General features: G+C 38.4%; 3 protein-coding genes, 1 long non-coding RNA gene and 3 pseudogenes across 24 annotated transcripts; 4 read left to right on the top strand and 3 right to left on the bottom strand.

Annotated features, from left to right (window-relative positions):
- Nucleotides 1–12,350: 12,350 nt before the first annotated feature.
- Nucleotides 12,351–17,428, top strand: LOC131532883 (uncharacterized protein K02A2.6-like; annotated as a pseudogene).
- LOC131533077 (uncharacterized protein K02A2.6-like) lies at nucleotides 17,310–21,403 on the top strand (annotated as a pseudogene).
- A 28,547-nt stretch (nucleotides 21,404–49,950) lies between these two features.
- LOC131533076 (G2/M phase-specific E3 ubiquitin-protein ligase-like) lies at nucleotides 49,951–59,165 on the top strand. Its single transcript, XM_058765132.1, has 8 exons — nucleotides 49,951–49,959; nucleotides 51,486–51,601; nucleotides 51,704–51,782; nucleotides 54,197–54,411; nucleotides 55,038–55,305; nucleotides 55,425–55,579; nucleotides 57,967–58,205; nucleotides 58,292–59,165. Exons 1-8 carry the CDS (start codon nucleotides 49,951–49,953, stop codon nucleotides 58,540–58,542), a joined length of 1,332 nt encoding a protein of 443 aa, XP_058621115.1. The 3' UTR covers nucleotides 58,543–59,165.
- A 9,519-nt stretch (nucleotides 59,166–68,684) lies between these two features.
- Nucleotides 68,685–75,907, bottom strand: LOC131532882 (uncharacterized). 13 transcript variants are annotated; one of them, XR_009268983.1, is made up of 7 exons: nucleotides 73,702–74,607; nucleotides 72,704–72,951; nucleotides 72,482–72,604; nucleotides 71,681–71,785; nucleotides 71,395–71,529; nucleotides 71,214–71,278; nucleotides 68,685–71,134 (listed from the first exon to the last, which is right to left on the bottom strand). It is a non-coding gene; the product is annotated as an uncharacterized LOC131532882 (long non-coding RNA). The 13 variants fall into 13 exon arrangements; XR_009268988.1 differs by having other exon boundaries at nucleotides 71,681–71,781; XR_009268980.1 differs by lacking the exon at nucleotides 73,702–74,607 and adding an exon at nucleotides 75,579–75,907 and having other exon boundaries at nucleotides 68,688–71,134; nucleotides 71,686–71,785.
- A 4,180-nt stretch (nucleotides 75,908–80,087) lies between these two features.
- gnal (guanine nucleotide binding protein (G protein), alpha activating activity polypeptide, olfactory type) lies at nucleotides 80,088–333,411 on the top strand. 6 transcript variants are annotated; one of them, XM_058764670.1, is made up of 12 exons: nucleotides 80,088–80,569; nucleotides 80,750–80,822; nucleotides 81,562–81,616; nucleotides 81,720–81,839; nucleotides 175,096–175,193; nucleotides 251,657–251,711; nucleotides 251,794–251,867; nucleotides 262,188–262,246; nucleotides 265,226–265,346; nucleotides 290,634–290,764; nucleotides 329,187–329,305; nucleotides 331,719–333,411. In XM_058764670.1, the coding sequence occupies exons 1-12, from the start codon at nucleotides 80,431–80,433 to the stop codon at nucleotides 331,863–331,865; spliced, it is 1,191 nt and encodes a 396-aa protein (XP_058620653.1). In that variant the 5' UTR covers nucleotides 80,088–80,430; the 3' UTR covers nucleotides 331,866–333,411. The 6 variants fall into 6 exon arrangements, 5 of the variants coding, with proteins under 5 accessions (XP_058620653.1, XP_058620655.1, XP_058620654.1 ...); XM_058764671.1 differs by having other exon boundaries at nucleotides 80,090–80,569; nucleotides 329,187–329,254; XM_058764672.1 differs by lacking the exons at nucleotides 329,187–329,305; nucleotides 331,719–333,411 and adding an exon at nucleotides 316,610–318,286.
- A 182-nt stretch (nucleotides 333,412–333,593) lies between these two features.
- mppe1 (metallophosphoesterase 1) lies at nucleotides 333,594–431,535 on the bottom strand. Of its 4 annotated transcripts, XM_058764676.1 has the most exons (9): nucleotides 430,964–431,531; nucleotides 430,500–430,608; nucleotides 400,301–400,404; nucleotides 399,752–399,832; nucleotides 367,902–368,010; nucleotides 364,441–364,509; nucleotides 364,120–364,242; nucleotides 363,804–363,944; nucleotides 333,594–336,413 (listed from the first exon to the last, which is right to left on the bottom strand). In XM_058764676.1, exons 1-9 carry the CDS (start codon nucleotides 431,188–431,190, stop codon nucleotides 336,231–336,233), a joined length of 1,146 nt encoding a protein of 381 aa, XP_058620659.1. In that variant the 5' UTR covers nucleotides 431,191–431,531; the 3' UTR covers nucleotides 333,594–336,230. The 4 variants fall into 4 exon arrangements, with proteins under 4 accessions (XP_058620659.1, XP_058620661.1, XP_058620662.1 ...); XM_058764678.1 differs by lacking the exon at nucleotides 367,902–368,010 and having other exon boundaries at nucleotides 364,120–364,225; nucleotides 430,964–431,532; XM_058764679.1 differs by lacking the exons at nucleotides 333,594–336,413; nucleotides 363,804–363,944; nucleotides 364,120–364,242; nucleotides 364,441–364,509; nucleotides 367,902–368,010 and adding an exon at nucleotides 396,031–396,926 and having other exon boundaries at nucleotides 430,964–431,000; nucleotides 431,273–431,535.
- Nucleotides 412,790–415,949, bottom strand: LOC131532881 (zinc finger and SCAN domain-containing protein 20-like; annotated as a pseudogene).
- Nucleotides 431,536–455,156: the final 23,621 nt, after the last annotated feature.

The following is a 455,156-nucleotide window of genomic DNA, read 5'->3' as shown; positions in this document are numbered from 1 at the left end:
GCAGACAAAACTTACTGAGCAGGCATTGTCTTATCAGTGGATCCTTTAAATAAGCTTAAAGTCCGTGTAAAGTCAATTCTGAGAATTGTTTCTAAACACATTATAAATGTTAGAAACGCATTGTTGAAACATGCTACAAAGACTGTGAACTATGTAGTACTTAATTGTGAAGTTAGACTGTTAAACAGTTTTTCACCATTTTCATATTAAGGATTTTCTGGGCAGGGATAAAATCATGACTCGATGACGAAACAGAGTCACTGAGCATGGCCCCTCCCCTAACACTATATATGAGAGGTGTTCGACTTGAAGCAGCACTGACTGCACAGACCGATCAGTGTGTGTCAAAGTACAGTGAAAACACGTTTTTGGTTTCATAGGTGCTTGTGTAGGAAATGTGTAGGCCATGGTCACAGCTGAGGAAAGTCAGTGCTGCAGGGAGTTGGATGAGTACTGGCCTTAGTGGAGAATGTGACCCCCACACCTGATGTGCAGTGCCTGACTCTGCACCCAGGCTTTGAGGCTTTCTGTCTGAACCCGTATGTGCTACAGATAGCCTATATGCACTTCAGACAGTATGGACCTCTCCAAGCCAGAAGGCATGATTATGTTTAGGGCAGTGATAATTTATTACTCTGAGCTAAATACTTGTACAGTATGTATAAATAAATAGTAGGTTAAAGATTTGAATATTAAAACAAGCTGAATAATTTTGTTTCTCAATTACAAATTGCCTATATTTAGGTCATGACTACCTATGTCACACTTTTTGATGCCATTGGTATAAGACAATCAATATTGATATTTTGTCCCTATCACCAGACAATACCGCTACACTGCATACAGGTCGTCCGCTGGGCCTATGGCATTCTGGGCAGCCCTTACCTGCATGTGTTGTATCAGCCATTAGAAGACAGTTTCCAGAGGAAGGAGGACTTTATAAAGGTTTTGAATGGCCCCATTTTGGTGACAATCAATAAAAAACAATCAATCACAAATTGTCTTAATGTATAAAAACTTGTTTATGAAGTTTAGATCAGATATGTATCACATCTGCATTTATTGTTAATTCAATTCAGTTTGATTTATATAGCACTAAATCATAACAAAAGTTATTTCAAAGCACTATACTGTTAGATCATGCCTCCATGCCAGATAATTAAGATCCAGCCCCGGACACCAGATTCCGTCAGAAAATATCCGTTTTGACTGGTACCAGAACAACTCGTCAGCATAGTAGTATAAGTCATCTTGTCTGGTACCCGAAAAATACCCAAAACTCTATTGACAGTCTTCTATCAGCCAAGAAGTTGACTGAGGAAAAAGCCAGTGAAGAGCAGAAGCAGGAGACGAAGTGATGATAAAAAGGAGCAGAGTTATTGAATAGTCTTAGTTGCACTTAGTGAGCAGCACAAATTCAACATGTACTGTTATACCAAAACTGCTTCAAAACAACATCCCATAAACTTTGAGTTTCCATAAACATTCTGTCATATCTCTTATTCATGAAGACAAACAGCCCTTGAAACCACACAGTCATAAGACTAAACAACAATGTAAAAATATTAGTAAATATAATATAAATGACTAATCAATTAATAAATCAATTAAATGAATATATAAATTACTATAATGATTATTATAAATGATTATATGATTAAATGGAATAATAAAACAATTAAATGATAAATGATTAAAAATGAATGAAGAATAAATTAATGAATATAAAAGAAAGGAAGTAAAACACAACACAAATGTATGGTTGCTCTCTTAAGGCAAAACACACAGATGGCTGCATTTGAGGATCCTCGGATCCTTCAATACCTAACTCAAAACACAACATTGCAACTGTTAAAATATATATGTATTTGTACCAAACACATACTACTGAAAGAAAAATATACCATCTGACCCATTTAAAAACATTTAACAATATTTTAGTAACTTGTAGGGATGTAACGATTAACTGCGAGCCGGTTGAAAATCGATTCAAATATGTGACGATTCAAATCGGTTGAGATGCTAAACAAACCGCGATTCAATTAGGGATAGGAGTTTATATGAATGTATATCTGAGGGGAATTTAGGCCCAATCCCATTTCTACCCCGGCCTTAGCCCTTCCTTTGAGGTGAGATGATTCATACCCCTTCGTTTGTAGTGTGGTCCCAAAAAATCTTCGTTTGAAGGGCTATCTGGCCCTTCCCCCTACCCCTCCAACCAAAAGAGAATTGAGACAGGTAGGGGAAAGGGCCAGATAGCCCTTCAAACGAAGATTTTTCGGGACCACACTACAAACGAAGGGGTATGAATCATCTCACCGTAAACCAGCTACAGCCGCAACATGGCTGCCCGAGCGAACAAAAAGACACATAAATGTAAGCATTATTGGCATTAATAAAGATTTTAATGAAAAGTAATCATTTGTTTCATGTTACATTCAATCGTGAGTTCATATTTATGGTCATGTTATTCAAAGAAATGTTTGCAAAAAATCGCTAAAGTTTCCTAACGTCATATCATTACTGACTGCACGATAGTGCCACAACATATTTCAGCAGGGGTTCAGATAAAAAAATTAGCAGCTGGCAGCAGGAAGTGGCTGCCATTGACAGCCGGAAGGCAGTTTCTGGCAGCAGGAAGTGGCTTCCATTGACAGCCGGAAGGCAGTTTCTGGCAGCAGGAAGTGGCTGCCATTGACAGCCGGAAGACAGTTTCTGGCAGCAGGAAGTGGCTGCCATTGACAGCCGGAAGACAGTTACTGGCAGCCGGAGGGTAGGAGGAACCTACCACTCGGTAGCAGCCAATCAGTATCGACCAACGTAGCAGCAGCCAATCAGAGACGCTAAACACTTCAGTAATGGCGGCGATTGTTGGAGTGGTAAGTTTGATTTTAACTTTTATGTTAGTGAACGACAGTGTAACTTTACCTACTTTAGTTTAATTTGTAAATTTACAAACGTAGTTTGTGTACCATGTGTTATATTTATAATAATCGTTGATATTAGTATGTTAGGGGTACCATTAACTTCTAATATTACTTTTACCATTAAATACTAGCATGAATCTACTGAATCATATAAAATGTTGTTTGACTGGAATTATAGAAGATACATGAGCAACACTAACCACAGTATAATCTTTTTGTTTAATTTGTCTGGGGATTGTCTGATATCCATTAATTTCTTTTTTTCCCCTTACTATTTAACTAAACAGTTATTTTAAGAACTACCATTCTTTCTCTGGCTCTCTGGTCTTCACCTTTTGTGTACCTGGCTATCAGTTAAGGCGGCAGGTAAGAAGCCATTGCATTTCCACCATCATACTAACTTAAGTTATTTTGAACAGAACATCCAAAAACCTATCCATGGAAAATGTTACTTGATTTGTCATTTATAATGTTCTACATTCTACAGGTGCATCTCTAATTAGAATGTTGTGGAAAAGTTAATTTATTTCAGTAATTCAACTCAAATTGTGAAACTCGTGTATTAAATAAATTCAGTGCACACAGATTGAAGTAGTTTAAGTCTTTGGTTCTTTTAATTGTGATCATTTTGGCTCACATTTAACAAAAACCCACCAATTCACTAGCTCAACAAATTAGAATATGGTGACATGCCAATCAGCTAATCAACTCAAAACACCTGCAAAGGTTTCCTGAGCCTTCAAAATGGTCTCTCAGTTTGGTTCACTAGGCTACACAATCATGGGGAAGACTGCTGATCTGACAGTTGTCCAGAAGACAATCATTGACACCCTTCACAAAGAGGGTAAGCCACAAACATTCATTGCCAAAGAAGCTGGCTGTTCACAGAGTGCTGTATCCAAGCATGTTAACAGAAAGTTGAGTGGAAGGAAAAAGTGTGTAAGAAAAAGATGCACAACCAACCGAGAGAACCGCAGCTTATGAGGATTGTCAAGCAAAATCGATTCAAGAATTGGGTGAACTTCACAAGGAATGGACTGAGACTGGGGTCAAGACATCAAGAGCCACCACACACAGACGTGTCAAGGAATTTGGCTACAGTTGTCGTATTCCTCTTGTTAAGCCACTCCTGAACCACAGACAACGTCAGAGGCATCTTACCTAGGCTAAGGAGAAGAAGAACTGGACTGTTGCCCAGTGGTCCAAAGTCCTCTTTTCAGATGAGAGCAAGTTTTGCATTTCATTTGGAAACCAAGGTCCCAAAGTCTGGAGGAAGGGTGTAGAAGCTCATATTCCAAGTTGCTTGAAGTCCAGTGTTAAGTTTCCACAGTCTGTGATGATTTGGGGTGCAATGTAATCTGCTGGTGTTGGTCCATTGTGTTTTTTGAAAACCAAAGTCACTGCACCCGTTTACCAAGAAATTTTGGAGCACTTCATGCTTCCTTCGGCTGACCAGCTTTTTAAAGATGCTGATTTCATTTTCCAGCAGGATTTGGCACCTGCCCACACTGCCAAAAGCACCAAAAGTTGGTTAAATGACCATGGTGTTGGTGTGCTTGACTGGCCAGCAAACTCACCAGACCTGAACCCCATAGAGAATCTATGGGCTATTGTCAAGAGGAAAATGAGAAACAAGAGACCAAAAAATGCAGATGAGCTGAAGGCCACTGTCATGGTGTTCCATACCACCTCAGTAGTGCCACAAACTGATCACCTCCATGCCACGCTGAATTGAGGCAGTAATTAAAGCAAAAGGAGCCCCTACCAAGTATTGAGTACATATACAGTAAATGAACATACTTTCCAGAAGGCCAACAATTCACTAAAAATTTTTGTATTATGAAGTATTCTAATTTGTTGAGATTTGTTGAGTTGTTTTTGTTAAAGGTGAGCCAAAATCATCACAATTAAAAGAACCAAAGACTTAAACTACTTCAGTCTTTGTGCATTGAATTTATTTAATACATGAGTTTCACAATTTGAATTGAATTACTGAAATAAATGAACTTTTCCACGACATTCTAATTTATTGAGATGCACCTGTATATGTGAATGAGTTTGTGTTGCTATTTGAGGATTGTTATTTTCTCTAATACAGGGGTGTCAGACTCGGTTCCTGGAGGGTCACAGCCCTGCAGAGTTTAGATTCAACCCTAATTAAACACACCTGATCAAACTAATCAAGTCCTTCAGGCTTATTTGAAAACTACAAGGTATGTGGGTTGGAGCAGGGTTGGAACTAAAATACACATTCATTTTTCATGTTTCTTCTTGTTGATTGTAAGTCAAAATGTTTTTCTTTCTAGAAAAAGACTGTGTTCCTTGCTTTTGTTTGAATTCCCACCAACGGAAGAGGTGCCACTGGCATTGCCCTGAGTGCCAGCACATCTTGTGTCGTGCCCCTGACTTTAAAAAGCACCTCCAAAATCATGGTATGTGTGATGTTTCTAGTTACATTTTGAAGTTGTGTTTCATTTTGATTTCATCCATGTCAAGTTTAATTCCCCTCATCTTTTTTGTACTGTTTGCAGATCTTGCTGGTACAAGCAAAATTACCAACAAACCAGAGTGTATGTGCTTTTGATACTGGTATTTCTGAATGTTTCATATTTATTGGTCTTTGTCTACATATTGTCTTTAAATATGTCTATTGTTCCTCAGAAGGGCCATCATCAGAAAACCCAAAGGCAAGGCAGCATGTCCAGGAGCAGCCGCCTGTCATTTGTATTGATGAGAGAAATTGCATTTTTGTCTCCCCAAAAGATGCCCATGGACCCAGAAAAGCCTGCAATACCCTTGGAGTATCACATGTGGGTAGTATCACTGAAGTAATAAACAGACTTGAGAATCTATTCCTTTACAAGGACCTGTACCCCAAGATGTTCGTCAGATGAAAGATGAACATTATATGTTCTCTCTCCGACTGTACTTTAATCTTCATAACAAAAGGATTAATGAGAAATACACCAAAGCCTTGAAGATGCAAGCAAAGCAATCTATCCACATTGGCCTACATGGGAAATTGACCTTCAGGAGTGAAGGTAATTGTTTTAGTGTTTAGTGCCTTTCATATTGCCTAATGCCTTTAAAGTGTCTATAATGAGAGTTTCATTTAGTCATAGACAACTGTTGTCATATAATAATCATACATGTCTGTTTACTCTACAGGACTTCAACAAGGTAAAGCTGCTTTGTAAATCTCAAGGTTAAGCTTTTTACACATATCTTCATTTGGTAGCCAGTAAAAAAATGTGCAATGTTTTATTACAAACCTTCTAATGAAAAGAAAAGAAAACATAAATTTTTATGTACCTTTAATCAACATTACTTCACCATATTTCAAATGTCTGTATTTTGTAGTTTTTAACAAGCTGACCAGAACCTGACACTGATCACAGGGAACAGACAAATATATGTGCCAGGAAGGAGATCCCAGAATTCCAGTTGAAAACCAACTAAATCCACTAGTATACATGTTTATAGGTATATATGGTTTAAATATGAAATATCTAGCCTTGAGCAAAATATAAAAGTCATGTTGGATTGGTTATAAATATGATTATAAATATTAATACATTTATTGACTATAAAAACTAAAAAGACAAAGAAAAATGTTAGTTGCAACAGTTAGTTGATATTTTTGTAACAGAACTACATTTTAATATATTTTAAGTAGCTTGTGATCAAATTATTCTTTTTTTTTTTTTGGTTTGTAACCTAAAACATTCTGATTCTCATGCAACAGTTGGTGAAGTGTTGCCTTTCTCAGCTATCCCACATTGCTGGACAGAAGGTATGTGGGTATGATTAACAAACCTGTTTAACAATAACAAATGAGAATACATTATGCTTGTGCTTTTAAGTTTTATTTTTAATTTTTTTTTTTTTTTTTAAATCTAGTGCTAGGATGTTCATGTTGTCAATGCATATGTAGTGGCCACTTGACATGCACCTCTAAATTGTGATCCATTTCTGTCCCTACCTGAAAGTGGATTTAAAAATGTGTAGTTTAATTTTAATGCATTGCTTCAGTGTTGACATTCAATATTGTAACTTATATTTATGTTGTGACTCTGTTTTCTCCAATAGGCACAAGTGGGCTAATTTTGAAAATACAGTTGTGGGAAAAATTACGGAGCCGTGGATTGCGTTTTTGGGCTACTTTTATAATATACCACGACCGCCCAAAGTGTATATAGACAAATTAAAATTAAAATAGATCCTTTTACTAATGTGTATTATACTCTGAATGTATTCCTGGCAACTTAAGAACGGAGAGGCGGTTGTAACATCACAAACAACGTGAGTTTCAGCCAGAGCATAGGGATCCCTGGGTATTAAGACTTGTATGGCTTAATATAACGTAAATGATGTCTCCTACTGAAATATGTAGTAACCCATTAAAGATTTATGTTATTTTAAAAAATCACATCGTTTTATACATATTTTGGACTATGGGGTGGCGCCATTATTCTGATGATGTCAAATGGTTGCACTCCTTGAGCTACTGCCGCTACTTTTTTCTATTTTTATTTGTATTTTTTTCTTGAGTTGTGTTGCGGTAAAAATCCAAAGACTAATAAAAATAAGCGGCAGTAGCTCACTGAGTGCAACCATTTGACATCATCAACGCAGAATGTACTGTGCACAAAACAATGGCGCCCCCACATAGTCCAAAAACGATGTCGTTTTTTTAAATAACATACATTTTCATGGGTTTTTTACTACATATTTAAATAAGAGACATCATTTACGTTATATTAAGCTATACATGTCTTAATTCCCGGGAATCCCTTTAAGGCTTTTACACAGCAGAAAATAAACATGACAAGAGCCACTATAGATTATATAAGATAATAAACACACGATTACGATATGATATTTGTATGTGATTTTTCTCGAGATAATTGTGTACATCTATGCTAATTTGTTCAGCGATTATAAAAGGCTATAAATAGCATATTTTAACAACAGTAAACAACCAAATTCCACATGTGATTGTAAAAGGAAGTTATTACAAACACTGGTGGTTTGAAGTGAGTTCGGAGTACTACTGTACTACTGAAGTATACTATTAACCTCATAAATTGTCTTATGAAGCATGATGCTAATATTAGCTCTAATACACCTGCAGAACAGGTCCAATTCTTCTTCATAATGCATTTCGTCATAATACTTCACGTAAGGTCGCAAGAAAATGTTTTGTTGTATTTATTTAGAAATACTTTTGATAATAGTTGGGTAAATGTATACTGGGATTGAAGCGATGTGGCTTGGTAAACGTTTTATTGCCAGTATAATGGATGAATAAAATCAAAAGAATAATGATATAAAAAATATATATATATATATATATATATATAATTTTTATAGCTCAGTTGCAGCAAGGATGATGGATCTCGGAAGCTTGTTAAAAATAAGGTATTAATTCATGTTACAACATATAAAGTGTATAAGGAAAATGTGTTTTATTTTCCAGGGTGTTCCTGTACAGTCAGTATCTGTGGACTGTGGTGTATTTATGCTAATGGTAAGTGGTTACAGTGTTTTTCTTTTCTTTTCTTTCCCATTAAAATATTCATAATTGTCAAAAGACACTAGGCTTATCCCAATGAAAAAAGATTTATATACATTTTCAGGTATTGTCAAATTAACAGTTTGATTTATATTCAAAGTTGTAAAAAAATGTGTTATCTGTTTGGTGGTATGCTCTTTATATGGTGCTTAACTGGGAGTTTGACCTCACCCAGGTAATCGAAGTATCCTTTCCTTTTCTGTATTGGTAAAAAGTATTACTTTTGGACATTTAATCAACTTCCAAATTTTGTTTTTTTTTTGCTTTTCAGCATGATATGGCCCATATAAGTACAAACCCAATTCCAAAAAAGTTGGGACACTGTACAAATTGTGAATAAAAAAGAAATGCAATAATTTACAAATCTCATAAACTTATATTTTATTCACAATAGAATATAGATAACATATCAAATGTTGAAAGCGAGACATTTTGAAATGTCATGCCAAATATTGGCTCATTTTGGATTTCATGAGAGCTACACATTCCAAAAAAGTTGGGACAGGTAGCAATAAGAGGCCGGAAAAGTTAAATGTACATATAAGGAACAGCTAGAGGACCAATTTGCAACTTATTAGGTCAATTGGCAACATGATTGGGTATAAAAAGAGCCTCTCAGAGTGGCAGTGTCTCTCAGAAATCAAGATGGGAAGAGGATCACAAATTCCCCCAATGCTGCGGCAAAAAATATTGGAGCAATATCAGAAAGGAGTTTCTCAGAGAAAAATTGCAAAGAGTTTGAAGTTATCATCATCTACAGTGCATAATATCATCCAAATATTCAGAGAATCTGGAACAATCTCTGTGTGTAAGGGTCAAGGCCGGAAAACCATACTGGATGCCCGTGATCTTCGGGCCCTTAGACGGCACTGCATCACATACAGGAATGCTACTGTAATGGAAATCACAACATGGGCTCAGGAATACTTCCAGAAAACATTGTCGGTGAACACAATCCACCGTGCCATTCGCCGTTGCCGGCTAAAACTCTATAGGTCAAAAAAGAAGCCATATCTAAACATGATCCAGAAGCGCAGGCGTTTTCTCTGGGCCAGGGCTCATTTAAAATGGACTGTGGCAAAGTGGAAAACTGTTCTGTGGTCAGACGAGTCAAAATTTGAAGATCTTTTTGGAAAACTGGGATGCCATGTCATCCGGACTAAAGAGGACAAGCACAACCCAAGTTGTTATCAGCGCTTAGTTCAGAAGCCTGCATCTCTGATGGTATGGGGTTGCATGAGCAGCTTACACATCTGGAAAGGCACCATCAATGCTGAAAGGTATATCCAAGTTCTAGAACAACATATGCTCCCATCCAGACGTCGTCTCTTTCAGGGAAGACCTTGCATTTTCCAACATGACAATGCCAGACCACATACTGCATCAATTACAACATCATGGCTGTGTAGAAGGATCCGGGTACTGAAATGGCCATACTGAAACGGGATCTTTCACCCATAGAAAACATTTGGCGCATCATAAAGAGGAAGATGTGACAAAGAAGACCTAAGACAGTTGAGCAACTAGAAGCCTGTATTAGACAAGAATGGGACAACATTCCTATTCCTAAACTTGAGCAACTTGTCTCCTCGGTCCCCAGACGTTTGCAGACTGTTATAAAAAGAAGAGGGGATGCCACACAGTGGTAAACATGGCCTTGTCCCAACTTTTTTGAGATGTGTTGATGCCATGAAATTTAAAATCAACTTATTTTTCCCTTAAAATGATACATTTTCTCAGTTTAAACATTTGATATGTCATCTATGTTGTATTCTGAATAAAATATTGAAATTTGAAACTTCCACATCATTGCATTCTGTTTTTATTCACAATTTGTACAGTGTCCCAACTTTTTTGGAATCAGGTTTGTAGTTGGTGGTTGAATCTGCTCTCATCCAAAATGACACATGGTAGGTATATGTGAATAAAATCCATTTTACACAAGTAATGTTTAGTAATAAGTTACATTTGTTTGTGTTTTTTGCATATCAGTTTTTGCAGTGCACATCAGCCATGTCGGAAGCATTCAAGGAGGAGACAACAGCAGGAAGTTTTACGGGATGCTTTTGATACTGTTTACAGTACAGTACAGCACTGACTTTTACTACATACCAAGCCTGTTACAAATTTAAAGGCTACTTTATTAAACAAGAACAAAACAATGTTGTTGTTTTTTAAATCCTACAATTGTAAAACTGAACTTTCATGACAGAGCAAACTATGATTTTAAATAAAGGTCATTAATGAGCCCATGTTTTTTTATGCAGGTCTTTCATTATATAAGTTTACTGAATGTTTGAGTATTTATATAATACAAATAAAACATGCACTATGAATGCAGAAGCATCTCTCTCTCTCGATGTGTTTTTGTATATCCTTTATTTAACACAAACAATGATATGTATACGTACACTCACACTTTTATATATACATACCACACATGTGTATATACATGCATATGTTTAGAGTGAATCTGCGTCTCATTCGCTCGTCTGCTGTTTCTGTTTTATGCAGGTTTTTAATGATTTTTTTTAATGTATAGTTTCACAAAACTGAAGTCAGACCATTCTGTTTTTGCTTTAAATTTTGAAATTATACAATCTAATTATAAAATCTAGCATCTTTGTTTGGATCATGATTAAAATGCAGTGGTTGCTTTTAATTTTAAATGGAAATAGCACAGACAAAGCCTTATTTTGTTTATATGAAGATATTTATTTTATGTGTTATTTTATTTGGGGTTTGTTTTAAAATTTCAATTTAGTTTTGTTATTTACATTTATATTTATATTTTGTTATTTAGAAGACGCTTTTATCCAAAGCGACTTAGAAATGAGGACAATAGAAGCAATCAAAACCAGCAAAAGAGCAATAATATGCAAGTGTTATATTAATATATTATTATAGTGTTATATTTCAATTTCACAAAGAAAGCATTTTGTCCAAGCAATGATAAAAGGACACATTTAATTTATAATTTATCTTAAATCTCATTTTGAATGAATCAAATCAAATCGTGAATTGAATAGAATCGTGAGTTGAGTGAATCGTTACATCCCTTGTAACTTGCCCAACATCTGTGCGGGTATCACACTAACATGTTGTTAACGTGTGTTAAATCGTGAATGCTATGCTAGATACATGCCAACAGCCTCATCCTTGTTGATCCTCTGGAGGGATCTGGAAAGGGGAGCAGGTGTAGTGGAAAACAGTGCTGCGTTCTCATAGAGCCTGTGGTGACCTGGAGTAATACACTCTCAGAGACTTCATGAGGGCTGATGCATAAGCTGGGAGAAGGAAGCAAAAGTTTAGATCACATTAATTTCTGACTCATGGTCTGACTTAATGATATTTAGGAACTGGCTGAAACTGCTAACCGTTTGATGGCTTTTCCTTCACAGGATGGACTACCCAGCCACCTTTGCAGAACCTTGGGTAGTGAACCGCATAACACCTCACCATCACTGGTTCGAGTAACTTCTCTGCTGCCATTCTGGTTAAAATGCAGGGCTGTAAAAAAAATAAAAATAATAATATACAGGTGCTGGTCATATAATTAGAATATCATCAAAAAGTTGATTTATTTCACTAATTCCATTCAAAAAGTGAAACTTGTATATTATATTCATTCATTACACACAGACTGATATATTTCAAATGTTTATTTCTTTTAATTTTGATGATTATAACTGACAACTAAGGAAAATCCCAAATTCAGTATCTCAGAAAATTAGAATATTACTTAAGACCAATACAAAGAAAGGATTTTTAGAAATCTTGGCCAACTGAAAAGTATGAACATGAAAAGTATGAGCATGTACAGCACTCAATACTTAGTTGGGGCTCCTTTTGCCTGAATTACTGCAGCAATGCGGCGTGGCATGGAGTCGATCAGTCTGTGGCACTGCTCAGGTGTTATGAGAGCCCAGTACTGCCATCCTGACTTCAGTGTGATTCTTCATGCCAAGTTACCACATATTTTGGCGACGAGGATAACACTGGTAAACGCGTGAAAGAGACTGGATTGCATGATTAAGGGAAACAAAGTGCAGCCGGGTTAAAGTGAAATATGGCAACTATTGGGACTGTAGCATCGTTTGATGAGAAAACACAGTCATGGGAAGAGTACTGTGAGATTCTTGACAATTTCTTTGAAGCAAATGACATCGACAATGCTGAGAAGCAAAGAGCTATTCTCCTGAGTGTGGTGGGTTCCAAAACTTACAGTCTAATCCGAAATTTGCTCAGCCCTGACAAGCCTAATTCTAAATCCTATGCCCAGTTGGTGGACTTGTTAAAGAACCATTTCAATCCGAAGCCGAGCGAGATAGTTCAGCGTTTCAAGTTTGACTCACGCTCAAGGAGGCCGGATGAGACAATAACGGACTTTGTGGCTGAGCTGCGCAAACTCGCGCAGGATTGTAACTATGGTAAAACGCTGCAACAGATGCTGAGAGACAGGCTGGTATGCGGAGTAAATGATGAGCGAATCCAAAGGAGATTGTTATCAGAACAAAATCTGACCGTTGATACTGCACTGAAAATAGAACTCTCATTGGAGGCAGCAGATAAAAATGCTCAGGACCTGCGAAATAACAACGCAGCGGCAGCGTGTCATAAAGTGTGCAGTAAAGCAGATGGCAGAGCGAGCTGGGATGAGGGAATGCAAGCTAGTGCAGCAAGTAAGTCCTGCTTCAGATGCAAGGGACTGAATCACACTGCACCCGATTGTAGATTTAAAACAGAGAAATGTCACTCATGCGGTAAAATTGGCCACATTTCGCGAGCTTGTAGAAGTAAAGGTAAAACGGCCAGCAGAGGGCGAGATAGAGACAGCAGAGATAGAAAGGGCTTTGGTCGAGGTCATCGTGCATTTAAAGTAGAGGGAAGTGACAGCGATGATTCTGTGGATACCTTCACACTGGGTTGCATCAAGGAATACATAAGGAAAGTGAACAGTAAAAATCTAACTAAAGTGCAGCCATATACCGTGGACATGCAAATTGATGGACACAAAGTGAAGCTAGAAATAGACACTGGATGTAGTCTTACTGTCTTAAATGAGGAGACATTTAAGGAACTGAGAAAAAGTGGGAAAAGCACAAAAATAAAACAGACTGGAATTAAATTGGAAACTTATACAGGACAGCCAATCAAAGTGAAAGGCACTAGCCAGGTTACGGTGGAGTACCAAGAGCAAAAGAAAACACTCCCTGTTGTTGTAGTGGCTGGCAATGGTCCGAACCTGCTGGGTAGAGGCTGGTTAGCGGAATTAAAATTATCATGGGACCAGATCAAGCATGACAGACAAGTTTTGCAGATTCAGTCTGAAAACGATTCATTGCAGAAGGTGCTGGTGAAACACAGGGACGTTTTTAAAGAAGAATTGGGGACATTGAGAGGAGTGGAAGCGAAAATTCACATTTCTCCAGAGGCAGTGCCTAGATTTTTTTGCCCCAGATCAGTGCCCTATGCAATGGGGACAAAAGTGGATGAGGAGTTAAATCGTCTGCAAAAGGATCATGTAATCCGTCCTGTAAAGTACTCTGAGTGGGCTGCACCAGTAGTTCCGATTCTGAAGACCGATGGATCCATAAGGTTTTGTGGCGATTATAAGTTGACCGTTAATCGAGCAGCATCCTTGGAGCAGTACCCAAAACCTCGCCTGGAAGATCTCTGCAGCACATTATCTGGAGGTAAAAAGTTCTCTAAATTGGACTTAAGTCATGACTACCAGCAGGTGCTGGTCGACGAAGAGTCTCAACGAGGTCTGTTTACATATCAGAGGTTACCTTTTGGAGTGGCGTCGGCTCCTGCCATTTTCCAAAGAATAATGGAGGGATTGGTGCAGGGAATTCCCAAAGTAGCCGTTTACTTGGACGATATCTTGATTACAGGAGTGGATACGGCCGACCACTTGGAGAACCTGGGGGTAGTGCTGCAAAGGCTGGAAGATGCAGGGTTGAGACTCAAAAGAGAGAAATGTGTGTTCTTGGAAGATGACGTTGAGTATCTAGGACACAGGGTGAACGCACACGGTCTGCAGCCTGTGGAAAGGAAAGTAAAGGCTATAGTAGAGGCCCCATCTCCATCTAATGTGTCAGAACTGAAGGCCTACTTGGGGTTATTAAACTACTATGGTAAATTTCTTCCGAATCTAGCAACTTGCCTGGCCCCGCTGTATGAGCTCTTAAAAAAAGGGAAGTGCTGGGAGTGGCTGGCAGAACAGGAAGAGGCTTTTCAGCATTCAAAGAAGCTGCTGCAATCTGCGAATGTGCTGGTGCATTATTCGGCAGATAAAGAACTGGTATTAGCATGTGATGCATCACCCTACGGACTAGGGGCTGTGTTATCGCACAGATTAGAAGATGGAAGTGAATGACCAATAAGTTTCATGTCACGCACGCTGTCAGGGGCGGAGAAAAGATATTCACAGCTGGATAAAGAGGGGCTTGCAGTAGTTTTTGGAATACAGAAGTTTCACAAATACCTGTATGGGAGGTCCTTTACTATCTGTACGGATCACAAGCCATTGATTTCACTCTTCAATGAGAAGAAACCCATACCTCAGATGGGCTCCCCACGAGTACAGAGGTGGGCCGTGCTACTGAGTGCCTATGACTATACCATGGTTTTCAGGCCTGGCAAAGCTAATGTCTGTGCCGATGAGGGAACAGAGGAGCAAAAGTCTGAACAGGTACTTATGCTGGACATATTGGGAGACGTACCAGTGAATACATTTCAAATTAGACGCTGGACCTCTCGGGATGTCATGATGTCCAGAGTTCGTGAATACATTCTGAGTGGATGGCCAAAAGTGCTGGATCTTGAGTTACAACCTTTTCATCAGAGGAGAACGGAGCCAAGTGTCCGGGATGGCTGTGTATTGTGGGGAGCAAGAGTTGTGGTTCCACACAGGTATCTCAAAAATGAAGGGATTAGCCAGATCTTATTTCTGGTGGCCAAATATGGACAAAGACGTAGAAAGAGAAGCTCCTTTACATCCATGGGAGTGGCCAACAATTCCCTGGTCCAGAATACATGTAGACTATGCTGGTCCGTTCCAAGGGAAGATGTTTTTGATTGTTGTGGACTCTCATTCAAAGTGGATGGATGTTTACCCAAAAACTACGGCCACCTCCCAGACCACTATAGAAAAGCTACGGCAGAGTTTATGTGTATTTGGACTGCCTCGGATGCTGGTATCAGACAATGGACCTTGTTTTACAAGCGCAGATTTTGCTTCATTCATGAAAAAGAATGGAATTCAGCACATCAGAACAGCACCCTTCCACCCTTCCTCGAATGGCTTAGCGGAAAGAGCCGTGCAGACTTTCAAAAATGGGCTCAAGAAAATGCGAGGAGAAACTTTGGAGACAAGAGTGAGTAGGTTCCTGTTTAGTTATAGAATTACTCCTCAAACCACGACAGGACTGTCTCCTTCTGAAATGATGATGTCCAGACGTTTAAGATCAACTTTTGATTTGCTTCTACCGGACCTGGCAACCAAAGTACAAAAGAAACAGATGAAACAAAAAGAAGAACATGACAACAGTGTCGACCTGCGGACCTTTTCAGAGGGTGATGCTGTGTATGTGAGAAATTATAGCTACGGACCACAATGGGTTCCTGCTGGGGTTAAGAGGTGTACAGGTCCGTTGTCTTATACTGTTGTGACAGGAACAGGACAGACATGGAGGAGACATGTGGATCAGCTTCGCAAGAAACACACACTCACAGCTCCCGAGTCCATAATCGCTCAGGATTCACCAGTTATGGAAGAAAGAATTCAGCAGCCTGGGAGCAGTGTAACAGCTGAGCCGGCTGGATGGGAAGAACCATCGTCAGTGTTACAGGAAGAGCCAGAGGTTGTTGCTGAACATTTACCAAAGGCGGGAGAGTAGCTGCTCCGTCACCAGAGTCGCTGGCCATAAGGAAGTCGGCCAGAGAAAAGCGTGAACCAGAGTATCTGAAAGACTTTGTTAGATAATTCAGTGTGAATTTTAGATAGATTATTATCATTTACTTTTATATTCCTTTCCTTAAGGGTACAGTACAAGGTACATGGATTTATTTGTTTTGTTTTGTTTGTTTTGCTTGGGGGGATGTTTTTGGCTTTTGAGGGGGAAGAGGTGTAGTAGACTGAGTACAATCCTAGCAGTTCCTATAGTTGACCGCTAGGGGGGGTTCATAAGTGGTTGTGGGAAAATCGCCTGCTGGGCAGAAGAACACTGTGTGTAATGCTGTGCAGTCAGTCTGCGTGTTGTATCCTGTATGCATAGGAAGTTATCAGTAAAGCCGACCGTACTGCCGTCCTGACTTCAGTGTGATTCTTCATGCCAAGTTACCACACTTACTGTCCTCAACTAAAGTTTGGATGCGTGTCTCTAGTTCTAAAACCTCAGCCTAACTATTTCCCTGCATTTATCACATGTGAATCTGTGGTATCCTGATGTTGTGAAGTAGTTCCGCTCCCTGCCACAGGAGGTGCTGTTGTCCTGCGGGATCACGTGGGTGCTGTAACAAGAGACACATAAGAAGCGTCAGAGAACGCCATGGTGCATGTATGCTCTGTTCTGACAACCATGTTAATAAACCACCAGTGCAGTTATCTTGTGTGATTCAGTTCAAGCATTACTGAAGATATTACATATTGGTGACGAGGATACTGGAAGGATGAGAGAAGTGTCGATCTAAAAGGCGGAGGATACTGACTGTGTTCAGTGAGCTGATGGTGAGAGAGTGAGAGGCTAACGTTAGCATTGGATCGGAGGATTCACGAAAAAAAACCCGCAAAGATGGCAACGATGATAGGCACTCTGTCGGCTTTTGACGTGAAGGAGCAGACATGGGAAGAGTATTGTGAGATACTAGAGCAGTTTTTTGAAGCTATCGGAATTGATGACGGAGAGAAGCAAAGAGCTATCCTCATCAGCGTGGTGGGACCAGCCTCATACAAGCTCATAAGGAACTTGGTGAGTCCAGATAAGCCCAGTTCGAAAAAACATATGGTCAGTTGAAAACTTTAATGAAAGAGCACTTCAACCCAAAACCGAGCGAAATAGTACAGCGATACAAATTCGACTCGCACGCCCGCCAGCCAACGGAGACCGTCAGTGCATACGTAGCAGAATTGAGACAATTACCGCATGATTGCAACTATGGTACTACATTGGAACAGATGTTGAGAGACAGATTAGTCTGCGGTATTAATGATGACAGGATCCAAAGACGCTTGCTGTCCGAAACGGATTTGACTTTTGAGAAAGCGTTCAAAATTGCAGTGGCTGCGGAAGCTGCTAGTAAAAATGTTCAAGACCTCCATAAAGCACCGTTAGCGTGTAACAGCATGAAGACAGAGGGTGCACGTAAAAAGGAGGGTGAATGGAAAAAGACAGGAAGAGAATGCTACAGATGTCATGGGAAGCAGCATAGCGCAGCTGAGTGTAAATTTAAGGAGGCAAAGTGTCACTATTGCGGGAAAATAGGGCATATAGCTAAGGCTTGCCGTAATAAAAGAAAGAAAGTGCATACCCCAGTGAAAAGAAAGCATACAGAGCAGAGAAAACATACAGAGCAGAGCGGTGTTCACGTCCACATCGATCACATAATGTAGAATGGGAAAAGCAGGATGGTGATAGATCTGAAGAGGATGCTTTCACATTAAACTGCATGGAAACGGAGACCTCAATTCAGAGGATAAAACCGTTTGAAGTGACGATGGAAGTGAATAAGAAGACAGTGAATTTTGAAATTGACACAGGATGTAGTGTAAGCATAATGAATGAGAGGAAATTCAATGAGATGTGGAACGAGAAGCAACGTCCGCAAGTAAAACAAACTAAACTTTCACTTAAGTCATACACCAGGGAGAAAAATCAAAGTAGTGGGGGTAGCAAAAGTGGAAGTCAACTATGAGCAGCAAGTAAAGATATTGCCCCTGGTGGTGGTGGAAGGCACTGGGCCTAGTTTGTTGGGAAGAGGATGGTTGGAAGCCCTGAAGCTAAGGTGGGAGGAAATAAAAAATGTGAGAACAGAGGCACAGAGTCTACCAGAAGTACCCCATACCCCATGTTGAAGACCACTGTCAGGAGGGAAACAGTTCTCCAAGCTCGATTTAAGTCACGCTTACCAACAGATTGTGATGGATGAGGCTTCAAAGAAATACCTCACAATAAACACGCACCGAGGCCTGTTCACCTACAATAGGTTACCTTTTGGAGTTTCTTCAGCTCCTGCCATCTTCCAGCGAACGATGGAAAATCTGTTACAAGGCCTTCCAAGAGTAGCTGTGTACCTAGATGACATTATTCTGACGGGAGGTACTCAGACGTCTGAAGGACGCTGGCCTGCGTCTCCACAGGAGCAAATGTGTGTTTCTGCAAAAAGAGGTGGAATACCTCGGGCATGTGGTCAATGCTGAAGGCTTACACCCTGTGCAGAGCAAAGTGAGAGCCATAGAGGAAGCTCCATCGCCAACCACCGTGACAGAGTTAAAGGCCTACTTAGGTCTCTTGAATTACTATAATAAGTTTCTACCTAGCTTAGCTACACGCTTAGCGCCGCTACACAAACTGTTGAGGAAAGATGTTCAGTGGACGTGGAATCCTGAGCAGGAAGAAGCTTTTCAGAACTCAAAACAGTTGCTGAAGTCAGCTAAGGTCCTGGGTCATTATTCAGCGGACAAGGACTTAGTGCTCGCCTGCGATGCTTCGCCTTATGGATTAGGTGCGGTATTGTCACATGTCATGGAAGACGGTAGTGAAAAGCCGTTGGGGTTCATGTCACGCACGCTAACACCAGCCGAGAAGCGGTACTCACAGCTCGATAAGGAGGGGTTAGCTATCATTTTCGGAATCAAGAGGTTTCACAAATACATCTACGGTCGAACATTCACCATTAGCACTGACCACAAACCACTGATATCACTTTTTCACGAGAAAAAGCCAGTGCCACAGATGGGGTCACCAAGAGTGCAGAGGTGGGCAACACTACTCAGAGCTTATGAGTACAAGATCATCTACAAACCTGGGCAAGAACATGCAAATGCAGACGCATTGAACAGGTTGCCACTGCCACAAACAGAGGAAGAGGATGTGGAAGAGCAGGTTCTCATGTTGGATGTCCTGCAGGATCCACCAATCACAACAAAGCAGCTGAGACAGTGGATAGCTAAGGACGAAACACTCTCCCATGTGCTAGTCTGGTGTTTGAAGGGTTGGCCACGGGAGGTGGATGCAAAGTACAAGCCCTACAGTCAGACAAAATTGGAGTTGAGTGTGACGGATGGGTGCATGCTCTGGGGAGCCAGAGTGGTCGTTCCACAGAGAGGTAGGAAAGCCATTTTAAAACAGTTGCACCACACACATCCAGGAATATCTAGAATGAAGGGCTTAGCTCGTTCATACGTCTGGTGGCCAGGAATGGACTCCTGAAGGAAGTGCAGTCCTGCACTACATGTCAGGAAAACAGGAATTCTCCAGCCGGAGCCCCGCTACATCCATGGGAGTGGCCAGAGACACCTTGGAGCAGACTGCATGTGGATTACGCTGGCCCTTTTCTAGGAAAAATGTTCCTTGTCATTGTAGATGCACACTCCAAATGGATGGATGTGTACCCAGCAAGTACAGCCACGAGTCAAGTTACCATTGAAAAGCTCAGACAGTGCTTTAGCATACATGGTTTGACCCAGACCCTAGTATCGGACAATGGAACTTGTTTCACAAGCCAGGAGTTTCAAGCATTCCTAAAACTGAATGGCATACAGCACATAACATCCGCACCATTCCATCCGGCGTCGAATGGTCTAGCGGAAAGAGCTGTACAGTCGTTTAAGCAGGGAATAAAGAAAATAAAGGGAGACACCATCGAGACCAGGTTAGCTAGATTTCTGTTCAATTACAGAATCACACCACAGACCACGACTGAATTGTCACCCGCTGAAATGCTTATGTCCAGGAGGTTGCGCTCAACATTGGATCTTCTGCTGCCTGATGTGAAGTCAAAGATACGTCAGAAACAACTCAAGTAAAAGGGTCAACATGACACTCACAGTAAGTGGAGGAGTTTTTCTCCTGGGAATGAGGTGTACACCCGAAACTACAGTCATGGACCTCGTTGGATGCCAGCGGTCATTGTCGATAACACCTGTATCCTACACAGTTCAGACAGGAGATGGCCGAGTCATTAGGCGTCATGTCGATCAAATGAGAAAACGGCATACCATTGTGGGCAGTGAGATGCGCATGTCAGAGTGGATGGAGGAGTCTACCAGTTTTCCAGTCTCAGAGACAGCAGTGGAGGCCCTGCCTGCAGACTCAAATGTCCCCACTTCAATCAGAGAGGAAGTGAGTGCTTCAGAGACAGTCCAAGCACACCCTTCAGTTGGTGAAAAGAAACAAAGAGGAGTAGTTCCACTACCTGTACTGCGCAGGTCCGAACGCACAAAACAGACTCCTACTTACCTGAAAGACTTTGTGACATAGTAGTGAGATCCCTCAAGTCAGAGCAAGAATGAGCTCTGGGACTAACTGGAAGGATGGTAGTCTACCCACCTTCCTAGTTGGTTTTTGTTGTAATTGTTTTATAAAAAAAATAAATAAATAAAAAAAATATGTAAGAGTTATAAGAGATGTATGTCTGTGTTAACTGTTCAATAAGTGATCAGACTGGCTAGAACAGTCCCTGTTGATTTGTTTTGTTGTTTCTCTAGGTTAACAATATTGAGTACAATGTCATCTTTACAGTACATTTGTGATTATTTGGGGAGGAACGTATGTGACTTACCTCTGGAGTAGTTTTCTAATTGGTGCATGTATGCTCTGTTCTGACAACCATGTTAATAAACCACCAGTGCAGTTATCTTGTGTGATTCAGTTCAAGCATTACTGAAGATATTACAGAATCCCTTGCTGCTGACAGAGACAGATAAACTATACATGTGGCAAACAGTGCAAACAACAATAGCAGGAGAAGAAGCCATTACTCACCGTGATTGATGAATGATACCAACTTAACTTACCACTGTTGTTTGATGAGCTCATGAAAAACGGAGCGAGGAAAAAAAATAATAATAATAATAATAATAGGCGCGAATAGAAATGCAAATGGAACCGCGAGTGACAAGCTAACAAGCTGCACTTGCGGTTTTTAAAGGCGAACGATCAAATTAGTTATATAATATATATAGTTATATATTATCACTTTAGACAAAAGGGAGTGAAAGTAAGGTAGAGATTCAATAAAACGCGAAGGTACACTGAGCTACAAACACAAACCTCTCAGCAGCACAACAGACTGAAGCAATCAAACAGCAATGAGCAATCGATCCACGAGCACAGGTAGCTCCAGTGAAGTTATTAACTATTTTTCATAATAAAAAAATCATAAAATTGTGCAAAAGCGATTATTTTAAGTGTTGTAGTTTAACCAGCAGGACAGCAGTGATGTGTGACCTGGATTTGGTGAAAGTACAGTGTGTTACAGTGAAGTTATTAACTATTATGTCCAGTAACATTGAAGTTATTGAATATGTTAAAAATAATAATAAATAAATAAATAATAATCTTAAAAATGTGAAGTTATTAACTATTATGTCCAATAAAAATGAAGTTAATGAATATTTGTAATTATAAACAATCATAAAAAAAAATATACAAAATAAATAATTTTCAAAATAAGTCTTGTAGTATAACCAGCTGGAGAACAGTGATGTGTGAACTGAATTTGGTGAAATTACAGTGTGTTACAGTAACGTTATTACCTATTTTGTCCAATAACAGTGAATTTATTGGATATTAAAAAATAATAATAATAAAAATCATCCAAAAGCAATTATTTTCAAAAATAAGTGTTGTAGTATAACCAGCAGGAGAGCAGTGATGTGTGAACTGAATTTGGTGTAAGTACAGTGTGTTACAGTAAAGTTATTAACTATTATGTACAATAAAAATGAAGTTAATGAATATTTGTAATTATAAACAATCGTAAAAAAAAATACAAAATAAATTATTTTCAAAATAAGTCTTGTAGTGTAACCAGCTGGAGAGCAGTGATGTGTGAACTGAACTTGGTGAAAGCACAGTGTGTTACAGTAACGTTATTAACTATTTTTTATGATTACAAAATCATTAAAAAATCATCCAAAAGCAATTATTTTCAAAAATAAGTGTTGTAGTATAACCAGCAGGAGAGCAGTGATGTGTGAACTGAATTTGGTGTAAGTACAGTGTGTTACAGTAAAGTTATTAACTATTATGTACAATAAAAATGAAGTTAATGAATATTTGTAATTATAAACAATCGTAAAAAAAAATACAAAATAAATTATTTTCAAAATAAGTCTTGTAGTGTAACCAGCTGGAGAGCAGTGATGTGTGAACTGAATTTGGTTTAAGTACAGTGTGTTACAGTGAAGTTATTAACTATTATGTCCAGTAACATTGAAGTTATTGAATATGTTAAAAATAATAATAAATAAATAAATAATAATAATCTTAAAAATGTGAAGTTATTAACTATTATGTCCAATAAAAATGAAGTTAATGAATATTTGTAATTATAAACAATCATAAAAAAAATATACAAAATAAATAATTTTCAAAATAAGTCTTGTAGTATAACCAGCTGGAGAACAGTGATGTGTGAACTGAATTTGGTGAAAGTACAGTGTGTTACAGTAACGTTATTACCTATTTTGTCCAATAACAGTGAATTTATTGGATATTAAAAAATAATAATAATAAAAATCATCCAAAAGCAATTATTTTCAAAAATAAGTGTTGTAGTATAACCAGCAGGAGAGCAGTGATGTGTGAACTGAATTTGGTGTAAGTACAGTGTGTTACAGTAAAGTTATTAACTATTATGTACAATAAAAATGAAGTTAATGAATATTTGTAATTATAAACAATCGTAAAAAAATACAAAATAAATTATTTTCAAAATAAGTCTTGTAGTGTAACCAGCTGGAGAGCAGTGATGTGTGAACTGAATTTGGTTTAAGTACAGTGTGTTACAGTGAAGTTATTAACTATTATGTCCAGTAACATTGAAGTTATTGAATATGTTAAAAATAATAATAAATAAATAAATAATAATAATCTTAAAAATGTGAAGTTATTAACTATTATGTCCAATAAAAATGAAGTTAATGAATATTTGTAATTATAAACAATCATAAAAAATATACAAAATAAATAATTTTCAAAATAAGTCTTGTAGTATAACCAGCTGGAGAACAGTGATGTGTGAACTGAATTTGGTGAAAGTACAGTGTGTTACAGTAACGTTATTACCTATTTTGTCCAATAACAGTGAATTTATTGGATATTAAAAAATAATAATAATAAAAATCATCCAAAAGCAATTATTTTCAAAAATAAGTGTTGTAGTATAACCAGCAGGAGAGCAGTGATGTGTGAACTGAATTTGGTGTAAGTACAGTGTGTTACAGTAAAGTTATTAACTATTATGTACAATAAAAATGAAGTTAATGAATATTTGTAATTATAAACAATCGTAAAAAAAAAAATACAAAATAAATTATTTTCAAAATAAGTCTTGTAGTGTAACCAGCTGGAGAGCAGTAATGTGTGAACTGAACTTGGTGAAAGCACAGTGTGTTACAGTAACGTTATTAACTATTTTTTATGATAACAAAATCATTAAAAAAATGTGCACAAGCAATTATTTTCAAAAATAAGTGTTGTAGTATAACCAGCAGGAGAGCAGTGATGTGTGAACTGAATTTGGTGAAAGTACAGTGTGTTACAGTAACGTTATTACCTATTTTGTCCAATAACAGTGAATTTATTGGATATTAAAAAATAATAATAATAAAAATCATCCAAAACCAATTATTTTCAAAAATAAGTGTTGTAGTATAACCAGCAGGAGAGCAGTGATGTGTGAACTGAATTTGGTGTAAGTACAGTGTGTTACAGTAAAGTTATTAACTATTATGTACAATAAAAATGAAGTTAATGAATATTTGTAATTATAAACAATCGTAAAAAAAAATACAAAATAAATTATTTTCAAAATAAGTCTTGTAGTGTAACCAGCTGGAGAGCAGTGATGTGTGAACTGAATTTGGTTTAAGTACAGTGTGTTACAGTGAAGTTATTAACTATTATGTCCAGTAACATTGAAGTTATTGAATATGTTAAAAATAATAATAAATAAATAAATAATAATAATCTTAAAAATGTGAAGTTATTAACTATTATGTCCAATAAAAATGAAGTTAATGAATATTTGTAATTATAAACAATCATAAAAAAAATATACAAAATAAATTATTTTCAAAATAAGTCTTGTAGTATAACCAGCTGGAGAACAGTGATGTGTGAACTGAATTTGGTGAAAGTACAGTGTGTTACAGTAACATTATTACCTATTTTGTCCAATAACAGTGAATTTATTGGATATTAAAAAATAATAATAATAAAAATCATCCAAAAGCAATTATTTTCAAAAATAAGTGTTGTAGTATAACCAGCAGGAGAGCAGTGATGTGTGAACTGAATTTGGTGTAAGTACAGTGTGTTACAGTAAAGTTATTAACTATTATGTACAATAAAAATGAAGTTAATGAATATTTGTAATTATAAACAATCGTAAAAAAAAATACAAAATAAATTATTTTCAAAATAAGTCTTGTAGTGTAACCAGCTGGAGAGCAGTGATGTGTGAACTGAACTTGGTGAAAGCACAGTGTGTTACAGTAACGTTATTAACTATTTTTTATGATAACAAAATCATTAAAGGGGTCATATAATGCCATTTTTGTACAAGCTAATATGATTCTTTAGGGTCTAAATTGAAAGTTTGTAATATACTTTAATTAAAAATTCTCATTAGTATTGTAAGAAAACACTCATTTTACCTGCTCAAAAACAGCTCTGTTTTCAGCACACAGTTTTAGTGCGTGTGTTTTTAAATGCTAATGAGGTTGGTTAACGTAATGTCACTTTTATCTATTTTTGTGTGTACTGTCAGGTAGAGTAGTGAGATACGAACGCTATGTGTTTACTGATACGTTAGTTCATTGACAGATTGATGTTACAGCTAATGGTCATGAAAAATAAATTCGGTAAATGTAGGCTTGTCAGTGATGCGTAACGTTATCTATGCAGTGTTAGGTACAACTCTCAGGGCGGAAACACTGATATGAGGTCACGGCAGGAATTTTTCATATTGAGAACGTCGTAAATAGAAAACATGCATGTACCCTGAATGTAAACATTAGCCACATACATCGTGAAGCGTGCTAGCGATTTGCAAAGATTAATATAAAGATTAATATAAAGGTTAATTAAACGTTACACTCACTTCTTCTGGAGGTTCAGCAGGAACACGAATAGTTGGTACCGATTCTTTTTTCAGGAGCAGCTTCTTAGCAAAACCAGCTTTATACTGACCTTCATTTATAAAGCAGTCTGGTGAAAAATGATTCGCGCAAACATGAAAACATTGATGTTGCTCGTGGGGAATATTCCCTTCAAAAGCAAAACTCAGCCACTGTGTCTTCAGCGGTTCGGACTTAGGAACATCAAAATGACTGCTGTGTTCATTATTGCACCCGAGAACAGAACACCACAATCGCTTAGACGCCATTCTGCTCATAGACAGCTCCAGCGTATATCAACAATGACGCGCGGACTATGATTGACAGCTCGCTCACGAGCAAGGGCGGGTCTGTGTTGAAACACTGCTGTCAATCAACCATCGTGGGAGGGGCGTCCGACCGTGTGGCATCACACGGTCGAACGGCTTGATTTGAGACAGGGTAAAACAAATAAGGAGATTAAAAAAAAAACACTGGATGGATTTTTATCATTTTATGATGGTTGTGTACAGGCACTGCTAACACACATTTCAGTACAATCAACTTGTAAAAGTGCATGTACCATTATATGACCCCTTTAAAAAAATGTGCACAAGCAATTATTTTCAAAATTAGTGTTGTAGTATAACCAGCAAGAGAGCAGTGATGTGTAAACTGAATTTGGTGAAAGTACAGTGTGGTACAGTGAAGTTATTAACTAGTTTGTCCAATAACCGTGAATTTATTGAATAATAAAAAAAAAATAACATAAATATCATCCAAAAGCAATTATTTTCAAAAATAAGTGTTGTATTATAACCAGCAGGAGAGCAGTGATGTGTGAACTGAATTTGGTGAAAGCACAGTGTGTTAAAGTAAAGTTGTTACCTATTTTTCATGATAACAAAATTATAAAAAATGTGCACAAGCAATTATTTTCAAAATAAGTGTAGTAATACATGTGAAAAAACGCGGTCGTCTTATATTCAGGGTCTACAGAGGAAGTTTGTTCCCATCAGGCTAACATGACAGTCACGACTCATGCCGCTGTAAGCTTTTCTTTCTCTCTTCTTTTAAATATATTGTTTAAAAATGTGTTCATCTTTTCTTTCTTTCTTTTTTCTTCATTTTTCTTTGTTTGTATTCACAATTAATGCAACCTCTTAAGTTTGACTTAAAGAATTAGTCCACCTAAAAATACAAAATTCTCATAATTTATAAGTCTTTATGTCTACTTGCACACTTTGGCCAAAAAATAAACGAAAATAGAAAATACATAAGACAAGTGGTTAAGTACAAAATACCAAAACCATGAGGTATTGGAACTGGCCCTAACTTACTTGGGAATAGCAATTCAGCAAAGGAAACATGACAAACTGACAGTAAACACAAGGATCACGTTTTATATTCTACCACATTTTCACTATTAAAGTAACAAACCTTATCTCTGACAATAGAAAAAAAATTGTGTTATGTGTATTAATCTCTTTCTCTCTCTCTCTCTCTCTCTCTCTCTCTGCATTAGACAAGAAGAAAAGTAGTGCTGGGATAGATGTTTCAGCTGACCTCAATGACTCAGACTTTTCTAACTCATCAGAGTCATTTAAGCAAGCGGCATCTTACTCCTCTACATCATCTTCCTCGTCTTCTGTATCCTCCTCCTCCTCCTCATCTTCTGATTCAGAGAAAGAAAGTAAAAAAGCGCAACAAGTACAAGAAAAAGAAGAGCCGGAAGGGAAAGAAGAAGAAAGAGAAGATAAGGAAGGAAAGAAACTTTGTAAAGAGAGGTAAGTGGTGTTAGTTTTTTATCGTCTTAAGCTGAGCAGCTGATTGGTGGCAGAATCAGCAATTAGAAGTTAGTGGGGAGAAGTCTTTATTGAAGGGTGGCAGTGTAGATAAGTTCTTCAGGAGTGATGTTGTCATGTCTAGGACCTCCTTATGGAGAGCCTGCAATACACAAGAAAAAAGACAAAAATTGTAGTGTTATTGTAATTATGGGCCCTTTGGTTCACAGTACACTTCATCAGGGCTCTCAAGTTATAGCGAAAGTTTGGAGTGAGATTAGGGGAGGGACCACGCAAAGGGGAGGAGTCAGTCAAAGAGGAGGGGCAAGTCAAAGTAGAGGAGCAACTCAAATATTTGCAGCACCCAAGTTTTTGCTAGTGGTTCAGTTTTACCTATTGTTCATAATTGACCAGCACAAACAGAAGTTATAACATTTGGTAAATGTGATGAAAGACAAATTCATTCTAATAAAATAAAAAGATTTATGTATTTAAAAATACAAATGTATCAAAAATAAAAATACATTTTGCCTCAAACGAGCCAACTGAACAGCAGTACTCAATGTACATACTGTACACATATACATTACAGTACTTACCCTGAGCATGTATGTCAAACTGTGTGTGTGTGTGTGTGTTCAGGACAAGTTCTGTAATTCTACTGTGTGTGTAAAGTATGTACATTGAGCACTGCTGTTCAGTTGGCATGTTTGGGGCCAAATTTCTTTGTATTTTTGATCCTTTTTTAAATATGTAAAACAATTTATTTTATTTGGATGGATTTGTCTGTCTTTTATCAGACTCACCAACTGTTATAACATCTCTAGTACTTTCCTTTCAGGAAGCCAAAGCTAAGTTAAAGCTTCTGGTTGCAAAGCAGTTGGAGTTTTTTTTTTTTTTTTTTTTGACTGCATTAATAATACTTTAGCGCGAATTTGGCTATACCCCAACATCAGTTCTCACTATCTTTTCACAGGCAAGTGATTTCGTAGAGGAATCTTAAAATCGAAAAAAATAAATGAAGGGGTTACCTACAGCATTCATCGGATCTTTCTCTTCCAATTTACACTCCATGTGCGCGCGCATTCATGTTGCTTAGTAATGAACCCGCTTGCTGCAGCTTAATCGCGTTATTTAAACGGAAACAACATCCTAATTTCTGATTGGCTGGTAGGTGACATTTAACTCTATACCTCGAGAGTCGAGAGAGCTATGAACTCAGCAGAAAATTTACCTCCATATTCCCTCATCTATTAATTGTATATTAATTGTATAGTAATTGTAGCGGGATAAGTTATCCCTTCTCAGCGTGAGAAATACAAGGTGTATGGCAAGCCAAAAGGGTCAGATTTACGCTATAGATAAATCACGTTAACATACAAACGGCGTCAAAAACGGCGTTTTAAACGGTATTTGCGGTGCAAAATATGTCGTTGTGATTACAAACGCCGTAAAAACCGCGCAAAAATACGTCAATGGCGCCATACAACGTTTTAGTGCACATGAAAAGCGCCGCTTTTTACAATGTTCATATTACCATATGACGCCGTAAAAAACGCCGTTTTGGTTGCACAGAGCGCTCGTCGCTTATGGCGTTTTGCTTATAGTATAATGAGCCACGCCCATTGCTTTCCACAGCCAGTAATATTTTACAGTTCTCACCCAATCAATGATGCACAGAACCAGACCAGAACAATTCAGCACAGATCATTTGTGGTAATCCAATTCGCAAACTGTGTGCACAGTTAGTAACAAGGGCGTAAATTTGCTTTTGAGATTGGTAGGGACTCTCTGTGGTCATTAAAAATCCCAGGATGTCCTTCGAAAAAGAGTTGGGGTGTTACCCCGGCATCCTGGCCAAATTTGCCCATTGGCCTCTGGCCATCATGGCCTCCTAATCATCCCCATACACCAATTGGCTTCATCACTCTGTCTCCTCTACACCAATAAGCTGGTGTGTGGTGGGCGTTCTGGCGCACTATGGCTGCCGTCGCATCATCCAGGTGGATGCTGCACATTGGTGGTGGTTGAGGAGATTCCCCCCTTCTATGTTAAGTGCTTTGAGTACCCTGAAAAGCGCAATATAAATGTAACGAATTATTATTATTATTATTATTAATTCTACGCCCCTGGTTAGTAAGCATACAGTATGCTGACATGATCCATAGCAACGAGGTCAACCCCGCCCTTAATCTTAGTTTAAGACTTCTCTCTATTCCTTAATAAAAGTTTGTCTCAGCAGCTTTGTGAATAGGCTTTAAGAGAAAACTCTTAGCTAAAAACTGCTATTTAGGAGAACTCTTAGTGGTAAGATAAAATGTTTTGTGAATACGGGCCCAGATGATGTTTTGTGAACAGTTAATGCAGAAAACCAACCAATTTCCAAAGGGTTTACATTCTTTTACTTTTTTTTTTGCAAACAACATGAATTTTAAATTTTTTAAAACGGCTCTGTTAAACAATTTGCTGTGAGACTTTTCATGGCCAAAGAATAAATAAGGGTGAATCCCATTTCTCTGTCTTACCCCTTCCCCTACGTCTTACCCCTAGCCCTTGTCCCTCGAAACCGAGTGGTAAGCGCTAGGGGTGAACACATACCCCTATGAAATGAGACACCACTTGGTTACAGTTACGTCATCATACACCGTCGCTAGCTGGCTGCTACGTCACCAGAGCCGACAAGTGTTGATCACGAACTTTGGATCGTTTTACAAACTTGTTAAAACTGTAGGCATGCATGGAGTCCATTCAAGGCTAGTCTGCGGGACTGTTGTGCAAATCAGCAATGTAACGTTAGCGTCGCAAACTAGCGATTTTTTAAAAACGTTTCAATTAAGAACATGGTTGCAAATATATATGTACAGGACTGTCTAGAGCACAAAACAAGACTGTCGTAAATTTTAAATAAATTATTTAAGCCGAAAATACTTGATTGTTGCCGGTTGCGCAGTGTGTTCTGGGTACCCCTCTGGTTTTAAGGGGTATCTACCCTTAGCCCTACCCCTCGATCAAAACGAGAATTGGGATAGCCCTTACTCTCATGTGAACGCGCAAAACTAAGGGGAAGGGGTAAGGGGAAGGGGTAAGACAGAGAAACGGGACTCACCCTAAGTCTTAACACACTTGTATGGGAACTAGGAGATTTTTCATTTTAACAATGTTAAAGTTTACATTTGCAATGACACTCGTGAACATTAATCAAAATGACAGTATCTTACAATATTTAAATCATAATACAATGGCAATCAAAAGAGTTCAATAGTTATCAGTGACAATTATCGAGGTCCGAACATATGGGGGTGGAAACATTTGACTAAAAGGTTTTGTGGGTGATTTGGACAGTTGTTTTGGTATCACAAACATGGAGGAAAACAAAAAGAATCAAAAACAAAGAAAAACAAAACAGCATGTGATTGTACAACACACTCTTCCACACTCAATAACCATGGCCGAGGTGTCCTTAACCCCGACTGCTGCAGCAAAAATGGCAGCCCACTAGGGCTGCACGATATATCGCAAAATTATCGTTATTGCGATACTTTGCGATATATCGCAAAATTATCGCAAAATTATCGTTATTGCGATAATAGTATATGCGATATCCGTATCACAGAGAGTTGCAATAAATTAAAATTATTTTATGTGCCAAGCATTTGTTGCATGCATAGGTTGCATCAGATGGTGCCTTGCTATCTTTATAGCCGCCTCCCAAGTAGGTGCTATATGCTATTGGCTAGACCGGGCCCAAAGGTGAATCTAGTGGCTCAGAGCAGAGAGTGGAAAATAAATATGGCGGGAGTAGAGACAAGCGAGGAAAATGACAGCAGCGAAGAACTTGTGCCTAAAAAGAACCACACGTCTGAAATATGGCAGTATTTTGGCTTCAAGTGAGAAGACGTGTCACAAATGCAGGGACTGTGTAAGTCGTGCCAAAAAACTGTGGTCACGTCGAGAGGAAATACAACTATTCTCCACAGTCATCTGGAACACAACCACAGGGAGCTATATGAAGACTTCCAAAAATGTAAGGCCAAATCCACCAAAACTGCAAACAAAAAAACAAGTAACAGACAACAATCGATCAAAATTTTACTAATGCAACGCCTTACGGAAAAATGTCAAAATGCCACAAGGAATTAACAGATGCTGTCACAAGCTTTTTAGCTAAAGACATGATGCCTGTTAACACCGTGAGCAAAGAAGGCTTTGTGGGTCTAATTAACAAATTGGACCGAAGATATCAGCTGCCATCGAGAAATTATTTTTCTCATGTCGCAATTCCACAGATGTACGACACTTGTGTGAAGACGGTGAGCTCTGAGCTGCGCCAAGTGGACTTCTACGCTAGCACCACTGACCTGTGGTCGAGTCATACGACTGAGCCCTACATGAAATATACCGTTCACTTTCTTACTCAAGACTTTGAATTAAAAACACGCTGTCTGGGTGTTGTGTATTTCCCCGAATCCCACACCAGTGAAAACATAGCCCATGGGATGTTTTAGCCAGCTGGAACTTAAAAGAGGAAAATCAAGTGTCCATTACAACGGATAACGGCGCCAATGTGGTGAAGGCTACCGAACTTAATAATTGGGTCAGGCTACAATGCTTTGGACACCGCTTGCATCTGGCCATCAGTGAGTGTTGAATGTTTATATTTGCAATAATAAAATTAAAACTGGAAGAAAGGTACAGTTGTTTGTATAGTTGCATGTAGACTAGATATGATTTGGAATATTGTAATATTTAAGCCCGGAGCACTCCCTCATCACAGAATGCCCTACAAGGTGGGGTTTGAGGCAGAGAATGATTCAGAGAGTTCTAGAGCAGCAGCGGGCCATAAGCGACGTCCTGTCAGCAGACAGAAAGTCAAGACATTTAGTTCCTTCTTGGCAGGACCTAGATGTACTTGAGTCCATAAACCAAGCATTGCAGCCTCGGCAAGAATTTACAGATGCTCTATCAGGTGAAAGTTACGTTAGTGTTTCATATGTGAAACCTGTACTTCACTTGAACACCTCAATTCTTGCTGCAAAGGAAGAAGACAGTGATTTAACAAAGTCTATAAAGATGAAGATTCTAGAGTACATGAACACCAAGTATGACAACTCTGCAACTCAAGAACTTCTGGACATGACCTGCTTTATCAGATTCAAAGCCGACTACATCAGCTCTGACAAGGTGTCAGACATCAGAGCCAGGGTGATGTCTGAAATTGAAGCAACTGTGCCACAGGTAAATGTTAATATGACAATAGTAAGTGACAAAATAATGCACTATAACTAGATTTGTTTACAATATTTACTTTATTTCTATATTTTAGGAGCAAAGCCTAAGTAATCAAGATTACCAGGGCATGGGTCCATCAGATGTCACCCTAAAGAAGGCCAAAAAATCCCTGGGCAGTTTCTTTAAGACATCCCCAGCTCCGTCATCTATGGAACCATCTCACACTGTGGAAGTTGAGTTGAACAACTACATGATGTCTCCCACCATAGACAGTGAGATGGACCCTCTCACTTGGTGGCAAGTCCATCAGGTCGACATCCCACACCTGAGTAAACTAGCCAGGAATATCTCTGTATACCAGCAAGTAGTTCACCTTCAGAGAGACGTTTTAGTACATCAGGAAATGTTGTGACGTGCCAACGCACATGTTTAAAACCTACCAAAGTCAATATGCAAGTGTTCCTGGCAAAAAACCTGGAATAAAATAGCTTTCACAGTTAAGCACATTTGGCACTGCATTGTGCTAAAACATAGGTTTAAATGTTAATACTTATTTTATTTATGTGGATGTTGACAATATGTTAGTATTTCCACTACATACCAATTTATTTAAGGCCTGTACACTTTGTTTAATAGGATTTTTTAATTTAATTTGTTTAATAATATTTATTTTTATTTAAAAAAAACAGGCAAGGCAAGGAAATATTTTGTTTAAAAGATGATCTTGTTTTAAGATGCTCTTGATGATTGTATGGTTACATGCGAATAAAAAAATCAATGTTTGAGAGTAATGCATTTTGTGTTTGCAGGTGTAACACGGAGTCAGAGGCAATCGGATCCATTTGCAGTGTTTATTTAAGATCAGTATAACAAGCAGACAGAGGTCAATCAACAGCGTCTAGGATAACACAGTGAACCAGGATCATAAACGTTTACAAGGCTTGGGTCGGGGCAGGCGGCAGGCAAGAATCAGGTCAGAGTCCAAGCAAACAATCAAAGGGGCAGGCGGCAGAAAATTCCAAAGGTCAAGGCAGTACAGGATCAAACACGGAAGAACAGTCAAAGTAAAACGCTCAGAAATGTCAGACAGGCTAAACAAGACTTCGCGTTGGAGGAGAGTGTGAGTGTGCCTTATATAATGGGATTGATGGAGAACACCTGGCGGTGATTAGTCCTAGGTACGGGGTGTGTGGGAAATTGAGTCCATACGCGTGTTAGTACTCGGGTGAGGGTGCCCTCCGGTGGTGATCGGAGAGAGCCACAGAGGCCTGGCTTGTGACAGCGCCCCCCCCTGCGAGCGGCTCCTGAAGCGAGAACGATCTGGACGCCGAGGTCTTCCACGGGGTCTTGGTGCTGGTCTGTCAGGGTGATCCCGATGAAACTCGGTTGTAAGGTTGGGATCCAAGATGTCCTGGGAGTTTACCCAGGAACGCTCCTCGGGACCATACCCCTCCCAGTCTATGAGGTACTGGAGGACCCTGCCTCGGCGTCGTGAGTCCAGGATCTCTCGCACTTGATAGGCCTCCTCGCCGTCCACGACAATGGGAGGGGTGCTCTCCCTGGTGGCCTCCTCCTGGTCCCTCTCTCCTCTCGGACCACCGGCGGGCTTGAAGTCAGACAGTGGTGTTGACAGAACTCTGACCATTGAAGAATTTGCTGTGTCGACCAGGAGATGCGGGGATTGTGTTTCTCCAGCCATGGCAAGCCCAGGATGACAGGATTCTGAGGAGATTCAATGGCGAATAGCCTAATGGATTCGGTGTGCAGGGCTCCGGTTTGAAGTTGTAATTTGGGGGTCAGGTATTTGATCCTCCCAGAGCCCAGCGGCCGTCCGTCTAGTGCTGCCACTGCTACCCGGGATTCACATGAAATGAGAGGGAGGTTATGAGACTTGGCAAATGAAATATCAATGAAATTCCCCGCTGCCCCCGAATCGATCATGGCTAGGGTCTCGATTCCCCCCTCCTCCCTGTTAATAGTGATGGGGATTCCAAAAGAAGTGCGGTGATCGTGATCAGCACTCACCGTAGTTGAATCTCGCCGGGATGGGCGAGCGGGACAGGCAGCCCTCAGATGCCCCGACTCCCGCAGTACAGACACAGATGTTGACGGATGCGTCTCTCCGCTCCTCGGCGGAGAGGCGGGTGACACCAATCTGCATGGGTTCTGGTTCTGGAAGTCTCTGTGTGCTGGGCTGAGGTAGGGCTGGACGACGAGTGCGTCGTGAGCGCATCAAATTATCAATGCGGATGGTCAGCTCCATGAATTGTTCTATGGTTCTCCCCTCGTCACGGCAGGCCAGTTCAGACTGAAGCTCTTCCTTAAGTCCTTTTCGGTAGAGCAGTTTAAGGGGACCATCCTCCCAACCAGTCTGAGCAGCGAGTGTACGGAAAGCGAGGGTGTAATCCGCCGCAGTGCTGTTGCCCTGGCGTAAAGCGAGCAGCTCCTCACCCACCTCCTTTCCACTAGCAGAGTGTTCAAAAACCTCCCGGAACTGACGAAGGAAGTTGTTATAAGAGGGAAAAGACATGCGGTTTCCCTCCCACATCGCACTGGCCCACTCCAATGCGCTGCCAGTAAGCAGTGAGCAAATAAATGAGACTTGGCTGTCATCTGTGGAGAAAGTGAGGGGTTGTTGGTTGATGTAGAGGTAACATTGCATAAGAAAGCCCTTACATTTCTCCGGGGACCCGTCGTATTTGTCGGGAAGCGAAAGTCGCGGGTTGTGAGGAGTGGCTAGCACCGGCGCTGGTGCGGGCGGAGTGGTGTTCAGTGGCGGACTCGCCACGTGGGGGGTTTGCAGTGTCCTCACTAACTCCTCTGTGAGTGAGGTGAGCTTCTGCAGCTGTTGATGATGTGCGGCTAGCATCGAGGCTTGGGCTGATACCTCAGTGGAGAGCTGATCTAACACTGCTGGGTCCTGGTGTGGCGAAGTCTTCTGTAACACGGAGTCAGAGGCAATCGGATCCATTTGCAGTGTTTATTTAAGATCAGTATAACAAGCAGACAGAGGTCAATCAACAGCGTCTAGGATAACACAGTGAACCAGGATCATAAACGTTTACAAGGCTTGGGTCGGGGCAGGCGGCAGGCAAGAATCAGGTCAGAGTCCGAGCAAACAATCAAAGGGGCAGGCGGCAGAGAATTCCAAAGGTCAAGGCAGTACAGGATCAAACACGGAAGAACAGTCAAAGTAAAACGCTCAGAAATGTCAGACAGGCTAAACAAGACTTCGCGTTGGAGGAGAGTGTGAGTGTGCCTTATATAATGGAATTGATGGAGAACACCTGGCGGTGATTAGTCCTAGGTACGGGGTGTGTGGGAAATGGAGTCCATACGCGTGTTAGTACTCGGGTGAGGGTGCCCTCCGGTGGTGATCGGAGAGAGCCACAGAGGCCTAGCTTGTGACAGCAGGTCTATGGTAACAGCAAACCAGAAATCAGAATCTGCTGAGGTTTTCAGTCATTCATAGTGTTTTAAAGTCTAAATGTTTGCACCTTGACAGTGTTTTTTTTTTTTTTTAGCCTGAATTAGATTTAATTAGATCAGAAGAATATCTATTACCTGTTTATTTTAGCATGATCATTACATAAATAAATTATTTTTTAAAAATATAAAAAAATAATAATAATTTCTCTAGGGAAATGTTATATCGCAAGAAATATCGTTATCGCATATCGCATATTTTCCCAATATCATGCAGCCCTACTGCCCACTGCTCCGTGTGTGTGTGTGTGCGTGCACGCTTTCACTATTGTGTTGGATGGGTTAAATGCAGAGCACAAAGTCCGAGTATGGGACATCATACTTGGCCGCATGTCACTTCACTTTTTCATCTTCTGACATAGTTGTGCAAGTAGTTAAAAGCTACATACTGCATCACTTATGCCTGGTTTCACAGACAGGGCTTACACTAAGCCAGGATTAGGCCATAGTTCAATAAGGACATTTATGTAGCTTATTAACATTAAAAAAATGAATAAATAAAATTAAAAAACACTACTGGTGTGCATCTTGAGACAAAACAATGGCACTGACAATTTAAGAACAGTCAGTGAAAGTTTCTTCAGTTAAAACAGCTCAAACATCACTGGTAGGTCTTTCAGGGTGGCCTGGGGAGGGGAGGTATCCAAAGAACATCGACTGGTCACTGGGGTTCCTCAGGGATCGGTTCTTGGACCCCTCCTCTTCTCCACATACACTACATCACTGGGTCCCATCATACAGGCACATGGATTCTCCTACCATTGCTACGCTGATGACACACAGCTCTATCTCTCTTTTCAACCAGATGATCCAATGGTAGCTGCACGGATCTCAGGCTGCCTGGCGGACATCTCGGCATGGATAAAAGAACATCATCTACAGCTCAACCTGGCAAAGACTGAGCTTCTTGTCTTCCCTGCCACTCCGACTCTACAGCATGACATCACGATCCAGTTAGGTTCATCAACAATAACCCCATCAACTTCGGTCAGAAATCTTGGTGTAATCTTTGATGACCAGCTGACCTTCAAAGACCACATTGCAAAGACTGCTCGATCTTGCAGGTTTGCACTATACAACATCAGAAAGATCAGGCCCTTTCTGACAGAGCATGCTCTGTTCAAGACACTGATGCTTGCATATAGAACAACCACAGGCTCAGCACCTGCTTACTTGCACTCACTATTAAGAATCTACATCCCCTCCAGAAATCTGAGATCTGCTAGTGAGCGACGCCTCGTGATACCATCACAGAGAGGTTCAAAATCACTCTCCAAAACATTCTCGTTCACCATTCCTGGCTGGTGGAATGATCTTCCCACCCCTATCCGGAATGCTGAATCCCTGTCGATCTTCAAGCAACAACTGAAAACTCATCTCTTTCGACAGTACTTGACTTGATCCTAAATTTAAAATAAAAAAAATAAAAAAATATTATTTCTCTTTACTTATTCCTGCCATTGGTAGCTTGTACTTAATTGAACAATGCCTGAGACTTGGTGTTGCAAGCACTTCGTCTGTCTGATTGCCTCTTCAAGATGAATCGCTTTATGTTTTCCCCAATTGTAAGTCGCTTTGGATAAAAACGTCTGCAAAATGACTAAATGTAAATGCAAACATGCATTTTAGTCTGGGACTAAGCTGAAGCCTTGTCTGTGAAACCAGGAGTTAGTGTTAAAAGAACTGTTGCCAAATATACTGTATACACTATGCAATTTATATATATGTATATAAAATGGAACAAATGAAGAGCCCAGAGGTGCATTTCATTGTCTATGTCCAATATACCTTCACTCTCCAGGAAATGGAAGAGTTTGTAGTAAACATTAGTCAGTCACGTCACCCCAGAGCCTCTCAATTCTTTGGTTATGAGTGCTCCTGCCTCTGATCTCACTGCCTCTTCCAGATCCCCTGAAAATGTTCTTAGCACAGAAAGGATTGTTTTCTCCTCCATGATCCACATCTGGCCACGGCGTTTAAGCAGCAATGCATTACAATACTTCTGTGGTTGTTGTTGAAGGCATGGAGGAAGACTATAAGATGGCTGCAGCTATTGATACCCTCTTGAATGACAATTCTCCATCTAAACCAAAACAAACAAACAAACGAGAGAGAGACATTAGACAAACAAAACACAATTGTACAGTACATGTTTTAAATGTTTCATGCTTATATATAGCAAAATATACTAATATTGTAGAATTTTACTTTAATTAAAAAAAATGTTCTACTGTAATATTTTAAAGTGTTATTTACTTATTTGTTATATACTGTGATGCAAAGTTGAATTTTCAGCTTCAGTACTACAGACTTCAGTGTCACATGATCTATCAGAAATAATTCTAATATACTGCTCGGTTATTATTGGTAACTGTTTTCAACATGGATTAGAATGATTTTTGATGGATCACGTGACACTAAAGACTGGAGTAATGAAGCTGAAAATTCAACAAATTGTAATATTATGTTAATTAATGTTTTTACAGTATTTTTTATCAAATAAATGCAGCCTTGAAGGGCATAGAGACATCATTAAAAACAATTAAAATTTGTATTGTTCTAAACATTTGTACTGTACACCTAAAATACTATAATAATTATAAGCTACATAACATGTATTATATAAAAAAATATAATACTGTAAAAAAAAAAAAAAACTATTGCTGTGTAACCTGTGTATATATACCTCATCAATTTATGGTTGCCATCAAGGTGCCACAGGGTGTTCGGTCCAGCGACACTGTAGAGTCTTCTCTGTGGTCTTTGGGATATTGCCCTTAGTGCAGCTGCCCTGGGGTCAATTCTAACTAAACTCCTCTGCACTGTTTCTCTGGACCCAAACACCATCTGCCAGTAACTGTGCCCTCACAGCCTCAGATCCAAGCTGGTCATTCCCCAGCCATGAAGTCAGCAACCATTTCATAGAGCGCAGCATCACTTATGATGGAATATGACACGGAGCCATTAAAAATGAACTCCCTGGAACAAATATATGCAAACATAATGACTCTTAATTTTCAATATATAATTCATATTAATGCAGAAACAATTATATACTACCACTCAAATGGACTAATGATGCTGAAAATTCAACTTAGAATGACAGGAATAAATTATATATATTCCAGGGATAGGCAACGTCAGTCCTGGAGTGCCGATGTCCTGCAAAGTTCAACTCCAACCCTAATCAAACACACCTGAACAAGCTAATCAAGGTCTTCATGATCAATAAAGCCCTAAACACACTGCACAATTTCCGAGATGGTCCTCACTGCAGAACACAAGATCCAGGGGGTGTGGTTGGATCTAGATCCAACTCCTCCCACCTTACATTTATCTAAACCTACCCGTCTCCACCCCCTGATCCCTAAACCCACCCATCTCCATCCCTAAACCTACCCATCTCCACCCCTAAACCTACCAATCTCCACCCGCTGTATGTGGATCCAACCCCGCCCCCTGGATCTTTTGTTCTGCAGTGAGGGGCTACTGCAATTTCTGGCTGTCCCAGACGAAAGATTGGCATCGTAAAGCAATCGCGACAATTTCTGATTTGCCACTATTGTGCCTTTTTAATTAAAAAAAAAACAAATTGAAACAGAAGAAAGTAAAAAAACAAAAAAGGTATTCATGTTTCAAATTCATGTTTCATATTTATTTATTTATTTATTAACTGGTCATAGACTGATTTTAACTTACCTGTTAAATTTAGTGTTTTATGTGTTTCTCTGTCTGTTCTGTTCTGTATGTTCACATTTTCAAGTGCTGATTGTTGAAATGACATCGCTCTTTTTCTCTCTGTCTCTCTCACACACAGACAGAAATGAAAGGTTTAATAACACTGATACACATTAAGCATGCTAACACACACACACACACAAGAAGAAATTAAATGGTTAAACTATCATAATAATCATTAAGCCTGCTTACACACAGAGACATACTTATACACGGACTCAGATGCATACACATTTTGTTGCATGATAGGTGACAATAGTTTTTGCAAGTCTTCTCTTTTTAAGAGTTTATATTTCTCTGTGATCATAATATGGCAAAATGTTAAAAACTGACATAAGAAAATGGTAAACTTGAATTAAATTTGATTTTAAATGTTATAACAGTGATTTTATAATATCTACATGAGAAAAGCTATGAACAGTTCTGTTTCAGAGTTTAATAAGCCTATTTAGTGGTCTATATCTAGTGGTTATAAATAGCAATTTCTCATACAATACTGTTTTTAACCTTTATAACTATTATAGTGGTATATCACTATGTAAATAACATATTACAAGATGATGACCATTTTATAGTTGTCCAAATGCAAATGATCAACTTTTTTTTTTAGATAATTATTGACCTAGAGAGCCTAGAGAATAGTACTGCACTGATTTTATTGATTTTCAGTTAAAATCTGAGGGCTAGTTCACAAAAGCGGGTTTTTAAAATAATCTCAAATACTTAAAGAACAATACTTGAAGATCTATTGTATGATATGCAGATATAGAGTATAAGTGAATATTATGAACATTTTATTGCAATTTGAGGTCATTTACTATGGAAAAATAGTGTTTTTGGAGGCCTTTTTTACTGTTATAGCACCACCTACAGTCCGTTCTCCATGAAACTTTGCATAGTTGTTAAGAGTCATGTGACATGTTTTCACCAAGTTTCGTAAAGTTTCGAGTTTTGCTTTAGGTTTTATAGGCTTTGGGGTATATTTGGCCAGGCCCCTTTACTAAATTACCCCGTTAAAAGTAACCAAAGAACAAAATTCAACATTTTTTTTGATAATTATTGATCTAGAGAGTCCATAGAGTATTACTGCAGTGGTTTGATCGAGATGGAGCGAAAAACCTGGGACTAGTTCACAAAAGTAGGTTTTTAATATATTTGAGAATATTTAATGAACAATTTGATTGACAGCAGTAGTTCTTGAGGCAAATTTGTTCATTATGTGGAGATCTATCAAATTATATACATATTGTGTGGATTTGTGAAACGCCACGTGATTACAGAGCCAAAAAATCTCGTTAGCGCCAACTAGTGGCCGATTTCTTTCAAAATTCTTACAGACCTTTAGGGCCATGAGTTGAACATGCCCACTGAGTTTCGTTCCGATTGACCTCCGTTAACCTTGTCTAATAAGTGCTCAAATTTCGTTGGCCGATGGCGGCCATGTTTTTTTAGATACGCGAATGACCTCATATACACTGGTGCCCCTTCAGACCAAGAGGCTGCATACCAATTTTCAAGTCGATCGGACTAACGGTCACGTAGTTATAACTGTTTTTATGTTTTTATCTTACAGCGCCACCAAGTGGCAGAGCTTCGCAATTTTTTTTTATTTGACCAAAGACTGAGCTCATACATATGTGTACCGAGTTTGGTGAAGATATCTAATTCCGTTCCAGAGTTATGCTTCAAATAACATTTGGCTAACGTTAGCATAGACGCTAATTGCCGTACTGTTTCGCGTGAAAATCGAAATTTCAACTTTTTTTTGATAACTTTTGATATTCAGTGTCCCTAGAATATTTCTGTAGTGGTTTGTTTCCGATCGGGTGAAAACCCTAGGACTAGTTCGCAAAAGTAGGTCCCAGATATAGCTCAATTTTGCGGAAAAACGGTGCGTCATAGAGAAAATACTGAAAATCTTAGTGACACAAGGATCACAACGATGTTAAAATATCTATAAAATTGTCTACGACAAACGGTGTACGAGCTACGGCCAAAAATGTCCGAAATTTTGTTTTTTCCACTGTAGCGCCCCCTTTTGGCCGATTGAGCTGAGACTTTTATACGTTCTCCCCAAATTGAGCTCTACGATCTGGCCAAGTTTCAAGTCTCTAGGCCTTACAGTTTGGGCTGCACGATTCGTTTTACGGCGGAATAATAATAATAAATATAGCTGCAAGCAGCGATTACCGGGGTTCGAGCCTTAAGGCGGTACAATTGCAGGGTCTAGGTCAACCTGGACGCATAGCCGACAGTTAAACACATTGAAAATGGACAATAGGCTCACAAACACACACTCACACACACAAGGACATACATGCACACACATTTTGTTGCAGACATAGATATTTGCAATATATGATAGCTGACAAAACTCATTGCAAGTCTTCTCTTTTTAAGAGTTTATGTCATTTTCAGGTTTCATTATAATCATAATCTGTCATAATTGTAAAAACTGATATGTCTGTATGAACAAAATGGTAAACTTTGATTTAATGTGATTTTAAATGTTATAACAGTGATTTTATAATATCTCCATGAGTAAAGCTATGAATAGTTCTGTTTGAGACCATTAGTGGTCTTCCGCTGCCATCTAGTGGTTATAAATAGCCATTTCTCATACAACAGTGTGTTTTGAACCTTTATAACTATTATAGTGGTATTTTTTGCCAAATAACACATACTCACAAACATGAAAAGGTTAAACTGTTACATTAATCCTCAATAAGCATGCTTACAGAAACAGACACACACATACATACAGAGACATACATGCACACACATTTTGTTGCAGATATAGATATTTGAAATAAATGATAGGTGACAATAGTTTTGTAAGTCTTTTTTTTTTTTTTAAGAGTCTTGTTTTGACCCGGTCTAGGGTAAGGCCGCAACATAAACTAGAATCGACAATCAAAGATCCTTTATACATTTATTTACAGAACCACAAGTGAAAGCTCAACTTCAGGGGTGGGCAAAGGCCAAAACAACAAACAAACACCAAGGTAGCTCCTAACAGAAAAATACTAAATTCCCTAACAATAAAAAAAAAATACATTACCCTAACTTCCTATCTAATGAAAAACAGGAGAAAACAATATTTACAAAATATACAAAATATACAAAAAGGGAATGAGACGGACAACAACTTATCAACTCAAAACCAAAATTCACACTGCACACAACAAGCTGATCAACAAGCAAGCTAACAGTAACAACACACTGTAGCAAACACACAAAAGCACATGTGCAATAGAACAACAGGAAATCACAAGTTGAGCAAAGCTCCCCCCTCAGGTGCTGCAGATCCTTTTAATGCCTCTCCTTGGTCCCATTAACACCAATCAGATCTGGAGATCACTTTGGTAAGATCCAATCCTGTGAAAGAAAGGGTGGGACAAAAGGGAAAGGGAGAGAGAGAGAGAAAGGACCAACAAAGCAAGACATATATACAATATGTCTCAAGACGTAACACCCCCACCCATAAATGTCAAACCACATTTTGACAAAGTTAAACACCACTTAACTTCAAATTACAGGTTTTAAGGGGTTGACAGTAGCACAACACATCACCGGGATTTGCTACAGTCTTTTGGGAAACACCTTACATCCAGCCAAAATCATTACCTGTGAAAGAAAGGGTGGGACAAAAGGGAAAGGAGAGAGAGAGAGAAAGGACCAACAAAGCAAGACATATATACAATATGTCTCAAGACGTAACACCCCCACCCATAAATGTCAAACCACATTTTGACAAAGTTAAACACCACTTAACTTCAAATTACAGGTTTTAAGGGGTTGACAGTAGCACAACACATCACCCGGGATTTGCTACAGTCTTTTGGGGAAACACCTTACATCCAGCCAAAATCATTACCTGTGAAAGAAAGGGTGGGACAAAAGGGAAAGGGAGAGAGAGAGAGAACGGACCAACAAAGCAAGACATATACACAATATGTCTCAAGACGTAACAGTCTATATTTCTCTGTGATCATAATATGGCAAAATTGTAAAACCTGGCATGACAAAATGGTAAACTTGAATTAAATGTGATTTTAAATATTATAACAGTGATTTTATAATATCTCAATGACAAAAGCTATAAAGCGATCTGTTTGAGAGCTTAATAAGCCCATTAGTGTTCTTCCGCTGCCATCTAGTGGTTATAAATAGCAATTTCTCATACACTGTGTTTTCTGGGTATTCTGGGTATATTTGGCTACACCCTTTTATTAATGACCCCGTTACAGCTAACCAAATGACAAAATTCAACATTTTTTCGATAATTATTGATCTAGAGAGTCCAGAGAACATTACTATAGTGGTTTGATCGAGATCGAGCGAGAAACCAGGGACTAGTTCACAAAAGTAGGTTTTTAACATAATTGTTAATAATTAATGAACGATTTGATTTACAGCATTAGTCCAAGAGGCAAAGTTGTTCAGAATGAGGAGATCTATCATATTATATGAATATCTAGTGTTTGTGTGAAAATATGAAATTTGTTTTACAATTTGAGGTCATTTTCTATAGAAATTTGGTGTTTTTGAGGCCTTTTTGACTGTTATAGCGCCACCTATGATCCGATCTCCATGAAACTTTGCATACTTGTTTAGAGTCATATGACACACGTTTTCAACAAGTTTCGTAAAGTTTTCTCTTTTCGTTTAGGTTTTATAGGCTTTGGGGTATATTTGGCCAGGCCCCTTTACTAAATGACCCCGTTAAAGCTAACCGAAGGACAAAATTCAACATTTTTTCGATAATTATTGATTTAGAGAGTCCAAAGAATATTACTGCAGTGGTTTGATCGAGATTGAGCGAAAAACCTAGGACTAGTTCGCAAAAGTAGGTTTTGAACATAATTGAAAATATTTAAATAACACTTCGATTGATAGCAGTGATCCTAGAGACAAAGTTGTTCAGAATGAGGAGTTCTATCATATGATATGAAGAACTAGTGGATGTGTGAATATATGAACGTTTTTTTTACAGTTTACGTTAGTGTACAATTGAAATATTGTGTTTTTGAAGGCATTTTTTACTGTTATAGCGCCACCTATGGTCGAAACTCCATGAAACTTTTCATGCTTGTTAAGAGTCATCTGACACATGTTTTCACCAACTTTCGAAAAGTTTCAAGTTTTTGTTTAGGTTTTATAGGCTTTTGGGTATATGTGGCCACGCCCCTTTTTTAAATGAACCAATTATAGCTAACCAAAGGACAAAATTCAACCTTTTTTCGATAATTATTCATCTAGAGAGTCCATAGATTATTACTATAGTGTTTGATCGAGATTGAGCGAAAATCCAGAGACTAGTTCGCAAAAGTAGGTTTTTGACATATTTCTGAATAATTAATGAACGATTTGATTGACAGCAATGGTCCTTGAGGCAAAGTTCCGATCGACCTCTGTTAACCTTGTCAAATAGGTGCTAAAATTTGTTTGGCCAATGGCGGCCATGTTTTTTAAGATACGCGAATGACGTCATATACACTGGTGCCCCTTCAGACCAAGAGGCTGCATACCAATCTTCAAGTCGATCGGACTAACGGTCACGTAGTTATAACTGTTTTTATGTTTTTTCAGTCTTACAGCGCCACCAAGTGGCAGAGCTTCGCAATTTTTTTTTATTTGACCAAAGACTGAGCTCATACATATGTGTACCGAGTTTGGTGAAGATATCTAATTCCGTTCCAGAGTTATGCTTCAAATAACATTTGGCTAACGTTAGCATAGACACTAATTGGCGTACTGTTTCGAGCGAAAATCTTTTTTTGATAACTTTTGATATTCAGTGTCCCTAGAATATTTCTGCACTGGTTTGGTTCCGATCGGGTGAAAAACCTAGGACTAGTTCGCAAAAGTAGGTCCCAGATATAGCTCAATTTTGCTATATACACTGCGTGCTCGAACCCCTAATAAAAATCCTAACAATTACAATAGGGTTTCAGCACTGCGTGCTCGAACCCCTAATAAAAATCCTAACAATTACAATAGGGTTTCAGCACTACGTGCTCGAACCCCTAAAAATCCTAACAATTACAATAGGGTTTCAGCACTGCGTGCTCGAACCCCTAATAATAATAATAATAAGAATCCTAACAATTACAATAGGGTTTCAGCACTGCGTGCTCGAACCCCTAAAAATTCTAACAAATACAATAGGGTTTCAGCACTGCGTGCTCGAACCTCTAAAAATCCTAACAAATACAATAGGGTTTCAGCACTACGTGCTCAAACCCCTAAAAATCCTAACAATTACAATAGGGTTTCAGTACTGCGTGCTCGAACCCTTAATAAAAATCCTAACAGATACAATAGGGTTTCAGCACTACGTGCTTGAACCCCTAAAAATCCTAACAATTACAATAGGGTTTCAGCACTGCGTGCTCGAACCCCTAATAATAATAATAAAAATCCTAACAATTACAATAGGGTTTCAGCACTGCGTGCTCGAACCCCTAATAATAATAATAAAAATCCTAACAATTACAATAGGGTTTCAGCACTGCGTGCTCGAACCCCTAATAAAAATCCTAACAATTACAATAGGGTTTCAGCACTGCGTGCTCGAACCTCTAAAAATCCTAACAAATACAATAGGGTTTCAGCACTACGTGCTCAAACCCCTAAAAATCCTAACAATTACAATAGGGTTTCAGCACTGCGTGCTCGAACCCCTAATAATAATAATAATAATAAAAATCCTAACAGATACAATAGGGTTTCAGCACTTCGTGCTCGAACCCCTAAAAATCCTACCAATTACAACAGGGTTTCAGCACTGTGTGCTCGAACCCCTAATAAAAATCCTAACAATTACAATAGGGTTTCAGCACTGCGTGCTCGAACCCCTAATAATAATAATAATAAAAATCCTAACAATTACAATAGGGTTTCAGCACTGCGTGCTCGAACCCCTAATAAAAATCCTAACAATTACAATAGGGTTTCAGCACTTCGTGCTCGAACCCCTAAAAATCCTAACAATTACAACAGGGTTTTAGCACTGTGTGCTCGAACCCCTAATAAAAATCCTAACAATTACAATAGGGTTTCAGCACTGCGTGCTCGAATCCCTAAAAATCCTAACAATTACAACAGGGTTTCAGCACTGCGTGCTCGAACCCCTAATAAAAATCCTAACAATTACAATAGGGTTTCAGCACTACGTGCTCGAACCCCTAAAAATCCTAACAATTACAATAGGGTTTCAGCACTGCGTGCTCGAACCCCTAAAAATCCTTACAATTACAAGAGGGTTTCAGCACTTCGTGCTTGAACCCCTAAAAATCCTAACAATTACAATAGGGTTTCAGCACTGCTTGCTCGAACCCCTAAAAAATCCTTACAATTACAAGAGGGTTTCAGCACTTCGTGCTTGAACCCCTAATAATAATTCCTTATTAGGAAGGGAGGGGGGAGGGGGTTAGGAGATCATGATGCGACGACAGTCATAGTGCGCCAGAGCGCCCACCACACACCAGCTAATTCGTGGAGAGGAGACAGATTGATGAAGCCAATCAGCAGATATGGGGATTGTTAGGAATCTGCAGAGAAGCTAAACATTCTGTGGCCGACCGTGGTAGCAGAGACTGCAAAGTCTCACTAAGAGGGTAAGAGGCTGCCGAGAGCACATATGGAACACATACTGGTCAAGCTCAGTGACTTAAAAAGTAATAATTATGGGTATATTGTTCAGACATTCGCTGTGAAAGTATTCCACCCTGTTATGGACATACAGTATACATAGTTATCACAAAATGTTAATAATGTAAATGTTAAACAATAATGATCAATAATAAGATAGTATATGTCCTTTATGCCATAATGGTATTTTTTATTTTTGAAACAACAACAACAACAACAACAAAAAACAATTATTAATGAATAGAGTATGTCTTGATTATTAAGAACAGGTACTTTTTTGTGCCCATTTTTGCCAACAGATGGTAAATAATATAAAAATTTTGCTCAAAAACATATATATGCTGGTAACGCTCCTCACCTCACAAAATAAGACAAAGGTATGCCAAACATTTAATGTTGCTTTGAAATTTTTATTTAAAATTACTTTTCTAACAGAGTGGAATGGAGCATAACAGGGTGGAACACCATTGTTAACAGGTTCTAACAGCAAATAAGCTAAATTAGCTGTAGTTTTTTGAGTGATCAACATTTAGCTCTCTAACCTTCTACAGATGAACATAACATAACATGTCAGATTTTTTTTTTTTTTTTGATCGGACAGGCAAACATTCACAAAACTGTTATTTCTTGGTAGTCAAGAGGGTATTCAAAAAAATAAATACTACTAACACAATGAGTCTAATGAGTCAAACTGTTCCTTTAAGTAGGCGGGCCTTACTGCATACAGCATTCCTCGCAGTTTTAGCGCACTTTTGATTAATCAAGGCACGAGTGACGGCGAAAATAAGTTTTAATTTAAGTATTATAAATTAAGTAGTATGTTAATTATGTATTAATCATATTATATAAGTATGGTGGATGAAAATCGATTCAGAAGAAGAATCCATGAAATAAGAGACCGAATGAATGCTCAGTTTCATCGACTTCTTAATGAAGACCCCCCCAGAAGAGGAGCAGACAGCTCTACTGGAAAAATAAAAAAAAATTTAGCCAGTTATCTTAATAAATTCAGATTATTGCATTACAAAACTTCTAAATTAATTGTTTGTTCAACAATGTTAATAATTATTATTGAACAAGTAGTTATGAAATGTCAATTGCACAGAGAAAAAAAAAAAATCAAATAAGCTTGTATGATATCCTTGCATATTTTCATGATCCATAGTGCAGAACTTTTGCAAGAAATGTTTGGGTAAAACCACTTATATATTATACTGTAGGCTATATTGCTGTAGCGGCCATTGGTGCTGCTGAGCCGACAGAGAGCAAATAATGACCTAAAATGAATATTAGTTTGCAGTGTATCATTCATACAGAATATAGGATAAGCTATATATAGAAATCGTTGAGATGAGTCTACTGCATGCTACAAAATCTTATACATGGCCATAAAGCGAACAAGCGTGTTTCATCGACCATATATCAGATTTCTGTCAACACAGGTGGACTGACCTAACAAAATATATTTCTTTATGTACGCAATTATGCATTATACAGAAAATATTAAACATAGGCCTACAAATATTATGTTATTAGCATAAATTCTTTCGGATATACAATTTTTATTACAATACAAGCCTATGACTATATTATTATATTGTATTGAAATTCAAGGTTTACCTGCATCATCTTGCTTGGAGCAATCTTTATTCAGACACCAGAATGACCACTTTGTTATGTTTAATACATAGGTTGAGGTGTCTGATCTGATATGTCAACTACTGTAATGAAGATAAACTTAAGTCCTCAATAAGCAGGGAAGTTCCTGACCTAATAAATATGTAGCCAAGTACATGCTTAGGATGTTTCACTTTGCATTGTAAGAATGTACAGGGAGACTTTAAATATAAAAACGTGAATTGGTCATTTTTTCTCATTAAAACCAGATAATTTCATATTTAGTTAATAGAATATGTGGGTATAACAATATTTACTTGTTATGACCTCAGAGCAATCCGGTTTTTATAGATCAGTGGATAAAATGACCAATTCACGTTTTTATATTTAAAGTCTGTACATTCCCTGTACATTCTTACAATGCAAAGTGAAACGTCCTAAGCATGTACTTGGCTACATATTTATTAGGTCAGGAACTTCCCTGCTTATTGAGGACTTAAGTTTATCTTCATTACAGTAGTTGACATATCAGATCCGACACCTCAACCTATGTATTAAACATAACAAAGTGGTCATTCTGGTGTCTGAATAAAGATTGCTCCAAGCAAGATGATGCAGGTAAACCTTGAATTTCAATACAATATAATAATATAGTCATAGGCTTGTATTGTAATAAAAATTGTATATCCGAAAGAATTTATGCTAATAACATAATATTTGTAGGCCTATGTTTAATATTTTCTGTATAATGCATAATTACGTACATAAAGAAATATATTTTGTTAGGTCAGTCCACCTGTGTTGACAGAAATCTGATATATGGTCATATGTAAAACACGTTTGTTCGTTTATGGCCATGTATAAGATTTTTGTAGCATGCAGTAGACTCATCTCAACGATTTCTATATATAGCTTATCCTATATTCTGTATGAATGATACACTGCAAACTAATATTCATTTTAGGTCATTATTTGCCCTCTGTCGGCTCAGCAGCACCAATGGCCGCTACAGCAATATAGCCTACAGTATAATATATGTGGTTTTACCCAAACATTTCTTGCAAAAGTTCTGCACTATGGATCATGAAAATATGCAAGGATATCATACAAGCTTATTTGATAAAAAATACTTTTTTGCCCCACTGTATATATATATATATTTTTTTTTTTTTTTTTTTTTTTAAAGGTTTGAGATGTTCCATAATTCAAGTGGTGGTGGACCGATCCGTCAGAGAAGGTGCAGAGTGAGAGAACCTAGACAACTCACTTTTAAAGTTTCTATGCTAAAAAGCGCCACCGTTTCCCATTGTAGATCACACAGGGGTGAGTTCACATATGTGAATACTTTTTAAAAATAATTTCATGCTTTTTGACATGAATGCTAAAACTGTTTTTTTTTTTAATACTTCCAGATTCCACTCCACCCTGCCTTATTGTGGTGCAACATGATTTGGGTGAAGAACAGTTCAAACAGGCACTAAGAGTTAATTTCTCTGATCTGCCAGAAGATTTTGAACTGTCAAGTAAAGTAAATAGCCAAAGACAGATAATTCCTTTGCAGTTGGAAAGTTTTACCCCAGATCAGATTCACTCAAACAATGCATTGGGGAAATCTGCCCTTTATATTCGTCTCACAGCAAGTTTGGCATCTTTATTGAACCACAAAAATATACTAAATGTCCTTTTACTCCACCTTTTACTGTCAACACAGAGCAAGTCTTCACTTTTTGGCTCTGATTTTACCTCTGTAAAACATACACAGTTTTACATAGTTTTTCATTCATATTGATGCCACTCTACACTATAGGTTGAAAGGGAGAATGGAATTGAGCTGTATGCACTTAAAATAAAAATCTGTATTTTGATAGTGTCTGGACGATATCACAATGTTTTTTAGTAATAATTTGTTATTGTGATTTACTATTTAAAAATGTTATTTTTCTAAAACATGCTAGCATCATGTGAAAGCATGTTTATTTATCTGTCAAACCATACAACTATCAAATTTCAAGGTTTTTCATATTTTTTTAATGCCAGGCTTTTATCATGCTAATATAAAGCATGTCTAGTTATTTTATGATTATGTTTGTATGATTTTTCCAGTAAGTTTCAATTTCCTTTAAAAAAACCCTCCCATGTGCCAGGTTGACAACACCACTGCAAGCGTGCTCACAGGAAGCGGCAGCCATACAGCCCACACCGCTGCAAGCGCACCCACAGGAAACTGCAGCCATACAGCCCACACCAACACAATCCCAACGTAAGTACACCCCATCCATCATGACTGTCAGGCTAGGTTCATGATAAGTGTACATTTAAAGCAAGATGTAACTTCAAGACGTGTTATGATATGTCTTATTAGGGACGAGTTCTATATAGAGTCATCCGGATCTGACATTGAAGTACTCCTGGCTTCTCCGGTCAGGAGGTATAATCCCATCGTATGTATTCTATCCATCCAATTTAATACCCACATATATTCATACTTACACACCTAAAATCAATTTAGTGACTCCAATTCACCTAATCTGCACGTCTTTGGATGGTGGGGGAAGCATACCAGGGAAAATACCTGGAGCTGACACAGGGAGAACATGGAAACTCCACACAGAAAGCCTCCTGGCTCAGTTTAACACCTACCACCAACCAGCTAAATGTCATGGTTCTGTGCAGTGCACACACAAGTCACGTGAAGACGAAGGTGAAAAGGGAATCAGGTTTTTAATATGACTTGAGATGAGGAGGTTCACACACAGGGTAACATCAACAATAACCGACAAACTAGAACTCAAAGGACAGCAACTAATATAGGGCAGATAACGAGGGGCAGACAGGTGAACAATGAATAATGGGAATAATGGCGGAGGCTCAGGAGGAGGACGGACAACCGGGAGGGGGCCAGCAGACAGAGACCAGGGAGGCGACGAAGGAGGGAGGAGACAGGAGGGACCCGGAGCAGGAGGAGCCTGGTAGGACCCAGGCCACAGCCATGATGACGGCCCAGGGTGGAGCCGACGGAGGGAGGAGCCATGGAGGAGGAATGGCCGCCGACTCCAAGGGGCCTACCGACGGCGGCAGAGCAGGTGGAGGAGGAGCCCGAGCCGGAGCTGGAGAGCAGATGAGCCCGGGCGAAGCCGAGGATCCGGAGGGCCAAGGTGGAGCCGAGGGCTCTGGCGACCGAGGCGGAGACGGAGCAACTGAGGACCCAGGTGGAGCTGGAGGGAGGAGCCCAATGGAGCCGGTGGGGCAGAGCAACGAGGCACAGCCGGAGGAGTGGAGTCCTGAAGCGATGGCGGGATGACGAAGGAGCCCGGTGGAGCTGGTGGGCCGATGGGGATGAGGGAGCTAGGAGCCGAGGTGGAGTCGCTGGGTTGGAGGGCCGAGGTGGAGTCCAGGACTCAGAGGCTGGAGGCGGAGACGAGGGATCCCCCAGCCACGACGCCGATGGAGACAGGCAGACCCGCGGAGATCCCACCGCACAGATGGTGGGCTGAGGGTGAGCAGAGGGACTGCCAGGATGCAGCGGTGGCAGGGCTGAAGTGGCAGGGATGATAGCAGGAGGCAGGAGAGGGAGGGTGGGTGGGAAATCCAGGTAGGTAGGCAATTCAGGGTAATTCGAGACTTCAGATGAAGGTGCAAGCAGAGAAGGCATGTCTGCATGAGTTTCCCAATCTATTAAATCCCCAGAGTTCTGCGACTGCTCACCCTCAGCGGCGGTGCAGTGGGCGGGGCTTTCTTCAGCACCCTCACGCTCCACTGTAACTTCCACTGTCGCATGCGATGTAGCCGGCTCTCGCACCTGATCGGACGGTCGATGAGGCTCTGGCTCCGCGGCAATCTCCAGCTCAGTCGCTCCTTCTTGCGATGGCTCGTAGGTTGCTATGGGCTCTGGCTCTCCGTCCGCGGTAGGCTCGGGCTGACGCTCTGCGGCTAGGGGTGATAGTGGGCTGGGCTCTGGGTCAGGAGTGGGACTGGTGTCATCATCCTCGAAGTCCACGGTCAGTGGGGATCCACAGGACACCAGTACCCACTCCACAAAGGTGGCAAAATCTCTCCGAGGACCATATCCGGACAACCGCGCTCTGCACTTGTCGTTCAGGCTCGTTCGGTAGAACGTGCAGAGGCAGTAGTCCGGGTAGTGGGTCAAGTTGGAGATTTCCACGAACAGTCTTGAATGGTCCTCGAGGGAAATGCTCCTCTGCTCCAGCATGAGGCGGCAGCAAGCAGGGTCATTCATGACAAAACAGAAAATAAAAACTGACAAAAACAAAATGAGGGGAAACACGCTGCTAAACTTAACTTTCGTTTGGGTCGGTTATTCTGTCACGGTTCTGTGCAGTGCACACACAAGTCACGCGAAGACGAAGGTGAAAAGGGAATCAGGTATTTACTATTACTTGAAATGAGGAGGTTGACACACAGGGTAACATCAACAATAACTGACAAACTAGAACTCAAAGGACAGCAACTAATATAGGGCAGATAACGAGGGGCAGACAGGTGAACACAATGAAGGTGATTAACTAATAATTAGACAATGGCAGAAACTAGGTCACACAGAGCACATGGGGAGCAAAACACACACAAGACAGTCCAGGGGTGTGACACTAAATGTGTTTTCATGTTTTAGCTGCAAAAATATGCTAAATGTAAACTTAAAAGTTTCACATATTAAGCCTGTCAAACTTAAAGCATTTGAAATTGTTTTAAACTTTTAGGCCAGGCTTTGTGAAGCAGCATAAAGGCTGTCTTCAAATTGTATTACCAGTTTCATATAATAGTCCATCACCCAAATGAACAATTATTTTAATGCACTTCATATGTTGGTAATAATTAGTTTATTTTGTATTTTCAGCTTGACAGAGAGCTACCAGCAATTCTGAAGGAGTTTCGTGAGGACAACCTGGACTTCTATTCCAACATAATTGTCATAGCAAGACGTAAAAACATTTTAAAGAGTGCATGTGTGACCCTATCAAGAGGTTGCTTTGAGTGGCACAAAACTCCCAATATTGAGTTTGTGGGAGAAATGGGAGAGGACTATGGAGGTCCAAGGAGAGAATTTTTCAGGTACATTAGAAATTACATCTATATAATGTCTACAGAGCCCTTCAAAAGTTTGGAAATGCCCTAGGTTTCAAAGTGGATTTTTGGACAATATCAGTTTAAGTCCTTGTTTGTTTTTGCTGTAAATGCTTTAAACAACATGAAAGCAATAATTAATATTTTTTGGATGACATAATGTCAGTGCCATGTGACAGTCAGACATGCCTCTTTGGCAGCTGTGACGTTTGATTATTGGATTAAATTGATCCGTAGCTGCTTTCAATGTTTACATTTTTATCAGTATGTGTGTTACCTGGGAATTGAACCCAACTGAAGCTTTGTGCTGATAATGCAATGCAATAACAATTGAGCTGCAGGAACACTTTTAGCTCATGGGGCTTTAGAAATATCAAGTTTTTTCAGTATTGAATACAGTGACAGTAATTTGATAGGTACATGTTTTCTTAAAATGTATATAATTATATAATTTTATTAGATAATTAATTAAAAGATGTTGTTTCTTATCAATGCAAACGAAATATGAAGGATTTATGATGATATGTTCCAAAATCCCAAGCCTAAGGTGTTTACAGATTTTTGTGACATTGTTTTCAGGTTACAGTACTTTACGTTTTTTTCCTTTTCCTTAGACTCCTCATGATTGAGCTCCAAAGCAACCTTGGAATATTTGAGGGCAAACCTGGACAGCTGCTCTTCAGCTACAATCAGAAGGCTCTAGATGAAAATAAATTGTACACAGCAGGAAGACTAATGGCCTGGTCCATAATTCACAATCGACCAAGCATGAAGTGCATAAACATTGAGCTTTTCATGTTAATGTGTGGCCAGAAACCAGACCTCAGCACATTTGATCGTACTAATTTTCTGGAAAATGACCTCGTAGAAAAGCTGGCAATGGTAACTTAAGTAATTTTACATGCCACATAATGTAGTTATGTGCTCATTTAAGGAGAACAATGTATTCAGTAACTAATAATTAATACTTTTTAAGGCTACATGTTTTTCTATGATTTTAGGTTGTCAGATGCAACACTGCAGAGGAGCTGACAGAGCTTAAAAACTCCCTGGGGGACTGGATTTGTGACTGTGGGGTACCCAACATTTTCACAGCCTCAGTGAGTGATCTGCCCACAATTTATGGGCAGTTAGTAACCCACTACATCTACCACAGGTAAAGACATAGTATAATTATATAATTTACATATAATTTATTGTAACTTCCAGCTGTCAAATTTCTCCTAAAAAAATATCCTAATAAGGTGCACAATGTTGGGTCTCCTGAATTTTAAAATAATGTCCACATTCAGAGTGGGCATGTTGTTGCATACATACAGTGGTGTGAAAAAGTGTTTGCCCCCTTCCTGATTTTTAAATGGTTTGCATGTTTGTCACACTTTAATGTTTCAGATCATCAAACTAATTTAAATATTAATCAAAGATAACACAAGTAAACACAATATGCAGTTTTTAAATGAAGTTTTTTTATTACGAAGGAAAAACTAAATCCAAACCCACATGACCCTGTGTGAAAAAGTGCTTGCCCCCTCCTATTAAATCATGAAAGAACTGTGATTAACCACATTATTTTAGAAAGCTGAGTTAAATTTCACTAGCCAAACACAGACCTGATTACTGCCAGACCTGTTGAATCAAGAAATCACTTAAATAGAACCTGTCTGACAAAGTGAAGCATGTTTAAAGAGCAACACATCATTCCGCGATCTTAAGAAATTCATAAACAGATGAGAAACAAAATAGCTATTATCCACAAATGGAGAGAACTTGGAACAGTGGTGAACCTTCCCAGGAGTGGCCGGCCTACCAAAATTACTGCAAGAGCACAAAGACGACTCATCCAGGAGGTCATAAAAGAACCCAGAACAACATCTAAAGAACTACAGGCCTCACTTGCCTCAATTAAGGTCAGTGTTCATGATTCAACAATAAGAAAGAGACTGAGCAAAAACAGCATCCATGGGAGAGTTCCAAGGCAAAAGCCATTGCTGACCTAAAAGAACACAAAGGCTCGTCTCACATTTGCCAAAAAATATCTTGATTATCCCCAAGACTTTTGGGCAAATATTCTGTGGACTGATGAGACAAAAGTTGAACTTTTTGGAGGGTGAGTGTCCCATTACATCTGGCGTAAAACCAACACAGCAATTCATAAAAAGAACATCATACCAACAGTAAAATATGGTGGTGGTAGAGTGATGGTCTGTGGCTGCTTTGCAGCTTCAGCACCTGGATGACTTGCCATAATTGATGGAACCATGAATTCTGCACTCTATCAGAAAATCCTGAAGGAGAATGTCTGGCCATCAGTTTGTGACCTCAAGCTCAAGTGCACTTGGGTTCTGCAGCAGGACAATGATCCCAAACTCACCCGTAAGTCCACCTTTGAATGTCTCAAGAAAAACAAAATTAAGGTTTTGGAGTGGCCAAATCAAAGTCTGGACTTAAATCCAATTGAAATGCTGTGGCATGTCCATTCATGCTTGAAAACCCTCCAATGTGGCTGAATTAAAACAATTCTGCAAAGATGAGTGGGCCAAAATTCCTCCACAGCGCTGTAACAGAATCATTGCAAGTTATCGCAAACGCTTGATTGCAGTTGTTGCTGCTAAGGGTGGCACAACCAGTTATTAGGTTTAGGTGGCAAGCACTTTTTCACACAGGGCCATGTGGGTTTGGATTTAGTTTTCCCTTCATAATAAAAAACTTAATTTAAAAACTGCATGTTGTGTTTACTTGTGTTATCTTTGATTAATATTTAAATTTGTTTGATGATCTGAAACATTAAAGTGTGACAAACAAAAAAAAAAAAAAATCAGGAAGGGGGCAAACACTTTTTCACACCACTGTATGTCATTAAATCCATCCATCTCTTTATGTTAGGAAATACTGAAAAAAATGTTAACATTTTAAAAGGGGTTTAAAAGACACTCAATGTTCCGTAATGTTATCGATTTGACTGCACTGGCACTATAGTATGAGAACTAAACTTGAACTGTAATGAACTGACTGATGACAACACCATTTTCCGCAGAGCTGCTTAATAGTTGATTTGATTTTGGTTCATAACTGATGATTTTTTTAAGTGTTCACCAGTTAATGTTTAACATATAATGTTATCTGTGGGCTCCTATTAAGGGTCATCAAATTTTTAAGGTTTAGACCAGTGGTTTTCAATCCTGTTCCTCAGGACCCAATGCTCTGCACATTTTGCATGTCTCCATTATCTGACACACTCATTTGAGTTCATGGAGCTCTTTCCTAATGAGCTGATGATCTGAATCAGGTGTGTAAATTAGGGAGACATGCAAAATGTGCAGAGCCGTAGGTTCCGAGGAACAAGTCTGAAAACCACTGGTTTAGAGATTTCTGAAATCTTTCTGAAAGTGATTCCAAGGATAATGTTACTCTGTGCTTATCGTTATAGTAGTGGTGTGGACTCTGCTATTCTTTAATATTGAGAATGATTTTTAGAACTATATCTTTATCGTTATCGTCCTTGGTGTGAACTGGCCTTAATTATTACTTTTTTTTTCTGTTCAGATTTGCGAGTATGATCCAGCAGTTTACCTCTGGGCTGAACTCCTGTGGCCGGTTGTGGGAGGTGGTGCTTAATAATTGGACAGCTTTCCACCCATTGTTTACAAACACAAGAGGTACACTGACAAGAAATGAAGTCAGAGACCTCTTCAGTATTGTCTGGAGTTCACCAGGGAGCAGCAGGCGAGACCTTGAGGAGGACACTGTCTTCCAGTGGGAGTGCTGGCTTATGTTGATTCAAGGCAAGTGTTTCTTTAACTGCACACTGTTTTGTAATGTAATTAGATTTTGCTTCTTGCCTTTTACATTTTCTTGTACACCCAATCAGAGGAAGATGTGGGCATATCCTTTGAGGATGTCCTAGTGTTTGTAACTGCAGCAGATTCTATCCCTCCACTGGGCTTTCAGCAAAATTGCCAGGTGGAATTTTATGACCAAGAGGAGCCAACCCGCAGAATTCCATATGCTTCAACCTGTGCCCTGACTCTCTATCTTCCAAGAGGTGTGTCAGAAGAAGAGGATTTTAGGGAATTAATGTTCCTTGCCATAAAAGGGTCTCTCAGATTTGGGAAGGTATAAGCGTCATCTTCTTAATCTTCGTTATGTTTTTAAAGTCAATAAGCAATAAGAAAAACAAAGACATGGTGGCAAGGACTCAATTTGTAAGTGAGGCAGGTGTCTGTCAAGTGTGGAAACTTAGGCGCACCCCATTTCAACCTAAAAACATTTTCTAACCTAAAAACATTTGGAAGAATGACTTACCACCATGTCATTGTTTTGCTTATTGCTGCAAATATTGCATGCCAGAAACAAGTGGATAGGAGGGGTTGAAACCCATCTGCTTCACCCTCACACAAAGACATAGCCTGTCACTAGAGAAGAGAATTGTTCAGAAGGGTTCATACAAGTTACTGTTGATTGAAGATGAAGATGAAGAGCAGTGATAAAATGACATGCAGATGAACATTTTAGAACTTTACATCTATAAGAATTGTGAACTTTCATTTTTACATCAAGTTTAAATGGCTTTACCTTGCCAAGTTTCCATTTATTTCCTTTCAGTGTTTTAAATAGAATATTATATTCTGGTGTTATTGTATTACAATACAAAACAAATCAATGCTTGTGTTCATTAAATAAAAACTTCATTAATGTTTTTGCAAACATCTGAATCTTTTATAACAGCTCTGGTAAAATTTTTGGGGCAAGATCTAAATGTATTTGCCAATGAATAAATCAAAAAACAATTTTGGTGTGGGAACTGGGCACTTTTATTTCACCAGCATTCCAGAAGACCTCAACATTGACGCACATTACCTTAAATTAAAATGACTACTACAATGTCTTAACATATTTACATATTAAAATAATGACTATTAAAGTCATAGCCGCAAGCTTGGCCGTATGTCACGTCACAAAAAAAATAATAAAAATGCTTATTTGGGTCCATACAAATGTAAAAAGGTGACCAAATTTCACCAAAAAATGGACACAGTTCTTTTGGTGTCAAGAAATAAAAACATGAAAGTGATAATGTATAATGGAACATAGTCTAAACAAACTTGAAAGGTTAGCTCTGTTTTGTTCATTTAATGAAAGTCAACCATAACATGCAGCCATAAGTTCTATTTTGGGGTGAACTCGTCCTTTCTTATGATTAATTCAAAGATGTCAAAAAAGACAAAACATTGCAAAGGATGTCTAATCCAAGTTCTGCTTGTGCACCACCAAGTGGATTAAATTGTGCAACAAGTTGTTCCAAGGTTGCATTGTCCAAAGTGTAGTGATTCTGTGGTACTGGTACTCTGTCTGGCCAGTCAACCATTGCTTCCCCCTGCATTCTTGATGTTGTTTCTCCTTGTTCAGATGGTCCTTGAACAACAGTTTCAGCTGCTGGCCCAGCTCCTCTGCCAAAGATTTCTTGCATTGCTGTGGTTCTTTGTCCTTGTTGTTCCAGGCAGCCTCGGACAAAAATCTGCATTGGGGTCTGATGTCTTTCAGTTCTCAGCCCATGGTTGTTCCATTGTCGGATGAAGGCAGTCAAGTCCCTGTTGATCCTTGGCAAGTAGACATAATGAAGAGCCCAGAGATGCATTTCATTGTCTATGTCCACTATACCTTCACTCTCCAGGAAGTGGAAGAGATTATAATAAACATTAGTCAATCCCCGCCACGTCACCCCAGAGCCTCTCAATACGCTGGTTATGAGTGCTCCTGCCTCTGATAGCACTGCCTCTCTCTGAGCCCCTGAAAATGTTCATCATCACACAGACATCATTGTTTTCTCCTCCATGATCTGTTCTGACCCTAGATGGCACTCCATACCTGGCCACAGCATTCAAAAAGCAATTCATTACAGTGCTGCTGCGGTTGTTGTTTGAAGCACGGAGAAAGACTATGAGACGACTGTAGCCATCTATACCACCATGAATGACAATTCTCCATCTAAAACATAACAGAGAAACGCTGTTATAATATAAGACATTAAGAACAAAAAGAAAATACATTACAGTGCATCTTCCTATAACAAATATTTTAATAATGGGAAGTTCATGAATACTTTTTTATAATATATACTTTATTAAATGTTACATGTATAAAACAGAAAAGCATAGTCATGTAACGTGTATATCTACCTTATCAATTTGTGGTTGCCATCAAGGTGCCAAAGGGAGTTTGGTCCAGCAACGCTGTACAATCGCCTCTGTGGTCTTCTTTGTGCCATTGCCCTTAGTGCAGCTGCCCTGGGGTTGGTTCGAATTAAACTCTTTCTCACTCTGTCTCTCTGCACCCGTACTCCACCTGCCCGTAACTGTGCCCTGACAGCCTCAGATCCAAGCTGATCATTCCCAGCCACAATATCTTTGATCATGTCATCAAGGGCATCATCAGTTACATCAGAATATGTCACAGAGTGATTCAAATTGAACCTCCTGAAACAAATTAAAATACAAACATAACTATTGTTTATCATCAAGATAATGTTGATCATTGCTCTCCTAGCTCAAATACTAGAGCATGGCGCTATAGCAACGTAAAGGTCATGGGTTTGATACCCAGGGAATGCATGAATTGAAAAAAAAAAAATGCATAAGTTGAATGCAAATACATAAATGTAAATACAATGTTCATTTCATGCACATCAAATAGTTTAAAATGAAATTAGCCTACATCTTGATGCAACTTACTTCATGCGTCGTTTCACTGTAGCCAAAGACACTTGCAGAATCTCTGCTATCGAAGGAAGAGAAAAACCACATGACTTCAGAAAAGAAAGTTGCTCTCTAGTGACGCTGTAATGGGGCACTCCTCTACCTCCACTACAGGTAAGTGGAGCCTGATAACTGGAACTGGCTGCAACAATAATAACAATGATAAATAACTGTAACCCTGTCAAGTTTTATAAGTCACAAAGGGTGGTTTATGTAGAAACAATATTAAGGGAATAAAATGTTTAATGCTCTTGTCAGAACAGCTAATGTAATAACCATGTATGTCCACTAAGTGGATCAGTGATCTTTGCTACAAGTTTTACTACAAAAAAACTAATCAAGGCTATTGATTATCCATGACTACTTAGCTTACACAAAACAATATATAACTACAGATACCGGTAGATAGATTTTGAATCATTTAATGTATATTCAAAGACATTCTGTTAAATAATGTCTAAACAGTCTTATATTGTAAGATGCAAAGCTTTTTAAAGTTTTACTTACCTTGTTGTTCATGCTGTCTATGTGTGTTAACTTCTGCGATATATTCCGCTATATCACGGAGTAACCGATCCGCTGCCGGTGTACCGACAAAACATGCTACCTATCAGATTGTGCTACCAATAAGTTTAGGGTAAGGGTAGGTGTGAACGGGTAGGGGCAGGTATGGACATTTAAAAAAGCCTCAAACTACATGAATAAGATGCTGGTAGCATAATCTGATAGGTAGCATTTTTCGCTATCGATTTGTGCTACTTTTTGAGAGTGCTTGAACCGCACGTCCTGATATTGCCAAGTGCGACGTGTTCCTGGGTCAACATCTTTGTTGACCCTGGAACAACATTGTGATTAACCAATCAGATTTCAAGAACCAGTTTATAATTTTTGTGAAGTTTAGGATTACAATCAGTGTTTGGTGCCTGTACATCAGTGTAATTCATCTATCAGTTCCTCTGATTTTAGGGATTACTCATGGTTAAGGTTAGGTTTAGGTGTAGGAATATGGTTAAGATTATATTTTTGGATTAAAATGTTGTTCCAGGGTCAACAAAATATGTTGACCCAGGAACACGTCGCACTTGGCAATATCAGGACGTGCGCTTGAACCCGCTGGACTGAAGTGAAAATGTTCTTTGATAATGTAAATGTTCTTTGCTCTTTTTGTACAATGAAAGTGTTATGGGCTAATTAGTGATTTACAATGTTTTTATTAAATCCACATAAAATACAAAGTCAGTTGTATTATATGTTTATGGTATGACACTCATTTTATGGTATGACATCTGGTACTTAAGTAAAAAGCAAAGTTTATGCAAATTTAATATTACTATTAGGCTACTTTGCCCATCGCCCATTATAGACCAACTAACATAATCTATAAAGGTGCAAAATGCAACAAGTCCTCCAACTCATACGACCGTAAAGGTCGTTTGTCACTAATATGTAATATCCTCAAATACGAACCATACGAGCGTTCCCTAGATTAGCGCCCCTACAGGCAACAGGAGATGCTACAGATACTTTCACCTAAATGCATTGTGGGTTTCTTTTAAAATGCTTGCTATTTGCGTTTTAAACTCTCCCGGCTATTCGAAGTGTTTTATTGCTAAAAAGATATGGATTTTAAATAACTTCAAGACACGTACAGGTAGAGTTTCCACCCGTCTCGTAAAGTAACATTAGTCGATCGTCCCGTATTTATGAATGAAATTATGTCGTGTTTAAAATCGATACTGTACACTGTTTGTCCCATTATTTCAACATGTTTGACGTTCAGATCACTAAAGTGGACCCTGCCAGCATAAAGTTAGTTTTCATTGTGATATTTGTTTGAAATTAGCCTGTGGTTGGAAAGTGATCATGTAAAAGTCCACACATTTACCATGTTTTTACCATAGTTACGTAGTTTTAATGTGGTATTTGTAGTTAAAACACGGTATCCACAACACTTACCTTGTTTCACCACAGTAAGTGTGTTTTTACTGTGTACTTTTTGTAGTTAAAGCACATAACACAATATTTACCATGTTTTTACCACAGTAACGTAGTTTTAATGTGATATTTGTAGTTAAAAACACAGTATCCACAACATTTACCATGTTTTTACCACAGTAACGTAGTTTTAATGTGGTATTTGTAGTTAATCACATAACTTGCCATGCCTTTAATACTTTTACGTAAAAAAAATGTAATTCAAAATTTTTTGTCTTGCAGTTTCTTCAGATCACATACATCTCCATCTCCTACAACAACCTTTAGTGTCCAACAGCTGTTTATCAACAGATCTCTCTCTCTCTCTCTCTGTGTCAGCTTTTCCTTGCCCATTTCTCTGAACTGTGTAACGGGTGGAAGAATCACACGACAAGGGGAGATCAATAAAGGCCCCGAAGGGTGCGTTTATTGTGAAAACCGTCGTGCCGTAGTGCTCAGGTGACGTGTCTTCGTGCTCCAGGATCGGTGTCTTTCCGTGCTCCAAGTGTGTGGTGGCTCAGTGTCCGTGTGCGTGTGCGTCGGGTGCTTCGGGCTGGCCGGTTATACGCTGCTCTCTGGCGGGAGAAGAAGAGGAAAGTTAGCAACGATGCCACTGGAGTCATTTCTCACCAGTCTGTGCATCTAGGCGTCTTATATAGGTGTCGGGTGACGAGGTTCAGGTGTGACCGGCCAGCCCGCGTTGATGAGGTGCAGGTGAATCTCCTCCGTTTCCAGGGCGACGCTGATGAGGTCCCGGGACACGCGTCACAACTGTTATTCATAATTAATTTACACATTTTTGCTCTCTTTCTTCCTTTCTCTTTTTCATCATGGCGCATTTTCAAAGCTCAGAATCGAATTTTGATCGGTTATGTCAAAAAGCTGCTAATATTAACAGGTAACTTGTACTCGAATCTCCCAGTGCTGAACTTGAAGAAGCTGCCAGGGAGGCTAAAGTCCTTCAAAGGTTCAACATTTTCTGTTTTCTTTGTTTCAGCTAAAAAGGAAGACCAAAGGAAGGCCTGTCGAACTCTTGTCTTGTTTGTGGAGAGGGATGCATTTGGCCATCTTGTGTGTTTATGGAGAAGACCAAAAGCTGCAAAGGCAAACATTTCCAATGGTAGGTCTGTGTTGGTCTTAACCCTTTGACTGAAATTTACGGCAGTTACATTTTGCACAGCATTTGATGTTTCTTAAATTTTGGTTTACATATCCCACGGCCCCATCAGGAAGAGCCCTCAACAAAGTGTTATACACCGAAGTAGTAATAATCCATAGAATTTCAGCAAATTTATATGATATACTGTATATTCCTACAAAGTTATAGGACTTTTACTCCTATACTGCTGTCATTGGCCTTTACTTCAACTCTCGTGCAGATTGTGCCCATTGTAAGTAGTCAGAGTGTTTGTATCATAAAGTTTATATTGTCAATTGTATTCTTTATTAATCTTTACAAATTGGTGCAGTCTCTTCCTGTTCCAACAGTACATGATATCTGTCCACATCTCACAGTCTGCCTTTCTGTCCATGTTGATTTTTATTGAACACATCTGTCTAAGCAAGAGTCTGGAAATGCTAGTTTAACTTGTCACGTGACAAATCCGATCTTCAATTAATTTGGCCAAATCGGACCACTTAAAGCTGTTCACACCAAGAACAATAACTATAATGAGAACCATTTAGCATCCACACCAACAGACAATAACATTCTATTTATTATAAGCACACTCTATAGTTGTGTTGTTGTCTGCCATTTGTTGTTTTCAATATTTTAATTGTTCATGTGATAAATTCTCTTTCTTTCTGTGTTGCAGGATTTCTCACATACTACTCCAACAGCTCTCCACAATATCAGCCCTTTCAAAAGCTTCCACATCTCTGTCTCTCTCTCTGCTCTCACATCTGCTCTCAGTCCTTTACTACCAACTTCCAGTCTTAGCATGTCTACGTGTATTAATTTTTCCTCTACAGTCAACACTCCCATCTCTACTGTGAGCACTTCTGTCGCTATCACTATGACTTTTATAATTATACAATTATAATTGTTATCAACCATTTTAATTTGTCTTGCATATAGTCATAATAGAAGGAAACAATGATTACAGGATATATATATTTTAGCCTATTTGTTCATTAAAGGGAAAAAATAATGTCTTTTCAATTGGAGGCTCAAAACTTCCAATTTGTAAAATATTATTTGGCATCTTATAACGTTTTGTAAACAAACTCTCTTTTTCTTTTTGAATGTTAGACAGTTTTTTTTTTTTAAAGGGGTCTTCTATTGCATACTTTTTAGTTACATGTTTGTTTCCATGTACCCATTAATTACTTTATCAATCAGTCATTGATTTAAGTTGTTATATTTAACTATAATTGATTACATCTTTGCAGATACATTTTCATAATCAACTACTTTATTTTTTTTTTCATTTTTGTTTTTTCATAGTGACACAAACTAGAGAGAGAATGCTGTTCTGGGCACTATGTTTGTCTTGGAAACGTTTGACATATCAATAAACACTGGGAAATGACTACAAAAGTGTGTGATTCATATTTTTATTATTATTCCTATTGTTCAACTGGCACATCTAAGATTGGCAAGATTGTAGGGTCCATTTCCGGGAAATACAGAAGTGATTAATTGTACCTTTAATACACTATAAATGCACTGTAAATGTTACAGAAGCAAAATTGTTTGAATAATTATGAGAGTTGTAGTTTTTTTGTAAGCAAATGAAAGTATATGCAGACCTTTGAGTTTAAATATTGTATATTAATTAATGTTAGTGTAAACAATGTATACAATGGAAACCATTACACCCTTGTTTAAAAAAAAATATATATTAATAAAAAATCACTGTAATCAACAAATCTATTGTTGAATTAGGTTAACCACACGATGCAATCTGTTGTTGCAGTTTTATACTGAGTGGAGACAAATAAATCTTTATCTTATTATCGATCCATTTACCACAAGAACCCGGAAGATCCTGTCGTAGATGACCATATATGGACAAGTAAGTGTGACGCCTCTGCTCAACTGGGTTGCCATTGGCTTTGAACTTCTCTTGGCACTCGCAGAACTCACTGTGATTGGACTATCTTTTAACCCAAATTAAAAAACGCTTAATGTTGCAAAGTACGTTTTGCTGTTATTAATGTGTCAGTAATACCTTCAGTTAACAATTAAGTGTTGCTATTTCGTGAGAAATCACCTCTTTACCGAGATCCTAACGCTAACCCTAACCCTAAGCATAACTTCATTGAACTACAAATACGTTTTTTTGAGTTCAATGGATAGAATGGCATAGGCTTATGGGTAATGTAGTTTAAAATGTTTAATAATGAAATGGGGAAAAATACAATCTCTTTTGAACAAAGGGATATCTAAACATGTTCACTGTGCAAACATCTATGACATATTTAAGAGACAGGCTGAATTTTGGTATTTTACTAAAAGCACTTTTTTAAACACCTTTATACGACCTTTCCATATATGTTTGAAAACTGTGTCCAACATTATTTAGTAAACATAGCACAAGTAGTTGTCTTGCCAATTTTCTGTTTGATACTATAATCAGACTTTGATTTACAGCCATTTGAAATGTTAAATTTTTCTGCTCTTCCAGGGGTCTCTGCTGGGCCCCTGGGGATTGAAGGGCTGCAAAACATACACAGATCTATTCTCATCATGGACAACAAACTGTGCTGAGTTATATTTGTGTCTGAAAATTTATTTTAGATTGTCTTTTCAACAACTTGCCATTATGTAAGTCATAGTTAGAATAAGAATGGACCCCAAAAATCGCCATTTGGAACGGGCTCCATTTATTTAATTAGATCAAGAACAAGAATACAGAGCTGACAGTAAACAGAGACACCAAATTAAACAACCAATACATATTGTGACACTTCATTGTACTATTACAGTATTACGCCAATGTGTCATTCAGTAAGACAAGGTACAGACAGTAGGTGCGTTTACATGGAGCATTGTAATCGGTTTAAAAGTCCAATCCGAATGAAAATGCTCCATATAAACACCTCAATCGGAATAAAAATGCCCAAACCGAATGAAATTGTAATCGGTTTGAGAGGGGTGGGATAAACCTTTCTATAAACCGAACAAAATTAAAATCCTGCCATGTAAACACTTTAAACCGATTACTTTGCGTCTACGTCATCACGTCCAGAGGTCGGGTCGTCAGAACGTGAACGTGATGATGTCGGCAACGGTACATTCTGTGATTTGGGGACACCGACACTACAGTAGAGACTGGGTAATAGTGGAGGTATAAAGTTAAAATTTCCATTATACAGTTAAAAACACATTAGAAAGGAGAACGCTTGCTGTGTGACAGACTATCTGCTCTCATGTCCGGAGTGAAAAACAGATCTGAAATGAAGTGCAATTTTCTGCTTTTCAGCTTAGAAACAACACAGTGATGATAGTGAAAGTAGCTCAATGAAAATAAACAACTTGACCAAAAGTTGCCTTTGTCATTTGTATTTGTATAGATGACAGATTCATAATTTCCGATCTGCTTGAATTTATACGTGCTCACGCCATGAATGTTGTACGAAACACGATTGTGATAAAGCAATGCTCCTTTGATTCATTGTTCAGCAACTCTTGGTAAGAAATCGTGTATTTGTTCCATTTAAGTACAGTACAACTTTGTATTATCAGAGTAGGCCTACAATTAATCTCAGCTGCATTATAGAGGGACATATGATTTATATGATCGCGTTCTGGTCATATGACTGAGCGCTCGAATGAACGCAAGGGATTCAAATATTAACCGTTTATTCTAAGCAAGTGCAAACAGATATTAAAAATATTAACTTTAATAATAATTTAATAATTAATATTGTCACTGTAGGCTATTAGCATATCCTAAAATCGAAAGCACTGGCACATGTAAACACCATATCGGATTAGATAACGTCTCATGTAAACAGTTCATCGAATCTTTCAATCGGAATGATTTTAATCGGAATGACAAAAAAGTGTACATGTAAACGCACCTAGTGTGTAGTTTATGTGCAAAGTCATACAATTCGTGCATTGCCAAGAATCATAGCATAAAAGACCTTGAATTTGTAAAACTCTTGTCAAAAAAATTGCATCTTTGTCCTACTCAAGTGTTGGACATCAGTAATGTTCATGCTCATCTTCATTATAATATTCATGTTGATCTTTCCTTGGCAAATCATGCTCAGGTATGCATGAAGTGCTTGTAGCAATTTAGTCCATGCATTCTCTTCTAATGCATCTTTCAGCCTTCCCCTAATGTAACAGAGTCATTAATATGACCTAATGATAATGTCTTAATTAAAACAATCATGATAATTATATGTATTATTTACAAAATTAAATGTGTATGTACCAAACACCATCCTTAATACAGAATATTCACCATACTTTATTATCCAACACCATGTGCAATACTTTACTGGAGGATACAGCATAAAAACAGCTAAAGTAGCATATAAAGACAAATCATATTCAAGAGAAATAAAAAATAGTTATTTAAAACCATATTATATTAATCAGATAATCAGATGAAGCCACCCAAATGCATGCATGGTGAAATGTCTTGAGCATCATAGAATCACATTCAGTTTCCTTCTCATCAGATCTCTCCTGGTTTTCTTCCTCTTGCTTGCTTGTCCATGTCCCTATCATAATCTTCTTCTTCAATGTCATGAACAATTTGCAGTACAACAGTACTGTACAGTACAACTGATGAACAAAAGAAATGTGACCAATTCAAAACAAATCACTTTATTGTCACAATACCATGAACACGTACAGGTGGTGAAAGTCTTTTGTGCAAACTGCAGCATAACATTATGAATGACACATATAGAATATATATTCAACATATGTAGTTAAAGCTATATATATATATATATATATATACACACTAGTGGTGGGCATAGATTAATTTTTTTAATCTAGATTAATCTCACTGTAATCTTGGAATTAATCTAGATTAAAATGGCTCATTTGAATTCTGTCAAGTAGATCAGAATAAGTTCACTACTAGTAGTAAACAACTAGCATTCATCAAGAAGCAAACATAATATGGTGGTAATTCGTGGTGTCGTGGTAATTAATAGGCTAATTAATTAAATTAAATTATGTAATTTAAAATTACATAAGGTAGCCTACCTAAAGGCTTTTGCGTTTTTTCCCGACATAAAAATAAAGGGGATTTAATATTGATAATAACATTGAAGACATTGTATGATTATTCCTTAAAGATAAGGTTTTAATAGTTTTAGTAGTAGTAGTCTATTACGTTCTGCCCAATGTCTTCAAGTGAAACCGAACTTTTATTTTGACGGGTTGCCTTGAATACCTTTACATTTCTGTGTATATGATATGAGGATAGTTTTTCTCAAATGAAACGCTCGAATGCTCATGAAGTAACTCTCAGAGCAGTTCTGGAGATGTTGTTCATGTATTTATGTCCTCATTTAGTGAGAGGACAGACGTTAATATCACCGCAAGAGTCACGCGCGCTTCTGTATGAGTAAACAAACCCGCGCGTCTGCGCCATACATTAACACAGAGACACGCAGAAGTCATATTTAAATAGACGTTTTGCGGCTTAATATTTACAAATAGGAGTGGGAGTGTGTGCGCTTACGTTTGTTTGTGTGTGTGTATGTGTGTGCGCGAACCGGGGCGGAACTCCGCTGTGCGCGCGATACAGAGAGCGCTACCATGTAAAGTAGAGACAGAAATGACACGCCGTCGTGTAAATAAGATAAATAACATAAGGCTATTTAGTTTGTTTAATAAAAGAACAAGGTATACACCTGTTCTATAGGGAAGGTAACATTGAATGACTTCTTTTGTGGTCTGGCGCTATAGAGAAAATAAAATTAAATAAAATCAACTTGACCTTCAAGGGGGGCGGGCCGCCCCCCTAAAATAATGGTAGGGGAAACACTGAGATTTCCATTGGGAAGCTTCTTAAAATAAATTTTCCCTGAAGCAAACCCAGCGGCTTCATAGCTGCATCCATGTTAGCACGCATACACACAGGTTCGAAGACTCGTTCTAGCCCCCTACAGTGCAATTCGGCTAGGTATACATCCGCGCTAAAATATCAGGTGAAAGTCATCATAGCTTGCGTAGTATAGACCCAGCTCCCAACCCAACTTTGAGAATAGATTAACGGAGATATTTTTTTTGTCGCCCGATAAGAGTCTCACGTTAACGCAGCACGTTAACGCCGATAACGGCCCACCACTAATATATACACATACATGTAGAGAACAATATATGGTAAATATTATACTATACAGAGCACGAAATGAAAATAATAATAAACAAAATAATCACTGTACACATATACCTTTGCAGTGCAGTACGGTATGAATTAGTGCAAACAGAATGTCAGGGTGCAGAATAATAGTGAGTCAGAGTCCAGTCAGTGTAAGTGATGGACTGCAGTACATAAGAGGTTGGTGGGGTGTGTGTGGTGTTACTGGTACGAGTTCAGTTCAGTCTGATTGCTTGTGGAAAGAACTTGTCTCGCAATCTGCTGGTGCGGGTACTGCTGATGGTAATGGTGAAAGCAGTCCATGGTTGGGGTGGCTGGAGTCTGATGGTCCTCCGTGCTTTCTTCACAAACCACCTGGTGTAGATGTCCTGGAGGAACAAAATCATTTAGGGTGCTGTAAATCAATAAACAATATATAATATTATTTATAATTGTTGCACTGGACTTTCCATTGATTCCTGTTGAATGTTGTTGGAAGTATGGGCTAAAAAAAAAAATCTCTCCACCACTATCTTGCAGTTGTTCAGTTGTGAAGTTTCTTTTATGGGCCGTAACATCTGAGCTGTCGCAGTAGATCTGTTCAGGAATGCAGTCTTCACAGCAGATACCTGATGGGTTCAGGCAGCAATGCAGCACTTGGTGGCCACTGAATTGATATCTTCATCAACTGGCTTCATCCTCCTTCAACAAACAGACAAAACAATAAGTCAATGATAACTCCAGAGAAATAGTGTTGGTGAATACAGGTGTCAGTACTCACCATATTCTGTAATTTCCTTCCCAAATTCCAGAGATGATGCACAGCTGATTTGCTCATTCTAGGAGCTATAAAAAAAAGATGTGTATGTGAAAAATGATAACTGCTGACTTGAAGAGTCCTTTGAGAGATCAACATCAAATGCTGTACTACATTTAACTGTATTTCTTGAATACATACATACCAATGGAAATGTGCAAATTTTCAGTTCTCCGTCTTCTCTGTTTGGGCACAAGAAGACCATGTTCATTCCCAACAGGACTGGTTTAACTGGCTTGCTGTGATTGATTTTCTTTGTGTTTTTGGTCTTCCATTTTGGCTGTAAAACAAGAAAATATCTATTGACCCCATGTTTAATTACTGCTGTTGGTTAAACATATAAATTAAGACGGATATATTTAAGTTCATTGACCTGAATCTTTTGGTGAGAGGATTTGATGAATAAATATTGATTATAATTTTCTACAAACCTTACCTGGCGAGGGCTCATCATGAGAAGAACTTGCTGACCCTCATTAGTAGCTGTTCAGTTGACAAAACTGAAAAAGGCCATCATGCAAACTCTCTGTTTCTACCTTACAACAGAGCAAAAAGAATGTGTGAGTGAGTGAGTGAGTGAGGGAGGGAGTAAAGGACTAAGATGAAGAGAAATAGGCAAAGAAAGGCAGAATTGTGCGTTTAAGTTTAACGAAATGAGAGGAAAACGTTTTTTTTTAGAAAAAGCTGTATCAAGCTATATTAATATGAATTATTTTAAACATGAGTCTATACCGCAGCTATTTAACATTTAATGACAGAGTAACAATATCATCAGAATCAATTTTCATTTTTTTAACATTTAAAAAGACAGAGGAACAATATAATTGGAATTAATTTTCCAGCTGATGAACAATAAAAACAGCCAATCAGAATTCACCTGACTTTAAAGAGCTTGAGCATTTAAAGTGGCAGACAACAACTTAACTGAAGCGTGTATAATAATAAACTGAAGTTTACCATTTGTTGGTGTGGATGCTAAAATACAGTAGTTCTCATTATAGTATATATAGTGATCTGATTTGTCACGTGACAAGTTAAACTAGCATTTCCAGACTCTTGCTTAGACAGATGTGTTCAATAAAATTCAACACGGACAGTGTAAGACTTTGTTCAGGGCTCTTCCTGATGGGGCCGTGGGATATGTAAACCAAAGTTTAAGAAACATCAAAATGCTGTGCAAAATGTAACTGCCGTAAAGTTCAGTCAAAGGGTTAAGACAAACACATACGTACCATTGGAAATGTTTGTCTTTGCAGCTTTTGGTCTTCTCCGTAAACACACAAGATGGCCAAATTCATCCCTCTCCACAAACAAGACAAGAGTTCGACAGGCCTTCCTTTGGTCTTCCTTTTTAGCTGAAACAAAGAAAACAGAAAATGTTGAACCTCTGAAGGACTTTAGCCTCCCTGGCAGCTTCTTCAAGTTCAGCACTGGGAGCTTCGAGTACAAGTTACCTGTTAATATCAGCAGCTTTTTGACATAACCGATCAAAATTCGATTCTGAGCTTTGAAAATGCGCCATGATGAAAAAGAGAAAGGAAGAAAGAGAGCAAAAATGTGTAAATTAATTATGAATAACAGTTCAGAAAAATAGGCAAGGAAAAGCTGACAGAGAGAGAGAGAGAGATAGAGAGAGAGAGAGCTGTTGATAAACAGCTGTTGGACACTAAAGGTTGTTGTAGGACATGGAGATCTGAAGAAACTGCAAGACAAAAAATTTTGAATTACATTTTTTTTTACATAAAAGTATTAAAGGCATGGCAAGTTATGTGATTAACTACAAATACCACATTAAAACTACGTTACTGTGGTAAAAACATGGTAAATGTTGTGGATACTGTGTTTTTAACTACAAATACCACATTAAAACTACGTTACTGTGGTAAAAACATGGTAAATATTGTGTTATGTGCTTTAACTACAAATAGTACACAGTAAAAACACAGTTACTGTGGTAAAACAAGGTAAGTGTTGTGGATACCGTGTTTTTAACTACAAATACCACATTAAAACTACGTTACTGTGGTAAAAACATGGTAAATGTTGTGTTACTGTGCTTTAATAGTAACATTACACAGTAAAAACAGTTTTCAAAGTATGTTAAGTGTTGTGTACTGTGCTTTAACTACAAAGAGTACACAATAAACAGTAATTATAGTAAAACCATGGTTAGTGTTGTGCTTTTCAAATAGTGCGCAGTAAAAACATTGTTAAATTTACATAGCAGACTATTTTATCCAAAGCTACTGTGGTAAAACCATGGTAAGTATTGTGTTTACTGTGTTTTAATTACAAATACCACAGTAAAACTATGGTAAAAGTGTTGTGGCCACTGGGCATTTAACAACTGATTTGTAAAGAAAACGTCAAACTGCACTTGCTTACACATTAATTGCAGACAATCAGAACGGTACCTTAAAAAACAAACCTGAAACAAACCTAAAAAACATACCTGGACATCGACTTACGGTGAATTGTTGGGTCACTCCTTTTTTAATTAGTAACGATGGTAACGACAGTCAAAGGTCATTTGATGACGACACACCAGACAAACGAGACTGTCGTAATTGCTAGAGGGCGCTTGATTTCAAAACGTAATTATAGGTGTGTTCGACTTCATGCAGCGCCGCACAGACCTATAGGCGAGAATAGCCGCTTGCAGTCGGGGGCGGAATTGAAAGCGGAGACGTAAAGTCGGACACTTTCTGCTCCCGATAGTGATGCTCTCGCGGTGTTTGCATACTCTTCTCACAGATGAAGTGAATCCACCTTTTTCTTGACGTAAAAATGGGCGCGGCCATTTGTAAATTTTATGGGTCTAGCTTCCGGTCTCATCCGCGTCCAGCTATTTTTAGTTGTACAAAACAGTTCGTTTTGCTGCTTTATATTGAAAATTAGTGTGTCTTATCATATTATTTTAATGTATTATCTTAATTATGAACACACTGGTTTGTAGTGCAAACAGTTTTACCGTTTACTGTATGTTGTTATTCTTCTCGTTATTTACCTATAGCGGCTAATGAACCGGAAGTCTCACCCATAGGCTTACTTCCGCGTTGAAGAAAAAGGTACATGCTATATTTGTCAAATGCACGGATGTTTTAGAAATGTTTTCATGAGCAACAGAAACACTTTTTATATACTGCTTAATACAGGGCCATCTGTTCAAGAATAAAGTTCAACATAAACATGTACTATTTAAATACCAATAAGCCTTTATCAGTGTTTTTTATTATTAAATGTGACTCATTATAACATTGTGACTACAGTAAAAAAAAGCTTTTACTGTTCTAAAAACAGATTTGTGGGCAGTATTTTTTTTATTATTATGCAAAAATTATACAAAGGTTTGTACAAGCATATACAACTCACAACAAGTACAAAAACAAATAAACATTCATAAGAATATGTAAAGTGAATTCATGCCAGGGGTAAAATTACAACAATTTAAAGTAACAAAGAGCTTCATAGGTCTTTCTTGCTTTTTTGTTCTTAATTTTATCTAATGTAGTACCATTTGTTTAATCTCTTTTTATAAAATGTTCCAAGTTTGGCTTAGCTTCCATTTTTTCACACGATTGTGATATTGTCCCAGTAAAATAATATTTGTGAGCTGTATTGGAATTGAAGATGTTAGAAACCACGTCATTGTTGTCATGTGGTGAATTTGGCCAATCATGAAACAGCTGTGTCGTCATCAGCGCTCCTGCAGTCGCTCTGGAGAAACTGCGCGAGCTGAGTCAGCCGGCTGCTCTCGAAACGCTCTCGCGGTACTTTGATGCCACACGTGACAGTGACGTGGCGTCGGCGCCGGTTCAAGTCGGACAAATTTTCTAACCGGCATGCACTTCAAGTCAGCCGCCGGTCCGTTTTCATGGCGCCGCATGAAGTCGAACACACCTAATAGATCGTAATACCCTGCTTGCACAAACGGAAATAACTACCATATTTAGCTAACGATGGTTTAGAGAAATGCACCCCCATGTTGAATTTGTCCCCCCTCCACCCTCAAAACGCGATCGATTTTAATCCTTTAACTCGCTGTGCTTTGGCTGGCCCTGTGCCAGAGAAAGACGCGCTCAGTGCTTTTCATATTTCATAACAGTGTTTTCAACAGAATAAAGTTTATTTTAGGTTTCAGACATTTAAATACACTTCAATTAATTACTGTCTGTCTGTTTAACGGGCAACACACTGATTTCTATGCAAAGCGGAAATAATAATAATCCTTTCAATTAATGGACGACGTGTTTTATTCCTATCAAATACACATTGTGTAGGTTACTATAAAGTTTACTCTGTTTTTCTACCAGCTAACTGGCCACTTACTTTCATGTATTTCGGGAGAAATTTACGTGAAAGGTGAATTTACGTGATGTTAATCCAGCAGATCCACACGGCAGCGTCCAGCGCATATCAACATGGTCAGTGGTCACGTCGCTATGGAAATAAAAAAAAACTATATGTATAGATTATTTAATTATTTAATATTGCGCTTTAGTATAATTACCACTGTCCATTGACATAATATCACGAATTAAAATAAAATAAAATGTAATTTCATGTAGGCTACTCTTGGGGGCCCTAAGAAGCCGCTTAGTTCGCTTATTATGCCTTGGGCCGGCTCTGCGTAGCACGTTCAAAACCTTAAAGGGATAGTTCACGCAAAAATGAAAATTCTGTCATTTACTCACCCTCAAGTAGCTCCCAACCTGTATGAATGTCTTTGTTCTGCTGAAGACAAAGGAAGATATTCTGAAGAATGTGGGAAGCGGAGCAGTTCTGGGGCACCATTAACTTCCATAGTTATCCCCCCCACTATGGAAGTCAATGGTGCCCCAAAACAGCCTGGTTACAAACTTTTTTCAAAATATCTTCCTTTGTGTTCTGCAGAACAAAGAAATTCATACAGGTTTGGAACTACTTGAGGGTGAGTAAATGATGACAGAATTTAAATTTTTGGGTGAACTATCCCTTTAAGCTCTGCCATGGGTATGTCAACTTTTCCACTGAGGGAGGAGGTATATAACCACCCAGAGTTTGGTTACTGTTTTTTTTTTTTTTTTTTTGGTGTGGTGTCTAGGTGGCATTCTCCCGTGTATATAGCCAAGTATGAGGGGAGAAGAATTGAGTATTGTTTGGTGAAGGGGAAGCATGGTTTTTCTCCCTTGGTTCACCCAAACTGTTCAGAGTCCAGATTGAGAAACTTTGGTTTCAAGTTCATTCTAGTAAGTGTTTTTTTCTTCTTCTCTGGATTATGTCAATTATTGTGTGTATTATATGTGGTTATTTCATGGGCAAGCTGTATTTTGTCTTTCATGTTTTATGACTACTGTTAGGTTTGTAACTGGCATGCTAATGCTAGTTTATATGTCTTGTTTATAGAAGGACTCTTTATATACCATCTTGAATTTCATATTTTTTGTGGTTCTATGCTGTTGTCTTACCTGGAAGCTAAAAGTTCTATACCCGGAGGACAGTGGTATCAAGGTCTTGCTTCATCACTTTGTTGTTTGGATACTAATGTGAAAACCTGTTTCACTGCATCGCTTCATTCACTGGGCATTTTTTTTCAACTAATCTGCATTGCTTTAATGGGTACAATTGACTCTAAGCTACAAATCGTGGGAATTACTCTACAGACAAGAGAACAATGGTCGGTTAAGGTTTTTCTTTTTCAACTTCATTACCAAACAGTGTCAGTATTGCATTTGGGTGAATCTTTATGTTTTTGTGACTACTATATTTACTGGAATTTGTTTTTGTAAATATATGTCTGAAGATCTTTCTATATAAAAGGAAAAAATTGTATTCGTGTTTTGGGGTTTATGTTTAAGTTGTTTGTTTTTTACATTTAAGTGAAAGTTTGGCCAGTGGGTCCCTCCCTCAAATTTATTTTGTAGCTTGCCCTACTAGGTGGTTCTTAGCAGGACGGTTACAACCTAGAGATGACCTCTACAGCCCTGAACGTCAGCGGAGATCAGGACACCTAGATGAGCCCCAGAGACAGATGCCCAGTGAAGACCTTGTCACCTAGACGGCCATCGGGACAAGACCTCGGGAACCAGATGAGTCCTTTACACAATCTAACTTTGCTGCAGATGTAACTGAACTGCTGGTTCGTCTGGTCAGAGGAGAACTGGCCCCCCCTGACTGAGCCTGGTTTCTCCCAAGGTTTTTTTTCTCCATTCTGTCACCAATGGAGTTTTGGTTTCTTGCCGCTGTCGCCTCTGGCTTGCTTTGTTGGGGACACTTAATTTCCAGCGACATCGTCGACTTGATTGCACAGATACTATTTAAACTGAACTGAGCTGGAAGATGACATCATTGAATTCAATAATGAAATGCCTTTAACTGAAAATTGAGTGTTTAATCTTGTCGTTTTACATTATTGACACACTATTTTCCTATTTTGATATTGGAAAGTTGCTTTGACACAATCTGTATTGTTAAAAGCGCTATATAAATAAAGGTGATTTTGACTTGACTTGACAAAAATTACTGTCACAGATTTTTTTTTATAATAATCATAATATAATACTTTATAATAAAACCTTAGACCTTTCAAATGATTTATAGTTATAGGCCACCTTGTTAACAGGCCACACCGCAGTCTTCCATAAAATAAGAAGTTTTATTTTATATTAATATTATTATTATTATTATACAATAAAAAATAAAAAAAAACATACAAAGTGTTTTGTCACTGTTTTTTTGATAACAAATTTATAATTGAAATAATTTCAATGATATTTTGACCACTTAACTAGCAAATGTCCCCAGTTTTTACATTTCAGAAATGTGGTCACCTTAGTATGTACTGTTTAATATTTCAACATGCAACATGCAATGAACGTGTTTTAGTGTGCCTTGGGTTCGACATGAGGATGCACACCACTAGATGGCGAAATATATTCTGTCTTTATAATACAGGCCTCAGGGTATACATTAACTGCACAGTAAATTCAATAGCATTGACTAAATATTGTGAGAAGTGCTCGGTTCTACTTAACATATTTTCTTATATAATCATACAGTTAAACACCTGATTGAGATTGAATTTTTATTTTGTAGATTACCATTATTACCAACAATTAATTATTTGTATTTATGGATAATTTGTAAATGTTTTTCAGCACTAACAATGTAAAATAAATAGTCAAACAATAATTAAATCATTTTATATATTGCAAATTTCTCCCCCACCTCTGTGAAGCCAAAGCTAGGGTACTTTTGAAGATTAGTCTTTGGTAGCTGAAAGAATAGCTTCAGCAGATTCCAGGTAAGGCGACAGAGATCTAAAGGTTAGACATATGCACTTTACTTTAGTGCTAACCCAGACCCAATAAAAAAAGCCCTAGACTGCCTCCAAGAGAACATGACCACCCACAAAATTGTGAGCAATTACTTATATAATTATAATTTACATTTATACTTATGTTTATTTATACACGTTTTCAAACAAAACACCCATAAACCTAGAATTACGCCATGGATATAGTAAAAACAACAACTGAGTTTAATTCACAGTAATAAAGATGGAGATCCATTAATCGCAAATTTTGCCATGCCTAATGTCCACCAGGGGGAGACTCAGGCTCTTTATCATTATTAAAGGTAGAGTTTTATTAAAGTTAAAGAGTTTTCATTCTACACGGGTATTAAATCATACTGAGTGTCAGTACCCATCATTTGCATTAATTGGTCACTATTCGTGACCTTGGAACCCTTTAAGATGAATTTTGCATCTCATTTTCATATATTTTACATTTAAATATTTTCCCATTGTTCAAGCCAGGGTTCACTTCTGTGTATCCTGGTGTGATAAGAATCATCCTCCAAACATTCAGAACATCACAGTGTATGTGCTTGCATTTGAAGCCATTAACTAGCAGTAAAGTTGCATTAGTTTGAAGAAGGTACTTGCCAACTTAAATGCTTCATGTTCTCATGTTTCAGTACCCTTTACATTTGACTAATGCTGCATTTGGGACCAGAGGTGGGTAATATTGTCATCAAAATGTTTATTTATATATTAATTGCAGGTATAATTCTATTTTACTTACTCGCCTCCTATTTATTATGACATCGCCAGGCCTACATTTGACCAATATGTAGCTGTCTCTATTTTTAGCTGTGCACAGTGGTTTGACAATATTATGCAAAGTAAAAACTTAGTTTGCATGACATTCATTATACTTGCAATGTGCCATTCCCCCCAAGACATAACTGACGTTGGTTTTGGAACTCTACCTTGATATCATCACCACAGACTGTATTCTGTTCTCTTTAGACCTTATAGAGGATATAGGAAGCTAGGGTCAGTTGTCACACAGGATGTACTGTATCTCAATAGGTATAAGTTAAATTGAACCTAATTACACAAAAGATTGTAGTTAGTTTGTTAGCTTCAGTCATTCCAAAAAAAAAAACAAAAAAAAAAACAGGTAAAAAAAAAAGTTTTCAAATCAAGGCCCTGCTATCAGGCTCAGCATGTCTTACATAAACTGAATCTTATATGAATCTTATTTCTGGGCAATACAGAAACTGATATCTGCCCTGAGAAATGCAATTAACCTTGTTTACCCTAAATGTGTACAGTTTGGTAATGCTATTAAGAAAATAACTAAAATGGCATGTTCCTTTTTTTTATTTAGCATCAGTAATGTAGTGATGGTATGATTATATTGCATTGTGAAGTAGCTGGAGTAGAGAATTCTGTAACAAACTCACTCATGAATGACGCCTTTTAACGATGAAGTGATTGCATAAGCTTTAAATGCAGTAGCCTAATGTAGTGGTGATATGAGAGGCTGACCTGGGATCAGCAGGTTGAGTGTGGAGTGTCACTTCCTGTAAGTGCAGAGAGAGGCAGTGCTGAGTTAAAGACACACAAACACAGACACATTACAGCAAAATAGCGAGAGGGAAGAGAGAGGCAGATGATCTGATCTTTAGCCGCTTGTCTGATTTTCAAACATTGATCATGAATATATCGAGAGGATCCGACTGAATCTGTCGCTTGTGTGTGAAAAGGAGTCAAAGCGAAACCTTTTTTCCCGTGGCGCACGGATTTCTCGCCCTATTAATCAGTCCAATACACTTCAAATCATCATTACAGAAGATATTTGAGATAATATTATCATTTACTGTGTACTTGAGAAGAGAGACGCTTTTGAACATGGGATGTTTGGGCAACAGCAAGACAGAGGATCAGCGCATCGACGAGAAGGCGCAACGAGAGGCGAATAAAAAGATCGAGAAACAGTTACAGAAAGAGAGACAGGCGTATAAAGCCACACACCGCCTGCTCTTATTAGGTAAGACAGGAATGTATAACCAATACATTAATAACAGAAAGATGTGTCAGCAAACTTCGAGCAGAGATATGGATATATCGTCATCATCATCGTGGATGGATTGATAATTTCTTCATGGCTCTGGAAATACTCATATTTTAGCTATGTACCATCTTATGTCTTTTTTCTATGCTTTTTAAGGCGCTGGGGAATCCGGGAAGAGCACTATAGTTAAACAGATGCGGATCCTGCACGTCAACGGCTTTAACGCAGAGTGAGTGTGTGTTTATTTAGCGTTATTTACTGACACTGGGCCTGTACTGTGTTTATTATAACGGATGCGGTATTTATGTTTTGGATGTTAGAATATTGACGGGCTTCAGATGTACGCCTCTGCGTCCGGTGCGTGTCGATGGCTCTCGCTAAACCTAGTGAGCTGCCTACCTAGACAGTATTTTTGGTTATCATAGGCGTGTGTAGCATTTTGGGCCTCATTTTTGGTCATCATAGACTCATGCAAAATTTTTCAAGTCTCAAATTTGACCGACCACCTATACAACATTTTGGGCTATAGGTGTGTGCAGTATTTTCAGCATCATTTTTGAACTGCGTACCCAGACATCCTCTGTCCAGTTGGCGCATATCGCATATTTGAGTCTCGTTTTTGTGTTGTTTACCTAGACCGTATATTTGGGCCTTATCTCATGGCATAAACCCGTTAATAATAATAGATAATAACCGAACTGATTATGTATCAGAGTGATATGCTGTTATTTCCATGTTCACTATCAGGATGGCCAGAAATGAGGTCACACTGTGTGCAATATGTGCTGTTTAGGCATGTGACTGCTTATAATCACAACTTGCCCATTGATAAGGCCGAACTTTGAGTAATATTAGGCTATAGTCACATTAGTAAATTATGGAGAATTATTTTGACACTCCAAATTTTGAGATGTCATTCATTCTTTAATGACAGTTGTTCCCTCCTATTTTCCTCCTCCTCTGTTCAGAGAAAAGAAGCAAAAAATATTGGATATCCGGAAAAATGTGAAGGACGCCATTGTGGTAAGTAATTTTTGTAAATAACAATTGTTTTCTCTCTAGCAGTTGTGTTTTCTGTTAGTGCCCGCATTCAGCATGCTTTAACACCTCTGTTTCCATATTCCAGACGATAGTATCTGCTATGAGCACCTTAACGCCCCCTGTGTCAATTGCCAACCCGTCCAATCAGCCTAGAGCCGAGTACATCAAAACTATAGCTCCACTCTCAGATTTTGACTACACAGAGGTAAGACACCACATCTCAATCTGTTACAGCACTAAGCGGAGTAGCTAAAGAAGAATTTTCAAGGGAAATTGATGTCACATACTTGATCATAGAAATGTTGTTTCTTGAGTTGATTAGACAGTAGTTCTGTGTAAGTGTGTCATCATGGTTGAAGTGGTGCACAAACTCCCTTTTAAATCCTGTCAATAATACAGACACATACTTCATAATGTTTTCCCTGCGATAGATTCTTACACGTGCTTTGCCCATGTCTGCTCATGGCAATTGATGTAGATGTCAGTCAATGTCATAACTTTTGTGGGTTGTTTGTTTTGGTATTAGGAAAGATCACATTAACTAGGGCAGATTAATTAAATATGTTTATGTTAAATGTAACTTATTTGTTTAGTTACATGAATTACAATGGTTTCATTTTATTATATTTGACTTTTTAACACTAGTCACAATATGCATACACATTCTTTTTATTATTATTATTATTATGCAAGCAAAGACTGTGTCAGTATTTACATGTGTCAAATACAATAAACAAACAAACAAACAAACAAAAACAGGACAGACAAGCATAAATACTACTAGCCAACATTATAAATCCATTTTGATAACTCTTTTATGTGTATTCTCATTTTTATTGATAAATGATAGAGAAAAAGCTTCTTAATTACTTTCATTAAAAAGCTTCTTAATTACTGTATTGAAATATTGTAATATCTGAAGTTGTTTGCAGTCATTAACCATGTCCATGTCATGCTCATTCATGTACTTAGCAATAAACAAATGTGCAATGGCCAAGGCCATTTCTTTTAATGCTTGTAAAATATGAATCTCCTCCTAACTCTAAGCATGTTTTTTCAATAGCTTAATAACCTTAACAACTGTCCATTTCAAAGATCATGTAAATAATAGGGCTGTCAATCAATTAAAATATTTAATCGCAACTTAATCGCACATTTTTATTTGTTCTAAATGTACCTTAAATTAATACTTTTCAAGTTTTTAATACTCTAATCAACATGGGCATGGACAAATATGGATGTTTAATGCAGTATAGGTGTATTATTAGTGAAACCATAGTCAACATAGAGCATGAAGTCTAGACATGTTTCAAAGGTCATAGATGTTTTTCAAACAGCTTGTTCATGTCTATTAGACACATGAAAAAAGAAATACCAGGTTCCCATTACTTCTCTTTCTTTGCACTGAGCAATTTACTTACACAAACCTGTTTACATTTTTGCAGGACAGGGCAGCTCACTTCTTCTGAACATGCTAAATGTACATTTATTATTTATTATTAGATTTGTTTGCCTCTCTGTGCCCACATACTGTATTTTGATACAGATAAATTCTCAATAAAACTGTTTTCATTGATATATTTTACTGTTTCTGACAATAGCTGTGCTGTGATTTCGGCTATAGCCTACTTGCATGTAAAATTAGAGAATTATCATAAAATCTGTGTTTAACTGAAAGCGCTGCTCCTCTCCGCTGCCCACTGAACAATGCAGATGCACAGAGAGAGAGAGAGGTGTGTGCGCGCGCTGGGAAACAGAAAGCTCGCGCTCACGCGGCAGTACCAGCGTGTCTCAGGAACTAAATAAGGTTTGGGCAAACCCTAAAGATTTGTCGCTAGTCAAGTTTTTTGAAGAGGGGGGAAAAAAGTCGCTAAATGGGTCTGTAAAGTCGCTACGTTGGCAACACTGTGCATCTCCATTTCTCCAACTACGGGCTAGGGCACGGGTCAAACAGAAAATGCGCGCTGCGTTAATAAAATCAGTGCCGTTAAAATGAATATGCGTTAAGGCATTATTAACGCGTTCATTTTGACAGCACTAGTAAATAATTTATCAGCTTTAGTAGATACTATATGTACAGTGGAATAAGGTATTTAATTAACACGTGAATTAGAGGGTTAATTTATAAAAAAAATTAAAATTTGTGATCATTTACTTAGTCCTATGTTGTTTCAAACCTAAATGACTTTTGTTCATCTTTGTAGTACAAGTGAAGAAATTTTTATTTCACACATTAAAATGTACAGAAATACATCTACATGAAGGGAGCAGTTTAATCTAGTGAGGTTTAAGCCGTGGCACGCTACATGCGGAAATGTTTGAAAGCATATGAACGTAGCCTACTTCAAAACGGCACATGGAAATTACTCAAGCAGTAACAGTGTTACGGTGCATTTCATTACTGAAGACTTCGACCTTAAGGTAATATAGGCTATATAATAAGGTAATATATATATTCTTATTCATTTAAAGTCCGTCTAAAGTTAACAGACAGTGTTTAAAAAGTGTAATCCCCGCATGTTTACATATATGTTTATTACAGTGACTTTGCATTAATTTCCTGAATAATGAGTGTGGTAAAGCAACAAATTTGTTTTTATATTTCTGCAGTCTACTTCAGTTTGTGTAATTTGTTACGAGGCTGGAAGTTCAACAAATCAGTCAATATACTACTGTGATTGTAGTTGTTAAATAAAAATGTCATTCATATCAATTCATGTATCACCTAATTTCATCATAACGTATAGGCCTGGCCTACAGAAAAGAACATTTATGTTTAATCTATCTAATATTGTGTTGGTCATACTATGATTTATTGCTTGCCTTTGTTGAATAAAACAGAACATAAAGAGCTTTAAAAAATAATTGCATATTAAATCGTAATATTGGTAAATAATAAATATAAAAAAAAAAAACACGAAACCAGTCTTAAGTCGCTGGGGTATATTTGTAGCAATAGTCACACTGATATCAAAAATACATTGTATGGGTCAAAATTATACATTTTTATGCCAAAAATCATTAGTATGTTAAGTAAAGATCATGTTCCATGAAGATATTTTGTAAATTTCTTACCGTAAATATATCAAAACTTCATTTTTGATTAGTAATATGCATTGCTAAAAAACTTCATTTGGACAACTTTAAAGGCGATTTTCTCAATATTTAGATTTTTTTGCACCCTCAGATTCCAGATTTTCAAATGGTTGTATCTCGGCCAAATATTGTCAGATCCTAACAAACCATACAGCAATGGAAAGCTTATTTACTTATGATGTATAAATCTCAATTTCGAAAAATTGACACTTAAGACAGGTTTTGTGGTCCAGGGTCACATATGTTATCTTATTTGCAAATGTTTTCATTCAAATTATGCAATCATGATGTGATGGAGTGTACAAATGAACACTCATGAATGTGTTGTGATGATTAAATTATTCATACACAGAATATGTGTAAACATTGATATCTAAAGTTTCTACAGTAACTTTATCATTATTTTAGTGTCTTTCACCTACAGTTATTCATAAAAGTAATGTCAGACACCATGAGAAAAAAAACAAAAAAAAACATACCATTCGGTCTGGGTGATATATCAGATATTCATAATATACAGTAAGCCTGTTAATGATTCCCTGACATTCAGTTAAATTCAAAAGCATTTTAAGAAACGTAAGGGTTAATTTTACTGTGTACATATAAGCAGTTTTCTCTACCAAGAAGGGACCGAAAGGATTTATAATGTCATTTCCCTTACCGCTGATGCACCGATCAAATATTATAAATATTACAAAGCATATATTGCTCTCGTTTTTTAGTTTCCTTAACTTTATATAATGGCTTGTGCGACATTGTGCTTTAATACCAGGTTTAATACTCAAACGTCATACTTCAGGATTCCCCAATAATGCTTAAAGTGAAAAATGCTTAATGTGACTTAATGTACTATCATAGTGATATTTACATTTAGGCATTTAGCAGATGCTTTATCCAAAGCGACTTACAAATGAGGACAACAATCAAACCAACAAGAGAGCAATAATATGTAAGTGCTGGGATAAGTCTAGGTTAGCCTAAGGCAGTACACATAGCAAGTTTTTTTTTTTTTTTTTAAATAATAAATAAAAAGAAATCAAGTAGATAGAATAGAAAAATAATAGAGAACATTATTGTTAGAGGGACTCAATCTCTCTCTCTCTCTTTTTTTTTTTTTTTTTTTTACAAAGAAAGAAAAGCCAAACGAATAGAAAAAGAATTGAGAATGTTATTCTTAGAGGCTCTGTTTTTTAAATATTTTTTTAAATTTTAAATCAAGTATATATGTATATATATATTAGGGGTGTAACGGTACACGTATTCGGGTCTTTCGGTTCGGTACACGTGTACCGAATGAATACAGTATTTTTTTTAATTATTTTTTTTTTCAGGAAATTCAAATAATAAATCGCGTTTTGACAGTCTTTGATGTGGCATGACAGATCGCTGTATAAATGCCTTGGAGAGCCGCTTCTGGGACGGTTCAGAAACGTGCTGGTATAAACCCAACACAAGCGCTGACTCGAGCGGCCACGATCAACTCCGGTTCCTGTGTCTGTGTCAGTGAGCCGTGAAGCGCCGCAGACATGTGCAGAGCAGAGCGCGAGTGAACGCGTTCATTCCTTCCTCTTTACTACTAGTTTTAACGCAAACAAACACGACTGAATATCGCATGCCTCGTGTAATTGCTCAGTGTTTCAACCTCGGAAAGACATCAACAAATCAGCCTGGAAATAAAATGTCACGTAACATTTCATTTACCTCAGCAAGTTATCAGTGTCCACATCTCGTTAGTTCACTAGAGAAATGAAGTCTAGAGAGGAGCATTTCACGAAATATTACACCATGTACATTATATTTTACTAAACCTGGTAATCTTAATTATTTAATGTATGCTTAAATTAATCTGTTATGAAACATGCAATGAAAGCCAGTGTGTAACTGAATATCCACCTTTTTCTTCAACGCGGAAGTAAGCCTATGGGTGAGACTTCCGGTTCATTAGCCGCTATAGGTAAATAACGAGAAGAATAACAACGTACAGTAAACGGTAAAACTGTTTGCACTACAAACCAGTGTGTTCATAATTAAGATAATACATTAAAATAATATGATAAGACACACTAATTTTCAATATAAAGCAGCAAAACGAACTGTTTTGTACAACTAAAAATAGCTGGAGGCGGATGAGACCGGAAGCTAGACCCATAAAATTTACAAATGGCCGTGCCCATTTTTATGTCAAGAAAAGGGTGGATAGTTTTTATCAAATAGCCTAGAAATTTTAATATTTAAAAGTTAATTTAAATATTGCATTGTGCAATTAACATGTTTGCATACATTTTTTTTTTTTTTTTGTAAGTTGAATGCTGATCATCTATTTAAAAATAAACAGTAATTAAATTTAAGTTTGAGTTAAGTTGTTAGGCCTAATTGTAATGTAAGAGGGCTGCCTATAGTTTTAAGCTGAGGTAGATTTTTATCATTAAGCAAATTTAAAATATAACTGAATGTATTTAAAGAAAGAGCAACTTGTTCAGTAACCCACTGTTTATAAAAAAAAAAAGAGTTTAGTTTTTCCCCCTGCTGTACCGAAATCATACTGAACCGTGACGTAAAAACCGAGGTACGTACCGAACTGTCATATTTGTGTACCGTTACAGCCCTAATTTATATATATAGAGAGAGGAGAGAGAATAGTTTAGAATATAATGTTTTTAACCATTTCTTGAAGATGACTAAGGACTGGGTAGTCCTTAAGTTGGGTAGGACATTCCACCAGGAGGGAACAGTAAATGTAAAAGTCAGTGAAAGTGATTTTTGCCTTTTGGGATGGCACTATAATGCCTCGTTCACTTGCAGAATGCAAGCATCTAGAGGGCACATAAGTCTGAAGTAGGGCTAGACAATATGGCAAAAGAAATAATTTTTTTCAGAACGTTTGACCGATTCTTGATTTTTATTTTTACGATTTTTAACTAGTTTTTTAGGGATGCACCGATACTCTGCTCCTGTACTCGTACTCGTTAAAATGCCGATTCCAAACGCCGATACCACACAGCATGTGATAAGTGCCATATTCAGACAAAGAAACACCAACAACAGACTGCAGAATATAGTTATTAGAGATTAAGGATGTCAACGAAGTATATGAGTGCAATGAATATAATATTAAACATTCAGTATTAACGCCTGTATAGCTGATGTGCGCGAGCTGATGGGCTGGGCTAAGCAAAGCACGCTGAGTGGGTTGAGCATGTGGCGGCTCAGATGCGCAAGCTTGTCGAGTGAATATACCTTTCTCATAGGGGTGGGCGATATGGCAAAAATATAATATCACGATATTTTTAAGAAAAATCACGATTCACGATTTTATCACGATTCTTTGTCATGTTGGTTTTACTATTTTGCAAGTTGTCTGAGCATTACAGCCAAACTAATTTCCCTATTATAAAGACAAAACCTTTCAAGATAACAAAAATATTAAAAAATAATGGTGGATATTTAGGCCAAAGTGGGCGAAGATAAAAATCTTTGTCATTATTTTATCTTTGTTATTAAAAAAATTAGAACAAAGATACACATTACAAAATACACATAATATATAAATAAAACAGTGTTACAATAGGTGTATTTAGCAGGAGCATTCAAGAAATTTAATCAACAATATAAAAATAAAACACTATATAGATTGATTCCTATTAAATCAACTGTATTAACGTTTTTCAGTCAAGAGTAGTGAGTGATTTTTCTCTGTGTTTTGGTGTTTTATTAACATTGAAGGAATAATTAACCCCAAAATAAAAAGTGTTTTATATTTATACCATCATTTACTCACTCAAAAGTTTCTTTAAACCTGAATGAGTTTCTTCTGCTAAACATAAATGCTATTTTGAGGAACATGGAAAACCAAACAGTTGCTGGTCCCCAGTGACTTATTCCATAGTATTTTTTTTTTTTCATTCTATCAAAAGTCAATGTGGACCAGATACTATTTGGTTACCCACATTCTTCAAAATATCTTCTCTTGTGTTCAGCACAAGAAAGAAATTAATACAGGTTTGGGACAACATGCGAGTTAGTAAATAATAACAGAAATTAAATTTTAAGGTGAACTATCCCTTTAATTACAGTCGGCTGCATGTTCAGTACTGCCCCTTTAAGACATGCACGCATCTAATATACAGAGGCACGCATCCGTTTTCTCTCAGCTGTTTACTTACTCATTTTAGACATAAGCAACGGAGTCTATACATAAACCTTGTGTGTTTTGACAGTATTAGTGCACAAGATAACTTAGTTCAGTAATCAGGCGCTTTTTGACAGGCTTTAGCACGCGCGCTTCGGATGTACGGGCTCAGAAAAAGCGCACATCAGACCGACACGTGAATAAAACATTTAACCGGCAAGGCTTTAAAGCGGATCCGAATAATGTACAGTATATTGAGACGGAGGAATAAGAACTGCAGCTGATAGAATGTGCGCTGTAGCACGATACTACGATATTTCTTGAAAAGCAGATCGTGGAGACATTTTTATCGTCCACGATCAAAAACCGTCATATCGCACACCCCTACTTTCTCACAGACATTACTGGAAATTTTGTAGTTCGGTTGGATATGTCAAAAACATGTAAGTAAACTATGCACAAGTTACTTAACGGTAGGGAGAGAGAGAGAGAGCGCACTTCTGTTGTGTGATCTTTGATGTTCACTCACTTAGCACACGCATCATTTGGATTCTGAGGAAAGTGAAACTAGCAGCCTACGTGAAATGCGCTAGGCTGTAGGCCTACTACTTGTCCCTCTGATTCTGCACCAGTACAAATACGTGCACACGTTGCGTGTGTTTTGCTTGCTTGAGTGTTTCTGCAATATATGAGTGGCTTTGGAATATAAATCGCAGCACATTTGTGACCCTGGACCACAAAACCAGTCATAAGTGTCAATTTTTCAAAATTGAGATTTCTACATATTGTGTGGGAACAAACACTCAATATAAGATCCTCCAGTCTGTTAATAAATTTCCCCTTTTTATTTATACAAATTCTTTAAAACTCTTTACCAACCCCCACCTCACAAGGTAGGAAAATGGATATGATGCACAACTCAAAATGAACAAAAAACTAAAAAGAACGAGACAAATTAAATAAAAACCATTGCAATCTGTCCCGAAAATACACAATATACAAACATTAACAAAATCAAATCACAAAGCGCCTCTAAATCAGTTTCTTTTCAATAATCATCCCAAAATAACTTCAAATACACTTCATACCTATTAGCACAGCAAAACTCACTTCTAACCACTCTGGTCATTGAGGTTCTCATTGGAGTGCATCACATCTACAAATATACACATGTAAACCCATACACAATATTCCCATCAAAGTTCAATCATAATCTTTACATAATCATACATCTAAATCATTCATAAATAACTTCAAATACACTTCATACCTCTCAAAAGCATATTCAACCTAAGCCGCTCTGGTTGCGGAGGTTTCTCAGGCGCACACCAAATCCTATCACAATTTCTATGTGGCGTTCTCACCGCATTTCATTGTTCTGTCCATCACTTAATTTGTTCCGTGTATGTACGTGTTTAAATAACCCATAGTTCCTCCCCCCTCCCCACTTAACCAGAGGGCTCAATACTACATCCACCTCCTCCTTGTCAAATCATCGTCCCGATAATCCCACCATTACATTTCTTTTACACCTCTAAAACTTTACATAAATTATCGTTCCATCACTTCTTTTAATTCATAAATCACCTGCCGTAAATGATTTAAGACTGTCATAATTGCCTGAGACTCTCCATGACTCGACTCTACGGGGATTGCTGCTGCTTCCATACCCTGCACCGATTGTGGCTGTCTAAAAGGATTTCTGTGCTGTCTTGCTGTGGCCCTCTGAGAGCGTGGAACTGTGCCTTCCAGCCCAGCGGGTTGTACAAATCGCTCCTCCACTCTGGGGCCTTCCTCTTCAGCACTTGTGACCCCAGATGACAGATTCTCGGGCACCACCACCCGAATCTCTTCCCAATCTTCATTTGACTCAGTCTCTAATTGTGCCATGTTTGTGCTTGACTCTGTACCTTGATGCTCACTTAACACTACGGGTTCTTTCTGCAGTGGTCCACAATGGCCACAGTCTTTCCAACATGCAGTAAGGTAAATCCTCCCACACATCCTGGATTTTATTTCGTCCCCTCACTCTCCAATTCCATCGATATACCAAATCACCTGGATTCAGACTAGCATCCTTCACTGCCCCTTGCTGTCTTCATTGTCTCTGCGTGACCATGCTCTGTAGCCGCTTCTGCGTCAGACTATAAGCTTGCTGAAGTCGGTGCTGATGTTCCGCCACCCATGTCTCCACGGTACCTTCTTCTCTCCTTCTGCAACCCCCGGTCAACACATGGTCAATTGGGAGAGCCGGGCTCCTACCGAACATTAAAAAAAATGGGGAAAATCCAGTGGTAGCATTTTCAGTTGTATTATATGCGAATACCACTTCATGCAAGTATTCATCCCATCTCCAATTCTTCTCCTGAGGAAGGGCCTGGAGGAGATTTAATAGAACGCTGCACAAATGCTCACACTGCCCGTTCCCTTGGCGGTGAAACGCTGTGGTTCTGCTCTTCTGTATACCATACACTTTACACAGTTGCTGCACGATCTCAGCCTCAAAGCACTGACCCTGATCAGAATGAATCCGAGCTGGAATGCCGTATCGATGAATCCACTCCTTGACCAGGACCTTTGCCACTGTTACAGCCCTCTGATTTGCTGTAGGAACGGCAACTGTGAATTTAGAAAATACATCCGTTATCACAAGTACATTTTCTTTTCCACTCTGGGAGTGTTCCAACACCGTAAAATCCAATGCCACCACTTCCAAGGGTTTTGACGCTTGAATGCTGTTCATAATTGTTCTTACTTTAGGCTGAACATCTTTAGACACAATGCAACGAAGACAATTTTTGCAAAAGTTCTGCACATCTTGGTACATCCCTGGCCAATAAAACCGTTGACGTACCAGTTTAAACGTTCGGTCAATCCCCTGATGGCCTTGGTGATCATGCAGCTGACTAAGGACCTCCTGTTTTAACACTTGAGGTAACAGAAGCTGTTTTACCCAGCCCCCTCTAGCATCTGCAACCAGTCTATGCAGGATCTCTTCAAACTCTTCCACTTTATCTCATTGTCTTAACAATTCACGCGTGTCTTTTGGCTCCTCTTGGCGCTCTCTCTCTTGTCTGGTCCTCCTCCTTTACTCCAATAAAATTTAAACCGTGAAATTATAGGGTCCTGCTCTTGCATATCCTGTATTTGGAATTCGGGAAAAACAGAAGTAGCATTCACTGTCGCAGTGGGGACCATTTCCCCTAACATCACCCGCTGCTCTCATCCTGTGAAATTTTGTCGAGACAGAGCATCTGCGTTTCCGTCCTTCCTACCAGGACGATACACAATTTCAAAGTCAAACATGGCCAACTGCGATGCCCAGCGCTGCTCCACAGCCTCCAGTTTAGCGGTCTTCAAATGGCTCAATGGATTATTATCAGTAAAGACTGTAAACCTATTCCCAATTAAATAATCTTGAAATTTCTCTGTTACCGCCCATTTAAGAGCAAGAAACTCCAATTTCATTGTACTATAATTATCCATGTTACGCTCCGATTCCCTCAGACCCCTGCTGGCATAGGCAACTGGCCGCAGCTTGCCCCCTCCTCCTGAGACAGTACTGCTCCAAGTCCTGTATTGCTGGCATCTACATCCAAGACAAAAGACTTAGTAAAGTCAGCATAAGCTAACAAAGGAGTGGATGTTAACTTCTCTTTCAACAATTTGAATGCCTCTTCACACTTGGGATCCCACTTCTGTCTAAACTGTTCACTAGTTAAGTATACTCTCTTGCTTCGTTTCTTACCCTTCAGTGCTTCCCCAGCAGCGGCCAGCTGATGTAACGGTGCTGCAACGTTAGCAAATCCCTGAACAAAACGTCTATAGCAGCTTGCAAATCCTAAAAAAGATCAAAGTTCTTTTGCGGTCTGAAATAATATGGCCTAAATAGCGTACCTCTTTTTGGAAGAAACAGCATTTGCTAAGCTTGACCTTAAGACCATGATGCCGAAATCGTTGCAGGACTCTCTCCAGTCTCTCCAAATGTTGCTCTACTGTTGATGAGAATACAATTACGTCATCTAGGTATAAAAGTACTGACTGAACACTGTCATCACTGAATATGCATTCCATTAAACGTTGAAAGGTACTTGGACCATTGGATAGGCCATATGGTAGACGATTATATTCAAACAGGCCAAATGGTGTACAAAAAGCCATCTTTTGTTTATCCTTCTCGGCCACTGCCACCTGATTATACCCACTTGCAAGGTCTAAAATGGAAAACCAACAGGCTTCACTCAAAGCATGCAAAGATTCTTCAATCCTGGGCAGTGGGTATGCATCTCGTCTTGTTTTGGCATTCAGCAACGTATAATCCACGCACATCCGAATAGATCCATCCTTCTTCTTTACAATTACGATTGGTGATGAATATGGGCTGCAGCTCTCCCTAATTACATTTTGTTCTAACAGTTGTTTAATATGAGCCTTAACCTCCTCATATTGACTAGGTGGCAATCTCCTATATCTTTGACAAACTGGAGCATCATCTAACGATGGAATTTGATGCTCAATCAAATCTGTATACCCCAGATCCCCCTCTCTTTCTGTAAAAACAGAGGCATACTGGTCCAATAACTTCCTAACCTTGCCTTCCTGTTCCTCATTCAACTGGGGGAACTTCAAGGTCCCAACGTCATGAGCTACCATTACCCCTGTCTGTGCCGCATTACATTGTTCAATATACACTGTACAATTTTTTTCTTCCTGTATAGGAGTAAATTTTAGCTCTGGATCCCAATCACTAATAACCACCTCAACCTGGCGAATTTTGTTCTTCCTGTATAGGAGTAAATTTTAGCTCTGGATCCCCAGCCGAACGTGTGGATTCAGAATAACATCACTAGTACCCACATTCATTATTGGGACCAATAATTGTCCTTTCTCTGGCAATACTATTGATCCTACAACCAAAAGGTCTGCTGGTAAGCTCCCCTCATTCTCTAGCAAGGGTTCCAAGAGCAATGACTCCCTTGGCGTGAGTCTAGTATATCCACTGGTAGCCCAAACCAATTGAAGGGTACCTGCGGCCACCTTTATTGGGCTTTGAGCCAAAAGGTTAACAAAAGATTGATTTTGCGTTTCATGCAGTTGACAAATTTCTAATGCCTGCCTTAAAGGAACCTCACATTGCTGTAATATAGGGCTTGCCCAATACTGAGACCCAAACTTTTGTTTCAACAGGTCATGAAAATTTTTAATTACATTCATCCCAAACCTGGGACCATTTTCTTTCTTTCCCTTGTTTTAGAATCAGGCAAATCTTTCACTACCAATACCCCTTGCTTCGGGAGAATCTGATCAAGGATTCTTAAATCTAGCTCTAGATAACCCACATATGGGATATCCAGGCCGTTGGCTGCCTTTAACACCAGCCAACTACAATTCTTCAAGGTATCTGTGCTCTTGTCCCCCATAAGCATTTTAAAGAAGCTCTCAGTTACCATAGAAACCATAGAGCCAGTATCAATTAAGCAATTTACTTCTACATCCCCCCATTTTCACAGCTGTTACTGGACATGAGCCCACTAATTGTTTAAAAGTTTCTCTAATGGTCCCTTTAAAAATAGAGCCAGATTGCCCCTGACTTACTGTGTGGCTCTCCACTCTCCATTAAGGCATGTGAGAATTCAATGAGTGTTTCAGTCTTCCTTGTTGTCTTTCAAAAAATTGTCTCTGTAATGCTGTGAATGATTGAGCATCCCCAAATGCTTCGCACAAAGCTTCAAAAAAAAATTTCTGAACTGGACCTTATTTCTTTTGATCTGTACTTAATTTCTTGCTTAGCCTCACTCTCTAAATGTTCCCATATGAAATCAACTGCCTGGTCTGGAGTCGCATTCCGAGCTTTAAACACACTTTTCAAATCTTCAATCCAATCATTCAATGGTGCACTAGAGGATTTACCTGTATAGACTTTACATCTCTTTTCTCATGGTACATAGACAACCTCTACCTTTGTGGTGCTTCGTTCTTGCCGCACAGTCCCAGTCTCCCTTGACAGTCGTTCATTTTCAGTCACCAGTCTATCCTTTTCTTCTTTGTCTTGTGCCAATTTCCTCTCCAGGGCTGCCAGTTGTTTCTGAAGTGCCTCCATCATGTTTCCTGGACCACCATCTCGATCTTCACCACGGCCTTGATTTACTTTGTCTCAAAAACAACAACAACAAAAAAAAAAAAAACAACCACAACAACAAAAAAGTAATATTTAGAAGGACCTCAGAAATAGAGATCCCATCCTCGTCGCCAAAATTCTGTTGTGTGGGAACAAACACTCAATATAAGATCCTCCAGTCTGTTAATAAATATACCCTTTTTATTTATACAAATTCTTTAAAACTCTTTACCAACCCCCACCTCACAGGGTAGGAAAATGGATATGATGCACAAATCACAATCGGCAATTACTCAAATCAACTCAAAATGAACAAAAAACTAAAAAGAACGAGACAAATTAAATCTTACACAAATTACAAACATTAACAAAATCAAATCACAAAGCACCTCTAAATTAGTTCCTTTTCAATAATCATCCCAAAATAACTTAAAATACACTTCATACCTGTTAGCACAGCAAAACTCACTTCTAACCACTCTGGCCATTGAGGTTCTCACTGGAGTGCATCACATCTATAAATAAACACATGTAAACCCATACACAATATTCCCATCAAAGTTCAATCATATAAAATACATCTAAATCATTCATAAATAACTTCAAATACACTTCATACCTCTCAACAGCATATTCAACCTAAGCCGCTCTGGTCACAGAGGTTTCTCAGGGCGCACACCAAATCCTATCACAATTTTTGTATTCATTATTAATAATAATATTAATAATTACTTATTTTATTTAACAGAACAACAGTAAAATTACAATACTAACTTTTATGAATGTTGATGGAGCTTTTATTTTGACGGAAACCCGTGGGAAGTCCTCAGTGCTTATTATTAGCATCAGATTTATAAATTACCGTATTTTCCCGAATATAAGACGACCCTGATTATAAGACGACCCCCCTTTTTCCAGATGTACCTGTTGGAAAAAGTATTTTTGAAAACCAAATCTTGTTTTTTTTTTTTTTTCTCTCTCTCTCTGTAAAACATTTATTCTTAAATTATTTTCATATTGCATATTTTTCCAATTCTAATTTTTGTTTTGAAAGTATGGTAAATACTGGTAAAATGTACCAACAATGACATTGGAAAATTTTGATATAGCCTACCATTGAAATAACAGGTAGCCCATCTGAATTATATAACAATTAGGCTATCCAACTCATAGTAGCCTACCAAAATGTTATTATCAGTAGACGTGAAATCTTATTGTAGTCTTCAAATCTGGGTACTGTCTTATGTTTTAAAATCACTTACAGAGGAAGTTTGGTCCCATCAGGCAACATGACAGTCACGATCATGCTGCTGTAAGCTTTTCTTTTTCATTTGTTTTCATACGCGATCTTTACAACACACATTACATATTTCATGGCACACTCGTTTTATGCGTTTTTGGCGCCACCTATTGTTGTGGGTGTATTACTGACATGTCAAAGTCTAGACCCTGAATATAAGACGAACGCGTTTTTTCAGATGTATTTCCAAGGAAAAAACATCGTCTTATATTCGGGACAATACGGTAGTCTTTAAATTATTATTATTACTAATTTGGGAAGATGCACGTATCACATTGTCACATGCCTTGTACAAATTCATAAAAATGTTACTGAGCAACTGAGTTTCAGCGCAGATTTCCCTCACGGTTTGGACTTTGAACCCTGGCTAACGAGACAGCGCCGCCAGCTTGTGCAGCGCTGTTTGAACACAGGCAATTCATGTGTGTATTAGAAAACATAACGTTCTGCAGTGTATTTAATTGTTTAAGGCCATTTCACGATTTTAATCATCATACAGTAACCAGCAACAACCACACCTTCCTCTTCTCATCGGAGACATCAGATGCAGTACTAAACAGTCTCTCGCTGTCAGTGTTTGTAATGATTTTTGCATCTTTCTCGGATAGTTTTAAATGCTTCCCCACTGCTGTAATGTTTGCTGCATTAGTGCGCGCCTTTATTCGATCACGTCGCGTCATTATTCTGTGCAATTTTTTCTGTCTTTTTGCTTATTTGGCCCAACGCCGAAAGAGCTTTTTTTTTGCTATTTTCAGCCGAATAATTTCAGCTGCCGAATATTCGGTGCATCCCTAGTAAATATGTCATCGCATCACTATATCATTTATATTGCGATATGACACTTTTTTTTATCATGTAAAAATGTATACCGGTGTTATCGTGGACGGTATGATATGGCATACCCCTAGTGCAGAGCCAGTGGTTGTTTGTAGGCAAACATCAATGCCTTGAATTTTATGCCAGCTATTGGTAGCCAGTGCAAATTGATGAACAGAGTTGTGACATGCACTCTTCTGGGCTCGTTAAAGATTAATCTTGCAGCCGCATTCTTGATTAATTGTAGAGGTTTGATAGAACTGGCTGGAAGACCTGCCAAGAGAGCATTGCAATAGTCCAGCCTTGACAAAACAAGAGCTTGTACAAGGAGTTGTGTAGCATGTTCTGAAAGAAAGGGCCTGATCTTCCTAATGTTGTATAGAGCAAATCTGTAGGAGCGGTCAGATTTAGTAATGTGGACTGAGAAATTTAGCTGATCATAAATTACAACTCCAAGATTCCTGGCTGTCCTTGAAGGAGTTATGGTTGATGTGCCTAGCTGGATGGTGAAATTGTAATGAAGAGATAGGTTTGCTGAAACCACATGCAGTTCTGTTTTGGCGAGGTTGAGTTGAAGGTGATGGTCCTTCATCCAGCAAGAAATGTCTGAGACATGCTGAGATTCGAGCAGCTATCGTCAGGATGGAATGCGAGGTAGAGTTGAGTGTCATCAGCATAGCAATGAAATTAATAGCCATGTTTCAGAATCTAGTGATGCCATGTAGACAGAGAAGAGAAGTGGTCCAAGAACTGAGCCCTGAGGCACCCCAGTAGCTAGCTGTTGTGACTTGGACACCTCACCACTCCAAGACATGACATTTGGCTCTGCAGTGAACACTACTTGAAAATGCTTAATGTGCAATTTTGCATGTTGTGGGCTCATCATCTTCCCTCTATATAGTTTACATCATCAGTAAGGTGTATACTGAGGCCTTTTAATACTGTTTGTTTACTGTTGTAGGTTGTCAGGACCTTAATATTTTTGCAAAGTGATATGGACATGGACATGTAACATGGTCGACACACCTTCATAGCTGTGCATTTTTGTGGTATGACTTTCTTTAATTGTCAGTTTTGTGTACATTACTAAAAAACAGCAGAAAATATGCCTTAATTATTTAACTGAATAATCTGCCTAGATTTTCCTCTGTAGCTCACTTTTGAATGTTTTGAATCTTATTTTTTTATCTTATGTTTGAGACAACGATACCATTTTTTCAGAACCAATATGATACCAAAAATTCTAAGTATCGTCTGATTCCGATCCGATCTGATACCAGCGCAGTTTTTTTTTTTTTTTTATGTAGAATTTCTGTGTGTTGTCCTGATCATCACTCTTGTGCACAATCTGCTAAATATAGACAACTTCATTTTCATGAAAAATAACAAATGAAAAAATATATAATAATAATAATCTATGACAAAAAAAAATACTATTATAAACTAGGTTAGTGGATAATTCAGCTGCAAAAGTTATTCTAGAAAAATCATGGGTGCACAATAATTTTATAAAAACATTAAATTAAACTAAACATTTAGTGAAACAACATTATTTAGTGGGGAACAAATAAAAGTTAATAAGTGTAGGACTAAATCTGGTAAAATGTTACACATTGCTCTTTGTATTGTTGTAAAATACATTCATGAAAATAAGTAGCATCTAGCGTCAGTGCTGGCAGGTCACGTTAGTCAAGCTGGCATCAGCTGACTCTCAGCTGATCCACATCTACCTATAGGCATGCAACACCTATCACAGCATTCATATATAAGGTCTATCAGTATTATCACCAGCTTTGCGTTGCTCAATAGCTAATTACCCTCCTCCATCCCCAACTCCTCCTCTTGTCAGTCAGGTTTCAGCCTTTTGATTCTCCTTTGAATCAGACTAATTTCTAAAATGATACATTACATTATTGAACTTTAATGATATCTGCAATACATTTATGTTGGTTCTGTTCTGTTTACCCTGGGGGGTTATTGCTGCTCTCCCTGCTCTTATCCATGCTAGGCTGCATGGATGTGCAGGGAGTTCTTGCCCAGAACAGAACCATACCACCAGTTTTTTTATTATGAAGTGAAAACAAAATCCAAACCCACATGGCCCTGTGTGAAAAAGTGCTTGCCCCCTAAACCTAATAACTGGTTGTGCCACCCTTTGCAGCAACAACTGCAATCAAGCGTTTGCGATAACTGGCAATGAGTCTTTCACATCGGTGTGGAGGAATTTTGGCCCACTCTTCTTTGCAGAATTGTTTTAATTCAGTCACATTGGAGGGTTTTCGAGCATGAATGGACTGTTTAAGGTCATGCCACAGCATTTCAATTGGATTTAAGTCCAGACATTGATTTGGCCACTCCAAAACCTTAGTTTAGTTTTTCTTGAGACATTCAGAGGTGGACTTGCTGCTGTGTTTGGAATCATTGTCCTGCTGCATAACCCAAGTGCACTTGAGCTTGAGCTCACAAATTGATGGCCGGACATTCTCCTTCAGTATTTTCTGATAGAGTGCAGAATTCATGGTTCCATCAATTATGGCAAGTCATCCAGGTTCTGAAGCTGCAAAGCAGCCTCAGACCATCACACTACCACCACCATGTTTGACTGTTGGTATGATGTTCTTTTTATGAAATGCTGTGTTGGTTTTACGCCAGATGTAACGGGACACACACCTTCCAAAAAGTTCAACTTTTGTTGCATCAGTCCACAGAATATTTGCCCAAAAGTCTTGGGGATAATCAAGATATTTTTTGGCAAATGTGAGACTAGCCTTTGTGTTCTTTTAGGTCAGCAATGGCTTTTGCCTTGGAACTCTCCCATGGATGCTGTTTTTGCTCAGTCTCTTTCTTATTGTTGAATCATGAACACTGACCTTAATTGAGGCAAGTGAGGCCTGCAGTTCTTTAGATGTTGTTCTGGGTTCTTTTATGACCTCCTGGATGAGTCGTCTTTGTGCTCTTGGAGTAATTTTGGTAGGCCGGCCACTCCTGGGAAGGTTCACCACTGTTCCAAGTTTTCTCCATTTGTGGATAATGGCTCTGACCATGGTTTGCTGGAGTCCCGAAGCCTTAGAAATGGCTTTATAACCCTTTCCAGACTGATACATGTAAACTATTTTGTTTCTCATCTGTTTATGAATTTCCTAAGATCGCGGAATGATGCGTTTAAACTCTTTAAACATTCTTCACTTTGTCAGACAAGTTCTATTTAAGTGATTTCTTGATTCAACAGGTCTGGCAGTAATCAGGCCTGGGTTTGGCTAGTGAAATTTAACTCAGCTTTCTAAAATAATATGGTTAATCACAGTTCTTTCATGATTAAATAGGAGGGGGCAATTAATTTTTCACGTAGGGCCAGGTAGGTTTGGACAGCTTTTTTCCCTTAATAAATGAAATCATCATTTAAAAACTGCATTTTGTATTTACTTGCATTATCTTTGTGTAATATTAAAATTTGTTTGATGATCTGAATCTTTTAAGTGTGACAAATATGCAAAAAATTTAAAACTCAGGAAGGGGGCCAACACTTTTGGACATTCAGGATATGGCTCCAATACAAAGCGCTTATGCACATCCTGTGCGTAGAATGATAAGCTTGAAGCAACATGCAGCGCTGCACATAAAAAAGGGAAGAGATATTGATGCGTAGTGTATTAAATCTGAGCTATAGTTTGAGCCTGTTCTTTTAACAGTTTTAAATCTCAGTTATTGTGCGCTCTTTAAGATCTTCATTCTTTTGACTGTAGTAACCGAACGCGACACGCAGTTTGAATGCTGAATGGAGGATGGCAGACAGACGCAGCAGGGAGAAGAGTTTACTTGAACTTGATTTAAATATTCATCAATACTTCACATTAAACTATGGAACAGTTTATGGTGCTTTATAATGTTTTTGTGCCTTTCGTGGGCTTAACAGTAACACAGAATAGTATACACACAATATCGGATTTGGATCGGTCTCGTCTGACCGATACCAGATCCGGCAGAAAATGCCAGTATCGGAGCCAATACCGATACTGAGTATCAGATCGATGCATCCCTATTTGAGACTGTTGAGATTACCCTTTTAATTCATTTCTGAATGATTTAATGATACAATCAAATACAAAAGTATACTGTATGTATGGCCCAGTCATATCATGCTATAAAGTGCTTCAAGGCATAATTAATTTCTTAAAAGTGTCATGAAACCCCCCTGTTTTAGCACTGATTGTTCACACCTCAGATTTGAAAAAGACTCAATAAATGGGCATGTAAAGCTGTGGAAAAGTGGGAGTGAAGAGGGGAGAAAACAACCAATAAATCACAGACCTACAACTAGGGCTGGGTATCATTCAAAAATTTTCGATACCGATACCGATACCTTGAGTTTGATATCGGTTCCTGAACGATACTTTTTTCGATACCAATTTTTTAAAATCAGTTTTAACAAGATTACATCATCTCAAAAACCTTTGGTTTTATTTTTTTCAGCTTGTTGACATTTATACAGACTCGAAGCCTCATCTCCTGAGACACTGCACAAAGGAACAAAATATATCCAACACAATAAATCAGTGCAAATAGTTTTAATAAAGTTCAAATAGTTTTCAGTTTACACATCTGTTAGGCTATGTTTACACTAGTGTGTGTTCGTTTTAAAACACATAGCTCAGACAAAATCATAATTTCTATTAATTTATTCCTGGTCATTAAAGACTTAAAGAAATTAAAAATCTTTATCCACTTTCATAAGTGGGTGTTTTACCATATGTTTTATTGTTATTAAATTCTGTGTTGTAGTATGTCTAATTATTTGAATGCATAAAAACAACTGTTTAGCCTATTCAAATTTATTCTTAAAATAGCCTTATGAAATGTTTTCTTTTTCCTCAGAAATGCTGTGTTCTGTATCTGGTTTTCAAATGAAGGCATAAAACATTAATTTCATTTATCTTTAAATGACTGAAAATCAAACTTTATTTTGGCAAACAAAGGGAGTTCACTATTAAAATTAAAACATGGAAAAAATGCTGTGTGATCATTGCTTAAAAAAATAAAGTTTTAATAATTTTAATAGTAGCCTAGTAGAAGCAGTTTGTACATTAAGCTGAACAATAGTAATATATTTCTGCCGCAATGTCTTCCAAGTTAAACCAAACTTTTATTTTGACGGATTGAATACCTTTACAGTTGTGTGTGTATATGATATGACGCTAGTTTTACTCAAATCAAATGGTAAAATGCTCATGAAGTGACAGAGCAGTTCTGGAGATGTTGTTCATGTGTTTATGTCCTCATTTAGTGAGACAGAAGACGCTGAAATCACAGCGAGCGTCACGAGCGCTTCAGTCTGTATGTAGTAAACAAAACTGCGCGAGAGCAGACTGCTCCATACGCTTTCGAATCGCTCTCGTGGATGTCAAACACTGATCAATCTGCGCCGCGTCATTTCTAGTCGAACACACCTAGTGCTGCAGGCTTATTAGCTCACTGACGTTGATGAGATTAATCCCTTAGGTATGTAAATTTGGTACCAAACGACAAGACGTTTTTCGAGGCAATTCGGTCGGTGCCTAAAAATTATCGAACTCGATACCCAGCCCTACCTACAACAAACTTATACAGACATATGAATATTAAAATATGAGCAAAAAAAGAAAGAAAATACAAACATCAACAGAGATAGGGGCTAGAGGGCTGCATTGTGTTTGGGCTCCCGCGGGACCCAACGCAAATCTCGCGGGAGTGGGCGGTTTTACCTTTGCTGCGGGCGGGAGTGGGCGGTCAGAAATTTTTGCAGGAGACCCGCAGGGAACGGTGTGATTTGGTGTGTAATAGAAATGGAGTCAACACATTAAGTTGAGAAGAAAATTAAAGCTGCTGTTTACATGACAAAAGCAAAGCAAGGCAAGTCAGACATCTGGAAACAATTCTCAATTGTCACTGAAAAAAATGGGAAAGAGTTAAACTTCGTAAGTTGCGATAAATGTGCACAAGGACATAAATCTGGCACCTCTACCTGAGGTGACATACCTATTTTCTAAGTTCTATCTATGTGTTTATTTACTTAAGTTAAAGTTATTTAATATTTTGCTTTGGCTTATTTAGCATACTTAAACTGTTTGTTAACAGTTAAGGTCATTGCACACTGAGTCCGAAATTTTTGCGTGCGTTTTTCCGATTTTTCGTATTCCTCATCCTTTCCTATCAAAATGCATGCTACGGATGCGAAAAAGCAGAAACTCGAACCTGATCCTTTTTTTTTTTTTATTTATTTTTTTTATGAAGGACAAAAGTTTCGGAGGCAGTGTGTGACATAATGTGAGGTTGTACTTATTTTTTAACGTGCGAAAATTTCGGACTGGGTGTGAAATGACCTTTAAACTGTTTGTTTAGTAAATCGTTTGGTGCTTCTGTATCAAGCAGTAGGCTACTTTTAAAAACTGAGGTACTGCTATTTGTGCTTTTGTTTTAACGGTTAATGTTTAATAACGCTAATAAAAAAAAATACCCAATGTTTTTGTCAGGTGTGGTGCTTTGGTTTAGCATTACTTCATCTTATTTAAACGCAATCATGTTTAAATCCTGCTATTCTGGATGATAAGTTGAAAGAATATTAGTATTTGTATTTTTGTAGCCAACATTTTTTTTTACAAGCTCTGAGAGAGAGTCCGTGGGAGTGGGCGGGTTTAAGAAAACAGTCCCGTGCAGGGCTCTAATAGGGGCCACCTTGATGTATTTAAAAAATATAAAAATAATGATAATGAACTCACAAGTAATCTTATCATTAGAGACTAACAACTATCATGAACAAATCCAATATGTTTTGATAAATTATTATTTGAAATATTTCACAAAGCAGAGATATTGGTCTATATGAAAAATGAAGAAGAACATTTAAAAGTTCTAATTATATTTCCACGTTTACCAGCATTACAGTCTTAATACAAATGACACACATCAGTTTAAAACAGAAAGAATAAAGGCATAGTTACTTTTTGTTCACACTACAGAAAAATGTGTTATTAAGCACCCAGCCAAATTTGAATGATAAAAAAACCCGCCAAGTAACTAAAATAAGTTATCAAAATCTTTGAAAAATAAGCAGGACTCTCTGCTCTCAAATGCTGGAGGCGTGTCTGCTGTCGGCGCTGAAACCACGCCCACTCGTGGGAAAGCGGCCGTCTCTCTCAACTGTCAAATACCGCTACAACCTGAATGGATGCTAGCAACTGATGCTACCTCTAGTAGTTTAATTGGATTTATACAGCCATACATGTTTGAGCGTACAAGTTTAACTTATTTAATTGTAGACGCGCGGAAAGCGCGCTCAATACGCGTCAGCGCTGCAGTGAGTTGAAACCTTCTTGTAGTCAAGGCGAGCACGGCTCATGGTTGCTTAGCAACGGCAAACACCACAAGAGCGCAAGCTCCGGTGCGCTTTGAAAGAAGAGAAAGCGGTACAGCTCGCGTTTCCATGCGTTTTTAGATGCGAATTGTGAACGCTCCATGTTTTTAAATTGTATGTATTCTGCCACATATTGATGTCTCTGGGCTAAGACCCAGGTATCCATTCACCCTAGAACTGTCCCTGTCTAGAATCTGTATACCTAACATCACAGACATTCAAAAAGACGAACTAAGAACTTGACCTCTCAACATAGTTATTATAGTGTTAGGGGCAGGGCCACTCTCAGTGGCTCCATTGCGTCATCAAGCCACCGTTTTAGCCCCACCCAAAAAATCCTGAACACAGAATTGGTGAAAAACTGTTTACCGGTTTAACTCCACAATTCAGGACTACATAGTTCGGAGTCTTTGTAATGTGTTTCAGCAATACATTTCTAACATTTGTAATGTGTTTAGAAACAATTCTCAGAATTCTCTTTACACGGACTTTAAATATTGTTCACATGAACTTGAAACAGGCTATTTTCACTGATGTGCAACCTGTACACATATGTTAACATCTCAAAAAATGTGTTTTAGGGTTTCATGACCCTTTAAAAAATCTTGGGGAATGTAGAATATTTGCATGTAAGAACAGATGTAAAAAGTTTTTTATAGCAAAATATTTTAGTAGTGAAAGAGCACTATGCAATGCATAAGGCAAGCGTTTCAGCTATTGCTGATAAGAAGTTATGTATGATTTCTGAATAGATGCTCCTTTCAGAACCAAAATAGTTTGTATTTGGTAACTAGTGCTATAGGGGAGATGGCATGAGTGTGCACAGCCACGTGTATGTGTGTGTGTGTGTGTGTGTGTTTGCCACTGTTACTTAATTAAAATCTCTCTCTATTGAGTCGCAGAGAGCGGTCGGCCTGTCATGTGTTTTATAAGGCTGATTCGATCAGAGTTCAAAGTGGCAGCCAGCTGACAGAGGACACACACACACACAACTCTCTTAAACATTATTGGAGTCTTTTTCTCAGCTGTTTGATAAGGGTAAAGATGATGGCGATTATGTCATTATACAGATGATAAACATAATAAACACTGTAAACATTTTGTGTTATTAAAGAGTAAGCCAGTTTACCTCTTAAATTACTGTAAATCGAGCTTGAGTGGCAAATTAACTTTTTTTTTTTTTTTTTTTTTTTTTGAGGTGTGCTGATATGATTAATATGATGGGGTTTGTGCTTTTGTATGTGTATGCATATGTGTGTGTGTGTGTTTGGGCCGCAGTGCTGTCTCCATTAATTAGGCTCTTTATGTAATGATGTATTGATTTTTGTTAGTAAACATACTGACCAAGCGTTAACAGATAAGAGCTGATGGGGGTCATCCATCTTTCTGAACCAAACACATGTGTGTACCAAAAGAGAACATACTCAGTAAGGGCAGGATGAAAAGTGGGGGAAGAACTTCTAAATCATAAGAATCTTCACCTGGAACACTGGCAGTGCATTGTGTTTGTGATACTTTAATTAGGTGTATAAAGGTACATGTATTTGTATGGGTCTTTTGGTTTGTTATACATATGTACCGAACAAATAGAGCATTTTTTTAGGAACATCTCAACTGTGGAAAGACATCAATAAAACAGCTTGTAAACAATGTAATTTTATATAATGCAGAATATCCACAGCTTGTTAGTTTGTTAGAAAGATTAACTCTAGTATTTCCCTAAAAATATGCACTATATTGCCCTCTATATTCATAATATTTTATGTAACTTGTTAGTGATATACTAATTGTTTAATGCATGTTTAAATAAATGCAAATAATAGGGCTCCCTGTATAGTTTACAGCTTTAGCTGAGACAGATTTTTTTATCCTTAAGATATTTTTAATTATAATTAAATGTATTTAAAGACAGAGCTACAACTGTTTAATAAAAAAAAATATATATTAAAAAAAAGACCCTCCACTGTACTGAAAATGTACCAAACTGTGCCTTCAAAACCCAGGTACAATATGTACTGAACCATCATTTTTGTGTACCATTACACCCCTGACTTTAACACTGTCATACCTTCTACATCAGTAAAAAAAAAAAAAAGAAAAAAAAAAAAGAAAAACTGGACAAAAGGAGCATGGCAAAAATTAATTACTTAATATTCACAGTATTTCTTTTTACCACCATTCTGTTATTATATAATAACTGGTTCTGAACAAATCTTACACCTGTAAATCTTGAGGAATCTTGTTAGATCTGCATGTTCTTTATTTGCAAAGAACTGAAATCTAGAGTTGTTTGGAGAAAGTGGGTGGAGGTAGCACATGTAAGTGGAAGAGAACGCTACGTGAGTGAGTTTTTTTTTTACTTTTCTCTAGCTTTTATTGCTTGTTTGTGACTAGGTTTTGTTGGGCAGACATTTTGTAAAACAACTAGAGGTGTTCAACGAGAGCTGTTACTGAGCTCGTCGATATGGCAGAATCTCAAAGTTTGGGTAATTAAACACAGAAACATGCCATTAATGTCATCTATGCGGAATGCTGTAGTGTTGAGAAATGTATTGTTGCAGTTGATGCAGTAGTTGGATGTATTATTATACATGACGAATAGAGATATAGTGATATTTTTGGAGAAAGTTAATGAGATTTTAGTGAAAGGGATTGTTGTAATGTGTTTTCCCTGGTAATGACTAAGGTCCAGCTGGCTGAAACCAGTATGCTTTCAAATGTAACACAGTTTACATTTCTTGTTATACTAAGTCTCTTCACATTCTGATAGCAGTGAATAATTTAAGTTATCTATCTATCTATCTATCTATCTATGTATCTACTGTAGATAGATAGATACAGTGAGGAAAATAAGTATTTGAACACCCTGCTATTTTGCAAGTTCTCCCACTTAGAAATCATGGAGGGTCTGAAATTGTCATCGAGGTGCATGTCCACTGTGAGAGACATAATCTAAAAAAAATCCAGAAATAACAATGTATGATTTTTTAACTATTTAATTGTATGATACAGCTGCAAATAAGTATTTGAACACCTGAGAAAATCAATGTTAATATTTGGTACAGTAGCCTTTGTTTGCAATTACAGAGGTCAAACGCTTCCTGTAGTTTTTCACCAGGTTTGCACACACTGCAGGAGGGATTTTGGCCCACCTCCACACAGATCTTCTCTAGATCAGTCAGGTTTCTGGCCTGTCGCTGAGAAACACGGAGTTTGAGCTCCTCCAAAGATTCTCTATTGGGTTTAGGTCTGGAGACTGGCTAGGCCACGCCAGAACCTTGATATGCTTCTTACAGAGCCACTCCTTGGTTATCCTGGCTGTGTGCTTCGGTCATTGTCATGTTGGAAGACCCAGCCTCGACCCATCTTCAATGCTCTAACTGAGGGAAGGAGGTTGTTCCCCAAAATCTCGCAATACATGGCCCCGGTCATCCTCTCCTTAATACAGTGCAGTCGCCTGTCCCATGTGCAGAAAACACCCCAAAGCATGATGCTACCACCCCATGCTTCACAGTAGGGATGGTGTTCTTGGGATGGTACTCATCATTCTTCTTCCTCCAAACACGTTTAGTGGAATTATGACCAAAAGTTCTATTTTGGTCTCATCTGACCACATGACTTTCTCCCATGACTCCTCTGGATCATCCAAATGGTCATTGGCAAACTTAAGTCGGGCCTGGACATGTGCTGGTTTAAGCAGGGGAACCTTCCGTGCCATGCATGATTTCAAACCATGACGCCTTAGTGTATTACCAACAGTAACCTTGGAAACGGTGGTCCCAGCTCTTTCAGGTCATTGACCAGCTCCTCCCGTGTAGTTCTGGGCTGATTTCTCACCTTTCTTAGGATCATTGAGACCCCACGAGGTGAGATCTTGCATGGAGCCCCAGTCCGAGGGAGATTGACAGTCATGTTTAGCTTCTTCCATTTTCTAATGATTGCTCCAACAGTGGACCTTTTTTCACCAAGCTGCTTGGCAATTTCCCGTAGCCCTTTCCAGCCTTGTGGAGGTGTACAATTTTGTCTCTAGTGTCTTTGGACAGCTCTTTGGTCTTGGCCATGTTAGTAGTTGGATTCTTACTGATTGTATGGGGTGGACAGGTGTCTTTATGCAGCTAACGACCTCAAACAGGTGCATCTAATTTAGGATAATAAATGGAGTGGAGGTGGACATTTTAAAGGCAGACTAACAGGTCTTTGAGGGTCAGAATTCTAGCTGATAGACAGGTGTTCAAATACTTATTTGCAGCTGTATCATACAAATAAATAGTTAAAAATCATACATTGTGATTTCTGGATTTTTTTTTAGATTATGTCTCTCACAGTGGACATGCACCACGATGACAATTTCAGACCCTCCATGATTTCTAAGTGGGAGAACTTGCAAAATAGCAGGGTGTTCAAATACTTATTTTCCTCACTGTAGATAGATAGATAGATATTTAAGTGGTACAGTATATCTATCTATCTATCTAGCTACTGTAGATAGATAGTCAAGTCAAGTCACCTTTATTTATATAGCGCTTTTACAATACAGATTGTGTCAAAGCACTTAACAGTATCAAATTGGAGGATAGAGTGTCAGTAATGTATAATGATAAGATTAAACACTCAATTTTCAGTTAAAGGCATTTCATTATTGAATTCAGAGATGTCATTGTCTAGCTCAGTTTAGTTTAAATAGTATCTGTGCAATCAAATCGGCGATAATCGCTAGAAATTAAGTGTCCCCAACTGAGCAAGCCAGAGGCGACAGCGGCAAGGAACCAAAACTCCTCTGTGACAGAATGGAGAAAAACCTTGGGAGAAACCAGGCTCAGTCGGGGCCAGTTCTCCTCTGACCAGACGAAACCCGCAGTTCAAAAGTTTATATTTCTATTTTAATTTTGTTGCAATTTCTAACAATAGTAGTATTATGTAGTTAGGTATTTTATTATATTTTAGTTATTTTGTTATTTTTGGTTGATATATCTGGGGATATATCTCTGGGGGTCATCCGGGCATCCTGGTCTCCGCCGACGATCAGGGCCGCAGACATCACCTCCCGGCGCCGACCCACCATCTGATCGGACACGGACCGAGAAACAGACTAGGAAAGAAACAGACAAACATTAGCGCAGATGCCATTCAACTTACGATGTAACGAGTACATCGTGTGTTATGGGGAGTGTTCCCGGTTCCGGTTCCAGTTCCGGTTCCGGTTCATCTAATTAATGCAGCCTAACAATCCTTTAACGGATTTGAATAATAGAAGCGTATTAGTGTGTTATGTGTAAGCCAGGCTAAAGAGATGGGTCTTTAATCTAGATTTAAACTGACAGAGTGTGTCTGCCTCCCGAACAGTATTAGGTAGACTGTTCCAGAGTTTGGGTGCTAAATAGGAAAAGGATCTGCCGCCCGCAGTCGATTTTGATATTCTAGGTATTATCAAACGGCCGGAGTTTTGAGAACGCAGCGGACGTGGAGGACTATAATGCGATAAGAGCTCGCTCAAGTACTGAGGAGCTAAACCATTCAGGGCTTTATAAGTAATTAACAAGATTTTAAAATCTATCCGATGCTTGATAGGGAGCCAGTGCAGTGTTGACAGAACCGGGCTAATATGGTCATATTTCCTGGTTCTAGTAAGGACTCTAGCTGCTGCATTTTGGACCAACTGTAGTTTGTTGATCAAGCGTGCAGAACAACCACCCAATAAAGCATTACAATAGTCTAACCTTGAGGTCATAAACGCATGAATTAACATTTCTGCATTTGACGTTGAGAGCATTGGTCGCAATTTAGATATGCTTTTGAGATGAAAAATGCAGTTTTACAGATGCTAGAAACATGGCTTTCAAATGACAGATTGCTATCGAACAGCACACCTAGGTTCCTGACTGATGAAGAAGAATTGACAGAGCAGCCGTCAAGTGTTAGATAATGTTCTAGATTATTACATGTGGGGTTTTTAGGTCCGATAATTAACACCTCTGTTTTTTCAGAATTTAGCAGTAAAAAATTACTCGTCATCCAGTTTTTTATATCGACTATGCATTCCGTTAGTTTCTCAATTTGGTGTGTTTCACCGGGCGAAGAAATATAGAGCTGAGTATCATCAGCATAACAGTGAAAGCTAACACCATGTCTCCTGATAATATCTCCCAAGGGTAACATATAGAGCGTGAAAAGTAACGGCCCTAGTACTGAGCCTTGAGGTACTCCATACTGCACTTGTGATCGATATGATACCTCTTCATTCACTGCTACGAACTGATGGCGGTCAGATAAGTACGATTTGAACCATGCTAAAGCACTTTCACTAATGCCAACAAAGTTTTGTAGTCTATTCAAAAGAATGTTGTGGTCGATAGTGTCGAACGCAGCGCTAAGATCCAGTAGAACTAATAAAGAGATACAACCACGATCAGATGATAGAAGCAGGTCATAGATAAGCAGGCAGATAGATAGATAGATAGATAGATAGATAGATAGATAGATAGATAGATATATTAGGGGTGGCACGGTACATGTATTCGTATCGAACCGTCACGGTACGGGCTTCTCGGTTCGGTGCATGAGGCCTTACGACGAATACAGGCAATTCACCCCCAATCCAGAAGGGGGCGCCCGCAGTAATGCAGCGCTGTTTGATAACCGCCAGCAGAAGAACAGCGAATGCTATGAGTTGCGCACTTGAAAACAAAGCACCCTAGACAGTGACCATGTGCTGATTCTGAACGCGTCTCTCACATAGACTGACAAAGGAGTGTCAACTGTTTGCGAAATGGAGCTTTGTGCTCGAGTATCCTACCTCTCTCATTCGGCACAAATCCAAATATTCCATAATATTTCCATATTTGCGATGTAACGTATCTGAATGCTAAACTATTATTTATTATGTAAATGATAGGCTTTGTACTTCAGTCGCGTTCCAATGGTGACACAAAGGCGCGCTGATGTTTGGCTCACTGTATTTTATTTTGATAAAGTACCAACTGCGCTGTCAAGTTAGCAATGCTGGAACTGATGTGTTTTTTGTGTGTGTGTGTGTGTGTGTGTGTGCGTGCGCACCGGCACGATCACTTCAACTGTTTCCTTATACCAGTAAAATCAACTTTAAACACTTATTGTCTTATTAATAATCACTGTATAAAGGTTTGCTTTTATTTGTGTACACTCACAATGAAAACAAAACAGATTTTATATATATAACGTAATAATATTTAGTATTTTCACATCTAGATGGAAAGTTTTTTAATTTGCACTACTGTCTGTTCAAAATAAATGAAAAGAAACTGAGCATAGTAGATTTTTTTTTTTTCCCTGTTGTACCGAAATTGTATCGAACCATACAATAATATTTGTTAAATATTATTATTTAATAAATAATATTTTATATAAATAATAGTAGTATTTAGCAGAGGTGGGGGACTCGAGTCACATGACGTCGCAAATTTAAGGACTTGTGACTTGCTTGACTAAATAAATAAAATGACTCGACTTGACATGGACTTGGGGTCCGGTGACTTGAGACTTGACTTGAACTCGAGTTAGTGACACGGACTCGAGTTGCATATTTTATAGACTTCAGACTTGACTTCATCTCTGCTTCCGTGCACCGTCTCCAAATATGTTTTGACCTACCTTTCCTTGTGGGTTCCACTCCAGTGCCTGTTTGGTGACATTTTCAGGGCTCTTGCGGAGAGTGTGGCCTGTCCAGCCCCATTTCCTCTTCTGTATTTCTTGGCCAATAGGCAGCTGATTTGTTTCTCCCACAAACTGGAGTTTGAGATCTTTTCTGGCCATCTGATATGTAATATATAATGGAGGCAATTGTTAATGAAGGTCTGGAGTTTGTAGCTGTTTTTGTCAGTCTCCAGGTTTCAGATCCATATAACACGACTGCTTTCACGTTGGTACTGAAGATGTGGACTTTGATCTTCTTAGAGAGTGCTGTCGAGTTCCAGATAGGGTGTAGGATGTTGAAAGCACGTCTGGCTTTGTTGATGCGGCTCCTAATGTCCTCATCTGCTCCTCCATCTTTGCTGACCACGCTACCCAATTAGGTGAACTTATCAACACTGATGTCCACACCATGTAGTTGTATTTGTTCCTGTTGGTTGTGGTTAATCCTCATGGTTTTTGTTTTCTTGGTGTTTATTGAGGCCAACTTTCTTTGCTTCCTAAGAAAGCCAGGTTTAGCTTCTGTTGTGCATCTTGTTGCCTGTGTGACAGTAGGCTGATATCGTCTGCGAAATCTAGGTCCTCCCGCTATTTGGTGAAGGACCAACAGATCCCTGTGTTGGTGTTTTCTGTAGACATTTTTAATATCCAGTCCACTACCAGCAAAAAGGTGGTTGGTGACACCAAACAGTCCTGTCTCACTCCAGTCCGCACTTCAAAAGTTTCTGTAAGTTTCCCTTTATGTATGATCTGGCATGTGGAGTGGCTGTACAACTGCTGGATAATGGAGACAAACTTTGGTGGGATCTCATAGTGTGCCATTAGCTTCTAGACGGCTTCCCTGTCCACACTGTCAATGGCCTTTTCAAACAGACGGTTCCCTTCAGAGACACATTCACATAAAGGCATCTGCGCCGCGTTTTGACTTAGAAATGTGCAGCACTCAATGACATCATTGCCTTTTGAAGTTTAATCCAGCTGTATCGCGGTTCTTGTCTTTCCGTCCCCAACTGTAAGACCTCTTGAAATTGTAATTAAGACTTTTCTTATACCATTTAAAGTATTTAAAACTTTTTATGGCCTTAAATTTTATACAAGCAAATTGAGTTTTTAAGGACCCGCGGGAGCCCTGTATTTAATTTAGCCCGTCAGGCAGGGCAGTGATACATTTTGGTAGCTCGACTGGAAAACGCAACAGCCCCCGGACATCGGGCTAGCGATTTTGCGAGCCCTGCAGAGGTTAATCTGCTGTTTCAGTTCTTTCCTTTCTGTGATGAGGCCCCAGGTATCTGCTGTTAATCATTCCTTGTGCTCTCTGGTCCTCTTTCCCAAGACTTCTTGGCAAGTGTCTGTCCAGATCTTCTTTAGCTCTTACCAGTGATCTTCTACCATCTCCTCTGCCAAACTTCTCAGTACTTCAAAGCGTTTTTTCAGACCGCACTGGTATTCCATGTTCTTCCTGGTATCCTTTAGGCTTTGGATGTTATATTTGAAAGATGGCTTTTGTGCACGGTCTCTGTGTGCACAAAAGCCTTTCAGCTTCAGTTTCAGTGTTGCCTACACTAGGTGGTGGTCCGTTGCAGCATCCGCTCCACTCTTTATTTACTCTTACATCTAGAAAGCTTCTGCACCATTTTTGACTGATAGTAATGTGGTCAATCTGGTTTTATTTTTCTTTTCTATTCTCCAAGGCCATGCTTACCCATAGTAAGCTCTTTGTTACTGTTGTCATTTCCTACTTTGGCATTCAGGTCTCCCATTAGCATATTTAAGTCTCTTCTGGGTAACCTAACAATGGTAGCCTGCGATGCCCAATAGAAGTCTCCTTTCTCGTTTTCCTCAACATTGGTGGGTGCATAACACTGAATGATGCTTCTTCCCTTGGAGTTTAATCTTGCTGTGAGGATTCTTGCTTAGACAGGTTCCCATTCCAGGAGTGCCTTTGCTGTATTTGATGTCATGAGTAGCTCAACTCCATATGTATGTACTACTTCTGGGACTGAATATATTATGGTATCTCCGCTTGCCAGTTTTGTTTGTCCGTTTCCATTCCACCTTGTCTCACAGAGTCCTAGTATCTTGAGACCATATCGCTTCATCTCCGTCACTACTTGCACAATCTTCCCACTTTCGTACAGGGTTCTGATATTCCAGGCTCCAATTTTGATTTTGGTCTTGGCTGTCAGAAGGTTAATCGGCGCACTGGCTTCCCGAAGGCTTTCACCAGTTTGCGTCATGGGCTCCACCACAGAGAAATCATCCTTGGCCAAGTTACTATCTGCACATATTGTTGAGGTTTCTGTAACATTAAGGTTTTTTTCCAGGAATGAGTTGTTAGCCCATAGCCCAACCCCCAAACTGGAGGGCCAGAGACCACTCTTAGTCTGGTCTCTACCCTTCAACCTGTCTGGCATGGGAGACCCTACCAGGAGCATAGAGCTCCAGCTGACATAGCTATCCAGGTCATAGAGATGCACAAACCCCTCAACCACGATAAGGTGGTGATCCACTGAGAGGAGATCTCTCTTTGTAATGACTGAAAACAATATGGAATTGTGCCACGGAAATCATAGTGTTTTATCAATTAGCGATGATTCTCTTGCACCCAATGCACCCCACCTCTATATAGAACCGTGCAAGTTTTTTTTTTCTTTATCATAAAGGTTAAGTTTAAAAAATGTAATTCAGCCTGCACAACATGGTTACATTTTTTTATTTTTTCCCAACTGGCCCTCAACCTAAAATGAGTTTGACACCCCCGATTTATATCAAACGATATTAAGTAATATTTCCAGGATCTCAGCTCGGCTGCCAACAGTTACAGCCATAACAAAACTTTTATGCGTCTCTGAACACACTGAACATGTTTACTGAACGAATCCGAGGTTTTGAGTGATTCAGTGACCCATTCTTGCTTGTTCATGATTAAATCAACTGTTGATCCAGTTAAATGAATGCATTAGTCACTCATTAAAACCGATTTGCCACCACCTGCTGGCGTTTTTAATTTCATAATTAAAAGAAGCATTTTTATTTCTCATATCTATATTCAAAATTTTATATTTAAACTACTATTATTTCAAATTTATAATTGTTAAAGTTAATTTCTGAGGAAAAATAAATAAGGTTGTGGCAAAAATAAAATATACTTGTTCCTGTTTGGTACTGAGACTTGATCTTTAGCAGGACTTGACTTTTTTGCTCTGTGACTTGAGACTTGCTTGAGATATATATATATATGTATATGTATGTATGTGTGTGTGTGTGTATATATATATATATATTAGGGGTGAAACGGTACACGTATTCGTACCGAACCGTTTCGGTGCGGGTCTTTCGGTTCAGTACGCATGTGTCCCGAGCGAATACAATATATATATATATATATATTTTTTTTTTTTTTTTTTTTCAGGAAATTAAAATAATAAATGCCGTTTTGACAGTCTGTGTCAAAAAACGATCCGTCAGACCTGAGTAGGTATCAGTCTTTGCTCTCATCTTTCTCTGCCAAATCCTCACATTTCCACAAGAAGATCAACAGTGCTCCAGACATGCGTAATCTCTTCAGAACATTTAATTCTCTCCTCTGTCCCCCTCCCCCACCTTCCACCACTTCTATAACAGCTGATGACTTTGTCAATTTTTTCACAGACAAAACTAGAACAATCAGTAGTCAGTTCTCACCTCCAGACACATACGATCGCCAACCAATCACATCCACTGCTAAAACTCCCATCTTCTACTTCTGTCCCCTCACTGAGGTGGAAGTATCAACACTTCTCCTCTCCAGCCATCCTACAACATGTTCTCCAGACCCAATCCCCTCACACCTTCTCCAAGCAATATCTCCCACACTCTTACTGGCACTCACACACATCATCAACACATCCCTCCTCACAGGCATTTTCCCCACTGCGTTCAAGCAGGCTCGGGTAACCCCACTGCTCAAAAAACCTACATTAAACACTTCTCTGATAGAAAACTACAGACCTGTCTCTCTCCTTCCATTCATAGTGAAAACACTCGAACGAGTTGTCTTCAACCAGGTATCGTTGTTTCTTTCACAGAACAACAAACTGGACGCTAAACAGTCAAGTTTCAGGAGTGGCCATTCAACTGAGACTGCGCTACTCTCAGTCACTGAAGCCCTGCGAATTGCAAAAGCCGATTCCAAATCATCAGTCCTCATTCTGCTGGATCTATCTGCCGCTTTTGACACTGTCAATCATCAGATCCTCCTGTCCACCCTCTCATCACTGGTCACCACTGGGATTCCACTTCACTGGTTTCAATCCTATCTCACTGGTAGGTCTTTCAGGGTGGCTTGGGGAAGGGAGGTGTCCAAAGCACATCAACTGGTCACTGGGGTTTCTCAGGGATCGGTTCTTGGACCCCTCCTCTTCTCCACATACACTACATCACTGGGTCCCATCATACAGGCACATGGCTTCTCCTACCATTGCTACGCTGATGACACACAGCTCTATCGCTCTTTTCAACCAGATGATCCAACGGTAGCTGCACGGATCTCAGGCTGCCTGGCGGACATCTCAGCATGGACGAAAGAACATCACCTACAGCTCAACCTGGCTAAGACTGAGCTTCTTGTCTTCCCTGCCACTCCGACTCTACAGCATGATTTCACCATCCAGCTAGGTACTTCTACAATTACCCCATCAACTTCGGTCAGAAATCTTGGTGTAATCTTTGATGACCAGCTGTCCTTCAAAGAGCACATTGCAAAGACTGCTCAATCATGCAGGTTTGCACTACACAACATCAGAAAGATCAGGCCCTTTCTGACAGAGCATGCTGCACAACTTCTTGTCCAGGCCCTTGTCATTTCTAGGCTGGACTACTGCAATGCTCTTCTGGCTGGACTTCCATTAAACACAATGTAGTGTGTGGGACTCACGTCACCTAAGACGTTGTGATTTTGGGTCACACGTCACTCAAGGTGCGGTTATGAGTATATCAGATGACCAGTTCCCACCTCACTTAGTTTAGTGCACCAGTCAAAGACTGGTAAATTGGCAATGTGGGCGTGTTTCCCACAAGCTGTTCAATAATTTGAATTGCACACATTGGAGGGAGCTGATCAGCTGATTTATTTGAAAGATTGGTGATTTAGCTAGCTAGTAGAGCCTTGGATCATCAACACAAAGAAGACACAATTGTAATAAGATAAATTAAATTTATTAATAATAGATATGCAAGAGTAAATACAACAACTAGTGATGATACCAATAAGTGAATATGCACTGTTAATAGATAATAATAAACAAATTAATATGAAGGAAGATACTGAGTAAATCGCATAAACAAATAAATGGAATGAACACAGAACGGCTGAATGCAATGCTGTTGAGCTGAATGTAGCAATGGAAAAGATTTCTATGGAAATGTTGCTTATGGGAACCACTTAATGGCTCTGGTGGAATTAACGATAAATAACTGCTTATTTATCTCTGAACAAATAATATAGCTATTATTCGTAATGCTGACCCCAAGTAAATGTTATCTAAACAGGTTAGAGAAACATAGGCTGCAGGTATAAACTAAGCCAAGGTCTTTAGGAAAGAGGTTTGGTAAGTTTATAATTACGTTCCACAGGCGGGTGATCAGTCCGGCGGTAGAGACGTCTTCCACTGGTGATGCAGACTGTGTACAGTGGGGAGGGCACAGAGTTGCGTTCCGGCAGCCGTTAATGCTGACCTGGAGGATGCTGAACTTCTGTTGTGCCACAAAGGGTCCTTAGAGCATGGACCGGGCAGCTGGGTCAGATGGGTCTTCACGGGGTCCTTTGCAGCCTGGCTGCGTCGTTGAGCAGCCGTGGGTTTCAGGCAATGTCTGCCACTGCGGAGGTCCTTTACGGACTGGGCTGTGCTGCTTTCGGAGCGGCAAGAGTCAGACGGTGTCCGTCACTGCTGGGTCCTTTGCAACTGAAGGGCAGCCAAATGCGATAAAGAAGGTTTGTTCAGGAGCTGAGTTAAACCTTAGCTGTCTTGAAATCTCTTTCCTCGTCATGCCAGAGACTCAGAACGTCGTATCTGCTACTGTCTCTCTGGATGTATCAGAGACTCAGAAACGGTGAGTGTACCTGTTGCTGCCTTCCCGGTAACAGGACTCAGACTCAGAACAAGGAGTGTCTTTTGGGAAGGTACCTTTATCTCTTTTTGATGAGGAGGAGATTGGAATCTGGCGCCTCTCCGTTCCAGGAATGTGATTGGCCACTTGTGTCCAAGGTGGCCATGATGTTGCCCGCCCTAGTGTGGAACTCATTTGCATTCAGTGGAGTACAAAGTTAAAAAGTGTCTTTAACATTTCACCCATGCAATATTTCTTTACCAAACCTCTTTCAAACTATTATCAGCATCATGAGGAGCAAAAAGAGTCCAAACATGATAGGAAACTGTTGAACTATCACTTATTCATACCATAATATGTTAATAGGCCTGCTTCCGTGAACTGTTGTGTTAACAGTCAATGGCCATCAACATAAACTGTACTTCATCTGAGGATGAAGTGAATCCCTTGCAGTTTGCATTTATTTAAGGTCTCCAAACATGGGTATGAATGGATTTGGATAGATCTGTGTGGCCTTTCTTTGTTTCAGCTGCTGCTGTTGCATCCAGAGATCTGGAGGAATTTTATGGCAGTCATTTCCTAACCCTTAGGATTGGGTGTGATGGTGAGCGTCAGCCCGTAGTCCAATGAGAAGTCCTCTCTTAGGTGGTCGTGCATGCAGAAGGTCTCCCGTCCTGTTAGAGGTGTCTGGCAGTTGTCTTGGCATCTTATCTGATGGTTCTGAACATCTTTTTATGTTCTTCCACCAAGATCCAATCACAGTGGGGCATATCTCCCTCCACACCGGCAGTTAGAGAGGGGCTCTGCCATAAACTGGTCCTTGGAATGCCAGTCTGACTGTTGTTCACTACAACAATCAAACCTCTACAAATGATTCAGAATACAGCGGCACAACTGGTCTTCAACGAGCCCAAAATAGCCCATGTTACACCTCTCTTTATCTCCTTGCACTGGCTACCGTTTGCAGCTCACATCAAGTTCAAGACATTGATGCTTGCATATAGAACAACCACAGGTTCAGCACCTGCCTACTTCCACTCACTATTATGAATCTACATCCCCTCCAGAAGTCTGAGATCTGCTAGTGAGCGACGCCTCGTGGTACCGTCACAGAGAGGCTCAAAATCACTCTCCAGAACATTCTCGTTCACCATTCCTGGCTGGTGGAATGATCTTCCCACCCCTATCCGGAATGCTGGATCCCTGTCAATCTTCAAGCAACATCTGAAAACTCATCTCTTTAACTTAAAAAAAAAAAAAACATTTTATCTTTCTCTTTATTTGTTCCTTCCCTTGCTAGCTTGTAGTTATCCGAACAATGCCTGAGACTAGGTGTTACGAGCACTTCCTCTGTCTGATTGCCTCTTCAAGATGAATCGCTTTATGTATTCCCCAATTGTAAGTCGCTTTGGATAAAAGCGTCTGCAAAATGACTAAATGTAAATGTACTAGTTTTAATGCGAACAAACATGACTGAACATCTCATGCCTCATGTAACTGCTCAATCAGTGTTTCAACCGCAGAAAGACATTAACAAAACAGCGTGGAAATAAAATGTCACGTAGCATTTCATTTACCTCAGCAAGTTATCAGTGTCGACAGCTCGTTAGTTCACTAGAGAAATTAAGTCTAGAGAGGAGCATTTCGCGAAATATTATAGCATATACATTATATTTTACTAAACCTGTTAGTCTTAATTATTTAATGTATGTTTAAATCAATCTGTTATGAAACATGCAATGACAGCCAGTGTGTAATTGTGAGTATATGTTTAACAAATAGCCTAGAAATTTTAATATTTATAAGTTAATTTAAAAACTGCATTATGTGCAATTTAGATGTTGCATGCTATTTTTTTTTTCAACTTGTAAACAGTAATTAAATTTAAGTTTGAGTTAAGTTGTAACCTTATAATGTAAAAGGGCTCCCTACAGTTTTAAGCATAAGCTGAGGTAGATTTTTATCAGTAAGAAAATTTTAACTATAACTGATTGTATTTAAAGAAAAAGGAAAGAGCAAATTGTTCAGTAAACCACTCTTTATAAAAAAAAAAAAAAAAAAAAGTTTAGTTTTCCCCCTGCTGTACCGAAATCATACCGAATCGTGATGTTAAAACCGAGGTACGTACCGAATCGCCATGTTTGTGTACCGTTACACCCCTAATATATATATATATATATATATATATATATATATATATATATATATATATATATATATATATATATATATATATATATATATATACACACAGTATCTCACAGAAGTGAGTACACCCCTGACATTTTTGTAAATATTGTATTATATCTGTTCATGTGACAACACTGAAGAAATGACACTTTGCTACAATGTAAAGTAGTGAGTGTACAGCTTGTATAACAGTGTAAATTTGCTGTCTCATCAAAATAACTCAACACACAGCCATTAATGTCTAAACCGCTGGCCACAAAAGTGAGTACACCCCTAAGTGAAAATGTCCAAATTGGGCCCAAAGTGTCAATATTTTGTGTGGCCACCATTATTTTCCAGCACTGCCTTAACCCTCTTGGGCATGGAGTTCACCAAAACTGATTTACTGAAGTCAAAACACGGACAGAATTCGCGATAGTGCGAGTAGAGCTCTGCACGGGCCTCAAATTTAGGCCCTGGCCCGGCCCGTGTCCGAGAGCTTATCAGAATTACTGACCCGAGCCCGTATTGTTTTCCCCCTTCTCCCAAAACAGCTTATACTACTGTTTCGGCTATTAAAATAGTTCAGTTTTGTATGTAATGGCAAAATTATTGTATTTCGTTTCGTTTTTTTTTTTTTAATTAAGTTAATTTAGAAAAACGTTTGGAGTATTTTTGTTCATTAAATATAAGTTTTATATATGTGCCTTGCCACAATTCTGTCTCTGAGCTCTTCAGGCAGTTCCTTTGACCTCATGAATCTCATTTGCTCTGACATGCACTGTGAGCTGTAAGGTCTTATATAGACAGGTGTGTGGCTTTCCTAATCAAGTCCAATCAGTATAATCAAACACAGCTGGACTCAAATGAAGGTGTAGAACCATCTCAAGGATGATCAGAAGAAATGGACAGCACCTGAGTTAAATATATGAGTGTCACAGCAAAGAGTCTGAATACTTAGGATCATGTGATATTTCAGTTTTTTGTTTTTAATAAATCTGCAAAAATGTCAACAATTCTGTTTTTCTGTCAATATGGGGTGCTGTGTGTACATTGAGGAAAAAAAATGAACTTAAATGATTTTAGCAAATGGCTGCAATATAACAAAGAGTGAAAAATTTAAGGGGGTCTGAATACTTTCCGTACCCACTGTATATACAGTGGTGTGGAAAAGTGTTGGCCCCCTTCTTGATTTTTTTTATTTTTTTGCATTTTTGTCACACTTTAATGTTTAAGATCATCAAACAAATTTAAATATTAATCAAAGATAACACAAGTAAACACAACATGCAGTTTTTAAATGAAGTTTTTTATTATGAAGGGAAAACAAAATCCAAACCCACATGGCCCTGTGTGAAAAAGTGCTTGCCCCCTAAATCTAATAACTGGTTGTCTCACCCTTTGCAGCAACAACTGCAATCAAACGTTTGCGATAACTGGCAATGAGTCTTTCACATCGCTGTGGAGGAATTTTGGCCCACTCTTCTCAAGTCAAGTCACCTTTATTTATATAGCGCTTTTAACAATAGATCTGACACAACAGCTTGTGTCAAAGCACTTAACAGTATCAAATTGGAGGATAGAGTGTCAGTAATGTATAGTTGATATGTGATAGATGAACTTCACGTTTGTTTACGGGGGTGATGTGGCTGTTTACATGTCCGTGCGTCTCACATGGACGATTGTAATATCAAAAGCGGAGCCGCTCGTGGGCATGATCATTAGATATGATGAACTCTAACTGGAAGGACTTGAAATCATGTTGGTTTCGTACAGATTACTTTATCAGAGAATATTTGTTTTTGATGTGACTTACTTTTAAAAGTAGACATTTCAAGCTTTCTATACATATATTTATCATCCCTGTGAGGCAAGTATTAGCGGAGATTCAGGTTGTTTTATTTATGTGTCTGTGATGAAACTTGACAGACCGAGACTGCAGAGAGCGCACCCTGTTTGTTTTCTTTATTTTACAAAAGCACATTGTTTTGCTGTTATGATGACTATACACGAATAAAAGTTTTAAACGATGCCTTATTCTTATCTGTACGATCAAAAATGACAGAGTATTTTTTAGTTCTTTTCGCCCTCATCGAGAAAAAATTAGGCAGACCGCACCGGTGTGGGCTTCGACCCCAGAGGGTTAAAGGAAACGCTTCTGACAGGGGAACAATCCTCCATGGTCATTTCAGGACTGGCAGGGAGTTCATAAAAGGCCTCCTTGGCCGTAACAAGACAGGCAGAGAGTTCAGAAGAAGACGGGAGAAGAACAGGCCGGTCCAAATATAATTCCTTATACTCTAAGCTCAAACTCAGTGGTGGAACAGTGGGCGGGGCTTTCCTCTGCGTCCTCACTCTCCACTGTGTCATCCTCCGTGGTGTGTTTCGTTGCCGCCTCACGCACCTGGTCAGACGTCGAATGAGGCTCTGGCTCTGGGGCGATCCTCAGCTCTGTCGCTCCTGATGGTGATGGCTCGTCAGTTATTGCGGGCTTTGGCTCTCCGTCGGTGGTCGGCTCTGGCTGATGCTCCGCACAGCAGGGTGGTGGTTTGTTGGGCTCTGGGTCTGGAGTGGGGCTGGTGTTGTTGTCCGCTAGTCCGAGAGTAAGGGATGAACCACATGAAACCAGCACCTACACCACATAGTCCATGAAGTTTATTCGAGGGCCCTCCCCGGACAATTGTGCACGTGTAGCGGTGCTCAGTCCAGTGTGCAAAAACGTGCTCAAGCAGTCGTCCAGGAAGGTGGTCCGATGTGCCAGACCAATAAACTCATCTAAATGCTTCTCGACGGAGCGGTTCCCCTGCTCCAGGCAAAGCAGGGTAATGTCGGCGAAGTGATTCATACAGAAAACAAAATACACACAATGATCAAAAAATGAAAATTAAACGAAATCACACGCTTTCACTTGTTTGGTCTGGTCTTCTGTCATAGTTGGCTGCTGTACAACACACGAGTGCACGAAGATGAAAATAGAAGGTAATTTTTAATAAAGCCAAAGGGCAATAATCCACAAAGAAAGAGAACAGCAACACAATCAACGTACTGTATAACACCGGACAACAATGAACAAAGAGAGCAACTCAAATACACAAGCAAACGAGGGCACTGAACAAAATTATGAAATCAAATCAATAACCATGACAACGAATGGGGAAAAGGTGCAAACTGAAAGTCCAATTTAACAGAACCATGACAATGCAGTGTTATTTTACATTTGATTATTAAATTTCTTTACCTGAAACCTTCTAGACCTACCTGATTTCTATAACTGGAGTACCTTATTTTGGTTGTTTCCTAATGAGGATGTACACTATTTTTTTTTTACACATTGCGCATTTTAGCACAGAAGCCTGAAAGACTTTCATGACTGTTGCCCATTCATAAGCTGCCATAAGAATACAGATCTCATGTGATACTTTTTCCCCAATTATTTATTATTCTTTATTATAAAAAAAAAAAAAAAAAAAGTGTAGGCCTATTTTTTGTTGTGAATGTCCCAATTGGGGTATAGGATGTGCACATTTCAGATGTATATTTTGGGTGCATTTGTGAGTTCATAAAAATGTAGCTGGTTGTGTAAAATAGGTACATAATATAGATTTATCGATATATCAGTCGATATACTTGTAAATTGAATCATATCAATAATCGTATCATAGAATTTTTTGAGATAACGCAAATATTGTATCGCTGGATATGAGAATCGATATCATATTGAATCGTGATGAACCGTCCGATTTACACCCTACTAAGCACACAGCTATGACAATGCAAGAGTGGCTTATGGACCACTCTGTGAATGTCCTTGAGTGGCCCAGCCAGAGCCTGAGATTGAACAAAATGGAACATTTCTGGAATAACCTGAAAATGTCTATCAGCCCCATCCAACCTGACAGCGCTTTAAAGGTGAAGAGGTAAGAGAAGAATGGCAAAAAATAGCCAAATGCAGATGTGCAAAGCTTGTTGCATCATACCCAAAAAGACTTACAGTGTACTTATTTCAGTTTTTCCTTTGTAATAAATTTGCAAAGTTGCCGTAAATATGTTTTTTGCTTTGTCATTAAGGTGTATGGAGTGTAGATTGATGTGGAAAAAAAAGGAATTTAAAGCTGTTTAACATTTTAATATTAAGGGGTATGTACACACACACACACAATCTGAAAATAAGGTATATTAGCTGGAAAGCTCTAGTATAATAAAGAGCCTAAATTTTTCAGTTCAATAAGTGTGCTGTTGGATTGTCATATGTTGTATCATCATATTCACCTGCTTGTGTGTTTGTTGTCTGTGATGCTGTCTGCAGCATTTTGTAAAACAGACCTGTGTCACTGTACAGGTGGGTGTATGTGTGAGTCCCAGGGTGTGTCTGTTGCACTCAGTGGTGACAGTAGAGCCGGGCGTCTGGGAGGCTCTGGTGAGCTCAGGCTGTCATTAACATGCTCTCTGGAGGGCTGCAAGCAGCCCGCTTAACTCCCTCGTAATGACTCTTTTCTCTTCCTCTCTGACTAATGAAGGTGCAGGTCTGTACTAAATGAAAGGCCATTAATAGTCGTTAAGGTTTGTTTTCATGTTTTCCTTTTGTTCACTCTCCCTGAGTGCACTGACTTGTCACGCTGAATTTTCCAAAGGGATCTCATCCTCTTAGACTGTAAAGAAGTTTGTGTAACAGAAGAACGCCGTCGTTACAAAAATAACTCTGCTGCTTTGTTTTCTTGTGTTTTTCTATGAAGAACTCTTTCGTAGAAAACTATTTCTATGTCTGCACCACTCTGAATTTTTGTGACACTACATTCTCAGACTGAATGCGTTTACGTCTATGACATCTTACTAATGTTGGAGGTTCCCTTGTGCAGCATCTCGTTTGAAAAAATAAAATAAAAATCTTATAAAAATTTAATTGTTAAATTTTATTCATTTCATGAAACATTGTTGATGATGAATTTCTATTAAATCATAAAACACAAAATCCAGAAAACATAACATGAAAAACAGAATTTAGTGAAAAATATAATTAATTTCATGGGCTCCTTAGAGAAAATGTTCTAAACAGTGCCACATTAGGGCTAAATCTTTATGGTGCTAAATAGAACCCTCTTTATAAAAGTCCATAAAGAACAATGCTTTGAAAGTGCTGTATAATTTTTAAAGAGCTTTTTTAATAATGGTTTGTTTTCATAAATATATATTTTTTTATGAAATATTATGTACTTATTAATATTGTTTTTACCCCTCCTTCCTCTTCTTACAATAACCTGTTGCCTCTATTAGGGTTTTAGGTCAAAAAATGACAGCATGTTGTGTCAGTTAGGTACTCAATTAGGTACTTATTTTTTATTGACATTGACATTGTAGCATAAGCTACAGTACTGTTAAAGGTTTTAGGCACTTGTGTAAAAATGCAGTAAAATGAGGATGCTGTCAAAAATAATTTCACAAATAGATTTTATTTATCAATTAACTAAATGAAATCAACATTTGGTGTAACCCTCCTTGGCGTTTAAAGCAGCTTTTGCCGTAGGTACACTTGCACATAGTTTTTCAAGTAGCTTTGCAGGTAGGTTTCTTGAAGCATCTTGGAGACGTTGCCACAGTTTTTCTGGATTTAGTCTGTCTCAGTTTTTTTTTTTTTTTTCTGTTTCTTCATGCCATTCCAGACAGACTGGATGATGATGAGATCAGGGCCCGTATTCATGAAAAATCTTAGTGCTAAGAGCTGCTCCTAGTAACAATATTCTAAGAAAATTCTTAGAAATGTGGGCGTTTCCTCTTAAAATTAAAGAGAAGATCCTAGTAAAGAAAAAAGTAATTCAGAAAGCATCTTAACCCTTAAAAGAGGTCTTAAGGTCCAAAATTGTTAGGAGTAGGAACGAGGACGTTTAAGAGGCTTAAGAGTTTCTTAGCAGCAGAGAAAATGGACTAAACATGAAGAGGGAGAAGAAATGTGTTGCACACAATGCATGACAGTGAGTTAATAAGACGCTACACATTAGATCATGCAGGAATCATGTTTGTGACCGATCTTATTTGAGATAAGCTAATATCTCCGACACGCGCAGAAATGCCATAGCGCCAGAAATGGACGTAATCACTACATTAACTACATTAACATATTTGGCAACTGGAAAAATGCAACTCTGCAGCAGCGGTGATTTGGGTGTGTTACAGCACTTTCAGAACCTCATTGTGTCGCTGTTCATTTCCTATAAAATACGTTAAGTATGACAGCATGGTAAATAAAAAATAAAGAATATATAAACATATGTAATGTGTGTGTGTGTGTGTGTGTGTGAGAGAGAGAGAGTATGGTAAAACAGGAAAAATTACGCATGTAATTTCAAAGTGAAGGCTTACAATAAACCCTACTCTAAAAAGCGCTCTCTTGTTTCCTTCTTGGACAACTAACCAATCACAGTCTTCAAAAGACTGTGTCATCGCTAGCAACGGGGTCAGCCCCGCCTCCTCACTGAGATAAAAGTTTTTGCATTTTCCTCGCTCAGAGTTACTCTCAGATTGGTCCTGAATTACTTTTAAGCTAAGACTCCTAGTTAGAATTTTTTAAGCTAAATTAGGAGCTCTCTAAAAGGATTCTTAGAATCTTTAAGAATACGGGCCCAGATCTCTGTGTGGACCACTGGCTGTTGTCAGACTCCTTGTTCAAACAAAAATCTCACTAGATTATTACAATTAATGGCAAAATGAATGTTTGGAAATGTAAACTGATATTTCCAACTGACACACTACAGCAAAAGATAGAAATAACTGACTTTAAACCATTATGTATGTGTGTGTGTGTTTAGGAGGGCCAAAATTAAGCATTGTAAAAGGACAGCATGTGTATGAAGGGCCTCACAAGCCATAATTCATTTTGGTGCTCTCACACGCTTATATTTTCTTTTTACATACATATATTTCTGCTTTCTAACACTTATATTCTCCTTTCACATACATATATTTTGCTCTCAGTCACATATTTTAATTAATAAATTTTAATGCACACATTCATACATTTTCCTCTTATATTCATATATTTTGCGCACACCTTTATACATTTTGCTCTCATGCAAATGTATTCAAAGTATACATTTACTATTCTAAAAAATGAATGTGTGTAAGAAAATGCATGTATGTCTAAAGAAAATATGTATATGTAAGAGAAGAAGAATATATGTATGTGTGAGAGAGTATAGTGGAAACGGAAGTAGTATGATGGAAACGGAAGGCAGATTAGGATCGTGATTGAGGGCTTGAGCGCAGCCTTAGCCATGTTGCCAGATTCACTTATTATAAGTGTCTATGGATTTATTTTTTCCACTTATGTTACAATTTAGGAGGTAAATATAGTGAGAGGTGGCAGGCTAGGGTCAGTGATATCTTTATATTATTTCCATAACTCTAGATTTGGACTCACTGTGGTTTATTTATTTTTTAGATATTTGTGTTTGCTTTCTATAGCAGTATCTGGCAACACTGCATCGCTGGCATTTAAACTGACACGTGTCTATACCAGACGTGAGCGGCACGGTGCAACACGACAAAATACTATAGAACCCATTATAATCAGTGATGCTGTCTACACTGGATGCGGCGTGGTGGGACACGACAAAACCCAGAGAATAAATTGATGCCTCGTTCTGTTTATGATGTAATGACAAATAAAAAAGTTCAAATGATTTGCAACAGTCGCTTTGTCGCGTCCAGTGTAGACTAGACCAGGGATAGGCAAGTCAGTCCTGGAGTGCTGCTGTCCTGCAAAGTTTAGCTCCAACCAAAATCAAACACACCTGAATAAGCTAATCAAGGTCTTCAGGATCTCTAAGGCTACAGCCAGGTGAGTTTTTTTTCAGGGTTGGCGTTAAAATCTGCAGGACATTGGCACTCCAGGACCGACGTTGCCTATCCCTGGACTAGACTGTTGCGGCACGATGCGACATACAGACATAGTGCAGACATACAGTGGGGAAAATAAATTATTTGATCCCCTGCTGATTTTGTATGTTTGCCCACTGACAAAGAAATGATCAGTTTATAATTTTAATGGTAGGTTTATTTAAACAGTGAGAGACAGAATAACAACAAAAAAATCTAGAAAAACACATTTAAAAAAAGTTATGAATTAATTTGCATTTTAATGAGTCAAATAAGTATTTGACCCCTTCGCCAAACATGGCCCTGTCCATCATCGTCCCTTTGATGCGGTGCAGTTGTCCTGTCCCCTTAGCAGAAAAACACCCCCAAAGCATAATGTTTCCACCTCCATGTTTGACGGTGGGGATGGTGTTCTTGGGGTCATAGGCAGCATTCCTCCTCCTTCAAACTCGGCGAGTTGAGTTGATGCCAAAGAGCTCGATTTTGGTCTCATCTGAATCATTGGCAAACTTTCTTGAGCAGGGAGACCTTGTGGATGCTGCAGGATTTCAGTCGTTCACGATGTAGTGTGTTACCAAGTGTTTTCTTGGTGACTATGGTCCCAGCTGCCTTGAGATCATTGACAAGAACCTCCCGTGTTCTGGGTTGATTCCTCACCATTCTCATGATAATTGAAACTCCACGAGGTGAGATCTTGCATGGAGCCCCAGTCTGAGGGAGATTGACAGTTATTTTGTGTTTCTTCCATTTGCGAATAATCGCACCAACTGTTGTCACCTTCTCACCAAGCTGCTTGGCGATGGCCTTGTAGCCCATTCCAGCCTTGTGTAGGTCTACAATCTTGTCCCTGATATCCTTGGACAGCTCTTTGGTCTTGGTCATGGTGGAGAGTTTGGAATCTGATTGATTGATTGCTTCTGTGGACAGGTTGTCTTTTATACAGGTAACAAGCTGAGATTAGGAGCACTCTCTTAAAGGGAGTGCTCCTAATCTCAGCTGCTTACCTGTATAAAAGACACCTGGGAGCCAGAAATCTAGCTGATTGATAGGGGATCAAATACTTATTTGACTCATTAAAATACAAATCAATTTATAATTTTTTTAAAATGCGTTTTTCCCAATTATTTTGTTGTTGTTCTTATTCTGTCTCTCACTGTTCAAATAAACCTACCATTAAAATTATAGACTGATAATTTCTTTGTCAGTGGGCGAATGTACAAAATCGGCAGGGGGTCAAATAATTTTTTCCCCACTGTACATAGAATTAAGGTAATAAAACACTAATAATAAAGAGTAATAATAAAATATTCATTCAGCCATCTGATGTTTTTTTTATGCAGTTGCTGCGTGTTGCAGATATTTTTTTTGTTTGTTTGTTTAAGGTTAGTTAGGCCAGTAACAGAGCAAAATAAACAATTAATAAATAAATAATAATAAAACTAAATAAATTTGCAACGAGTATGGGAATCAGCCCATTTGATTGTAAAAATAAATAAATAAATAAAATCGACAATTGGTATCGATCACAAAAAAATTCTGATCAGTGCATCCTTAACTGGAATACAGTTAGACCTACCTGAAAAACTTAAAGCATGGTTCATTTCATTTTTATCTTTGAACTGTTGTACCTATATGTGCAAAATGGTTATCATTTATTATAATACAAGGTTACAGTCAACAGTGAAAACAATAAGTCTTATTGATTGATTGATTGTGGCAAGGCCTGTGGAAATTTTGCAGTGCAAGTAAAACCGAGGCCAGTAAAAAAAAAAAATCTTCTTAGCGTTGAGCCCTGTCAATACTATCAAAATCAGTATCATAACACTTGTACACAGATCTGTAGAACAAGTAGGTTACATAATGATATTTTAAAATTAAAATTAAAAATGTACTTGAAAAGAAAACAGGATGACTTTGAATAGCATAATTGTATAGTTGTGTTAGGATGAGCTGAGCAAGTCTGGCATATTTCCTAGTTTGAGAGTAAGTTCCTGCTTAAAGAGGAATTAATGGATTCAAAAAAAATGATCAGACATGCTTGCATACGAATGTCTGGAATTTTCATACATATGTGAAAGTGACAATATGTGTATGTGAGTTAGAATGTAGATGTTGAAAAGTAAAAGTGTATATATATATGTGTGTGTGTGTGTGTGTGTGTGTGTGTGTGTGTGTAAGCAGAAACTTTTTGGGAAGTGTTCCCGGTTCCAGTTGACCTAATCAATGCAGCCTAAAAATCCTTTAATGGATTTGAATTATAGAAATGCAATAGTGAGCCATCTTAAAGAGATGGGTCTTTAATCTAGATTAAAACTGACAGAGTGGGTCTGCTTCCCGAACAGTGTTAGGTAGATTGTTCCAGAGTTTGGACGCTAAATAGGAAAACGATCTCCTGCCCGCAGTTTATTTTGATATTCTAGGAATTATCAAATGGCCAGAGTTTTGAGATCGCAGCGGACGTAAAGGTCTGTAGTGTGATAAGAGCTCACTCAAATACTGAGGTGCCAAACCATTCAGGGCCATATAGGTAATTAGCAAGATCTTAAAATGTATACAATGTTTAATAGGGAGCCAGTGCAGTGTTGACAGAACCGGGCTAATGTGGTCATACTTCCTGGTTCTAGTAAGAACTCTAGCTGCTGCATTTTGAACCAGCTGGAGTTTGTTTATTAAACGTGCAGAGCAACCACCCAATAAAGCATTACAATAATCTAGCCTCAAGATCCTGAACGTATGAATTAATGTTTCTGCATTTGACATTGAGAGCATAGTTCGTAATTTAGATATATCTTTAAGTTGGAAAAATGCAGTTTTACAAATTCTAGAAACATGTTTTTCGAAGGAAAGATTGCTATCAAAAAGTACGCTTTGGTTCCTAGCTGATGACGAAGAATTTACAGAGCAGCCATCGAGAGTATTAGACAGTGATCTAGGTTATTACATGCAAAAGTTTTTGGTCCAATAATTAACACCTCTGTTTTTCAGAATTTAGCAGTAAGATATTGCTAGTCATCTAGTTTTTGATATCAACTATTCATTCCGTTAGTTTTGCAAATTGGTAAGTTTCATCAGGTCACGAAGAAATATAGAGCTGAGTATCATCAGCATAACAGTGAAAGCTAACACCATGTTTCCTAATGATATCTCCCAAGGGTAACATGTAAACCGTGAAAAGTAAGGGGCCAAGTACTGAACCTAAAGGTACTCCATACTGCACTTGTGATTGGTATGATACCTCTTCATTTACTGCCACGAATTGATGGCGGTCAGATAAGTACGATAAGTAAGCAGAAACATCTGTATGTGAAACAAGAATGTATGCGTGTGAAAGTTAAAATATATGTATGCAAAAGAAGAATGTAAGTGTGTGTGTAGAAACAAATGTATGCGAATGGAGAATGTAAGTGTGTGAGAGTAGAAATATATGTATGTAAAAGGAGAACACAAGTGTGTGAGAGTAGCAATATATGTATGTAAAAGGAGAATGCAAGTGTGTAAGAGTAGAAATATATGTATGTGAAAGGAGAAAGTAAGTGTGTGAGAGCGTCAGAATGAATTATGGCTTGTACGGCCCCTCATACATGTGAGCCTCTAACAATGTTAAAAGGAAGAAGTGATAAATTACTGAGATAATGTTTTTGTGACTGGGTATGCCTATACATAAACACAACTAATAATTTAAATATTCTACAATATGGATCATAAATTCAATATCTCTGTTAATTAGTGGCGACTAACACAAAAGTCTAACTCTAACACAAAGAACCATTTTGGGATAAAAGGTTTCTTCTGGATGTTTCTAAATAGAGCTGATACTATGTGTAAAGAACTATAATTTTTTTTTAGAGTGTAAAGTAAATAGTAGCTTACTCTGCTGTGGAACTGTGGAGTTTAATTAATTCTCAAGGTCTAACACACGTGTAAAGCATTCTTTTCTACATTAATTATCTTATTTTGCAACTTTGGAGCAGATTTTCTTTCTCTGGTGTTGATGGTTTATCAAACAGGCGTTTGCAAGATGTCTTAGAGATTGTGTAGTGTTGGTTATGAGCTGTGATGCGTTTGTTTTGCATCTCTGTATCCATTTGTTTTGCTGTATTGTGATGATTTCGTGATGGACCCTCACCAGGGGCCTAATTATTATATAGCTGTCTGTATCCTCTGAGGGAAAGGTGCAAAAAACAAGTATGTTTCCCAGAAACCCCCTCCCCTCATCTTCACTCACTCCAGAGGTGCTGCAACGAATCTTTCTTTCAATTATTTGACATGTCTAAATAAATTTTTTAAATAAGTATTCTTATATATTAATAAATCTACCAGTTAAAGGTTGTTGGTCTTCTCAATTTTACATTTCAAAAATTATTATTATTATTATTATTATTATTATTGGCACATCTTATTCATTGATTCTGCTTCAGAGCAATAATCAAGTGGATTAGAGAGATTGAACAGAAAAAGAAGTAGTGAAGTAGCTCATTCATGACTCTTATAATAATGTTCATGTTTAACATATTAGCAAACACATTAGCATCATAAGCCCTATTCAGTTGGTAATTGTCTCTCAGATAGATGTAGAAATTAGCAGAAACAAGTTAATGCACACCTTATGTAAATAAGAGGATGCATCTGAGCCATCTACTTGAGATTATATTGGTGTGTGTGTATATACAGTTAGGTCCATATATACAGGTGCATCTCAATAAATTAGAATGTCGTGGAAAAGTTCATTTATTTCAGTAATTCAACTGAAATTGTGAAACTCGTGTATTAAATAAATTCAATGCACACAGACTGAAGTAGTTTAAGTCTTTGGTTCTTTTAATTATGATGATTTAGGCTCACATTTAACAAAAACCCACAAATTCACTATCTCAACAAATTAGAATACTTCATAAGCATGAAACATTTTTAGTGAATTGTTGACTGTATGTTCATTTACTGTATATGTACTCAATACTTGGTAGGGGCTCCTTTTGCTTTAATTACTGCCTCAATTCGGCCTGTCAAGGAGGTGATCAGTTTGTGGCACTGCTGAGGTGGTATGGAAGCCCCGGTTTCTTCTCATTTTCCTCTTGACCTGTTAAGGTCAGGCGAGTTTGCTGGCCAATCAAGCACACCAACACCATGGTCATTAAACCAGCTTTTGGTATCTTTGGCAGTGTGAGCAGGTGCCAAGTCCTGCTGGAAAATGAAATCAGCATCTCCATAAAGCTTGTCAGCAGAAGGAAGCATGAAGTGCTCTAAAATCTCCTGGTAAATGGCTGCGTTGACTGTGGACTTCAGAAAACACAGTGGACCAACACCAGCAGATGACATGGCAGCCCAAATCATCACTGACTGTGGAAACTTCACACTGGACTTCAAGCAACATGGATTCTGTGCCTCTCCACTCTTCCTCCAGACTCTGGGACCTTGATTTCCAAATGAAATGCAAAATTTACTTTCATCTGAAAAGAGGACTCTGGACCACTGAGCAACAGTCCAGTTCTTTTTCTCCACAACCCAGGTAAGACGCTTCTGACGTTGTCTCTGGTTCAGAAGTGGCTTGGTAGCCCTTTTCCTGAAGACGTCTGAGCGTGGTGACTCTTGATGCACTGACTCCAGCTTCAGTTCACTCCTTGTGAAGCTCTCCCAAGTGTTTGGATCAGCTTTGCTTGACAATATTCTCAAGCTTGCGGTCATCCCTGTTGCTTGTGCACATTTTCCTACCCAAATTCTTCCTTCCAGTCAACTTTGCATTTAACCCTCTGGGGTCCGAGGTCATTTTGGGGCCCTTGAGATGTTTTGACATGCCCTGATATTTGTGCTTATTTCAGCTACTTAAAAGATACTATTGACCAACATGTAATTTTTTTTGTATTCAGCACAAACTGTGCTACAATAACATGTGACCAAGATGGATGTACATGTTTGCATTTTTTAGAAAAAAAATATTATGCGTGGTTAGTAAGTTTTGGGGAAAAAAATTTAGCTGAAATAAGGCCATACAACCCACACTAAATAGTTGTGAATAAGACTTTTGAGTAATCAGTCTTGTAGGCTAGAATATTTACTTCAAAATTATGTGAAAATCATTCTGCTTACTCATTCACAGAAAACAATATATTGATTTAAAAGTTTAAAATTTAAAAATTTAAAAAATTTTTTTTTAATTTTCTCTCACCTGAGAGACAAAGGGCCCTCCCCTAATGGCCCCTGATGGCCCATCAGTGTGACTGTGACTGTGAGGCAAGTAAGAGAGAATGTGAGGAGATTGAAAAAGAGGGTTTTTTAAATTATTTGTATTTTATTTACAACACAGTATAATCAAAACATACATAATGAAGGTCAAAGACACATTATTGTGCACACTTATCTAACCACAGAGATGTGAACAGACTTTGAGTCATTCCTGCAACAGATTCTGTTCAACAAGTGAAACAAGTAAATCATACCTGATATTTACGTGTTTTATTTAAGTGTTTCTACTTCTTTCCATGGATTCAAGAAGAAAAAAACATGATCAGTAGAAAAGGAGCTTGTTTTAACATAGAATATCAGTGTAGTTGAACATCTGATGTTGGTGCAGCGCTCTCAGAGGAAAACAGTTTGAAGAGACATCAGGATACATCTGGTGCTGGTATCTGATTCAATAAAATACAAACAACCATGTTAATATCATGTTAATATCAGGAACACCTGTGTATATATATATATATATATATATATATATATTTTTTTTTTTTGTAGCCATAGACTCACACATGCTTTGTACTATCATAAAAAAAAGAGAAAGAAATCTTATATCTGAGAAACTAATTATTATTGTTTAGCATGTTATTAAAATCTATTTCTGAACAGAGTAGGCTATTAATAATAAACATGTACTAAACATACTTACACTCGTAGCATTCATTATGTTACAGTGTACACTCATATTACTTTTATTGTTTTATATAGAGCATGAAAACATCATCACGCTGTAAGAAATCATATTCAAAATGTTTTACACTATTTCAAACACTGTAGTCAGGAATTATAGTTTGGGAAAAACCCAACTATGATTTTGTAGTCATACAGTCTAGTATGTATGATTTTATAGTAGTCTATGATATGATTATGTAGCCACAGACTCAAGCATGCTTTGTACAATAAAACCATGTACTTTGTACTATAAAAAATTATATTTTATATCTGAGAAACGAATTATTATTGTTTAACACGCTATTAAAATATATTTGTGAACAGAGTATTAATAATAAACATGGTCTAAACATTCTTAGACGCGTTGCATTCATCATGTTGTAGTTTGGGAAAAACCCAACTAACCGTTTATGTCACAATAACACGGTAACTAATGCAAAAAAGAAACATTACTTACTCATCAGATTGCTCTCCTCTACTGGATGAAATCATGTTCTTCTTTCGAGGGAAATCCTGCCTTTACTCAGCGCGTCTTCTTCCAGAAACGAACAGTAGCCGCTCTTTGTTCGTGTTGGGCGTTTGCACGCGCGCACGTCCCACATATTTACATATGAACGGTGCGAGCTGCGCGGGGGCGGGACCACATTAGAGATAATGAGTCAGACGGGAAAGATTGAACATTGTGTTGGTTTCATAGGGATTACTTCATCACAGAATGTTTGTTTTCGATAACTATGTTTGTTTTCGACTTGCATTTCAAAGTAGACACTTCAAGCTTTCTATAGATATAACTCTCATGTCTCTGTGTTGAGTATTTGCTGAGTTACAGATCATTTTAGTGACGCGTTTCTAAACACAGTTCGCGGAGACGGAGAAGACAGAGAGCGCACCCTGTTTGTTTTATTATTTTTCCAAAAGCACAAAGTTGTGTTGTTATTGTGAGTGTACACAAAAAAAGTAGACACTTAACAGTTTCGATTGATGTATAGCACTTATGTGACCAAAATCAACAGAGTATTTTTAGTGTCTTTTGCACTGATCTTAAAAAAACCTATCTGGTATCGCCGGCGATACCGTCGACCCCAGAGAGTTAATATGCTTTGATGCAGCACTCTGTAAACAGCCACACCTTTCAGTAATGACCCTCTGTGACTTCCCCTCTTTGTGGAGGGCGTCAGTGTTCGTCTTCTGGATCATTGCCAAGTCAGCAGTCTTCTCTATTATTGTGGTTTCAAAGAACAAGAGATACCCAGAATTTATACTGTAGGGATGGTCATTAATTGAAACTCAAATGTAAATATTCTAATATTTTGAGATACTGATCTTTGACTTTAATGAGCTGTAAGCTCTAATCATCAAAATTAAAACAAAAAAACTTTTGAAATGTTTTACTTTACATGCAATGAATCTAAAATATATGAAAGTTTCACTTTTTGAAATAACTTATAAGAAAAAATTTTACTTTTTCACGACATTCTAATTTATTGGGATGCACCTGTATTTGGACACAGGCACAATTTTTATTATTTTAGCTGCTGACCAAAACATATTCAAGTTAGAGTTATATGGGCTTAAAGTGCACATTCTGAGCTTTAATTTGAGGGTATTCACATCAAAATTGGAGGAAAGGTTAAGGAATTACAGCTCTTTAATATGTACCTCACTTTTTCAAGGGACCATAAGTAATTGGACAATTGACTCAAAAGCTGTTTCGTGGACAGGCATGGGCTATTCTTTCGTTATTTCTACATCAATAAGCAGGTAAAAGGTCTGGAGTTGATTCTAAGGGCCTGTTTACACCTGGTCACTTCATGCGTTTTCTCTTATCGTATAGCTATCCAATGTGAAAAGAACAGGTGTAATCCAATCGCTCAAACCACTCCAGACGAAACTGGACAAGTGTAAATGCATCTGGTTGTTGAAAACACATTTGCATATTTTACTCCTCCCAAAATATTAAAATAATAAATGTGTGAGAGTGTTTTATAGGCTTTATGGCATGTTACAGTCAGACAGCGCTAATGCAACACGTATCATTGTGGATAAGTAGCTGAATATCTCTTCAGCAAGCCGACAAGCAAACTCTTACAAATGAAAAGAGGACTTTTCATAAAGTCGCAGATGCTCAACACACAATCATCTTCATCAAAAGTAGTGAGACTAACCTATCTTTCCAGTGCTGATGCCACGCTCTCTCTCTTGTTTTATTCATTTATTAATGAATAAAATGCAGCACTTATCTGTTGCTTTCGTTAACATGTACTCCGTTAAATTTGTATATAGCACAGGAATTGAATGAATTTATATCCGTTTCGCGAAGACACATTTATGTGCCCAAATGTAAATAGAAACGTTTTAACAAATCAGATAGATGTCTGATCAGAGAAAATGCATGAAGTGACCAGGTGTAAGTAGGCCATAAGTGTTCCATTTGCATTTGGAAGCTGTTGCTGTGAACCCATATCATGCGGTCAAAGGATCTACCATACAAATGAAACAGACAATTGTTAGGCTTCAAAAACAAAACAAATCCATTAGAGAGATAGCAGGAACATTAGGAGTGGCCAAATTAATAGTTTGGTACATTCTGAGAAAAAAAACAAAAAAAAGAACGCACTAGTGAGCTGAGCAACATAAAAAGGCCTGGACGTCCATGGAGGACAACAGTGGTGGATGATAGGAGAATCCTCTCCATGGTGAAGTAAAACCCTTTCACAACATCCAGCCAAGTGAAGAACACTCTCCAGGAGGTAGTCATGTCACTGTCAAAGTCTAAAATCAAGAGAAGACTTCACGAGAACAAGTCACCACAAGTCAAGTCAAGTCAAGTCATCTTTATTTATATAGCGCTTTTAACAATACAGTTTGTGTCAAAGCACTTAACAGTATCAAATTGGAGGATAGAGTGTCAGTAATGTATAATGATAAGATTAAACACTCAATTTTCAGTTAAAGGCATTTCATTATTGAATTCAGAGATGTCATCGTCTAGCTCAGATTAGTTTAAATAGTATCTGTGCAACCAAATCGACGACAATTGCTAGAAATTAAGTGTCCCCAACTGCGCAAGCCAGAGGCGACAGCGGCAAGGAACCAAAACTCCCTCTGTGACAGAATGGAGAAAAAAACCTTGGGAGAAACCAGGCTTAGTCGGGGGGCCAGTTCTCCTCTGGCCAGACGAAACCCGCAGTTCAATTCCAACTGCAGCAAAGTCAGATTGTGTAAAGGGCTTATCTGATTCCCGTGGTCTTGTCCCGATGGAGCATTTTAATTTATAATTTAATGTATTTGTTATATTTGTGTTTTATTCATTATTTGAAGTTTTTCATTTATATGATTTATTCATTTGCTATAATTGTAATGTATAATTTAATGCATTCATTGTTTCTCTGTGTATTTTTATAATATATATTTGTTTGTTTATTATAATTAAATTTATGTCTCAGGTAAGGATGTTCATTTCGGTTATTTTTCCTAACCGACAACCGACGCTCGTTTACCGATTATTAAGTGTCTGTGACCCGTTAAAAATACTAACATTTGTTTTCCGGGGATTAATTTTACATGCGCAAAATGCAGCAAACAACAGAACATGAGGATTCACATGGTCATCATAGCTATCACATCACGCACCTGCAGCGCTTCTGGGAAAAAATAAAGTGATTGCTCCAGCGCCGCATGCGCGCACAGAGTTAAGCATTCTACCTTGACAATGCAGCCTATTCATTATCATTATAAAAAACAATCAGTCAAACATATGGAGAAAAAAAAACAAAAAAAAAAACACACTGCTCAGTTTAAATATGTAGTAAAATCTGTGCCGTTTAAGCGTTATCACCGTACCGCCGTCAAGTCAAGTCACCTTTATTTATATAGCGCTTTTACAATACAGATTGTGTCAAAGCACTTAACAGTATCAAATTGGAGGATAGAGTGTCAGTAATGTATAATGATAAGATTAAACACTCAATTTTCAATTTTCAGTTAAAGGCATTTCATTATTGAATTCAGAGATGTCATTGTCTAGCTCAGTTTAGTTTAAATAGTATCTGTGCAATTAAATCGGCGATAATCGCTAGAAATTAAGTGTCCCCAACTGAGCAAGCCAGAGGCGACAGCGGCAAGGAACCAAAACTCCTCTGTGACAGAATGGAGAAAAAACCTTGGGAGAAACCAGGCTCAGTCGGGGGGCCAGTTCTCCTCTGACCAGACGAAACCCGCAGTTCAAAAGTTTATATTTCTATTTTAATTTTGTTGCAATTTCTAACAATAGTAGTATTATGTAGTTAGGTATTTTATTATATTTTAGTTATTTTGTTATTTTTGGTTGATATATCTGGGGATATATCTCTGGGGTCATCTGGGTGTCCTGGTCTCCGCTGACGATCAGGGCTGTAGACATCATCTCTTGGTGCTGATCCACCATCTGATCGGATACGGACTGAGAAACAGACTAGGAAAGAAACAGACAAATATTAGCATAGATGCCATTCAACTTACGATGTAACGAGTACATCGTGTGTTATGGGGAGTGTTCCCGGTTCCGGTTGATCTAATTAATGCAGCCTAACAATCCTTTAACGGATTTGAATAATAGAAGCGTATTAATGTGTTATGTGTAAGCCAGGCTAAAGAGATGGGTCTTTAATCTAGATTTAAACTGACAGAGTGTGTCTGCCTCCCGAACAGTGTTAGGTAGACTGTTCCAGAGTTTGGGTGCTAAATAGGAATAGGATCTGCCGCCCGCAGTCGATTTTGATATTCTAGGTATTATCAAACGGCCAGAATTTTGAGAATGCAGCGGACGTGGAGGACTGTAATGTGATAAGAGCTCACGTAATTCTGAAAATTGTGTCAGTGTCCAAATATACAGGTGCTTCTAAAAAAAAATGTTATTTTGTGAAAAGTAATTTTTTTTTGTAACCTATTTCAAAAAGTGAAACTTTCATATATTCTAGATTCATTACATGTAAAGTAAAACATTTTAAAAGGTTTTTTATTTTATTTTAATTTTTTAATTTTGAAGATTAGAGCTTACAGCTCATGAAAGTCAAAAAGCCAGTATCTCAAAATATTATAATATTTACACTTGAGTTTCATTAAATGACCATCCCTACAGTATAAATTCCGGGTATCTCTTGTTCTTTGAGACCATAATAATTAGGAAGACTGCTGATTTGTCAGTGGTCCAGAAGACAATCATTGACACCCCCCAAAATGAGGTTAAGTCACAGAAGGTCATTACTGAAAGGGGTGGCTGTTCATAGAGTGCTGTATCAAAGCATATTAAATGCAAAGTTGACTGGAAGGAAGAAATTGGGTAGGAAATATGGGATGATATTAGACTCAAAATGATTAATAGATATACGCACAATTATCCATGTACTGCATACATTTTATGCATGTATCTTACTAACCACAAACAAATGCCTTTCAATTTGAGTCTATGGAATTCGGGATTAAATGATTGTGCAGAGATTTGAACAAATACAGACATGTTTGCGTATAAAAATGTTCTGATCTGCATTAATATATCATAAATTGCTCATGCAAAAAGTAATCCGTGCATTTGTGGATCAGGTGACACGCTTGCATTTATTGACATCTATTTTTTGTGTGTGTGTGTGTGATCTATTTATTGACGTCTTGTTCGAGTTAATCTTGTTCGGTTCATTTGGATTTTGAGACTTAATTTTCGCAGTTTGCAGCATATTTCACGACGCCCACACACACAACTACCAATGAACAAGGCCCAGTGCAATTCATTAATGTGTACACGACTTGAAAAATTCGCAAATGTGCGTCACTACACTTAAACAAATGCTTTTCAACCAGTGTCTGCAGAGTTAAGAATTACATCAATATGCAGCATTTTGTTCAAATAGAGACACATTTTTGAATACAAATGTTATAGTTTGTATTAAACTATCATAATTGTGTGCGGTTTTATGAATGTTACTTTGTGTTTTCTTTGTTTCTTTTTGGTTTGGCTATTCTTCTCTGCCCGTAGAAATATAATGTTATTGAACTTGTTCTAACTTAACTAGTCTTAGGACACAGAATAGCTTATATTAATTTTGCAAAACAAGAACATCATGATGGTACCTTGGTGGTTTTTTTTGGTTTTTTTTCTGTAATTCAACGGCACGTTGTCAGTTATTCCTTCCTTGTATTATTATTATTATTATTATTATCATTATCATTAAAGGGCTATTATAGTCGCTCATTAAGCCATTAGTAATTGCATGTTTATTCAATTAATTAAACTATTACATTAACTTAAACTGTACTATATTAAAACAATGAGCCTTTTATAGGCTATAGCATAAATCCTGCTGGCTAAAGGAATGACAATGAATGTCTAGGGAAAAATAGCTGGAACATATTTTATTTAGGCCTACTTATTACTAAACTGTTTTCTGAGTCAGTGTCTGCTGCAAAGATGAAGTTGTCAATGCTGATCCGCCATCTGTTTATAAGTAGCCTATAAATAGCATCTAATTACTATTTACACTTATTGCAAAGATCTGCTACTTTTACAGCATGTATAGAATGGCTATTTTCACTTAGTGTAAACAGCAAATCTCTAAAAATGCTGCTGTTGTTACTTAGTGTAAATAGAATATATCATATTTTCACTTAGTGTAAAGCATCTATGGATATTTGCACTTATAATAGTGTAAACAGCATCTATTGCTATTTTCACCTAGTGCAAATAGCCGCTGCCCTAAACTAAAACCTTATGGCATTGCCATTAACGGCTGTACAGTTACAGTCCTTTCGTTCTATGGATGGAGGCGTACACAACCATCAATGATCCTAAGTAAATAGCCAGTTTTTCTCGAAATATAACGGCTTTATTCTCGAAATTGAATTTTTATTCTCAGCATTTTATTTCAACATTTTTCTGGATATTTAATGAGTTTAATCTTGCATTATAATGACTTCATTCTGGAGATGTTTTTTTGTTGTTGTTTTTTTATTATTGTTTGGCTCTACAATCTCCTTTCTTAATCCCTCGTTCTTCAAAAATCTCTCATTCTGAAAAATCACCCTTTTCACATGATGCTTGGCCTGAGCTCAGGCTTATCAGCACGGATTGTATACTGACTATTTTAATTAACCAGTGTATCTAGACTCTAGTGCATTTATATGTTTGGTTGACTGTATTTTATTCTGATAATGAACAGGCTGTAACGTTTGCAATGCAGTGCGTGAGACGCCGATATGCTGACAGTATAGGCCGACATTTCTGGTCATACAGACCATTCGAAACTGTAGAGTCTACTTTTATTTGTGTACACTTACAATATCAACAAATCTTTGTGCTTTTGTAAAATAAAGAAAACAGGGTTTTCTGCTGTCTCGGTCAAACTGGAGCATGGAACAAAAATGAAGAGAAACTCAGCCTATCTTACCTCAAAGACGAGAAATCTAGCCTCTCTAGGCTATAGAAAGCTTGAAATGTCTACTTTAAAAGAACCGATTCAAATCGAAAACAAACACTCTCTCATTATATAGGCTACTGTAAGTGAATGATACTGTAAGTGGATGAAAGGTGCATTTATTTCGTACTGCGGAGATGGCAAATCAGCATCGTCAACTTCATCTTTGCAGCGGACACTGACTCAGAAAACAGTTTAGAAATAAGTGAATAAAATATGTGACCATGGACCACAAAACCAGTCTTAAGTCTCTGGGGTACAGTGGGGCAAAAAAGTATTTAGTCAGCCACCAATTGTGCAAGTTCTCCCACTTAAAAAGATGAGAGAGGCCTGTAATTTTCATCATAGGTATACCTCAACTATGAGAGACAAAATGAGGAAAAAAAATCCAAAAAATCATATTGTAGGATTTTTAAAGAATTAATTGGTAAATTCCTCGGTAAAATAAGTATTTGGTCACCTACAAACAAGCAAGATTTCTGGCTCTCACAGACCTGTAACTTCTTCTTTAAGAGTCCTCCACTCGTTACCTGTATTAATGGCATCTGTTTGAACTTGTTATCAGTATAAAAGACACCTGTCCACAACCTCAAACAGTCCAACTCCAAACTCCACCATGGCCAAGACCAAAGAGCTGTCAAAGGACACCAGAAACAAAATTATAGACCTGCACCAGGCTGGGAAGACTGAATCTGCAATAGGTAAGCAGCTTGGTGTGAAGAAATCAACTGTGGGAGCAATTATTAGAAAATGGAAGACATACAAGACCACTGATAATCTCCCTCGATCTGGGGCTCCACGCAAGATCTCACCCCGTAGGGACAAAATGATCACAAGAACTGTGAGCAAAAATCCCAGAACCACACGGGGGGACCTAGTGAATGACCTGCAGAGAGCTGGGACCAAAGTAACAAAGGCTACCATCAGTAACACACTGCGCCGCCAGGGACTCAAATCCTGCAGTGCCAGACGTGTCCCACTGCTTAAGCCAGTACATGTCCGGGCCCATCTGAAGTTTGCTAGAGAGCATTTGGATGATCATATGGTCAGATGAAACCAAAATAGAACTTTTTGGTAAAAACTCAACTTGTCGTGTTTGGAGGAGAAAGAATGCTGAGTTGCATCCAAAGAACACCATACCTACTGTGAAGCATGGGGGTGGAAACATCATGCTTTGGGGCTGTTTTTCTGCAAAGGGACCAGGACGACTGATCCGTGTAAACGAAAGAATGAATGAGGCCATGTATCGTGAGATTTTGAGTGAAAACGTCTTGCTAGGGTGTATCTGCACAGTCACCATGGTGATACTTACAGACTGGTTTTTCAGCCCGAACAAAAGATATAGCCCACATCTCCTCAATGAGCTGGTCGATTTGACACCTCTTTCATGGGTCTGTGACAAACGGTGCAGGAGGAGTAGCGAATTGAAATTTTTGTCCAGAAGAAGAATAAGAAGCAGAATAATAACTAGAATGTACATTTCCTGAAGAAAATGTGAGTGGTGCTTGCAGTGGCAAAACTCGGCGCTGGGCAGATACTACAGTGTTCTGCGCGATTGTAGAGAGCCAACTCCCATGTCTGTATGATGTTGTGGAGCTGAGATATGGCTTCTTTATGTTGCTATATGGTTGCTAGGGTTCTCTATATGGTTGCTAGGGTGTAGCTGCACAGTCGACATGGTGATACTTACAGACTGGTTTTTCAGCCCGAACAAAAGAGGCCACGCCGATATCTATACCACTTTCTGGTGCTGAGAAATTGCTTATTCATGAGTTTGTTCAGTTGCTAAGGTACTCTAAATGGTAGCTATGGTGTGGCTATACAGTTTATGGCATGATATTTAAAGACTATTTGACAGTCTGAATCCACTGAGCCCAACGCCATGTTTCTACAATGTTTTGGTGCTGGAAAATTGTTTGTTAATGTCCTTTTACGGTTGCTAGGGTGCTGTAAGTGGTTGCTAGGGCATAGCTATGAAGTTGTCATGTCAGTACTTATTGACTGCTTGATAGGCCGAGTCAAAAGAGCCCTCCCCCAAGTCTCTGTGACCTCCTGATCCAAAGATATAATCTCACTAATTTTGTGCCAATGTTAAGTCTATGGGACTTTTTCGCCCAAATTTTTTCATCCATCAGACGAACATCGTACACTCAATTACTTATAAAACATATAGCACACCTCTATAACTGGGAGGTTACTAAGCGTATTGCTAAGCGGTTGGTAGTTGTCACACATCATTACTATTTAGATTTATAGAGTTATTCGTATGTTTTTAGTCTGATTTAACACTTAGCTAATCACTATTAGCATGTAGCTATTCACTGCTAGTATGTGTAGCATGCATGAGGAAAGTCCTGTTTGCGATCACGAGTCACAAGAGCAAAACCTGCATGTTTATATGACACTTTTATCCAAAGATATCCCTTTTGATCTGTTTTTAATGGAGGTCTATGGGGTGGTTGCTAGGGTGCTGTAAGTGGTTGCTAGGGTGTGGCTATGAAGGTCTTAGGTCATTACTTATTGGTTACTTAAAAGAGGAGTCAAATGAGTGTGTGTGAGTTACAGAGAGAGAGAGAGAGGGGGCTCTAAGGGCCTGCGTGTGTGTGTGTGAGAAAGTGACAGTTGAGATTCAAATTCACGAACATTCCACCATTGTAAGTCAATGGGATTTTTTGCCCACTTTTTCGTCCGCTGTGTGAACATCGTAGGTCCGATCGCTTAAAAAAGATATAGCCCACATCTCCTCAATGAGCCAGTCGATTTGACACCTCTTTCATGGGTCTGTGACAAACGGTGCAGGAGGAGTAGCGAATCGAAATTTTTGTCCAGAAGAAGAATAATAACTAGAATGTACATTTCCTGAAGAAAATGTGAGTGCTGCTTGCAGTGGCAAAATTCGGCGCAGGGCAGATACTACAGTGTTCTGCGCGATTGTAGAGAGCCAACTGCCATGTCTGTATGATGTTGTGGAGCTGAGATATGGCTTCTTTATGTTGCTAAATGGTTGCTAGGGTTCTCTATGTGGTTGCCATGTTGCTATGGTGTGACTATACAATTTATGGCATGATATTTAAAGACTATTTGACAGTCTGAATCCACTGAGCCCAACGCCATGTTTCTACAATGTTTTGGTGCTGGAAAATTGTTTGTTAATGTCATTTTACGGTTGCTAGGGTGCTGTAAGTGGTTGCTAGGGCATAGGTATGAAGTTGTCATGTCAGTACTTATTGGCTGCTTGATAGGCCGAGTCAAAAGAGCCCTCCCCCAAAGTCTCTGTGACCTCCTGATCCAAAGATATAATCTCACTAATTTTGTGCCAATGTTAAGTCTATGGGACTTTTTCGCCCAAATTTTTCATCCATCAGACGAACATCGACACTCAATTACTTATAAAACATATAGCACACCTCTATAACTGGGAGGTTACTAAGCGTATTGCTAAGCGGTTGGTAGTTGTCACACATCATTACTATGTAGATTTACAGAGTTATTCGTATGTTCTAAGTCTGATTTAACACTTAGCTAATCACTATTAGCATGTAGCTATTCACTGCTAGCATGTGTAGCATGCATGAGGAAAGTCCTGTTTCCGATCACGAGTCAAAAGAGCAAAACCTGCATGTTTATATGACACTTTTATCCAAAGATATCCCTTTTGATCTGTTTTCAATGGAGGTCTATGGGGTGGTTGCTAGGGTGCTGTAAGTGGTTGCTAGGGTGTGGCTATGAAGGTCATAGGTCATTACTTATTGGTTACTTAAAAGAGGAGTCAAATGAGTGTGTGTGAGTTACAGAGAGAGAGAGAGAGAGAGAAGGGGCTCTAAGGGCCTGCTTGTGTGTGTGTGTGAGTTACAGAGAGAGAGAGAGAAGGGGCTCTAAGGGCCTGCTTGTGTGTGTGTGTGTGTGTGAGAAAGTGACAGTTGAGATTCAAATTCACGAACATTCCACCATTGTAAGTCAATGGGATTTTTTGCCCGCTTTTTCGTCCGCTGTGTGAACATCATAGGTCCGATCGCTTAGAAAAGATATAGCCCACATCTCCTCAATGAGCCGGTCGATTTGACACCTCTGTCATGGGTCTGTGACAAACGGTGCATGAGGAGTAGCGAATTGAAATTTTTGTCCAGAAGAAGAATAAGAAGCAGAATAATAATAATAAGTATGCAAGAGAATAATAGTGATGCCTTGCCTTTGGCAAGCACCACTAATAAGAAGAAGAAGAAGCAGAATCAGTATGCAAGATAACAATAGTGATGCCTTGCCTTTGGCAAGCACCACTAATAAGTATGCAAGATAACAGTAGTGATGCCTTGCCTTTGGCAAGCACCACTAACTAGAATGTACATTTCCTGAAGAAAATGTGAGTGGTGCTTGCCGTGGCAAAACTCAGCACTCGGTTGCTAGGTCGGCATTGAGTGTTTTCCACAGCACTGCTAGGCAGTTGCTAGGGAACTCGGGGTGGTTGCTAGGTTGTTGCTATGTGGTTGCTAGGGTAATCAGGGTGGTTGCTAAGGTGTTGCTATGCGATTGCTAGGGGACTCAGGGTGGTTGCTAGGATGTTACTATGTGGTTTCTAGGGTGCTTGGGGTGGTTGCTAGGGTGTTGCTATGCGGTTGCTAGGGTATCCAGGATGGTTGCTAGGGTACCCAGGGTGGTTGCTAAGATAAATGGGGTGGTTGCTAGGGTGTTGCTATGCAGTTGCTATGGTACTTGGGTGGTTGCTAGGGTACCTGGTGTGGTTGCTATGGTGTTGCTAGGCAGTTACTAGTTGTCACAGATCATTACTATGGAGTTTTATAGAGTTCTTAGTTTGAATTAGCACTCAGCTAATCACTATTAGCATGTAGCTATTCACTGCTGGCATGTGTAGCATGTTTGGAAGTCCTATTTGTTAGCATGAATCAAAAGAACCAACTCCCAAGTCTATACGACATTCTGATGCAAAGATATAGGACTTGATAAATGGTTGCTAGGGTACTCTGTTTGGTTGTTAGGAAGTGGCTTGGCAGCTGCCAATGATAATACTCCAAAGGCTGTTTGCCAGTATGAATAATATAAACCAACCCCCATGTCTCTATGACATTCAGATTTGAAGATATGCCTTTTTGGGTTTGGGTTGCTAGGGTGCTCAACATTGGTTGCTAGGGAGTGGCTAGGACATGTCTATGGTGATTCATGATTGGCTGTTTCCTGCCCCGAGTCAAACGAGCCCTTCCCCATGTCACTATGACATTCAGATTTGAAGATATACCTGTTTGGGTTGCTGGGGTACTCGACATTGGTTGCTAGGGAGTGGCTAGGAAGTGCCTATGGTGATTCATGATTGGCTGTTTGCTGCCCCGAGTCAAACGAGCCCACCCCCATGTCTCTATGATATTCAGATTGAAAGATATGGCTGTTTGGGTTTGGGTTGCTAGGGTGCTTCATAATGGTTGCTAGGGCGTGGCTTGATAGCTTCATAATGATCCTGAGAGTCTGATTGGTTGGCTGAGTAAAATGAGCCCACCCCCATGTCTCTATGATATTGTGATGCAGAGTTTTGTTCAATGCAAAATTCCTATGTAAATTACCATAGTAGGAAAAACGTGTGCTGTTTCATGGGCCGTCCCTCACCATAGTATGTCAATGGGGCAATTTTGGGGCGCTCTTGTGCCCCAGGGGTACAACTTATACCCCATTGCGGGGTATGTTCTCGCACAGCTTGATAGCCTCTCTAAATGTGGTGATTCATGTTTCTACGAAATTCTCGCTCTGAGCTACAACTCGTCAAAGTTAGCCGCAATGTTAAGTCTATGGGATTTTTCGGCCGATTTTTTGCCCACTGTACGATTATCGTACGCTCGATCGCTTATAAAAGATATAGCACACCATTCCTCAATAAGCCGCACGATTTGACGCCTCTTTCATGGGTCTGTGACAAACGGTGCAGGAGGAGTAGCGAACCGAAGTTTTGTCCAGAAGAAGAATAAGAATAAGAAGAAGAACTAGAATGTACATTTCCTGAAGAAAATGTGAGTGGTGCTTGCAGTGGCAAAACTCGGCGCTGGGCAGATACTACAGTGTTCTGCGCGATTGTAGAGAGCCAACTCCCATGTCTGTATGATGTTGTGGAGCTGAGATATGGCTTCTTTATATTGCTATACGGTTGCTAGGGTTCTCTATGTGGTTGCTAGGGTGTAGCTGCACAGTCGCCATGGTGATACTTATAGACTGGTTTGAGGCCACCCCCATATCTATACCACTTTCTGGTGCTGAGAAATTGCTTATTCGTTTGTTTTTTTCAGTTGCTGAGGTACTCTAAATGGTTGCTATGGTGTGGCCATACAGTTTATGGGATGATATTTAAAGACTATTTGACAGTCTGAATCAACATAGCCGAATCCCATGTTTCTACAATGTTTTGGTGCTGAAAAATAGTTTGTTAATGTCTTTTTACGGTTGGTAGGGTGCTGTAAGTGGTTGCTAGGGCATAGCTATGTAGTTGTCATGTCGGTACTTATTGGCTGCTGATCCAAAGATATAATCTCACTAATTTTGTGCCAATGTTAAGTCTATGGGACTTTTTCGCCCAAATTTTTTCATCCACCAGACGAACATTGTACACTCAATTACTTATAAAAGATATAGCACACCTCTGTAACTGGGAGGTTGCTATCGTGTTGCTAAGCGGTTGGTAGTTGTCACATATCATTACTATGTAGTTTTATAGAGTTATTTGTATGTACTTAGCCTGATTTAACACTTAGCTAATCACTATTAGCATGTAGCTACTCACTGCTAGTATGTGTAGCATTTGATCACGAGTCAAAAGAGCAAAACCTGCATGTTTATATGACACTTTTATCCAAAGATATCCTTTTTGATCCTGTTTTCAATGGAGGTCTATGGGGTGGTTGCTAGGGTGCTGTAAGTGGTTGCTAGGGTGTGGCTATGAAGGTCATAGGTCATTACTTATTGGTTACTTAAAAGAGGAGTCAAATGAGTGTGTGTTGAGTTACAGAGAGAGAGAGAGAAGGGGTTCTTAAGGGCCTGCTTGTGTGTGTGTGTGAGAAAGTGACAGTTGAGATTCAAATTCATGAACATTCCGCCATTGTAAGTCAATGGGACTTTTTTGCCCGCTTTTTCGTCCTCTGTGCGAACATCGTAGGTCCGATCGCTTAGAAAAGATATAGCACACCTCTCCTCAATGAGCCGGTCGATTTGACACCTCTTTCATGGGTCTGTGACAAACGGTGCAGGAGGAGTAGCGAACCGAACTTTTGTCCAGAAGAAGAAGAATAAGAAGAAGCAGAATAATAATAAGTATGCAAGATAACAATAGTGATGCCTTGCCTTTGGCAAGCAGCACTAATAAGTATGCAAGAGAACAATAGTGATGCCTTGCCTTTGGCAAGCACCACTAACTAAAATATACATTTACTGAAGAAAATGTGAGTGGTGCTTGCCGTGGCAAAACTCGGCGCTGGGCAGATACTACAGTGTTCTGCGCGATTGTAGAGAGCCAACTCCCATGTCTGTATGATGTTCTGGAGCTGAGATATGGCTTCTTTATGTTGTTATACGGTTGCTAGCGTTCTCTATGTGGTTGCTAGGGTGTATCTGCACAGTCGCCATGGTAATACTTACAGACTGGTTTTTCAGCCCAAACAAAAGAGGCCACCCCCATATCTATACCACTTTCTGGTGCTGAGAAATTGCTTATTCATGAGTTTGTTCAGTTGCTAAGGTACTCTAAATGGTTCCTATGGTGTGGCCATACAGTTTATGGGATGATATTTAAAGGGGTCATATAATGGTACATGCACTTTTACAAGTTGATTGTACTGAAATGTGTGTTAGCAGTGCCTGTACACAACCATCATAAAATGATAAAAATCCATCCAGTGTTTTTTTTTTAATCTCCTAATTTGTTTTACCCTGTCTCAAATCAAGCCGTCACACGGTCGGACGCCCCTCCCACGATGGTTGATTGACAGCAGTGTTTCAACACAGACCCGCCCTTGCTCGTGAGCGAGCTGTCAATCATAGTCCGCGCGTCATTGTTGATATACGCTGGAGCTGTCTATGAGCAGAATGGCGCCTAAGCGATTGTGGTGTTCTGTTCTCGGTGCAATAATGAACACAGCAGTCATTTTGATGTTCCTAAGTCCGAACCGCTGAAGACACAGTGGCTGAGTTTTGCTTTTGAAGGAATATTCCCCACGAGCAACGCCAATGTTTTCATGTTTGCGCCGAATCATTTTTCACCAGACTGCTTTATAAATGAAGGTCAGTATAAAGCTGGTTTTGCTAAGAAGCTGCTCCTGAAAAAGAATCGGTACCAACTATTCGTGTTCCTGCTGAACCTCCAGAAGAAGTGAGTGTAACGTTTAATTAACCTTTATATTAATCTTTATATTAATCTTTGCAAATCGCTAGCACGCTTCACGATGTATGTGGCTAATGTTTACATTCAGGGTACATGCATGTTTTCTATTCACGACGTTCTCAATATAATTAATAATCCCACGCTTATAATGAACAAAACGTTATGGTTATTGTGTTATTACAAACTGTGTACGCAGGTATTAAAGTTAACATGATAACACCACACTAAGCTTACTTTTGTAGATGGTTTATAACGGTGTCTGTTAAGAAGTAATGTAAAAATTTAAATAAATAAAAACAGTTATAACTGCATGAAAATTAATGGTAACACAATACCTGCAAAATACTGTTTACATCCTGCAAATGCATATGATCCAAGACTATAAATACTCTAATTGATGTTTTTCAATATTATGCCAGAATAAGTTATGTTATCTGTTACCTGTTCCGGGTCCGTTCGAATTGATACGGTTGCACAGTATCCTCAGAGACTCCGCTGCCATTCTTCAAAATATACCCTCAACTGTTGTCAAGGCAACACTCCACGTGTGTTAGGTCAAAAACGCCCCACAGAACAGAGGGCGGGCGAGCAAAGCTCATTAGCATTTAAAACACACGCACTAAAACGGTGTGCTGAAAACAGAGCTGTTTTTGAGCAGGTAAAATGAGTGTTTTCTTACAATACTAATGAGAATTTTTAATTAAAGTATATTACAAACTTTCAATTTAGACCCTAAAGAATCATATTAGCTTGTACAAAAATGGCATTATATGACCCCTTTAAAGACTATTTGACAGTCTGAATCAACAGAGCCCAACCCTATGTTTCTACAATGCTTTGGTGCTGAAATATTGTTTGTTAATGTCCTTTTACGGTAGCTAGGGTGATGCAAGTGGTTGCTAGGGCATAGCTATGAAGTTGTCATGTCAGTACTTATTGGCTGCTTGATAGGCCGAGTCAAATGAGCCCTCCCCCAAGTCTCTGTGACCTCCTGATCCAAAGATATACTCTCACTAATTTGGTGCCAATGTTAAGTCTATGGGACTTTTTCGCCCAAATTTTTTCGTCCACCAGACGAACATCGTACACTCAATTACTTATGAGAGATATAGTACACCTCTCCTCAATATGCCGCATGATTTGACATCTTATTCATGGGTCTACGACAAAAGGTGCAGGAGGAGTAGCGCCGAAGTTTTGTCCGGGTGAATAGTAATAACAATACTGTTTGCAATCACGAGTTAAAAGAGCAAAACCTGCATGTTTATATGACACTTTTATCCAAAGATATCCTTTTTGATCTGTTTTCAATGGAGGTCTATGGGGTGGTTGCTAGGGTGCTGTAAGTGGTTGCTACGGTGTGGCTATGAAGGTCATAGGTCATTACTTATTGGCAGTGTTGGGCAGTAGCGTCGCTACAAGTAGTGACGCTACTAGTTTAACTACATTTCTCAGTAGCGTGGCGGTAGCGTCACTGCTTTCTGAATCCAATAGCTTTTCAGTAGCTAAGCTCTTTTTTTGATCAAGTAGCGCGGTAGTGTCAACAAAAGCTAATGTTACATTATCCAAAGAAAGCATTCTGAAACTCAAGCTCAAATCAGAAATATAACCGCTACGGATCACTGATCCTGGATCAGTAAGTGACGCCACAGACACTAAAGCTCGTAACGCCATTGGCTCCTCAAACTGTCAGTCAAACCTCATTATTCCTCCCGCCTCTCTCGTCAATGAAGTGCGGCGCGCAGTTTAGAGCATCTCAGCTTGTTTGCTGTCTGAAGGTAAATAAAGAACTGTTGATTGAATAAGTACAGCGGTTTCTTTACTCAAAAAACACTTTATAAAGGCTAATGCTTTTTTTGTTTGTTTGTTTGTTTTTTGTATTTGAGGAGCGGAGAAGAGTTTCTCTTGCATTAGTTGTCGAGTAACAGCCAAATAGCTCGTGCGGAGCGCTGAATCTTTCATAATATGATACTTTGGCCAAATAACAGAAAAAAAACTGAATAAGAAGTTTAAATAGCATTTCAGTAAGTTGGCTTTGTCAAGCCAACTTAACTAGAATGTACATTTCCTGAAGAAAATGTGAGTGGTGCTTGCCAGGGCAAAACTCGGCGCTGGGCAGATACTACAGTGTTCTGCGCGATTGTAGAGAGCCAACTCCCATGTCTGTATGATGTTGTGGAGCTGAGATATGGCTTCTTTATGTTGCTATACGGTTGCTAGGGTTCTCTATGTGGTTACTAGGGTGTAGGGTGCCTTTGGCAAGCACCACTAATAATAAGAAGCTTAAGTAGCAGATCAGTAGGTTGGCTCTCTCAAGCCAACCTAATAAGTTTAAATAGGATTTCAGTAAGTTGGCTTTCTCAAGCCAACTTAATAAGTTTAAGACGGATTTCTGTAAGTTGGCTTTCTCAAGCCAACTTAATTAAGAATTTTACGAAACTGCCTGGAAGAGGACGTGTGTCTATATCATCCTAATGCACAGTGAGGAGGACAGTTTGAGTGGCTAAAGACTCTCCCAGGACCACAGCTGGAGAATTGCAGAAAATAGTTGAGTCTCTGGGTCAGAAAACCTTAAAAAAAAATTGTCAAACAGCACCTACATCATCACATGTTGTTTGGGAGGGTTTCAAGAAAAATTCTCCTAGCTCATCCAAAAACAAACTCCAGCATATTCAGTTATCAGACACGACTGGAACTTCAAATGGGACTGGCTTCTATGGTCAGATGCTTTTTAGCAGCAAACACTCAAGATGGGTTTGGTGAACACAGGGATAAAAAGTACCCCATGTGTACAATGAAATATGTAAGGAATAATTGACGACGGGCCGTTGGATTATGAGAAAAATAATGCACACCTGAGGTGGTGATGCGGTCACGACGCGAAGTGGCCGTTACACCTCGGGTGTGCATTATTTTTCTAATAATACGCCACAGGTGTCTCTCCGTGGAAACCATGGCAGCCATAGAACGGCTGATCGCACGATCGCGCGGAGAGACAGATCTGTGGCCCGGCGAAGCTCTCAAAACGCCTCCTCATCGATGGTGCCGCCTGTGCTCAAGTCTTTGAGCAGGTCAGCCTGGTACGTCTGCAGAACGGCCATGGTGTGCAGGGCAGCACCAGCCTGACCCGCTGCCTGAAAAGCTTTCCCTACCAGCGAGGATGTCATTCTACAAGGCTTGGTGGGGAGCATAGGCTTCTTCAGGGAGGATGAAGTCCCAGGGGAGAGATACCCCACAAGCGTCTCTTCCACCTGGGGCATCATGCTGTAGCTCCGTGCCTTTGCATCCACGATAGTCGAATAAATTGACGTTGATGGTACGAAGACACGGGACGAATAGGGCTTACTCCATGAACGAACCAGCTCGTCATGGAGATCGCCAAAGAAGGGGAGAGACCGCCGCTGAGGCCCCTCCGACAGAAACCTGTCATCTAATTTTGAGCGTTTGGGGGTCTCCTGCTCCTGTGGCCAGTCTAGTTGTAAACGATCGACTGCTCGAGTTACCACCTCGAGTAGCTCCTCATACGCTTTATAATCGCGAGAGGAGCGCTCTGAGGTGGCACTCTCCATCTCCACAGAAGCATGAGATGAAGTATCGTCGGCCCGTTCAGAAGAAGCGCCGAAGCGCGCTTCAGAAGCGGACGCGAGGACCTCGTGATCCAGCGAGAGCGCGAGAGAAAGGGGCGGACCCGTCTCACGCGCCTCAACCAGATCAACACGCGACCCCCAGGATTTTACAGAGGGAGCGAAGGACTTTGATAGGCAAAACATCGCAGTGCTCGCATTCTCCCTCGAGCCCGAGAGCAGCGTGCTCATCCCCCAAACACTCAAAACAGAATCTGTGAGGATCGTCCTCCGAGATGAGCCTCTGACACGGAGGCACGCAACTCTTATCAGACTCTGCCATGATAATGCTTTACTAATATATATATATATATATATATATATATATATATATATATATATATACTGTATATTTCCTTTTTTTTCTCTCTTTTTTTCTTTCTCTCTCTTTTTTTCTGTCTCTCACGCAACACACGCACAGACACAATGCGGTCCTTGAAGACAAAGAAACCTGAGGATGTGTCCGTGTCACGTCTATTTATAACCTCGCAGGTGCATGTCATCATGACGTCACCAACTGAGGTTATTTAAGCCAATTCTTGGCGTGTTTGACACACGTGCTTCACAACCGGTCGAACAAAGGATGTTCTCAATAGCGCTTTTCAGCGCAGCATCGAGAGTAGCTTTTGTTAAGGGAACTACTATGCTCAGTTTCTTTTCATTTATTTTGAACAGACAGTAGTGCAAATTACAATTTTTTCCATCTAGATGTCAAAATACTAAATATTATTACTAAATATTATTTTGTTATATATATATATATATATATATATATATATATATATATATATATATAAAATCTCTTTGTTTTCATTGTGAGTGTACACAAATAAAAGCGGACCTTTATACAGTGATTATTAATAAGACAATAAGTGTTTAAAGTTGATTCTGCTGGTATAAGGAAACAGTTGAAGTGATCGCGCGCGCGCGCACACACACACACACACACACACACACACACACACACACACACACACAAACACATATCAGTTCCAGCATTGCTAACTTGACAGCACAGTTGGTACTTTATCAAAATAAAATACAGTGAACCAAACATCAGCGCACGCCTCTGTGTTACTGTTGAAACGTGACTGAAGTACAAAGCCTATCATTTACATGTAGTCAAACTATTATCTACAAATAATAGTTTAGCATTCAGATACGTTACATCGCAGATATCTGTCTAGGGGGTTTTGTTTTCATGTGTGCTACTCATGGCATTCGCTGTTCTTCTGCTGGCGGTTATCAAACAGCGCTGCATTACTGCGGGCGCCCCTTTCTGGATTGGGGGTGAATTGCCTGTATTCGTCGTAAGGCCTCATGCACCGAACCGAGATGCCCGTACCGTGACGGTCACATTCAGTTTTCACCAACCTGTTTACGTTCACTTAAGCCATAACCGACTGTTTTTATGTGAGATACTCTACACCAGAGGTTCTCAACCTTTTGCAAGCTGGGCCCCCCCAAAGCTGGTTCATTGCAGTTGCCCCCCCCCCCCCACACACACACCACCTTGCATAGATAGATAGATAGCCCTAGGCTATTATTTTTAGGCCCACATTATTATTATTATTATTATTATTATCATCAGTAGCGGTAGGTAGGCCTATTATCATTACTAGGCTATTGTTATAATTGGCAGTAGCACCAGACTTCTAATGTGAGCTTGCAGACATTATTATTATTATTATTATTATTATGAGTAGTAGTAGGCCTATCATCATTACTAGGCTATTGCTATATAATTATGAGGTTACATGCTTTATTGTTGTTGTTGTTGTTATTATTATTATCATCAGTATAGGCCTATTATCATTACTAGGCTATTGCTATAATTGGGAATTGGCACCAGACCTCTGATATTAATTTATGCTTTATTATTGTTATTATTACTAGGCCTAATAGTAGGCATCATCTGCATTTTTTACAGAAGCTTGCAGGTAGGTGATGTTAATGTGAGACCTGAGCCTGCTTTGCCTTGCAAAGATCTTCAATTCTTGGCTCAATGTTTGATAAACATAGCCTCAAATCATCCTCGATTTGTGCACGATTGCTGTATTTCGTTTTGAGTGCAGTCATTTTTGAGAATCCTGCCTCACACAAATATGTCGACGCGAAAGGAAGGAGAATCTTCAAGATGTCACAGAGTTCAGGATATTCCTGCATCAATGCTGCCCAGAATGATGAAAGAGGGCAGGAGCTAAAGCAGAGGTGGGCAAACTACACATCCGGGAGATTTCATCCGGCCCGTGAGGCAGTTGGTCCAAAATAGTTAATTTGATGCGATGTCAGGGGGAAACGTGATTTCTACCGAGGGGAACGCTAGAGCCCTGCATTCCCTGGGCTTCGATCGGGCCAGTTTTCACGGCATAGTTCAGATGCGGGCCGGGCCTGTTTTAGGCTTCTCTTTATTTTTATATTTTAGACATCCATCAATTAGTGATGAAAAAAATTGCCGCGCTGGTGGAAACAACACGAGACCGTGCCGTGACTGTGAAGAGCGGCTCGACGGTGTTTAGAGTCCCGCAGCAGCAGCGCGCGCGCCGTCAGCACAGCTGAAGAGTTCTGCGTTCAAATACATGCAATAAGCTTGCTACAAAGCCCCAGCAAACGTAATTACCATGAATGTGTCAGGGGGAAATAGTAAGGAGATATTTGAATTATTTACTAATAAACTAGTGTTTTCTGTGTCAGTGTCGCAAAGATGAAGATGATGATCCTGACTTGCCATCTCCTCATTAGACGCGCCTTTAGAGAGAAGTGCATCTTCACTGATTATAATGAAAGAGTTTTTGTTATCGATTTGATTTATTTCGTTAAGTGGTAATTTAAAGATTTCTATAGATATATTTATCATGCATGTGAGGCATGTATTCGCTGACTTTCGGTTCATTTTTGTGAAGCGCTCCTGTTCAAGACGAGACGGCGATCATTGTTTTATTTATTTTATAAAAGTTTTTTCAATATTGTGAGTGCACACAAATAAAAGTAGACCCTTTACAATTCGAATGATGTATTACTCTTACCTTTATGAGCAAAAATTACGGCGTAAGTTGTTTTCATTGAAAAATGCAATTGATTGCGCTGGTGCCTCCATGTCCTGCGCTTAACTTCCACTCTCCGCACAAACTACTGGATGTGGCGACATTTATCTAGGTTTAATGTTTAAACATTGTTATATGCTTGAACTGTTTTAGTATATCTATAGATTGTATTTTAGGCAAGTCGTGATGATTTGAGAAGGCTAAACTGATCAAACATGGCTATGATCAGCCTGCCGGTCTGCCGCTGCTGCTTGGTCGTTACTTTAAGAAAGAATAAACTTATCTAACGAACAAAAAATGCTCCAAACGTTTTTCTAAATTAACTTAATAAAAAAACGAAACGAAATTTCGAAAATTCGGCATTACATACAAAGCTGAACTATTTTAATAGCTGAAACAGTATAACGCGATTGCGATTGCGATTTCGACCGAGGGGGATTCTACCGGAACGTGATCTGTACGGAGGGGGACAACAACCCACTTTCCAGGAGAAGAAATGCCAGTGTTGCCTCCTGCTCAGGGCACTGTAACTACCACGCTGCTAGTTTCAGTTTTGCTTGAAATATTTAGTCTGGGCGTTTAGTGAATGCCACTGTAATTTTTGTTTGTTTTTTATTTATTTTCATTCCGTTTTCTGTTATTAACTGCTAAATTTACAGGATTTATCGCATCCGTAGCAAATATTTTGAGGGGTGTTTTTGACAATTGAGAGCCACCAAATGACGAATATGAAAAAACGAATATGACAGTTTCGGACTCAGTCAGGGTGCAAGGACCTTAAACTTTTGAGGCTTGCGCAGTTTCTCGAGGAGAAATCAAACAAATGAGCGCCGTTTTCTAAAGTCTGTGAGCGCAGCACACACAAATAAACTAAATTGACATACTGCAGTTAAATTTCAAAATGTGGTGTTTTTATATTTATAACATTTGAATACAGTTCAGCAACATACATCACACGACCTGACGACCAAGAGAGCTGACAATTGACCATCACTTAATTCACCATCACCTCACGATTGAAAATGTGACACTGATTTCATATGACAGTTCAACAAACAAGTTAATAATATTAAGTCACTTACATTTTAGACGAAATAATGACTGTTTTGGTCTATTTTAGCAGCGAAAGTAGATCCGATTAATCTAAAAGATCATGGCATAGCGCATCTCACAGCAACACTCAATCGTGTTTTGAATGATTCAGTGTTTTGAACGAATCGGTTGAGTCAAAGATTCAATGACCCATGCACAAACATCTGTCTCATTCTTGATGAATCGGCCGTTTGAACGAATCGTTTGAATGAACGACTCAATGACTCACTTAATAAAACCGCTTATCACCTGCATTTGCGCTCACTATCGACAAACCAATCAAATTTGTTCAAAACTGTTTTTTTTAAATCAGTCCAAACACATTTTAATTTTTATTCAGGAGTTATGTATATACAAAACTATAACTTTTTATGACAGTAGTTTAGTGATAAAAAAAATTGGCAATTTTTTTTTTTTTTTTCAGTTTTTTTTCCCTCCCATCCTGTAGCCTACTCGCGCCCCGGTTGAGAACCACTGCTCTACACGATAGACATTTGGACTGCTGTGTGTGTATTTGAGCACTGAGAACTGATCGCGTGCTGAGACTGAAGAAGTGGAGCCTGCGCGAGAGAGAGCACTTCTATCAGCATGATTCCGCCTATCGCGCCTTCACTAACTTTAAGTTAATCGACAACAAATTGTGACTCCCGGGAAAAACAGGACGTTATAACAGTCACAAGCCTGTTATAGGGCTCGTTCTCTTCCTCACCATTAGGAGCACTAGAGGGCAACATGTTTTTGTATAAATCATGCCATATAGTAGAAGGAGTGAGTGCAGCATTCAAAAGCTAAAGCATGCCTCAAAGCTCTTCAACCATTATTTGAGATCACCTTTATATGGATCTTCCATGAACTTTGATGTTTGAGCACAGCGGGCATATGGATTAAGACTGATCACTGGCTGGAGGATATACTGGATATTGTGAGAACTTGAATGGAATCCAGATAAGACTTTATTTACTCCATAACACTTAATCGAACATTCATGGATATTGATCTGTCTTGAACTCTATTTACGTTTTTGTTATTTGTAAGATCAAATGGAGAGTTATTTTTACTAAATATAAATTACCAATATTTTGCATTCAATGAGAGTCTCTGATTTATGTGGATGTTTTGTTAAGCAGATTATGTTATTGCAGTAGGTTTCCTTTTACAAATAAGTTGTGTGACTGGTTTTGGGTTTAGTTAAATCAGAAGCGGTTATAACGTCTGGTCACTCTATCTCTTACCGTTCAGGTGCTGTCGCCATTGTTTCAGATTGCTAGTTCACGTTTTGGTAGCCTATCTGTCCGTTGCGGCTGCCATACTGAGACTATATATGCGAACGCCCCTCATCCGATTGTAATCCAATGACAGGGACGCACATTTTGAAAGACAAGACAGTTAAGTTAGCCTAGGATATATTTTGAATGTCCAGTTGTCCTCAAATAATATTTTAGTCCCGTCTCATCTTAACGAAGATGCGGCATAAATTGTGATAGTTTTTATCATCAGATATTAGTTTTAGCTCGTCAACGTCTCATCTTAGTCACAGAAAAAAGTTTGTTAACAAATATTTTTTGTTGTCGTCTTTGTTGGCGAAATTAACACTGACCGAGACTTGCTAAACATGACTTTCATAATAAACTCTTCAATATCGCTGAACCAAATGTAACGAGTGAAATAGAGATGTGGCCCCTTTAAGAGTGAGTGCTCCCTTCTGAAGTGCATCGCATGTGCACCACGAGTAGATATATAAGCAGGTATATTATTTTCTGTTGCTCATTTAAGTTGTTTTGGTTTAATAAGTAAGGCTGTTGACAGTAGGACGTTTATGGAAGACAGTTATGCGGGTTCACCTTGACTTAACCCTCAGCTTGTGTTCAAATCCCTATAACACTTGTGGTGTTCCCCGTCAAAAATGACCGGCCCACAAAAAAATGGCTTATAAATCTCGTTATGCAATACCACCAAATATTGGTATCAATCTTTTTGCCAGCTTGATTTCTTTCAATTAAGACTGGGTTTGTGTTTATTTTTGGAACTGATTTTTCGTAGGCCTCATTAATCTGAGTTTACATACATCAGTTTTTGAGTGAAAAAAGCGTTATTTGTGGATAATTTTGTCAATATTAAATAAAATATGAAAAATAAATTGTACTGTATATCACACTAGCATGCTCTGTTTAACCACGAAATTTGTTTTGAAAAACTTTTATAATATATTTAAAATTTCAAATATTTGCGAAAAAAATCACATTTATGATGTATAACACAAATAAGTGTTATACATCATTCGAAACTGTTAGGTGTCTACTTTTATTTGTGTACACTCACAATAACAACAAAATGTTGTGCTTTTGTCAAATAAAGAAAATATACAGGGTGCGCATTCGGTCTTCTCCGTCTCCGCAAACTGCTTTTAAAAACGCATTACTATAATCAACTGAAACTCAGCTAAAACATGACAGACAGTCATGAGAAATATATCTATAGAAAGCTTGAAGTGTCTACTTTTAAATGAAGTCATGTTGAAAACAAATATTCTGTGATAAACTAATCCGTATGAAACCAACGCGATGTCCAGTGTCTTCGTCTGATCTAATTATTTTTAATGTGGCCATACCCACAAGCTACAGTACTTTCACTTTTGTTATAACAATCGTCCACGTGAGACGCGTGACATGTAAACGCCCACATCAGCTCCGTAAGCAAAGCATGAGGATTCATCTAGTTCATCTCGGCTACTTTTCGTTTCTGGAAGAAGAGAGGAATAACACAGGACTTACCTCAGAAATGACGCGCTTAGAGGAATAACACAGAATGTATCTCAGGAAAAGAACAAGATGCGACACGCAAGCTGACCCAGTCGAGGAGATCATTCTAATGAGTAAGTAATGTTTATTTTTTGCATTAGTTTACGTGTTATTGTGGCATAAACTTGAACACATTTAGTTGGGTTTTTCCCAAACTATAATTCCTGACTAAAATGTTTGAAATTGAGTGAAACATTTTGAATATATATGACATTGTATCTAAATTTCTTACAACACAATGATGTTTTCATGCTCTATATAATATAAAACAATACGATATAAAAGTAAATGAGTGCATGATGAATGTTACGAGTCTAAGAATGTTTAGACCATGTTTATTATTAATTCTCTGTTCGCAAATATATTTTATAAATATATTTCTATAGATGTTTAACGTGCTAAACAATAATAATTTGTTTCTCAGATATAAAATGTCCTTTGTACAATAATACAAAGCATGCGTGAGTCTGTGACTACAAAATCATACTATACTGTGTGTACATTATATATATATATATATATATATATATATATATATATATATATATATATATATACATATATATATATTAGGTGTAACGGTTCACAAAATTCATGGTTCGGTTCGATACAACACAGTGGTGTCACGGTTCAGTATGTTTTCGATATGGGGGGAGCAGGGCAATTGGTTAAGTCGCAATGTTGGAAATATTTCTGTTTTAAACCATGAAGGCGAGCCAATGGATATCACACAAGCACACGTTTGTTTGCACACTTGCAAACTTTGGCAAGATTTATGCTGGTGAACATCTTAATCTCAGTCAATTCACTACAAGCAGAAAGTGAAAATAAAAACGGAATGACGGAGTAATGACGGAGCTTTCGGCATCTGATGTCGCTTATTCTCTCAGAGATGACGAGAGACGAATCTACTTCAACATGCTGATAACGGTAGTCTATAGCTGTTTTTATTTATTTCCTTAATATTTCTCTTGTGACCCATACATACTGAAAAAGAAAAAAACATATTTTGTGTTAAACAGGTTGTTTTTGAAAGTCGGTGCTTGAAATAAAAGCTTTTTATTTCATTGATTTTTATTGATGACTGCAATGTTAATATTTTAATTATAGGACTGTAATTCATTGTAGGTAGCCTATAACCAATAGACCTGTTTAAAAGACCTTTTTAAAAAAAAAAAAAAAAAAACATTTTAATTGAGGAGTAAATATAGCCTAATCTTATCCTTGCAGAGCATCAGTTATGCGTTAATTATCGCGGGGCAAACTAATTGTACTTTTAATTTAATAATAAAAGTAACTTCATAATAATAATAATAGGGCTAATAAAAATAAGAATGTAACAGGCCTACATTAATTGGAAATGCCAAATCCTCTTAATATTGCCAATAATTGATGTTTTTGACCATATCTCTGGCTAACGTTGATACAAGATCATCGTCTTTTGACGCACCCCAGCAAGGGAAGGTCGCGAGGCAGACAGCACGTTGCCTGTTACATCGTTTGGGCTGCATTGTTGAGCGCAGTGGCACTGATATTTCACACACTTTAAGCTTTTATTTTCCAAACTTAATAGGATTAGTCCAACTAATCGTTCGTACCGAACCGAAAGCCTAGTACCGAACGGTTCAATACGTGTATCGTTACACCCCTAATATATATATATATATATATATACTGATATTAACGTGCTCATAGATGTTTTGTTTTTGTTTGTTTTTTTAGTGATCCGATACCTGCACCACAGATGAATCCTGCTGACTTTCACTTGAGTCTCTTCAAACTGTTTTCCTCTAAGAGCTCTGTACCACCATCAGATGATCAACTACACTGATATTCTATGGTAAAACAAGCTCCTTGACTACTGATTATGGTTATTTTTTTCTTGAATCAATGGAAAGAAGCAGCAAACACTTAAATATCCGGTATGGTTTACTTGTTTCACTTGTTGAACAGAATCTGTTTTCAGGAATGACTCAAAGTCTGTTCACATCTCTGTTGTTAGATCAGGTGTGCTCAATAATGTGTCTTTGACCTTCATTATGTATGTTTTAATTATACTGTGTTGTGAATAAAATACAAATAATAAAAAAAAAAAAAAAAACATTTTTTTCAATCTCCTCACTTTCTCTCTTACCTCCCTCAAAGTAACAGTCACACTGATGGGCCATTAGGGGAGGGCCCTTTGTCTCTCAGGTGTGAATCTCTAAATATTCATGGCCATTGTCACTCCCTCGCATATAGGCTTTCGATCACAAAACATGTCTTTAACCATTTAAATCAATATATTGTTTTCTGTGAAGGAGTAAGCAGGATTATTTTCACATCATTTTGAAGTAAATATTCTAGCCTACAAGACTGATTACTCAAAAGTCTTATTCAGAACTATTCAGTATGAGTTTATGACCTTATTTCAGCTACATTTCTTTTCCCAAAACTTACTAACCACGCATATATATATATATATATATATATATATATATATATATATATATATATATATATATATCATTTTTAAAATTTTCTTTTTTAAATAAAAGCTTTTCAAAACAAATTTCTTGGTTAAACATTAGAGCATGCTAGTGTGATATACAGTGCATTTTTTCATATTTTATTTAATATTGACAAAATTATCGACAAATAAGTTTTTTTTTTTTTTCACTCAAAAACTGATGTAAGAGAGCTCAGATTAACCCTCTGGGGTCTGAGGTGATTTGGGTGCCCTTGAGATGTTTTGACATGCCCTGACATTTGTGCTTATTTCAGCTACTTATAACATACTATTGGCCAAAATTTTTATTTTTTTGTATTCAGCACAAACTGTGCTACAAAAATATGTGAGCAAGATGGATGTACATGTTTTTTCAATTTTAGTCCAATGTGATAACATGAAGTAACATTTTCGGGAGAAAGAAAATTCTCTTCGGGTCAAAATGACCCGAAAACAACCTGAGGGTTAAAGCTATGAATAAAACGCCAACTGCAAACCGATCCCACTAAGTGTGGCGTGCATCTAAAATCAAACCATTCACACTTAATGTAGATATGAAAGCCCATAGAAAATATTAAAAGCATTGGCGGTTTTGGGCAAATAAGGTAATCCCCAATTAACTTTCTAAAATCCGCGACGCTTTGACGTTGTCAAGTCAAGTCACCTTTATTCATATAGTGCTTTTAACAATACAGATTGTGTCAAAGCAACTTTCCAATATCAAAATAGGAAAATAGTGTGTCAATAATGTAAAATGACAAGATTAAACATTAAATTTTCAGTTAAAGGCATTTCATTATTGAATTCAATGATGTCATTGTCCAGCTCTGTTCAGTTTAAATGGTATCTGTGAAAACAAGTCGATGATATCGCTGGAAATTAAGTGTCCCCAACTAAGCAAACCAGAGGCGACAGCGGCAAGGAACCAAAACTCCATCAGTGACAGAATGGAGAAAAAAAACCTTGGGAGAAACCAGGCTCAGTCGGGGGGGCCAGTTCTCCTCTGACCAGACGAACCAGCAGTTCGATTCCAACTGCAGCAAAGTCAGATTTTGTAAAGGACTCATCTGGTTCCCGAGGTCTTGTCCCGATGGCCGTCTAGGTGACAAGGTCTTCACTGAGGATCTGTCTCTGGGGCTCATCTAGGTGTCCTGATCTCCGCTGACGTTCAGGGCTGTAGAGGTCATCTCTAGGTGCTGATCCACCATTTGATCTGGATACGGACTGGATTGGATGGCTACGGTGATCTCGGAATAAGAAAGAAACGGACTAATGTTAGCGTAGATGCCATTCTTCTTACGATGTAACAAGAACATCAGGTGTTATGAGAAACTGACAGAGTGTGTCTGCCTGCCGAACAGTGTTAGGTAGATTTTTCCAGAATTTGGGCGCTAAATAGGAAAAGAATCTGCCATCCGCAGTTGATTTTGATATTCTAGGTATTATCAAATGTCCAGAGTTTTGAGAACGCAGTGGACGTGGAGGACTATAATGCGATAAGAGTTCGTTCAAGTACTGAGGTGCTAAACCATTCAGGGCTTCATAAGTAATTAACAAGATTTTAAAATCTGTACAATGTTTAACCGGGCTAATGTGGTCATACTTCCTGGTTCTAGTAAGAACTCTAGCTGCTGCATTTTGGACCATATGGAGTTTAAGCGTGCAGAACAACCACCCAATAAAGCATTACAATAATCTAATATATTTTTAAGATGAAAAAATGCAATTTTACAAATGCTAGAAACGTGGCTGTCAAAGAAAAGATTGCTATCAAATAGCACACCTAGGTTCCTAACTGAACGTTGTATTCTAACATACATGAAATAGATAAACCACCTGCTGCTGCTGCCGCTGCTGTTATATGATCACAATGTGCTTAGTAATTAATACTCTCGCGAATAACCTGCGCATTGTTTTGCAACTTGTGTATGTTTTATAATTTTGAAATGTAAAACTGACAAATGCAATAATGCACTGAAATAAGAAGTGAAGACCGTTCACTTATCTAGCAGTTGAGTTTCGGATAAAATCTGAAAGCACTCTGCAAAATACTCAAGTGGATGTTAACCAGCCATTTAAATTTAAAGCAGCAAGCTCATTGGCTGTGTATGCAACATGAACCAATCAGCTTGTGCCAAGTTTAACTCTATAAATATAATCAGCTATGTTAAAATCCATCAGCCTGCGCCATCTAGAGTTTCATGAAAAAACTAGGTATTTGGCACACAAAATGAGATGACAGACAGAGAGATTCTCATTCAGCATTTAATTAGTTATTTAATAAACATCCAATTTCTTTCCGGCTATTTACCTTCATATATATAACTGACTGTGGTTTTTAGGGGTTCATGCATGTAGCGCTGAAACCCTATTGTAATTGTTAGAATGGCTAAGGATCAGCAATCTCCACAGGCAACGTAAGTCGTAGAGACTTAAAACTTGGAGAGATGGTGGTACTCACACTGTCTACAACGTCACCAAGGCTCACCCCAGTCGACCTGACGGGTCTAGTGATCGAAAGTACGAAATCACTCATAACTCCTAAACTGTTCGTCCGTCGTGAAATTTTTGGGTATTTATATATTTTTTAAAAACCTACTTTTGCAAACTGGTCCTAGGTTTTTCGCCCGATCGGAGCCAAACCAGTGCAGGAAGATTCTCTGGAGAGTGAATATCAATAATTATCAAATAAAAGTTGAACCTTCGACTCTCCTTCGCAAAGGGATGCCAAAACATTCAAAAGGGGCAGGGCTGCCTTTACTAAAATGGCTATAACTTTTGAATGGAATGAGATATCTTCGCCAAACTTACAACACATATGTAAGAGCTGAATCTAAGGTCACATGAAAAAAAGTCGCAGAGCTTGGCCACTTGTTAACACTATAAGAGGGAAAACACATAAAAACAACCATAACTACACAACTGTTTGTCCTATCGACATGAAAATCTGTACGCATGGTCTTGGTCCAAAGTGCCACAAGTGGCTATAGAAGGTTTCATCGGGCGCACGCACCTGGCCCAAAGTTAACTTTCGGTTATAAGAGTCATAAACGTAAAAAAAAAAAACACTGATTTCTGTGGTACATTACCAGGATCTATCCTTAATAGAAGCGAGTCAAGGCAAAATGCACAACTTATGAGGTGCAAGTTGAAGGAAAAAATATAAATCAATTAGAGAACAACTGCACGCTCACTTAAGCATTTTTTTTTCGGCTAGCCGAAACGTTGGTTAATAAATATGCTTAAGTGAGTGTGCAGTTGTTCTCTAATTGATTCACATTACCAGGATTTGCCAAATATGCTTTTTTAAAATCATTGTTTTAGGTGGTTACAGGCTTGCTAAATAATATTTAATGTTTTTTTTTCATATGTACCTTAAAGTGCTTGAACCCCGGTAATTGCTGCTTGCAGTTACAGTATCTCACAGAAGTGAGTACACCCCTCACATTTTTGTAAATATTTTATTATATCTTTTCATGTGACAACACTGAAGAAATGACACTTTGCTACAATGTAAAGTAGTGAGTGTACAGCTTGTATAACAGTGTACATTTGCTGTCCCCTCAAAATAACTCCACACACAGCCGTAATGTCTAAACCGCTGGCCACAAAAGTGAGTACACCCCTAAGTGAAAATGTCCAAATTGGGCCCAAAGTGTCAATATTTTGTGTGGCCACCATTATTATCCAGCACTGCCTTAACCCTCTTGGGCATGGAGTTCACCAGAGCTTCACAGGTTGCCACTGGAGTCCTCTTCCCTTCCTCCATGACGACATCACGGAGCTGGTGGATGTTAGAGACCTTGCGCTCCTCCACCTTCCGTTTGAGGATGCACCACAGATGCTCAATAGGGTTTAGGTCTGGAGACATGCTTGGCCAGTCCATCACCTTTACCCTCAGCTTCTTTATCAAGGCAGTGGTCATCTGGGAGGTGTGTTTGGGGTCGTTATCATGTTGGAATACTGCCCTGCGGCCCAGTCTCCGAAGGGAGGGGATCATGCCCTGCTTCAGTATGTCACAGTACATGTTGGCATTCATGGTTCCCTCAATGAACTGTAGCTCCCCAGTGCCGGCAGCACTCATGCAGCCCCAGACCATGCCACTCCCACCACCATGCTTGACTATAGGCAAGACACACTTGTCTTTGTACTCCTCACCTGGTTGCCGCCACAAACATATATGGTTCAGATGGTGTCAAGCGTGTATCTTGGTATCATCAGACCATAGGACATGGTTCCAGTAATCCATGTCCTTAGTCTGCTTGTCTTCAGCAAACTGTTTGCAGGCTTTTTTGTGCATCATCTTTAGAAGGGGCTTCCTTCTGGGACAACAGCCATGCAGACAAATTTGATGCAGTGTGCGGCGTATGATCTGAGGCTTGACCCCCCCACCCCTTCAATTTCTTTGGTCGACCATGGTGAGGCCTGTTCTGCGTGGAACCTGTCCTGTTAACCCTCTGGGGTCTGAGGGTGTTTTGGAGCCCCAGAGAAGTTTTGACATACCCTGACATTTGTGCTTTTTTCAGTTGCTTATAAACATTTTAATGGCTAAAGTCCAAAAACACTGTATTCAGCACAAACTGGGCTACAATAATATGTGAGCAGCATGTACGTACATGATTGTGTTTTTGAGAAAACAACGTTTATGCATGGTTTGAAAAAAACTAAAATTTTAAAGTAACTGAAATAAGGCCATAAAACACATACAGCACATTTGTTCACAAGACTTTTGAGAACTGGATCTTGTAGCCTAGAATATTTGCTTCAAAATTATCTGAAAATAATCTAACTCACTCATTCAGAGAAAACAATATATTGATTTAAATTTTCTAAGTCACTTTTTGAGTGGAAAGGCTCTATGCGAGAGGGTGTGTCTCACACCTGAGAAGACAAAGGCCCGCATAATGAGCTCCATAATGAGCCATTGAGTCAGGTGTGTGACTGAGAGAGAAGAGTTACAAGAAAGAATGTGAGGAAAAAATAAATGTGTATACATATAACGATCACATAAAATAACTTGAGATTCACTTGCGAGTGCAGTTAAACAGTTTATTAGGAACAAACAAACAAATAAACAACAGAAGAGTCGAGACATCGTGGGTGCAATATCCAAAATATCCAAAACAGTGGCAGGAAATTGGAACCCAGGAAAACGGGAGACAGCAGAAACTGCATGAGAAAACACAAAACAGACGTAAGCAACACAATGAACGGACAAAGACAAAGCAAACATGGTGACAATACATACACTACCAGTCAAATTATTTAAACAGTAAGATTTGTAATGATTTTTTTTTTTTAAGAAGTGTCTTCAGCTCATTTATTTGATACAAAGTACAGCAAAAACAGTACATTATATTTATTATAATATATAGGCCTACATATTACTATTCAAAATAAATAAAGCACCCCCACTAAAATGAATAAATAAACTAGTGAGCATGTTGATAGTCTTATCAGGAGCAACTATATTATTACATTAGCAAACACCAATATTGCCCATGTGATTTTATAACATAGATGCACACATGCTTTGTATTTTCATACAATACAAAAACAACATTTTATAACTGAGAAACTAAATTATTATTGTTAAGCTTATTATAAACATGTTTGAGCAGGTATTTGCAAACAGAGTAGGCTACTTCACAGTAAAGATTGGTCTAAACTTTCTTAGACATTACTTTTATATCATTGTTTATAGAACATATAACTATCCTCACGTCGTGCAACATTTAAATGCAATGAAAGGTTGCCTATCATATTTCAAAACGTTGCACTCGATTTCACACATTTTATTCTGGAGTTATAAATGCGTTCAACTTTGTCACAACAACACATTATCGAATGCCAATAAGAAACATTACTTACTCGGTATAAAGTATCTCCTCCTCCGCCGGCTCCAGCTGTGCTCGCGGTCTGTTTGTGAGGTAAACAAAGCTTTTTCCTCTCAGCGCGTCTTCTGGGGGTAAATACAAAGCTTTTTCCTCTCAGCGCGTTTCTGAGGTAAATACAAGGCTTATTCCTCACAGCGTGTTCTTCCAAAACTGAAAAGTATCCGAGATGAACGCGTTGCTGCTTTGTTTACGGGGGTGTGGGCGTTTACATGCAGCGTGGCTCGCGTGGAGGTTTGTAATAACAATAGCGCGAGCAGCGCGTGGGCGTGACCTAATTAGAGATAATGAGACCAGACGGAAAAACTGGACATGTCCTTGGTTTCATACGGATTACTTTATCACAGAATATTTGTTTTCGGTAAGACTTACTTCATTTAACCCAGAGGGTTAAACCGCTGTATGGTCTTGGCCACCGTGCTGCAGCTCAGTTTCAGGGTCTTGGCAATCTTCTTATAGCCTACGCCATTTTTATGTAGAGCAACAATTCTTTTTTTCAGATCCTCAGAGAGTTCTTTGCCATGAGGTGCCATGTTGAACTTCCAGTAACCAGTATGAGAGAGTTAGAGCGACAACACCAAATTTAACACACCTGCTCCCCATTCACACCTGAGACCTTGTAACACTAACGAGTCACATGACACCGGGGAGAGAAAATGGCTAATTGGGCCCAATTTGGACATTTTCACTTAGGGGTGTACTCACTTTTGTGGCCAGCGGTTTAGACATTAATGGCTGTGTGTTGAGTTATTTTGAGGGGACGGCAAATTTACACTATTATACAAGCTGAACACTCACTACTTTACATTGTAGCAAAGTGTCATTTCTTCAGTGTTGTCACATGAAAAGATATAATAAAATATTTACAAAAATGTGAGGGGTGTAATCACTTCTGTGAGATACTGTACATTTGTATATTATGTTTGTTTTTAACATAAACTTGTGTTTGGCAGTTTAAGCGCAAGAAGAGAACTTAGTTTAGTACTCGCATGCCGAGTGACAGCCGTTTTCTGTGCGTGTGCTTCAGATGTGTGTGCTCAGAAAATTTTATATCAGAAGTTAAAACTAATATCGTTTAAAACGCATGATTTCAGTGCGACAGACATGACAATCAAAACCAAACAGAAGTTTTTTTAGCAGAGTATCTGAGGAATGGGCTGTAAAGGCACAGCCCTATTCTGCAAAAGGGGGCAGGGAAAAGCCGCTAATTTGCATTTAAAGAGACATGCACGAAAACAGCCTGTTTCTGCTTCCAAAATAGGCATTTTCAGTATAATATAATAAATAATCTGTGGGGTATTTTAGGAAAATTTTGGGGACACCTGAGACTTATATTACATCTTGTAAAAAGGGGCCTAATAATCTATTTTATGTTGTCATATAAATAAACGTGACGTTACACAACTTTACTGGAGTGCTGAATTGCAGCGCTCATGCAAACACATCCATATCACTTTGTTTTCTTAACTGCTGGTTTCTCATTGCTGTCATGTTTGTTGTGTGTTTATTTTATTATTGCCGGGGAAGCACACAGCACATATTTACATATTCATATAAATCCTGCTCTCAGCAGTGTCAGGATGTTTGCTAACAGTAAACCACTACTTGCATATATCAAACTTGTTTTTACTCCCTAAGTGAAGAATGAAAAAGAACTACGCTTTGTATATCACCTGACAGCATTTTTTGTATGTGGTTCTGTAGAACTTTCCCACACTTTGCAGAAACAACTGGAATCCAGGTAGCAAAACATGGATTTGCAGTGACCATTTTGTGTCTTATATGTTGAATTTATATGGTGAAATCATACCCTGGATTATATGTTGTATTGGCAACTCACAATTAAATATTTAATATTTACCATTTTGATGAGCCTTGTGTTCTACAGGAGGGATGGTTAATTAACCCTCTGGGGTCTGAGGTCATTTTGGGGCACCTTGAGATGTTTTGACATGCCCTGATATTTGTGCTTATTTCAGCTACTTATAACATACTATTGACCAACATGTAATTTTTTTTGTATTCAGCACAAACTGTGCTACAATAATATGTGACCAAGATGGATGTGCATGTTTGCATTTTTTAGAAAAAAAATATTGTGCGTGGTTAGTAAGTTTTGGGAATTTTTTTTTAGCTGAAATAAGGCCTTAAAACCCACACTAAATAGTTCTGAATAAGACTTTTGAGTAATCAGTCTTGTAGGCTAGAATATTTACTTCAAAATTATGTGAAAATCATTCTGCTTACTCATTCACAGAAAACAATATATTGATTTAAAATTTTCAAGACGTGTTTTGTGATCGAGGGTCTATATGCAAGGGAGTGGCAATGGCCATGAATATTAAGTGAGTTTCACCTGAGAGACAAAGGGCCCTCCCCTAATGGCCCATCAGTGTGACTGTGACTGTGAGGCAGGTAAGAAAGAATGTGAGGAGATTGAAAAAAAGGGTTTTTTAAATTATTTGTATTTTATTTACAACACAGTATAATCAAAACATACATAATGAAGGTCAAAGACACATTATTGTGCACACTGATCTAACCACAGAGATGTGAACAGACTTTAAGCCTGCAGCAGATTCTGTCTAACAAGTGAAACAAGTAAATCATACCTGATATTTATGCGTTTTATTTAAGTATTTCTACTTCTTTCCATGGATTCAAGAAGAAAAAAAACAATCAGTAGAAAAGGAGCTTGTTTTAACATAGAATATCAGTGTAGTTGAACATCTGATGTTGGTACAGCGCTCTCAGAGGAAAACAGTTTGAAGAGACATCAGGATACATCAGGTGCTGGTATCTGATTCAATAAAATACAAACAAAAAAACATTTGTGAGCATGTTAATATCAGGAACATCTGTATATATATATATGTTTTGTAGCCATAGACTCACAGATGCTTTGTACTATCATAAAAAAAAAGAGAAAGAAATCTTATATCTGAGAAACTAATTATTATTGTTTAGCACTTTATTAAAATCTATTTCTGAACAGAGTAGGCTATTAATAATAAACATGTACTAAACATACTTAGACTCGTAGCATTCATCATGTTACAGTGTACACTCATATTACTTTTATTGTTTTATATAGAGCATGAAAACATCATAGCGCTGTAAGAAATTTAAATACAGTGAATTGCCCCTCATATTCAAAATGTTTTACACGATTTCAAACATTGTAGTCAGGAATTATAGTTTGGGAAAAACCCAACTATGATTTTGTAGTCATATAGTCTAGTATGAATTATTTTATAGTAGTCTATGATATGATTCTGTAGCCACAGACTCAAGCATGCTTTGTACAATAAAAGGATGTACTTTGTATTATAAAAAATGATATTTTATATCTGAGAAACTAATTATTATTGTGCACGCTATTAAAATATATTTGTGAACAGAGTATTAATAATAAACATGGTCTAAACATTCTTAGACGCGTAGCATTCATCATGTTGTCGTTTGGGAAAAACCCAACTAGTAAAATGTTTAAGTTTATGTCACAATAAAACATTAACTAATGCAAAAAAAAGAAACATTACTTACTCATCAGATTGATCTCCTCTGCTGGATGAAATCGTGTTCTTCTTTTGAGGGAAATCCTTCCTTTACTCAGCGCGAGCAGTAAGAGTAGCCGCGATGAGGACCTCCTCTTTGTTTGTGTTGGGCGTTTGCACGCGCGCACTTACCACGTGGCTATTTGCATATGAACAGCGCGAGTCGCGTGAGGGCGGGGTCACATTAGAGATAATGAGTCAGACGGGACAGATTGAACATCGTGTTGATTTTATACAGATTACTTCATCACAGAATGTTTGTTTTCGATAGGACTTGCTTCATGTCAAAGTATACACTTCAAGCTTTCTATAGATATAACTCTCATGTCTGTGTTGAGTATTCGCTGAGTTACAGTTCATTTTAGTGACGCGTTTCTAAAAACAGTTCGCGGAGACGGAGAAGACAGAGAGCGCACCCTGTTTGTTTTATTATTTTTCCAAAAGCACAAAGTTGTGTTGTTATTGTGAGTGTACCCAAAAAAAAGTAGACACTTAACAGTTTCGATTGATGTATAACACTTATTTGTGTGACCAAAATCAACAGAGTATTTTTAGTGTCTTTTGCACTGATCTTAAAAAAAACGAGTTGTTTTTGAGAGTTAAGGATAGACAAACCCAGTTTTCATTACAAAGCAAGTATAGATAGATCACCCCCCTAAACCTCATTCCCATCCGGGTCACGGCACCAATGTAACCCCTCCAGTTATCTAGATAAATTTGAAAGCTTCTAAAATGCCTAGTGCTTTAACAAATTTTAGGACTGGGCGATATGCCTATATATAACAATGACATAAGTAATCAAACATATTTAGATCTACCTATACTGTATTTATAGTGTTGTCTAGAAGATAAAGCATTCACAGGCTTTGTTTTATGTATTTCCCAGATGTTTTACTCCAGTTTACACAGTTTCCCCTATTAAAGCTAGTCATGCAGCAGGATGTTTTGCCACTCAGTCCAGCTAAAGGGCATGTCCCGGAGGGACCTCTATTACATTCTTGCCCTACAGTGCCCCACTGGTGAAACTACGTTACTGCAGACCCTTACATAAAGTCATATGAGATGAAGCGACTATTTGACAAGAAAAAATATTTGGCTATAATTTTTTTTTTTTCTTCTTTTTTTGATGTTGTTGATAACCTTGACTTATCATTTCAGCCCTACTGAGGTGTCATGCAAATTTATTTTTACAGAAAAACATGAAACACAATTACAATCTAAATAGGGCTAAAGTTTGTGAGAATGTGTGCCTTAGTTTCACTGATCAACAACAGGAGTCAGATGGTGAATTAGAATGATATGTAAAGAATAATGTCCTGTAAAGTGGTCAATGGTACAGTTTACTAGCATTATACAAAAACTTCCTAACCAGTCTTTAGTTCTCTAGAATAGTTAAATGTGGTTGGTTAATCACAACAATCTGCTGTGAAATGCTTTTTTTTCCCCCTTTGATTGTTAGTGTCAAAGGTGTTTTGTTGTTATAATTTTGAGTGATTGTTTTTAAGCAAAGTGCTTTTTTTCCCTCTTTTTAATTTTAATTAAATTTTTAGTTAATTATTGTGTGTCATGAATAGATGCTAACTCTATATTGTATGTTATTTGTGTTTTTACAGGAGTTTTTTGAGCATGCAAAGCATCTGTGGGATGATGAGGGGGTGAAGGCCTGTTTCGAGCGCTCAAACGAGTATCAGCTCATCGACTGTGCACAGTAGTGAGTATCTGTTAAAATGTGTCACCTTTACTCCCACAGTAGTGCTGTCATCTCTCACAGTGTGTCTCCTGATCATCTATCATATTTGCTGAGTGAAGGTTACTTGTCTGAGAGTTTCTACAGAACCCTTGTGCAGCACAACCTACTGGATAGTGCAGAGTGGATTTGTTTACCTGTGTGACCCACAGATGCAGTGCAGTGTCTAAAGTGTCTTTGTCTTCATCTCAGGTTTTGAGCAGTTGGATTTCTATGCAGGCCATTACTCAGTATAATAGTCTGTGACATTTCTAAAATGTCTCTCTTGACCAGGGGTCTCCAACACTGCTCCTGGAGAGTTACCTTCCTGCAGTGTTGGACCCCTCCTCTAGACATTTCTCTACCAATTCCTGTACTACTGATTTGCTTTGGTAATAATTGAACAGATTTTTGTCTTGGAAACTTAACAACAACAACAAAAAACTAAATTTAAATGGCTCATTTCTCCTTCTACCATTTCTTATCATGAGTCGTGAACTTGTCAAGAACTTTACAAATATTTCTCCCTGAATCTTATCATGAACTTTACAAATATTTCTCCCTAAATTTTTTTTTTTCATTTATGTTTTAAAGCTCAATCCAAGTAATCATTTTTCTGCATTCCGTTTTTCTTTTTTCCCAGTTTCAATTCTCTGTATTCAATGTTTTATTTATTTATTTTTTCATTTAAATTTTTCTGGACTCAATTTTAATGATTAAATTAAATTTTAGTAAATAAAAAAACATGTCTAATTATTTGAGGTCATGAAACTTATACAAATTATTATATATTTTCTTAAGATCTTTTAATTTATATAATTATTAAAGGTTTAAAAATAAATACATTTAAAACTATGTTTTTTTTCCTTCAAATTCTGTTTTATTTTTACCAAATTCAGTTTTTTCCATTGTAATTTTTCTGGATAATTAAAAAAGGAAAAGTTTTAATATTATTATTATTATTATTATTATTATTACTACTACTACATTGGGACATACATTGTACTGCACAATAGTACATAATAATAATACACCCGCAACAATAAGTGTTGCCAAATACAAATTATACAAATTCAATGTATAGAAAAATAATGTAGGAACTAGATACTTATAAATATGTTACTGAGGCTTCTGGAGTCGTTTTTGTGAGAAAATTTTACTTATGCATCTGAAAAACGCCAAATGTGACGTAATGGGATGGAGCGTGGTCATTTTAAACAATAGGAAAACAATGGACCACAATGACAGTTTGGACGCTGAGGAAATTGTAACTGTGGAAATTGTCAGATGGCCCCCCTGACATTCGTTTCTGTTAAATATGATGCGATCTGGCGCTGGAATCTGTTGTTTTTGAAATCATACTGAATGTTTGTTGCAATGTTATTAGTGGCACAGTCTTCAGCGCTTCAATCTATCACTTAATGATGTTGCGGAGACTATGTATTCATTCCGGTTAAATCACAAAACAAAATACACACGTGTCCCTACTCTTGATATAGGATCACTGATGAACATCTTTGATTTTAATAAGTTAAAAAAAAAATTAAAAAAAACATACGAGGGCAGATTAGAACCCAAAACCTCTGACACGCCTAACAACAATTCTACCGCTAAACTGTTAAAGCATATTTGTGTATCTATGTATCACTGATGTAAAGAATCTCTGCCTTATAATACATTTTAGTATAGCCTAATACATGTATGAAAGAAACTATCAAGTTAAAAATAAGTTTTATTTCCATACATATGACCCCCCCCCCCCCCCACCCACTCACATGCACACACACACACGCACACACACTCACACTCACTCCTGTCCCACCCACTTTTTAAAACAGTTACGCAACTGTTGACCATCATGTCTCCTGCCAGTGGCCGAACCACAGGCTGACAGCAGACCCAATGAAGGTGCTATGTGCACCGAAGGAACCGCACCAGCTCTGAGTCTCACTTGGTTCTTGCTTAGGCATCCCATAGCTGGGATGATAATCCTCCAATATGAAGTGAACGCTATATACCACTGTAATTTTTGAAGCAGATGCATAAGTGAAGTCCTCTCTGTTCACCTGCAGAAAATGCACCCAGGCACGGAAGAGCACCATACTTCTTCTTGTTAGGAAACCTGTGAAACCACCAAAAACCACACTGAAAACATTAGTGGCACTTGTCCTTGAAATAATACACACACACACACCTATACTCTGAATGCAAGCATTAGTTTAAATTCACTGACATACTGGCAGGCCAAAAATATTTTTTAAAAGAATAATATTAGCCAATAATGTTAAAAAGTATAATCCGCGAACGGATACACAACGAATGAACAAACTGTAAGCTGTCAGACAGTTATGTGTGTGTGATCATGCGCTGCGCTCGTGCTTTCAGATAGTGCTTTTTCATATAGGCTACTATCGCCGTCTTCCATGTGTAATTCTTCTGTGTGCTAGCCTTGTAGCCATTTTTTTTCTTCTTTTTTACCCTTTGAGGAGCGACTGAAACACTTCCGTGCATATGCTCTGCCTGCCCCCATCAGTTCCGGAAGAATTGCAGCCTCGCTAGTTGCTACCTTCGGTACCACCGGTACTTTTGCTACTGAAGAAAAACAAGTACCGGCAGGATTTTAAAATGTAAATACCGACTTGGTACCATACTATCAGTTCTCGTGACATCCCTATACTGAATGCCAACCTACTCTGCACTGAGTCAATGCAGAGCCCGGCAAACAACTCCCTCTCATGATGTAAATTTTTGCAATGTTTAAAATAAAACGGTTTTTGAAAACTGTCAATGAAACTGTCACTTTTTCTACTAAATTTGTGCCCTCTTGTCTTGTAAAACATTTTAAATCCTGGATTCACTTTTCATGTGATATTTTCATACAAGGTTATATTCATTTTGTAAAAAAATATGCTCTTTAACTGGTGGGTCGTGGAGAGTGCATTTCCACTGTGTTTCAACACCTGGAACCTGGTACTTATTTCAGTACCACCTTGGCTGAAGTTCCAGGCGAGCCATACCGTTACCAAAATGTGACGTGTAAACCCTGCAGATCACTGATTGGCCTGGAGAGAATCGTCACTACCTGCATCATTGAACTTGTGACACGAGACACCAGACCCGCTAGATTTAAAACAGCACAGCCAGCGAAGGATCGAATGCAACTTTTTTTTTTGAATGAACGCAACTGTTTTGAACGAACGCACCTTTTTTTTAACAACCAAAAAAATGGCTGTTTTGTGGTCTGTTGAGGAAGTACAGACATTCCTCTCGTTGATAGCCTAGGAGCTGATCCAGCGAGAACTTGATGAGGTGACGTGTATAATCCCGCCCTCTCTAAAGTGGTACTAAACTGCAGTGGAAATGCAAACCGAGCCGAGTCGTACCACGCAGTGGAAAAGCGCCAACAACAAAAGAAACAACAAACATGCTGTGTTTTTCTAATGCAAGAGTTTTGTTTTGAAAGACGTAGGCGTGCGTTTCTTCAACTAGGGGCACTTTTAGCTTTATGAAGTTGAATAAAAAAAACTAATACAGTCTCATAAGTTTAAATAATTTGTCTAGTTTTAAGGTCTTTAAGAGGACAAACTTAGATTACAAGAGAAATTGTTAATATTTTACATTTTCCCATCCTGCAATGAACAAATGTCATTTCCACCACATCTCAATATACAGCTGTTATTTAAATATAGAATAACTTATGCCACTCAAATTTGTCAAATGAAGTAACTGCCCTAAGGACCAAATGCTGAACTGTACACCTGTCACACTCTGAAATTTAATATTGGTTTGGATAAGAGCTTATTGGAAAATAAATAACTTGAATTTTTATATTAAGAGCATGATCTCATAAATTGTGGATACATTTTTAATGTGTGATGAGCACTTTTTAAATATTTTTTTTAAATGTGTCGTGATGAAAATGACAGGGTGGTGGTGAAAATGACAGGGTGTTGTGGAAATGACAATGAATTAACATGAATGTAGAGAAACAGCAGAGATATTTATTAGAAAAAGTCTTAAACTCATCACACTCATTAAACTCAATGCACAAAGTCATTAAACATATCAATTGTACTTTGTAACCATAAATGTCATTTCCACCACAGAGGCAGTGGAAATTACATTTCTTTAGTTTTTTTGTGAAAAAATGGAAGATAGCTTCACTGATTAGCTTTCAATTAATACTTAGCATTTCATGTATGCAAAATTAAAATTTTTAGCTTTTTAAAAACACCCTAGAAGGTACAGCATGTTTGGAAATGATGCAGAATATATATATTAACTGATCAAGCAATATTTACCTTGATTTTTCTTCATATGTTGATGAAAATTTTTAATTTCCTCCATGTCCAACATGTGCTCTGATGTCACTGAACATTTCCATAGAAACCACCTAAACAATCTTTCACACAAACTTTTTAAAGGGACATTAGTGTTGTGGTGGAAATGACACCAATACTGTGCGAAAGCTATATTTTGTATAAAAAGTAATATTGATAGTGGTCTCACATTAAATACTATAATGTAATTTAATTCTTGTACTAGTGCTTAATTCAGGTACATTAATAGTTACCAGATAAGTCATATTTTTAAACTGTATTTTCATTGTTGAAGTTTAAAAGTCTGGGTGTGGGATGAAAAAATCATAATAGAAAGGTAGTAAAAGGTTTTTAAGGTGTTTTTATTGTTAGTTTGGCAAAGAAAAAGGAATTTGTCCGAAATTATATGTATTTTTAAAAATATGACCAAAGAACATAAAAGTGCCCACACCGTTAAAAATTGTCCTGTTAAAAAACAGTAAAGAACTGGCAGCTTGGTTGCCAGCAAGTTACTGTAAAATTAACAGTATCTTACTGTTGGGCAAAGTTACAGTTGGCTACTGTTTATTTAAAAAACGGTAAATAACTGGCAGCATGGTTGCCAGCAAGTTACTGTAAAATGTAAACAGTGTCTTACTGTTGGTGAAATTTACAGTTGGCTACTGTTTTTGCAAATACAGCATAACACTTTTTTTGCTCTTCTTCACAACTAAACTAACAATGTGTAAACTACAATACAAATATACTATACCAGGGCTCCTTAAATCTGGACCTCGAGATCCACTTTCCTGCAGAGTTTAGCTGTAAACCTAATCAAACACACCTGAACATGCTAATCAGTGTCTTCAGGATCATTAGAAAATCACAGATAGGTGAGTTTGATCAGGGTTGGAGCTAAACTCTGCAGTGGATTGGACCTCCAGGGTAAGATTTGAGGAACCCTGTACTATACTATTGTGTATGCTATTGAGTAATGGCCTGCTAGTAAAAAGGACAACATTTTCAACATTTTTAATATATATTTGTAGCCTTTGAAATAGTGACTTGAAATGTAACACAAGTAAAGCAACTTTAAAGTGTTGATTCAAAACTTGTTTTGCTTTATTAAAAAAACAAACAAAAAAAACATTCTGGTCATAGCATAAATAAACTCAAAATATTCCCCAAATCAGATTCTGACTTACAGAACATTGGTACAAAATGAAAAGAAATTGTAAAATAAAGCCCAAAGCTCATTATATTTATGACAATAAATGTACATTTCAGCTGTAACAATTTAACAATTCATTCTAATAGGTCATTCAGGCTGTCCAAAAAATTAACTCTGGACACAAAGATTAAGTGAAAAACTCAGAGAACACCTGAGTAAATGTTTTTGAGTGAATAGAAATGAATGAATACCTGAAAAAAAATATATAGAGAGAGATCAAGAGACTGTGTGTGTGTGTGTGTGTGTGTGTGTGTGTGCGCACGTTTTTGTGACAAATGAGGATATACATTTGTATAATGACAAGGGTATGACATGGGTATTGAAAATGTATTGAAAATCTGAAATAGCACAACGTTTCCTGTAAAGGGTAGGGTTAGGTGTAGGGTTGGTGTAGGGCAATAACACATACAGTTTGTACAGTATAAAAACCATTACCATTCATGGTTTTCTTTTTCTGGGTGACCTTCCCTGTCTGCTTTGATATGACTCCTCCAGCCTTGGTCCCCTTTTCTGGATTTATCCCAATGAACCACCTGAAAAAAAATTGTGTGTTTAGAATTAGTGTGGAGGGAAAAAAAGATAACACTTTATTTTAGGGTCTCTGAACTAGTTGGTTATTAGCATGCATATTGCTAGAATATTAGCCATTTATTAGTAGTAATTAAGCACATATTAATGCCTTATTCTGCATGACCTTATTCTACATCCCTAATCCTACCCAATACCTAAATTTAACAACTACCTTACTAACTATTAACTAAGTGTTACCAAAAAGGGTACTCACGGATAACATATCTATTCTTGTATCAAGAACACTTAGCTTTACTTTGTCAGGAAAGGAAAGCTTTCTTAACAAGCTCCAACACTCAGATCTTTTGGACTGAATGATGTGTTTCAGTCTAGATTAAAGATATCTCTTTGATCAAGCATTGACATAACACATCTTATACCCTACTATTTTAGCCATGTCTGATAGAACTGTAACATATGCACATGATCATCATTTTAATGCTAAAAAAGGATGGGTCCTAGATGAATCTGCTTCCTTTCAATGTTTCCACCAACACCTCACCACCGATGGACATTTTATTTCCTTGACACATTCACCTACTGCTCACTGGGGCTCAAATATTTGATAGGAAATTTCTCTATTTGATGCTAGATTCCCTGTTTATTAGGGCCAAATGTTTCAATGAAACATACATTTTCTGTAAAGCTGCTTTAAAAATATATGTATTGTAAAAAGTGATATACAAAAAAAATGTGAAGAGAATTTAATGTATGCATCCATGTATCTAACCTTTGAATAAATTCCAACATGCATGCGTCTTCAGCTTGGTATTAAAGATTGAAATTGTTGTAAGTAGAAAAATCAGCTGCAAGTCCAGACAGAAAAGCCAGCTGGATGCCCTCACAAAAGATGTGCTCCTCAAGGCTGATCATCCAGTGCTGGATTCTTCTTCCTGGTGTTTCACCTGAACCTTTAGAAAGAAAAACACATTTAATGTTTTAATTTAATTCACATTTAATTTCAGCATTGACATAACATTAATTTGACATTGCCAGATTACAAATGAATGCAAGGAAAACTAAAATCATTTTAAACAAGTCACAGAGTTCAGCACTTCTAACATAAGAAAAGCATTTCAATATGGACTGGTCTGGACAGACCTTTAAGTCAAAATGTGTATACTGTAAATTGTGTATTGTAAAATTTATTTTCATTTATATTTAGGCAACAAAGAAAGCCCATCCACTGAAAGTCCACACAAGTGCATGGTAAATAAAAACTCAATTTCAAACATACTAGCTTTACACATGAAAACATTGGTTCTCATACTTAGCTTTCATGTTTACATTTTTAAGTGCTCCAAGCATATGATTTCCGATTCAGAAATCCAGCTAATAAGTATTCTATCACTTTAACTACAAAACCAACTTGAATTGATGCAAAAACATAACCAACATAAAAACAGCAAAACAAGCACAACAGTAAAAATCCCCCTTAGAATAATTAATACAAAACATAATACAATAATAACTACAACATGCTTACCCAAATTTGCAATCACAATGACACCGAAATTTTGAGTTTGTTCGTTTGTTTTTTTTCAAACGGTGGAGGTTTAACACGTTAGCGAATTCTGCAAACTGATAGCTTATTAGCCTATTACCCTGATAGCATACGTACAGACGTCTATTTGACGTCTGCATTTACATCTGCAAGACATATTTTTTAGAGTGTTTGCTCATCTGCAATACGTCTATAGGACGTTTCCTTTTAGATGTCAAATAGACGTCTATTAGATGTCTTTAAGATGTTTATGATTTAGAATGGATGTAAAACTGACATCTGAAAGACGTCTGTCAGACGTTTGTAGACAGCAGATGCTTTCCAGATCAAGAGATCTTTAACAGACATCTTGCAGACGTACGTGTGCTATCTGGGTAGCGAACAACACCGGCCATTTCAGCGTGTTACAGAGACATCAATGTGATTTCAATGCAACAGTGTTTGAAAAGTTAACTTTGCATAACAATTATCTCATGATGAATGAAACTCACCCTGTAATTGGGAATAATATAATCCGAGTCACAGAGTCAGAAATCCAGTTGCACTCGATGATGTCGTATTTGGTGCGTTTATCACTGAAAAGAGCAAATAAAAGATAGTGTCACTTCCGATATCCACTATACAGATTAGTTGCAGTAGCAAATGTAATGTATTTTGTCTATGAAATCGCGCAAAGCAAAGGGGAATTTACCTGTTAACAAGACAGATGAAGTCCCCGCGTGCTCACTGCAGTTTACAAAAATACTGGATAGTAATGTTTTATTTCCTTCGAGTAATAAATACAGTAGAATGCCGTTATATTGTGTCTACGTCATTTCACAAAAAACAAAAAAAAACAGTAATGTACCGCTTTTGAACATAATAGGATTATAGCCTACTGTTGAAATTCTGCCGTAAATTAACAGCAATTTTTAACAGTGATAGTCTAAGAATCACTCAGGCTTTATGAAAGCTGTTGACTCTTCTGTCGGATATGTTATCTGAATTCAGTCCAATCACATAAGATGTTGCTGGGCTATATGTCACGGTCATTTTTCTATTTCTAACATTTTTGTATCCTTTTACAAAATAAAAAAAGGCTCTCTCACCTCAGAAAAATGAACTTGCCTGTCTTGTCAGCCGATACTGTGCTCGTTGCGTGTACTCTTCAATTGCACGCGCTATTGTGGCATCACGCACTGTATATAATTTCATTATAAATAAAGCTCAAATTAAAGTAAGCGGTTATTGTCCAGTAGCAATTCAAAGTAAATAATAATAATAATAATAGAACCTGTTAATTAGCCAAATAAATAAACAAATAATAAAATAAAATAAGTTAAGATATAAGGTACAGTAAGGTAAGATAAGATAAGATAAAATTGACATTTCTGTCCCACTAACTTCTGAAATCCCCTGTGTGGGAGATTTTAATGAGTAATCCGCTTGGTGAAATTTAAAGTAAATCTCAATGTCTGTGACCAATATTTACTGAGCTTTGATGACTGATGATCCAAAAAAACTTAAAAGTTAACTATTAAAAAGAATACCTGAACGTAAGTTCACAAAATAAATATATTGTTTAAATTGTTACTGCCTTGAGTTATTATTTTGGAATAAATGTCAAATGCTTAAAAACACTAATTTTGTCAGATTTTTACCTGGCTTTAATAAATAGAATATTAGTTGCATTGTTAATGTAAAACACTTAAATAGATTTATTTTTATTTTTTTCTGCTAGTGATAAGTAATGTTTATTTAACCAAGAAAATGTGACTGGGACATGAATTTACATTTGATTAAAAAAATAATAAAAAACAACTTTGAGGACTTTGCCTCTTCATTTCAGAACATCACTGATATATAGTATTCAGACATGGTCTGACTGAATACTCAATTCTGATTGGCTGGCAGGTATGCATTACAACTGTTTTATGCACAGGTAGTTCCAATTCAGTTTAATCACCATTCTATTAATGCACTGCTTTAATTGACGCACACGAACCCACACGAACCCACACATCACTCATACACAAACACACACACAACAAATGTGTGTGAGAGAGTGGTCGGAGATCGCAGATTGCGCTGCGCACACACAGAAACTTGTTGTCAACACTGCCCCATGATTTTTATTTATAAAATTGCCTAGATACTAGTTCGCTACATGATATTCCTCAGCAACGAGGTGGTAAAATCGTGTTTTTGAAGTAACTAAACAGATTCGTTGCTTGTAGAGAGACGAGCAGACGCATATAATGCACACAACTCATCTAGAATTAATTTAAATAAATGCTATAATTTAAATAAATGTGACCTTACGCACTATTTCATCTCTGTGTCTGATTTGAAGCAGGCAGAATGCTAGAGTTAAAAAGCTGTAACTGACGTCATTTTTACACTTCCGGCAAAATATTGCACTGCACACATCATTAACAGCTTTAACTTGTCAATACTGGCAAATGACCATGGTATAAGTGGGATAATGCACGGCTAGCTGTGCATTAAACAATTTTAATGCACTTCGCAGAGGCAACCACCAGTTCGTGACAGGTGGTTCGTGGCCTCCACATCGTGCATTAAAATCATTTTAATGCACTGCTAGTCATCCTATAATCAGGGTCATCTTATATTCGGAACCTTAAGGTAATACATTTCTGTCAGTTTCTTCAAGAAAAAAAACGTTTGTTTGTGTGTGTGTGCGATACCGACGGTAGTTTTTCTCAAATGAAACGGTCAAATGCTCATGAAGTGACTTTCAAAGTAGCTCTGGAAATATATATTAGTATTTATGTGCTCATAGCGGACACATGGCAGGCGCTGAAAACACAGCGAGTGTCACGTGCTTCAGTATGTGTGTTGTAGATGAAACCGTGTGTTTAATATTCACAGATACTAGTCTATATTGGCATTTGATTTAAGTGTACTGACCTACATTTGATTTGTTCATTCAAGTTCTGTGATTTTCCACAGTACATTCCATTTTGATAACTGGATGCCGCGATTCCATCCATGTTTTCCACATTGCGTAAATCATTGGACCCTACAATTACAATGACTTGAGTGATGAAACAATTGTCTTATTATTTTATGCATATACTGTATCTTATACAGTCTGTGGTTGCAGTTATGCAAGTAAACATTTAGGGCCAGTTTTACTAAATAGGGCAAATTAGAGCACAATTCCGAAACAGTGCCGATGGGCGTGGAAAATAAAGAACACAGATGCAACATATTGACCAACGCAATATACAAATTGCAGCGCAAATTTGCGTAGTCATGAATAAAGAATAAATAAATTAAAAAAAGCCACAGTACATTGCAAAGAACCGGAGGCCAAAAAATTAAGGGTTGCAAGAGGTTTTTATAGAGCTGGTATTGCATGACTCCTAGTTGAGGGTTTCAAGTCGTCTTTTATTTCCTGAAATAAATTAAAAATAACATGGCTTGGGAAACGATATGTTCAGATAATGTGTTCTTTCCAAATAAATTAATACGTGTGGAAAAATCCTCTCCCTTCTACCACGTGCTCTCTGTTCTCTGCAGTTCCTTCTCCTAGCAACAATAATTGCAGCCATTTCAAGCGCAAAATAGTTTAAGTAGTTAAATAGTTGCTTTTTGGGGGCGTTAAATAATGGCACAAATGGCAGTAATTTGATGAGAGCAAACGTTAGTAAAATTCTCCTCCCATAGATTTTGCGTCTGAAAGGGAAACAGCTAGAAATGTATATTCAATAAGGTCAGGCGCAAAAATAACTGTGTCCACGCCTTTTCAGAGCTAAATCGACACTGTGCGTCTTTAGTAAATCCTGACAGTACTATTTTAACCCCAAAAGACCCCAGTTTGCGCTTTTAGAAAAACTGGCCCTTTAAGGTTTTTTTCTTTTTTTTAAACAGTCTTTAAATTGTTTAAATTATGGTTATACACACTTGTAAAAAAAATTATTTTTCAAGTTTAAAGACGTGCATGCATGCCAAACAGATGGAGGAAATTAGCTCAATAATTTTGCCTAAAATATGGATTTTGATCAAATATTTGTTGTTGAACATCAAATATACACAAGGAATTGATTTTATATATACAGTGGTAGCCAGAATTATTAGAAAACTAGTATTTTCACCAGCTAAAAAAGTCAGTTTTAAGTCAGTTTTTTCTGTCTTTTGCTGTAGTGTGTCAGTAAGAAACATCAGTTTACAGGTGCATCTCAATAAATTACAATGTCGTGGAAAAGTTCATTTATTTCAGTAATTCAACTCAAATTGTAAAACTTGTGTATTAAATAAATTCAATGCACACAGACTGAAGTAGTTTAAGTCTTTGGTTCTTTTAATTGTGATGATTTTGGCTCACATTTAACAAAAACCCACCAATTCACTATCTCAACAAATTAGAATACTTCATAAGACCAATAAAAATAAAAATAAAACATTTTTAGTGAATTGTTGGCCTTCTGGAAAGTATGTTAATTTTACTGTATATGTACTCAATACTTGGTAAGGGTTCCTTTTGCTTTAATTACTGCCTCAATTTGGCGTGGCATGGAGGTGATCAGTTTGTGGCACTGCTGAGGTGGTATGGAAGCCCAGGTTTCTTTGACAGTGGCCTTCAGCTCATCTGCATTTGTTGGTCTCTTGTTTCTCATTTTCCTCTTGACAATACCCCATAGATTCTCTATGGGGTTCAGGTCTGGTGAGTTTGCTGGCCAGTCAAGCACACCAACACCATGGTCATTTAACCAACTTTTGGTGCTTTTGGCAGTGTGGGCAGGTGCCAAATCCTGCTGGAAAATGAAATCAGCATCTTTAAAAAGCTGGTCAGCAGAAGGAAGCATGAAGTGCTCCAAAATTTCTTGGTAAACGGGTGCAGTGACTGTGGTTTTCAAAAAACACAATGGACCAACACCAGCAGATGACATTGCACCCCAAATCATCACAGACTGTGGAAACTTAACACTGGACTTCAAGCAACTTGGGCTATGAGCTTCTCCACCCTTCCTCCACACTCTAGGACCTTGGTTTCCAAATGAAATACAAAACTTGCTCTCATCTGAAAAGAGGACTTTGGACCACTGGGCAACAGTCCAGTTCTTCTTCTCCTTAGCCCAGGTAAGGCACCTCTGACGATGTCTGTGGTTCAGGAGAGCACAACTGTAGCCAAATTCTTTGACACATCTGTGTGTGGTGGCTCTTGATGCCTTGACCCCAGCCTCAGTCCATTCCTTGTGAAGTGCACCCAAATTCTTGAATCGATTTTGCTTGACAATCCTCATAAGGCTGCGGTTCTCTCGGTTGGTTGTGCATCTTTTTCTTCCACACTTTTTCCTTCCACTCAACTTTCTGTTAACATGCTTGGATACAGCACTCTGTGAACAGCCAGCTTCTTTGGCAATGAATGTTTGTGGCTTACCCTCCTTGTGAAGGGTGTCAATGATTTTCTTCTGGACAACTGAATTTATTTAATACACAAGTTTCACAATTTGAGTTGAATTACTGAAATAAATGAACTTTTCCACGACATTCTAATTTCATGAGATGCACCTGTACATTTCCAAACTTTCATTTTGCCATTAAAGGTTTCTTGAAGCATCTTGGAGATGTTGCCACAGTTCCTCTGGATTTAGTCTGTCTCGGTTTATTCTATTTCTTCATGTCATTCCAGACAGACTGGATGATGATGATGAGATCAGATCTCTGTGTGGAGCACTGGCTGTTGTCAGACTCCTTGTGCAAACAAAAATCTCACTGGATTATTACAATTAATGGCAAAATGAATGTTTGGAAATGTAAACTGATGTTTCCTACTGAAATGTAAACTGATATTTCGTACCAACACACTACAGCAAAAGATAGTATATATACAGCAGGTAAGCAGGACATTGAACATGTCACCATTTTTGTCAGTAAATATATTTCAAAAGGTGCTGTTGACATGAAATTTTCACCAGATGTCGGTAACAACCTGAGTAATCCATAAATACAAAGAAAACAAAACAAATCAGTTCAGAAAGCAAGTTATGTATAATAAAACTGAATGACACAGGGGAAAAGTATTGAACACAAGAAAGGGAGGTGCAAAAAAGCATGGAAAGCCAAGACACCAGCTGAAATCTATCAGTAATTAGAAAGCAATCCTGTCCCTTGTCAGTGGAAATTAATATTAGCTGGTTCAGTCCCAACACCTACCAGGATGATGAAGATGAAACAAGGTGGATATTTCAGCAAGACCATGATCCCAAACACAGCCAAGGAAACTCTCAATTGGTTTCAGAGAAAGAAAATAAAGCTGCTAGAATGGCCCAGCCAATCACCTGACTTGAATCCAATAGAAAATAAGAACTAAAGATCAGAGTTCATAGAAGAGACCCATATAACCTTCCAGATTTTAAGACTGTTTGTGTGGAAGAATGGGCCAAAATCACACCTCAACAATGCATGCGGCTAGTTTCTCCATACAGGAGGCCTCTTGAAGCTGTCATTACCAACAAAGGCTTTTGTACAAAATATTAAATAAATTTCAGTAGTTCAATACTTTTTAACTGTGTTATTTCATTTTATTACACAACTTAATTTCTGAACTCATTTGTTTTGGTTCCTTTGTATGCATGGATTACTTGGGTTGTTATCGACATCTGGTGAAAATTTCATGTCAATAACACCTTTAGAAATATATTTATGGTGATTGTGTTCAGTACTTTTTTTACCCGCTGTATGTATGTGTATATATATATTGAGTTAACTTTTAACTGAATACTAAATCAGCACGCTCACATTAAACATGAACTGTTTATCAGAAAAAGATGTTAATTCATTTGATGTTAAAAAGATGATAAATAGGCCTATATAATGTAAGCCTGGGCTTATTTAAATCACAAACTTGAAGTGGCTAAGAATCTTAATTGGCTACTGTGTTGTTAAGCTACAAAATATTGTTCCATGCACCACCTGGTGGATATTGTGTGAAGCACACTAAACTTATAAGAAACATAACTGTCTGCAGGAATCACCCTGATCATTCATGAAAAATTGCATGATACCGCAAGAAAAATGTGTATGGCCTGTATATCTGTATTTCACATCTGTAACTACAAGGATTTGAGGCTCTGTCTGTGTTTTTTTTTTTTTTTTTTTTAGTGTGTACATTTATTTTGGTTTATGTATGTTTGACCTGCATCCTTAGAGGAATCTCTAATAGCTATAATAATGCTTTTGACTTTGTGTGTGTGTGTGTGTGAGTGAGTGTATGTTTGTGCGCACACTATTTAATATGTTGCCCATGTAAAGTTATTTGCTTCAGTTTTCTTGTAATTAACCGATATTATTTTGCCATCAAACACACACACTCTGGCCATGAGATGAATACAGGCCAGGCTGTACTGCTTATCTATGACAGGGCAGCAGATTGTGGGTAGATTGTCTGTAGATTGTGGCATGGGTTTAACATCATTCTCTCTGTCTCCCAAAAAGTATCCCATTATGGCGAGTATACATGTATCTGTGGACACAAACAGAGCAGTGTTTGCATTCAAAATACAGAATAACTGCTTCAGTATTGATTCCTTTCCGCTGACTAGACACCTGAGGAAGATGTTCACTCTGAGCAGAAAGATATGGGGCTTTTCTGCCCTGCTTATCTCTTACATCTTTTTTTTTCATCTTAAATCAGTTTAAATTAATGTATTACTTGCCATTTGTTTTTAATTATATGTGCTCAAATATATAATTAAAATTGAATAGAAATGCCAAAGTAATATGTAGGCCTATTTTGTGTTTTGCCATCTAATTGACTGATGCAAAAAAAAAAAAAAACTGACAAATGCAAGTAAGATGTATGATACACTCATAACTAGCCAATCAGAATTTTTTGCTTTTAACCAATTGCAGAGTCGTAGCCCTGATGAATGGAGAAGCGCGAGGCGCAATGTTCAAAGATGTCCGTCTAATGCATATTTATATAGAACAACTAATTAAAAAGCAGCGGAGCTTTGTAAACAGCTCAGAGTAATCATGTCATCTCCATAAGAACGATATGATTGCCAGAACAAATTTACCGGGATTTTTGAAAAGGTCCTGTTCACACATGATCTCTTGGTAACTTACTGGTAATTTACCAGTAAAGACTGTATGTGTGAAAGGGGCTAAACTCTTCCTCTGCATATGCTGTGCATTTGAATTGCTTAACGTTCATCTGGGAAAACAGTGTGCATTATCTCACTAGATTTGTAATGTAAATCATTTATAAACCTTTGCCAACACAGGAGAATACATCAACCTATTTCTAAATATGCCATTTATTGTACATCGCGATTTCAAAATAAAAGTTTCTGAGTTTGCATGTGGCCAAATATAAACATTTTATGGATTTAATAATTTAATCACGCTGTAAAGTGAAACGTCACCAGGCTTTTGGCGTAATACATAATGTACTTAAGTTGGTTATGTTCATATTTTGTATAGGCATATTACATTATGTATTTTAACAGTGTTGTTCAATAAAACCATGTCATTACTTGGTTTTGATATTTTATTTTTGCCAATTATTATTGCCTCATCGTTAGTTTATAGATAAATAGTCATACTAAAGCCTGGTTTTCACTTAGGTCTATTTGTGTTACTAAAAAAATATCAGATTACTCAATTGTCAAAATAATCAGTAGATTACTTGATTACAGCCCTAGATTAGATTAAATATTTAAAAATACAACTGCATTGTTTTACTTTTTGTAATTAAAAGACCAATATTTTGTCATTGAAAATTTCTTAAAAATAGTATTAAAATATTGTCTTTTTCTAGCGAACCAAGTATATGTATTTTGTCTCATCTCGTGAGCTAAGTGTTTTGTCACACCCCTAGTGTCGATAAGCGGTGATATAGCTCATAATTTTCTAAGTGTATGATATAGCTTTCATTCTTCAGGTCAACCATATATTCATGGAAAAAAAAATAATTAGTTTGAATAAGCAAAGCAATAACTTTGCCTTAGTATCATTTCAAATGTTAAAGACAGGACCCTGGTCGTTACTGTGTCATCAGAGAGAGAGCCGATGCCCTGCTTGATCGGACATAAATCAGAACCGGATAGTTTTTGCTCCAAACAGAAGATCGGCTTTTTGGAACTGCACACAAACTGGACTACAATAATTTCCCAAAATGTAATTTGTGTGGTAATATTACTAAGTCTGTAAATGGCCGTTAACACAGGACAGAGACGCAGAACACGGACACAAAGAGAGAAAATACTGTAGCAGGCAGCGCAAGTGTTATGAAAGAGTATCTGTAGGGAACTCTCTTCAGAAAACTTTAGAAGGCATTTTCTCTTTCTCTTACCTCCATGCTCATGAGCGCAGAGCAGCTTTATTTACAGCGGTAACCAAAGGAACACTAAAAGCCATAAGTGCCATCTGCTGTCAGAGAGTGAATTTGAAAGTTATTTCAGTCCATTTGCTGTTTTTCTCTTGCGCAGGTGTCTTATGCAGCATAATTTCACACATCTAAAGTCAGACCATTCTATTTTTGCCTTAGATCTTGAAATTATATATATATATATATATATATATATATATATATATATATATATATATATATATATATTTGTTTTTGTTTTTTCTGGTTATGTAAGGTTAAAGTATATTTTGCCTGTAATTTAACTAAGGTCTACTAAAACGTGATTCCATTTTTTCCCCCCCTCATATCACGATATAATATCGATATCGTCTGGACAGTGGAAAATATTGTGATATGAATTTTAGCTCATATCGCTCCCACCCCTACCTTGAGCATCAAAAAGCGATGCCAAGGAGTCCTGACCAAGTGTCAATATGTGACGAGAACGTGTTGGCTGTGCATGCGTTTTTCTGGACAGGTTTGTTCAACGGATGTCTTTCTTCTGCAATTTAGGAGATTTCACTAATGGAAGGAGATTAAACTGTGATAGGGTGTACAATATTGATTATTTTAAAGGGATAGTTCACCCAAAAATGAATTTTGTCATCGTTTACTCACCCTCACCAAAAAGTGATAAGTTGGCTTAACTTAAAAAAACTGAGGAAACCCGTTGCCTTAAAATGATTAAGTAAATAATAATTTAAAAAAGTTAAGTGAACTTGACAATTCACTTAACTTATTTTTTTTAAATTATTATTTACTTAATCATTTTAAGGCAACAAGTTTCCTCTTTTACAGTGTATATGCCTTTTGCTTTGTACCTAAAATAGAACTTGATGGGGATGTTCCAAGATGATTTTCAAGCCGAAACTCTCTGCACATCCTTGTATACAGTGGTGGCCAAAATTATTAGAACACTAGTATTTACACCAGCTAAAAAATGGTTTTAAGTTGGTTATTTCTATCTTTTGCTGTAGTGTGTCAGTAGGAAATATCGGTTTACATTTCCAAACATTCATTTTGCCATTAATTGTAATCCATTGAGATTTCTGTTTGCACAAGGAGTCTAACAACAACCAGTGCTCCAAACAGAGATCTGATCTCATCATCATCCAGTCAGTCTGGAATGACATGAAGAAACAGAACAAACTGAGACAGACTAAATCCAGAAGAACTGTGGCAACGTCTCCAAGATGCTTTAAGAAACCTACTTGCAAAGCTACAGTACTGTTAAAAGTTTTAAGCACTTGTGTAAAAATGCTGTAAAATGAGGATGCTGTCAAAAATATTGTCATAAATAGATTTTCTTTAACAATTAACTTCTATTAACTAAATTAAATCAACATTTGGTGTGACCATCCTTTGCGTTTAAAGCAACTTTTGCCCTAGGTGCACTTGCACATGGTTTTTCAGGTGGCTTTGCAGGTAGGTCTCTTGAAGCATCTTTGGAGAACTGCTCTTGTCCAGGAGGTGGTGACCAACTTCCTCCAAAGGAGGGCCGGGGTAGAGAAAGTTCGAATTTTTCTTCTGTTCTGCCATTTTTTTCTTTCTTTAAAGAGCAGTTTTCTCAGTCTCTGTGTCATACTGGATACAGACTGGCAGTGAGCGACACAACGCTTCCTCACTCCCAGCCCCCCTTTCACCACAGGCCAAGAGTTCAGGTTTTGAGGATGTGCAGCTTCCTCATGTGCCTCTAGCCGTTCTCTCACAGGATCCAGTGAATCAGGAACCTCCATGTGTGGCTCCAGGACGGGATGCGGAGGACTTAAAGGGTTAGTTCACCCAAAATTTAAAATTCTGTCATTAATTACTCACCCTCATGTCATTCCAAACCCGTAAGACCTTTGTTCATCTTCGGAACACAAATTAAGATATTTTTGATAAAATCTGAGAGCTCTCTGACCCTCTGTAGACAGCAATGCAACTACAATGTTCCCAGGTCCAGAAACGTAGCAAGGATATCGGTAAAATAGTCCATGTGACATCAGTGGTTCAACCGTAATTTTATGAAGCTACGAGAATAATTTTTGTGTGCCAAGAAAACAATAATAACATAATTTATTCAACAATTCTTCTCCCTGAGTTACCGTCTTCCGCAATTTTGGAGAGTACCCCAGAACGTAATCAACGTAATCAGCGTTGTTTATGTTCAACATGCGCTCGCTGTCTACTGAACGTAAACAACGCTGATTACGTTCAGCAAAATTTTGAATTTCGGGTGAAATGGTCTGTCACAGGCAGTGATAGCAACTATCACTCAGGCCAGAGCTCACTCTACCAGATGGCAGTTCCCTAGAAAAGCATGACCTGGTCAACAGGTTCCTTAGAGTTGCAAGGAGGTTAAATCCTCCTAGGCCACACCTCGTCCCCTCTTGGGATCACTCTGTGGTCCTTTCCGGACTGCAGAGAGCTCTCTTTGAGTCGTTTGAGTCAGTCAAACTTAAGATCTTGTCTCTTAAAGGGCACCTCTTATGCCCCTTTTTACACAATGTAGTATTGGTCTTGGGTGTCCCCAGAATGTGTCTGTGAAGTTTCAGCTCAAAATACCCCACAGATCATTTATTATAACATCTGGAAAATGTGTTTTGATGTGTATCACTTTAAATGCAAATGAGCTGCATATTCCCACCCTGTCTCCAGCAGGGGGCGTAGCGTATACATCTCTCTGCTTTGCATACGTACACCAATAAACCACTGGTAGAAGCAACATGACTGAGAGCAAGAGAAAGTCTTGGTTACGTACGTAACCCTCGTTCCCTGATGGAGGGAATTGAGACGTTATGTCGATGACGACATTAGGGGATTCACTTGGGAGCCCCAATCATCTCTGACTTTAAGAGAAAACATCAGTGAAATTGGGCTAGTGGATTTTGCATACCTGAGCCACTCCCCGTGCATATGGGTATAAATAAGCGACAGGTGCATCCACTCTTCAGGTTTTACGCTGAGGAGCCGAGAACTTGTCCCTGGCCACCAGCGATGGTTCGAGGTTGTGACATGGGGACATAATGTCTCCCTTTCCTCCATCAGGGAACGAGGGTTACGTACGTAACTGAGACGTTCCCTATCTGTTGGTCATTTCGACTTATGTTGATAACAACATTAGGGGTCTATTGAAAGCGCCACAACCTGAACCCTGTCACAATCCTATGGCATTGCAAATGTTGACAAACAGCCGTGTGACAGACAAATACCATGCAAAGGCTATAACCTTCCCAGCGCAAATTCGCTGCCCTTGGTACCCGCAGAAAAAGGGGCCGCCCACAACTTCATCAGCTCCTCATGCACCTCCGGGAAGAAAGGAACTCAGAGGTGCATGAGGTCGCGAGCCACGGCCCTTGCCGAGGAACCAATCATTTCGCCGCGAGGGCTCAGGACTGGGAGGTGTGTACGCCTCCAGCCCAATGCTCACGGTGGCCCGGGAAAGCATGGCCGTCAACTCTGGGTCCGATTCGGCAGTGGCGACCACACCCGAGGGGGGCCGCCCCACCGAATCTTCATCCTCAGAGGTCGATTGCCCATCCCCCGATGCTGCTATCGACATCTGATCCTCTATCGACGCACCAAATGAAATGTTGGGCATGCCGTAAGACAGCACAGCAGAATCACCGGGGAGCTGCACAGAACAGCTGCTGCGGGAGGAGTGAAAGGTACGTGGGGGCTGGCCCGGCGGATAGGCGGAAAGGCTCTCAGAACCCTCAGATCGCCCAGAGCACTAGCTGATGGTTCTCTGCTCGTGGCAGAGAAGCCAGCGCGGGTAGTGACAGAGGGAGCCCCTCCCATTCCCGTGAGGAGAGAGAGGTGCGATCGCAGCGCTGTCATGGTCACACGCTCACAGTGAACGCATGAACAGACGCTGAAGACAACGATCGTGGCTGTCGACAGAGGATAGGACACGACCGGCGCCTTTAAAAAGATGCAAACCGACCATGATTTGCTCTTTTAGGAAATTTGCTCTTTTAGTTGAAGAACCCAGGGGAATTGCTGCAGACAGGGACACCACTGTTCGTACCGTGACGCCGACCAGAACAGCTTCCAGACAGATAATGAAATGGGCTTTGTGGAGATCAAGCACGTTCATCCACTCGGCTCCGAAGCAAAAATGCACCTGTCGCCCTATTTATACCAGTATGCATGGGGAGTGGCTCAGGTATGCAAAATCCACTAGCCAAATTTCATTGGCGTTTTCTCTTAAAGTCAGAGATGATTGAATTGAATTGAATATACTTTATTGTCCCATTCCTGGGAAATTCATCTTGGACATGACATGGCCAGTACGTAACATTGACACAAACTACACATAACAACTCACAATATTTTACACATATCAAATATATTAAAGCTACAATATGCGTAACTGACTCCTTATTTTTGCTCTTCTCTGTTAAATAATTAAACAGCAATTGGCACAAAATAATTTTTGTAGCGATTTGATTTACACATCAAAATCCTCAGTCGTCTGCCTGAGGGTAACGTATTAAAATTCTCATGTAAATTGTGTGTATCATTGGCCTGAATAGGTCGTTTCTCTTCCCAACCCACAATTTTTAAAGCAGTCTGTACAAGTCGAGCAAGTTTTAATTTAGATTGGACAGTCAGATTTCCATACCATGCTGTTAAACCATATCTTATCAAACTCTCAAAAACAGACTGATAGAACAGAAATAAAATCCTCCGATTTACCCCAAATACTTTTAACCTTCGCAAAAAGTATAACCTCTGCTGCAATCTAGAACAAAGACTGTTGACATGAAAAGACTAACATAACAAATTGTCCATATTGTCCTCTGTCCAAGCAAACTGAAATGGGTCAAGTGATAATTTAACCTCCTGTTTTAAAACATTTACTACTAGTCTTTCAAAACATTTCATGATGTTTGAAGCCAAAGCTATAGGTCTAAAATCACAGTTATCAACTGGGCAATTTTTCTTGGGATCCAGTATGATTATGGATTTTTTCGACAATGAAGGAATACTATGCATGTCTAAAGATCTCTGAAAAATAGGACAGAATGCTGGAGTAAGTTCATCAGCACAAATTTTTAACAAAAAAGCAGAGACAACTGCAGGGACAACTTCTAATCTACAATCTGAATTACATATGATAGAGTCTAGATCCACCAATTCCTCTAATGGTGACTCAAACCTTAGAAAAAATCATTCAGATCATTTGCTCTTTGCTGTTCATTACTAGTTATAAGCCTTTTCTGGACAGGTTCCATATTGGTTACTACTTTCATAGCATCCCATAATTTCCTGGAATTCCCAAAGTTAAAATTTTGTTCTATGATGTCTCTGTTTTTTCCTAGCCTCCTTCAACAAACTATTTAATTCCTTTTGAACTAATTTTAATTCAGTTTCAGTTTTAATTAAAAAATCTGAAGAGTGGATGCACCTGTGGAAAAGAAACAGTGTGCTGTTACAGAGCTCACGCCACGCTGACCTGGCATCGGCATGGCTCAATGGACTAATCTCACAAGCACAGCTCTGATCAGTTAAAATACTTTGATAACGTGTGCACACAAATACGGTTAAAACACTAAGCACTATAACAACATGACATTCACAAAGCAGTCTGGGGTAAAATGATTTGCGCAGACAGATGTGTTGTGGTCTGATTTGCGCAGACAGATGTATTTAGGTAGATTTTGAGATGCATTACTTTGAAAATTAGAAGTAATCCGCTTCTTCCTCAGTGGCTCAGATGTTGGGAGAAAATGAAGACATTACATCTAAACACAAAGCACCGGGATTGCTTACGAGACATTGTTGACATTACAGATTCTCGAGAGCAGAGAAAATGGACGACAGCCTACAACCGCTGAGGGCGGAAACTAAAGCAATGCAGGGCTGTCAATCAGCCGTTTTGGCTTGGCCCTATGCACTGTGATGTCATATTGCTTAGAGAATCAAAATGGCAAGCCTAGTGAGACTGATTTGTTTTAATGGGGATTAAAATAATAAGGACTGGGTGGATTTTTATCATTGTTGGGTGGTTGTCTTCACACACTTCCAACACAAATTTATGTCCAAACACCATGTAAAAGTGGATTTTGCATAATAGGTGCCCTTTAAGACAATGCTCCTGACCACGCTCATGTCCATCAAGAGAGTGGGAGACCTGCAGGTATTTTTGGTCAGTGAAAAATGCCCTGAATTTGTCATCCTGAGTTCCCAGCCAGGATATGTACCCAAATTTCCCACCATTTCCTTCAGGGACCAGGTGGTTAGTTTGCAAGTGGTACACCTGGAGGTGGCAGACCCATCCATTGCGTTGCTCTGTCCCATCCATGCCCAGCGTATTCTTCCATGATACAGTTCCCTTATTGTAAACACACTTCCCCACTTGCGAGGCCAGATGTTACCTGGCACATGGATGCTTGCATTGCTACATGGTTGTAGCATTTTCCATAGGGACCCCATATGTCTGCATCAACATAACAGAACAGATCTACTAATTGTTTCAGTGATTCAGCGACCAATCCTTGCTTCACTTTTAAATAGCTTCATCCATTTTGACTGAATCAGTTGAATGAAGATTGCAGATTTCAGCTTCAGCCCTAATCAAACGCACCTAAAGTCAGGTGTGTTGGAGCAGGGTTTAAACCTGAGCTGACCATAGGACCGTAGCTCTCTAGGAGCAGAGTTGGAGAATGGGGTGAGTGGATTCTAACTTAAGCAACTCTGATTGGCCATTAGGTTCAAGAAATCAACAGATGCTGATTGGCCACAGTCAAGTCACCTTTATTTATATAGCGCTTTTAACAATACAGATTGTGTCAAAGCAACTTTCCGATATCAAAATAGGAAAATAGTGTGTCAATAATTTAAAATCACAAGATTAATCACTCAATTTTCAGTTTAAAGGCATTTCATTATTGAATTCAATGATGTCATCGTCCAGCTCAGTTCAGCTTAAATAGTATCTGTGAAATCAAGTCGACGATATCGCTGGAAATTAAGTGTACCCAACAAAGCAAGCCAGAGGCAACAGCGGCAAGGAACCAAAACTCCATTGGTGACAGAATGGAGAAAAAAACCTTGGCAGAAACCAGGCTCAGTCGGGGGGCTAGTTCTCCTCTGACCAGACGAACCAGCAGTTCGATTCCAACTGCAGCAAAGTCAGGTTGTGTAAAGGACTCATCTGGTTCCCGAGGTCTTGTCCCGATGGCCGTCTAGGTGGCAAGGTCTTCACTGGGGATCTGTCTCTGGGGCTCATCTAGGTGTCCTGATCTCTGCTGACGTTCAGGACTGAAGAGGTGCTGATCCATCATTTGATCTGGATACGGACTGGATCGGATGGCTACGGTGATCTCGGAATAAGAAAGAAACAGACTAATATTAGAGTAGATGCCATTCTTCTTACGATGTAAAAAGTACATCGAGTGTTATGGGAAATGTTCCCGGTTCTGGTTGAGCTAATTAATGCAGCCTAACAATCCTTTAACGGATTTGAATATTAGAAGCGTATTAGTGTGTTATGTGTATGCCAGGTTAAAGAGATGGGTCTTTAATCTAGATTTAAACTGACAGAGTGCCTGCCTCCCGAACTGTGTTAGGTAGATTGTTCCAGAGTTTAGGTGCTAAATAGGAAAAGGATCCGCCGCCCGCAGTTGATTTTGATATTCTAGGTATTATCTAATGGACAGAGTTTTGAGAACGCAGTGGACGTGGAGGACTATAATGCGATAAGAGCTCACTCAAGTACTGAGGAGCTTAACCATTCAGGGCTTTATAAGTAATTAACAAGATTTTAAAATCTATACAGTGTTTAACAGGGAGCCAGTGCAGTGTTGACAGAACCGAGTTAATGTGGTCATACTTCCTGGTTCTAGTAAGACTCACAGTGCTCAATGCTCCAAAAACATGATGTAGATAGCAATGCTCTCCAGAACACAAATTTGTAACTGGATAGTTTGCCAGATCTGTTTTGCAAACATGCTATTTACAGCAAGGCATTGATTCGACAAGGTGGTGATTGGTCTCCTATGGGTTATCTGGTACCATAATGTCAACAGTAGGTCGTTCAGTTCCTGTTGGTGGTGATGTAGCATGAACCAGCTTTTCGATTGGGTTCATGTCTGGTGAATTTGGAGGCCAAGGCATTTTATTTATATTATGTATTATATAATATATCCACATTATATTGCACATTGGCTACCCTGCTTTCTGTATATTGGTTTTGAATGTGGTCATTAAAACAAACAAACAAACAAAAAAACACATAACGGTCGACTACAGAAACACCAAATAAATTCATAGTATGGGTATATACGTTGTGGAAATCTGAAAATAAACAGAAGTAGAGTTTAATATTACCACCATTCAGACCAAAAACAAAGATCTCTGGTTGTCTATTTTTCTCTTCATATTTGTTCTGATTTTTGCTCCTCATCGCTTTGTTTCTAAAACTATTCCTCTCCATGTATTTTAATATATTTCCCCTCTTAATGTCTCTTTCTCTGTTAGGGCAGATATGTGTCTGTGTTTTAACTGACTGTGTCTATATTTGGCTGCACATTTCAGGCTATTGGAACATGCAGAGCACTAAGTCAAATGTGCCATATAGAAACAATGTGGAGTATGAACTCAGAGAATGAGTGACCAGGGGCAATATCTGTCCTTCATGGATTTACCTCTCAGATTCAAATTACACAGTAATATTACCTCACACAATATCGACTCGCTTCTTTAATTGTTTGAGAAAAAAAGTTATCTGACTCACAGCTGTAAGTTAATGTTTGCTCAGACTGCTAACAATGACTGCCATCATTTATCTATGAAAAATTTAATTTCCTGCAAGATTCATGTGAAAGTTAAATGTTTTTGGACTAAAGGGCTGTCATTGCAAATGTCCGCTGCTTCAAATACTGCACCGTTACACTGAATATGCTTTATGTGTGTTGTTTTGTGGTCGTTTGCAGGAGGAAGTTGAGCATGCAGATGGTTCAGGATGATAACAGGCAGAATGACAAAGAACTCACTGTTATTTCTGCTGCAGCTTTCATGGGTTGAACACTTTACTACCACTAAACATGACACACAGCAAGAACCCAGAGATGCAAAGTGTTAAATCAAATGTTTAATTTGTCATGTCATCACAGTTGGTATAAATTTTTGTCGTGCTCAGACATACTAAAGTGTGTGATTTCATGTATTGGTTTGTGTGTGTGTTTTCCTCAGGAAACAATAGCCTTGCATGTATCTTGTGTGTAGCTTCAGAGGAAATTTAGTATGTGACTTTAGAAGACAGTTTGTGTGATTTATAGACAGCTGTGTATTTACTCTTCTATTAGCATTGCATTTTTGGCACTTTTCATGAATCGAGTTCAATATGAGTGTCTGAAACTCAAAACAAAAATGAAAAATAGTAAAAACAAGGGGTTTAACTCTTTATTATTATTATTATTATTTTTATTATTATTATTTAACTACTACTGTCAAAAATAATTGATAATTAGCATACCGTTTGGATAGGTGGTATGGTTGTTATGGGCAAGAACTCCCTGTCCATTCATGCAGCATTGGATGGATGAGAGCACAGAGTGTGGCAATATAATCCCAGGGGTAACAGAAACAAAAATAAAAATATATAAGAGATATCACTGACATTTTTTAAGAATGTAATGACTTAAATCCAGATAAATGACAATCTGATATTGAAAAGGAATATTTGCAGCCAAGTCCCGAATGTGGATGAAATTAAGAGCTAGATGGAGAAGGGTAGTTAACTCTTATAATGTCACGATACGCTGTCAGGAATAACACACAGGAGCACGAATAAATGTCAAATGTCTTGTAATAAAGGAACACAAGGGATAATCCTCAACTTAGACTGGAGCTGACACAAGTATATCAAGAGTAGACCCAACAAACACTAACTGAACAGACTGGGGCTTTTAAACACAGGATAATTGGAAAAACACAGGTGCAGGGAATAACTAATTAGACAGGGAAGAAACTGGGTCATGGAACACATAGGGAGCAAAAACACAACAAAACAGTCCAGGGGCGTGACATGTAATGTGTGTAATGCATTTTTTGTAAGTGTAATGGATTTTATTTTTTTATTTTTTTTGCAATATATTGATTTAAATGCTTTAGGATGATCACTATTTGAATATATTTACACATTAGTAAAACCTAGGTGTTGCAAGTAAAATATTTATTTAAACTTGAAGGAAGGCGTTGTAAATCTATACATTCTCAACAAATTTATTTGAGCTTATCTTCTATAAACTAAGAATAATCCGTTAGAAAACAACTGAGACCTTTTCCACTTGTTTTTGTCCTTTGTTGTGTAGGTTTAGGATAATGTGCCAAATTAACCAAAACTTCTTCAGTTAAAAAAAAAATAATAATAAAAAAATAATAATAATGAATAAATAAATAATATATATAGAGAGAGAGAGTGGTGGAAATGGCCAAAATTCACTGGGGGGACTCTAGCTTGGAAAGGGTGGGGAGGTGGGTATAATGGTAATTTTAGATGACCTTTCGGAAGTATTTCATTATAAAACCCTTTATAATCTATAATAACATTAAACTTATTTCATATTTTCTCTAAACCTTCTTGGATATTAAGACAGGCACCTGCAATTCTGGCCAAATTAAAGATAGTTTAGTTTTTATTAGGTAACTTTACATTCAATTAGTTTTTAAAAGGTAACTTTACATCCTTATGAACTCTACGCCGCGTACATTTCTTTTCAGGAGCACCTGTGCTCCTACTTAAAAAAAAAAAATAGGAACACCTTCTGATCAATGACAGAAATTAACCTTCCCAAAGCAGATATTTGACTCCTTAAAGGTCTTTTTTTCACCTTTGTAATGCCTCTAACTTTATTAAATGTATGTCATCTTTTGTGCCAAAAAATTTTGATTTATAAACTTTTATCGAAAATTTTAATTAAACAATAAGTTCAATTAAAATGATAAGATACAATCAGGAAGAATAAGTTGCTAGTCAAATGAAATCAGCATCAACAATTCATCTCTGCACGGCACAGAAGAGCACAAATGTGGCATTAAGGAATATTTACAGACTTTTTTGACAAGACTCAGAGGTGGTATTAATGTATTTCATAACAATGTTAAGAAATTAATGTTTTAAATATAAAGTTTTGAATATAGAAATATTAATCGATTGAAATGACTCAATGAAACCGCCAGTAGGTGGCAGCAAGTCACTATCTTTGTCCCTGAATCATTCGTTCAATCAATTCGTTCAAACGGTTGATTCATTTAGGAATGAATCATTGACTCATTAGATTTGTTCAAAAGCAAAGATTCATTCATAAACGAAACAGCTTTGTGTTTGCTTGGAAATGCGCAGCGGATCAGCTGTGATTTGTTTGGAACTATTTTCATTAGACCACAATCAGAAAACAGTGCTCCTAAAAGATAACTTAAGACTAAAATAATATATTCACTAATGTTATGACTAATATGTTAAATAATGTAAAAATATATATAAATAAATAACAGCACCACCTCTCTACGTATCCTGTGATATTCTGTGTTTCGGAGCAGCAAACGTTTCTCATCACGCTTTGTGAAATAAAGACTGAACGGCAACTCAAAACCGCTGTATGAGCATATGATATGCAAACTACAGCTCTCGGCTGGATAAAAGAAGCCAGTGTCACACTACTAGCCTAAAGTTTTGATGGACGACGATTGTAATCAAGATAAAGATGATTACGGTGACATACAGGATCGTGCATTAGGCGGACGTTGTTTGTGTCCATTATAATGATGTGCAAACGAACCGTGTATGTGCGCTCTCGTCCCACTGATCACAATAACATCATATTTCTGCTTGAATCCAGCTCAGTATATTCACGTAGTTGAATACAGCAAGTGTTTTATAATGGATGCTCCCGTGTTTTGGAGAAGTTTGTGAGGATCAGTGGTGTTTATGTACATATGGGCATCAGACGCTCCAAACAGTGTTCTGACAGAGGAACTATTCACTGTGGCGTCGAGTTCAGAATGGTTTAATTTTTCATTTGTATTGTGGTGTGTTTAATGATTCTGAATGGACCCCTATGGACCGTAGTTTATATGCAGTCCTTTGGAATCTCATGGTGGTATTGTTTCGTATGGTTGGTTGACTCGTGCTTATATGTTAAAATTACTGTATAATTGAGCTTTACTTAATTTTAAGTTGTATAGACTATCTGCAGTGACATTTTTGCAAAGTATGTTTGCAAAAAAGAACATGGAATATTTAAATCTATTTTGAATTTGTTTTGTTTAAAAAAATACACGTAATTGAAACGTAATAAATACAAAGGTTTTAGTGAATAGAAAAGTTTGGGCTTGCAGTATTGATTTGGAGAGGAGGGGGTCTTGGAGTAAAAAAGGTTGAGAACCACTGTTTTGTAAATGCAGGCACAGTTCCACGTGGATACTAAGAATTGAACATTATTAGGGGTTCAAGCACGTAGTGCATTGAAACCCTATTGAAATTGTAAGGAATTTTTTTATTATTCTTCTTCTCCGGGAAAACTGATCGTGCAGCCCAAACCGTAAGGCGTAGAGAGCTGAAACTTAGTCAGATCGTAGTAGTATTGCTCGCTACTCAGATACAAAGCCTCGCCACAATCGGCCTAACGGTGGCGCTACAGCGCAAAAAACTAAAATGTTACACATTTTTTGATCGTTCACTTGCACACCGTTTGTCATAGACTGAAAATGTTAACATCGTTGCGATCCTTGGGTCAGTGAGCCAGATTTTCTCTAAAACGCACGTTTTTTTTCTTGCAAAATTGAGCTATATCTGAGACCTACTTTTGCGAACTAGTCCTATGTGAAATTTAGATTTTCGCGCAAAACAGTACGTCAATTAGCGTCTATGCTAACTTTAGCCAAATGTTATTTGAAGCATAACTCTGGAAAGGAATGAGATATCTTCACCAAACTCTGTAAAAATGTTTATGAGCTCAATCTTTGGTCAAATAAAAAAAATTGCTCTGCCACTTGCTCTGCCACAAAATTGCTCTGCAGCTCTGCCACTTGATGGCGCTGTAAGAGGGAAAAAACATAAAAACAGCTATAACTATTTGACCGTTAGTCCGATTGACTTGAAAATTGGTATACAGGATCTTTATCCAATGTGCCATAAGTATCTATGAGGGCATTGTCGTATCTCAAAAAACATGGCCGCCATCAGCCAATGAAGTTTGAACACCTATGAGACAAAGCTAACGGAGGTCGATCAAAATGAAACTCGGTGAGCATGTTCGACTCACGGCCCTAAAGGTTTTTTGAAAGAAAACGGCCACTAGTTGGCGCTAACAAGTTTTTTGGCTCAGTAATCACGTGGTGTTTTACATATCCACACAATATGCATATCATTTGATAGATCTCCTCATGTTGAGCAACTTTGCCTCAAGAGCCATTGCTGTCAATCAAATCATTCAATAAATATTCACAAATATGTTAAAAAACTACTTTTGCGAACTAGTCTCTGGTTTTTCGCTCAATCTCGATCAAACCACTGCAGTAATAATCTCTGGATTCTCTAGATCAATAATTATCGAAAAAAATGTGAATTTTGTCCTTTGGTTAGCTATAGTTGGCTCATTTTAAAAAGGGGGCGTGGCCACATATACCCAAAAGCCTATAAAACCTAAACAAAAACTTAAAATTTTACGAAAGTTGGTGAAAACATGTGTCAGATGACTCTTAACAAGCATGAAAAGTTTCATGGAGTTCGGACCATAGGTGGCGCTATAACAGTAAAAAAAGCCTTCAAAAACACAATATTTCAATTGTACATGAACTTCAATTGTAAAAAAAAACGTTCATATATTCACACATCCACTAGTTCTTCATGTCATATGATAGATCTCCTCATTTTGAACAACTTTGTCTCTAGAATCACTGCTATCAATCGAAGTGTTATTTAAATATTCTCAATTATGTTCAAAACCTACTTTTGCGAACTAGTTCTAGGTTTTTCGCCCAATCGGAACCAAACCACTGCAGAAATGTTCTCTGGACATTGAAAATCAATAATTATCAAAAAAAAAAAATAATTTTAAATCACTTTCGCAATGGGGCCCCAAAACGTTTAAAAGTCACGGACCAATTTTACAAAACAGGCTATAACTCGTGAATGAAATGACATATCTTCACCAAACTTGGTACACATATGTATGAGCACAAACTTTGGTCAAATAAAAAAAAAAAAAAAAGAGCTGATCTGCCACCAGTGGTGGAAAGAGTACTGAAAAAATATACTCAAGTAAAAGTACCATTACCTTAAAAAAACCATGTAGTGTGAGTAGAGTAAAAGTAGGCTACTTGAGTAAGAGTAAAAGAGTAGCCTATTTAAAAGTACTCATGAGTATTGAGTAGTGAGTACTGAGCTGTGGATTCTACCCCCTCATAATAAACGCTGTACACTGCATTTTATACATTTAAAAAAAAAAAAAAAAACACGCTGTACATTCTGTAATTCACATTATCTTGTTTGTCATAAAGAATGAAGAATATCTATCATCCAGCAGTTTTAATTTTGACTGCCAACTCTTTAAAATACATCAAAACAGCACGGAAACAGTATTCAGTTGAAGAAAAGATGAAAGTTATTCTCAGTACAATCATCCCCATTTAAATCATAAAGTTAGAAGAAAAAAAAATTTAAAATTATATGCCACTGAGACAGCATGATGTTGTTGCACTTAAGATATTAATGTTTAGAACAATGCAAATACAAACACCATTAGAAACTCATAGTTCAGCATCACACACCATGATATGGGTTAAAATGAGAGCCCATTTCTCTCCAAAACGGTGCCAGTTTTGCAATAAAGAAATAAGAATAACTAAACTTGATAATTTGTTACAATTTTAACATAAATGCACATTGGTCTGCTTGTTATGCTGATAATGCAATTTGCCAGGAAAAATGCATTAAATAGCGAAGTATTTCTGGGGAAACCTTTTCAAAAGAAAAAGACACACACACACGCGCGCAAACGCACGTTTCTTTGCTGAGCCGCGGCGGTCTCGGTGAATCAGCAGCATCCACAACTGAATGGAACAAAAAGTGAAAATTGTTTATGCGCACTTGCTAAATGAAGGCGGATTGTATAAAATGGATAAAATAAAATTAAAAAAATGTTTATTAATGAGCTTCAGTTTTATTACATCACGCGCTGACACAGATGCAGTAGCCTATTAACCCTTTAACGCGTACGATCACACCGGTGTGATCAGTCTTGGCTGGTCCCTGGAGCGTACGATCACACCGGTGTGATTAGAACGTTCAGTACATCACGTCATCAACTGCTGAAATTCAAATCTGCTTTCTGGCGCGGAGCCAGATCAGACGCGCGAGCGCTTGTCATATTATCACTTATTCAGTGTTTTCAACCATATAATGCTTATTTTAGATTTCAGACATTTAAATACACATAAGTACTAGCAAAGCCATACATTTATAGTTTGTAAAATATGCGCTGTTGTCTATGGAAGCAGCAATAATGATCCTTACAAATATAATCTGACGACATGTTTTTATTGATATCATATACAGATTGTGTAGATACTTTAAAGTTTACTCTGCTCTTCTCCCAGTTTACTGGAGACTTACTTTAACGTGTTTCGGGAGGAGAGGATGAATTTACGTGTTGTAAATCCCACAGCTGGATTCAGCGAGCAAACATGGCGGCGCCCATCACCCGGTATAGATCAACTAAAACGATCATTATAAACGTGTTTAAACAACCAAACACATTTACTTGCATATATTTCAGAATCGAATATCAGATATTTAATAATATAGCGAGTATGTTTGTGAATATTAATAATAAAAAGGAAAACGAAATAAAAGCAATCCATGTGTCATACAGCGCTATTACGGCTGCGGTGTGTCACATGACAAGCATGACGCGTCGCCATGGAAACAATAAGGCTATAAGTTCTAAAATAACGGTCGCCTAAAAAAACTCACGCCGGGGGCTCAGATAGAATATTTTAAACTCACGTGCGAAAGGGTTAACACCATGGGTCATCAATAAGGTGCAGATTGGTCCTCAATATGAGTACATTATTTCAAATCGTTTTACAGTGTTTCCAACACACTTTTTCACAGGGCGCATCACGTGCTAAAACTCATCAAAAGTCAACAAGTTCAACAAGCAACAACGACTTATCCAAGTAACTGCTGCAGAACGCACGCGAGAGAGAGAGAGAGAGAAAGACGAGGCAGCGCAGATCGCGCGTCTCATAAGTAGGGATGGATATCGTTTACATTTTATCAATACTGATACCGATACTGCTTATCGATACCGGTACTTATCGATACTGTTATCGATACTATTTGGTGCAAAAAGATATGATGTGGAAAGTTATTTTAATACTGCTGAATTTTAGCAACTGTATTAAAGTTCTTCAGTCAGCAGTGAGTTATTTTTCTCTCTGTGTTTTATTTTATTAACATTAAATGAATAGTTCACCCCAAAATGAAAATTTTGTTTTGAAAGTTGTTTTAAACCTGAATGCATTTCTTTCTTCTGTTGAACATAAAAGTTATTTTGAAGAATGTGGGAAACCAAAAAGTTGCTGGTCCCCAGTGACTTCCATATTTTTTTTTTCCTACTATCAAAGTCAGTGAGGACCAGCAACTGTTTGGTTACCCACATTCTTCAAAATATCTTCTTTTGTGTTCGGCACAAGAAATAAATGAATACAGGATTGGTACAACATGACAGTGAGTAAATAATGACAGTATTTGAATTTTTGGGTGAACTATCCCTTTAATGACAAACGGCAGCATGTGCAGTACTGTCCCTTTAAGAGCTGTGCGCATCCGTTTCAAATGTTTACTTTCGCTTTAGACAAAACTGTTTTTATATGTAAACCTTGTGTGCTTTTGACAGTATTAGTGCAATCAGACGTCAACTAAGATAACTAAGTAATCAGGTGCTGTTTGACCGGCCTTTTAGTGAATGCACGCTTCAAGTGCAGGCACTCTGAATAAGCATGTCAGAACAGCGCGCGAATGAAACGTTTAACCGGCAAGGCTTTGCACACGCAAATAATGTACTTTTGTGATTGCGAATAAGTGCAGTGTCTCGTGAGTGTAACTCTACCGCTGAATTAACATTTGATGTCAAGGTGTCTCGCGAGTTGCAGTTGGAGTTGGAGTCGGAGCCGGGAGACATAGTAAATACAGCGTATTGCTTGAGGTAGAAATTTACCTTTACATATTAGAGGAAGATGCTACTGAATTGATGCTTGAAGAATGCACTTCCAGCAGCCATGATAAACAGCAGTTGGCGGTTAAAGTTTTCTATGAACAATTTGATTTGACGAAAGTCACGAGACCGATTACTATCTCTCTATCCAATCATTTTGATGGATAAAAATAAAATTAAAATAAGCATGTAACGACCACAAACGGAGGAAAATAGCGGATTAAAAGTACCGATACATCACATAAAATGTACTCAAGTAAAAGTACACAATTATTAAACTATTCAAAAAAGTACAATTACTGATAAAAACTACTTAATTACTGTAACGTGAGTATTTGTAATTCGTTACTTCACACCCCTGTCTGCCACTTGGTGGCGCTATAAGATTGAAAAAACTATAACTGGGTAACCGTTAGTCTGATCGACTTGAAATTTGGTATGCAATGTCTTTGTCCGAAGTGGCTCAAATATCTATGAGGACATTCGCGTATCTAAAACAACATGGCCACCATCTGCCAATGAAATGTAAGCACCTATTTGACAAGGTTAACGGAGGTCGATCGGAACAAAACTCGATGGACATGTTCGACTCATGGCCCTAAAGGCCTGTAAGAATTTTGAAAGAAATCGGCCACTAGTTGGCGCTAACGAGATTTTTTGGCTCTGTAATCACGTGGTGTTTCACAAATCCACACAATATACATATCATTCAATAGATCTCCTCATAATGAGCAACTTTACCCTAGGTACTATTGCTGTCAATCAAATAGTTCATTAAATAATCTCATGTTAAAATCCTACTTTTGCGAACTAGTCCTAGGTTTTTCGCTCAGTCTCGATCAAACCACTGTAGTAATATTCTCTGGACTCTCTAGATCAATAATTATCTAAAACAAATGTTGAATTTTGTCCTTTGGTTAGCTATAACGGGGTCATTTACAAAAGGGGCGTCGCCACACATACCCAATAGCCTATAAAACCTAAACGAAAACTCAAAACGTTACGAAACTTAGTGAAAACATGTGACTGACTGACTCTTAACAATCCTGCAAAGTTTCATGGAGATCGGACCATAAGTGGCGCTATAACATTTAAAAAGGCCTCAAAAATACAGAATTTCTATAGTAAATGACCTCAAATTTCAATACAATGTTCATAATATTCACTTATACACTATATCTTCATATCATACAATAGATCTTCTCATTCTGAACAACTTTGCCTCTAGGATCACTGCTGTCAATCAAACTGTTCTTTAAGTTTTTGAGATTATTTAAAAAAAAAACCTACTGTTGTGAACTAGCCCTCAGTTTTTAACTGAAAATCAATAAAATCAGTGCAGTACTATTCTCTAGACTCTCTAGGTCAATAATTATCAAAAAAAAGAAAAAAAAAGAAAAGTTGATCATTTGCATTTGAACAACTATAATCATCTTATAATATGTTCTTTACATAGTGTACCCAAAGGCCTATTATTCCTAAAAAAAAAAAAAAAAAGCCCACAACTTCTCTCAGTACTGTGTAAAATGATACATAATTTCATTCTAAACAAGCATGTAAAATTTAAGAGAGATTGGGCAAAAAATACCACTATAATAGTTATAAAGGTTAAGAACACAGTGTTGTATGAGAAATTGCTATTTATAACCAGTAGATGGCAGCGGAAGACCACTAATGGGCTTATTAAACTCTCAAACAGAACTGTTCATAGCTTTTCTCATGGAGATATTATAAAATCACTGTTATAACATTTAAAATCACATTTAATTCAAGTTTACCATTTTGTTATGTCAATTTTTAAAATTTTGCCATATTATGATCACAGAGAAATATAAACTCTTAAAAAGAGAAGACTTGCAAAAACTATTGTCACCTATAATTTATTTCAAATATCTATATCTGTAACAAAATGTGTGTGCATGTATGTCCGTGTATGAGTGTGTCTCTGTGTGTAAGCAGGCTTAATGATTATTAATATGATAGTTTAACCATTTCATTTCTATTTGTGTGTGTAAATATTCTTATAGAGTATTAATAAACTAGTTTAATCATTTAAATTCTGTGTGTGTGTGTATGTATGTTGTGTGTCTGTGACCCTATTCTCCATTTTGGATGTGTTTAATTATCAGCCATACATCCAGGTTGGCCAAGACCACCTTAATAGCTTGAACCCCGGTAATCGCTGCTTGCAGCAATATATATATATATTTTTTTTAATTAAAAATTAAATGAATGCAATATAAAGATATATCCCAACAATATTTTTTTATGTATTTATTTTATTTTTTTATGTAGGGTAAACGTACTTATTAAGCTCACGTACCCATTAAGCACACTTCCATTTTTGAGATTGTATTATAAAAATAAAAAATAATTTATTATCCTACTTGCTGTGTTTGTTACTATATGCCTCCTATAGTTTCAAATCAATCAGATTATTGCACACTGAGATATGGGTCTCCATGTGTTCACACTGTCTGGCAGCCATTTTGAAAGCTGTCTAAAAACTTTCACCAAAAGAGGAGCCCCTTAAATGTGCGTTTTTTTAGATGTTTAAGCCTTTATTTTGGGTAAGTTTCTCTACTTATTGTAAAATTAAGAGATTAATGTTCAGACTTTTGCATATTATAACCTGGAACTTGGATGTGGGAAATAATTACGTTAGATCCAAAAGATAGTTTTATCAACATAGTGCAGATGCTACAGAACACAGTTCGCTGACTAGCTGTATACAGATACAGCTACGCTACGCTAACATATTACTTCACAGGCATTACAGGCTTGTACTTTTACATCCATAATATTATAAATTGACAGTTTATTGCTGGTCTGTCGTTTTACAGTGCGGTAATTTATAATCATTTCATATTATTTTAAGGTGAGCTGAAAGGGTACACTACTATGAAAATCGCACAGGTTCAGTTTTACATCAATAATAAAAAGTATAATTTCATAGATATTGTTTATAATAGTTGTTCATATTAAAATATGTATGAACTTAATACATGACTTAGACTATTTATTTAGCAAAAATCCTGTCATTTCAATAATTATTACATGACATTTATAAAAAAATTGTTGCTACTCCCATTAAGCTCAGTGTGCTTTTTGAGCTCTTCCACTTTGAACGTCTATGTAAATACTTCATAAACAGACTTTAAATATTAACTGATGGTTGTCACTTTAAGTTAAGTTAATCGATTTTCTATGGATTCTGCCAACTCAAATCTGCAGACTGGCTCTGATCTTTGGTAACTAGCATCAACTTCTCCAGACTGTAAATCTGTGGAAAATTGGGGCAAAAATTGTGTAGTGTATTCCAGCCATAAGAGACTATAGATAAGTTGACAAGTAAATAAGTTCATTTAAAAAGAGGTTTCATAAATGAGGCTAGTTTCTGTGTTCATCCCCATGAATTAAATGTTTTATTGGTTTGTTTTATTTGATTTTTGAATGTGTTACTTAGCTGAACGTGGACTAGCCTAGGTGTTGCAATGTGCTTAAATGACACTTCACTATGAATATATAACTGATCAAATTGAATGCCTTGTTTCTTGATTTTAGTGTTCTGGTTTTTTTTGTTTTTTGTGATTGACATTGTACCTTCAAAAAAATATATATTTTTACAATTATTCTTTAAACATTTTCCTTAAAATAAACAAGAATTTTTAATAAAACATAATGTGAGCTTAATGGGAACAGGGGTGTGCTTAAAGGGTACAAAAATGTACGCATTAAGCACAACCAGACTTTTTGAATTTTGAAAATGCTTTTGTCATTTAAAATAAAATTTTATATTTTTGTGTGAGAGATTAATATTTTATTTTAACATAACTTTTTGTACTGAAACCAGTATCTTGTGCACTAAAAATGTCTCAATGTAGATTTTGGTGAGCTTAATAGGTACGTTTACCCAATTTTATTATTTATTTATTTTTCACTTGGTAGATCTCGGTGAGTTTCTCATTTGAAAAGTAGATCCCCACACAAAAAATTGTGGGCACCCCTGATTTACATCGTACTCTGTTTGTTATAATGAATGACAAAACCTGCAGTCTGCTTAGTGCTGTGATCGTTTTCGTAGTCTTTTGAATGGATAAAATATAGAAATCCCTTTAATTTCCAAATAAACCTAACCAGTTGGAAATGAAACGCTGTCCCCCCTCGAAGTTCACTCCCCAGACTCTGTACCCCCACCCCCCATTTCCAGCCCTATATATATATATATATATATATATATATATATATTTATTAGTGGTGTCAAAATTAGAGCGTTAATGCAGGTGATTTTAATTTTGTTCAGTTTAACGCGTTAAACATATTTGAATGAATGAATGAGTCATTTATATAGCGCTTTATTTGTATTGCTGTACACCCAAAGCGCTTTACAATCATGAGAGGGTCTCTCCTCAACCACCTATTTAAGGAGATTTCATGCTGTGCGGGATTGGATTGCGCCATCTTCTGGTCGACCATCTGTTTCCTTGGTGTGTGGTGGAATTGTTGATCACATTACAATGCCTTTTTCTGTCAAATCTGTTTGGAATCGGTTTAATTTATTTGTTGACTTGGGAGAAAGTGTGGTGTATGCATGTATAATAACTCCTTGCAAAAGATTCAAAATTAAACTACAACCAAATTACAACTTGGTAATTTAGATACAAAGGTACTTTTCTTCATATGTTTGGGGAGTGTCCTATTCTGTTAATAATCTATGGACACATGTAGACTTGTTGCTGCTGTAGTTTTGTTTGTCTGAATTTAGTCTGAATCACTGTTTCATTCTGTTACCACTGTCAATCATAGCAATGACTCGTGGTATGATTTAACTGATTAACTCGCATTTGTTATTCCTGAAATGGTATACGTGGATGAGAAACCGAGCAAAGGGCATGCCCCTAATGCTCCTTCCCCAATTCTTTAGCAGTTGTGAGGGGGGTGGTCAAACCTAGCCCTGCCCCTACGTTATTTGCGTTAAAATAACTCTATATGCCAAACCACCCGAGTGTGCAATCCTTTTAAAAATCAAGTGAAATAAATAAAGATATTAATGTCTGTTGTATAAAATAAAAGTAGCACAAAAAAAGGAACAACAAACAACTTTGAACAAGAACCAAAACAGACCGCACATTAGCGAGAATATAGGTCTGCCTGAAAAAAGGAAAAACGTTTGGATATGTGACCGATCCACCCCAACGCAAAACATGTCCCCTAAAAGCCCACAGTGTCAAGAACTAGTAATCAAACCTTCTCTCCATTAGCTCCAAGAAAAGATTTCAAGGCTTACCAGTCACTAGACAATTCTCTAGAATGTTATTCTCCTCTCCAGGGCAGTTAAGATGCTTTCTTCTGTGGCAGTGAGCTGATAAAATCCTCCGCTTTCTGAGAAGAGTCGAACATCATCTGCTCACCGTTGTGCCGTAGTTTAATTATTGCCGGATAGGTGAGAAACGGCTGCAGACCCAGTGCTGTCATCCTCCTAAGGACTGGGTTGAAGTTCCTTCTCCTGGCAAACGTGGCTGGACTGAAGTCAGGAAAAAACAGCAGCGCAACATTATCCTGTGTACATTTAACCGGATATGCCTGCCGTGCACCCCTCAGGATCGCTGATCTGTCTTGCCATCTCAGCACACGAAAGATAAGAGTATGCGGCCGCTCGGAGTTACTTTTTCTTTCGTCATAGACGCGATGAGCCTGCTCAATCTCAATATCGTGGCCTTTCAGTGCAGGAATCCATTTGGAAAGATTAACTCTGAGGAAACTGGCTGCATCAGAGCCTTCCGCCCCCTCCGGCAACCCTACCAGTCATACGTTATTTCTCCTGCTCCTATCTTCCATGTTCGTCACTTTATCTGTAAATTGTTCTAGCTGCTTTCTCAGGTTTGTGACTGTCCTCCTATCCTCACGTGCAGCTGCTTGAACGGAATCGACCCGGTCACGTGTCTGTTTCGCCGCGATGGATAGCTTTTCAACTTCTGCTTTTAGCACTTTTACAGAATTGTTGGTCACTTGTATGTCCATATGTAGGTCACACAATGCCGGGGTCAGTACAGAGTCTATCGCATCTCTTACTGTCGAGGCCACAACCGAATCCAAAGTACTTTGCTGCTCTTTAAGTGCTAGCTTGATACCATTAGCAATGGCACCGTCGAGATCCTCTTTGGTGATGGTGGAAGTACTCATGATGGAATAGATAGAGAGTGGTTCGAAATTTACTATCAGGATTGTAGAATATTTGACAGAGTGAGCAGAACGAAGGACTGTGTGTGCACTGCCGTCTAAGGGTCACGTGATCTCCCTGCATTATTTAATTGTTATACCAACTTATTTAATTTGTATTTAACTGTATAGATATTTAAATATTTCACCATTATGGGCTGTTGTCTGGCCTTATTTATTTATTTTTTTAAATTACAAGTGATTTTGTGACTTCCTGCACTTGCTATACTTTATTCTTCAGTGCAATAAAGTGCAAAAATTTGTTATAATAATTTATATATAATAATATATAAAATTAAAAGAAATAAACATTTGAAATATATCAGTCTGTGTGTAATGAATGAATATAATATACAAGTTTCACTTTTTGAATGGAATTAGTGAAATAAATCAACTTCCAGTAGTACCAGTATTTTATTTGTAATAAGTGTAAATATTAGTTTGATACCATTTATACTTAGAAATAATGGCAAATACTATTTTCACCGTAATATTTGTACATTAACAGGATGCAATAATAATGTAGATGATTAATGTAACGTAAATTATTATGTATATATATATATATATTTTTTTTTTTTTTTTTTTTTAAAGTTATTAAATGGATGCAACCTTATTGGGACTCCCCTCCCCCCCTCCAACTACCCCCTAACCCTGATATACTTCATTATATAACACTTGTTATGCACATTATTTTAACTTTTTGAATATTTTATTCATTGAAAGTAAATGCCTTTCCGAGTCCTCTGCACAATCTGACCTGTGTTGCAGCCTGGAATTAAACCATGCCATGCTGGTTTCGTCTGACTAGGGGAGAACTGGCCCACCAACTGAGCCTGGTTTCTCCCAAGGTTTTTTCTCTATTTTTGTCACCTATGGAGTTTTGGTTCCTTGCCACTGTCGCCTTTGGCTTGCTTAGTGGGGGACGCTTGACTGATTGCACAAACACTGGATGATGAAAAAACTGGATGATGACATCACTAATTCATTAATGAATTGACTTTAACTTGAAAAAATGTCCCGTTATTGTCCTCTTGAAATTAGGGTGCAAACTTTTTTCCTGTTTGACACTGTAAAGCTACTTTGACACAATCTGTATTGTATAAATCACTATATGAAAGAAGAAAATATGTATATATATGTGATGGGAAAAGGGACAAGAGCAAGTCCGGCAAAAGGCAGATTTGATCTAGGGTCGATTACTTCAAAAGCTACTTCTGTGTGCTTAGTCTCTACACCATTACGTCTGCTACAAGGTGAGCGTTGTTTTTAATTTTGTGTCTCAACCAGACATTGGTGGGCAGAGTTAGTGTTAATAGATATGTCAAAAAGGCATGCTGTTGCACTTAATGTATATTGACACTGATATAGAAATGGCAGAGTGAAATGGGCATATAATGTATTGCCCCATAGAAACTTCAAGGGTTCATAAAGATATTTTGGATATCAAAATTTGGATTTCGTTAGATCATTAAAACCGGCATTAACTCCCTCTGCTCATTTAACTCTAACAGTGCTTAAAAAGATGAAGCACTGCATTTATTAAAGAAGAGCTTCAGGCGTCAATAAGTAGCAAATGAACATACAGATCTGGCCATTAAAAATTCACATCACAGGGAAAGGGATCCCATGACCTGCCGCAGCAAGACATAGTGTAGTGTAGTGTAGTTCTCTGGCACATGAAGTACATTACCAGTAGGGGGCAGTTGTGTTTTATTCTCAGTTGTAGCGTCTACTGAAGCCAATAATATGCAACGGAAGTGTGATGTGCATTGTATGAAAATACCATGAGCTGCATAAAAATTCAAATACAGAAAATATATAGTCATAATCATATGTCTACTTGCTTTCATATTTCATGTGTGTTAGATACTTATTGACAGATCTAGAGTTAACGCGCACATGGAAGAAAACGGACAGCGCTCTTCAGATCACATAATTCAGTGGAGAATTAATATACAGTTAGGTCCATATATATTTGGACACTGACACAATTTTCATAATTTCGGCTCTGTATGCCACCAGAACAGAATTAAAAAATAAAACAATCAAGATGAAACTGAGAAGTACAGATTTTAAGCTTTAATTCAAGGGGTTGAACAAAAATATAACACAAAATACTTAGGAATTGCAATTATTTTTATACACAGTCCCCCATTTTCAGGGGCTCAAATGTAATTGGCCAAATAAATATAATCATAAATAAAATGTTAATTTTTAATATTCTGTTGAGAATCTTTTGCAGGCAATGACTGCCTTGAGTCTGGAACTCATGGACATCACCAGAGACTGGGTTTCCTCCTTTGTGATGCTTTGCCAGGCCTTGACTGCAGCTGACTTCAGTTAGGGATGTAACAATTACCGGTTTGACAATAAATCATGATAAAATTCCCCATGGTTAGTATTACCGTTTCATGTTTTCATTATCATTAAAACCGTATTTACTGCGATTTGAACAACTCATGATAAATAAATACTGTCCAGCATAAAGCACAGTTTTAAGGAACAGTCTCACAGCGCACAGAGTAGTTTCGTTTTGAGTGAAAACAGGGCGGAAAAACTGGGAGGTTTTAAAAGAGTGCTAAGGGAATTATACAAATGAATATATGAATGAATTAATTCTATGAATGTACCTCTGAATGTTCTGCCTGTCTTCAGAAACAATTGGATGGCATTTTGTTTTCATATTCACTCCATGTCATACCTAAAGGAAGTGTTCTTAATCGCAATACTGCTTTGTCCACAGAGTTTACGGGAAACAGCTCTAATTCAGCTTTTCCATAAGCACCACCTAGTGTCACAGAGTGGATTTACAAAGACTTACATTTACATTCAGCCTGTGTGCAGTTTCTGTCTGGGCAAAAAACGGACCCAATTTGTATGCTCTGCTGTAAATTTTGACCGGTTGATGAAAAACAAACTTATGTGGATTCTATACATTTAAAATTTTTTGATAAGTTATCTAGAATTATTTATGGAGCAGATAAAATATATATAATCATTTATTAATCAACTACCGTTTTGACTTAACTCTTTTCTTTATTTAAAGGTTGAAATGTGAGGTTTACCTTTTTATAAAACTTTTTCAAAGATTTATTTGAACATTTACATTAGATATTTGAACATGCTATTAAACTGTTTTCAGTCAAGTTGTCATTTAAAATCCGAACATCATTGGTGATGTTATTGTTTTAGTAATTATGCAAACAAAAAGTCATTTTATTTGTTGTTTGTTGATTTTTAAATACAAAACTTTGTGAAGTGATTTATGTGTCTATACTTTTTGAACATCTCCAGCACATTTTAACAATACCGTGATAATACTGATAACCATGATCATTTTGGTCACTATAATCGTGATAAGAAATTTTCATACCATATCATCCCTAACTTCAGTTGTTGTTTGTTTTTGGGTCTTTCTGCCTGTAGTTTTGGCTTCAGCAAGTGAAATGCATGCTCAGTTGGGTTGAAATTAGGAGACTGACTTGGCCATTGCAGAATATTCCACTTTTTACCTTCAAAAACTCCTGGGTTGCTTTTGCTGTATGTTTTGGGTCATCGTCCATTTGTACTATGAAGTGCCGCCCAATCAACTTTGCTCCATTTGACTGAATCTGGGCAGACAGTATATCCCTGTACATTTCAGAATTCTTCTGGCTGTTTCTATCTTCTGTCACGTCTTCAGTAAACACCACTATGTGGCAAGATGGCGCTGCACACAGCAGCCATGGTGCTTCGCTATCCAGTTGTTTTAGTGTTTTTGTTAGTTTTTCCTGTTTTTGTGTTTCTCAAACACAATCAGTTTTACCAGAGAAGAACTGCTGAACATTCGGCAGAACCAGAGGTGGGGGCAAGTCACACATGTTCAAGTCTCAAGCAAGTCCCAAGTCCCTTCCATCAAGTCTCAAGCAAGTCTCAAGTCACAGTACAAACAAATCAAGCAAGTCAAGTCAAGTCAGTGGCTCACCTCAAGCAAGTCAAGTCGAGTCCTGATAAGGGTCAAGTCAAGTCACAGTATCAGACAGAAACAAATATATTTTTGCCACACGACCTTATTAATTTTTCCTCAGAAATTTACTTTTTTAATTATACATTTTAAATAATAATGTTTTAAATATAACATTTTGAAAATAGGTAAAATACTACTTTGTATACCGATAAGTCTGTAATTGAGAAAATATTGATAAAAATACAAGATAAAAATATGTCTCTCATATTTATGTTATACTGAGTTTGACTATCCTAGGAGACGAAGATAATAGATGTTTGAAAATGATTTCGCATTAAATATCTCCAGTGAAGACTGGGATTCAGTCTGGGAGCACGGTAAAGAATTTCAGTGTGTAACAAAACATGCTATTCGATTTTAAATAATATGCTGACTACAAATCACCCCTTATATTAGAAATAAAATGGACCCAAAATTTTCATCGGATATAGACACCCTATTTGGACTGTTTCTTTCACTTTGCATGATTGCCTACATTGTTCTTGAAAACTACTGTCATCATGGCTCAAAACAAGAAGCCTATTGCTGTTAATGTTTATGTATCTTCCCCTGTAGCTTATCCATTTCTTTGATTTTATCTTAATAAGAACTAAATTGACAGCTGTGCATTTAAGGTCTGCTTAAGCTTTTTGTTTTGTTTCGTTTTTGTTTTCTGTTCTGTAGGAAAAATAATTAATTAAAAAAAAATGAATATAGAAATATGAAATAAACTGATAGACCAACTCTATGACATTAATGCCGCCAGTAAGTGGTGGCAAATCACAGCTTTATCACAGAAGTGTTCACTGAACCGATTCATTCAAAACAGTTGATTCGTTCATGAACAAGCAAGAATGGGCCACTGAATCACTCAACCGATTCATTCAAATCCCTGGATTCGTTCAGTATTCAGTGTGTTGCTTAGAGACGCGCGTAACTGTTGGCAGCCACGCTGAAAATATGACTAAATATCGTATGTTATAAATATAAAAACTCACACTAGGGCCATTTTGACAACATGTCTTGGATTTTGGGTTCAAGAGAAATATCACTAATCGATAAAACACTGTGGTTTCCGTGGTACAATTTCATATAGCCTATTGATTTAAAAAGAGGGATACTCGACACTAAAGCACTGTTTTGAGAGGCAAACGCCAGCGAAATTAAAGTTTGACGTCGTTAATTATAAACACAAGATTAATAATTTATAATCACTTTAATTTAATGACAGACCTAAACTGAATTTAAGACCAATGCTGTTTTCTACTAACGAACAAGCTTACATACCTTTCCTTTATGAAGTGGTGACGTCCTGGCTTTGCAAATGCATACAGTTATGAAGCGTTAATCCAAACATCGCGAGATTCTCTTGCTCCCTGTATTTGGCGCGCTGTGTTCCTGTGCTCGTGCAGTGTCAGCTGCACAGACTCGGATCACTTCTGCCGCTGGTTCAGTGGCTTGCGTTTTGTTTACCAAATTATGTCGTAATGATTTATAATAATAATTAGAGTTGTTATAAAGTCACGTCCTGCAGAGTCATGAAGGACAAGTCAAGTCAAGTCTCAAGTCACTGGATCTCAAGTCCAAGTCAAGTCGAGTCATTTTCTTTATTTAGTCAAGCAAGTCACAAGTCCTTAAATTTGCGACTCGAGTCAAGTCATGTGACTCGAGTCCCCCACCTCTGGGCAGAACACACCACAAAATCTCCTACCAGTTTTCAATTATTCTGATGTTTTGCTGAACATAGTAGTCGGTGGAGCTGACCGCTGTTCAGACGCTTCAGGACACGCAGACGGGGGAAGCGAGCCGGCGCACTCGTGAAGCTCAGACAGCGCGGATTTTAAATGCTGTTGCCTAGCATTCATGTGGCGAATCTCCACTCTCTACCCAACAAAACAGACAAGCTCCTTCTGCTCTCCCGGACAAATAAGGATTTTTCAAACTCTGCTGCTCTGTGTTTCACAGAAACCTGGCTGAACGACGACATTCCGGACAGCGCGATTCATCTGGCGAGCTTTCAGCTGTTTAGAGCGAAATACAGACAGAATGTTACATGTCCCACCAGAGAAAGTAATATACTGGACCATTGTTACACCACAATAAAGAATGCATACCACTCTGTTCCACGGGCAGCTTTGGGGCTCTCTGATCACTGCCTGGTTCATCTTATACCAACCTACAGGCAAAAACTTAAATCTGCTAAACCTGTAGTAAAGACTGTAAAGAGATGGACCAACGAGACAGAGCGGGTTTTACAAGCCTGTCTCGACCTTACTGATTGGAGTGTTTTTGAAGCTGCTGCTACCAGTCTGGACAAGCTCACAGAGACGTATATCCTCATATATCAGTTACTGTGAGGATATATGCATTCCCACCAGGACTTATGTAACATTCTACAATGATAAGCCATGGTTTACAGCAAAACTCAGACACCTTCATCAGGCCAAAGAAGATGCTTACAGGAATGGGAACAGAGTCTTGTACAATCAGGCCAGGAACACACTGAATAAGGAGATTAGAGTGGCTAAAAGGACCTACGCTAAAAAGCTGGAAGATCAGTTCACGTCCAATGACTCCGCTTCAGTGTGGAAAGGCCTGAAAGCCATCACCAAATACAGGACACCATGCCCCAGCACTGAGGTGAATCAACAACTTGCTGAGGACCTGAATGAGTTTTACTGTAGATTTGAAACCCCCCACACCCATCCTGCCCATCTCTCTACACAACCGTTGTACTTCAGATCAGTGAAGAAGATGTGCGCCAGGTCTTCAGGAAGAACCAAGGAAGGAAGGCACCAGGCCCAGACAGTGTGACACCAGCCTGTCTGAAAACCTGTGCTGACCAGCTGGCCCCCATCTTCACACATATCTTCAATAGATCTTTGGAGATCTCTTGTGTGAAGTCCCTTCCTGCTTCAAACACTCCACCATCATCCCTGTTCCAAAGAAACCCAAGATAACAGGACTTAATGACTACAGACCTGTGGCTCTAACGTCTGTCGTCATGAAGTCATTTGAAAAACTGGTTCTGGCTTATCTGGAGGACATCACTGGACCCTTACTGGACCCCCTGCAGTTTGCTTACCGAGCAAACGGGTCCGTGGATAATGCAGTCAACATGGGACTGCATTACATCCTGCAACACCTGGACAAATCAAGGTCTTATGTGAGGATCCTGTTTGTGGACTTTAGTTCGGCCTTCAAAACCATCGTCCCTACACTCCTCCAGACCAAACTAACCCAGCTGTCTGTCCCTAGCTCTATCTGTCAGTGGATCACCAGCTTTCTGGTGCAGCTAGTGAGACTAGGGAAATTCATGTCAAACAGCCGCTCCACCAACACTGGTGCCACTCATGGATGTGTTCTCTCCCCACTGCTCTTCTCCCTGTACACCAACGACTGCACCTCTAAAGACCCCTCTGTCAAGCTCCTGAAGTTTGCAGACAACACCACACTCATCGGCCTCATCCAGGACGGTGATGAGTCTGCCTGCAGACAGGAGGTTAAAGAGCTGGCTGTCTGGTGCAGTCTAAACAACCTGGAGCTCAACACGCTCAAAACTGTGGAGATGATCGTGGACTTCAGGAGACACCCCCCTGCACTCCCCCCACTCACTATCATGAACAGCACTGTGACTGCAGCTGAGACATTCAAGTTCCTGGGATCCATCATCTCTCAGAACCTGAATTGGGACACTCACATCAAATCCATTGTAAAAAAAAGCCCAACAAAGGTTGTACTTCCTTCGATCAGCTGAGGAAGTTTAACCTGCCACAGGAACTGCTGAAACAGTTCTACTCAGCGGTCATTGAGTCTGTCCTGTGCACTTCAATAACTGTCTGGTTTGGCTCAGCTACAAAATCAGGGAGCAGAAGACTACAGAGAACAGTTCGGACTGATGAACGGATTATCGTTGCCCCCCTGCCCACCCTTCAAGAACTGTATACATCCAGAGTGAGGAAAAGGGCTCAGAAAATCACTCTGGATTCCTCACATCCAAGTCATCCCCCTTTTGAACTTTTGCCATCTGGCCGGCGCTACAGAGCCCCAATTACCAAGACAGCCAGGCACAAGAACAGTTTCTTCCCCCAGGCAGTCCACCTTATGAACAGTTAAATGCAATAACATTGCTACCACCTCCATCCTAGTACATCCCTGCATCTCCTTCTATTCTATTTTTCCAATTTTTTTGTTTATTTATATATGTGTATTTTTTATTCTCATCTTATTTTTATTGTCTGTGTGTCGTTGTTGTCTCTGTAAACTGGAAGCTTATGACACTAAAACAAATTACTTGTATGCGCAAGCATACTTGGCAATAAATGTTCTTTCTGATACTGATTCAGTAAGCCAGTGCCACTGGAAACCATGCATGCTCATGCCATCACACTGCTCCACCATGTTTCACATATGATGTTGTATGCTTTGGATCATGATCATTCTGGTACAGGTTGATCTTAATTTCAGCAGTCCAAAGAATGCTTTTCCAGAATTGGTCTGGCTTTTTTAGATGTTTTTTGGCAAACGTCTAATCTGCCCTTGTTTGCACCTTGTGGTGAACCCTCTGTATTTGCTCTTGTGAAGTCTTCTCTTGATTTTAGACTTTGACACGCCCACCTCCTAGAGAATGTTCTTCACTTGGCTGGATATTGTGAAAGGGTGGGCCTGCAGTTCAGCCGTTGTAGGGTTGCCCGACGGACAGCCTCACCCGTGAAACAAAAACCAAGAGAACCAACAAAAGTTAAAATATAGCTGCAAGCAGCGATTACCGAGGTTCAAGTGTTTTAAGGCATTTAAGCAAATAAAGGAAATAGGTATTGTTTAGCAAACCTGTTTCTACCTAAGTCAATGATTGAAAAGGGCAAAACCTAACACTGGTTCACAAAAATTTTCTGAAATACAGATGGTACTCATCCAGAATAATAGTTCTACCAGCATTAAAAATGTGTATTTGCTGCCTTTTACTGCTAAGTGGCGCTTTAACCACAGACTTTGAAAAGTTAGAATGTGAATGCATTTGAGCACATTCCCTCACATATTGCATTGCACTCTGCCAATGGGCTCGTTGGTGGCTGCGGTAGTGGATAAATTGGTTGCAGTTGGTCTATAATCTAAGATAAACTAGTTAAAATAATTCATATTCACAGAAGCAAATGTAGTACTTTAGTGCATTTGTTATTCAGAACGAAATCAAGCAGCATACAATATACTAGTAAATGACAGTGAGCCTGTGCTTATGTTACATTGTATTATTTTGTTCCCATTATTAAACAAGAAACTAATAAATAAAACCTGCCCATGATTTAGCCAAAACAAGGAAACTATAAATGCTGGACAAATTAATAAAACGTCTTTAAGCTTTTAACTTTAAGCTGTTAGTTTTGAAATAATCTTGAATAATTAACAAACAATTTGATTGACAGCAGTGGTTCTTGAGGCAGAGTTCAGAATGAGGAGATCTATCCTATCATATGATATGAATATTGTGTGTATGTGCGAAAAATCTTGAAAAATATGATACATCCTGATACATTACATGAAATAAATAAAAGGTTATATTTACATTTAGTCATTTAGCAGACTCTTTTATCCAAAGCAACTTACAAATGAGGACAGTGGAAGCAAACAAAATCAACAAAAGAGCAGTTCTACGCAAGTGCTATATCAAGTCTCAGTTAGCTTAACGTAGTACATGTAGCAAGTTTTTTTTTTTTTTATTATATAATAAACAAAAAGAAAACAGATAGAATAGAAAAAAACATTGAGCAAGCTAGTGTTAGAGGCCTGTTTTGCTTTTGTTAAATGTATAATAAATAAAATAAGTAGATAGAATACAAAAAGAATGAAAAAGGTAGTATTAGTTGTTGTTTTTTAGTGGGGGGTTAAGAAAACAAGCAGTTAGTAAATGAATAGAGTGCAAGTCTAAAAGGGGCGAGTTGTTTTTATTTTTTAAGAATAGAATTAGAATAGAGAGTGCTAGAGTTAGAGGGTCAAATAAAGATGGAAGAGATGTGTTTTTAGTTTTTAGAAGATGGCTAAGGATTCAGCTGCTCGGATTGAGTTGGGCAGGTCATTCCACCAGGAGGGAACATTTAATTTAAAAGTCTGTGAAAGTGATTTTGTGCCTCTTTGGGATGGCACAATAAAGCGACGTTCACTTGCAGAACGCAAGCTTCTAGAGGGCACATAAGTCTGAAGTAATGAATTTAGGTAAAGGGATGCAGACCCAGTGGTGGTTTTGTAGGCAAACATTAATGCCTTGAATTTTATGCGAGCAGCTATTGTTAGCCAGTGCAAATTGATAAACAGGTGACGTGAGGTGTGACGTGCATTCTTTTTGGCTCATTAAAAATGAATTTTGCTGCCGCGTTCTGGATTAATTGTAAAGGTTTGATAGAACTGGCTGGAAGACCTGCCAAGAGAGCATTGCAATAATCCAGCCTGGACGGAACAAGAGCTTGAACAAGGAGTTGTGAAGCATGTTCCAAAAGAAAGGGCCTGATCTTCTTGATGTTGTATAAAGCAAATCTGCAGGACCGGCAGTTTTAGCAATGTGGTCTGAGAAAGTCAGCTGATCATCAATCACAGCTCCAAGGTTTCTGGCTGTTTTTGAAGGAGTTATGGTTGATGTGCCTAACTGGATGGTGAAATTGTGATGAAACGATGGGTTTGCTGGAACCACAAGTAGTTCTGTCTTAGCAAAGTTGAATTGAAGGTGATGGCCCTTCATCCAACAAGAAATGCCTGTTAGACAAGCTGAGATGCGAGCAGCTATCATCGGATCATCAGGATGGAATGAGAGGTAGAGTTGAGTGTCATCAGCATAGCAGTGATATGAAAAGCCATGTTTCTGAATGACAGAGCCTAGTGATGCCATGTAGAGAGAGAAGAGAAGTGGTCCAAGAACTGAGCCCTGAGGCACTCCAGTAGTTAGATGTTGTGACTTGGACACCTCACCTCTCCAAGATACCTTGAAGGACCTATCTGAGAGGTAAGACTCAAACCACTGGAGTGCGATTCCTGAGATGCCCTTTGCCAAAAGGGTTGACAGGAGGATCTGGTGGTTAACTATGTCAAAAGCAGCGGACAGATCCAGCAAGATAAGTATTGAAGATTTGGAATCCGCTCTTGCCAGTCTTAAACAACTGAGAGCAAGGTTGAATGTACACTTCTGAAACCAGACTGGTTGCTGTTGAGGAGATTGTTCTGTGTGAGAAAGGCAGAGACTTGGTTGAACACAGCTCGTTCAAGTGTTTTTGCAATGAAAGGCAGAAGAGAAACCGCTCTGCGGTTCTCTAATGGCGCTTTTCCACTCCGTGGTACGGCTCGGCTCGGCATGGCTCAGTACGGCATGGCACGGCTCGGCTCAGCTCTGTTTGCGTTTCCACTGCAGTTTAGTACTGCTTTAGAGTGGGTGGGATTATTCACATGTCGTTATAGTTGCGCCACCTCTACTGCCGTGACTCCTGAAAAACCTTTTCATTCCGTGTTGGCTATCAACGAGAGGAACGTCTGTACTTCCTCAACAGACAACGAAACAGCCATTTTTTGGTTGTTAAAAAAAGGTGCGCTGATTCAAAACAGTTGCGTTCGATCCTTCGCTGGCTGTACTGAATTAAATCTAACGGGTCTGTTGTGTTTTGTGTTGCAAGTTCAGTGACAGGCAGTGACAATTGTCTCTGGCCAATCAGTGATCAGCAGAGTTTACACATCACATTTTGTTAACGGTACAGTTCATTTGGAACCTCAACCGAGGTGGTACTGAAAAAAGTACCAGGTACCAGGTACTGTACCCAGTGGAAAACCCCCCAAAAGTGAACCGTACTGTACCATACCATGCAGTGGAAAAGCGCCATAAAAGTGATGGGTTAAGAGTGGGTTTCTTAAGAAGTGGGGTTATATGAGCCTGTCTAATTGCTGAGGGAAAGTGGACAAGTAGTAGGATGATTAGAAAGGATGAGTCTGGAGACTTCTGCCTCAGAGAGTGAAGAGAAGGATGTGAACGAGTGTATGTTTGCTAGTAAGATGTGCTTGATAGATCGTGGAGTGGAAAATTGTGCACTGATGGTTTAATTTTATTAATGAAGAACGTGGCAAAGTCGTTAGCTGTTAGAGTTGATGAAGGAGGGGGAGTAGGAGGACAAAGGTTGAAAAAAATGCATGAGCTACAGTAACACCTCCATGTAAAATTACTTACAGCTGACATGAAAATATACTGTTAACAACTGTAAAACTGTTGTTAGACCCATAATGCATTGTGAACTAGAGCTACATCTTTTGAAATGTTAAAAGAGCGATGTTATAGACTTTTCTTTCTTTTTTTTTTTGCTTTACAAACTACAGCAATTTGTTACAGTTTGCCTGACCTAACTCTACGCTTGATTTTTGCAACCAAAAGTTAGTTTTAGGATGTCAAATTAAGGAATGCTGCTATTTTGTAATAAGGTAAGGAAATGCGGCAACAAAGTTACATTTTTAACAAAGTTACATTTTTGGTCATTAAAATGTGTTACTAATTAGATAATATAATTATAAAATTAATTGAATATCATTGTTGTATGGCTTTAATTTAACAACATTAGACTATTAACAGTACGACTGGGAATAACTACCTACATGTCTCACCCTAAAGCATTAAGCGGTAATCAACAATATCATTATTGTATGATTGAATATTGCCTGTAATAAATTAGGTGATTGTGCTCAATATATTAATAGCTTTGATATCAGTTGAAAAACAAATCATTTTTATTCTAGCTCTGTATGTATATGTTTGTGTGGTTAGATGAAAGCTATTTGAATCAGGGTCTTACTCTTATGTAAAACAGATGTGGATGGGGCCAGCTGCTCTATTTTTAGCTGTTCTGTTTGGAGCTCTAGCGGACTCAGGTCACGTGGTGTGGGTTTGATGAAAGCGAGGATCCCAGGGGCTCAGTAAACACAGGAGGGTCAGTGGCAGGTGTGTGACTCCATCACACATCACACAACACACACTCACATGCATGTATCAGAGGAACTTGATAGACAAATAATGGCTGTTTGAGTTCCATTGTATCATTTGACTGGTGTTGTGCGTAAATGCCTCTGCTGGAACTTGAGCATGTCTGTGCATTATAGAGCTGCTTGCGAGTTGTTTTTGTGTTTTTTTTTTTTTTCAGTGCTGACTAAGAGTGCAAGTGTGTGTATGCTTGTGCAATGTAATATTGACAATAAGGATGAGGCCTGATTTGTAGAGCAGGCAACATTTTACCACAGATATAGAAACACCCATTGAAGATCCTTAGAGTTATGTACCTGTTGTACAACCGGATGATTCAGTTTGTTTGTTTGTGTGTGTGTGTGTGTGTGTGTATGTGATAAAGTACAAGAAGCTGAGGAGTTCTGACTATTGACCCAGCAGTCAGGGTTACCATAGTGATCCAGCTGCACTCTTTGTCTGTGTATTTGTCTGAACAGCTGTGTTGGTGTGTATCCTGTGAGTATTTTCTCAGTGTCCGCAGTGTCAGTCTTGAAGTTTAACTTATTTTAGAAAGACCATGAGAGTCTGTGACAGGCCCGGCGCCAGGACACACGACTTGGGGGGGCTTTTATATTTATTTGGGGGGGTTTGCGGTTACTTTCAAGTGAACGCTCAAAATACATTATTTGAGTAATACTTTAATACACTTTAATACATTAACTAATGGAACCTTATTGTAAAATGTTACAATAATTTGTTAAGGCATATACGTTCACAAAAAATACTTAAATTAAACAGAAAAGCAAACATGTGTGCATGATTTGGCATGGCAGCCAATGGCAGTTTCCTTACCTAAATCTTGGGTCTGGACCAGGCTCGGTTGCAGAATCACATCACTCTGTGCTTCTGAAATTTCTTTTTCTATGTAGTGTAGTTGTTAGCTATCTCTGTGTTGTACGTGACCGCTTGTCAAGCATGAAAAACAAGTTTTATCTATTATGAATTTTTTATCTATTCTATTCTATTATCTATCTATTATATCTATTTAAAGTGTTATCTATTCTGAATATATTATCGTATACAGCTTGCAAAGAGTGTTCCCTTTACATTTATTAAAAACTGTCACTCATTCATCACAATCTCACAAAGTTCCGTTTTAACCAATGAATGTGACCACACAATGAAACTTTTTTTTTTAAATGAAGTTGCAAGCATGATAGAACTCAGCACTGGACAAAAAGCGGTGAGAGCGTGGATTCTAACCTAAACTGATTGGCCATTGCATTGTTGAAATTAACAAACATGTCTGTGATTGGCTATGTTGCTCACCTCTGCGAAAATGCATTGTAAAATCATTTGAGGCTTTCCAAAGCAGAAAGGCAGGTACTGGATTGTTTGCCTAATCTATTTCGTTATGCTATTATTACGAAGAAAACAGATCCTAGACCAGGAGTTATGGGCAGCTTTTCCATCTAAAAGCAATCAGTTAGACCAGAGGTTCTCAATCTTTTGGAACTAAAGCCCCTCCAAGCCTCCCCTACCATGTGGCACGCCCCCCCAACCCCCTCTCTCTCTCCAACCACCAACCATTTTTTTGAAGTAGACCAGGAAGAATGATTAACTGGATAAAATCTATCTATATAAATTCTGTCATTTATTTAGATAGATAGATAAATAGATAGTTTTTTTTGTTTGTATTTTTGTAATTTTTTCATAACTTTTATGATTTTTAAAATAACTTTTATGAGTTATAAAACTATATAACTTATAGTTTTTTATATAGAAAAAAACCTTGGGAGAAACCAGGCTCAGTCGGGGGGCCAGTTCTCCTCTGACCAGACGAACCAGCAGTTCAATTCCTATTGCAGCAAAGTCATATTGTATAAAGGATTCATCTGGTTCCCGAGGTCTTGTCCCGATGGCCGTCTAGGTGACAAGGTCTTCACTGGGGATCTGTCTCTGGGGCTCATCTAGGTGTCCTGATCTCCGCTGACGTTCAGGGCTGTAGAGGTCATCTCTAGGTGCTGATCCACCATTTGATCTGGATACGGACTGGATCCGGGTGACTGCAGTAACCATCTGATCTGGATACGGAATGGATCGGATGGATACGGTGATCTCGGAATAAGAAAGAAACAGACTAATATTAGCGTAGATGCCATTCTTCTTACGATGTAACAAGTACATCGGGTGTTATGGGAAGTGTTCCCAGTTCTGGTTGACCTAATTAATGTAGCCTAACAATCCTTTAAAGGATTTGAATATTAGAAGCATATTAGTATGTTATGTGTACGCCAGGTTAAAGGTCCCATGGCATGAAAATGTCACTTTATGAGGTTTTTTAACATTAATATGAGTCCCCCTAACCTGCTTATGGTCTCCTAGTGGCTAGAAATGGCGATAGGTGTAAACCGAGCCCTGGGTATCCTGCTTCGCCTTTGAGAAAATGAAAGCTCAGATGGCCCAATCTGGAATCTTCCCTTTATGTCATCATACAGGGAAAGGTTACCTCCCCTTTCTCTGCTTTGCCCGCCCATGAGAAAATGAGCTACTACCGTGCGAGGCGAGCGCAATATTTTTTTTTTCGAGAGAGACATCATGACTTGCAAATGAGCGAAGCATGATAGTTGCTCAGTGTTTGGATGTACAAATGAACACCGAAGTATTTTTTTTAGTTCCTTCATTCGAGCCTATGGGTAGCATTAGCTACATGATAATAACTGTAACAGCATACATAAACAAACCAACTAAAGCTCTGTATCCAGACACAATATTTTAAACTAACCATTCGGAGACGTCCTGCTGTAGCCGCTGAGTTGCAACTTATTCATCCGGTGCTTCTCCATCCGGATCAGATTCTGGGTCAAACTGAAAAGCTTGAATGACTGCGTGTCTACGAGCCATTGTGATACATCCACTGTCAACATTAGCGCATGGTAGTGCATGGCAGTGCATGGTAGCGCAAGCTGGTTAAGGCCACACACCCAACCTCCACCTCTCTCGTCCTTAAAGCTACAGACACAGGAACGGCACGTCCTAAGGAAAGCTCATTGTGGGACTGGCTCATAGTGGCTGAAATTCTGCACCAAGGCTGAATTTCGGGAAACAGACTTCAGATACAGTATTAGGGACCACTTATATAAAAGCATCCAAAAAGCAGCATGTCATGGGACCTTTAAAGAGATGGGTCTTCAATCTAGATTTAAACTGACAGAGTGTGTCTGCCTCCCGAACAGTGTTAGGTAGATTATTCCAGAGTTTGGGCGCTAAATAGGAAAAAGATCTGCCGCCCGCAGTTGATTTTGATATTCTATGTATTATCAAATTGCCAGAGTTTTGAGAACACAGTGGACGTGGAGGACTATAATGCGATAAGAGCTCGCTCAAGTACTGAGGTGCTAAACCATTCAGGGCTTTAGAAGTAATTAACAAGATTTTAAAATCTATACGATGTTTAACAGGGAGCCAGTGCAGTGTTGACAGAACCGGGCTAATGTGGTCATACTTCCTGGTTCTAGTAAGAACTCTAGCTGCTGCATTTTGGACCATCTGGAGTTTGTTTATTAAGCGTGCAGAGCAACCACTCAATAAACGCATTACAATAATCTAACCTCTAGGTCATAAATGCATGAATTAACATTTCTGCATTTGACTTTGAGAGCATAGGTCTCAATTTAGATATATTTTTAAGATGAAAAAATGCAGTTTTACAAATGTTAGAAATGTGTCTGTCAAAGGAAAGATTGCTATCAAATAGCACACCTAGGTTTCTAATTGATGACAAAGAATTTACAGAGAAGCCATCAAGTGTTAGACAGTGTTCTAGGTTATTACATGTGGGGGTTTTAGGTCCGATAATTAACACCTCTGTTTTTTCAGAATATAGCAATAAGAAATTACTCTTCAACCAGTTTTTTATATCGACTATGCATTCTGTTAGTTTCTCAATTTGGTGTGTTTCGCCGGGCCGCGAAGAAATATAGAGCTGAGTATCATCAGTATAACAGTGAAAGCTAACACCATGTTTCCTGATGATATTTCCTAAGGGTAACATATAAAGCGTGAAAAGTAACGGCCCTAGTACTGAGCCTTTAGGTACTCCATACTGCACTTGTGATTGATATGATACCTCTTCATTCACTGCTACAAAATGATGGCGGTCAGATAAGTACGATTTGAACCATGCTAATGCACTTCCACTAATGCCAACAAAGTTTTCTAGTCTATTCAAAAGAATGTTGTGGTCAATAGTGTCCAACGCAGCGCTAAGATCCAGTAGCACTAATAGAGAGATACAACCATGATCAGATCATAAGAGCAGGTCATTTGTAACTCTAATGAGAGCAGTCTCAGTACTATGAAACAGTCTAAATCCTGACTGGAAATCCTCACAGATATTATTTTTCTCTAAGAAGGAATAAAATTGTGAGGATACTACCTTTTCTAGTATCTTTGACAGAAAAGGGAGATTCGAGATCGGTCTGTAATTAACTAGATCTTTGGGGTCAAGTTGTGTTTTTTTTTTGAAAGGCTTAATAACAGCCAATTTGAAGGTTTTGGGGACATATCCTAATGACAATGACGAATTAATAATAGCCAAAAGAGGATCTATGACTTCTGAAAGCACCTCTTTTAGTACTGCCATGCAAAGGCAAAAGACCATAACCTCGATTTTGGTCGAAAATGAGTTATTGATATTTTTGGGACATTCAAGATATCCTTTATCAAGTACGTAAGTATCTTGAGTCAATTTCGTTGTTTTTCCGAGAAAATAATGGGTCGTCTCAACCGTAACTTCAAAAAGCCCTGGAGAAACAAAGGCAGAAAACCATATAACACCAGATACCGCTCTTTCACTTTGTTTGGAATGCTCAAATTGAGTTACGGCATTCTGCCTTTGTTTAACTGCGCGTCAAAATGAAGTTGCGGTGCCGGCTTGATTTATACGGTGTTCTGCCTTTTTTTTTTTTTTACTGTCCATTAAAGTCTGCTGCATTTTAATTACGGTGTAGACAAATGAATTTGTCTACACTAATCTACCAAACAGCTCCATATAACAAAGCACTGTAAAGACTAGATAATTGGCAACAATACATAATCGTGAATTAAAGATTTTATTTTTATTTTTTCCTTTTTGTAATGCAGATTATTCACCAGGTTGTACACTTCTAGTTGGATGCGTGTGTACTTGAATACCGTAGCATGATCAATCATAAAATCAGTAGCCTACTAACAGTTCGCAATTAAATCCATATCCTACCTTTCCTTATAACCCAGTTAAAATCAATCCATGGCAAGGCAAGGCAAGGCAAGGCAAGTTTATTTATATAGCACATTTCATACACAGTGGTAGGCTTGGGCGGTAATACGGTAATATGGTATACCGCGGGATCTAAAAATAGCAACGGTATCAGTTTCAATACCGTTATACCGTCATAAAAAACAATGCACTTATATAGGAGACGAGGATATATATTAAATATAATTTATTTAATGCCTAAAAATGCGTATGCTTGGTTGTCATCACGTGACAGCGTGGAGGAGAAAGAGAGAGAAGGGGGAAAGATGGCGAGTCGCGCACCAAATGACCTGGTCTCGAAAAAGAACACAACTTCATCAGTTTGGCAGTATTTCGGGTTTCGACCGAACGAGAAGGGAGAGGCGGTAAATACGGACGAGACAATTTGCAAATTGTGCAACAAAAAGGTGACCGAGAGAGATGGAAATACCTCGAACCTAAGGTCGCATATACGAAACCACCATCCACTCACACTGCTGCGAGGATGGACCCGAGTTCACTCAGTGCAACCAACATAATCTCACAGAATTCCGTGTAATGTTCACGGACTTAATTAACCTCCGAATCTGTGGTGGCATCACGGAATCGCCGAAAATTCTGTGATGGGCTCACAGAAAAATTCCGTGATGGACTCACAGAAGTGATACCAATGTAAGTCAGTGACAGGCATCAGCCGTGCTCCACGCACGGAAACCCTTAGCATCAACATGCCGACGCCGATACTGGGAAATTTATCGTCATCATTATTGTTCAGAACTGGGTAGGTTTAGGTAGGTGTGGGGTCAGGTACTCGGTGAAAGTATAACCGCATCGGAGTCACTCTTTTACGTGGTCCGATGCAGCGCTGGTGTTGAACCAGTGAATCTGTGCATGGACCACGGCTGGTGCCTTCTGTGAGCCCATCACGGAATTTTCGGCGATTCCGTGATGCCACCACAGATTCGGAGGTTAATTAAGTCCGTGAACATTACACGGAATTCTGTGAGATCAGGTTGGTGCAACAGTTTCAACGCCTCCCGATGCAGGACCAACAACATCTAGGTCCACCGACAGCCGCTTTGCAATACTTTTTATAATATGGATGTTTATGTTAATTTAATTCTGTTTGACTGTTGTATTTGCACTTTTTTCTAAACTGCTATTTGTTGCTAATAAAAGTTGTTAATATTGTTGTGCATGTTATTGTTTCAGTATTAGTGTTTGGTATTCAGTTTCTGAACGGTTTAGGCACAAGCCAACAGTTTGGTGACACTGTCTGAGCCTTATGTCATAATTTTTTTATTATTCACGGTAATACCGTATACCGAGGTAAAATAGGGAGGAGGTTTGACAGTATCAAAATTTGGAAACCGCCCAAGCCTACACAGTGGTAATTCAAAGTGCTTTACATAAAAGGACGTGAAATAGTCATTAAAAATAATAATAATCACAACAATAATAATAATAATAATTCCTTACATTTATATAGCACTTTTCTAGGCACTCAAAGCGCTTTACATTGTGTGTGTGTGGGGGGGGGGGGGGGTCTCCTCATCCCCCACCAGTGTGCAGCATCTACCTGGATGATGCGACGGCAGCCAGAGTGCGCCAGAACGCCCACCACACACCAACTTACTGGTGGAGAGGAGACAGAGTGATGAAGCCAATCAGCAGATATGGGGATTGTTAGGAGGCCATGATGGTCAGAGGCCAATTGGCGAATTTGGCCAGGATGCCAAGGTCACACCTCTACTCTTTTCGAAAGACATCCTGGGATTTTTAATGACTACAGAGAGTCAGGACCTCGGTTTAACGTCTCATCCGAAGGACGGTGCTTTTTACAGTATAGTGTCCCCATCACTATACTGGGGCGCTAGGACCCACACAGACCACAGAGTGAGCACCCCCTGCTGGTCTCACTAGCACCTCTTCCAGCAGCAACCTAGTTTTTCCCAGGAGGTCTCCCATCCAGGTACTGACCAGGCTCAACCCTGCTTAGCTTCAGTGGGTAACCAGTCTTGGGCTACAGGGTGACATGGCTGCCGACAATAAAAACAAGGAATTAAAAAAAACAAAAACAGAATGATATAAAAATTGATTTAAAAATAATTTAAAACAGTTAAGAATAGAAAATGATTATACATAGTGCAATCAGGTCGGACATAGCACAACTAAAGAGATGAGTTTTGAGTCTGGATTTAAATGTGGCTAATGTTTTAGCACATCTGATCTCATCTGGAAGCTGGTTCCAACTGCGGGCGGCATAATAGCTAAAAGCGGACTCCCCTTGTTTTGTGTGAACCCTTGGTATTTCTAACTGACTCGATCCTAATGATCTGAGTGGTCTGTTAGATTTATATTCTGTGAGCATATCTGCAATTTATTTAGGTCCTAGGCCATTGAGTGATTTATAAATGAGTAAAAGTACTTTAAAATCAATCCTAAATGAAACTGGAAGCCAGTGTAAGGACCTGAGGACTGGTGTGATATGCTCAGATTTTCTGGTTCTAGACAGAATCTTGGCAGCAGTGGTCTGGATGAGCTGCAGCTGTCTAATGGTCTTCTTTGGAAGGCCGGTGAGGAGACCATTACAATAGTCCACCCTGCTGGTGATAAAGGCATGAATAAGTTTCTCCAAGTCTTGACTGGACACATCTAATTCTTGCAATGTTTTTGAGATGATAGTATGCTGATTTAGTTACTGCTTTGACATGACTACTAAAACTAAGGTCTGTCTCCAGAATCACCCCAAGATTTTTGACTTGATTTTTAGTTGTTTGACCCCTAGAGTCAAGGTATGCATTCACCTTGAGAACTTAATCTTTGTTTCCAAATGCAATGACTTCAGTTTTCTCCTTGTTTAACTGAAGAAAGTTCTGGCACATCCAACTGTTAATTTCATCAATGCATTGGCAGAGGGAGTCAATGGGGCTATAGTCATTTGGAGATAAGGCTAGGTAAATCTGGGTATCATCAGCATAGCTGTGATAGGCAATTTGGTTCTTTCTCATTATTTGACTTAGTGGGAGCATATACAGACTAAACAAGAGTGGTGCAAGAATTGAGCCTCATGGGACTCCGCATGTCATGGACGTCCACTTAGACTTATGCTCTCCTATACTCACATAATAACCTCTCCCTTCTAAGTATGACCTGAACCATTTGAGTACCATCCCAGAAAGCCCAACCCAGTTTTCCAGTCTCTCTAAAAGTATGTTATGATCAACAGTATCAAACGCATCACTAAGATCTAGTAGTACCAGCACTGATATTTTGCCAGAATCAGAATTGAAGCAAATATAATTTATTATCTTAATAAGCGCTGTCTCTGTACTGTGATGCACTCGGAAACCAGATTGAAAATTGTCCAGGTGTCCATTTGAGTTTAAGTAGTTGTTCAGCTGATTAAAAACTACCTTTTCAATAATCTTACCTATGAAAGGAAGATTTGATATTGGTCTATAGTTGCTCAACATTGTGTTATCAAGATTGCACTTTTTCAGAAGGGGCTTAACAACTGCAGTTTTCAGGGAGTTTGGAAAAGTCCCAGAAAGAAGTGAGGTGTTCACCACTTCTAAGAGATCTGCTTCTAAACAGTTAAGAACACTTTTGAAAAAAGATGTGGGAAGTGTGTCAAGATAGCAAGTTGACGATTTAGGGTGCTGTACTGTTTCTTCCAAAATTTTGCTATCAATTGCTTCAAAAACAGACATAGTCACTTCTTTTTGAAATGGCGGTCGAATCTGTGTGACCTCTGCATAACTAGAAGATGTGCCAATCTCCTTTCTGATATTATTAATCTTCTCAGAAAAGAAGGAAACAAACTCATTGCATTTGCTGTCGGAGAGCATTTCACTGGGAATCTGACTTGGGGGGTTTGTTAGTCTCTCAGCAGTAGCAAAAAGAGTGCGCGTGTTTGTTTAAGTTACTGTTTATGAGGTTTGAGAAGAAGGTCTGTCTAGCTGTGGCTAGTTCCACTTTGAAAGCAGGAAGGCTGTCTTTATAGATGCTATAGTGAATTTCAAGTTTCGTCTTCCGCCACATCCGCTCAGCTTTTCTGCGTTGTCTTTTCATACTCTGAACTGCTGTTGATTTTCTCCAAGATGATTTTTGTCTGCCAGTCTTCTTGCTGACTTTTACCAGAGCAATATCATCAATAACATTCTTAACTTTTGAGTTAAATGAATCCAGGAGAAGATCAACAGAGTCTGCAGAAATGCTTGGTGTTAAAGATACAGCCTTCATAAATAGCGCACTAGTGTTCTCATTAATGCATTTCTTTCTGACAGAGACAGATCTAGATTCAGTGGTAAAAGAGATCAATATATCAAAGAAAATACAGAAGTGATCAGATAGTGCTACATCCTTAATAACAATAGATGAAATGTTTAGACACCTACTGATGAGTAAATCTAGAGTGTGTCCACGATTCTGTGTGGGTCCATGCACATGCTGAATCAGGTCAAAAGTGTTTAAAACGGTTATAATTTATTTTGCAGTTTTGATTTCTGCATTATCTATGTGAATATTAAACCCCCTGCAATAGTAAAACAGTCAAACTGTGAGGAAATCATTGATAACAGTTCTGTGAACTCTTCCACAAAGACTGGAGAGTATTTTGAAGGCCTATAAATAATGATAAACAGAATGTGTGGAGCACCTTTCAGCACAATACCTAGGTATTCAAAAGACAAATACTGACCAAATGGCACTTGCTTGCTTTGATAAACATCTTTAAATAGAGCAGCTACACCTCCACCTCTCCTGGCTGTTTCATTGAGGACTGTTGCACTGCAGCTATCTTCTAGCCATGTTTCATTTAGTACCATAAAATCTAGGTTGTTTGTGGTTATTAAATAATTGATCAGAAATGATTTATTTTTTAGGGAGCGAATGTTTAAAAATGTTAACTTGATGGAATTACATTTTGTCTCTACAGCAATCTTAGATTGGTGCATTACAGGCCGCAGATTAGATGGGTCAGCCATACGGCTTGAGAAAGCCTTAGACTTTCTATCACGTGATAAAACAGAGATAGAGAAAGCTACAGGCACACTGGGTTCCTGCTTGTTCTGTAAACATTTGTGAATGTTGCTGCTAATATAGCGGGGACCCGACACATATCACTGAGAGCTGTTATCAGTTGTTTTTGGTTCACCTACAGCCAGTGGAGGAGGGTTTGGGCCCTGGCGTTGTGGCAGCGGTCAGCGAGCTCTCACAGGAGGAGGAGGGAGAGCTGGGCCTGCAGTCTTTGGTGGTTGGGGGGCCCGCCATTTTTTAGTTGATATCTGGGGGCTTGCAGCGAAAGAGTGGGAGAGTTTGGTCCCAGCATACACCAGTTCCTCCATTTTCTGTGAGAAGCTTAGAAGTGGAGATGCTGGAGAGAGGGATAATGTGTCTGGTGAGATGGGCTCTGGCTCTGGTATGTTGTCCTGGCTTCCCTGGCTGTTTTCCAGAAAGTCGTCCTTGGGTGCTGAGTCTTGGAGCTGATGTAGTACATCACAATCTGTTTGTGATGAGCTCTGTGGGCAGAGCTCAGCCAGGATAGTCTATGTGAGTAGAGCTTGTTTTGGCTGCGTGGCGTTATCAATGTCCTTGTGGGATGTGTCAACCACATGATGACTCTGAAGCTGATATGAAGTCCTGTGGTTGCTCATATTCTCTCCAGGTGTGTGCGTGCCATCCAGCTCAAGTGGATTGGCACACACCACTGAAGGATGATGGAGGGAGAAATAGATATTGTCCTTTAGCACTCTTGCACCAAGTTTGTTTGGGTGGAGGCAATACAGTTTGAACAGTTGTTTATGGCCCCAGAAAAGACTGAAGTTGTCGATGAAATTGACTCCCTTTATACTGCAGGTTCTTTGTAGCCATGTATTCAGTCCAAGCAGCCATGAAAACATGTTAGTTCCCCTTGCTGGGAGTGGTCCACTGATGAACATCTGAACTTCAAGTCTTTGAAGTGTTTCAAAGAGTTCACTGAAATCCTTCTTAAGGAGTTCTGACTGCTCTTTCCGAATATCATTCTTCCCCACATGAAGGATGACTTGATTTGCAGTCTTGTGCTTCATCAGAATGTTCCGAAGTTCCTTGTTCACATCAGAGACGGTTGCTTGAGGAAAGCAGCATGTAGTTGTAGTCCTGCTACTGACGTTTCTGATAGTAGAGTCACCCACTATCAGAGTCCTGGGCTCGGCTGAGCTCTGAGCTGAATGTTGCTGTCTGCTTGACCTCGAGCGCCTGTTAGTAGCGATGTTAGCTGCTGGCTGATACGATCCATGTTCAATCACATTTGGGGATTCCTCACCCACATTCATTAATGCTTCAAATCTGTTCTCAAGATGTATAGGGGGTTGTATAATACCAGTGTTTACATAGTCTTGTCATAGCCGTATCTGGGGTACAGGATGCTACGGCAGCAATACGAGATACTCGTGACAATCTGATGTCTCAAGTACCTTTGGGTCTCGCTCCCTGTTTGTGCCATCGATTAGTCTGTCAATCAGTTTCGGCTTGTTGCTCTACACTTGGTATAAACTGTTGAGATTCATAGGACTCACCGGTTGTATGCTAAGGGGGTCCATGATTACCGTCTGCTGTGTGTTCCGCCTGTTTTGGAAGTCCAGCAAATAACTTTGTTTCAAGAACCACATTCCTTTGTAGAAGTCTGTGGCAGTTCATGCAACAAGTAGATTCCACGAGAGGCATTTTCTCTCATCTGTTTGATTGTAGACAGCTGTGTTTTCCCGTCTCCGGAATGTAAGCTGCTGGCAGTGGGAGGCAAAGAGTCTTCTTTTTCCAAAAAAAATGTGTTGTTTGAGCACTGTGCTGATCTGCTGAAGTTAAAATCTTAGAGAGATCTGAGAAAAGTACATAAAAGCGCAGAGCAATATGCAGGAGCGTCCGAACAGTAGCGAAGCCGGAAGCAGGCGATGAATGTCGTCGGAGATGTTTAATTCACACGCATTTCTGAGCATTATTGCTTGCTGGCGTTCACATCAATCCACAAGTCGTTCTTTTAGGTTTGGCTATTTCATCCAAGTCAATATAAGCAATTATGCTCTGTCTAGCTTTATTTCATATTACTGAGCATAGCAAATAAATTGGTTGCAAAATGGTATTCACTCACATGTTTAACTTTTAATCTGCTTGTTACGGTCACCAAAAAAAAAAAATAAATAAATAAAAACATTAATACAGGTCACATTACTATATGCAATAGCCTATATGAGATAGCCCATGATCACTAGATTTTATGCAGGTGTTACTATAACGATTTTGTAAATGGTGATCAGCAACCAAATATATATAGTGCACTATATGATGCGATACTGTAGCCAACGGCTGAATGATTACTATTTTATCTTTAATAGTATCGATCTTGGAAGTAAAATAGTTCATAAAGTCATTACTGCTGTGCTGTTGAGAAATGTCAACACCTGCTGATGCTATATTTTTTGTTAATTTAGCCACTGTATTGAATAAATACATGGGGTTATGTTTGTTTTCTTCTAAAAGAGACGAAAAGTAATCAGATCTAGCAGATTTTAATGCTTTTCTGTAGGATAGGGTACTTTCCTGCCAAGCAATACGAAATACCTCTAGTTTTATTTTTCTCCAGCTGCGCTCCATTTTCCGGGCTGCTCTCTTTAGGGCATGAGCGTGCTCATTATACCACCACGGTGTTGGACTCTTTTCCTTAATCTTCCTTAAGCGTAAAGGAGCTTTCTAGAAAAGTGCTAGAAAAGAGAGAGTCATTTTAGTAAAAGTGGCCCCGCCCCTTATGAACATTTTGGTGCTCCTTTGCGACGGTGAAATTTAAAATTTTTTGATAACTATTGATATTAACGGTCCAGAGAATATTTCTGCAGTGGTTTGGTTCTGATCAGGTGAAAAACCAAGGACTCATTCGCAAAAGTAGGTATTGGAAATAACAGACTTTGTAGAGCGAAACTGTCAAGGGGCAGTTTTCTTCGTTTTGACCCAAGGATTCCAACGATATAAACATTTTGAGTCTACGCCAGACAGTCTAGGAGTTGTGCGCAGTTTTGCTTTTTCGATCGCTGTAGCATCCATTCGATTTGGTGTTAAATCAAACTCAAGTCATTCAGAGAAAGAAATATTTCAAGCAGATTCGATTATCCGAGAGTCATAATCTGGGTCTGAGTGCAATTATTGGATAGCATTATATTGTAGACAGATTGGAGATTAATCCTAATAAATATGCCACTACAATTATCACATGCCTGTTCCATTTTGCCCTTATTTGGTCAGTTTCCTGTGTTCTCATTATTAGTTAATTTATCGTTTAGTTTAGTCTGTTCACCTGAGTTCTATTAATCGTCTTGTTTGCTCCTTTGTTCCATGTTTTTATAAGCCTTCAGTTTCTGTCTAGTCTTGGTCTCGTATTTAATGTTCTCCTCAATGGTCTACGTGAGTTGATGTTTATTAAAGATCCCTGTTTGTTTACTTCTTCGTCAAGAGCCTTATTCCACAACCATGACTGCGTGACAACAATAAAAACAATAAATTAAAATACATTTAAAACAGTGCATTTCTACTATCCCTCCTGCAGTAACTTCAGCAGCATGCAGATACTCGTTTATCTCAGGACTGTGGCGACAGCCACAATCTAAACTGCTTGACATAAACACTCAAACAATTCAGTTTGTTTTGTAGAATTTACACTCCTAAAAATAAAGGTGCCTCACAATGCCGTAGAGGAACCTTTTTGTCTAAAAGGTTCCATAAAGAACCTTTAACATCTGAAGAACCTTTCGGTTTCACAAAAGGTTCTTTGTGGCGAAAGAAGGTTCTTCAGATTAGAAAAATGTAAGAAAGAGATGGTTCTTTAAAGAACCTTTGACTGAATGGTTCTTTGTGGAACCAAAAATGGTTCTTCTATGGCATAGGTCACTAACAGGCGGACCGCGGTCTGGGTCCGGACCCAGAAGCCGTCCCATCTGGACCCGGACCTACATATCTAGCTTCTATTTCAACTGGCGCAGCTTTTGTAGTCTTTACGGTAGCGGACTCCGGTCCGAGTCCGTGAAGGCTTTTGACATAATGAAATAAATACCAAGCGCTAATTTCTAGTACATCAAATTTATATCTAGCAGATCAAGGTCAGCTCTAGAGCCGTTTGGGTGCAGTCGTGCGTACAGTGATGAGAGCAGAGAGCTGCCCGCTGCGCGCAGACAGATGAAACTTTCAGTGGGTGAAAAGCAATGGCATTTTCAAAAATTAGGAAAGTTGACGGGTCCTTAAAAATCTTAAATGTTACAAGAAAGTCTTAATTATGATTTCAGGAGGTGTTAAATGTGGGGACTGAAAGACAAGAATTGCGCTATTCTTTGAATAAATATGAGCGCTGCACGTTTCAAAGTCATCTGCTTCACTGCTTTGTGGAGTCTGTCTGTTGGGCTTTGTGTACTGCCATTCCCAAAGCGCCACCTGCTGGAAGAGAATGATTTTCCATTTTCAATCAGCCCGTACAGTCTGCTATTGTCAAAGGCCAATGTGAAAATCAATCCATGTTTTTAAGCAAACACGCGGAGTTGTAAATGTGAACTGGTGGATCAACAAGAAGATGTGTTATAAAATGTAAACAATTAAGTATAATACTTGATTGTTTTTGTGAAAACCTGCATCTGAACAGTAAATCGTGCTTTTTACAGTCATTTAATTTTTTATTTATTTTTATTTTTTTGTGCAGGTCTTAAAAAAAAAAAAAGGTCTTTAAAAGTCTTGAATTTAAGCTTAAATATCCTGCAGATACCCTGGCCTGGCAAAAACCATCAATTGTTTTTTATATATAATTGTTCGGACCTCGGCTGGTGGGGAGGGTTCATTACTGGACCTCGAGCCGTTTTAGTTGAAGACCCCTGTTCTATGGCATCGCTGTGAAGCACCTTTATTTTTAAGAGTGAAGCCTAAGATTTTGCACTTTGCACCAATTCATGTACCTTAATAAAACTGCCTTGTTCCAGCTGCCATGTGAACAGATCATCAAACACAGATTCACAGAGGTAGCGCCACTGATAATCACGCATCAATATACACACAGTCGTCATCATCAGTCAGACAGCCTCTGTGTTCTTTACCATCTCACCCTCTCTCTTTTGCTCTCTCTGTCTCTTTCCTGGCAGACCACAGAGTTTATCTGAGGAGAGACAAGACCATTTCACATCCTGACAACTCTACTAAACATATGAAGACATGCACCTCTGCCTCTCTCTCTCATACACATACATTACACACAGACAAAAAAACCTAAAAATAGCTGTAGGAATGGTCGTCTAACAGCAGCCAATGACTGATGAACTCACATGCTTTAAAGAAGTACCTTCTCAAATAAAACTGTGGTTATTAGTGTGTGCTTCAGTGGTCAGCAGACCCCTTTATATTGGAGGGTTTAAACAGATACAGCATTTCTGTTCAGCTATGTGCAGACAAGCTAAAAATGAATCTGAGATATTATCAGATTTGGATAGAAAGCGTAACAAACATCTGCACAAGTAAATCTTGCTGTACAAAATTACAATCACATTTTACTCTTTTTGGTCACTGCTTTGTACCTTGTTGTAAAGATCAGTGGTTTTCCATCAGTTTTTATTCACTAGTTATAACAATAACAAAAAAAAAAAAAAACACATTCAAATGTATACTTTCATCAATTAATGAAACTAACTTACAATAGTCAGATACGACTCACACCTTTCCTCAGCAGCCCAGTGTTTGTCACGCTTAAGGTCTGACAGGCTGCTGGGCTTATATTAAATTACATTAACCATGTTCACCTGAACTGATTTGTTGAAATAAAATGTGGACTTTAAGAAGTGAGCACTAACCAGTGGGACTGCTGTACGTGCATTAGTTCCACCCAGGTCCAATTTCAACAAATGACTTCACAGTCCAGCGGTAATATGTCCATAATGGCTCAAATATAGAACAAATGCATTTCACAACAATATGATTTATGTTACAACACAACTGTTTTGCCTACTTTTATAATAACCATGCATGCTAACCATGCTACATATTATGTAACAATCAGACAGAATTTGCATTTTCATTTGTATAATTACAATCGGGGCTGTGCGATTAATCAAAATGTGAGCATGCGCAATTTCTAAACTGCAGAGAGCATGATTTCTCTGCCACCCCTCCCCTTTGCTGTGTGTGTACACCGTGTATCTTAATTATTGCTGTTTTTGGACGTGTATTCCATTGTGAAATATAGTTACACGCATCAGATGGTGTTCAGTACTCCTCTCCTTCAGTCAGCAAAATCAGAGGATATCTTTTTACACTCTCTGAATTCACTAATTGTAATTGACTGTTCGCAGGGAACTTGATTGACAGGCTATCTGACCAATCAGAACGTGTATATTATGTGCCACCGCTGCTATCCGCCATCTTGCCCGACAGCAACGGCCTGTCTACATAGAGATCCATGTTAAAACGGGGTAAAAAGATTGATTGAATTGAAACTTTTTCAGTATAACTAAATATAATTATGTGCGGAGGGTTAAGCTGTGCTGTTGTTGGCTGCCACAGTAACAGCAATAAGCTAAGGAATTCCTTTAAACTACTTGCTTTGCATACCAGAAAACCTGTCATGTCCGGCACTGTATGCATGGCTTGCAGCGCCTAAGTTAAAATACTGAGTGTGAAATAATAAAATATGTTAAAACGTATACTCTTATCATTCTGTGGACAAAATCCTGTGGACCTTGCTCCAAATGGGAGCTGTATATTCTCATGTGCGCTCATCTGTTTTCAATGCAGGTAACCTCGCGTAGCTTCATGTCATCTTCCCACTTATTAAACTATGGCAGGCCATTTACTGCAAAAAGACGGTTACTGCGACACTCTAAAGTGATGAAACTATGGAACTATGTGCTTTTTAAAACAATTTTCATAGGTTTCATGTTATATTGTTGGCTCGGAAAATATATAAATGCACATGCCCAGTAGCCGCAGCTGTATCCCTTCTAGCCTTAACCTCAGATCAGACAGGAGAGTATCTTAACTTCGGTGGACTTAAACTTGTGTTCCGCGGTTGACATAAAATACTTTCTGATGTTTATTCATGTTCATTCCGTGCTTTACATAAATGGGTGATTCTTAGACTATGGGCACTTTTATGTTCTTTGGTCATATTTTTAAAAATACATATAATTTTGGACAAATTCCTCTTTCTTTGTCAAACTAACAATAAAACCACCTTTAAAACTTTTTGCTACCTTTCTATTATGATTTTTTCATACTTTTCAACCTGCTTATAGGTGTCAAAATCACTTTTTTTCTCCTTGTCACACACCCAGACTTTTAAACTTCAACAATGAAAATACAGTTTAAAAATATGACTTATCTGGTAACTATTAATGTACCTGAATTAAGCACTAGTAAAATAATTAAAATACATTATAGTATTTAATGTGAGACCACTATCAATATTACTTTTTATACAAAATATAGCTGTCGCACAGTATTGGTATCATTTCCACCACGACACTGTAATGTCCCTTTAAAAAGTTTGTGTGAAAGATTGTTTAGGTGGTTTCTATGGAAATGTTCAGTGACATCAGAGCGCATGTTGGACATGGAGGAAATTTAAATTTTCATCAACAACAAATGGAAGAAAAATCAAGGTAAATATTGCTTGATCAGTTAATATATTTATTCTATGTAATTTCCAAGCATACTGTACCTTCAAGGGTGTTTTTAAAAAGCTAAAAATGTTAACTTAAATAAGAGTATTTTGCATACATGAAATGCTAAGTATTAATTCAAAGCTAATCAGTGAAACTATCTTCCATTGTTTCACAAAAAACTACAGAAATGTCATTTCCACCACACCGCCTCTGTGGTGGAAATGACATTTATGGTTACAAAGTACAATTTATATGTTTAATGACTTTGTGAATTGAGTTTAATGAGTGTGATGAGTTTAAGACTATTTCTAATAAATATCTCTGTTGTTTCTCTACATTCATGTTAATTCATTGTCCTTTCCACAACACCCTGTCATTTCCACCACCACCCTGTCATTTCCATCACCACACATTTTTTTAAAATATTGAAAAAGTTCTCATCACACATTAAAAATGTATCCACAATTCATGAGATCATGCTCTACTTAATATAAAAATTCAAGCTATTTATTTTCTAATAAGCTCTTACCCAAACCAATATTAAATTTCAGAGTGTGACAGGTGTACAGTTCAGCATTTGGTCCTTAGGGCAGTTAATTTATCTCATTGACAAATGTATAATTATTGTACATTGTGGAAAAACTGGTAAAACTAGTTAGAAAAATTATCTTAGACAATTCTCGAGTGGCATAAGTTATTCTATTTTTAAATAACAGCTGTATATTGGGATGTGGTGGAAATGACATTTGTTCATTGCAGGTCGGAAAAATGTAAAATATTAACAATTTCCCTTGTAATCTAAGTTTGTCCTCTCACAGACCTTGAAACTAGACAAATTATTTAAACTTATGAGACTGTGTTACGTGACTTTTTTTTTTTTTATTCAACTTCACAAGGCAAAAAGTGCCCCTAGTTGAAGAAACGCCCAAATATGAAAAGACGATCGGTTCATGTGTCTGACTGAGGCAATACAGTGATCTGTCACGGCATATTAAAGAGCCACAAAACTGTATTTATTGTTTGAATTTCTTTAAAAATGACAAAATTTTAAAGCTGAGAGTACTGAGACCTTGTTTCATACCAAAAGTAACCTGCTCTGTCTTGTCTGTCGACACGTTGTCAGTTTCCTCTTTGCTCTGCGATGTATTTTTCACTGCGTGAGAACATGATGTGCAGTGTTCGAATTGAGGGGGGGCTGGGGGGGTCCCAGACCTCCCATAAGCATTAAGGGACCCCCCATAACACCCAAAATATATAATTGGGGGGGTCCCCTGGTTTTTCGATAAAACTATAATACTTGAAAAACTAATGAAAATTAAAATTAAATGAAAAGATTCGATGGCTGTATTAAATTCAGACTTCAAACTTGCGCATAAGCAATAAGCAATAAAAGTGCAGATGTACGTACGATAAAAGTAAGAGATTCATTTATCATACAGATTATAAGAGGAGCTATGAGTGCTTAAACACTAGCTAGACTGACTGAGTGCATTCTATCACTGCATGATTCAGTCTAATAAAATGCAGAATGCTCCCAAAATTCAAGATGCGGCAGAAAATATGAATATTTGTATAATTTCATGTAGTTATTCAATATCACATGAAGAGTGCCATTTTTTTCCCCCCGCAAAAATCACAAATGTGATATTGAGTTTATACAACAGTTCAATAAACAATAAGTTATTAATAGACTTACGTTTTAGACACCATATTGCCTATTTTTGCTCTATTTAGCCAACAAAAAATGGTTCCAAACACAGCAACAGCAGTGTTTTGCGTCTCTGAGCAACATGACCGTGTTTCGTTCCTGAATGAATCAACCGTTTAAATGATTCGGTTCAATTGCAATGAATCTCTTAATAACAATGACTTACTGCCACCTATTGGCGGTTTTAATTTCACATTTAAAGTATATATTTTTAAAATAATTTCAAATATCAGTATTCAATGTTTTAGGATTAAAATATCAAAACATTAATGCATTTGTAACTGCAGGTCAAATGCATTCATGTCTTGCATTAAACAATGTGTAAATACATCTGAATGCCACTTCAGATGCAGCTTCTGTGTTTCCTCTGCATTGCAAAGATGAATTTTGCTGATAATGATTTTAATGATAATGATATTCTAGGAATAAAAGGCTTTATTTTTAAGAATATCAAAAACTTTAGGAGTCAGCTGCCCACTGCAGTCCCAGAAAATATCTATCTATCCCCAAAAGATATATATTTTTTGTCTATATTGCACACCCCTAAGATAGATATTAAATTCTTCTTTGCTTAGTGATTGTTTGCACATAATTCACTGATCATCGTAAAATAAGCTTTTATCTTAGAATTAGGTTTTCTCAACGATAATGAGGACAAGACAAAAAAATATGAATCATATTTAGGCTATACAAGGTTTTATATTTTTCATTTTTTGAAGGGGGGACCCCCCAAGAGCTTTGACACAATTCGAACACTGAGCGGGATTGTTTGTCGGGGATAGCAACAGTAACTAAGGAGGATGGGTCTTTGTGAACGGTCAATTGACCTATCGGTAAGCCCCACCCCAATGGCAGTAGAGTATCAGTTGCATGGGGAGCGGAACTCTGACATCTTTAGGTTTCAGCGTCATAGAGAAACATTGGAAAATCCGAAACGCTCATCGGTTTGATGGTATTTATGCTACTAAAATGGAAAAACGATGTGCCTGGGGTCCTTGTAACACTGATTCCAGGTATCCTAAGAGGATAGACAATATAATTTATTATTACATTTCCTAAACCCAAACAAAACAGAGCAAAATGTCCCTAAGCATTCAACCCCAGTCCCAATGAGGATGAAAACGTTCATTTTCTGGTTTTCATACTCTCATTAAGTTACAATTTTCAGCTGCTCAAGCAGAATGTTAATGTCATCTTGTGCTTCAGCAAGGTATCTCTGGCTAAAACTAGCTAATGTTGTAACGTAGTACAAACCTAAATAGCGAACTGTTCTCACGTCATGTACAGTGTAGGTCAAAAACACATAAATGAAGGTCTACATTTCAGTGCCTCTCCATATTAAACTGGTAGTTCCTCTATTTGGCTATTTGTCCTCTATATGCAAATTCACAGGTCAGGATCCACCAAACATGAACGTTGGTAAGCAGCATAAGACAAAACATTGCATGAGCTTGCATTTTTTGGTTTCACCTCATGAACGGAGGTGAATGGACCCAAAGTATAGTATATAGTGGCCTCACACAAGGAAAGACTATCTGACTGATGTGTTTGTTTGGTCTGTATGCTGTATAGGGGCAGATGAATTTGATCATGAATTTGAATTTGATTTCATCAGTGATTTCACAGTAATGGACTGATGTAAAAATATCACAAATCATGCTGCCAAAGTGTGTTCGAAATCACCCCACCAATACCCTCATTTACTATTCCCTACATTAGTCCACTAGTATAGTCCGCTTAAAGGAGTGAATGAGTGAACTTAGGGTGAGAATGGAAATATCCAGAAATTATCCATTGAGTGTCAGTTTTGTGGGTGAGTGGTCAGAGAATAGCCAGATTGGTGCGAGCCATTGGTTCGATAGAAAGGCAACAGTAACTCAAATAACCACTCATTACAACCAAGGTATGCAGAAGAGCATCTCTGAATGCACAACATATCAAACTTTAAAGCAGATGCACCACACTGTTTGCCACTCCTGTCAGCTAACAGCAGGAAACTGAGGCTACAATTTGCACAGGCTTACCAAAATTGGGACAATAGAAAATTGGAAAAAGTTTGCCTGGTCTGATGAGTCTCAATTTCTGCTGCAACATTCAGATGGTAGAGTCAGAATTTGGTGTAAACAACATGAAAGCATGGATTCATCTTGCCTGTATGTGTGGGGGATATTTTCTTGGCACACTTTGGGCCCCTTAATACCAATTGTGAATCGTTTAAATGCCACAGCTAACCTCATTATTGCTGCTATTATGTTCATCCCTTTATGACCACAGTGTACCCATCTTGTGATGGCTACTTCCAGCAGGATAACGCACGATGTTACAAAGCTTTAATCATCTTAGACTGTTTTTTGAACACAGTCTGCAGATCTCAATTTAATAGAGCCCCTTTGGGATGTGGTGGAATGGGAGATTCGCATCATGGATGTGCAGCCGTCAAATTTGCAGCAACTGTGTGATGCTATCATGTTAATATAGACCAGAATCTATGAGGAATGTTTACAGCATCTTGTTGAATATTTGTCATGAAAAATGAATTCAGTTCTGAAGTCAAAGCTGGGGTCCAGCCCCGTACTAGCAAGGCATGCCTAGTAAAGTGGCCGGTGAATGTATGTCCATCAAATCTTTTGTCCAGCTGACTTTTCCAAGCCAATTTAAAATTTTCCTAATATATCCTGTGGATGCTTTGTTTTTATCTGTGTGTATTTTGCACGGCATTTTGTATGTAGGCTGCTCCATTTGTAGCGGCCATTCAAAAGGTGGAAATATTGATTGGTACTTGATACTTCCCCTTCAGCATAAAGGGGCCACCCTTTTATTAAAGGTCATCCTAACTTCACTGTGCTGCTATATTAGACCAGGTCAACTAAATGACACGGGCAATATGCTTTACAAATGTATTGTTCAGCCCAAAATGGCTGTGTAAAACATCAGACCAAAAGGCATCATTGACCCCCAAACAGCATGACAAGTTGCAAAAGATATGTAAAATGTAGTTGTCCTGTCCAAGTTTTAAGGCAAAGAAACAGGGCTGAAGTGATCTGTGCTAGAGGTCCACCTGGAGGCCAACACAGACACAGCACATAGTTGGGTCACCAGTGCAGGTTTTAGATTCTCACTTTAATTGTCTGGTGTCTATGTCTCACCAACTTACTCATCCACACACATACTTACGCTTAATCAAATACATATGTAACCCGCTTCCCACACACACACAAGTCTGTTCAAGTCTAGTCAATCAGAGCAAAGCATAATGTAAACCCAGTAAAAATGACCAAAATAATTTCATGAGAAACACAAATCATACAAAATTTGTTTTGAATGTCAGATGTGGTAAACATTTGTCTTACAGTTTATTTAGTTAATCATATTATAGTATAGTATTATCAATATCATGGTGTATTTTAATTTGTCTGTTAACTGTTTTTTTGTTGTTGTTTTTTTTGTTTTGTTTTTTCAGCTTTTTGGACCGAATTGAGTCTGTACGACAAAGTGACTACACACCAACAGACCAGGTGAGGGTGCTGTTACACTAGATTTATTATTATTGTTAGTGTTCAGTGTCATTGAATTGAGAGTTTGTCCCATTTCTTTCAGGATTTGCTGAGGTGCCGTGTTCTGACTTCAGGGATTTTTGAAACTCGATTTCAAGTAGACAAAGTCAACTTTCAGTAAGTCAGCTTTTTGGTATAATATATTTATGTAGAAGTAAAGCATTTTAATCAACAGTAGGCTCCAAAAGATTTTATTTATTTATTTTTATTTATCTAATTTTTTTATCCCAGCAATAGCATTTTAAATATTACAATTCAATGCTAAGATGTAAAATGAATATATGTACAAATCTGCACATTCCTAAACAAATTTGTGGCAATGACCATGTAAACTTCTTACAGTGCAAAATGGTATAGTTTTCTTAAACCATGCTGAAAAACATAGATCATCATGTTTTGTTCATGTCAGCTTGAATTCTGCAGTCATTTAACACTAGAACCACCAAGGGATAAATTTTACCCATTGCTGTTTTTCAAATGTACATAACAGATTTAAAGTATTTCAAGTCTCCCAGTCATTGACTTTTCAATTCTGTAATTTACAATCCCCTGTTGTTAAAAATAGTTTAGATAGATCAAAACACAGGGTATTTATACCTATAAGCGCCAGCGGGTCAAATTTACCCACCTATAATGCCTGTATTTTCTAAGTCATTTTCTTGCCGCTTATGTTTTAACATTGTACAGTGCTAGGCAACGCGTTTCACTCACTGAACTAGCGGTTATAGTTTAATAAATAAAGACAAAATTAGTAATATAAGGCAATTTATGGATGCTGAAGAGGCATAAAAAGCACCATGAGCGATGGAGAGTCTGATGGTGGGGAGATAAGTGATGCGTCCTGTGTCGGCTCATCTGACAGCGATCCACATATCATATTTAGATGTTTTAACCTGACGTTACTCATAATTGTTCAAAATTTTGATTAATTATTTAACTTTTGTTTTTCTATTTCTATTGTTCGCTTCTGTGTTGCTTTAGTCTGCCCGTTTCCTGAAGAAGAAAAAAATCCAATCTATGATAATGAATAAAACCATTTTTTGATTACCCAAAGTTTATTGGTGTTGTTCTCATTCAAATGATAAATGATATAACTAAACAAATTAATGATTAAATCAGTGAAACTGTGCACTTGAATTTGTCATCGCATCATCCAATGAATTGTGGTGAATTATTATTCGCATGGTAAACATCTAAAATAAAATGTGGCTTTATAATTCATCTCTGTAGATTTAATATATTATAGATACAGTGATTTGCATTAAACTGAAAGCCCTCACACCACAAATAGAAGGAAATCATATATGGAAATGTTATTTGCGGCAGCTCGTTAATACCCGGTCACTTTTTGTACGGATTCAGTTTCATTCATTCATTCATTTATTTGATCGCTCGCATCGTTGTTCGGCATCGCTAGTAATCTTCAACTTGGTTCGGTCAAGTCAATGTATTTATTTGCATAGCATCCACAATACACATCGTTTCAAAGCAGCTTAAGTTCTGTTACCTCTATAATGGCTGAACTCTTAACACTGAGCAGTTTTACCGGGCAATATGACGATATAACAATGATCCACTGTTTGAGATCTAGCTATAGTGTATTCTCCCCTTACAAAATTAGCCATGGTTTTGCTACTCTACCCAGTCAACAATTTGATCTCACAGTGATCTCACCATGATCTCCCAGGATACTCGTGATGAGGTCACAATGTGAGGTAACAGTGAGCTAAAAGTGTAACCTCACAGCGCCCTCACTGTGAGCTCATACTATGGTCACAATGTAAGGTGTGACTAGATGAGACTAGATACCCAGCATTGCAGCATGAAGCTTTTGACTGTCACCATTGTTGAGATTCATACACCGATTCTTGATGTCTCTCTTTGTTTTTAAATGACACCATAGTTCAAAATGTTTGTGACTTATGCTTTTAAAATCATTCATAAATTATTACACTGTTTGACCCTATACTGTATAATCAAAAAGCTGTTATAATTAAAACATTCAGATTAATAACACTTCACAAAGACTGCATACTGAATCTAGGTGATGATTTTGTTGTTATTGTCAACAACAACAAACCAATATCACCTGGTTGCAGTGTCTTTTTGGTGTTACTTGCCATAACAAATGTGCTTTACAAACACAGTTACAGCAGCCCAAAAAAATATAATGTTATAAAGTCAAGGTTCAAGAGCCCAACTAAAGCAAACACTAATCGCTTTGATGGTAACATCAAACAAAACAATAAAACATCTAATTCTCAATAAGCACTTTTGTAGATATCAGAAATAAAGTCAGTCTGGTTAGTAATGAGTGGAGCAGGTGATGCTGTTTGTGGAGTTGTTTAATCATTCTCTGCTGAGATCATGAGAGATTTAATGTATTCTTTTATTTCAGTTGATTTCATCGAAAGCTGTGTCTGGAAGTCAGTTATACAGTGGGGCAAAAAAGTATTTAGTCAGCCACCAATTGTGCAAGTTCTCCCACTTAAAAAGATGAGAGAGGCCTGTAATTTTCATCATAGGTATACCTCAACTATGAGAAACAAAATGAGAAAAAAAAAAAAATCCAGAAAATCACATTGTAGGATTTTTAAAGAATTTATTTGCAAATTATGGTGGAAAAGAAGTATTTGGTCAATAACAATATTTCATCTTAATACTTTGTTATATACCCTTTGTTGGCAATGACAGAGGTCAAACGTTTTCTGTAAGTCTTCACAAGGTTTTCACACACTGTTGCTGGTATTTTGGCCCATTCCTCCATGCAGATCTCCTCTAGAGCAGTAATGTTTTGGGGCTGTCGCTGGGCAACACGGACTTTCAACTTTTTGATGGGGTTGAGATCTGGAGACTGACTAGGCCACTCCAGGACCTTAAAATGCTTCTTACGAAGCCACTCCTTCGTTGCCCGGGCGGTGTGTTTGGGATCATAGTCATGCTGAAAGACCCAGCCACGTTTCATCTTCAATGCCCTTGCTGATGGAAGGAGGTTTTCACTCAAAATCTCACGATACATGGCCCCATTCATTCTTTCGTTTACACGGATCAGTCGTCCTGGTCCCTTTGCAGAAAAACAGCCCCAAAGCATGATGTTTCCACCCCCATGCTTCACAGTAGGTATGGTGTTCTTTAGATGCAACTCAGCATTCTTTGAGTTTTTACCAAAAAATTATATTTTGGTTTCATCTGACCATATGACATTCTCCCAATCCTCTTCTGGATCATCCAAATGCTCTCTAGCAAACTTCAGATGGGCCCGGACATGTACTGGCTTAAGCAGGGGGACACGTCTGGCACTGCAGGATTTAAGTCCCTGGCGGCGCAGTGTGTTACTGATGGTAGCCTTTGTTACTTTGGTCCCCAGCTCTCTGCAGGTCATTCACTAGGTCCCCCCGTGTGGTTCTGGGATTTATGCTCACAGTTCTTGTGATCAATTTGACCCCACGGGGTGAGATCTTGCGTGGAGCCCCAGATCGAGGGAGATTATCAGTGGTCTTGTATGTCTTCCATTTTCTAATAATTGCTCCCACAGTTGATTTCTTCACACCAAGCTGCTTACCTATTGCAGATTCAGTCTTCCCAGCCTGGTGCAGGTCTACAATTTTGTTTCTGGTGTCCTTTGACAGCTCTTTGGTCTTGGCCATGGTGGAGTTTGGAGTTGGACTGTTTGAGGTTGTGGACAGGTGTCTTTTATACTGATAACGAGTTCAAACAGATGCCATTAATACAGGTAACGAGTGGAGGACAGAGGAGCCTCTTAAAGAAGAAGTTACAGGTCTGTGAGAGCCAGAAATCTTGCTTGTTTGTAGGTGACCAAATACTTATTTTACAGAGGAATTTACCAATTAATTCTTTAAAAATCCTACAATGTGATTTTCTGGATTTTTTTTCTCATTTTGTCTCTCATAGTTGAGGTATACCTATGATGAAAATTACAGGCCTCTCTCATCTTTTTAAGTGGGAGAACTTGCACAATTGGTGGCTGACTAAATACTTTTTTGCCCCACTGTATGTTTGGAGAAGGTTCTTATAACAGAAATTTGTTAGCTGGGCGTGCACTCATGAGCTCATCTTGTGAGATCACTGTGATAGTGTTGAGAAACAGGAAGAATGTCCCCCAGCGTCTGATATTTGAACTGCCTCCTCTCAACCTGCTCAACATTTTGAATTCACAATGAGCTCACATATTACTCACACTGTGAGTATCACCGTATGAGAATGGTGTGATGTCACTGCGATCATCGCGTGATCTCACGTGTTGACTGGGTAACCATAGTTTATCCATGGTATTTAATAAGATTGTCGCAAAAACACGGTCGCTACACGTTTACTATAATAAAACCATGGTTAATTGTCATAAGTGTTTTAGCAGTTATCCTATATCAGTACCACTCCACTTTTTCTCTTTGAAAAAAATCACTCTGTTGTTTGTCTGAGAGGCTGCAAATATTCATTACTATTCAGTCTCCTTCACTACGAAGGAGACTGAATAGTAATGAATATTTGCAGCCTCAGACAAACAACAGAGTGATTTTTTTCAAAGAGATTTACATATTAGTAGGTTTTATTCAAAGCGTATGTAAGATGTTTTTCAAAAAATATTAATGTAAAACGGTCAGCTTTTTCTGTGGTGATTTGCATTTGTTTACGCTGTGTGCTCCTGAGCGTGACCTACATGGCGGAATCCAACGCGGCATGACGTAGGTTCCCATTCTCTATTACCTTTAAGTTTAACACTGCAATGACATTGTTATGTGAGTAATATAATTTGTAATGAAAAAAATTTGTGTTAAATGAACGACTTGCTTCCGTTAAAATTTTGCTCGCATCTGTGTTTATTGTGCTGTATTTTGATCAACCCAAATGCCTGTCATTTGTAGCAAACATCTCTTTTAAAGGCAAAAAATAATTGCAATTAATAAAGTGTAATTAATATTACATAATGCACGTTTGATATCTTAGTAGTGAGCTCCTAGAAAAAATACATGTATAACAGCGATTTTAGAAAGATGTAGTGCATTGCTCAGCTAGGTTTCAGAATTGATATGGACACAGTTGTTGGTACCATTACAGTTCACTGAAAAAAAAAAAAAAAAAAAAAGCTTCCTCCTGAAAACTAATGTAGTTAAAAGCAATTGTCTGCATTCCTTTGGTATGTCATAGAACAATGCAAAGAAAGTGTGAAAAGAGATAAATAATTGCTTAATATATATATATATATATATATATATATATATATATATATATATATATATTATTCAAAGAACAGATTTGTTGGTTCCCCTAGAAAAGTTTGGATTATAGTAGCGTTTTAACAGACAGCTTCCACACAAATCTTTTAATTTGTCGTTCGGAGTTTTTAAAAGGATACATGTAGTCACTTGATTGCTGATTTCCACCCACCTATTTTTATGCGCATTTTGGAATATCGCATAAAAAAAACGCTGGATGAAAACGGCAAAATGCGCATAAAAAAAAAACGTATGCGCACATTTGAGTAGGATAAACTTTTTATCCGGTAAGAAAAAAATGTGCATAAACTACGATGGAAACACATTTACCAAATAAATTCCTCCACGCTCATTGAAAAAGTCACGTGACTTTGCGCTGTGAGACGGGATAACTTGGCTAGCAGCGGACCGATCTCGTTCACAGCATCTAGACCTATATGTTGTTATGGTCATTCTGAAAAGCCTGAGCAAAGTCTGTCATCAAAGTATTTCTGTATAATTGTCTTAAACGACTGCGTTCCCAAACAGCAGCATCCGCCTCCGAAAGCAATAATGACCGCATTTATTGTGTTTCGTCTGCTCGTGCTGAGGTGCAAGTAATTTATATCATATATGAAAATTATTATATTCAGTGGCTTTTCCTATATTCGTAGTGATATTTGCCACAGTTTACCAGGAAGTGATGATTTTGTTCTCTTTGACTCTTTGGATGGAAACGGTGCTTTATTCAATATTCCAGTTTTGCGCAATATTTAATTTGAATCTTTGGATGGAAACATAGCTATTGTGTACACCACATTGAACATGGACCAGAGAAAGCAAAGGAGAGAGTTGTTTAAGGAAATCAGAAAACATGTGAAGAAAGGTAAAGGTTGTAAGACCATTTCCAAGCAGCTTAATTTAGTCTATGTCATTTTCATTTGTTTTGTTATTTAAAATATTCTGTTGAATAGGGGTGGGAATCTAGGCACTTCACGATCCGATTCTGGGAGTCACGATCCGATTCCACAACGATTCTTGATCTAAATTTTTTCCTAATTAATTCTTCTGTGCAAATACATCTTTACAACTTTACATTTTAACCAAAATTAGAGTTTCTATGCATTTTGTTTGTAGTTGGAATCTCTGTGACAGTACTGCCATCTTGAAATTAGGGGGTGAATCGGCACTGGTTTCACGATTTGTTTCGATTAAGATTACCGTGTCAAGGATTCGAGTCCTCTTTTTGTTAAATGTCAGTTTTAATGAACAATAATAGCCATTATAAAAGTATAAGTACAAAGTATAAGAGGCTTATATAAGAGGAAATAAAGACAAAAGCAAACAATTCAGTCAAACGTATGCTACAGGTCAGCGCTGTGCTACGGTAAAGTTCAAAATAAATATATAAAGTTAAACATAACTTTGTGCTCAGCCAAAACGATATGACCAGGAACAAATAATAGATTCATGAGAGCACGATTGCCTGTTAAATATAGCCTACCCAAATCGAATTGTATCTCATGTTTAATCACTACAGAGACATCAGAGCCAGCGGCAAATGTCAGAAGGACTAGCCGAGCTAGGCTTATACATGAGTGCTGAGTGCCAGGTGATCGCATGGTACTCCGAAATCGGCATATCAAATTTTCAAATAGGCGCTATCTTTATAAATAAACTGCAGATTTGAGTTTTAAACAACCCTGATAGCACACGTACATCTAGGAGACGTCTATTTGACATCTGCATTTACATCTGCAAGACGTATTTTTTAGGGTGTTTGCTCATCTGCAATACGTCTATTGGACGTCTCCTTTTAGATGTCTTTAAGATGTTTATGATTTAGAATGTATGTAAAACTGACATCTTACAGACGTCTGTCAGACGTTTGTAGACTGCAGATGCTTTCCAGATCAAGAGATCTTTAACAGACATCTCGCAGACGTACGTGTGCTATCTGGGAACTACATTCTCACATGAAAAACTCTTAAATGACACAATAACAGTATATTTAGAAAATTACGTGGGTCTTTGGGCAATGACGTTTCACCAAGAACAGACAAGAACGCTATTGAGAAACGGCTATTGTCTGTGTGAAAATATAAAATTATAAAATACACTGTTATATTTTTTTTGTGTTTGTGCACTCTGATGTAATTATAAGCCCAACACTCACGGACAGCAGAGTGGAATGAGTGAAGAAGCTTTATCCCTTTGTATCACGCAAAAGTGACGATTCTAATCAACCAATCAGCGTTCTGCAGTGAGTTTATCTCCACCCTTTTGGTACCCTTTGCTGTGCTAGGTACCCCAACGGAAGGGTACCAAAAAAGTGGTACAGTACGGTTCACTATTTTGGTACCATTCACAACTTCTGACAGTGGAAATGGAAATAATTGCATACTGTACTGTACCGAACCGTACCACTCAGTGGAAACGAGCCATTTAGAATCGATTCAGAATAAGAATTGAAGAGAGAATCGCGATGAATCGGAGAATCATTTTTTTTTTCCCACCCCACACTGTTGAATCAAAAAGCAAAATAGTATTTATTACATTTGGAACAAACACTGATAAATTCTCAATTGCTTAATTTGTCAGTTTCAAATTATTATTTTTTTAAAGTGAGCGCGTCAGTCATTTCAGTGAGTCCCATTAAAATAAAATATAAAAGCTGACTATATCTCTAATGTATTCTGATTCTGAAATCCACAAATATAATTGAAAAATATTCCCAATTTAAATTATTTAAATGTGAAGAGTTTAAAATGGTTGTGTTTTACATTAATAATAATAAAATAAAACTAAATAAAACATTGCTTCATATACATTGCTCAAAAAAATCAAGGGAACATTTAATCTTCGCAGTATAACACTAAGTCAGTTAAACGTCAGGGATATCAGTCTGTCCCTTTAAGAAGCATAAGTGATTGTGAATCTGTTTAACACGCTTTGGTGCAAATGAAAGTGACAACAGGTGCACTGGAGAAGCAAGACAGCAAGACAACCCCCCAAAAGGGAATGGTTTTGCAGGTGGTGGCCACAGACAATTGTTCTCTCTTTATCCTTTCTGACTAATTTGTCTCTAGTTTTGTGTTTTGACATTATTGAAGCATCCAAAGCTAGCAAGTAGCATATGGAGGCCATACAATCTACTGATTTACATTATGAGTTGCTGTGATGAAATTCATGCGAGTTGGATCAGTATTTTTTTCCTGTGTGATTTTGAATCCAGCCCTTAATGGTTTGATGATTTCAGCTTTCACTGACCATTGTCACATCATTTAATTCTTACACAGTGTATACAAGTAAAGATTTTCAGCTTGAATATTTTGTCCGTGGAGATCCAATGTGTGTTTAAGTGTTCCCTAAATTTTTTTGAGCAGTGTATATACCTATGAACTAGACAAAATAAAACATGTCTTTACAAATTTTCATCTACAGTCTAATTTGTCTAGGAAAACACACATTAAAATTCAGTAAATCATGGAAATCTCTCAGCAGAATTATCATAGGACAAAAAACTTCTGTCATTACACTGCATTTGACTAAGCTGGCAGAGACAAAATCTTGAAGTGAATGTGCATAAAGTACCTTTATTTATATAACACTTTATACAATACAGATTGTCAGTTTTTTTTACAGTGTTCTTTACAGTGTTAAACAGGAAAATAGTGTCAATAATGCAAACAAAATTTAGCTCTAAAAAGAGAACAATAGTAAACAGTAAATTTTTCATTTAAAGGTGCCATAAAATGGAAAAATGTATTTACCTTGGCATAGTTGAATAATAAGAGTTCTGTATATGGAAATGACATACCGTGAGCCTCAAACACCATTGTTTTCTCCTTCTTATGTAAATCTCGTGAATGCAAAAGACCACTGAAAATTAGGCGAATCAGAACATAAAACAGACTGTGACGTTACAGTCGGGAGATCACTAATAGTTACACCCCCAACATTTGCATATACCCGCCCATGTTCTAGGCTAGCCGCCAGCCGAATCTGCACAGCCGAATCATCAGACGTTCTGCAGGGATTGTGAAGAAACAAGCGAAGACAACAGCAAAAATGGCACATTATGGAAATAAATGTTATGTTCTAGGCTGTGCAGGGGCTGTGAAGTGCAGGGATGGGTTGGTGTCTGTATTCAGAAAGGCACGGAAAGCAAATAATGCGTTCTAATAAAATAATGCGAGCCACTAAAGGGACATGGTTAGCTCCTTGCTAGCGGTAGCCTGTTACATTACAGTACATAAGATTTTACTTACCACATAGACAGAGTAAGGAGAGATGACTGAGGATGATGGCCAATGATTTACAGATCCTGAGCACCACTGACAAGCATCTGATCTTGTAAAATGTGTGATAAGTACTGCCGCTCCATAGTATAAACAGAGTACGTGCGATCGCGAATCTCGAAAGTTAAAGTGAAACTAAAAAGTGGTCGTGCATTTGAAAGCAGTTTCAATGCCCAGCATATTAATAGCGGCTCCCTAATGCCCGCATTTTATTTACAGTATAATTACCCAACGATATTACTGCGCGAGGAAGTATTGAAAAATATATTTTCCCTGTGTTTCCTTCCTGTGAGCTACTGAAATTAGTTTGTGAAACAGCCAATCAGAGTAGAGCTCAACTTTGAGCCGCACTGTGAAACAGCCAATCAGAGCAGAGCTCAACATTATTATTCATGACCCTTCCAAATAAGCTAATGACAGACCATTTCATTCTAGGGACAAATCCTAGTGTTGTAAATGGACATGTAAAACTGTTTCTGGAGAATTATTGCCTTTACCTAAGCCACATACCTTCTATGTAGATATCAGAGAACAATTTAAAATATTGTATCAATGCATTCTATGGCACCTTTAAAGTCAGTTCATAATTGATTCAGTGATGTCATTGTCCAGCTCAGTTCAGTTCTCTTCAAATAGTGTCTGTGGAATCAAGTCGACAATATTGCCAAGAGTTAAATGTCGCCTCTCGCCTACAAAAGCGACAGTGGCAAAGAATCCATACTCAATTGGTGACAGAATGGAGGGGGAAAAAAATTATATAAGCATTTACACTAGTATACTCAGACTTTTGGACCCCACCATATGCAGTATCTATAATTGATCTAATGATTTATAACTGCATTCAGTTACTAAATTTATATAAATACTTATTTGTTCAGTTGTTATACAGAAACATTTCTTATTTCTTTCTCCCTGTGTGTCAGTATGTTTGATGTGGGCGGTCAGAGAGATGAAAGGAGGAAATGGATTCAGTGCTTTAACGGTGAGCTTACAAATTACTCAAGCTTTGTGGTATTTTTTTTTTCTGTAAACAATTTTACATAAACTGTTTTGTTGTCGATATATCTGAAAGTAACTAATGGAATTTATGTTAAAGGCTTAGTTCACCCAAAAATGAAAATTCTGTCATTAATTACTCACCCTCATGTCGTTCCAAACCTGTAAGACTTTCGTTCATCTTTGGAACACAAATTAAGATATTTTCGATGAAATCTGAGAGCTTTCTGACCCTGCATATATAGCAAGGATACTACCACTCCATTACCTTCCGCCATTTTGGAGAGCACCCCAGAACGTATTCAACGTAATCAGCATTGTTTACATTCAGTAGAAAGCACATGCATCTCTGGTCAGAGAGCTCTCAGATCAAAAATATCTTAATTTGTGTTCCAAAGATGAACGAAGGTCTTACAGGATTGTAACGACATGAGGGTGAGTAATTAATGACAGAATTTTCATTTTTGGGTGAACAAACCCTTTAAAGAATTATTTCACCCAAAATGAACATTGTGTCATAATTTATTCACCCTCAAAACACACACACACACACACAAAATACAACAACAACAACAAAAAAAAAAAACATTTAAACCTTCATAACACAAATAATCTTTAGTCTTGTGAAGAAATGAATTTTCTTTACATTATGAACAGATCACATATGTGACCCTGGACCACAAAACCAGTCATATGAGTCAATTTTTTTTAATTGAGATTTATACACCAGCTGAAAGTTGAATAAATAAGCTTTTTGATGTATGGTTTGTTAGGATATGACAATATTTGGCTGAGATTCAACTACCGTATTGTCCCGAATATAAGACGACCCTGATTATAAGACGACCCCCCTTTTTCTAGATGTACCTGTTGGAAAAAGACTTTTTGAAAACCAAATCTTGTTTTTTTTTTTTCTCTCTCTCTGTAAAACACATTTATTCTTAAATTATTTTCATTTTGCATATTTTTCCAATTCTAATTTTTGTTTTGAAAGTATGGTAAATACTGGTAAAATGTACCAACAATGACATGAATTTTGATATACCATTGAAATAACAGGTAGCCCATCTGAATTATATAACAATTAGGCTATCCAACTCATAGTAGCCTACCAAAATGTTATTATCAGTAGAAGTGAAATCTTATTGTAGTCTTCAAATCTGGGTACTGTCTTATGTTTTAAAATCACTTACAGAGGAAGTTTGGTCCCATCAGGCTAACATGACAGTCACGATCATGCTGCTGTAAGCTTTTCTTTTTCATTTGTTTTCATTCGCGATCTTTACAACACACATTACATTACATATTTCATGGCACACTCGTTTTATGCGTTTTTGGCGCCACCTATTGTTGTGGGTGTATTATTGACATGTCAAAGTCTAGACCATGAATATAAGACGACCGCATTTTTTCAGATGTATTTCCAAGGAAAAAACATCGTCTTATATTCGGGTCAATACGGTATTTGAAAATTTGTAATCTGAGGGTGCAAAAAAATCAATATATTGAGAAAATCGCCTTTAAAGTTGTCCAAATGAAGTTCTTAGCAATATACATTACTAATCAAAAATTAAATTGATATATTTACAGTAGGAAATTTACAAAATATCTTCATGGAACATGATCTTTACTTAATATCCTAATGATTTTTGGCATAAAAGAAAAATCGATAATTTTGACCCATACAATGTATTGTTGGCTATTCCTACAAATATACCCTAGCGACTTAAGACTGGTTTTGTGCTCCAGGGTCACATATGGTAAATACAGAAACTTATGCATGCTAGGCTTGTTGCGGCAGTCAGTGTTGTTGATATTACACATTGTTTGGCCATATACTAATTACATTACTCGCCCAGCATCCCCACTGTAGTTTTCCTTTTTTTTATAGACATAAAAATTGTTTAGTTCAGTTTGACAATGGATGCTACAATTATAAACTAAAGGCAGGTGCTCCATACAGCAGGAGCAGCAGGAGTGAAATTTCACTTATCACGTGAAAAGAGTAATGAGTTACGATGACGGAGGATTTGGTGTCAGCAAAAAAGCAAATGCCTGTTTGGCAGTATTTCTGTTTAATATAAGTCTGTTTATCTGTGTTTATTTTATTATTGTTTTGTTTTAAAAAATATTATTAAAAGTAATAATAAACCACAAATTTTAGTATTAATTTTAAAGTATGGGAAAATCTTTCATTTATTTGTTATAACACAGGTATAAACAGAGTTATATATAAGTTTTGATTTATATATTCAATTTAAATGAGGGGAAATTTCTGTTTTGTTGCCACAAAATAGACATTTTCCCTCATTTAAATTGAATTGTGGCCATGTCGTAGTAATTTGCTTCCAAAATTAGTACAACAAGGCCACGGTTTAATAAAATGAGGAAGCAAATTATAACGTAGGAACCAATTCTTGTAAATAAATGTAAGTAAATACATTTTTGTGTGCATGTCTTGTGCGGGGCTCCATATGTCACCTAACTAAAATTTTATGTTTAATATTAGTTTGTCATTGTCATTGTATGTTTTTATTGTTGTGTTTTTCATTAACAATAATAATAAGTCAGCCATTTTCTAGCATACATTTTGTTTGAAGAAAGGGAAAGGTGTAAAGATATAACATTAAAGATAAAAGTGCTACAGTTCCTGAGCATCAACAAGTACCATATTTTGTAAAGTGTGCAGTGTAATCGGTAGTATTGATGTTGTCACAAGATTATTAATCAGTGGGAAAATTTCCTTACCGTGGTATACCTAGTGTGTTACCTCATTGAGCTTTTGTTCTAGCATGTTTCCGTGCTAACCTTGTGTGTATGTATGTCATTCATTCTTCAAATAAAATAAAATAAATGTTTTGAATAACATGAGGGTGAGCAAATGATGACATAATTTCATTTTTTGGGTGAACTATCCTAAAAGTGTGTTTGGTGATAATATATCTCTTCTTGTCTATAATCACAGATGTGACCGCCATCATCTTTGTGGCAGCCAGTAGCAGTTATAACATGGTCATAAGGGAGGACAACAGCACTAACCGGCTGCGCGAGTCCCTTGATCTGTTCCGCAGCATCTGGACTAACAGGTTTCACAGTTTAATTATTTCTTGGGAATTCTCGGTTCCCAGCTCAAGTGTTGCAGAATTACCATAAAATACTAATATGCATTTGTAACGATATAACGGTCAGTTATTGTTATTAGAGGTTGGTGATAGGGCTGGGCAATATGCTATATATTTTCAATTATTTCTATGACAGTATTACGTATTATTACTATGATTTTAGAGCACTTTTATGTATATGTATATTAAGGCTATCGAGGGAGTTAAATTTTTTATCTAATTAATTATGGTTAATTAATCGCAAATTAACAGTAATTTGGCCTGAGAAATTACTCCCAGAAGGTAATTCATTATTGTGTTAAATGAGAAAAGCAGTGTATAGACATTACAAAGTATAGCATTAGAAAGAAATATTTTTATTGAACATTGAATTTATTACACAAACTTTAAAGGCTACAGTGTGGCCATAACATTGTTCTCAGAAGCTGCATCTGAAGTAATATTTAGGTTTATGTACACAAACTGTTCAGCATTAGCATGAATGCATTCACACTGCAATTAGAATTGCATAAATAATGCTATTAATATAATGCTATAAATTAATTCGCTTAATTTAATATAAAAATATATAATAATTAATATAAATAAATAAAATGAGACTGTAAATATGAAGTGGTTGTTCAGCCGATTTATTCAAGCTGCTGATTCATGCAGCAAATTACTTAATGAGTGGGTGTTAACCCACTGGGGTCTGAGGTGTTTTGGGGCCCTGGAGAAGTTTTGGCATGCCCTGACATTTGTGTTTTTTGGGGGTTCTTTTCAGTATCTTAAAAAAATATTAATGGCTAAAGTAATATGTGAGCAGCATGAAAGCACATGTTTGTGTTTTTGAGAAAACAATGTTTATGCGTGGTAAGTGAAAAACTAAATTTTTAAGTCACTAAAATAAGGCCATAAAACATACAGAATATTTGTTCACAAGACTTTTGAGAACTGGATGTGGTAGACTAGAGTTTTTGCTACAAAATGATGTGAAAATGATCCTGTTAACTCGTTCACAGAAAACAATATATTGATTTAACCTTCGTAAAACATGTTTTGTGATAGAATTCCCTTATGCGAGGGAGTGAAAATTGCCATGAATATTTAGTGATTCACACCTGAGAGACAAAGGGCCTCCCATAATGGGCCATCAATATGAATGTGACTGAGACAAGGCAGGTAAGAAAGAGTGTGAGGAGAATAAAATAATGTGGGTTTTTGTTTATTATTTGTATTTTATTTACAATACAGCATAATAAAAATATACACAGTGAAGGTCAAGGACACATGATTGAACATACTGATCTGAACACTGAGACTTGAAAAGTAACACAAGTTTGTGCCAAACATTCATTCATACTTTTATATCTTGTGGTTTTATTTGTTATAAAACAATAAACAAATATCCTGGTGTTGTGAGACATTTAGACAATGAAATTACACATATTTAAAAATGTTTCACTTGATTGCATAAATGTAGTCAGGAATTATAGTTTGGGAAAAGTCTAGCTAGTAAAATGTGTAGTTATGTCACAAAGTTATGTCACAATAACACAATAACAACAGATGCAAGTAATCTTAGGCTACTCATCAGAGTGAAATCCTCCACTGGATCTAGCGCTCTCCTCTCAGCTCATCTTCTTCCAGAAACAAAAAGTAGCCGGGATGAGCTCTTCACGTTTGTTTGCAGATGATGTGGGCATTTACATGTGCACGCGTCTCACATGGATGTTTCAATTTGAAAAGCGTGATCGGCTCTTGGGTGTGACTGCATTAGAGATAAAGAGTTGAGATGGGAAAACTGGACATCGCGTTGGTTTCATACGGATTACTTTAACAGAGAATATTTGTTTTGGATTTGTTTATTTGTTTTAGACATTTCAAGCTTTCTATACATATACAGGTGCATCTCAATAAATTAGAATGTCGTGGAAAAGTTCATTTATTTCAGTAATTCTACTGAAACTGTGAAACTCGTGTATTAAATAAATTCAATGCACACAGACTGAAGTAGTTTAAGTCTTTGGTTCTTTTAAATATGATGATTTTGGCTCACATTTAACAAAAACCCACCAATTCACTATCTCAACAAATTAGAATTCTTCATAAGTCCAATAAAACATTTTTTTAGTGAATTGTTGGCCTTCTGGAAAGTATGTTCATTTACTGTATATGTACTCAATACTTGGTAGGGGCTCCTTATACTTTAATTACTGCCTCAATTCGGCGTGGCATGGAGGTGATCAGTTTGTGGCACTGATGAGGTGGTATGGAAGCCCAGGTTTCTTTGACAGTGGCCTTCAGGTCATCTGTAATGTTGGGCCTGGTGTCTCTCATCTTCCTCTTGACAATACCCCATAGATTCTCTATGGGGTTCAGGTCTGGTGAGTTTGCTGGCCAGTCAAGCACACCAACACCATGGTCATTGAACCAGCTTTTGGTACCTTTGGCAGCGTGGGCAGGTTCTAAATCCTGCTGGAAAATGAAATCAGCATCTCCATAAAGCTTGTCAGCAGAAGTAAGCATGAAGTGCTCTAAAATTTCCTGGTAGATGGCTGCGTTGACTGTGGACTTCAGAAAACACAGTGGACCAACACCAGCAGATGACATGGCAGCCCAAATCATCACAGACTGTGGAAACTTCACACTGGACTTCAAGCAACTTGGATTCTGTGCCTCTCCACTCTTCCTCCAGACTCTGGGACCTTGATTTCCAAATTAAATGCAAAATTTACTTTCATCTGAAAAGAGGACTTTGGACCACTGAGCAACAGTCCAGTTCTTTTTCTCCACAACCCAGGTAAGACGCTTCTGACGTTGTCTCTGGTTCAGAAATGGCTTGGTAGCCCTTTTCCTGAAGACGTCTGAGCGTGGTGACTCTTGATGCACTGACTCCAGCTTCAGTCCACTCCTAGTGAAGCTCTCCCAAGTGTTTGAATCAGCTTTGCTTGACTGTATTCTCAAGCTTGCGGTCATCCCTGTTGCTTGTGCACCTTTTCCTACCCAAATTCTTCCTTCCAGTCAACTTTGCATTTAATATGATTTGATACAGCACTCTGTAAACAGCCACACCTTTCAGTAATGACCCTCTGTGACTTACCCTCTTTGTGGAGGGTGTCAATGATCGTCTTCTGGATCACTGCCAAGTCAGCAGTCTTCCCTATTATTGTGGTTTCGAAGAACAAGAGATACCCAGAATTTATACTGTAGGGATGGTCATTAATTGAAACTCAAATGTAAATATTCTAATATATTGAGATACTGATTTTTGACTTTCATGAGCTGTAAGCTCTAATTGTCAAAATTAAAAAAAAAAAAACTTTTGAAATATTTTACTTTACATGTAATGAATCTAAAATATATGAAAGTTTCACTTTTTGAAATAAGTTACAAGAAAAAAATAACTTTTTCACAACATTCTAATTTATTGAGATGCACCTGTATTCCTCTTTTCTTTGAGGCAAGTATTCGCGGAGATTCATGTTGTTTTATTTACGTATCTGTGAAGATAGGTGACAGACCGAGACGGCAGAGAATGCACCCTGTTTATTTTCTTTATTTTACAAAAGCACATTGTTTTGTTATTATTATGACTATACACAAATAAAAGTAGACCCTTTGCAGTTTCAAATGATACCTTATTCTTATCTTTACGATCAAAACTGACAGAGTATTTTTAGTTCAATTCATGGTCATAAAGAAAATACAAGACAGACCCATAGTGCGGGCTTCGACCCCAGGGGGTTAAAGGGCAACTATTATGCCCCATTTTACAATATGTAATATAAGTTTCAGGTGTCCCCAGAATGTGTCTGTGAAGTTTCAGCTCAAAATACCCCACAGATCATTTATTGTATAATTTTGAATATGCCTATTTTGAGTGAAAGTAGAAACACGCTGTATTAGAGCATGTCTCTTTAAATGCAAATGAGCTTCTGCTCCCCGCCCTCTTTTCCAGAATAGAGAAGTGCCTTTACAGCTCGTAACTTCTAAAAGAAAAACCATCTGGTTTTGATTATCATGTTTATCTTGCTGAAATCACGTGTTTTAAAGCCATATTAGTTTAAACTTCTGATAGACGGTTATCTGAGCACAAACATCCTAGCACGCGTATAGAAAGTGGCTGCACATGGCATGTGACTACTACAGTTCTCTTTCACACATGAGTTTATGTTAAAAACACGCATAAGTTTCAATAACACAGTCGGTTATGTTTGTGAAGGTAAACATCTGGGAAAGAAATTGCATGTTTATATTAGATCTGTGTATTAAGTGACATCAGCATAAAATACAGTACCTATACTGCTGTCTATGCTATTAACATGACCCAAAGGATAAAATAAAAGCAGAGAATCACGTACTGCTCTGGACTGAATAACGTCTATAGCCTTAATGAGAGGGCATTTCTTACTTGAATGCTGCTTTTAAATGCTCTAGTGTGAAGATAAACATGGCGGCTTGTGTGCGGCCCACTCAGGGCGGTGTCTCGGCTAGATTACTACAGTGTCAATCAACAATCGTGGGTGGGGCTTGTAAAATGTGATGTCACACTTTACGTATTCTGTGATCGGCTTGCTCTGAGACTCTGCTAATGATATATGGAGATTTTTTTTAAAAAAGGAGTGGGTGGATTTTTATCATTATAGGGTGGTTGTGTACACACACTGCCAACACAAATTTATGTCCAAACAACATGTGAAATTGAATTTTGCATAATAGGTGCCCTTTAATGAGTGGGTCACTGAATCATTGGCTCACTCAGTTCATTCAAAATTGTGGATTCATTCATGAAACACTGCTGTTTGTTGCTCAGAGATGCAGTTATACTGTGGCTTTGTTTGGAACTATTTTTGTTGGCAAAACTGACCAAGAGACAATATTGATATTATGTCTAAAATGTAACACAACGGGATATGTGCAACAAACCACCTCATTCTGTAAAACAGGTTGCATCTCAGGTCTTTTGTATGAGCTTCATTAAATAAGGAGCTGTTTTACACAAGAAGCCTTCAAAGGGGATACCAAAGATAATTATAACTACACAATCTAACTTTGCTGCAGTTGGAATTGAACTGCTGGTTCATCTGGCCAGAGAAGAACTGGCCCCCTGACTGAGCCTGGTTTCTCCCAAGGTTTTCTGTCACCGATGGAGTTTTGGTTCCTTGCTGCTGTCGCCTCTGGCTTGCTTAGTTGGGGACACTTAATTACCAGAGATATCGTCGACTTGATTGCACAGATACTACAGTATGTAAACTGAACTGAGCTGGACAATGACATCATTGAATTCAATAATCAAATGCCTTTAACTGAAAATTGAGTGTTTAATCTTGTCATTTTACATTATTGATACTATTTTCCTATATTTTGATATTGGAAAGTTGCTTTGACACAATCTGTATTGTTAAAAGCGCTATATAAATAAAGGTGACTTGACTTATAACTGATGTCCATCACATATGCAGATTGATATCTAAAAGTTTATTTTTATTCTTCTAATTAACTTTCTGTTATTAAAGTTGAATAAAACAACTAGCTTTAAAAGTTTCATTAAAAGTCCATAGATATCACCATCAGTTTATACTGCTTTTGTCACTTTCTTCAATATGGTGAGACCTGTTTTCAGGTTTGGTCAGATAACATTTGACATATACCCTATATATGAACCTTTTTGTTTATTGAACTGTTGTTTAAAATCAATAGCACACTTGCAATCATGCAGATATTATACATAGATGTATGTGTAGGACAAAAATCCATACAGGGGCATTATATGCCCTCATATGTTGAATGCAAGGGGCATGTAACTGCATTCTAATAAGCTACATCATGCAGTCAGTCATTGTCATGCATTGTGTTCATGGTAACACTATAGAATAGTGTTCCTTCATTAATGAATAACTACACAGGAACAAGTGACTAATGCTCTATTAACACTGTAGTAACTACTATTACCTAAAAATAAACTCTGATTAATGATTTAGTAAGTAATAGCGTTCAGTGTAAACTTGTAGTTCACTATTAGCTAATCAATTACTACTATTTTTTTAATATATATATCCTGGAGACCTACTAAGAACTACTGTATACAGGTTCATTATTAATGTGAATTATGCATAATGTATAATTAATTCTAAACGGAAGATCATGGTAACCCACTAGTAATGACTCAAGAATTACCAAATCCTTCTAAAGGAATTACTAATTACTTGGATCAGTATTCTAAAGTGAAAAGCATCATAACTCCCTAATACTGACTGACGTCCTTGTAAGCTTTTGAGGTATATGTAAGGTTTTGGATAGTAATGACTCATGTGTTACTACATCCTTCTGAAGAAATTACTAATTATTTGGATCAGTATTCTAAAGTGAAGATCATGATAACTCCCTAGTACTGACTGAAATAATTGTAAGCTTTTGAGAGTTTTGTAAAGTATTGGATAGTAACTATTCAGGTGTTATTACATCCTCCTAAAGGAATTACTCATTTTTTGGATCAGTATTCTAAAGTGAAAATCGCGATAACTCCCTAGTAATTACTGAAGTCATTGTAAACTTTTAAGGTTTTCGTAAGGTTTTGGTTGGTAATCCATTTTGCTAGATTTGGTAACACTTAAATCATTACTAGTGGGTTACCATGATCTTCACTTTAGAATACTGATCCAAATAATTAGTAGTTCCTTCTGAGGAATTTCATAATACTTAAGTCATTTCTAGTGGATTACCATGACCTTTACTTTAGAATTAATTATACATTATGTATTATTCATATTAATTATGAACCTGTATACAGTAGTTCTTAGTAGTTATTTTGGAGGTATGAAAAGCACTATCACTCATTCATTAATCAGAGTTTCTTGTTAGTTACTAGTAGTTACTAGAGTGCTAATATTGCGTTACTCATCTGTTCTTTTGTAGTTATTCATTAATGATGGAACAGTATTCTAAAGTGTTATCATGTTCATCACTAAGCAACTGCATACAATATGATGATGTACAGGTCTGGGCTGGGTGTGTTAAATTCTTTAATAAGTTTTAACCCCATAATTCAACTGCACCAAATTAACATGTTAAAGGGGTCATGAACAATGTTCCCTCTAATTTTGTTTCTTGCTGAGCAAAACTTTTCTCTATTGGGCGGACATTTCGACCACCCGAGCAAAAACATCCGCCTTTAATCTCTTAATCTAAACCGCGAGCGCTCTTGCTCTGTTTCTTTTCTCTTTTGCTTATTTTTTACGAGTCCATCAAACTATTGTGGTGAGTCAGAATTACTCTACAATCACGGTGAGTAATGGCTTCTCCTTGCATCGTCACCTGCACCGCTTGCCACATGTACAGTTTGTCTGTCTCTGTCAGCAGCGATGGATTCACATGTGATAAATGCAGGAAAATAGTTAGGCTGACAGAGAAGATTTCAGAACTAGAGACACGCATCCAAACTTTAGTTGAGGACAGTAAGAATGTGAGGGCTGTAGATACTGCTTTGGATGCAACTAGCTCAGGGACATTGTTTGGTTCCGGTTTCAGTGCCTCTGTATGCTCTGCAGCAGGGCAACTGGGTGACTGTGGGGCGGCATAGTCACGGGTCAAAACACTGCTCTTCTGTTCCGATCAAAACATCAAACAGGTTCTCCCCACTCGGTGCACCCACTGAGAAACCTGATGAAAGTGCTCTAGTTATTGCCGATTCTATTGTACGGAATGTGAAAATAGAGACACCAGCCACCATAGTCCAATGTTTACCAGGAGCCAGAGCACCTGACATCTTGGCAAATTTAAAAGTGCTGGCTAATGCTAGACGTAAATTCAGTAAGATTGTTATCCACGTTGGCGCTAATGATGTTCAACTTTGCCAGTCGGAGATCACTAAAAATAATGTTAAAGAGGTGTGTGAACTTGCAAGTACGATGTCAGACACTGTAATATGCTCTGGTCCTCTCCCTGTTTACCGCGGTGATGAGATTCATAGCAGACTGTTGTCACTCAATGGCTGGATGTCTAAGTGGTGCCAGCAGAATAACATAGGTTTCATAGACAATTGGAAGAGTTTTTGGGGCAGACCTGACCTGTTGAAAAGAGATGGTCTTCATCCCTCCTGGGGTGGTGCCACAGAAATATGGCACATAGTCTTAGAGTTCGTACTTGACTAACTGGGGCCCAGGTCAGGAAGCAGACGGACTGGCTAAACCGACCGTCTGCTAGCCACCTCACGTCACAGAAGTCGGTTAATTCTCAGCACATAGAGACTCTTTCACCTAGATATCACACTATAGAGACTGTGTCTCTTCCCCGAACTAGAAAATACAGAAAACTTCCAAACCAAAGTAAGAGTAACAATTTCATTGATGTTAATAAAAAAAAAAAAATAATAAAAAAAAAACAGATTTAATACAGATAAACAAATGATAAATCTTGGCTTATTGAGTATTAGATCCCTTTCTACAAAAACACTTTTTGTAAATGATATGATCACTGACCACTGGTCATTGTTAAAAGCTCTATACAAATAATAGTGACTTGACTTGACTTAATGTGCTTTGATTTGAAACTTGATGTTACTAAATGATGTACATTTTAGGTTACCTGAGTATACTACACTGCTGTTCAAAGGTTTTGGATCAGTAAAGTTTTTTTAAAGACGTTTCTTATGCTCATCAAGGCTGTATCTATTTGATAAATTCTGAATATTATTATAAATTCAGAATAAATAATATTGTGAAATATTGCGATTTAAAATAAGTTTTCTATTTTTAATACACATTCATACATTTTGCAGACGTTTTTATCCAAAGCGACTTGCAATTGGCAAATACATCAAGTGATTCATCTTTAAAGAGGCAAACAGACACAGGAAGTGCTCGTAATACCAAGTTTCAGGCATTGTTCAAATAAGTACAAGCTAGAAAGGGAAGGAATAAATAAAGAGAAGACAGTTGTTGTTTTTTTTGTTGTTGTTGTTGTTTTATTCCTGTAAAGCAAAGCTGAATTTTCAGCATTATTACTCCAGGCTTCAGTGTCACATGATCCTTCAGAAATCATTCTAATATGCTGATTTATAATCAATGTTGGAGACAGATGTGCTGCTTAATATTTTCTGGGACCTGTGATATTTTTTTCAGGATTCCTGGCACTTTCAGGACACTGATAATAAATCAGCATATTAGAATGATTTCTGAATGATCATGTGACACTGAAGACTGGCGTAATGATGCTGAAAAATAGTTTTGCTTCACAGGAAAAAATTATATTTTAAAGTAGCTATATTAAAATAGGAAAGCAATATTAGAAATCGCAATAATATTTCACAATATTACTTTTTTTTTTTTTTTTTTTTTTTTTGATCAAATAAGTACAGCCTTGATGAGCAAGAGACTCATTTAAAAACAAGGTCAATTATTTATTAGGTTTACAATATAGGCCTAACATTAGCCTATATAATATCAAAACAAACTGAAGCATTTAAAATGATAGAATAGAATACAAACTGAAGCATTTAAACTGAGATCTGTAAGTTAAATATTGTGACGGATCGGTGGCCCTCCCCCTCATCATCATCACCACCCCGTCCCTTATTCGCCGCCCTTCACCAGGCTCCCGACTGGAGTGGGTGGATGAGAGGAGGGCGTGGGATCAACGCGGCTGGCGGCGTGTGATGAGGCACAGCTGGACTGAATGAAGCCTCATCACCGCCGCTGTTAAATGCCCAGCGCGCCTCTCCTCGAGAGACCGGTCTCTTCCCCCGTGCATGCACGCTGGTGTCCTCGTGGGTCCAGGAAGGGTGCGTAGAGGGACATCGCGCCACCGGAGACGTGAGCTGCCGAACCCGCGGTCCGGACGAAAGCCGCACCCGTATTACGGCCGTCGGGCCAGGATGTCGGGCCGTACAAGTCCTGCCAAAGACCGTGGGCGGCGTGTAAGAGCCGCCGCTGTGATGAAGCCGCCGCCCTCGCGCCCGGACCCGAGTGGGAGCGCGCGTGCGGCCGCCGGACTCCGCCCCTTCCTGGACCCTTCCCCTCCTGGAACACTGCCCTCCTGCACAAGCCCCGCAGCACGACGAGGACACCAGACCCCCTGTTTATTTTGGACACTTCTTCCCCTGGACACTTTATTTGATCAATTTTGTGTAATAAAAGCCTCTCCGAGGCCTGACGCCACACCCACTGTGTCTGTCGTTGGCTCCTCCCGTCACAATATTTTCAAAAAACATGAACGTGAATTCTTATATAGCAGTCTAAACATCCCTATGAAGTACAGTTTGCACAACTGTGTGACTGTAAATGTCTCTTGAGTTTTGTTACCGTTCTGTGCCCATCATCTGCTATTTCCAGCACTTAATCAAGCCACTCACTCTTCTTTAATACATAAGGACGTTTTATTTCACATGTTGTAGCAACTCATAATGTAACAACTGCTGTAAGGGAAACAAGTCAATTTAGCTCAAAGGGAATCATTTATGATTTTATAGGGAATTTGAACAGAATCACTGTTTTACGTCTGATCACTGAGTTGGCCAGCGATTCACTGAACGAGCCATATAACATCAACTCTGCAGTGGATATTAAAATCCAAAATATAGTGAAAACACTATTAAATAGCACAGTAACAAGATCGGCAGTTTAAGACTTTAAAACTTCTAAGCACAAAACACAAGATACTTCTCTTTTCAATATAAATAAGACTTTATTGGATAAATCTAAGGCATATAAACTAATCTAACACATGAACACACGCATTCTCACAAGTCATTGCAGAAAGAGAGAAAATGAGGAAAGAATGAGTTTAAGAGAATGAAAATGTGAAATCCCAAGTTATAACAATATGTGCTATTGCATAGACCTGAACAACCATCAATCACTTATTTAACCCTCACACTGAGTTTTTCAATGAGGCTAAAATTTATATTAAATGCATCAGCTCAGCTAGGATCTGGAGTTGTACTTGCGTTGCCTTTGTGTTAAGGAATTCCCTTTTGTTGTCATCATTGCAGGGGTTTCCCGAGGTTGCTTATTGGTTGGAAGTTCAGTAGTCGTTGATGTGATGTCTTGGGAATCCAATGGTTGGGCGTTGGCTGAAGATGCGGAGTTGTGGCTGGTTGAAGTTTTGAGGTGATCACATTAGAAGTTGGACTTAATTTAGAACACAAAACTCTCAACGGAAAGAAAAGAAAATGTAAAAGTAAAAGAATAAAAGGATGTAACGAGACTAGGTGGTTTTTCTTCTCATCGTGGTGTTAAGTAGCAGCTGGCATGTAAGCCAGAGCGCGCTCAAAGAGCACTAAAAAGCAGTGGCAAAACGCGGTGGCAAAAGGCAAGAAAAACATTCACTAAAAAGATCCCAAAAGCATAATTTGTTGGTGTCCTGAGTTTTTAACTGGGCTTTTGGACACATCTCAAAATGGTGTGTTGACCAATTAGATAATGTCTTAGCTTGGGGTGTTGCTTTGTTTCTCCTTCCAATCCATAAATCTACATGTTATCTGGTCAGTCACATGGTCCGAACTTTCCTGCTCTTGCAGAGTATAAATTTGGACATGATTTCTATAACCAAAGTATGATACATTTTACAAAGTATTGAAAGTATTGTTTCAAGCTAGAATTTTCACACTCATACATACCAAACATGAATATGAACCTGTCTACCTCCCCAGTATCCCTGTCCTGCACCGGCTTCCAGGGCGCCCACCCCCCCTCCCTGGTGGTACTGTTACGGTGCGGGACGCGCCTTCCGGGAGGGGGAGGTACTGTCACGTGTCTACCCGTCCAAAGTTCCTGTCTGTCCTTATTTGGTTTGTTTCCGTTCCTCGTTAGTTAATCATCCATCATTGTCCCCACCTGAGTTTTATTATGTTGTTTGCTCTTTTGTTCTCTTCCCTTTAGATAGTCGGGGAAGTCGTGGCCTAATGGTTAGAGAGTCGGACTCGTAATCCAAAGGTTGCGAGTTCGAGTCTCGGGCCGGCAGGAATTGTAGGTGGGGGGAGTGAATGTCCAGCGCTCTCTCCACCCTCAATACCACGACTGAGGTGCCCTTGAGCAAGGCACCAATTGCTCCCTGGGCGCCGCATAAATGGCTGCCCACTGCTCCGGGTGTGTGTTCACTGCTGTGTGTGTGCACGTTGGATGGGTTAAATGCAGAGCACAAATTCCGAGTATGGGTCACCATACTTGGCCGTATGTCACTTCACTTTCACTTTTTCACTTTCACTTTATAAGTCCTGAGTTTCCCCCCTTTATAAGTCCTGTATTTTGTCCGATCTTGATGTTAATAAATGGGAAATGTGAGTTGATGCTGTTTCGTTCTCCTGCCTTTCACTTTATATTTACTCTACAACCACGCACCCGTGACAGAAGATCGGACCGCCTACCGAAAGAGACTCGATGACGGCGGAAAATAGGCTGTGGGGTTTGCGGCAGGCCGGTCGGAGATTGGAGCGGTATGTGGAGGAATTCTGCGAGCTAGCCCACCAGCTGAACTGGCGCGACGCCGCTCTTGGTGCACTATCCGTTGCGATCTTCCTGCCTCAGAGTTTCCCCTGAAAGTACTTATTAATCTTGTACTGTTTTGAATGATTCCAACTTCGAAATCCACAAAGTAAAAAACCTTCGTAAGTCTCGTCGTCCAGCCCACTCAGAAGCACGCCGCATCACGCCAGCTCACCTCATGCCCAGAACCCCCACATATCGCGCCAATCGCTCGGACCGCCTGCCCGACCCCAAATACCCCCGAGTCCTCCTTAACACCTCCCTCGTCCTCAGCTCTAGTAGCCTTCCGCCGCCAAAGAGGAGTATGGCAAGCCCGCCGCCAAAACGGAATATGGCAAGCCCGCCGCCAAAGAGGAGTATGGCAAGCCCGCCGACTAAGAGTATGGTCAGCCCTCCTGTGTCTCCGCTGTTTCCGTCCAGCCCTCCTGTGCCTCCGCTGGTCCCGTCCAGCCCTCCTGTGCTTCTGCTGGTCCCGTCCAGCCCTCCTGTGCCTCCGCTGGTCCCGTCCAGCTCGTCTGTGCCTCCGCTGGTCCCGTACAGCTCCGCGCTTCCAGAGCGCCCCCCAGTACCTGCGCCACGAAGGCGCCTCCTTATCGCCGCGCTGCCAGAGCGCCCCCAAGAGTCCGCGCTTCCAGAGCGCCCCCAAGTGCCTGCGCCACGAAGGCGCCTCCCTAGCTCCGCGCTGCCAGAGCGCATCCAAGAGTCCGCGCTTCCAGAGCGCCCCCAAGAATCTCCGCTGGTTCCGTCCAGCTCCGCGCTGCCAGAGCGCCCCCAAGTGTCCGCGCTGCCTAAGCGCCCCCTTGAGCCTGTCCCTCCAGAACGCCCGCCAGATTCCTTCCAGAGACTAAAAATCCCTAATTCCACCTTTAAAATTTTGGGGGGCTATTCCCCTGAGAATCCTGTTCCGTCTTGGGCGCCCAAGCTCCCTGCTCCGCCATGGCCTCCCGAGTCCCTGGATCCGCCATGGTCACTCAAGCTCCCTGCTCCGCCATGACCCTCCAAGCCTCCTGACCCGCCATGGCCCTCCAAGCCTCCTGACCTGCCATGGCCGCCGGAGTCCCCTGTTCCGCCCTGGATGCCTCCCCAGTATCCCTGTCCTGCACCGGCTTCCAGGGCGCCCACCCTCCCTGGTGGTACTGTTACGGTGCGGGACGCGCCTTCCGGGAGGGGGAGGTACTGTCACGTGTCTACCCGTCCAAAGTTCCTGTCTGTCCTTATTTGGTTTGTTTCCGTTCCTCGTTAGTTAATCATCCATCATTGTTCCCACCTGAGTTTTATTATGTTGTTTGCTCTTTTGTTCTCTTCCCTTTATAAGTCCTGAGTTTTCCCCCTGTATTTTGTCCGATCTTGATGTTAATAAATGGGAAATGTAAGTTGATGCTGTTTCGTTCTCCTGCCTTTCATTTTATATTTACTCTACAACCACGCACCCGTGACAGAACCCTTAAGCTATACAATAGTTATTAAAAAGACATACACAATGATTAGAACAGGACAGTCAAATGTGTGGGTTACGTACATAATATGGAGTTATGCATAGAAATGTTGCTCATAAGTCCTTTTAAGTTGCATATGGAAAAGGCAGTTTATGCCATTCTGTGGACATGAGAATTTGTTCTTAATTTCTAGCGATTATCGTCGATTTGATAGCACAGATACTATTTAAACTAAACTGAGCTAGACAATGACATCTCTGAATTCAGTAATGAAATGCCTTTAACTAGGGATGCACGATATTAAAAATTTTAGCCGATAATCGATAATTAAGTCCTTCTCATGGCCGATACCGATAACCAATAAGTTCACATTTTTATATTATAATTTTCATATAATCTGCAGTTTGTGCACCCAGGAGAATACAAAATCTAAGATGCACTGATGCAACTGATATTTTAGTAGCTCTGGCCTAACTATAATAGCAAACATCAGTCCTGACTCTTCAAATGTTTTTATTTTTTGTGTAAGGCACCACAATACTTAGTAACAGAAATGATTTAACAGAACTATGACAGAACTATGGTTGATCTGCAATTAACAACTCATTAACAACAAATTTATATTCAAATATTTAATGCATAAAGAAATGCATCTCTTCAACCTTTTTAGTGCATGAGGATGAGGAAGTTATATAGGGACTTTAAGCAACAGCTGTGAATGAAACGACTACGTTGACCGGAAGTGAGCTGTTACACTGCCGTAGCCGAGAACATAAAAATCATTAAGCAACCTAAACAAGACAGCGCAACGCAGCATTCAGTCATTTATTTAAATACAAATGATGTATTATGAGGAGGATGTTTAGGCAATAATTACATTGTTCTCTTCACATATCTTTAGTCTCGGTGCTAGGTGCTGTTGCTAACAGCAGACATATCTTTGTACAAACTAAAATAATCGTTAAAATTAGGTTAAGTTTAAAACATAATCAACACAGATTAAATTAAAGACTAATGGTGATCGTATACTGATGGAATGAAATGGTATATACCATAAAACGCAACATTTAACTACATAAGCTGTCACGTTGTAACAACTACCGCAAAACAGTTGTTCTCTCCTAGTAGACGGTTACAGTAGAACGCCACGAAGTAGCAGCTGAAGTCACGAACGCGCAATATGTCGTTGCCATTCCAGCAGTGGACGCTGCTTAAAGTCCCTAATTATTATTTTCTTTTAATACAGCTTCGCCACGATGACGACCTTTCAAGTGAGATATAAGATTTGTTGTGTTAAAACTTGACACCTTTTTTCCTCCTCTCGGAATCCTTGCTCAACATGCGTTGCAAATAGCAATGGTATTGTCCTACTTCCAGACCGGCGAAGACATGTTCACAAATGATGACCTAATGAGCGCAACACAAGCTGAGAGTCACTGCAGTTTAAAGCTGCAGTCACTTGCACTCGGAAAGTTGATGACTCTCAGATAAATCAGACTGATTGATTTATTGACCAGCAAGCGTACTTTATCGGATCTAGTTATCGGATTTCATTTATTTATCGGAGCAATAAAAATGACGTCATTTTCACCCATATCGGTCAATAATTTATCTTTCCGATAAATATTGTGCATCCCTACCTTTAACTGAAAATTGAGTGTTTAATCTTATCATTATACATTACTGACACTCTATCCTCCAATTTGATACTGTTAAGTGCTTTGACACAATCTGTATTGTTAAAAGAGCTATATAAATAAAGGTGACTTGACTTTGCTTCTGAGGAACAAAGGTCAAAAAGGGTTTAGAAGGAATTTCAGTCTGGTTCTTGGGGGGAACTCACCCAACAAAGTCTCTACTAATGATTTTCCTCATATGATGGCCAAGGTTGGGGAGTAACGGAGTACATGTAACCGCGTTACGTAATCAGTATACAAAAATCTAGTAACTGTAATCCGTTACAGTTACATCAAAAAACAAAATATTCAGATTACAGTTACACTTTGTAAAAAGTGGGAATACTATCAGGATTACATTTGTTTCATTTAAAATTAAATAAATGAGTATTTTGACAAATTCTATATATTTAGCACTGCTTCATCACACATTAAGATATGCTGCATTCACGCCATATCGTAATTACCGTAATTCTGAGATGACAACACGTGACGTTCTACTCGGAGCTGTTCACATCCTTGGACTGGGGATTATCTGTTTCTATAGCGACAGTCAACAAAATGAACCCCCGACCGCATAAAAATTTTACTGGCAGTAAAACACATTACAAAATTTGTATGCTACTGCTAAATGTTGCAGAATACAGAAACCGTGTCAGGTAAAAATAATTACAAACCGTCTGTTTGTTTGTTTGTGAATGAATTAATGACGGCGATAAATATTGCTAACTTAAACAAACAGCAACAAAATAAATAACAGTATGAACACTTACATAATGTTTTTATATTATAGTGCATTATATCTATATATATCTGTATATATATATATATATATATATATATATATATATATATTCCCCCTTTTTGGAGCAGTAATAGGTTTCTTTGAAAGCTCCGCCATTTAGTTCCGCCGCGTGAGGTGCAGCGGTCACGTGGTACAAGCCGTAGCTCTCAGAAAACTCCCAGTTCACAAATTGTAATTATGAGTTCAACGAAGATGTGAACGCTTTTTACAAGTTGGTATCTCGTAATTACGGTTATTACGATATGGCTTGAACGCACCTTTAGTTCCTGGTTCTGTTGACACGTGCTGACTCACGTGAGCCACCTGCGGTGCGTGTGCAAATAACACCAGTCAAACGCAATTATTCTCCTCAAACGTGGGATGAGACGGCGCTACAGTTAATTAATTACGATGCTTACTGCTGGGAAAAGCGTTTTCATGTCTTGAAATTTCAGTTATTTTGTGTTCAAAAAGGATAAAAGAAATAACAGTTGTTACAGCGTAAGCTATGCATGAAGATTCTTGCTTTAACAAAGGCCAGTTTAGGGAGCTAAACTCAAAAAAAGAAAGGGAACTCTCAAATTAAATAAATAAAAACAAAATTTTAAAAAACGAGCACCCTTAGTTAAAACTAATAATAACGTATTTGGCAAACTCTTCTGTGCATATTTGCATTTGCGCTCTGGAGAGCATCAGATGTTTCTGTTTACAATGTTTGCAACGTTGAGCAATGTAGCCAATCACAGACACATCCATTGAACCAATGAACTGAGATGAGTGACAGGTTCAGTGCATCTGAAATTATAAAGGGAGCACTCTTTGTGTGCATTCTAGGCCATCAGAAGTTTCAGAAGTTTACTAAAAGTTTTTTTTTTTTTCATGATGCTAAGAGGAACAATGTCCACTCACTAAAGTTTAGCTATAGTTTAGTTATTCTATATAAATGCTAAAATGAATCTCAGACATGGACATATTTGCTTAGTCTTTTCATGTACTAATTAATTCTAAAAAGAAATATATATGTCTTTTTAGAATTAATTTGTACATGAAAAGATTAAGCAAAGCAAATATGTTCACGTCTGAGATGCATTTCAACATTTATCTCTATATCTCTGTCTCTCTCTCTCTCTCTCATATATATATATATACAGCTGCATCTCAAAAAATTTGAATATCGTGAAAAAGTTTTTTCTTGTATCTTGTTTCAAAAAGTTAAACTTTCATATATTCATTTCATTACTCACAGGGGTGGCTGTTCACAGAGTACTGTGTTAAAGTATATTAAATGCAAAGTTGACTGGAAGGAAGAAATTTGGCAGGAAAAGGTGCACAAGCAACAGTGATGACCGTAAGCTTGAGAATACTGTCAAGCAAAGCTGATTCAAAGAGCTTCCCAAAGGAGTGGACTGAAGCTGGAGTCAGTGAATCAAGAGTCACCACGCTCAGGCGTCTTCAGGAAAAGGGCTACCTTTTCCTTCTGAAACAGAAACAATGTCAGAAGCATCATACCTGGGCTAAGGAGAAAAAGAACTGGACTGTTGCTCATTGGTCCAAAGTCCTCTTTTCAGATAAAAGTAAATTTTGCATTTCATTTGGAAATCAAGGTCTGGAGTCTGGAGGAAGACTGGAGAGGCACAGAACCCAAGCTGCTTGAAGTCCAGTGTGAAGTTTCCGCAGTCAGTGTTGATTTGGGGTGCCGTGACGTTTGCTGGTGTTGCTCCACTGTGTTTTATCAAGTCCAAAGTCAATGCAGCCGTCTACCCGGAGATTTTGGAGCACTTTATGCTTCTATCTGCTGACACGCTTTATGGAGATGCTGATTTCCTTTTCCAGCAGGACTTTAGCACCTGCCCACAGTGCCAAAACCACTTCCAGGTGGTTTGCTGACCATGATATTACTGCGCTTGATTGGCCAGCCAACATGCCTGACCTGAACCCCATATGGAATCAATGGGATATTTTCAAGAGAAAGATGAGAAACAGTTGATTCAACAATATAGACGAGCTGAAGGCTCAATAGTGCCACAGACTTATCGCTTCCATGCCACACCTCACTGATGCTGGAGTTTGTGCTAAAGGAGCCCTGACCAAGTATTGAGTGCATAAATCAACATACTTTAAAGAACTTGAACTTTTCTGTTTTGCAAATACCTTTTTTTGATTGATCTTAGGAAATATTATAATATTTTGAGATACTGGATTTTTGACTTTCATGAGCTGTAAGCTCTAATCATCAAAATAAAATAAAAGAAACGTTTGAATTGTTTTACAAAAAATAATGAACTTTTTCACGATATTCAAATTTTTTTTAGATGACCTGTATGTATGTGTGTGTGTGTGTGTGTGTGTATATATATATATATATATATATATATATATACAGTATATACACACACACATATACATATACATATACATATATACAGTCATGCCCAAAAATATCAGCACCCTTGGTAAATATGATCAAAGAAGGCTGTGAAAATTAATTTGCATTGTTAATCCTTTTGATCTTTTATTTAAAAATTTCACAAAAATCTAACCTTTCATTGGATAATAAGAATTTAAAATGGGGGGAAATATCATTACGAAATAAATGTTAAACAAATAGTTTATAATGTGATAAATTTCTCATAATGTAATAATTGTTATTACATTATGAACTCAAGATTTTGTTACGTTTTGAGAAAATTATTACATTATGAACATTTTGATACAATAATAATGTAATACTTATTACATTTTGTGCAGTTATTACATTATGAGTTGCCACACATGTCATTGCGTTTGCGTTCGATTTGAGCTACTTCATCTGCAATCATTGAAGTATTCAAGTTTTTCTACAGCGACTCATTTGGCGCACATCATTCTCTTTCTATGAAACCTGTTAACTGCATTCACCAGTTCTAACCCTATAGTGACAGCAACTCTATAGCGGTTTACCCGAGCATTGCAATTCTTTCGTTTTTACTAGAATACAATCAAATGGCTTTCCCAACTCATTTTTGCGTGTGCGCAGAACATTATTTCTTGTGCGCAGCTTAGAGGGAACATTGCTCATGAACTGCCTCTGTTTTTTATTTTGTATTGTTCTCTGAGGTCCACTTATAATGTTATTAATATTTGTACATCAAAAAACATCATCATTTAGAAGTAATAAGCTATTTTCTGTCCAGTTTTTCCCTCTCATCAGAATGCTCTGTTTGAATAGGCGTGGCAGATTGTAGACTCAGAAGTAAATGCCCACTGCTCTGATTGGCTAATAGTTCTGTATGTTTGACAGCGTACATTCCTCATAGATGGTATTCCTCATAAAACAGTTACTCTTGTGTTGCGACATTACTGTCAGATCCAATATTCGGCACAGCATCATCTTTTAGTTTCAATTGTTTTTGAAAATCCCGCATCGAATTGTGCCTTGTTTGTAAACAAATCTGTGGTCAAATGAAGTGAACAAAAGACCAAGTTCTTGGTCTGGATCCTCATTAAAAATAAAGTTTACTCTTTCCTAACGTTGGGATCAGAAGGAAGGCAATGTAAACACTGTTTTTCCATAACTTGACACTGCACAGCGTCTTGTTGTCTTCAGAGACATCTTTATTGTTTGGTTTCTGAGAAGACCTGCACATTCACCACTCTCGTAAACAGTATATGTGCAAATCGGTGGGCAGGGCGGGGCGGGGGAATGAAGGGATGTGAATACTTTCGCAAGGCACTGTATAAATATATATATATTTATATATACACTGCTCAAAAAAATTAAAGGAACACTTTGAAAACATCAGATCTCAATGGGGAAAAATATCATGCTGGATATCTATACTGATATGGAATGGGTAATGTGTTAGGAATTAAAGGATGCCACATCGTTTGATGGAAATGAAAATGATCAACCTACAGAGGGCTGAATTCAAAGACACCCTGAAAATCAAATTGAAGCAATGATGCAGCAGGCTAGTCCATTTTGCTGAAATTTCATTGCAGCAACTCAAAATGGTACTCAGTAGTTTGTATGGCCCCCACGTGCTTGTATGCATGCCTGACAACGTCGGAGCATGCTCCTAATGAGACAACGGATGATGTCCTGGGGTATCTCCACCCACATCTGGACCAGGGCATGACTGAGCTCCTGGACAGTCTTGAGGTGCAACCTGGCGGCGTCGGATGGACCGAAACGTAATGTCCCAGAGGTGTTCAATTGGATTTAGGTCAGGCGAGTGTGGAGACTATTCAATGGTGTAAATTCCTTCATTCTCCAGGAACTGCCTGCATACTCTCGCCACATGAGGCCTTGTCGTGCACCAGGAGGAACCCAGAACCCACTGCACCAGTGTAGGGTCTGACAATGGGTCCAAGGATTTCATCCCGATACCTAATGGCAGTCAGGGTACCATTGTCTAACCTGTAGAGGTCTGTGCGTCCCTCCATGGATATGCCTCACTGACCCACCACCGAACTGGTCATCGGCCAATTCTGGCGTTCAATGGCAAATGCCAGTCGAGCTCCACTGTGCGGGCAGTGAGCACAGGGCCCACTAGAGGAAGTCAGGCTCTCAGGCTACCCTCATTAAGTCTGTTTCTGATTGTTTGGTCAGAGACATTCACACCAGTGGCCTGCTGGAGGTCATTTTGTAGGGCTCTGGCAGTGCTCATACTGTTCCTCCTTGCACAAAGGAGCAGCTACCGGTCCTGCTGATGGGTTAAGGACCTTCTACAGCCCTGTCCAGCTCTCCTAGAGTAACTGCCTGTTATAATTCATTCAAATAAATGTGATTTCACATTTTTTAAATGATTTTAATTCACTTCACGTCAGGTGGTTCTTGGACTCCACGTCGTGCATTAAAATTGTTTAACGCACCGCTAGCCGTGCATTATCCCTTACATATACACTTATCATGATACCCAATTTCATACTGTGATATTTATGGTCATTGCACCCATGCCTAATTATTACAATTATTTTATTTTTAAGTCAAATAGATGAGACAGATGGCATCTTTAAATATTAAAGGGGTAGTTCACCCAAAAATGAAAATTACCCCACGATTTACTCACCCTCAAGCCATCCAATGTGTATATGACTTTCTTCTGTCAGACAAATACAATCATAGTAATATTAAAAAATGTCCTGGCTCTTCCAAGCTTTATAATGGCAGGGAATGGTCATTGAGATTCAATAGTCTAATAGAAGTCCAATAGGCTTTGTCCATCCATCATAAAAAAAAGTGTTCCACATAGCTCCATGGGGTTAATAAAGGCCTCCTGAAGCAAATTGATGTGTTTTTGTATGGATAATATCCATATTTAAAACTTTATAAACCGCAATCTGCCATTCCAGCAGATGATGTAGGCGAACACGGTAACAAATGCACAAAAGCAGAGGAGAGAGCAAAACAAAACACCTGTCACAAGTAGAAGTACAAAATGAGGATTTGTAAAGAAAAAAGGATTTCGTTATAAGCCAAGAGGAGACTGGTTTTCCTAAACAAAGGACACTTTGTGTCCTTTGCTCCTGTAAACAAAACCTGAGCTGTGTCCGAAACCGCTCCCTATCCCTTATATAGTGCATTATATCAGGTGTCGGCCATACTGCTGTCCAAATTCTGAGTGAACGAGTTCGTTCCCTACGTTCGTTCACTACTTTTTACCCACAATCCTCTCTTATTTCGAGTGTACAACCGATGTACACTCACTGAAGCACTATTTCCTATAATCCAATGCGGAGAGGACTGACAAGCTGGAAGAAATTGAATGAGAGATGCAGTTTACATCTTTTTTATTTCTTGTTTAACAGTTATTTTGTGCATTATTAATATTAAAATGCATTATTTAGGCATTAACTTTAGATGTTTAACCAATTTACTAAGGTGGCATTGTTGTTAACTTAAAAGAGATGATAGAGATGTGATGACAATTTGGAGGATGATTTAAAAATATATATTCGTTATTCACCTGTATATAAAATTAACGGTCAACTGTGCTCTACGACCATTGTCATCTTATCTGAGCACAAAACGCTGCTCGGGACAGTTTCAAGACACCAAAAATAATAAATACATAAGATTTATGTGCTATACGTGTATGTGTAATTGTCACGTTGCGCAAGGAGCAAGGAGAACGCAGGAGACGAGGATAACAATCAATATTCCTTTTAATGAAGTTTTCACCAGGAAACATGGAGCACGGGGTTAAGACGAACAATACCGGACGTGGGAGACAGGGAAACACAGGGCTTAAGAACACTAGGAAATCAAATGAGGAAGAACTGAAACAGGTGAGGAGTAATTAAACACAGACGGAGACTAATGAACTAATAACAAAGACAGGAACAGGAAACAGGAAGGACCAAATATGGGCATGGGAACAAAAAACACAAGTCTGACAGTAATGTGTTTATTTTTGCTGCCAGTATTTTAAGTAAGGAATAATTGACGACGGGCCGTTGGATTATTAGAAAAATAATGCACACCCGAGGTGGTGAAGCGGAGTGGCCGTTACACCTCAGGTGTGCATTATTTTTCTAATAATTCAACGGACCGAAGTCAATTATTCCGCTTATACTACGGTTGCCACACCTCAAGACATCGATCAGATTATATATTTCAAGGCATTCGTCCAGTATTTCTACTTAAATCGCTACTGTGAGTAGGATTATTTCTTCCGCATTTCATCCAACGCCTCCGTTGCTAATTCCAAAACGTCATTTTAAACCTAGTAACGGAGGCTTGAGCCGTTGATAACAGACTAATGCAGTTAATACAGTTAATAACTAAGTTATGAGAGATAGAGAGAGAGAGAGAGAAAGAATTACCTCTATGCGTCTCTCAGTAGTGTTCGGCAGCAATGTCTCTAGTTATAGTGAAACTTAGTTCCTTTTGTTCACGAACAGCGCCGTTGTTGTTACCTCGCTTGTGAGAAGTCATGTAGTTTTTAAGTTGTTTACTGATAAAATCGTCAGAGTAGCGCTAACAACATTAAGCGCGGTGTATGCTAGCGTGTGTGCAACTAACTGTTATGTATGTGCGGTCTGTGAGGGAGAAAGAGCGGGAGAGATAGAGTATGTGATTTCCGTACGTAATAAAGCATAACTTTGTGGCAAAAACATGGACATGATCTGTCGTTTTTATCATATTGTTTACTATATTTATTTATTTGGCCAGTGTCGTTGTGGATCTTGGTTATTCTGCTGTTGTAAGACCTTTGAAATAACAGAAATCATTTGGCGAAATGATATGGTCATGTAATGCAGTCAAGAGCTGCCTGGAACTGCGTTCGCCGTGCGTTTCCTGAAAATAATTGCACACCTTAGAACGTTCGGCAGCCAATCAGATTCAAGCATTAAACGGCCCCGTAGTATAATAGTATTTAATTAACATATTAAGCATTACAAAAAAAGTTAGGCCTAATAATATACCATAAATGAAACCACAAAACTAGTGCAGAGGTATGTGTAATTACAATATAAATACAATATCATTGTGTGTGTTATTGTTATTAATATTATTTTCTAAAATAAGGTACATGTAATATAAAAGTACATATGATGAAGATGTTTCTGCGACAACTCCAGCTCTCTGATGTGCAGTGTATATTTTTCTTACAAAAACGCATCGATTCGCTTCAGGGAGTCTTTATTAACCCTCCGAGGTCTGAGGGGGTTTTGGGGCCCTGAAGAAGTTTTGACATGCCCTAACATTAATGGGGTTTTTTTCAGTATCATAAAAACATATTAATGGCTAAAGTCTGATTACACTGTAATCAGCATGAACTGGGCTAAAATAATATGTGAGCAGCATGAAAGTACATGTTTGTGTTTTTAAGAAAACAATGTTTATGCATGGTTAGTGAAAAACTAACATTTTTAAGTCACTGAAATAAGACCATAAAACACACACAGAACATTTGTTCACAAGACTTTTGGGAAATGGGTGTGGTAGACTAGAGTTATTGCTACAAAATGATGTGAAAATCATCCTGCTCACTCACTCGCAGAAAACAATATATTGATTTAACTTTTGTGAGACATGATTTGTGTTTTGTTAGAAAGGCCATATGCGAGGGAGTGACAATGGCCATGAATATTTAGTGATTCACACCTGAGAGACAACAGGCCATCCCCTAATGGGCCATCAGTCAGTAATGTGTCTGTGAGGCAGGTAACAAAGAATGTGAGTAGAGTAAAATAATGGGGGTTTTGATTATTTGTATTTTATTTACAACACAGTATAATCTAAATATACAAAGTTAAGGCCAAGGACACGTGATTGAACATACTGATTTAAACACTGAGACTTGAACCTTTGTGCCAAACATTCTTATACTCTACCATTCATAGTTAGAGTGAAATTCATACAGTGTAAACACTCGTACCACTTTTATATCTTGTGGTTTTATATTTTATAGAACATTTAAAAACATCCTGGCATTTTGAGACATTTAGCTGCAATGAAATGACACATAATTCAAAATGGTTCACTTAATTTCATACATGTAGTCAGGAATAATAGTTTAGGAAAATGTGTACAAGTTACGTCAGAATAAAAATAACATAACAACAATGCAAGTAATCTTACTCATCAGAATGATCTCCTCCACTGGATCGAGATGAACTTGAATCCTCATGCTTTGTTTATGCTTGTAAAAGCTTATAAAGCTTGGAAGAGCCAGGATATTTTTAATATAACTCTGACTGTATTCGTCTGAAAGAAGAAAGTCATATACACCTAGGATGGCTTGAGGGTGAGTAAATCATGGGGTAATTTTAATTTTTGGGTGAACTATCCCTTTAAAGTTGCATCTCAAAAATGGCTCAAAGCTGCAGCTGGACATCTTTAAACAAGAAATGTCAGCAGATATAGAAATATAAAGGCATGTCTCACTTTGTGTGTTTTCATACAGGTTTTTAAGGACCATCTCAGTGATCTTATTCCTGAACAAACAGGACATGCTGGCAGAAAAGATACTGGCAGGAAAATCCAAACTTGAAGATTATTTCCCAGAGTATGCTCGCTACACTCTTCCTCCTGAAGGTAATGTCCTATATATGATCATAATATACTAATAAACAAGAGATTATTAGTGCATTCCAATATTTATGGGATATGTGCATTAAACCAGGAGAGTACTACAGGAGCCCTGTGTTTTTTTTTTTCTTTTTTCTGTTGTTGTTTTTTTTTCTCCAAATAGTTACAGTGGAAAGTAAAAGAAAATAGAACATAGTGGACTGAAAATAGTTCTTGCTAGATATTTTCTTTTAATATCAATGTACACTGTAAAAAGATCTATTTCCTGACAGATAGAAGTACAGCATGAAGGGGGAAAAAAGAGAAAAAAAAGAAGTGATTTTTCCCCCAAACCCTCCCCACGACCAGTTCTAAAGATTTCATTGTTTATGTCAATCACAGAGCTGGTTGTGTACACAATGCTGAAACAAACCCCTAACTAGTGATGCACAGATATATCTGCGGGTCGGGTGGGTTGGGTTGGGTCGGGTAAAAAAAATGAAAAAAAAGAATATATATATAGCGATGCACCTAAATGAAAATTCTTGTCTGAAGCCGAACAAAATGAAACACTGGGTCAAATACCGACCAAAAACTTTTCTTTTTTTACCCCCATGTATTTTGCCAATTTTTTCACTATTGCATAAATTAATTAGCTAAAATGTGCTTTTTTTTTTTTTTACTGTTTTGTCTTGCTTTTCAAAGAAAAAGTCAATTACAAAAAACATCATTTTAAGAATACTTATTTAACACTGAACATTTTTTAGCATTCTAGCAGACATTATACCAACAAAGCACAATTTAACTTAAAATGAATAAGTTAGTAAAAAAAAAACAAAAAAAAAACAATTGGCCTTCTTTAATGTGAATGGCTAAAGACAAAAAAGAAGGAAAACTGGACACTTTGAACTGCAAATCAGCATATTAGAATGATTTCTGAAAGGTCCTGCGACACTGAGGACTGGAGTAATGATGCTGAAAATTCAGCTTTGCCATCACACCAATCAATTACATTTTACTATGTTTTCACAAACAAAACTGTTATTTAAAATTCTAATAATATTTCACAATATTACTGTTTTTGTATTGTTTTTTACTGTACAAATAAATGCAGCCTTGCTGAGCAGAAAAGACTTCTTTAAAAACAGATTACAGATTCCAAGTTGAACACTGTGTGAATGTATAATAAATGTATTAGAGCTGTTGTAATTATTATTATTATCATTATTATCGTCTTAGTTTTTTTAAATTTTATTTTACAGAGCAAACAGTAAAATTACAATACTAACATTTCTGAATGTGGATGGAGTTCTTGCTTTTTCTCAGCTTTTATTTTGGTGGAAACCCGCACGAAGACCTCACTGCTTCTTTTTGTTAACAACAGCAGATTTATAAATGATTCTCATTACGAATTTGGGAAGATGTTTGTCGCACGTATCACATTTTCACAGCCATTCCTTGTAAAAATTCATAAAAATGTTACTGAGCAACTGACGAGTAACAATTTCAGCGCATATTTTCTTTGAACCCTGGCTAACAAGCAGATAGAAGAAATTGGAATACAAGCAATTGGTGTGTGTATTACAAAACAACATTCTGCAGTTTATTTAATAATTGTTTAAGGACATTTTGCGATTTCAGCAACAACCACCCCTTCCTCTTCTCATCGAAGACATGCTATGCAGTACAATCTCTCGTTGTTGGTGCTTTTAATGATTTTTGCATCTTTCTCGGGCAGTTTTAAATGCTTCCACGCTGCTGACATGTTTGCTGCACCTCTCGGTCTATACTGGTTGCTATTTGATTGCATCTCCAAAAATGCCGCTGTTCAGTACAATTTATTCTGTCTTTTCGCTTATTTTCATTTTCAGCCGAATAATTTTGTTCGTCATACATTTGGTGCATCCCTAAAAAATACATTCTAATTAATTGCAGGTGGGTCGTAGGTGAATGAGAGAAATCATTAAATATGTAAATATTAGCCTAACTACATTCTTTAAAATATGAACGTGTTTTAAATAAATTTTTTAATCAAGCAGACAGATGCAAATTTCATTTGTGTTTGTATTTGCCTGTTTGGAAAACCACAGAAAGTGACATTCCAGTTAAAGTTTGAAGGGAATAAAGCCTTTGTTTGTGCTATTAAGAAAGTTGTAGGTTAATCAGAGAAAAATATAGGTGCATGGCGGGTGGACAATTTATTTGAAGCCGCGGATTCGGGTGACGATTGAGCTGATCCGTACATCTCAAGTCAAGTCACCTTTATTTATATAGTGCTTTTAACAATACAGATTGTGTCAAAGCAACTTTCCAATATCAAAATAGGAAAATAGTGTCAATAATGTAAAATGACAAGATTAAACACTCAATTTTCAGTTAAAGGCATTTCATTATTGAATTCATCTCTACCCCTAACCCATCTCTACATCTCTACCCCTAACCCTAAACTAAACACTAAGCTTAGCCTTAGTATATTTAGTAGCACATGTTAGTAGTAATAGATGCTATTACTGTTCATGGTCAGATTTATCCATGATATTTCTAAACTCTAAACTGAATCCATGAAGTCTGATCTTTTGTTAACAGATAACTGAGTCATTGAGTTGAACAATGAAATCAGCTGCAGTTTGTGCTTAACTTGTTTGGAAAAATAAACAGGCTTTGAAATACACCTGGGTGGCCACATGGAAAATCACAACAAGAGAGTCTAAAAATGAGGTACTACAGCGGTAGCAAAATCCACCTCATAAAACATTGTGGCCAGAGTTACATCAGTAAATGCATAAAATGACTAAGAACAGGAGTTAAAAAATAATGATATCGATCCAAGAAGGCGCCACTCATGGCAGCCTCTGTGGCGTCATCCGCAGTTGTTTTTATGTTTTTGTTAGTTTGTCCTGTCTTTAGTTATATCCCTGCAATCAGTTTCACTAGAGACGAATTGCTGGACATTCGGCAGTACACACCACCCGATATTTCACCGGTTTTCAATTATTCGGATGTTTTGCTGGACATTGTAGTCGGGGGAGCAGCGGCACTGTTCAGACGCTTCAGGACGCACAGGCGGGGGAAGCGAGCCGGCGCGCTCGTGAAGCTCAGACAGCGTGGATTTCGGACAGCACTGCCTAGCATCCATCTGGCGAATCTCCGCTCTCTATCCAACAAAATGGACGAACTCCTGCTCTGCCGGACAAATAAGGATTTCTCACACTCTGCTGCTCTGTGTTTCATGGAAACCTGGCTGAATGACGCCATTTCAGACAGCGTGTTAAGTCTGCCGGGCTTTCAGCTGTTTAGAGAAATTCTTCATCATCAGTTAGGAACCTAGGTGTGCTATTTGATAGCAATCTTTCCTTTGACAGCCAAGTTTCTAGCATTTGTAAAACTGCATTTTTTTCATCTTAAAAATATATCTAAATTGAGATCTATGCTCTCAAAGTCAAATGCAGAAATGTTAATTCATGCATTTATGACCTCAAGGTTAGATTATTGTAATGCTTTATTGGGTGGTTGTTCTGCACGCTTAATAAACAAACTCCAGATGGTCCAAAATGCAGCAGCTAGAGTTCTTACTAGAACCAGGAAATATGACCACATTAGCCCGGTTCTGTCAACATTGCACATTACTTATAAAGCCCTGAATGGTTTAGCTCCTCAGTACCTGAGAGAGCTCTTATCGCATTATAGTCCTCCACGTCCACTACGTTTTCAAAACTCTGGCCATTTGATAATACCTAGAATATCAAAATCAACTGCGGGCAGCAGAACCTTTTCCTATTTAGCGCCAAAACTCTGGAACAATAAACCTAACACTGTTCGGGAGACAGACACACTCTGTCAGTTTAAATCTAGATTAAAGACCCATCTCTTTAACCTGGCTTACACATAATACACTAATACGCTTCTAATATTCAAATCCGTTAAAGGATTGTTAGGCTGCATTAATTAGGTCAACCAGAACCGGGAACACTTCCCATAACACCCGATGTACTTGTTACATCGTAAGAAGAATGGCATCTACGCTAATATTAGTCTGTTTCTTTCTTATTCTGAGATCACCGTAGCGACCCGATCCAGTCTGTATCCAGATCAGATGATCACTGCAGTCACCTGGATCCAGTCCGTATACAGATCAGATGGTGGATCAGCACCTAGAGATGACCTCTACAGCCCTGAATGTCAGCAGAGATCAAGGACTCCTAGATGAGCCCCAGAGACAGATCCCCAGTTTTGGTTCCTTGCTGCTGTCTTCTCTGGCTTGCTTAGTTGGGGACACTTAATTTCCAGCTATATCGTCGACTTGATTGCACAGATACTAATTAAACTGAACTGAGCTGGACGATGACATCATTGAATTCAATAATGAAATGCCTTTAACTGAAAATTGAGTGTTTAATCTTGTCATTTTACATTATTGACACTGTTTTCCTATTTTGATATTGGAAAGTTGCTTTGACACAATCTGTATTGTAAAAAGCACTATATAAATAAAGGTGACTTGACTAGAGCGGACCGCGACGCATAATCAACGGGGAAAGCGTGCGGCGGTGGGGCATGCTTTTACATCAATGAGAGGTGGTGTACAGATGTAACAGTGTTAAAGAACATGTGCTGTTCAGATCTAGAAGTGCTCTTCATTAACTTTAAGTCTTTCTACTCACCGCGGGACTTTTGCTCGTTCATTCTCGTGAGTGTTTACATTCCACCGCAAGCGTACGTGAGCTCAGCTTTACAGAAACTAGCTGATCTGATCACAGAGACTGAGCAACAACATCTGATTTGCAGTTTTAATCATTCTCGGGGAGAATACTTTAATAAAGTCAATCTCTCCCGTGAACTGCCAAAGTACAGACAGCACATCACATGTCCCACCAGAGATAGTAATATATTGGATCACTGTTACACAGCAATAAAAGATGCATATCACTCTGTCCCACGGGCAGCTTTAGGACTCTCTGATCACTGTTTGGTTCATCTTATACCGACCTACAGGCAGAAACTGAAATAAGCTCAACCTGTTTTAAGGACTGTTAAAAGATGGACTGATGAAGCAGAGCGGGATTTACAAGCCTGTTTCTTTATCACTGATTGGAGTGTTTTTGAAGCTGCTGCAAACAATCTGGACGAGCTCACAGAGTCTGTAACATCATATATCAGTTTCTCTGAAGATATGTGCATTCCTACCAGGACTCATTTAACCTACAACAACGACAAACTGTGGTTCACTGCAAAACTCAGACAGCTCCGTCAGGCCAAAGAAGATGCTTACAGGAAGGGGGACAAAGTCTTGTATAAACAGGTCAAATACAAACTGGAAAAGGAGATCAGAGAGGCAAAGAGGAATTATTCTGAAAAAATAAGGAGTAAATTCTCTTCCAGTGACTCAGCATCAGTGTGGAAAGGTCTGAAAGAGATCACCAACTACAAGACACCATCCCCCAGCACTGAGTCAACAACTGGCAGACGTTCTGAATGAGTTCTACTGCAGGTTTGAAAAAACAGCCCACACCCACCCTGAACACCTCTCCACACAACCATTAACACCTCCAGCAACCCTCCTCTCCCCCACACCTGCAATTCAGATCAGCGAAGATGAGGTGCGCCAAGTCTTCCGGAAGCAGAAAAGGAAAAAAGCACCAGGCCCAGATTGTGTTACACCAGTCTGTCTGAAATCCTGTGCTGACCCTGTATGCTAAAAACACTCCACCATCATCCCCTATCCCAAAGAAATCCAAAATTACAGGACTAAATGACTACAGACCTGTGGCTCTAATGTCTGTGGTCATGAAGTCTTTTGAAAAACTGGTGCTGGCCCACCTGAAGGACATTTCTGGACCCTTACTGGATCCTCTTCAGTTTGCCTACAGAGCAAACAGGTCTGTGGACGATGCAGTCAACATGGGACTGCATTATGTTCTGCAACATCTAGACAGACCAGGGACTTATGTGAGGATATCCTGTTTGTGGACTTCAGCTCGGCCTTTAACACTATCATTCCAAACCTCCTCCTGCCCAAATCTGGCTTTTACGTAGTTCATAAAGTCGTTACTGCTATGCTCTTGGGAAATGCCAACACCTGTTGATGCTTTATTTTTCGTTAATTTAGTCACTGTATTGAATAAATACAGAGGGTTATGCTTGTTTTCTTCTAGAAGAGACGAAAAGTAATCAGATCTAGCAGTTTTTAATGCTTTTCTGTAGGATAGGGTACTTTCCGGCCAAGCTAAACGAAATACCTCTAGTTTAGTTTTCCTCCAGCTCCGCTCCATTTTCCGGGCTGCTCTCTTTAGGGCGCAAATGTGCTCATTATACCACGGTGTTGGACTCTTATCGTTAATCTTCCTTAAGCGTAAAGGAGCAACCATATCTAAAGTGCTAGAAAAGAGAGAGTCCATAGTTCCTGTTACATCATCAAGTTGTTCTGAGCTATTGGATATGCTGAGGAACTAAGATAAATCAGGAAGATTATTTATAAAGCAGTCTTTTGTGGTAGAGGTAATGGTTCTACCATATTTGTAACAAGGAGTTGGCTTTACGGCTTTAGCTATACGGAATATACAGGAGACTAGATAATGGTCTGAGATATCATCGCTCTGCTGCCAAATTTCAATGCCACTGACATCAATTCCATGTGACAGTATTAAATCTAGAGTATGATTTCGACAATGAGTAGGTCCTGACACGTGTTGTTTAACACCAATAGAGTTTAGAATGTCTATAAATGCTGATCCCAACGAATCTTTTTCATTATCAACATGGATATTAAAATCACCAACAATTAGGACTTTATCTGCAGTCAGCACTAACTCCGTAGCTTGTGTACTGTAAATACATACGAGCATCATCATCACTGTGCACGTGACTCTGTTCCCCTTTCAGGCTTGAACTGATAAAACTAACTTGAAAGCTGAAGCTCACGATCATGGTAAGGGGCGTTACATTTCCAACGCGTGCTTGTTGTTCGGGCCAATCACAATGCACTGGGTCAGTTGGCCAATCAGAGCAGACTGCACTTGTCGGAAGGAGGGGCTTTGTAGAAAACGACGCGTTTGAGAGAGGCGGGGCATAGAGGAACCATAATAATGTACAGTATTTGAAAAATAATGTGTTTTTTGAACATTAAAGCATGTCAACATATTCTATTACACCAAATACACAAAATAATGATCTTTAAAATAGCATCATATGACCCCTTTAAGTGTCCCCAACTAAGCAAGCCAAAGGCAACAGTGGCTAGGAACCAAAACTCCATCAGTGACAGAAATGGAGAAGAAAACCTTGGGACTGCAGTGACCGCCTTATATGGATACAGACTGGATCTGGGTGGTTACGGTGACCTCGGTATAAGAATAAAATACTAGCATAGTGCTATTCTTCTTACGATGTAACAAGTACATCGAGTGTTATGGGAAGTGTTCCTGATTCTGGTTGACTTAATGCAGCCTAACAATCCTTTAACAGATTGGAATTACACTTCAAGTTCAAGTTCATTTATTTATAAAGCACATTTAAAAACAGCCACAAGACTGACCAAAGCGCTGTACATAAAAAAACTAACCATAAACACATAAAACAGAAATAATAAAACATGAATTTAAAAGGCCCAAAGAATGACATAAGCATTCTGAAGACAGTAATAATCAAGATCATAATACAATGTAATTAGAAAGGGATATTAGTAGGCCAGATTGAACAAGTGTGTTTTTAAAAGGGACTTGAAAATAGAAAATAGATAGGGAAGGTGCCACTCTAATCTCAAGCGGCAGATTGTTCCATAACCGAAGCCCAACCACAGAAAAAGCTTGATCCCCGCTGCGTTTAAGTCTGGACTGAGAGACTAAAAGAATATTCTGATCATTGGATCTTAGACTTCTAGCGGGAGTATAGAATTATTAGCTCTGAGAGATAACTAGGGGCTTGATTATGTAACGATTTATACACCAGTAAGAGAACTTTAAAATCAATTCTAAATTGAATAGGCATCCAATGGAGGGCCCTCAGTATAGGGGTGATGTGGTCACATTTGTGACTATTTTGAAGAAATGTAGCAGCAGCATTTTGGACCAATTGTAGGTGAGTAGTTTGTGATTTTGAAATACCGCAATATAGTGAGTTGCAGTAATCTAAACGTGAAGTAATAAAAGCGTGGACAGCCATCTCTGAATTTGTAACATTTAAAAAGTGTTTGATTTTTTGACAGCAAGGGGAGTTGGTAAAAACTGGAATCAATTACAGAAGAGATTTGTTAATCCAATTTTAATAACTCATCAAAATGGACACCCAGATTTAGCACACAAGAAGATCTGAAGGCCGATAAACTGCCCAGATCTAGGCTGGTAGCCTGAGAATGATCAGTTGGACTGAAAACAATCACCTCAGTTTTATCTTCATTTATTGTTAAAAAAAATTTTGATAGCCAGATTTGACCTCGTCTAAGCACCTTAGTAAAGTACTAACTCATAGGAAAAATGTATTGCTCATTGGTTGCTTTTCCTAAGCTCAGGAGACTTAGATGAGATTCTCATATATCTCTCATTTTAGTATCAACAGCATTTCAGATGTTTCTCCTAAAATTCCTTAGGAGAAATAGAAGTAGACGCAAATGAGACATTAGAAATATTTGAGAAAAAAAGAGTCAAAACTAAGAATGTGGTGGAAGAAACAGAGAATATCTCTTTATTGCCTTGAACTCCTCATCCACCACCACCATAATAACTAGATGTGTACGTAGTATGTAACCACAGTGTAAATACACATTGATACATAGTATCTACAGCTCTAATGTTTGTGTAACTACACATATGTAACAACCCACTGAATGGTATGTGTAAGTACAAATGTGTTAACAGGACTAACAGCACTTTTTTGTAAAGAAACTGTTACACTTTATATTAGGTAGACAATTCATATGGATTTACCATGTAATTACTTTGATGTTACACAGCAGCAGCCAGTAAGTTAGGCTTTACATATAAATTGTGGTTGGTGTCCAGAATGTTACACTTTATATTAAGTGGACAGTTCCTGAGGAGTTACCATGTAAGTACACTTGTACTTACAGTGAAGCACCAACTCGAGATCCAACTCCTCCCACTTTACATATCCCTAAACCTACCCGTTTCCACCCCCTGGATCAAATTGTTCCAATTACTCTTATACATACTGTTGTTACAAAATGTATTTATATAATTCCTGTTACACGAGTACTTAGTGAAGTGAAAAAAGTGTTGTTACCAATGTCCTGTTACACATTTGTACTTACACATACCATTTTGAGGGTTGTTGCATGTATGTAGTTACAGAAATTTTATGGCTTGTTCCACTGAGCGGTACGGTTCGTTACAGTACGGTATGGTACGTATGCAATTATTTCCATTTCCACTGTCAGAAGTTGTGAATGGTACCAAAATAGCGAACCGTACATACCACTTTTTTGGTACCCTTCCGATGGGGTACCTAGCACAGCAAAGGGTACCAAAAGGGTGGAGCTAAACTCACTGCAGAACGTTGATTGGTTGACTAGAAACGTCACTTTTGCGTGATACAAGGGGATAAAGCTTCTCCTTCACTCGTTCCGCTCTGCTGTCCGTGAGTGTTGGGTTTATTTACATCAGAGTGTGCAAACACAAAAAAAAATAATGTATTTTATAATTTTATATTTTCACACAGACAATAGCCGTTTCTCAATATGTGTTCTTGTCTGTTCTTGTGGACTTGTGAAATGTCATTGCCCAAAAACCTGCGTAATTTTCTAAATATACTGTTATTATGTCATGAAATGTAGTTTTAAGAGTTTTTCAGGCAAGAATATAGTTGTTTAAAACTCTAATCTGTGGTTTATTTATAAAGTGCCTATTTGAAAATTTGTTATGCCGATTTCGGAGCTCCATGCGATCACCGGGCGCTCAGTGCTCATGTATCTGCATAGAGCAGCCTTACGCTTGGCTAGTCTTTCCGACATTTGCCGCTGGCTCTGATGTCTCTGTAGTGATTAAACATGAAATACAATTCGTTTTGGGTAGGCTATATTTAACAGGCATTCGTGCTCTCTTGAATCTATTATTTGTTCCTGGTCATATCGTTTTGGCTGAGCACAAAGTTATGTTTAACTTTATATATTTATTTTGAACTTTACCATAGAACAGCGCTGACCTGTAGCATACGTTTGACTAAATTGTTTACTTTTGTCTTTATTTCCTCTTTTATAATGGCTATTATTGTTCATTAAAACTGACATTTAACAAAAAGAGGCAGAGTTGTGCTTATTGTCACGCTTTATCGTCGATCGCTACTTTCCGGCATACACCACACCAAGTAAGGGTACTATTGGCAGTGGAAGCCTGATCAGGGTTACCCGTACCGAATCGTACTGTACTGAACTGTACCGTACTGCTCAGTGGAAACGAGCCATTAGAGCTGTAGATACTATGTACTTACACTGTGGTTACATACTACGTACACATCTAGTTACTATGCAAGTACACAGGTATTAGGGACACAATATAAAGTGGGACCACTCTTTCTAACCTCAGGAGACTTAGTTGTGATTCTCATGTTTTTCTCATTTTAGTCTCAACTGAATCCAAAATGACAATGGGAGAGATACGTGTGAGAAACATGGGAGATCTCTTTATTGTCTTGCTGTAATCTCTTGCAAGACTCCATTATTGGGGTGTCCTCGATTTTCATAGTTGCATCGGAATTTTCGAATCTTGCCGATAGTCGACTGATAGTCAAAACATATGTTTGGGGGCGGGGCCAAAATACATTACATTCCACAGTATTACTGACGTTAACACACAGGGAAAAGGTGTAACGGACGCCTCGCAGATAATGCTTTATGTTTTGATTAAAAGATAGTTAACATTAAATGTAAGCGAAACCCTAAGAATTCACAACATTTTTTACAATAGTGCTCTCATTATAACAAATGCAATGGGCTTTTTCACATTTAATTACCTCGTTTTGCCGTTCGGTCTTTCCAACGCCCCGTCCGTCTTCCAAGCCTTTATGAACGAGGTGTTCCTGGAGTTCCTCCATCAGTTCGTGATCGTTTACATCGATGATATACTCATATACTCCCGGAACCTGGCCGACCATCGCCGTCACGTGAAACAGGTCCTCCAAAGGCTTCGTCAACACCATCTGTACCTCAAGCTGGAGAAGTGCGTGTTCCATTGCCCCACAATGCAGTTCCTCCGTTACATAATCAGCCAAGAGGGAATCCAGATGGATCAGGGGAAGGTAACTGTCATCAAGGAATGGCCTCGTCCCCAGTCTGTGAAGGAGTTGCAAAGATTTCTAGGATTTGCACATTTCTATCATCGATTCATCAAAGATTTCAGTCTGCATACTGCCCCATTGACATCCTTGCTCGGAGGAAAGCTCAAGTCCCTGTCCTGGAACTCCAGCGCCCACGAAGCCTTTGAGAAACTGAAGACTTGAAAACTTCTGTGCTTTCTCAGCAGTTTGGTGAGCCTCCACCCTCCAGCCTTGCGCATACTACTCCAAGAAATTGACCCCAGCGGAGCAAAACTATGATATCGGTAATAGAGAGCTACTCGCCATCAAGCTTGCCCTGGAAGAGTGGCGGCACTGGCTGGAGGGAGCTAACCACCCATTTGCTGTTATAACTGACCATAAGAATCTCCAATATCTCCATGATGCTAAAAGGCTCAAACCTGCTGGGCGTTGTTCTTCACGCTTTTCCACTTCACCATAACCTCCCGTCCTGGAAATCGCAACTGTAAAGCAGACACCCTTTCACGCCTGCACTCTCCCGATTCACCAACCGACCCTGAGCCAATTCTCCCTCCAGCCCTGATTGTAAGTCCGATCCAGTGGAACATCAACAAGGACATCAGAGCCGCCACTCTGACCGAACCCGCTCCGCTGGGAGGCCCAGAGAGGAAAACGTATGTTCCCACCTCCTAACAACAGTCCCTTCTGGGCTCAGTTCACAATATGCTGGGTTCTGGACATCCAGGCAGCCAACGGACCGTCTCGCTCCTCCGAGCTCGCTACTGGTGGCCCAGTAAGTCCGTGATGTCATCAGGTATGTCTGAAGTTGCTCAGTCTGTGCCAAATCCAAGACTCCTCGTCACCTCCCCGTAGGCAAGCTCGTGCCCTTTACCCATTCCTCACCAGCCATGGTCACATATTGGGATTGACTTTGTAACCAATCTTCCCAACTCTGATGGTAACACTTGTGTCTTTGTGGCAGTAAATCGCTTCTTGAAGGCCTGTAAGCTGGTTCCTCTCACAGGATTGCCAACTGCACTGGAAACTGCTGAAATTCTGTTCACTCATGTCTTTAGGAACTATGGAATCCCAGAAGATATTGTCTCGAACAATTTATTTCCCGGGTATGGAAGGACTTCTTCTGGTTATTAGGGGTCACTGTGAGTTTGTCCTCTGGCTACTCATCCCCAGACAAATGGCCAAACTGAGCATAAGATTCCAGGAACTCGGACGCTACCTCCGGGCATACTGTCAGGACGACCAACACAGCTGGAGCCACTTCCTCCCTTGGGCCGAGTATGCCCTAAATTCCCTCCGGCATAACACCACCGGCCTCACGCCCTTCCAGAGCATGCTCGGCTACCAGCCCCCGCTCTTCCCTTGGTTGGGAGAGCCTTCGGAGGTTCCAGCTGTGGATCACTTGTTCCGAGCGAGCGAGAGAGTGTGGGACTCAGTTCATGTTCACCTCCAACGTGCAGTGCGGCGGCAGAAGATGTTTGCAGATGCCCAGCGTTCCTCCACTCCTACCTACCATATATTGGACTATGGCAGCGGTTGGCAGGTATACATTTTAAATGTGCATGTTTTTAAAATACTTTGTGACTAGTGTGAAAGAGGGAGTTACACAGAAGGATGTTAATTGTCTGGGGGGTACGTGACTGTAAAAAGTTTGAGAACCGCTGCACTATGGGAATTAAAAGGGCAGGCCTTAAGGTAGACAACGATGTGCAGTTTTTAAGTCACATGACATTTGAATATCCATCCAAAACTATTTTTCCCCACTGTCACCGTCACATGGAAGACACCTGTTGAGGTGCTTCAGATATTGCTCTGTTAACCTCATTTCTAAACATCTCTTCTCAATGTTTTATTTTTATTTTTTTTATTTTTAAACTAGGGTAAGCGTACCTATTAAGCTCACCAAAATCTACATTGAGACATTTTTAGTGCACAAGATATTGGTTTCTGTACAAAAAGTTATGTTCAGATAAAATATTAATCTCTCACACAAAAATATTTTATTTTATTTTAAATGACAAAAGCATTTCAATTAAGATATACATCATGGCTGTGCTTAATGGGTACATTTTTGTACCCTTTAAGCACACACCTGTGTTCCCATTAAGCTCACATCATGTTTTATTAAAAATTGTTTATTTTAAGGAAAATTTTTAAAGAATAATTGTAAAAATATATTTTTTTGAAGGTACAAAGTAAATCACAAAAAAAAAAAACAGAACACTAAAATCAAGCAACAAGGCATTCAATTTGATCAGTTATATATTCATAGTGAAGTGTCATTTAAGCACATTGCAACATCTAGACTAGTCCACGTTCAGCTAAGTAACATTCAAAAATCAAATAAAACAAACCAATAAAATATTTAATTCATGGGGATGAACACAGAAACTAGCCTCATTATGAAACCTATTTTTAAATGGATGTCAACTTATCTACAGTCTCTTAAGGCTGGAATACACTATTTTGATTTTTGGCCCGATTTTCCACAGATTTACAGTCTGGAAACGTTGATGCTAGTTCCCAAAGATCAGAGCCAGTCTGCAGATTTGAGTTGACAGAATCCATAGAAAATTGATTAACTTAACTTAAAGTGATAACCATCAGTTAATATTTAAAGTTTGTTTATGAAGTATTTACACAGACGTTCAATGTGGAAGAGCTTAAAGAGAGCACACTGAGCTTAATTTGAGCAGCAACAATTTTTTATAAATTTCATGTAATATTTATTAAAATGTATTAGGTATAAAAAGTCTAGGTTGTGTGTTAAGTTCATACATATTTTTATATGAACAACTATTATTAACTATCTATGAAATTATACTTTTTCTTATTAATGTCACACTGAAGCTGTGTGATTTTCATAGTAGTGCACCTTTTAAGCTCACCTTACAATAATATGAAATATTAAAAAATTACAGCACTGTAAAATGACAGACCAGCAATAAACTGTCAATTTATAATATTATGGATGTAAAAGTACGAGCCAGTAATGCCTGTGAAGTAATATGTTAGTGTAGCTCACAATTTTATACAGCTAGTCAGCTAACTGTGTTCTGTAGCATCTGCGCTATGTTAAACTATCTTTTGGATCTAATGTAACTATTTCCCACATCCAAGTTCCAGGTTATAATAAGCAAAAGTCTGAAAATGAATCTCTTAATTTTACAATAAGTAGTGAAACTTGCCCAAAAACTAAAGCTATAAATGTTTTGTTCTTGAGCATATCTATAATGTCTAATAATTGTATTTTCATACTTTATTAACAATCAATTTATCATTTCTAAATTATGTCATTTACAAACCAGTTATTTAGGAGTTGTCGGTGGTTCATAAGATAATTTATAAAGTGTAAGTAAATGATTAATGAACTATATAAATGTACATTTATAAATCTTATTATTTAGACACATGATAATAATTGTTCAGTGTTTTAATAAATGCTTTATTAAGACATATTCCTGCTGTAATTCATGATTAAGTCAGGTAGTTTAATTTAAACATTTAGTAGTTGCCAGCCATCTATTTTTGTGAGCTCATCTAAAATGAGGACTATTTATACCTTATAAAGCATTTACAAAGCAGATTTAAATGCTAATTTATCTCCCAAACAGAAACACAGAGGGATACAGAGCACAGAAATGTTTTCAAGATGCAAAAAATGAAACTGTACAACTGTACATTTGATTAAAAAATGAAAAATAAACTTTTCATAGAAAAAAAAAATAAAATAGAAATTCAAGTGTACAGTTTCTTTCTTTCTTTTTTTTTTTTTTGCATCTTGAAATAAATATTTCTGAGTTCTGTATCCCTCTGTGTTGTGTTTGTTTTATTTATTTTTTGTTCTGTTAGGAAGATAACTGAGCCTTATAAATCAAGGACAAGGCATTTATAGCTGTATTTATAAACTGCTTACTAATGACTATTAATGTTGGGACAATGCTTTATAAAGGGTGAACTAACTATTTACTAATGCTTACCTAATGATTCATAGCATGCAGTTATTATAAAGTGTTACCAAAATATGTTGTGTGCGCGTGAGGCTCCAGCGCAATCTCTGCGTTGTTTTCCCTTGTGTTAGGCTACTCCGTAATTTATGGCCATACCAACGCTGGTTGGTCATACAGATAGAAGCAAGAGACCATTCAAAACTGTAAATCTTTTGCAAAATAAAGAAAACTGTAAAACTTTTGCAAAAAGTCTCAGTTTCCTTTCCGTGAACTTTGGAGCGTGTGAGACGTCACGAACCGAAACTCAGCAAATTTTATTTCTTTCATTTTGTTAATCTGTTAATGATTCAATTGAAATATATTTAGTGTATAGGCATATTCCTTTTTATGTATATAGTTTTATTGGTAACACTTTACAATAAGGTTCATTAGTTAACATGAACTAAAAATGAACAATATTTATATAGCATTTATATATATAAATATATAACTTATATATATATACTGTATATATAATGGCACATGTATTCATACCGAACCTTCATGGTATGGTATGGAGCGAATTTTGTGCTAATATTCATCAAACAAATCCAATGTTTTGCAAATAAACACAATCTGCTTTGCAAAGAAAAACTCGACTTTCAAACAAACGCAAAGTGATTTGCAAATACAAAACTCTATTTGAGAGAAAATGCAGAGGTATGGACAAATATATGTATTGTGTGTTACAACTGTGAGACTCATTTGCCTTTTTATGAGGAAACTTGGCTTGATTTTCTCACAAATGCGTGCAGGCTGATTTTCTCACACGCGTGCGGGCAGATTTTCTCACACGTGCAATTGAGCAACTTTCTTTTCCAAAAACAGCAGATGGTGCTGTCGGTCAATTTACACTAGTCTCCTGAGACCCGAAACACTTCTTTACCTTTTCAGACCAGTATGAGTGGGGAACAGGTGATTTTCTGTCTTACTATCTCTATAATTAACCATTTAGATGTTTTCAAAAAGCGACCCTACTACAGTGTCAGTGAAATTCACAAGTGCTGTAAAACTGTTAACATGATTGATTAGTTAAAAAATCAGGAGTGACATGGCTAAACATTTAACTAGGCAGTCTTTCCCTATAAAAACTGATCCATTCTCCGTACCTCTTATCCTCTGCTGTATCGCGGGATATACAATATACATATATTGATACAATTGTTCAACATTCAAAACAATGCAGGGGTATAACAATATATCGTGTCACAATATATTGTAATACTAAAATGCAAATGTATAATAGCAACAATATTGTGTACCAAAAATGAAAGCTTAGACAATTTAATTTAGTATCAGATATAGTAATATCACCCAAGAGGTCATTAATTATTAATAAAAAAATGAAAACAAATCACATTATTTAGTACAATATCTTAAACTTTTTTTTTTTTAAATGATGTAACTGTGCTATCATTTGTCTAAAATAATTACGTATTTTTTAGCTAAGCAAAATGAATATTTCTCTTCTGGTGTCACTCTTGTCCTGTGAATTGGGGAGAAGGAACAAGTTCACGCTGATGTAATTCAGCATTTTAATAAACAGTGGTTTAATAAACAGTGTGCTACACGGGTGAAGACACACTCTGGACAGCGAGGACTCTTCTCGGCGTGATTCAGATGACGAACGTTTGCATTTTAAAGAGCCACTAATATAATTCCTGACGGTAGCCTTTTATTCTTAACTTCATTAGTTAAAATGTTGCTCGGCCTTATATAAAAAGCTACATAATTTTAGTTGGATTTTTCCAAACAGGCTATTGTCAGACTAAAATCTGCTGGTATATTAGTTGAAATATGAAATATCTCCTTACAGGCCACTTTTAGTTGTACATGTTGTACAAGGCGTGTGTATTACTATACTATATATAAACATAAATATGATGATAAACTATGATATCACTTATGAAAATTAAAGTTGGTTTTACTATAGTAAAAGTGTGGTAATCATGTTTTTTTGCAGGTTACCATTTCAATATAGGCAGCTATATTCATTTATAGTCACATATTTATTCAGTAAAACCATGGTTAATTTTCGTAAGGGATATTAATGTTTAGATTATATTTTGGTACATTTACATAGCTGAATCACAATAAAGCTCACCTGAACTTTAACTAGTTTGATTATAGTAGCCTATTTGTATAATTAGATTAGCCTACTCCTTTCAGTACGTTGTCTATGTGTAGTTTTATACTTGTTTAAACTTTTACTGCAGAGGTAGCCTACAACATTTCTCTCCACTGGAGGCTATGTCTCAACATACAGTGGGGCAAAAAAGTATTTAGTCAGCCACCAATTGTGCAAGTTCTCCCACTTAAAAAGATGAGAGAGGCCTGTAATTTTCATCATATGTATACCTCAACTATGAGAGACAAAATGAGAAAATAAAATCCAGAAAATCACATTGTAGGATTTTTGAAGAATTAATTGGTAAATTCCTCTGTAAAATAAGTATTTGGTCACCTACAAACAAGCAAGATTTCTGGCACTCACTGACCTGTAACTTCTTCTTTAAGAGGCTCCTATGTCCTCCACTCTTTACCTGTATTAATGGCATCTGTTTGAACTTGTTATCAGTATAAAAGACACCTGTCCACAACCTCAAACAGTCCAACTCCAAACTCCACCATGGCCAAGACCAAAGAGCTGTCAAAGGACACCAGAAACAAAATTGTAGACCTGCACCAGACTGGGAAGACTGAATCTGCAATAGGTAAGCAGCTTGGTGTGAAGAAATCAACTGTGGGAGCAATTATTAAGACATGCAAAACCACTGATAAACTCCCTCGATCTGGGGCTCCATGCAAGATCTCACCCCGTGGGGTCAAAATGATCACAAGAACTGTGAGCAAAAATCCCAGAACCACATGGGGGGACCTAGTGAATGACCTGCAGAGAGCTGGGACCAAAGTAAGAAAGGCTACCATCAGTAACACACTGCGCTGCCAGGGACTCAAATCCTGCAGTGCCAGACGTGTCCCCCTGCTTAAGCCAGTACATGTCCGGGCCCGTCTGAAGTTTGCTAGAGAGCATTTGGATGATCCAGAAGAGGATTGGGAGAATGTCATATGGTCAGATTAAACTTTTTGGTAAAAACTCAACTTGTCGTGTTTGGAGGAGAAAGAATGCTGAGTTGCATCTAAAGAACACCATACCTACTGTGAAGCATGGGGGTGGAAACATCATGCTTTGGGGCTGTTTTTCTGCAAAGGGACCAGGACGACTGAACCGTGTAAACGAAAGAATGAATGGGGCCATGTATCGGGAGATTTTGAGTGAAAACCTCCTTCCATCAGCAAGGGCATTGAAGATGAAACGTGGCTGGGTCTTTCAGCATGACAATGATCCCAAACACACAGCCCGGGCAACGAAGGAGTGGCTTCGTAAGAAGCATTTCAAGGTCCTGGAGTGGCCTAGCCAGTCTCCAGATCTCCAGTTGAAAGTCCGTGTTGCCCAGCGACAGCCCCAAAACATTACTGCTCTAGAGGAGATCTGCATGGAGGAATGGGCCAAAATACCAGCAACAGTGTGTGAAAACCTTGTGAAGACTTACAGAAAACGTTTGACCTCTGTCATTGCCAACAAAGGGTATATAACAAAGTATTGAGATGAAATTTTGTTATTGACCAAATACTTCTTTTCCACCATAATTTGCAAATTAATTCTTTAAAAATCCAACAATGTGTTTTTTTGAATTTTTTTTCTCATTTTGTCTCTCATAGTTGAGGTATACCTATGATGAAAATTACAGGCCTCTCTCATCTTTTTAAGTGGGAGAACTTGCACAATTGGTGGCCGACTAAATACTTTTTTGCCCCACTGTATATAGCAGAAAGACAATAAGTCTTACTTGATCTAATGTAAAAATAACATTCAAAATGCTTTCAATTTTGGTACACAATATTGTCGCTATCCATTACACATTTGCATTTTAGTATTACAATATATTGTGACATATTGTGAGATATTGTGGGGTATTGTTATACCCTTGCATTGTTTTGAATGTTGAACAATTGTATCAATATATGTATATTCTATATCCCGCGATCCAACAGAGGATAAGAGTTACGGAGAATGGATCAGTTTTTATAGGGAAAGACTGCCTAGTTAAATGTTTAGCCATGTCACTCTTGATTTTTGGTCCCACTTTATATTAGGTGGCCTTAACTACTATGTACTTACATTTAAATTAATCATTTGATACAATGCACATATTGTGTACGTGCATGTATTTACATTGTACTTATATTTTTTAAAATACCTATATGTACTTACATCTGTAATTCATTTCTGTAATTACATTTATAATTACACTGTCAACCCATCCCTTACACCTTAACCCACACTTAAATCTACCCATACCACCAAACCTTTCCCTAACCTTACCCATATCCCACCTCAATAGCAGCAAATGTGTTTTGCAATACAATATGAACACAATAAGTACATTGTACTTATTTTTTTATGTAAGTACATAGTAGTTAAGGCCACCTAATATAAAGTGTAACCTGATTTTTTAACTAATCAATCATGTTAACAATTTTACAGCACTTGTTGTGAATTTCACTGACACTGTAGTAGGGTCGCTTTTTGAAAACATCTAAATGGTTAATTATAGAGAGAGTAAGACAGAAACTCACCTGTTCCCCACTCATACTGGTCTGGTCACACTCATAAGAGGTGTTTCGGGTCTCGAGAGACTAGCGTAAATTGACCGACAGCGCCATCTACTGTTTTTGGAAAAGAAAGTTGCTCAATTGCACGTGTGAGAAAATCTGCCCGCACGCGTGTGAGAAAATCAGCCTGCATGCATTTGTGAGAAAATCAAGCCAAGTTTCCTCATAAAAAGGCAAAGGAGTCTCACAGTTGTAACACACAATACGATATATTTGTCCATACCTCTGCATTTTCTCTCAAATAGAATTTTGTATTTGCAAATCACTTTGCGTTTGTTTGAAAGTCGAGTTTTTCTTTGCAAAGCAGATTGTGTTTATTTGTAAAACACTGGATTTGTTTGATGAATATTGGCACAAAATTCGCTCCATAGTACGGGCGTCTCGGTTCGGTGCATGAGGCCTTACGACGAATACAGGCAATTCACCCCCAATCCAGAAGGGGGCGCCCGCAGTAATGCAACGCTGTTTGATAACCGAGAGCGCCAGCAGAAGAACAGCAAATGCCGAGTTGCGCACTTGAAAACAAAGCCCACTAGACAGTGACCATGTGCTGATTCTGAACGCGTCTCTCACATAGACTGACAAAGGAGTATACTTTAAAGGTTTGTGCACTCAACTGTTTGCGAAATGGAGCTTTGAGCTCGAGTATCCTACCATTCGGCACAAATCCAAATATTCCATAATATTTCCATATTTGCGATGTAACTTATCTGAATGCTAAACTGTTATTTATTATGTAAACGATAGGCTTTGTACTTCAGTCGCCTTCCAACGGTGACACAGAGGCGCGCTGATGTTTGGCTCACTGTATTTTATTTTGATAAAAGTACCAACTGTGCTGTCAAGTTAGCGACGCTGGAACTGATGTTTTGTGTGTGTGTGTGTGTGTGTGTGTGTGTGTGTGCACGCGCGCGCGCGCTCTGGCGCGATAACTTCAACTGTTTCCTTATACCAGCAGAATCAACTTTAAACACTTATTGTCTTATTAATAATCACTGTATAAAGGTCTGCTTTTATTTGTGTAAACTCACAATGAAAACAAAACAGATTTTATATATACAGTGAGGAAAATAAGTATTTGAACACTCTGCTATTTTGCAAGTTCTCCCACTTAGAAATCATGGAGGGGTCTAAAATTGTCATCGTAGGTGCATGTCCACTGTGAGAGACATAATCTAAAAAAAAATCCAGAAATCACAATGTATGATTTTTAACTATTTATTTGTATGATACAGCTGCAAATAAGTATTTGAACACCTGAGAAAATCAATGTTAATATTTGGTACAGTAGCCTTTGTTTGCAATTACAGAAGTCAAGCGTTTCCTGTAGTTTTTCACCAGGTTTGCACACACTGCAGGAGGGATTTTGGCCCTCCTCCACACAGATCTTCTCTAGATCAGTCAGGTTTCTGGCCTGTCGCTGAGAAACACGGAGTTTGAGCTCCTCCAAAGATTCTCTATTGGGTTTAGGTCTGGAGACTGGCTAGGCCACGCCAGAACCTTGATATGCTTCTTACAGAGCCACTCCTTGGTTATCCTGGCTGTGTGCTTGGTCATTGTCATGTTGAAAGACCCAGCCTCGACCCATCTTCAATGCTCTAACTGAGGGAAGGAGGTTGTTCCCCAAAATCTCGCAATACATGGCCCCGGTCATCCTCTCCTTAATACAGTGCAGTCGCCCTGTCCCATGTGCAGAAAAACACCCCAAAGCATGATGCTACCACCCCATGCTTCACAGTAGGGATGGTGTTCTTGGGATGGTACTCATCATTCTTCTTCCTCCAAACACGTTTAGTGGAATTATGACCAAAAGTTCTATTTTGGTCTCATCTGACCACATGACTTTCTCCCATGACTCCTCTGGATCATCCAAATGGTCATTGGCAAACTTAAGTCGGGCTGGACATGTGCTGGTTTAAGCAGGGGAACCTTCCGTGCCATGCATGATTTCAAACCATGACGTCTTAGTGTATTACCAACAGTAACCTTGGAAGCGGTGGTCCCAGCTCTTTTCAGGTCATTGACCAGCTCCTCCCGTGTAGTTCTGGGCTGATTTCTCACCTTTCTTAGGATCATTGAGACCCCACGAGGTGAGATCTTGCATGGAGCCCCAGTCCGAGGGAGATTGACAGTCATGTTTAGCTTCTTCCATTTTCTAATGATTGCTCCAACAGTGGACCTTTTTCACAAAGCTGCTTGGCAATTTCCCGTAGCCCTTTCCAGCCTTGTGGAGGTGTACAATTTTGTCTCTAGTGTCTTTGGACAGCTCTTTGGTCTTGGCCATGTTAGTAGTTGGATTCTTACTGATTGTATGGGGTGGACAGGTGTCTTTATGCAGCTAACGACCTCAAACAGGTCCATCTAATTTAGGATAATAAATGGAGTGGAGGTGGACATTTTAAAGGCAGACTAACAGGTCTTTGAGGGTCAGAATTCTAGCTGATAGACAGGTGTTCAAATACTTATTTGCAGCTGTATCATACAAATAAATAGTTAAAAATCATACATTGTGATTTCTGGATTTTTTTAGATTATGTCTCTCACAGTGGACATGCACCTACGATGACAATTTCAGACCCCTCCATGATTTCTAAGTGGGAGAACTTGCAAAATAGCAGGGTGTTCAAATACTTATTTTCCTCACTGTATATAACATGTAATAATATTTAGTATTTTCACATCTAGATGGAATTTTTTTTAATTTGCACTACTGTCTGTTCAAAATAAATGAAAAGAAACTGAGAATAGTAGATTTTCCCCCTGTTGTACCGAAATAGTATCGAACCGTGACCACCGAACCGTGACATCTGTGTACCGTGCCACCTAATATATATATATATATATATATATATATATATATATATACACACACACACATATATATATATATATATATCACACACACACATTTATATAGCAATCTTAGTTAATGTTAATTTCAGCATTTACTAATGCATTATTAAAATCACAAGTTGTGTTTGTTAACTTTAGTTAATGCACTCTGAACTAACATTAACTAACAATGAACAACTGCATTTTTATTAACTAACATTAACAAATATTAATGAATAGTGTAATACATGTATTGTTCATGGTTCATTATGTTCATTCATGTTAATTAATGCATTAACTAATGTTAACAAATGACACCAAGTGTTACCATTTTATTCTGTTTTCTCCGTTCACAGAAGCCCTGCCAGGTGATGTTCGAATCCGTGTTTACACTATCCTGCAATTTTCGCTGGTTTCAAAAATGTAAATTTTCGCTTAAATGTAGGCCTAATGATTGGTTCGTGACATATCCTTGGAAAAACTCTAACGCCAGGGCTTTGCCACTGCGACTTACCTATGATGAATTTAGAGCTGAGTGTGGGCATTTCACTCGTTGGATGCATTAACGTCACATTTGCATAGGCTGTATTACTTGAATTTGTGATTGGTTGACTGTAAAATTCAAATATTAAATGGAACGATAAAATAATTGTATTAACGGATTAATGGCCATTTCAAATGTTCCTTTATTATTCCTTTTTACCTCTATTTTTATTAAAGGGATAGTTCACCCAAAAATTCATTCATCTTCGGAACACAAATTGAGATATTTTTTATGAAATCCGAGAGCTCTCTGACCCTCCCATAGACAGCAAGAGTACAACCATGATCAAGGTCCAGACACATAGCAAGGACATTGGTAAAATAGTCCATGTGACATCAGGGGTTGAACCGTAATTATCAGTAACTCATGGATAGTGCTGGGCGGTATACCGGTTCATACCGAATACCGGTGTTTATTTTTCTTATGATATGAATTTTTAAAATACCGCAATACATTTAAATAACGTTCGGAACGCGACATGTTTGAGAGGGGTTTCTTTTCACTATTGCATTGTGGCAAGAACGCAGCTGTATGTGTTACTAAGCGTGAAAGTTCTGAAGCTGTAGAACTAGTAGAACGTGATGACACAGAAGAACTCATCCACAATATGCACCCGCTGCCATCAGCTCGCGTCTCACACACACGGCGTGACTTTAGCACTATATTTAGCAACTTTCAGACCCTTTTAGCGGCTTTTTTTACATAGAACATACAAACTGACAAACCTAGCGACTTTTTTGGATAAACCTTAGCTATGGTTCAGTTGGAAGATGTCTCCAGTGCTGCCCCGCGTCGCGCGAGATCTGACTCCCAGCGCAGTGTCGCCTCTCTCGGCGTCTGTTCTGTGCAGCGAGCGGCAGCGAAGCACCGCATTCAGCTGGCCGTACCGCAGCAGACTCTATAAATAAATGAGTACAAAACAGCGTTTCCAAGCACCTGCTGCTAACTGACTGTTTGGAATTATAAATATGAGCATAGTTCGTATGTTAATATTATGCACTTTTTTGTTTGTTGTTTTTTTTTTTTTTTTAGTTTGTTACTCAGACGCAGGCAGTGCACTGCATGAGACAAAAAAGTAATATAGCCAAAACCACCGCATAGCCACACTTTAGTGTAACGTTAGATGCATGTTGATTTTATCAGACGATGTCGCGATTATAAATGAGAGTGACTCCTGGTTAACATGTAGGCTATTAATGAGTCGTGTTTAGTCACTATTTAGTGTGGAATTTTTCTACAATATTCGCTCATCATGACAGTAAAATAGGGCATTCTATCAACTGAGTCAATCAACTGCAGTTTTTCCTCTCTCAATCAGTACAAAATGTGGTTAACACCCGGTCATACATGAAAAAAATAAATACCGTCATATACCGTGAAACCGGTATAATTTTGAAAAATACCGTGATATAAATTTTTGGTCATACCGCCCAACACTACTCATGGATACGTATTGTACGTTTATTTACGCTTTGATTTGAACAGAAACAGCGTATCCATGCGTTACTGATGACAGAGAATAGCGTACGCACTTAGCGTCCATCGGATGCTCTCCAAAATGGTGCTATGCTGACACAGAGAGACAGAGAGGAGACGAATTGTTGAATAAATGTCGTTATTTTTATTTTCTTTGCGTACAAAAAGTATTCTCGTCGCTTCATAAAATTCAGATTGAACCACTGATGGCAGATGGACTGTTTTGGCGATGTTTTTTTTATACTTTTCTGTGCCTTGACAGTGTAATTTACTTGGCAGTCAATGGGACAGTCACAAGCCTCTCGGTTCAGGTTTGTGTATTCGCTATGGTGTTCATCTCAGCGCCAAATACTTAAATATTAAAGACTTAATAGGCTATTTCAAACTTTTTTACATTTTAATCTGGACTACAACATGCCCTAGATATTGTTTGAAAGTGTTTTGATTATGTATTGTTCAGTCACACTTTACATCAGGGCTTCAGTAGTTAACATTGAATACAGTAGTTCAATAGTTAACAACTAATTCATTAGTTAACATAAACTGAACAATGAAAAATTATTCTAAACATTCATTAATCTTAAGTAATTTCAATATTTAATAACACATAGTTAAAATCAAAAGTTGCAACTGTTTTTTAATCAGCTAACATAAACTAGGAGTTGTATTTTTTAACAAAGAGTAATAACTTCTGTAGCAAATGTAGCTATTGCTCATTGTTAATGTTAACTAATGAGATTTAATTGTGAAGTGATACATATTGGTCTTTATTCTTTTGTTCTTTAATGTGTGTAACATTTTTAACTTTACACATTTTTTGTGTGTTGCTTTATTGTAATTAAATGTTAATACTGTTAATTAGCAATTAATCTCAAGTTGAAAATTCGATACTGGCATATCCCTATCATTAAGTCAGTTACTGCTATTCTGTTGGGATGTCTGTGCCTGCTGATACTTTATTTTTCATTAATTTAGCCACTGTATTGAGTAAATACCTGGGGTTGTTTATTTTCTTCTTCTTTTATTTCTTGTTCTAGCAGTTTTTAGCACTTTCCCTCCATGCAATACAATACCTCTGGTTTTGTTTTCTTCCAGCTGTGCTCCATTTTCCAGGCTGCTGTCTAGGGCGCGAGTATGCTCATTATACCACGGAGTCGGACTGTTTTACTTACTCTTCTTTAAGCATAAAGAGCAACAGTGTCTTAAGTGCTAGAAAAGAGAGAGTCAATAGTTTATGTTACACCATCAAGTTTTTCTGAGCTATTGGATATGCTGAGAAATACTGAAAATATTGATGTAATTGTAGCAACACCTCCCCCTTTAGCTTTTGAACACAGCTCATGTTTATAACATTAATCTTGGGGGGTAGACTTAAATTAATATTATCATCTGGTTTTAGCCACGTTTCTGTCAAACATAGCACATCTAGGTTTTGATCTGTGATCATATCATTTACAAAAAGCGCTTTCGTAGAAAGGGATGTAATATTCATTAAGCCAAGCTTTATCATTTGTTTATCTGTATTATGTCTGTTTTTTTTATTTGTTGAACGTCAATTAAATTGCTACCCTTAAATTGGTTCGGACTTGGACTTGTTTTTTTTTTTCTTTTTTTGTATTTGCTATTTCGTTGGAGCAGACACAGTCTCTATAGTATGATATCTAGGTGTCTATGTGCTGAGAATTAACTGACTTCTGTGACGTGAGGCGGCTAGCAGATGGTCGGTTTAGCCTTTCTAACCTGGGCCCCAGTTTGTCAAGTACCAACTCTAAGACTATGTGCCGTATTTCTAGAGAGGAGAGCAGCACCACCCCTGGAGGGATGAAGACTATTTCTTTTTAACAGGTCAGGTCTGCCCAAAAAACTCGTCCAATTGTCAATGAAACCTATGTTATTCTGCGGGCACTACTTAGACATCCAGCCATTGAGTGACGACAGTCTACTGTGTATCTCGTCACCACGGTAAGCAGGGAGGGGACCAGACCATATTACAGTGTCTGATTTTGTACTTGCAAGTTCACACAGTTGTCAGGCAGTGTCAGGCAACCTGGCTCCCTGTAAACATTGGACTATGGTGGCTGGTGGCTTTATTTTCACATTCCGTAAAATAGAATCGCAAATAACTAGGGCACTTTCATCAGGTTTCTCAGTGGGTGTGTCACTGAGTGGGGAGAACCTGTTTAATGTTTTGATTGGAACGGAAGAGCGGTGTTTTGTCCCGTGACTATACCACCTCACAGTCACCCAGTATGAAAATGCACACACAGCAGTGAGTATTGAACACAAACGCACACACCCAGAGCAGTGGGCAGCCATTTGTCACCTGGGGAGTAATTGGGAATTCAGTGCCTTGCTCAAGGGCATAGGCGCCGATCCACGGAAATGGCAGAGTGCACCATAATTATTCATTGCATTTTAACTAAATGTTCAATAGGAATGTCAGAATGATTTACGTTGTTATTTATGTAGAGCGGAATTTGTTCGCTCTACAGACTATAATAATTTAAAGCTTAGTATACATAATATTTTTCTTAGAAGCTGTCAATGTTTTATTTTATTTTATTTTTTGTGTCTAGGCTCCATTTTTACAACTGAAGATCTGGAGCAATATAATTGTTCAATCTATTTTAGCTAATTGTTAAGTGAGGATGTTACTTGTGTAGAGATGAATTAAAAAAAAAAAAATTAAAAGGTGTATGTGTTTCAAACCAAACCAAAACCAACATGTTGCCTACACTGCAAAAAAAATAAAATAAATTGTAAAATAATTAATAAAACGGTCAAATGACTGGCAGCTACAGCTGCCAAACAAAAACCATAAAATATCTTAATTTAAATAAAGTGCAAAAACAAGCGTTTTTCCTTGTTTTAAAGTATGATATTTTACTTTAATTTAATGGTTTTTGTTTTGCAGCCGTATCTGCCAGTCATTTGACTGTTTTTTTACGGAATTTATTTTGGTGTAAAACCCTTATTTTACAGATTTTTCCTTGTTTCGTTTACGATATTTTACTTTAATTTGACGTTTTTTGCTTTTGCGTTTTTTGCAGTCATTTGCCCATTTTTACGGGATTTTGTTTTACAGTGTAGATTCTTACAATGAAATCACTAAATGTTCTACAGAGAAACACTGTTATTTTACAAATTATTACAATCAAAACCCTTCAATAAAGTGGGAAAGCATGTTCAAGATGGTAAATTAACAGTTTTATTTCGAAGACTAAAAGAATAAAATGTATTTTTTACATTCTGGTTTCTGAATAAATACAGCACAATTACATTTAACATTTATGAAGAACATAAAACAGTTTAATCAAAATGTGCACTCACCACACACCAGCTACAGGTGGAGAGGAGAGTGTCATAGAGCCAATCAAGTGGATGGGGATTATTGGGAAGCCATGATTGACAAGGGCCAGTGTAGGGAATTTGGCCAGAACATCGGGGTTACACCCCTACTCTTTACGATGAGTGTCATGGGATTTTTAATGACCACAGAGAGTCAGGACCTCGGTTTAACGTCTCATCTGAAAGACAGTGCTTTTTTTACAGTATAGTGTCCCCGTCACTATACTGAGGTGTTAGGACCCACACAGACTGCAGGGTGAGCACCCCCTGCTGGCCTCACTAACGCCTCTTCCAACAGCAACCTAGTTTTCCCAGGAGGTCTCCCATCCAGGTACTGACCAGGCTCAGCCCTGCTTAACTTCCATGGGCAACCGGTCTTGGGCTGCAGGGTGATATGGCTGTGGCTGAAGCCTAAGCAATTGCCAGATATTTTATTATGCACAGTTATATATACTAAGTAGAGTAACACTGTACTGTGGATAATATTGAACAATTTGAGCAACATGTGCAGGATAGATGATATATCTCCGTGGGCGAGCAGTTAGTGATCATGTACCTTCATGAGGAGGAGTTGGGGATGGAGGAGGGTAAGCACATGTCTGTGCGACAGACTATGACAAGTGTGAGTATGGATGATCTTATATATCTTATTAACTGTAGTGGGAGGAGTTACGATCAGCTGAGCGTCAGCTGATGCTGCAGTCACGCCATGGTCTGTCTGAACTACGCTTGAGCTCCATTTGTCGGATTTCACTAGATTTCAGTCAGGACCACTCTGTTTGAGTCAGAATATTGTAGAGGTCCTGAAATTTATATTTGGCGGCAGGCTTTGCTCTGAAGGGTTCAGATTCTGAGCTATCTACAGGCAAACCTCACTGAGGTTTGAACCCCCAACACAAAGACATAGTAAGTTCAGTTCTAAGATCATTCAGGGTGTGCACTCTCTGGATGGTTAGGAGAGGTGGTATGCCTTAATATTTAAAGAGAGTAGTTTCTTACTCTGCAGAGATTTCACCATTATCAGATCCATTTCATTATAAGACGTTCCATGGCCACATTATCCACATCTTCCCATTGGATGCCAATGTCTTCCATGTCTTCTTGGAAAGCCTGTCTCTATGTCTCCATTGATCTTCCTTATTCAGCTGTTGGTTCAGCCTATGTCCCTCCATCAGTGGCCACTATGCTCACAAGGTTGATAAACTACTGCACTTCTTCAATCGGCTGTCCTCGAACCATCAGTGGTTCATCAGACTTTGGTCTGTGTACCTGTGTACCTCCCACTCTCATCGATTGGTCTTCTCTGTTCAACTTCCCGGCCTCTGCGTTCAGGCTGATTGTCACTTTAGTGGATATGCTCGTTTCGGCTGGTGGAGATGGCATATTTCAATAATGATCAGGAATGTTGTTCTCTGGTAAGACAACTGGTGAGGATAAAACTAGAAAATTTATGAATATCGGACATAACGTTGAAAGAGAGGAAGAATAATGCTTGAGTTATTATCCCCCCAACAAAATAAAGTAGCTACACGGGAAGCTGGCAAACATTGTCTCCTTTGACGTTGGCATTGAGGCAGTGGCGGTTTTAGGCATGGGCGAACGGGGCAGCCGCCCGGGGCGGCATTTTTTCATGACACGTGGGGGGCGGCACAAGCACTTGGAAAAAAAAAATCATCTGCGCCGCTAAGCGGTTTTCTATTATCTATCATATTATCTATCATATAACTGTGCGGGGAATTGGCAAATTGGCGCCCCTGCTTGTTGAGAAGGTACCGAGCACAGAAGCTGTGTGAGAAGTGGAAAGGGGAGGGGGGTGCGGCCGCGGCGGACAGTTCACCTCTCTCAAATTAGTGGGACAAGTGGGCTAAAGTCAGTCACACCCAGGGGCGCGGGAAGTGGGGGTGCTGAGGGTGCTGTAGCACCCCTGTTTTTTATGTGGGCAACTGTTTAATTGTTGGGAATATAAAAAAAAAAAAATCGGAGTGTCTATTTAAGTGCAAATAGCTATGTTGCTGGCAGAGGCTATTTACATTAACTCCACCCACAAATGTATGATTGGGATAGTCAAATATGCAAAAGACGGTTACTAGTTGTCAGATTCAGTGGTGCAGATGGTAAAGTTTGCAATACACTTCTTTTGACACGATCGACCGGGGTTCGAATCTGCCTTTTGGCGAACTTTTTTTCTTGCTTTTTAAATTTCAAATCACATCAGAAAAGCATTTATTTTTTAATAAAAATGAAGGAAATAATCAAAAAGTTGAACAAAGTATCGGGTAGGGTTAGGGTAGGTGTAGAGAGGGCTTTTGTCCCAATAAGGTGGCATCCATTTAATAATTAGAAATAAAATTTAAAAATTATTTTATATTTTATATTTTAAAAGTTATTGCATACTATTTTATACTGTATTACAATGCAGAAGTGCAGATAATTACCACTATTTTTGCAATAAGTAATGTTTTTCTCTAATAATGTTTTTCGCCATGTTTTTATTTTATTTTAACAGAATAAATAGAATCTAAAGCTATCTGCACTGTGTAAATAACATATCACTAAAGAATACTGCTATTTTCACTTTGTGGTTTAGTCTTGACTTCTGGTCGTGAGTGACAGTGTTGGGGGATGGGAAATCTGTTGATTGTCGAGTGCCAAATAAACACAGTGTTTATTATGTATATATAGTATATTTATTTAAGTTCTGATAACTTATACTGTTTTGTGCAGAATTGTGTTTTTCATGTTGAAGGATTTGTGCAATTGAGAAATATAAGCTTGTCTTACACTTATATTGTTATAGTAAAACTGTTTGTGCAAAATTTTTTAGCCCAAAAACCGTAGAACAATGTAGAACCGCCACTGCATTGAGGGACTGAAGATGATGATGTGCAACCATGAATAGTATTATCGCACTATCGTTAAATGAGTGATTTAAGAATAATTACAAATATTGCGACGCCAACCTGCAGCCCTAGAGAAATAGTTTGAAGAATGAATAGGCTAAATAGCTGTGTTAAAGTGGACCCTCTTAATAGTTAAAATCAGACTATAGCACAGTTGAAATGAAGTCACATGTGGCCAATGAAATGTAGTATGTGGGACTCATGTCACCTAAGACGTTGTGATTTTGGGTCACACGTCACTCAAGGTGCAGTTATGAGTATATCAGATGACCAATTCCCACCTCACTTAGTTTAGTGCACCAGTCAAAGACTGGTAATTTGGCAATGCGGGCGTGTTTCCCACAAGCTGTTCAATAATTTGAATTGCACACATTGGAGGGAGCTGGTCAACTGATTTATCTGAAAGATTGGTGATTTAGCTAGCTAGTAGAGCCTTGGATCATCAACACAAAGAACACACAATTGTAATAAGATAAATGAAATTTATTAGCAATAGATATGCAAGAGTAAATACAACAACTAGTGATGATACAAATAAGTGAATATGCACTGCTAATAGAGAATAATAGACAACTAAATATGAAGGAAGATACTGAGTAAATCGCAGAAACAAATAAATGGAATGAACACAGAATGGCTGAATGCAATGCTGTTGAGCTGAATGTAGCAATGGAAGAGATTTCAATGGAAATGTTGCTTATGGGAACCACTTAATGGCTCTGGTGGAATTAACAATAAATAACTGCTTATTTATCTCTGAACAAATAATATAGCTATTATTCGTAATGCTGACCCCAAGTAAATGTTATCTAAACAGGTTAGAGAAACATAGGCTGCAGGTATAAACTAAGCCAAGGTCTTTAGGAAAGAGGTTTGGTAAGTTTATAATTACGTTACACAGGCGGGTGATCAGTCCGGCGGTAGAGACGTCTTCCACTGGTGATGCAGACTGCGTGCAGTGGGGAGGGCACAGAGTTGCGTTCTGTTAGCCATCAATGCTGACCTGGAGGATGCTGAACTTCTGTTGTGCCACAAAGGGTCCTTAGAGCATGGACTGGGCAGCTGGGTCAGATGGGTCTTCACGGGGTCCTTTGCAGCCTGTCTGTGTCGTTGAGGAGCCGTGGGTTTCAGGCAGTGTCTGCCACTGCGGAGGTCCTTTGCGGACTGGGCTGTGCTGCTTTCGGAGCGGCAAGAGTCAGACGGGGTCCGTCACTGCTGGGTCCTTTGCAACTGAAGGGCAGCCAAATGCGATAAGGAAGGTTTGCTCAGGAGCTGAGTTAAACCTTAGCTGTCTTAAAATCTCTTTCCTCATCAGGCCAGAGACTCAGAACGTTGTATCTGCTACTGTCTCTCTGGATGTATCAGAGACTCAGAACTTTGGTGTTTCTGTTAGTGTCTCTCTAGATGAAAGACTCAGAAACGGGGAGTGTTCCTGTTGCTGCCTTCCCGGTAACAGGACTCAGACTCAGTGTCTTTTGGGAAGGTACCTTTATCTCTTTTTGATGAGGAGGAGATTGGAATCTGGTGCCTCTCCGTTCCAGGAATGTGATTGGCCACTTGTGTCCAAGGTGGCCATGATGTTGCCCGCCCTAGTGTGGAACTCATTTGCATACAGTGGAGTACAAAGTTAAACAGTGTCTTTAACATTTCACCCATGCAATATTTCTTTACCAAACCTCTTTCAAACTATTATCAGCATCATGAGGAGCAAAAAGAGTCCAAACATGATAGGAAACTGTTGAACAATCACTTATTCATACCATAATATGTTAATAGGCCTGCTTCCGTGAAGTGTTGTGTTAACAATCAATGGCCATTAACATAAACTGTACTTCATCTGAGGATGAAGTGAATCCCTTGCAGTTTGCATCCATTTAAGGTCTCCAAACATGGGTATGAATGGATTTGGATAGATCTGTGTGGCCTGTCTTTGTTTTCGGCCACTGCTGTTGCATCAAGAGATCTGGAGGAATTTTTATGGCAGTCATTTCCTAAACCCAATCGGGTGTGATGGTGAGGGTCAACCCGCAGTCCAATGAGAAGTCCTCTTTTAGGTGGTCGTGGATGCAGAAGGTCTCCCTTTCTGTCCTGCTAGAGGTGTCTGGCAGTTGTCTTGGCATCTTATCTGATGGTTCAGAACATCTTTTTATGTTCCTCCACCAAGATCCAATCACAGTGGGGCACATCTCCCTCCACACCGGCAGTTAGAGAGGGGCCCTGCCATAAACTGGTCCTTGGAATGCAAGTTTGACTGTTGTTCACTACAGAAATGTCCGTGTCATCAAAGTCCTTTCTAGGCGAGGTCATGCAAATAAGTCCTTGAAACGCCTCTCAGATAAGCAGCTGAGCTCCTCTATCCACTCCCCAAAGGTTATCACCAAGTCTCTGACTAAACACCGTCATTAAAATCGCCAATACATCTGCCATCTTTTGGTCGACCATCTGGTCTTGGTCATCTTGGTGTGTGGTGGAATTGTTGATCGCATTAAAATGCCTTTTTCTGTCAAATCTGTTTGGAATCGGGAATTATCTGACCTTAATTTATCTGTCGACTTGGGAGAAAGTGTGGTCTAACCTCAGTTTAACCTCTAAAAACTTGGCTCATCGTCTTATACATTTCAAAGTTATTCATAGAGCATGCATAATAACTCCTTGCAAAAGATTCAAAATGAAACTACTACCAAATTACAACTTCCATTCTTGTAATACTGCGTCAGCAGGTACTTTTCTTCATATGTTTGGGGAGTGTCCTATTCTGTTAATAATATATGGACACATGTAAACTTTGTTGTATCCTCGTTATTACAAATTGATTATATGGTTAAGCCAAGTTTATGTGTCATCAATGTACAGCAGCACGAATTGATGGGGCCGAGCCGGGCACTCTTGATGTTTGGCAGTGTTCTTTTTCTAAAGTACTGGATTATATATAGGATGTCTGTTGTTGTTGTTTTGCATTTTGTCATGAATGGATGTTGTATTGATTATATGTCTGTTGTTTTGTTGTTGTTGTTTTGGATGGATGTTGTGTGTAAAAAAAACAATAAAAAGTTGATAAAATAATCGCCAATAAATCTATCTGTCTCATAATGGTTTCTAAACACACGAAATGCGTTTTCTCAGGCTGACCAGTCAATGCTTATGCGCTGTCGACCGCCTCCACAGCAACTGGAGCCTCCAACAGCAGCCGAAGCAATTTAATCCATCAGCAACTGGCTCATAAATGTAGAAGGTGGGACCTATCGGCCACTCTGCGTGCTGCACTTCCTCCCATCGGTATTAACAAATATACAACTTATTGCTAGATAATGACTTTCAGACCCTTTAGTGACTTTTCCAAACGCCTAGCAAACAAGCAATGTCTTATGTATATAGAGATTTTGTCAGACAACATCTGGATTAGGGATGTGCAACAGTAGGTGCGTTTACATGTACACTTTTTTGTCATTCCGATTAAAATCATTCCGATTGAAAGATTCGATGAACTGTTTACATGAGACGTCATCTAATCCGATATGGTGTTTACATGTGCCTGTGCTTTCGATTTTAGGATATGCTAATAGCCTACAATGACAACAAAAACAAGTCACCAGAGGAAAAAACGCCCATATTTACGTTAATATTTTTAATATCTGTTTGCACTTGGTTAGAATAAACGGTTAATATTTGAATCCCTTGCGTTCATTCGAGCGCTCAGTCATATGACCAGAACGCGATCATAGAAATCATATGTCCCTCTGTAATGCAGCTGAGATTAATTGTACTCTGATACTACAAAGTTGTACTGTACTTAAATGGAACAAATACACGATTTCTTACCAAGAGTTGCTGAACAATGAATCAAAGGAGCATTGCTTTATCACAATCGTGTTTCGTACAACATTCATGGCGTGAGCAGGTATAAATTCAAGCAGACCGGAAATTATGAATCTGTCATCTATACAAATACAAATGACAAAGGCAACTTTTGGTCAAGTTGTTTATTTTCATTGAGCTACTTTCACTATCATCACTGTGTTGTTTCTAAGCTGAAAAGCAGAAAATTGCGCTTCATTTCAGATCTGTTTTTCACTCCGGACATGAGAGCAGATAGTCCGTCACACAGCAAGCGTTCTCCTTTCTAATGTGTTTTTAACTGTATAATGGAAATTTTAACTTTATACCTCCACTATTACCCAGTCTCTACTGTAGTGTCGGTGTCCCCAAATCACAGAATGTACCGTTGCCGACTTCACGTTCACGTTCTGACAACCCGACCTCTGGACGTGATGACGTAGACGCAAAGTAATCGGTTTAAAGTGTTTACATGGCAGGATTTTAATTTTGTTTGGTTTATAGAAAGGTTTATACCACCCCTCTCAAACCGATTACAATTTCATTCGGTTTGGGCATTTTTATTCCGATTGAGGTGTTTATATGGAGCATTTTCATTCGGATTGGACTTTTAAACCGATTACAATGCTCCATGTAAACGCACCTAGTGATGGAGTAGGCTACTCGGCCGTGACAGCGATGATCGATCATGAAAACGATGATCGTGGACAAAAAAAACAAAACAAATCTGATTGGTTATAATAGCACTTTGGACGGCACCCTGAGTTCTGATTGTTTAGCTTGCAGCAGCATGCGGTTCAAAGCATAGACGCGAGAAGAGAGAGATGCTTGGCTTTGAAGTCACATGATGTCTGGGTTAGTTATCTGATTAATCTAATATAGGATGCGTTGGGATATTAATATTTATTAACATGCTGAATGCGCTGCATATTACCAGTGTTTAGTTTCATGCTCAAATGCAATGCCCGATATTGACTTGAGTTATTTGAGGCGGTCATATTGCTTTTAGATGTTTCTTTTAAAAAAAAATACTGATCCTATAATAATGCAGCAGTGAATTTTTTTTTTTTTTTTTTTTTGTCGTCATTTGTTCGTTCAACAGTAGGCATACTTCAGTTAAAATTGTTTTGGTACTTCGTATGCTTCGAAAACACGTAGGCGATTTTAGGAATCACTTGATAATGTAGATGAAAATGTAGCACAAATCAGTGCCCCCCTGTCAACAGGCTTGGCCCCCTTAAATTTGGAATCATATCACAGCAAATAATTTTGGGTGAAATGCGCAGTTTGTCCTGTAAACTATATAAAAAGAAAAACAGCTGTTAAATTCAAATCTGCGTTTGCTGGCTGGCACAGAGCCAGAGACACACAAGTTTTTTAAAGCCCTGCGCATTATAACCAATCACATACAATTCTGTTGAGCTTATGAATGCAAGGGCCAATCAGAAGCGTTCAGATGAGTCATCGCCGAAGCGCCGCTATTTTGTCATCGCGCGCGCTCGCTGACTGAATTCTCTTCTCAGAAATAACAAAGTGAAGATGTACAAATGTAAAGATATTAATTTCATAATGTAAACAGCTTTAGAGATTATTATGGGAGTTTTTGAGAATGCTTGAACTCGCTGGACTGAAGTGAAAATGTTCTTTGATAATGTAAAGGTTCTTTGCTCTTTTTGTACAATGAAAGATATGGGCTAATTAGTAACTTACAATGTTTTTATTAAATCCACATACAATACAAACTCAGTCATATTATATGCTTATGGTATGACACTCATTTCATGGTATGACATCTGGTACTTAAGTAAAAAGACGGATTTTTATGCAAAGTTAATATTACACTATTAGGCTAACTTACTAACATAATCTATAAAGGTGCAAAATGCATTTACTTACACATATTTGAGAATCGAGATATTTCATGATATATTTTGGGAATATTTCGAATAAAAAAAAATATATATATATATATATATATATATATAAGTCTATATCAGTTATACAGTGGTATTGTGGCTGCTGTGTGTCATATGACAAGCATGAGAGTACCCCCCTTCACTCGAGCCCCCTCAAAAATGATGCCCCTGATATACAAAATTATTTGTCAAAATAAATGATGAAATATTAATTTTTAGGATGGTAGGTTAGGATGAATTTTAAAATTGTGCCCCCTAAAAGCACAAGTGCCCCTGTCTGGCCCCCCCAGTTACTGTGGTCTAGAACCACCCCTGGCTATAGCGCGAAACTTAAAGTTCACTGGAATTTCATAAACATAGCATTATAATGAGAACTTTATAGGATGTGAAATCTATAGTAAATTCCGTCCTAACCTGTGTTTCAGCGAGTTGTTGAAAGCGCATCACAGCAGGAGCTCTCTCTCACTCTCACTATAGTGCGTAACTTAAAGTTCACTGGCATATGCATCCTTTTGTGCAGATACAAGTTGTAATGTTACGTTTATGTTATTTATCTGATAAGTTATCTGTAAGTTATCTGATTAATATCATAGGTAGTGTCATAGAATGGGTTTCAGTTTGTTGGTATAAAGTCAGCTTCACCTCAGGCAGCGATTCTTTTTTAGATACTTCTTTTTTAATAACATTGCTGCATCATAATCATAATCTAAGTGTTCTAATCATGTGTTCATGTTTTCATAGACATGTTTTCATGTCATTTTTATTTTTAACATTCATTTTCATAACAGTTTTCAGATATTTTCATTATCTCCATTACGGCCATGCCCCACCCACTCGATTCATCGTTTTTGAAACCTATCGATGATCGAAATAAGAAATTGCCAAAAATGCCCATCCCTAATCTGGATTAAATCAGAATTTAACAGAGCATTTCAGTTACTATTTCAAACTGTCTGATGGCAACACATATAGCTATTTATGGTTTGTGAAAAGTGCTGTATTAAATCCATTTAAATCCACTTTGTTTAAAGTCATTTTGTTGAAAGAGTCATTGAGCCATCCATTAAACAGTCAGGGGCAACGTACTGTAAGTGGCTGTCTGTATTAATGGATCATTGAATCACTCACTCAACCAATTTGTTCAAAGACGGAACAAAACACCACAATGTGCGCGGTGTTTAGAGAAAATCGCACAAAGATTCTGTGACATTGTTTTGGATCTTTAGATGATGAATAAAAACGCACCAAATAAAACAAGTGCTTTGCCAGCTTTGCCACACAGATTTTGATAGTTTGACTTCTGTTTTACAATAAAAGTTAATTTCTTAACAGACAGTAATTTCTTAATTTGTGTCAAGAGTTGCAAAATCAAAAAGTCCATATTATGAAATGAGCCTGAACCCATTGAGAAAATAAGTGCTTTACTGAACATTGTCCCTTAAGGCTTTTAGTACAAAAGTGTGCTCCAAAAGCTTGAAAATGCACATTAAAAGTGCTTGAATTGAAAGGTGGATATTATTGTTTTATCATTTCATTCAAGACTTGGCAAACTCAGCCATTTTTTAATATGACCACTTCCATTTTCAAAATTGATTCTATGGCCTTGCATAATGTCTATATACATTAAACAATAATATCTGTTTTAATTTTTGTTTGTTTGTTTTATATGCACAGCAACCCCTGATCCCGGAGAAGACCCGAAAGTGTCCAAGGCAAAGTTTTTTATTCGAGATGAATTCTTGGTATATTTTTTTTTTTACTCTATTTTCTTTATTTTATCTACAATATTAAAGGTATAATTCATCCAAAATAAATGTACTCTTAGTTTACTTACCCTCAGGCCATCCAAGATGTAGGTGACTTTTTACTTCAATAGAACCGTTATTATGGGATAATTTTTCCATCTAAAATATTGTGGTCACGGATAAAAGAAGTAATAAGCATGAAACCAAAATTTAAAAACACAAGCAAAAATATATTGCACAAAATTTAAAAATGAAAGCAGATTTTTTCAGAATTGCAAGCAATGGTCATGGATCGAAAGATAATAAGCGTGAATCAAAAATGTAATGTATTTTAAAAAATAATAAGCATAAATCAAAACTTTAAACACATTTAAAATCATTTTGCACAAAACTGAAATATTAATTCAAAATTATTCAACTTGCATTTGTTATTATTCTCTGTTTTTTGTGCTCTCAGACATTTTCTGCTCATATTTTTTATTTTTTGTATGCGTATGTTGTTTTTCCTTTCGCTCATTTCCACGTACTGTGCTTGCTTTCCCAAATGTTGCGGTTAGAGTTTCATGTAAATCAGGGCGGGTTGAAGCTTCATCATTGGTCCACTAGTTCTTGATTGACAGCTCCTCCTCTAGCCAATCCGTCGAATAGGGGCGGTGACGCCACTACAGTGCGCCTCACGCCGATGCTCAGCGTTTGCTTGTACAGGTGAAAATGGATTACTGTCTGCCTACCATAACTGACTTAGGCGAGCATAACAGTGACTATGAGAGGCAGCTGCCTTTCGTGGTGTGACCGTGAATAAATATAGGCGAATATAATGGCAACGGGTCGCTAGGACGGCTCATTTAACGTTAACGGATCACCAGGTAGGCATACAGCAGTGACAGATGGACACATATAACAGTGTCCTGTATGGAAAGATGTTACTCCAGCTGACAGTAATCCATTTTCACCTGTATAAGTAAACTCTGAGCAATTAGGCGCACTGAAGTGATGTCACTGCCCCTCTTTGACTGATTGGCTGGAGGAGGAGCTGTCACTCAAGAACTAGTGGACCAATGATGCGCCTGCCCTAATTTACATGAAACTCTTTGGGAAAGCAAGCGCAGAATGTGGAAACAAGAGTGAAGGGAAAACAGCATAAGCATACAAAAAATTAAAATATGAGCAGAAAATGTCTGAGAGCACAAAAAAAACCCCAGAGAAATATAACAACGGAAAACATGATTTTGTTGGATAATTTTCCATTTAATATTTCAGTTTTGTGCAAAATGATTTTAAATGTGTTTAAAGTTTTGATTTATGCTTATTATTTTTTTAAATGTGTTATAAAATTTGGGATTTATGCTTATTACCATTGTTTGCTATTCTGAAAAAAATCTGCTTTCATTTTTTAATTTTGTGCAATATATTTTTACTTGTGTTTTTCAATTTTGGTTTCATGCTTATTATTTTTTTATCTGTGACCGCAATACTTTATACGGAAAAATGATCCCATAAGTTATTACAGAAATTAGGGAATATCAAGGAACACAAAATTAATACATGTAGCTCCTGACGAATATATTGAAGTCTTGTGAAACAAAAGAATCTGTCTGTGCAAGAAACTGAACATTATTTACAGCATTATTACTTGTAATCCAAGTGTGAATGATCCAGTGTACTGGCATATATAATCAATATGATGCTGGTTTTTGTCAACTCATTCAGCATTTTAGTTACTCCAACAGTACACTGAACTGAGGAAACAGTTTGGACTCGGACCGAAGAATGCGGCATTGATAAGCACATACATGAACCAAGCACTTGAATGAAGCGTTTATGTGTGTTTATGGTTTTTCATGGTTTATATGATTAAGACTAGTTTATTCATTTCATTTGCTTTAGACATGTGAAACATTTGTGTTTCGCATCATTATTGGGTGCTTTAATAATAGTCAATATTATATGTCAAGTCACGTAATAGTCATTACATGATTACGTGAAGAACTAGTGAATAGAACCAGGTAATTGAAACAAACTGTCGAAAGAATGAGTTTGCGGAAAGAATCAAGACTTCCCTATTGCTTGAGGCTGTGCATTACAGGTATAAATAATGTTCAGTTTCTTGTAAAGACCAATAGCCTCTTCATAAGACATCAGTATATATCGTCAGAAGCCACTGGTATTGTGTGTTCCCTAATATGCTTTTTTTAACTTTCAAAGTGATGGTAGCTATTAACTTGAATTTTATGAATTACCAAACATGGTGATGTTTTCAGCTAAATATCTTCTTTAGTGTTATACTGAAGAAAAAAAGTAACCTACATCATGGGTCCTCTAACTAGTCACCATTTCTGTAAAGTTTATCACTATTTTAATCACCGTTTTGCATATGTCAGCTATACATTTGTTATTCTTATTGTTGGTATAATGCTGTAACTGCATGGACTGTGTGGTGTGTGTTTGCATGAACCCACAGAAAATCAGCACAGCGAGCGGCACAGACAAACACTACTGCTATCCTCACTTCACCTGTGCCGTGGACACAGAAAACATCCGTCGTGTATTCAATGACTGTCGTGACATTATTCAGAGGATGCACCTCCGCCAATATGAACTCTTGTGATTGGCTGCCTGGATCTGGCTGCTTCTCCAATCAACACTTTTCCAGTCCCACATCACATGGGGTCTTTAAGAACTACTGAAGAGTGACAATGTTGTCATGTTTTTTTTTTTCCTTTTTCTGCCTTTCACATGTTTGTTTTCCTTTTTAATTTATTTATAGTCTCGTGTGTGTGTGTGTGTGTGTGTGTGTGTGTATATATATATATATATATACACATTTGTCAGCATTTGAAGTGGATCAAAAAAGTTCACTAAAATTGTCCTAAGACAAGAATGCATTTTGGTTGTAAGTTTTAGGACAACTTTGATGAAAGGTTTTGATCCACTTCAAATATTGACTAGTGTGTAAGTATATAATATATATAATGATAAGAGTTCATTTGCAAAAACCAATAACTCCATTTTTATTTATTTTTTCAGAAATCATGTTTTTTTTTTTTATTGCTCATTCCAAGTAATATCAAACTGCAGTTGGGTTGTTTTGATTAAGTAATAATAACTTAAACAAATACAGGTAATTCATAAAATTAAAGTTCATTGAAAGTATGTTTTTTTTTACATATTAAAAGTTTGTTTTATAGCAAAAGCAGATAACTCCAACAGACGTTTTTTGGCAAAAGCATTAACCACCTTTCCACATTAACCACAAAATTAACCACATTTCATGTTTTAGAGTTTAAAAAAACACGTTTAATCTTTGTAATCTCCTCAGATGACAATGAGGATGCCTGACAAACGCTGTTGTTGTGATCATAGACTGTATGGATGCAATACACGGAGCTTTTCCCTCACCATTGTAACGCGCTGCTTTTGCAGGGGTTCCGTGAAAGCGTTTCAGCGTTTATTTTCCTTCACGCCCTGAAGAAGATATCACAGGTTCATCAAGTTTGTCGAAATTATTTTAGTCAGCTTTGACGAAACTCCTCTCAACTAGCATATTCAAAGTGAAAGTAGCCTTGTCACCTGACCTGAACACAGTGCTCTGATTCGCTGAAATGGATTTATTGGCTTCTGTTCAAAAACAACAAGGGCGCCTGTTGGCTTCTGCAGTAAAACGTGAACTCGCGATGCCTTGAAAGTGGACAATACCGGCTTTTTTGACAAAACGTGTTTAGGGTTCAGATCGTGTGTGTGTGTGTGTGTGTGTGTATATATATATATATATATATATATATATATACACACATTTGTCAGCACAGAGAATAATGCACGGCAATCAGCTCACCTTTTTTGAAAGTGCCGTTTATCGGTTTTTGCAAATTAACTCTTCATATGTATATGTATGTGTGTGTGTGTGTGTATATACATACGTATATTATTTTATTTTTTCCTGAAGTGAGAGGGGATGTGTGTGTATAAGATGAAATTATTTCTATTTTATGTTTTTACCACTCCCAGGTAATTTCTTTATATATTTTTTTTTGTTGTGTTTCAGCATTGGCTGGCTTAAGAGGAGGTTAGATTAGAAGATTAGATGTGGTTAGACCAGCTGACATAATGGAAAACTGTGGTAACCTGTGACCTATGTCAGGATGGTTTGACCTTTTACCTTTCCCCTCCATCTAATGAAGGGGATATTGGAGTACTTGATATAGGAGTGAAGGGGTACATGAAGGATTTAATGAAGCACTTTACATCAGTTGTTTCCTAAATTAAAGCCAGAAGGCAAATTTCACAATGTAGCACCTCTGTATTTATCCGTGTTTTTTTTTTTTTTTTTTTTAGTTAGTTTAGTTTGCTTTTTTTTTTTTTTTCTGCAAAGCATGCAGAAAGGAATTCAGGGCTAGATAGGAGTTTGTAACCAACTACAGAGCAGGAGCAGGGACTTGTGGGATTTGTCATACTCTGCATTTTTTTTCCTCAGTGGGCACCAGCGGCAATCCATCTTGGGAGAACCGTCACCGGCCAACCGATGCCTCCTTTAGTATGGGCAGCCCCCATTTGGGAGGTAGTCCTGCATATAGATATAAAGAAAAAAAAACAATATATTTTTGAGGTTTTTGTTTTGTTATTCTAAAGAATGTGCAAGGTCACTCGATCTTGTACAGGACTGCAAAATGTTATTTTGTATAACTTCAACAAGAAAGACAAAACTTTGAGCTCTTTGTGCCTTTGAATATGGCTGTACCTGTAAATGAAGATAAAGTATGTGCGATTGGACAGCGCTGTACAGCTTGATGTCAAATCTTACATGCAGCACAGCGTGCTGACAGGAAATCGCTCTGTAGACTGGTTTTTTTCTTTCTTTCTGGTTTATAAAGCTATTTAAAATGTCTTTTACTATAAAATGAAAAAATTAGGCAAAAAATCTTGATATACAATATGCAAAATTAACCACTTTGTTTAGAAACTGCAAATACAGTATGTCTTACAGTTCTTTGAATTTCTGTTTTTGTCGGAGGACTCAGCTTTAAAAAACTTTGGAACTCTTCTCAAAATTTCCAAAATTTTGACCTGCTGTTGTTTCAGGTAGGGTGCATTTTTAGAAGTGGCATATATGCAGACTGTACGCGGGGTCGTGCTGGTGAAAGTGTGTAGATATGTGTGATCGCATGCGTGTGCGCATACATTTGCAGATATACCACATGTTGTACTGTACATGTGCATTCTATGTGTACATATACATTTATAAAAACATGATAATACATATTCTATAAATATATATGTACAATTATTCATAATAATATGTGTGCCTAAATGTATACATATTTATGAATGTTTAGCGAGGTTGTATGCATAGCTATGCATATACAAATGCATAATATAGAAGAAATGAAGAAGTAAGACTAGTGATTCTTTACTGGCCGTCCTGAGCGCGTACTGACTGCGCTGGCATTGTGAATGTGAGCACTGATAGTGTAAATCTCACAGCTCGAGTGGGTCCATACGTCTCTCTCACTCACCAGTGGGGCAGTTATCATAAGTCAAAGGAATAGTGCAATGCAAAAGTGTTTTTTTTTTTTTTGTGTGTGTGTGTGTGTGTTTGTACAGAACTGTACAGAAAGAACTTCATGAAAAAAATCATCCAATATTTCATTTGTGTGTTCAAAAGATAGACTGCATGTAGATTCTAACAACTTGAGTTCAAGTAAATCAAATAATTTTAATTTTCAGGAGAAATAATTATTTAATACATTAAACACAAGTGAGTCCATGCACAATGTCATATAAACTATTAATTTTACCTGTCTGTACTCTTGTGGTTCACTTCTCAACTGGTGAAGTGCAGGGACAGTGTGTGATGTGACTTAGGCTGTGAGTGGCTGTAACACTGGTAGATAGGCTTTATTCTTACTATCCTCTGCAGCTTTTACATGTTAAAACTTATTTCAGAAACTTAAAATACAAGTGACAATGACGAAAAATAATATAATAATAATAAAAAACAATTGTCTCTGGCCTTTCAAGGATTTTAAGGTTTCTTTTTTCATTTTCATTTCTTAATGTTTATTTTAATAATGAGGCACATTAGAAGACCTTCGTCTTTGTTTAGAATGGCAATGTGGGAAGAAATGTAATTTTGCAAATAAAATACTTCTAAAAAAATATGTGTGAAAACATGAGTTTGATTTTGAATTGAGTTGTATGTTTTATAATCACTACTTGAAAAATGGGTCGCAGCTAAAATGTCCTATTTCCTAAAATGCCCCCCCCCCCCTTGATCAAACAGTTAATCTCACTTCCAAAATGAACTCAAACCACCATTACATAATGAACTTTTATTTTTTTAGTTCAAATTATTTTTTACATAAATCTGTATATCATTAGAGAATATGTGTACCTTTTCACTTTATTGTTATGTAACATATGTGAAAGCATATGTAACAAGAATGAATCAGAAATGCTGCAAATTGGCTGGCATGTCTGTGCATATAATTGAAAGTTAAAAAAAAAAAAAAAAAATCTGAAATTCCAGAGCTACAAATATAAACAACAACATGTGAATTATAATGACTCTTCTTTCCCCATCAATCTGTCTTCCTTGATCAACATTTTAAAACAAAAATGTGCTGCACCTTCACCTGTGCTGTTGCAGGTGAAGTATGAAAGACAAGTAAAAAAATAGCTGACTTAGGGAGATGGTCATTTAAGGCAATTTGTATGGAAGCAATTAAAATTTATTCACAGTTTGGGCCGCACATACTTCGGTTTCACTGATGTTAAGAGTTTTGAAATTGTGACTTATGTTTGGACTAAACTATTGTGCATGAAAATAATTTATTAACCATTTTAAATCAGAAATGAAAGATGCTGTAAGAACATCCAAACCAGTAAAATCAATGATTTTCAATTAACTCAGGGCTTACTGTTAACCCATTGTTATCATTAGCAGTGCCACATAACTGTCACATGCCTTTTGTGCATGTTACAAAGTCTTGTGCTTTCCTAGAAGGCTATTTGGCAAATGCAGTGATCTTCTGAACATCTTGATATGGCTGAGTGTTATCAGTGCAATGATCAGACAGCTGCCGCAGTAAAGTGCCAACACAGTCCTCTCCTCTGGCAAAAAACACTTTGATAGCCGGATGTCAGTCCTGGAGAATGTGCCCTACAGGAAGTGACAAAATATACAATAACATTAAATTAATATTAAAAGTGCTTTTGACTAATGTTAAAGTTTTTTTTTTTTTTTCCTTGCAGCTTATAGAGTTGGCATCTTATTTTACACCTCCTCTAAGGTTTTGTTGTGAATGTCAAAGCTGATAACCTTTCATACATTAAACACTATAACTATGTTAATTTCATGAAACTTAAACTCTAAAAAACATGTTTGCTGTTTTAAGCAACAGAATGAAGTTATTAAATTATTATATTATATTATTATATATATTATATTATTATAATTATTAAAATTAGAAGTTGACATGAAGAGTTAAACAAGTGAAATATAATTTAATACAATAAGAAAAGTGGGACTCTGAAACTATATAAAATGACAGACCTGAAAATTAAAAAATCCATAGGAGGCCATAACTGACCAGTGGAGGGAATTTGGCCAGGACACTAGAGTGACACACCTACTCTTTACAAGAAGTGCCATGGGATTTTAAATGACCACAGAGAGTCAGGACCTCAGTTTAATGTCTCATCTGAAGGACTGTGCTTTTTACAGTATAGTGTCCCCGTCACTATACTGGGGTGTTAGGACCCACACAGATCACAGGGTGAGCACCCCTGCTGGCCTCACTAACACCTCCTCCAGCAGCAAGCTAGCTTTCCCAGGAGGTCTCCCATCCAGGTACTAACCAGGGTCAACCCTGCTTAGCTTCAGTGGGCAATCAGTCTTTGGATGCTGGGTGACATGGCTGCTGAAGTCATTTAATACATTTGGCATATTTGCTACCCACCAATAATGCTTGAGACTGGGGAGTATAACGTCAAACTGTCTCTGCTATTGTGCTTTACACTTTACATATTTGAAATGTTTTGCGTCACATTAAAAATGCATGTCTGAGGGGAAAAAAATATTACCCACCATAGAGAACAAATCATCTCCAGAAAACGTTCTGGATATGCTATAGTATTTAGCATTCCCCTGTAAATAGCATCCTGTGGGCAGGACAACAAAACCCAACATTTTCTCAAAAGGAATTTTCTTTTCTTTTTCTTTTTTTGGCAACTACGTTTTCTATAGTTCACCTTATCACCAATGTGCAAACATAATGGTTAAACATTCTTGTTCACAGTCATCTTAGAGAGAGTTGACAGGGCACCATATGACAAAAATTTTATTGATAAAAATAAAAATTTTCATAAAAATTCCATACCCCTCCACCACTGTTGTACTGTGGCACCCTACCCTAACTGGACACCTGTTCATGTACACCCTCCACCCATTCAAATGGACATCTGTTTGTAAATTAGTTTATCCATGCCACCAATCCAAAGGAATTTATGACCCCTCATACTGTTTGGGAATGTGTTTTTGTGCATAACATTGAAACTTTTCAAAACTTTGTGCTTTAAACTTTAAAATGTGAAACGGTGTATTGGTAGATAAAATGGGGGTAAAAAGTTTTTTCACACACATTTGAAGAAAAACACCTATCATACAAGCAATAGAATCAATGTAATGACTGTTTTCCAGAAACTGTAAAAAAGTCAAGACGAGCAAATGCGTAGTAATTAACGTAGTGTTAAATGGAAAGGGTTGAAATATCTAAAAGAAAATGTATCAGACACGTTTGTTAAACAACAGCACACGGCAGTTGTCAAAATCTTGTCTAACAAATTACACTTTTAAAAAAGTAGAGTTTGTTACTGATACACAGTTAAATAAAATAAAATAAAAAGATCTGAGCACCTTACGCTGACCTAAAACAAAATGTGGTAACACTTTAGAATACTGTTCCATCATTAATAAACAACTACTCAAGAACATATGAGTATAACGCAATATAAGCACTCTAGTAACTACTAACAAGAAAATAGTAAGTAATACCATTTAGTCAAATGTGGTAGTTCACTATTAGTAGTAACTACTATTTTTTCATACCTCCCCAAGGACTACTAAGAACTAGTGTATACAGGTTCATAATTAATATGATTAATGCATAATGTATAATTTATTCTAAAGTGAAGGTCATGGTAGCCCACTAGTAATGACTCAAGTATTACTAAATTCTTCACAAGGAATTATTAATTATTTGGATCAGAATTCTAAAGTGAATAACATGATTAATTCTCTAGTAATGACTGAAATCATTGTAAGCTTTTGAAGGTTTTGTAAAGTATTGGATAGTAATTATTCAGGTGTTACTACAAAAAGACTAAATGAAGTTACAGTATGTGCATCCCGGTCAAACCACACCCACTACCTGCCCCTAACACTGGTGGAGGGGGCGATAGGTTTAAATGTAGATTTAAATGTATGGTAAAAGAATTAAACAAAATAATGTTTTTAAAATTAAAGAGTTTATTTTAAATAAATCAACATCAATTTTTAATTGATTAAAGCATTCTCACTGTTTTTAACATTAGAACAGACTTTTTCACTTTAAAGGTGCCATAGAATGTAAAACTGTATTTACCTTGGCATAGCTGAATAATAAGTTCTGTACATGTGTGGGATTATAAATTTATTTAAATGTTTAATTTAGATTCCAATGTAATAGTGTACAAACTGAAGAAGTTATATACATTGTATTTAGCATTTATGGTGAAGATGATGACATCAGATGAACGATTCAAGAGGTCCCTGCCAGTTCCTGTTCTCTTATTGTAAGTCTAATGAGCCAGACGACGGAGACTCTTGCCTTTTGTTTGTAATTGCTCTTGATGCCCCTGCCCCAATCTTTGGGCAGTTAGGCTGATTAGATTAGGAGTGGTTAAATGGGGCAGTATGCTATACCTGAATACTTCATTTGCATGTCTTAAGGTTGTCACCCAGGTGCTTGGGTTCCATTCCTAAGCACTGCCCCCTAAATGTATATAAACTACAATGTATCACTGCTTTAAGTTAGATTTTCGATGACTACAGCTACCGACAGCTTGTGTTCTCAATAAAAGAATCCTGCTGAAGATACAACCCAAGTCTCCTGGTCTTCACTTCTGAGTTGCCTAAACTTTAGAAGACATAGGTTTACAACAGATGGTGCCGTGACCGGATAGAGTTCCAGCTTCCTCACCTGAATCCAGATTGAAAACTTCAAGCTCAAACAAAGATCTGCTTCCAGACTGCATCTTTTGGAATCCAGCGAAAACTTCAAGCTGAACAAAGATTTCCAGACTGAATTTTTCTCTCAACCAAGGTTGTGGTGAGTGCTGTCTCTAATCCAAAAGAACCTTTAAGACCAGTACAAATTTGTTTATCCTCTGCGTCAGAGAAGAGTTAACAGACAGCTGTAGGGTTTGGTTAACTAAGTTTTCCTCTAAAAATGAACTTTTAGAGATGAAGTTACCCTCTGTCCAGGCAGGGAAGTTTAGCATCAAGTGCTAATATTGTTTTATCCTCTGTTCTGTGTAGGCAGGGAAGATTGGCATTTACGTGCTAGTTATTTTGGTTTATCCTCTTTTCACAGAGAAGGTTAGCATTTCAGGCTAATAATTTTGGTTTATCCTCTGTCCTTGTAGGCAGGGAAGTTAAGTGTGACGTGTTGGTAATTTGGAAAGTTAACAATGGTTAAGCTGTGTTAACAAGTGTACCCTCTGTTGATCAGAGAAGTTTTAGTGTTTTTGATTGTGTGGTAACAAAGAAACTCACAAGATGGTTAGAAGGAATGCTAGGCTGATTCAAACAACAGAAAAGGATGGTCTTGCGACTCCATTGTGGTCAGATAGTGAATTCAAAACACTGTTAGGGGAACAAATGAACCTAATAATCACTGAGAAAGTTAGAAAAAAACTAACTCAGAAATATGAGATCCATCCAGACAAGACTTGGTCTGTAGATGAGTGTAAAAAGGTATTAGGAGCATGTGTTCGCAAGAACAATGTGAAAGGTATTATCTGCTGCCACAGAGAATTTGGTTTAGCGCTAGCTACACAACAATCTCAGCGTAACTCAGAGCTAGAGAAACAGAACAAAGAGCTCCGTGCTAGAGTATCCTATTTTACTAAGAAATTGAACCACAACAAAGCTTCAGCAAAAACTGATGTGGAAGAAGTTAGTCAACCGAATGACAATTATCCTGACTTACAAGCTTTCTTTGAAAGAGATGTAATCATCCAATCAGTAATTGATGTGCCTGTAGATTCAGTGAAGGTATGTGGCGCTAAGAGACGATCTCAAGGAATTGAGGGAATTGAAAGTGTTGCTCCCAACTCTTCTGTTGTGCAAGTACAAACTGTTGCCAAAACACTAGGACCTAAAGATATAGAGACTGTCCCAGAGCTTACCCTCAGCACGCACAGATTTTTCTGAATTTAGAAGAGCATTGATCAACAAAATGCGTCTCACGACATGTCGTTAGCAGAAGTCACACAGCTGATGTCACAAATTCTAACTGAATCTGAATTCAACAGTTTTGAGTCTGCTGTTACTTCTGAACTACAACATGCCAGTAGAGACGATTTGAGAGAAGGTGTTTTGAAAATTCTAAAGAATATCATGGGACCCAAAATAGACTGGTCCAGAATCACTAACTGTGTGCAAAGGAAAGAAGAAACTGTGAGTGAATACACTGAAAGGTTTTGTCAGTCAGCTGTAACTTACAGTGGAATAGTGGATGATTCTGAAAGTGTGCTTGAAGACAAAGGACCACTAGTTCGAACATGGTTTGATGGCCTTTTATCAGAGTACAGATCAGCTTTGCCGTTCTTAGACCTAACATGGTCCACTGGAAGCTTGCAAAACAGCTTGGACAGCTTAGCTACTTGGGAAAGAGACTCTGATGTTAAAGCCAGAGTAAAGATTGCAGCAGCGTCCTTTAAGGTTAACACAGAGAACCGACAGAAACGTAAGTGTCCTAAGAAGGATGGCAGTTGTTATTACTGTGGTAAACCTGGACACTGGATGAAAGAGTGTAGGAAAAGCAAAAAGACATTAGGAGAAATTAACAGCTTTACTCAGCTTCTACTCAGTCTACTTGGTACTCTGAAGCAGCCCCTCCCCGCTTCACCGAACTGTTGGAGCAGTTTGCTCAGGTGTTAACTGTTAGGGCTGTGAGTGCTTAATTCCCCAGTAATGTACAACAAAGCTGAAAGATTCTTTGTAAATAAAACTACAGGAAGGTTACTGTCACTTCCTTCCATTGAGAGAATGCTAGTTAAGTACACTCACAGCCTTCAAAGCTATACTACAGCACACCCAGTCACTCACCTATCCTCTCTGGGTAATGATGTTTGTTATGACTGATGTTCCATTAGAGGATGGAGATGTCACACACTAAAGTTTGCACACCACCTACAGGGATAGGTTAGGACACATGGACCAGTGAGGAGCCGCAGGGAAGAACCGGATGCAACAGGCTTGGGGCCAACCCTGTGGTGAACACACCTCATAGGCCTTCCCCATCCACTAGTCCACCCTCACCTCACTGTTCTTTAGGTGTCACAGGAATTAAGAAATAGGGAAAGAAGGAACAACAATAGCAGACGCAGATTGAACAGAGGATACAACCCTAATGTTTGTAGTCTTTAGAACAAATACTGCTGTCTTTTGTTTTCTTTCTTCCTCTGTGCAGATACCACTTGATGGCTGTCCTGAGACCCATACGCTACCGAACTGCTCACCTGCGTATGAAGCCACAACCTCTAAAAGACAACGAGACCCACTGCCGAGCCAACTGTCACGGAAGACAGAACAAAGAAAAAAAATACACAACGCAGAGAATCACATACGAGAACTTCAGTCATCCAGCAACATGATCAAGACATTCTTGATCTTTCAGCAAAATTACACCTGATGGCTGAAGATAATTCTTCATGGTTCGGAAACCTGTTAGTATCAAGTGTTTCATGCAACAAATGACTCACGCCCATCACGAGAAATGACAGTTCCAACCAGAAAAGACTATTAAGAACTTCACGGAGCTGCATGTTTGTTTCTGTGTCAGCATGCAGTTCGTCCCTACAGACAATCAACACAGAACAAGTGCTATGTGCCTGTAACGATCACATGTTACAAGAATTAACTTTAAGTGTCTAAATTTGTATTTTGTGAGAGTTATTAGAACTCTCAAAGGGGAATTGTGGGATTATAAATTTATTTAAATGTTTAATTTAGATTCCAATGTAATAGTGTACAAACTGAAGAAGTTATATACATTGTATTTAGCATTTATGGTGAAGATGATGACATCAGATGAACGATTCAAGAGGTCCCTGCCAGTTCCTGTTCTCTTATTGTAAGTCTAATGAGCCAGACGACGGAGACTCTTGCCTTTTGTTTGTAATTGCTCTTGATGCCCCTGCCCCAATCTTTGGGCAGTTAGGCTGATTAGATTAGGAGTGGTTAAATGGGGCAGTATGCTATACCTGAATACTTCATTTGCATGTCTTAAGGTTGTCACCCAGGTGCTTGGGTTCCATTCCTAAGCACTGCCCCCTAAATGTATATAAACTACAATGTATCACTGCTTTAAGTTAGATTTTCGATGACTACAGCTACCGACAGCTTGTGTTCTCAATAAAAGAATCCTGCTGAAGATACAACCCGAAGTCTCCTGGTCTTCACTTCTGAGTTGCCTAAACTTTAGAAGACATAAGGTTTACAACACATGGAAATGACATACCGTGAACCTCAAACACCATTGTTTCCTCCTTCTTATGTAAATCTCGTGAATGCAAAAGACCACTGAAAAATAGGCGAATCAGAACATAACACCGACTGTGACAGTCGGGATCACTAAAATAGTTACGCCCCCAACATTTGCATATACCCACACATGTTCTATGCCAGCGAAAATGGCAGATCATGGAAATAAATGTTATGTTCCAGGCTGTGCAGGGATGGGTTCGTGTCTATATTCCAAAGGCACGGAAAGCAAATAACGCGTTCTAATAAATTAACGTGAGCCACTGAAGGGACATGGTTAGCTGCTTGCTAGCCTGTTACATTACAGTACATAAGATTTCACCACACAAACACAGTAAGGAGAGGATGATGGCGAATGATTTACAGATCCTGAGCAAGCATCTGATCACAAGCATCTGATCTTGTAAAATTGTGGTAAGTACTGCCGCTCCATAGAGTATGTGTGATCGCGAATCTCGAAAGTGAAAGTGAAACTAAAAAGCGATTGTGCATTCGAAAGCAGTTTCATTGCCCCGCATTTTAATAGCAGCTCCCACATTTTATTGTATAATTACCCAACGATATAACTGCGCAAGGAAGTATTGAAATATATATTTTCCCTGTTTCCTTCCTGCTGTGTGAGCTACTAAAATGAGCCGCACTGTGAAACAGCCAATCACAGCAGAGCTCAACATTTTTATTCATGACCCAAATAAGGTAATAACAGACCATTTAATTCTAGGGACAAATCCTAGGGTCGTAAATGGACATGTAAAACCAATTTGTTTGCCCTTACCTAAACCACATACCTTCTATGTAGATATCAGAGAACAATTTAAAATATTGTATCAATGCATTCTATGGCACCTTTAAATATGATGAAAGCAGAGTAACAGAAATATATGTTTTTCTACCTAAGCAATCAACTATATGTCACAGGAAAATGTTGATTTATTTTAGTTTATTTAGTTATTCACACATGATTCAGTTATTCTTTGATTTTTGTCAATCTTAAAACGTGTGGTGTGCTATAACACTTTGATAGGCTACACATGTTAAAACATCAGGGTGAAAGCAGTAACACAAGGGAGGATTCCTCGTTGATTTTCCAGCTGTAAGACTGCTATCAGTTGAAACAGACGTGCGCAGTTAAACGTCTAAACCTTTACAACATCATACGAAATGCAAAATATTTTGCATCACGCAGAGTAATAAAATGAGAGTGGTGGAGGGGGTGACTGGGGTGTATGATTACTGATGCGTTCATATCAGTGTACTGTACCTCAAAAGGTAAAAAATCTAAAGGTGTTTCTGGAGTTGTGACATTTCCAATCTAATGAGTTTTTGAGGGTCTGGCATTGTTAACTTTGGTGGTGTGTCAGGTAAAGTTCAGTTGGTCAACGATATAACTGCGCAAGGAAGTATTGAAATATATATTTTCCTGTTTCCTTCCTGCTGTGTGAGCTACTAAAATGAGCCGCACTGTGAAACAGCCAATCACAGCAGAGCTCAACATTTTTATTCATGACCCAAATAAGGTAATAACAGACCATTTAATTCTAGGGACAAATCCTAGGGTCGTAAATGGACATGTAAAACCAATTTGTTTGCCCTTACCTAAACCACATACCTTCTATGTAGATATCAGAGAACAATTTAAAATATTGTATCAATGCATTCTATGGCACCTTTAAATATGATGAAAGCAGAGTAACAGAAATATATGTTTTTCTACCTAAGCAATCAACTATATGTCACAGGAAAATGTTGATTTATTTTAGTTTATTTAGTTATTCACACATGATTCAGTTATTCTTTGATTTTTGTCAATCTTAAAACGTGTGGTGTGCTATAACACTTTGATAGGCTACACATGTTAAAACATCAGGGTGAAAGCAGTAACACAAGGGAGGATTCCTCGTTGATTTTCCAGCTGTAAGACTGCTATCAGTTGAAACAGACGTGCGCAGTTAAACGTCTAAACCTTTACAACATCATACGAAATGCAAAATATTTTGCATCACGCAGAGTAATAAAATGAGAGTGGTGGAGGGGGTGACTGGGGTGTATGATTACTGATGCGTTCATATCAGTGTACTGTACCTCAAAAGGTAAAAAATCTAAAGGTGTTTCTGGAGTTGTGACATTTCCAATCTAATGAGTTTTTGAGGGGTCTGGCATTGTTAACTTTGGTGGTGTGTCAGGTAAAGTTCAGTTGGTCAACCATTTTTCTATGATGTTCAGTGATCAAAGTATCCATTGGCTCTATTTTATGGCATGCACCTGTGAGTGTGTATCCTGGTGCTGTGAACTTTGACCACTCACTGAACTTTTGCCTAAACTTTTGACAAAGGATGTGCACTGAACCTTTTTTACGACACAGCTGGGTTTGCGTGGTGGATTGTTACTGTAGGTAAAGTTTAGGAAGAAAATATTTTGTTCTCAGAAAAACAGGAATGTTTATAATGAGGATCTGGTGAATGTGGCTTCAAACTGATGTTCAGGATGAGAATAACATATATGATATATGTAGAGAAGTTTTTCTCTACAAGAATTCGATAACAACAAACTAAAATAAATAGGGACAAAGGTGGTTATTTTAACAAACCTGTTATTTTCAAGCCTCAACACAAGCACAAACATAAACATGCAAACACAAGCACACATGCAAACACAAACAAACATGCAAACACAAACCTACAACGTTTTGTGTTCCATTGGTTTAACGGGGCAGTCGTGGCCTAATGGAATTGTTGGTGGGGAGTGAAAAACCAGTGCTCTCTCCACCTTCAATACCACGACTGAGGTGAGACCCTTGAGCAAGGCACTGAACCCCTGGGTGCCGCAGTGCTCCGGGTGTGTCAAGTCACCTTTATTTATATAGCGCTTTTAAAAATACAGATTGTGTCAAAGCAACTTTCCAATATCAGAATAAGAAAATAGTGTCAATAAATGTAAAATGACAAGATTAAACACTCAATTTTCAGTAAAAGGCATTTCATTATTGAATTCAGTCCAGCTCAGTTCAGTTTAAATAGTATCTGTGCAATCATGTAGACGATATCGCTGGAAAATGAGTGTCCCCAACTAAGTAAGCCAGAGGTGACAGCGACTAGGCCGCCTCACAGTCACCTAGTTGCCCTGCTGCATGGGCTCTACCAGAACCGAACAATGTACAGGACTCCTGAGCTAGCATCCAAAGCAGTATCTACAGCCCTCACATTCTTACTATCCTCAACTAAAGTTTGGATGCGTGTCTCTAGTTCTAAAATCTTCTCTGTCAGCCCTGCATTTCCTGCATTTATCACATGTGAATCCTCGTCGCCGACAGAGAGATAAACTCCCAATGGCAAACAGTGCAAACAACAATAGCAGGCGAAGAAGTCATTACTCACCGTGATTGATTACTGATTCTGATTTACCACTTACCACTGTTGTTTGATGAACTTGTGAAAACGGAGCGAGAGAGAAATGAAACGAGCAAGAAATAAGCGCGAATAGAAACGCATAAATGGAACCGTGGTGACAAGCTAACGGTGTGTGTTCACTGCTGTGTGTATGCACTTGGGTTAAATGCAGAGCACAAATTCGTGAATGGGTCACCACCGTCCACTTCACTTTTGTTTTTCGTTTTTTCCCCATTTTTGTTTTATATACAAACACAAACATGCACGCAAACACAAACATACATGCAAACATAAACATGCAAACACAAACCTACAACGTTTTGTGTTCCATTGGTTTAACGGGGCAGTCGTGGCCTAATGGAATTGTTGGTGGGGGGAGTGAAAAACCAGTGCTCTCTCCACCTTCAATACCACGACTGAGGTGAGACCCTTGAGCAAGGCACTGAACCCCTGGGTGCCGCAGTGCTCCGGGTGTGTCAAGTCACCTTTATTTATATAGCGCTTTTAAAAATACAGATTGTGTCAAAGCAACTTTCCAATATCAGAATAAGAAAATAGTGTCAATAAATGTAAAATGACAAGATTAAACACTCAATTTTCAGTAAAAGGCATTTCATTATTGAATTCAGTCCAGCTCAGTTCAGTTTAAATAGTATCTGTGCAATCATGTAGACGATATCGCTGGAAAATGAGTGTCCCCAACTAAGTAAGCCAGAGGTGACAGCGGCAAGGAACCAAAACTCCATCGGTGACAGAATGGAGAAAAAAACAATTGGGAGAAACCAGGCTCAGTTGGGGGGCCAGTTCTCCACTGGCCAGACGAAACAGCAGTTCAATTCCAACTGCAGCAAAGTCAGATTTCACCCCAGGAGGGATGATCACCATCTCACCATCAGGTCTGCCCCAAAAACTCGTCCAATTGTCTATAAAAACCCATGTTATTCTGCGGGCACCACTTAGACATCCAGCCATTGAGTGACGACAGTCTACGGTGTTTTGCATCGTATTTGCAAGTTCACACACCTCTTTAACATTATTTTTAGTGATCTCCGACTGGCGAAGTCGAACATCATTAGCGCCGACGTGAATAACAATCATACTGAATTTACGTTTAGCATTAGCCAGCACTTTTAAATTTGCCAAGATGTCAGGCGCTCTGGTTCCCAGTAAACAATGGACTATGGTGGCTGGTGTCTCTATTTTCACGTTCCGTACAATAGAATCACCAATAACTAGAGCACTTTCATCAGGTTTGACCCGCGACTAGGCCGCCTCACAGTCACCTAGTTGCCCTGCTGCATGGGCTCTACCAGAACCGAACAATGTACAGGACTCCCTGAGCTAGCATCCAAAGCAGTATCTACAGCCCTCACATTCTTACTATCCTCAACTAAAGTTTGGATGCGTGTCTCTAGTTCTAAAATCTTCTCTGTCAGCCCTGCATTTCCCTGCATTTATCACATGTGAATCCCTCGTCGCCGACAGAGAGAGATAAACTCCCAATGGCAAACAGTGCAAACAACAATAGCAGGCGAAGAAGTCATTACTCACCGTGATTGATTACTGATTCTGATTTACCACTTACCACTGTTGTTTGATGAACTTGTGAAAAACGGAGCGAGAGAGAAATGAAACGGAGCAAGAAATAAGCGCGAATAGAAACGCAAATGGAACCGTGAGTGACAAGCTAACCGGTGTGTGTTCACTGCTGTGTGTATGCACTTGGGTTAAATGCAGAGCACAAATTCCGTGAATGGGTCACCACACGTCACTTCACTTTTGTTTTTCGTTTTTTTTCCCCATTTTTGTTTTATATACAAACACAAACATACATGCAAACGTAAACATGCACACAAACATACATACAAACATATATGCAAACTCAAACAAATATGCACGCAAAAACACATGCAAACACAAACATGCATGCAGACACAAACACATGCAAAATCTATGATGACTGAAAGCAGTACGATTAAACAATGATGTAACTTTGGTTTTAACAAATAGGTTAAGTTTTGTAGATTTTTAGATCTTTCCACCTAAAACCATGATGCTCTAAAGCAGGAATTAGAAGTAGTCAAATGATTCTCTGATGAATTCAAGGCGCTTAAGAGATTTTTCTTTATGAATTAGACCTAAATTAGACTGAAAATTAGCTGTCATAAGGTTGTTTATAACAAAATAATTAAAACATTTCTTAAAATGTAGTATTTTTAGCTTTCATGTAGGATTCATGTCCTTTGAATATGTATACAGTAACCAGTGAGTACATTAAGGTGTTATTGTATAAATACATAACCTCATAAATTCAGTGAATTTTCTTCAATGTGCTTTTCTCTTGAATATGTATACAGTAACCAGCGATTACATTAAGGTGCTATTGTATAACCTCATAAATTCAGCATGATTAATATTAATCAATAAAAAAAGACTTAATTTGTATACCATATCTGACTTTCTCTTCAAAACACAACAAACTTTATTTTGCCTTTTTTTTTAAATGTGTTGAACAGTCGGGTTGCAGGGGAAAAACAATGTGTTATGTTTCTGAATTTATGAGGTTACAATAATGTACTCACTGGTTACTGTATACATATTCAAGGGAAATGCATAAACACAGACTAAAAACATTAGAATGATTAAAACAACTGTCATTACAAATATCTTAAAAGAAAAGGAAAGTCTTTCATGCATTTTCATCTATTTTCATTTGTCTCAGGACACCGTTACACAAAAACAATTGAGTATGGATATGACATGAAAGCTAAAAAGATTACATTTTAAGCAATTTTAACAGTAACATTGAACTTTACACATATTATACTTAACATCTTAAAAAATATGTATCAGTAAGATATTTATGTCATCACCAACCATCAGACACATCAGGTGGGGGTGATAAATTGGATTTATGGATTATTTTATTATTTCTTCTATCAATTTTGATAAAATCTTAGTAAAATAAAACTATAAAGAGCTAGTTGTTTTTATTTTAATAAAATAAATCATTACAGTGTGAAATTAAATATGCTGCATTTAAACAGCATGGTTAATAATAATACCATTTTTAAAGTGAGAAAAAAAGTCTAATCTGTTGTAAAGATTCTGTGAGACATTTGTTGCACCTTGTTTAAGGCCCTGTTTACACTAGCGCGTTTTCGTTTTAAAACGGCATTTTACAATGAAAACGATCCTCGTCTACACTGGCGTTTTCACTGTGTTTTAGAAACGATCTCCGCTACACAACCGAAAACACGTCACATGGCCATTCATGCAGGTACAACCATAGCCATGTATAGGTAGATTCCACATTATCTAGATGGCGGACGCTTCTGTGTGCTTGGAGCGGTCGAATGGGGAATCTACCTATACATATCTATAGGTACAACAATGAGCATGATGTTATCGTTTACACAGTCACGCAGAGCGAACATGGGCAGCCTTTTCAAAAGAAATAAAGAAATAAATGTAACTAAAATGAACTAAATTCACTAAAATTTCTCAAAAAACATATTTTCAAAAGCCTCCGTTTTGCTCCGTTTACACTGAAACGCAACCCCGGAGTTTTCAAACTAAAATGGGGTCAAATGTTACGCATTTTAAAATGAAAATGCACTAATGTAAACGTAGCCTAAGACATTCTTTTGTTGTAAACAACCTTATGACAGCTAATTTTCAGTCTAATTTAGGTCTAATTCATAAAGAAAAATCTCTGTAAGTGCCTTGCATTCATCACAGGATCATTTGACTACTTCTAATCATCATGGTTTTAGGTGTGAAAGATCTAAAAATCTACAAAACATAACTTATTTGTTAAAACAAAAGTTACATCATTGTACTGCTTTCCATCATGTAGATTTTGCATTTATGTTTGTGTTTGTCTGCATGTATGTTTATGTTTGTCTTTGCATGTATGTTTGTGTTTGCGTTTGCATGTATGTTTGTGTATGTTTGCATGCATGTTTGTTTGTGTTAGAATTTATGTTTGTGTGCATGTTTGTTTGCATGTATGTTTGTGTTTGCATGTGTGTTTGCATGTATGTTTGTTTTCATGTATGATTGTTTGCTTTGATGTTTGTGTTTGCATGTACAGTATGTCTGTGTTTGTGTGTATGTTTGTGTTTGCATGTTTTTTTTATGTTTGCGTTTGCGTGTATGTTTGTGTTTGTATGTATGTTTGCATGTATGTTTGTGTTTGCATGTATGTTTGTGTTTTTCTGTGTGTTTGTGTGTGTTTGCATGCATGTTAGTGTTTGTGTTTGCTGGTTTGTGTTTGTGTGAGTGTTAGTGTTTTTGTACGTTTATGCTTGTGTTGAGGCTTGAAAAATCTAGGGGTGAATAAAGAAATAAATGTAACTAAAATGAACTAAATTCACTAAAATTTCTCATTTTTAGAGTTGAGTCTATACTTGTAATATAGATGTAATATGGAACTTGTAATATGGAATGTATAAAATAATTCAGCTACAGCTAACATTGTTACCAGATTGTGGGAGTCTGTGAAAGCTGTGTGCGTGCATGGGAGAGTTTGAAAGAAAAATGAAAGAAAACCTACAAACTACAAGCATTCTAACTTATGTTTTCCCCCTGCAAACCGGTTGTTCAACACATTTAAGAAAAGGCAAAATAAAATGAGTTGTGTTTTGAAGAGAAAGTCAGATATGGTATATAAATTAAGTCTTTTTTTATTGATTAATATAATAGAATCATGCTGAATTTATGAGGTTATACAATAGAACCTTAATGTACTCGGTGGTTACTGTATACATATTCAAGAGAAATGCACATTGAATAAAATTCACTAAAATGAAACATTTTCCTAAGGCATTGTTAAAAACAATCACTTTTGGATGCCCCTATTTATTGTTGTCATCGTCGTCTTCTTTATCTGTCTAATCTCATCCTGAAGATTGGTTTTAAATTATATTCACCAGACCCACATTATAAATAGTTCTTCCTGGACTTTACCTAACGCTGTCACATGCCCCCGCAAATCCAACTGTGTCATAAAAAAGGTTCAATGCACATCCTTTGCCCAAGTTGAGGGCTTTCTTTAGGATTATAGGCCTTTGGGTACTCTATATCAAGGCCATATTATTAATTTGCCCTCTTATTGCTGTCCAAAGGCAAATGTACAACATTTTTTGATAATTATTGACCTAGAGAGTCTAGAGAATAGTACTGCACTGATTTTATTGATTTTGAGTTAAAAACCAAGCTAGAGGCAAAATTGTTCAGAATGAGAAGATCTATCGTATGATATGAAGATATAGTGTATAAGTGAATGTTATGAACATTTTATTGCAATTTGAGTCATTTACTATAGAAATTCTGTATTTTTGAGGCCTTTTTAAATGTTATAGCACCACTTATGGGCCGAGCTCCATGAAACTTTGCATGATTGTTAAGAGTCATCAGTCACATGTTTTCACCAAGTTTCGTAAAGTTTTGAGTTTTCGTTTAGGTTTTATAGGCTTTCGGGTATGTTTTGCCACACCCCTTTTCTAAATGACCCCATTTAAAGCTAACCGAAGGACAAAATTCAACATTTTTTCGATAATTATTTATCTAGAGAGTCCAGAGAATATTACTGCAGTAGTTTGGTTCCGATCGGGCAAAAAACCTAGGACTAGTTCGCAAAAGTAGGTTTTTAACATATTTGTGATTAATTAATGAACGATTTGATTGACAGCAATGGTTCTTGAGGCAAAGTTTTTCATTATGAGGAGGTCTATCAAATGATATACATATTGTCTGGATTTGTGAAACGGAGCCAAAAAAGCTTGTTAGCGCCAACTATTGGCCGATTTCTTTCAAAATTCTTACAGACCTTTAGGGCCATGAGTCAAACATACCCACCAAGTTTCATTCCGATCGACCTCCGTTAACCTTGCTCCTTAATAAGTGCTCAAACTTCATTGGCTGATGGCGGCCATGTTTTTTGAGATACGCCAATATCCTCATAGACACTCATACCCCTTTGGACCAAGATGCTGTATTCCAATTTTCAAGTCGATCGGACTAACAGTCGTGTAGTTATAGTTGTTTTTATGTTTTTTCAGCGCCACCAAGTGGTATAGCTGCACAACTTTTTTTTATTTGAGCAAAGATTAAGCTCATACATATGTGTACTGAGTTTAGTGAAGATATCTCATTCCGTTCAAGAGTTATAGCTATTTTAGTTAAATTGGCCCCGCCTCTTTCGAATGTTTTTGCATCCCTTTGCGACCGTGAGTTGAAAAACCTAGGACTAGTTCGCAAAAGTAGGTTTTGGACATAACTCAATTTTGCGGAAAAACTGGACCTCGCAGCGCAAATCAAATTTTTTAGACTGGCCGATTGGGGCGAGTCTTTGCGCCTGAGTAGCGAGCCAGACTACTACCTTCTGACAAAGTTTCAGCTCTCTCGGCCTTACTCCATGATCAGTTTTAGGGAAGAATAATAATAATAAAAATCCTAACAGATACAATAGGGTTTCAGCACTACGTGCTTGAACCCCTAATAAAATAAAATAAAGAAGCATTTTCCTGTGGCTTAGAGGCATTTGTTTAGAAGAAAGCTTGTATGATAACACCCGATGTACTTGTTACATCGTAAGAAGAATGGTATCACATTTTCTTTCTTATTCTGAGATCACCGTAGCCATCCAATCCAGTCCGTATCCAGATCAAATGGTGGATCAGCACCTAGAGATGACCTCTACAGCCCTGAACGTCAGCAGAGATCAGGACACCTAGATGAGCCCTAGAGACAGATCCCCAGTGAAGACCTTGTCACCTAGACGACCATCGGGACAAGACCTCGGGAACCAGATGAGTCCTTTACACAATCTGACTTTGCTGCAGTTGGAATTTAACCGCTCGTTCGCCTGGTCAGAGGAGAACTGAGCCTGGTTTCTCTCAAGGTTTTTTTCTCCATTCTGTCACCGATGGAGTTTTGGTTCCTTACCACTGTCACCTCTGGCTTGCTTAGTTGGGGACACTTCATTTCCAGCGATATCGTCAACTTCATTGCACAGATACTATTTAAACTGAACTGAGCTGGACGATGACATCACTGAATTCAATAATGAAATGCCTTTAACTGAAAATTGAGTGTTTAATCTTGTCATTTTACATTACTGACACACTATTTTCCTATTTTGATATTGGAAAGTTGCTTTGACACAATCTGTATTGTTAAAAGCGCTATATAAATAAAGGTGACTTGACTTGACTTGATCTGTTCTGTTAAAAACAGGGAGAATGCTTTCATCAATTAAGAACTGATGTTGATTGGGAGTCACGTGACGTGCTCCGTACGTTTGGCCCCTTTTTGCTGATTTTTTTCATTTTATTTTAAGTTTTATTCATTAATAATACTTTCCCTGATGGCATACAGCAGGAAACAGCTGGAGTTGTCTCCGCTGGCTTCTCCAGTTAAGAAGAACTCCAAGCTACCAACCGAGAGCAATATGGTGGACAAGATGGCGAACACTGTTACACACTTTGAGGACATTCTAAGAACTGAGTTGACGGTGATGCGGAACGAGTTAACTTTAAATGTCAGTTGTTCAGTCGCTATGCTCTAGATTGGATCTTCTTACAGGGGAGATGAGAGAACAAAAGAAAGTTGTCGCAGATCACGATAGGCGTGTAGCCACGCTCGAGCAACATGTTGTGGACTTACAGGATCGCAATAGGTGCAGCAATCTGCGTCTGGTCGGATTGCCTGAAGGTTCCGAAAAGGACCCTTCCTATGGGCTTTTTGAAAAGATCGCTACCGACGTGGCTCCCATCTCTGACAGGCAAAGAGATTGAAGTGGAGTGAGCACATCGCGTGTACACAAGGCTCTCCTCAGAACACGCTAAACCACGGGTTTTCATCTTTAAACTGTTGCGGTACATGGATAGGGAGCTCATTTTATGGGCTGCCAGACTTCACACCCCAGTGAAAACATCCGACGGAGCAACGCTGTCTTTCTTTCCAGATTTTTCTCCGATCACCGCAAAAAGAAGAAGTGCATTTGTGCCAATGAGGATGGAAATGAGAGAAGCTGGCATCCAGAATTTTCTTCTTTATCTTGCAACGCTGAAGGTCATTCTCAATCAAGGTGAACCTAAAATGCTATACTCCACAGAAGAAGCAAGAGTTTTTCTCAGATTCCATTCATCCACCAATTCTCAGTGAGCTTCAGCTGGACATTTGCTGTCTAATCGGAGAAGAGATGATCTAAATGGTCTTTCACTGTTCACTTCTTAATTCATAGATACTAGAAGCTTTCATTGTGCATACAGTATCGCTTACTGATTATGATGTTGCTTTATTTATGTTTTAGTTGTATGCCGTCTCTCTCCTTTTTCATTTATTTATTTATTTTTTTAAATAGAGATACTACCTAGTGATTATGTGATTATGGGGCCAATGTTGGTGCTTCACTAATGTGCAGGTTTTTGTTGACACCATATTAAGGGGTGCTGGCAGATCAAAGTTTGTTCTTGGTTTGATCTGCCATAGTTCATGGGAATGTGTTTATGTTTTTTTGAATAGTGACGGGAAGGGTGGCGGTGGTTTAATGGTAGACTCAACTGGTTTTATTTTCAAACTTGTATTTTGTCTTATTATGCAGTAATTGTTTCGATACCTATGACTGACCTTAATATTCTGAGTTGTAATATTAATGGGCTAAATGGCCCTCACAAATGAACAGGATTTTTTGCGAAGAATAAAGATTGATGTAGTGTTAGTTCAAGAATCCCATTTGAAAGGGGAGAATATACGCAGGTGTAATAATAAGTTTTATGAAGTGGTATTTCACTCATCTTCGGATACTAAAACCAAAGGTGTCCTAATACTGGTGCGGAGGACTTTAAATATTACTATTTTAGATAAATGTTGTGATACAGACGGTAGAATAACACATAAAAACAATAGTGCAGAATAGGAATATTGTATTTCTTTCAGTTTATGCCCCTTGTAATCCTGACCCTACTTTTTTCTCTGTTTTGTCAAACTATCTCTTGAAATTCTCAGATTTTTAAATTGTATTGGGTGCAGACATGAATTCTGTAATGTCGCATGTCCTAGATAGATCTGGACCAAGAGAATCACACTCTCAAGCTTTTTGTTCAGACAAACTTCAGCAATGTGTAACCTCATCCTCATTGGTGGATAGTTGGCGTTTATTAAATCCTTCTGCAAAGTCTTTCACTTTCTTTTCTACTACTCATAAATCCTATTTGCAAATCGACTATATTTTCATTTCTACTTCTTTATTTTTCAGCTGTTCGTGATGCCGATGTTCCTTATCTCTGTCAGATCATGATGGAAATTTGTGCAGATTATCTTTGATCCCTCGGCCATCTCGTGCCACTAGATGGCGATTTAACCCTAAATTGTTACAGGACAAAAACTTTTGCAGTCAATTCAGAAATTATTTTGCTGAGTTTATTGAAATTAACCAAGGTTCAGTGGATGATCCGCGAACACTTTGGAATGCAGTTAAAGGATTTATAAGCAATTTCATATGCCTCTTTCCTTCAGAAAAACCGACACAAAAAGATAGTTGAACTGGAATCACAGCTCCATAATCTGACTAGAGATTATCAACATGGTTTCTCAGACTATTGAGTATTGACTATTGATTTACACTCAGTAAAATCATTGCGGTTAGGTCCGAACTCAATTCATTACTGAGATCCAGGGCAGAATTCCTGATTCAAAGATCCAGGCAGAATTATTATTTTCAAGGGAGTAGACCAAGCCACCTTTTAGCTCTAAGATTATTGTAGTGAACAACAGTCAGACTGGCATTCCAAGGACCAGTTTATAGCAGGGCCCCTCTCTAACTGCCGGTGTGGAGGGAGATGTGCCCCACTGTGATTGGATCTTGGTGGAAGAACATAAAAAGATGTTCAGAACCATCAGATAAGATGCCAAGACAACTGCCAGACACCTCTAACAGGAAGGGAGACCTTCTGCATCCACGACCACCTAAGAGAGGACTTCTCATTGGACTACGGGCTGACCCTCACCATCACACCCAATCCTAAGGGTTAGGAAATGACTGCCATAAAAATTCCTCCAGATCTCTGGATGCAACAGCAGTGGCCGAAACAAAGAAAGGCCACACAGATCTATCCAAATCCATTCATACCCATGTCTGGAGACCTTAAATGAATGCAAACTGCAAGGGATTCACTTCATCCTCAGATGAAGTACAGTTTATGTTGATGGCCATTGACTGTTAACACAACAGTTCACGGAAGCAGGCCTATTAACATATTATGGTATGAATAAGTGATAGTTCAACAGTTTCCTATCATGTTTGGACTCCTATCATGTTTGCTCCTCATGATGCTGATAATAGTTTGAAAGAGGTTTGGTAAAGAAATATTGCATGGGTGAAATGTTAAAGACACTTTTTAACTTTGTACTCCACTGTATGCAAATGAGTTCCACACTAGGGCGGGCAACATCATGGCCACCTTGGACACAAGTGGCCAATCACATTCCTGGAACGGAGAGGCGCCAGATTCCAATCTCCTCCTCATCAAAAAGAGATAAAGGTACCTTCCCAAAAGATACTCCTTGTTCTGAGTCAGAGTCCTGTTACCGGGAAGGCAGCAACAGGAACACTCCCCGTTTCTGAGTCAAGTCAAGTCACCTTTATTTATATAGCGCTTTTAACAATACAGATTGTGTCAAAGCACTTAACAGTATCAAATTAGAGGATAGAGTGTCAGTAATGTATAATGATAAGATTAAACACTCAATTTTCAGTTAAAGGCATTTCATTATTGAATTCAGAGATGTCATTGTCTAGCTCAGTTTAGTTTAAATAATATCTGTGCAATCAAATCGAAAAAAATAGAAATTAAGTGTCTTTCATCTAGAGAGACACCAACAGAAACACCAAAGTTCTGAGTCTCTGATACATCCAGAGAGACAGTAGCAGATACGACGTTCTGAGTCTCTGGCCTGACAAGGAAAGAGATTTCAAGACAGCTAAGGTTTATCTCAGCTCCTGAGCAAACCTTCTTTATCGCATTTGGCTGCCCTTCAATTGCAAAGGACCCTGCAGTGACGGACCCCGTCTGACTCTTGCCGCTCCGAAAGCAGCACAGCCCAGTCCGTAAAGGACCTCCGCAGTGGCAGACACTGCCTGAAACCCACGGCTCCTCAACGACGCAGCCAGGCTGCAAAGGACCCCGTGAAGACCCATCTGACCTAGCTGCCCGGTCCATGCTCTAAGGACCCTTTGTGGCACAACAGAAGTTCAGCATCCTCCAGGTCAGCATTAACGGCTACCGGAACGCAACTCTGTGCCCTCCCCACTGTACGCAGTCTGCATCACCAGTGGAAGACGTCTCTAACGCCGGACTGATCACCCGCCTGTGGAACGTAATTATAAACTTACCAAACCTCTTTCCTAAAGACCTTGGCTTAGTTTATACCTGCAGCCTATGTTTCTCTAACCTGTTTAGATAACATTTACTTGGGGTCAGCATTACGAATAATAGCTATATTATTTGTTCAGAGATAAATAAGCAGTTATTTATTGTTAATTCCACCAGAGCCATTAAGTGGTTCCCATAAGCAACATTTCCATAGAAATCTCTTCCATTGCTACATTCAGCTCAACAGCATTGCATTCAGCCATTCTGTGTTCATTCCATTTATTTGTTTCTGCGATTTACTCAGTATCTTCCTTCATATTTAGTTGTCTATTATTCTATATTAGCAGTGTATATTCACTTATTAGTATCATCACTAGTTGTTGTATTTACTCTTGCATATCTATTGTTAATAAATTTAATTTATCGTATTACAATGGTGTCTTCTTTGTGTTGATGATCCAAGGCTCTACTAGCTAGCTAAATCACCAATCTTTCAAATAAATCAGCTGATCAGCTCCCTCCAATGTGTGCAATTCAAATTATTGAACAGCTTGTGGGAAACACGCCCACATTGCCAGTCTTTGACTGGTGCACTAAACTTAGTGAGGTGGGAACTGGTCATCTGATATACTCATAACTGCACCTTGAGAGACGTGTGACCCAAAATCACAACGTCTTAGGTGACGTGAGTCCCACATACTACATTATGCAACAGTGAAAAGTTTGCTAATATTTCAGCAGTGAAATCCCAATCTTTATGACAGACCCAAATGACATTAATATCGCTTTCCACTCTTTTTACTCTAACCTCTATACTTCTTCTGCTGATGGTGACCCTGACTCTTTTGCATCTTTTCTGTCCAACCTTGATTTACCTAGGCTGTCAGATTCATATTCGGAATACCTGGCTGAACTGATCACTCTTCAGGAGCTGGAGTCAGCAATCCGATCTATGAACAAGGGGAAATCCCCAGGCATAGATTGTATTCCAATCGAATTGTATACTACTTTTTGGTCGGATTTAGGCCCCCTCATGTTAGATATGATAATTTTTAAAGTTATTCAAGGCTCATTTCACCCATCTATTAAAATAGCTGTTATTTCTCTCTTGTTAAATAAAGATAAAGATCCGACTTCCTGTTCTAGTTACCGGCCACTTTCTTTGATAGGGACTGATGTTACATTATATGCTAAAGTACTATCTCTTATGAATAGGCCAATTATTATGGCCTCATAATGACCAAACAGGATTTATTAAATCTCGCTCAGCTTCAGATAACTTAAGCAGGTTATATCATATGATTAATTCAACTAATAGTTCGTCCTCCCCTTGCGCAGTATTATCTCTAGATGCGATGAAAGCTTTCGACCAGCTAGAATGGAACTATTTATGGGCGGTTCTACAGCATCTCGGTCTAGGATCGAGTTTCATAAATATGATAAAAGTTCTGTACGCCAATCCAGCAGCCACTGTTCTCACAGGTGCTGTTCGCTCTAACCCATTCTTTATACATCAAGGTACCCGTCAGGGTTGCCCGCTTTCTTGCCCTATCCTTGGAACCCTTAGCTCAAGTGGTCCGACAATCTGAAACTATTTCTCCCATGATTATACGGAATACTCATCATCATATTTCTTTGTTTGCTGATGATATCTTATTGTTTTTGGAGAAGCCGTCACATTCTATTCCTCATGTGTTGAATTTATTTGACCATTTTGGGTTTAAAATTAATTGGAGTAAGTCATGTCTACTTCCCCTCAATTCTAACATTGATTCCATGTCCCTTTCTATATCTATTCCATTGGTTCAAAACTTTAAGTACTTGGGGATAGGTGTTTTTCCTTCCCTGCAGGAAATCGTCTCAAAAAACTATAATAGTATTCTAGCCAAAGTATCCTTAGATTTGGAAAATTGGTCTCGTCTTCCTACTTCTTTTCAGGCTTGTATATCGGTGATTAAAATAAATGTTCTCCCACATATTAATTTATTTTCTTCCATGATTCCTCTCGCTCCACCGGTTGGAAACGTCCTCGTATTAAACTGACTACCTTACAACGATGTAGATTACATGGAGGTCTTTCTTTCCCCAATTTTAGACTGTATGCTCAAGCCTTTTCCCTCCGCCCTTTATCAGTTTTATTTGATCCTGACACTTCTGTGTCTTGGAGAGCAATTGAGGAATCTATTGTTTATCCGTATAAATTGAAGCATCTTGTTTTTTCGGGGGTTCCGCTTAGGTAGTGTAAATCTCGGTTTGGTCCCATTGTAACCCACCTCCTCTCCACATGGAGGGATGTTGAAAGACGTTCACAACTAGTTACAATATGGCATAGGCAATCGCCTATTTTCCACAATAATAATATTTTGTCAAGCAGTACTACATTTCATTGTCTGCAATGGACTCATAATAAAGTAAACACTCTGGGAGATATCTATGATGATAGTGGTTTAATATCCTTCCAGAATCTCAAAACTCAATATAATCTGCCAGGCACCTCCTTTTTTATGTTTTTGCGCATTAGATCGGCTCTACGGGCATATGGGGTGCCTTGGAACTCTCAACTGCCTGTTCACCCTTTGAGCAAACTAATCCTTCCTTCTGAGGAATCTCCCTCCTCTGCTTCAGTCATCGATCTCTTTCTTCTTGAGCATTCATACAAACCTTTATCTATTACAACTGTTTGGGCTAAGGATCTTAATGAGGATGTGCATGTTTTATGTGCAGGTATGGGGCATTCATTATTTAAATTGTCTTCTAAAACCCTAATCACCAAATGATTCATTGGAAACTGCTGCATAGGGTTTATTGACTCCAATGAAACGTTGTTATATGAATCTGTCGTCTTCTCCTAAGTGTAATCTCTGTTTGCAAGGATCTTTAGGCACGTGAGTGCCCCTCTCTCTCACCTTTTATAAGACCTATCATATTTGTTGGGTACTGAGATATGTTTGACTCCGCACCATTTTTTCATGAATGACTTCTGGGACTTCACCTTGTCTGTCCAACAAAGATGTTTACTGTTAGCTGCTCTCACAGCAGCAAAAAAATCCTCACACAATGGACAGACGAACCTGGATGGTGTATCTGTTGGACATCATCTCGATGGAACTCTCAACTTCTCGTATACATGGATCTAATGTGAAAACTGTAAATCCATGGCATTCAGCTTTTAATGTTGTGTCATCTTTTCTAAAATCTTTGTAAAAAAAAAAAAAAAAATTATTATTATTTTTTTTAAAGTCTACCAAGGGGTGGTATGGGTTGGGGTGGATTCTAAATTTGCACATTTGTTTTTTACTACTGTTTCCAGAAGAAAATTTTATAAAAAGTTGTTAACAAAACAAAAGAAAAAAAAAAGAATTGATGTTGATTTATTAAAATAAACTCTTTTTAATTTTAAAAACATTATTTTGTTAGGGATGTGTTAGGGCCGGGTAGTGGGTGTGGTTTAACCGTGCCGGATGTAACTTAATTTAGTCTTTTTGACAGCAGTGAGGAGTGAGGAGATGTCGCGGACACTGTGTAAGATGATTGGATTTCTAACTTGTATAAGTATCAAACTGAATCTTTTTTAAATGGTAATGTAACAAGATTTTGACAACTGCCGTAGTGTTTAACGAGCGTGTCTTTATAGATTTTGTTTTAGATCAGCGTAAGATGCTCAGCTCTTTTTATTTTCCTTTCTTTAACTTGGTATCAGTAACAAACTCTACCTTTTTAAAATTGTAATGTTAAACTACAAGATTTTAACAACTACCGTATGGTGTTGTTTAACGAACGTGTTTGACAATTTTTTGTTTTAGATATACCCTTTCCTAAAATTGTTTAACAATACATAAATTATGTCTTGACTTGTTTTTCTAAAATTGTTTAACAATACGTAAATGATCGTCTTGACTTTCTGGAAAAAACAGTCATTACATTGATTCTACTGCTTGTATGATTATTCTTCAAATGTGTGTGAAAAAAACTTTAATAAAAGCTTCCCTTGATCACACTTGTTTTACTAACCAATAGCTTACACAATTTCACATTTTAAAGTTAAAGCACATAGTTTTTGAGTAGTTTCAATGTACCACTTCAAAAACACATTCCCAAACAAGATGAGGGGTCATAAATTCCTTTGGATTGGTGGGGTGGATAAACAGAGGTCCAGTTATGGTGGGGTACATGAACGTGTGTCTAGTTGGGTGGGAGGGGTGGTGGGGGGCATGGACTTTTTATGATCGGTCATCAATCAAATGTTTGTCATATGGTGCCCTGGCAACTATCATGTTCTTCATTATTTAAGTAAATTAGCACTTTGCACATTGACTTGATATGACTACTGGATTTGACTACTGGATATGCATAAACTGAACTGAGTAGACTGAACTAATTCCAAATCATGTAAATTGAAGTAATGGTTGGTTTAACACTAGAACCGCCAGAGGTCGCTGTATACATAAAAGCACCAGCGGGTAAATTTTACCTGCACACATGACAACTGTTTTTATATGGTTAAAGAACATATTATTTCACTGTATTATGCCACTGTCTTCACAAAGAAGTGTCTAGAGTCATGAAATTATTATGTTTAGTCATCAACTATATTTTTACCCTGTTGTTTTATGTTTAAGACTTTTTAATGCAGCCTACACTAATCCATAATGGTCAGTAAGCTAAGCTAAAAAAAAAAAAAAAGCCTGCACTGACAACGAAAATTAGAAGGTAGTAAATATTTGGGTGGTGTAATATTATAATACAATGTCATTAATCAATATATTAGGATAACCCATGTTATTTAAATTACTAAAATAGCCAATAGACAATAATGAGCAATAATAATTCTCCACACTGCATAGGATGATGCTATGACAAATTTAAGCGCACAGCTTCACCTAGGCCCAATTATTAATTTGTTTAGTTATATCATTTATAATTTGAATAAGAGAACAACAACAATAAACTTCGGGTAATCAAAAAAAAAAAAAAAAATTATTCATTACATCATAGATCGGATTTTTTTTTTTTTCAGGAAACGGCCAGACTAGAATAAATAGCAATACAGTAGCGAACAATAAACGATATGGCAAGGCAAAAATGAAATAATAAAACCAAAGTTTGACCAATTATGAGTAACGTTAGGCTAAAACATCTAAATATGATGTCTGGATCACTGTCAGATGAGCCGTCAGATGCTGAGCCGACCCAGGATGCATAACTTACCATCAGACTCACCATAACTCATGGTATTTAGTGTTTCTAATACCGACCTTCCATAAATCACCTTCTTTTAGTCATTTTGTCTTTATTTATGAAACTGATAACCACTAAATCAGTGAGGGAAAGGCGTTGCCTAGAAACGTGCAATGTTAAAACACAAGCGGCAAGAAAATGACAGCGTGAAAATACATGCATTATATAGCGGGTAAATTTGACCCGCGCTGCACTTATAGGTATAAATGCTCCGTTTTTTTATCTGGTTTTATCTAAATAATTTTTAACAATATTGGGTTGTAAATTACATAATTTTAGTACAAGTCAATGACTGGGAGACTTGAATGTTTTGTTGAAAATCTGTTATGTACATTTGAAAAACAGCTACGGGTAAAATTTACCCCGTGGCGGTTCTAGTGTTAATGTTACATAATGTTTAACACTTTCTGGAATACTCCCTAGGTGTCTCTTGCGAATAATACAATTGTCTGTTTGTTAAATGCATTTAGCAGGGTTGGGTCTTGATATGATCATGTTTGGATTAATTGAATAACTGATTAATTATTGATTTTTATTGGCTGCTACCATAAAGTTCATATGGACTTCTTTAATACTTTATTGTTCTTTGTGTTTCTTGGAGCTTGAAAGCCTCTGGTCATTAAATGAAAAAAAAGTGCAATGTGATCATTTTACAAAACGTCTCCTTTTACATTCCATAGAAGAAAGTAAAAGCTCTGAAACAGCGTGAGGATAGAAAAAAAATTGGCTTTAATTACCAGGATGAAGCTGGGGTTGTTGCGGTTTCTCCAGCTGAAGGACGGGACACTAATCTCAGGATAGAGGTTTTCATGCAGTACCTCACAGCCATGGTGAGTGTGGCCACTCAGAATTAGGCGGGGCTTGAACCACCACAAGAGCTGTTATTGGAGAAGATTGTTGGCTTTTAATGTTCATATATGTAATGATCTTGATTTTGAAATAGATTCATTGTGTAGCGTAGCCAGGACTAAGGCCGTAATGTAGGACATTACTTTTAAAAGTAACATTGTCCAACACTGCTTGTGTTTGTGTTTACTGAGCATCTTGTTTTACCTTTTTGGAGGCATTCTTAGATATAACATCATAACGCTCCTGAAATAGCTGGTACCGTTCATCCAGAGGTGCTGCGTCTACACCTGTACACATGGCATCACTCACTCTATACAGAGGGTAATGCTGGGATCAACAATACCATTATTATAGTGAAGAAAATATTACTGCAATTTCTAAAGCAATGCCTCTATTCAATAGCAATCACACTATTCTAAAGCAATAAGAAATGCCATATAATACTGCCATTACTTCAACTACATGTGCATGACAAAATGCATTTAGTTACCATGATAGATACAGAAAACACACACGCAGTCTCACCTGTAGTAGAACAGGTGCTGTTGGAGCAAAACTCTCTGTGTTCTTGCACTGGTCATAATGCTGTGCACCCTAACAAAGTAAAAAGAGTTAAATGTACACAAGATCAACCACAATGGAATCAGTTAATATATGCATCACACCATTAAAATGTAAAAGTCTAGATTTTAATAATAATAATAATAATTAAGGTTTGCAATAATAATATTGATAATAATAATAATAATTGTATTATTAAAAATATTTCTCCTGGTCCTGGGGACCCCCTGCTCTGCACATTTTGTATGTCTCCCTTACACACATTCAGTTCTCTTCGTGAAGCTTTCTTCTAACAAGTTGATAATGTCAATCAGGTGTGTTAAATAAAGGAGACACGCAAAATCTGCAGAGCAGGGACCAGGATTAAGAACCACTGTTCTAGAATTATCATTCAAAAAGTAAATTGCCTGATTATAGCGCCACCCAGTGTTAGAAAAATATCTTTAGTAGATATGCATTAGGACCATCCTGCTAAGTTTGGGGTCTCTATGATTTAGTCTCTTTTGACAATACACAAAGAGAGAAAGAAAAATCAATACACAAAGAATGAAAGAAAAAACACAGAGAGAGAAGCAAAACAATATTGCCTCAAGCAACAATAGTCAAGTTTCCATCCAGTTTTTGCTCTGTTTTGTTATCGACAAAGAGAATATGCATTAAAAAAACTTTGCCTTTTACCGATAAAATGGTGCGCGTGATGACGTCATCCCTAAAAAAAACGAATTGTCGCATAAGTTTTGGTGTGCGTACTGCTCCTATTCCGATGTTGGAAGCGTCAACCTCCACTATGAACGGTAAACCAGGGTCAGGGTGGTGCAATATGGGAGCGGTGGTGAACCGTTGCATTAATTCCAGAAAAGTTCTCGGGCAGTGTATGACCCACGCCAGCTGAGCCCCCACGTGCCTCACTCTCACGTAGTGAGAAACCATAGAGAGGTTTCTCCCGTCCTCTTCGCACACCCCGACCAGTGTCCCTCTGCGGCTGCAAGCGATCTGGTCTCGTCGACATGGACGACAGCATGTCTCTGGCGGTTTCAGATGCAGAGGAGCTGTCGGGCTCGTCTCACGGCCCCGCAACCCCGGCCGTCTGCACAGCCCAGCGCAGCCAGCACAGGCATGGACGCCGAAGTGTTCCGCGTCCTGTCAAAAGCTGTGGAGGAGCTAGGTTTGGAGTGGTCTCCTCCTGAGGAACCCACCCGTAGTCACCTGGATGAATGGTTCTTGTTGGGGTGCCGTAAGGCCCCTCATCAACGGGCTTCACCATTCTTCCCACAGGTCCATGACGTGATTACCAGATCTTGGCGGTCCGTTCAGTTCCGGGTGCTGACGGCAATGTGTTTGTGGAAAACACCGTTGTGAACTCTGGGCCTGTTCAAATTCTTGAGATTCGCCTTCAAGGGTGTGGCTTAACAATACACAGTCCTTACCTTTGGACTGTCCCTAGCTCCTCGCACTTTCACGAAGTGCATGGATGCGGCTCTTTCCCCACTGAGACAGATGGGAATCCGCATTTTAAATTACCTCGACGACTGGCTCATTCTGGCCCAGTCGGAGGACGAGCTACTATCTCACAGATCCTTCCTCCTCAGCCACTTAGAATGCCTGGGACTGGTCAATTTTGCCAAGGAGTGCACTGTCCCCCAGCCAACGGATATTGTTCCTGGGAACAGTTCTCGACTCAGCCCAAATGAGGGTGGTAGTCATGCCAGAACGTGCACTGGCCATTCTGCAGCTCCCGGCCTCATTCAAAATTGGAGCCTCTCGCCCTCTCAAGGCATTTCAAAAGATGCTGGGCCTCATGGCCTCTGCGTCTCTGGTACTTCAGTTGGGCCTGCTTTGCATGTGGCCCCTTCAGTACTGGCTGAAACCACATGTTCCACCCCATGCCTGGCGTCTCGGACACCTTCATGTCAAGGTGGACACCCTTGGAAAGACCCTTAGTGGATGGAACGGGGCATGCCCTTGGGAATGGTCTACAGAAGGAAGGTGGTCTCAACAGATGCATCCAACACAGGTTGGGGAGCGCTGTGCGATGGCAAACCAGCTTTCGGCCACTGGTCGAAAGAGGAGGGTCGCTTCACATCAACTGTCTGGAAATGCTGCCGGTATGTCTTGGCCTTTGCACCTTTCTGCCAGACCTGTCCTATATAAATCACCAGGGCGGTCTCTCCTCGAAGCGCCTCTTCATTCTGGTAGAGCACCTCTTGGAATGGGCTCAGCTCAACTTGCGTTCATTGAGAGCAACGCATGTGCCAGTCAGGTTGAACCAGGGAGCAGACATGCTATCTCAGAGCAATGCCCCACTCGGACGAGTGGATGCTCCACCCTCAAACGGTTCACAGAATCTGGGAGATCTTCGGCAGGGCAGAGGTCCACCTCTTCGCCTCAGGAGACAACTATCATTGCCCAACTTATTTTTCGAAGGACAAGGATGCATTGGCACACGACTGGCCCAACCTCTTTCCTTTACGGCCTCGCCGTCCACATTTACCAGGTTTTATAATCTGGACGTCCCGGCCTTACAGGCCCGGGTCCTTTCTGCATAACGGGCTCACTCTTGTCATATGACAAAACTAGTGTTTTCTGGTGTTTGCCTTCTTCAGTAGCCTCACTGAGTTCCAAGGCTGTACAAAGATTTTCTTGGGACGATTACTCAAGGCCGGGCCAACATCTAGGAACTTGGCCCTATTGCCTCCTGTGGGCTTTTCCTGCAAAATACTTGGTCCCTCTGGGCCCCTTTCTGGTGCATAAGGCAATCAACGCATCAACTGTCTCTTCCGATGATTGAGCTCTCTGTCTAAATATATGACGTTCCATGACGACATTCCTCTGAGGAATGAAGTACGCATCCACAGCCTGTTCATAAGTATTTTTTTCACCTGGCAGATTGGCGAAAATATACATTAGTGTACATTGGCACTCCTATACAATGCAGTAATGTTGCTCTTTTCACCTAATCCTCTGCTTCTGTTAATCCACTCACTATTTCAAAGAAAGTGTAAGACTCTCTCCACATCTTATACTCCGTGTTTAAATCCACAAATAAGAGGTTAAGTGGTCCAGGCAGCGTTAACTGTGCAGAGACCATTGTGACGTTTTTCCATTCTGATCTCTCTCTATTCCAAAGTCAGTCTAATGACAGATTTCCATTTTTGATCCTCGTCGCCAAATTTGTAGTCATGTCATACTCAAATAAAAGAAGAACTCAAATAGCTACTCTGAAAGCAACTTTTTAATGAACAGAGTTCTGCTTGTCCACCACTCATCTCAATCACCTCATCTCGTCGCTTCTCGTACATTCTCATGAGAACTCCTACAACTATACTACAACATCAAAACATCTAAAAATCAGCAGGTTTTAGTAAAAAGAAAAATCCAGTAATTACAATTACTGATGAAACAATTATATCTATATTATTTATTACCTGAATGGAGCAGTTAAGAGCATGTGAGAGTTTGTGTAACTCATTTTCCACACGTTGGCAGATGGGGCAGTGATCGCCATGCAATGCAACACTATTCACCAGCAAAAAACTGTGAAAACAAACAAAAAAATAATACAGGGACCAAATTAGCTATTTTTGTTTAAATTCATTTTTGAGCAAGTTTATAAATCTTCACAAAACAATGACAAAGCATGGAAATGCTTAATACATTAAGAAATCATAGTATCGTGGCTGTAGTGTCAGCTTTAAAGGATGCAGTTGCGCTCAACTGAACAAAGAGGCCTTGTGGTATGCCCAACTGAGGATGACCTTTCTGTTTTAGAAGCACAAATACAAATACTTACAGTTGAAGTCAAACGATTACATACACCTTGCAGAATCTGCAAAATGTTAATTATTTTACCAAAATAAGAGGGATCATACAAAATGCATGTTATTGTTTATATAGTACTGACCTGAATAAGATATTTCACATAAAAGATGGATTACACTTTATTTTGATAGCCCACTTTAGACATTCTACTAACGATAAGTAACTTTGCAACTACATGTCAACTAAATCTCATTAATTTGCAACTACATGTCTACTAACTCTCAGAGTAGACTGTTAGCTTAGGTTTAGGGTTAGTAGAATAAGTTGACATATACTTGCAAAGTTTCTCATAGTCAGTATGTTGTACGTTGTAGACCCATCAACATAAAGTGTTAGAAGATATTAAGCAGACAGTCTACTAATACTCTAATAACTGCTAGCTGACATGTAGTTGCAAAGTTACTTACTGTTAGTAGATGTCTAAAGTGGACTATCAAAATAAAGTGTTACCAAAAGATGTTTACATATAGTCCACAAGAGAAAAAGGAAAAACGATGCATTAAGAGCCGGGGGGTGAAAACTTTTTGAATTTTAAGATAAGGGTAAATGTAACTTATTTTGTCTTCTGGGAAACATGTACAAACAAGGGAGTCATGAACAACTATCACTAAAGAAAGAAAAAAATGCTGTGGATCATTCAGGTAACAACACAGTATTAAGAATAAAGTGTATGCAAACATTAACAGGGTCATTTTTATCAATTCAGCTATTATTTTCTCTTGTGGAATATATGTAAACATTTTATGTGAAATATCTTATTCAGGTCGGTACTAAATAAACAATAACATGCATTTTGTATGATACCTCTTATTTTGGTAAAATAATTTACATTTTGCAGATTCTGCAAGGTGTATGTAAACTTTTGACTTCAACTGTACAAGAAATTATACTTTGAAACCCCTGATTTTAGAACACAGATGCAAACTTAATAACATTGAAGTCAATTGTCAAATGTAAGATCAAATGTAGGGAAAACATTTTTTAATTCATATTTTATCTGAGGAAAAGTAAAATTTTATGTTCTTAACAGAAACCTGGCTTGATCAAAATGGGGCTATATCCCTTACTTAAGTATGCCCACCAGCTTATACATTATTGTAGAAGGTTTGCTTTGGCAAGAAGAGTTTATGCAGTCTTTGGACTGTAAAAAGATTGTTTTTGATGATTTTAATACTTTTGAGTATGTATAAATAGAAATATAGCTGCAAGCAGCGATGGCGGGCCCAAGCCGTCAGTGCAAACGCCACGCCGGTGGCATCAGGAAAACTGTGCCCAGCAGGCACATGCATTACAGTAACCCTCTAGCAGTCTGGTTTTGTTGGATACAGCAATGAAAGGGTTAATCAAAACTATCAAGACATTGAGACACACACACACACACACACACACATAACAATATATACAATTTTGGTAACACTTTCAATAAGGTTTCAGTTATTAACATTAACTATATTAATTAATATGAACAATAATTATATAGCTTTTATTAATGTTGGTCTCTCTCTATTCTCTTTCTCACACACAAACTCACACCTAAAGAACAATGTAAATCTTTTGTAACACTTTTCAATAGGTTTTTATTTTTTATCATTATATAAGTTAACATTAAGTTAGCATGAACAATAATTTTATAGCATTTATGAATCTTGGTTAATGATATGTTCAAAATTGACTACTACATTATTCATTAAAATTTCTGGTTAATGTACATCCGTTACAGTACCATGAACTAACAAAGATTTTTTTACTAACACAAATAAATATAGTAAAACATATGTTGTTCATACTTAGTTTGTTAGTTTTGAATTAACTAATGTTAAAAACTATGTTCTTGAACTATACTAGTAAACATGAACAATAATTACATAATATTTATTAATGTTAATTAATGTTAAGTTAAAAATATATTAATACATTATTAAAATTTAAAGTTGTATCTTAACATTAGTTTATGTTCTGTGAATTAACATAAAATTAATATTTTTAATGTTAGTGTTAACTAACATTAAATAAGATTAATGAATAATTTTAAATTATATTGTTCCTTTTAGTTCATGTTAATTAATATAATAACTTATATTAACCAAAGAGACCTTAATGTAAATTGTAACCAATACTTTTTTATATTCTATAACTATTAAAAAATAAAATAAATGAAAAACAAAAACATTTATATATATATATATATATATATATATATATATATATACTGTATACATATATATATAAGAATACTGACAGTACAGAACATTTCAGATGATTCTATGCATTTTTTTTTTCATTCTGATACACAGACAGGCAGCTCATGAAAAATAAGGTCATGCCTCCATCTAGTGGTCATCCTTGGTATTACACTCTTCACCTTTAAACCAATTTCAGTGATAGTTTTAATTGTTTTGTGGCCCCTGAGCATGATACATTTTTGAAACTAAGCATATTTTCTCAGAATGATTTGTTATATTTATGTAAAAAGTTTTGAAGTGTTTGGAAACTGCACTTTAAAGATATAACAAAATTACTGCAATTTTTTTTACTGTTACTTTAATAAATCACCATTACCACACCGTTTGAGATATCCTAAATCCATCCGCAATTTAAAATCTTCAGTACACTGGCATCATGTTGACAAATTTTCGTGTGAACTACTTGTTTCTGATTGGAGGAGTATGAATTTATTTACAGCCTGTTTTCTCAAAAAACAAACATTCAAATAAAAATAGCCGACTTCCTGTAGGTCGTAGCTAATGACTGTAAATTAGAAAGTTGTCCGGCTTAATAAGAACAATTTATGTACTGAGTTTGGTGTCTGTAGCTAAAACTAACACCCCCCCACTTTTGTGAAAATGACACATTTCCTGCTGCCAGTTGGTGGCGCTATAACTTTTACTCATAATAGTCACATCTATTCGATCGGCATCGTACAACGAACAAACCCCTGAAGTTTGCTCAACATCAGACAATTTATGTGGCTGTTATTAGACTTTTTGTCTCTCATTTTTCACCAAAATTTCATCGCCTCGCCACGGGCAAACCGTTCGAGATATCAAAAATCCCTCCGCAATTTAGCATCCCCAATGTTTTGAGATCATGTTCACCGAGTTTGGTGGCAATCGGATGGAAGTCCTCAGAGGAGTATTTCAAATTCCAGAGCATGGGCTTTTCAAACAGCCCTAAATAGCCGACTTCCTGTTGGGCGGAGCCTGAGACATATAGCGCGAAAGTTGTTCAGCGCAATGAGATCTATATGTGTTCCGAGTTTCATATGAATACGTGCAGGTATGTGTGAGCTACATATCATGTTTTCAGACTGTGTTCTAGGGGTCGATGTAGAGCCCCTGTGCCACGCCCAGGTCCCAGCCTCTGCGGCGTCCTAATGACCGCAGATTCCAACGTGTGTGCAAATTTTCAAGAGTTTTTGAGCACGTTAAGGCCCCCCAAAACCCCCGGATAGTCGAAAAAAAAAATAATAATAATAATCCTGAAGGAAACAATAGGGCCCTCGCCATTCTGGCTTGGACCCTAATAATAATCCTTAGGAAAACAAGAGGGCCTGCGCCATTCTGGCTTGGGCCCTAATAATAATAATCCTTTGGAAAACAATAGGGACTGCGCCATTCTGGCTTGGGCCCTAAATATAGCTGCAAGCAGCGATGGTGGGCCCAAGCCGTCAGTGCAAACGCCACCCCGGTGGCATCAGGAAAACTGTGCCCAGTGGGCACATGCATTACAGTAACCCTCTGGCAGTCTGGTTTTGAGGGATACAGCAATGAAAGGGTTAATCCAAACTATGAAGTCTGTGAGAGACAAACACACACACACACACACACAAACCCATACACACAACAATATATACAATTTTGGTAACACTTTCAATAAGGTTTCAGTTATTAATATTAACTATATTAATTAATATGAACAATAATTATATAGCTTTTATTAATGTTAGTCTCTCTCTATCATCCCTCTCTCTCACACACACACACACACACACATAAAGAACAATATATAAATCTTTTGTAACACTTTTCAACAAGTTTTCAGTTTTTAGCATTATATAAGTTAACACGAAGTTAACATGAACAATAGTTTTATAGCATTTGTGACCCTGGATGACAAAAATTGATACATCATCTGAGAGCTGAATAAGCTTTCCATTGATGTGTGGTTTGTTAGAATAGGGCAATATTAGGCTGAGATACAACTATTTGAAAATCTGGAATCTGAGGGCGCAAAAAAAAATCGCCTTTAAAGTTGTCCAAATGAAGTTCTTAGCTATGCATATTACTAACCAAATATTAAGTTCTGATACATTTACTGTAAGAAATTTACAAAATATATTCATGGAACATGATCTTTACTTAATATCCTAATGATTTTTGGCATAAAAGAAAAATCTATAATTTTGACCCATACAATGTAGTTTTGGCTATTGCTATGTTAATTAATGTTAATTAATTAAGTTCATCGGAGCAATGAGATCTATATGTGTACCGAGTTTCATATGAATACGTGCAAGTATGTGTGAGCTACACATCAAGTTTTCAGACTGTGTTCCAGGGGGCGAAGTAGAGCCCCCGTGCCACGCCCAGGTCCCAGCCTCTGCAGCGTCCTAATGACCGCAGATTCCAACGTGTGTGCACATTTTCAAGAGTTTTTGAGCACGTTAAGGCCCCCTCGCCATTCTGGCTTGGACCCTAATAAGAATAATCCTTCGAAAATCAATAGGGCCCTGCGCCTTACTCGCTTGGGCCCTAAATATCAGAAAGTAAATGTTTAGTTCGTATAGTATATTAACCCCCTAAGCAAAACCTGTGCTTTATATAGGGTTCACTGTAAAAAAAACAATTCCGTAAAATTTACGGTAAAAAAACGGCAGCTGTGGTTGCCGGAATTCTACCGTAAAATATACGGTAGCAACATTTTAGGTTTTACGGTTTTAACTTAAATTTACAGTTAAATACCATAATTTCATTAACTGATATAATGTTAATATACCAACCTATTGAAGTACTGAAATCTGTTTTGTACCTTTGAAATACACTGATAACCACCAAATGCAGGTGGTGATGAGAGTCACATGATGAACCAAAGCCCATCACAAGCAGCTTTTAAATAATAACATATACAGGTGCTGGTCATATAATTAGAATATCATCAAAAAGTTGATTTCACTAATTCCATTCAAAAAGTTAAACTTGTATATTATATTCATTCATTCATTCATTACACACAGACTGATATATTTCAAATGTTTATTTCTTTTAATTTTGATGATTATAACTGACAACTAAGGAAAATCCCAAATTCAGTATCTCAGAAAATTAGAATATTATTTAAGACCAATACAAAGAAAGGATTTTTAGAAATCTTGGCCAACTGAAAAGTATGAACATGAAAAGTATGAGCATGTACAGCACTCAATACTTAGTTGGGGCTCCTTTTGCCTGAATTACTGCAGCAATGGGGCGTGGCATGGAGTCGATCAGTCTGTGGCACTGCTCAGGTGTTATGAGAGCCCAGGTTGCTCTGATAGTGGCCTTCAGCTCTTCTGCATTGTTGGGTCTGGTATATCGCATCTTCCTCTTCACAATACCCCATAGATTTTCTATGGGGTTAAGGTCAGGCGAGTTTGCTAGCCAATCAAGCACAGTAACACCATGGTCATTAAACCAGCTTTTGGTACCTTTGGCAGTGTGGGCAGGTGCCAAGTCCTGCTGGAAAATGAAATCAGCATCTCCATAAAGCTTGTCAGCAGAAGGAAGCATGAAGTGCTCTAAAATTTCCTGGTAGATGGCTGCCTTGACTGTGGACTTCAGAAAACACAGTGAACCAACACCAGCTGATGACATGGCAGCCCAAATCATCACAGACTGTGGAAACTTCACACTGGACTTCAAGCAACATGGATTCTGTGCCTCTCCACTCTTCCTCCAGACTCTGGGTCCTTGATTTCCAAATGAAATGCAAAATTTACTTTCATCTGAAAAGAGGACTTTGGACCACTGAGCAACAGTCCAGTTCTTTTTCTCCACAGCCCAGGTAAGACGCTTATGACGTTGTCTCTGGTTCAGAAGTGGCTTGGTAGCCCTTTTCCTGAAGACATCTGAGCATGGTGACTCTTGATGCACTGACTCCAGCTTCAGTCCACTCCTTGTGAAACTCTCACAAGTGTTTAAATCAGCTTTGCTTGACTGTATTCTCAAGCTTGCAGTCATCCCTGTTGCTTGTGCACCTTTTCCTACCCAAATTCTTCCTTCCAGTCAACTTTGCATTTAATATGCTTTGATACAGCACTCTGTAAAGAGCCACACCTTTCAGTAATGACCCTCTGTGACTTACCCTCATTGTGGAGGGTGTCAATGTTCGTCTTCTGGATCATTTCCAAGTCAGCAGTCTTCTCCATTAATGTGGTTTCAAAGAACAAGAGATACCCGGAATTTATACTGTAGGGATGGTCATTAATTGAAACTCAAATGTAAATATTCTAATTTTCTGAGATACTGAATTTGGGATTTTCCTTAGTTGTCAGTTATAATCATCAAAATTAAAAGAAATAAACATTTGAAATATATCAGTCTGTGTGTAATGAATGAATATAATATACAAGTTTCACTTTTTCAATTAGTGAAATAAATCAACTTTTTGAAGATATTCTAATTATATGACCAGCACCTGTATAGAAGGTGCACAGGGTCTTTCACACAAGCACTAAACACCATCATAGTGAGACTCATTAAACTGAAATATGCAATAAACATTAATTTAACAACATTAGATGTAACATGCAACCCTAATAAACATAACTGATAAGAAAAAACTAAGAAGAAACCTAGTTATTTCAAAGAAAAAACATCAAATTCAAACAAAATTTGAAATGCAACGCAGGGAATTCTGGGAACGTCAATCTACGGTTTTTACCTGTAAATTTTGTAAAAAAAATTTCACTTCCAAAAGCGGTATTTCACCGTAAAATTGTTTGAAATGTCTATTACAGTTTTTCACCGTATATATTAGGGGAACTTACCGTTAACCATTTAACAGGTTTTTACCGTAGCTTTTTCACAGTTTTTTACTGTTAAAATCACGGCCATTTTTTACAGTGTTGGGTATCGTTTTAATTTTTTGCGATTCTGATTCCGATTCTGCTTACCAATTCCGAATCTCAAAAATTCCCAGATTCTAATATGATTCTAATAAGGTATAAAAAAATACGAAGTCAAACATTTGATACCAAACATATTTATTCTGTGTCTGGTTTGAAAAACATTCTGTTGCAGCTGAATACCATGAACAAAGAGACAAACCATTCAGAAGTTATAAGCAAAAATATCAAATAGAATCAAAGGGAAAAATTTTTTTGCTTCTTAAACCTTATCGTTCAAAAGTTATTAGCATAAACATGAGTGCAAATTTGAGCTGCTGGTGGTGCAAAACAGTTTGAGTTAGACACTCCAAACTTGCTATGGTTAATGTTGAGATTGTCCTCTATCTTTGTGCCAAATTTCATAACTTTCCCGCAAGCAGTTCTGGGTGGCTTATATATATTTGGCTGAGATACAACTATTTGAAAATTTGGAATCTGAGGGTGCAAAAAAATCTAAATATTTAGAAAATCACCTTTAAAGGTTTAGTTCACCCAAAAATGAAAATGCTGTCATTAATTACTCACCCTCATGTTGTTCCAAACCTGTAAGACCTTCGTTCATCTTCGGAAGACAAATTAAGATATTTTTGATCAAATCTGAGAGCTCTCTGACCCTCCATAGACAGCAATGCAACTGCAATGTTCCCAGGTCCAGAAACGTAGCAAGGACATCGGTAAAATAGTCCATGTGACATCAGTGGTTCAACCGTAATTTTTCGAAGCTACAAGAATACTTTTTGTGTGCAAAGAAAACAATAATAACATAATTTATTCAACAATTCTTCTCCCCGAGTTACCGCCTTCCGCCATTTTGGAGAGTACCCCAGAGCGTAATCAACATAATCAGCATAGTTTAGGTTGTCTACGTTTCTGGACCCGGGAACATTGCAAATGATCAATCCCTTTGAGACACACTCTCCAAGACTCATCACCCTTGAGTCTGACCTACCAGCAGTTTTTTATCTTAAAGTAACTTTGTCGACTCACTGTGGACTCTCCGATCTTCAGAAGAACCCGACGAAAGCCTCCAGCTCACTCCTACTAAACCATCATCAAGAACCTCTGTTGTCTACCGCATCCGGACTCTTGTTCAGCAACAAAGCCAAAGCAAGTAACCGTTCCAACTAGTTAGGTGTGTGTCTAAGTGTGGGCCCCTTTGTTAAGGTGATTTTTGATTCTCTGATGATTCTCACTAGGTTGTGGTTAATTGATGCTAAATACTGCCATTCTTTGTTCTTCTCTCTCTTTCCTTACTTTCCTTCGTTCTGTATATATGTGTTTTGCTTAGTCTATTTGTAATGTTAGCTGTAGTTTCATTTATTAAATTCATTATATTCACAATTTATTGTCTCTGTGTGCTGCTCACAATTCGGAGTCACTGAATGTTGATCTTGCTACATGCTAAGTTAATGCTAGTACTGTATGACGTAGGTAAGTTATTCTTTCTTGGCTAGAAAAATAATCTTTCCTAGAATTGATAAATGATTATGCTGTCGGTGGATGAACAGATTAAATCATTGTAATATTGATTCTGCTACAGTTAATTCTAAGATCTGATCTAAATATTTATAATTAATTATAACCAGTTATTATTAATTATAAATATTTCCCTTTTGAGCTAATTTGCTACACCCTGTACACTGCAGAAACCATCCGGCTGCTTCTGTCTTCTGTCACGTCATCAGTAAACACCAGTAACTCAGTGCCACTGGAAGCCATGCATGCTCATGCCATCACACTGCTCCACCATGTTTCACAGATGATGTGTGCATTCTGGTAAAAATTTATCTTAATTTCAGCAATCCAAAGAATGCTTGGTAACACTTTATTTTAGGGTCTCTAAACAAGTTTCTTATTAGCATGGCTTTTTAGATGTTTTTTGGGCAAAGTCTAATCTGGCCTTGTTTGCACCTCTGTATTTGTTCTCGTGAACTCTTCTCTTGATTGCAGACTTTGACAGTAGACTTTGATTGTAGACTTTGACAGCCTACCTTCTGGAGAGTGTTCTTCACATGGCTGGATGTTGTGAAAGGATTTTTCCTTACCATGGAGAGGATCCTCCGATCATCCACCACTGTTGTCCTCAGTGGACATCCAGGCCTTTTCATGTTGCTGAGCTCACCAGTGCGTTCTTTTTTTTCTCAGAATGTACCAAACTGTTGATTTGGCCACTCCTAATGTTCCTGTTATATCTCTGATGGATTTGTTTTGATTTTGTAGCCTATCAATTGTTTGTTTCACCTGCATGGAGAGCTTATTTGACGGCATGATGTGGGTTCAGAGCAACAGCTTCCAATTGCAAATGCCACACTTAGAATCAACTCCAGAGCTTTTACCTACTTAATTGATGTAGAAATAACGAAGGAATAGCCCACGACTGTCCATGAAACAGCTTTTGAGTCAACTGTCCAATTACTTATGGTACCTTGAAAAAGAGGGGAGGTACATATTAAAGAGCTGTAATTCCTTAACCTTTCCTCCAATTTTTATATGAATGCCCTCAAATTAAAGATCAGAGTGTGCACTTTAAGCCCATATAAATTAAATATTCCGCTTCCGGCTTTGCTACTGTTCGGACGCTCTAGCTTATTGCTCTGCGCTTTGCTCCCTATTTATGTACTTTTCTCAGATCTCTCTAAGATTTTAATTTCAGCAGATCAGCACAGTCCTCAAACAACACATTTTTTTTGGGAAAAAGACGACTCTTTGCCTCCCACTGCCAGCAGCTTACATTCCGGAGATGGGAAAACACAGCTGTCTACATTCAAACAGACAAGAGAAAATGCCTCTCGTGGAATCTACTTGCTGCATGAACTGCCATAGACTTCTACAAAGGATTGTGGTTCTTGAAGCAAAGTTATTTGCTGGACTTAAAAAGCAGGCGGAACACACAGCAGATGGTAATCATGGACCCCCTCAGCATACAGCCGGTGAGTCCTGTGAATCTCAACAGTTTATACCAAGTGCAGAGGAACAAGCCGAAACTGATCGACAGACTAATCGATGGCACAAACAGGGAGCGAGACCCAAAGGCACTCGAGACATCAGATTGTCACAAGTATCTCGTATTGATGATGTAGCATCCTCTACCCCAGATACGGCTATGACAAGATTGTAAACACTGGTATTCTACCACCCCCTATACATCTTGAGAACAGATTTGAAGCATTAATGAATGTGGGTGAGGAATCCCCAAATGTGACTGAACATAGATCGTATCAGCTAGCAGCTAACATCGGTACTAACAGACGCTCGATGTCAAGCAGACAGCAGCACTCAGCTCAGAGCGCAGCCGAGCCCAGGACTCTGATAGTGGGCGACTCTATTATCAGAAACATCAGTAGCAGGACTACAACTACATGCTGCTTTCCTCAAGCAACCGTCTCTGATGTGAACAAGGAACTTAGGAACATTCTGATGAAGCACAAGACTGCAAATCGAATCATCATCCATGTAGGGAAGAATGATATTCGGAAAGAGTAGTCAGAACTCCTTAAGAAGGATTTCAGTGAACTCTTTGAAACACTTCAAAGACTTGAAGTTCAGTCGTTCATCAGTGGACCACTCCCAGCAAGGGAAACTAATATGCTTTCATGGCTGCTTGGGCTGAATACATGGCTACAAAGAACCTGCAGTATAAAAGGAGTCAACTTCATCGACAACTTCAATCTTTTCTGGGGCCATAGACAGCTGTTTAAACTGGATGGCCTCCACCCAAACAAACTTGGTGCAAGAGTGCTAAAGGACAATATCTATTTCTCCCTCCTTCATCCTTCAGTGGTGTTTGCCAATCCACTCGGCCTGGATGTCACACACACACCTAGACAGAATATGAGTGACCACAGGACTTCATATCAGCTTCAGAGTCATCATATGGTTGACACATCCCACAAGGACATTGATAACACCATGCAGCAAAAACAAGCTCTCCTCACGGAGACTATCCCGGCTGAGCCCTGCCCACAGACCTCATCACAGACAGACTTTGACGTACTACATCAGCTCCAAGACTCAGCACCCAAGGATGACTTTCTGGAAAACAGCCAGGGAAGCCAGGACAACATATCACAACCACCGGAAACACTAGAGCCAGAGCCCATCTCACCAGACACATTATCCCTCTCTCCAGCATCTCCACTTCTAAGCTTCTCACAGAAAATGGAGTAACTGATGTATGCTGGGACCAAACTCTCCCACTCTTTCGTTGCAAGCCCCCAGATATCAACTAAAGAACGGTTGGTCCCCCAACCACCAAAGACTGCAGGCCCAGCTCTCCCTCCTCCTGTGAGCGCTTCGACCGCTGCCACAACACCAGGGCCCAAACCCTCCTCCATCAGCTGTAGGTGAACCAAAAACAACTGAAAACAGCTCTCAGTGATATGTGTCGGATTCACAAATGTTTACAGAACAAGCGGGAACCCAGTGTGCCTGTAGCTTTCTCTATCTCTTGTTTTAGCACGTGATAGAAAGTCTAAGGCCTTCTCAAGCCGTAGGGCTGACCCATCTAATCTGCGGCCTGTAATCCACCAATCTAAGATTGCTGTAGAGACAAAATGTAATTCCATCAAGTTAGCATTTTTAAACATTCGCTCCCTAAAAAATAAATCATTTTTGATCAATGATTTAATAACTACAAACAACCTGGATTTTATGTTTCTAAATGAAACATGACTAGAAGACAGCTGCAGTGCAACAGTCCTCAATGAAACAGCCCCTCCTAACTTTAATTTTACAAGTGTCTGCAGGACTGTTAGGAGAGGTAGAGGTGTAGCTGCTCTATTTAAAGATGTTTATCAATGCAAGCAAGTGTAATTTGGTCATTATATGTCTTTTGAATACCTACGTATTGTGCTGAAAGGTGCTCCACGCATTCTGTTTATCATTATTTACAGGCCTCCAAAATACTCTCCAGCCTTTGTGGAAGAGTTCACAGAACTGTTATCAATGATTTCCTCAGAGTTTGACTGTTTTACTATTGCAGGGGATTTTAATATTCACATAGATAATGCAGAAATCAAAACTTCAAAAGAACTGTTTTAAACACTTTTGACCTGATTCAGCATGTGCATGGATCCACACACAATCGTGGACACACTCTAGATTTACTCATCAGTAGAGGTCTAAACATTTCATCTATTGTTATTAAGGATGTAGCACTATCTGATCACTTCTGTATTTTCTTTGATATATTGATCTCTGTTACCACTGAATCTAGATCGGTCTCTGTCAGAAAGAGATGCATTATCGAGAACACTAGTGCGCTATTTATGAAGGCTATATCTTCAACACCAAGTATTTCTACAGACTCTGTTGATCTTCTCCTGGATTCATTTAACTCAAAAGTTAAGAATGTTATGATATCGCTCCTGAAAAAGTCAGCAAGAAGAACGGCAGACAAAAATCATCTTGGAGAAAATCAACAGCAGTTCAGAGTACGAAAAGACAATGCAGAAAAGCTGAGCGGATGTGGCGGAAGACGAAACCTGAAATTCACTATAGCATCTATAAAGACAGGCTTCATGCTTTCAATGTGGAACTAGCCACAGCTAGACAGACCTTCTTCTAACAAACCCCCCAAGTCAGATTCCCAGTGAAATGTTCTCCGACACCAAATGCAATGAGTTTGCTTCCTTCTTTTCTGAGAAGATCAATAATATCAGAAAGGAGATTGGCACATCCTCAAGTTATGCAGAGGTCACACAGATTCGACCGCAATTTCAAAAAGAAGTGACTATGTCTGTTTTTGAAGCAATTGATAGCAAAATTTTGGAATAAATAGTACAGCACCTTAAATTGTCAACCTGCTATCTTGACACACCTCCCACATTTTTTTTCAAAAGTGTGCTTAACTGTTTAGAAGCAGATGTCTTAGAAGTGGTGAACACCTCACTTCTTACTGGGACTTTTCCAAACTCCCTGAAAACTGCAGTTGTTAAGCCCCTTCTGAAAAAGTGCAATCTTGATAACACAATGTTGAGCAACTATAGACCAATATCAAATCTTCCTTTCATAGGTAAGATTATTGAAAAGGTAGTTTTTAAATCAGCTGAACAACTACTTAAACTCAAATGGATACCTGGACAATTTTCAGTCTGGTTTCCGAGCGCATCACAGTACAGAGACAGTGCATATTAAGATAATAAATGATATTCGCTTCAATTCTGATTCTGGCAAAATATCAGTGCTGGTGCTACTAGATCTTAGTGCTGCGTTTGACACTGTTGATCATAACATACTTCTAGAGAGACGGGAAAACTGGGTCGGGCTTTCTGGGATGGTACTCAAATGTTTCAGGGTCATACTTAGAAGGGAGAGGTTATTATGTGATAAGGAGAGCATAAGTCTAACTGGACATCCATAACATGCGGATTTCCACAAGGCTCAATTCTTGCACCGCTCTTGTTTAGCCTGTATAGGCTCCCACTAAGTCAAATAATGAGAAAGATACAAATTGCCTATCACAGCTATGCTGATGATACCCAGATTTACCTAGCCTTATCTCCAAATGACTAAAGCCCCATTGACTCCCTCTCCCAATGCATTGATGAAATTAACTGTTGGATGTGCCAGAACTTTCTTCAGTTAAACAAGATCTTGATCAAAAATCTTGGGGTGATTCTGAAGACAGACCTTAGTTTTAGTAGTCATGTCAAAGCAGTAAAAAAATCAGCATACTATCATCTCAAAAACATTGCAAGAATTAGATGTTTTGTGTCCAGTCAAGACTTGGATAAACTTGTTCATGCCTTTATCACCAACAGGGTAGATTATTGTAATAGTCTCCTCACCGGCCTTCCAAAGAAGACCATTAGACAGCTGCAGCTCATCCAGAACGATTTTAAAGTACTTTTACTCATTTACAAATCACTCAATGGCCTAGGACCTAAATACATTGCAGATATGCTCACTGAATATAAACCTAACAGACCACTCAGATCATTAGGATCGAGTCAGTTAGAAATACCAAGGGTTCACACAAAACAAGGGGAGTCCGGCCGCCCGGAGTTGGAACCAGCTTCCAGATGAGATCAGATGTGCTAAAACATTAGCCACATTTAAATTCAGACTCAAAACTCATCTGTTTAGCTGTGCATTTGTTAAATGAGCACTGTGCTACGTCCAAACTGATTGCACTATGTATAATCATTTTCTATTCTTAACTGTTTTAAATTCTTTTTTAAATCAATTTTTATATCTTGTTTTTATTATTATGTAAAGCACTTTGAATTACCACTGTGTATGAAATGTGCTATATAAATAAACTTGCCTTGCCTTGCCTAAATAGCTGTAACTTGAATATGTTTTGACCTAACTGTAATGCTGTTTATTGTTGATGATAGCATTATTTTCCATATGCATATGCTTACATATAAGATCGCTAATTTCTGCATCTTCCTCGCCTGTTCTTTTGATCAAGTGATTCTAGACTTATTCAGAAGATGTGTAATAGCGCCCCCGAGTGTAGAACAGTGAGAACACGAAAACCGGAAAATTCTGGCTCGCAGGCCTAGTGGAATCACAGAGGAGGCAGCCGCCATGAGGCCGAGCATTCTCTGAAAAGCCCTGAGGGGATGCAAAGTCCCTAATTTGAAAGATGCAACCAGTCCCTGAAGAGTCAGGGAGCGTTCTGGTGTAATCTAAACCTGCATCTGGGCAAAGCCTATTATCATCCCCAGAAAGACTACTCGCTGTCTGGGTGACAAAGAACTCTTGGTTAGGTTGATTCTCAACCCGAGGCACTCCAGGCGGCTGAACAGCAGCATCCTGTGAGCGACTAGTTCCCGTTCTGACTTGGCTTAAACCATCAAATTGTCGAGGTAGTTTAGAATGCGGATTCCCATCTGAGTGGAAAGAGCCACATCTATGCACTTCGTGAAAGTACATAGGGCCAGAGACAGTCCGAATGGAAGGACTATTGATAGGCCACACCCTTGAATGCAAATCTCAAGAAAGTCTGTGATGGGGGTCTATGTGGATGTGAAAGTAAGCATCTTACAGATCTACTGTTAAAAACCAATCCTCGGGGCATATTTGCAGTTAACCCTCTGGAGTCTGAGGGGGTTTTGTGGCCCAGGAGAAAATATTAATGGCTAAAGTCTGATTACACTGTAATCAGCACAAACTGTGCTACAATAATATGTGAGCAGCTTGAATGTACATGTTTGTGATTTTGAGAAAACAATGTTTATGCGTGGTTAGTGAAAAACTAAACATTTTAACCCGCACCTGGACGCCAGCGCACTGAACACTCTTTGTTTGCACATGCCATTGTTTACGAATAGATTAAATGAAACGGGACAAAATGAATCTTGACAAACTATATATCATTCTGAAGGTCTAAGCCTCATGCATCGATGATAGATCGCTGTTTTTCGATGGAAAGCTTATAAGGAATGTATTTGCTAAATTTGTGTAAGCAGTACACATCAAAACACCGATAATAAAAACGCAGTACATACCAGCTTCGTCGTAATATTGAGTCACAAACGCATCCACTGCTGTAAATCCCAGTTTAGTTAGAGAGGTAATTGTCCACGGAACAACATCCCATAGAACACTTTTAGTCCAACAAACAATAACATTGTAATATGGATGGATATTCCTTTGTTTACGTCTCATTTCTTCAAGGAGAGTTATTGTTTGGGTCCGTTATGGAATAAATTACGCTCAAAAACAGTGTCTTGGTGGAAAAACAACAACATGGTTTTGTAGCACGCAGTGTTACAAACAGAATGAGACCATCCAAAAAAAAAAAAGTCACAGATACACGGAATATTGTTTATTTGAATTCTGGCACTCTCTCGTGACAGCTCATGACGCACGCTGTGATGCACCTGTCATCTGATGGGGGGCGTAATTTAGCGATCGGCTTTTTGGACAAATAATCCTTTTTTTTTTCAACATTTTTCATATATGTGTGTTTGTGTTTTGTGGGGAATGTAGCTGTATCTGTATGGCTAGCATCTGTGTGACTGATAATCAGCGTGTGATTACCGACTGTATGACAGCTATCAGTGTGAACGCTGATCGGCCATTATTGACTATATGGCCCATCTGTATGATTATCATCTGTATTACCGCACATCAGCATGTGATTACTGACTATGACCAACAATCAGTGTGAATGTCTGGCAATATCAGTGCATGTCTGGAAATCAGATGTACTTGACATACAAAGCTAATTCTTTTTTTTTTTTTTTTTTTGCGTCTTCTTCCAGAAACAAAAAGTAGCCGAGATGGACTTGAAACTTCATGTTTGTTTTACGGAGGTGATATGTGTGTGTTTACATGTCCACAACTTGTGCAAGCAGTGTTTGTACTTCGGACTGAAGAACATGAGCTTTGTTGTCCTGTACTGGAGTCTGAATAATGCCTCTGAAACGAGGCGGCCTGTACGAGACTCAACTGAAGTGAGTAACCTCGTTTTATAGTGTTTCGAATCCCAAGCCCTGAGCCGGATGCCAAGTGGTTCTATAGGGGACAGGGAGCTTGCATTCACGGATATGAGGAAAGGAATAAATGTTCTTTTGAGTACGTTGGTCTACTATCACAGCGGTAAAATACTCTGGAGCGCGTTGAACTTGCAGGACATGCCCAGCTTGGAAAATGCCTTCATCGCTCACAGGTGGTCGTAAGGGTGAGTGTGAGCTTTCTTCGAGGGGGTTCTAGCCATGGCGAGAACTGACCCTCTCCTCTTCTTCTCTGTGTACAGTTCAGGATGGCTTCTGAGACCCAAGGTCCAGCACTACTCGAGGGCACCACTAGACACTAGACCGGCAAGACTCATACTCTCGCAGTGAGAGCAAGTCTCAGTAAGCGCAAGGGCGTGCCCAGGCAGGTGACGCACTCGCTGTGCCCGCCTGCATTGAGCAGAGACTCCCTGCATGAGCCACATTCACGGGGTGACATTTGCAACAACTCTCAAGAAATTTGCTCTTTATATAGATGAATGGCCACTTCTTCGTCCGCTTCTTCCTCTGTGGGGGCTCTTCTATGGGGGCGAGCAGAGGGCTGAGCTTCTTCTTTCTTCTTTGGCTTCTTAAATAAAATAAAAGTGGACAGCAAGGAAGGGGTTACACTCTAAAACATCAAGAGTGCAAAACAGACACATCCACTCACACACACACACACATACACAGTTATACACACTAAAATGAATTGGTATGACTATAATCATATAGCCAAAACAAGTAAATAAAATGTTGAAATCAGATCAGACCTAGAAGGATTAAGCTCTGATAAAACATTTCCGTTAATTTTTGTTACATTTTTATAGAATTTTAATGTTTTGTGTAACAAAATGCTTTCTCTGTGGTCAGGTTTGACTGTAGTAGTAATAATTCAAAAACTGACGCTTCAAATTTCTAAAAAAAAAAAAACTGAAACCTTTACAAAAAGTTGTCTTTGAGAATGTCTAAATATATATTCAAACCCACAACTTGATAGAAATATGTGATTATGTCTAAAAACAATTAGAGAATTTACAGGCCTTTTATATAGAGCTACTGTATATAGGGATCTATGGGATAAACCAGGGGTGTCCAAAGTGCGGCCCATGGATAAATTTCAAATGGCCCACATCTTGTCTATTATGTGTGGCCTGCTAAGCATAATTTACAAGATATGCAGTTTCAAAATGTCAACACAAGGTGACAGCACTGAATTTTAGACCAGATGCAGAAGTAAAACGCGAGTGATGATAACGATTTGATAACTCATATTCACTGCCATTTCCTTTGCGCACGAGTATTCACAAACGCGCATCAAAAGCGGAAGTGCACGACTTGTTTCAAGTGTGCTGCATGGACAGCACAGCGCGACCTCTGAAAAAATGCATTTACTCACTGACTGATCTCGATCACAAGACCACTAAACAGTGTTGTGAGAATCGTTTGCGTTTGTAGCAGAGGTTTCCGATACAAACCACAGATTCCGCGGTGATTTAAACTCGTTTAAATGCAGATGACATTCTCAACAACACTGACATGGAAAATAGGAGAAACATTGTGCAACAACAATGCAGTTATACTTTTCAACCCACAAATCACCAACATTTATAATGGATTTACTGTAGTAATAGGTATTGTGGCATTGTGGCAGAAATGTAGAATCTTCATAGCAAATTTTATTTTTACATTCATAATATACGCTAACAGAATGTAAGGTAAGGGTGTAATGAAACGTAGGCCAAATTACAGATATTTTTATTATAAGCAGTTTTGTGCTTTTTTATTTATACAAAATAAATGTGTTAATAGAATAAACACCATATAGCCATTCTATACATTATAATTATTCAAACATTTAAGGTTGTCAATATTTACATACTCAACAAAACTCAAGCTACTGCTACTGTCAACTCAAGCTACTGTCACATATAGGCCTATATATATATATATATATATATATATGTATATATATATATATATATATATATATATATATATATATATATATATATATATACAGGTGCTGGTCATATAATTAGAATATCATCAAAAGATGATTTATTTCACTAATTCCATTCAAAAAGTGAAACTTGCATATTATATTCATTCATTACACACAGACTGATATATTTCAAATGTTTATTTCTTTTAATTTTGATGATTAGAGCTTACAGCTCATGAAAGTCAAAAATCAGTATCTCAAAATATTAGAATATTACTTAAGACCGATACAAAGAAAGGATTTTTAGAAATCTTGGCCAACTGAAAAGTATGAAAATGAAAAGTATGAGCATGTACAGCACTCAATACTTAGTTGGGGCTCCTTTTGCCTGAATTACTGCAGCAATGCGGCGTGGCATGGAGTCGATCAGTCTGTGACACTGCTCAGGTGTTATGAGAGCCCAGGTTGCTCTGATAGTGGCCTTCAGGTCATCTGCATTGTTGGGTCTGGTGTCTCTCATCTTCCTCTTGACAATACCCCATAGATTCTCTATGGGGTTCAGGTCAGGCGAGTTTGCTGGCCAATCAAGCACAGTAACACTATGGTCATTGAACCAGCTTTTGGTACCTTTGGCAGTGTGGGCAGGTGCCAAGTCCTGCTGGAAAATGAAATCAGCATCTCCATAAAGCTTGTCAACAGAAGGAAGCATGAAGTGCTCTAAAATTTCCTGGTAGATGGCTGCGTTGACTGTGGACATCAGAAAACACAGTGGACCAACACCAGCAGATGGCATGGCAGCCCAAATCATCACTGACTGTGGAAACTTCACACTGGACTTCAAGCAACATGGATTCTGTGCATCTCCACTCTTCCTTCAGACTCTGGGACCTTGATTTCCAAATGAAATGTAAAATTTACTTTCATCTGAAAAGAGGACTTTGGACCACTGAGCAACAGTCCAGTTCTTTTTCTCCACAGCCCAGTTAAGATGCTTCTGACGTTGTCTCTGGTTCAGAAGTGGCTTGGTAGCCCTTTTCCTGAAGACGTCTGAGCGTGGTGACTCTTGATGCACTGACTCCAGCTTAAGGGTGAATCCCATTTCTCTGTCTTACCCCTTCCCCTACGTCTTACCCCAAGCCCTTGTCCCTCGAAACCGAGTGGTAAGCGCTAGGGGTGAAAACATACCCCTATGAAATGAGACACCACTTGGTTACGGTTACGTCATCATACACCGTCGCTAGCCGGCTGCTACGTCATCAGAGCCGACAAGTGTTGATCACAAACTTTGGATCGTTTTACAAACTTGTTAAAACTGTAGACATGCATGGAGTTTATTCAAGGCTAGTCTGCGGGACTGTTGTGCAACTCAGCAATGTAACGTTAGCGTCGCAAACTAGCAATTTTTTAAAAACGTTTCAATTAAGTACATGTTTGCAAATATATATGTACAGGACTGTCTAGAGCACAAAACAAGACTATCGTAATTTTTAAATAAATTATTTAAGCCGAAAATACTTGATTGTTGCCGGTTGCGCAGTGTGTTCTGGGTACCCCTCGGTTTCAAGTAAGCTCGCAAAAATGCTTGGTTTTAAGGGGTATCTACCCCTTCCCCTTAGCCCTACCCCTCGATCAAAACGAGAATTGGGATAGCCCTTACTCTCATGTGAACGCGCAAAACTAAGGGGAAGGGGTAAGGGGAAGGGGTAAGACAGAGAAATGGGATTCACCCTAAGTTCTCTTCTTGTGAAGCTCTCCCAAGTGTTTGAATCGGCTTTGCTTGACTGTATTCTCAAGCTTGCGGTCATCCCTGTTGCTTGTGCACCAAATTCTTCCTTCCAGTCAACTTTGCATTTAATATGCTTTGATACAGCACTCTGTAAAGAGCCACACCTTTCAGTAATGACCCTCTGTGACTTACCCTCTTTGTGGATTAGATTAGATTAGATTCAACTTTATTGTCATTACACAAGTACAGGTACAGGGCAACGAAATGCAGTTTAGGTCTAACCAGAAGTGCAATAGCAGCAAGTGCATGATATACAGTGGTTGAATAAGTGCAGGACAAGGATATGTACTGAATATATGTATAAATATATATAGAAAGATGGTTATTACTATAAACAGAATTTACAGGTGAGTATGTATAGTGAATAAATATACAGATGGCTATTACTATAAACAGAATTTACAGGTGATATGTACTATCAATATAATATATATACAGATGGTTATTACTATAGACAAGGTGTAAAGTGCAGTGGAAATGATTGCATATTACAATTAGACGACGGTGCAAAATGCTAATGTAAACATTGATAATGTAAACAACAGTCGGCAGTGCAAATGAGTATAGTCCAATTTAGGTATGGTAGTGCAAGATACAAAAGTAAACAGTTGTTACTGTAATAAAATTTACATTCAGTCAGTAGTGCAAATAAGGCCGATGTGAGGTAGGGGAGAAGAGTTAACAATATATGAGGAAGTGGATCAACGGGGGTTAGAGTTCAGCAAGGAGACAGCTCTAGGGAAGAAACTGTTCTTTAATCTGCTGGTCCTGGTCCGGAGGCACCTGAAACGCCTGCCGGAGGGCAGGAGAAAACAGTCTGTGGGCTGGGTGAGAGGAGTCCTTAAGGATGCTGCGAGCTCGATGCAGACAGCGTTTCCTCTGGATGTGTTCGATGGCAGGTAGTGGAGTCCCTGTGATGCGCTGGGCAGTTTTCACCACCGCTGCAGTGCCTTGCGCTCCGCAACAGAGCAGCTCCCATACCATACTGTGACACAGTTGGTCAGGATGCTTTCTATTGCGCAGCGATAGAAGTTCACCAGGATAGCCGAGGAGAGCTGATTCTTCCTCAGTGTCCTCAGAAAGAAGAGGCGCTGGTGAGCCTTCTTGACCAGGCTGGAGGTGTTGGTTTTCCACAACATGTCCGCCGAGATGTGGATCCCCAGGAACTTGAAACTGGAGACACGCTCAACAGCCATTCCATTGATGTGGATGGTGTCGTGTGTGCCTCTTGACTCCTTCCTGAAGTCCACGATGAGCTCCTTCGTTTTGGTGGTGTTGAGGAGCAGGTTATTTTCAGTGCACCATGTGGCCAGGTGCTGGATCTCCTCCCTATAGGCAGTCTCATCGTTGTTACTGATGAGGCCAATCACCGTGGTGTCGTCTGCAAACTTGACGATGGAATTAGATCCATACACAGGCTTGCAGTCGGAGGTGAAGAGGGAGTAGAGAAACGGGCTTAGCACACAGCCCTGTGGTACACCAGTGTTAAGTGTGATGGATGTGGAGCAGGTGAATCCTGATCGAACATTCTGGGGTCTGTTGGTCAGGAAGTCCAAAATCCAGTTACACATTGAGGTATTGATGCCCAGGTCTCCAAGTTTGGCTATTAACTTGGTTGGGATGACAGTGTTGAATGCTGAGCTGAAGTCAACAAACAGCATACGTGCATAAGTGTTCTTATTGTCCAGGTGAGTGAGCACAGAGTGCAGTGCCATGGAAACTGCATCCTCTGTGCTCCTATTGCTACGGTAGGCAAACTGGTGTGAGTCCAATGTGGATGGTAGAGAGTCTTTTAGGTGTTCCAGGACCAGCCGCTCAAAGCACTTCATGACGATGGGTGTGAGTGCTACAGGGCGGTAGTCATTAGGGCACCTCGGACTAGAGTGTTTTGGCACTGGCACAATGGAAGTGCATTTAAAGCATGTTGGTACGGCTGCTTGGGCAAGAGACAGATTGAAGATGTCTGTAAAACCCCAGCAAGCTGCTCCGCACATGCCCTGAGAACACGACCAGGGATGTTGTCTGGTCCAGCAGCCTTGTGCACGCTGATCCGGCTCAGTGTCTTGCAGACATCTGTGGAGGAGAGTGTGATTGGTGGGTGATCAGCTGAGGGATTGAGCTTGGTGGCAGTTTCTCTGTTGTCTCTTTCAAAGCGAGCATAAAAGTGATTTAGCTCGTTCAGGAAGTTGACATCAGTGGCTGCGGGGGTGGAGTGGGTGGGTTTGTAGTCACTGATGGCCTGAATGCCCTGCCACATGCGTCGAGGGTCAGAGTTGGAAAAGTGTCCCTCTATCTTTAGCTTGTAGCAGTGCTTGGCCTTTTTGATGCCCCTCTTCAGGTTTGCTCTGGATGTGCTGTAGGCTTGTGCATCTCCTGATCTGAAGGCAGTGTTGCGTGACTTCAACAGGAGTCGCACTTCCTTGTTCATCCAAGGCTTCTGATTTGGATATGTGGTGATCTGTTTCTGGGTTGTAACACTGTCAATGGTGGTATTGATATGATCCAATACAGAGGAGGTGTAAGAGTCAATGTCTGTGTGAGCACCACTGGTGGCTTGAGAAGCAAACATACTCCAGTCTGTGTGTAGAAACCTTTCCTGGAGTGTGGAATCTGCCCCCGCAGGCCACACCTTGATGGTCTTCACTGATGGCTTCACACGGTTGATGAGGGGTGCATATTTGGGGTGAGGAACAAAGAAAGGTGATCTGACTGTCCCAGGTGGGGAGGGTGTCGCAACGTAGCTCCAGCCATGTTTGTGTAAACATGGTCTAAGGTTTTGTTTCCTCTGGTGTGACAGGAAACATGCTGGTGAAACTTGGGTAGCACTGACTTTAAGTTTGAGTGATTAAAGTCACCTGCAACAATAAAAGCCGCTTCGGTGATCAGTCTGTTGTTTACTGATGGCTGCATGAAGTTCTTTCATAGCAAGCTTGGCATCAGCATCCGGGGAATATAGGCTGCAGTTATAATGGTGGAAGTGAACTCCGCGGTAGATAAACGGTCTACATTTAACCATGAGAAACTCAAGGTTAGATGAACAATGACTCCCAACAACAGCAGAGTTTGTGCACCAAGCTTTGTTAATGTAAATGCACAATCCACCACCTCTGGTCTTACCGAGCCATCTAATGTTCTATCCGCCCGAGTGTGTGGCGTCCGCTAGCTCAATAGCGGTGTCCGGTATTCCGCTATTTAACCAGGTTTCCGTGAAGATTAGGACGTTACAGTTCAAAAGTTTCTTGCTGTGTGTGATGCTGAGTCGAATCTCCTCCATTTTGTTCACTAGCGACCGTACATTGGCAAGGAAAATGCTGGGTAAAGAGAGCCGGTGTGGTGTTAGCCTTAGCTTAGCTCTTAGTCCTCCGCGCTTCCCCGCCTTTGTTTACGATCTCGACGCCGCCTGCGAGCACTTCCGCCCGGCCGGGTAGGGTGCATAGCCTCGGTGTCCTAGCGATCTCAGGAAGGAGTCAAGATTGTCCATAAAAGTGTCGGAAATTGCAAACCGATATCCAAAAGCTCACAACGGGTGTACGATGTAAAGGCACAGCTGTTCTGCACGAACAGGCCCGAGATGAGTAAGAAAAATACCGCAAAATCGCAAAATCTGGAGAGACCCAGAGCCTCGCGATGTACTCGCGCCGCCATCTTGGGAAGGTTTATGGAGGGTGTCAATGTTCGTCTTCTGGATCATTGCCAAGTCAGCAGTCTTCCCCATTATTGTGGTTTCAAAGAACAAGAGATACCCAGAATTTATACTGTAGGGATGGTCATTTATTCAAACTCAAATGTAAATATTCTAATATTTTGAGATACTGATTTTTGACTTTCATGAGCTGTAAGCTCTAATCATCAAAATTAAAAGAAATAAACATTTGAAATATATCAGTCTGTGTGTAATGAATGAATATAATATACAAGTTTCACTTTTTGAATGGAATTAGTGAAATAAATCAACTTTTTGATGATATTCTAATTATATAACCAGCACCTGTATATATATGTGTGTGTGTGTGTGTGTGTGTGTACACAGGTATGTATGTGTGTGTGTGTGTGTATGTGTGTATTTGTAGGGGTGTCCCCGACTAAGGATTTTCATAGTCGAATCGGAATTTTCGAATCATGCCAATACTCGACTGATAGTCGAATCATATATTTGGGGGCGGGGCAAAATACATTACCAAGAATCAAGTCAGACATTCGACAGTCATAAATACACATGGAAAATGGCTCGCAGATACAAACGGGGTAAATAATGTTTTATGTTTTGATTAAAAGATAGTTAACATTAAACATCAGTGAAACCCTTAAGAATTCACAATAGAATTCAAATTTTTTTTACAATAGTGCTCTCACTACAACATTATATATATGATCGTAATTATAACATTCTGCATTTCTGTTTTGAGCTGCACACGCTGAAGATGACCAGTAGAATGAAGCATATGATAGCAGGTTTTTAATCAATGGGATTTAACTCATTTATCTCACATAGAATAGGCTTAGGCTATCTGCACAAAATCCCCCGAATTCACATGAAAGCGTCTGAGCGGCTCTGAATGAACTCCTTTTGTGGACGCGTTCTTCACGCAATAACATGCAGAAACACAACTAAACACTAAAAATAATCACAGCGTTTTATTATAATAGTGTTCTCATTATAATGCTATGTACAGTATATGACAGTGCCAGTCATAGTTATTAATATTCTGCATTGTTGTCCTGCTCTCACCGCGCGCTGAAGAGATAATCACCGTACTACAAGCACTTTATTGCAGCGTAACTCAACCAAAGGCATCTTATACGAGATAAATAATATACTTATACACTTATACTTATACCCTACCTGATCGAAAAAAAACGAAGTCTTCCACTGTGCCTGTGTCAGTTTGAGTCTTGTTAAAGATTTAAATCCCTGCCGCCAAGAATGCTCCTCTGTCGGTGACGCATTAGAAAGCGAAACTTTAATCTATAGGGGTGGTTGGATTTATTCACACACATTAAAATATTTATTTAAAGCTTCTTTCTTTTAAGATTCTTATTTACAGCATTATCATAATAGGCTATATATTAACTTATTGGGAGAAAACCGGTAGTCTGATGTGAAATCAGACACTGAGCACCCCCCTATAGCCAAAATGGCACGATCATAACACCTTGCGAATATTCGACTGTGAGATTGGGAGTCGAATCAGGCTCCTCGAATCGAAGCATCGAATCGTCGACTATTCGGGGACACCCCTAGTGTATTGCGCTCATAAGTTTACATACCCCTTGCAGAATGTGCAAAATGTTAATAATTGGTAAAAAAAATAAAATAAGAGTGATGTTTTCATACTCCACAAGACAAAATAATAACTGAATTTATAAAATTACCACTTTCAAAAGCTTACATACCCTTGAATCTTAATACTATGTGTCATTTCCTGGATGATCCACGACTGTTTTTATATTTTGTGATAGTTGTTCATGAGTCCCTTGTTTGTCCTGAGCAGTTCACTGGCCTGCTGTTCTTCAGAAAAATCCTCCAGCTCCTGCACATTCTTTGGTTTTCCAGCATTCTGTTTGAACATTTTCCAAAAGTGACTGCATTATTTTGAAATCCATCTTTTAACACTGAGGACAACTGAGGGACTCATGCATAACTACTACAAAAGGTGAACACATGTACTGATGCTCAAGAAGGCCACACAATGCATTCTTGAGCATCAGGAAACGTTTTCACCTTTTGTAATAGTTGTGTATGAGTCCCTCAGCTGTCCTCAGTGTGAAAATATGCAGGGGCGTCATGCACTCATTACTTTTGAGGGAGCATGGGTGTGGATTGGGGGATCGTCATGTGACACACAGCAGCCACAATAGATCTTACTTATAGATTTGTACACACATCTGCCCGTTTGTTGTTTCTGACAAAAGAATTCGCCAGAAAGAGTCATTCAGTCAGCGAGCGAGTGAAGAAACATTGGCATTTTAGCAATGACTCATCTGAACGCTTCTGATTGGTCATTGCATTCATAAGCTCAACAGCATCGTGTTTTGAGACCAATTTGGCGTGATTGGTTATAATGTGCAGTGCTGTAAAAACGCATCTGTCTCTGGCTCAGTGCCACCCAGCGAACACAGATTTGAATTTAGCAGCTGATGATATGATGCACTGAACGTTCTAATCACGCCAGTGTGATTGTATAACTACCTAACACTGTTCGGGAGGCAGACACACTCTGTCAGTTTAAATCTAGATTAAAGACCCATCTCTTTAGCCTGGCTTACACATAACACATTAATACGCTTCTATTATTCAAATCTGTTAAAGGATTGTTAGGCTGCATTAATTAGATCAACCGGAACCGGGAACACTCCCCATAACACACGATGTACTCGTTACATCGTAAGTTGAATGGCATCTGCGCTAATGTTTGTCTGTTTCTTTCCTAGTCTGTTTCTCGGTCCGTGTCCGATCAGATGGTGGGTCTGCGCCGGGAGGTGATGTCTGCGGCCCTGATCGTCGGCGGAGACCAGGACACCCGGATGACCCCCAGAGATATATCCCCAGATATATCAACCAAAAATAACTAAATAACTAAAATATAATAAAATACCTAACTACATACTACTATTGTTAGAAATTGCAACAAAATTAAAATAGAAATAGAAACTTTTGAACTGCGGGTTTCGTCTGGTCAGAGGAGAACTGGCCCCCCGACTGAGCCTGGTTTCTCCCAAGTTTTTTTTTTCTCCATTCTGTCTCAGAGGGACAGAATGGTTCCTTGCCGCTGTCGCCTCTGGCTTGCTCAGTTGGGGACACTTAATTTCTAGCGATTATCGCCGATTTGATTGCACAGATACTATTTAAACTAAACTGAGCTAGACAATGACATCTCTGAATTCAATAATGAAATGCCTTTAACTGAAAATTGAGTGTTTAATCTTATCATTATACATTACTGACACTCTATCCTCCAATTTGATACTGTTAAGTGCTTTGACACAATCTGTATTGTAAAAGCGCTATATAAATAATGGTGACTTGACTTGACTTGTATAAAATATAGAAAATATTAATCGGCTATTTTTTGTCTTTTGGAAGCTGCATTCAAAATCCACTTGGCCAAAAATCACTTTGAATGGGCATGACGCCTCTGAAAATATGGGTCTCAAAATCATACAGTCACTTTTGGAAAGGGTTCAAATATGCAGAAAATGCTGGAAAACCAAAGAATGTGCAGGAGCTGGAGGATTTTTTTAAAGAACAGTAGGCAGTTGAACTGCTCAGGAACAACAAGGGACACGTTATCACAAAATATAAAAACAGCTGTGGATCATCCAGGAAATGACACATTGTGGAAATTGCAATAATTCGCAAGTGACAACTTCTCACTTTGAGCACACGAATGCGTGTGTCATTTATTTAGCAGGTAAACACAGGAAGACCAATGGCGCTGAACCACGTCCCACGTCATTGCGCAATTTAAAGGGACCGCGATCCCTGTAGTCATGAATAAACACACTAAGAACAAAGTGCTGCGTTTATAATCAACAGTGTGTAGAACTACGCTTAACAACAAAGGTGAATTATGTATGTCACATTCACTATACACGTCCCCCCAGAATTCACCATATCAGAAGAGAGAGAAAAAAAAAAACAGTCAACGGGGAGGTGGGCGTATCAGTCGGCCACAACGGCTGCGCTGTACCGGAGGTCGAGGAGACCCCACTGCGGGCGGAGTCCCGTCATTACACGTGTGTGGGGCATGGAGTGTGGATAGCTTGGGAGTGAGGGGGGCAAGGGGTGGGCGCAGAACAGGAGGTCGGCCGCGTCGTGGGGGCTGAGCCAGGTCAATGGGCCTAGCCACGTCCAAGTGAGCCGGTTTAAGGCGGTCAATGGAGAGTCGCTCCGGTTTGCCGCCCCTGTCCACCACAAAATGTTTGTCCCCTGTCTCCAGAACCCGAAATGGGCCCTCGTAGGGTGGGTGTAGCAGCCCCCTGTGGGCGTCGTGGCGAATGAAAACATAGTCAGCCGCCTGAAGACCAGCGGGGATGTGCGACTGAGGGAGGCCATGACGGGAAGTAGGGACAGGTGCGAAAAGCCTCGCATTGTCCAGTAGAGCAGAACGCTGGAGAGTAGCAGACCAGGGAACCATAATGCTAGGGACAAAATCCCCTGGAACCCGCACCGGCTGTCCATAAACCAGCTCCGCGGATGAGGACTGAAGATCCTCCTTTGGTGCAGTCCTGATGCCCAGCATCACCCATGGGAGCTTGTCGACCCAGTTTTTGTCTTTGAGGCTGGCACGCAGGGCAGCCTTCATTGACCTATGAAAACGTTCACAGAGTCCGTTAGCCTGCGGGTGATATGCGGTTGTGCGGTGGAGTTTCACTCCAAGGCTCTGTGCGACGGCATTCCATAGCTCAGACGTAAACTGCGTGCCTCGGTCAGTCAAAACGCGGCGCGGATGTCTTAATGTGAATGTCTCTGAAGGTAACCGACTGTCCTCAGAAACGTGTCGCTGGCATTTTAATTTCATTTTACCTATAATTCCTGATAAAGCAGCGTTTATGAGCGCATAACTGCTTTGTGTACAGCGTTTCCGGGGAAACCGCAATATCTCAGCGCTCCTAAAGCTCAAAACTGTATGTTACCATAGACATTGTACAACCCCGCTCATTCTGTGTTCATTTTACTTGTGCAGCTCTTAAAATGGGTCATAAATTGCCTTAAATATATTTTTAAAAATTCTGCAGATATCCTGTAAATAGTGAAATAAAATTCCTTCCTTCATATTTGTTGATATGTGTGTATTGAAAATATTTTTGATTGACATTTAAACTCCTATCTGATTTTCTATATTTAAAAAAAAAAATAATAATAATAAAATAAAATAGTAATTTTTTTAATTCGGGCTAGTTAAATAAATTTTCGGGCTAACAAAATCTGAAGAGTACCTGCCCGAAGAGCTACCAGGGATTTTGAAATTTTGCGAGCCCTGGTCAGGGCTGCCCGATAAATCGAAATAAAATCACAATCGCGATTAGGCAAAAGCTGCGATAGTCATGCACATCTTGTCAGTGAAGCACAGTTCTGTGATCAGTAGTAAATCTCCATCCGAAGGCCAGAGGGCTCTCTCGTGCGGAAACTCCAAATATGCCCCGCAGAAGAAATCCAGGAAATCCCTATAGCAGTAGCTGAATAAACAGAAGATTTAACTGCTTTCATAGATTCAACGTGACTAATAAACACACGACTACAACAATATATGGTTTGTCTGAGTTTGTCTTATTATAATTTTCATTATAATAAAGTATATAATTCAATGCTAATCGAAATAGACTTTATCCCTACTTAGGATCCTATGAAATATGTTCTATGCCTTATTCTGTGTAAGAAGAAGCCACATCATCTCACAGAAGGATTTATTTCAAACACTCGACTGACGTTATGAAGTGAGTTTGGAGTAAAATCATTAAATGTGGTATTTTCACGTGCTTTCAGATGGAGCAGCATTTACTACACAGAGCCTAGTTCACTGAGAAGCTACACAAACAGCTTTCATTATCACGAACGATTTCTTTGATTTCATAATCACACGATTATATTGTTTGCGATTTTTTGCATAGTTTGTCAGTGAACTACGCCTCTGTGTAGTAAATGCTGCTCCTTCTGAAAGCACGTGATGGAGATTTACTACTAATCACAGAACCGGCTTTACTGACAAGATGTGCATGACAATCGCGTACAATTAATCGTGCAGCCCTATGAAACATGCTACACAAATAAATGTTTCTTCTTCTTATTATTATTATTATTAAGTTAGCTTGAGAAAGATAACTTTATCTAGTTTTTCTTCTGAGACTAAAATTTCTGGCTGCTACTCCTCCTAGAGCTTTAACTCTACAACCACCAAACTCAGCCCACATCTTCAGACTGTATACATCCGAATTTGTACATACTGTATTTGGCAGTATACTGACCCGTGGTATTTCCATGTCTGGTCAATAATGCTCCCAGATTTGTCCGAAAATCTGCGGTGTGTACAGGAGTTTACTCGTCCGTATACAGCTTTTTTCATGCAGTGTGATCTGACTCAGGTTGCTAAATCTTGTCTAACTGATCGGACTTACGGTTTTCCTGAAAATGAAGATTAAAAATCATAAAAATCCCATAGACTTACATTGATGGCATGTTCAGAAGACCCCGTTTACACTAGTGCATTTTCGTTTTAAAACAGCGTTTTAGAATGACAACGATCCTTGTCTACACTGGCGTTTCCGCTGCATTCAGAAACGATCTCCGTCTACACTACACAACCAAAAACGCATGTCTCGTGACTGTTAGATATCTATAACCATAGATATGTATAGGTAGATGCCTTATTATTTAGATGGCGAGCACGTCTACATGCTTGGTGTTGTCGAATGGGGAATCTACCCATACATATCTATGGGTACAACAATGAGCATGATGTTATTGTTTACACGGTTGTCAAGGATAGGCAGAGAGAATGTGGGCAGACGCCATCGTTTTCAAAAGTTGGGCAGAGTGGCAATCCACCTGTCACTCAAGTGGCCACACCTTTATATATGCAGAACTTTAAGGCTTAATATAATTTAAACAGATGAGTTATAAAAAAAAAAATTCACCCCCCTCACAGTTGTCATGAAGGGCAAAATTACCTATATAGATCAAAACCACTTTTTGTACCAGGCTGTAAAAAAAATAAAAATTCTGCTGTAAAGTTGGGCGTTTAACATGGGAGGCCTATGGGACTGACTCCCTTTTGGAGCCAGTCTCTAGTGGCCAGTCGATGAATTGCAGTTTTAGTCACTTCCATGTTGGTTTCAAGAGAGAGACCGGGGAGGTTGCCGCTTAACTATTTCTAATCAATTTAGACTCATTTAAGCACTCTACCTAATATTTCTATCTATCGATCTATCTATCTATCTATAATCTGACTCTATCCATCCATCCATTCATCTATTTATCTTTATTCTTTAAAACTATTTTAAACTTAAAACTACTTAAAACTGAAAACTTTTAAACTTCTAGCTTTTAAAACTTATTTAAACTTTCTGGTCTGGCTTTCTCAAGGCAATTTAAAGTTTGTCTTGACAAACTTTTTTATCTAGTTAATAATTCTTACTTGACTCCTTTAATGGTGATGATCCGCGCTGATGTCACGTTAAACACTTGCTCAAACCGCTCCAACTTCTGCTTAGTCATTCTGCCAAAGGGAAAAGAAAGACAATACAGGAACCACACCTTAGTCAAATCAGGCACCTGTATACACACACACACACACACACACATGCTAAAAGTCCCTTGAATGTACAATGATCTGATTCTACAACCTGTCTGTCTTGCTGATCTGAGATGATGTTGACAGCAAGTTACAAAAAAACTTCAAACTTGAAAATCCACATTCGAGTCAAAAACAAACATTTCTTTAAGAAAATTTTAAAAAATAAATTAACATCACTTCAAAGTAAGAATTCATAATTTAGCCAAAAAATTATTACTTTTAAATATCATTCAATATTGCAAATATTTTAAATATAATGTAATTTTTGTAATACGATAGCAGTGAAAACATGCTGTATCATAAACATTGACTCAGAAGCTCTCATGGACAATGTGTGAGCATGAAAACCACACATTTGCACTGAAGGTTAATTGTAACCCTCAAACTCACTCGTTATGGAAGCCGATGTCATGATTTCCGATAAGAACCACAAGCTCTGTGTCACTAGGATGACGGAAGATCCGTTTAAAACGTCTGATGTCATCTTCCCAGTCCTGATTGGAGAGTCACAGCACATTTAAAACAGCATGTCTTAATGGCTGATGTCAGTGATCAAAATGTTAATATGAAGCATTTGTTTGTTTGACTTCTGAAATGTAATATCTCAAGGCATTTGATTACTGCCATATAGTGTACATTGTTTAAAAAATAAAGAATATCAAATTAATACATAAGATGACTAGATACTTTTAGGTTATCTCACTGGTCAAAATGAGAAACCATTAGAAACCATTAAAAACCATTAAAAATAAATGGACTTTACCTAAGGACAAAGTAGTAGGATTTCTGTACTCTGCATCTTTATTCAGTTTAAAAACTGTGCACACTGATTTTATCAACTGTACCTTCCCATGGATTTATAAATTATTCCATTTATTTGGAAATCTGTGCCCACTGATTCATCTAATGCAAAAGATTCTGAAAATATTTTTAAAAACTAACCAAATACCACAAGACAAAAGCCAGTTATTAACCCTCTGAGGTAGGAAAACTGACGGGGCCCGACACGCTGAGTCCATTCGGGCCGGGCTCGGGCCATTTTTTTTTTTTACAGATCGGGCTCGGGCTCATTTAGCTTCTCTCCTTTTATTGTGCCCATATACGCGCAGAGCACACTTGGCTAATTAAATACTGATTATTTTATAAATATTATACATCACCTAAGCAATACGCAACGCATACGCACACATTAGCATACAGGTGACCATGCAGAGCATCAGGAAGAAGTTGGAGCGTGGAGTTACAAAAAGTTCCCAATGCTTCGGGAAAAGCTGCATTTTTGATCAGCCATGCATTTGATGATGATCCTGACTCGCCATCTCCTCACTGGATGCGCCTTTAGAGAGAAATGCATCTTTAGGGATTTTATAATGAAAGAGTTTTTGTTTTCGATTCGCATTATTTCGTTTTAAAGTAGTAATTCAAAGCTTTCTATAGATACTATATTTATCAAGTCAGTGAGGCAAGTAGACTATATGCTGTGTTTCGGTTTTTCAGAAGCGCGCCGCTTGCTCAAAACCGCTTGCTTCTTTTTTTTTTTTTTTTTTAATAAAAGCACGTTTTGTTGATATTGTGAGTGCACACAAATAAAAGTAGACCCTTTACAGTTCCGAACAACGTAGCCTTTTACTCTTACCTTTATGGGCAAAAATGACAGCGTATTTTGAAGTGTTTCCAATGCAAGTGATCGTTCTGGCGCGTCCTGTAAAGCGCGCTTCAGCTTCCACTCTCTGCACAAACTACTGGATATGCATCAGTGCACATTTTAGACTTTAGAGAAGTCGTGATGATTTGAGAAAGCTAAATTGATCAAACATAGGCTATGAATCAACTCGCTGTCTGCCGCTGTCCGCTTGGTCGTAACTTTAAAAAACAAAAACTTACATTTAACGAATAAAAAAAAATGCTCCGAACGTTTTTCTAAATTAACTTAGTAAAATAAGGAAACGAAATACAATCACTTTGCCATTTCATACAAAACTGAACTATTTTAATAGCTGAAACAGTAGTAGATAAGCTGTTTTGGGAGAAGGGGGAAAAAAGACGGGCTCGGGTCGGACTCGGGCCGAGAATTCTGATGAGCTGTCGGACACGGGCCGGGCTAGGGCCTGAGCGTCTTGGGCCAGGGCCGGGCTAGGGCCTAAATTTTAGGCCCGTGCAGGGCTCTATTAGGGCTGCAATAAATGATTATTTAGAAAATCGATTAATCTAACGATTATTAGAATGATTAATTGACCAATCATCAATTATTTAACTGATTAATCAGTAGACTTTGATTTTATTCAGATTTTGCAATTAGTTAAAATATTGAGTTATACATATTCTAACAGTAGTGATAGCCGCAGCAAATGACAAAATTATTAATTGTTTTGACCTTTGTGACCTCATAATAATATTAATAATATCCATATGTGACCTTTGATCTCATTAGTTTCGGATGCAGAAATCGGTCGAGCGTGAAATTCCGGCGTCATCCAGGATGAGCTATGTTGGTTGTACGTGTCTGGTGGTGGAAAAACCATAAATGAGCTGTCAAGTAAAGTTTTTGAAGATATTATGGCCCGTTTTTAATCTTTCTCATGGGAACATCTGTGGGGAGAAAGTGCCCCTCCCATCTGCGGCGCGCGTATCAGGTTGCGTTCTGAGGCGTGCGCGCGCTCTCTCTCTCTCTCTCTTTCTATGGGAGGTGTGAGAAAAGCAATAATGAACAAGCAATAACAGATTAAATAAATGTTTTTTTTTAACAGAACAGTTTTAAGACACACATATATTCTGTTGGTTGTATAAAAATAATTGAAATAAAATAGGCTACAGATGAGAAGGGATAAATACGAATACAATTATAAAAAAATATATAAATTGTCTTACATTCTTCAGGGGGAAACAGAGAATACACGTCTTCACGGTATTCCAGTGGGTCTCAAATGAACTGATTACAAAAAAAAAAAAATGGTTGTGTTTAAACTTTAATGCTGTATCTCTCTCTCTCTCTCTCTCTCTCTTGCTCCGCAAGCATACCTAAATGTCTGAAGTCCTTATATTTTAACTTATTTCACATCAATCACTTTAGTTTCTTAAAGTTTCTTATTTTATTCATGATCTTCAAAATTGTATCCCACCGTACACGGTGTGATGAAACATGCAAAGTCGACGGCTCGGTGGACTACATAGCTGTGCCACTATCAGATGCTCGTTTTTATAACGTATCTAATCTCGGACGGATTCAACACTTTTTAAATTATTTATCTAAAATTACAACTAATCAATCTTTATTCTACGAATTTAATGGTGGTTATGTTTATTTCACAATGTTTTGTTTATTTCATACCCTTTCAGAAATTCAGTTTCGCAGTCACAATTTATAAATTTTATGGGGTTTTACACATGTCGCTATCCTCTCTCTCTCTTTCTCTCTCTCTCTCGCGAGCGTATTCAATCGTCCCGAGTCATAGGCTATTCTCTTCTTTTAAACGAAAATAAATAAACAAACTGTGCGATCACACACACAATATAAAACAATGCAAACATTTACACTAGTTTTAGTCGTCACTAAAAATATAAAAACGTTGTACATTTTACCAGTCATGTTAGAAAAAGTTATCAAAAGGGGAAAACAATATATATTTTAATAGGCCAAACTATAAGGGGTATTGTGGACATGTCTGGACATGTCAAATTTCTATGTTTTCCATAGACAATTCAATTCCATTCATTTATTTGTATAGCTTTTCACAAAACAAATTGTTGCAAAGCAGTTTCTACATTACATTTAGAACCTTTAATATTTACATTATATTAATTAATTTTATACGTATCATCCCCTAAACCTGCCCATCACAGTAAACTTTTATTTTTTTTATTTTTCATGAACATCATTTAGTATAATTTAATTTAAAAAAGTTATACTAAACTTATATAAGTTTAGTATAACTGGGTACAATCATTTGGAGTATTACTACACTCCATAGATAAAATCATTTTTTACTGTACGCCTACCAAAATTCTGCATACAACCATTTTTAATAAAATATTGTTTGCAAGCTATCTTAATTATGAGGACTGGAGTTGAAGATAGTGTGGAAACACTATTTTCTTTGTACGCGTCTCTAAACATGACTTTAATAAATAAATCACAGATGTCATGTAATTGATTCATTGAAAGGTGCATGTTATTGACCGTTTTAGACGGTCTGCACCAACACGCAGACTGTTTTGAATCGATGATGTGTGAAAAAAATTTGAATCCATGATGTGTGAAATTGTTGAATTGCTGGTCAATTTCATATTAAACAAAAACATATTGGCCGTCAGAGATTTTCTTTGCTGGCTAGACCACTGTGTGTAACGGTGATTTGATCATTTTCTTCACTACTTCAATGTATGAATGTATATTCATCAATATATAATAATAATAAATAAATAATCTTCAACTTGTAATGTGCAACTTTGTGTTCTAAAATGAAAGAGATGTACATGTAACAGAGAAAACAGTAAGATCGGGGGCTTGTGTCTCGTGGCCGCTTTGTAGATAGACCAGAAGCTCTACAGTACACCACAATCTCGGTTTAAACAATCTCTTGTAGAAGAACTTTCCTTTAATTATCTTATAATGTCTTTGTTCATGTTTTCCTGCAAACACTCACGGCATGATTGACCAAACTCTGAGAATAGTCTTCATCTAAAAACAAACAATGAAAAAAGTATAGAGCGGTATCAGCTAGTGGGGTAGGCCATCAAAATCAACATTAAAACTTTAACAATATATTTAGAAGAGAGCATTTCAGTATTAGGTATTTGTTATACTGATACATATTTCTGTTGTGCAACCATATTTCCTGTATAAACGACTATGTCTATGACCTTTTCATGGGGATGTAGTTTGTTATGGTTCTTAATTGCTATCACATTACAACAAGTTGACATAGTCCCTCTGCCAAAAGTGGACAAAACAGAAAAATATTAGCAAGAGGCATATGCTTATGACCGAAGGGTAGTACACATAGGCCTAATATTTAATAGCAACCGGAAACTTTGAAAGAAACAAGTCGTTATGACGAGTAAAATGCGAATATCTTGAACAGCTATCTTGAACAAGAGGTCTAAATCTAGTGACGTAAGGAAAAAATATACACAAATGCCCACGAGCGGAATTGTCTGTATTCATATGGCAATTTTCTTAGAAACTGTGTCTCTTGAGATACGTAGGGTGCACAAAAAATTCCTCGATATTTTGTGTCTGTAGCCTTTTCGTACAACATCAACTTTACTGAATGTGTGGCTTCCAGAGCAATGGCTAGACATGCTTCAGTTGTATGTGTAAATCAGCAAGACTTATCATCCTATGGTCATGGAGATGGATAATCGTCCTAAAAAGAAATACCGACTTAGTCAAACGCTCTCAAGTATGTGTTCTCAAAATGTGAACAACGTCATCCATAATCCTGATCATCTGACTTAGTAAAATGTCAGTCACAATAGTTTTTCTGTATTCTGTATGCATTATGACCCTTTTCTTATATGATGTATACACTTTCTGAGTAACTAGACCTCTAGGAATTTACAACTGTGTACCCCATAATATCCAATATCTTTGGATATTGGATATTATCTTTGGGTCTGTATTGGGGGAAAGCATGGAAATAAGGTTTATTCTATATCTACTCTGTGTCTATGCGAGTACATACTACTACTCCTACAACTACTACTAATAATAAACAGTTGAAACAAGCTCGACTGATACATCTCTTTAATTTCATGTTGGATGGTGAAAAAATCCACATTCTGATGCACTAGAAAAAGTATTAGAAAGACACGAAACCATGGTACTCATGCAAAAATAATAATTAAATAAATATATAAAATTGAATGAAGATTTTGGGAAAAGGTTTGAAAACAAGCTTACATATGCTAAATGATGTCATTGTGTGTTTGTGTGTGTGTGTGTGTGTGTGTGTGTGAGTGAGGATCTTTTAGATTAATTGCAGAGAAAACAAGAGAGAATTCCTTGGGAGTCACAGGAAAATTAAAGTGTACAAGAAACTCATCATATGTCATAAGATACCCTTGAGTGTTAAACAAATGTCACTAAAATAAAATAAAGCTGCGGAGAACAATTGTGCTTGTAGATCAGTTTCCAAGCCAACAAAGCTTGAGCATGAAAGGGAGATAGCTTCACTGGCAATTTCTCAATCACACATTGCTAAAAAAAAAAAGAAATACCCACAAGTTGGTCAAAAATAAAATTAGGAATAAAATTCCACAAAGAAGGTGTATTCAAATAAAATTGTTACCAATTAATTTTGAGAGTATTATTTAAAGTAGAGAAATCCAGAAAGTTAAGTCCACCTTTTTTAAGGGAATTTATGACAACAGATTTACGAATGTAGTGCACACGATTCTTCCATAAAAAAAAATTTAATAAAACCTGATCAATAGATTTAACAGTTTTATTATCTAGGTTGAAGCAATATAGGTTAGTCTAGAAATTCCTTCTGCTTTTGACAGAAGAACTCTACCTCTAAGGGCCAATTCCCTTAACAACCAAATATTAATTTGACTTTTTATCTTTTCAAAGGCAGGGTTAAAATTCAGGGAAACTCTATCTTGTTCACTTTTCAAAATGACAACGCCTAAATAGTTAACAGCTTCTTTAACGGGAATACCATCCACAGATAAAAGGGAGGAATTTTTTAAGACAAAAATTTTACATTTTTTGATATTAAGGTACAAACCTGAAGCATTAAAAAACAACTGAATAGTTTGAATTGCCTGATGAACCTGGCTCAATTTTTATTTTAATTATTTTTTAAATAAGGCTGTATCATCCACTAGTTAACTAATTAAAATACTTCTATCAGCAATATGAATTCCTTCTAGCTTACTATCCTTAATAAAAAGACAGAAGGCTTGAGCTACAATAAGAAAGAGATATACGGAAGCTGGACAGCCTTGCCGAATACGTCTTTCGATAAGAAATCTCTGTGTAGTACCATGTCCTTATTTCACTGAGCTATTTCCCCCAGCATACATCGTTTTCATTGCATTACAAAAACAGGGCCTGAAACCAAAACGCGCTAAACAAAATTTTTTAAAAATGAAAGGATGCTCAATATTGTCAAAAGCTTTGAAGAAGTCCAAAAACAGAATTAAACTATCATCCTCAATAAGGTCAGAATAATCAATGAGGTCAAAACAAGTCTAATATTATAAAAAAATATGACGATTTTTCATGAAACCTGACTGATTTTCATCAATAATGGAGTTAAAAACCAACTTAAAATAAGACAAAATAAGGGCTAACGATTTATAAACATTATTAAGAAGGCTGATAGGTACAGAGCCGTTTAAGGGACATGGTGGTGGGAAAAATTCAGAATGAGAGGAAAAAATATTTTTCAAATGTTTTGCATTCCCTCGCAAAAACACAAAGTTTCTCGAGGGAACAAAAAAGTTTTGCGAGAGAACGCAAATATCTTTGAGAGAGAACGCAAAACATTTTGTAGGATATCAGAGCGAATCAAACTATTTAAGATTCGATCAGAACATCGAAACATGAGGAGCCGGAATTCCACAAAGAGGCCCGAGACAACAAGATGTTCGTCATAAATCTGTCCACGATACCCTAGAGCAGTGTTGGGTAAGTTACTTTCAAAAAGTAATTAAATTACTATTACTAATTACATCATCAATACTGTATTTAAATTAATTTACTAAAAGCCCAACTAGTAAAATCCATACAGGTTTATGCAAAAATAACACGTTAACTAATGTTGGTAAGAATAAATTATAGAAATGATCTTCTCTGCTGAATAAAGCCGTGTCTGATCGCACTGTTATTCTGAGGTAAATTCCTCATAGCAGGTCTTCTTTCAAAAACGATGAAAATTAGATGAATCTTGATTTTTATTTTATTTTTTATCTATTTGTATCTAGGTGAGGGTGTTTGCGCGCAGGTGACTGCATATAATGAACTCAGATACGGGAAAGACTGTACCTCGCTTTCATACGGATTACATAATCAGAGAATATTAGTTTTCGATTTGAATTCGTTCATTTAAAAGTAGACACTTCAAGCTTTCTATAGACATATTTCTCATGTCTCTGTGTCAAGTATTCGCTGAGTTTGTGATGCGTAGAAAGTTGCTCATGACGACCTAGACGGCAGAAAGCACACCCCGTTTGTTTTGTTTGTTTTATAAAAGCATAATGTTTTGTTGTTATTGTCAATGTACACAAATAAAAGTAGGCCCTTTTTAGATTTGATTGATTTTAGTCTTATCTGTGTCTGAGTATTTAAGTTTTCTCTGTGAATCAGAAAAACTGAAAATGAACGCGCTGGCGCACAGAGAGTTAAAGACGCTGTATTAAATTTTATCTTTAGACGGTAAATTTAGATTTCAAATTCAATATTGATTTTAGAACTGTTGAAATTATTTACTGTATGTAACGCAAGTACTTTATAAGTAACTGTAATTAAATTACCTAAAAATGAACAGTAATCCCTTACTTTACTTTTTCAGTGGATAAGTAATTAGTAACGTTACTTAGTAACGCGTTACACCCAACACTGCCCTAGAGACAGCCAGTCTGAAGCAAACCTCTTTCACAGAACAACTTACAACATGAACACAAAAGAACACATTGATAATCCCAACTCAGGAAGGAGATTGTCAAATTTGGGGCAAGTAATCAAGATTGATGGTCAAAGAGATGCACAGCATGGCCATCAAATGTAAATCCATGATAGAAATCATGAGGTTCCTTAGATTGACTTCCCCCAACCACCCAGGACAAGAACCAGACTGAAATTCCTTCCAAACCCTTTTTGACCTTTGTTCTTCACAGAACACGTCCACAGAATGGCACAGAAACGGCCTTTTATGCACCAAAATCATCTTAAAAAGACTTATGAGCAACTAATCGTTTCTATGCATAACTCCATATTATGTACAGTATGTTACAAAAGTGAGTACACCCCTTACATTTCAGCAAAAATTTTAGTATATCTTCTCAAAGGACAATACTACACAAATGAAACTTGGATATATTTTAGAGTAGTCAATGTGCAGCTTGTATAGAAGTACAAATTTACTGTCCTCTAAATATAACTCAACATATAACCATTATTGTCCAAATAACAGGTACAATGAGTATGATGTTAATATTATTCCATTCATTTACACGGTTTTCAAGAATACGCAGAGGAAATGTGGGCAGCCATGCCATCATATTCAAAAGTCTCCATTTTGGCCTGTTTATACTGAAACGCAACCCCGGAGTTTTCGAAAATCTCCATTTTGGAGGGTCGAAAATTCTGTGGTGTAAATGACAGGCGTAACTGTAGCAAAAGTTAAGCATTTTGAAACAAAAACACACTGGTGTAAAGTAGCCTAAAGCAGTATTAATGTTTAATTAATGTTTTAATTAATTAGTTAATTGTTTACAGCTGTAACCAAGGAAACACTATATTGCCACTGTTCCAAAAAAGTTTGGATGCGCAAATCCACGAACGTGGAAAAACATTCATGGATTTGCGCAGCTTGTCAGTGAACAGCGGCTCTGTGTAGTAAATGCTGCTCCATGTGAAATCACACACGTGATGGAAATTACCGCTGATTACAGAACTGACTTTACTGACAAGATGCGCATTAAATATCGCATGCGATATATCGTGCAGCCCTAGTATGTTGCCTTGAGAAAGCCAACATTATAGGTTTAAACAGAATATGTGTATGTTGATTTTCTCAAGCCAACATAAGTTGAAATCAAAGAACAGCATATTGGCTTTCTCAAGCCAACATACACTATATAGACAAAAGTATTGGGACACCTCTTAATTCTCTTAACTCTCAATCGGACCCATTGCCAGAGGTGTATAAATTAATCATTTAGCCATGCAGTCTGGATTAAAAAAAAATTGGGGGGGGGGGGGTTGTTCTGAAGTGTGGTACTGTAGGATGCCTCTTTTGCAATAAGTGAGTTTGTCAAATTTCATCCCTGCTAGATAGTGATGTAATTATTCACTCAACTCATGATGCATTATGGTTCACAATACTGGTTTTACAATATTCTTATATTTTTTTTTAACAAAATGATTTAAGACTGATTATAAAGTGTCCTATCCCTCAGAGAAAAATCCTTATAAACCCTCACCCCCAAATGCATCTGGTTGTTGAAACCAGCAATTTTTGACTCCTCCCAAATGTTAAAATAATAAACGTGTGAGAGCGTGTTATAGAATAGATGAAGTTATAGTCAGCTATGACAGCGCTAATGCAACATGCCTCACCGCAGATGAGTAGCTGAGTAGCCTATCTCTTCAGGAAGCCAACGCACAAACTGCCGCAAATGAAACTGAAAGCAAGTCACAGACGCTCAACACAAAGTCGTCTTCATTAAAGTTCTGAGACTAAATCCGTTAGCAAAACTAACAGAATGAATAGTCAATATAAAAAACTGGATGAAGAGTAATTTCTTACTGCTAAATTCTGAAGAAAAAAGCCCCAAAAACAGAGGTGTTAATTTTCGGACCTAAAACATCCGCATGTAATAACTTAGAACACTGTCTAAGACTTGATGGCTGCTCTGTCAATTCTTCGTCATCAATTAGGAACCTAGGTGTGCTATTTGATAACAATCTTTCCTTTGAAAGCCACGTTTCTTAAATTCTTAATTCTTAATTATTGACCTGATGGTGGAAATGGGAATTTTCACTGCTCTAGCTCTTTTCTTAAAGCCACTTCACCAATTTGTGAAGCTCAATTATCTTTTGCTGCACATCAGAAATATATTCTTTGATTTTTCTCATTTCATGTTCATAATCACCCTGGAGTGCTCAAAATTGTGAATATGAATGGGAATATACTTCAGAGATATTTTACTCATAAGAATTTCTAGGGGTGCCAGTAATTGTGTCCAACGTGTATTTGAGAAAAAAAACATTTATTTCATAATGATATCCCCCATTGTTATTATCCAATGAAAGGTTAGATATTTGTGAATTTTTTTTAATAAAAGATCAACAGGATTAACAATGCAGATTCATTTTCACAGCCTTCTTTGATCATATTTACCAACCAATGACTGTATATACAGAATATGCGGCTTACAAAAGTTATGTGGGCCTCATTTTTGTATTTACAGAAACATATTTATATAGAAAAAAGTCTTTAAAGAATTTAAAACATTTAAATTTAAACACTTAATAGTAGGATCCATTGTATTTGAATGTGTTGTTTTGTAAACCAAGAATGAAAGAAGGCAGGTTGTTTTCAGAGCACAGCAACAAACCAATCAAAGCAGTAATATGCTACATCTAGTGGCAGCCCTGGATTATCTATTTATATCTGTATTAATATCTTAATATATTAATATTATAACTTATATTAACTTATATTAATTTCTTGACTTTCCCCCCCTTATGAACACATTTTCGCACACGATAAAAAGTCCTTGTGTCTTCTCCGTTTGACCGATTTGAGCATTCATAAACAACGCAAAACACAGGCATCTTGACTTTCTGCTACTGATTCCTATGGAGAAAAATCACTTCTTGCCCTCCAGCTGCATTTTGCGCGTCATCAGAATCACGTGTTTGCAAACAACCTATATTAATAATAGCATTTACATATAATAATAATGTAAATTAAGAGATATTTTCCTGAAAGTTATTATAATGACTAGATGTCCAATTCCATCGTTCTATTGAACACAGGAGCATTTGGACATACCCACATAATCATAGTCGGTGGCCCCACATCAGTGCCACCTGGACCGACGATGACTGGCTGAAAAACTTCAAATACTGTGTGACACACTCTGGCCCTGACTGACCCGACATAACACTAAATACAGACAGGCAGTGCCTGTAGAGGCTATTTGGAGGTTAGCAACAAACCTGGAGTACAGGTCTATCTCACAACTGTTTGGTTTTGGGGTATCAACATGTTGCACCCAAGAGGTTGTGACTGCCATAAATGTGGTAATGAAACAGATGGTCAGGCAGATAATACAGGGTTTTCGAGACAAATGGAGATTCCCTCAGGTGGCAGGTGCGATAGATGGAACCCATATCAAGATCAGAGCTCCACCTGACAACTCATCTTGTTATTACAACTGGAAGGGAGACTATTCAATCATTCTGCAAGGTGTGATGGACCACAGAATGCGATTTTGGGATATTAATGTTGGGGCGGCTCGGCAAGAAACACGATGCCGTGTTTTCTCCCTCTCGTCATTGTATGAGCGTGGCAGTGCAAGCACTCTTTTACCTCACTGGACTGAAATGTTCGAGGAGGTCGACGTGCCTCTTCTTCTCTTGGGTGATTCGGCTTACCCTCTGCTAACTTGGCTCATGAAAGCTTACCTAGAAGGAGCAGCAATAACACCACAGCAGCTCAACTTCAACCAAAGATTAAGCCAAGCCCGTATGACAGCTGAGTGTGCCATTGGGTGCCTCAAAGGATGCTGGCGTTGCCTTCTTAAAGAAAATAAGGCCCACATAACTTTTGTAAGCCGCATTGTGTCTGCTTGCTGTGTGCTGCATAATTTCTGTCAGGTACAGGAGGAGGAATTTCTGGAGGGAGAAGGAGTTGCAGAGGAAGAGGGACCTGTACACGATGAGCAGGGGCATGCGAAGCAGCAACACAACATTAGAAATGCACTGTGTAGCTACTTTGCTACAATATGAATGACCAAAGCCTACAAATACTGTGTTCAGTATTCAGTATGTAAAAAAACAAAACAAAAAAAAAAACAGATAAGGTGTGTTATCTCCCTTGATGAGTTCATCTTCAGTTATTCATATGTGCTAATATAGGAACCACCACTGAAATGGTTGTCTTGTTTAATATGGATGGAATGGAAACACTTTTGCTTTAAAATACTGTTTTATTTTCTCTTTAATTTGTAATGTAAACTTGACACAGCTGAACAAACATTATTTTTCTACATTTATACAGTAACGTCATTTTTCAACAGTGCTGTGTGTCTGGCAGATTTGAAAATGCAATAAAAATAAAGTTTTTTGAAAATTGCCTGTTTAACTTCAGACAAATGTAACTTTAACTGTTAGATACAAAAACATTTTGATTAGAAAATGAACATGTCATGCCATGTTGTGAATTAAGTACAATGTATGCTGTGCCAAAAAAATAATATATATATACATATCCTCTTTTTACTTTATATTATATATTCTCCTTGTGTATCCCAGAAGTTTAAAAAATTATAATGAGGTAGCATAAAGTAAACACAAAACACACAAAGTAAACTTCTGCTGAAATATATTATTCAGAACACTAAACAGAAAATATTGCCTTCTACCTAGCAATTCAAAAAACACAAATAATAACTGTGCATACTAAAGGCCTACACAAACAAAGCCTTTCAATTAATAAAAACAAAATAATTACATGTTGTAGTAGTGTGTGCTATTAATGTCATGTGTAATGGATGAAGTGCTAGAATGCTCATCTTGGGGGATGGAGATTCTGATTGCCGGTGCTGATGTGGATGATTTACTGGCAGCAGGGCAGTAGGCTGGGGTTGGCTGAAACAGGTGGGATAAGGACCAAGCACTAAGTATTGATGTTGGTGGAGGTGTAGTGGTCCAGGCTGGCACTGTTGAGGAATGAGGTTGAGGCTGACCAGGATTCAACGCACTTGCAAGACTGCCCATTAGTTGCAGAAACATCTGGTTAGTGGCCTGTTGCTGTGCCTGCATCAACTGGAATCTTCTCTACTTGGCCTCCTGTTGTGCTTTCAGTATTCTCTCTGTGCAATTCTATCAGCATCATTCTGTTGTCCATCATATATGCCTGGATTTCATCATCAGCTTTGCAAGACTTCATCTTTCTTTTTCGAACTTTGGCTCCAGGAATGGGCAGTCTCCCTCCTCTGATGCCTTCATTGACACTGCTCTCTGTGCTTGGATCATCAGACACTACTGCATCAGCAACGGTGACATCTACATCAGAGGATACGTTGCTTGAATCTCCCACTGTTTATTGAAATACACAATTTCTCTGTGTTACTCAAGTCCATTTTTATGCAGAAAAACATATTTCAATGCATATAGCTATATAAACAATGCAGTGTGTGTGAAACGAAAAGAATATAACAAGAAAACGAGCAACAGGTTTATTCAGCTGCTTCTGGTTAATGTGAAGTAACCTAACTTGCTGTCATATTGGCATGGCACAGTACATTACAATCCATGCCTAAAGTTATACCGTAACTTCAGAAACAAGTGGTTGGTATTGGCAAGTGCTAAATAAACTAAAACTCACCGTTAACATCCGTGTCAAATGCAGTAGCCCGGTCAACTGTGCTAACATCAGAAGCATCACTGGAAGTGGACGATGTCGATGTAGAACTTTCATGGGACTCTACAACATCCACCGGATCAACGTCCGGTTTTGTCCCAAGTATTTTATCGAGGTCATCGATACCAGGGGAACTTGTCTTTCACCTTACCCAAGCTGCCTGTTTTATTAAGTTCATCCCGCACTTGGATGTACTGCAGGCGGAGTTTCTTTGCCTTAACCCGGCACTGTTCTACAGATCTATGAAAGCCCCTTTCCCTGTGCTGTCTGCTAAACAATGAGAAGATTGCAGTGTTCTTGTGAGTTTTTGAAAGTTGGGACCTAATATGATCATCAGACGAAATTTCTATGAGGCTCCACACCTCCTCACAACTCCAAGTTTGTCTGCGAGCAGCCATGGAGCTATGTTGCTAAAGCGCTAACTGTCAACAAATACTTGTCCTCATCCCATAATGCACAGTGCAGCTGACTACGGCAGCTGAGTTAGTCCAAAAATGCGCAGTACTTTTTGCAGTTAGTCTGTTCGAGTTCAGACCATGTTCTCACCACAAACGAACCATTCCAGTGTTCGTTTGAAAGCGTACACTTGTACACTTGTTTGGTCTGCTTTTGGTGCGCACTCAAGTGCGACTGCTGTATTCACACCTGCCCAAACTCACCGCACCAAGAGGGAAAACTAACTCTAGTGCAATTCAACCGAACTAAATAAGGCAGGTGTGAAAGCACCCTTAATCGCACATCAAATTTGGCTGAGAAATTACTCCCAAAAGATCATTTACAGTCATTGTTGTGTAAAGCATCAAACAGACATTACAAAAAGTAGCTTCAGCAAGAAATATTTTGTTTGATAAAATGTATTACATAAACTCTTTTGGATGGGTGAACTATACCTTTAATAATTTATTTTATGAATTTTATTATTATTACTATGGAAATATGAAATTTCTTTTTAATGAAATGATACTCTAAACAATAAACTAAAACGGCCAGTAGGTGGTGGTAAATGTCTTAATGATTAAGTCATCAAGTCATTTATTCATTTATTTGATTTGTTCAAATGGCTGATTCATTCAGTAGTGAAGTAAATGGTTCTCTTTATGAATGGTCCATTTAATCATTAGGCTTGTTCGACTTGAAGCGGATCATCACCATCAGACTGATCGGTGTGTGTCATCAAAGTACAGCAAGAGCTATAGAGAACAGACGGCTCCTTATGCTTTTGAATCGCTCTCGCGGTACTTTGATGTTATACACCGATCGATCTGTGCAGCACCGCTTCAAATCCAACGCGCCTATGGCCAATGATTCAATGCGCAAAATGGTTCACCCAATTCTTTAAAAACGTGCATTAAGAAATGAAATGCTGCTGTGTTGATCGGAGACAAACAGTTCTGCTTTGTCTTTATATTTTCGTTGGCAAAATTGAGCGAAACAGACAACAATATTATCTTCTTACTTACTTAACTGTTGTATAAGATCAGTATCCCATTCGCACTCATGCGATATTGCACTTAGCCAATAGGTGTGTGCTTAACAATATGATGTAAATATGAGGCATTCTAACTACGTTCTCTAGGCTCCATCACACAGTGAGTTGTTGTCCTGCTTCATATTTGTCACCAATCAAACTGTATGAAATGTCAGATGACCCATATAGGTCTGGGGTGGGGCAAGAGCGTTAAAAGCACTAATAATTTTAACGCATTATTTTTCACTGTAATTAATTAATCTAATTAACGCATTAAATTACCAGCCCTAATATATATATATATATATATATATATATATATATATATATATATATATATATATATATATATATATATATATATATAACATTTAATATGCTATTTAAACAAAACAAAAAAACGCTGTAGAAAAACACGGATTATCATTTGTCTACTTCAAATTTCTTTGGAAAGAAGTATTACTTTTATGGATTTAATGCTATAAACACATGTAATGTGCGTTTCATTCATACTGGAAGCCGGAGGGCGCCCTCGTGCAGAAAATCCACATATGCGTCACACAAGCAAACGAACTGACTACGCTCCAGGAAATCTCATATGGACTAAAGCATCCAGCTATCGCTGTAACTGAATAAAAGAAGATAGAATCGATTTGCCTTTGAATGATGAAATATTAAACCAATAAAAACTTGACTGCGACAATGTATAGTTTGTCGTTGTTCTTCATAATAAGTAGGTATGTTTATAATCCATTGCTAATCGACATAGCCTTTATTACGTACAGTATAGAATATATATTTCTGCCTCATTCTATGATAAGTAGGGCTGCCACTAACGTCTATTTTTATTTTGATTAATCTATCGACTAATTTATCGATTCATCGATTAATCTAAATGATTCGTTTCCCACAAAAAAAAAATCAACATTTACTTAAGAACATTTTATTAAACTACATTTTATTAAACCAAATGAAATCCAAATTTCTGTGAATTTTTTTTTAAAAGCAAAAGTAAAGTGCAACATAGACTGCAAGAAGCAAGTGTCATTCTCATAGTCTAAATCACTGAAATCAAAGTTCAGTATTATAGTGTAAGAATGACAACACATCAACGTGTTCTAGTCTACTAATAATAAAAGTATAATCAAAATATACTTTTTAAAGGAGTATTTACCAGAAATATTAATTTCCAGAATTTATTTAGGAAAAAAATGTAAATGTGCAGTATTTCTGGAAAAAAAATAATAATAATAATACTAATAATAAATAATTTTTTTAATTTTTTTATGTCAAATAAAAATAAAGTGAATTTTTAAAACAAATCCCAAATCAAATAAATTAATAATACAAATAAAATAAACCTCTTCATATAAACGTGTATATATATACACACACGTTTATATGAAGAGGTTTATTTTATTTGTATTATTAATTTATTTGATTTGGGATTTGTTTTAAAAATTCACTTTATTTTTATTTGACATAAAAAATTAAAAATCTATTTCACAAAGAAATATGCTGCACAGTCAGGGCCGGCGCTAGCTATAGGCAGAGCAGGTGATTGCCTAGGACAGGGATAGGCAACTTCAGTCCTGGAGGGCCACTGTCCTGCAGAGTTTAGCTCCAACCCTAATCAAACACGCCTGCCTGTAGCTTTCTAGTGATCTTGAAGACCTTGATTAGCTGGTTCAGGTGTGTTTGATTAGGGTTGGAGCTAAACTCTGCAGGACAGTGGCTCTCCAGGACCGAAGTTGCCCATCCTTGGTGTAGCATCAGAATGAGTCAGACAAAACTAAGATTCGATCAGAACATCGAAACATGAGGAGCCGAAATTCCAGAAGAGGCCCAAGAAAACAGGACACCATAAAATCACATTCCTAAGCGCCATGAGTCTGGAGCAAGCCTTACCAACAAGCCTCTTTCACAGAACAGCTTGCAACATTAAGACAAAAGAATACTCATTGACAAGTACAATGCCGGAAGGAGATCGTCAAATTTGGGACAAGTAATCAAGATTAATGGTCAAAGAGATGGCCATCACATGTGTTCCACAAGAGAAATCACAAGCTTCTTTAGATAGACTTTTCCCCCACACATAGAAGACAAAGAACCAGACTGAAATTCCTCTGTATAGTTCTGTGGAGACCAAAAGACATGTTCTTTGGACAGAGACTTTCTTTTTCATATGCACATAAAACCATCCTAAAAGGACACTGCTAGGCATAACACTATATTATGTATGTAACCCACACATTAGACTATCATGTTTTAAGCACATATTATGTATGTCTTTTTAATAACTATTGAATGACTTTAAGGTATTTGTGTTTGGTATGTATGAGCTTGACAATTCTAGCTTGAAACGTTTCTTCCAATTGATTCTTTGTCAAATGTATCATATTCTGGTTATAGAAATCACATCCAAAAGTATACCTTGCCAGAGTGTGTAAAATTCGGACCATGTGACTGATAACATGCTGATTTATGATGGAAGGAACAACCTAGCTAAGATAATAGCCTATCTAATTGGTCAAGACACCAGATGGGATGTGTCCAAAAATCCGAATTTAAAACCTCTGGACACCATCCCTTCTCCCCTTCTCCCTGCTTCCTCCTTCTCGCCACCGCGTTTTGACGCTGCTTTTTAGCGCTCTTTGAGTATGCTCTGGCCTACAGGCCAGTTGCTACTTAACACCACGATGAGAAGAAAACCCACCTAGTCTCGTTACTCATTTTATTCTTTTACTTTAGTTTCTTTTCTTTCCGTTGAGTCTCGTGTTCAAAAGTTACGTTTGCCGCAAAGTCCAGCTCCGACTGGACCCGCTTCAAACTTCAACCAGCAACTGACTCCAAGACCATCCTCAGCCAACGCCCAACCATTGGCTTCCCAAGACATCACTTCAAAGACTACTGAACTTCCAGCCAATCACCAACTCGGGAAAACCCCTTTCCTGCAACGACGATGACAGAAGGGAATCCTTGTAACACAAAGGCAACGCAAGTAAAACAACTCCAGATTCTAACTGAACTGGTGCATTTAATATAAAATTTAGCCTCATTGAGAAACTCAACGCGTGGGTTAATTAAGTGATTGATGGTTTGTTCAGGTCTATGTGATAGCACATATTGCTATAAACCTGGGATTTCACTTTCTCATTCTCTAAACTCATCCTTGCTCTCTTTCTGCAACGTGTGAATGTGTGAATGCTTGTGTTCATGTGTTAGATTAGTTTATGTCTTAGGTTTATATAAATAAAGTCGTATTTATATTGAAAAGAGAAGTATCTTGTGTTTTGTGCTTACAAGTTAATGTCTTAATCTGCCGATCTTGTTACTGTGCTTATTAATAGTGTTTTCACTATATTTTGGATTTTAATATCCAGTGCAGAATTAATGTTATACGGCTCGTTCAGTGAATCGCTGCCGACTCAGTGATCAGCCGCAAAACAGTGATTCTGTTCAAATTCCCTATAAAATCATAAATTATTCCCTTTGAGCTAAATTAAATTATATTTATGTATCAAACCCTACATAATATTGGTGGAGAACGCAGGCAGATTAATCTACATTGTGAGCATAAACCAAGTTATTTAATCTTTTCCATTGCTGTGGATGAAAGATGAGACGCTTCTGAGCAAGACTAGGTGTGTGTGTGTGTGTGTGTGTGTGTGTGTGTGTGTGTGACGTCAGCAGCGCGCGCCTGCTTGAATGAATGAATGCAGAGAAGGCTGTAACCTGAGTCCGCCTCTCCATTGTTCAACTCCAGTAAGTGAACTTAAAGTTAACATCTGAGATTGTACAATAAAAGGTAGAAATTGAGCGTATTCCTCTTTTCTGTAATGCCTTGTTTTATAGCTGAATTGATGTCCTGCGTGTTCCAGGTCATTCAATAGCTATACTCCTGAATCTCAGTCACTGTTAGTTGAACGGAGCTAAACTGCAATAATTAAAAGGTAAATAAATCGGTGGATAAAGAATAGTTTTGAGCGTGTTCCTCAATTCTATTTTATCAAAGCCTCATTATTCATAGTTTGATTTTCAGTGCGTGTTCCATTGTCAGATCATCTATGCTATAAGCTTGATAAAGTTCAAGTTAACTTTGTGCCAACAGTGAAGAAAACCTGTTGGTTTTACGTGTCCAGAGAAACTGGCATGGGCTTTATGATCCGATCACTGTTTTCCCTCACCTGCAGCACGAAGCGGCGATTCGAATGAAGTTTAATCAAACTCGAACGAACTGAGAGTTTAAGCGCCACATCGCAGAACCAACTAAAAGCTGTGTTGTTATTTGTACAGTGTTGAAATGCGCCGACATTTCATGTAACATGCTTAACTGTAATTGCAATGCAACAATTCATGTGCTAGTCCACTAGAGTTTGTTTTGGTTGCCACAGTTACGATCGTGACACGGAAGTCTTAACCTACTTCCGGAGCAACTCTGAACTGCGCACGCGCAGCACAACAAGCTAACAAAACGGTTGTGTTTACATTGAAGCCTATGCTAAAGCCATTAGCCTCAAAGGCTAGAAGTTAGCATTAGCATCCATTGGTTGAATACAGTGTGTGTGTTTGAAAAGCTAAAGTGGTTTAACCCTTTAAACATCTAAACTAATACACTTGTTGGTCTTTCTCTTTCTTGTTTATCTAATTTCTCACTTCTTACCACTTATTTACATTTTACTAGAAAGGGAAATACTAGTTCACAATTATTAATTGTACCAAATTCAAATTTGATTAAAACATTAAATTTATTTGGAATCATTCAAATTTCCCTTCTGATCATTTCATATTATCATTACTTCTAGTATTCTCGTTTGGGCCTAATCATTTTAGGTACAAATAAGCCTTGAACTTTGAAAGTTTTAAACTTATTCTACCTAATTGATTTATTATCCATATCAATAGATTCTATTTAGACTTATACTCATTACTTTATTGCGTTTTACCCCTCTTTCGTCCTGTTTTGGTTATACACTTAGCCACTATTTTTAGTTACTAAAACTAAAGAGTTCATCCTTTATTTTATTACATTTTTTGCTTATTTTACCCATTTATTACTTTTCAAGTTTACTTTGTCTTACCATTTTCTTTCCTCTGTGTATCCTAGCTTGGGAACGACAAACCTGAGCCTTAATAGGAGACATTGTTATCCCTCACTACGAGTTCAAATAAATTAGAGAGACAAATCTCTTTCAATCCTTAAGAATTTGATTGTAATCAAACCCTCTTTCGTTCTTCCTAGCCTTCCCACATTTGAAAACGCAACCCAAATTTTAACAAATTTCTCATCCAACGCAGAGATAAGTTTTGGGTAACCGTTGCCTCACAGCCTCCCTGGTGAGCGGTCCAACTGAAAGGTGTATGTTGTCAATCCTGTCAGACTAAGAAAGAGATATCATAATTATTATTATATTTGTTTGACTAAAACAAAGATTTAATAATATTGTTTGCCTCCTTGATAACATTTAATTGAAAAAAAAAAAAGAATTTTCCTCATTTGAAAAAAAAAAAGGAATTGTTTCTTTAATTGAATTTGTTTTTCACCTTTTTCTCTCTTTTCCCTCTTCCTCATTAGAAGTAACGAAGTCTTCACATCTCTAGTCTACCTAGATACCCTGAGACCAACACAGTCATCACCACACTACACTAGTGGTTCAAAATCACTGACACAACACTTAGTTGTCCCACCACACGTAGGCTTCAACTCCACACAGATCGGTGTCAGTCTCTCTTCTTCCCAGCGTGCTAACATGCCGCAGACTGCAGCCCCCTTTGCCCAAGGGGAAGATAGGAACACTTGGCTGAGAGGCACGACAGACAGCCTCACCCCCAAGACCCTTGAACTGTTATTCTTTTTAATAATAATCCTAATTCTGAGAAGATTTCTGACACAAGAGTCAAGCCAGAACACCAACCACGAGGAGCTAGTCAAAATCACCAGCTCCCTAAGCTATGCCTTCATGACCCAGCTGAAACTGAGCGACAAGCACATCACCCATCTTCAAGAGGAGCTGACATGTGCTCAACGCCGCATAGACAAGCTGGAAGTGAAAGTTCAAGATCAACTCAAAGCACCCAACGAGAGGGAGCAGGAAACAACGGAACAAGTTAAGGAGCTCCAAGCAGCCCTGACAGCAGCTCAGCTTGACCAACAACATGCAAAGGCTGCCCAGAAAGACCTGGTAAACAGACTCCAGTATGCCAAACAGCTACTAGAGAAAGCCAAGAATGACATCAGCAACAAGAATGCTGAAATCAGTACCTTGAAAGGTACAGAACTGAAATGGACAATCTGACCCAACAACTAGACGATACCAACTATGAGCTCTATATGGTCAGAAAAGAACTCAAACATGCTTATGAGCAGAAACAAGAGCCAAGGCAAGAGAAACATCTCTCAGCCTCACCACTGCTGAGCAGAGCAGAGTCCAACGTCCAAGAACTGGTACGCAACGAAAGAAGCGAAGGGCCACAACCCAAAACCTCACCTGCCTTCGCCACAGAACTCTTTCCTGTCAACGAAAGAAAACCTCCCATCCAAGCAGACATTGGAGCTGCACTTGGGATGACCGTCAAAGACCTCGACAAGCTGTCTAAAAACATCAGCAAGTTCAACCCGAACTCCACAGAGGGCCACACCATCGAGGCTCATCTGCAAGATATCGACTTTTATCTAGAAATGAGACCTCATGTGACTGACAGAGACAGGTTGTACCTCCTTAGAGCAACGTCCGGTCCCGAGGTACGAAACTTCCTAGATCGACAGCCCAGTCGAACGAAGTCAGACTACCAGCTACTTTGTGAGGTCCTGATTAAAGAATTTACAGACCCAGAATCCGAACATGGACTGTTAACTGCTTTGGAAACCAAACAAGATCGACAAGAGACTCCACAAGCTTACTACAACCGACTCCGACAAGCTTACAGGTGCTGGTCATAAAATTAGAATATCATCAAAAAGTTGATTTATTTCACTAATTCCATTCAAAAAGTGAAACTTGTATATTATATTCATTCATTACACACAGACTGATATATTTCAAATGTTTATTTCTTTTAATTTTGATGATTAGAGCTTACAGCTCATGAAAGTCAAAAATCAGTATCTCAAAATATTAGAATATTTACATTTGAGTTTGAATAAATTACCATCCCTACAGTATAAATTCTGGGTACCTCTTGTTCTTTGAAACCACAATAATGGGGAAGACTGCTGACTGGGCAATGATCCAGAAGACGAACATTGACACCCTCCACAAAGAGGGTAAGTCACAGAAGGTCATTACTGAAAGGTGTGGCTGTTTACAGAGTGCTGTATCAAAGCATATTAAATGCAAAGTTGACTGGAAGGAAGAATTTGGGTAGGAAAAGGTGCACAAGCAACAGGGATGACTGCAAGCTTGAGAATACAGTCAAGCAAAGCCGATTCAAACACTTGTGAGAGCTTCACAAGGAGAGAACTGAAGCTGGAGTCAGTGCATCAAGAGTCACCACGCTCAGACGTCTTCAGGAAAAGGGCTACCAAGCCACTTCTGAACCAGAGACAACGTCAGAAGCATCTTAACTGGGCTGTGGAGAAAAATAACTGGACTGTTGCTCAGTGGTCCAAAGTCCTCTTTTCAGATGAAAGTAAATTTTACATTTCATTTGGAAATCAAGGTCCCAGAGTCTGAAGGAAGAGTGGAGAGGCACAGAATCCATGTTGCTTGAAGTCCAGTGTGAAGTTTCCACAGTCAGTGATGATTTGGGCTGCCATGTCATCTGCTGGTGTTGGTCCACTGTGTTTTCTGATGTCCACAGTCAACGCAGCCATCTACCAGGAAATTTTAGAGCACTTCATGCTTCCTTCTGTTGACAAGCTTTATGGAGATGCTGATTTCATTTTCCAGCAGGACTTGGCACCTGCCCACACTGCCAAAGGTACCAAAAGCTGGTTCAATGACCATAGTGTTACTGTGCTTGATTGGCCAGCAAGCTCGCCTGACCTGAACCCCATAGAGAATCTATGGGGTATTGTCAAGAGGAAGATGAGAGACACCAGACCCAACAATGCAGATGAGCTGAAGGCCACTATCAGAGCAACCTGGGCTCTCATAACACCTGAGCAGTGCCACAGACTGATCGACTCCATGCCACGCCGCATTGCTGCAGTAATTCAGGCAAAAGGAGCCCCAACTAAGTATTGAGTGCTGTACATGCTCATACTTTTCATTTTCATACTTTTCAGTTGGCCAAAATTTCTAAAAATCCTTTCTTTGTATTGGTCTTAAGTAATATTCTAATATTTTGAGATACTGATATTTGACTTTCATGAGTATTAATCATCAAAATTAAAAGAAATAAGCATTTGAAATATATCAGTCTGTGTGTAATGAATGAATATAATATACAAGTTTCACTTTTTGAATGGAATTAGTGAAATAAATCAACTTTTTGATGATATTCTAATTATATGACCAGCACCTGTACTTTGGTGCACACAACGAACCTGACCTTGAAGACGATGTGAACTTCAAAAGCCTCTTCCTAAAAAATCTGCACCCTGGAGTCAGTCACCATCTAGGCGTCATGGCCTGTCCACGCTCCATGACCATCCAACAGTTGCGTGACCTAACACAGAAGGCCTACAACAAGCAGAAGATGGCCTCAAAGAAAGGTAACAAAACCCCCACACTCTTGAACTCTGTCACCAAAGACTCTAGCCTTGCACTGGACGACACCCAGTTGCATCACAACACCAGAGTTTTCCATCAAGAGCACGGAGAACGTGACCCCCATGTCCACGACAGCTATCAGCCCAACCGCTGGAAAAATCCATGGGACGAGCCACACTTCTCAAGAAACCCAAAAGATCAGAAAAAATGGAAACCTAACCAGACATCCAAAAGGTAATCGCCTGACTCATCCAAGCCAAGGATGCAGAGAGGCCGTTTTCACTGACATACCCGAAAAGGGGGGAGACAACACAGACTGAAACAGATCTGACCACACCTACACTACACCACTAACACACATTACCTACACCCAGAGGTAAACACATCTACTGACAACACATTTAACAAACATATTCTTCCCACGAGTAGAATATCCAATTTTAAGCGTAACAGTTACATACACCACCATGAAGGAACATGCAGCTATCCTCACCATAGTTAGAACACCTGACACTAAGTTAAGGTACATGACTCCCTAGCTGCACATGACATCCTAGCTCAACAGCAGTTGAAAACCATGCTAGGAAAACCCACAGTAGCTTTGTTTTTGTTCTTCTTTTACCTATCCTTTTCCTTCCCCTCTTTCTTTAGTAGGTGAAACACCTAGACGCCCTGCAAGGGTCAAAGGTCTGATATTAGGATTGACTCACCACACCTAATATCCGCAAGCCACTCTAAACCGAATGGAAGCCAGAGAGCTCCATGCACAATAGGTCAATTCATTTTTACCACAAATGATGTCACCAGAAACTAAAGGTGAACACTCTTAAGTTAAGACAACTTAGAAGAAACAAACAAATCTAAATCACAAAATTTGATCGAAGAATCAACGTACTAAACTAAATTAGAACAACAATTTCCAAAATTGAACTAAAAACTATTCAGTTTACCGAACTAGATTGACCAATTGAATATAACCGCCTGTACCCGAATAACCTGATGCCCTGCACCAGTACAGTAACTGTCATGGAGGTGTTGTCTTGTTGTTTGCTGTGTTTGTGTCTGCTTCTTCTGCCTCTGTTTATCCAGTGCTTGCCGATGTCTCCAACTCGACACATCGCCAATCAAGGGGGGTATGTAGCATCAGAACGAGTCAGACAAAACTAAGATTCGATCAGAACATCGAAACATGAGGAGCCGAAATTCCAGAAGAGGCCCAAGAAAACAGGACACCATAAATCACATTCCTAAGCGCCATGAGTCTGGAGCAAGCCTTACCAACAAGCCTCTTTCACAGAACAGCTTGCAACATTAAGACAAAAGAATACTCATTGACAAGTACAATGCCAGAAGGAGATCGTCAAATTTGGGACAAGTAATCAAGATTAATGGTCAAAGAGATGGCCATCACATGTGTTCCACAAGAGAAATCACAAGCTTCTTTAGATTGACTTTTCCCCCACACATAGGGTGTATTCACACCAGGAAAGTCCGATAGTTCACTTGCTTTGGTCCGGACCAAATAAAAAATTTTTTTTTTTTTTTTGGTGCGGTTCGCTTTCACACTGCCCTTTTTGCAAATGAACCAGAAATTGTAAACAAAACCACACGTGTGCTAAGGTCATCCGTTCATTGGACAGAAATTCTCAAGCAGGGAAAAACAGGAAGTGCAAAAACAGGCTAATCATGGAGATCTTTCGTAGTGCAATTTTTATTATTTTACTGATTTGCTGTCATGAGATAAAAACGCAATATGAAGCAACTTATGAACATCATATATGAGACAATGTCATACAATGTTGTAATTACGATTTGCCAAAAATAAAATCTATAGATATGAAATACTCAAAGCATATCAAAATGTTAGTTTAAACATTTAACCTAGATAAATGTGCGCTAGGCGCATATCCGATCGTTTGTGCGGAGAGTGGAAGCTGAAGCGCTTCAGAACATCATATACGCCCGTAATTGTTGCTCATAAAGGTAATAATAATACATCGCTCGAACTGTAAAGGGTATATTTTATTTGTGCACTCACAATATCAAGAAAACGTGCTCTTCTAAAATAAAGAAAACTAATAGGATGCGCTTCCCGTCAAAAATGAACTGTAACTTACAGACATGATGAATATATCTATAGAAAGCTTTGAATTACTACAAAACGAAATAAATCATATCCAAAACAAAAACTCTTTCATTATCCGTAAAGATCCATTTCTTTCTAAAGGCGTGTCCAATGAGGAGACGGCGAGTCAGGATTTTTAACTTCATCTTTGTGACACTGACTCAGAAAACACTAGTTTATTAATAAATAATTCAAATATCTCCTTACTATTTCCCCCAGACACATTCATTGTAACTTTTGCTGGGGCTTTGCGGCAAGCTTTAGCCTATTTAGTGCGCTCATGTCACGTTGCTGTGGGCGCTATGGTCACGAAAACTCATAATTGGCACGCGTTTTTAAGCATTGCGGTTTGAAGACAAGTGATTTAAGCGATTGAAATGCAAACAACAGCACTATATGCGCGAGCTGTGTGTTTTCTGAGCGTGCTTTCTGCAATTGGATCGGATCGAGGCCATTGGATATGTTCATTGGATATAGTTGAATTGTCACTCATCTGCAATTAAACCACTTAATGTTGCAGTTTCAAAGTGGGTCCCGCCTTCTGAATGTTAGCGTAACGAATGCATCTTTCAGGTGCTGCGAACTATGCTATGCAAACGGCTAAATAGGCAAGCAAAGAAGTACAGCTCCTAATGCAGGTGTGTGAGTTGTTGTCATCTATTTTGGAGTGATTACAATGTATTCTAAATATAAACTTGTTCTGTCACTCAGCGTCATTTCTGGAAAGATCATTCACTGCTTTAGTACAAGTTTAAAAAGAGCGAGCGCCGTTGACAGTGACGCGACGCTTTTTGTGCATACAATCAATGACATTGCGTCGGGAGCTGACTAGCAAAATAGATACAAAAAGTAAAAGCAGAGAAGTTTGTATTCAAAGTTAAAAAGCATACAGACTAAAGCATTTTTTTAATGATTCAAATAAAGGATCTCAGGTGTATATTCTAAATTCGGCTGATGATTTGGATTACTGCTCTAACATACTTATAATTTCAGTCTCAACTAAGTAAGTAACTTTTCTGCTTAGTCGCGATCATGTCTTTCTGTTCCACTTGATTTGTATATATATATCATATTATTGTAATTAGTAATATGACAATATATAGGGGTGGCACGGTACACAGATGTCACGGTTCGGTACGTACCTCGGTTCGGGGATCACGGTTCGATACGATTTCGGTACAACGGGGAAAAAAAAAAAAAAATCTACTATGCTCAGTTTCTTTTCATTTATTTTGAACAGACAGTAGTGCAAATTAAAAAAATTTCCTTCAAGATATGAAAATACTAAATATTATTACATGTTATATATATAAAATCTGTTTTGTTTTCATTGTGAGTGTACACAAATAAAAGCAGACCTTTATACAGTGATTATTAATAAGACAATAAGTGTTTAAAGTTGATTCTGCTGGTATGAGGAAACAGTTGAAGTTTTCGCGCCGGAGCGCGCGCGCACACGCACACACACAAAACATCAGTTCCAGCGTCGCTAACTTGACAGCACAGTTGGTACTTTTATCAAAATAAAATACAGTGAGCCAAACATCAGCGCGCGGGCCTCTGTGTCACCGTTGGAATGCGACTGAAGTACAAAGCCTATCATTTACATAATAAATAATAGTTTAGCATTCAGATACGTTACATCGCAAATATGGAAATATTACGGAATATTTGGATTTGTGCCAAATGAGAGAGGTAGGATACTCAAACACAAAGCTCCATTTCGCAAACAGTTAGGTGCGCAAGCCTTTAAAGTATACTCCTTTGTCCGTCTATGTGAGAGACGCGTTCAGAATCAGCACATGGGCCGTTTCTCAAACGGAAGGCTGCATCCTCCGGAGGTCGCATTTGTAGGCTGCATACGTCATAAAGATCATCTTATTTTAGAATATTAACAGTTATAAATTTGACCATTATTCTTAGTTAAGTGTAAATTGTTGTAGTATGCTTTTGACTCGTGAATATAATGCTCAGTTAACTGAAATAAACCAGGATTGATGACGTATGCAGCCTACAAATGTGACCTCCGGAGGATGCAGCCTTCCGTTTGAGAAACGGCCATGGTCACTGTCTAGTGGGCTTTGTTTTCAAGTGCGCAACTCGGCATTCGCTGTTCTTCTGCTGGCGCTCGCAGTTATCAAACAGCGTTGCATTACTGCAGCCGCCTCCTTCTGGATTGGGGGTGAATTGCATGTATTCGCCGTAAAAGGCCTCATGCACCAAACCGAGACGCCCGTACCGTGACGGTTCGGTACGAATACATACCGTGCAACCCCTAACAATATATGTAGTCAATACTGATTAAATGGGTCGGGGAAATCCTGCCTTATACCCAGCTAGGGAAAAAATGATAAAAGCATTTACTGAAGTGGTATTCTGGAACTGTGATTAAATTAAATAAAACAGCAAAATAATAATAACAACAACAACAACATCATCTTCATCAAAAAAAAAGAAAAAAGAAAAATTACCTTTGTAAAGTTTGATTAATATGTACATACAGCACCTGTCAAAAGTTTTTAATGTTTTTAAAAGAACATAAAAGACAGACATTTCTTATTATCATCAAGCCTGTATTTATTTTATCAAAAATACAGAAAAAACACAATATTATTCAGCAAGAATGTGTTAGATAAAAAGTGATAGTAAAAGGTAAAAGAAGAACAAAAACAAAGCTACTGTGGGTTTTCCTAGCATGGTTTTCAACTGCTGTTGAGCTAGGATGTCATGTGCAGCTAGGGAGTCATGTACCTTAACTTAGTGTCAGGTGTTCTAACTATGGTGAGGATAGCTGCATGTTCCTTCATGGTGGTGTATGTAACTGTTACGCTTAAAATATTTATATATATATGTTCGTCCAGTTCTGCGTTCTGCATGCTCCCGAAAGCTCTCATTATATAAAAGTGTAGACACGATGTAAATAAGAGATTCATTGATTATAACGTAACTTTGTGAGATCGCGATGATCTAATATGAGTGACAGCTTGTCAGTGATGATAACGGGAGCGCTCTTTGCACGCTTCAGAAAACTTTTGTTTTTCTAGCTGCTAGGACTGACTCATACACGCTGCTAAATTTTGGGAATGACATGACATCCGCATATAAAGAGAAAACCATATTTGTTCTTGAAGCAGCCTTTTTGAGTGAAATTATTATTATTAAATATTTATTTTTAAACATCTTTTTAATAATCAAAACAAAATCACAGATTATAAAATAAACATTAAGCACGGTTTCTAACATTGATAATAAATCAGCATATTAGAATGATATATGTAGGATCATGTGACACTGAAGACTGGAGTAATGGCTGATGAAAATTCAGTTTTGCATCACAGAAATATAGTAAAATAGAAAACCATTATTTTAAATTGTAATAATATTTCACAGTATTATTGTTTGTTTGTTTTTTCTGTATTTTTGATCAAACAGGCTGAATCCGGATTGATGACCATTAAGAGACTTTTTTTCAAAAACATTTAAAATAGTAATGTTTACACATTTTTGTACTCCAAGTAAAAATATACAAAATTTCAATTAAATGTTGTATAAATAAAAAGGTTAGGAATCTTATTTTTCTCAAGTGCTTTTTATTGGGGGTGGGGGGCCTCCAACATGAATTTTGCCTAGGGCTTCCTAATGTCTAGAACCGGCTCTGTGCACAGTAGCAAAATCATATGTGAAGTGATGTCAACATCTTGCATTTCTGTAAAGCTGCTTTAAAACAATGCGTATTGTGAAAAGTATTGTACAACTTGACAAACCGACTTGACAGTATAACTTTACAAAATATAAAAATCTGAATAGAAATCTGTAAGAATATTTTTCATAATGAGAAACATTATGAAACAAACAAACACACACACGCACACTGGCCTAATACAGCATGTGTGCTTTTATCTATTAGGCCTATTACACAGCAATATTTTGCAAACTATGACAAATTGTCTGCTGCTTTGTGTTTGTTTGTTTGTTTGTTTGTTTGTTTGTTGGTTGTAAATTGTACCATTTACTGTACCTGACTGGAGCTCCACTTGCCCTCATCAAATACATCTCCTAAAATGAAGACAACTTCTGGATTTAGAAGCCACAGAGATGTCTGGAACGCCCTTTCCATCTGCCATTCTCTGTGAAAAATTGTTACAATATTCTTAATAAAAAAATGCAGAGCTGATGGTATTTAAAATGCCTTTTTGCACAATATAAAAATTGGCTTTGTAAATCTTTCAAATAAAAAAAAAAATAATAATTTTTAAACTGCCAATGAACATGTATGGAACAAATCAAAACATTCCTAACTATGAACTGTCTGATCAGTTTATGATTAGTTGACGTGTACTGTCTAATGTGTAAGTGATTAGTTCTGCCCTTAACAAAACTACTACAGCAGTACCATGGTACAGTGATTATATCAAAAACATTGTACTACAATGGCACATCTTTTTGCTAGTGTTGTTCGATATTGAGACACTAGATCCATACCTTCTGAGTTTGTCGAGCCAGTGTCCTTTGATGGCCCCTAGTAAGTGAGTATCGGAGAGAAATAACGCCCGTAAAGGTAAATTTGAATTTACAGTCTCAATATGAGGCCATGAGCATCGCAGAATAACAGGATAATAAATCACATATTCGCACAATACAAACACGCTGACAAACGTCAATATCAGCGACACAGCTAATCTACCACTAGATCCGTACATCGAGATCATTACACTAACCAGAGTTTTACATCAAAAGTACAAGAGACACGCGTTAAATACGTTGGGAAAAGAAAATTCGTCTGTAACGTGCCTGAGGTAACATCCACCTATAGGCATCATTCGCAATAAAAAATTTTTTTACAAACAAACATCAAAACGGAAGACGCATTGCAATATAATTCCTCATACGGCCACTGTATATTTTAATGAGGAAAAATAGCATATGGCAGATCACGATTTTAAAATCCTCTCAGCGGAAGCAGAGACGTTGCCAAGAGCAGTTTTGCTAAACACAGACAAACGTCACAGCTGTGCGCGCGTGTGCTGAACAGTGAACATCTGAAAGGACACAGTCCAATTGATCACATTCCCTGCGCGCTTGAAGAGTGCCATCCAGTGGTCAGTCATAATATCAAGACTTTCCTTAACAGAGGTCATATTATGCCCATTTTTACAAGATGTAAGTCTCAGGTTTGTGAAATGTGCTTGTGAAGTCTCAGCTCAAAATTACGGTGATTAAAGGGATGTTCGGTTCACTTAAAATGCGTTCCGAATGACTGGGTATACGCAGTGTTCACAGCTCCCTGCTTCCTAAGCACGGGATATCCGTTGAAGGGGACTTCTCTGACAATAATCGCTCATTTGGGATTCCTTGGAACGTCATCAAAGAAAGGCAATGACGGGGTCCCCAAGATATTATTATTTTAGTAAAAAATATATGAATTAAACATCTGATTAAATTTAAGCAGCTAGGGTATGGTACATTTCGTGAATTAATTATTAACAATCATTCATGTATGATTTTTAACTAGTTGTCATGTCTCTTTAAAATGCAAACTAAAAACCCCCATATCTAAAAACTGCCATACCCGTAAGGGATCATTTACTGCTTGTTTGGCGCCGCTAGCTAGCTATAAAATAGAGTAGGCTAATAAACCTACACTTGGTAAGAGAAAACTTCTGACTTTTTTGAGGGATAATTTTCTATTTCTGTCTTTATATGCATTACTCATTTTTCATTATTAATAGGCCCGGTTATATGGGGGTGTAATAATAGCATAGGCCTATTTGTGGAAAGACTTTGGCAAAATCTAGTACATATGTGAGTTTGTAGAGCTTGGGAGAGCTAAAGGTTTCTATTTTTAACTTGTTTTTGCAGAGTTGAGCAAAAATCACAATCACAAACATTTCTGTTGATTTAGGCCTATACACAATGACCAATGTTGGAATTATGTTGGAATATCGCTCTTAACTCTGGTGTTCATCCAGTTCTGCGTTCTGCATGCTCCTGAAACCTCTCGCTATATAAAAGTGTAGACACGATGTAAATAAGAGATTCATTGATTATAATGTAACTTTGTGAGATCGCGATGATCTAAGATGAGTGACAGCTTGTCGGTGATGATGCATTTCCCATCATCCACTGCACTGATGACACATACACAGCTGATTACACTGATTGCACTTACACAGCTGAATGCTCTGATCACATAGCTATCACACACACCCTATATAAACCATGGACTTCCGTTCACAGTTTGCCGAGTATTGTACTGAATTATTGCAGCAATGCGGCGTGGCATGGAGTTGATCAGTCTGTGGCACTGATCAGGTGTTATGAGAGCCTAGGTTGCTCTGATAGTGGCCTTCAGCTCTCCTGCATTGTTGGGTCTGGCATATCGCATCTTCCTCTTCACAATACCCCATAGATTTTCTATGGGGTTAAGGTCAGGCGAGTTTGCTGGCCAATTAAGAACAGGGATACCATGGTCCTTAAACCAGATACTGGTTGCTTTGGCACTGTGTGCAGGTGCCAAGTCCTGTTGGAAAATGAAATCTGCATCTCCATAAAGTTGGTCAGCAGCAGGAAGCATGAAGTGCTCTAAAACTTACTGGTATATGGCTGCATTGACCTTGGACCTCAGAAAACACAGTGGACCAACACCAGCAGATGACATGGCACCCCAAACCATCACTGACTGTGGAAACTTTACACTGGACCTCAAGCAACGTGGATTGTGTGCCTCTCCTCTCTTCCTCCAAACTCTGGGACACTGATTTCCAAAGGAAATGCAAAATTTACTTTCATCAGAGAATATAACTTTGGACCACTCAGCAGCAGTCCAGTCCTTTTTGTCTTTAGCCCAGGCGAGACGCTTCTGACGCTGTCTGTTGTTCAAGAGTGGCTTGACACAAGGAATGCGACAGCTGAAACCCATGTCTGTGCGTACTGGTTCTTGAAGCACTGACTCCAGCTGCAGTCCACTCTTTGTGAATCTCCCCCACATTTTTGAATGGGTTTTGTTTCACAATCCTCTCCAGTGTGTGGTTATCCCTATTGCTTGTACACTTTTTTTCTACCACATCTTTTCCTTCCCTTCGCCTCTCTATTAACATGCTTGGACACAGAGCTCTGTGAACAGCCAGCCTCTTTTGCAATGACCTTTTGTGTCTTGCTCTCCTTGTGCAACATGTCAATGGTCGTCTTTTGGACAACTGTCAAGTCAGCAGTCTTCCCCATGATTGTGTAGCCTACAGAACTAGACTGAGAAATCATTTAAAGGCCTTTGCAGGTGTTTTGAGTTAATTAGCTGATTAGAGTGTGGCACCAGGTGTCTTCAATATTGAACCTTTTCACAATATTCTAATTTTCTGAGATACTGAATTTGGGATTTTCCTTAGTTGTCAGTTATAATCATCAAAATTAAAAGAAATAAACATTTGAAATATATCAGTCTGTGTGTAATGAATGGATATAATATACAAGTTTCACTTTTTGAATGGAATTAGTGAAATAAATCAACTTTTTGATGATATTCTAATTATATGACCAGCACCTGTATATACCTGTTTGCCATTTGTGTGACCCTGCCTGTTATGACCACGTCTCTGACTAATAAAGCTTTGCAAATGGATCCGCACGCCTCACATCTCGTTGACCCCGTTACAGTAATAAACCCTATCACATTTGCATAATTTTTATCAATAAACCCAACGTATTTCATATATTTAATTCTACCCCACCCAATCGCACTGTGCTACAACAAAATCTAACTACAACACACACAAAAAAGAACAGCAAGACAGTGTAGAAATGAGACCAGTTTCCTCAAGAACTGTGCAAATTTGAGGTAGATAGATACATGAGGTAAACCAATGATAACAGTACTACTTACGTTGTACTAACATTTAAACAAAAATCTGTGACATGCAATTTATAATAATAGGATAATGGTCAGAAAAAATGTCATAAGGCTCACCACCACACTTTCCATGCATATTCGATTACATGTTAGGAGTGCATGAGTACGAATGGAACATTCTACATCTACATTTTAAACTTTTAACACTTAAATGGACTCAAGTACAAAAATTTGACATCTCAAATCACAATTGTCATTACTTAAAGAGTTCTTTGGTAACAGCTTGGTTGTATCCAGAATTTTCTTCAAACATGCACTTGAGCTCTATTGCAAGCTTCAGTTAAGTACATAAATCAGTCCAAAAAGCATCAAACACCCAAGAGTGACACTGCAGAACTTCCACACCAACAGCCGTAGGTTGGTCTCCGGGACCAACACCAGCACCCTCTGAACGAAAGATGTACATGCCCACTGTTGTCCGTGCAATTCCAGACTCAACCTCTGCACTTTCACAGTCCTGGAGGATAAACAAAGAGAATGAGTAGTGTTCCAATGCCAGCCACAGTGTCATATTCAGAAATTTTAAGGGCACATTGTTTACAAACTCTGACATTTTGGATATGTACTCATTCAAATGTACACTGCCTGGTCAAAAAAAAAAAAAATAAAGTCAACATTTGGATTTAAATAAGCAAATACTGAAGAGTCTGGAATTGGATGATTATTGCAGTGATTTTTATGTTTCCAAACTGAAGCAGTGTGTAGCTTTTCATTTCTTAAACAACCATGTTGGAGGACGTACCAATGTACACAGTCCAGCATGACAATAACAAAATTCATTCGGCTCAATTTGTGAAATAGTGGTTCAGTGAGCACGAGGAATCATTTTCATGTATAAATTAATCACCAGTCCTGAGCTTAACTCTACCGAATGTCTTGAGGATGTGCTGGAGTCGACTTTACAGAGTGGCTAGACTTTCCCATTGTCAATACAAGATCCAGGCCAAAAACAAAAATGCAACTCTTGACGGAAATAAGTGTTGTGATGTTGCATAATGTTGTTTAAACAATGCAACAACAAAGCACAATGTTATGAAAGCTATAGGTGGTCCAATGAAATATTAGAGTCTGCAACTACTTTTTGGACAGGCTATGTAAAGTCGACTCCAGCACATCCTAAAGACTTTGGATGGGGATTAGGTCAGGACTCTGTGGTGGACAATCTTTCACAGTTTGAACCTGATGAATCTTGACATTGTTATCCTGGAATATAGACATGGGTACGACTTCCGTCGTGGTTGTTTGAGAAATAAAAGGCTACACACTGCATCATTTAGGGCTAAAAGAATTGTTGCCAAACACACAACATGCCAGAAACATTAATCACTTCAAGTAATGAGTCATTCCTTAAATATCAAGTATTTACTCATTTAAATCCTGACAGCGACCTTTTTTGGCCTGGCAGTATAAAATAAGAATTAAATGTATAGCCAGTTATTTTGAACTATACCACCTCAAGGACAAGAGAATTCTGATGGAACTGGACACAGCCAAGCTTAAAAACATGACTTGTGTTGTTTCAGGACGGTCAAGTGGCTTGATATCAACTGCACTGCATTTAAAAAAAAAAAAAAGCATTAAACATCGAGTACATTTTACAAGAAAACACCATTTCAGTATTTTACTGATACATTTTTTTACATTTATTAATCAAGCTTTCCTTGTAATTATTTGTACTTAAAACTTTACTCTGCATTGCCATGATTTGTAACCTCTGCAAATGTGCAATTATTTCTCAAATGAACTGTAGAGAACAAGCTTCTTAAGAAAATTGTTTTGAAAATCTTTAATCTTTAAGTTGACTGAACTTGTAAAACAGTTACCAATACTCAAGTTTTCATACTAACCTCTAGTTACCTCTACTAAGAGATAGTGTGTTTTATCAAATCAAAAATGAGCTGATTTGCTGCATACTACACACACGGGCAAAGCGAGACTGTGGTGCCAATAAGAAAATTAACATAACTATCAATGCAAATATATCCATAAGTCAAGTCCCCTTTATTTATATAGCGCTTTTAACAATACAGATTGTGTCAAAGCACTTAACAGTATCAAATTGGAGGATAGAGTTTAAGACTGTAAAAAGAGCAGGCTGACATATACTTACCACATATTCTTTAATGCAAAGAATATTTCTCTCTCATGAAATGAAATGTTATTTGCAATGCAGAAGAAAGATTTACATGTGTTAGAGCTTTTTTGCAGATAAAGTGCTTCATTGCTCAGAATCACTAATTTAGAGCTTCTAAGAACACTAATGCTCTGTTAGTGCAAATGAAGAGAATGCAAGGCCACAGATGCTGTAAAGCTTCTTTCTCAGTGAGAGAAAGTTGGTTTATGCAATTTTAAGAGTAAAGCTCAAGTACATGAAAGATGTTTCTTTCTCATGAAATGAAATTTGCAATGCAGAAGACAGATTATCATTTCTTAGAAGTTTTTTGCAGATTAAGTCATGTTAGTGCTTCAGTGCTCATAATCACTAATTTAGAGCTTCTAAGAACACTAATTCTGTGTTTAGTGCAACCAAGTGTGGTGGGGCAGTGCAATTTGAGACACAAGCCCAAGGTTTTACTATTAAGAAAGTCCGACTACGCCACCCTAGGAGTTAACCCCAAGGAAAATACTCAAACCACTCAAATTGAGCGAAGCACACAGGCTCGGTTCTCTCATAGAATTAGGCCAGAGATGTGAGTCAAGTATAAAAATACAAAATGTTTATTAATACAGAGATGATTTAAAATGTTGGACACTAAAGCCCATGAGACACTAGAAAACCCACTTCAAACGAAAGCACATTACAAAACAAAAACCCACTTAGTATGTAGCAGTTATGTATATGTAAAATAAAACAAAACTAACTACCAGCAGGGCTGAGGCTCCCAACGGCAGGAATCAATGTAGAGTTTGGTTTTACAAGGGAACACGTCCACGCGCACACACACACACACACACACCTGATCACGCTATCAAACACTCAAAGTGTACACCGCACACGATAAGGAACCACCACCACAAGGAGGAAGATCAATCCACCTGTGGGACCCCAGCTCCTGCAATAAATCAAAAAGAAATTAAGAAACTATAAAAATGAACATGGAAATGGCAATATGGACCTCACTAATGAAGCAAGTCCTCAGAACAGGGGATGTCAGTTACAAAGAGAAATAGAGAAAGCAATATAACCTTACAAGGATCAAATAGTTGGTCACCTGAGATTATCACAAAACCACTTGAACTCAATAGATGATCACACACAAGTAGAGTTGCATTAATAAAGGATTGATCACATACATCAAGAATTATAACCACTTAATTAGTTTTACAAACATTAAGAAGAGAAAAAAAAAAAAAAAAAAATCAACCAAGCCAAACAAAACAAATTGTAATTCCACAGACTTAAAAGTAACAGAAAACAAAAGATTAAATGGTTTAAATCGAAAGAAAAAGAGGCCAGTATTCTCTTATACAAACGACAAGAGCTGATCAGGTCTCACCAACAAGCCAAAGATGTGAAGGGCACTAAAACGGCACGATAAGAATCAGACTAGCAGTCCCCTTTAATTAATAACGATGATCGTGTCTGCGCGGCTATAGAAGCAACAGCATGAAGACAGCAGTAAATAATCACGGCATAGAACAAGAGGGAGAATCCTACAACTAACACAAAAGGAGACGTTACCGATCATAATATTATCCCCACTCCCAATTATAATTGCGGTTAAACACTTACCATCAGGATAATACGCCAGATAGCACGCTGTTACGGGGCTGACGAGACATGAGACATGCGGATCCATATGCAGACTTTTATTGAGCAGAGACGTGGTCATAACAGGCAGGGTCGAACAGTGGCAAACAGGTATAACATGGGCGAGACAAAGAGTAAACAAAGACAAGCGTGGGTCGACGATCGGCAAACAGTATCCAAAGGGGTGAGACAGGAGAGGTAATCCAAAACGCCAGCGATAGCCCAGGCAGGGGAAAACACTATCCGACAAAGGCAAGGCAAGGCTAGGCTAGGCGAGGCGAGGCGAGGCAAGACTAGGAAAACTAACGGGGCTCTGTAGGGCAGCGATAATGCATACAATACTCGGCCCTGAGGCAGGGAAAGTCCAAGGTAAGTGTCTAAATGGGTTTCAGCTGTTATGTTTCAGGACCCTAACAAGTCCTAAATTACCACCTATTAAAACATAGCATGCTTACCTACAGCCGCCGTTAACACAGGCATACAAAGGAAGAAAACGGACGTGACCCATCCCAGGTAATAGCCAATCGGTCTTTAAATAGAAGGTACTACTTGCTGGTAGGCAAGCACTGCTGTCAATCACCTAATCCCGTTACATAAGCAAATGAAGAGAAAGCAAGGCCACAGATGCTGAAAAGCTTCTTTCTCAGTGAGAGAAAGTTGGTTTATGCAATTTTAAGAGAAAAGCTCAAGTACATGAAAGATGTTTCTTTCTCATGAAATGAAATGTTATTTGCAATGCAGAAGACAGATTTTCATGTGTTAGAGCTTTTTTGCAGATAAAGTCAGTGCTCAGAATCACTAGTTTAGAGCTTCTAAGAACACTAATGCTGTGTTTAGTGCAACTAAGCAAATGAAGAGAAAGCAAGGCCACGGATGCTGAAAAGTTTCTTTCTCAGTGAGAGAAATTTGGTTCATGCAATTTTAAGAGAAAAGCTCAAGTACATGAAAGATGTTTTTTCTCATGAAATGAAATGTTATTTGCACTGCAGAAGAGATTTTTGTGTGTTAGAGCTTTTTTGCAGAAAAAGTTATGTTAGAGCTTCAATGCAGAGAATCACACGTTTAGAGCTTCTAAGTATGAGGCGCCACGTAGGATGTAAATCAAACTTTGCTTATCAATACATACATAAAACACTTGCATATACACCTATAAATTACTCACATATACATGTATACTATTGGATGTTCAAAATATATATATGAAATACACGTGCACACTAATATGAAATCCATACCAATACATATTTTGTTAGTAATGAATGCATATTGACAAAAAGACAAAGAAAATAATAAGAAGACAAGTAAAACAAACATAAAAAGGTAACAAACCCCAATATTATAAGCACAATGCGATCAACCAAAAGCTAATTCTAATAAATACAGTTTCAAATTTCTTTTAAAAGACCCCAATGTAGGTAGGAGTCTAAGTTGTAACGGCAAGCTATTCCAAAGCTTTGGGGCCGTCACTGAAAACGCCCGATCACCACACAGCTTTAACCTTGACCTGGGGACAACCAGGATCATCTGATTAGATGACCTTAGGTTCCTTTGAGGTTTATGAACATGTATGAGATCTGATAAATAGGAGGGCGCCAGATTGTGTAGGACTCTAAATACTAAGGTAAGTAATTTAAAGTCAACTCTATGGTGAACTGGAAGCCAATGTAAAGTGGCTAAAATAGGTGTTATATGCTGATGTTTACGGACACCCATCATTAATCTCGCAGCAGCATTTTGCACTAGCTGTAAGCGAGATATCAATGATTTGCTCACACCTGCATATAAAGAATTACAATAATCCAGTCTAACAAAAATAAAAACATGAATAAGCTTTTCGAAATTGCTGAGTGACAGAAACTGTTTTACCTTAGCTAATAATCTTAAATGAAAGAAGCAGGACTTAACCACTAACTTGATCTGCTTGTCAAATTTCAGAGCAACATCAAACTGAACCCCCAGATTCTTAACTACTGATTTATGGAACTGAGCCAAGTTTCCCAAATCAGAAAGGACTTGGGACTCAGAATTTCCGAACCAGATTACCTCGGTCTTAGATTCATTTAAACTTAAGAAGTTTGCTGACATCCATAATTTAACATCCTGCAGGCAGTTTAATAAAGAAGCTCTTGTCGTGCTTCCGCAAAGGAAAGTACACCTGAGTATCATCAGCAAAGCAATGGAAAAAAACTCCATGCCGTTTAAAAATAGAACCCAAGGGCAGCATATACAACAGGAACAAAACTGGACCAAGGATTGAACCTTGGGGAACAGCACAGTGCAAAGGAGCAGATTTAGAATAGGATTGACTAATATTAACCGAAAAGGATCTGTTAGAAAGAAAAGACCTGAACCACTCAAGGGCAATGCCTCGGATACCCACAGTCTTTTCCAAGCGAGCGATTAGAATATTGTGATCAATAGTATCGAAGGCTGCACTTAGATCCAATAAAATCAAAATCACAGAATCACCAGAGTCGATTGAAAATAAAGTATCATTTAATACTTTTAACAGGGCCGTCTCTGTACTATGATTTACTTTAAATCCGGATTGAAACTTTTCATAGATATCATTTTGGACTAGAAAGGCCTGTAATTGATTTAAAACAACCTTTTCTAAGACCTTGGATATAAAAGGTAATTTAGAAATGGGGCGATAATTTGATAAAACATCTGGACCTAAATTAGTTTTTTTCAACAGAGGCTCTACAATGGCATGTTTAAAACTAGCAGGAAATTCCCCAGATTGCAGACTTTTATTTACTAAAGTCAATATACTTGGGCCAATAACCTCAAAAGTCTGTTTAATAACTTTTGATGGAATGAAATGGCAGCAATTTGTAGGTTTCAACTGGCCAATTACCTTAGATAAAGACTGAAGAGAAAGAGGAGAAAATTGATTAAATAAAGCAGATGTACAACTGGTAAATGGAAAAGTAAAAGAACCAGGCATGATCTGGATTCTAATATCAATGACTTTCTGGGCAAAAAAGTTTAACAAATCATCGCAAGCCATAGTAGGAAGAGCGGAAGAGGTGGCAGAAGGATTCAATGCAGAATTTATCGTATTAAACAACACTTTTGAATTCCCATTATACCCCGAGATTACTCCAGCAAAATAATTCATTTTAGCCACTTTTACAGTGTTCTGATAAGTAACTAAAGCATCCTGTAGAATTTTAAATGACACCTGTAATTTATCTTTCTTCCACCTACGCTCCGCTCTCCTACAAGCTCGTCTCAACTCTCGTGTATCCTCATTTAACCAAGGATCAATTTTTGTCTTGCCACCCTTAGCCCTTAAAGGGGCTATAGCGTTTAACATAGAGGAACATGTAGAATTAAATAAATCAAAAGCCATATTTACATCACTAGAGCCATCAAGATCACAAAAAATGCCGGATTCAGAATATAGAGTCTTAAACCTTAAAAGTTCTGAGTTACAATATCCCCAACAGAAAGACCCAAAGATAATATTAAGTCCAAAGTATGGCCTTTTTCATGAGTTGGACTTTGCACATGTTGGACAAGGTTAAAAGAATCAATTACATCTAAAAAGTCTTTAGCCAGAGGATTTGATGAACAGCAGACATGCACATTGAAGTCGCCCACTATTAGGAGTTTATCATATTTCAGACATATACTGCCCAGAAAGTCCATAAAATCCCGTATAAAATCCTTGTTAAACTTTGGAGGACGATATAACACAGCACAAAGTATTGAGGAGTTCAACTGAAACAGCTGCAGCTCAAAACTAGCATAGTGCGTAGTATGCAGAGTCAGACAGTTCAAGCTGTTCTTAAAAATAGTTGCCAGGCCACCTCCATAGAGCGCAGAATGGTAGAAAAGTACCTTTCCTTTCTCTTCATGGAGTCAATCAGGAGAAAGCGTTGCATCGACGACTGCACAAATAATCTTGCCTTTAGTTTAACTAATAGGCCACCTCGAGTTCCGTGTCTTCTTCGGCGTTTTTTCCAGCGAGAAATGAAAGGAAGCCGACAGAAACAGGTCAACAACCGACACCGGATAGGAGGAAGACGAGCGTCAAATCCACACGGCAAGACGGTATGTGACTCTTCCATCGAAGATCTAATTTCAAACAGAGTTTGGCGATCATAGTGTAACAAAGTTGGGGAGCTCGTTGCAGAGGAAAACAGAATAGCAGACAAAACGAAGACAATCAGACTGAGAGAGACGGCAGGCCATGAACACCGGCGCCATCTTTTCTTCTCCTTCAGGAAACATCTCGCTTAAATGGCAGGGCATACGCAGCAGCAGGTCAGGCTGTTGCTTCGTTGCACACGATGGCGGTGCTTCAGGCATACCAGGCTGATCTGCTGAAGGACCTGGATAAGGGTCAGGGCTTGTCACCTGATGAAGTAGCTGAGCTGCGCTACACCACGGATTTGGCTCTCCGTGCCACTAAGCAGGCCGCCACTGCTATGGGCAGGTCTATAACGGCCATGGTGGTAACGGAGAGACATCTGTGGGTGAATTTGGCAGAGGTTGGGAAGGAAGAGAAGGGCTTTCTTCTCGATGTTCCAGTCTTGCCTTCCGAGCTTTTCGGTACCTCCGTCGAGACGGTGGTCGAGAAATTTAGGGAGGCGAAGGCGCGCTCAGCGGCCTTCAAAACCTTCATTCCAAGAAGGTCCAGGTCTGAGTCTGAACAACGCAGGGGTCCTGGCCCATCTCCATCTGGAGACCAGAGATGGGCACAGAAGGCTAGTGTCGCGACTCGTGCCCCTCCCCCGCCTGCAGGTAGGACTAGAGGGAGGCGCGGGTCAAAGAGACGTAGGCAAGACCTGAGGGAGGTGATCCAGACGAAGCGTTTTCAATGCTCTCGTCCGGACCAGAGTAAGAATTGAACATCTACTCCCTTTCCTCGGGGGGCATCTGCCCTTATCTTCCCCTCTCTAATTCCCCTGCAACCACCGTTTTATTCCACCTGACCGAGGTTGGGTGGGGACCAAGATAGAAACCTGCGCTTTAAAATCATTGCAGTCTCTATGCTGGACTTTTGTTTTAGTTAAGTTCTATGTTTCATAGAAACTACCTTACTGATGGTCTGGACCCGACTCTTCGGATTTCAGCTCCCGGACTGATCTCATGCGCAGGAACCATGGATGGGTGAGTACATTCCAGTTTTACTGGTATTTATGTGTTCCACACTTGCAACACTGCAGTTCCAGGACCTGCGGGTCTTTTTACTTCAGTTCTTTGGTTTGAGAAGGTGCAGGGCTATCTGAGGATATCTATGTGCTAGCTTAGGGGCTGCTCCCCTTCCGAGGGTTTTTAAGTAGCAATCTCCCTGAGCCCTTGCCTAGAGTGTGCGTTCCCCTGCTAGGGTTTAAGTATAGAGCCCAGAAGTTTTGTGGCAGCTTCTCTGGAGGGCTTACCGGTTTTTTAGGCCAGTGGTCACTCTCCAGAGTTCTGTCATTCAGCCCTTTGCTCTCCTTGTTGGTCGAGCTGACATTGCTCCCCTTACTATTGAGGGTCACCTATGAGCATGCTGCTCCCATCTGAGCATCTGAGATTCCTCTCATGCTGAGAGTTGAGTTCTCCGCTCTCCAGAGCTATGTTATTGGTCGAGCTAGCATCGCTCCCCTCACCATTGAGGGTCACCTATGAGCATGCTGCTCCCATCTGAGCGTCTGAGATTCCTCTCATGCTGAGAGTTGAGTTCTCCACTCTCCAGAGCTCTGTCATCAGCAGCCTCAGGTTGTTAGGCCTCTCTATGCCTCCCTGTTGGTTTGCTCTCCTTGTTGGTAGAGTTAGCATTGCTCCCCACATCATAGAGGGTCACCTATGAGCATGCAGCTCCCTTCTGAGCGTCTAAGTTCCCTCTCATTCTGAGAACTGAGCTCTCCGCTTCCCAGAGTTCTGTGAGTCAGTGGTCGATCTAGCATTGCTCCCCTCACCATAGAGGGTCACCTATGAGCATGCTGCTCTCTTCTGAGCATCTGAGTTCCCTCTCGTACTTGAGAGTTGGTTTCTCTCCGCTCTCCGGAGTTCTGTCATTCAGCCCTATGCTGTCCTTGTTGGTCGAGCTGGCGTTGCTCCCCTCACTATTGAGGGTCACCTATGAGCATGCCGCTCCCATCTGAGCGTCTGGGATCTGTTGAGGCAATTCCTTCAGCGAACTCATGCAGAGCAAGCAGTAGCCCCTGGGTAACAGGCCAAGACCTAGTTACTATCCTAGGCGCTTGGTCGTATCCCCTTAAAGGAAATTCTGCTTCTGATTCCAAGCCTTTGAGCTCTACCCTGGGTCCAGGAGGCCCGGCCCCTAACAGGTAAGTTCTGGGGTATGCAGCTCATGTTTTTGGCCGAAGGGGATAATGTCACTGACAGCTGTCTAACCATCCCAGGGGCAACTCCCTTAGCCGGGTAGAGTTGGTACTTAGTGCTCGCCTTTTTGTACTTGGCTTGCACTCCCCTCAGCATGGTGGCTTGGGTATTCTGTTCCCCATAGCGACCCCTAGAGGACGCAGTTCGAAGTTCCCTCGAAAGGGAACGTCTCAGGTTACATATGTAACCATGGTTCCCTGAGTAGGGAACGAGACACTGCGTCCTCTAGGCTCGGTGCCATGCTTCGGACACAAGCTTCAGACGAAGAAGTGAATAACGTATTTTCCCGGCGCCCCTTTATACTGTGGTCGTGCCGGTAGTGACGTCATAGGCTGTCGCCGGCCAACATGTGGTGTTTTTGTATATATGCTTCAGACACGGGTCACGCTCAATGTTCCCTCTAAGCTGCGCGCGCGCGCGGCTGCGCACTTCTTCCACCGCAGCCACGCAGAGAAATAATGTGCCGCGCACATGCTAAAATGAGTTGGGAAAGCCATTTAATTGTATTCTAGTTAAAACGAAAGAATTGCAATGCTCGGGTAAACCGCTATAGAGCTGGTGCCGCTATAGCGTTAGAACCGGTGAATGCGGTGTACAAGTTTCATAGAAAGAGAATGGTGTGCGCCAAATGAGTTGCTGTAGAAACCGAATACTTCAATGGTTGCGGATGAAATAGCTCAAATCGAGAGGTAATGCAAACACCGTGACATGTGAAATAAAACGTCCTCATGTATTAAAGAAGAGTGGCTTGATTAACGTTAAATGCTGGAAATAGCGGGTGATTAACAGAACGGTACACAGAACAGAACGGTAACAAAACTCTGAGATATTTACAGTCACACACAGGTGTATTGTGCAAACTGCGATGTTTAGATAACTATATAAGAATTCACTTCTTTTTTTTTTATATTTAACTTACAGATCTCAGTTTAAATGCTTCAGTTTGTTTTCTATTATCTTTTGTCAGTTTAAATGCTTCAGTTGTTTTGATATATATTATATTATATTATATTATGTTCGGCCTATATTATAAACCTAATAAATAATTGACCTTGTTTTTTAATGGAGTCACTTATGCTCATCAAGGCTGTATTTATTTGATCAAAATACAGAAAAATAAAACTGTGTATTGTGAACTTGTAAGGATCCACCCGCTAGCCCAAACAACGGAATCCAGCGGCCTGGTCGAAGGTTTAATGCATGTTCGGTCTTTTACTTGCGCTTCTGAATTTATCACGATCTAGTTTCAATTTTAGTCTAACTTCGTGCTTGATCTGACTCCAATTTCAAGTGATCATTAAATTTAGACAATATTTACAATTAAACTGATCACAGATATCGATTGTACATTAATTTAGATATTTGATTATTCTGAAAATCCCATACTTTCAATTATTCGTTCATTAGGGACTAGGTATCGCATAGGAATTACACTTCGGCCGATTATTTAGTGAATCCACGACACAAACTCGTCAGTTCTGAACTTACTCAGAGGGTGCAGAGCGGTTATAATACCTTTAAGTGAGCTGCGCCTGCATGCTCATAACAAAAAGTGTATTTTTCCCTATAACCACGAGAGCTACACCGTGTTAAGCCAGCGACAGTCAGAAATCCAAAGTCTCCTTCATGGTGCTCCCCATGGTTCATCCATTAGTGCTTTGGTGTGATCTGTCCTGAACGCAGATTTGCGGAAATACCCCTACACATTAATCTACTTGAAAAAATGATTTCAGAAGAGATCAGAATAAATCAAATATAACAATTTATTATTACTCAGGTAAACGTATCTTGCCAATTACATAATAAAACCATAAGAAGCCAATTAAAAATAAGAAAATACATAACAGTTGTTCAAAGATGAATCTAAGAACAAAATGTTTACCTGGCTTAGAAGAAGATACATAGTATGGAACATATTAAATACCCTCCACACTACGGGCTGATCTGGCTACAAATCGCCTGACTGATTTGCAACTTTCCTTAAATACTACCAGAACAAAAGGCCCATAAACATTTATTCTCTGCCCCAAAACAGATTAGATCTGTGTATGGGGATGAGAAGCCGCAGGAGGAGATGTTCTCGTGCCCCAAATGGTCACACCTGTAGAGCAATGTTTATCAGGTTTTGAAAGGAGACCGCCCACAACAGAGGTACAGAATTCACTTAAGTTTCCAATATTTCCCATAATATAAGTGACTACTGTGAAATTGAGACCAGTTTACCCATCGCACGAGACCTTTAAAATGATACCAAACATGAAAGGGTTAAGATCATTCATTCTTAAAATATAGTGAATATTTTTGTAAGAGTAGCAACTAGAGATCTTTCCGGGACCAGTACCATGAGCCCAGGTTGGAAGGATGGGTGAGTGGACCAAATGGTCTTTCTCTCAGATCTTCTTGTCTGATTAGAGAGTTTATTGTCTTGCGGCACGACATTTGCATTGTAAGGGTTTCTGGGTGTTTGGCTTCACAAAGAGATCAAAGCCTGATTGAAGAGTTTGTTTTGTGGCCTGACATTTGCATTGTAAGAGTTCCTAAGTTTTGGCTTCACGAGGAGTTATTTTCATAAAGGAAATAATTTAACTCCCTACAGTCCATCCCTTGGTGCCTTGGGACAAACGTTGAGTGGTACCTAAGGTACCATAAGGAAATTATTTCCGTATGATGTTCATTACTGCCAAAGTCTTTGTAGAGTGGGCAGCACTAGTTGATACATGCAGGAGCAGAGTGGTCACCTGAAAGAACAGCATTAAGGCAGGTTGAGGAAAGCACTGCAGAAATCACATCAGTGACATGCCCAGTCTTTTGAGCATAAGCATCCTTTGTTGCTACAGTCTTTTGGTCAGGTGTGTTTCCACCTGCACTGGCTGTGATGGTAATCAGTTTGTAGGATTTACTTGTTCTATCAGGTCCGTTGAGTTGATCAAGCAAGTTGAAAGTGTCCTTCTATTCTGGGGAAACATCTGTGTCCAGTGTCGTCTACCCCAGGTTGTTTATCTGACCCACTGAGAAGCCTTCAGTCACCTTCAGGTAGAAGGTGTGATTTGCCGAATTTGTCAGATCTCCATAGGTGAAGGAATCATTTCACTGACGATACTCCAATACATGCAAGACATCTAAACAACTTCTGAATGACCGTGCAATAACCAAACACTGATGACTTTGGTGATGTTTGTGGGATGAAAAGAGGGTTATAAGATAAACAAAAATATACAAAATAACAATCATGTCAATAGTACGAGTGGTAAATAAGGTCATTTTTCAGAGTCACATATTTAGTGGACGGGTCTCATTCGGTTGCCAGATTGTTTATTACCACTAAATAATGTAATCTGGATTTAGGTTTTTGGTCTGGGTGAATAAAAGGGAAGTAGCAAAATCAGTATAACCAGTATATTTAACAGTGGTATGCATAATTAAAATATGTCACATAATTAAACATAAAAATATACAATTTCATAATTACCATCATAAAATTGTCTATATTGTTTTAATTGCAGACCTAAGGTTTTAACTAGGTCAATCAGAGAATGTGATTAACAGAAAGAGAGATTTAAAATATGTAGTTCAACTTTTTCAATCATTCTCTGTGCATTTGATGTGTAGACTAAGTCACACTTGATAATGTAAGTTTGAGTGTTCATATCAGATCTAATTTATTTGGATAAATTTGCATTGCCATTAGACATATGCTGCAAACTAGTGGGCCCCCTAGTTCACAACAATGCCAATGATAGGACATGAAAAATATTTTGTCCTAAGAGACCAGCTGTATTGCTGAATAGGTCTCATCTTAGAATTTGTAAATATAATTTGAATTAATTGATGTGTGACTGTAGCCATGCAAGTCCTATGCACATTACAGTGTTTACATACAGTACGTTCATAAGACCATACAATTTGCACAAGACTTTAACATTGCAAAAATGTTTGTCATCATTGAAATGAAATTATAAAAAAATAATTTCCTTTGACCTATATGTATGAAGTCAATAATGCTTGATAGGTTTGAATGATGTGAGTAATTTAGACCTGGATGTCCTTATGTTCAATACCAGGTAAGTATATTGTGCAGTTTCAATAATGAAAGTGTGTTCTGTATGCTGGTGTGTCTGTTTGTGTGTAGGAGATGGGTGATGTCTGGCCTACCATAATTTGTATTGTGTAATTTAGTTCTGGCACTACACCGGGAGGTCATGTAACTACTTGTGTATTGCTATGAGATGTGGATGACCCCTTGAAGTATCTACACCCCCGTCTCTTTGTTGTGTGCGTGCAAGTTGGTGTAGGTGGGACCAGGCACCCTTGTGGAGTTTGTCCCTCAGAGATGGCAGCAGTCAGTCTGAAAAGGAAACAGACAGAGAGAAAAACAGCCTAATATTGAGCCTTTTCACAATTTGCTTGAAGACTGGTGGATCTTAATTTTCCTGTAATGGCCACAGCCACACAGTTAATGCAGATGGTTGTGATCCAAGATTGCATATCATCAGGAGCAAATTTGTTTTAGTTTACAAAGTCATATATCATTATTATGATCATGTTTTTGCAAAGAAAAGGCCAAAATAAACTGAATGTTAATGGTCAGATCTAGAAGCTAGTGTTTCAGCACCGTCTAAGCATGTTGCACCTTAAGCGGCTGCTACAGCTGAGTTTACACAGTCTGCTGTGTTACAGGCATCATGGCACCCAGATCTGCTGGGAAATTTAACTTTTAAATGCTACCGTTTAGTCAGATCTGTTTTCAGGGCATTAGCTTGCAAGTTTTGGTGCTGCAATGTTAGCTTAGCAATTAGTATTTTCTTATTCTCTTCATAAATTTGACCATTTCCATCTCTGCAGTCTGTAAAGACTTGTGAATTTCTGCCTGATTTTAACATTACACACAACTTTAATCACATATCCAGTAAAAATGAGTTCTCTGATCAGATTCCATATGATCACGCTGTCCTTCCCGGAGAAGAATGGTTTAGTTTGCTAACACTTGCACCGCTGTGTTTGTGGTTTTGTTGCCAGGGAAAAGACAAAACTTATACCTTCCCTTGTTACTGGGTTGCAAATCAATGAAATCAAATTTAAAACATATTATGGCCTTGGATGGATTTGGCCTATTCAAGATATTGCAATCAGATTAGCAAATTCTGGACATGTTATTTTTTCTCCTTGAAGATTCTTACACAAATAGAAGATAAAGAAGCTCTTTCTCATTAGTTTGATCATTATTCCTTTCATTTTCCTTTCTAACAATTCTTGCTTCTCACCACCTTCTGTGTTTCTTTTTCCAGTTTTCCAACACTAATAGTGCTCCCAACTTCTTTCTACGTACACATTCCCTCTTTCTGCATTCTGATCATTCCTCTTATTCTTCTACAACTTTCTTTCCTCTTCTAAATCAATGTTGAATCATCATGAGATTAAGGCCATTCCTGGCCATTGTAATATAATATATTATAAGGTTGTTATAATATGAATTATATTACATTAAAAATAGTATAAATTAAAATACTTTTATTACTGGTCTCTGGAGGGCCTCCTGAGCAACTTGTTTAGAATGACTGCTTATCATCTCACTGATCTTTTTGAAGATTTGGCCCTGTGCCTACAGCAGTCCTAGCATGTGCATCGTGTGCACAGCAGCAGGCCAAACTGGAAGCCAGTTATGGATTGTGCTGCTGTAAATATTCAGTGAACTGCAAGCACATACTGAGGACACAGGCCAAATCATTACTCAATCTGAAGATTTTTGTGACTACAATCATGGGATTGGACACAATTTTCTTATGTTTATGAGCTAAGACGTCACTAACTTGATTCTTTTGAGAATCTCTTTGAGTATAAGAAAGTTTGGGGGTTGGGCAAACCCAGAACAAATGCAAAGTACACATGTTGCTTTAGATTTATGGCCTCTTCATGTTTGTATATCTGCTTAAAGACAAAGACTAAGAATCAAACAAATGTGTATTAATTTTTGTAAAATCTAAAATAAAACCAAACTATAGGCTGCATTTGTTAAGACAGAGCTTTGAACAGTGTTGTTGAGCCAAATCTTGTGATCTCAGAGATTTTACTATTGAGTGATTTTCAATACATTTAATTTGATTAATTTGACTGTTTGACTAAATCTCCCACAGGAAAAGTAGTGCATGTCTTCTGAATGGGTTTAGCCCTCAGGCCTGGCTACAAGCCTCATCAAAATTGGCATTATGTGCATCACATTAGATTTTGAATTACTAATGTCTTTTCATTTTTCAGTGACCGAGACTTCTGCAAGGAAGCAGCAGTTCTCTCGGACTGAGACATATTTTTTGCCAGATTAGAGTTTCTTTTAAGGTTCTCTAATTTTTAATGTCATTGCTCTGTCTTGCCCAACTTCACTTTCACATACAAAAGATTCTAGTGAGAAATTAATTATCTTTTTAGTTCATCCAATCACAATTTCTCTTAAATTCTTTGCACATAAATGTTTGCTTTTCAAATGTTGCAAAGTTATTATTGTAAGGCCAATAGACGATAGTGACAGGAAATTGTTCATCTCAGAATTTAGGTTGCAATTTACAGCCCTCTGTTGAGCACCAGAATAAAATTTGGATGATGTTATTCCAATTTTAATTTTGGTTCAAGAGACTTCGTTCTTCATCTACTCTGCTGCTATCATGTCCCTGTCAGTTCATGTGGTTTTGTCTAATTCTTATAAGCCCCACCGGATTTCTACGGTCTCCGGTCTAATGATGAGTATTCCGACTCATTCTACAAATGTGTCTATATGGGGTGCGTCTAAACTTTCCCTCAATAATTCTAAAAGGTAAATAAGAAATGACTTACCGCAGCAGCTGGAGAAAAGAAAGGAGAAGCTCAAACCTCTTTCCGGAGCTTTTTTGGACATTGCGCTGAAAAGACCCTCGCCGACATGAAACGGGAGATCACTTCGGGGTCACCAACTGTAAGGATCCACCCGCTAGCCCAAACAACGGAATCCAGCGGCCTGGTCGAAGGTTTAATGCATGTTCGGTCTTTTACTTGCGCTTCTGAATTTATCACGATCTAGTTTCAATTTTAGTCTAACTCCGTGCTTGATCTGACTCCAATTTCAAGTGATCATTAAATTTAGACAATATTTACAATTAAACTGATCACAGATATCGATTGTACATTAATTTAGATATTTGATTATTCTGAAAATCCCATACTTTCAATTATTCGTTCATTAGGGACTAGGTATCGCATAGGAATTACACTTCGGCCGATTATTTAGTGAATCCACGACACAAACTCGTCAGTTCTGAACTTACTCAGAGGGTGCAGAGTGGTTATAATACCTTTAAGTGAGCTGCGCCTGCATGCTCATAACAAAAAGTGTATTTTTCCCTATAACCACGAGAGCTACACCGTGTTAAGCCAGCGACAGTCAGAAATCCAAAGTCTCCTTCATGGTGCTCCCCATGGTTCATCCATTAGTGCTTTGGTGTGATCTGTCCTGAACGCAGATTTGCGGAAATACCCCTACACATTAATCTACTTGAAAAATGATTTCAGAAGAGATCAGAATAAATCAAATATAACAATTTATTATTACTCAGGTAAACGTATCTTGCCAATTACATAATAAAACCATAAGAAGCCAATTAAAAAATAAGAAAATACATAACAGTTGTTCAAAGATGAATCTAAGAACAAAATGTTTACCTGGCTTCGGGAAGAAGATACATAGTATGGAACATATTAAATACCCTCCACACTACGGGCTGATCTGGCTACAAATCGCCCTGACTGATTTGCAAATACTACCAGAACAAAAGGCTCATAAACATTTATTCTCTGCCCCAAAACAGATTAGATCTGTGTATGGGGGATGAGAAGCCGCAGGAGGAGATGTTCTCGTGCCCCAAATGGTCACACCTGTAGAGCAATGTTTATCAGGTTTTGAAAGGAGACCGCCCACAACAGAGGTACAGAATTCACTTAAGTTTCCAATATTTCCCATAATATAAGTGACTACTGTGAAATTGAGACCAGTTTACCCATCGCACCGAGACCTTTAAAATGATACCAAACATGAAAGGGTTAAGATCATTCATTCTTAAAATATAGTGAATATTTTTGTAAGAGTAGCAACTAGAGATCTTTCCGGGACCAGTACCATGAGCCCAGGTTGGAAGGATGGGTGAGTGGACCAAATGGTCTTTCTCTCAGATCTTCTTGTCTGATTAGAGAGTTTATTGTCTTGCGGCACGACATTTGCATTGTAAGGGTTTCTGGGTGTTTGGCTTCACAAAGAGATCAAAGCCTGATTGAAGAGTTTGTTTTGTGGCCTGACATTTGCATTGTAAGAGTTCCTAAGTTTTGGCTTCACGAGGAGTTATTTTCATAAAGGAAATAATTTAACTCCCTACAAACTCTTAGGCTATTGCAATTTCTAATATTAGTTTTCTATTTTAATATATTTTAAAATATAGTGTATTCCTGTAAAGCAAAGCTGAATTTTCAGCATCATTACTCCAGTCTTCAGTGTCACATGATCCTTCAGAAATCATTCTAATATTCTGATTTATAATCAGTGTTATAAAAAGTTAAAAAGAACAGCATTAATTAAAAATATAAATATTTTCTAACAATATTAGTCTTTGTTATCGCTCTTTATCCATTTAACACATCCTTGCTGAATAAAAATAAATAAATAATGTAACGGGTTGAAGAATCACGCGACAAGGTGGGGGTCAATAAAAGCCCCAAAGGGTGCGTTTATTGTATAAAGGTGTCGTGCCAAAGTGCTTGTGTGAGATGACGTCGTGCTCCAGGATCCGCTTCTTCCCTCTATCCAAGTGAGTGAGTGCTGGGTGTCCGTGTGGTGATTGTGCCTCGGGGCTGGCCGGTCACACGCTGCTCTCTGTGAAATATGGAGAGGAAGGTTAGCGATACTTTAGCCGGAGACATATCTCACCAGTCTGTGCGCGTTGGCGGCTTATGTAGCAGTCCCTTGATTGGGTTCAGGTGTGGCCGGCCAGCCTGTGCTGATGGCGTGCAGGTGTTCCTCCTCTGTTTCCAGGGCGACGCTGATGAGGCCTTGGGACACGTGTCACCCCTAAGTGTCGTCCTGGTCCTGCGGGCCAAAGGGGAAATTGGGGGTGGGTGGGGAGAGAAACCTGACAGACCTGCGAAAGCTGCCCAGATCCGCGAGAGTCCATCGGCGTTAGCGTTGGCCATCCCCGCCCGGTGTCGCATGACGAAGTGGAAGTCCTGGAGCGCCAAGAACCAGCGGGTGACCCTGGCGTTGGTGTCCTTGGCTCGGGCCATCCACTGTAATGGGGCGTGGTCAGTGAAGAGGAAAACTTTCTGCCAAGGAGGTAATACCTGAGCTCCAGGACTGCCCACTTGACGGCCAACGCCTCCTTCTCGACTGCGGCGTACCGTTGTTCCGTTGGGGTCAGCTTTCGACTGATGTAAATCACCGGGTGTTCCTCACCGTCCTGTACCTGGGAGAGGACGGCTCCCAACCCGGTGTTGGAGGCGTCCGTTTGTAACAGGAAGGGGCAGTTAAAGTTCGGGGCTCGCAAGACTGGTTCCGCGGTGAGAGCCGCCTTCACTTTCCGGAACGCTTCAGCTTCGGTGGGGCCCCAGGGAATCCTTTCCGGCTGCCCCTTCCTGGTCAGGTCTGTCAGGGGCGCTGCTAAGGAGGAGAAGTTAGGGATAAAGCATCGGTAGTACCCCGCCAATCCCAAAAAGGCACGCACCTGGGTTTTTGAGGTGGGCCGTGGGGCCGAGAGGATAGCTGCCACATTCTTCTCCTGGGGTTTAATGAGGCCCTGGCCCACTTGGAAGCCCAGGTACTTCGCTTCATGGAGAGCCAGATGAGAGCCTCCTCTTCGATGGAGTGTCGCCAAGCCTCCGGAACTCGGTAGGGCCGCTGCCGAACGATGGTTCCGGGTGGTGTGCGTACGTCATGTTGGAGGACGTGGGTCCGCCCAGGGAGTGGGGAGAACACATCGGAGAATTGACCAACCAGATGTTGTAACTCGTTCTTCTGGGGGTGGGGGTTGACGTCTACAACCACGGGGTTGGAGGTGGCCAGGGCGGCATGGTATAATTGCTCTTCCTTTCTTTTTCCGGGCTGTCGCACTCGGTAGGTGACGGGCCCCACTCTCTCAGTCACCGTATATGCCCCTTGCCAATTTGCACACCGCCGTCGGGACTAGGACCAAGACGAGGTCTCCTGGCTGGAACTCCCGTGGTTGGGCTGCCCGATCATAGTGGTGTTGTTGGGCCTGCTGGGCTTTCGTGAGGTGCTCCCGGACTATTGGCATGACCCTGTCGATCCGCTCCCTCATCTCGCGGATGTGCTCGATGGTGGACCGATGGGCGGCCGGCTGTTGTTCCCACGCTTCCTTGGCGACGTCGAGTAGGAGCTCAAATGGGGTGAAGCCGGTGGACACTTGTGGCACTTCACGGATGCCGAAGAGAATGTATGGCAGCATCCGGTCCCAGTCTCTCTTATCCTCTGCGGCCACCCGACGGAGCATCTGCTTCAGGGTTTGGTTGAAGCGTTCGACCAGCCCATCGGTCTGAGGATGGTACACGGAGGATGCGTAGATGTTTCACCTGTAGGAGGCGACAGAGGTCCGCCATCGTCCGGGACATGAACGGGGTGCCTTGGTCGGTCAATATCTCCGTGGGGATGCCGACTC

This window comes from Onychostoma macrolepis, chromosome 24 (genome assembly GCF_012432095.1).
Source record: "Onychostoma macrolepis isolate SWU-2019 chromosome 24, ASM1243209v1, whole genome shotgun sequence".
NCBI classification, from domain to species: domain Eukaryota; kingdom Metazoa; phylum Chordata; class Actinopteri; order Cypriniformes; family Cyprinidae; genus Onychostoma; species Onychostoma macrolepis.
Note: the sequence above shows the minus strand (reverse complement) of the source record. Positions and strands in the feature narration are given on the sequence as shown.

Excerpts from the sequence above, each read along its gene's own strand:
- gnal (XM_058764670.1), top strand. The coding sequence starts at position 80,431 with ATGGGATGTTTGGGCAACAGCAAGACAGAGGATCAGCGCATCGACGAG. Across the intron at positions 80,570-80,749 it reads ACACCGCCTGCTCTTATTAG|GCGCTGGGGAATCCGGGAAG; the intron begins GTAAGACAGGAA and ends ATGCTTTTTAAG. Across the intron at positions 251,868-262,187 it reads GTAGACAAAGTCAACTTTCA|TATGTTTGATGTGGGCGGTC; the intron begins GTAAGTCAGCTT and ends CCTGTGTGTCAG.
- mppe1 (XM_058764675.1), bottom strand. The coding sequence starts at position 431,190 with ATGATCTCGATGTACGGATCTAGTGGTAGATTAGCTGTGTCGCTGATA. Across the intron at positions 430,609-430,963 it reads TGGCTCGACAAACTCAGAAG|AGAATGGCAGATGGAAAGGG; the intron begins GTATGGATCTAG and ends AATTTTTCACAG. Across the intron at positions 396,927-399,751 it reads ATCACCATTAAAGGAGTCAA|GTCAATGAAGGCTGCCCTGC; the intron begins GTAAGAATTATT and ends ACGTTTTCATAG.
- LOC131533076 (XM_058765132.1), top strand. Across the intron at positions 55,306-55,424 it reads TCGTAGAAAAGCTGGCAATG|GTTGTCAGATGCAACACTGC; the intron begins GTAACTTAAGTA and ends CTATGATTTTAG. Across the intron at positions 58,206-58,291 it reads CTGGCTTATGTTGATTCAAG|AGGAAGATGTGGGCATATCC; the intron begins GCAAGTGTTTCT and ends ACACCCAATCAG.